The 569,064-nt window shown below is 46.8% G+C and overlaps 16 protein-coding genes and 2 long non-coding RNA genes across 57 annotated transcripts in view; 8 read left to right on the forward strand and 10 right to left on the reverse strand.

The window, feature by feature from the left end:
* Positions 1-13,018: 13,018 nt before the first annotated feature.
* On the reverse strand, positions 13,019-38,862 carry LOC307194373. The gene is made up of 3 exons (XR_013830557.1): positions 38,714-38,862; positions 25,969-26,224; positions 13,019-13,252 (listed from the first exon to the last, which is right to left on the reverse strand). It is a non-coding gene; the product is annotated as an uncharacterized lncRNA (long non-coding RNA).
* A 222-nt stretch (positions 38,863-39,084) lies between these two features.
* On the forward strand, positions 39,085-122,394 carry LIMA1 (LIM domain and actin binding 1). 3 transcript variants are annotated; one of them, XM_079935881.1, is made up of 11 exons: positions 39,085-39,207; positions 68,033-68,174; positions 80,063-80,108; positions 89,621-90,085; positions 100,940-101,024; positions 102,149-102,297; positions 105,154-105,261; positions 109,410-109,467; positions 111,008-111,120; positions 118,363-118,496; positions 119,998-122,393. In XM_079935881.1, exons 2-11 carry the CDS (start codon positions 68,056-68,058, stop codon positions 121,004-121,006), a joined length of 2,286 nt encoding a protein of 761 aa, XP_079792007.1. In that variant the 5' UTR covers positions 39,085-39,207; positions 68,033-68,055; the 3' UTR covers positions 121,007-122,393. The 3 variants fall into 3 exon arrangements, with proteins under 3 accessions (XP_079792007.1, XP_079792008.1, XP_079792009.1); XM_079935882.1 differs by having other exon boundaries at positions 111,011-111,120; XM_079935883.1 differs by lacking the exon at positions 39,085-39,207 and having other exon boundaries at positions 68,037-68,174; positions 119,998-122,394.
* A 3,019-nt stretch (positions 122,395-125,413) lies between these two features.
* CERS5 (ceramide synthase 5) lies at positions 125,414-160,784 on the forward strand. 5 transcript variants are annotated; one of them, XM_079938001.1, is made up of 11 exons: positions 125,655-125,750; positions 126,549-126,696; positions 149,714-149,819; positions 150,431-150,565; positions 151,187-151,244; positions 153,124-153,174; positions 153,865-153,957; positions 155,589-155,717; positions 155,819-155,925; positions 156,731-156,887; positions 159,639-160,784. In XM_079938001.1, exons 3-11 carry the CDS (start codon positions 149,740-149,742, stop codon positions 159,813-159,815), a joined length of 987 nt encoding a protein of 328 aa, XP_079794127.1. In that variant the 5' UTR covers positions 125,655-125,750; positions 126,549-126,696; positions 149,714-149,739; the 3' UTR covers positions 159,816-160,784. The 5 variants fall into 5 exon arrangements, with proteins under 5 accessions (XP_079794129.1, XP_079794125.1, XP_079794126.1 ...); XM_079938003.1 differs by lacking the exons at positions 126,549-126,696; positions 159,639-160,784 and adding an exon at positions 157,962-158,152 and having other exon boundaries at positions 125,414-125,750; positions 150,431-150,561; XM_079937999.1 differs by lacking the exon at positions 126,549-126,696 and having other exon boundaries at positions 125,423-125,750; positions 150,431-150,561; positions 159,639-160,783.
* Positions 160,785-171,898: 11,114 nt separating this feature from the next.
* COX14 (cytochrome c oxidase assembly factor COX14) lies at positions 171,899-178,695 on the reverse strand. Its single transcript, XM_079937322.1, has 2 exons — positions 178,438-178,695; positions 171,899-174,300 (listed from the first exon to the last, which is right to left on the reverse strand). Exon 2 carries the CDS (start codon positions 174,290-174,292, stop codon positions 174,119-174,121), a length of 174 nt encoding a protein of 57 aa, XP_079793448.1. The 5' UTR covers positions 174,293-174,300; positions 178,438-178,695; the 3' UTR covers positions 171,899-174,118.
* A 298-nt stretch (positions 178,696-178,993) lies between these two features.
* Positions 178,994-189,212, reverse strand: GPD1 (glycerol-3-phosphate dehydrogenase 1). 2 transcript variants are annotated; one of them, XM_079937298.1, is made up of 9 exons: positions 188,739-189,212; positions 186,388-186,574; positions 185,679-185,856; positions 184,700-184,840; positions 183,966-184,104; positions 183,614-183,726; positions 182,694-182,927; positions 182,362-182,468; positions 178,994-181,458 (listed from the first exon to the last, which is right to left on the reverse strand). In XM_079937298.1, exons 1-9 carry the CDS (start codon positions 188,758-188,760, stop codon positions 181,362-181,364), a joined length of 1,218 nt encoding a protein of 405 aa, XP_079793424.1. In that variant the 5' UTR covers positions 188,761-189,212; the 3' UTR covers positions 178,994-181,361. The 2 variants fall into 2 exon arrangements, with proteins under 2 accessions (XP_079793424.1, XP_079793425.1); XM_079937299.1 differs by lacking the exon at positions 188,739-189,212 and adding an exon at positions 187,114-187,301.
* LOC307194302 lies at positions 182,899-184,871 on the forward strand. The gene is made up of 4 exons (XR_013830547.1): positions 182,899-182,948; positions 183,250-183,435; positions 184,217-184,321; positions 184,736-184,871. It is a non-coding gene; the product is annotated as an uncharacterized lncRNA (long non-coding RNA).
* A 166-nt stretch (positions 189,213-189,378) lies between the features above and the next one.
* Positions 189,379-201,019, reverse strand: SMARCD1 (SWI/SNF related BAF chromatin remodeling complex subunit D1). The gene is made up of 13 exons (XM_079937280.1): positions 200,719-201,019; positions 199,879-200,066; positions 199,554-199,596; positions 199,335-199,457; positions 198,726-198,848; positions 197,539-197,655; positions 196,146-196,247; positions 195,693-195,854; positions 195,515-195,612; positions 194,153-194,288; positions 192,432-192,554; positions 191,207-191,308; positions 189,379-191,075 (listed from the first exon to the last, which is right to left on the reverse strand). The coding sequence occupies exons 1-13, from the start codon at positions 200,893-200,895 to the stop codon at positions 191,022-191,024; spliced, it is 1,548 nt and encodes a 515-aa protein (XP_079793406.1). The 5' UTR covers positions 200,896-201,019; the 3' UTR covers positions 189,379-191,021.
* A 2,797-nt stretch (positions 201,020-203,816) lies between these two features.
* Positions 203,817-225,006, reverse strand: ASIC1 (acid sensing ion channel subunit 1; the record flags this gene model as incomplete). 4 transcript variants are annotated; one of them, XM_079937274.1, is made up of 11 exons in its annotated part: positions 203,817-204,151; positions 204,308-204,412; positions 204,501-204,580; positions 204,778-204,869; positions 205,272-205,425; positions 205,892-205,948; positions 206,326-206,476; positions 206,772-206,899; positions 207,535-207,685; positions 223,869-224,064; positions 224,645-225,006. In XM_079937274.1, 11 exons carry the CDS (start codon positions 225,004-225,006, stop codon positions 204,047-204,049), a joined length of 1,581 nt encoding a protein of 526 aa, XP_079793400.1. In that variant the 3' UTR covers positions 203,817-204,046. The 4 variants fall into 4 exon arrangements, with proteins under 4 accessions (XP_079793400.1, XP_079793401.1, XP_079793398.1 ...); XM_079937275.1 differs by having other exon boundaries at positions 206,326-206,479; XM_079937272.1 differs by lacking the exons at positions 223,869-224,064; positions 224,645-225,006 and adding an exon at positions 210,165-211,074.
* Positions 225,007-243,579: 18,573 nt separating this feature from the next.
* RACGAP1 (Rac GTPase activating protein 1) lies at positions 243,580-276,950 on the forward strand. 9 transcript variants are annotated; one of them, XM_079937264.1, is made up of 18 exons: positions 243,598-243,673; positions 248,518-248,633; positions 256,926-257,014; positions 262,664-262,866; positions 263,891-264,027; positions 264,982-265,051; positions 266,723-266,776; positions 267,469-267,549; positions 268,292-268,409; positions 268,886-269,016; positions 269,664-269,828; positions 271,027-271,122; positions 271,210-271,408; positions 272,923-273,028; positions 273,204-273,336; positions 273,451-273,586; positions 275,452-275,560; positions 275,868-276,950. In XM_079937264.1, exons 3-18 carry the CDS (start codon positions 256,930-256,932, stop codon positions 275,941-275,943), a joined length of 1,899 nt encoding a protein of 632 aa, XP_079793390.1. In that variant the 5' UTR covers positions 243,598-243,673; positions 248,518-248,633; positions 256,926-256,929; the 3' UTR covers positions 275,944-276,950. The 9 variants fall into 9 exon arrangements, with proteins under 9 accessions (XP_079793395.1, XP_079793390.1, XP_079793392.1 ...); XM_079937266.1 differs by having other exon boundaries at positions 243,601-243,673; positions 248,518-248,546; XM_079937267.1 differs by lacking the exon at positions 243,598-243,673 and adding an exon at positions 247,771-247,850 and having other exon boundaries at positions 248,518-248,546.
* A 9,278-nt stretch (positions 276,951-286,228) lies between these two features.
* Positions 286,229-288,849, reverse strand: AQP6 (aquaporin 6; the record flags this gene model as incomplete). Its single annotated transcript, XM_079937309.1, has 4 exons — positions 286,229-286,503; positions 287,172-287,252; positions 287,513-287,671; positions 288,457-288,849. The coding sequence occupies 4 exons, from the start codon at positions 288,847-288,849 to the stop codon at positions 286,291-286,293; spliced, it is 846 nt and encodes a 281-aa protein (XP_079793435.1). The 3' UTR covers positions 286,229-286,290.
* Positions 288,850-295,470: 6,621 nt separating this feature from the next.
* On the reverse strand, positions 295,471-299,254 carry AQP5 (aquaporin 5). The gene is made up of 4 exons (XM_079937310.1): positions 298,683-299,254; positions 297,400-297,564; positions 296,951-297,034; positions 295,471-296,163 (listed from the first exon to the last, which is right to left on the reverse strand). Exons 1-4 carry the CDS (start codon positions 299,043-299,045, stop codon positions 295,990-295,992), a joined length of 786 nt encoding a protein of 261 aa, XP_079793436.1. The 5' UTR covers positions 299,046-299,254; the 3' UTR covers positions 295,471-295,989.
* Positions 299,255-306,433: 7,179 nt separating this feature from the next.
* On the reverse strand, positions 306,434-311,377 carry AQP2 (aquaporin 2; the record flags this gene model as incomplete). Its single annotated transcript, XM_079937311.1, has 4 exons — positions 306,434-306,643; positions 307,272-307,352; positions 307,743-307,907; positions 311,018-311,377. The coding sequence occupies 4 exons, from the start codon at positions 311,375-311,377 to the stop codon at positions 306,434-306,436; spliced, it is 816 nt and encodes a 271-aa protein (XP_079793437.1).
* A 27,569-nt stretch (positions 311,378-338,946) lies between these two features.
* On the forward strand, positions 338,947-380,426 carry FAIM2 (Fas apoptotic inhibitory molecule 2). 2 transcript variants are annotated; one of them, XM_079937308.1, is made up of 12 exons: positions 338,947-339,087; positions 342,415-342,610; positions 345,276-345,379; positions 345,797-345,861; positions 346,336-346,389; positions 352,487-352,537; positions 352,867-352,906; positions 353,396-353,433; positions 353,973-354,060; positions 354,335-354,430; positions 356,094-356,147; positions 380,246-380,426. In XM_079937308.1, the coding sequence occupies exons 1-12, from the start codon at positions 339,073-339,075 to the stop codon at positions 380,312-380,314; spliced, it is 870 nt and encodes a 289-aa protein (XP_079793434.1). In that variant the 5' UTR covers positions 338,947-339,072; the 3' UTR covers positions 380,315-380,426. The 2 variants fall into 2 exon arrangements, with proteins under 2 accessions (XP_079793434.1, XP_079793433.1); XM_079937307.1 differs by lacking the exon at positions 380,246-380,426 and adding an exon at positions 368,371-371,950.
* A 5,863-nt stretch (positions 380,427-386,289) lies between these two features.
* On the forward strand, positions 386,290-397,741 carry BCDIN3D (BCDIN3 domain containing RNA methyltransferase; the record flags this gene model as incomplete). Its single annotated transcript, XM_079937302.1, is given in 4 exon segments — positions 386,290-386,706; positions 389,946-390,407; positions 390,411-391,379; positions 396,625-397,741. Coding segments are annotated over 3 exon segments (1,059 nt in total). The 3' UTR covers positions 390,591-391,379; positions 396,625-397,741.
* Positions 386,608-434,513, forward strand: NCKAP5L (NCK associated protein 5 like; the record flags this gene model as incomplete). 7 transcript variants are annotated; one of them, XM_079937233.1, is made up of 13 exons in its annotated part: positions 386,608-386,706; positions 421,162-421,223; positions 422,333-422,461; positions 423,175-423,243; positions 423,347-423,385; positions 424,093-424,212; positions 427,089-427,202; positions 428,304-430,933; positions 431,891-432,053; positions 432,314-432,395; positions 432,745-433,053; positions 433,129-433,271; positions 433,573-434,512. In XM_079937233.1, the coding sequence occupies 12 exons, from the start codon at positions 421,188-421,190 to the stop codon at positions 433,789-433,791; spliced, it is 4,053 nt and encodes a 1,350-aa protein (XP_079793359.1). In that variant the 3' UTR covers positions 433,792-434,512. The 7 variants fall into 7 exon arrangements, with proteins under 7 accessions (XP_079793359.1, XP_079793362.1, XP_079793361.1 ...); XM_079937236.1 differs by having other exon boundaries at positions 386,614-386,706; positions 422,304-422,461; XM_079937235.1 differs by lacking the exon at positions 386,608-386,706 and adding an exon at positions 403,838-404,065 and having other exon boundaries at positions 432,745-432,825; positions 433,573-434,513.
* A 15,069-nt stretch (positions 434,514-449,582) lies between these two features.
* Positions 449,583-471,664, reverse strand: TMBIM6 (transmembrane BAX inhibitor motif containing 6). The gene is made up of 10 exons (XM_079937312.1): positions 471,550-471,664; positions 459,077-459,164; positions 458,351-458,459; positions 455,845-455,965; positions 454,571-454,619; positions 454,371-454,468; positions 454,089-454,168; positions 453,510-453,610; positions 452,743-452,818; positions 449,583-451,602 (listed from the first exon to the last, which is right to left on the reverse strand). The coding sequence occupies exons 2-10, from the start codon at positions 459,130-459,132 to the stop codon at positions 451,579-451,581; spliced, it is 714 nt and encodes a 237-aa protein (XP_079793438.1). The 5' UTR covers positions 459,133-459,164; positions 471,550-471,664; the 3' UTR covers positions 449,583-451,578.
* Positions 471,665-495,002: 23,338 nt separating this feature from the next.
* Positions 495,003-549,464, forward strand: FMNL3 (formin like 3). Of its 7 annotated transcripts, none has more exons than XM_079937242.1 (27): positions 495,003-495,381; positions 528,429-528,512; positions 530,540-530,620; positions 530,889-530,965; positions 534,124-534,207; positions 536,965-537,117; positions 538,331-538,439; positions 538,620-538,696; positions 539,049-539,142; positions 540,232-540,306; positions 540,888-540,998; positions 541,298-541,447; positions 541,882-541,983; positions 542,969-543,248; positions 543,703-543,771; positions 543,861-543,985; positions 544,185-544,387; positions 545,401-545,635; positions 545,774-545,842; positions 545,971-546,051; positions 546,156-546,285; positions 546,921-547,081; positions 547,397-547,498; positions 547,870-547,962; positions 548,257-548,380; positions 548,515-548,631; positions 549,327-549,464. In XM_079937242.1, the coding sequence occupies exons 1-26, from the start codon at positions 495,256-495,258 to the stop codon at positions 548,604-548,606; spliced, it is 3,087 nt and encodes a 1,028-aa protein (XP_079793368.1). In that variant the 5' UTR covers positions 495,003-495,255; the 3' UTR covers positions 548,607-548,631; positions 549,327-549,464. The 7 variants fall into 7 exon arrangements, with proteins under 7 accessions (XP_079793368.1, XP_079793370.1, XP_079793371.1 ...); XM_079937244.1 differs by having other exon boundaries at positions 541,301-541,447; XM_079937245.1 differs by lacking the exon at positions 536,965-537,117.
* A 919-nt stretch (positions 549,465-550,383) lies between these two features.
* Positions 550,384-569,064, reverse strand: part of PRPF40B (pre-mRNA processing factor 40 homolog B) — a 20,583-nt gene continuing 1,902 nt past the window's right edge. Inside the window, exons 2-26 of one of the 9 annotated variants that reach the window (XM_079937253.1) lie at positions 564,775-564,855; positions 563,731-563,874; positions 563,355-563,420; positions 562,637-562,664; positions 562,387-562,412; positions 562,140-562,250; positions 561,731-561,851; positions 561,625-561,649; positions 561,193-561,393; positions 560,835-560,964; positions 560,687-560,751; positions 559,992-560,156; positions 559,786-559,894; positions 559,263-559,413; positions 558,412-558,545; positions 557,628-557,742; positions 557,388-557,479; positions 553,143-553,259; positions 552,778-552,915; positions 552,475-552,570; positions 552,153-552,239; positions 551,759-551,936; positions 551,446-551,507; positions 551,189-551,332; positions 550,543-551,087 (exon numbers count right to left, since the gene is read on the reverse strand). In XM_079937253.1, the coding sequence (XP_079793379.1) occupies positions 550,995-551,087; positions 551,189-551,332; positions 551,446-551,507; positions 551,759-551,936; positions 552,153-552,239; positions 552,475-552,570; positions 552,778-552,915; positions 553,143-553,259; positions 557,388-557,479; positions 557,628-557,742; positions 558,412-558,545; positions 559,263-559,413; positions 559,786-559,894; positions 559,992-560,156; positions 560,687-560,751; positions 560,835-560,964; positions 561,193-561,393; positions 561,625-561,649; positions 561,731-561,851; positions 562,140-562,250; positions 562,387-562,412; positions 562,637-562,664; positions 563,355-563,420; positions 563,731-563,874; positions 564,775-564,792 (2,616 nt within the window). In that variant the 5' untranslated portion in view covers positions 564,793-564,855 and the 3' untranslated portion in view covers positions 550,543-550,994. Of the gene's footprint in view, positions 551,088-551,188; positions 551,365-551,445; positions 551,508-551,758; positions 551,937-552,124; positions 552,240-552,474; positions 552,571-552,777; positions 552,916-553,142; positions 553,260-557,387; positions 557,480-557,627; positions 557,743-558,411; positions 558,546-559,262; positions 559,414-559,785; positions 559,895-559,991; positions 560,157-560,686; positions 560,752-560,834; positions 560,965-561,192; positions 561,394-561,624; positions 561,650-561,730; positions 561,852-562,139; positions 562,251-562,386; positions 562,413-562,636; positions 562,665-563,354; positions 563,421-563,730; positions 563,875-564,774; positions 564,940-569,064 lie in introns of those variants that run through there. The other 8 variants (XM_079937256.1, XM_079937249.1, XM_079937255.1 and 5 more) reach the window with 8 other exon arrangements.

Genomic DNA, 569,064 nt, shown 5'->3' on the forward strand with positions numbered 1-569,064 from the left:
TAATTCTACCACCTTCTTACTGTCTCTCACCCCTTCATGTCCTCATTTCCTTTGTAACCCAGCTAGAATTCCATAGTTATAATTATAATCAGTTTCTGGTATATGCTCTCAACTCGAACTCATTTGTTTTTCTCTTGCTCTGAAATACTCCTTGGCTGACCACAGCCCAGCTTAAATCCAGTTTTCTCTGCCTACTCCATAGCTGCACTCTGGAAGCTGAATGTAGCTTCAGGAAAACATTCAAACTTGCTGACTGGTCTTACTTTATATAATCATTAACCTCAAGTGGCCCGTAATGCTGCCTGGCAAATATACTATGTTTCCCTAATCCATTCACTCTGACTTTCCTGGACAAAATTCTGTATTTTCTCCTGTCTCTTCAGATCTCTGCAGCCTTCTCTTCCATCTTCTTTCTTGGCCGATGACCTAGCTCCCTACTGCACTGAGAAAATGGAAGCAATCATTATTAATTCCACATTATTAACCACATCTCCCTAATTATCTGAATTTGTCCTTATATATTCTACTTTCTCTCTTGTTACCTGTGGATGAACTATATGACTCCTATTTAATGCCAGCCTCTCTACTTGCACACTAGATCTCTTCTGTTCAAGGACATTGGTTCAGTAATTCTCCCATTTCTCTCAGTACAGACTTTTGCTTCTCTAACATGATGTTATTTTTCTTAACTTTTAACTTAAAAACAAACAACTCTCCTAGATCCACCTCCTCTGCCAGTTACTGCCCCATTTCTCTCCTTCCTTTAGCAGCAAAACTCCTTTTAAAAACTGTGTAGGGTCTTCCCTGGTGGTGCAGTGGTTAAGAATCCGCCTGTCAATGCAGGGGACACAGGTTTGAGTCCTGGTCCAGAAGATCCCACATGCTGTGGAGCAACTAAGCCTGTGCACCACAACTACTGAGCCTGCGCTCTAGAGCACGCAAGACACAACTACTGAGCCCATGTGCCACAACTACTGAAGCCCGTGTGCCTAGAGCCCATACTCTGCAACAAGAGAAGCCACTGCAATGAGAAGCCCGCACACCGCAATGAAGAGTAGCCCCCGCTCACCGCAACTAGAGACAGCCCGCGTGCAGCAATGAAGACCCAATGCAGCCAAACTAACTAACTAAATTAATAAATAAATAAACCTGTGTAAACTCACTGTCTCAAATTACTCTCCTCTCTTGAACCCACTCTAATCAGGTCTTTGCCCCAACTCCATTATCAAACTTGCTCCTAGGGAGGTCACCAACAACCTCCAGATTGTTAAATCCAAAGGTCAATTTGCAGTCCTCCTCTTATTTGGCCTGTTAGCAACGTTTGAAATTGCTAATCACTCTCTTCCTTTGAAATAATTTTTTCACGTGGTTCCAGGACATGATGCTCTCCTCGTTTGGCTCCTATCTTTCTGGCCACTTCTAACTTTTTGCTGGTTCCTCTTCATCTCCCTGACCTCAGAATGTTGGAGTGGTTCAGAGTTTACTCCTTGGACCTCTTTTCTTGTTTACACTTCCTTGATAGTCTCACTCAGTCTTATGGCTTTAAATACCATATATATGCTGATGATTCCAAATTTATATCTCAGCTTTTATTTTGCTTCCGAACTTTTCCCCTGAATTTTAGTCCTATATATCCAACTATCCACTTGATATCACCACATGGTTAAGCTCCTGATAGTCTGCCTACTCCTTATGCTTTGTCCCTGATACTTTTCACCTTGAACTTGTACCTTTAACCTTATATAAAACAGTTATCTGTTTTTACATTTGTATGTTTGGTGTTTCTGCTCATATTAGACTGAAATATCTACTTATATCTCTACTTTCAATTTGTCCATATTCTTTCATTTTAAGTGTGTCTCATAATAATATATTGCTAGACCTTAATTTTTAAATCCAGCCTGAGCTCCAATCTGAGTTTGTGTCTTCTTATTGATGGATTTAACTGATTAATATTTATTATAGTTTCAGTTACGTTAGAACTTATTTTTGCCATTTTATTTATAAAGATGAGTAAGATGGACAACTGTCTAATGAGTTAATCAGCAAAAAAGATGTAAATACTCAAATTACATAATGAAATCAAGGGAACTAGCAACAGCTACAACAGATATAGAAAAGAATATTATGGTTAATTATAGACTCATTCACTAAACTTAAGTAGATGATTTTTGGAAAATTATAAAATGCCAAAATTGGTAAAAGAAATTAAAAATATGAACAGACCAAATACCTACAAATAAATTGAAAAGTAATTAAGACCTTATCCCTAGAAAAAAGCCTCAGGCTTATATGGTTTTATAGTGAGTTTTACCAAGCCTTCAAGGAAACAATAATCTTTTTATCAATTAAATTGTTCCAGAAAATAGGAAAAGAGGGAAAAAATTATTCCAAACTCAGATAGATAGTACAAGAAAAGAGAATCATAATCCAGGTCATTAATGAAAATAGATTTAAAAAAATAGATGCAAATAAATATTATATGACCAAATTCAACCATCAAGATGTTCTTCCAGGAACACAAGAATGGCTTAGCATGAGAAAACTATCAATGTTATTGACCATATCTATGAATTAAATGAGAAAAAAAATCACACATTCATCCCCAAACTTGAAGAATAAAACATGTAATAAAGTTAAACATTTATTTTAAAATTTCTGCAGAAAAACAAATATTATTTCTCTACACTAGCAATAACCAGAAATGGCAAGCTACCATTCACAACAGCGCTAAAAATTATAAAATATTTAACAATTAATCCACAAATATGACATAATACCTTTTCCCCGAAAAACTTGAAACTTTAATAAAGGATATAAAAGAAGATCGGAAAAAATAGATAAACTACATTCTTAGATAAAACAATTTAGCTTAGTAAAGACGTCAACTCTTCCCAAATTAATCAATTATTTCAAATCTTTTTAAAAAGGTAAGCTGGAACTTTTTAGAAACTTGACAAGCTCATTCTAAAATAGATATGGAGGGAATTCCCTAGTGGTCCAGTGTTTAGGATTCTGCACTCTCACTGCCAAGGGCCTGGTTTCAATCCCTAGTCAGGGAACTAAGATCCCACAAGCTGCGCAGCCAAAATAAAATGTATATGCAATAGTAGCCCATGAAAAGGTGAGTCAGTTTTGAAAAAGAAAATTAGAAAGAGGATAATAATACAAACTATTAAGACCTAGCATGCTACAGAAATTTTAAAAACAACAGCAACAACAAGATAGAGACAAAAGAACAAATAAACAGGTGAAGGACCTTCAAGATGGTGGAGGAGTAAGACATGGAGATCACCTTCCTCCCCACAAATACATCAAAAATACATCTACATGTGGAATAGCTCCTACAGAACACCTACTGAACGCAGGCAGAAGACCTCAGACTTCCCAAAAGGCAAGAAACTCCCCATGTACCTGGGTAGGGCAAAAGAAAAAAGAAAAAACAGTGACAAAAGAATAGGGATGGGACCTGCACCTCTAGGAGGGAGCTGTGAAGGAGGAAAAGTTTCCACACACTAGGCAGCCCCTTCACTGATGGAAGACGGTGGGGTGGGGGTGGGGGAAGCTTCGGAGCCACAGAGGAGAGCTCAGCAACAGGGATGCAGAGGGAAAAGCAGAGAGATTCCCACACAGAGGATCGGGGCCAACCAGCACTCACCAGCCTGAGAGGCTTGTCTGCTCACCCACCGGGGTGGGTAAGGGCTGGGAGCTGAGGCTCCGACTTTGGAGGTCAGATCCCAGGGAGAGGACTGGGGTTGGCTGTGTGAACACAGCCTGAAGGGGGATACACTGCCACAGCTAACTAGTAAGGAGTCGGGGAAAAAGTCTGAAACTGCCTAAGAGTCAAGAGACCATTGTTTCAGGGTGCGCAAGGAGAGGAGATTCAGAACACCAACTAAATGAGCTTCAGAGATGGGCGCGAGCTGTGGCTACCAGTGCGGACACCAGAGACGGGCATGAAATGCTAAGGCTGCTACTGCAGCCACCAAGAATCCTGTGTGCAAGCACAGGTCACTATCCACACCTCCCCTTCTGGGAGGCTGTGTAGCCCGCCACTGCCAGGGTCCCGTGGTCCAGGGACAACTTCCCCAGGAGAACACACAGCACACATCAGGCTGTTGCAACATCACGCCGGCCTCTGCCACCACAGGCTTGCCCTGCATTCCATACTCCTCCCTCTCCCGGGCCTGAGTAAGCCAGAGCCCCCTAATCAGCCGCTCCTTTAACCCCCTCCTGTCTGGGTGAAGAACTGACGCCAGAGGGCGACCTACATGCAGAGGCGGGGCCAAATCCAAAGTTGAACCCCAGGAGCTGTACGAACAAAGAAGTGAAAGGGAAATTTCTCCGTGCAGCCACAGGAGCAGTGAATTAAATCTGCAGAATCAACCTGATGTACCCTGCATCTGTGGAATACCTGAATAGACAACGAATCATCCCAAATTGAAGCGGTGGAATTTGGGAGCAACTGTAGATTTGGGGTTTGCTGTATGCGACAGACTAGTTATTGATTTTTATGTTTATCATAGTATAGTTTTTATCACTTGTTATCACTGGTGGATTTGTTTATTGGTTTGGTTGCTCTCTTCTTTTTTTTTACTTTAAAAAATTTTGTATTTTAATAATTTTTAAAATTTTATTTTATAACTATTTATTTATTTATTTTCTCCCTTCTCTTCTGAGCTGTGTGGCTGACAGGGTCTTGCTGCTCCAGCCAGGTGTCAGGCCTGAGCCTCTGAGGTGGGAGAGCCGATTTCAGGACACTGGACCACCAGAGACACCACAGCCCCACATAATATCAAGTGGCAAGAGCTCTCCCAGAGATCTCTGTCTCAACACTAAGACCCAGCTCCACTCAATGACCAGCAAGTTCCAGTGCTGGACACCCCATGCCAAACAACTAGCAAGACAGGAACACAACCCCACACATTATCAGAGAGGCTGCCTAAAATCATAATAAGTTCACAGACACCCCAAAACACACCACAAGATGTGGTTCTGCCCACCAGAAGGACAAGATCCAGCCTCATCCCCCAGAACACAGGCACCAGTCCCCTCCACCAGGAAGCCTACACAACCCACTGAACCAACCTTACCCACTGGGGGTAGAAACCAAAAACAATAGGAACTACGAACCTGCAGCCTGCGAAAAGGAGACCCCAAACACAGTAAGTTAAACAAAATGAGAAGGCAGAGAAATATGCAGCAGATGAAGGAGCAAAGTAAAAACTGACCAGACCTAAAAAATGAAGAGGAAATAGGCAGTCTACCTGAAAAAGAATTCAGAGTAATGACAATGATCCAAAATCTTAGAAACTGAATGGAGAAGATACAAGAAATGTTTAACAAGGACCTAGAAGAACTAAAGAGCAAACAAACAATGATGAACAACACAATAAGTGAAATTAAAAATTCTCTAGAAGGAATCAATAGCAGAATAACTGAGGCAGAAGAACAGATAAGTGACCTGGAAGATAAAATAGTGGAAATAACTACTGCAGAGCAGAATAAAGAAAAAAGAATGAAAAGAATTGACGACAGTCTCAGAGACCGCTGGGACAATATTAAATGAACCAACATTCGACTTATAGGGACGCCAGAAGAAGAAGAGAAAAAGAAAGGGACTGAGAAAATATTTGAAGAGATTATAGCTGAAAACTTCCCTATAATGGGAAAGGTAATAGTCAATCAAGTCCAGGAAGCACAGAGAGTCCAAACAGGATAAATCCAAGGAGAAACATACCAAGACACATATTAATCAAACTATCAAAAATTAAATGCAAAAATTAAATGCAAAGAAAAAATATTAAAAGCAGCAAGGGAAAAGCAACAAATAACATACAAGGGAATCCCCATAAAGTTAACAGCTGATCTTTCAGCAGAGATTCTGCGAGCCAGAAGGGAGTGGCAGGACATATTTAAAATGATGAGGGGGAAAAACCTACAACCAAGATTACTCTACCCAGCAAGGATCTCATTCAGATTTGGCGGAGAAATTAAAACACTTACAGACAAGCAAAAGCTAACAGAATTCAGCACCACCAAACCAGCTTTACAACAAATGCTAAAGGAACTTCTCTAGGCAGGAAACACAAGAGAAAGAAAAGACCTACAAAAACAAACCCAAAACAATTAAGAAAATGAGAAAACAGTAATAGGAACATACATATCAATAATTACCTTAAGTGTAAATGGATTATATGCTCCAACCAAAAGACATAGACTGGATGAATGGATACAAAAACAAGACCGCATACATATGCTGTCTACAAGAGACCCACTTCAGACCTAGGGACACATACAGACTGAAAGTGAGGGGATGGAAAAAGATATTCCATGCAAATGGAAATCAAAAGAAAGCTGGAGTAGCAATTCTCATATCACACAAAATAGACTTTAAAATAAAGAATGTTACAAGAGACAAGGAAGGATACTACATAATGATCAAGGGATCAATCCAAGAAGAAGATATAACAATTGTAAATATTTATGCACCCAACCTAGGAGCACATCAATACATAAGGCAAATGCTAACAGCCATAAAAGGGGAAATTGACAGTAACACAATCATAGTAGGGGACTTTAACACCCCACTTTCACCAATGGACAGATCATCCAAAATGAAAATAAATAAGGAAACACAAGCTTTAAATAATACATTAAACAAGATGGACTTAACTGATATTTATAGGACATTCCATCCAAAAACAACAGAATACACTTTCTTCTCAAGTGCTGATGGAACATTCTCCAGAATAGATCATATCTTGGGTCACAAATCAAGCCTTGGTAAATTTAGGAAAATGGAAATCATATCCAGTATCTTTTCTGACCACAACACTATGAGACTAGATATCAATTACAGGAAAAAACTGTAAAAAATAAAAACACATGGAGGCTAGACAATACACCACTAAATAACCAAGAGATCACTGAAGAAATCAAAGAGGAAATCAAAAAATACTTAGAAACAAATGACAATGAAAGCACAATGATCCAAAACTTATGGGATTGCAGCAAAAGCAGTTCTAAGAGGGAAGTTTACAGCAATACAATCCTACCTCAAAAAACAAGAAAAATCTCAAATAAACAACCTAACCTTACACCTAAAGCAATTAGAGAAAGAAGAACAAAAAATCCCCAAAGTTAGCAGAAGGAAAGAAATCATAAAAAACAGATCAGAAATAAAAGAAAAAGAAATGAAGGACACAATAGCCAAGATCAATAAAACTAAAAGCTTGTTCTTTGAGAAGATAAACAAAATTGATAAACCATTAGCCAGACTCACCAAGAAAAAAGGGAAAGACTCAAATCAACAGAATTACAAATGAAAAAGGAGAAGTAACAATTGACACTGCAGAAATACGAAGGATCATGAGAGATTTCTACAAGCAACTATATGGCGATAAAATGGACAACCTGGAAGAAATAGACAAATTCTTAGAAAAGCACAACCTTCCAAGACTGAACCAGAAAGAAATAGAAAATATAAACAGAACAATCACAAGCACTGAAATTGAAACTGTGATTAAAAATCTTCCAACAAACAAAAGCCCAGGACCAGATGGCTTCACAGGTGAATTCTATCAAACATTTAGAGAAGAGCTAAACCTATCCTTCTCAAACTCTTCCAAAATAGAGCAGAGAGCGGAACACTCCCAAACTCATTCTATGAGTCCACCATCACCCTGATACCAAAACCAAACAAAGATGTCACAGAAAAAGAAAACTACAGGTCAATATCACTGATGAACAAAGATGCAAAAATCCTCAACAAAATACTAGCAAACAGAATCCAACAGCACCTTAAAAGGATCATACACCATGATCAAGTGGGATTTATCCCAGGAATGCAAGAATTCTTCAAAATATGCAAAGCAAGGGCTTCCCTGGTGGCGCAGTGGTTGAGAGTCCGCCTGCCGATGCAGGGGACATGGGTTTGTGCCCCGTTACGGGAAGATCCCACATGCCACCGAGCAGCTGGCCCCGTGAGCCATGGCCACTGAGTCTGCACGTCCGGAGCCTGTGCTCCACAATAGGAGAGGCCACAACAGTGAGAGGCACACGTACAGCAAAAAAAAAAAAAAAAAAAAAAAAAAAAAAAAAAAATATATATATATATATATATATATATATATGCAAATCAGTCAATGTGGTACACCATAATAACAAACTGAAGGATAAAAACCATATGATAATCTCCAGAGATGCAGAAAAAGCTTTCAACACCGATTTATGACAAAAACTCTCCAGAAAGTAGGCATAGAGGGAACTTACCTCAACATAATAAAGGCCATATATGACAAACCTACAGCCAACATTGTTCTCAATGGTGAAAAACTGAAAGCATTTCCACTAAGATCAGGAAAAAGACAAGGTTGCCCACTTTCACCACTATTATTCAACATAGTTTTGGAACTTTTAGCCACAGCAATCAGAGAAGAAAAAGAAATAAAAGGAATCCAAATCAGAAAAGAAGAAGTAGAACTATCACTGTTTGCAGATGACATGATACTATACATACAGAATCCTAAAGATGCTACCAGAAAACTACTAGAGCTAATCAATGAATTTGGTAAAGTAGCAGGATACAAAATTAATGCACAGAAATCTCTTGCATTCCTATACACTAACGACGAAAAATCTGAAAGAGAAATTAAGGAAACACTCCCATTTACCACTGCAACAAAAAGAATAAAATACCTACGAATAAGCTACCTAAGGAGACAAAAGACCTGTATACAGAAAACTATAAGACACTGATGAAAGAAATTAAAGATGATACAAACAAATGGAGAGATATACCATGTTCTTGGACTGCAAGAATCAACACTGTGAAAATGAGTATACTACCCAAAGCAATCTACAGATTTAATGCAATCCCTATCAAACTACCTGGCATTTTTCACAGAACTAGAACAAAAAATTTCACAATTTGTATGGAAACACAAAAGACCCCGAATAGCCAAAGCAATCTTGAGAAAGAAAAATGGAGCTGGAGGAATCAGGCTCCCAGACTTCAGACTATACTACAAACCTACAGTAATCAAGACAGTATGGTACTGGCACAAAAACAGAAATATAGATCAATGGAACAGGATAGAAAGCCCAGAGATAAACCCACGCACATATGGTCACCTTATTTTTGATAAAGGAGGCAAGAATATACAATGGAGAAAAGACAGTCTCTTCAATAAGTGGTGCTGGGAAAACTGGACAGCTACATGTAAAAGAATGAAATTAGAACACTCACTAAAACCATACACAAAGATAAACTCAAAACGGATTAAAGACCTCAATGTAAGGCCAGACACTATAAAACTCTTAGAGGAAAGCATAGGCAGAACACTCTGTGACATAAATCACAGCCAGGTCCTTTTTGACCCACCTCCTAGAGAAATGGATATAAAAACAAAAATAAACAAATGGGACCTAATGAAACTTAAAAGCTTTTGCACAGTAAAGGAAACCATAAACAAGATGAAAAGACAACCCTCAGAATGGGAGAAAATATTTCCAAACAAAGCAACTGACAAAGGATTAATTTCCAAAATATACAAGCAGCTCATGCAGCTCAATATCAAAAAAACAAACAACCCAATCCAAAAATGGGCAGAAGACATAAATAGACATTTCTCCAAAGAAGATATACAGATGGCCAACAAACACATGAAAGGATGCTCAACATCATTAATCATAAGAGAAATGCAAATCAAAACTACAATGAGATATCATCTCACACCGGTCAGAATGGCCATCATCAAAAAATCTAGAAACAATAAATGCTGGAGAGGGTGTGGAGAAAAGGGAACCGGAACCCTCTTGCACTGTTGATGGGAATGTAAATTGATACAGCCACTATGGAGAACAGTATGAAGATTCCTTAAAAAACTAAAAATAGAACTACCACATGACCCAACAATCCCACTACTGGGCATATACCCTGAGAAAACCATAATTCATAAAGAGTATGTACCACAATGTTCATTGTAGCACTATTTACAATAGCCAGGACATGGTAGCAACCTAAGTGTCCATCAACAGGTGAATGGATAAAGAAGATGTAGCACATACATACAATGGAATATTACTCAGCCATAAAAAGAAATGAAATTGAGTTATTTGTAGTGAGGTAGATGGACCTAGAGTCTGTCATACGAGTGAAGTTAAGTCAGAAAGAGAAAAACAAATACTGTATGCTAACGCATATATATGGAATCTAAAAAAAAAAAAAAAAAAAGAATGGTTCTGAAGAACCTAGGGGCAGGATAGGAATAAAGAGGCAGACGTAGAGAATGGTCTTGAGGACACAGGGAGGGGGAAGGGTAAGCTGGGACGAAGTGAGAGAGTGGCATTGACATATACACACTACCAAATGTAAAACAGATAGCTAGTGGGAAGCAGCTGCATAGCACAGGGAGATCAGCTCAGTGCTTTGCAAACACCTAGAGGGTTGGGATAGGGAGGGTGGGAGGAAGACGCAAGAGGGAGGGGATATGGGAATATATGTATACATATAGCCGCTTCACTTTGTTATAAAGCAGAAACTAACCCCACATTGTAAAGCAGTTATACTCCGATAAAGATGTTAAAAAAAAAAGAAAAAAAGAGAGAATGAGCCAGATAACAGATGGCAAGAGGAAAAGAAGACTGAATAATTCTGTGACAGGCAATAAGCAAGATTAGAAAATAACAGATGCCACAAAGAGATCAAGAAGTTCAGTGATGTATAGGGCTATCTGATATATACTGTGAGGCTATTCTTGTGCTGTGGGTAAAATTTCCTTTGAAAGATATAAAAAATGATATCAGAAAATTGTTCATTTTTTCCACAATATTAACAACAATTTCGCCTATTTTTGAAAAATGATTGTAGGATATAAACTGTCTGCTAAGACTAAAATAAAAATTACAGTGCTTCCCTGGTGGCGCAGTGGTTGAGAATCTGCCTGCTAACGCAGGGGACACGGGTTCGAGCCCTGGTCTGGGAAGATCCCACATGCCGCGGAGCAACTAGGCCCGTGCACCACAGCTACCGAGCCTGCACGCATCTGGAGCCCGTGCTCCGCAACAAGAGAGGCTGCGACAGTGAGAGGCCTGTGCACCGCGATGAAGAGTGGTCCCCGCTCGCCGCAACTAGAGGAAGCCCTCGCACAGAAACGAAGACCCAACACAGCCAAAAATTAATTAATTAAAAATAAAAAGTAAAAATGAGTTGATTTTTTAAAAAAATTACAATATAGCAATACCATACTCTATGAATATACTTAGGGAATTTTTTGTTTGCTTATTTGCTATTTGTTGTTTTTTAAAATTAAGATGAGCTATCGAAGAGTGAAAGATGTAAAATTACTCCTAAATAAGTCTGCTTAGAAAATAACATCAACAACTGTTTGTATGACTCAAAATTATGTTAGTGAATATTTCCTGGGAAAGAATTAATGGAGATATAGGAATTACTGTTTTGTTTTGTTTTGCTTTGCTTTAAGTAAGCATAATATAATTCAGTATCCCATTTTATATCAAGTAATAATTGACAAAGATTATCAAAATAAATAAATAAAGTGAAACAAATTGGAGAAGTAATCATATATAAAAAAAAATTCCCACAACTGATACTAAATACAGAAAGAAAGAAAGAAAAATCCTACAATCTCCAGTTTACATGCAGGTTGGGAAAAATACAGTAGGGACCATCTGAAATCTCCACAAGTGTATCTGTGGTCACAGAATCTGTTTGAAAGAGTAAGGGAACATGGAGGGTCTTAGTGTTGGTAGAACCCAGTAACATCAACGATTCATGTCCAGGAGGAAATCACCCAAACCTTAGTGGGAATAGCTGAGATGTGGTCTGAAAATTGGCAGAGCAGCACTGGCAAGAGAAGTCAAAACATAGGGCTCGAAAAATTCATAGGAACAAAGGTGGCAGTCTTGAGAAGTGCCGCTTTAAGGATAAAGAGGCACTTTGGAAAGAAAGTCATGCTCTTCGGAGACAGCAGCCCGGGGTAATTGGAAGAAAGAAAAGTAGTTAGTGGTAATAAGTAGTGCACTTTAAAAAAGAATAGGAGAGTCAGAAGTCTGATTACAAAAACAAAACAAAACAAAAAAACACCAACACCCCCCTCCACGCCCCGCACACATTATCATTAAGAAAACTGCTCTTCACTATAGCAACAGAAGAGGGAGCACTTGAGCTGAAAAACCAGGAAAGGCACTCAAACCCCTCTCCATTCTCTCCAAAAGATCCATCTGTAAAAGCTGACCTAGAAAAATCCAACATATTCAAACATGAATAACAGTAACCAAAAAAAAATCAGTATCCAGACGAAACTACTGTAAGAAAAAAACAAAAAACAGAAACAAGTCACAAGTTTTGACAGATGAAAGTATACCAGAAAAAAATGCTGTCCCAAAACAGAAACCAAGATTAAACTACAAGACACAAGTGTAGCGGATCCTGTGGTGTGCTCCCCAGATACCCACTTTAGGACTGACACCATAATACCCCAAGTTGCTGGAATGTTGGAAGCTGAATCCTTCTCTGAGTACTTCCTTTAGCCAAAGAAAACTCCCTCACCCAAGGTCTAACCCTCTCCCCAGGGTCCACCTGTCTCCAATGACAAGATGAACAGGCCCTTGCCTCAAGGAGGAACATGCTGAAGGGCCATTCCAACTTCAAAGCTCTTCATGATATGGGCTAAGACCTTTGTTGTGACTGGTCATGGTCAGTGATGTGCTGGAGCTGGCTCTTACTGGCTTGTGAGAGCCAATTAACATTTTAAGGAATTTTGCAAGCAGGTTGTTAACCATAGCCATTACTAAAACAAATTATATAAAACAAAATTAAATAAATTATATTCAAAACCAAGGTAATGAATACTCATTACTTCCTAATTATTTTACTACATTTACTATTATCTATGCTCCTGTTATATCTATTGTATCTGTATGGGTGCTACTATGCAGATCCATGTTCAGTGACTCATGTTGGTAGCTTAAAATTGGCCATGATGGAAGTATTTACATGCTGGAAATGCTGCAAATCAGAGCTTCCCGCCCCCGCCTTCCCACTCACCTTGAGAACTGGTTGTTAAACCTTCACCAGCATACCATTAATTGCAGCTCAGCTCCTCCTACTGTCCAATACTCCTTCCTTAACATTGTCACAAGTGTTGATCCCAAAGGTACTCTCCAGTAAACTTCATGTATACAAATCTCTGTCTCAGAGTCTAGTCTGTGTCCCAGGAAATGCAACCTAAAACAACAAAAAAGAGCAACTAGGAATAAATGTATCATTTAGGACACAGAGGATGGAAATAAGAATGGTGAAACAAAGAGATTATATATTTAGCTATATATCTAAGACTAAAACAAAGGTGGGAATAAGAATAGTATATAAATTTTATATGCTCTGACAATATAGTCATAACTAAAAAAAAAGAGAGATGGCGGAGAGAGAAAAGAGTAGAATAATCTCACTGATTGTCTAAAAATTTTAAAGTGGGAGTTAAAGGATGTCATTTAAAGCCAACTACTGAATATTATAAACCATAACATATTTAGGAGGACAAAAATAAACATTAAGAAAAGTAACATTATTAACTAAAATTGGATGGTGGAGGGCACACAGGAAAGAGAAGGTGGTTTCAAGTTCGTTCATTATTGCTCCAGGCAGGAGACTAATAGTCAATGTGTAAAGAAAAAGAGGACCAAGGTATTATATGAGTACTGGTATAAAGGAAATCATTAGAACAAAAAATACAAATTTTCCTAAATATCAAGAGAAGAACATACAAATAAAGGAAAGAGCAAAGAAAACCGAACACAGTTTTCTGGAAAACCATAAATTGTTTTGTATTTATAAAGATGACATAATTGAGATCAAACATAGCAGTTTTGTGTGTGTGTGTGTGTGTGTGTGTGTGTGTGTGTACACACACATATATACATATGGGCTTACACACACATATATATGGGCTTAAATCACTTATAAGAAGAAAAAGATTTTCAGATTGACTCACAAAATAGAACCTAATTTTGGGCTGATATAAGAGAGCCTAAAAGAATGAACAAAGACGGACTTCCCTGGTGGTGAAGTGGTTAAGAATCCGCCTGCCAATGCAGGGGACATGGGTTCGAGCCCTGGTTGGGGAGGATCCCACATGCCATGGAGCAACTAAGACTGTGCTCCACAACTACTGAGCCTGTGCTCTAGATCCCGCAATCCACAACTACTGAGCCCAAGTGCTGCAACTACTGAAGCCCGTGAGCCTAGAGCCCGTGCTCTACAACAAGAGAAGCCACTGCAGTAAGAAGTCTGCGCACCGCAATGAAGAGTAGCCCCTGCTCACCACAACCAGAGAAAACCCGTGCGCAGCAACGAAGACCCAACACAGCCAAAAATAAATAAATAAATTTATAAAAGAATAAACAAAGATGTACTGGGTAAAGGCAAATTTTAAAAAGCAAGGGTTATAACCTTAATACCAGACAAGGTAACATTCAAGCAAAAAAGCATCAAATGAGAAAAAGAAGGACACTTCATAGTGCTAAACGCTACAATTCACTATGAAGATATAATAGTTACAAATATCTATGCAACAAATAATACAGCAACAATTTTTGTAAAGTAGCAACTACAGGAGAAATTTGGAGAAATAGACAGAAAAATGCTAATAATGCTAATAACGACTTTAATGCCTATCTCTCAGTCCAAGAAAGTCCAAAGAAGTAATAACAAAAAAGTAAGAATTTAGGAGAACTAAAAGCAATGTTGGTTGGCTTATCTATAAGACAGATAAAAGGTTTATCAAAATTTTTACTACAAAATATTACATGATGGCATCTCAGTTCTCTATCGCTGAATAACAAAGTACCTCCAAGATTTAGTGGCTTAAAACAACACACATATGCTATCTCACAATTTTTGTGGGTCAGGAGTTCAGAAGCAGTTTAGCCAGCTGGTTCTGGATCAAGGTCTCTCATGAGGTTGCAGTCAAGATGTTGCCTGGGGCTGCAGTCATCTGAAGGCCTGACTAGGGCTGGAGGACCTGCTTTCAAATTGGTTCACTCAGTAGTTGTTGGCTGAAGTCATATGGATCTCTCCACAGAGCCTCATGGGTATCCTCAGGACATGGTAGCTGGCTTCTCCCAGAACCAATGACCCAAGAGAGACAGGAAGGATGAAGCCACAATGCCATTTTATGACCTAGTCTCAAAAATACCACACTGTCATTTCTGTCACATTCTATTCATTAGAAGCAAGTCCCTAAGTACTATCCTTATTCAGGGGAGGGGCCCTACATTTTGAAGGGAGGAATATCAAAGAAATTGTGAATTATGTTTTAAAACCACCACAGATGGTGTACCAAAAGTAAAAACTTGTTTTTCTACTAAAATAAAAAATTGTTCTTTGAATATATAGTCTGCTGTCAATGCCTAGATCACGGAAATGTCTTAAATCATGAAAATACTGTGCGCAAGAACTTGTTTTGAGTCATGCATTCACAGTAGTCATTCAAAAGGCATAGGAAAGAAAGAAAGGGAAGATTAAAAGGTTATGGCAAGAAAAGCACAGAAACTATGTTTGGTCAGCATGACTCACTAATGGGAAGCTCCACTATCTGACTTATTTGGAAGACAAATACCTTTTAAGGATAGTGCAATTTAAGATTTTGGACCTGGTCCTGTGTGAGTTTAAAGGGCTTTGCCTTGATCTAGAGCCTCAAGCAGAGGACAAAATGAGAAGATAAGTATAAATATACAAGTTGTGATTATCTCCAGTACCTCCAACTAGGATAAAAGCTACTTATGCTGGTGGCGCAGTGGTTGAGAGTCCACCTGCCGATGCGGGGGGCGCGGCTTCGTGCCCCGGTCCGGGAGGATCCCACGTGCCGCAGAGCGGCTGGGCCCGTGAGCCGTGGCCTCTGGGCCTGCGCGTCCGGAGCCTGTGCCCCTGCAACGGGAGAGGCCGCAGCAGTGAGAGGCCCGCGTACCACCCACAAAAAAAAAGCTACTTATGAAGGACCATATCTTTTTTTTTTTTCAGTATCTTTATTTATTTATTTGGTTGTGAAGGTGAAGCTCACAGGCTTCTTATTTGTGGCAGGCATGTGGGATCTAGCTCCCTGACCAGGGATCAAACCAGGGCCCACTGCATTGGGAGTGCTGAGTCTTGTCCACTGTGCCAACAGAGAAGTTATTGAAGGACCATCTCTTTTCTCCCTTTCTTTTCTATCTAGTTTAGCTGTTCAACAAATGAGTAACCTAACAGAAATCAAGATAAAGAAATATGGTCAGTCTTTTAAGTACTAATCTATAATTACAAGAGTGCTGAAACAAAAGCCCTGGCTTCCAATTCTGCTAGGTAAACGAGCTAATTGGAGTTCATAGTTCTAATTCATCTTCTACTTAAAAACTCTGGTTTACTAAAGATCCTGGCACTCATACTTAAAAAGCAAAATCAATCAAGCAACCCTAAAGCACAATTCTATACTTCTCTAATAAATCTAATGAAAATAATCTCCCAATGAAAGGAAATAAATTGAACCCATCTGGGACTTCTTTTAGGGTAAAAAATCTGTAGATCACTATTTAGAACCAACTGCCAGAATTCAATTATCACGAACTTCCATCACATTTAAATGATTGGGATAAATAGTTTGCCTTCTAGATGAGGTCAGTTCCCATAAGGTTATGGCCTGGAGGAGATTGCTGACCTTTTCTCACTCCTTGGGAAGGCATCATTACGTATTTATTTCGGCATGCTTTAATCATACAATATTCCTCAACATCCTCTTATCCAATGGACCAAGTTCTAGGGTGTTCCTTCAATGTTAGGATCTAGAAAATGTTAATAATATTTCTGACCATTACAATAACTAAAACTTTTAGTTCCTTTTACTCCACTTTTCCCAGTTTATTTACAAAGGTAGAATATTTTTAGGACCAATTTAAGACACATATGATACAAGAGAATAACATGTTTGAGGTCTACTACACAGAGAGTATGATCTTAGGTAAGTCATCTAATCTCTCTTTGCTTCAATTTCCAATTTCTAAAGTGGCAACAGTAATATTCAATCTAAATCATCAGGTTACAATAAACAATGAATGACAATTGGCTGAGTTAATTTTAACAAAATCTACAGAACTCAAATTGTATGTTTTAATGCAAGGGTTGGCAACCTGTAACGTGTGATCCAAATCTGGCCCACGGCCTATTTTGTATAGTTCACAAGCTAAAATAGTTTTTACATGTTTAAAGAATTTTAAAGGTAAAAGAAAAAGAGGAAGGAGGAGAAGTAACAGAGACTGTATGTGGCCTACAGAGTCTAACATATTTACTAACTGGCCCTTTATAGAAATAGTTTGCTGACCCATGTGTTAGTGGATTCAGCTATCATGAAAACATTACTAGAAATAACATTTTTTGTTTGTTTGTTTTTTGGCCGCACTCTCTGCAGCATGCGGGATCTTAGTTCCAGACCAGGGATTGAAACTGTGCCCCCGTAGTGGAAATGCACAGTCCAAACCACTGGACCTCTAGGGAATTCCCTAGAAATAACATTTTTTGATAAATATAATAATCAAAATGTATATGCTTCAAAGCCATATTATGGACAGGTAAGGGCACAAGAAAAAGAATGAGGAAATTATATTTGAGATCATTCATTTAATAAGTATTTGAATGCCTATACACCAATGTGCTGAGCACTGCTGATCAATTAGGTAAATAATCCCTGCTTTCATGAATTGGAAGAAAGTAGTAAGGGAACAAATAAGCATTTACCATACGGTTTGATAAATGCAATAATAATGAGAAAATTTACAGGTTAATAAGGGATATTTTAGAAGGGATGCTTAATCTAAATTTGGTGTGTCAGAGGAAGTTTTCCTGAGGAATGACTCCTAGGATGGGACTGAAGGAGAAAGAAGATTTAATCAAGCGAAATAGGGAAAGAAAAAGTATTCCAAGTTCAAGAGAATGTCATGAGAAGATCCAGAGGCCAGACAGAGTATTGTACTTAAAGAACTAAAGATCAGAAGAGCTGGGACCTACCCTGCAGGGAAGTGAGAGTGAAGGTAGAGAACTAAGAGATGAAGCTAAAGATACAAGCAGGCAAAAAAAAAAAAAAAAAGATATAAGCAGGCTTCAGGACATGTTGAGGGTTTTAGATTTTATACTGAGGATAATGAGAAGCCATGAATGGAATTTAAGCTGGGGAGTAACAATAAAATTTTCATTTTAGAGCACATACTCTATTGGTATAGAGAATGGACTGGGGAGGACAAGACAGAAGACAAGACATAGGGAAACTGGCTAATGAAGTTGTGCATGCCATGATCTAGGTGAGAGATGGAATGTACTGGTTCCAATTGTTACCAGGTGGGATGTACGTACCAGTTATTGAGTTACTGTCTCTCAGCTCCACATCCTTCCATTCTCTGCTTTGTAGTGCTGTTTATATTAGAACTTTACTGAACCTGGAATTTATTTTGATGTGAATAGGACAGTATTTCCTATTTTTCCATATGAATAGTCAATTATCCCAACACTCTTTATTGACCACCTCATCAGCCAGTGATCTGAAATGTCATCTTTAATCATATATCAAATTAATCCTTATAGGTAGGAATCTGTTATTAGGCCCTATATTCTGTTTCATTGATTTACCAATCTTAGCACCAATAATACCATATTGTGTATTAACTACTATAACTTTTAGAATCAGTTGGTCAAGTTCCTAGAAAAATACTGTTAGGATTTTGATTGGATTGCATTGAATTTATAGATAAATTTTGAAAAATGAGTATCTTTTAAAAAAATATTTATTTCTGGCTGCCCCGGGTCTTCGTTGCAGCACTCGGGATCTTCGTTGCTGCATTCGGGATCTTTAGTTGTGGCATGCGGGCTTCTTACTTGCGGCATGCATGCAGGATCTAGTTCCCTGACCAGGGATGGAACCCGGGTCCCCTGCATTGGGAGCATGGGTTCTTACCCACTGGACCACCAGGGAAGTCCCCAAAATGAGTATCTTTTTGACATTGAGTCCTCCTACACATGAACATGGGATATTTCTCTATTCATTTATAGCTTCTCTAATGTTTTCAATAAAATTTAAAATTTCTCCGTATCTAATATATATTTTGTTAGATTTACTCCTATCTCTTATTTCTTTTCCTTGACTTATGGGACTAAGGACTGTCTAGGACTTTCTATAAACTACTCATTAGAAGTGGTATATAGTAGATATCTTTATCTTGTTCCTGGTTTTAGAGAGAATTCTTGTAACATTTTAATGTTGGAAATGATCCTCACTGCTAGATTCAATTTACTAATAATTTATTTAGAATTTTTATAAGATTGGCCTTTTTCTTTCCTTGTTTTGGTATCAAGGCTATCATGGTCTTATGGAAAGAGTTGGAGAGTATTTCTACTTTTTCTATTTCTTGAAATGTTTACGTAAGATTTAAATGATCTAGTTTTTGAAAATCTGGAAGAACACCTATCTAGGTCAGATGCTTTAACTACAGACTGAATTTCTTCAATGGTGCTTTCAGCAGCACGTACCAGAATATCCATGTAGCAATAGCTTAAACATAAAGACCTTTACTTATTTCTTCTAACAAGAACTCTTTCCAGAAAAGAGTGTTTAATGACTGAGTGTTTTTCTTACTCATGATGTTGCTACATCTGAGTGATATTGTAACAGAAAGTGTAAAAAAGTTTGTATATATATCTGAGCAGGCTCAAATCTATGCATGAATAAAAGGAGCAGAGAAAAGAATGAGCTTTTGGAAGTCAATCAATTAGTGTGAAATATTATTTGATAGGTGTTATAGTCTAAGTTAAATATATGTACATATATGTGAATATATCTTATATATAGAATCAGAGGAAGAGCTCTGCGTATTTTTATGCTTGAGATAAATCCAATGCACTATACAATAGAATTTCTGTACATGCCAGAAAACAGAATTAGGGCCTTTGAATTCTTTTTTTGTTTTTGTTTTTTTGTTGTTGTTTGTTTTTTTGCGGTACGCGGGCTTCTCACTGTTGTGGCCTCTCCCACTGCAGAGCACAGGCTCCGGATGAGCAGGCTCAGCGGCCATGGCTCACGGGCCCAGCCGCTCCGCGGCATGTGGGATCTTCCCGGACCAGGGCACGAACCCGTGTCCCCTGCACCGGCAGGCGGACTCTCAACCACTGCGCCACCAGGGAAGCCCAGGGCCTTTGAATTCTAATCTTAGCTTGCCTTCCCTGTGACTTAAGTATGAAGTCCAAATCTTGTACTTTTCATATTCTCAAGGTCTAATACAGTGAGTAAACAATATAGAAAGTCTAATCTTCATTTTGTTCTTCATTAGAATTGGAATAGTGATACAGACATAACAGTAAGTTAGTGTAATCAGTCTAACTGATTGGGAGTGTTTTGAGTTTTGGCAGATATTCTCAAAATAAAAATTGATAATTTTTCTGCAATATCCCCAAAAAAGTACATTAAGATATCTGCACACATAATTGAGGATCTGTTGTTTGCTATAGGGATATGGAGGTCTTCACAATAAGTAGCTGGGGCATTTTGAAAAGTTTTTTCCTGCCTTTAGAAATGAAATTAATTGTGAAAGGGCAGGTGTGTGGGGAAGCAGGGAAGAGGAACCAAAAGCAACTTAAATTAGGCAGTGCCACTGTCTCTTTCATAGGATCAAGGTGGGAGGAGATGACGAGGGCCAGAATCTGGTAATTTAAGGTAACAAACTCTAATAATAAGTGTCTTTGAATTTAAAAGCTGAAGCAAGAGAGGACATAATTAAATTACATTAGGACAAAGAAGGATAGAGAAAGACTAAAAGGTGCTCTCAGGTCAGCTTTCCACTACAGCTGGGTACTGTTCTCACAGAATTCCCTAGAGAGTCTTCTACCATCAAGTGACATTTGAGGTATTAAACATGTGAGATGGGATTAGACACCTTGAGCATATGATCCTTAAGGGGCTGACAGTGCAAACTTCCTGCTGAACTAGTTTCTTATCCTAGAGTCTGATCCCTGAGCTCATCTGTTCTCCTGTTCCCCAGTAATTTTCAAACTTCTGTCAGTCTGTTACCAAAAAAATAAGGAAGAACAAACAGATCAGCTTCTGATGTGGGGTATACAATTTACCTCCAGAAAACTTCTCAACCTATATGAGGAAGGACTGGGAGAAGAGGGACAGGGATTTGATATTTACTGAATGTGTAGTATATGCTAAGCAGAGTACTAGGTCATTTAATTTAATCCTCATGACAACAATGTCAACCAAGTATTATTATTGCCAATGATGAAGCTGAGACTTAAAGAAGTTAGGAAACTTGCCCCCACCCCCAACTCATGTTAAGAAGTCAAAGAGATTAAATGCAAATGTATTCTGGTTCCAAAGCCTATGCTTATTTCACCAGAGCAAGGGACCCTCCAAGTCAATTGTTAATGTTTGAGTGTTTCCGTTCCTCTTGGTAATGCATCATCTCCCTGACTCTGGACTTTTCCACAACAGAGTGACTTTTTTTTTTAACAAAGTGACTTTTTACTGAAACAATTTAAGACTCTGCAAACTAAGAATCTGACAAAAATCCCAAAGGTTTATGAAGTTCAGTAACATTAGTGTATATGTATTTAAAGTCCTAAAAGAGTGAAAGGAAGTACACTAATCCTGCCAACAATAAGTTTTTTTAAAAAGGAAAATAACTTCCTCCTTCATTTATTGGAACTGCTTGGAAGCAGAAGTCAGGAAATCCCCTTCCTTGATTTGTAGTATTTATGTTGCTATTATTCCCAAAGAACAGGTTTATTCTGCTTTATTCTTTGAACTTTTCAATATTTTTTTCATTTTTTTCTTAACAGAACATAGTTTTGGTTATTTTAAAGATTTCCACATGACAAGAGTTTACTTTACCCTCTTTTTTACATTCTGAGAAAATGAAGCTATAAGCAAACAAAAAATGCCTAATTACGTCTATTACATAAAAAAATGTATATTCCCTACAATAACTTACTATCCTAGGAAGTACTTATGGGAAAATCCTTTAGTACACATATACATTTCCAGTTAGAGTAATAGGTGTTTGAGGAGAATGAAAATTTTTCACATGTATAGGATTCAGCCCTTTCTCATAATATCTAAGAATAACTTGAGAATACTTTCCACCAAAGTAAAATAAATTATTTTCATTACTAAAAGATTATCATAGACATACAGTTAAATGGAATATAATAGAATGTCCAAAAATAGACCAACACAAATATATTCATTTAATTTTCAACCAAGGGGCCAAAGTAATTGAATGGGGGAAAGGATAACCTTTTCAACAAATGGTGCTGGAACATCTAGATATCCATGTGGAAAAACCTTCACCCTTACCTCACACCATATACAAAAAAATTAACTTGAAATGAATCATAAAAGAATAGGTAAGAGATGAAACTACAAAATTTCTAAAACTACAAAACATAGACAAAAATCTTTGTGACCTTGGATTAGACAAAGATTTCTTAGATAGAATTCAAAAAGCACAAAGCCATAAAAGAAAAAAGCTGATAAACTGTACTTCATCAAAACTTAAAACTTCTGCTTTTTGTAGTATAGTCTGAAGTCAGAGACCGTGATACCTCCAGCTCTGTGCTTGTCTGTCAAGATTGTTTTGACTTTTTCAGGTCTTTTCTGTTTCTATACAAATTTTTAAATTATTTTTTCTAGTTCTGTGAAAAATGCCATTGGTATTTTGACAGGGATTGCGGTGAATCTGTAGATTGCCTCAAGTAATATGGTCGTTTTAACAATATTAATTCTTCCAATCCATGAACACAGTATATCTTTCTATCTGTTTGTGTCATATGCAATTTCTTTCATCAGTGTCTTATAGTTTTCTTAGTCCAGGTCTTTTACCTCGTTAGGTAGGTTTATTCTAGCTATTTTATTCTTTTTGATGCAATTGTAAATGGAATTGTTTCCTTAATTTCTCCTTCTGATAGTTCGTTGTTACTGCATAGAAATGCAACAGATTTCTGTATATTAATTTTGTATTCTGCAACTTTACCAAATTCATTGGTGAACTCTAGTAGTTTTTTGGTGGTGTCTTTAGGATTTTCTATGTATAGTATCATGTTATCTGCAAACAGTGACAGTTTTATTTCTTTCTTTCCAGTTTGGATTCCTTTTATTTCTTTTTGTCTGGGAATATACAATGGAAAAAAGACAGTCTCTTCAATAGGTGATGCTGGAAAAACTGGACAGGTACAAGTAAAAGAATGAAATTAGAACATTTTCTCAAACCATATACAAAAATAAATTCAAAATGGATGAAAGACCTAAACGTAAGACCAGGAATTATAAAACTTCTGGAAGAAAACATAGGCAGAACAGGCTTTGGCATAAATCACAGCAACATTTTTTTGGCTCTATCTCCTAAGGCAAAGGAAACAAGAGCAAAAATAAACAAATGGGACCTAATTAAATTTAAAAGCTTTTGCACAGCAAAGGAAACCATCAGCAAAACGAAAAGACAACCTACTGAATGGGAGAAAATATTTGTAAATGATATGACTGATAAGGGGATAATGCCCAAAATACGTAACAGCTTATACAATTCAACATCAAAAAAAAAAAACAACTTGATCCAAAAATGGGCAGGAGGCCTGAATACACATTTTTCCAAAGAAGACATACAGATGAACAATAGCACATGAAATGATGCTCAACATCACTAATCATCAGAGAAATGCAAATCAAAGCCACAATGAGATATAACCTCACACCTGTCAGAATGGCTATTATTAAAAAGACCACAAATAACAAATGTTGGTCAGGATGTAGAGAAAAGGGAACCCTCTTGCACTGTTGGTGGGAATGTAAATTGGTATAGCCACTGTGAAAAACAGTATGGAGGTGCCTCAAAAAACCAAAAATAGAACTACCACATTATCTAGCAATTCCACTTCTGCGTATACATCCAAAGAAAACAAAAACACTAATTTGAAAAGATACATGCACCCCAACATTCATAGCAGCTTTACAATAACCAGGATATGGAAGCAACCTAAGTGTTCGTTAACAGATGAAAAGATAAAGAAGATGTGGTGTGTGTGTGTATATATATATATATGCACACACATATACATATAATGGAATACTACTCAGCCATAACAAAGAATGAAATTTCGCGATTTGCAACAACATGTATGGACTTGGAAGTTACTATGCTTAGTGAAATAAGTCAGACAGAGAAAGACAAATACTTTATGTTACCACTTATATGTGGAATCTAAAAAATAAAACAAACTAGTGAATATAACAAAAAAGAAACAGACTCAGAGAGAACAAACTAGTGGTTACCAGTGGGAAGAGGGAAGCGGAGAGGGGAAGGATAGGGGTAGGGGATTAAGAGCTAAAAACTACTGTGTATAAAATAAATAAGCTACAAGGATATATTGTACAGCACAGGGAATATAGCCAATATTTTATAATAACTATAAATGGAGTATAACCTTTAAAAATCATGAATCATTATGTTGTACACCTGCAACTTATATAATATTGTAAATCAACAATATTTCAATTAAAAAATAAAAGGTATGACAAGTAAAAAGAAAAGCCAAAAAGAAAAAAAATCTTCTGCTTTTTGAAAGACACTTAAGAAAAATTAAGAAATAAGCCACAGTGGACTTCCCTGATGGCACAGTGGTTAAGAATCCACCTGCCAGTGCAGGGGACACAGGTTCATGCTCTGGTCTGGGAAGATCCCACATACCGCGGAGCAACTAAGCCCGTGCACCACAACTACTGAGCCTGTGCTCTAGAGCCTGCGAGCCACAACTACTAAGCCCACGTGCCTAGAGCCCGTGCTCCACAACAAGAGAAACGACCACAATGAGAAGCCCACGCACTACAATGAAGAGTGGCTCCTGCTCACCACAACTAGAGAAAGCCCGCGGGCAGCAACGAAGACCTAACGCAGCCAAAAATAAATAAATTAATTAATTTTTAAAAAAAGAAAAAGAAATAAGCCACAGACTGGGAGAAAATACTTTCAAAGCATGTATCTGATAAAAGACTTGTATCCAGAATATATAATAATTTTTACAACTCAATAAGACAAATAATCCAATTAATAAATGGGCAAAAGATTTGAACAGATACTCCATCAACAAAGATATATGAAATGCAAATAAGCACATGAAAAGATTCACATCATTAGTTATTAGGGAAATGCAAATTAACCACGAGCTATCACTACACCCACTAGAATCACTATAATTAAAAAGACTAACAATACTAAGTGCAGCAGAGAATGGGGAGCAACTAGAACTAACACATTGCTGGTGGGAATGCAAAATATTACATTCACTTTGGAAAAGTCTGGCAGTTTTTTAAAAAGTTAAATGCACATTGCAATGCAACTCACTCCTAAGCAATCCTACTCCTGAGTATTTGCCCAAGAGAAATGAAAACAGATGTCAATATGAACTGGTATATAACTGGTATGTAAACATTCATAGCAGCTTTCTTCATAATAGCCCCAACTAGAAACAACTGAAATGTCCATCAACTGGTGAATCAATAAATTGTGATATATCCATACAATGGAATATACTACTTAGCATTAAAAAGGAATGAACTACTGATACAACATGGATAATCTCAAAAGCATTGTGTTAAGTGAAAGAAGCCAGAGATGGACACAAAAGACTATAGACATTTATATGAAATTCTGGTGAAGTCAAAATTGCAATGACAGAAAACAGATTAGTGGTTGCCGGGGGCAGGGGTGAGAGATTGTGGGGGAGACTGATGGCAAAGGGGCACAGGGAACATTTGAGGGTGACAGAAATATTATATATCTGGATTGTCATGGTGGTTGCACTGCTGTACACATTTGTCAAAAACACAATGAAATGTACACTTAAAATTGATGAATTTTAATGTATGTAAAACATACCTCAATGAAGCTGATTTTTTTTTGTGGGGGGGCGGTTCGCGGGCCTCTCACTGTTGTGGCCTCTCCCGTTGCGGAGCACAGGCTCCGGTCGCGCAGGCTCAGCGGCCATGGCTCACGGGCCTAGCCGCTCCACGGCATGTGGGATCCTCCTGGACCGGGGCACGAACCCGTGTCCTCTGTATCGGCAGGCGGACTCTCAACCACTGCGCCACCAGGGAAGCCCAATAAAGCTGATTTTTAAAAAATGGTCCTCTTCCTGCATGAGAATCAGAGATTTAGATTAGACATAAGGGATTTCTGATCATGGGACATTATTGAAGATTTCCTTTCCTGGGACTTCCCTGGTGGCACAGTGGTTAAAAATCCGCCTGCCAATGCAGGGGACATGGGTTCGATCCCTGGTCCGGGAAGATCCCCCATGCCACGGAGCAACTAAGCCCGTGCGTCACAACTACTGAGCCTGCGTTCTAGAGCCCGCGAGCCACAACTACTGAGCCCACATGCCACAACTACTGAAGCCCGCGCACCTAGAGCCCGTGCTCCACAAGAAGAGAAGCCACCTCAATGAGAAGCACACGCACCTCAACGAAGAGTAGCCCCTGCTCTGCACAACTAGAGAAAGCCTGCACGCAGCAACAAAGACCCAATGCAACCAAAAATAAATTAAATAAATAAATTTATAAAGATTTCCTTTCCTTGACAATTTTTAAGAATGAAGATGAGAAGGCCATTGATTGAACTAGAATAGATTTTTTTTGAGGCAAAGAGTAAATGATACACTTATCTATATATTGGGTTGGCAAAAAAGTGCCTTCAGTTTTCAAGTAAAAATGAAAGGCACATTTTTCATTTTCACCAAGAACTTTATTATTTTTTAAAATATTTATTTAGGCTGCACCGGGTCTTAGTTGCAGCACCTGGGATCTTTTAGTTGCGGCATGCAGGATCTTTAGTTGGGCATGCAAACTCTTAGTTGTGGCATGCATGCAGGATCTAGTTCCGCGACCAGGGATTGAACCCAGCCGCCCTACAGTGGAAGCACAGAGCCTTAACCACTGGACCACCAGGGAAGTTCCTCACCAAGAACTTTGTTGAACAACGTATTCACCCTTTTGTTCCACTACCTTCTGCCATTTTTCAGGCAACTTCATAACTCCATCTTCCCAAAACTTTTAATCTTTTTGAGCAAAGAACTCTCTTTTACAGTCTTCCATGGAATTGAAATTTTTTCCATTAAGAGAATTGTGTAAAGACCGAAATAAATGGAATTCCAAAGGTGCAATGTCTGGTGAATACGGTGGATGAATCAGAACTTCCCAGCCAAGCTGTAACCGTTTTTGCCTGGTCATCAAAGAAACATGCGGTTTTGCGTTATCCTGATGGAAGATTATGTGTTTTCTGTTGACTAATTCCAGACGCTTTTCGTCAAGGGCTGTTTTCAGTTGGTCTAATTGGGAGCAGCTCTTGTTGGAATTAATTGTTCAGTTTTCCAGAAGGAGCTCATAATAGAGGACTCCCTTCCAATCCCACCATATACACATCACCTTCTTTGAATAAAGACAGGCCTTTGGTGTGGTTGGTGGTGGTTCATTTCACTTGCCCCACGATCTCTTCCGTTCCACATTATTGTACAGTATCCACTTGTCATCACCCGTCACAATTTGTTTTAAAAACGGAACATTTTCATTACATTTCAGTTGAGAATCGCATGAGGAAATACGGTCAAGAAGGTTTTTTTCGCTTAACTTATGTGGAACCCAAACATCAAAGCGATAACCAAGCTGGTGCAAATGATTTTCAATGCTTGATTTGGATATTTTGAGTATGTCAGCTATCTCCCGCATGGTTTAAAGTTGACTGTTCTCAATTAATGTCTCGATTTGATCGCTATCAACTTAAACTTAAACTCGGTCCACCCGACCGTGGAGCATCATCCAGCGAGAAATCTCCAGCACGGAACTTTGCAAACCACTTTTGACATGTTCGATCAGTCACAGTACCTTCTCCATACACTGCACAAACATTTTTTTTTTTTGCATTTCAGTTGCATTTTGACCTTTCTTGAAATAATAAAGCATAATATGCCAAAAATATTGCTTTTTTCTTCCATCTTCAATGTTAAAATAGCTCCACAAAAATTCACCAATTTTGATTTTTTTTTTTTATGCACGCTGATATGACAGCTGTCACAATACAGTCTAACAAAATTGTTTCGAATGAAGTTAAAGACAACTAAGTGCTACTAGAGCCGTCTTATGGAAAAAATTGAATAAACTCTTTGGCCAAACCAATATTATATGTGATATATATAGATATGATCTATTACACATTAAATAGTAGATATTTATGTGATTCGAAAAGTATTTAGATAAGAACCACAATATTTAACTTAAATCTTCATCCTTCTTTTAAGATTTAGAAAAAAACTACTCTTGAGAGTTTAATTTTTTCATTCACAGTTATCAAAATGATTCCTTATGGGCCTACCCAAAAAGGCAAATTTATATAATACTTTAAATATATAAAGCTTTTAAGTTCAATTAAATCATAGTGTATCATACGACTACAAACTTTTTTACATTGTTTTTTAAGATTTTTTTCCCCTGATTTTTCTCTATACCTAATTTAAAATAATAGTTATTCCTGGAAAACAATGTGTAACATATTAAGATCTCTGTTGTTTTTTACTCTATACATTCTCCTAAGGCAATCTCGTCTTCTCAGGGTACTTCGTTACCATCATGTACACTGATAATTTTGACCTATATAGCTCAGAAACAGATCCAAGGTTTTCTGAGGCCTAAAGCTTACACAATCGGGAAATTAAGTTCACACAACTTAAGAAAATTAATATAGCTCTTCAAATATAGAATTCTTAGCGCCTGTCTCAGAGCCTTGAAAGGAGACTTTGCAAAAGAGACCTGGAGTAACTTCATCAGTTTCACAGCAAATCTGCCTCTGCTATAGCTGTATCTTACAGCCAGATACTTCTCTTAGCGACTATTGAACTATCCTCTAGTTGCCTACTGGATATCTCTCCTTTTAAGTCCCCCATTAAATTTTTTAAATTAATTTTTATTGGAGTATAGTTGCTTTTACAATGTTGTGTTCCTCCGTTAAAATTAACAGGCCCACAGTTGAACCTGGTTTCTCCTTTCTACTCTTCCACCACTACCATAAGGAGCTTGCTAGTTTTCCTGCATTCTCTCCAGATCAGGAAATAGCACCAGCATTCACGCAGCTGCATGTTACCTCCATATCCAAGCAAACCATCAAGTCTTGACAATTCATCTTCCAAATAATGACATTCACATCTCTCTCGTTCATCTACTTTTCTCCAACTCCAATCCCAATCTAGTTCAGGTCATCAACTTCTCTTACCTAGATTATTCCAACAGTCACCTAATGGGTCTCCTAGCCTCCAGTTTTGCCACCTTCTAAACTGTTCTTCATGTTGCAACCAAATATGCATCTGATCATATCACTCCCTGGTCTCTGTACAAACTTCAATACGCCTAAGAAATTACTTGGCATTGTTGTTAAAAAACAAACAAACAAACATAGATTTGGGAACTTTACCCTAGTGATTTTAACTTTTTATTATTTTTATTTCTTTGGCCGGGCCCCACGGCATGCAGGATCTTAGTTTCCTGACCAGGGATCAAACCCATGCCCACTGCAGTGGAAGCGCGGAGTCCTAACAACTGGACCGCAGGGAAATCCCTACCCCAGTGATTTTGGTTCAATAGGTTTGGGGTAGCATATAGGAGTGGGCAATTTTAATACGACTTGTACGTGATTCTGATGTAGGTAATCTGTACTTTAAGGCACAATGTTTAATGGCTCCCCAGTACTCCTACAGTGGAGTTCAAACTCCTTAACATGTCTTCCAATGCCCTGTAAAATCTGGGCCCTGCTTACCTTTCTGGTTTCATGTGACTACTACTTCCTGTATTCTAGGGTTAAGCTATATTGAACATTTCCCCATTTCTAAAGAAAGCATATCCCAACTATGCTTTGTTCTCCCCAGTTGATCCCATCCAATCTATCTATCCTTCCAGTGAACCAATCAAACACACACAACCCTCTGCCTTGCTAATTCTTATTTACCATTCAGTTTAGACATAAATTCCACTAGGAAGACTTTTGAGTTCCCAACCTTTCTAAGGGCTATAACAGCCTCCTATATTTTTCCCAATCACATACTTACCTAAAGTATTCTATTAATTTATTAACTAACCCTAACCCACTGAATCACTGTCTTGTTCTCCAGTGAATTCCCCAGTGCTTGGCACTGTACCTAGCAATTATAGGCACTCAATAAACATTTATTGAATGAAAAAATGAATGACTTTTACTTAGAAGAAGTTGAATGAAGTTAAGGGAAACAAGATAAAGATTGTATTTATGCAATGGAAAATACGTACACCAATGCAGAAGTGCCGGGGGAACTACAGAAAGATAACCACAGCAAATAAGCTAGGAGGAAAATGAACAAAGGATTTGAAGAAGCAATTCACAGCAAAGAAATTCAAATGGCCAATAAGCATGAAAAAACATATTTATTCTTGTTATCAATTAGACAAGTACAAATTAAACCAATGATACTGTCATTCCATACCCATCAAACTGGCAAAGATTTATGTCTGTTAATACCAACTTTTGGCAAGGATGTAGAGAAATGAGATCTCACACTACAGATGGAAGGATAAACTGGAGGCATATACCTAGCAATTCTAGCATATAAGTACAAGGATGTCCTTTTAACACTGTTTATAAAGTGAAAAAATGGAAATAATGAAAATATCCAGCAGTGGTATATGTTTCAATGGAATACTTCAAAGCATTTAAAAATGAATTAGTTACACATATGAATATGGATAGTGCCTCACAATAAAGAATAAATAATTAATGTCAGTGGTGCAAATGTTGAGAAATCAGGAGTGAAGAAACGAAGGACCCAACACAGGAGAAAAGCAAAGGGTCATGGTATAACCATCATTTGATGATCCCAATCTGCTAACTCTTTTCCCAATAAATTTCTTGTCATTAAATTTGATACATGACCTACTACTGAACTACCATTTCTCACCTGGTACAAATTCATTAAAATGAAGCTTTTTTCAGCTTTAGCACTATTGACTGCAATAGTGGGGTTTTTTTTAGCTTTTTGAATAGTTGCAGGGAGTGTAACATTGTTTAATTCTACATTATTATCTACAAATCCCTGAAAAGTTCATGTTTAAAATTTCACTTAAATAATACAATTTCCCCCTACCAGCGATCCACTGTGAAGTTAGTTCCTCACAAGGCCAAGGAGATGGTTCTAATAAATCAAAATAATTCAAAATGCTTTGTTTCTAATAAAAGACATAAATTCATTACTTTTTAGTAACACATTTCTAGGCAGAACTTCAAATTTATTTTTATTAAATGGAATGTCTTGGGACTTCCCTGGCGGTACAGTGGTTGAGGCTCTGTGCTTCCAGAGCAGGGGGTGTGGGTTCGATCCCTGGTGGGGGAACTAGGATCCCACAGGCCATGAAGTGCAGTCAAAAAAAAAAAAAAAAAGTTGAAAAAAATAAATGGAATGTCTTTAAACTTATCTGACTTAAATCTCCGACATGAGATTCATGCTTTCTAATACCAATTTTAAATTTTCTAAAGCTTTTATGACACACTTAATTTTTTTTAACTTTCTGACTAGTAGTTGATCTTCATTGCAATGCAATTGAAAGTAATGAAAAATTTCAAAGAATATCAATCATTAAAACAAGGTCTTGGGCTTCCCTGGTGCTGCAGTGGTTAAGAATCCGCCTGCCAATGCAGGGGACACAGGTTCAAGCCCTGGTCCGGTAAGATCCCACATGCCACGGAGCAACTAAGCCCATGCACTACAACTACTGAGCCTGCGCTCTAGAGCCCGAGCCACAACTACTGAGCTCACGTGCCACAACTACTGAAGCCTGTGCACCTAGAGTCCGTGCTCCGCAACAAAAGCCACCACAATGAGAAGTCCACACACTGCAATGAAGAGTAGCCCTGCTCGCCGCAACTAGAGAAAGCCCACACACAGCAACGAAGACCCAATGCAGCCAAAGATAAATTTTAAAAAACAAGGTTTTGTCATTTCTCCAAAGACGACATACAGATACCCAAGAGGTGCATGAAAAGCTGCTCAACATCACTAATTATTAGAGAAATCCAAATCAAAACTACAATGAGGTATCACCTCACACCAGTTAGAATGGGCATCATCAGAAAATCTACAAACAACAAATGCTGGAGAGAGTGTGCAGAAAAGGGAACCCTCTTGCAGTGTTGGTGGTAATGTAAATTGATACAGCCACTATGGAAAACAGTATGGAGGTTCCTTAAAAAACTAAATATAGAATCACCATATGACCCAACAATCCCACTACTGGGCATATACCCTGAGAAAACCATAATTCAAAAAGACACATGCACCCCAATTTACAATAGCCAGATCATGGAAGCAACCTAAATGCCCATCGACAGATGAATGAATAAAGAAGATGTGGCACATATATACAATGGAATATTACTCAGTCATAAAAAGGAACAAAAGTGGGTCATTTGTAGAGATGTGGATGGACCTAGACTGTCATACAGAGTGAAGTAAGTCAGAAAGAGAAAAACAAATATCGTATATTAACGCATATATGTGGAATCTAGAAAAATGGTACAGATGAACCAGTTTGCAAGGCAGAAATAGAGACAGATGTAGAGAGCAAACGTACAGACACCAAGAGGGGAGAGTGTGGGGTGGTAGGGATGGTGGTGTGATGAATTGGGAGATAGGGATTGACATGTATACACTAATATGTATAAAATAGATAACAAATAAGAACCTGCTGTATAAAAAAATAATAATAAAATAAAATTCAAAAAAAACAAACAAGGTCTTGTAAGAAAGTAATCTTAGCTAATCTCTTTGCCAAACCAGAATAAAAAGAATGAGAAAAATGTATATATGATGAAGTATATGCCTGACATACAGCAGTGGCAGTTTGTAAACTACATGCCACCCATCTCAATCTCAGTACTAGATCAGGTTTTTTTTTAATTGTAGTTGATTTACAATGTGGTGTTATAGACCAGTTTTAATAATCTCAATTTCAAGTTCTTTAGCTACAGTTTCCAATCAACTTTATTTTTGTTAGATTGGTGATAAATAGAATAAATTTTATCCAGAATATTTTTAAACAATTGACTTCCATTTCAGATACTGAATTGCAATTGATGACTTAGTGCCAAATAATGGCTTCAGGAAAATTTTCTAACAAATTTGCAGCTATTCCAGACTTCCTTTCCACTATTGTACAAGCACCATTAGAACAAAATGCGATTAAGTTTGCTTTCAAATATTATCAAGGCCACAATCATTTAAAGTAGACAATAATGTATTAGGAATACACTCTGTTGTGGCTGACACAAGCAACAAATACAATTACCAATACAGAAATTGATTCAACTGTGCACTGCAGATAAATCACTAGGCTCTTTTCTTCAAACGTGTAGATGCCTGATCAATTATAGTACCTATTTGGCATTCTCTTCTATAATATTCTTAAATATCTTCATATAATTTCTTTTGCAATATGGTCTGCTGTTCTTGTTGCATGTAAACAATTGTCTGTGTCTATTCCATTCTCCTCTTTCAACTTTATTGCTGCCCTCACTATCAGATAAAGGTCTACTATGTTTTACTAAACTGTGAAGAGTATTAAAAACATCTATGACAGTATCAATATTTTTTTAATTTAGTTTATACATTAAATTGGAGATTGAGTCATTAGTTGATTCTTTTAACAAATCGTGAATTTTAGTAGTCTTTAGGAAAAATCATATTCCTTAATTTTTTTTTTTCAGAAAAGTGTGCCTAGTAGTTTTATTAGTACCATTTGGGGTTACTCCATATGCCCTCCATTCCTTGGACATATGAACATGCTTTTCTTCTCTCCCTCCCTAACACTGAAATATCAAACAATCCTTATATATTAGTTTATGTTCTTTTATTTCAAGCAATTTGTACTGCTCTGAAAACATAAACACTTGTCTTTTCGTTCCAACAATCTGGAAGCACAAGGTTATCTACCTCCTTTGCTAACCATGATGGTGTTTCTTCAATGACTAGTTGTTCAACAACTTTGAAATTTTTTTCCATTAGCTTAGGTATCCTACAATTTTCACTCCTATCATTTTCTGTGTCTGTTTTAAACTTCATCAGATTTAAAAAACTTAATAAGTCACTCTGTTACTTTGGCATTTTAGGGATCTGGATCTGAAAAATAATTTTAAGTTAGTAAAATTCACAATACTACTTGGGCGTTAACAAAATTTTTTTAAATAATTTTAATATGATTTTAGAAATAGCATACATTTTATTTTTTAATTAAAATTTTTTTATTACATTGTAATTAGCTAAACCAATATTTTGTACCCTGCTTATAAATGTAGAGCTGGGAAAAAATAAGTCACAGATGGTATTCTTAGCTTTTGGTATTAATTTTTTTAATGCAAACTTCTAAGAATATGCTAATATTTGGTTTCACATAAAAGATTTAGAAAGTGGTATTTTGTTTCCATTATTTTAGAAATAAAAGGTACGCATCTGTGTTTTTATATATATTATATACCTATGTCATATACATTAGTATATATAAAAATATGTGTATATATAAATATGCATATATATGCCTGGTTTACATCTTTTTTTTTTTTTAACCTTTTGACCCTCCTCACCCATTTGTCCCCTATTCCCACCTCTGGCAACCATTAATCTGCTCTCTATATCTATGAACTTGTTTTTTCATTTTTTTTCCCTTAAAGATCCACATGTAAGAGAGATCATACAGTATTTGTCTTTTTCTGTATTATTTCACTTAGCATAATGCCCTCAAGTTCAATCCATCTTTTCACAAATGGTAAGATGTCATTCTTTCTCATGGGTGCATAATATTCCATTGTATATATACCACATTTTCTTTATCCATCCATCCATTGATAGACACCTAGGCTGTTTCCGTATCTTGGTTTTTGTAAATAATGCTGCAATAAACATGGGGGTGCATATGTCTTTTTGAGTGTTTTCATTTTCTTTGGATAAATACTCCGAAGTAGAATTGCTGTACTATACAGTGTCTATTTTTAATTTTTTGAGGAATCTTCATACTGTTTTCCACAGTGGCTGCACCAATTTACATTCCCACCAGCAGTGTACAAGGGTTCCCTTTTCTCCACAACCTCACCAATACTTGTTATTTCTTGTTTTTTGATAACAGACATTCTGACAGGTGTGAGCTTTTGATATCTCACTGTGGTTTTGATTTGCACTTCCCTGATGATTAACGCTGTTAAGCATCTTTTCATGTACCTGTTTACCTTCTGTATGTCTTCTATTGAAAAATGTCTATTCAAATCTTCTACCACTTTTTAATTGGATTTTTTCTTTGCTATTGAGTTGTATGAGTTGTATCTTTATAGACTTTGGATATTACCTCCTTATCAGATATGTATTATCTCCTGTTCAGTAGGTTGCCTTTTCATTTTGTTGATGGTCTCCTTTGCTGTGCAGAAGCTTTTTAGGATGATATAGTCCCACTTATTTATTTTTGCTTTTGGTGTCAGATTCAAAAAATCATCACCAGACCTATGTCAAGGAGCTTACTACCTGTATTTTTCCTTCTAGTAGTTTTATGGTTTCAGGTTTTACATTCCAGTCTTTAATCCCTTTGAGTTAATTTTTGTTTATGGTGTAAGACAGCTTCCCCAACACCATTTACTGAAGAGACTATCCTTTCCCCATTACATATTCTTGGTAACTTTGTCATATGTTAATTGACCATATATGCATGGGTTTATTTCTGGGCTTTCTATTCTGTTCCACTGATCTATGCGTATGTTTTTAGGCCAATGCCATACTGTTTTAATTACAATAGCTTTATAATACAAAGTCAGGGAGTGTGATGCCTCCAGCTTTGTTCTTCTTTCTCAAGATTGCTTTGGCTATTCAGGTTTTTTGTTTGTTTTGTTTTGTTTGATTCCATTCAAATTTTGGATTATTTCTATTCCTTTGAAAAATGCCATTGGGATTTTGATAAGAATTGCACTGATCTGTAGATTGCTTTGGGTTGTATGGACATTTTAACAATATTGATTCTTCCAATCCATGAGCATGGACTATCTTTCCATTTATCTGTGTCTTCTTCCATTTCTTTCATTAATGTCTTATAGTTTTCAATATATAGGTTTTTCACCTTCCTGATTAAATTTATTCCTAAGTATTTTATTCTTTTTGATGCAGTTGTAAATGGGATTATTTTCTTCATTTCTCTTTCTGATAGTTCATTGCTACTGTATAGAAACACAACAGACTTTGTGTTTTAATGGAGTCTTTAGTATGAATTTTAAACAAAAATACTAACTGTGCTTTTCGGTGTTTACCTATACCTTCAGTGTGACTTGCTATTTCTTGAATATCTACTATCAGTTTTAATTTTTTTTCAACAATATCTCACAAAATCAGACTATGAATAAATTCTTGATTATGTTCTACAGTAAGACCCAACTGTAATAGTATAACGATGAATCCTAAAAAGTAAAAAATCTTGATTATGATTTGATTCAGCAAAAAAGATGCTCACATCATTGTAGTTTGGACATGGATGCTGACTGATATTTTTGTTTAATTAAGTAGTAAGAAAAAAGCAAAACAGTGAACTTCACTGTTGGAACTTCATTCATATGTCAATGACGTAAGCAACTTCTTTACTGAACTGGATGACAGTTTTTGAATACTGGAACAATACTTTCTTAACCTTTTGTGCTACTCACAACGTCAAGGCCACAGATGTGATACATTGTTTAGTTCTGCATTATTAATATTTTCTCCACTAGCCTACTGCCTGTTTTTATAAATACAGCTTTATTAGAACATAGCCATGCCCACTTTTAATGTAAGAGTTGAGCAGTTGTGACAAAGACCATATGTACTAGAAGGCCTTAAATATTTACTAATTGGCTGTTTACAGAAAAAATTGCAAACACTTGGTCTAGAAAATCAACAAAACAATAAGCCAAGCCCTGATTTGTAGCATTTGCCAATTTCCATGGCGTAAATACTCCTATTGCAGCCAATTTCATGCTACATATGTGACAAACATACAAACATGAACAAAGTTGGACAGAAACACATACAGCATAATATAGTATTTCCATCCTACAGATACCATAGACAACCTTAAGAGTAATTAGTAAAATGAAGTTTAAAAAAGTGACGTTTTGAGGGCTTCCCTAGTGGCACAGTGGTTGAGAGTCCGCCTGCCGATGTAGGGGACATGGGTTCGTGCCCCGGTCCGGGAGGATCCCACATGCCCCGGAGCGGCTGGGCCCGTAAGCCATGGCCGCTGAGCCTGCGCTCCGCAACGGGAGAGGCCACAGCAGTGAGAAGCCCGCGTACCGCAAAAAAAAAAAAAAAAAAAAGTGACGTTTTGAGTATTTATTACCTGTTTTTAACATATTTGTTAATTTATATAACTTGTTTTTTTTTTTTTTTTTTTTTGCGGTATGCGGGCCTCTCACCGCTGCGGCCTCTCCCGCTGCGGAGCACAGGCCCCGGACGCGCAGGCTCAGCGGCCGTGGCTCACGGGCCCAGCCGCTCCGCGGCATGTGGGATCCTCCCGGACCGGGGCACGAACCCGGGTCCTCTGCATCGTCAGGCGGACTCTCAACCACTGCGCCACCAGGGAAGCCCTATAATTTGATTTTAATAGTGGTTATGCTTAACAACTAGCTCATAAAATCCCCCCCCCCCCCCCCAAATAGCAATCAGCCTTGCAAACTGGTAAAAGCCAACTGTGGTGTACTACTAGCTCTATTTTCAAGAGGCCAGGAGAACAAGGAGTAATTTGCCTGACAAGTGGCTGAGTCAAGATTCAAATCTAGGTGCAAATTTCTGACTCCGGTTCGGCTTCTTAGCAGAGAATAACGGCCTTTATTGGCTTGTTTAAAAAAAAAAAAAAAAGGGGGGGGAGTGATATATACTAGGGGAACTCCACAGGTTATAGAATGCATTTTCTGCAGTACCATCCTATATATTTGCCACAAGTCTCTAACAAAACTGGCAGGCAGCACGGGAATATGAGTCTTGATGCTTGATACCTATTCAAAATACCTAGTCTGGGCTGGGTATCTGAGGGAATAAGAAAACAACTGATTGGTCTACCCATCATCTGCCGTTGGAAATTGATTAGAAATCTTCGTTAACTGCTTTAGGAAGTGTAAATACAGGTGTTTACTACCAAGAGCCCCATATAGTGCTTATCGACCTACATGAATTCTGAAAAGCTTAAGAAAACTTGTGGTTTGAAACCTTACTACACGTGGGGCGCAGGCAAAGGAAAAGGAAAGGACATTCTCAAAGGGCCCTCATACAGCCACACGTACCTGGGGCAAAATGTGCGGGCAGGATGGTCAAGTGCTAGGCCTCCCAACGTACTCTAAACCTTTAGGGCACAGCTCTAAATGAAGGAATGATAAGGGCTAGAGCTGCTGGAGAACTTGGAGACCTGCCCTTGTACAACCCCTTCATTTACATGAAGAAATTCTGCTCTAGTGAGGTGAGGCGACTTGAACTTCAAGCGGTGGAACCAGGATGAATTTAAAGCTCTTTCCACTACACCCCACGGCCTCCTCTAGAACACCCTCCCTGCACAGAACTTACCCCAAAAGCACCAGGAACCTGGTTGGTGACTGGCCTACACTTGAACCTAGGACAAATCTCCTAATCGCTCTTGAGTCAAACTGTGAAAGCTCTGAGTCAGCAGGTTAAAGCAGCCAAAGTACAGAAACACAGAACTCTACGTCGTGCAAGTGCGTAGACCCCTCAAAGAACAAAAAGCGAGACACGGGCCCTGGAAAAAGCAGCCACGCCCCTCACCACGCCGACGCCGCACCGCAGAGCAACGCGAGCAGCCGTGAGGAGGAGCACGCAGCCGGCGGCGCGCACGCTCTCCCCGAGGCCGCGCGGGAGGCGGTCTGACGTGCGCGCCCCCGCGTCGGTGGGCGGGGTCTTGGGCGGGGCTCTGAGCCGGACCGGGGCGGGGCCGCAGGGAGCTGTAGGTGTTGCAGCTGGGTCGCGACAGGTGCGCAAGGCAAAGCGCCAGGGACCCGTACCAGGGCTGGTAGCAGCGCAGAGAAAAGACCGCTGTTAGCCAGGTAAGGGCCTTCTTTCTCCACATCCTCCACAGCCGGAGAGTGCGCGGAGACCTCGAATTCCCTCCACACCCTCTTTCTCCCGGGACTTTTGGGGGTGGGGGGAACACAAGGAGCGTGAACCCCTCCCCCTCGAGAGAGGGAGTGGAGGAGCTGCTGATCCTTTGCTCTTTCCTCACTTCTGTGTACTGCGCTGGGGTTGGAGTAATTATGTAGAGCGGAGCTTTTGCTGCCTGAGGGCGGGAACTGATAGGATCCCCTCCTCTTCCAACTGGAACACTCCTTTCTAACTATATGTAACAATATATACTTTTTTGGTGTGGTGGAGGAAAGCGGCAGTTCATCAAAATTCAAAATAGTCTCCCAGGGAAATATTCTAATAATTCAACTGCTCTTTTCCATTCTCCATTTTTAGCCATTCCCTCCCTCTTCGATTTTTCTCCCCTTCCATTCAGCCTTTTGAGATATGTTGATAATATAGCAGTCCTTACAGCTGGATGTGTCACCCCAGAATCGCTATCGTGTACATATGGCACCTGTCAATACGTAGGTGTTAATATAAGGTAACTGTACACCCCTGGCTACACCTACTAAGCCTGAAGCTGTAGGTGCTAGGAGCTAACCATCTGGCACCCTTCCTTACCTCCTTACTGGTGCTTACAATCCTGGTGAGAGATATTTGAAATACTGTTATCTTTCACCTAATTCCAGTTTTCAGAAGTCTGCCTAATCCAGATGGTTCTATTGACTTGACTTTTCAAGTTAATCAAAGATAATTAGGGAGTTATCAGCCGTTAAGACAGTGACCCTTTAAAAGGGCAGAGGTCTTCTTTTGCATTAGGTGTTCTTTCTTTTGCTCTTGATTTAAGTGGTTAAATGGAATACTTTTCCTTTGCATAGTTATTAATACTATTCACAAATAAGTATTTTAGAAACCATGAAATAACACTTTCTTCTGAGGTCTGATGTAGGCACAAAAGAAGATGACCCTCAATGAGCATTTCCTAAGCTCCTGTGGAGTTATAGCCTGGAAGAAGGATGATCATGTTTTAGGTAGACCTTCAAAAACGAGTGTGTACATATGTATTTCTTTGTTTTGCATTGATAGAACAACACATAACATGGTACTAGGTAATCACTTTAAGAATTCATTTCTTTTTTTTTGGACAAAACATTTATTGAGTGCCTCTTGTATTGTCAGTCCTGCGGATTCAAAGTTCTAAATGTTCTTACTCTAAAATAGCTTAAAATCAAATGGGTTAGGCAGGTCAATAGATACAACTTAGAGTATTAGTGAGGCCAGTGCTATACTAGAGATCAACCCAGAGTGCTGTAGGAGCACAGAGAATACAGTTTTTAAAAAATTCCCTCTTCTGCTTTTCCTTGAACACAAAACAAAATAAACAACAATAACAAAAACCTTTGAGCAATAGTGAGTGATTCTCTTCAGTCCATGTATTTGTGTCAGTCATATTCCTTACCTTATGTTCTGTCAACATTATGGCCTTTTGATAATGGGATTAGGACTTGTCATTAATTCTATGTAGTTCAGTAAATAGTTGGTGGAGCTATTTTCACAGTTCTGAATTGGGCCTAGAAGTGTTGTTATCATGTAGTCCCTGAACTCTAGAGCCTCTGGGAAGAGAATAGTGTATTGGCAACATTAGCAAAGCAGTGCCATTTTGTAAAACTTGGTCCCTTGTGTAACTTTGTTTAGCTTGGTACATTCAAGTTTTGTTCCAGATTCTGGTTAAAGGTGGGCCAAATTTTAACCACCTAATAATTATAAGAAAAGAAAGCTTCAGAAGTGAAAACAATTCTATTAACAGCACATCTTGATGACAGAGGATACTTTTTCTTGCTAAGGTACCCTCAAAATGTCTTTTTCTTTCTTTCTTTCTCTTTCTTTTCTTTTCTTTTTTTTTTGGAGCAGGGGACAGGGTGGAGGAGGAAAGGGTCAGAAATGTTTGAAGATTCTTTGCAGCATTTTAATGATCTGAAGTCTGTGGTAGTCTGCAGTGTTCTTCATAAACTGCAGGCATTTAGTAACTGCCTACAGTGTGCTGGTGTTCTAGTATATAGAGGATGAACATGCCACAGTCCCTTCTATATGATTATGTTTTTCATTTTTAAAATAGAGATTTTTTAAAAAAAATAGTTCTGATGAACCTAGGGGCAGGACAGGAATAATGACGCAGACGTAGAGAATGGACTTGAGGACACGGGGAGGGGGAAGGGTAAGCTGGGACGAAGTGAGAGAGTGGCATGGACATATACACACTACCAAATGTAAAACAGATAGCTAGTGGGAAGCAGCTGCATAGCACAGGGAGATCAGCTCAGTGCTTTGTGACCACCTAGAGGGGTGGGATGGGGAGGGTGGGAGGGAGGCACAAGAAGGAGTGGATATGGGGATATATGTGTACATATAGCTGATTCACTTTGTTATACAGCAGAAACTAACACAACATTGTAAAGCAATTATACTCCAACAAAGATGTTAAAAAAAATAAAATAGAGATTTTGAGTTAATAATACAGATGATGGTTGTTTCATTTGGCAATGAGCCATGGTACTTGATGAACACATTTCTTACCTCCTTTGACATTGTTTCTCTCTGTTCACGCTCTAGGAAAGTGGTCCCACCAGGAATTTTTGGAAAGACAGTAGGTATTTGCATGTATTTTGTGTATCTACAATGATTTTGTTGTTTACTTATGTTTTCAAGTACAAATTTTAATTATTGTTCCTCTTAGGGTTTCAAATATCTGGATTTCCTCTGGTATTTTTCTTTCTTTTTTTTTTTAAATAAATTTATTTATTTATTTTTGGCTGCATTGGGTCTTCGTTACTGCACACGGGCTTTCTCTAGCTGTGGCGAGCAGGGTCTACTCTTCATTGCGTTGCGCGGGCTTCTCATTGCGGTGGCTTCTCTTGTTATGGAGCACAGGCTCTAGGTGCACGGGCTTCAGTAGTTGTGGCTTGAGGCTCTAGAGCACAGGTTCAGTAGTTGTGGCTCACGGGCTTAATTGTTCTGCGGCATGTGGGAATCTTCCCGGACTAGGGCTTAAACCTGTGTCCCCTGCGTTGGCAGGTGGATTCCTAACCACTGCTCCACCAGGGAAGTCCCTCCTCTGGTATTTTTCAACATTTAGAGCTTCTGTATCAGAAAGGTTCATCAAAGACATATATACAACACAGACACAAAAGAATGTTGAGAGTGTGGGAGATCATTAGACATCTTTGCCTTAAAAGACCACCTAACCACAAATTGGGAGAATTTGTCATTATTTATGTTGACAGCAAAACTAGTTTTCAGGCATTCTAAATTCCATACACTCATAAGTAGGCGACTTTCACTGAGATTGGAATTGTACTCTTTCTGCAGATAGGAAAAAGTGTGCCTTGGTTCCTAAGTCAGGAATTTCCATAAGAAAAGACTTTTTTTTTTTTTTAAGGTTGGTATGGTCTTTCACTGTATGTTTTTTGATAGGAAGTTTAAGTACTTTATTTTGGATTGTGTACAGTAGTCTCCAGGTGATGTTAAATTACTTAACACAGACTCTTCAAGGTTCTTTAGTAACAAATGAGCGGTTGTAAGTTGAGTAGTTTCTACTTAATGGTTGTGGAATTGAGATTCTATGGTAAATGGTACTCTTGGTAGGGCTATACTGATTTGTTTATTCTGTGGCTGGAGGGAAAGTCCTTGAGACTCAGTCAAGTTATTGTGCTAATGCAGACCTCTTTTCATAAACAGGACAAGGTTTGACCCAACAATAAATCCATTATTTAACATGTCAGATGATTTCTTTATATTTGAAAATGTTTCTAGAAACTTCACATGTCCAGTCATAAGAAGTTAACATGGGGAATTCCTTGGCTCCACACTCTCACTACCGAGGGCCCAGGTTCAATCCCTGTTCAGGGAACTAAGATCCCACAAGCCCTGCGGCATGGCCAAAAAAAAAAAAAAGTTAACATGATGCTATGAAATTTTACATTATTTTTATTTTTAAAGAATTTCTTTAATACTACTCTGAAACTAAGAACTTGCATGTTTGGGGAAAAAAGATAATAGCTTTTTTGTACTTCTGGTAACAAGTGTGGAGCTGTTTTCTCCCATATTTATCCTATAATGGAGCTCACTAAATGGAAACTTTACAATCCCTCAAACATGTTTTTTCTTGTACACCAAAGTATTGCCAATTTTTGTTTCATTACCCATAGATTAGTCATCCTGATATGCTTTTACTTGGTTTTAGATTTCCACAACCTTTTTCCCCCATAAACTGAAGCTTAAGTAAATAATTTAAGCACAGGACTTCTTTTCCTCACAGTCAATTTTATTGAACAGGTAATATTTGCTCAGATTTGATTTCCACCACCAGCACTAGAGGAAACTGATCTGTCCATGCGTAGTACCCAGTGATTTCCCTCTAATGGCCCTGTCACTGGCCTCCTCCTCGTCACTTGACAACATTTGACCAGGTGGACAACTTTTCTGTCCACTTTCATGTGGCTTTCTTGATGTGACTCTATCTGGTTCTCCATCTAACCATTTCCTTCCATGCTCCTTCATTAATTCACAGTCTTTTTGCCCCTTAAATGTGTGTGTTGGCCATGACCTGTCCAGCATCCTGTTCTCCTTATACTCTCTCCCCGAGCAATCTGATCTATTTCCATGACTTCAACTGATACCTGAATGTGAGTGATTTACAAATTAATCATCTTTAAAACCTCTTTTCATATTATATATATAATTCTTGTTTTATTTTCACATATACAAACATCCATACATATTTTGAAAATAAGAATTATATATGCTAGTTACAGAAAACCTGGGAAAAAAATAAATTATGAAGGAGACAAAATAGTCCATAATCTGTTCTGCAGAGAAGTACTGTTTGGTGTATTTCCTTTCAGTCTTTTTTTTTTTTCCTTTGATACACACAAACACACTCACATAAACACACAGGTAACTGGGTTCATTTTATTACAGTAGATAGAGTTTTGTATCTGCTTTTCCACTTTACATTATTCCATGATTTTCCATGGCATCAAAATTATTTGAAAACAATTTTAATGGATGTTTAATACCCTATTGTATTGATGTTGCAAAATTTAACTATGTACTTGGATGTTTTGATTTTTACACCATTATTAATAAGTGAAAAAACTGAGAACAAATTTATGCATAAATCTTTGTACGAATCACTCATTATTTCCTTAGGTTAGATTCCCAGAAGTTTAATTACTGGGTCAAAGGGCATGAAAATTAAAAAGTACTGCTGTCAAATTGTGTTTTCATAAGGATTAGATCAATATGCTCACCTATGGTGATTGTGAGGGCCTCTTAGTGCATCCTTCGTTAACACTGAATCTTATTTTTTTATCTTTACTAATTTGATAAGCAAAAGTGATTTAATTTGTATTTCTCTAATTACTAGTGAGAGTGAACATTTTTCATACCTTCATTTCCATTTCTGTGAATTGTCTTTTGGTTAATCTGTTCCCATTTTTAAATGTCTCAATTTTTTTTTTTTTTTTTTTTTGCGGTACGCGGGCCTCTCACCGCTGTGGCCCCTCCCGCCGCGGAGCAGAGGCTCCGGACGCGCAGGCTCAGCGGCCATGGCTCATGGGCCCAGCTGCTCCGCGGCACGTGGGATCCTCCCGGACCGAGGCACGAACCCGTGTCCTCTGCATTGGCAGGCGGACGCCCAACCACTGCGCCACCAGGGAAGCCCAAATGTCTTAATATTTTAATTATGTTTTTTATTTGTTTGTTTGGAGTTCTTTCATTTATTTGGGGCTTTGGGGGAGGGAGTACAGGTTTTTATTAGGCCAAACTGAATGAGTGGAGTGATTAAAGCGGAAAGTGTATAGAAGTTGACATTATGGTGTTTTACATGTCCATTATTTTGAGAATCCAGAGCTTGTGATGGATGGAGCAGCACCGCAAAATGGAAAGGGTGCTGGCTTAAGAGTCAGGATTCCCAACTTGGTGCTGGGAACCAACCACTTAGATGATCTTGGGCAAGTCATTCATCTTCTCTGAGCCTCATCTGTAAAATGAGAGGATTGGGCTATTGATCCCAAAATCCATACAACCTATGTATCGAAAGGATGACTTATGAACCACTGCTCACTAGACATTGTGAAATTATTTTCTGTCCCATCCCTAACCCGGCACACATTTTAAATACATAGAGCCAAGGAAAGACTGGATGCAATAAAGGCAGTTTCCCTAGGGGTGTCAAGGCTTAGTGGAGCTTGGGGGCAATTTAATGTATTTGTACTCTCAAGACAATAGAAATTACAACAATCGGTATTTTTAGGCACTCCCGTAGGTTGACACTTGATTACCTGGTAAAGTACATCGAAAGAGCCCTGCTGATCTATGCCACAAAGCCCGATCATCTCTAGTGCATATAAAGCAAGTCTCTTTATGACAAGATGTTTAAGCTACCAAGCCAAGTTATTTAATAACTTCCCCTATTCCATACAGAAACTATTCTTAGTGTTTTTTTCTTTGTGATTTGTATAAGCTCTTCGGTTTTTTGTTTGTTTGTCTTTAACTCTTAGTTCCGCAACCAGGGTTTGAACCTGGCCCTGACAGTGAAAGCGCTGAGTCCTAACTACTGGACCACCAGGGAATTCCCATATAAGCTCTTCGTTTTAAGAATATTAATTCTTTGTTCTATGGTCAAATGTTTAGTTATTTTAATTTCGTACATGGTATACTATTTCTTATCTATAAATCTTTTTCTTTGGGATTTTTCTGTTGCTTCTATGTTCAGAAGTCTTTTGCCATCCAGAGATGGGTTAAGTATTCACTTCAATTTCCTTCTAAATTTTATGGTTTTACTTTTTATATTCTTTAATTTGTCTTGAATTTACTTTGGAGTACCTAACCAGTATGTTTAGTGCCTTTGCATATCTTCTGAGCCCAGATCCATATTTCCAACACCTGGTAGACCATGTGGATGGTCCCTCTGCACCAGGTACCTGCGTCCACCTAATTTCCCTAGGGACAAGGATAGAAGTTGTGTTGAACACTTCCGTCCTTCTCTCCTCCCACATTTAATCACCAGCTTTGGTTGATACTATCCCAACAGTGATAATGGCTCTTCTAATTCAGCTCCCCCTTTTTTGTTAGAGTTCTTGAGCAATCCTTAGAGTTGGCTTCAGTTTTTCCCTTTCAGTCCAGACTTGTCATAAAAAAATAGAACACTGATTTTCAAAGTATGGTTTCCTGATTATCTGTCTCAGAATCACCTGGGGTGTTGGTTTAAAAAGGAGATTCTTAGGTCCCACCTAGACTTACAAATCAATGTATCTGGAGGGATGGGGCATGGGAATCTGCAGTTTTAAGTACCTGAAGAGATTCTTTTACATACTTAAGGGGAACCAAAGCCCAAGTAAATCAAGTCTAAATTTCTCTGCATGCCATTGAAGACCCCAACTTCCACACCCTGACAGCCTATTTTTCCAGGCTTATCTCTCACATCACTACCCACCCACCTGGCACTGTAGCCATACAATGATTCACGGTTTCCTGGACCCACCCTGTCCTTTCCTGCCTCTGTGCCTTTGCTCATGCAGTTCCCACAGCCTCAGACTCCCCCCTTCCCCCCCGCCCCCCTTAAATCCTTTTTCCTTAAGAGCTCAAATAAAATACTACTTTGAAAAATGAAGCCTTTTCTAAAGTCTTCTATTTGAATCAGTGGCTCCCTCCCCAGCCTTCGGTTGGCACTTTATTTTTACTTCATTTTTTACCTTAGTGCTGTCACTGTTTATGAATTATTGCTTCCTTAATAGATTGTAAACCTTCTAAGTGTGAGAACCTTGCCTTTCCTTTTCATTTTGCAACCATTATACATGTAATAAGCAATTAAATACTCGTAGAATACATTAAATATATCTCATGTTGCAAACACTATTGTCTAACAATGTTTGACATCACATCACACTGAGAATAAAATTAAAATCTTCTACCATTCCTTGTAAATCCTATTTAAACTGGCTCTGTCATCATTTCATACTTCTCACTCCCTAGCCATATTATGCCTGCCTCAGGGCCTTTGCATTTGCTATTTCCTTTGCCAGGAAAACTCTCCCATCTCTTCTCTTCACCTGGCTGGCTGCCTGTCTCCTCCCCATCATTCAGGTTTCACCTCAAATGTCATTCACTCAAAGAGGCCTTCCCTGGCCAGTATCTAAAGTATCTGCCCCCTTTCCTACCACCACTCCAGTTACTCTCTTTGTATTTCCTTCACAGCACTAATCACAGTGTTTAATTGTCCAGCTTCCCCAGTGGAATGGAAGCTTCATGAGAGCAGAGACCTTGTCTGTCACTTTTAGTGTTATATCCTGAGCAAATAGAGCACTGCTTGACACATGGTAAGTGCTCAAATATTTGTTGAATGAATGAATGAGCCTTGAAGAGAGACTTCTTTTAACAAGTCTTGTTTTGGTTTGCAATCCAAAGTTTTGTTGTGGTTTTTTTTTTTTTTAATGGACAACAGCTTGAGATATTTCCATCAGGGTTCAAATCAGGTAGCAGTCTCTGAGGATTTCTGAAGGTAGCAGGACAAAGGTTTGGATACTGTGATAGGCAGGATTCAGTTCCACCTGAGTGCAGGTTTTCCAAGATGTTCCCAGGATCCAGGCCACTATTTTACTACCACTGTCAGCATCTACTTTCAGGGTTATTACTGCTGGCCAATACTAGTCTATTAGCTCTCATTACATTTTTAAAAGCAAGTATAGCAAAACTAGAACCAACTGACTAGAATTTTCAAGCAATCAGAAATTTTATTCTGCTTTCCTTCTCTAGGAGAAAAATAAGAAAGCTACCTAGAATCCTCAAGGAAAGATGAAATTATTTTCATTATACTTACTACATGCCCTGAAATAGGACAGTGTATTGATTAGAGAAGTTTTTAGCAACAGTCTTAATTAACCAAGGGGTTTCTTGTTAACATCTAGTCAAACCAGACAATGTTAAGTAATCAGTTCTAATTTTTTTCCAATTTATCCTCATTGGGTAGAATAATTTTTAATCCCACTAATTTTTTTCCTTGAAACTGGCTTGAAATTTTATTAAAAATTATAATAGTTTTATAGCAATTTATACTTTTCAAAGTAGTTATACTTTTATTTTCTCACTTAATCCTCATAACCATCCCTTGTGAATTATTATCTGTTTTTGAGATAAAGAAACTGAAACCTACCCAAAGAAGCTGATTGACTTTCCCATGGAGAATAAAAGACCACTACTCAATAAATGCCTCTCAATGGCTTTTTAAAAACAGCACCATAATTTGATGTAATTTTAGAAGGTAAACATTAAAATGTAATTAAATCATTAACATTAATATGTTTGTAACCAGTCCTTAAGAAATATGATGCATAGCATTGGTTCACATAAGTAGCAAAATTGTATCACTTCTGTGACTGTGTGATTTGGTAATTCTTTATGTGACCAGCCTCGGCTATGCTTGTCCTTGATTAAAGCATTGTTCTGGGTTAGCTTCTCAGATTTTTACAGAAAGGAAAGATTAGAGAACTTGCCTAGAGAAGAGTCACTTTTCAGTAAACCTGTTTTAATTCTCCTACTTGAAGGGATTGGTTAAATTGATCTGAACTGGCTTTTAAGATTGAGCAAGTCCTGAAAAAAATACATCATCTAAAATTTCAGATAAGAAGAATGGAAGCCAGGCCCTTCCTGGAAATGGCCAGGAGTGAAACTAAGAAGCCCTGTATTTGGAGAAAACTTGATTAATTATTAAGGACAAAGGACTGGTATAAGGAGGTTATATCTTTAACAGATGCAGCCTTCTTAAATAAGTGTATATATTTCTTCTGCTTTGACATTGCAAAGAAGACTCTTTAATTAGCCACTTTGTCTTAATTAGCATGTAATTTTCAAGACCTGGGAGTATGTAGTTCATAGGCAGACACTCAATTATGCAGGTGGGTCTTTGTCAAGATATGTGGGAACTGAGAACTTGGATAATACTGTTTTTCATTCATATAGCAGATATTTATTGAGCTCCTGCACTGTACCAGGAACTGATATTTGATGCATCTGCTGTTCAAGTATGAAATGGTACAAAGGTTAAAGAAGAAACAGGAATTCAGATTAAATCCATGTTTTGTGTAATGGCCTCAGTCAACTCTAAATTTCTATATTCTTTTTCCAGTTAACTATACTTTTCTCTAATTTTCACTTTAAATTTGAAGTTATTGACATCATTATCTGTGGGGGCTTTGTTTTGTTTTGGGTTTTTTTGTTTGTTTGGGTTTTTTTTTACTTACTTGGAGAGATTTTCCTTGCTATGTGTGAAAAAATACTGGGGAAAAAACCTCACTGCATTGGACTATGTTTGTCCTTACAGTGAGTTAATTATCAACTGGGGGGGAAGGGGGAAGAAGAACCTAGTGAATAAGTAACAAATTAGATTTGAGAGAAGAGATAGAATTAAAATTGGATTAGATCTGGTAATTCCTTAATTTAAAGGAAAAAAAAAGATCAGAAAGGTTCTTCGTCGGTTCTTCACGACCAAAAAATTTTAGACTGAAGTCAGTTTGTAAAGGCCATAATTGGGGGTTACTCTTTAAACTGTCTAAATAAGCTTTGTGAAGATTACCACAATTATGTAAAAAGCTAATGTGGGTTTCAAAAGTACAAGAAGATAAGATATTCAAATGAATGAATAAAGTAATAGAAGCATGTAAGAAAATGATAATTATATCATCTTCAACTTAGAGTTTTTACAGAGGTGTTGAGAACACCTAAAATTTGGCCCTTTCAAGGTATAATTTGACAGAGGTTTAAACTTTTTGGTGCAGAGAAATGGCGTCAGGGTTTTGAGCAGCTGTAGTTTTTCTGGTTGTAACTACCAGTTTCTCGGAAACAACATCAGAGATGCTCTTTTTTTTAAATTGCTGATTTAACAAAAATAAGTAGACCATGAAGTACAGTGTGCATTGGAACTGCATTTCTGGTTTATCCTTTGTGCTTGAGATCATTGTTTCCATCCCAGCCTTCTAAAAAATGAGTAAGAGCTAGGATCTATTTAACCTCTCTGGGCCTCAGTTTCTTCACCTGTAAAGTGGGACAATACTATTCTGAATGTGTTACTATGAGGATTAATAAATTTACATTTGCAAAACAATTAAAACAGTATCTAGTACATGGTAAATGTTCAGTGAATGTTAGCTATTGTTATTACCACCACTACTGTCAATATTTATTAAGCACTTATTTTAGCACTAAGCTAAAGGAACATCTTAGAGAGGATGAAACTAAGGCTCAGAGTGATTTTCCTAATTTTACTTAATAGATAAGTGGTTGGGAATTCCTGGCAGTCCAGTGGTTAGGACTTGGTGCTTTCACTGCCAGTGGGCCCGGGTTCAATTCCTGGTTGGGGAACTAAGATCCCGCAAGCTGGGTGGTGTGGCCAAAAAATAAATAGATAGATAAGTGGTAGACTCAAGATTGGACCTGAGCTGAAAGAAACTGGGGCAGAATTGACTTAGAGGTGGAACAGGCTGGGGTATGTGGCCCAGCCGTTTCCATTTCTAGTTTTGAGACACTTTGAGAGTGGCCCAGACCACCCCCAGATACAGGGAGGATGTGATTTTCAGTAAATCATCAGAGCACTGACATTAGGGTCTGTCACGCTTTTTCAAATCCTGGCTCTGCCACTTACTAGCTGTGTTACCTTGAGCAAGTTATTTAACCTTTCTGAGCCTCTTCCTCTGAAAGACGAGAATAGTATTTATTTCATGGTATCATTAAGGATTAAGTGAATAAGATCAAATGGAATGAATGTCTTTGCATATAACTGATCCCTGTGCTAAGGTGGCTCAAACTTTTACCTGATTCTGACACAGTCATCTAGATGGTGGGTGGTTAGGGTCTATGTTTGCCTCCCTGCTCTGGCCTAATGACCCCGGGATCAAGCCAAAACTGCACTCCCAAAGCTGTTTTTACATTGGAATCATAGGGGACCCTTTTCAGAAAAATTAGACGTGTTTGGACTCCGCATGAGAGATTCAGATTCCAAAGATGATCTTGATATTCAGAGCACCCTTCCCCTCACACGACTAAGAAGCCTTAGACTGGCTAGTTGAGGGCAACAGCTGAAGCATAACCACAGAGTGATCTTAATGCCTGGATTGTCACATAGTGTCAGTCAGACTTCTCACAGGGTTGTGCTGTGCTGGGAATATTGATGAGCAATCAAGGGGTGGGTACCCTACAGAAGAGAACTCTACAGAAACGAAGGTCTCATCTGTATAGTGAAGCAACATTTCTATTTGGAAAGAATATTAATGAGATCTGGATAGGAATCAGACACCAGGAAAGACAGCTGCTGTGAGAGGCAATTTGAATTGTACAAGGAGTTACACATGATATTCAGAAGGTCCTTGTGCAAATTTAAAAAGTAATTAAGTTGTAGAGATAATAAACAATTTATAAATGACCTTTTAAAAATAAATGTAGTTTCAAAAAGTAAGTGTATTAAGTGGCCAATATACATTTTAAAATATGCTCAACCTTCCTTATGATTAAAAGAATAAAAACTAAAACAATAATGTACCATTTTTCACATATCTAGCAGACCGGAAAAAATAAAAGTGATTAATAATGCTCAGTATGGGACTTCTCTGGTGGTCCACTGGTTAAGACTTTGCCTTCCAGTGCAGGGGGTGGGCGTTCAATCCCTGGTGGAGGAGCCAAGATCCCACATGCCTCGTGGCTGAAAAGCCAAAACATAAAACAGAAACAATATTGTAACAAATTCAATAAAGACTTTAAAAAATGGTACACATAAAAAAAAATCTTAAAAAAAATAATGCTCAACATTGACAAGGATGTAGAGAATAAGCTTTCTCATATAGCTAATAGTTCAAATATACATTGATGCAAAATTATATATAAATTGATGCAACTTTTTTTGAGGAACATTTGGAAATGCCTCTTAAAAATTTTAATACATAAGTCTTTTGAACCTATGAAATGCTGTTTTAGGAAGTTACACCTTAGATGCACACCTGAAAGTAGGCAATAGTAGAAGCATGTTCACTGCAGTCTTGTTCTTAAAAATGAAGAACCTAAAACCACATAAATGTTCATTGACACGGGCTTCATTCAATAAGTCATAAACTATTGCAGAATGAAATAGTATGTGGTACTGAAAGGTTGAGGTAGATCTGATCTGTACATCTTAATGTGGGAAGCTGTCCAAGAAGAAATAATTACTGAATAGCACATCAACATAAAACCATTACAATTTTTAAAAATGTGTGTTCACGTGTGACATGTGTTAACTTCTCTGTGCCTCAGTTTTCTCATTTGTAAGATAGGCATAGTGATAATAGCTTCCTCATGAGCTGTTGTGAAGATAAAATGAGATAATGTATACTGAATGCTTAGAACGGTGACTGACACATAGTACTATATGTTTGCTGTTATTAACATGTATAGGCAATATCAGAAAATCTTTACTCCAAACTGTGACAGAGGTTACCTTTGGGAAGTAGAATTGGCTTGGGAGAAGGGGTGGACAAGAGCAGGTAGAGGCTTCTGTTTTGTATATTGTATATTTCCACCTAATTGATTATGATGAGCAGGCTCATCCTTTGACCAGTCACTCTGACCAAGGAAGCTAGACAGTGAAGAAAATGGCAGCTTGAAGTGTTTGTTGAGACCAGCGGAGGAGACGTTCCCCAGAAGGAAGGAGGAGGGTGAAGGAGGGTGGCGGTGTGGGGAAATGGGAGGGACGCTGATGGATTACACCTTGGCTGCTGGAACTATTTTTGAAAACTACTGACCTAATTAAAGAAAAAAAAATTTGATTGCACATTCCAACACTTATATATGGACTTATCCTTTTTGCAGTTTAGTTATGTTTATACTAAAAAAGTGAATAATGTTTAATTTGATTTTTAAAAAATTTTTATTTATTTATTTATTTATTTATTTATTTATTTATTTATTTATATTTTTGGCTGCGTTGGCTCTTCGTTGCTGCGTGTGGGCTTTCTCTAGTTGCAGTGAGAGAGGGCTACTCTTTGTCTCAGTGCGTGGGCTTCTCATTGTGGTGGCTTCTCTTGTTGCGGAGCATGGGCTGTAGGCACTCCGGCTCAGTAGTTGTGGCTCACGTGCTCTAGAGCACAGGCTCAATAGTTGTGGCGCACAGGCTTAGTTGCTCCGCGGCATGTGGGATCTTCCCAGACCAGGGCTTGAACCCCTGTCCCCTGCATTGGCAGGCGGATTCTTAACCACTGCCCCACCAGGGAAGCCCCTAATTTGACTTTTTTAAGTTTTTATTTTATATTGGAGTATGGTTGATTAACAGTGTTGTGTTAGTTTCAGGTGTACAGCAAAGTGATTCAGTTATACATATACATGTATCTGTTCTTTGTCAAATTCTTTTCCCATTTAGGTTGTTAAATAAAATCTGGTATGTATTTTACACTTACGGAACATCTCAATACAAACTAGTCACATTTCAAGTGCTCAATAGACTTTCTTTTTTTTTTGGCCACACCGTGAGGCTTGTGGGATCTTAGTTCCCCGACCAGGGATGGAACCCATGCCCCTTGCAGTGCAAGGATGGAGTCCTAACCACTGGACCGCCAGGGGTTTCCCCTAATTTGACCTCTGAATAGAAACTACAAAAAGTAATTGCTCAGTGCTTCCCTGGTGGTGCAGTGGTTGAGAGTCCGCCTGCCGATGCAGGGGACACGGGTTCGTGCCCCAGTCCAGGAGGATCCCACATGCCGCGGAGTGGCTGGGCTGGTAAGCCATGGCCGCTGAGCCTGCGCGTCCGGAGCCTGTGCTCCGCAACGGGAGAGGCCACAACAGGGAGAGGCCCACATACCGCAAAAAAAAAAAAAAAAAAAAAGAAAGTAATTGCTCAAAGTGCCCAAAACAAACATTTGAGAAGAGATGGGTAGCTTTTCTAATAATTATGTAATTAAAATTTCAATGTTTTAAAGAGACCACTAATTTCTTTCCATTATACAATATTATAAAGAGAGTAATTTTTGCACTAAAAAAAAGTCAAACAGCTGAAGCAAAAATTACATTTATGAATTATTTTTTATCAGAGTCTAATGACATAGGCCTTGTTAAGACAATGTGACAAGTAAACTAAGCCCAAATATGTATCCTGTTAATGAAGCCTCTGGAATAATGTTTATTGAATGTGTCTTAGACACGGAGGCATACGGAGACTGACAAGATCGGGCTGTGACCTCAAGCTATGTGCTAGGCATGGTATACATTTATTATCTCCTTTTATGTTTAGAACAACCCTGTAGGGTAGGTTATCATCCTCATTTTACGTAGAAGAAGAGGGTAGTACAAAGAGGTCACCATGCATCTGGTTAGCACTGGAATCAGAATTGGAGTCAGTTGGTGTTTCCATGATAACTTACTGCCCTGCCTCCAGATAACCATTGTGAGAGGATGGGTGAAGTGAGCCCTGTATGGGGGTACACTGAGAATTCTCAGGGACCTCAGTGATATCTGTCATCTAGTCTAGTGACTTTCAAACTATAATTTTTTAAAATAACAGTTTTATTGAAACATAATTCATGTAACATACAATTTACCTATTTAAAGTGTAAAATTCAATGGTTTGTGGTATATTAACAGAGTTGTGCAGCTATCACCACAATCCATTTTACAACATTTTCATCACTTCCTGGAAAAACCCCATAACCATTAGCAGTCAGCCCTTCTCCCCCACGCCCAAGTGGTAGGCCATCACTACTCTACTTTCTGTTTCTGTAGATTTGCCTCTTCTAGACATCTTCTATAAATGGAATCATACAATATGTACTCTATTGTGACTGGTTTCTTTCACTTGGTATAATTTGTTCAAGGTTCATCCATGTTGTAGCAAGTATCAGTACTTTTCATGGCTGAATAATATACCTTCATATGGATAAACCACATTTTGTTTATCTGTTCATCAGTTGATGAACAATGGGAATGTTTCCACTTTCAGAAACATTCGTGGACAAGTTTATATGTGGATATGTGTTTTCATTTCTCTTGGAGATACACACACATACATGCATACATACATACATACCTAGGATTGGAATTGTGGAATTGCTAGGTCACACGATAATTATATATTTAACCTTCTGAGGAACTGCCAACTCTTTTCCAAAGCAACTGCACCATCTTAGATCCCCATCAGCAGTGTATGAGGGTTTCAGTTTGTCTACATCCTCGCTGACACTTGTCAAACTATAATTTTTTTTTAACCACGTGCCACAGTGGGAACTATTCTACATTCTTACCCAGTTTATACACATACAAACTGAAACAAAAGCTGTATAAAAGAATATTTATCTCTACTATGTGTGATGCACTCTAACATTTTCTGTTTCATTCCATTTTTCATTAACATAAACAAACAAGCATGCTGGTTCTGACCCCCTAAAATTGATTTCATGACTCATTAATTGTGACCCGCAGTTAGAAAAACTAGGCTATTTTAACCCCTTCATTTTACACAAGAGGAAATTGAGGCCTTGAGAGATGACTTGTTAAGCAGATGATAGTGTTAATTAGTGGCAGATTAAATAAAGATTAGAGCTCAAGCCTGTTGGCTTCTTGCTTTAACTTTAACATCTCAATAAATTTTAGTTACCCTCATATTCAGTAGATAATAAATTGGAATTTCTATTCAGATACCGTATTTTTAACCATGTATATTTTTCTCAAGCAACGTTTTAAATTCAGCAACAAACCAATCTAGAGAAAAAAGAGTAAAAAGAATTCAACTTTGGGAAGTCCACAGTGGTCCAGTGATTAGGACTCAGTGCTTTCACTGCAGTGGGCCTGGGTTTGATCCCTGGTCAGGGAACTAAGATCCCACAAGCCTCGAGGCATGGCAAATAAATAAATAAATAAGCCGTTAAAAAAAAATCTTCAGAAAAAAAAAAGAACTCAATTTTATTATCATGAGTTATTGGTCTGCACTATATATATATATCTCTATTTATTTATTTAGGCTGTAAATAATTGTAGCACGTGGGATCTTAGTTGGGGCATGAGAACTTAGTTCTCATGTTGTTGTGGCATGAGAACTTAGTTGTGGCATGTGGAAATAGTTGTAGCACGTGGGATCTTAGTTGTGGCATGAGGAAATAGTTGTAGCACGTGGGATCTTAGTTGTGGCATGAGAACTCTTAGTTGCGGCATGCACGTGGGATCTAGTTCCATGACCAAGGATGGAACCCGGGCCCCCTGCATTGGGAGCACGGAGTCTTACCCACTGGACCACGAGGGGAGTCCCTGCACAGTAATTTTGTGCCATCTGGGCAGGGAAGTTCTAGATGAACCTAGATGATGGGCAACAAATTTATCAGTTCAGTGACCCAGGTTCATTTTGTCCAAACCTCAGTTAACCTTTGAAGGGCAGCCATTGTTTTTACACTGCCAAATGTGAATGACAATGCAAAATTTGAAATGAACAATATAAAAACATCTTATGCTGCTGTTTTTCCATTTTTCTTGGAATACGTATAGATCTTAGACCTTTTTATTTCAGTGCTTTCCAGCATATGATGGGGAGAGACTTCCAACACTAGAATCACTTCAAGGTTCTTGTTAAGGTGTGGTCTTCCTGGACCCTACTCCAGACCTAATGAATCAGAATTGTGGCATGGGACCTGGAAATCTGTATTTTAAACAAGCTTCCTGGGTGCTTCTTACGAACACTTGAGTGACCTACTGAATTAAGTCTCCCCCCTCTTTATTTCTCATCTTAGCTCTCTTTTAGTTTCTAGAATTACTATTTGTTACCTGAAGAGCCAGTTATTTGTAAGAAATAGCATTTGTAAGAAAATACCTGAAATATTCCAACAGAGGGAGTGAACTAAAACAATCTGTATAGATAAGGTTACGTTTTATTAGGCCTGAGTTTAATGCTAGAGACCATTTTTTCGGTGGCTATATCCTCTGGTTTCCCATTATTTGGAATGATTTATCTCGGAATAAACAGACATAACCCACTGTTTTGTTTCACTTTCTTTCCCCCCCAAAGTGCTAGTTTATAAAAATAGGTGAATCCAACAAATGATTTCAGATACCTGGTAAACCTCCCTTCATTTAACAAATACTTGAGTACCCACCCATGTGCCAGGCACTGTTCTGAGAGTTAAAATACAATGTGATCCAAAAAATACAGTGTGATCAATGTTGGGGTAGATCTAGTCCTTTGGAAACTTAAGAGGAACCTCTTAGCCCAGTCTTCGGGGTTAGGGAAAGCATCTGGAGGAAAGTGTCATCTAAGCTGGGACCTATATCATAAGGCCAGGGAGAGTCTGAAGTATTTTCAGACAGAGGGAGCAACATGTACGGAGGAAGGCCCAGGCTCTTAGCCCCTATGCCATTCTCTCTTCACTATGTGTCACAGGTTAGGCATTTTTGATGAGCTAAGGTTAATGATGGTATACTCTTCAGAGAGTTGAATCAAGTGCCTGTGGTCAACGCAATTAGAAAGAGGCAGAGTGAGACCCTGGAAGTCCTCTTTTTGACTTCAGACCTTGTACACATTTTGTTACCGTTATACTGTCTTTCATGCTATGTTATTTATTTTATATAAGCAAAAATTCATATGCCAGCTCATCTTTGGAGAAAAATTATCTGTGGTTAAGTAAACTTAATTTGAAGGGTAATGGTAAGAGGATGATACATATGATTTAGGCTGTATTATGTTGTGTATTTATGTGACACATGAAGCTATCCATCGTACAGTGGAAAGTCAGGAAGGTTAGGGCTTATGATACAGCTTTGGGAATCATTTGGTGTAAGTGACCTTTGATGACTTCAGCATAGGTGAGCTTACCCAGAGAGAGGAGAGATACTGACCTTTGAGTAATGTCTAGGAACAGGAGTGGAGAGAGAGAGGGAGAGAGGATTCCATGAGAAAATTGTGAATGGTTTAAAAGATAGGAAAGGAAGCAGGAGAGTTCCATTTAAGAAAAAAGGAGAAATACAATTTCAAAAATGAGGGATTAATCAACAACTCAAATGTCAACAGAGAGTGATAAAAACTGAGACATGGTCCTTGGATTTGATAGTAAGAGGTCTTCAGGAGAATAATTTCAACAGGATGGTGGGAGTGGAAGCTACACCCAAGTGGGCAGAGGGATGAATAGAAGATGAGGAAGTGGAAACAATGAGGACCCGGAAACTAAGTTTCTAAAGATGGGAGCAAGGTGAGATGGTAGTTTGAGGGGGGAAAGGGCTTAAGAGAAAAAAGGATTATTTCCTTAATCCATATATACAAATTTCCACGCACACACACCCCAGAAATGTGAGCATGTTTTTAGGGCAAAGTCAGAGGTGGAGGTAAAGTTAGGGTCTGGGGAAGATAGAAGAGTCAGTATTGTGACACTTATTTTTCTCCTGACATAGGCCAGGTAGGGGGAAAGATTATATCTGAGGGTACTTTCTTCTTCTTTTATCTCTGGAATAGTAACATGTGAATTGCTTAGGGTGATATTTGTAACTGCCTAGTGAAGATTGCTCTGATTCTTTGATGAGCAGTTTCCAGTGAAATTGCTTCCCAGTTTTACAACTTCTTTTTTCGTTACTTTTGCCCTGGATCTTAGTGTTTTTGTGTTTTGTTTTGTTTTGGGGTTTTTTGGCCACGCCATGCAGCTTGAGGGCCGACCAGGGCTTGAATCCCGGCCCTCAGCAGTGAGAGCGCGGACTCCTAACCACTGGACCGCCAGGGAATTCCCTCTTAGTGTTTTTTTGTTGTTGTTGTTTTGTTTTTTAATAATACTTTTTTGGGGGCTTCCCTGGTGGCGCAGCGGTTGAGAGTCCGCCTGCCGATGCAGGGGACACAGGTTAGTGCCCCGGTCCGGGAGGATCCCACATGCTGCAGAGCGGCTGGGCCCGTGAGCCATGGCCGCTGAGCCTGCGCGTCCGGAGCCTGTGCTCCTCAACGGGAGAGGCCACAACAGTGAGAGGCCAGCGTACCGCAAAAAAAAAAAAAAAAAAACTTAAAAAAAAAATGTCTATTTATTTATTTGTTTATTGGCTGAGTTGGGTCTTCGTTGCTGTGCAGGGGCTTTCTCTAGTTGCAGCAATTGGGGGCTACTCTTCGTTGCGGTGCACGGGCTTCTCATTGAGGTGGTTTCTCTTGTTGCGGATCACCAGCTCTAGGCGCGCGGGCTTCAGCAATTGTGGCACGTGGGCCCAGTAGTTGTGGCTCGCAGACTCTAGAGCGCGGGCTCAGTAGTTGTGGCGCACGGGTTTAGTTGCTCCACGGCATGTGGGATCTTCCCAGACCAGGGCTCAAACCCGTGTCCCCTGCATTGGCAGGCGGATTCTTAACCATTGTGCCACCAGGGAAGCCCTCCCTCTTAGTATTTTGTTTTGTTTTTTTTTTTTTGCGGTACGCGGCCCTCTCACTCTTGTGGCCTCTCCCGTTGTGGAGCACAGGCTCCGGACGCACAGGCTCAGCGGCCATGTCTCACGGGCCTAGCCGCTCTGCGGCATGTGGGATCTTCCCGGACCGGGGCACGAACCCGTGTCCCCTGCATCGGCAGGCGGACTCTCAACCACTGCACCACCAGGAAAGCCCCCTCTTAGTGTTTTTAAGAACAAAATATTCTTATAGAGGAGATAAGAAAGAGACAAATGTTATTGGTAACTCTGACCTGATGCAAATATCTATATCCTTGCTGACCCTGGGGAATTTGGTCATTGTTACAATTTCCCTATTGTCTAGGATATATGTTTCTACAGAGACCTGGCTGAAGCTCTCCCAAGAACAGTAGCAATGATTATTCTAACATGCTATAGACTTGTATGTCACCATGTTGCTGAATAATAGAGTAGTGAGCCTTTTATGTATAGTATTTGAAGTTAGTGGTTCCATTTTCTTTTTTCATATCATTTGAGTTTATCTCAGAGTTTGAATAAGCTAAAATTACTAATTCACAGTTCTGAAAAATGATATTTACCGTCTCAACTTGCCTTAGGACTATATAATGGCAGTCATTTTTTGTACTAATAGTGTTTTGGATAAAATTGAAACCTTCATGCAGTTTTATTCAAGACATATTTATAGAGTTCCTTCTATTTAAAAAAAGCAAGATACTAGGAAGGCAAGAGGCAAAGTAGATCTATCCTCTCACCTCAAGAAACTTTCTATTGAGTATGATTTATAAAATTATTATAAGGCAGAGGAAGTGACCTATGCTGATTGGGAGAAGGCTAGGGCAGTTCAGGAAAGGGTTCTTTGAGGAGGTAGTCTTTTCACTTGAGTCTTGAAAGGTGAATATATTGAGGAAGGGATAACAGTCTAAGTGTAAAGAAGAAATATATGGTGTATCAAGGGAGTAGAAACTGGCAATGGCATCATTTTGGAGATTCTAGATCTCTCTCCACATTCTATGAAATTAAGCTTCTCACCCTCAGAGAAAGAAGTTACAAATAAATAAAAGGGAATACTAGAATGAATTTTGTGATGCTAGATTGGAGTCAGAAGTATCACTATGAATTTATAGTTTAAAAATATATATGTATATATTTATAAATTTATATATAAATATATATAGGTAGATATAGAGATAAATATAGAAATATAGATATGTGTATATATATATATATATGGGTTAATATACATACATATATTCCTAGTTCTGTCCCCTGAGAGCCTAGAAGCAGTGACATCTCCGTAGCAATGAGTACACCTAATGTCCAGATCTTGGTTTCTCCAATAAAAGGAACCAGACTTCCTTGGAGAAGTGGTTGATTCCAGAGCTGGGGCAGGGCAAGCACAAGATGAATCTGAAACATCTTACAGAGCTAGAAAGTGAGGAAGTGCTTAAAAAAAAAAAAATTGGTGGCATCTTGAAAGGACACCTGAGCCAAGCTGGAAGAGCTCCAAATGGCCAAGGTAGAATAATCTATGCAACAAAATAACATAACCCAGGGAATAAAATAATCCAGGAATTATCATAACCCAGAGAATAAAATAAATATCCATGAGTCTGTACGAGTATAAATAAATGATTGAATAAATAAATGAGGGAGAAAGGGTAATTCCTCCTTATAGGATAATTCTTCCTTATATAATAATTCCAATTAATAAATGTAGAAGGAATGAGGGCAATAGAAAGTCACCATTGGAACACCACAGTATGGGACTTCCCTGGTGGTCTGGTAGTTAAGACTCCGTGCTTCCACTGCAGGGGGCGCAGATTCGATCCCTGGTCGGGGAACTAAGGGATATAAAGGGAAGAAGATAGTCACTTTATAGTGGAGAAACGTGGCAGGTACCACCTTAACCAAGTGATCAAGGTTAACATCATCAGTAATAAGATATCAAAATCATGTATCCTCTGGTATGATGCACTGAGAAGGCACATCAGCTCTGTAGTATTCTTCCCCAGATTCTATAACCTCAATCTAATCTGAGAAAACATCATATTTAAAAAAAAAAACAAACTTTTTTTTAAGAATTGAGAGATGTTCCAGGCTTATCTTGTTTTGTTTCATCTCTTTTTTAAAAAATTAATTAATTTATTTGGCTGTGTTGGGTCTTGGTTGCAGCATGCGGGATTTTTTTGTTGTGGCGCGTGGGCTTAGTTGCCCGCCCCCTCCCCACCCCCCCCCCCACCCCCGGCATGTGGGATCTTAGTTCCCCAAACAAGGATCGACCCGAGTTCAGCTGGAAGGCAGATTCTTAACCACTGGACCACCAGGGAAGTCCCCATCTCTTTTTTTTTAATTGAAGTATAGTTGATTTATAATGTTGTGTTAGTTTCAGGTGTGCAGCAAAGTGATTCAGTTATACATTTACATATAATATCGATTCTTCTTCAGATTCTTTTCCCTTATAGATTATTATTAGATACTGAGGATAGTTCCCTGTCCAGGCTTATCTTGTATTTGCCCTTCCCCAGCTCTGTATCAACCACTTCTCCAAGGAACCCGGGTTCTTTTTATTCGAGAAACCAAGAAACCCAAATTAGGGGCAGTCTACATAATATCTGCCAGTAGTCTTTAAAGTGTCAAGGCCATTCAAGGCAAGGAAAAACAGAAGAACTGTCAGAGATTGGAGGAGCCTTAAGGAGACACGACAACTAAGTGCAGTATAGGGTGCTAGAATAGAAAGAGGACATTAATGAAAAAACTGGTAAAATTTGAATGTAGTTTATGGTTTCTTTGGTAGTACTGTACCAATGTTAATTTCTTAATTTTGATAATTGTACTGTGGTAATGTAAGATAAAGCTAGGTGAAAAGTATATGGAAACGTTTTACTATCTTTGCAGCTCCTGTGTAAATCTAAAATTACTTCAACATCAGGACTTCCCTGGCAGTCCAGTGGTTAAGACTCTGTGCTTCCACTGCAGGGGACTAGGGTTCCATCCCTGGTCGGGGAACTAAGATCCCACATGCCGCATGGCCCGGGTGAATTTAGTCACTTTTTTTTTTTTTTTTTTTTTTTTTTTTTTTTGCGGTACGCGGGCCTCTCACTGTTGTGGCCTCTCCCGTTGCGGAGCACAGGCTCCGGACGCGCAGGCTCAGCGGCCATGGCTCACGGGACCAGCCGCTCCGCGGCATGTGGGATCTTCCCGGACCAGGGCACGAACCCGTGTCCCCTTGCATCGGCAGGCGGACTCTCAACCACTGTGCCACCAGGGAAGCCCTAGTCACTATTTTTTGTACAAAAATATACCCTTAGAGATAAATGTAGTTTATATTCTAAAAAAAATTATGTGGGAACACATTTCATGTTGCTTTTGCTTAGAATTTCCCTTTGCACCTTGAAATTTTTTAGATTGTTTTTTTCTTTTAATTAAGTCTACAATCTATTTCTAAAAGATAACATTTTTTCTTAACAAGTGAGTTTGTACTTTGTTCTCTATTTTGAGGTTATGTTCAAGCAACTATGCCTGTTGCACAAGCAACCATCTCAGGAGGAAAAAAAAAAAGAGAGAGAGCAAGAAAGATATGACTGAGATTGGATTTTTTTTTTAAATTGGGGTATAGTTGCTTTACAATCTTGTGTTAGTTTCTGCTGTACAACGAAGTTAATCAGCTATATGTATACATATATCCCCTCCCTCTTGGGCCTTCCTCTCACCCTACCCCTGATCCCACCCATCTAAGTCACCACAGAGCACCAAGCTGAGCTCCCTGTGCTACTGTACAACAGGTTGCCACTAGCTGTCTGTTTTACACATGGTAGTGTGTATATATGTCAATCCCATGAGATTGGATTTTTAAGAACAGGATTTTATTAGTGGCAGCTCCTTTGCTTTTGTCCCAGCCTTGTTTCCGGGAGACAATTCGCTTGGTTAGGTAAAGCTGTAGATGAATTTATTAGAGCTGGTTTCCCAAGCAGTTCCAGGCCTCACCCTAAGCAATCTCTTGAGGAAGCAGATACCTGGGGCCAAATTTCCCAGTGTGTCATTGCCCAACCCTTTATTTTCAAGGACCTTTGTTCAGAGATCTTTATATCCAGGCTATAGCTCACCCAAAGGGGTTTAGCTGTTCCACCTCAAGCTACCTGGTGTGATAAAACAACTTTGAACTGGGAATAGCTCTGGCTCTCATCCTGACTAGCTGGTGAGTTTGGGAGAGTTATTGGGTGTTTATGTGGCTTAATTCCCTTACTGTAAAAAGGGGGATTTGATTACTTGATGTCTCTCTTGATGTAAAAATCTGCCATATGTACCTGAAACTGAAGGCATCTTCCTCTTAGCAAATAGTTCCCCTTTCTATGTATCGCATTATTACTTGCTGTACCACTGTCCTAGTCTCTGAGGCTAGGTTAATCTTAGAGTTATTTTTGTTATATCTGTTTCCTTTAACTCTTGCACAAAGTTCTACCAATCCAGCAGTTCTTCCTTCACAGTTGAAGTTTGGGTTTTGGAGTCTGAACACTGGATTCTGCCTGGGCCGTATGTTAGCTAGATGACCGTAGGCAAATTATTCAACCTCAATAAACCACAGGTGGCTTTTTTGTTTGTTTGTTTGTGTTTGTTTTTTAACGGAAATAGTCTATCTCCAGGAGTGTTGTAAGAATTAGAGTTAGTAAGTGCCCGATAAGTGATAGCTGCCGTCATTATTTGTATATGACAATGCGATGGATTGGATCTTAAAATCCACTGGGCCTCTGGAAAAAATATTCAAGGATATTGTAGCCCAAACCGAATACATCCTTCTGGAAGAGTTTTTTTAGGTGTTGTACATGCCCTTTTCACTCTTAACAGGATTTGTAGGATTAAGGAAGTTGTCCTGAAGTCTGAGAATGGGACTGTCATCTGAGACAGAGTGGGTGAGTTGGGGGAGATATCACACATTTAATGCAAGCCCAGAAAGCCAAGATATTCATGATGGGAGAGTATTTCAAACAGGCCCAAGGTAACTTTAAGTTGCTCTGAAATTCTTTTCAGAGCAACTTAAAGTTACCTCTGATGCTAAACTTAAAGTTATCTCTGATGCTAACCATTCTGGAATATACTTGCCACCACACTCTTACCGAAAGATCATTTGTGTGGGTTGCAGCTAGGTGAGTTCAGAGATTTTGCTGCCCGGTTTTCGACCTTGGCTAAAGGTGATGGTCTTAATCATTACTCATACTCGTAGTGGAAAGAAAATTGACTTTGGAATCAGACAGAATATGGATTTGAATTCCAGCTCTGCTACTTTATAGCTAAGTAATCATTGTAAAGTTATTTAATATCGCTGAACCTCAGTTTCTTCATCATAAAGGTACGCTAATAAAACCAATCTTTTAAAGTGGTTGTGAGGATTGAGACGTGCTTTGCGTAACTAGATGTTTTTAGATGTTTTAAAATGTTCCTTTCCTTCTAAGAGTCTGATTTTTAACCTTTCAACTCCCTGCTGTGTATCACTAGGATTTTTCTTGCTGGCATGTGTAAAGCACAGCTCTTCATTCCTCCTCTTCTTCCTCTATGTACTCTCTGTTAGTGGCATCAACAACCTTCTAATGGTTCAGGTTCGATGATGCCACCTTTGATTCCTTCTCTCACCCTAAGTCCGTTTTATTCTAAGAACTCTCAGTTCTTTCTTCCCACTTTTCCATTCCCACCTATGCTAATTTAAACCTTGATTACCTTTCACTTAGACAGTTTTAGGATCTTCTTGACTAGTAAATAAGACTCCAAGCTTTTCCTGTCTTATCAAGTTACACACTGCTGCAGAATCAGCTTTTATTTTTTAAATATTTATTTTATTTATTTATTTGGTTGTGCTGGGTCTTGGTTGGGGCAGGCGTGCTCCTTAGTTGCGGGAGCTATGCTCCTTAGTTGTGGCAGGTGTGCTCCTTAGTTGCGGCTCACTAGCTTCTTAGTTGCAGCACGTGTGCTCCTTAGTTGCAGCTCGCTGGCTCCTTAGTTGCGGCATGCATGTGGGATCTAGTTCCCTCACCAGGGGTCGCACCCAGGCCCCCTGTGTTGGGAGCACGGAATCTTAACCACTGCACCACCAGGGAAGTCCCAGAATCAGCTTTTAAAACATGGCTTTTATTATGTTACTTGCTTTTTCAGAAACTCCCAGTGTTCCACCATTGAGACTGGGTAATCCACTACAGAGCTCTTTTCTTACAGATGTGGATATTGAGGCTCAGGGAAATCCTTTTTTACATTTGCCATAAAGGTCACGCATGTGCTAGGGAATGACACATGACAACTAGATCTCATCTCTGCTCACCCACAGGCTAGTTCTTTCTGCTATTGGAATATGGTCCCGATTCCTTAGCGTGGTTTTCTTTGTTGTTGTTGTTTTGGCCATGCCGCTCGGCTTGTGGAATCTTAGTTCCCCAACCAGGGATTGAACCCGGTCCCATGGCAGTGAAAGCACTGAGTCCTAACCACTGGACCACCGGGGAATCCTATTAGCATGGTTTTCAAGGCTGTTCCCAGTGTGTCCTCATTCTGTCTTTCCCTACTTTAACTTCTCTTGCATCTAGAGTCTAACTCCATTAATGCTTTTCCTTTTTTAATGAACAAGTATGAGAACATATATTCTGTATTTTTTTTTGATCCATAATTGATCCCTTTAGAACTGACAACATTTATACCTGTACTTACATTGGAAGCATAATTGTACCAAATAATGTCTAAAAGTGTTGTTCGGTATTTCGTGGACTTGGCTTAAAGGGTCATTATTGTGGTTATACATAATTACGTTTAGCTGAATAAACAGCTGTGTCATTTTCTTGTTAGAGAAACGCCTGCCAAGGTCTGGTAGGTCTGTCAGTTACAAACTGGAAAGCAGATAGACAAATGTCATATATTATTTGATACACGCAGGTTTATTTCAAAGAACGTGTGTAGAATTAAGGTTATTTTATCCAGGGAGAAGAGATAATACAAAAAACTAACATTTATTGCTTACTTATTCTATGTCAGGGTCTTTTTTTCTTTATCTTATTTATTCCTCATAAAGATACCATGAAGTAAGTACTGTTGTTATGGATGAAAAATCTGAGTTTTAGGGAGGGACACAGAGCTTTAAGTAATGAGGCCAACACTCCCATTTAGTACATGTGTCTCTTGACATCAGAGCTCCTTACCATAAGAGGGTTCAATGTTGTCTTACAACATGGGGATTTAAACAAACAAACAAAAACAACAAAACTAATGTTGTTTTCAGACAAGGCTTTAGTGGGGAGAACAGGTACTACAAATGGAAAAGTAGTGTGGTCTTTTTGGGTCACTTATCACTTACTTTGCATCACAGGACTTTTAGTGTGAAATGGTAGCCCACATTGCTTGGTTAAGCACATTGTGTGTTCTGCTGTTGTCAAGGCTGTTGGAAGCAGTGCCTGATGAACCATATTTTCTACCAGATAAGTTATGCTCTGTGGTTGTCAGGAGAGCTACAAGTAGCACTTTCATTTATATTGTTCAGTCTTCAAATAAGGAAACTATTGACTCATTTCTAATCTCACCTCCAACAAAGGTTGGAACTCCTTTGATAATTACTGGGGCAAAAACAAATAATCCAGTTAATGGATAGGGTCTAGGTGATGTCAAGGGCATGGCTGTATATATTCTTTGACTTGAAGCCAGTACTAATATATTATACTTAAAATGTTCTTCATACTACTATAATTAATGCCTAGTATTTTAAGTATATTATCTCCTTAAAACCCACATCAAAAACCCTGTAAGGGTAGGTATTCTCATTTTACAGTGAGGCAACTAAAACTGAAAAGGTTATATAATTTGTTCAAGGTTACAAAATTTTGATTTCATTTGAAGTCTACCTTGCCTTAAAGCCCATGCTCTTTGTTTTATTCTATGCTGTATCCACAGCTCTCTCCCCAGCACCAAGTGGTCATTGCTACAGAACTTGGGGAGAGAGGGCAGCCAAAAAAACTTGGATGTAGGTAGAACCTAATTTGGACCTGACTCTACAGAGATGCCAATTGTACTTCCCCTGGGATGTAACTCAGAAGAGTGGGACATTTCACTCCAAATGTGACTTTGGAACAGGCTTAAGTTCAGGGAAAGGCCAATCACTGTTTGCACAGTGGGGTCAGTCATAAAATGATGGAAACTGAAAGGGACCTTAGAGATTACCTGATCTAACCTTCTCATTTTACAGGAAACTACAACCCAAATTCAATCATCTGACCAAGGTTACAGTTTTTGAGAGAACCGGTAGAGGACTACAGTCTGCTGCTCCAGGGCTCTCTGCTCTCTCACTTAACACCACACCGCTGCCAGTCCTTGGATGCTGGAGAATCCTCTTCTGTGTCTGATATTCTGACTTTCTTTGTCACATAGGTATTTCAGTATCTGTAGACAAGATGGAATCAACTCCATTTAATAGACGGCAATGGACTTCACTATCATTGAGGGTTACGGCCAAAGAACTTTCTCTTGTCAACAAGAACAAGTCATCGGCTATTGTAGAAATATTCTCCAAGTAAGTGCTGATCCTGGTCCAAAAGGACCATCTGTCTTGAGCAAACATTACCACCTGTCAGGGAGATTGGTAAAGGAAGTACATGGTGTAAAATGGCTTTTCTGAGCACCTTCTGGATTTTAAGTACCACACAAGGCTCTGTGGAGAAGGAAGATGATGATAATCAGGATACACATTCTCTGTACTTGACTTTTTGTTCAGTTGGGGAAAGAAAGAATTATAAACACAAAAGAAATTATAAAACACATTAGTTATTAAGCAAAATGTCAGCAAGTCCAGAATGAACAGGAGTAAGGACTAGATATAAAATACGAGAGAGAGAGTGAACACCGTGGGCAGAAGCTAGTCAGGAAGGCTTTCTGGTTGAGATGAATTTTGAGGTAGGTTTTTACTTGAAGGGAGTATTAGGTGCACTCTGTGCCTGCATGGTCCAATAGGGTAGCCACTACATATGTGGCTACTTAAATTTAAATTAATTAAAATTAAAAACACTTAAAATTCAGTTCATCAGCTGCACTAGCCACGTTTCAAGTGCCAATGGCTACATGTAGCTGGTGGCCACCATACTGGACATCACAGAGGCATTTCACCATTGCATAAGGTTCTGTTGAACAGTGTAAACTATGTAGGCAGACTACAGCCTACTGGCTGCCTGTTTTAGTAAATAAAGGTTTATTAGAACATAGCCATGTCCTTTTGTGTATTGTCCATGGCTGCTTTCATGCAGCAGAGTTGCAGCAGCAGAATTGCAACAGAGACCATATGGCCCTCAAAGTCTAAAATATTTACTGTCTGGCTCTTTAAGAAAAAGTTTGCTGACCCCTGCTCTGGACCATGAGTTTTTTGGTACGAGGGCCCCTTTCCTGCGTATTTTATATCCCTAGTGTGTAGCATGGTGATTAGAACATAGTAGGCACTCAACAAATGTTGAGGGAATGGTATGTTAATAATATACCAGAGATGGTAAGCACGTTAACTTCACTCAAATAGAGATGCCATAGAGCTTAGGGCAGAGCTTACCTCACTAGTAGAGTTTGTTAATTAATGGGAAGCTATGATACGTGTAAGAGAAGAAAGGTGGTAAAGATTTGAAGAAAGTGATTCTGGAGCTATATCTAGAATACAGCTAAATACCAGTAGGAAGTTTCTGTAATCTGCACTGTCACCTTTTCTTCAGTGACAAATCCATCAACCACCTGCTCTGTGGAAAACACTGCCCTTCCATCCTGTTGACCATGGGTATCACTTAAGGTGGCATAGAGGGGGGGGTGAGACCGCATAGCTCTTTTACCTTCTACGTTATGCTTTTTACATTGCTTTAATTTTTATGTCAAATGTATCATTCTTATCAAAAAACGAAAATCAATAAAGCTATTTCAGAAAAAAGGGATCAAGCTCTGGAAAGCTATTAAGACTTAATTCCTGACCTCAAGGAATGTAATACTATAGTTTAGTATAGTTTGTATAGTAGAGGAAGTCCCCAAACTTCCTTCATCTTAAGAATCACATGAGGTACCTGTTAATAATATGGTGTTCCAGGGAGTTCCCTGGTGGCCTAGTGGTTAGGATTCCGGGCTTTCACTGCCACGGCCCGCGTTCAATCCCTGGTTGGGGAACTGAGATCCCACCAGCCAAGTGGCGTGGCCAAAAAAAAAAAAAAAAGGTGTGGGGGAATAATATGGTGTTCCAGTTATTGCTACACAGGAAAAAAAATCTTCAAAATTTAGTGGCTTGCAATAATGACAATACTTATTTTACTGTGAATCTCCAATTTGGGCAGGGCTTGCCTCTGTTCCCCTCACCATCCCCGGTATCTCAGAACTGGGGGCCCTAGTCATCTAAAGGCTTACTCACAAGTCAGGCGGTTGATGCTGGCAGTCATCTGGGATCTCAGCTGCGTCCATGATCAGAACACCTACATATGGCTTTTCCATGTGGCTGCTTGGCTTGCTTGGCTGGGTTCCAAGGGCAAGCATCCAGAGAGGGAGGGAAGGAGGGAACAAAGAAGGAAGGGAGTCAGGGCCAGGGGTTGTGTAGCCTTTTATGACCCAGCCTCAGAAGTTATACAGTATCACTTTTTCCACATTCTCTTCATTAGCACCAAGTCACTAAAGCTGGCTCATGTTCAGAGGGAGGGGAATTTGACTGTACCTTTTGGTGAGAGAAATGTCAGAGATTTGGGGGGACATGTTTTAAAACCATCCTAAATGGCTTCTGAGGCTCCTCCCTTAAAGATTCTGATTCAGTGTATCTGGGATGGGACCCAGGAATTTGTGTTTTTGACAAGTATCCTAGTGATTTTTACCTTCAGGGAAGTTTAAGAAGCACTGGTAATGGAAGAGAGGGACTTATGAACTCAAAGCCGTGAACTTGAACGTAAAGCAGAACAAATAAGGTTTATTGGTTCAAGTAAACGTTCAAGTAAAGGCTTGTGGAAGCTGAACATGAATAAAGGGAATAGGAAAGCAAGGAGTCAGTCGAGCATGGAGAAATACAGAAGGGAGAAGGGACTGGAACAGTTCAGTTAGGGCCAGATGCTGGAAGGCCTTGAGTGCCATGCTAAGTTTAGGATTTAGTTAGATAAACAACAGAAACAATGGAAAGTTTTTATGATCGGGCTTGTATTTAGTGCCCTCTTTTTTTTTTTTTTTTTTTGGCTGCAGCATGCAGGATCTTAGTTCCCTGACCAGGGATCAAACCAGTGTCCCCTGCAATGAAGTGTGGAGTCTTAACCACTGAACTGCTAGGGAAGTCTCTATCAGGCTTGTATTTAGAAAGATGCTTCTGGAAACAATGTAAAAGGTATATTGGAAAGGTGACAGATTGATAGCATGGAGACAAATTCTGAGGCTCCCTTGAGAACCCAAGTGAAAGCTATTGAGGGTGGGGGGCGGGAGGAGTGGAAAGGAAGGGAAGGATTTGAGACAGTGTTGAGCTGTGATTAATGGGACTTGGAAACTCCCTGTTCTGCAGAGAAACTTCTCCACATTCTTACCCTTTTCACCCTCCCTAGCCCCACCTCTCTTTCACTGAACTTGGCTTTCCCTCGCCAGGCATTCTGTTTCTGAGTAGCGCCTGCTCTTTCTGCACATGCTTCCCTGAAATATTCTGGGGCCAGGAGTCAGGGGTGCTACATCTCCGCTACTGTTTCCCATCCATTGTTTTTTTTTTTGCCTAGTTCTGAGGTTGTAAACCTGTGCTTTGAGCTCACATCTAATCATAGCATTCTTATGCTCCCCTTCAGGACAGTGGTGTGCCAAGCTCCTTGCCTTCACTGGGGACACTAGCTTCCAGCTTCATTTTCTCCTCAGTGTTTCTCAATGGGGGTGCTATTAGCATTTTGGATTAGGCAGATCCTCCTTGTGCAGGATGTTCATCTTCTTGCCTTCCTCCCAATGCTAGTAGTACCCCATGATATTGTGGCAACCAAAAAAAAGTTGGGGAGAGACCCCAATAAGATTCTCACACATTTCCAAATGTCCCGGCCAGTAGTGCCCCCAGTGCAGAATCACTGGCCTACATAAATGACCTGTCTGACACTTTGGACTCATCATTTCTTATTTATTTATTTATTGGCCATGCCACATGGCTTGCGGGGTCTTAGTTTCCCGACCAGGGACTGAACTCAGGCCCTGGCAGTAAAAGCACTGAGTCCTAATCACTGGACCCCCAGGGAATTCCCATGGACTTGTCATTTCTTGATCCTCCCTACTTCTTCAACCTGCACATTGTCTCCCATGCCCCTGCATCTAGTCCCAACCTTTTCGTCACCCAGAATCCATCTCTGAAATGTGCGTCTGGAAAACCTACTCTCTGATTAGAGCCTCCTTTTCTACTTGTTCCACTTTCTTATTCCCACTGACCCTGCTCTTTGGCCAAACCGGGACACCCAGGCCATGGATGTCAGTCCCCTTCCTGGCTTCACTTCCTTCCCTGCCTAACTCGGTCGGTCACCTCAGTGAAACTCTCTCCCCTTCCTCAGTTCGCATCCCCCTGTTTTATTCTGTCATTGTCCATTCCAGCCAATTCTCAAGATAGAGGATTTGGGTCCTGTAGTAGCACTGATGAGAGGAAGTAGGAAAAAGCTACTCATTTTAGGGGCTTCTTAATCTTGCAGAGAAAAGGTGCAAAGGGACCTTAAGAGGCCACCTTCTCATAGAATAGTAGGGTGACTGTCTTTTCTCCACAAAGGTTATAAAGGCAAATGGCAGTTACGCAAAACCGTAAATCCTGAAGCCATTAATCAGAATCAATATGCCAGGTACTACACTAGACTCTTGATGGAAATCGATACTATTTCTAATCCTAATAAAAACGATATGAGGGAGGGACTTCCCTGGTGGTCCAGTGGTTAAGACTCCGCACTTCCACCGCAAGAGCCTCGGGTTCAATTCCTGGTTGGGGAACTAAGATCCCGCATGCTGCATGGTATGGCCAACAAAACAGAACAAAATAAAACAAAAAAACTATGTGAGGAAGGGATATTATCCCTGTTTTATAGTTGAGAACACTGAGGGGTAGAGAGTAACCTGCCCAAGTTAATATTTTGATTTTTTTCTGTCTAGTATGTTTCTTCTGATGCATAGGTCCTACTAATGAACTGGTTTTGAAGGATGAATAGAATTTTATTTGGTAGGCCGGGACGATGGTGGTGACATTGCGGAGGAAGGGGAGTGATAGGAGGTAAGACACAGAAATGGGACAGGACATGATGTGCACTTAGGACAGTGAAAACCAGAGAATCAGCCTGGATTCCTTCTCCAGGTTTCGTACTTGGTGGAGACATATTGCCGACACTGCTTAAGGCTTTGAGGATTCACACACAGTAGGTTCCCAAAGCAGATTGCAGGACTGTTTTCCACAAAACATACATTAATTTTTACTTCTAACACCACGGACCTGATTTTCTCTTATTTTGTAACGATCTCTATTATGGGGTTTGGAATTAATAAATCCTATACAAGCCTAGTTAAGAGACTGTAGGAAACCTCGGGAGGTTTGTGACCAGAGACTAATATAAAAATGGTATTTGGAGGAAGCTTAATCTGGCTCTGCTGTTTGTAAGATTAGCTGGGCTTTACTTTCTAACTGTTGATAATGTTTTACATGGATGTATACATAAGAGTGATTTTTCTAGCATCACAGTTTGTGTCTTATGAGTGCTTTATAACTCCAGACTTATTTCTTTTACTAAACCTCTATACTATAAAAAGCATTAAGTTTGAGTAAGGAGGATGCTCTTGAACAGTCAGTTTGAACAGCTAGCTTTGGTTTCCCTCACAAATGACGGCAGCGTAGTATAATCCTTTGCTTGATTAAAATTTGACTCTTTCGGTAGAATTCGGTTTCTTTGCAGAAGGTTCCTCTTTGACTTATGTATTTTGGGAGCTGAAGGGAATCTAGCCCAGTGGTTTTCAAACTATCTTAATTGAGTTCTTCAGAGGAACCTCAGGGGCCAGTTCTGGGAAGACAGGAAGAGCCTGTGACCTTCCACCCCAGCCGTCCTGCTTTGATCCCTTTTATATGTGAGGTTCTAAGTTATCATTTGAAAAGAGGATTCTCCGACAAAAAAGAACTACTGCTAACTTTTGTCCCATTCCTCTGACAAATAAGGAACTTGTGGTCCAGCAATTACGACTAAAGATCACATCCCAAGATAGTGGCAGAGCTTAATCCAGGACACTTAATCCCTCCACCACCGTGCCTGCCCTCCTGTCGCTGCTTCTCCCACTCTTGTTATAACTTTACCCATTCCACAGTCCCAAGAAAGAACAGGGTTTATATTTAGTTTTCTGTGACTGTTCTTCCTTCATTAAGAAAAAATTTGACCCTCAGATCTCCCTGGTTAACTTCTTTGCTTCTCTGTAACATTTTGGTGGTGAAATTATTCTAGAAGAAAATACATTTCCTAAAACTTGGGAGTTTCTTTTTTCCTCTTTTGGCTCAGTGAGACCTTTGCTCTATTTGAAGGCATACAAGCAAGAGTCATGGCTCAGGAACTCTGTTTTCTGGTCTTAGAAAAGGTTGAGACACTGTTATTACTCCCCAGATAATTTTAGCATCCTCCATCAGCTGCCTGCCTCACAGCTGAGCATTAAGGAGCAGTTGCAAGATTAAATTCTGTGTGTGAAGAGGAGACTGGAGGACAAGAAAATCTGGGAAGGGAAGAGGGATAAGATTTTAATTATAGAAATCTCATGGCAAATATTTTTTCCCTCAGATTTGTATCTTTAAAATGCCTTCACTTCTCCCCCTGTCCAGTGACCTTCACATTTTTTGTCAGAATAATGCTAGTTGCTCTGAGCGTCTTTGAGGAAAGTCTAAGGCCTGAATCCTGACCTAACACTTAATTCGGAAGTACTGTACCCTCAGCATCTCTTAGCATTCTGAGAGTCAAAATGTAAAAGTACCAAGGACCTAACTTGGAAGAAAGCAGTGGTGTGGAACCTTTCCACACCACTAGTAGTGGTGTGTATCTACTATTTAGCAAGTACTTCATTACAAATAAAGGGTGACGATATTTGAGTGGGAGTTTCAAAACAATTCAAGACAACCATCGGTGTATACACCTGTGTCTTACAGATGCCTCAGTGCTAAAAGGGTAGGACTAAAGATGGAAACTATTTTGATCTTTCTTTAAATATACGTTTCTGTTAAGACAGTAAAGGGAAGGGAACCTCTGAGCTTATTTATCCAACTAATCACAGTGTAAATTGTTCTCCTTGCCTTGGAGAACAATTGGCTAAGAATAAACCTGTCTGCTGATTGGCTCCAGCTCTCATATATTGTATTATTGCTGTAATATACTGTAGATGATTACCCAAGGGGTGTGGAAACATAAGTTCAAGGCCAGTTCTAAGTTTCTTTCTAGCTATAATCCACTGTGTTTCTGCATTTCCATTTTTAGGGACTCTTAGACAGATACAGTAGTACAAGTGGGGAAAAAAATATATGTACAGGGCCATTCACCAAAGCACTATTTGTAATGATGGATAACTGGAAATAATCCAAATGCCCATTAAAAGGACTATGGGTTAATAAATTATATTTATAATGGAAGAGGACTGCCAGGGTTACCAAGGACTTCTATGTTGCTAAATCAAGGAGATGTTTGTTAGCCTTTGTCTTAGATGACCCCTTACCACTTCTTCCCACATTTTTTCTTCTCTTGGCTTCTCTGGGAGTCTCTTGGTTTTCCTGTTACCTCCATCTGTTCCTTCTCATTCTCTGTTATCGCCTCTTCTTCAGGTTCTGACTGCTAAATGTTAGAGTCTCCAGGACTGAGTTCTGGGCCTTTTCTTGCACTACGCACTCTTCATAGATGATATCATATACTTTCACGGCTTTAGTATCATCTGTGGACAGACAAGTCCTAAATTTATATTGTTAGCTCAGATCTCTCTTTCGAGCTCTAGACACACGTATCTAATCACTGCCACCACCAAGTGGATGCTTTAGTTAACACGGCTAACACTGAACTCTTCGTCTTCCCCATCCCCAACTTTGCTTCTCCTTCCATTGACTCATCTGCCGGAAACCTGGGAGTCATTTTTTTTTTTTGGGGGGGGGGTGGTTCGTGGACCTCTCACTGTTGTGGCCTCTCCCGTTGCGGAGCACAGGCTCCGGACGCGCAGGCTCAGCAGCCATGGATCACGGGCCCAGCTGCTCCGCGTCATGTGGGATCTTCCCGGACCAGGGCACGAACCCGTGTCCCCTGCATCGGCAGGCGGACTCTCAACCACTGTGCCACCAGGGAAGCCCCCTGGGAGTCATTCTTGACTTCGTCTTCCTCATTACCAATCCTGTTGATTCTGAAATATACCTCAAACCTATTCATTTTATCTCTAGTGCCACCACCCTGGACCAAGCCAGCATCTTCTCTCACTATTGCTGCCTCCATTCTCAGCCCCCTCCAGTCCATTCTCCACACAGCATCCACTGCTCTTTTAAAAACATGGCTTGGGTCAGTGACCATTCATTGTACCTAAGATTACATTCAAAATCCTTAGCATAGCCTGCAAAGCCCTTGCCTCCCAGCATCATCTCCTGACCTCTGCCTTTATCTCAGAGTGCTTCAGCAACATTGGAGTTCTTTGTATATCTTATACACATGAGACACTGTCTTGCCTTGGGGACTTTGTGTGCTCTTCTTCTGTGCCTGGAATGCTTTTCTTGCTTCGTTTTGCTTGGCTGACTCCTTCTGATCAAACTTCAGATCTCAGCCTAAAGGTCACTTCCTCAGCAAGACTTTCCTTCGCACGCGCACGCACGCACGCACATATACACACCCCACCCACCACCTTCTCAATTTGGTTCCTTTGTTAGGTTGTTTAAATATTCTGTCCTGGGCTTCCCTGGTGGCGCAGTGGTTGAGAGTCCGCCTGCCGATGCAGGGGACACAGGTTCGTGCCCCAGTCCGGGAAGATCCCACATGACGCGGAGCGGCTGGGCCCATGAGCCATGGCCGCTGAGCCTGCGCGTCCGGAGTCTGTGCTCTGCAACGGGAGAGGCCACAACAGTGAGAGGCCCGCGTACCGCCAAAAAAAAAAAAAAAGTTAATAATAATAATACTCCTTTTTCTTTGAAGGATTTACAGTATATATGTGTGTGTATATGTATGTGTATGTGTATATATTTGTGTGTGTGCGTCTGTGTGCATGTACGTGTTTAATATTTAAGCTGTAAGCTGCCTGAGAGCAGGAACTATGTCTCTTTTGGTTATTTCTCTAGTGCTTAGAACATATTTCTTTTTTTTTTTGGCCTCGTGGCATGGCTTGTGGGATCTTAGTTCCCCAACCAGAGATTGAACCCGGGCCCACTGGCAATGAAAGGGCCAAGTCCTAACCACTGGACCACCAGAGAATTCCCTAGAACATATTTCTTGAGCAATATTTGTTATTTTTAAAAAATGTTGTATATTTTGGATGTTAATCCCTTATCGGATATATGATTTGGAAATATTTTCTGCCATTGCATGGGTTGCCTTTTCACTCTGTTGATGGTGTCCTTTGGTTCACAGATTTTGCTGAAGTCCAATTTATCTATTTTTCCTTTTGTTGCCTGTGCTTTTGGTGTCATTTCAAGAAATCATTGCCAAATTCAATATCATAAGGCTTTGCCCTTGTTTTCTTCTAAGACTTTTATAGTTTTAACTTTTATACTTAGGTCTTTTTTTTGCATGCGGATATCTAGTTTTTCCAACATCATTTATTGAAAAGACTGTCTTTTCCCCATTAGATGGTCTTGGCATCCTTGTTGAAATCCTTTGACCATATATGTGAGAGTTTATTTATGGGCTCTCTATTCTATTCCATTGATCTACATGTCTGTCTTTATGCCAGTATCACACTGGGTTGTTTTATTCATTTTGGTAATATGTACATAACATATTACCTTTTATATTAACATATAAAATATACCATTTTAACCATTTTTAAGTATACGTTTCAGTGGCATTAAGTACATTCACATTGTTGTGCAACCATTACCACCGTGCTTTTGTTCTTTATATAGTTGCATAGTATTCCATTGCATGAATACATTATAATTTATTTACCAGTCCTCTGTTAATGGACATTCAGGTTGTTTTCAGTCATTTGCTATCACATTTAATGCTATGACAAATAATGTAATGTAAAAGTCACTTTTGCTTGTGTGAGTATACCTATAAGATAAAATTGGCGAATCGTAACATTTGTGCTTTTGTAATTTTGTAATTCTTGTAAATTGACAAAATACCTTCCATAGAGGTTTTATTGATTTACCCTCAGTATGTTAGCTTTTTTTTTTTAAAAGCTTTTTCTACTTGATGGATAAAAAAATGTTCTTAGTGTTGTTTGCATTTTTGTTTTGAGGCTGAATGTCCTTATTTTTTGTTTAAGAGTCATTTGATATTTTCTGTGAACTGTATGTTTATGGCCATGCCCATTTTTCTATTAAGTTGTTTATCATTTTCTTATTGATTTGTAAGAGTTCTTTGTATTTTAGGGAAATCAGCCTTTTGTCTGTAATGTAAGTTTCAAATATCTTACTAGCTTGTCATTTGATTTATAGCAGTTCTAATCCCATTTTCTTCCATAACCTATGGTCAATGAAATCCCAGAAAATTTTGGAAGTCCTTTCACCCTACCCTATAAGAAAGTTCTGCTCAGTTTCAGAGTATTACCCAGCTTGGTGAATGAGACACTGATATCTGATTACTGTTAAAATTTAAACAATAATAAGACTGGAAGAGACCTTAGAAATCCTCTCAGATACACTTAATTTCATCAACAAGGCCCAAGTAAATGAAGTGATATAGCCCAGGTTACATAGCAGGTGAGCAATGGTGCCAGATCTAGGACTTTCCTCTGGCTTCCATTTTGGATGAGGTTGTTCTGTTTAACACACACAATAAGGAAGTTCTGAGCTTGTGAAGGTATTTATGAGTTGAACGTTGGTTTTGGTAGAGGAATGGGCCCTTTCCCATACTGCTCTTTACCTTTTTGTCTCATCTCCTTTTCCTTGCCCAAATGCCTTGTGAGTTCTGAAATTCTACCTTAAGGCAGGAACAAATGGCCTGTTGAATGTGCCCTTTTCTAGGGTTGGGTTGGTGAGTTCTAGGCACGCAGGCCCAAGGAAGGCACACGGTGGGGATTCTCCACGTGATGGTGCTGCCTTCAGTGCTTGACTCAGAGGCTCTGAGGAAGCCAGGTTAAGATGGTTCTTAGTGGTTTGGAGATTCGCTGTAACCTGGATCTCCCAAGCTTTCTTTGTCTTCAAATGGAGAAAACCTGATCCCCCCTGAAAAGCCCTGGGACTTCAGTTGTTTCTCAGGGATCTTCTGAGCAAGTAACAAAAATTATAAAATAAAATGATGAAAGTAATAATAAAATTAAAATAATAAAATTATATAAGCCTGTTTATCAACTCTAAGATGCCACTGACTGTAGGCTCGGCCATTATTTTATGCATCACTAAGGAAAAAATACTGCTAATTAAAAGGACCAATGCTTGCTTAGCACAGAAACTTTTCTCACATATCACTCTTACGCATAAGTTATAAAAAGTAAAACAATTTTTCTTTAAATGGCAAATCGTAGTGTAATCTCTCTAAAGACATTTAAGTGGCATTTAAAACATGTATAATATCATCAAATACATTTAACTGAGCAAAATCAACAGTACCAACAGCATAGACTAAGTTCACACACATACAGGCAGTGTGACTACCTCTTGATCATTTGGCCGATAGGAATGTAAGATTTCAGAGTCATGAATGAGGGGGAAATGTGCAACCTAGGACTAATGCAATGCTATATCCTTTGACTAATTCCAAAGCATTTTTATGCATGTGATCTTGTTTAATCTTCCCAGCTTTATAGTACATCATTTTCTAGATAAGGAAACTGAGGCTTAGAGAGGTTGACTTGCCCGAGATCACAGTGAATAAGTGATGAAACTGGGACTTCAAAACCCCAGGCTTGGGACTTCCCTGATGGTCCAGTGGTTAAGACTCTGTGCTGCCAATGCAGGGGGCCCGGGTTCGATCCCTGGTCAGGGAACTAGATCCTGCATGCCACAACTAAAGATCTTGCAGGCCCCAACTAAGACCCAGCGCAGCCAAATAAATAAATATTAAAAAACAGAAAAAAGCCCCAGGCTTTCTGTTCTATCCAGTTGTTTACCAGCATTTGACCTCGTTGTCTTGGATCTTTCTTTTAGAGCAGATGACTGCAACAGTGCAGGAAGTGAGGGCTGCTCTGATTCTCAGCTTCTTCTGATAGAGTTGATTAAAGATAATCCCTGGCAGAGATAGGTGTGCAGAAGTGGTTTTCTTAAAGTTTGGAAGAGTAAAAATATAAATTTAATTTGAGGACATTCTCTTTTTTTCCCCCTCTTCTCTGAAGGTACCAGAAAGCAGCTGAAGAAGCAAACATGGAAAAGAGGAGAAGTGTAAGTATTCGGAAGGCCCCGGACATGTGGAACTTCACAGGCAGAGCCCACGTGGCTCAGCCACCTGCAGCCTCTGCGGGGCGTGGGCTCCGAGTCAGCTGAGCCGGGCATGTGTGCCAGCTGGTCTGACTGGTGAATCATTTGCTCAGGAGAACTTGGCTCAGGTGCAGAGACTCTTATTTTTTCCCTGAGGTTCTCCTTTTGAGCCACTTTTTCTTTCCTGAGTTAAGGATAGAAAGCCAAGTACTTTGCTTGTGGTTATAAAATGGCTTACTGCTTCTGCTCAAATTAGGCTACAGGGCTTCCCAGGCTGTTTCCTTTTTTCCAAATCAAACAACCAGAATGTTTCTCTGCATTTAAGTGGTAGCAGCTGTGCAGCTGTTGTCATTTCCCCCTGGGTTCTTTGTTTAAATCAAACCTCTTGACCCAGTCTAGTTAGCAAGTTTCTTAGCTGCAGGATCCACCAAAGGTGAAAACCTCAGAACCAGCCCTGAGCTCATACCCATGTGTACTCTCCCGCTGGCTAACTTCCAGCTGGGCTGGATAGTGTTTTTCTTTTGAGATCTTACTTGATTTAATGGTACGAGGGAAAAAAACCTCACATATTTGGGCAAGAATTCTTTAATTTGGCTGGCATTACAAAAACATCCTCCTGGCAGCTTTCAGTACCTAACCTATTTAAATTAGAACATAACATGCCCCTGTCACTTTGTTTTCTCTAAGGAGGCAATGCTGAAGGTCTTTGACTTAATTTTCCTGTAATTCGAGAATGGATCCCCTCTGGTGCACTGTAAGAAAACTTACCATCATTTCACTCAGCTGCTGTTTTCTTTTCTTTCCTCCTTCTCTCTCTTGCGTGTTATTTTTCCCCTTTCTCTTTTCTTCCTTCTTTTTTTCCTTTCACTTATTCAATTGGCAAGTATTCATAGAGCACCCACTATATGCCAAGCACTGCTTTAGGCACTAATACAGACTACATCTCTGCCACCATGGAGTTTATATTCTGGTGGGAGAGGCAGACAATAAAGATGTGTCAGGTATGAAACAACCTGAAGCAGGTAAGGAGGATGAGTATAGTGGTCAACGAGAGATTTGAGCAGAGGTCTGAGGACATGAGCTAGGGAGAAAAATAATTCAGGCAGAAGATAAGAGCGCATGCAAATGCCTCGAGGCAAGAACATTCTAAGTGTATTTGAGGAATAGGAAAGGAAATGTCATGTAGGGCCATTGTGAGGACCTGGACCTTAACTCTGATCGAATGGGGGCCTTTGGAGGGTTTGTGTGCAAAGGAGTAATGTGATCTAACTAAAATTTTTAAAAAGAGGAGGAAGAGACTAGAGGAGCAATGGCAGAAGCATGAAGACAAATTACGAGACAATTGCAGTGATTTAGGCAAAAGATGATAATGGATCGGACTGGAATAGTAGCTGTATAGGTGATGAGAAGTGGCAGGATTTATAGTGAAGGTAGAGAAAAAGAATGGCAACAATGCTTTTGGCCCAAACACCAGGAAACATGCCATTGAGATGGGGAAGATGACAGTAAAAGCAGGTTTAGAGAAGGGGAAATATTTATTAGAAGCTCAGTTTTGGACATGTTAAATGTAAAATTCTTTATTAAGACATCCAAGTGGAGAAGTCAAATAGGAACCTGGATGTACAAATCTGGAATTGGAAGAGATCCAGGCTGGAGATGAGATGTGTGTGTATCAAAGTATCAGTGGTCTGTAAAGATAAGAGATGCATGAGATCACCTGGGGAGTGAGTACAGCTAGAAAAGAGGTCTGAGTACGGAGCTCAGGGGCACCTTGTTGTTTAAAGGTTGGAGATAGAAGGAGGAACCAGCAAAGGAGACTGAGAGGGAGCAGCTGGTGAGATAGCAGTGGAAATAAGAGAACGGAGTGCCAGATGTCCAGTGAAGAAAGTGTTTCTAAAAGACATGTTATCAACAGAGTCAAACACACAGATAGGCTGAGAACTGACCGTCAGATTTGGCAATATGAAGGCCACCGGTCACTTTGTACTATTTGAGAGTGATGGGATAAAGGCCTGATTGGACTAGGTTCAAGACAGTAGGATGACAAAAGTTGATACCACAAGTATGGGTGAACATTTATGGAACACCTTCTATGTGCCAGGTGCTGAAGGCACAAAGAGGAATAAGATGTGGTCCCTGCCTTCAAGGAACTGCTTAGAGTTTGGAAAGTAGAATTTATAATCCCAGTGTTATAAGTACCATATTAAAGAAATACTCAAGGTGCTGGGGGAGAATTTAGGAGGAACTCATAACCTGGACTATGACGTGTCAAGGAAGACTTCCCAGAAGAAGCAGTGCCTGACTGAGCCTGAAGGATGACTAGGAATTAGCTAAGCAAAGGGGGCAAAAGGAGTGGCAGAGGAAGCAGCACGTGCACAGCATGGAGGCATAAGAGAACAGGCACATTGGACAGTTGAAAAGATAATTGTCCCATTCACCAAGATGGAGAATTCAGGAAAAGAAACAGATTAGAGAGTGAGGAGTGAACGGAGGAGAGGCGAGACTTCAGCTTTAGACAAGGATGAATTTAAGATGTCTATAGGATTTCCAGGTAGAACTGAGAGGTAAGGAGAGATTTCTGGCTAGAGTTAATAGGGCATGAATCATCAACAGACAGCTGGTGGGTGAAACCAGAAGGAGGACGTCATCTATAGAAAAATACATAAAGTGGGTAAAGAAGATAACCTAAGGCAGAACCTTGAGAGACGCCACCCATCCTCAGGGAGGGACTGAGGAAGAGAAACCTATAAAAAAAAAAAAAAACTGAAGAGTGGCCAGAGAAATGGGAAGAAATCTAGGAAAAAGGGATGTCACAGAAACCATGGAAGGAAGGAATTTTGTTAAAGGGGGGAGTGGTCAGTAACACCAGATGCTATAGAGAGATCAAATGAAATAAAACAGAAGTGCCCCTTGCAATTGGCAGTTAAAAGGTAAAAGGGTGTGAACAGGTAATCAAAGAAGAAACAATAAATATACAAAAAATGCTTAGCCTCACTAATAATCAAATGTAAAGCAACTGTGAGATATAAATTGTAACCTAAACATTTGGCAGATGTTTTTGATCGATGATATTCGGCATGTGAGGAATATTCTCATCCACTGTTAGTGAAAAGTCAATTAGGCAATGCCTATTAAAATATTAAGTATGTTTAGTACGCATTGATCCTGCAATTCTACTTCTAGGACTGATCATTGAGAGAAACTCACTAGTGAAATAAAATAAAAGTAAAAGGATATTTATTACAGGATTCTTTGTAATACTTAAACATTTGAAATAATGCAAATATCCATCGGTGGGGTAGTAGTAAATTATGGTACCTACATCCATCATACTAATATATCATATATAATTTTTTTAATTGATTATTTTAGTTTTGGCCGTGTTGGGTCTTCGTTGCTGTGCACGGGCTTTCTCTAGCTGCGGTGAGCGGGGGCTACTCTTCGTTGTGGCGCGCAGGCTTCTCATTGCGGTGGCTTCTCTTGTTGCGGAGCGTGGGCTCTAGCCGTGTGGGCTCAGTAGTTGCAGCATGCAGGCTCAGTAGTTGCGGCTAGCAGGCTGTAGAGCACAAGTTCAGTACTTGTGGCACACGGGCTTAGTTGCTCCAACGGCATGTAGGATCTTCCTGGACCGGGGCTCGAACCCGTGTCCCCTGCATTGGCAGGTGGACTCAACCACTGTGCTACCAGGGAAGTCCTCGTATATGATATATGATATTATACTATGTGGTTAAGATTTTGTGTAACGTGGAAAGGTCTTAAAAGCACATTAATTATTAAAGCAAGGTGCAGAATAGTAACTATAGTATGATTTTGTAGAAAAACATTGCAGATAGTGTATAAAAATAAGGAAAAAATTGAGAGCATGTGCACCAAACTGTTGGCAGTGGATATCTTGGCTGGGAGGAATGGGGGAGTCAAATAGGGAAAATTAAAGCATATATTCAAGGCAAATATACATTCTTATATTGACTATGACTTCCCCCCCAATAAGTTTTGGGGTTTTTAAATTAATTTATTTTATTTTTGGCTGCGTTGGGTCTTCGTTGCTGCGTGCGGGCTTTCTCTAGTTGCGGCAAGTGCGGGCTACTCTTTGTTGCGGTGCGCGGGCTTCTCATTGTGGTGGCTCCTTTTGTTGCAGAGCATGGGCTCTAGGCACACGGGCTTCAGTAGTTGCAGCATGCTGGCTCAGTAGTTGTGGCTCGCGGGCTCTAGAGCGCAGGCTCAGTAGTTGTGGCGCACAGGCTTAGTTGCTCTGCCGCATGTGGGATCTTCCTGGACCAGGGCTCGAACCCACGTGCCCTGCATTGGCAGGCGGATTCTTAACCACTGTGCCACTGGGGAAGCCCTCCCCCCCCAATAAGTTTTTTAAATTACTTTTGTAATTGAGAAAAGTAATAAGTTAAAAATAAGATAATGGGGGCTTCCCTGGTGGCGCAGTGGTTGAGAGTCCGCCTGCTGATGCAGGGGACATGGATTCGTGCCCCGGTCCGGGAGGATCCCACATGCCGCGGAGCGGCTGGGCCCGTGGGCCATGGCCGCTGAGCCTGCACGTCTGGAGCCTGTGCTCCACAGTGGGAGAGGCCACAGCAGTGAGAGGCCCACGTACTGCAAAAAAAAAAAAAAAGATAATGAAGTAATTGATGATCCTGATTGGTGCTACTTCAGAAGTGTTTTGGTAGTAGAATTAGAGGGAATGGAAAGTAGTCAAGTGGAAATAGCAATTACACAAGACTGTGCTTTCAACACTCTTAACTGTGAAATGTGGGAGGGAGACAGCAATAGCTGGAAGAAGACAAAGTTGAAGGATGGTTCTTTTTTTTAACAAATTTTTTATTTTAAAATAATTTTGGATTTACAGTAGAGTTATTAAGATAGTACAGAGAGCTCCCGTGCACCTCCACCTAGCCTCCTCTAATGTTAACATCTTCTATAACTGTGCTACATTTATAAAACCTGAGAAATTAACATCAGTACAATGCTATCAGCTAAACCACAGACTTTATTCAAATCTTACCAGTTTTTCCATTAATGACAGACAGTTGCTTTTAAGATCCACCAGACTTGTAAGAGACCTAATTTGTCTCCTGAAGAATAGGGAGAAATGTACATATAAATTTACAGAGGTGACTCTCCAGGTGAAAGAGTACTCACCTGAATACTCCAGGTGAAAGAATATTCATGGAAAGCAAGGTAGAGAAACATTCAGGAGCAAGTGGGTAAATTTGTTCCTTTAGCAAATACTAGGATCAGGTTACATGATCGCTTGGATTCCCAGAAATTCAGCCCTCCTTTTCTCTTCCTCTTCCACTTGCATCTAGGACACAGAAACACAGACCATTAATACGACCATCAGTTATATTTTCAGGTTCCTTTTAAGCATGGGATGTGCCACTTCTTGAAATCTGTGCTGTTTGGGCATTCATCTCCATAATGACTGGCTACCACTTTTCTGAGAAGCTCTTAGCCTAGGAATTTATTCCCTTCCTTGGAGTCTGTACATCCAGGTAGTCCGTGTTTCTAGCCCCACTGCTGTATCCTACCAAGTATCCTCCTGCTTTTAAGATGAAGATTCCCCTGCCAAGATTTCAATGTTAAAGCTCATTTGACCCAGCCTCTTGATTTTGTGGGTGGAATAACAGACCCAAAGAGAGGAAGGGACTTATCTAAGGCCCTTTCCAAGTTGAATGCTCCTGCAGAAAGGACACTGCGTTGCATCTCCTGAGTGTGTCTGATCCGGATTTAGGCAGCCGGTTATGGTCCAGAGTCAATGTCTGCAGAGATTCTCAGCCTTGCTGGATAGGATGAGCAGCATGCTGGATGTCACCTTGAAAAGGAGGATGTGGTAGTCCAGCAACCAATGGGGCCCTTGAAAACTTGTACCCTCCTTGACTTCCCACTGCCTTATTCTAGGAAAATACTTGGGAAAAAGTTAAAACCCTGACACAAATGACATCGACTAAAATTTCACCTTATTTTGTAGCCCCCGTCCCCCGCCCCAGCCCTACTCTGAAACAGTAGGCACTGTAGAGAGAGTAGAAACAACAGTAAGTGACTGGAACCCAAGTTCAGGATTTGAGAGATGACTGGCTACTGCGGTTGATCACCGTTGTGAGGTATGGCTGGGGAGTGGGGAGGGCCACTCATTTAACAATAGTCACCGCTCCTGGTCAAATACTACATTATGTGCTTTAATATAATCTCATTTATCCTCCACAGTAGCCCTGTATGGAAGTTTCCAGAAATTAAGAAACTTGCCCAGGGTCATTTGGCTGGATGGAGCTGGATTATATAAGTAATGCATGTTCATTGTAGGAAATACAGATACTATACATAAAATAGATAAGTAACAGGGACTTCCTGTATAACACAGGGAATTACACTCAGTGTCTTGTAATAACCTGTAATGGAATATAATCTGAAAAAAAAATCACTGAATCACTTTGCTGTACACCTGAAACTAGCACAATATTGTGAATCAACTATACTTCAATTAAAAATTAATTAAAAAGAAAATACAGATAGAGAAAGAGAAGAAAATGTAAGTGGCCCATGATCCACTATCCAATGATAACCCAGGCTAACTCAGTCCAGTACTCTTTTCATTGTGCTGCCCGGTCTGCTTTCAGCTCTAGCTTTTGTTCTGTGCCTTCTTCCTTCTCTTTCTTCCCCAGAAAGACTGTAGCTACTGCTTCTGCCCCATCTTTGCTTGCCTCAAGCTCTAAAGGCCTGGAAAGCTGGCATGACCTGGGTGGTGCTGCCAGGAGTGATGGCAAGTTCTGGGGCCTTTAATGCTGTCCGACCTTACAGCGCTACCCCTCCCCTACTTGTCCCCACCCCAGCACTTTTGAACTTGTATCCTTAAGAACTCCTTTTAATAAAAGAGCACATTCACGCCTCTGTTAAGATGCCCCGCTAAGGGATGTCCTCCACCCAGGTCCTTGTTTGGGACATTGCTGGTACTCCGTCACACAAATCCCTCTCTTCCAGGTCATGACAAGTAAAGTAGAGATGACAGCTTTCAAGCTGTTTACAAGTAACATCAAAATTATTTGATATTCCATAGAACCTTTTTCTTGTGATATGAAGACGATGCATAATTTTATTTTTGTATTCATTTTTATTACACAATTAAAGCACATTTATCCTAAAAAGAAAAAGAAGAAGAAAATACAAATGCCCGTGTCAACCTGTTAACATCCTGATGTCTTTTCTTCTGGACTACTTTTCTATGTTTATATTTAGAAACATATATGTGTATTATAAAATGTGATCATGCTGTCTTTTTTTTTTTTTTTTTTTTTTAATATTTGGCCGCGACTTGGGGGATCTTAGTTCCCCGACCAGGGATTGAATCCAGGCCCAGGCCCACAACAGTGAAAGCTCCAAGTCCTAACACTGGACTGCCAGGGAATTCCCCATGCTGTGTTTTTTTTTTTGTTTTTCTTTTAAGTTTATTTTTAATTTTATTATTATTTGTTTTAATTTTTGGCTGCGTTGGGTCTTTGTTGCTGCATGTGGGCTTTTTCTGGTTGAGGCTAGCGGGGGCTACTCTTTGCGGTGCGCAGGCTTCTCGTTGTGGTGGCTTCTCTTGTTGCGGAGCATGGGCTCTAGGAGCGCTGGCTTCAGTAGTTATAGCACGCAGGCTCAGTAGTTGCGGTGCGTGGGCTTAGTTGCTCCACTGCGTGTGGGATCTTCTAGGACCAGGGATTGAAACCGTGTCCCCTGCATTGTCAGGTGGATTCTTAACCACTGCGCCACCAGGAAAGCCCCCCATGATGTCTTATAATTAGCTTTATTCACTCAAAAGTATCTTATGAGCATCTTTGCATGTCAATAAATATACTTCGATCACATGATATGTCTCTGAAAAAAGTAGTGTCCAGTTACCAAGGCAAAATGCCACTTTGATTCTCAAGGCTCCTGTTTAGGCAGGGCAGAGCAGGTGAAGTTGGAGACCCAGATGACTCATCCATTGTGTCTCAGGAGGGTGCACAGAGCCAAGAGTGCTTCTGGCAGTTAAGGTAGCACCAGCTTTTAAATTTTCTCTTTTCCAACAAGAAAACTTTTCTTGCTGCTTAAATTTCTGGTCCATACATGCTTCCCCCAATGAAGCATCTTGTCAGCTAAGATTTAAACACAAATATCAAGCAGTTGTTCTTCTGTAACTTTCTTTTTTCCATGCCTTGGTCCTACTTGATGAAGTGGCTCTCAGAGTGTATTCAGAAGAGTAATAGGGTGAGAGACTTAATTCCCAATATAGCTGCTAATCCTGTTTAATACCCCAGAGTCTTTCAGTCCTAGGTGGTTTGTCCTTTCTTAGTTGAAAGACCGGTGAGCCACAGGCTGCAGGAATGGAGGGCAAGAAGGTACTGGAGTTTGTGATTTGTTGGGAAGGTGCTGCTGCTTAATTTATTTAGGAGTGCTTTCAGAGTCCGGGACATTGAATTTTACTTCACCCAGCATGTCTCCTCTATTACTGCGGAACAACGTTGACACTTTCCAGGTTGTTTTCAATCTGTCTTATATGTACAAATTAATTCCAGTTTGACCCACGCAAAAGAGAACTGTCTTAGATGTGTAAATGTGTGTCCTTCCATCAAGAGAGGGGGTGGTAGTAGTGTTTCATATGAAGCCTGGGTATTTTTCAACCAAAGGATCTGGAAAATAGTGAATTTTCTGAAAACTGAGGATTTATACATGGACAAACATGTAGAGAAGTACAGGGGGGGAAAAGGATTAGGTTCTTATGTAAAAAATAAAATTTGATTGTTCATGTAAATCATGTCGGATATGATGAAATATACATGTAAAAGTCTGGTGGCTGCTTTAAATTTCCACAAAGAGTTTCAATTCTTGATGCTACTGTCCACAATTATTGGTATTGTGTAGTTTAAGCTATACTGCATCTTTGTCTCATTTAGAAGAAAAAAACCCAGCCAGGATGTGATTTTGTGGCACGTAATGATGAACTTTTTTTTTTTTAACATCTTTATTGGGGTATAATTGCTTTACAATGGTGTGCTAGTTTCTGCTTTATAACAAAGTGAATCAGTTATACATATACATATGTTCCCATATCTCAGTGATGAACTTTTATTAATGCATATTTACAGGGTTTAAAGTAACTGGTATTTTGCTTTTTCTTTCTGTTTTCCCCATTAATCTCTGGATAAAAATCCCTTGTCTCCAATGTAACTATCATTAGATCTGAGCTCTCCTTTCTTCTCATTTTGTCCTTATAAGGCTATCCTGTTTTATCACTTCCTGCTTTAGCTCCTGACTTTTTCTCTCTTCCCCTCTCCCTCTCTTGCGGTGGATGCTTTCTCCATGTGGCAGGGCTGTAACTGTTCACAGCTGTCTGAAACGACAGTGGACCGGGAGCAGCTTGGAGTTTTAACTTTCATTTTACAAAGAACAGCATGTTTGAATGTTTCAGCAGGCAAGTTATAACTGGCATTCACTTTTTGTTCTTCTAGAACACTGAAAATCTCCCCCAGCACTTTAGAAGGGGGAACCTGACCGTGTTAAAGAAGAAGTGGGAGAACCCAGTGCTGGGAGCAGACTCTCTCCCAGACTCCGTGCGAAACAGCAGCACCGAGGTCAGGCATAGAGGCGACCCTCCTCCCGCTGAAGTGGCAAACAGCTCTGCCTCTGGGGTCGAGGCTGACCAAGAGGAACGAGTCCACCCCAGACCTAGAATCAAATCGCCTCCTGAAGCTCTTATTCAGTATCCGTACCCCCGCATCGAGGACAGTGAGCATCTTAAAGACCAATCAGCAGAAAGTAAAAAAATGGAAAATTGTCTGGGAGAATCCAGGCATGAAGTAGGAAAACCCGAAATAAGTGAAAATGCAGAAGCTGCAAACAAAATAGAGAAATACAATGTTCCGCTGAACAGGCTTAAGATGATGTTTGAGAAAGGTGAACCAACTCAAACCAAGGTAAGGACTGGGTGGGTTTAAAGCTTGAAAAAGCCAATTCAAGTAGCTAAACAAAGCTGTTTTTCTAGTCTAGACGGTTTGTGTAATGGTGAGTATGTGGTCAGTATGTTTTTTGATTCAAGTTAGACGAGTAGTTAATAAAAAGTCTCAAATGAATTATTTACAGAGATGCTAAGATTTGTGAGTGTGACCCAATTTCACGTGAAATCAAGTGCACACTGGGATTCAGGTCAATATCGAGAAATGAAGAGTTTGATGCTGATTGGGTTATGTGTTTTTGTATGCTTGCCCTTTTAATTTGTCTTCCTGTGCCTTTTGTCATTTGTAGCTTTGGGGGGTGGAATTACTGCTGAATCTCTCTCTGCCTGGACACAGCTGCAGGCTGAGTGTTAAGGCCAGAGTTTAACATTAAGACTGAGGTTTAGTTGTCTCCTTGCTAGCTGAATCCTTTCTCTTCTCAACTTCCTCATCTGTGCCTTCCAACAAATGTTTTCTATCAGCTAAAATCCTATCCCAGGAAAAATCAATGAAGATAGCCAGACTAGCCGCAGCCTTCAGGAGTTTTGACTTGCAAATACAGAGGGTTGCATTTTCCTACAACTGCTAATGAAACTTGATCCTTCATGTGGAGTGCAGACCAGGTCCCCAGAGGGAATTACTTAACTAGAAAATGAGTTACATATGCTGGTGACTTATAACACAATCCAGGGGCCGCAGAGCTGGTAAATTTTTCCAGTTTTCTCATACTTTCCTGCATATCTGGCTTTGTACATGGGGTTGGTTTGTTACAACAGTCATTATAATGAAATAAACAGATCTGATGGGGAGCAAAGCCCTCATTTACTCTAGATTCCGTTTAGATGGGAAAGCAGATTTTTTTCAGCTAAGTATTGGCCCAAATTTCTACATTTGTGAAGTAATGGTATGAAGCATTTCTTCTGAGGTAAAAATTAGATAACTTATCCTAGAATCCTCAGTTATGTTTGGTGTGATGTAGCCATCTCATCTTGTATCTTGCGGTGCCTGTTACTTTTCTACCTGGAAAAATTCTTTAGTGTTCAGCGATCATCTGTTTGAGGATGTATCAATAGAAAGAATTTTTAAAGATTTGCAAAGCTAGAACCCTTTTCTCTGCATGAGTTTTTACTCTGTTTTAACACTGAAACCAGTTGGCAAGAGATGTAACCACAAAGCATTTTATGACTTTTCTTAAACTCTCATCTCTCTCAATTTTGAGTCCTCTAGGCCTGCCAACTCCCTCTTTCCCCTTTATGGTCTTAATAAAAATAAAAAAAAAAAACTTTAAAAAATTTAAATGGGAAGAAGAATTTTAAATGGAGGGAAAAAATGTCAGAAATCCTAAATAGAGAGGAAGGGTCTTTGTTGTGAGTCAAAGCACCATTGTAAGTCTCCTCCTCTCAGACCCTGTTAGGGGCAGGATGGCTGATGTCATGGCAGCACACACAATGTAGATTCAGTGCAAAAGGCTGGTACATGTCAAAACTGGCCCAAGGTAGGAAATGATTGGGACTGCAGCAAACAAAATGCTGATTATGTGTAAGGATCTGGTGAGAGACTTTTTTCTTGTAAATGTCTAGTGAAAGATGGGCCAGAATAAGCCTGTCTCTTTGTGGCTGGTCAAAGCAGAGAAAAAAATTCTCATATAAAGAAAGGTCCTACCAGCTCAGACTGGCACTCAGCCTGATTGCTAACGGTCTAAGAAGATGGAGGGGTTCTAAGATTGACCTGGGCTTTTTTTTTGGGTGGAGGTACTTTTTAAACTTCCTGATTAAATAGTCATTTGTCGTTTAATGGACTGCTTAGGGAATGTAAAACACAACTGCCCTTGGTTTTATAGCTGCTTCTAAATAAGCATCATTACCCATTTTGGAAACAGTCTAGATTACTTTAAAAATGTTTGTCTAGTATTTCAGTAAAACTGTTTAAAAAAAAGTTTTGTCTACCTTAGTTTAATGAATAACTAATCAGTTTGAAACTAGGTTATGGTTATTGTTATCATAATTTCAGCTTTAATATGGATAAGGCTTTAATCAGGAAGTTACATAATTGGATCTTTGGAAGGAAGCTCTGAGAAATATGGTGGAGACACTAGCAGTCCTTTTCGGAGCAAGAGTATACAAGTAAGAATGATTACCTCAGAGCTAAAAATTTAGTACTTCTGTGAGACAAAGGCATATATTAGGTACAAATCATGTGAATCTTTGTCTCCATAATAGAATTTTAAAGAACTGGACTAAATCTCAACTAACTAGCTGAGCAGGGTCAGGGAGCACATAGATAATGGAAATGCATGATCTAAATCTTTTATCTCCTAAATCTTTTTATCAGAGTTATTTACAGGAGGCCAAGTTAATTGGCTTGAGTTCTACTTTTCTTAGTCGCTCTTGCTCCCTTTTGTCTGAGATGGTTTCTGTTCTTGTCCACTTTTCTTCCTGATCTCTTCTCTGCAGTCCTGTTTTTTTCTCCCTCCCTGTGTAGTCTCATCTCTTTCCAGGACTCCAAGAGACGTATCCCAAAACTAGATTCTAATCTTGAATTCTTAACCCAAGCTTCAGCCCCAATTTTGTGGTTGCCTGCCGGATCACACATCTCTTTGTGAATATCCCTTAAGCACTCAAATTCAAGAAGGCTAAAAAAGAATCCATTATCTTTCCAACCAAAACCCGCGCTACCCCTGGTGTCCCTTAGTGCATCACCATTCACCACATCTCCTGGTCTGTAAAGCTTGGGATCAGTTCTTCTCTGTGCCTGCCTCTTCTCAGTCAGTCACTTACTAAGCCATCTACATAAGTCTACACATCTCTCAAGTATGGGCCATTCTCTCCAGGAGGTCCCACATTTACTTCTATGGTTTAGCCTTATTACATCTTGCCTTGTGGTATTGCTGCAACCTTTCCTATTAGCCTCTCATTTTTTTCTTCCCTTCCATCCTCCACACTGTTGCTATTTATTTTTCTAAGCATAGTTGTAAATTACGTTATTCCCTTGATCAGAAACTTTGGATGTCTCAGAATTAATCCATATTTAATATTTGGGTCTTCTACAGTCTGAGCTCAACCTACCTTTCCAGTCTCATAGCCAATCTTATACTCAAACCCTGGATTATTCCTCATTTTAAATCAGTCATATCTTTCCCCTAATTTCTACCTCTTGAAATCTTACTCCTCAAGGTCTAGGAAGACTGTGAGACCTACCTCAGTTTTTTCCCAGATGAAATTACCTTCACCCTCCTGTAGAATTTTCTTTTTACTTCTCTTTGGTCACTTATATCATGCTTTCTTTAATAGTCATGTATGAATTTGTACACTCCCCAGTCTATAATTCTTTCAAAGTAATGATGCTTTTGTCTCCCAGTGGTCAGCACAATGACTTGGCTCATAGTGTCTATTTAGTAAAAAGGAGAAAAGAAGCTTAGAACTCAAATAACTTATAAATAATGAGAACTGATTAAAGGCTGTTCCTCACTTATCCTCTACCTTTGGTGAATAGATAGGTTATTCTGGTCAGATGTTTTAGTCGAACATGATACTTCTAATTCCTATGAGCAAATGAGCAGTGGATGGATGAATGTAACCTATAAGTTATGAGGAAAAAGAAGCCCCCCTCCCACCCCCCAGTGACATACATTGCATGTGGCTTAGCATCCCTAGCTCCATGTGTATGTTGATCTGGGTTTTACGTAGCCAGAGTAACTATTCCGGGCATTCTTTTATGAGAAAACTGGTCAAGCAGTTATAACCAATATTCAGTTATCATCATGTTGACATTTGAATCCATAATCTTCAAAGGCCTTGATGCAGTTATTCAAATCACCAAACAATGTAGGGACAGGCTCCTTAAGTCTCAATTCTTTCTGGTTGGTTCCTAACTTATCTGGTTCACACAAATCCTTGGAAAGGAGAATACAGACCAAATATTTGGAAGGTGTATTTCTACCTTCATCACCTATTTAAAGTATTGTCTTTTGCTTGGGTCAGGATTAAACCTATATATATATATATATATACCACATCTTTTTTATCCATTCATCTGTTGATGAACTCTTAAGTTCTCAGTGTTATTTTGACCTCTCTGTTAGCGGTACATTTCTTGTAAAGACCTCCTACTCGTATAAATTAAGTTTTATTTACCTAGTTAGTAACTCTGAGTAAACCTTTGGTCTTTTGTGGTAAGACAATAATGGATCCAGATATAAAGATGCCAGTCAGGGAATCGTGATCTTTCTGTTTGTTGCCCTAAATGGCTGTCTTTGATATGTCAGTTAGAGACCAGTCATCTCTTTTCTGCTTATTTTCATGCCAGTTAACTACTTACTGGTTTCTATCCAGTTCCATTAAAATAAAATATGTTGAAAAGTAATATCAGGAGACTGGAATATTCTCTAAGCATTGGTTGGCTACATTAGAGTTCGTAGGGGCCAGAAAGACATCATTTGCCCCACAAAATCACCTTTTCTTTCTGCTACTGGACTCACTCCTGGATTAAACAACATAGGTGTGTATCCAGATAAATTGATTAGTCATTTCCTTTAGCCTTCTAATTCATTAAGGAGTTACAATGAGTGAGAAATCCCTATCAAGATCGTTGACAGAAATCCTAGAACTATAAGTGATTGTAAAATGTTATTTAATTCAGCTCATTGTTCGCAGGATATTAAAATCCCTATTTTACAGATGGAAACAGCTGACGTCAGAGAAATTAACTGATATGCCCGATGTCATGTGGCTAATTAATATCAGAACAAGAACTGAAATTGCGTAGTACCCCTTCTACCATAAACACTATCTTCATGGATATTATAATAGCTATTTATTAGATAAAAACATCTGGCCTTACGTATTTTTGAAATCTAAGGAAACCAGGAAAGAATTAAAACATATTAACAGCTGTCTTCTCAAAGACTTTAGCTTTCTATCTGTCCTCTTCCTACGTTTTATAGTCTTTTTACTGAGTAAAAAACATCAGGGCAATGAAGAGAATACACTGGAATGCAAGAGATTTGTACTGAAACTCTTGAGTTAGAAGCTTGTGAGTTTGGGAGGTTTGTTTTTCTTATATAAATTAGTCATCTGAACACACACACACACACACACACACACACACACACACACACACCACAGTAAACCAGAAAAGGCCAAGTAAGCCTGGAAAAAAGAGTAACCTTTATCAGTTGTGCACAATGGTATCCTTATCGTTGCATAACTAGATTTTACATGGTTTTAGGTACTGTGTGCTCACTGTTTTGTGTGCTTTATCTTTGGTTTGGTCTTTTTTATATAGACCTTCCTTTGTATCTTCCTAGTTCATGTAGTTATCCTTTTATGGCAATATGTTACTTCATTATACTTTCTTTCTTTTGCGGTACACGGGCCTCTCACCACCGTGGCCTCTCCAGCCGCGGAGCACAGGCTCCGGACGCGCAGGCTCAGCGGCCATGGCTCACGAGCCCAGCCGCTCCGCGGCATGTGGGATCTTCCCGGACCGGGGCACGAACCCGCGTCCCCTGCATCGGCAGGCTGACTGTCAACCACCGCGCCACCAGGGAAGCCCCATTATACTTTTTAATCATTCCCCAGTAATTAGATTCTCTTCCAGCCTAATAAAAAAGCTCTAAGCATCTTGGCAGAAACATTTTATTTTTAGTTATGGGGGGGCTATATTACTGAATGATGTTACCGTGGTCAAAAGACATAATTCTGTAACACTGCTAGCACAATCTAAGGGCATATTTAATTCCCCAGCAGTTCCTCATCAGCATTTGGTTTTATCATTCTTATCTATTTATATTAATTTAAAAATATGAAGTATTACCTCTCCTTCTTTTCTTTTCTTCCTAATTGTAAGAGTAATACATAATTTTTATAGAACACTTAGAAATACAAAATATGGGCGTTCCCTGGTGATCTAGTGGTTAGGATTCGGGGGGTTTTCTCTGCCATGCGCGGGTTCAGTCTGGTTGGGGAACTGAGATCCCGCAAGCCGCACAGTGCAACCAAAAAAATATATATATATATATATTTATTTATACATATATGTATGTGTATATATATATACACACACACATATATATGGAGAGAGAGAGAGAAATCCCCCTGCCTGGAGATAAGTGCTCCTTCTGTGTGTATTTTGTACTTCAATGAGCTGTATTTTTTCTGCGAGGGTCCCTGGAGAAGGAAATGTTTCTCTCTCAGTATTTTGAGAAATTAAGGCCAGATTTTATCTACACCATATGATCTCCATGCATAGTTCAGCAAAGTCCCATTTTTCCCTAAAAGTCATTCTTCCTCCACGCTTGACTTCGGAGGGATGAGAGAGTCTGGAGGAAGGTCAAAGTTGAATGGTTGAAGGAAATGGCTCTCAGTAAATTAAAGTGTTGAGAATCAACTTTTAAAGAGAATTTTTCCTGAAAATAAGCATACACAGGACAGGAAATCCTGCTTTTTACTTGACATTTGGGACCTAAATTACTTTATTTCTTAAAGAAAACTTTGCAGAGAAAAGAAATTCTACAGACTACTGGCTAAAAGCCCCAGACTATTATTTTCTTACCGGTAAATGTTGATGCATTTGGTTTATGGATTCAATGAAAATATTTAAGGGGTGGTCACACTAATGAGAGTTGCTGCAGTCAGCTGACAGGAAGGAGGACTTGTGGGGTGGGGTGAGGCCAAGCCTTAGGAAATTCCAGAAAGTCTTAAAGTGTCTTATCTTTTCTCTCTTAACAGATTATGATGATTAAGGCTGCCTCAGGCATCTGAATAAAAAAGATTGAAATGTAATAAAAATGTGTTACAGAAGAGTATTTCAGTATCAGAATTCCTGGTGTTTGGTTTTTTCTTTTCTTTTCTTTTCTTTTTGTGCTCCTTTACTTTCCTTGAGAAATATTGGAGGAAACCCCACCTTTTTCCTGAACCTCAGATTACCACTTGTAAAATGAGGATCAAAAATGAATAGTAAATGAATTTGAGATCTTGGGGTTTTTTTTTTTTTTTTTTGAAGTATAGTTGCTTTACAGTATTGTGTTCATTTCAGGTATACTGGGATCTTGTCATTCTTTATATTTGAGTGGTTTGGAGGTGGAAAGGTATTAAAAGAAATGCATAGTGCTTCACCCGGGAGCTCATTAAAAGCCATCTAATCTCCGAGCTGTATTCCTCCTCAGAACCAGTGTCAGTATAGCTTTGATTTCCAGAGACATTTTTCTGTTTTTCTCTAAGACCAAAAGACTTTGCAGATTCACTTTTTTAATAGTTGAAAGAAAATAATTCAGAGTATTGAACCCTCATGAATTCTTTGGGGGGGGAAATGGCTATTTAACCCAAAGATTTAAATAAAAAGCTAGTGAAGATGGGAAATTTTATGCATCTAAAACCAAAGAACCTTGCAGGGCATGTGTTCTGGTTCTAAATGGTCTTGCTCTCAATAACACCAGTGTAGGAACTTCAAGCACAAACAGAAAACTAAACTCCTAGCAGGTTGCAACATGTAACACATACTCTTGGAATTATGCTTGAAATTTACCTTTGACAGAATGTAAATATTTGAAATATTGCTCCAGTGTTAAGACTGCAGAACCCATTCCCTTTTGGTTTTTAAAAAAAAAGTATATTTCCAGGCTTTCTCCCTTTTTGAGCCCTGAAAATTTTAGTTTTTATAATGATCTTTTTACAGTGCAGCAGCGTTTGGAATAGATCTTTGGAATTTCCTTTAACTATCTGCAAATGAGAAATGTTTTAAAAACAGAAAAATGTGGATGGAGGGTATTCTGCCAAACTTATCTTTTCACTTTGGCTGATAATCTTCATTTCCAAATGGTAGGCTGTTCCCAGACCAAAAATGTGTTGCATCATAGGAGTCATGTGGATGTGACTGATGTTGGTGCAGCTGACCCGAGTATGATGTGGCAAGGTTAGAGTTGCTACAGTTTCTTTTAGTTTTTTTTTTTTTTTGTAAATAGATTCAACCAATAATGTAAATAGCAAAGATGACTGGAGATGCAGTACATTAAATATATATCGAATTTGCTAGAAACTGTATTCTTTTTGGTAGGGTACAAGCAAACCAAATCCTTGGCTCTGATTTCTGAAGTGGCATATTTTCTATCTCCAAGGAGAGAGAGAGAGGGCTGGGGGGCGGGGGCGTGGGGAGGACTTGAAAAAGGGATAGTTCACTGTCTTAAATTTTATTGTTGGTTGATTAGTCCATTGAACTTAAAGGTTTAATAATTATTTATTAATGTTGAATTCAAAAGGGAGCTAAATCTTTTTTACTCTTGTCTCCTGTCATACTGGATTTCACACATCTTTTCCACGTTATCTGGAAATAAACTGAGATTTCAATGATAGGATCTGCTTGAAGGCTCTCATGGCAAGCTGAATAAACATGACATACTGTCTGTGTTTTATGTCTGGGAACATCCTCTGATACTTACTAAGTGGCTTTCTTCAGTTACTTTTCTAGTCGTAAAATTAGAATTTGGAACTTTCATTAGAGATCTACCCTAAATTTGAGAGATACAAATGTAGTCATTTACGGGAATCATTTTTTTATTAAATAAATCTGTACCTTCCACTTTTCTATTTAAAAAATAAAAAATAGGACTTCCCTGATAGCACAGTGGTTAGGAATCCACCTGCCAATGCAGAAGACACTGGTTCGAGCCCTGGTCCAGGAAGATCCCATGTGCCGCAGAGCAACTAAGTTCGTGCGCCACACCTACTGAGCCTGAGCTCTAGAGCCCGTGAGCCATAACTACTGAGCCCACGTGCCACAACTACTGAAGCCCGCGTACCTAGAGCCTGTGCTCAGCAACAAGAGAAGCCACTGCAATGAGAAGCCTGCGCACCACAGCCAAGAGTACCCCCCATTCGCAGCAACTAGAGAAAGCCCACACGCAGCAACAAAGACCCAACATAGCCAAAAATTAATTAATTAAAAAAATAAATGCATGGTCTCTGCCCTCAGTAAACTAAGATTCCAGTCCAGTAGAGGGATGCGCAACAATTTGTTAAGCATTGTAATGGAAGTGTGGCCAGGTCCTTGAGAACAGAGAAAGGGCTACTTAGATTTATGGAAGAGAGGTAGGGCAGATGCAGAGGGACTGTTGCTTAGCTTACACTGAGTCTTGAAGGAACAGGCACTGTTAGACATAGAAGGATAAAAGAGTAACCCAGGTAGAGGGAACTCATTTACAATATCATGGACCTCCCAGTGGTTTGCTTTTCCTGGAGGGTAAGCGGTGAGGAAGAGAATACCCAGAGAGGGTAGGAAGGGACCAGATCTAGAACTGGCCTTTTGTGACATACTAAGCACTTTAGATTTAATTCAAGGAGTGATTAGGAATCCTTAAAGAATTTTGAACAAGAGAGTAACATAGATTTTTTAAAATTTTATTTATTTATTTATTTTTGGCTGCATTGGGTCTTTGTTGCTACGAGTGGGCTTTCTCTAGTTGCGTCGAGTGGGGGCTACTCTTCATTGCAGTGCACAGGTTTCTCATTGCGGTGGCTTCTCTTCTTGCGGAGCACGGGCTCTAAGCACGTGGGCTTCAGTAGTTGTGGCACGCGGGCTCCAAAGCACAGGCTCAGCAGTTGTGGTGCATGGGCCTAGTTGTTCCACGGCATGTGGGATCTTCCCGGACCAGGGCTTGAACCCGTGTCCCCTGCAATGGCAGGCGGATTCTTAACCACTGTGCACCTGGGAAGTCAAGTAACATAGATTTATATTTGGGGATAATTTTTTTGTTTTACTTGGGATAATGGCAGTATCATAGAGCCTTGATTGGAAGGCGGAAGAACCAATTAGAAAGGTAATGCAAGGACTTCCCTGGTGGTGCAATGGTTAAGAATCCACCTGCCAATATAGGGGACACGGGTTTGATCCCTGGTCCAGGAAGATCCCACATGCCGCGGAGCAACTAAGCCCATGTGTCACAACTACTGAGCCTGCGCTCTAGAGCCCATGAGCCACAACTACTGAAGCCCGCGCACCTAGAGCCTGTGCTTCGCAGCGAGAAGACACCCCAGTGAGAAGCCCGTGCACCGCAATGAAGAGTAGCCCTGCTCACCACAAGTAGAGAAAGCCCGTGTGCAGCAACAAAGACCCAATACAGCCAAAAAATAAATAAATAAATGTTCCTTTAAAAAAAAAAAAGAAAAGAAAGGTAATGTAGTAGTCCAGGGAAAAGATGATGACGACATGAACCAGGCAGCAACAGCAGGGATAAAATGGGATAGAGAAGGCCAACAGAAGATACTGCCATCAGGACTTGGCAGTTTGGAGAGACATCATTTTCATCTGGGACATGAGGATTCTGCTCCAATGATTGTTAAATTCTGAGGCTTTCTGGTTAAGGTGGTTAGGCAGTGATATTTCACAGAAAGCATTACCTGTATAGAGTTACTTATTTTCCCCTGGGCACCTGTGACTATGTAGTGCTTGATATTTATAATACTAAAAACACACTCTGTTGTATATAAAAACTAATATAAACGGGCTTCCCTGGTGGTGCAGTGGTTGGGCGTCTGCCTGCCGATGCAGGGGACACGGGTTCGTGCCCCGGTCCGGGAAGATCCCACATGCCGCGGAGCGGCTGGGCCCGTGAGCCATGGCCGCTGGGCCTGCGCATCCAGAGCCTGTGTTCCGCAGCGGGAGAGGCCACAGCGGTGAGAGGCCCGCGTACGGCAAAAAAAAAAAAAAAAAACACTAATATAAAATCTAATCTCTACTGGATATTATTTATAAAGGAGATTTGCAGGCCTCCTTTTTGAACATTGCATCAAGATTTCCCATCCTCACTGCAAAGCTTATTGCTGGGTTTTGTCTTCCAAACAGATTCTTCGGGCCCAAAGCCGAAGCGCAGGTGGAAGAAAGATCTCTGAAAACAGCTATTCTCTGGATGACTTGGAAATAGGCCCAGGTAAGCAGAGAGTTCCATGTGTGGGAAATTTTCTAGGAAGTACTCATTAGTAACAATACCTTTTGACCTCGAAGCTGATGCTTTTAAAGGAAGAGTGGTACGAATGAAAAGAAAGGCTGCTAGATACAAGCCATTCCCAAATCTCATTGCTTTTTCCAAATAGCTTCTCTGTATTTTTAATCCAACTTTATCAACAGTAACCTGTGTTAACCAAAGGGTAACTTTGCAGGATTATAAGGGAAGTACTGTTACCGACAGTTTTGGCTCCATGGTCATCTGGGGCTTGAGGGCTCCCATGGATGGACATTATCCCCTGTCAGGATTGGTTATCCTGTATTACTGATGCTAACATAACACCTTGAGAGCAGAATTATTATGTTTTAAAGGGGGCATATACAAGCACTTCACAAAAGAAAATAAAATCAATTAATATAGGAAAACCATCAGCCTCCTAGGAATCAAAGAAATGCAAATTAAAATGGCATGGCCATCTAATTTTTTCACATGTTAAATGAACAAAAATTTCAAAATATATAACACTCAGTGATGGTAAGGGTTCTCCTTTTAATGTTGGGAAAGTAAGTGAATGTTACCTTGTAAGTGACAGTTATAATCCTGATTTCCTTCTTTGTATTCTTTTTTTAAATTAATTAATTAATTAATTATATTTATTTTCTGGCTGCATTTGGTCTTCGTCCCTGCATGGGCTTTCTCTAGTTGGGGCAAGCAGGGGCTACTCTTCGTGGCAGTGTGCGGGCTTCTCATTGCATTGGCTTCTCTTGTTGCAGAGCACAAGCTCTAGGCGCATGGGCTTCAGTAGTTGTGGCACGTGGGCTCAGTAGTTGTGGCTCACGGGCTCTAGAGCGCAGGCTCAGTAGTTGTGGCGCACAGGCTTAGTTTCTTCGTGGCATGTGGGATCTTCCCAGACCAGGGCTTGAACCTGTGTCCCCTGCATTGGCAGGCTGATTCTTAACCACTGCACCACCAGGGAAGTCCCCCTTCTTTGTATTCTTAATAGAAGAGGTTGATTATATTAGATTACAATAGCCCCAAATTTAGAATCTTGAGATCGTTCAAATCACATTTTATCTTCTAATAAAGCACATTGTTTGCAATGCTTGCAGGTCAGTTGTCACCTTCATCATTCAACTCAGAGAAAAGCGAGAGTAGGCGAAATCTGGAGTTCCCACGCCTGTCAGAAACCTCCATAAAGGATCGAATGGCCAAGTACCAGGCAGCTGTGTCCAAACAAAGCAGTTCCACCAACTATACAGTATGTGTTCAGCATCATTCATTCGTTCACTCATCCAGCAAATGGTCCCTGAGCACGGGAACTAAAAGTGTCTTCCAGACCCTGACCTGTGAGCCTTGGCTCCTTACTGGTCCCCAGCCATTCTCTCTTCACATAAATCCTACCCTAGCTTCATTCATAATCCTCACCATGTTCTAATCCTGACTTTGCTTTCCTAGGCCTCATTCCCACCCCACTCATTTTTTTGTGTGATGTTACCATCCAGTAATGTCAATGAGAATTTTCCTGTTGCTTTTACTTAATCTTGTTGTTAAAGAAGTATTGATAGTATTTTATTAGTTTTAACATATACACTTATTTTTGTTTTTGAGAGAAGAAAGGGAGAATACTGGAGAGAAATATTGAATATATTCAACATTAATGTGGGATGGGGTGTTTTTTGCAATTTTTATTGATATATAATTCACCTGACATAAAAATCACCATTTTTAAGTATGCAATTCAGTGATTTTTAATATATTCACAAGGTTGTGCAATCATCACCACTGTCTGATTCCAGAAATTTTCCATCACCCCAAAAAAAGAAACCCATACCTGTGCAGTGATTCCCAATTCCCCACTTCCCTCATCCCCTGGCAACCCAGGGGCTTTCTGTCTTTATGGATTTTCCTGTTCTGGACATTTCATGTAAATGAAATCATACAACATAGGGTCTACTTAATCTTCACTTCTTATGATGTAATAATTTTCTAAACAAATAGAATAGTGGATAGGAAAAAGGGGGAGAAATGACAGGAAGATGACATACTCAGTAAGCACAAAAATGTATTCTAAGTAGCATGGAGGGTCTTTCCACTTTATACTTTTCTAGGCTTAACTGGCAGGAGGACACAACTGAACTGTTTATTTTTTTTATTTTTATTTTTTGTGGTACGCGGGCCTCTCCTGTTGCGGAGCACAGGCTCCAGACGCGCAGGCTCAGCGGCCATGGCTCACGGGCCCAGGCGCTCCACAGCATGTGGGATCCTCCCGGACCGGGGCACGAACCCGCGTCCCCTGCATCGGCAGGCGGACTCTCAACCACTGTGCCACCAGGGAAGCCCTGAACTGTTTATTTGAAGTTGCCTTTTAAATGCCATTTATTCATAAGTACACACACATATATACACATGTACACATACATATATATCTTTCAAACAGTTGTTCCTTCTAAGATTTCAAATGACAAATTATTAATCTCTTGATTGTTATTTTTTAATAAAATTGGAAGAACAGTATTCACTTTTATTTGGCAGGCTGAACTAGTGCCTGTTAGAAATCACAGTGTGTATTCCAGGAGCTGAGCCTTCTTTCCCCCACCTTATGAAGTATGCATTTTCCAATAGTATTTATTGGTGGACTAAGTCTCTAGGCAGTGAGTAATCTCATCTTGATTTTTCAGTATCGATTTAAGAAGAGATATTGTGTGTAAATCAGTAGCGAAGTGGAACATCACAGGCTTGTTATTCACTGGGAGTGTGAAAAATCAGCAAATTTAGACTTCTCTTAAAAGGCAGGTCAGGAGATACAGCAAACAGATGATCTGTGGAGCTTAATTCCCTCTGTTACAGGATTTTGCTGCTTCTCAGTGCCCTCCTGCTATAAACATTCTTACCAGGTGACTCCCTAAGTGGAAAAACCTGTTCAGTGACTTTGTTTTTTTTAACTCCTAAATAAGAGTTTCTGCATTGCGGTTCGCCTGCTCTGTAAATTTTAAGAGTTGAGAAGTCTTAAGGAATTCTTATAAAAAGCACGTTTTATCTCATCCCCAAAGAATTTCTCAGGCCTCTTACAGAGCATGGTTGTAGCAAGGCGCACTCTCTCTGGCAATGATTCCGGAGGCTGGGCTTTGAGATGGGGTCACAAATGAGTTTTGGGCTCTTGTACTGTTGGTTTCTGTAGTGCTGGCTGCCAGCTCCTCCTCATAGACGCACCTCCAGAGCTGTAGGGCTCAACCTGGAATTCCACACCTGAGTCAGTTGCACTCACACTCCCTTCGTTGGCCTTGTGGCCATAAATCGCTCTTTTTCTCCCCATGCCTAAAGGAGTCACAGAGAACAGAAGGGTAGTAGATAACTAGCAGACTAAAGGTAGGAAATGTCCGCATTCATCTACCTCTGTACTGATTATGGATCTAGTAATAAAGTCAATTTTAATATTTTGCCCCAAGTGTTCTTTGCAAGGAAAACAAATATGTTTACACTTACTCCTTCTGATTCCTTATGCCTGTTTTTTTATGTTGAAGCTCTATTATGAGAAGTAAAATAAGGTATGTCTTTAGTATACTGAATGAATTTTATGCTAAAAACATGTCTTTGAAAGTCTCACGAAGAAAGGCTGTTTTATGGTATCATTAAGTATAATTTCAATTTTTATATGTATACATCATTGCTGTCTCTCTTTCCAGGCCGGGCATTTATATATATATGGTCAGTATATTTTCTTAATTATTGGCACTTGGCATCTCCTTTCCCCTGCTCCAGAATGGTCTTTTCTGGTAAAACTCACCAGCTTTGCATTCCCACAAGCTCTGCTGCTAGAAGAGTGAATCACGAGAACATTGTATGCGGGGGGTGGTCTGTGTGTGTGTCTGTATTCTAATGAGCATCCAGTTTTAGACTAGTTGTATAAATATTTAACTCTGAGGTATGTGTCCACAAAGCTGCTTTTGTCATTTCACAAGTCAATGGGTTTTGCTTGTGAGAGTTAGGGGGTTGATTTGACTTAAAGCCTCTTAAAATAATTTCTTTTTTAACATTCCAAGTTTATTTAATAGATGTGCTATGAAGAGAATCGTGAGACTTTTTTTTTAATTCACAGACTATTTTTATTTTGTAGAATGAGTTGAGAGCTAGTGGTGGTGAAATCAAAACTCATAAATTGGAGCAAAAGGAGAATGTGCCCCCGGGTCCTGAGGTCTGCATCGCCCATCAGGATGGAGAAAAGGTGGGTTGGAAAGTCTGATGTCCATTTGCCAGGGAAGCATGTGTTCTAAATTAGATGCTTAAAATTAGAAACGATTCTAACTCTAGGCTGTAGAGTGTCTGGGAATTTGGTAACAGCTGCCAGGACAGATTGTCTTTTTTGGAGGTCACATAATTTTGATTGGGGAGCTCTGCAACTTATAGCTGACCAAATAATGAACCTTCACTGGAAAATTCTTTTGCCCAGCAAATGCTCAGAGGACTTAGAGCTTAAGTAATTTTTAAAAACCTGGTTTGAATAGAGATATCATCTTCAAAGTTATTTGTATATTATTAATTTAACACATTTTATGTAAGAAAATGTCATTCTTTCACTTCAAAGTATTTTGAAAGCTAGGCACTATGCTAAGCACAGGCAATGCTGAGCTTAGCAACTAAATGTGAACAAACCATTCCACGTGGTCTTTACCTGCAAGAAAGCTAACAGAGTAGGAGGGAGATGAGTGTAGGTTGGCTATTGTAAAACAGTATAACAAGTGCCGTGAAAGGGCTATGAGGGGCCCTGGAAGCTTGGACTAAGGACCCTTAACCTGACTTCCTCAAGAAGGTGATATCTGGGACATCCCTGGTGGCGCAGTGGTTAAGAATCCACCTGCCAATGCAGGGGACGTGGGTTTGAGCCCTGGTCCGGGAAGATCCCACATGCAGTGGAGAAACTAAGCCCGTGCATCACAACTACTGAGCCTGTGCTCTAAAGCTCGCGAGCCACAACTGCTGAGCCCCTGCACACTACAACTATTGAAACCTGTGTGCCTAGAGCCTGTGCTCTACAACAAGAGAAGCCACCGCTGTGAGAAGCCCCCGCACCGCAACGAAGAGTAGCCCCTGCACACTGCAACTAGAGAAAGCCCGCATGCAACAACAAAGACCCAACACAGCCAAAAATAAATAAATAAATGTAAAAAAAAAAGAAGGTGATATCTGAGCCAAGTCTTGAGGGATGTGTGGAAATAGACCAAGTGAATAAGGGGACGGTTGAGTAAAGAAAGAGAAGGGAGAAACAACAGAGGTTTGGAAACCAGAGAACCCAACCAAGATGACTTGTCTGAAACATGAAGTACCTGTAGGCAATGGCAAGAGACAGGTGGAGGGAGAGGGCCAGGTTGGGTCTTGAAAAACCCTTAAGAGTATGATTGTAGTCCTGCGTCGGAGGAAAGCCATGGGAAGGTTTTAAGCAAATCAGGTTTTATACATTTATGGTTAGATGGATGGCTTAGTTGGATTAAGTAACAATATATATGTCAGGTGAATTTATCATTTTCTCTGCCAATCCATTACCCAGTCTCGTTGGTCTTTCTGTCAATATGATAATCAAATGTTAAGTTAGATGAGGAGAGAGCTTTCAAGTCTATTACAGTGACTAATAGGAGTATAGTCATTGTTTCTGTTACACATATTAACACCCTTGAGGCCATTCTACAAAAGGTGAGGAGATAATTAAAATGGGTTAAGAGCAATAGTTCTCAAACTTATTTGATTATAACAGACTTTAAAATAGATATATTGACAGCATACCAACAGGAACTCATGAGATATACTACACACTTGGACCAAAGGAGGCACACAGAAAAATAGTCTCAGATTAATGGCTACAATATTAGACTCAAAGAATAGAACAGGAAAAAATTTAGGAACATCAAATCGCTTTATTTTACAAAACTATATCACAAATGTATTTTGAGATAATAAGACAAACTACATGGCAGTAATGTGTTTCATAATCATAAAATAATCAAATTACATACATCCTTGAAACAGTGGGCTCAGGCATTATTTCCATGTCACATGTCATGTATCAAGTGAGTTCTCTCATTAGACTGCCTGGTTTTCCCATTTTTTAAGTGGGAGATTATATCTTAGGTATAAGTGATATGTTTGGAATTTTTCTTATATACTGTAAAAAAGACATTTAAGAGAAAAAAATATTCCCAGCATTGAAATCCTCCCATCTGTCCTTGGAGCATAATTTGAGGAATGATCATCTGGAAAATCATGCTTGGATTGTCCCTATATCTAATTTCATGTTTCCTTCTTGATTGTCTTCGTATTGATTTGAACCTGGAACTCTGAGCTGAATTGGAGGATCAGAACATTTTAATTGTAGCCTAAAAGGGTATCATTGCAGCTGAATCACAAATTGGGAAGTGGGTGGGGAAGAGAGGAGATAAAGATAGTACATAGTCTTCAAGTATATACTGTAGGTTCATGAACCCTTGGCTGCCTTAAAATTCATAAATTTTTTCAGAGCTTCAGCTCTCCTTTTGACTCTTTGCCTAGCTTTTGTTAACCAATACCTAAGAACTATTTGAACTTCAGTTTGTTACAAAAGGACATTAATGCCAGGGTAAACTTGCCTGAAATAGAATATTTTGTCAAGGTATTGTCTTCCCGTTCTCCTCTTGTGAATGAATTTGTGCTTTTCTTTAATGAAGTGTTTGAGCAAAATCTCACATGCTCTTTCCTGGCTCTTCCTGCAGTGAAGTCATCTGGTTGGGCGTGTGCAATGATGTCATGATTGGCATTAAGTTTACCCTGCAGGTTCAAGGTGACTAAATTCGAGGTGAAAGAAGGACATCCTGGGATGGGTGCACCTCCTAATTTAGCAAGAATTGAAGAGCTTTTTATGGCCATGCACAACTTTCAGAAAATTTATTTCGTATCATTAAATGAAATAACGCATGTAAAGTGGTCATTCCAATACCTGGAACATAGTAAGCATTTAATAAATGTTAACTGTTATTATACTGGTTTGGTTTATACCATGTCACAACTCCTGTAATGAACAGAGAATAAAGGGAAAAAAATGACTACGCTGCAGTCAGCCAACAACCTAATCTCCATTGTAAATTTATTCAGTACATTAGACATCCTGATATAAACACTCAGCATCACCCATAAAATCCCTGACATCTGAATGAAAGAATATTCACGAGGAGTGCACATTGGGTCACCTCTTGACCCTTCATGATTTTTTTTGGGGGGGGGGTGGAATTCCTTCCTCATAACCTCACTAGAAGTTCTCTGCATTTCTTTCTTTTTTTTCCCTAATATTTATTTATTATTTATTTGGCTGCATTGAGTCTTAGTTGCAGCACGTGGGATCTTTGTTGCGGCATGTGGAGTCTTTTCGTTGCAGCGCGTGGGCTTCTTTAGTTGTGGCGCGCAGGCTCTAGAGCACGCACGCTCAGTAGTTGGGCTGCACGGGCTTAGTTGCCCTGTGGAATGTGGGATCTTAGTTCCCTGACCAGGGATCGAACCCACATCCTCTGCATCGGAAGGCGGATTCTTAGTCACTGGACCACCAGGGAAATCCCGACCCTTCATGATTTTGAGTGTGGAGGAAGATACCAGGAAGGCCTAGGGGCCAGTAGAAAGGAGAGAGAGCTGGTAGAAAGTACTTTTATTTAAATTTGATGCCAAATGGGGAAAATAATCACCTATACGTAAGATTTGCCATCTTGTTAAACATTGCCATTTTGAGACCAGAACTAGAAAGGGAAACTAACCTTGAAGATAATACCAAAGGTTGGTTTTAGATAAATTTGTTTTATAGCTATCAGAAGGTCTTCTGTACCAGCAAGCTTGTTTCAGCAGAATGCATTTGTTTGGGAAATAAGGAGTTAGGAAAATAAAAGAATAGTTCCTATATGTAAAGACTTTATCTTGCCTTGGAGTGAGTTACAGTTACACGAGTTGTGGTTTGTGGTGAGGAGCTTTGCTCTCCCTGATAGAGGGTTTTGTTTTGTACCCTCCCCGCTCCCGCCTTTTTTTTGAGAGTACAAAGATATGGTTTAGAACTTCTTTTATAAAGGAAGATAATGCACACTTTGGGCAGTTGCTTGCAGTCTGTTATTTGCGTTACTCTGTAATTGAGAGGCATGTTAATATCCTCATAAAAGACATTTTGCTGCCTCTTGTTTAAATGCTCAGCTGTTCTGGGGGCCATTATTTCCCGCAGGCAGCCAGTGACTGACTGGAGTCAGCAGGTTTTAATGGCATTAATAGCAGTTTGCTCTTTTGTTTTTAATGTGATTCTTAATCCACCACCACCCCCCCACCCCTACACCCCACACCCCCCACCCCACCCCCACCCCGCCTTTCTTTTTCTAGGTTTCTGCATCTGAGAATAGTCTGGCAGCCCGTTCCGCACCTGCTGAGGATGATTCCCGTAAGCTTTCACTCTTAGGTCTGGTGGAAGAGGGTCTTGTTCTCTAGCCCCTGTTTGGTTGGCGGGGGTGGTCCCCAGTTCTGTCAGTGCTGAGAATGTGTAACATGTTAAACCCAGTAATGTAGCTGATCAGATCTTTCACTTGGTTTTAAGGACTGATGCTTGAGTACCCTTCACACATCCCATGCCTAAGAGAGAAGTTAAATTCAATGAAATATGATTAACTTGTGGCCAGCTGAATACTTTCGATGCTTCTCTCATTGAACTTATCCTGTCTTTTGTACCAAACCTTTTCAGGGTTAATGCTATAAAAACTATAATTTTGAAGTTTCATTTTAATAGAAGGTTGGCCAAGAAGGACTTTATTCATTAACAGGAATAAAGAATTGGTATTTGAGTAACCTTTAAAAAATATCTTTTTCTTATTTATCTAAATAGATACTATAATCCTCCCTCTGGCTAGATTCTAGATATTTTCCTGTGGGTGCTGAATTTGATCACCTTTTCATCCTATTTTGGAATCATTTTGAGCCTCTCTTCTCCCAAAGACAAAAGCCTTTGTTTTTTAATATACTATGTCCACTTTTGATTCTGATGTTCAGTGTATTATTTTTTTAAATATATATGGATGTCTAGCTTCTCCTCAGGTTAATTAGTTTACTAGACATTGAAAACTCAGCGAGAAGTTGAAGTATCAGCTAAACAGATCTCTAGTAAACCCTGCCTTAAAATTTTAGAAACTTGCTGCTTGAATCCAAGAACATTCCTTTTGCAGTCATTTTCCTTGGACTAGAAATTTTTCTGAGTTTTGACTAGGTTTGCAAAACATTTTTTTGAAAAATAAGCCATAATCGTTCAGTACTTTGTTGACATAACTCTAGATTTTAGGGAATCTTTTATGGTTCCTTAGCAACTGTGTGAATGACTTCTCTGTGCCTCTTCTGAGTTTTCCATAAAACAAATATATTGGCAGGAAATTAACTTATGCAGGTGACACGTCAATGACTATGAAAAAAACTTTATGGAGTCTTTTTCCATAATCTTCATCCATGGATGTTCGCCATAGGACTGAGTCCCAAAAAGATGGTGTCAGATTATACACACTCATATACATGAGCCTGTCTTATGAAATTTCTCCCCTCACATTCCCCCATTTTCCCAAGTTCAGTTGAAACGCCCCAGAAGGAGTTGCTGGGGTTGCTAACTACCAAAAAGCCATCAAAGTCTATAAACAGCCTTAAAAAATGACAAATGCTACAGGGCAGAAGTTTCCTTATGTAGGGAGGTTTGGATTCCCGCTGCATGTGGCAAAGGGTGAGAAAGCCTCTGAGTTGACACTTGTGAGAGAACAGAGACCAGAGAACCTAAGAGCATAGTTTTTAGCATTAGAATAATGCTTTTCTTCAACAGAAAAGCTATGTTTTTCCTGGTGTTGAAAGGACCTGTCCTTAGTGGAGGTGCCTAAAATTTGCTTTGGGGAGGAACCTTTTCTGAGCCTTCCCTTGAGGTACTATAAAATGTCTTCCTTCTGTAACTCAAGCAGGTAACTCCCAGGTTAAGAGTGAGTTCCAGCAGCCTGTGCATCCCAAGCCACTAAGTCCAGATGCCAGAGCTTCCGGCCTTTCTGAAAGTTCTCCTCCCAAAGCAGTGAAGGTATGATGGTAGTTTCTCTTGGAGCCTTGTAGACATTGGTTTACTAGTAGAGCTCATTGCATCTTTTATCTTTATGTTCATTATAACCTGTTTTTGCTTTCCTGGGGATGAAAATGCCAAATAAGGGCACACGTGAGCCAGTCACTTTCCCTGGAAATCTTGCTGCTCTTGCTTAGGTGTTTGAGCCAGGAGTGGGAAGCCTCACTGATACCGCTCCAGTCTGAAATCTGGAAAGCTCATGAAAGAAAACCCAAAGTTAAAGAAGATAACCTGACTTTTTTTCTTGTTAAGTCCAAATTCGTAAATCTATGAATGGGTAAAAACCTATACAAAGAGCAATATGAAAAATCTGTTAAAATCAGCCCATCGGATGGGAATGTGCAGTGTTACAGATTTAGTGGCTCCCTGGTCTGAGGAACTTGGCCATAACATGATTGGTGGTCAGCGCGTTTAAAGAAAGAATGTGTGCATTCCAGTGGGGGTTGACCAGTCCATTTGCTATAAAAATGGCCATTCAAATAACACTTACACTAGGTTATAATATTAGATATTAAGGAATGTCCAAAATGTTTGTACCCGAGGAAAATTTTACTAGGCTACTCAATCTGTGGTCTCCTTTCATTTACTAATTATTTTTGTTCATTCACTAATTTTTAAAAGCAGTATTTTCCCTTTCTATGAACAAGTAAATATTCCCATAAAAATAAACAAAGATAAAAAAAAATCCAACACCTCTTTTAGGCTGCTCACCTAACTTGTTTTAATTGAATGCTTTGCTAATGCAGTGTTGATTTACCCACTTGGTTAATAACAAACATATCTTATACTTCTTTAGTGTCTTCCTCCTCTGGTGCTATCTTAAGTAGCTGGGTTTTCTTTCAAAGGTTTTAACATTTGAGAGAAACTCAATAGGTAGAATTAGTTTTAAGGTGGTTTGTACTGCCTCAACCTCATGCACACATCTGCCATGTTTCTATCGCACAACTGTAGGCATGATTGGTCTCTTGATGAAAGTTCTAATGCACAGAAAGGATGGAGATACTCTGTAATGACCTAGATGGGAGAAGAATCTGAAAAAGAGTGGATATATGTATATGTATAACTGATTCACTTTGCTGTACAGCAGAAACTAATACAACATTGTAAATCAACTATACTCCAATAAAAATTAATTAAAAAAAAAAAGAAAGGATGGAGGTAAGACATAGGTGAGGGTTTGGAACAAAGGGAGGAAAGGGGAGAATCCAGGAAAGGGGAGGTCGGGGGAAGAAGGTAAACATGAAAATTTTAGAGGAAGCAGAGATGTAAGAGGGGAGTAAGGTTTATTGAAAGGAACAAAAAGTGAAGAAAGTAGCAAGAGAAAGCAAGTAAATGAGGGAGAAAGAACTGAGCTGCGTGATGGAATCTGCACATGTACTTAACATGACCCTCTCTTCTGGCCTCAAAGTTCTGCTCATGCTGGCATCAGCACTTTTTTTTTTTTTCCAGTATCTGAAGTCCAACAAAGTAGCAAATGCCACGGGGTTAATTTCCTCTCCAACAGCAACCCTGCCCAGATGTGAGTCCTTGGGTTGTGGTTCTGGACGAAGAACAGCTAACAAAGCTGACTTGGCCATGGATTCTGTGTGACTGAGGGACTAGGGAAATTCTGTGGCTGATCTAAGAACTAAAATCTGTTCTCAAGTATATTTGAATTCTCAGTCCAGTCTTGCTTACCTCCCTCAACTGTTGGGCCAGATCTCCTGGTCCTGGGTTGGACCTTTGGGACTCCTCCGGATTCATACTCCAGGGTCTGAGCTGATGAGCAGTGTGCGAAGGAATGCACCTCACTTAGGTCTTCCTGGCACACCAGGGAGAGGAGATGGAAGAAAAGCTCCCTCTGCACCTGCCCCAGATTCATGCCTGCCTTTTTGGCTCTGGTCACCCAGCAGTAGAATGCAGACAAGCCTGCTTGCACCAGACATACACCTCAGGTTTTGAACATTGTATAAAGACTGGGGTTAAACTGGCCTCACTGCCTGTGTTTGCCCATGGTCCAAAGCTCAAATGGTTATGGTGTACAGAGCTCAGGGTGGTACCCAATCACATCTCCACTTTATTTACAGGCCATTTATTTTCTCTTCCTCAAAGTTACTCTTTACCTTCTGCAGGCAAGTATATAGATACTTTAGTGTTTATAGGAAGACCTGCTGGCATAACTGGTCTTGTGGCTATAGACCATGCAACAGAAGTTGTTTCTCAAGTCTGGGAAATTACATACAGCTAAGAATGAACTTGTTCACTCAGAATAGATTTGTGGGTCCCACACGTCCTGGTAAAACTGCTCCTTGTTTCCTGTCTGTTATTGAAAACAGGACATCTAAGGTAAAGACTCAATTCATTTCAAATTTTAGCTTAATAAAGTAAAAATACAGAAAACAAAAAAACACCCCATAAATGATACTGGTCTTTAAAAGTAAGGATTTTATCTGTTTTGAACACTGGCTAGATAATTCAGTTGATGAGACTTGGCACTAATGAAGTTGACGTTGCAGGTTCCTTCTCAAAATAGATGTTCTGGGTCTAGAGCTCAGTGGGCCCTTTCGGAAGGATCAGAACCTTTCAACTCAAGAGACCCAGAGATCTCTTAAGCTTTATGCCCTCCCACTGAAATAAGTTACTCCCTAAATGTTTCTCCCACTGAAATAAGTTACTCCCTAAATGATAAGGAAGGAGATGTGACTGGCCCTGGGAACAGCTACTGGTCTAGGATAGCCCTATCCCAGGTTCCTAGGCTGGTCCTGCTGATGGATGTATAGAGAAAACATGGCAGCCTGCATGAGAGGCTGTACCCTCTGTGCCCTGTCCCTTCCTCCATGGACAGGGTAGGAGGTTTTATGCTATTTTGCAAATCTACCAGAATTGTGCTAGAAGGGCATCTAGAATCTTTTCTCACTGCCTACATCATTACTGCTTTCTCAGAGCACTAACCTTTCCTCTACATGTAGAGCGATCTGTTTAAGGTGTGAATATCTCCAAAATGCTTTCACAGAAAGCTAGGGGAAGGGTTAAGGCTGTTCAGAGCCAGCCCAACCATTTACTGTATGGTGAAGAATTTCAATTTAATTACCCAGATATTTTGTACAAATTGTAAGGAGGAAATGAAAGGCTTTTTATAGTGTTCTATCTGAGGAATGGAGGCCTGACATCAATACAGATTTTTCTTTTGATTTCACTGTGTCTAAAGGCTAATTAGCTTCACCATTTATGGCCAGCTGCTACCTGCTCCCCTCCCACACACAGACGTGTACCCCAACTGGAGCCTTCATTAGACTAAAAAATATATATGAGACAAGAGAGTGAAAGAATGTAGATGAAGTCATAAAAATTTATTGTGAAAAAGCTTTAAGTAGATGCTGATCTACAGAAGGCCTGTAACATCCCTCAGATGGGAAAGACATGACAGTGTTTAGGGACATCAATTATTTATATATTATCGCACTCATTCCTGAATATCCTGAAGATATTATCTGCATATTTTAATTTGAAACAAAGTGAAGACTGTCGTTTGTTCAAAATGCTGTGGTGAAATTATGTTCATTTGGGTTAGTTAGCATCTGCTCCCTTCCCCAAAGCGTTTCCTTTAGTTATGGAAATTTATTCCAGGACAATTGAGAAAATACTCTATTGGGTTGTGAGTCGGGAATTCTGAGTTTTAATCTTAATTCTTTTACTGACTGTGCAAACTTCTGTAACGCATCTGACATCCTGGTACCTTAGTTTCTACATTTGAAAAATGGTGAGGGAGGGGAGATGAAAAAACATCTTACTAACTGAAAAAATATATTGGAAAGATAAAAAATGTCTGACCTTCTAATATTGGCAGTGTTTTAAAGGTGGCTATGCAAGTTCAGGCGTGCCATGACGGCCTGGACAGGGTGTGGGCCAGGCCTACCATAATGGTAGAGGTTTGGGCACTGACCGTGCTTCCTGCTGTCTGAATAGACATGGGGGCGATTACAGAAAAGTGGCTGAGAGCCCAGGACAGAGGAAATAAAGGGAATGCACAGCCACAACCACTCTGACTTGGCATATTACCATGTTGGGCTCCTCTTGTCTTTATGATGCTATAAGGGCCCTTGGGCAGCTGCCGTATTAACCTTCATTAAATAATTTGAAAAGGGTGTATGGAAAAAAGGAAGAGGAATAATGGGAATCTGGTAGGTCTGGTGAGGTAGAAGCTTGTGGTTAGTCAGATATTTGAGCTAGCAGTCCATTAATTTGATGTTAAGGGGAGGAACGCCTTTTCACTTGTTGTGGAAGGCTCCGTTCAAGAGGGAGCCACGGGGTGGGGGGGTGTCAGGTGTGGGAGGTGTGGGAGACACTAAAGAATTGTTAATGAGACACTCCTTGGGTGAAGGCTACAAGAGCTCTCTCTTCTGAGCTGGTACTCTGATCTAGCCTCAGGTAGATGTGAGTGAGGCTGATTTTGCCAGGATTAGCAGTTACTTGAAAAAGAAAGAAACTGTGGTCTTATTCTTGGATATGAGTCTGTAACTGAGTTTCAGCTCAGCTGCAGAAAAAAGCCCTCCAGGGCACACCAAATGCTGTGTATTCATTGAAGGTTCCTGTTTGTCTCTTCCAGCTTCTGCTTCCTGCTCCCGGTACCTAATTTCTGCTCCTGCCTCCACTTTCCTCCTAATGTGAGCTCAACTTGCAGCTTTCTCTCAGGTTTTCCTTTCTGTTCACTGGGCTGCACCCTTCTCCTACCGTGTGTTCTCTGTGTGCGTGTGTGTGTGTGTGTGTGTGTGTGTGTGTGTGTGTGTGTGTGTGTGTGTAACGGAGGCACGCTCTGTAGGCTTCCAGTCCCCTTTAGCAGAATAATACCCATTTCCTCCTCTACCATGGGAAATTTCTGTCTCCTGCTCTGTCTTTAGCGACCAGAATGAGCACTTACTCTCCTAAGTATTACAAATACAATATTCATCCTGCAACTGAAAAAGATTTTCAATCTGATAAGTAAATACATTTGTCCTATTACTTTTACATTGTCTGAATTGTGATTTGTACAGCTGCTCTCCAGTGGCTCCAGTTGTACTATTATACCCAAATTTTATTCTGCCTTTTAATGGATTTCCTGCTTGCTAGACAAGGACCTAGTCCTTTTAGAGAAACCTAATTAAATTATGCAAGGACATCTCCACTTAGGTCCTATCTTGTTAGATGTGTCCATCCATATAAGAAAAAAACAATTTCGGAATTCCTTGGTAGTCCAGTGGTTAGGATTCCAAACTCTCACTGCTGAGGGCCTGGGTTCAAACTCACAAGCCATGAGGTGCGGCCAAAGGAAAAAAAAAAAGCAAGAGAGAGAAAGAAAAAACAATTCTACAGTGAGGTCCTACTGTATAGCACAGGGAACTATGCTCAATATCCTGTAATAAGCCATAATGGAAAAGAATATGAAAAAGACTATATATATGTAAAACTGGATCACTTTGCTGTACACCAGAAACCAACACAACATTGTAAATCAACTATACTTCAATAAAATAAATTTTAAAAAAAGAAAAAACAATTCTGAGCTCCAAATAACGCCCTAATATCTGCCAGCAGCATTCAGTACAATACATTTGATCATATTTAAGTTCCTCCCTTATGCCTGGTAAACTTAAGTTGTAGCTGTGGTCTTTGATTCTTTAAGTTTTTCTCTTCTACTCTAACCCTAGGAATGGAGGGGCTGCTGTTAACACTCAGCCCTCCTCCTTCACTTTTAAATTCTTTGGTGCTATTTGGGGGCACTAATTTTATTAAACTCCCTTTTATAGATATTAACCTTTACTTCCATTTTCTACTCTCATTTTCTGTCCACATCTACTTGGAAAACCATTCCTATTTTTGCTTTACTTCCTAGTGAATCATGTGGCAAGTGAACCAGCAGTCTGAATTTTTTTTATGGGTCTATTCGGATTTTTTAATCAAAATTCTGTCTTACCCATAAGCTGGTTTATCTTAGGCTTACCTTAACCATTCAGGCCCTGGGCTTTGGGACTAAATTGTATTATTTACCACCATACCGGTCTTGGTGGCAGAGGCCGCCAAGGTGCCTGAAAGAGCTTCCAGGCCACCTTAACTAAAGCTGCTTCTGCATGTACTGGTTGAGCTGTTTCTCTTGGGACAAGTCAAGAGTCACACACACCTAGGGACTTCTTACCCCCACCCCTAGTGGCCATGTAACTATTTTTTATCATGTAAAAACTTATGGTTTTGGAATTCTAGCTTTCATCAGTGCTAATACAACCTACTTTATGTAGTTTAGGACTGAGTTTACCAGCAACAGCTGTGCTCACCCCGCCCATATTCCACACTTTACAAACAGTTCATGAATCCCCGTTATGACTCACCCCCCTACCCAGTACATTAGTTTTATTCTCCATTTGGTGTTTTAAAAAGATTATAGAGCCTGTAGCTTTATTGGGCTATGCTTTCTTCTGGAATCCTAATAAAATAGTTTGTGTGTCTTTTAAAATGTTCCATTTATGTGTCAATTTTGCTTTATTTAAAAATGTTTTGTCTAGTGGATTGAGCAAGTCAAGATTATATGCAGAGGGGACTGAGAGATGCTTTATCAAAGTGTCTTTTATGAATATTTAAAAAAATGTCTCTGTGTATAACTGAGTCACTTTGCTGTACAGCAGAGATGGGCACAACATGGTAAATCAACTCGACTTCAGTAAAAATAAATAAATAAATAAATAAAAAGATTTTAAAAGTCTTTTCCTACTTCCCAAAGCCAAATGCTTTCTCTCCTTGAAAGTTACCCCCTTCAGAATCTGGTCTTTAAAAAGTCTGTTCTGCTTCTTATTTGGCGCTTGGATCAAACCATCAAACTTCTTTCTTCTGTATGTGATGACATTTTCTCCTCATTTCCTGTGCGTGGAATCATTTTGTGTGTACTTGTGTGTGTGTGTGTGTGTGTGTGCGGTGGTTTGTCTAAGCCTTTCTCTGCAGTCCAGCCCTAGCTCCACCCATCCTCAGTGGCTGCTGCACTTATGGCAGCCAGACAATCTGGGTAAGGAATTCAGGAGAGCCTCTTGGCTTTAGAGAGTCAACCGATAGAATTGCAGTAGGCTTACTGTTCCTCTGAGAATTGACAGACCAGGTAAGGGAGCCCTTAGATAACAAAGTAAATCCCAGGGCCCACTTCAGCAGAGTACTAACTCATCACTGCCTTTGCTAGCTAAAGTGGTCCTTTGCTTTTCCTAGAAGTTTCAGGCACCTGCAAGAGAGACCTGCGTGGAATGTCAGAAAACAGTCTACTCAATGGAGCGTCTCTTGGCCAACAAGCAGGTGTTTCACATCAGCTGCTTCCGTTGTTCCTATTGCAACAACAAACTGAGGTAAGCCAGGCCAAAACAAGCCATCTCTCTGTGTGGTTGGACCTCCAGAGGGAGTCTTTGGTTTTTAGAACACTGGTACTAAAATCTGTGGTGCTAATAGTGTGTGCTGTTGAGGACCTCTGAAGAAAGTAAAAAGTACCATTTAATGACAGGCATTTTATATCAAATTATAATGGTGTTTAGAACTTCTTGGTACTCTCACATGTTAATTTACATGTTAGGACCGAAGCTTAAATCATGTAAGTTGCAGGTAACTGCCCCTGTGACCTAATTTAGTAGAATGTTTTCCCTTGGTATCATAGAATCATACAGTTAAGAAATCTCAAGAGGATACTTGTTGAAGCCCTTGAAATTATCCCAAACACTATATAAATGGTAAAAATAGCAATAATAATAGATCCTGAAGGGCATATATTTTTCTGTATATTGCTTCATTTTATTTTCTGAGAAAATAATTATGTATCATTTCTTCCAAGTTACTCAAAGTATGGATATAAATGTGACAAATTGGGGAAATATTCCATATTAACTCATTTTAACCATAGAACCTTGGAGGAGGAAGTAACCAGGATGTCATTTCCTCCAGCCTTCCTTCCAGAGCAAGCACCCTTTCCAGCATACTGTTGAAAGATGTCCTGGCACCTGCGTGGCGCTTCTGCGGGGGTTAATACCCCACTACAGCTAGTTCCAGCGTTAGCGCTAGCTTGAAAACTTTTCCTTCTGTTGAGCCAAAATGTGCCTCTGTAACTTCCACACGGTGGTTCTTTTTCTGTCCACTGTATTTTTTTCTCCAGAGCACATTTTTCTAAATTTTTGAATTTTTATATTTCTTCTGTGGAAATTCTGTTGTTTTTATACCCCCCTTTAAAATGTGTTAACCCTGCGAGAGACACCAGATGTCCTAAAGGCCTGTCCAGCACTCTTGTTAGGGTAGACCGACTTCTGGCTACTGCTCACCATTCTATTAACCATAGCTTTCCTTTATTTAATCACTGACGTCTACTCAGTGCCAAGCGTTGGGAGAGCATTATACCCATTCCTGTAAAAACATGCTTTTAAATTATAACACAGATGGGAAACTAGGAGGGAAAAGATGCAACTTTTTACAAAGGAATATCATTAAAAGTAGTTATAGGTTAGAAATACTTAGGAAATATATGAATGATCAGAACTAGGTGGGACTACCTAGGGAAGACTTCCTGGAAGAAGTAACTTTTTCAACAGTTTTGACAGAGGGGAGTGAAATCACTTGAAAATGGGAGCATGTACCAGGTGGAAGAATGTCTTGTGAAGGTTCAGACCTAGAATTGAGCATGTTTTTTATAAGGATAATAAAACAAATGTGCTTAAAAGGACACCCTCAGTGACTGATGTGCTTTTAAAGGTATTTTTCTCACTTAGCATCTTCTGAATATACTGGAGTTGCCAGGTTTCAGCCTACTGGTGTAAATAAGAGAATACATATTTGTTAACTTTATGCTCTTTTTCTTAAAAACAACAGTCTAGGAACATATGCCTCTTTACATGGGAGAATCTATTGCAAGCCTCACTTCAATCAACTCTTTAAATCTAAAGGCAACTATGATGAAGGCTTTGGACACAGACCACACAAGGATCTGTGGGCGAGCAAAAATGAAAACGAAGAAACATTGGAGAGACCAGCCCAGCTTCCAAATGCAGGGGAGACCCCTCAGAGCCCAGGGGTAGAAGATGCCCCCATTGCTAAGGTTGGTGTGCTGACTGCAAGTATGGAAGCCAAGGCCTCATCCCCGCTGGAGAAAGAAGACAAGCCAGCTGAAACCAAGAAGTTGAGGATTGCCTGGCCGCCCCCTACTGAACTTGGCAGTTCAGGAAGTGCCTTGGAGGAAGGGATCAAAGTATCGAAGCCTAAGTGGCCTCCTGAGGATGAAATCAGCAAGCCTGAAGCTCCTGAGGATGTAGATCTGGATCTGAAGAAGCTAAGACGAACTTCTTCACTGAAGGAGAGAAGCCGCCCGTTCACTGTAGCAGCTTCATTTCGAACCTCTTCAGTCAAGAGCCCCAAAACCTTGTCCCCATCTATCAGGAAAGGCTGGAGCATGTCAGAGCAGAGTGAGGAGTTCGGAGGAGGTGTAGCAGCAGAAAGGAAACAAACGGAAAATGCCAACGCCTCCGAGAAGAATGAGAGTGTGGAAAAAACAACCTGGCCAAACAAGGGATCTAAAGGAGAGGAGGCAGGAAGGAGAAGTAAGGAAGTTCACAGTTTTGAGATGGGGAGTGAAAATCTTATAGAAAATGGTGCAAACTTAGATGAAGGTGATAGAAAACTTCTCACACAGCAGTCTTCACTAGAACCCAACTCTAAAAATTGGTCTAGCTTTGCAGATAACACCTCCACTAAAGAATTCACTACTCAGAATCAGACATCCCAGGATGTGGGATTCTGGGAGGGAGAAGTAGTCAAAGAGCTCTCTGTGGAGGAACAGATAAAGAGAAATCGGTACTATGATGAGGATGAAGATGAGGAATAACAAATTGCAATGATGCTGGGCCTTAAATTTATGTTAGTGCTAGTGAGCCACTGCCCTTTATCAAAGTGATGCACAAAACAGCTGTCTTAGCATGAGCTGTAATTTATGTGGAAGTAACTTTGGAAAAGAGTTCTTGCTTCAAAAAAATCCCATACTGTGCAGCTTAAGTGAACCAATTCTAAATGCTAGATAACATTACTTAAATCCTCTCTTTTAGCAATGATGATATACACAACTGCTTTAAGGTCTTTTGGGGGTTGGGAGTGTGTATGTGTGTGTGTGGGGGGGAATATTCCAACGGATATGGTCCAGCTTCCATTGTACTCCCAAAAGACAATATGAAAATGGAGAGATGATTAGTAGTACATTGTTACACTAAAAATTCAATTGTGGAATTAGGAAACATGCAGAAGGGATTTAGGGGCCTAAACATTGTGACTGAATGCACTTTAGTATAAAGGGCACAGTTTGTATATTTTTACATGAATACCAATTTATTGTTTAGTATTCCTCTGTTAAGAGATCAAATATTTAGTCTTTAAAAAAAAATTTAGGTTAATTTTCTTACTCTGATATATATGGGGAATTTACTGCTTGCTCCGATATATATGGGGAATTTATTGCATCCTGCTTTCTAAACAACATCCTGAACTGGATTATTGAGATATAGCATAACCATCTTTTTGGAGCACCTTTTGAGCACCCTTAGTGCTTGGAGAGATTCATTGTGTCCCAAATAAGCTATGGTATTTGCCAATGCGTTTGACTACACCCCCAAGTGATTGCTTTCTTCTCTGGTGGTATCTGTGCTTCTCATAATTTACTGTAAGCTGCAATATTTTTATAAGATCTTTTGTATTTGCCATGTTGCATATTAGAGCAAAATGATGAGTTTAAAGGAGGAATAACAGAAGAAAAAAAAAAAAGCCTTAAACCACTTGAGCTCAGATCCCCAAACCCTATATTCTACTTCTGATATCCCCTTTCTGGGACACTAGTTTTTTAATACTTATAAGCTCTGAAATGTATTGATTTTTATGGCAGACAGTATTCCTAGGGTACAATTAAACCAGTTATAGGCCTTTTGTGGGAGATGGTTTTCTAGTATTAAGGTTTTGGAACAATATAAACTTGAGTACAGTTGTTGTACATAATTGATATTCCAAATTGTATGTTGGGGGAGAGAGGTGTTTTAAGGTATAGGCTTTTCTTTATACTGCATTTTTAGAGATTTAGCTCTGATATTTTTTAGAGATGTAAAATATTCTGCTTTCTTACAGTCTTGCTTACTCTGAAACATTTTTATTCAATAAAGCTTTTAATTTACACTTGAACTTTTCAATGTTCCTTTTCCATTATTATTTTACATTGTTACAGTCTCTCAGGACCTGCTTTTACCTTAGCAGTTTGGGTAGAAAAAGCAGATGGATCTGATGGGTATCAAGTGAAGAGACATGCAATGTATACTTCTCACCACTAGGTGGTGGTGTTGGGCTGATCTTAGGATTTCATCCGCCTAGAAAACATTTTTCTTGAAAATTGAAAGCAACTTGGCAAGAGAATTATTGTGTACATTCAAAATGAGCTGTTTGTTTTACCAATTCAAAATGCAGTGGTTTTTTTTATTGTTAATTGTACTCCGCATTTAATAATTTACCTTACAAGTATACCTAAATGCTAAATGGAATTTCCAAATGCCTCTGCTGAAAATGGACTTGTTTTCTACCCTGGGCAGAGGCATAGTTGGTTGTTTGTTTTCCTTGCTTGCAGAGGCAACTGCCCCAATTAAGGTACCTTTTTTAATGGGAGTGTAGATTTCCTTGGAGATAGAAATGCTTTTTGAGTCATCTGTTAACATTTTCCAGGGTCACTGTGTGTTCCAGCGTCTTGCCTGGTCTTCTAAGTGCTTGTCCGGGTACTACTATCTGCTCTTGGCCCCAACACAGGCTGAAGTCATTTAGAAAGCCCTGTTCACTGAACAGTTAATCCAGAAGTTCCTGCTGACATTTATAAAATATCCAATCTTGGCTTGAGTTTAGCTACCTTTACTCTGTGACTCACTGCTTGCTGCTCTAACCCATCCACATTGTACTCCCTATATCTACTAACCTTATACAAAAAGTCTGAGTGCCTATGGGTGGCATTAATGGGTATCAGTTGAGTATGTCACCGTATATCAGGTACTTGGGGGCTGAGATTACCCTTGGAAGAACTCCTTTCTGTGCCTTTCAAGGGCTAAGGTAGACATAGGTACAGACCGTAGAGACAAGAATTAGCTCCATAATCAATATAATAAAAGGATATTCTTATCAAGAGAATGACCAGATAACACTAAACATTCTTAGAAAACAAAAGAACCTACAGCCAAATAAAAAGTGCTTATCATTTATTCTCTCAGCTCTCTAAATGAAGGCAACTTGTTGGACTATGTCAATGTTGACAATAGGATGATGTGAATTTTTCTGTTGGTAAAGCAGGAAAAGGGGCCAGCTTGGGACTTGAGATGGTTAAGGAGACTCTGTCCATGACTGCTATAGGGGCCAACTTAGTTCTTTTACCAGCTTGCTGGTCAGATCACTCCTGGCCAAAGTGAAACCTGTACTAAATTTGCTTTCATTACGTATTTCGTCAGCAGTATGTTTTCTAACAATCAAGAGGTTGAGAAATGGTACGTATGTGTTTTTCTGGGAATAGATCTTGAGACCAAGATCATTGTGTGTTGGCCTCTGCATGCTAAGTTAGCATGTTCTTTGTTCCTTGGGGCTCTGATTTGAATTCCCATGGGATCAGAGAGAGAGTTTACTTCTTTTATTTATTTATTTTGGCCACACCACACGGCATGTGGGATCTTAGTTCCCCAACCAGGGATCGAATCCATGCCCCCTGCAGTGGGGGCATGGAGTCTTAACCACTGGACCACCAGGGAGGTCCTGTGAGTTTACTTCTTTTAAAACGTATCTTGAATATAGGGTAGTTACCATTAAGCTATTTCTGGGTTTGGACGAAAATGGCTTCAGGCAGTGTGGTTCTCAGACCAGCAACAGTGGCATGACTTCTGAGTTTGTTAGAAATGAGAAATGCACATCCATGGGCCTACCCTGAACCTCCTGAATCAGAATCTCTTTGGATGGAGCCCAGAAAACTTTTAGCAAACTCTCCATGTGGGAGATGAGAGAAGCTAATGTCTGAGCTGTGGCACACTAAGGTTTGAGAACCACTGACCTCAAGCAGACCTTCTAGTCTACTCCTTAAGGCGGCTCCTTTTTTCTCTTCTTTCTCTCCCTTTGAAACTCTTTATCTTCTGCCGCAAGCATGCCTACTAGTATAAAGATACTCTGTCCTTGGACAAGATTAGTTCTTTAATCTTTTTTCAGATCATTCTAGGTAGCCTGTGGTAATTAACCTTGTAGCCAGGTTTGAACGGTTGGCACCCAGGGTTCAGCGTTCTCCAGCGGTTGAGGGACAATTTAGAATTCAATGTTTTGAAGGTTTCTTGTCTATGGCTCCCCTCCCTGTTTATGTAGATCCACAAAAGAGTTCAATGTTCAATGCGGACATCTAAAGTTAACGAGTTTTATAGGATAAAGCCTCAGGGCTCTGGAATCTAAAGACTTTCTAGTTCAGAAGCTCAGCTCTACCACTTGTTTATATAGCCTCGGGCAAGCTGCTCTCTGGACCTCAGTTAACTCATCCATAAAATAGTAAATACCTACTTCACAGAATGAGGAAGTTAAATAATGTGTGTAAAATGTTCGGGGCAGTACCTGGCATATAGTAAACCTCATTAAACATTGGCCATCATCTACTTTTCTTTTTCCTTTAATATTTTCCTTTGGATATCTTCCATTTCCTTTCCCCATGAGAAGAATAAAAGGATTTTTAAAAGTCAATTTTGAGGGATATACAAGGACAGGGGGTTGAGATCACGGAGGGGCACGAAGAGAGAAAAAGGGTGGGGAGCAAAAAGAACGCTGCTAGTAGGCGGGACCAGCTGAGATGGCGATAAACCCTAGTGAGAGATGGGGGCTGTGAGGGAGGGGGGAGAGAGAGCGCGAGAGAGGTATGGCCTTCCAGGGAGCAGGAACAGCTTAAGCTGGCTGGACTGAGAAGAATGTCCCCATAAGGGAGCTATGCCTGAAATAAGGGGTGTAGCCGTAGCTGGACGGGAGAGTGAGGGAGGAGGAAAATCTTCGCCGAAACCGGTAGCAAAAAGGGGCGGCATGAGCGTTGAGTGCTTGTGCGGGGCGGGACCAGGGCTGGGTGGAGGCGGGGCGGGAAAAGGAGGGGCGTGGCCGGGATCGGGAGGCGGAGTCCCGAGGAGAGGCGGCCGGAGAGGCTGCGGTGAGGGAGGTGGGCGGGGAGGCGGGATGGGCGGTGAAGAAGCTGGGCCCCTCAGAGAAGGCGGACTGAGACGTGACGGGGACAAGAAGGGGCCGGAAGGGGGCGGCCGCCGGTCCGGCCCCGCCCCGGGGCCGCCTCCCCGCGGGTTCTGTTGGCCGTGGCGGCAGCTGAAGCTGTGGCGGCGGTGGCCGCGGGGTGGGCGTAAGATGGCGACAGCGGTGGCGGGAGCCCTGGGCCTGCTGTGGGGCTGGCTGTGGAGCGAGCGCTTCTGGCTGCCCCAGAACGTGAGCTGGGCCGACCTCGAGGGGCCAGGCGACGGCTACGGCTACCCGCGGGCCCGGCACATCCTCTCGGTGTTCCCGCTGGCGGCGGGCGTGTTCTCCGTGAGGCTGCTCTTCGAGCGGTGAGAGCCCGCGGGCGAGGGGCGCGAAGGGCTGTGGGCGCGGGCTGGTGAAACCGGCCCGGGGGGAGAGGCGGAGGTCGAGGACCGGAAGACGAGCTGCAGGGAAAGCCCGGAAGCAGGAGGCTGGGAGAGCCCTGGGCCGCGCGCGGGATGCTCCGAGGGGCGAGTTTGGGGCTTGGACATTGAAAGAGTGAGAGTCGAAGGGGACACTGAACCCATTCAATTTGAGAGCCCGGGGTGGGTGTCTCATGGGCCTCTCCCCAACCTCCAAGGATTCTGCAGACCAAGAAACTGCGAGCTGCGACCGAGAACCCGAGGCGGGAAACAAGAAAGGGCTGCCAGAACCAGGACTAGTTGGGATCATGGAAACTGAAGGGTCGGCTCAAGAGCCAGACGTTCCAAGCCGAAGAAATGGGTTCATGGGAAGATAAGATTTGTGAGGGCACTTTAGTTCCAGATAGTTGAGGGGCACAGGATTAGTTAGGCCCTAAGCCTTGGTTCGTCACACCGCATGGACGCGCGCGCGCGCGCGCGTGTGTGTGTTTCAATAAAATTCTGCCAGAGCCCGTAAGAGAGTAGAAATCTGGTAGGGATAGGGTGTGGTGGAGCCTGAGGCTTCCAGAGTATGGAAAGGTGTCAAATTAGTTGCAGAACAGGCCTTGGAGGCCTGAAATGGAAGGAGGAGTGGTCATGTTGAAAGGATGGAGAGCCTTAGGGCGTATGAGACAACAGCTGTATTGAGCCAGCTTCTAAGTGACCATGTGTTCTTGACAAAAAGTGTTTTCACTTTTCATTGAGTGAGCGGCTCCTGTCTGCTGTCGAAGATAAAGATATCCATTGAGGACTTGCTGTGGTGATGTTACAATGTGGACTTATAGCTGTGAGTGATCTTGATCGAGTCTACTCACAGCCCGGGAAAGGTGACTTCTTTCTGCATAGGTCTCAGGTAACGAGGATGGCACTTTGACATCTTTTGTTCCTTTGGCCTATAGAGCAGGAATGCCCTTTCGAGGATGGGACTGTATTGCAGATAGACTACTTTGTTACTGTCTGAAAATCTAATATTATCTGTTTTGGATTACTTCTTTGATTTGCCTACTATTTCTGACACAAAAATCTTTCAAAATATATATGTTTCCCACCATTCATCCATTATTTAACAGTGTTTATGTATTGTCGTCAAAGTGCTGTGCCAGAAGTTTAAGTATAGTCGTTGTATTAAGTATTCCTGGGGTGGAGGCACAAACTGCTTGTCCCTCTTAGGAGTAACCTAGGTCCAGGTACTCTCCACCTTCGCATCTGTATATGAGAGCAAAAAAAACATAGAGAAAGACAGTATAATGACTGAAAAGGAAAATACACAATTCAGGAGAGAAAAAAAAAGTTCATTGTCTTAGGAAAAGATTCTCTGCTTTTCATATAAATATATACTAATATGGAAATTTCCCCAAGTTAGTGGTAAGAGGAACTAGCTTGTTGCTTCTAAACACTCATTTTATATAAGCTTGCATATATCTTCATATTTCCCAGGAGTACTCCCAGGTGACTGTGAAGACGGACATATCCCCTGGCACAGCCACTGGAAAAGATCCTTTTTACCTGTGGGAATTCTATCTGAATGTTTCTGTGGTGCTCCAGTGTCAGGGGAGAAGGGATGGATGGGAATACTGATGTGAAAGCATTCTAGCATGGTATTCCTTGGCTAGTAAGGACATGTACCTTGTTCATGTCATTTTTGACCTTAGGAAAGTTTAAGCCTAGAAGCAGTCTTGCTACTTTGTTTCTCTTTAAGACCTACGACTTTAGTTAGCAATAGAAATAACAGCTGGATTACCAGTTCTTCTCTTACTGTGCTGGACTTCCATAAAGGTAATAGAAGTCACTTTTAGAGTATAGAAAAAGATATCAGAAATATTGGTTCATTTATTCTCTTTCCTACATTTTCTCCTTTCTCAAATCCTAACTACTTAGTTTCTAAAAAGTGATTCATATAATAATCATGAACTGTAAGAGCTAGAACTCCAACCTCCATTTATATAAATAGTAAACTAAGGCTTAGAAACATTTTGCAGCTTTTCAGAGGCTGCACACTCACCTGGGGGAGGAGGTAGAACCAAGATCCAGAGTGTTTTCCCCAGCCCCATTCTCTTTCCACTGTATGGTGTGGCCACTTTTCATATTCCTTAAAACCCCCTTTCAAGAGTTAAGATTTAACCTGCCGTTGCTACTATTCTAGGATTTGGAGAAGAAATCCATGTACATCTTATTCTTGGTTATTTAATATAATGTGTTTGACCTGAAATTTGCATTTTTTCCTTCAAATTGTTCTGCATATATTAATGTCTTACACTATACCCTTTGATAAATTATCTCTGTGTTGTTTTAAGAATATCCTAAAGAAAAAATATAGAGTTTACAGTTTATCCTTACTTTCTCTTTCTTATCAACCACACCAAGCATTTGTTTATTTTATTATTAATATTTTATATTTTTATTTATTTATGGCTGCGTTCGGTCTTCCTTGTTGCGTGCAGGCTTCCTCTAGTTGCGGCGAGCGGGGGCTACTCTTGGTTGGGGTGCACGGACTTCTCAATGCGGTGGCTTCTCGTTGCGGAGCACGGGCTCTAGGCGTGCGGGCTTCGGTAGTTGTGGCACGTGGGCTCAGTAATTGTGACTCGAGGGCTCTAGAGTGCAGGCTCAGTAGTTGCGGTGCACGGGCTTAGTTGCTCCGCGGCATGTGGGAGCTTCCTGGGCCGGGGCTCAAACCCGTGTCCCCTGCATTGGCAGGCGGATTCTTAACCACTGTGCCACGAGGGAAGTCCCCATTTTATTCTTTAAGTTCCCACATTCCCTGGAGAGCTGTAGCCTCATCTGATAGGGACGATTTGAAAAGCCACCTGACCATATATTAATGTATCTAGCTATTTCGCTAAAGAACTGCAGATAGGAGATTATTACCTACCCAAGAATAGAGGCTTTTCCTTTGTGGGCCTCTGCTAAGTAGTTGCATTCTGGTGGCCTGCACCTTGCAAAATACCTTCGATGTGGCATGTGGTCAGTAAATTCTGATTGAATGTTTGAGAAGGGTCCACCCTCATCTATTCAGATGCCCAGAGGAGTAACTGGAATCTAGATCTTCAACATGAAATAGATGTTTGGCTAGACTGAGAGAGACAAAACTATAATTCCTTTGTTTCTGTTAAATTTCACCACACAATATTTGCATGTTGTGCACCTTTCTGCAGTTTCTTTTTCCCCACCCCCCATGCACACACTCATGCTACCCTATACCCTATCAAAAGAGAGATAAGAAACTCTTCCACCTGTTCTTTAAAACTTCTTTTAATATTACATTGATGATTGAGACCTGAGAGAATGAATAGTCCAAGCTAGGTGTGCCGTGTCTTACTTAAATTGGATCTTAAAGATAAAATTGTTTGAAATTTAATATCTAGTCCCTGAGCACTTATTCCTTGGGATCAAGTATAAGCTTGAGACTTAATATTGATATCATCAGAGCTACATAGGCTCATTTATTTTGAATATGGTATTGCAATAGGAGCTTTATGTTGCCAGGAGAAAATTGTTTGGTGAATTATACAGGAGATAGATTAGAGCTCTCCTTACTGCTCATTCATTATTCCAGTCCCCTCTTCTCTCCTGTTACTTCCAAGGCAACCTCACTGGCATGTCTAAGGAACTTTCTCAATACCATTCTCTGGCACAGGGGACTAACAGACTCACTTACTGGCCTATCTTATAACTAGAAACAAGAGCAGTGACTCACTTTTTTGTGCACATTTCTTAACCACTCATTTCATCTTCCTCTTGTAAACCTTGCTAACTCTGCTGCTTGCTGCCTTTTTTTTCTTTTTTTATTTCCTGTTCTTCCCCACTTCTGCCAAGTGGAGGAAGAAGAACCTTTTTCCTCTTCCTGACAGACCTGCTGCCTTCCTTCTAGGTCCATGTCATGTCACAACATTGTGACCCAGTATTAGTAGGTCCTCCAGACTGGAGAGAGGTGTTGGGAGGAATGGACATAGCTGCTGACTAGGTTGTAAGGGAGATTGCCCATTCCACTACATCCCTAAAGGTATTCTGTTGGGCCTTACTGAATTGTAAATCACAGAATTAAGTCAGGTTTGCAGATCCAGCAGAGTGAGATTGAAAAAGATGGTCACATGGCTCTGCCCTTATCTAAGAACCCACCTCTTAATAAGCTCCAGATGATCAGAAGCCTTATGTGTCCCTCCTCTCTCCTGGAAAAATTTCCCTAGCCCTTTCTGTGCAGTGGGTGTTGATGCTCTGCAGACAACCCTGAATACTGTTGTGACTGAGGTCAGGTTCCTGGCTTACCCCTGGAGACAATATATTTGTCACAGAAAAGAAACATGTCAGATATTTTTGCTTTAGCCCCTTCCTGATTCAGAAAACTAGGGTCTCCTAGCTGGGTAAAGAAGAAATTAATGGGGAGAAGAGGAGGCATCAAGTGAACTCTGTACCTTCCTTATAGAGTGGGGAGGGGGAGATGTACCTGTTTTGGCTTCCTCACCAGAGGTAGTTTTAGGCAGATAAAGCTGCTTTCTAAAGAATTCACTGAGTTTTGGGCTCTTTGTGGTTGAATCCACTCCTACTTTATCTTTGGGGAAGTTAATTGAGGTGTTGCTGCAAAAGGAGTTAACCATAGTCACTTCTAACTAAAAAAAAAATCTGAAACTCATTTTCCTAGATGCAAAGGCAGTTTTCCTAGATATGAAGAATTCTCTCTGAATTATCTAGTACTGTGGTTTCCAGTATAGGAGCCACTAGCTAGCACAGTAGCTACTAGCTTTTGGGGATTTCAACTGTGACTGGTCAGCACTGAGATGTGTTCTAAGTGTAAAATACACACCCGATTTTCAAGACTTAATGCAGGGGAAAAAAATGTAAACTATCTCAATTTTTAACATTGATTACATATTGACATGATAATATTTTGGATATATCGGGTTAAACAAAGTATATTATCAAAATTAATTTCACCTGTTTCTTTTTTACTTTTTTTAAAGCGCCTATCAGAAAATTTAAAATTACATATGTGGCTCACATTATTTCTATTGAGCAGTGCTGATGATAGTGATTCAAATAAGTATTAATAACCAAGAAGAGAATTTTAATGTAGATTCACATTTTTTTTAACTATTTATTTATTTTTGCTGTGTTGTGTCTTCCTTTCTGTGCGAGGGCTTTCTCTAGTTGTGGCAAGCGGGGGCCACTCTTCATCGCGGTGCGTGGGCCTCTCACTATTGCGGCCTCTTTTGTTATGGAGCACAGGCTCCAGATGCGCAGGCTCAGTAGTTGTGGCTCATGGGCCTAGTTGCTCCGCGGCATGTGGGATCCTCCCAGACCAGGGCTCGAACCCGTGTCCCCTGCATTAGCAGGCAGACTCTCAACCACTGCGCCACCAGGGAAGCCCGTAGATTCACATTTGATTTATTTTTTATTTGTGTTTTTTAAAAATATTTATTTATTTATTTATTTTTGGCTGCATCAGTCTTAGTTGCGGCCTGCGGGATCTTTCATTGCGGTGCACGGGCTTCTCTCTAGTTGTAGTGTGTGGGTTTTCTCTCTCTCGTTGTGGTGCGCAGGCTCCAGAGCACATGGGCTCTGTAGTTTGTGGCATGCCGGCTCTCTAGTTGAAGCACGCAGGCTCAGTAGTTGTGGCGCGCTGGCTTAGTTGCCCCGTAGCATGTGGGATCTTAGTTCCCCGACCAGGATCGAACCCGCGTTCCCTGCATTGGAAGGCGGATTCTTTACCACTGGACCACCAGTGAAGTCCCTGATCTTGTTTTTAAGCACCAGAAGGTGATTAGTTCTGAGTATATTGGACCAGGTTTTAAACAGTGGGGCTTTCTAAAAAATTATAGTAATAATGGGATTTTTAAAATGTTAATCATTTTCTGAATGATTTAAATGACTAGTTATAGTCTATTTTGAGTAACTGTCGATTAACAGTGCCCTCTAGCCAAGTATTGCTCTGGAGTTTTTTTCTTCTGCATATATTTCCTCAGTCGAGTAGTTAATGATGTGTAAACAAGTTTGTCAAGTAGTTCATTGTACATGAGGTGCTACACAGCCCTGATAAGGCAATGAGAATAATCAAACTATTGTATTCTTCTCAAAACTATGGAGTTTCTTAAAAAGGGTATATATCTTGTAGTCCTTAGTTCTGGGATAGTGTCAGCATTTGTAAGAAGTCTCAATTATAGGCACAAAGGGTCTCAAACTAAATCAGATTGTTGTGGTTGTGTTTTAATACTTCTTGGGGAAATCTCCAGTTATAGACTGAAGTTAGTTAACTTGAATTTCTACTGATTCTCTGGAAATCATTGACCTCCTACATGTAGCTGGTAGGTTATCTGATGACCCAGGAGGACAGGTGGCCACATTTCCTTGAAACGCTTTACCTTTTAGTTGAGAATTAAGTTTTTACCCATTTGTTCATCTGTTCATTTTTCAACAATTATTTATTGGGAGCTTAGTATATGCCAGATATCAAACTGAGTGCCAAGGGTAAAAAAGTAAGTCATGGTGTCTACCTGCAGGAAGAGAGCAAGAAAACCAGTGGTTAAAATAGAGTGTAATGAATGCATGCACAAGGTTAAGTCATGGGAATTTGGAAGAGGTGGATTCGGTTCTTTTTAACAGTTATTAACTGAAATACAGGCTTAATGTCCCAGTAACAAACACTTGTTTCTTGAATTATGAAGGATGGTAAAAACTTCTTAAGAAAGAGCTTTTTGTTAACCTTTTTCTCTAATCCACCTCTTATTCAACATGCATGCATTTATGTTCCTACTTTAAGCAAATGCATTAAGTAGTATAATTACTCACCCATTTAAAAAATAAATATGTTTAATGAAAGAAATGTGTGTAGGTAGTTAGAGGAGTTCTTTAACAACGAGAATCTTAGGGACCTCCAGCTGTTCTCCAGCCATACTTGGAGAACTGCTGCTACTTGCTGCTCTATAGCAAGTAAAGTATTCATTAACTACTGTATAATAAAACTACAAGTTAGTCTTAAATTAGTTTGTGTCTGTGAAGCATTTTAATATACTTATATACTCTAAGTAATTCTTATTATCTCACGACTTACTTCTCTCATAATAAGGTAAGGTGTAAGCAGAATGCTGATCCTTCTTTCTCATCACAGTACCAAGTAGGTTCATCAGATTGCACAGTTATTAGTCATCTTAATTCTTTAAGGCCCTCTTATAGGTCTAAGTGAAGATAACTTTGATGGAAATGGGAGAAGGAGTGAAGAATAGTCTGGTATAAATCCACAGTGTATGCCTTGTCATGGCTTAGGATAGCATAAAGGTTCTCTTCTTTTTAGTTTGTTTCTGCTTTGTTTTAAGAGCAAATTGGCCAATTAAAAAAAAATAGTCCTTAAAAAAACCTGCAAAGATTACTTGCACACCGACCATGCAAGAAATGTTGGATTTGGTGGTATAGGTGTCCTTGAGAAGTGTAGTACCTCGTACACAACAGGCACATATGTGTACAACAAATGTGTATAACACATTTGCTTGTACATAGCAAATTCTGTCCTCTTAAGAATTTACTCAGAAAAAACACACTGATGTGCATGCATATGTATAGGGAATATACAAAATAATATATGGTTGGGAATCAACAGCACATAAGTGAATAAATAGTATAACTTAGTAATTCTTAAATCTTTTGTTCTCAGCATTTTTCTTTTTTTTACTCTTAAAAATTATTGAGGATCCCAAGGAGTTTTCGTAGATGTAGGTTACGTATACCTCTCAATTTTTTCATATTTGAAATTGAAATCGAGACATTTAAGAAATATATTTATTATTTCATTAAAAATAACAAAAATAGGACTTCCTTGGTGGCGCAGTGGTTAAGAATCTGCCTGCCAATGCAGGAGACACGGGTTTGATCCCTGGTCCAGGAAGATCCCACATGCTGCGGAGCAACTAAGCCCATGCGCCACAACTACTGAAGCCCACGTGCCTAGAGCCGGTGCTCCGCAACAAGAAAAACCACCGCAATGAGAAGCCCGCGCACCGCAAGGAAGAGTAGCCGCCACTCGCTGCAACTGGAGAAAGCCCGTGCGCAGCAACAAAGACCCAAGTAGCCGAAAATAAATTAAAAAAAAAAAAAGCCTATTACATGTTAACATAAATAACATATTTTTGAAAGATAATTTTCTAAACAAAAAAATATTTAGAGAAAAACATTGATTTTATATTTTTGCATATCTCTTTAATATCTTAGTAGAAGATAGCTGGACTCTCCTCGCAGGCGTCTACATTCAATCCCTTCTGATATGTTGTTTTGGTTGAAGTATATAAATAAAAGATGGCTTTACACAGATATGTTATTGGAAGGGGGAAGTATTTTATCTTTGCTACTACACCAAAACACAAGGAGTAGTTTCTTAAAGGTTGGTTAGAATCTGAAACCATATCAATGAGCTTTCCATTCATGTTAAAATCCACTGGTGTCTTACACTTTGAATGGACATCATGTATTGGTCACTTGAAAAATACTGGTTCACTAAGTTATACAGATATCCTAAATGTCAATACATTTCATTATACAGTATTAAAAAATCATAGTAATCTCAGTGTAACAATCTCATCAGAAAAACCTTGAAGTATTGGGACATTGTCAAGCTTAAAGGCAGATATATGGTCTCTAAACTTCTAATTTTCACTTGAAAGCTTGAATTTTATCAATGGCAAGATTGTTTTTTGAAGTGACAGGCTTATTTCATTCATTTTTAAGAAAATGTCTCTGAAATACCCAGTTCCTGAATAACCGTAGTTTGTCTGTCAGTCATTCTTTGGGGTAAAAATGGTGTTCTTTGTAAAAAGTGATTTTAGTTTAGCATACAACTCAATCAGTCAAACAAGTGCATTTCTTTGAGACCACCGTATCCTTTGGTATGCAATAAAAGTACTTTATGTGTACTGCCCATTTTATCACAGAATACTTTTTAGAAATGTACTCAAGGGTTGGCATTTAATAAAATTAATCATTTGTATTGCTTCACCAAGAACATTCTTTAGTGAAACTGGCTTTGTTGTTGTTGTTAAGTAAGAGGCTATAGCAAGAAAGAATACAATAACTACTACTGCAGTTTGGTGCCGCTGCCCTGATTTGTGCTCAGCTTCCATAAGTTTACCCACCATTGCTTTTTTTGCATCATCATTGTAAATATCAACACCATAACAAAGGCAAATGTCTTAATATCATTACGAAAATAGTTTTGACTTTATGAGCCCCCAGAGAGTATCTCAGGGATGCTCTGGGGTCTGTGGACCATACAGACCCTCTGCCGTTATTGAATGAGATCACCCAGGGCTGAGAGTGTAAAGTAAGGTAAGAATCTGCATAGAACCGTGAGGAAACACTGTGTTTTAGGAAAAGGCAGAGGAAAAAGAAACCCCAAAGAAGATAAGAGGTATGACAGCCATAGAGTATTTGATAATATCAGTAGTTAGCATTTAATAAGTACATACTTTATCCCAGGCACTGTTCTAAGTACTAAACATTGAATCTTCACAGTAACTTTATGAAGTAGGTAGATACTGTGGTTATCCTCATTTTACAGATGAGAAAACTGAAGCAAGGAGAAAGTTAAGTAACTTGTCCAAGGTGACCCAACTAGCAGTGCACACCAATAAGTCTAGTTCTACTGCCAGAAAGATAGATGGAGAGAACTAGGAAGAGTGTGACAGAAAGGAAGCTAACAGGAAAGAGCATTTCAAGGGGGAGAACATGCTCAATAATGTCAAATGGCACTAAGTGGTCAGGTAAGATGCAGGCCTGAAAAGCATCCATTTGATTTCACAATAAGGAGATCATTGACGACTTTGGCAAAGAGCAGTTTCAGTGAAGTGTAGGGACAGAAGCCAGATGAGAGAGAGAGGAAGGTTGAGGAATGAGTGGGAGTTAGAAGAGAAGTCATGAGAAGAGAACTTTTTCAAGAACTTTAGTTATGAGGTGGGTGAGAGCCAGAGGGTGTGAGGGACAGGAAGCGCTGTTTTAAGGTGGGAAAACTTGAGCATGTTCAACGTCTGATGAGAAGAAACAAGTAGAGAATGAAGCCAAAGGTAATAGAAAAAAATAGGAATAAATAGAATGAAATTTCTAATCAGGAAGAGAATGGATATAAAGCACAGGGATATTAGTTTTAGATAAAGTGGTTCTGATGCAGGAAGTGAAGGCATTCCCTTCTCAGCGGAGATTCTTGAGAGTCTTAGCTATTTCCACTTCTTTCTTCCTCCTCTTTATATCTTTCGCTGCTATAACTCATTACTATCTTTGAGTCTCCATTTTATTGGAATTTCTTTGGTGAGGGTTACCACCAGTCTTCAAATTGCCAAATCCATTGGATACTGAAATCCCTGTCTTACCTAATCTCTACCTCATTTGATACAACTCCACCTCTGACATTCCTGTCCCCTAAATTCACCTTTTATGTTGGTGTTTCCCAGTATTCTGACCTTGGTTCTCTTTTTAGTTTAGATTCCTTTCTTATGTAGTCACATCTACCCTCACAATTTTAGCTACCACCTGTATTCTCATCCTCTCACTGTCTTTTTTCCTCTTTTTTCTTTCTCATATCTTTGTGTCTGTGCCTGTGTGTATGTATCTTAAGCCCTTTTTCCAAGCTTATTTGCCTACTAGACTGTTGCATTTCAATGTTACATGGGTACTTCAAATTCAGCATACACACAACTCATCTTTCACTCCCAAATTTGCTTTTCTTATCTTATTCTCTACTTGGTTGAGGCTCCATAATCAACTTAGTTTCCCAATCCGGAAACATAGAAGGCACCCTTGATTTTTCCTTTTCTTTTGCCTCCTACATCTATCCAGTCACCAAGTTCTATCAGTTTCACTTTCTCACCATCAATTGAATCTAACCTTGCCTTTCCATTTCTATAGCCTTAGTTCAGTGCTTTGGTACTTATAGCATGGATTTTTTTTACAATAGCCTAAAGCCTTTCAGTGACTCTCCATTAACTACAGGATAAAGTTCAAGCTTAGCATAACATGCAAGGTACCTGTGACCTGGCCCCTAACTACTTGTATAGTTTTTTCCCCTGTCATTATCACCACCTCCATTCCCGATTTGTACATTGCATACTTCTCTAAGCGCTTTCTTATCTCTTTGATTTAGTACATGCTGTTCCCTCAGCCTGAGTGTCCTTTTTTTTTTAACTTTTAAAACCTTATTTATTTTTTAACGTCTTTATTGGAGTATAACAGCTTTACAGTGTTGTGTTAGTTTCTGCCGTATAACGAAGTGAATCAGCTATATACATACGTATATCCCTATATCCCCTCCCTCTTGCATCTCCCTCCCACCCTCCTTATCCCACCATTCTAGGTGGTCGCAAAGCACCGAGCTGATCTCCCTGTGCTATGCAGCTACTTCCCACTAGCTATCTATTTTACATTTGTCAGTGCTACTCTCACTTCGTCCCAACTTAAGCTTCCCCCTCTCCGTGTCCTCAAGTCCATTCCCTATGTCCATGTCTTTATTCCTGTCCTGCCCATAGGTTCATCAGAACCATTATTATTATTATTATTTTACATTCCATATATATGTGTTAGCATACGGTATTTGTTTTTCTCTTTCTGACTTACTTCATTCTGTATGACAGACTCTAGGTCCATCCACCTCACTACAAATAACTCAGTTTCATCTCTTTTTATGGCTGAGTAATATTCCATTGTATATATATGCCCCATCTTCTTTGTCCATTCATCTGTTGATGGACACTTAGGTTACTTCCAGGTCCTGGCTATTGTAAATAGTGCTGCAGTGAACATTGTGGTACATGACTCTTTTTGAATTATGGTTTTCTCAGGGTGTATGACCCATTGCTGGGTCATATGGTAGTTCTACTTTTAGTAGTTTAAGGAACCTCCACACTGTTCTCCATAGTGGCCCCATAGTGGCTATATCAATTTACATTCCCACCAACAGTGCAAGAGGGTTAACCTTTTCTCCGCACCCTCTCCAGCACTTATTGTTTGTAGACTTTTTTTTTTTTTTTTGCGGTACGCGGGCCTCTCACTGCCGTGGCCTTTCCTGTTGCAGAGCACAGGCTCCGGACGCGCAGGCCTAGCGGCCATGGCTCACGGGCCTAGCCACTCCGCAGCATGTGGGATCCTCCCAGACTGGGGCACGAACCCGTGTCCCCTGCATCGGCAGGCGGACTCCCAACCACCGCGCCACCAGGGAAGCCCTGTTTGTAGATTTTTTGATGATGGCCATTCTGACTGGTGTGTGGTGATACCTCACTGTAGTTCTTTTTTTTTTTTTTTGCGGTACGCGGGCCTCTCACTTTTGTGGCCTCCCGTTGCAGAGCACAGGCTCTGGACGTGCAGGCTCAGCGGCTATGGCTCACGGGCCCAGCCGCTCCACGGCATGTGGGATCTTCCCGGACCAGGGCACAAACCCGTGTCCCCTGAATCGGCAAGCGGACTCTCAACCACTGCGCCACCAGGGAAAACCCCCTCACTGTAGTTTTGATTTGCATTTCTCTAATGATTAGTGATGTTGAGCATCTTTTCATGTGTTTGTTGCCAATCTGTATATCTTCTTTGGAGAAATGTCTATTTAGGTCTTCTGTCCATTTTTGGATTGGGTTGTTTGTTCTTTAGAGAAATATCTATTTAGGTCTTCTGCCCATTTTTGGATTGGGTTGTTTGTTTTTTTGATATTGAGCTGCATGAGCTGCTTGTATATTTTGGAAATTAATCCTTTGTCAGTTGCTTCATTTGCAAATATTTTCTCCCATCCTGACGGTTGTCTTTTCGTCTTTTTTATGGTTTTCTTTGCTGTGCAAAAGCTTTTAAGTTTCATTAGGTCCCATTTGTTTATTTTTGTTTTTATTTCCATTTCTCTAGGAGGTGGGTCAAAAAAGATCTTGCTGTGATTTATGTCATAGAGTGTTCTGCCTATGTTTTCCTCTAAGAGTTTGATAGTATCTGACCTTACATTTAGGTCATTAATCCATTTTGAGTTTATTTTTGTATGTGGTGTTAGGGAGTGTTCTAATTTCATTCTTTTACATGTAGCTGTCTAGTTTTCCCAGACCACTTATTGAAGAGGCTGGCTTTTCTCCGTTATATTCTCTTGCCTCCTTTATCAAAGATAAGGTGACCATATGTGCATGGGTTCATCTCTGGGCTTTCTATCCTGTTCAATTGATTCATATTTCTGTTTTTGTGCCAGTACCATACTGTCTTGATTACTGTAGCTTTGTAGTGTAGTCTGAAGTCAGGGAGCCTGATTGCTCCAGCTTTGTTTTCCTTTCTCAATATTGCTTTGGCTATTCAGGGTCTTTTGTGTTTCCATACAAATTGTGAATTTTTTTGTTCTAGTTCTGTGAAAAATGCCATTGGTATTTTGATAGGGATTGCACTGAATCTGTAGATTGCTTTGGGTAGCATAGGCATTTTCACAATGTTGATTCTTCCAATCCAAGAACATGGTATATCTCTCCACCTGTTTGTATCATCTTTAATTTCTTTCATCAGTGTCTTATAGTTTTCTGCATATGGGTCTTTTGTCTCCTAGGTAGGTTTATTCTCCGTATTTTATTCTTTTTGTTGCAGTGGTAAATGGGAGTGTTTCTTTAATTTGTCTTTCAGATTTTTCATCATTAGTGTATAGGAATGCCAGAGATTTCTGTGCATTAATTTTATATCCTGCTACTCTACCAAATTCATTGATTAGCTCTAGTAGTTTTCTGGTAGCATCTTTAGGATTCTCTATGTATAGTATCATGTCATCTGCAAACAGTGACAGTTTTACTTCTTTTCCAATTTGGATTCCTTTTATTTCCTTTTCTTCTCTGATTGCTGTGGCTAAAACTTCCAAAACTATGTTGAATAAAAGTGGTGAGAATGGGCAACCTTGTCTTGTTCCTGATCTTAGAGGAAATGGTTTCAGTTTTTCACCATTGAGAACAGTGTTGGCTGTGGGTTTGTCAATATATGGCCTTTATTATGTTGAGGTAGGTTCCCTCTATGCCCACTTTCTGGAGAGTTCTTATCATAAGTGGGTGTTGAATTTTGTCAGAAGCTTTTTCTGCGTCTATTGAGATGATCATATGGTTTTTATCCTTCAGTTTGTTAATATGGTGTATCACATTGATTGATTTGCATATATTGAAGAATCCTTGGCATTCCTGGGATAAAGCCCACTTGATCATGGTGTATGATCCTTTTAATGTGTGTTGGATTCTGTTTGCTAGTATTTTGTTGAGGATTTTTGCATCTGTGTTCATCAGTGATACTGACCTGTAGTAGTTTTCTTTTTTTGTGACATCTTTGTCTGGTTTTGGTGTCAGGGTGATGGTGGCCTCATAGAATGAGTTAGGGAGCATTCCTCCCTCTGCTCTATTTTGGAAGAGTTTGAGAAGGATAGGTGTTAGCTCTTCTCTAAATGTTTGATAGAATTTACCTGTGAATCCATCTGGTCCTGGGCTTTCACTTGTTGGAAGATTTTTAATCACAGTCTCAATTTCCTTGCTTGTGATTGGTCTGTTTATATTTTCTATTTCTTCCTGGTTCAGTCTTGGAAGGCTGTGCTTTTCTAAGAATTTGTCCATTTCTTCCAGGTTGTCCATTTTATTGGCATATAGTTGCTTGTAGTAATCTCTCCTGATCCTTTGTATTTCTGCACTGTCAGTTGTTACTTCTTTTTCATTTCTAATTCTGTTGATTCGAGTGTTCTCCCTTTTTTACTTGATGAGTCTGGCTAATGGTTTATCAATTTTGTTTATCTTCTCAAAGAACAAGCTTTTAGTTTTACTGATCTTTGCTATTGTTTCCTTCATTTCTTTTTCATTTATTTCTGATCTGATCTTTATGATTTCTTTCCTTCTGTTTACTTTGTGTTTTTTAGTTCTTCTTTCTCTAATTGATTTAGGTGTGAGGTTAGGTTGTTTATTTGAGGTTTTTCTTGTTTCTTGAGGTAGGATTGTATTGCTATAAACTTACCTCTTAGATATGCTTTTGCTGCATCCCATAGGTTTTGGATCGTTGTGCTTTCATTGCCATTTGTGTCTCGGTATTTTTAGATTTCCTCTTTGATTTCTTCAGTGATCTTTTGGTTATTTAGTAGCGTATTGTTTAGCCTCCGTGTGTTTGTATTTTTTACAGTTTTTTTCCTGTAATTGTTATATAGTCTCATAGCACTGTGGTCGGAAAAGATACTTGATACGATTTCAATTTTCTTGAATTTACCAAGGCTTGATTTGTGACCCAGGGTATGGTCTATCCTGGACAATGTTCCATCAGCACTTGAGAAGAAAGTGTATTCTGCTGTTTTTGGATGGAATGTCCTATAAATATCAATTAAGTCCATCTTATTTAATGTGTCATTTAAAGCTTGTGTTTCCTTATTTATTTTCATTTTGGATGATCTGTCCATTGGTGAAAGTGGGGTGTTAAAGTCCCCTACTATGGTGTGTTACTGTTGATTTCCCCTTTTATGGCTGTTTGCATTTGCCTTATGCATTGAGGTGCTCCTAGGTTGGGTGCATAAATATTTACAATTGTTATATCTTCTTCTTGGATTGATCCCTTGATCATTATGTAGTGTCCTTCCTTGTCTCTTGTAACATTCTTTATTTTAAAGTCTATTTTGTGTGATATGAGAATTGCTACTCCAGCTTTCTTTTGATTTCCATTTGCATGGAATATCTTTTTCCATCCCCTCACTTTCAGTCTGTATGTGTCTCTAGGTCTGAAGTGGTTCTCTTGTAGACACCATATATATGGGTCTTGTTTTTGTATCCATTCAGTCAGTCTGTGTCTTGGTTGGAGCATTTAATCCATTTACATTTAAGGTAATTATTGATATGTATGTTCCTATTACATTTTCTTAATTGTTTTGGGTTTGTTTTTGTAGGTCTTTTCCTCCTCTTGTGTTTCCTGCCTAGAGAAGTTTCTTTAGCATTTGCTGTAAAGCTGGTTTGGTGGTGCTGAATTCTCTTAACTTTTGCTTATCTGTAAAGGTTTAAATTTCTCCATCGAATCTGAATGAGATCCTTGCTGGGTAGAGTAATCCTGGTTGTAGGTTTTTCCCTTTCATCACTTTAAATATGTCCTGCCACTCCCTTCTGGCTTGCAGAGTTTCTGCTGAAAGATCAGCTGTTAACCTTATGGGGATTCCCTTGTATGTTATTTGTTGCTTTTCCCTTGCTGCTTTTAATATTTTTTCTTTGTATTTAATTTTTGATAGTTTGATTAGTATGTTTCTCTGCATGTTTCTCTTTGGATTTAACCTGTATGGTATTCTCTGTGCTTCCTGGACTTGGTTGACTATTTCCTTTCCATGTTAGGGAAGCTTTCGACTATAATCTCTTAAAATATTTTCTCCGATCCTTTCTTTTTCTCTTCTTCTTCTGGGACCCCTATAATTCGAATGTTGTTGTGTGTAATGTTGTCCCAGAGGTCTCTGGGACCGTCCTCAATTCTTTTTATTCTTTTTTCTTTATTCTGCTCCCTGGCAGTTATTTCCACCATTTTATCTTCCAGCTCACTTATCCATTCTTCTGCCTCAGTTTTTCGGTTATTGATTCCTTCTAGAGTATTTTTAATTTCATTTATTGTGTTGTTCACCATTGTTTGTTAGCTCTTTAATTCTTCTAGATCCTTGTTGAATGTTTCTTATATTTTCTCCATTCTGTTTCCAAGATTTTGGATCATCTTTACTATCATTACTCTGAATTCTTTTTCAGGTAGGTTGCCCATTTCATCTTCATTTATTTGGTCTTGTAGGTTTTTACCTTGCTCCTTCGTCTGTAACATTTTTTTTGTCGTTTTTTTTTTTTGATGGTGGTGCTGTATTCCTGTCTTACTGGTTGTTTGGCCTGAGACGTCCAGTACTGGAATTTGTAGGCAGTTGGATAGAGATGGGTCTTGGTGCTGAGTTGAGGACCTCTGGGAGGCCTCACTCCAACTGATATTCCCTGGGGTCTGAGGTTCTCTGTTAGTCCAGCGGTTTGGACTTGGAGCTCCCACCACAGGAGCTCGGGCCCGACCTCCGGCCTGGGAACCAATATCCTGCAAGCTTTGTGGCACGGTTAAAAAAAAAAAAAGGAAGAAAGAAAAAAAGGAGCAGCACAATATGAAAGAGAAAAAACAAAATAGAATTAGAAATATAAAAATTATATTAGGAAAAATAAAACTATAATTGAAACAACTGCAACAAGGTAAAATAAAACCACAACAGAAAAAAGAAAAAAAAAAGGGTGGGGGGGGGGGACAAGCCAAAAGGAGAGAACAATAACAAAGTATAAAGAATAAAATAAAATTAGAAAAATAAAAGATTTATTAGGAAAAATAAAAATATGAAAGAATCGACAGCAGTGAATCAACGATGTAAAACAGAACCCCAATCTAAAAGAGGAAAAAAGAAAAGAAAAAAAAAGCCTTGGCCATGGGGGCGGAGTTTAGGCTGGGGTGGCACTTAGGCAGGGACGGTGTTTATGGTGGGGCGGGGCTTAGGCGGGTGGGGGGTGATGTTTGAGCATGGGGCGTGGCCTCTGCTTAGGACCTGTGGGGAAGAGGAGAGGCAGCATGTCCAAAGTAGGGCCTCAGGAGTGAGAAGTTCCGTAGTTTGGAGGTAGGGCGCTGAGTGAGGGTGTGTGGGTGGGGTTTAGGCCCAGCTCGTTGGAGGGGGTCTCCAAGTGTAGAGTCGAGGCCCTGGGTGGGGGTGTAGGGGCGGGGCTTGGGCTCTGCACTGCAGGAGGGAGGCTCCGAGGGCAGAGGATTAGGCCCAGGAGCCCAACAGGCTTCCTGGTGCCTAAGTGGACAGGGTGAGCAATGGCTTCGTTCCTTCGTGCCCCTCCCCCACCGTCTCCCCCAGGGTCTCCCCCATCGCCGCTGGACCCCTAACCGTGGGTGGGTCCCGCTGGGTGTAGGAACTCCTCTCCTCCCCCAGCCACCCCTTGGGGTGCTGGTGCTGGAGGTCTGGACTTTACTTTTGCTCTCCCTTCCCTCCCTCTCACTCCCTCAGGACCCGCTGGGCTGGAGGGAGCCTAGGTGGGCAGAGGATCAGGCCTGGGATCTCAGGAGGTGGGCAGGGGAAACCTAGCCACACTCCCTTTTGATCCTCTGCCCTCCCAATGGTCCCCCAATTTCCCCGTTTTCCCCTCCCCCAGCCACCCTTCAGGGGCACCAGTCCCGTCCGGCCTCCACTTCTCCTCCCCCTTCACTCCCCCCACACACTACCGGGTCACTGGGGGTTCCTCCCGTCCCTTTAGGTGTCTGTGGTCCCCCTCTGGTGCCTGGTAGGTGCCCTAGTTGTGAGGAAACGGAATTCCGCATCCTCCTGGTTTGCCATCTTGACTCCGCCCCCGAGTGTCCTTTTTACTTTCTCCTTCTCTTTCAACTCTTAGGAGTTACTTACATTTTTTGTTTGTTTGCGGTACTCGGGCCTCTCACTGTTGTGGCCACTCCCGTTGCGGAGGACGCGCAGGCTCACTGGCCGTGGCTCACGGGCCCAGCCGCTCCGCGGCATGTGGGATCTTCCCAGACCGGGGCACGAACCCGTGTGCCCTGCATCGGCAGGCGGACTCTCAACCACTGCGCCACCAGGGAAACCCACTTACATTTTTTAATGTGATTGGTTTATTAAGAATTAAGTTGTAGGGAATTCCCTGGCAGTCCAGTGGTTACGACTCTGCGCTTTCAGTGCCGAGGGATCGGATTCAGTCCCTGGTTGGGGAGCTAAGATCCTGCAAGCCGAGTGGTGTGGCCAAAAAAAAAAATTCAATTGTAAAGGGAATGGACTTTCTGAATGTTTTCTATGGGATTCTGCATTTGCTTCTAAATATCTCAGCTATCTTCTCTCCGTGTGTGTGTGTGTGTGTGTGTGTGTGTGTGTGTGTGTGTGTGTGTGTGTGTGTGTCTCTCTCTATGTGGAGGGTGGTGGAGGGAGTATTCAGGTTCAAAATATTTAGTTACTCAATACTCTTCACCTAATGATATACCATCTTCATCAGTCTGGATAAGACCTTTCTCTTTTTATTGTATTTTCCCCTTCTTCATCTTGTTTTCTATTTCAGTTTCTTTGATGGTTATTTTTCTTTTTTATATATCAATTTTGACATTTTATGTTTTTCCAGAAATTGATCTAAGCCAGTGCTTCCCAACCCAATCATGTTGCTGCACACATAGAAAATAATATGTGCATGCACAGTGGGGTATATGAGGCCAAAGGCTACAGACAAGGGTGTCTGGCTACCACCCACCCCATGGACCACCCTAAGAGCTAAGAGCAGTATCTCAACATAAGTATAATCCATCTGTGTTACTTTCCATGACACACTAGTTGAGAAGCTCGGTCTAGACTTTTGAATATATTTGTGTATAGTTCACATCCGTCAATGATGTTACAGTGGGTCACAAAGATAGAATTGTTGATATAGCTCTTGTCTCTGGTGTGAAAAAGCAAAGCAGTGAGTAATTTCATCTTAATTAACCCAGGCTTAGGTCAGCTGCTGCCATGTATCTGGAGGACAGGAAAGGGGCAGAATGAAATGGTCTCTCTAGAGTAGGACAGATACAGTACAATCAGGTTGGGTCACTAGACTTACGTTCCTGGAGTGGCAAGTGGAAAGGAGTAGTTTACCATTATAGACCACTAGGTGCCTACTTATTCAGATATGCAGGCAAAGGGTAGTCTGGTCTTACAAATTATTTTAAAACTTGGGTAACATTGATACTGGAGAGGACAGAAAATCACAAGATAAGTTTGACGATGTCGTCCAGCACAGCAGTTTTCAAACGATGATGTCAGGAATTTTTACACTATTAAAAGTTATCGAGGACCCCAGAGAGTTTTTGCTTATATGGATAATATCTACCAATATGTACTGTTTTCAAAATTAACATAGAAAAATTTTTAAATTGTATTTATTAATTCACTTATAAATAACAATACATTGATTGTATTGGTAATATAACTAACGTTTTATGAAAAATTACTTTTCCAAAACAAAAAAAAATGTGAGGATAGCATTATTTTACATTTTTGTGAGCCTTTTTAATATCTGGTAGCTGTAGTCTCATATCAGTTCTGCATTCGATCTGTTGCTATATGTCATGTAAGCTGTGGAAAATTCCACTGTACACTCATGAGAGAATGAGAGAGAAAAGAATTATTATGAAACTATAGAATTATGAGAATAATTTTGACCTTGCAGAGCTCCTGAAAAGGGTCTCAGAGGTCTCCAGGCATGCTTTGAGGAGAGCTGATTTAACAGAAAGGATGAATGCTAATGCTAGGCTCTTTGGAGTTTGGCCAACCTATTTTATAAGTTATACTAAATGTCAGGTGAATGATGTAGAATGACCATATGACTAGGTGTGAACTTTCTCAAAGTTCTGATTTGAATTTTTTTTTTTTTTTGGTTGTGCCGCATGGCATGTGGGATCTTAGTTCCCCAACCAGGGATCCAACCTGCGCCCCCTGCAGTGGAAGCATGGAGTCTTAACCACTGGGCTGCCAGGGAAGTCCCCTGATATGAATTTTTTTATCACAGAAAAAATTCTTTAGACTTCCCTGGTGGTCAAGTGGGTAGGAGTCTGCACTCCCAATGCAGGGGGCCTGGGTTCGATCCCGGTCAGTGAACTAGATCCCACAGGCATGCGGCAACTACGAGTTCGCATGCCGCAACTAAGAAGCCCGTGTGCTGCAACTAAACATGCCACAATGAAGATCCTTCGTGCTGCAGCTAAGACCTGGTGCAGCCAAATAAATGATTAAATAAATAAATACTTTAAAAAAATTCTTTTCCAATCGTAAGTCCTTATATTTGGTTTTTTTTTTTTGCGGTACGCGGGCCTCTCACTGTTGTGGCCTCTCCCGTTGCGGAGCCGCGCAGGCTCAGCAGCCATGGCTCACGGGCCCAGCCGCTCCACGGCATGTGGGATCTTCCCGGACCGGGGCACGAACCCGTGTCCCCTGCATCGGCAGGCGGACTCTCAACCACTGTGCCACCAGGGAAGCCCCTTATATTTGGTTTTGTGCTTCATGCTATAGCACAAAATCAGTGCCCAATAAATATTTGTCAAATAAACAAATTTTCTTAGAGTCTTACAGCTGTCACTGACTTGATGCCAATAGCTTTATGTCTTTCATTGAACTCTGAACTAATGAGGGCAGGATGTGAACTTATGACAACTCTAGGATATTAAGTCTGCTTCAAGGTCTAGATAATAAAGCAATCTTGGCTTCACCCAAGTGATCAGGGTACAACCCCATCCCTGTTGTGTGAAAGAGGGTTTCTTGCTCTTCTCACTTTGCTGGAGGTACCGTCAGAGAGTACCCACACTGAACTATCTGTTCCTAGTGAAAATAATAATAGCTGCCTTTTAATGCATGTTTACAAAGTGTCAGGTACTGGGTTAGGCATGCATTATGTTATCTCATCTTTAAAATAAACCTGTGAAGCAGATACTATTATCCTCATTCTGTAGGTGAGTAGCTTTCACAAAGTCTCTTAGCTGGTAAAATCTGTCTAACCCCAGGGCCTTTAATCACCTGACTGCATTGAGGAAGAGGCCTGAATCAGGGAGTAAGAGTAGGAATTGGAAAGACAGTTTTTTGTTCTTGGATCTACCTCTTCATTCAATTAATGTAAGTGGGAGGAGACAGGGAGAGAGGATTCAGTGCTTTTATCTCTGATACAGGCACCAACTCAACAGCAAAGAATGGCTACCTTTTTTTTTTCTTTTTTTTCTGGCCGTGCTACAGCACGGCATGTGGGATTGTAGTTCCCGGACCAGGGGTCGAACCTGCGCCCGCTGCAGTGGAAGCGCGGAGTCCTAACCACTGGACTACCAGGGAAGTCCCAAGAATGGCTGCCTTAATTACTGTTCTGGATGGTGATCAATGCTGCGTCCAAACTGAGCTCCAACAGAACAAGGGTGGAATTCACTAGACCTGTTCCTCGTCAATTGCTGAGCAACTACTGAGTACAGAACCTTGATAAATACAAAAACAGTATTCTCTGTGTTCACAAGGAGTTTAAACATGAATGGGGCTTTAAAATATTTGTACACAGAATTATATACCAGGAAGTATAAATTAAAGTATCTGTTAGCACTGGCATTTGAATAAAACTTTTATACCACCGGTGCAAAAGAGAGAAAAGAATGGGTCGCGGATGTGGCTTACTTTATCTGAATCAATGTTTCCCCATGGCTCAGGAACTTTGGTGATAAAGGTAAAAGAAGTTTTCATAGAGGAAGACAATAAACAAAGTTTCTTGTTTTCAGTCCCTCCCTTAGAGATAAATTCTGGATTTGAATGCAGATCAAGAAAATAGGTCAAGAGCATTCCATCTTACACCTCCCCGTTATAATTTCATCACGAGACTCCCTAAGATGCTAAGAGAGCTAGAACTGGTTTTGACTTATTCTGAAAGTGACTACATAAAGCTTTTCCTAGAGCTGAGGCTCATAAAAATCTATGGTTGTGTAGAACAGAGAGATCTTTCTTGCAGAGCCAAGGAATAATTCCTCAATTTTCAAAGATGTAAAAGTTATAAGTTAGTTATAATCAATGATATCACTATGGAATCTTAGAAAGAGAAAAAAATCTTTTATTTTTAAAATTTATTTATTTAATTTATTATTTTTTTTGGCTGCGTTGGGTCTTCGTTGCTGCGTGCGGGCTTTCTCTAGTTGTGGCGAGCGGGGACTATTCTTTATTGCGGTGTGCAGGCTTCTCATTGTGGTGGCTTCTCTTGTTGCGGAGCATGGGCTCTAGGCGCGTGGGCTTCAGTAGTTGTGGTGCGTGGGCTCAGTAGTTGTGGCTCATGGGCTTTAGAGCTCAGGCTCAGTAGTTGCGGCGCATGGGCTTAGTTGCTCCGCAGCATGTGGGATCTCCCCAGACCAGGGATCGAACCCGTGTCCCCTGCGTTGGCAGGCGGATTCTTAACCACTGCAGCGCCAGGGAAGCCCAAGAAAAAAAATCTTATACATCATCTCGTATAACCCCTTCTTTTAGATGACAAAACCAAAACCCAAGAATTAAGTGACTTGACCAAGTTTCTGTGACTTATTAGTGGTAGATCTGGGACTAGAATTGAGTACTAATAGGTAATTTCCTTCTTACCACTCTTCGTAGTTTCCCAGTTTTCTTTCTTCAGAGCTTCTGAAAGTTCAAAGTATTTCCGTATAGTCTTTTGATTAGGCAGGAAGGTGACCATGACCCAGGATATTTGTGTTTAGGAAGAGCTCAGTCTCAGTTCTACCTTTCCCTCCAATTAAGATCTTCTTGATCATCTGATATAAGGAAAATTACCATTTATTAAGCACTTTCCTTGTGTCACGGTCTTCATATATGTAATATCATTGTACCTGCAAGATTCATGTAAAGTAGACCCGCTTCTAACATTTTAATGGGAATATGAATCCCCTGGGAATCTTGTTAGTGCAGATTCTGATTTTGCTGGTCTGAGATGGGGTTCAAGATTCTGTATTTCTAAAAAGCTTCTAGGAAAAACCAGTAATGCTGTTTATCTGTTGGCCTTATGTTGAGTAGCAAGAATCTTAATCTTATAGATGAAAAAACTGAGCTTTAGCAAGATTAAATAAATTGCCCAAGTTCATACAGGCAGTAAATGGTAGACTAGTGATTTGATCTAGGTCTCTCTGACTCTAAAGCTCAAGATGTGATAAGGGAAGCCAGGGAAAAATGGAAAGAGAGCTTATGTTCCAATATTTCTTAAACAGGTCACTTCTCAAGTGAGTCAATGGCAGAATCCAGGACTAAATCAAAAAGTCCTGGCTCCGAGCCAAGTGTCTCCCCTTTTTCCTCTTATTAGTCCCCTAATCAGGATCTTTGCTTCATGCTTAGCAAACCATTTTTAGAATTGGCTTTTGGGTTTTCTCCATTACAGGTTTATTGCCAAACCCTGTGCACTCCATGTTGGCATCCAGGACAGTGGTCCTTATCAGGCCCAACCTAATGCCATCCTTGAAAAGGTGTTCATATCTGTTACCAAGGTAAGTGGGCAAAGAAACAGAGGAAGATTCGTGTGGGGGTTTATCCCATAGGGCAGGGGAGGATAAAAGAGCAAGTATTTCCAAGGGTAGGGATAGGATGGGATGATCTTTCACATTTGGGAAGTCCATAGAGCTATTAGGAAAACTTTATCCACTCAGGGAAATACCTTTGGGCCAGGATCCCTTAAATAAGTCAAGTTTACATACATTTGAGTTTTAGGCCTAGTAGTCACCACCACCCCTCCTTCTCCCCCAGACACACATCATATTTTGATTTTGTTTTTCCCTGCTCCAGCTCTTGTCATTACCTAGTTGCATAATCAAATGGAAATGGTACTGATAGCCTTTGCGGTTGGGTTTTAATATCTCTTTTTACTTAGCTTGGGCTGGAGGGAGAAGACCAAACAAGGATGTGTATAGATGAATGGTAAAGGTCCTTGATGTGTAAAATAGTACTTCATACTAAAACTGACTTTGGGGATGAAACCTGGAAAGAAAAACATTACTTAAGTCACTATAGTTATTGCCGCTTTGCCACTCAACTAGTCAAAGGGATTTAATGAGAGGTTTGAAGAAAAAGGGATGTTCTGACTCTGGTCATACATCTGCAGTATCCTGATGAAAAAAGGCTGGAGGGCCTGTCAAAGCAACTGGACTGGGATGTCCGAAAAATCCAATGCTGGTTTCGCCATCGGAGGAATCAGGACAAGCCCCCAACGCTCACTAAATTCTGTGAAAGCATGTAGGTGTGCAGAAGGAGGTGGGGAGTGAGGAGAAGGGTGGAGTATGACTGGACTAAGGTTTTCTTTTTGGAAATCACTTCTCTTGTTAGGATAACAGTCAATAGATGCGGAGGGCTAACTCTATTATAGGCTGGGAAGAAGAGAACTGGAAGCCTGATCACCCTTAGTTTCTTGGACATGCTTGCCCCTAAGCTAGATGTAGTTCCATTTTGTTCCCCTTTCCCAAATAAATTGGGAATGAATTCCTATACTGGCACTTACATAGGTAGATATGCATACCTACTATAATCCATTTCACTGGATTTTTGCTGATTATCCTCTGGACACCGAGTGCTGTATTTCTCATTATCATGCAAAAAAAAATAATAGGCACTATCATCAGGGAGTCTAATATGGAAGAAAAGTTTACTAAAGACAGTATACACTTGTGGAAATCTATTTTAAACAGAGGCTGGAAGATTTTTATCTCTTTGGTTTTTTCGGTAACAGTATTTGTCCCTATTATGGGAACTTAATTTCTTACCAGTAACTGTCTTATCCCCAAATCTGCTCTCTTGACTTCTTTACTTCACAGACTTTCTTTTGAGTAAATATTTATCTAACTTCTACTTCTTGCCCATCCAGGTGGAGATTCACTTTTTATTTATGTATATTCTGCTATGGAGTTAGATTTCTCTGGTCGGTGAGTCTGAACTTTCTCTGGTTCTCTGTTGGGTTCTAATCATACCTACATTCCTGGAGATAAGAGTTAAATACCTTTAGATTTTGTCCCTTACTCCCTTTTCTTCTTTTCTTGTGATTTTTTTTTTTTCTTGTGATAAGCTAAATAGATTGTCTTCTGTCTGGGGCCTGACATCAGTAACCTCATGACTCTACTGTTTCTCCCATAAATAATGCTAATAATAAAAAAATTAATTAAATCAGCATAGTACGTGATGGTTTACAAAAGCACTTGACAAAAGTCCTGTTCTTTCAAGGAGGAGACATTACAGAAATCAAGTCAGTAACTCATTATAGTGGGTAAAACAGGTATTATTCCTGCTTTTCAGCTAATTGTCAGAGTCAAAGAAGAATTTCAGGCTTTTTGATTCATGAGTCCGTTTTTTTTTTCACTGTACCACACTATTTTCCTCTAAATGCAATAATTGAGGCTTCAAAATACATGAAACATAAAGAGGCAGAAAGAAGGGAAAAGGAAGAGAATAGACAAATATACAGTCATATTTGGAGATTTTAATACTCTTCATAATTGACTAAATCACTAGACAAAAATCACTGAAGTTGTAGAAGATTTAAACAACACAGTCAATCAATTTGGCCTAATTGACATTTATAGGACACTACACCAACAGCTGAAGAATATGTATTATTTTCAAATGTACATGGAACACCAACTAAGATAACCATATGTTAGGCCATAAAATTAGTCTCAGCAAATTTTAAAATATTGAAATCTTACAAAATATGTTCTCTGACCATATGGAATTAAAATAGAAATCAAATTAATAATAAAAAGATATCTAGAGAAATATTTGGAAGTTAAACAACTCTTCTAAATAACCCAAAGATCAAATAAGAAATCATAGGGAAATTAGCAAATATTTTGAATTGAATGATGCTGAAAATACAACATACCAAAATGTGTGGCATGCAGCTAAAGCATACTTAAGAGGAAATTTATAACTTTAAATGTTTATATTAGAAAAGAAGAAAGCTTTAAAGTCAATGATCTAAGTTTTCACTTTAAGATCCAGAAAAAGAAGAGCAAAGTAAACCCAAAGTAAGTTAAAGGAAAGGAAAAAGCAAAAATCGATGAAATAGGCATTAGACAAATAATGGAGAAAATTAATAAAGCCAAAAGTTGGTTCTTTGAAAGGTTTAATTAAAATTGATAAACCCTTAGAAAAAAATAAGAAAACAAATTATCAGTATCAGGAAGAAAAAGAGGCTATCACGGGGATTTCCCTGTTTGTCCAATGTTAAGACTCCGCCTTCCAATGCAGGGAGTGCAGGTTCGATCCTGGTTGGGGAACTAAGGTCCCACATGCTGTGGGGTGTGGCCAAAACTTAAAAAAAAAAAAAAAAGAAGAAGCTATCACTACATATCCTGTAGACATTGAAAGAATAATAGGACAAGATTGTGAACAATTTAACAGTAATAAATTCAACAACTTAGATGAAATGGACTTAATTGAAACTCCATTAGAGATTATTACTTTTGACTTGTGAATCTTTGGCATGGAGATCTCGCTCTCAGTTATTAAATGAAATCATTGTCTTCCTGCCTCCCAGTTTCCTATATATTCCAGGTTGTGATGTTTCCAGAAACTATCCTAGAGCTCTCATTGCTCTTACATACCTCAAAGCATGGTTTCTCTCTTTGTAATAACACTTTCTTGTTCTAGAAGAAAAGTCTAGCCATTTAGTTACCCTAAATTCTGTCAAGAGGGATTCCTTTTTCTTTCCCAACTCTTTTGCCCCAAGCATAGAGAGAAAGGGATTATATAGATGAGCCAGGGGAGAATTCTAAGGGCTGACTTAGATTATCTGTTTTCTCTTAGTCGCCTTGGTTCTGGGACACCCGACAATGCTGGCACAGTTACCCTTATCAGGTAGGATCTGAGCCCTTTCAAGACAGGGGTCTTATGTGTGTGTGTAAGATGGGGTTGGGGAGAGTACATTGCCAGTCCTAAGGGAAGATAGCACATTTCCTTGGGATTCTTGAGGGATTAGGGACTGAGTCTCTTTGAGTCATATATTCAGGTATATATTTTTGGGGTCCCCATAAGCAGTGAAATCCAGTGATCTGTTTGTTCCAGGTTCCTATATTCACCCTAATTGGGCTGGAAAGAAAAACAGCTCCCTGGCACTTAATGAGGTGCTTTCTGGTTCATGTGTCCCTTTTGAATCCCTCAAGATTTTCTACTATGGTTCTAGTCCATAGTAGAAAAATGTCAGGGGACTGCTAACAGAGTAGAAGAAAGAAAGCCCTCAGTGTATTTAATCCCCTGAAAAGCACTAATTGCCCAGAATTCTAGACACACTAATTTGGTTGTGCTATAGTATGTGTTAACCTTATCTGATCTCTGAAAGATGAGAGCTGAAGATGTGTATGTGGAAGGGAAGAGGTTTAAGTCTCCGCACCAATCCAAGGTCTGTTAGCTATTGCAGATCTTGGAAGATGATGGAGAGGAAGGTTATTTAATAATTTGGGGTATGGCTCCTCTGAGAGGGAGAAATTTGGGGAGGTGGAATGAGTCTTTGACTAGCTGGTATTCTAACTACTACTTTCTCTCTTCCAGCCTCTCACAAATGGGCTTTATTACTATTATATCATGGAATTGGCTTTCTATTGGTCTCTTATGTTTTCTCAGTTTACAGACATTAAAAGAAAGGTAAGGACATTGGCTCCCTCAACTCCCTGACTTATTGCATCCTCCTTTCCAGCAGCTATCATCATTATTGTCATTGTGATAGATTCTCTGCCCTGATTGGGACCACAAAAGAGGGAGAAAGTAGGTTTAATGGGACTTTTAGCTCTTTGTAATGTTCTCAGAAGTGAGACCTGACTAATGATGAAGTATATTTGAGGCATTCAGGGCAGCCCAGGATGAAAACAGTTAACCGTCTAAGAAGCATACCCTTTTCCTCATTTTCTCCAAGGTTCTTACATAGCTCAGGAAACTTAGTCTGAGCTTAGTTCCTAAGCTCAGAACGTAGGGATAGTAAGGCCTGATCCAGGAAAGGCCTTGATTCCAGAAAAGCTAGATCTGGCTTTTGTTTGGCATTAGGGACCCTTGTTCCCTCTCTGTTCTCCCTTCTTGGTGACCCCACTTACTTAAAGAATGTCAGTTGGAAGGGGTTTAGGATGATTTAGTTTACCCTTTACTTACTGTTTAGGAAACGAAGATTCAGAGAAGTGAGTTGACTTGCCCAGAGTGGCAAAGTTGGAAATGACTGAAGTTTTTTATAAGCAGACAGAAAGGGCAGAATCTTCACCTTTTATTGGTGTCCACCTGACATAATGCAGTTCCAGCAGCTCTAACCCTAATCTATCACTAACTTGTGGTTATCTTTGGTAAGGAAAATCAGGGTTAGCCTTTGTGGGAATGGATTGAAATTGATCTGGGTTATTAGTTGTTGTGTAACCTAGAAGCTTGATACACAATTCAGATGCCTTTCACCCTCCTATGATTAGTAGACACAGGTCTCCTTACTAAAATTTTATTTTAATACATGACGCATATAAAAAGGTTTGTAATACATATGTTGGTTTTAAAACATTCTAGAACGTGTATTTGTAAACTCATCCCCAACTCAAGAGCTAAAATGTACCATTGTATCTGTCTCTGTGGAGAGCACAGACTTTATATCCTTGCTTCTCTGATGCAGATTTACCTGCCCTCTCCCACCCTCTCTCCCTCACTGGGCTGGGAAGTATTTATTAGATATGTCTGATAACTCAGGTATTTAGAGATTTCTCCAGAGCTAACCTTGGCACTTGAACCCAAGGGGAAGTTTGAGCTTTAAATCTGAAAGCAGGAAGTGCTTGTAGTAAGATGGATTGTTTAGCATGTCTCTGAAATGTTTTGGAATAGTTTAGCTTTGCCCCCTTCACAAACCTCCCCTTTCTGTTAGGTCCCTTTGGTTGAAATTTCCTTCATCAAAGCAGAAGAGTCTTAGACTTTCAAGGATATCTGAAATGTCTAAGGCTTGTATGCCTGACTACCACCTGGGAAATTATTTCCAAGTGTCAGCTCAGCATCCAAGCTGTACATGTTCTGCAACTACCAAAGAAAATTGTTCTTTTCTGTGTTTTGAGCTATATTAACGTAGATTATGGGTCAGTCATTGACGTAGAGAGTTTTGGGTCAAATGTTAGGCAGCTCCCTGAGGGAGAATTTAAACAAAATGGAACTTCTAAGGGGTGGAATAAGACCTTCTGAGAACAATGCAGGACATTGAGTTGGCCAGCAGCTCTATGGCCTTGCCTTTACCTGCCTGTTTTATTTCCATTCCTTCCTAGGACTTCCTGATCATGTTTGTGCATCACTTGGCCACCATTGGGCTCATTACCTTCTCCTACATCAACAACATGGTTCGAGTGGGAACTCTGGTCATGTGTCTACATGATGCCTCAGACTTCTTGCTGGAGGTAAGACCCCAACCCCCCTTTCCTCACTATTCCTCTTTCTTTACTTTCCCTCCTGAGAACTGGCTTTCTCCCCAGCTCAATTCTTATCTTCCTTTCTCCAGGCAGCCAAGCTGGCCAATTATGCCAAGTATCAGCGTCTCTGTGACACCCTTTTTGTGATCTTCAGTGCTATTTTTGTGGTGACTCGTCTAGGAATCTATCCATTCTGGTAAGTGGTAGGGCTGTGGAGCTATGGTAGATACGTAGCCATAAACTGGTGATACCTTTCACCAGTTGAGGGAACAGACCACCAAGGTTCCCTAACCCTAAATATTGCTCTGCTTCTTCCTTGACCTAACCTGACCCTTTATGGACTCTCAAAGGACCTCATTTCCCTTGCACAATATTTCTAGTGAGGTGTAATCTAGACTGAGAGCATCCAACTCACTTAGCTGTGGTTCGCCTGACTCATCTCTGAGGAGCAGTCTTCATTTTATGCCTAAGTAATTCCTTTGCCTTCTTTTGTACTGATTACAAAATTCTCAGGCTCTTGCTTGTTTTCCTGCTCTATACCCTGTCTCCCACCCTGACCAACACACACATACACCACTCTCACTTCTACACTCACTACTTTATGATACAAAGTCATTGACTCTGTGGGTTGGAGATTCTCCTTAGTCTGAGGGAATCAGCTACCAGCTGTCCTATATGTGCCTGAGGATCTGAGTAATTCCTAGGATTATGATTAAAATTGGTGTCCCAAACTTGTGAAACTCTGTATATTTGAAGTGATTAATAATACGACTTATTCTATCAGTTGCTAAGATTTCTATATCTTCCCTTATCCCTAAAGATAGAAAACTCCATGGGCCCCTTTCTTTATTCTTTTCTCACTGTGGATGAATATCTCTGGAACTTCAACTGATAGAAGGTATGGGGAGAAAACACAAGGTTCTGCTTTCCAGGGAATTCAGCTTCATCCCTATCTGTCTGGCTTTGACTCTGGAATCTGACCATTGGCCTCCCTCTTACAGGATTCTGAACACGACCCTCTTTGAGAGTTGGGAGATGATCGGGCCCTATCCATCCTGGTGGCTCTTCAATGGCCTTCTCCTGATCCTACAGGTTCTGCATGTCATCTGGTCCTACCTAATTGCACGAATTGCTTTCAAAGCCTTGATCCGAGGAAAGGTGAGGATGAAAGATGGCTTCTTTCTTTGGGGCTGGGTGGGAAAATAGGTATTACCCAGCAAAGAGCCCAGGGCTCCAAAGTTTCCATCTTTTCTTTAAGTATGAGTGTTTAGCCATCTAAGACATGACTTAGATGTCAGAGGAAGAATCTGCCTTCTTCCTGTCCCTTAGGAATGACCATTGTAAAATAATAAACAGGATTAGGTTTGGAGATGACCTCAACCATTTCCTACCCCTTACCTACCTACTTTGTGGATTTCATATTTTTGTTTTTAGCATGGGAACCTTTTTTCAAAGGAAATCATATGCAGAGCTCCAAGATATACACTGTATAAAAGCAGAGATGTTAGATTGCCTAGGAGTAGTTTGGTAAGTCGCAAGCCACCCCAAGATGGCCACACTGTGATGTTCAAGATATGGTATATGTAAGGGACTGAGTACCGATCTCACCTTACTGTTGTATGAGGCAGGGGTCTTAAGTGAGATAGGTCTTTAGGGTTTCAAATACCCATCTTATGCCAAGAGCCCAAAAGCATAAAGAAAGATCATTCAGTGATAAAACTCATAACTGAATTTTGCAAATTCTGAAGCAGTCAGACTGTGTTAGCCTGCGGGCTGGGGATTCAGCCTTCGGCAATACACAATCCCAAGGGGAGGGGCTCTGGTAGAGGATACACTGACTCTAGGACAAAGGGATGGAATGTTTCCCAGGAATATATGATCCCTTGTGTCGCTATTCTTTTTTTGTTTTGTTTTGTTTTTGTTTTTTTGCGGTACGCGGGCCTCTCACTGTTGTGGCCTCTCCTGTTGCGGAGCACAGGCTCCAGACGCGCAGGCTCAGTGGCCATGGCTCACGGGCCCAGCTGCTCCGCGGCATGTGGGATCTTCCCGGACCAGGGCACGAACCCGTGTCCCCTGCATCGGCAGGCAGACTCTCAACCACTGCGCCACCAGGGAAGCCCTTGTGTCGCTATTCTTTATGGCTGCAATTGGTTTCAGAACTTGCTTAGTGTGCCTGTGCATCTTGCTGTAGCTACTGGACATCTCTCTTCTCCCCTGCTCTTTCCTGACCAGGTGACCTATCCAGGAGGGATTAGACCCAGACTCTGTACTCTCCACTCTTTTCTCACCTCCTTCCTTTTTTCTATGCCTGGTGGGAGCTGGACAGTTTCATCTCTTGCATGTAAGTGTATCTGTGCTTCTGGTGTTCAGTGAAGCATGTCTGTCTGAATGTGTTTCTCTTCCTTCCTGCTTTCCATTCTGTTTCCCTGGGTTGTATCAGAGCATGTATCTCTCCTGACTCCAGCCACGGTGCCAGTCGGGTGAATGGTCACATGGGAGGCAGCTACTGGCTGAAGAGTAAGGTGGTTGGTATGAGGACTTCAGCGTAGATGGACTTGTAGGGCTGCTGACAGCCTGCTCCTCTGGGCCTCCCCGCATCTGCACTCCTGTGATTAGGGGGTGTGCAGGGCACTGAGGAGAATCAAAGAAGAAAATATTTTCACTTCTTTAAAAAACTCTGCCATTTTATATGGAGCTCAGGTTGGGCCATTGTTGAATGGAGCTCAAGTTGCCAGGTTCTTTTTCCTAAATTGAGGCAAGATTAGAGTCTACTCATTTTTTTTCCCCTTTCTGTTTTTCCTTTCCTTCCCACCCACCCACTGCCCCCTCCTTTTTGAGCCTCCCTTTCCCTCAAATTTAGACACACTGCCCTCTGGTGGAAATTTCCTAAAGATCAGATAATCAGTTCATCTGGGTTCAGAGGTCGATAGCTATAATAAACCATAGAATCTTAGAGCTAACCAAAGCAATTCCCCCACCCCTTGGCAATAGCAATTGTAGTTTTGTTTCCTTCTCACCCCCTTCTCTTAGTTACTTTAAAAAAACAAAAACAACAAAAAAAACACATTTATTATCCTTCAGTTCGGGAGGGCAAAAGTCTGACATAGGTTTCACTGGGTTTTTCTCCTTTACTTTTATGGTCCACGGTAGAGAATCTGAAATACTGTGCTTGGTATGCAGGATAGTTTAGATTGAAAAACACTGCTGTAATCCAAATCCTTCATTTGAAAATATAGAACAAAAAGCTGAGGTTGAAAGGTAAAGATTCATAGAGAGTAGCATGATTGGGACTGGGATTTTTTACTCGCTGACTGCCAGTCTACTTTTCTTTTCACCATACTGTGTATCTTGGGGTTGCTCAAGAGAAGTAACTATCAACACCCTATGACCCTAGTCATAGGGTGTCAATAGTTGAGCCCAGGAAGAGCCCAGTTGTGGATCAGCTTTGGGGATAAAGCAAAACTCTGGATAACCAAAACTGTAGTGGCCACACCACCAGAAGATAGAAGCAATGATGATAGCCATATGTATTGTTTGTGTTGGCCTTTTCTTTTCTTGAGGTACAATAGGAGAAAGGATGTCTGTGGAGTTTCCTTCAAACCTAAACCACAACTGGGTGAATGATTTCAGCTCTTTTAGGCTGTTCCTGAAAGATAAACTCCTCTACCAAGATGGCTACTTATTCCATTCAGAACAGAATTAGAGATGATGAGAGAGAAACCCAGAAAGCAGGCAAAGGATATTCACAACAGTCTCTGTGGTCCAGATAGTATTTTGAGTCAGGTGCCACCAGAAAGTAGGCCAGATTGGGAGCAATGCCCAAACATGGGCTCCGTGGGCTTTGTCTGTCTTACGATTCTAGAAAAGTTCTGTCCTTACCTTTTCTACCTTTGGCCTCATCCCACCCAGGTATCTAAGGATGATCGCAGTGATGTGGAAAGCAGCTCAGAAGAAGAAGATATGACCAGTAGCACAAAAGGCCCCTGTGGCCGCAGCTCCAGCAATGGTGCCGGTCGGGTGAATGGTCACATGGGAGGCAGCTACTGGCTGAAGAGTAAGGTGGTTGGTATGGGGACTTCAGCATAGATGGACTCGTAGGGCTGCTGGCAACCTACTCCTCTGGGCCTCCCCGCATCTTCACTCCTGTGACTAGGGCGTGTGCAGGGCACTGAGGAGAATCAAAGAAGCAAATATTTTCACTTTTTTAAAAAAACTCTGCCATTTTGTATTTAATAGCCTCCAGGTTCTTTCAGTAATGTTATTTGCTCTGTGTGTGCGCGTGCGTGTGTGCATATGTGTGCACATGTGCATATGCATTTGTGCATATGTGTGAGTTTCGTTGCCTAGGTTGGAGCACAAGCCTGGTCCCCTTTGAACCCACCTCAATCCCAGATTTGGCTGCATCTTGAATTATGCTGGCTCCAGAGAGTCCCCTCCCTTGTTGCCCATGGCTCTTGAAGTTCTGGCCATCTGAATGGAGCAGCTAAGTTCACTCCAGGTTTCTGCACTGTTCCTCCTTTGGAGATGGAATATTTCACACGACGTTATATAGAAACAGACAACCATGAATGGATGGCCAGGATTGCTGTGGCCCCTAGCTAGGTCCCCTTCCTGCCACCTGGTAGTGATGGACAGCTGCTGATAGATACCCTGCTCTTTATTCAGTGGTACGCAGGGAGTTGGGGGGTGGGAGGAACAGGTGAGCTGAGGGCTGGAGGACAACAGCCACTGGGTGAGTTGTTAACGGTTTATACTATTGTTTACTCTTCTGTGATTAAAAGTGCTTCAACCCTCATCTGCTGTCTCAACCTCTTTAGTGACTCTGTCCCCAATCCCCTGAACCCATAATCTAATTAAGAACTTTTTCACGTCTGATTCTAGAGGCCATGGGACACCAAGTTTTTCCTTTCTGTGCATGCTGGAAAGAGAGCGCCTGCATTTTAGGGCTTTATATTTTAAGAAAAAATAAACATGTGTAGTGACCATAAGAAAAAATACTGAGCAGATGAAAGCATGTATATTACTAAAGCAACAAAGGCTGTGGTTGAAGGGCTAAGACACCTTGAGTATTTCCTGTATTTCCCATTTTATTGAATACAGAGACTGCCAGTTAACATCTTAAGATTGCGATAAGTGAGTCTAAGCAGATGTTTTCTCTTTTAGTTCTGTTTTTCTCTTTTAGCCTATGGAGAAAAAGTCTTCCTAATCTAGATTTTTCTCTAGTTGAGGTCAAGGCAAAATTACTAATAGTAGTATTCATCTCTTAAAATAGTTTTCCATTTAGTGAATATTCAGATTACCAAAATATTTCCAGATGCTCTTGTGTACATTAAGACATATGGTGTGCTTCATTGTTAGGGAGATGGATAAAAATTGAAAGAAGTATGTTATTGTTCTAAGAATCAGATACTCATTTGATGTTCATTGACATCATTGGGATATTGACTCTACTAAACTTACTGAGTGGCTGGATTTTAAAAAGACTTACTATAGGGCATGGAAAAATTAAGTTCTAAAAAGTCTTACATAGTTATTTGGTCAGAGCTAGTCAGGAAGACTAAAAGACTAGGGTCTTACATTTAGTTCCTCAATTTGCCGTATTGTTGAATAAATTAGTAATTATGAAATATGAATGAAAATGCTTTTGAAAGTCAGACAAGGTATGTATATTGCCTTTTGAACAATTGCTTTGTAAATACAATCTGAATTAGTTGGCCCAGTTAATCTGACAAAAGATGCAACCAAGTGGTATAATAATTAAAGTAATAATTGCTAACACATAGCTCTTTATTACATGCCAGGTACTGTATTAAGCACTTTACATATGATTAAAATACAGCAAAATAGGTTAACTTGCCTAAATTCAAACAGCTAGTAAAGAATCAAACTCAGAGTCTCTGTTCTTAACCACTATACTGTAACACTTCCCAAGACTTCATATGAGGAAGAATAGTTGTTGAAGAAGCATTTAGCCAGAGGCATAGACTGATTAGAGTTAGCCTTGGATGAGTGAATTGAGATTAGGGTCAGTTATAGGAACAGGGTCTTGTTCTAAAGAGGAACTATATGCATATAGCTGGAGTGGGAGATGAGAGAGAGGTTGCTAGGGAGTTTGAATACAGAGCCGGAAGATAATAGTGTTAACGGGGTGGGGGGGGGGGTTGGTGGGGGGGGCAGCAAGACTGTCATGAGGCCAGTTTTATAGATGGCCTGGGAAGGTTTTATGCCTGAGAGGAAGGCCCCAAATCAGTGCAGAGCAGGTTAGATGCAGACCCATCATCCCTACCCAAGAACTAGGAATATTTGTAAGAGAAGCAAGGCATTACCTCTCCTCTGTTGAATGTAAAAGAGTTTTAACTTTATTATTTATTGAAAAGATAACATGTTTGTATAGTGCTTAACTGCTTTGAAGATGATTTCACAACATCAAAAAGTGAACTTCAGAACACTGCTGTAAAAGTAGGGATTGTTATCCCCATTCCATAAATGAATGTTCTGATTGTCTATTACAATGTAACTAACCACCTGAAAACGTAGTGGCTCGAAAGAACAATTTATTATTTCTCATGGTTTGGTTGGTTGAATGAGCCCAGTTGGAAATATCTCATGTGGTTGCAGTCAGATGGCAACCGGGAATGGAGTAGTTTAAAGACTCAACTGAGCTGGATGTCAAAGATGATTAACTGGTCTGGCTAGAAGTTAATGCTGGCTGTTCCCTGGGAACTCTGTCGGGGCTATCAACTAACGTACCTAAATGTGGCCTCTCCATGCCCTTGGGCTTTGCTCAGGTGGTTGCATTCCATGATGCAGGGAGCAGAAGTCACTAGGACCATTAAGAATGTTGACTGGGGGAATTCCTCGGCGGTCCAGTGGTTAGAGCCGCCAGCGCTTTCCCTGGTGGCCCAGGTGCAATCCCTGGTAGGGGAGCTATGATCCTGCAAGCTGAGCGGTGTGGCCAGAAAAAAAAAAAAGAGAATGTTGACTGGAACTGGCACACATTACTTCCACTATATCCTGTTGATCAAAGTAGTCACAGGGACCACCTAGATACGAGGAGGTGGTGAGATAGATTCTACCTCTTGAAGCAGTGGCGAGGTCACTGCAGAAGAGCATGGGGAACGGGAGGTATGGTTGCATACACCTTTGAAAAATTCAGTCTGCCACAGTTAGAAAACTGAGTCTCAGAAGTTGTTCAAAAAACACAAACATCTTAGATTGCCTATCATGTATCATGAGCTTTCGCATTATCATAATCCTAAAAATAATCATATGAGTTTGGTTAGTGGGTGATAGTATGCTGATTTTTTGGGGTTTTTTTAAAATTTTATTTATTTATTTTGGGCTGTGTTGGGTCTTCGTTTCTGTGCGCCGGCTTTCTCTAGTTGCAGTGAGCGGGGGCCACTCACTGTCACAGCCTCTCTTGTTGCGGAGCACAGGCTCCAGATGCACAGGCTCAGTAGTTGTGGCTCACGGGCTTTGTTGCTCCGCGGCATGTGGGATCTTCCCAGACCAGGGTTCGAACCCGTGTTCCCTGCATTGGCAGGCAGACTCTCAACCGCTGCGCCACCAGGGAAGTCCTAGTATGCTGATTTTAAACCAAGTTCTTCAGACTTTAGGTCCAGTATGCCTGCAGGAAGATATTTTCAGTTCAATAAAATATTTATTTAGTGCCTACTTTATGATAGGCACTGTGGCAGAGAAGCTGGGGACACAAAGATGAACAAGATCTGGTTTCTACTTCAGAGATCTCAGACTGCAGTTAGGAAAGGAAAAAAAAATGATACAATGTGATAACAACTATTCTAAATTATTCTCGGCAAGGTGGGAGAAAAGTTGAAGGTGGAGCTGGGCCATTAAAGATGAGTAGAGCTTTGCCAGGAAAACAGGAATAGGAAGGTGTTATGTTTGGAAGAGATGGGAGGATATGAAAGCTATCAGTTCTGTCTTAATGTAGACTAAAATAATCTGAGACAAACATTCAGGAATGGTGGATGAAGTTGTGGTGGTTTTTTTCTTTTTCTTTAATGCACAGCTGAGCTTCCAAGAAAGGGACACAAAAGATGCAAAGGTACTGAAAACGAGAGCAGAAGGCAAAACAGCTGATGCAGTTATTGAAGGGAGAGGAGAATATACCCTAAGGACTTGGGTTTTAATGCTGACAAGAGACAAGATTGTGGCCCCATGCAGAAAGCTGAAACTGAGACCTCCAGTTAAAGCTGGGACCCGGAAAGAGCAACAGCAAAAGGGGGAAGCTATCAAAAATTCACACAGTTGGCAAAAGGAGAAAGCAAAGAAATTTGAATGCTTGGGCTTGTGGGGTCAGGATGCTCCTGAGAATTTTCTCAATTTCTGGGCCCACACTTCATGTGAATCTGAGAACCTGAATGTATACTTCCTGTGTGGTCTGGGAAACATCACACCTCCAACCCCATCCCCAGGTAAGAACTTGCAGGAAAACTGATTTCAGATCAATTATCTATGGGACTGCTCTGGAAAGACCTGTACATGATGATGCAGACGATGTGGGATTCTTATACTACCACCAGCACCCCCCACCAAATAAAAAAGTTCCAAAAGATTTCCTCAAACCTGCAGCACATATAACTAACAAAATACAAGTATCCAGAGTATGAATAATTTTAAAAATGACAAAGCCCAATAGCAAGAAGAGGAGAGGGGGAGGGAGCAAAGGATATGCATAGGTAATTCCTAGAGGGTGTATGCCAATGGATAATCAATAAAAAGGTGATCATCCTTACTGGAAATCCATGATATGTAAATTAAAATGAATAGAAACCCCTTGACGCCAACAGAATGAGGAAATGTTGCTGGTGAGAGTACATTGACATAACTGCTTTGGAAAAGCAACTTCACAACTAGTAAAGCTAAATATTAGTAATTGGTCTTTTATAGAAACTAGTACAAGGATACTCATTGCATTGCTGTTAATAAGAGGGAAAAAGCGGAAGAGACTCAGTGATCTTTCACTAGAGGAATGGAATAAATTGATTTACTCATGTAATTGGAATATTATACAACAATTAAAATGAAGAGCTAAGTTTTCCTATTAATATGGATCTATTAGTCTGAACCAGTAGGACATATATATATTTATGTATAAATTTTTAAAAAATGTATTATAGGGAATTGGTTCATATGGTTTTGGAGGCTGAGAAATCTCAGGATCTGCAGTCAGCAAGCTGGAGATCCAGGAAGGCTGATGGTATAGTTCCAATCTGAGTCCAAAAGCCTGACAACCAGGAAAGCCGGTGGTGTAAGTCACAGTCCAACTCCATAGGCAGGAGAAGACCAGTGTCCAGCTCAAAGACAGTCAAGTAGACAGAAAGACTGCCCTCTTACTCCATCTTTTTTTAAAAATTAAAGTATTGTTGATTTATATTATATCAGCTTCAGGTATATATTTTTTAGATTCCACATATAAGTGCCAACATAGAGTATTTGTCTTTCTCTACCTTATTTCACTTAGCATAATACCCTCCAAGTCCATCTGTGTTGTTGCAAATGGCAAATTTTCATTCTTTATGGCTGAGTAATATTCCATTTTATATATATATATATATATATATATACACACACACACACACACACACACACACACACACACACCACATTTTCTTTATCCATTCATCTGTTGATGGACACATTAGTTGCTTCCATATCTTGGCTACTTTAAATAATGCTGCTATGAACATTGGGGTACATATATCTTTTCGAATTAGTGTTTTCATTTTCTTCAGGTATATACCCTGGAGTGGAATTGTTGGATCATATGTTATTTCCATTTTTAGTTTTTTGAGGAACCTCCATACTGTTTTCCATAATGGCTGCAGCAATTTACATTCCCACCAACAGTGTACTAGGGGTCCCTTTTCTCCACATCCTTGCCAACATTTGTTATTTGTGGACTTTTTGATGATAGTCATTCTGACAGGTGTGAGATGATATCTCATTGTGGTTTTGATTTGCATTTCCCTAATGATTAGCACTGTTGAGCATCATGTGCCTGTTGGCCATCTGTGTGTCTTCTTTGGAAAAATGTCTGTTTGGGTCTTCTGTCCATTGGGTTGTTTTTTTACATTGAGTTGTATGAGCTTACTCCACCTTTTTGTTCTATTCAGGCTGTTAATGGATTGGATAAGGCCCAAACCCATTGGGGAAGGCAATCTGCTTTACTCAGTGTACAGATTCAAATATTAATCTCATCCAGAAACACCCTCTCAGGTGTACCAGGAATACTATTTAACCTTCTGTCTGGGCCTTCAGTGGCCAAGTCGACACATAAAATCAACCAGTGTGAAGGATAAATATCAGAAACATAATGTTGAATGAAAAAGGCAAGTTGCAAAAGAATATGTCCCGTTTGATGCAATTAACATTACTTTTTTTTTTTTTTTTTTTTTTTTTTTGCGGTACGCGGGCCTCTCACTGTTGTGGCCTCTCCCGTTGCGGAGCACAGGCTCCGGACGCGCAGGCTCAGCGGCCATGGCTCACGGGGCCAGCTGCTCCGCGGCATGTGGGATCTTCCCGGACCGGGGCACGAACCCGTGTCCCCTGCATCGGCAGGCGGACTCTCAACCACTGCATCACCAGGGAAGCCCAACAGTACTTTTTAAACCCAAAAATATATCTAGGGTACTTCTGTAGTAGACATACAGAAACATACAGCAACTGCAGGATGGATAGTGCTTATCTTTATGGAGTGGGGGGGGGTGTGGATTTGGTATGAAATTTTATTTCTGGTGCTCTTCAATAAGTTTGGAATAATTCATTTTTAAAAACTTTTTAAATGTAAAAACAAGTATGTGGCATTTTCAGGGAACTCTGATCTGTTGCAGTTGGATCAAAGTGGCAGGAGATGAGAATAAGAAGGTTGCTTGGGGCCAGATTGTGAAGAACCTTGACAGTCAGGCCAAAGAGTTAAATTTTAGCTGGTAGGTCATGGGAGCCACAAAGTTTTAAAGCAGTAAGATGAGTCTTCTAAAAGCAGTTGTAGAGAGGGTTTTCCTAGGACTTGGAACGTAACCTAAGAGAGATAAAGAAAATGGCTTTTTTAAAAAGGGGCCTATGAATTGGCATAGGGCAGTACACAGTAGGGTTATCTGTACCACCTTCACCTCAGCCGTCGGCATACAATTCTGTTTTTTCTAGTTCAGCAAGGTCTCTCATAGGGCAGGTCTCACCAAAAAGAGTTCAGCCACAAGCCCTAAGCCTATAAAAGTAGATTTGGGATCTGCTTTCGCTCAACTGACTTCTATGAAAGACTTTTAGGAAACAATATAAAACTTTCTAGCAGCAACATGGCTTTGCTGGTAATAATTTATTATAAGGAATTGTGGCTCGTGCAGTTATGGAGGTATTCCTTGTGGCTGGTCTCTTTCCTTCATTGTCCTCTCTCTCCAATAAGGTTCTTAGGACAAGCTATAACCCTGCTACCAAAGCTGATCCTGACTAACACAGGGTGGGGAGAGCTATGATGTCCCAAGCTTTGCCCATTAGTCCTTCTCTCCTGAGTCTTTGGCCTCTGAATAGTTGAAGAGACCAGCAAAAAGAGAATTCAATCAGCATATATTTCTTTATGTACATGTAAACACATTGAAAATGGTAGAAAAAATACACCAAACTGTTAACACAGGCAATTTCTGAGTAGGGAAATGGGAAGGGGTGTTGGGGTGGGACAGAGTGACAAGGGGCACTTTTATTTATCTGTATTTTAAAATATTTTCCATTGAAAATATATTCACGTATTGAGTCCTGACCTTAAGGAGTTACAAACTAGTAGATATGATATAAATGAACACAATTTTTTTTCTTAAACAAAAAGCAAAAAACCTGTTGAAGCAAGTGTGGCAATATGTTCAAAACAGTTAAAACAGGAATAAGTATATGGGTTTTATTTCTAAATTCCCTCAGCTTTTGTATATGTTTGTAACTCAAAAAATATTTTTGTTATAAAAGCTACATATGCTCATGGTAAAAATATGTTAAGTACATGACATCTCCATTCACCCTAATCATTATTAACAGTTTGGTATATAGCCTTCTAGAACCACTTGTCAGATAACCAAATGTATACAAATGTGTTTCTTTTAAAACAAAAATGAGATTATACCATACATATTCTGCTGGTTTTGACTGATAACATTCCATTTTATGGGTATACCGTTATTCATTAACTAATTCTTGAGCTTATTTAAGGCTCTTTACTATTAACATAATACTGCAAATAATAACCTTGTACGAAAATATTGTACAGTTGTGTGACTGTTTCTAAGGGCAAGAGTCCTAGCAGTGAAATAACTAGGTAAGAGGGTATAGACGCTTTAAATTTTTGGTAGAAAAAGACTATACAAACTTGTATGGCCATTAACGAGAGATTGCCCTGTATTATTTAAGTATTAAAAGTGCTGTGAAAGGGGTGGTTGTTATGGAGTACAAGAGGTCTTAAATATCATGATAGGGAATTTGACCTTGACCCAGTAGCCAGTGGTTCTCATCTCTATAAAAAGCCTAATAGCATTTTTTTTTTCTCTTGCATAAGGCATTTAAGGGCATACATTTCCTGACATGATCTTGGGCTGTGTCCTGTAATTTTATATGAAATACTTTGTTTTATTGCTTTAAAGAAGGTAAGAAATTTCAGTTTTGGTCTTTCTCTTTGATTTGAGGGTTGCCCAGGAATATTCCATTTCCACGTAGTTGAGAATATCATTATTTATTTATAATTTTATTGGATGTGATCAGAGCATACAGTCTGTAAAATTCCTGCAATCTGTAAAATTCCTACTTTTAAATTTGTTAAAAAATTGTTTTAAATAGTCAATCAGTGTTTATAAGTGAACTGTAGATATTCACAGAAGATCTATTCTATACTTATTATATATACACACACGTGTGTATAAGGTTTGTTGTTTGTATTTTCCATTTCTTCTCAGTCCTTACTTTATTCTTCTAGTGCTGTTCAGTCTGAACAAAGTAAGATAGACTCTCAACATAATTGTATTTTTAACCTGTTCTCCTGTATTCCTAAGAATTTTTCTTTAGTTTTTTTCATTGCTTTGTTTGTTGCAAATTTATGATAACCACCCTTCATAATTTATGTCTTTTTATATTACCAGATGATCTCTTTATTCCATTTAGTGTTTGTTAACCTTTCTTAATATTACCATTCTTGCTTTACATTCGTTTGCATTTCTGGTATGTCTTACCCATCTATTTTCAACTTCTCTTTATTAGTGAGTATGTTTATTAGAAACTATATATACTTTGGATTTGCTCTTTTAGCCCAGTCTATTAGATTTTGTCTTTTAATGGGAGAATTCAGTCTGTTGATATTTAGTGTAATAACCGATGAACTTAATTATATTTCTTCGTCTTAATTTGACAGCAAATAAGTCTATTCTTCTTTATTAAATATAGTTCATGCTCAGTAAATACTAAACAATTGCTTGAGTTTAGGTTTTAACAAGCTTTTTTGAAATGACAGTAGGTGCTCCAAGTGAAAATGAGGTAGGAAAGGACTGAACCTAGGCAGGGAGTAAGACTGGACGGATATATATTGGCATATTACGTATTATCTACTCTATTAGAGTTCTCCAGAGAATCGGAACCAATACATTAGAGAGAGAATAAGAGTGAGGGCAAGAGAGACTGACTTATTTCAGGGAATTGGCTAACACAGTTGTAGGGACTGGGAGGTCTGAAATTTAGAGCAGGCCGGCAGGCTGAAAATGCAGTGAAGAGTTGTTGCAGTCCAAGATCCACAGGCTGGAAACTCAGGTAGGGGTTCTATGTTACGTTCTTAATGCCGAATTCCTTCTTTGTGAACTCTGTCTTTGCTTTTAAGGCCTCAGCTGATTGGGTGAGGCCCATCCATATTATGGAGGACAACGTGCTTTACTCCAAGTTGGCTGATACGTTAATTACACCTAAAAAATACCTTCAAAGCAACATGCAGACTGATGTTTGATGAAACAACTGGGCACCATAGCCTAGCCAAGTTGAAACAAAATTAACCATCACCTCAACACCATAGCAAAAGCTGACCAAATATGAATGGATTATTTCTAAACCAGGTGGTTACAAATATTTGTAACACTCCCTTTGCTATCCTTAAATGCAATTAACATTTAACTTATCTACTGTACACATAATTTTTAAAAATCACCATAATGTTCTAATAGTAATATAAAGGATATGTTTTAAGAATTTATAATAAAATTATTTCCACATATAAATATTGGGCATAGTTATACTAGCACTCAGATGCTTGCACTTCTGTACATTCACCATGAATACAGTGGCTACAAATGCAGACTGATACTATCGTGTTGTGTCAGAGATTCAAATGCCAGGAACAGACTCTGCCATCAATGGCATGGTTTTTTGAAATGGTGAACAAAAGTTCTAAATAAACTACACTACAATCTCCCCTCCATTTATACAGTAATTGCATGCCTAGAGGATTCAGAGTACACTAAAAACTGTACAAAAAATACTTCATATTTATAGGTAAAAGAGGTTATAGGCTCAGCTAATTATAGATTTTTTCACTTGAATATTTATAGAGACATTTGATAGTTGTGCAGGACTTGGGACAGTATGTTGTGTAAGACTATCCCAGACATTGTGAGAATTCTGGCATCCTTGGCCTCCACCTACCAGACGCCATACCAGACGCCAGAGATGCTTCCCAATCATTGTGACAATCAAAACACTTTCACCTCTGTTGTGTGTGTGGGGTGCCACTTCTGCTGAGAACTACTGTAGTAAATAATAAGAAGCTATCAAAAGTATTTTTTCTCCCCTCAACTTTTTGAGAAATCGGAAAAAAAAAAAAAACAAAAACATTAAGAATGCTGTATGCTCTCATATTTCCAATACCCCAAATTAATACCTCTAACATTTTGTCTTACTTCAAATCTTATTTTTAAAAGAAATAAAAAATTAGAGACCTGTGACCTTGTGATATAATAAATATATAATTGGTCTTAGTCCCAGGTTCTTGGCACAGAGCTTCTAAGACCCTTGGGAATCTCCAGAGTGATATATCTTTTTATTTGCTAATGAGGTTACTCTTGGTGGGCCCCTAGATAGTTTCAGGTTGGGAGCTGGTTGCCAGAGGAACAAGACAAGGCAGATTAGAAGGCTGAAACTTTCAGCCCCACATTCCCGATCTCCTGGGAGGGGAGAGGTGCTGGGGATTGGGTTAATCATTGAATGGCTGATGATTTAATCATGCTTATATAATGGAACCTCCATTAAAACTCTATAAACAGTGAGGTTCAGAGAGCTTCTGGGTGGAACACATAGAGATGCTGATACAGGGATGGGCCCTATGCATCTCTTCCATTTGGTTGTTCCTGAGTGGTATCCTTTATAATAAACTAGTAATAATAAATAGTTTCTCTGAGTTCAGTCACGTGAGCCATCACAGCAAACCTGAGGAGGAGGTCGTGGGAACGGATCTGTAGCTGTCAGGCAAAGTTTGGGTGACCTGGGCACCCCACTACTTGTGAATGATTGAGCCCTTAACCTGTGGTGTCTGCGCTAACTCCACGTAGCTTAGTGGCAGAACTGAACTGCAGGACATAGTTGGTGTCTGGAGAGTTGGAGAATTGTTTGGTGTGGGAAAAACATATTTGGTGGTAGAAGTGTTGTGAGTAGAGGAAACAGTTTCCATTTAAGACCCCCCCCTCTGCCCTCTTCCACCTCACCTCATCCCCAATGTAACGACTACTATTGTCCTTTCAATCTATTTTTTATACTTTTATAATCACATATGTATCCATAACAACATAGAATATGAATTTCCCCATGGGTTTGTGATGTATCCTCTATCATATTCAATTTCTCACAGATACACTGATCTGTGTCTGAGTTTATTATTCTGTGCCATTGATCTATTTGTCTGCTCCTGCACTAGTACCACAACATTTAGATTACTATTAGCTTTCTACTATGTCTTGATATCTGGTAACCCCAACCCATCTTCTTTGTTTCTTTTCAAAACTGTCTTAGATACCTGTGCTTTTAAAGATTTTTTTAGAGAAAAAGTGGTGTCTTCTATAGATACTTGGCCCAGCATGGGAGCGTGAAGAGTCAGAGAAACCTTTTAGGAAAAAGAGGATAGAAAGGATGTTCCATTTAGAGAGAAAGAAAGAACAGGCATGGAGACAAGAAACAACGTGCAACCACACAGGTCATTTGATTTTACTAGAACACAAAGGGTGAGGTAGGAACATAAGGTGGGTCAAGACTTAAGGACCTCATACACCATACCAAGGAGTCTGGACTGGACCTTATAGGTCAGGGATTCTTAACCTATTGTCTGTGGTTGAGCTTCAGAGGGGATCCAAAGCAGAATGCCATAATCGAATCTGTTCCAAATAGATGTCTCTGACAGCAATGTGGCAAATATGAGGTCAAGATTGGAACTAAGACCCCTAAAAGGCTCCTGCAAAAGTATAAGCAAGAAATGACAAGGGTAGAACTGACTGAATGGATGTTTAAATGGTAGAAATTAATAAGACAGTTACTTGGTTGGGAGTAGGGTACAGAGAATAGTGTAATGAGACTCCCATAATCCTGACTTAAATGATAGTGAAAATAAGGGGAAAAAAACAAGTAGGTCCGGGAGATATGAAGGAATGCTGTTAGTCGTGGACAAGTTAGAGAGGACTATAGGATTTGAGTGGATATAGCAAGCAACTGGATATATCTGAAGCTCCAAAGGTGAACCTGGAAGATACAAATGTGGAGGTCAGCAGCAGGTGTTAATAGCTGACAGGTACCGGAGTATTAATATGAATTGTCTCATTTAATCTCAGACCAATCTTCTAACTTAGAAACTACCACTTAAGCAAGTTTATGTACTGCAAAGAAGGAAGAGGGTGAGTTAGATAACTAATGGAGCAAGGTCTGGGGTTGAGAAGGGTAAGGCTGGAGGCAGGGCAGCAGTTCGGATGCTCAGCTGTGGGCACAGGCTGGACAGGGAAGCAGTTTAGATCAAAAAGGGGGTGAAAGATTGGAAGGAAAAAAAGGAATCCAAAGATTTGAAGTATTCAAGTTCTCGAATACAGTGAAAATGAGAATATAAGAAAGCTCCTCAAAAAGGACTGATTTTACACTGTTTGAAAGTGGCACTGGGGAGCTGAGAGCATGGTCACTTTACTGTCTGTACAGGCAAATGAGAAAGCAGAGAAGGCAGTGGAGTCCCTGGTTAACACATCAAGAGAGGATGGGAGTAAATGAGTTGAGGATATAGGAATGCTGAGTTTTTAAATCATGGAAGAGGGCCTTCAGGTGAAAGGTTTAGGAATGGGGGACAAAGGTCAGAGCAGTATGTACATGAGAGAGGACAGGTGTCCAAAGGGGTTGATATTTTGGGCGATCACCAAGAATGATGTGAACAAGCAAGCCTCAAAGCTCAAAATGAAATGGTGGTGGGACTTCCCTGGCGGTCTAGTGGTTAAGACTCTGGGCTTCCGCTGCAGGGGGCACGGGTTCAAACTAAGATTCCACATGCCGCGTGGCCAAAAAAAAAAACGATGGCAAGAATATCTCTTCATAGTTGGATTTTACCTTGAATGCATCGTTTTCTTTCAAATCCTCTTCACAACTCTGCAATCAGACCTGCAGGTAGATTCTTGTGCAGTGGCACAGTGAGAAATCAACCCTGATGCTAATACTAGACCCACTATGCTTAAGGAGATGGACTGCATTACTGTAGGCTGCCCAAAAGCCCTTCACATTTTAAGAACTATCCGCCTCCATTTTGTGCAATTTTAACAGCTGTTAAACAAGGGCCTCTGCCTCCTTGGCTCAGAAGTGCACATGTGGCCAAGCTGGCCAGAGAACTCCATTACCTGGACACAGTTTAATTGGTCCAGGAATGGTCACTGACCACAAAAGAGCTTTGGTCTTTACAGAGTCTTCTCAGGAGATTTATACAGATGCTGGGACAGTCTTTTCTCTGAGATCAGGAGAGCTGAGATTACTACTCCTAGAACTGTATATCCCCTACTTCATGGGTGCTAAGAGCTCAAGGTATGGAAATCCAGTCTGTGACTAGAAAACTGGTAGTCAAGACCCCACCTCTGTAGTCCATACCCTGTTCAAGTAAACAAAAACACCAAGACACAGACATGGCAAAATATTTAATGTCTGTAGGTGTGCCTCACCCTCCCATTCCTGTTATGATTCAATAGCCTCTCCAAACTGACTGTACCAGAAAAAACATGGGCACTTTTTCCCAGCAGAGTTCGAAAACCATTAAGGCCCTGATCCTCTTGACTCAGAAATGATTGCAGGTGAGGTCTTTCCACAACATGCCTCAGGTCTCTCTGCTCAAGGAAAAAAGCCCCCCAGTTCTACGGGACTCCTGAGGTCTTCTGTTCTTCTGCAGCCTGGCGCTGGGAGCTGCGCCGCTGGAAATAGTGGTAGACTCGGACACTGCAGAGGTAGCCCCCGTAAACAGTGAGGAGCATCATGGAGGTGGAGAAGGTCTTGTAGCCAATGTCGGCTAGTTGCTTGGCAGTTGGCATGTTGTCCCCTACAAAGACAGACTAGATTTAGACCCAAGGATAAGGCCTCATCTGCCCAGCCCACTTACCTGTTTAAGACCATTCTATAACTTCTCAGTTTGTCTGCACTCTATTCTGAATGGCCCCTAGACATATGCAGTCTTATACTGGAAGATATTGTTTGGGAAGTCTTAAGATTCAAAAGGGCAAATAAAGTCTGCATACGAGATACAGAAACACAGCTGGAACCAGGTGTATCTGAATGACATTACAGCTAACACCTGACCCTCCATGTTTATGGAAAGACATGACTGGTATGGACCACCCAGAAATGTTCTTAATTGGTATATTACTTTAGGCATACATCAGTTTTTCTGGCTAGTAGGGAATTTATTGAAGTAGCCAGAGATTAAACATTAGCAGTGAATTATTCTCTGTAGGAGGACCGAATGGGAGCCTTCTGGGCAATATCCAATTTGTTTTCCCATAAAACCATCTTATTTATGGTGCTCAGGTTCCCAGGTTAGTCTTCAAGCATCTGTTTAAGCCATAATATACTTGAAATAGTGCCAACAGTATGTTTATGTTATTTCAGTTAGACATAACCTTCTACAGCATTAATCTTGAATTCCAAACATAAAACCAAGAACCTATCCCAAGGGCTAAAATGAAACTTACTGTGTCCCCAGCAAATTAACTCACATTTGCATGAGATAACTTCCAACTTAACTGTTCCCTGGACATTTCCCTGGACATTCTGAGCCAGGGAACAAGAGAAAGTTTAGAATGGGAATCTCTCATCTTGAACAAAACGTTCCTCAGTTTGGGACTATGAATGTATATTCTCAGCCTCCTCTCTGTTGAGGGAATTAAAATTAAAAGACTGAAGTTAGTGAGAATAACTTCTTTCTTAAAAGTCAAGAATATGAAAGGAGAAAAGTTCAGGTTAGCTGGTTGAGGGGGTCAGGGGTAGGGTGTGACATCTAAGTGCTTCTCAGAGTAAGTCCCATGGGCTGAACACTGCCTTTGAGCCAGTCCCTGAGGGTAGATCCCACACTGAACTGAGGCACAGCTTCCTTGAATCATAATTCCAAGTGACTATTGAAAGTGACATTAAATAAGGTCAGAGGAAGAAAACCAAATGGCACAGGGACAAGATGAGAAAGGGTTGTATTCAGGTTATCTGGGGTTTGAAAGGACCCCAAGCTGTGAGACAGTAAGAAAACACACACGTGCCACGGAGCAACTAAGCCCGTGTGCCACAACTACTGAGCCTGCGCTCTAGAGCCCACGTGCCTAGAGCCCGTGCTCCGCAACAAGAAGCCCTCGCACCGCAACGAAGAGTAGCCCCTGCTCACGGCAACTAGAGAAAGCCCGGGTGCAGCAACGAAGAACCCCAATGCAGCCAAAAATAAATAAAATAAATAAATTTATTTAAAAAAAACAAACAAAAAGAACACACATATACACACAGAGCAGGACACTAAGGTAATAAACAAGCTCCCAGCAAAGAGACCTGCAGCCTTCAACCTCCCCCTCACTTATTCTTTCTCCTCCTATCCCCCATTACCCTGGCCAGATGCTAACCAGTTATAGGACCACCTCTTCTCAGGGCTGGAGGAAGAAGGACAGGATAGTACATCTTGCCTAGAAGACTGACAGATCTACTGACAGATGAAATTTTTCTAGAACCTCATTTTCCTCACTTGTCTAATCCAACCTGAGATTTCTCCTATTTTCAAATTAACAAAAACTTTTCACAGATCCTGAGCTAAGGCAGGGCAACGGAAAAACAGAAGACAGATGAAGAAGTTATTCTAGAGGTAGAACAAGGCTTATTAACTGAATGGGCTAGGGCAAAGCTGAAAATATCTCCAAGTTAACAACTGAGGAAACTTTATGGAGTGGGATACTGCTAATAGAAGAAAGAAGAAACAGGTGTGTGTCACTATGTGTGTAGGGGGATGGTGGTGTCAATAAGCATCAGTCAAGAAGATCATGAACTGGACATGTTAAAGTTAAGATGCTCAATAAAGGGACTTCCCTGGTGGCGCAGTGGTTAAGAATCCGCCTGCCAATGCAGGGGACACGGGTTCCATCCCTGGTCCGGGAAGATCCCACATGTCGCAGAGCAACTAAGCCCGTGCGCCACAACTACTGAGCCTGCGCTCTAGAGCCCGCGAGCCACCACCACTGAGCCCCACGCGCCTAGAGCCCGTGCTCCGCAACAAGAGAAGCCACCGCAATGAGAAGCCCGCATACTGCAACGAAGAGAAGCCCCCGCTCTCTGCAACAAGAGAAAGCCCACGCGCAACAACGAAGACCGAACGCAGCCCCCCTCCAAAAAAAACAAGAAAGAAAAGATGCTCAATACAATATTCATGTGATGATGTCTGTCAGGCACATGGATATGCAAATTTGGAACAAATCCTAGGAGAGAGGCTAGGCTACGGATACATATGGAAGTAACAAGTGTCACTGAAACAGATGATAAAACCCAAGAGAAAGAGGCCAAGGGAACGCCAGTTTGAAGAAAGAAAACAATTACGGAAAGAAAACAGGTAGGAAATTCCAGAAACATCTGGGATGCATTTTCATTTAACTACAACAGTGGTTGAAAATCACTGCTGTATCAAATCACTACCACTGACAGAGGTATGCTGTATCTTTGGGTGTACTGGGCCAGAATAAAAATTGGGAAACACTACTGTAAAGTGCCATGAAAACTGGTCAGATGGGATCACTGGATGGGAACAGGTGACCAGATCACAGGTAAACCTAGGACAGAAGTCAATTTAGTGCACTAAATTGGAACAGGCATTAAGTAAAAAGCATGGATTCTTAGCCAGAGCCCCAGCAGGCCCCATGAACCCCGTCCCGCGAGGTTCACGTGTCTGTGCATTTTTTTCTAGGACGCAGAAAAACAGATTATTAGAAGGATCATAACTCCCTCTCACCCCAAAGATAAGAATTGATATTCTTGTGATTTGCTGGTTAAGCGAACAGGAGTGATAGGGCAGCAGCCTGAAAAGGTAACAAGGTCAAGTAAATTCTAGTTTTGTTTTGCTTATTGATAAGGAGATATGACTATGTTTTAGAGGAGAAGAAACGTGGCTAAACTGAGGATAAAAGTGAGGTGGATGGGATGGAACAAAATCTAGGATGGCCCAGGAAAAGATGAAATTAGAAGCCCAGGTAGAAGGATTAACCTTGGAAATGAAGAAAACTTTTGAGGTTAGCAGGAGAACATTCTCATCTGAGGGACATCCATTTTCTCAATAAAGCTCAAGGCTGGGTCTTTTATGGGGTTAGACTGAAGGTTTCAGAAAAACAGGAAAAAGAAAACAAGAACCATAATGGAAATGACATAGGGGTGCAATCTGCAAAAACCTTTTCAGATTGTGGCTCTTTTCTCTTTTTCTGCCCCCTAAACATGGGAGGACCTCAAGGCTCAGGTCTCGCCTCTGGAAAACTCATTTCCTCAAATGGATCCATCCACCTCAGCTTAGATTTACTCACTTATCTGTCTACCTTTTACTCGTGCTATAAAGGCTGCAGAGAATATGGCTTGTGTCTCAAAGGAGCTTATGGTCTGATGGGGATAAGCTATGCACCCAAAATTCTGTTAGACGAAGTGGAAGACGCCGGTGACCAGAAGAGAAGAGGCGTTTTGAGAGTTCAAAGACAAGGTGGAGGCTCAAGGAAAGTCAGCAGAAAGGTGGGGACGGGGGTGTGGGGGTTGGGCAGCTGTCGTTTTAGAAGGGTAGGCAGGATTTACACCGGTATAGAAGAGGGAGGGGGAGAGCATTCCAGGAATTGAAAGCAGCAAAGGAGCGGATCCAGTTAATCGATAAGCAGGAAGGGTGCCCGGGAAAGCTGCATTTCAGGGCGCAGCGGACTGCAAGACAAGGAAGCGTCAGAGCTACTGGAGTCAGAGCGTGGAGGGCCGAGATGCGCGGTGGCAGTCACGGTGTGACAGGAACCTACAGCCGCAAGGAGCTAGCTGGGCTGGAAGCGGCGCAGATCGCGGCACAGGGTACGCGGCAACCTCAAGGGCGCCGAAGCCCGAAGACTGGGCGTGGGAGGATGCGGAAAGCAAAGGCCGGCCCGAGCGGGCGCGCCTCTGCGGACAGGCGGCCCAGGCTCGGGCCTGGCAGACGCCGTACCTGGATGCTGCCGCTCCCTCCCTTCCGACCGAGGCCTCCTGCCTGCGCCACCTCCTAGCTCAGCCGGAAGCAGCACCCGGGTCCAGAAGAGTGAGGGTACCGCCCAGGGACAACCCTGAACGCTGAGGCGCTATTGGTGCGGAACGCCACCCTTTCTCGCACCCCCACGCTCCGCTAAAGCTCTAGGATTGCGCTCCCGACGCGAGGTACTGCCCCTCGCGCCAGACGCAGCATAACCCCGCCCACCGAGACGAGAGCCCGCGCCGGCTGCAGCTCCGACTGGTTGCTGCCTTTGAACATCCGGCTTCCGGGTCAGCCGCCCTTACTACGCATCCTCAGACGAGCCTTCCTCTCGGAGAGGCCCGTTGGTTTCTGGGGGTTGTAGTCATTCTCCGTTGAGAAAGGGTCTTTGGCGACCCAAACTCTGGAACGGGAACTTTTAGGATACTCAGTCACCACAGAAGAGAGCCGGCCAATCCCCAGCCTGCGGCGCGGTGACGTCTCCGGTAGCTGGGTAGGTTCTCTCGGAGTCCGCCCTCTGGAGGGGGCTGCGCGGCCCCTACAGCCTGGAGGTGCCCTCTTACCCTGGGCAGGCCTTCAGCTGAGCTCAGGAACCCGACCCGCCCTGCGAGGCTTGGACCGCCGAGGATTGCGGCAGGTTTGGCCATGGCCACGGAGTAGGCGCGAGGGTCGAATCTCCGTAATGTTTCTGTCCCGTATGTGACCTCCCCGCTTGCAAGCGGCTTGATAAAGCCCCAAAGAAGCGCCGGGAAGGGGTTGGGAGGGGGTGCCATTTGGGGGAAGGGGGACTGCGTGGGCACCCCTGCAAGGGGCCGGGAGTGGCTGGAATGATCGACGAAGGATTTCTTTTCCTTTTTTCGTTTTTCCTCCGGCATGAGTGAAAACATGTACATGCATACGCCCTACCACATGCACTTAAGCGCCCTTCCCTAATTTGTTTATGCAAAAACCACGCTTTATTAGGTAGACAAGTAAGCCTTGTTCGAAAGCCTCAGATTCAGTTAATTGTGGAGTGAGCAAAAGTAGGCAAAGGGGGGCTTCCCTGGTGGCGCAGTGGTTGAGAGTCCGCCTGCCGATGCAGGGGACACGGGTTCGTGCCCCGGTCCTAGAGGATCCCACATGCCGCGGAGCGGCTGGGCCCGTGAGCCATGGCCGCTGAGCCTGCGCGTCCGGAGCCTGTGCTCCGCAACGGGAGAGGCCACAACAGTGAGACGCCCGCGTACAGCAAAAAAAAAAAAAAAAAGTAGGCAAAGGTTTTTGACTATCTAAGAGGGTCGCAGCTGCAGCCTAGGGAAGGGAGCTGTCTTTCTGCCCCGACTTTGACCTCCTGGGGAAGCAGCTCCTGAGCCCAGCCAGATCTGGGGTGACTGTGCCCCTCACTCTCGCTGCCTGATCCAGGCAGCTCCGCCCTTCACTGGTAAGACTGACTTCTCAGGGGCTAGGGGCTGAGAGGAGCCTGCCTCCCTGGTTTGTCCAGGAGTAAGGGAGGGTTAACATAATGCTGGCCAGAGCCACAGCATGCCAGATGCTGCCACACAGGAAGCTGAGACCCTCTGCTGGATGTGACAGGAGCCCTCGGCCTCTATTTATAGCCAGGGGTCCAAGCTGCTGACCGGTGACATTCTCCGGCTGCCATTCCATCCTGGAGCAAGGCCACTGCAAAGCACACTCCTCTCCCTCCTCCCCTTCCTGTTCTTCCCTCACCCCAGCTGGTACGGAGGCTTGAATTTTTTTCCTCCTCCACGAGTTTCCCAGCTCCTGAGGTGCTGAAGTAGTCAATACCTCATGAGAAGGCCTTCAGGTGACAAAGGAGAGCCGGCCTTGGAATTCAGACCACAGAGATGAGGACCTGCTCATCCTCCCTTACCCACTCTCTGGCTCCCTGGCCTGCAGATACAGGAACCGGTTAGCTGCCCTGGCTGCTCTGGGGGTAGCTGAGAACTAGGGACAGGGTTTAGGAGGTAAGGGGTGGATCCAAGATGTCCTGGGGAGATAGCAGCAGGAGGGACCCAGCTGACACCTCCCCCCACTAGAGCTCCTGAGAAGGGAGGCAGGGCAATTACAAAGGTCACAGGGAGTAGAGTGATCTGAGCCTGCTGTGAAGAGGTGTAGCTCTGTCAGCAGATTAAGTTCTGCTCCCCAGAGAGGGTGCTGGCAGGGAGGGTGAGAGAGCCTTGGAAAGGTCACACATGGTGGGGTGGAGCTGGCAAAGAACTAGGAACTGGGAAGTCCCAGGAGAGAATGACAAGCCCCATGGCCAGAGATGCCAGCGTGGCAGCAACTCTGGTGCCAGGCAGCCTGGGGGAGGGGGAAGGGGATGACCAGAGGTTTCTGAGGAAACCTCAGAAGAAGCTGAGGTTTCTAGGAGAAGCTAGAAGGGGGTTGTATTTTGCGAACAAACAGAGATCCATTGATGCCATGTGGGGCCTGGCAGAGGTCTACATCAGCCCAAAAGCCCAGACCCCTCCCTGCAGCCCTCGCCTCATCCCTCTTGCAGCTGAGGTACTTCTTTAGCCATTAACTGGGCTTGAGGACAGCAGTCCTGGTCTGTGTGAGGCCTCTTTGCCTTGCCTCCCTCCCCTCCCCTCCTCCCCCCACATACTCAAAGCAGGCAGCACTGGGGCTGATTCTACCCCTCCCAGAGGACAGGGAGAAAGCCCCACATATGGAGAGGGACTAGGCAACTCCACTTCTGGTGCGATGAGGTGGCAGGAGGCTGCGGGCTGCTTGTGCTTCAAGATCTCCAGGCAGGTGGCCAGGCCCACAGGCACCTGTCCTCCAGTGAAAAGCTGAGAAGACGCTACTGTGTGGGGAGTCCCAGAGATCGTGGTGGCCAGGCACCCCAAGCTTCTGCCTGTCTCCGCTGGGGTAAAGAGGCTGCCTGGCCTGGGCCCCAGCCCTGCTCACAGATGTTCTGGATGATTCTGCAGGCAGCGAATGAATTCACCTACTGGCTGGTTCTCGTAGCATACCTTGTACACAGCCATGAACAGAGGGAACCTAGAATGGGGAAGGACAGAACCAGCTGGGCCTCCAGGCAAATCCCCTAACCCTCCACTCCCTACTCTCCCGCCTTGGAGCTCAGGCGGACTCTGGCTCTCAATTTCCCATCGCTGAGAATGTGTATTTCCTAGCCCCGGGGTTTAGGGTCAGGTTTCTATTGCCCTGCTCCCTATGGTATTGAACCCTGGCATGAACTTTTTGTTCCAATTAGGCAAGCCTCAGTAACATCAGCTGTAAAACAGGGTCAATATAACAAAGTAGTGAAGAAGTGATTATGAATTATGTGAAGGTGCTCAATAAATGCCAGTTTCCTTCTTCCCAGCCTGTTGCCCAGGCCGCTCCCTTTACCAGGAGGCTTTACCCTGACCAGCCGCGAGCCGATCTTCTGAGCCTGTTTCGTACTCTCTTGCTCTAGGATTCTTTCCCAGATCAACCGAGTTCTGCTCTGATCAGCCCATCACCCCTGCTGTCTTGTGCTCCCTGAAAAGGAGCACCTTGAAGCAGAGACTTTCCTTTTCCTCACACCTCAGCACCCAGGACAGGATTCACGGAACAAAAGGGTTGGCCTTGGGGGAGCAGCTTAGACTGAGGGTGATGGACAAAGAGGCAGAACAGTCAGAGGAGCTTATTCCTGTCCACCCCCATAGCAGAGGACAAGGAGGAAAGGACAGAGAGCGGCCACGCAGAGGGGTCCAAGCAATGTGGTATAAAGAGCACTAGACTGGAAAGAATTCAAAGACAACGAACGAGCTGGGGGACAGCGGGCATACCAGACCCTGGCCAAGCTCTAGGCTCTGTCTGCCCACTTCACAGACTGAGGAGGGTTCAGGAAGATGATGAATGGGGAGAGCACTTCTGTCGGTGGTTCCCTCCATCAGTGGGGCTGGGGCAGACGCTTACTTGTCCAGCAGGCCCTTGCGCTGGAGGATGCTGTGTAGCTCCCGGGCTGTCTGGGGCCCCTGCAGCTTCTGCCCATTCAGCATCTCTTTCTCCAGCTGCTCAATGGACTGTGAAGAAAACAGGACAGGCAAATGGAAATGGGAGAGGAGAGTTGTCAGTGTGAGACAGAGAGTCTGGGACTCTGGGAGGAGGTGGGTCTTAAGAGGAAAGAAAGGCTGGGAATGTTCCCAACAATCTTAATGTCTGTGTTCAAGAGATGCCTCGAGCCACGTTCCTCTCCCTGAACACCTACAGGGGCCCACCCTCCATTCTTCATTCTCCCCAGGGCCCACCTTTCCTGTGCGGGCGAAGGCCTCTGCCACCTTGCGGTTCCGCCCTCCGTAGCAGGTAGTGATGAGATCAGCAACACCGCAGCTCTCCAAGAAGGTGGCAGGGGACACAGGGCCACTGCAGAAGAGCTTGGTGAAAGCGATCATCTCCATGAGCCCCAGTCGGATCACGGCCGCCTTGGTGTTGTCGCCAAAGCCCAGCCCATCACAGAAGCCAGCCCCCACGGCCACTATATTCTTTGAAGAGTGAAGTCACGGGTGAGAAAGGATCCCCTCCCGCAGGCCCCACTTGGGGCCTTCGGCACCTGCCTCATGCCCCTCCCATCAGCCATGACACGCTCACTGAATAAGTGAAGGAAGGTGGGTGGGCTCCTCAACTATTTTCACCTCTTGGTTTTCCCACTTGCTGCACTCCCTTCTTTTAGCCTGGGCTTGTGCTTTCCGGCTCCCCAGCCCTGCCCTATACTTCATCCTTGAGGACTTTTCCTGAAAACCAGTCTTCCACCTCGCCCTCCCAACCACGGCTATTTTGTTCTATGCCCCCGATATCCATCCATAGGTCTGTCCAGGATCCAGAGTTCTGGCCATCAATCCGTCTGGGTGTCCTGGACGTCTTATCTCCCATTAGCCTGAGTGCTCCCCCTGGGCATCTCCTCTTCCCCCTGGACCAACCTTTGGAGCCAGGGACAGGGATGTCCCACAAGGGGCTATGGGGGAAAGGAAGAAGGAAGCCCAATGTCTGATGGTAAGTAATCGGCAGACCTGAGCGAGCCTGGCCTTGCTTCTGCCCTTCTTCCCATGTGTATGAGACTTGGTGGGGAAGGGCAGTGAGTGCCTGGAGTCCCAGCAACCTTGTACAGCTAAGCCAGGCCCTCTTTCAGGGCCTTCTCCCCACCCCATAGCTGCCTCTGAAGCCCTCTCACCTTTAAGGCCCCACAGAGCTCTACTGTGTCCACCTCTTGCACCACCGTGATGCGGAAATTGGGTGTCTGCATCAGCTCTTTCAGAAGCTGTCCCTGGGCCAGGTCCTTGCAGCCTAAAGTAGGGAGGGGATAAGGCTTTAAGAAGGGACTCTTGACTCTTCTTCCCACAACTGCCCTAAGCAGGACCTACAGCTCTTGCCGTAGGGGTGCCCCAACTCCCCTCACCTTTGATGCTGGGATCTTCTTCCTTCACCTGCCTTATGGGGAGAAGATGGCTAAGTGGGTGGGGAATATAGCCTGGGGAGGCGATGTAACTGGAGTTGCATTATCTATGTGGGTGGTGGGGTCTCACCAATGGTTGTCTCACAGAACTTCTCATCAGCCACCTCGCTGGCAATGTTGGCCCCCATCAGCACGCTCATGGGGATGCCAAGGCGCTCCCCAATCACTTCAGAGATGAGCTTCAGCCCGTTGGGGCCCTCGTCTACCCCCTGGGCACAGGATGGAGCTCAGGCCAGGTGCCTTTTATCCCCAACTGAGGGCTTCCCACCTAGAAATCCTGCCCATTGCAAATTCACTGTTCATCAATGTCCCTCCCCAAAGGTCCTCCCCTATTCCAGTGCAGCCAAAGCTAGCTGTGAGGAGAGCAGATAACATGTGAAAACGAATCCATCTGAAAACTCTCCTTCCACAACCTACTTCTCCAAGGTAATGTATCCCCGCCACATCCCTAAACAGCCCACTCCTGAGTACCCCCAACCAACTTCCATCCCAGCCACTGCTCCAAACCAGCTTCCCTTCTCAACTCCTCAAACAAGCCCACTTCTTGTATCCCCTAGGCATCCCTTGTACACCTCCTAAACTCCCCAAGACATCTGCCTCCAAACTCATCTCTTATCTACTCCCCAACCAACCTCCCCTTCCCAGTGGCCCCCCGCATCTGTTTCTCAAGCTTCCCCAAAGCCAGCTCCTCTCTTCAGAAAACTCCTGGCCTACTTCTGCTCTTTTCTGTTTGTCACACTTCACCCACCCTGAGCCCCACAGCAGTTAGCTGCATCCCCATCCACAGGAGGGTGTCCCTGGCACCTTAATAAGAGATATGCCAATGGTGTCTGCCTTCAGGTGGCCCTTGAGCTGATCACAGATCTTGCCGATGAACTGATGGGGTACCACGAAGATCAGGATGTCAGCATCCACTGCAGCCTGGACCACATCTGGGACAGCCACCTGTGGGGGTGACCAGTGTTCATGGGCCTGACGGACTGCTTCTAGCCCCTGTGGAGCCCCATGCAGGAGATCTAGGAGACAGGGTGAGGCTGGTGGGGAAGAAGGAGGGCAGTTTGGGGGTTGAATCTGGAAGGGCTGAACCTGGAGGAACAAGACACTTCTATTCCTTCCGCCTAGCCATCATTCCCTCTAGGTTCCAGCTGTCCTGGGTTCTTGAGGACTCCTGGAAACCTCCTCTCAGCACTCTCCTAGCCCTTGGCTGTGGGATAGTGAGGGAGGCCAAAGGAAGTCTGGGCTTGGCAAGAGGAAGAGGCCAAGTAAGATTTCATCACCCTGCTCCTTAGGGCTCCCAACTGGGAAGGGAGAGCCCCAGTCTTCCTGCTGTCTTTCCTGCTCCCCCTTTCCAGGTGGGGAGTAAGCCACATGGATCTGACCAAAGACCTTAAGTCCAAGGAGCAGTCTCCACATCTACTAATAACCCAGTGAATGAGTAACAGGGTTAGAGCCCGAGGCAGGCACTACCCAGACTCCAAGTCTGGGGGCCAGAGAACCTGTCTTTGGTTGCCACAGAGACCAACTTCCTCATCCTCTCCCCGTCCCTCTCCTGCCTGGAAGCCCACGGGGTGGGGTGGAGATGCAGGGGGATGCATTCAGGTTCTCCCCAGTCCCAGGAAGTGCTCAGGGGAGCAGTTTGGGGGCTGTGCCCAGGGACGCCCTGTGCCTGGAGTAGCCCTCCTGAGATGCTTCTCAAGTACAGGTGGCACGTGAAGTGGCCCCCTCCCAGCAGGAAGCACCCCTTCCACTTCCCTCTCCCTTCTTATGGGGCATTGGGGCTCACCACATTGGGGGGCAACTTGTGCCCTGGCAGGTATTTGACATTCTCATGCTGTGTGTTGATGACCTCTGTCAGCTTTCTGCCCCCGACGTCTTCCTCAAACACCCACATGGTCACCCGTGGGTCAAAGCGTGCCAGCTGGGCTGCGTTGCCACCCACAATCTTGGCGATGGCTGAGCCCCTGGCAGGCGGGGGAGCACAGAAAGTGGAGGAGCGGGGGCGTGAGAGAGGAACAGTGGCGGGAGGGGACAGTGCTCCCCCTCAGGATGTCACAGAAGCCACTGGATTATTTACCTGCCACCTTCCTTGTCACCCCCTCCCCGTGACGCTGCGTCTCTCCTGACCTAGCAGTAGAAGGGAGACTCAGTTTCCTTTCCCTCACACTTTGCTGCTGGAGAAGGGGGCCAGCCTCTTGATCTCCCCCCCACCCCCTAACCCAGGCAGCCTTTCAGGCAGGGAGCACTCTGGAGGCTCCCTTCCCGTGGCGAACAGGTGCTGCTGCCGAGACGCAAGGGCCAGGAGCGGTCTGGGCATTGTCTGTCCTGCCGGGGTAGGCAGAGAAGACAGCAACAGGGGTGGGCCAGGAGCTGGAGGCATTTCCTCCCCACCGACTGCCTCCTGCCCACCAAACCTCCCTCCCTAACCTCCTGTATACTTGAGGGAGCCTCCCCCCCCCCCCCCCCCCCCAGTACTCCTTGACAGAGCCGCTTACCAGTTACCAGAGCCTACAATGCACACTTTCTTGCCGGCCATGGTGCCGCTTCGCTGTCTGGGCCACCAGCTGGGTGCCACTCTCCCCAGCTCCTCTGCCGGCTGGGAGCATATAACTCCAACACACGTGGGTGCCGCCAAGCCCCGCCCTCCAGGGGAGGGGAGGCGGGCGCCCAGGGAGACAGAGTCTGGCAGGGCCAGGGAAAGGGAAGAAAAGGGTAGAGACAGGTGGGGAACAGGAATGGGGCCGAGACCAGGCCTGCTTTTCCTCTTAGGTTTGCCCGCTGACGGTGCTGGCACGCTGCTTCCCTCGGCCCCAGCCCAGGTCCTCAACCCCTCCCTCTCCGCAATGGTTTCATTTTAAGTTCTGCCAAGACCGGGCCCAGATAAGGAGCGAGTGCCCGGTCCCCCCCGACTCCCGTCCCCTAGCACTGGAATAAATTGTATTCAGTCCCAGCAGCAGATCCAGGCATGCCTTCTTTTCCAAGGTAGGAACCGCCCCACTTGTCCCCCCCAGGACCCGGAAAGCTGCTCTATGGGTTCATCCTCTGGCGATGACGGGTCACGTGTTGCCCCACTGCCCGGCTGTGGGTGAGTGAGGTGGGTGGGTGTGGCCCCTTTAAATAAGAGCACATAAGAGGTAAGGACCTGCTCTGGGGGCAACCCAGCCCAAGGATAAGACCCCAAGGGCCCAAGAAACAAAGCACACCAGTGGGCCTCTCCTCACCTGAATGTTTCCCAGGAAGGGGGGCAGGAAAGCCCAAAGTTGGAGGCTCTGATGCCAAGTGGCCCACAGGTGTTTTGCAGACTCTGGGCTTGAGGAGGAGGATAGGAGAGAAAAGAAGGCAGCCCAAGTGTTCACTGTCCTTGAGAGGTACTGAGCTTCCTTCACTTCTTTCTTGGGTTTCCAGGCTAACCCCACACTAGGGGCGCCTTCAGGTTAGTGGCTAGTTTGCAGAAGCCAGAAGGGAAGGGAGGCAGGACCTGGGGCAGTTGTGACCTCTGTAGAGCTTTGTGGTCTCAGATGCTGTAATCAAGAGCAAGTGGGGTGTGCGCTTCTGGGGGGAGGGAGGATGGAAGGGACGCACAGTGCAGTTCAGGGCTCTGCATCGCCCACAGCAACCTGTTTAACTACGAGGGGGAACTCTAGTTTCTAGGCTGATGTGGAGAGTGGGGCAAAGGCCCCTTACACTCCAGCTGTCTGTGCACCTTGGCCTGGAAAGCAGATGGCACTGTGTGCTCACGTGCTGACCTCCTGGCCGGGCCAACTGCTGAGTGGGTGTTTCCATCCCCCTGGGCTGCTGCTGGCTGCAAACAGTGATAAGCACTGGGCCAGAGGGGAGTTTGTGTGCAATCACTGGGTAAGGGTTAAGTGGCCCTGAGGTCAAGACTGGGGAGAAATGGTTTCCTAACTTCTAAGGACTGCCTGGTAAAAAGCCCACCATACTCTACTCCCATGGCCAGGGAGTTCCCTTAGGGGAACATACGTGAAATCAGCAGTTGATTGTTTCTCTTAGGAACAAAATTATGCCTACTACAGAGCCAGCCCCCCCAACGACCACTGTTATTGCACTGGCACTGCGACAAAGGCACCAGTGCCAGGCTGCCGGCTGGGACCACTGATTATGGGTGATGGAAGAGAAAGAATGCTTCTGTCCCTGGCACACAGGATGAGAACCCCAAAGAACGGATGTTTGTGCATAAAATAACCTCTTGTGTTTGCCTAAATGCTTCCATCTTTTTGTCCCTACGATCATTTAAAGTAGTATGGAGACAAAGAATTTGTTCATTTATATAGGAATAAAGAGTGTGCAGAGATTCAGAACTGGCCTGTCACAGGCCAATTATCTGTACCACTAGGGCTCTTTTCCCAAGAGCAAACTGCAGATTTGCTTGAAATTAATAATGGTTCATCAGCCATTCATTACACATGTAATTAGCCTGGGTGAAAACAGATGCCATTTCAATGTCCTTGACATCAATTGTTTCCACTCCCAAGTTATCATCACCCACACACACTCTTCTGCTTTCCCCACTCAAGTCTGATAAACTCCCACATTCCAGATTGGGAATAGTGGTTGTATCCTTGGTGGGTTTGACTGCATATACGCAATACTTGAGTGTTCACATGCATGGAGGCAAAAGTTAATTTTTTAACTACAACTTTGGAATGTAGTTGCCTTCACCCTGTGTTCTAAACCCCCTTCTTGAGTAGAACCAAGCTAGATAATGGCACAAAGGAGGAAAGTAAAGAACTACCAGGTGGGAAGCAGGCATATGATGGAAACTGCAGCAGAATTTCATGCTTCTGCTAATGGGACCCAATCCTGAGCAAAGTCTTCTCAACTCTACCAGTGAAGGCTCGGTTGTCCATAGCACGAGGATGACAGCGCAGCACTTCCACGCCAGTCTCAGGAACTAAAATCTTACTCGGGGTTGAGAAAGTGGAACCTTAAAGAATGGCAGGCACACAGACCACAAACGTCTTCAGTCCTCACACAGCGCTGGCCCGCAGGAAGACAGGAGCCCTGGGAATCCTAGAGGAGGCTCAAGTTCATCAAGTGTAAGGGACCACAGGTACCCAAGGACAGCACCCTCGAGCCAGCAGGTGCCCTGGGGAGTTCAGAAGGACAAGGGAGAGAATGGCAGTGCCACTGTCTTGTTAGAATCTTCCTTAACGGGAACTGAGGACAGGACTCTCAGATGCAGTGATGAAGCCCACTACTCCCAACCAGCACCTGGCCTGCTTGGAGCACTGGGGCTGACAGAACAAGCTCTAAGGTGAGAACCTGAGGTCCCCAGGGTAGAAATCTTGTTTTTCACCATATCCCCAGTGCCTAGAACCACAGCTGGCATAGAGCAGGTGCTCAACAAATATCTGTCAAATAAAATGAACAAACACCATGAGCATGGCTAATGGTATCGAAGAAGAAAGCTCAGGGAAGAGCTCTCCATCAGTAGGTAGGGGGACCCATCCTTCAGAAGATTCTTTTATTAAAACTGGGTGACATCGATAAGGAGACAGTACAAAAAAAATTTTGGTCCATGAAAAAAACATAGTAATTCAATTAATAAAAAGTTATCTTCAGGGACACTGTGGAGGAGTGCTGAGCTTCCTTCTCATGGTTCCAGCCCCAGGGACAGAGGCTGTCTGTCCAGTGTCACTCTGGGGAGAACCTTTCAAGGGAGGGATGGGATAATGACAGGAAGGGGAAGACAGGGAGGAAGTTCTGCTGTTCCCAGTGTGGGACAGTCAGGGATACAGGGCTGGGGCATGTGCTCGCAGAAGCCTGAGGAGGGGGTGGGGAAGCAGGGGCTTTGTCAGTTCTGCGGGTTTAGAGCCCATGCTGAACGGAATTCCCCCTCTGTGCCCAGCTGTCTCCCACCCTGCTGTGTTGAGTCTGCGAGCCTGGGACATGCTAACTCAGGGGTGATACAACCTGGAAGAAGAATTTGAGGCTCTCCTGGAAAGATGCAAAACCATCTCAGTTGCAAGGGGCCCAGATCACAAGGTCCTGCTGCTACCTGAGGGGTCTGAAGCTTTTGAGGGCAGGGGCTGGGTAGTCACAATCCTGTGAGGCAGGGAGAGGGAAGAGTCACAAACCCAACTCAGAGCTATTCTCCAGCCCTAGGCGCTTTCACTCCTCAGTGCCCTAGAAGTCACCAGTGGGTGTCAACTGGGCAGACAAGGGACAGGAAGACAGGGATGGCCCAGGGCTTTTACCCGTTTGATTTTAGGCCTGTTTCTCCATGAAAGGATGGGGGAGGCAGGGTGGAATGAATGAATGAGTCACACCTCCAAGCAACAGCAGGAACGAACAGCCTCTGCCAGCAATGACAGTACCCTAGGTGAGGGCCCTTGGGGCTCTGACAGGGAAAGGCAAGATTCCCCCACTCAAATGCCCTGGGTTAGGACAGGTAGGAGGGAATCCTAAGAAGCAGCTACAGGGAGTGTGGTGAGAGGGAGCAATACTAAGAGAACAAACTCCAATACTGATGTGGACCCCCTACGAGGGAGTAAGAGAAGCACTGAGTCAGCAGGCCAATCCAGAGGGCTGCGGACTGACCTGGGGCTCAGTGGAGCCCAAGAACCAGGATTCCTCTAGTGCTAGAGGGCAACAAGTGAAGGGACAGTTTGCTCCAAACCTGTGGAGGGAAGGTAGGAAACTGGATTCTGTTATCAGGAAAGCCGAGATCAACTAGCTTATAGAGTGCCCCCAGGCCTGAGTCTCGGAGAAGGGCTAAAGCTCCCACCTCCTGGGTCTCTGAAGGGCAGGATCAGTGTAGCTGGTCCCCTTGAAGACCACTTGGCCTTAGGCCCAATCCATTCAATGCACTGATTACCACTACGGGTTCTCTCTCTAATACTATCTAGAGGTCCTATGCAGACCAGGGGAGGGTACAGGCACATGGGAACTTTGTGGGGCAAAGGGAAGCTGGGGGTAGGAAGGGATGGGGTGGGAGAAGAAGAGGGTAACAGGTATCATGTGAGACCCTCTTCATTCTGGTGTTGTCCTAGAGCCAACAGCATCCCCTGGAAGGCCCCAAGCAAGACCAAGGCAGGTGCCATGAGGCAGGCAGCACAGGGCCCCAATAAAGAAATCGGTGCAGCCAATCAGGGCTGTGGGAGAAGCCCTATGTGTTTCGGATTCCCAGGGCTTGCTCTAATTCTTGTCGTCTCTGCTGCACCTAAGGAGAAAATAGTGGAGGGAGCGGAAGATGAGACAAACCAGAAGCTGGTACCTAACACCACTGACCCCCATCAAGGGTGCAGACCCCCTGCCTTTTGTCAGTTTCTCCTGTGCACCCCAGGTGCCTACCTTGGAGTAGAAGTATCGGCACACGGCCTCCTGTGCCCAAGGCTGGAAGTAGAACTCAGCTCGGCGCTCTTCCTCTGGGTTACCCACCACATCAGTCATGGTCTGAGGGAGATGGGAGGGGGAAGACACAGAAGAGACTGGTTTCCTTTCTTGCATCTGTTATGGACTGAATTGTATCCCCTAAAAGATGTTGAAATCCTAGCCCTCCCAGTACCTGTGAATGTGACCTTATCTGGGAATAGGGTCTCTGCAGATGATCAAGCTAAGATAAGGTCATTAGGGTGGGCCTAATCCAGTATGATTGGTGTCCTTATAAAAGAGGAAACTTAAGACACAGAGACAGACATGCAGAGAGGAAAGATGATATGAAGACACATGGAGAACACCATCTGCAAACCAAGGAATGCCTGAAGCTACCACAAGCTAGGAGAGAGGCCTGGAACAGACTCTCCCTCCCAGCCCTCAGAAGGAACCAAACCCTGCTGACAACTTGATTTCAGACTCTAGCCTCCAGAACCATGAGACAATACCGTTTCCCTTGTTTAAGCCACTCAGCTTGTGGTACTTTACTATGGCGGCCCTAGCAAACCACTAAAACAACACCCAAAGTCGCCTCTGCTGTCAACAAGTCATTCCCTTGTTCAGGGATCCTTTCAGGCACCCCCTGTCCCTTGCTCCTCTTCTCGGGCTACCTGCAGTCAATCACCACAGAACAGGCGAGCACTGAGGACACATCTCACACATTCTGCGCTCTTTCCTACCTTCCTGCCTGAGCTTCTGGCGCTCCCCTCTCTGGGATATAACTCAAATCCCAAATTCTCCATGAAGCCTTCCCTAGCTATTCTAGCCTCATCAATCTCCGTTCTCCTTTGTATTACCTTTTTGATACTGGTGAGTTCCAATAATGTCTTACATGATTTACTACTTTTTAAATCACAGTAACATGGTTTCTCTGAACAGAATGTGTGCTACTTTGAAATAGATCAAGTTTTCCACTCTGTATCGCCTCCAATACGGTGCACAGTGACAGCACATAGTAAGTACTAGATAAACACTTGATGGTTCCACCTCCATTTCCCTACTTAATTGTAAAATGGGCCCTGGAACACACTAAAGAAAGTCTGGTCCCTCACTTCCCCCCGGCTCTCCATCTCATGCTACGGAAACAGAGCAAATGTATGCCTCACGGATCTAAGTCTCTTTACACCTGTCCCAGGTTCTTTACCTTGAGGTCCCGGCACTGGGACTGAAGCCAGTCATTGATGAAACCCTGAGGGTCTCTGGCAAAGCTCAGCATGAACTCTCGCTGGGTCTTCAGCTGATTGATAGTTTCTATCGTCTCATGGATCTGAAAGGAAGAAGGAAGCTCGTAACATTTTCACACTGGGGAAATGCAAAGTTAAATGGCAGGCAGTGTGTGACTTCTTGTGCCGCTGCCAACCTAAGAACAGAGTGCAGCCCACAAATGGCACTGCTGCCCCACCTGCTCAGGCGCTCGGCATTCGCTTAGCAGGTGATATGCACCGTGTCTCTATACACCCCACGTGAGGGAAGTTTTCCTTTTAGTCTCCACAATGTCCACTGTGGATGAGGCTACATGCTAAATATTTAATCCACAGCATAAATGGGTCCTGAAACACTCTCAGGTAGAAAAGAAGTGGTACAGAGAGCTGTCTCAAAAGCTGTGGTCCGTGGGTTTTGTTCTTTGTCCTCTTCTCATTCTCTATACTCTTCCTGGCGGTTTCATCTACTTGTATGTCTTCCAGTACCACTGACAAGGTAATGAGTCCCCAGTCTGCAGACCAGAATCCATTTCCCAAACTCCAACCAATCCACCTGCTTGACATCTCAAGGCACCTTAAACTCTCCAAAACTAAATTCACTACCTTTCCCCAATACCTGCTTCTCCTCCTGTTCCCAATCTGAATAACTACAACTGTACACCTCAGCTGAAAACCTGAGGGTCGTTGTAATGCCTCTTCTCCCTCACACCTCACCCCACTGTCTCCATCCAGTGTCCAAATCCCTGCAAATTCACCTTAACACCTTCCAAATCTACCTACTCATTTCCATCCTCACTGTCAGGACCGTAAGTTTAGGCCCTCGACACATCTCACAGGCATCACTGCACCAGCCACTTAACTGGGCTTCCTTCCTCCACATCTGCCCCCATTACAGTTCACTCCCCACCATCCTGCCAGTGATCATTCTAAATGCAAAGGGCACCAGGCCCTCCAGTTTTCAGGACAAAGTCTAAGCCAGTTTTCCCCGCAAAGCTGCCTCATGACGAGGATCCTGCTTCCTTATCCAGTTTCTTTTCCCCAGCACCCCGAGCTTTATCTAACACAGTAAGCAGCTTGTACTTCTTGAACATGCCAGGCTCTCTGCTCATCTTTGGGCCTTCATATACCCTGCTCCCTCTTTCTGGAATGGCCTCTGCCCCCCAAGCCCCTAAGCACCATCCTCCTTTCTCCCCTTTCATTGACTCCCATGTCATCCTTCAAGATTTAGTTGAGGCATCAGCTCTTCCAGGAAGGCCTCCCTGTTCTCCTTTGTGTTCCCAGAGCCTTTCTGGCTTCACTTGCATGGACTATGTCTGATAATGGTATCGCTAATAACAATAGGAGCAGCAGCTGCCACTTGTTTTTATGTGCCAGATACAATGTCATGTCTTTGCATACACTGTCTCATTTAATCCTCATAGCAACCTTATAAAAATACGTATTATGGTCTCTATTTCGCAGATCAGAAACTGAGGCTCAAAACTATTAAGAGGTATAGCCAAGGATCAGAACTCATGTGTGTCTGGCTCCAACCAGCACCAAACAGAGTGCCTAGCATTTACTGGGTGGCAGTACATTTTGAATGAATATCAAGAATCAAAAGAAGCCAAGAAGCTGTGACAGAGGGCTGGTGGCACCCAACTACCCAGGGCATGGTCCCTACCTTGTTGTCTAGAGTAGCAATCTCCTGCTGGCTGGCAGTAGACAGCAGAAAAGAATTCATCTGGGTCTTCAAGGTATCATCCACTTCCACATCAATGTCATAACAAGCTGTCTTTTTCTGATCATTCGGGTCAACACTGGGGAGGAAACCAAAGGGGCCTGGTAAAGGGCTTGTCCCCTAAGACCTAATTACACAGGGTCAAAAAGATGGTCTAAGACTGAAGGGCAAGGAGCTGACTGCGAAAGGGCACAAGAGACCTCTTCGGTGTGACGGAAAGGTTCTGTACGTTCCTTGTGGTGACAGCTACAGGATGTATACATTTGCCAAAAATCATCAAATTTTATTTTAAGTGGGTGTAATATATTGCATATAAACCTCAACAGAGTTAATTTTTTTTAAAAACTCAATGGTAAAAATTCAAATGTTACAAAAGATATCCAATGAAAAGTAAGTTTCTCCCTCTCCACAAGGAGACCATCACTACAGTATCTTCTGTATCTTTCCCCCTATTAAACTAAAATTGACCCTGAAAATGAATTCAAATAAAACACATACCACGCAAAATAAAAAGTGGCCTAACTTTAAGCCCATGAATACGGGACAAACTAGCTTCTACTGACCCAGTGTATAGGTTGTAGGAGTTACTATTGGCTGAGTGATGATGGTTCAGGGTCTAATGAAAGGAAGGCTAATTAATATGGAATAAGGGAAAGAAGGCAAAGACTACATCCAGCCAGAAGACATGCTGCTTTGAGGAGAAGGTGCCTTCCTTCACTCCATATCTGCCTAGAGATGCCCTGCTCATCCATCTTCTGAGCAGAAAGCAGATGGAGGTAATGGAGTTGGAGTCTCAGCTTGGAATGTCCTACCACCCAGAGAAAAGACAGTAGCTCATCAGTGATGAGCTGGTAAATGTCTAATAACTGATTCTCCAAAAGAGAAGAAGAACAAGAACAAGAAGCCCTGACTTGTAGCATTTGCTGATTTCTGTGTTTTAAATATTCTCGACATGATTGATTTCAAGATGCCAACATTACATCACTGATCAAGGAGCTGGGAAGGGATGTGCAGTAGCACATCATTAGATGGTATTTCCACCATACAGACACAACAGACAGAAGTAACCTCGATAATACAAACACCAGTAAACTAATATAATAATTCAGAGATGATGAATTTTTGAGTATATATTACCCTTATTTCTAATATAATGTATTTAACTGCAAGTTTGTATAATTTAACCTTAAAGAACGACTGTGTTTAACAACCTGCTTGCAAAATCCCTGAAGATTTTGAGAACTGACTTGTGCAGCTGGTGCAAGCCAGCTCCAGCACACCACTGCCTTGCACACACATGCTTACCTGATGACATGATTAATGATGATGGGCTCTGGTGGCATAAGCAAGGCGTGGAGCCGTTGGGGGATCTCTGAAAACTTCATACGCTGAGACTCAAAGATCTGCGGGAAAGAGGAGAAGCAGCTAAGAGCACAATTAGTGCTCCAGTGGACTTGAGCAAAAGAATGGGTCCTTTTCTTACCTGCTGGAGGTACTTGTCACAGATGACAAACTCCCGCTCGTGTGGGTCCTGGAGCTTATGCGTCTTGATATATTGCCACAGTGCTTGAATGATCACTGGACGGGTCTGGGTGTGGATGCCCAGCAGCCGAGCCAGACGAGGGTCTAATTTAAACTGAGGAGGCTACAGAGAACCAAAGAGTTTGGGATGAAGCTAATGAGCTGAGTCTATGTGCATTATGAGGTGCCTGGCATGGCCATACATTCAAGCCAGTCAACAGGCATTAATGCGGTGCTTTCCCTGGGGCAGAAGAACACTAACAGGAACTCAGAAATGACCAAGACCCTATCCCTATATTTAGGGAGGCAACAGTCTGGCGGCAAATTACCCACAACGAGACTTAAACCTTTAAATGTCAGACTGCTGATGGGATGTGGCTGTGAAAGCTGGACCCCCTCACATCACACAGAATACCTGGTAATCCAGCATCAGCAGGACAGTACACCGTACATTCACGTCTCCTGGCCGCTTCACCTGGAAGCCATCTGTCTCCTGGGTAGTGGCGGTCCTGTGCCACTACAGAGAGGAAGATGTCAGGGGGTGCTCTCCCAGAGGAAGAGCTGGAGTGGGAGGGAAGAGCTTCTGTAATGACTGAATATTCAACTTTGATTACTGAAGCTACTGGAGAAGAGCAACAGCATGAGACATTTTAAAAAACTGCACATGACTTTGGGATTCCTGTCTATAAGTCGATTGACTTTTTCATTATGACTGCTCAGGGTCACATTTAAATTAGCCTGATCTTTCAGTGATAATTTTATCCACAAAAATGGATACTATACATGTGTATAGTAAAATAACATAGCTATCATCGATTGGGTACTTACTATGTGCAGGAGTATTCTAAGACATTTACTTGGATTATCACATTTAATCCCCAAAACACCCATACGAGATAGGCACCATTAAACCTATTCTACAGATGAGAAAACTAATGTTTAGAAGAGTGAAGTAAGCTGCCTAACGTCAACAGCCAATAAGTGGTGGAGCTGCTATCTGAGCTCTGGTGTGTCAGATTCTACAGTCCACGTTCTTAGCCACTATGCTCTACTGCTATAAAGTTAAGTTCAATATATTTACAAATTTCTATTGATTCTATGACTTACTTCCCTTATTAGATGGTAAAGACCTTCCCATGTCTCTTAGTGGTTGAGGTTAAGGGGCTGCAGCTACACTGGCAAAGAAAGGAGCAGGTTAAGTTCACCTGGAGCCCTGGACTGTCTTATTCTGGTTTTGACTATATCCCAAAGAATACTGTTGCTGACATAGTCTTCAGAACACTATGTAACCAGGCATTACCATAAAAAATTTTTGATGATTTGGAATGTGAATCTAAACAGAGCAGGAACCAAAAGCAAGTCCCAGATCTGTAAAAGTAGCCTTGGCACAAGGACTAGAACCCTTAGTTAACCCCCTTAATCACAGCACTTGTCACCAGGAAAAAGGTTTAATGGTGTGTGGATAACTACTTCTCACCATTTTTAATAAGCAAGATGCAGAGATGGCTTGGCATCTGTAAGAGGCCTCCATCAGAATTTCCCTTGAAAGTGGGGGCAGCAACCAAGATACTAAAATTTAAAAGGTGGGACAAGTCAGACTGCAAAAGCTCTTGGGTCCAAACAGTACCAGAACTGAACAGCTAGTGCCACCTGGAGGCCAACGTGCAAACTGCGTTGGAGGAATTGTACACCTGGGGTAACCCTTTATTCATACCTTCCCCTTTCCCTAGACATTAATGTTTGGCTCCCAAGTCCATCATCCTCCAGTCATAAAGTCAAAGCAAAGCCTAGAGGACAGAACTACTCACTTCCACCAGATGGTTATCTGGCCCATACAGGTCTTTGTCCAGTTCGATCACCAAGGACTTAAAAAAAGAAGAGAACTTCCTCTTTTGTTTGGTGGCATCATATTTGGACAAGGCTGACTAGAGGAGAGAGAGGAGAGGTCACGTTAGAAAAGGCCAGAAGAAATTCCCCAAAACAAAGTCCCATAATAAAGGAACCCACAAAAGCAATGGGAAAAAAACTCAGAAATGTCTTCTGAGAACCTCTTAGGAGATGGCAAGGTAGCTGCCTGTGGATACTGAACAAGTCACAGTAGCAATGAACCCTGAAGAAGCAGCCTATAACACATACAGGGTGACTGACGTACCCACCTCATTTCCCCAACGGAAATGGGGCAAGTTAAGCCAAACCTCTGCACATAATAAAGCGAGTCTAAACAGAGAAAAGTCTGACTCTACAGGGGAAATGAATCACAGGTAATAAAAAGCCAGAACAAAAACAGCTTTATTTGGATCACATGCCACCACCGGGAGATGGACCGGACCTATACAGAGAAAAAGGAGGCTCTGACACTCAGCCCTGGTTCTCCTGAAAAATGCATTCATGCTGGCTCGCCTGTGAACAGCTAAAAATAGAGAGCCAGAGAGTATAAGGAAATGGCAGGTGAGCTTCTCCAAGGAGCTTCTGGGGTGGGAAGTTTGGGGGCTATCACCAGTCAGCTGATGTTCCCATGAAGCAACGAAGAGCCTGTCAGAGAAATCTACCCCACGTAAACTGTGAAATGTCTCCAATGGAAGCTGGGAAGATGGAGATGCCACAGTGGAGATCGAGGACCTCAAGGACTCAGAGAGGAAAGCATGGCCCAAATGCTAAGTGCAAACTCACTTGGTTTTAAAAAAAAAAAAAAACACTAACTGAAAAATCTGCAGATACTGCCAAGTCCAATGGCTAGCAGCATCAGGAAGGAGGTAAACAACAAATCAAATCCCACGACAATAAGGTTCTCGATATGATACCACAGAGGGGGCCAAGCCGTGGGAGCCAGAAACAAAGAACCATTGTATTTTAGTACAGGGAACACAGTGACCCTCTCCCTGCTGTTCCCAACAGGAGCCGTAAGCACCAGTCAGGCTTCCTGCCAACCAGACAATACTGCTTGTTCCCAGCAGCTCCCACCCTAAATGCCGACCACAGTGGACCTTGAACTCACATCCTCCAGGAGCCGTCCTTCTACCCGAAGCTCCCAGGAAGCCACCGTCCCTTCCCCATCCTCGGCATCTGACTTAGCCGGATTGAAAGTGTTAGAAATGAAAATTCGCAGCTTCCGTTTTTGCTGAGGAAGGCAGAAACAGGATTGATAGTGGGGCTTCAGTGGTTTGATGTTGAAGACAAGGGTCTCCCCAAACCTGAAAATGACTCCTAACAGACTGGCTTACTGTCTACCCAGTCCTTGGGGTGGGTGGATGGAGATTCCACGTAGAAGAAGAGTACAGGCCACTGGCCTGAGTGCAAGTGCATTCACCAGGATGTCAGATGGACGGAGTCATGCAAGCTGCCAGGTTCCCAAGGTGGCAGAGCAGTTGTAGCAAAAACACCAACAGGGTATATTTCTGGTGCAAGAAATATCAAAAGCCCCTCCCCCTTCGCTGTTCTGTTCTTATGCTTCTAATGTAATTCTCAGTTCGTAGGCAGAAGGGAGAGATGTAATTTAAATGCCAAGGAGAGCTGTGCTACGCCTTTGATTTCCCATCCCAAGCCTGCTGAAGGTTCCCGCGTCCTCTCCTTTGGCTCTCTGCCTTGCACTCTCCTGCGTTGTTACCTTGATGGGACGTTTCAAGGCCTCCTGGATATCTAGCCGTTTCCTCATGATAGTCTGGTCCAGTTTCCTTTCAAAAGCCAAGAGATCCATATAGGCCTGGGATTCTGGTACCAGTTCACGAATCTTAGGAGCAGAAAGATATCATTGGGATCTAGAGCTGACCACCTCTATTCTCAAGCTCAGCATACCTTCAAGAAGACCTATATAGCCTGGACTCACCCTTTGAGGTAGAATTTTGTCAGCCATCTTCTTTTTCTTTGCACTGTTTGGAATAAACACTCTTATCAGGATGGGATGGAACTAGCCAGAACATGAAGACAGGCTGTCCACACCTCCGTTTATAGTGAAGTGAAGGAACTGCAAAGCCTGTCTCAAGTCAGACACCCCCATCCCCCAAAAACGCAAAGAATTTTCAAGAATGAGCACCGTCTGCTGACACAGCACCACCACTTCTTGGTTGAGGGACTCCCACCACCTGCATCCTCACAGCCCTCCTCCCTCCCTCCCTCCCTCCCTCCCTCCCTCCACCCTGGGGTCATCTTACTTGTGGTTCCGATTTTGGACCGCCTGCTGCTGGACCTGCTGGATCTGCTGAGGCGCAGGTCTCTTGCGGGACTGGTCCATCCCTGACTGGGCCAGGCCAGGTCGGACTGAAGGGTTCCCCCCATAGCCAGGGGGTCCCATGGAAGGTCCCTGAGGTGTCATTCGGCTGCCTGGTAGCATACCTGGTCTCTATACAGGGGAGAGGACCCAGAGATGTCATCGCTTCCCCTGCAAACCCCACCAAGAAAGGCAAAGTGGGGGAGGCCTGAGTTCTTTGAATGAAACAAGGCTGAGGGGGTGGGGTGGAGCACAGTGGTGGGCTGGGAGGAGAGCCCTCTATCTCTGTGAAATCTAGATAACTGGAGCTTCCTCAAATACAGCCCCAAAGCTAAGACAGCTAGATTACACTCAAATTCTCCCCAGTCTATTTTGTATCTGGCGCATTGGACATCTCTAATTCCACATTTGCTCAGAGAGTACTGCCAGCTACTGTCTCCTCAGAAGCTGACCTCAATTTGCCAGCTACACCTTCTGTGTTCCTCTGGGCGCTGGAGCTGCCTAGGCCCTTTTGCACACAAGCTCTCACAGGCCCATGCTTCGCCCCACTTCTTCGTCCACCCTGGTTGTACACCCTGACTCCCCAAGAAAACAATGCCCCTGGGAGCAGATGAGGATGCTAATTGCCTCCCTTCCCTTCCCCGCACTACCTCCCTGCACCCCAACTCACGGCCCGAATCCCTCCCAGGCGAGTCCCTCCTACTCCTCCCCCCACCCCTGTCACTCCCAGGCCCCCGCACGGCCCCGCCCCCGTCCAGCGCGCCCCTCCTCCTGCCGCACTCACCGGATAGGCCGCTCCGGGCATCGGGGAGCGGTACAGCCCTTGACCCGGCGCCGGGCCCATTCGCACCGGAGGCCCCGGAGTCCCGCCCGGACCCAGGGCAGCCGCCGCGCCCGCCCCTCCTGAAGCTCCGGTGCCGCCGCTCGGAGCCACAGACTGGAAACCCGCCCGGGCCGCCATCTTTCCCGGAGCCGCTGCTGCAGCTGCACAAAGAACCGGAACCGGAACTCCCCCCGCCCCCCGCGCGCCCCCCGCGCCCCCCGCGCGCCCGCCCGTCCGCCCGGCCGGCCCGCCGGCACGGGAGGCTCGGGGCAGCGAGACTGTGGGCTAGGGGGAGGGGGGGGACAAGCGGAAAAGGCGTGTGACCACTCCCTCCAGCCTTCGCGGTCCGGGAGGGGAAAACCATAGAGAGGAGCTCTGGGATAGAGAGGCCCTGCGAGCGGGCGCCCCCAGGCCGACGGAGGAAGACAAGGATCTGGAAAGGGAGACCACAGCTCAGGGTGATGGAGTAACTGCTTCATCTTGGCGCAATGCGTTTAACTTTACAAAGCGCTGATTTTCCTTTCCTTCTCTTCCTGCTCTAAGCCCAGCGCGCTGAAGAGGAGTATGCACTGTTTACTCCATTTTACAAACAGGAGAGATGAACTCAGAGAGTAAATAACTTGGCAAAGTCAACCAACAAGTTAGCAGTAAAAGTCGAAACATAGAATCCAGATCTTCTGGTTGATAGTCCGGGGCTCATTCCATAGATAAAGTGCCTCAATAACTACCTCACGTTCGAACTTAAACCCAACTTTCCCCGTAACCTTTAACCTAACCTGCTTCTAGATTTTAAATTTATTTTGAAGTTTGACTCTGACCCCTCTCCAAAGAATCCTTTGTGCTAGGACTTCTCTTTGGGATCTTTGTTGCCTTTGACCTCTTCCTCTTCCCCTGCGCAGTGGTTCAAACCATTCCTGGTGTGATGGTCAGCCTGTCTTATCCCAGGAAGACCAGAGCATCCCTGCTCCCGCCTCCTTACTCCGGCCCTGATTGTTTGGCCCCAAGCCAAGCTCGGCTCTAAGCACTTAGTTGGAAGGCCTAAATACTATTCAAATAAGAGAAGGATGAGGGCTTCCCCGGTGGCGCAGTGGTTGAGAGTCCGCCTGCTGATGCAGGAGACACGGGTTCGTGCCCCGGTCCGGGAAAATCCCACATGCCGCGGAGCAGCTGGGCCCGTGAGCCGTGGCCGCTGAGCCTGCGCGTCCGGAGCCTGTGCTCCGCAACGGGAGAGGCCACAACAGTGAGAGGCCCGCGTACCGCTAAAAAAAAAAAAAAAAAAGAGAGAAGAATGACACTGAAGAGGAGATAGTTAAAACCCAGTTTATTAGACCAGAGGCATGCGTCACCCATAGCCCTGCCTGCTGTTCTCCATCCGGAACACACCCTTTGGCCTTGCTCCTGCTTCCCTCTGGAGAAGTCTGATCTCTAAGGAACTCCTAGGAGCCAAGAATTCCCAAGGATCCTATATCCTCACTCTCCAACTGCAGGCCAATGCACAGGTGATCTGCCACAGGTCTTGTTCTGGGGTTGGAGACTGAGACAGCTGGGCAGAGAAGGCCTGTGAAGGGGCAGGGCTCTGGCCTGGGAGGAATGCCTGGTGGAGGGGGCATGGCAGGTACTCTACCTCGCTGGTTTCTCTTTAAGGTAGGAAGGGAGGGCCAGAACGGCAGAGCTTTCAACTTCCCCTCTAGGCCTGTCTCTTTCTTCCCACTACCAAACTGTACCTTACCAGAAAATATAAGTGGTGGGCTTGGGTATTAGGTGAGCAAAGAGGCCTGGGCATCCAGAAGGAGGCAAAGGCCACTGACTGAAGACCTCAGCCTCTGCCTGTCAGCACCCCGCTGCTTCAGCTGCAGAAGTCATCAACCCACAGCTCCCTCTGTCTCTGCAGATCTCAATCCCATGGGTAGGGGCTCTCTCTGTAGCAACCCCCTTCCATGGGGAGGCCACAGTCAGCTAGGCAAAGGACATTGGGGTGGGTGAAGCAGGGGTGGGAATGTTAAGGCTGCAGGGAGGGCAAAGGGTACCCAGGTTGGGGAGAGAAGGTGAGGCCAGAAAGAGGCAGAGCTTGTAATTCACAGCTTCCTTTATGTCGCCACCGAGACAGTGCGAAGGTTACAATGCGCGTGTCGTCTCCTTGTGCTTCTTAGAGGGATGTGTGTACACAGTACAGACACCAGGGGAGAATCCAACTCTTTATACAGGCGAAGGCATTCAGAGACCAGGGAGGGGGTGGAAACACAGAAGGGGAACTTGGGGTCGGAGGGTGGTTCTTAGAGACAAGAGGGGATGAAGTAGAGACAGAGTCAGGGGAAAGTATATACAGAGATATAGCAATATAGAGTCTGTATCATATAGAAATAGAAAATGCAGATGAAGTTGTTGAGAGAAGCAAATGACGTTTCGGGAGAGGACTTGGGAGAGTTCCATAAGAAAATTTATGGATGTGGCCCTCTGCAGGGGCCCCTGGGAGAGGGACCAGTGAGGTTAGGCACCAGTGCCCCTCTCCCTGAGCTGGAAGCCAACCAGCTGAATCTTTTATGGGATGGCAGAGGAGGGCCGCCTCTTGGGATGTCTCTCCAGCAGCTCTGGGTGGGGGTGAACTTGTAGGTGTCAGGATGTGGCCTACAGCACCAGGGCCACAGCTTGTCCCCAGTGCCACTTCTTCAGGGGATTCCCCACCCCTACCTCCCTAGAGACTTCACACTGTGTGGGGTGGTGGGGAGGGAACAGACACGACTCGGGATCCTGCCTGGAGACTTGGGGTTGGGGGCGGTCACTGGGCTGAGAGGGTCTCTTAAGGCTGGGGAAGCCCCCCCTACTAGCCCTCCCCTTCAAGGTACATTCTCTGGTGTGGGGCCAAATTCCAGACCCCGAGGATCCCCTTCACCCCCCACTGGGAGGGGGCTTTGGTGACTGGTGGCAGCAAAATGTAGGTGGACACTCAGATGACAGACAGCCAGACAGACAGAATTCAGGCTGGGAGCTGTGGGAGGCAGCATGGAGCAGAGAGGGGCAGCCTGAGGTCACTCGCCCCGTTCTCTCTTTTTAGTTTCTGTTTTAGATTAGTTTTGTTAAAAAAACAACAACAAAAAAAACAATGGGTTAGAGGCAGGGAGAGGACTCTACGGTCAAGACTCCTTCCTCACCACAGACAAGAGGAAAGGACCGCCCAGGAGTGGGGGGCTGCCTTGGAGGGGGGAGTGAGTCCCCAGGGCGGGGCAGCTGGGGGCCCCCTTGCTCTCCTAGCCCTCCCCATCTAGGCCTTTGGTACAGCGGCCTGCGGAGCTCAGCAGGTAAAGTCCTCAAAAGTGCCTCGGGCCGGATGGTGAGGTAGGATGTTGGCAGCATACGTCATCCCGGCAGGATGGCCCCGGAGGCTCTCACACGGGTTCTGGGGGAACGGCACAGGACAGGCACTGGTTATCGTAAGGGCCACAGGTGCCGCTGGGGCATGGGGGAGGCAAAGGAGAAAAGGTGGCAAGGGGGTGGTCCTGGGGTGGTCGGGGAAGGGATGGGGCGGGAGGGCGCCCCTCTCTCGCTCCCTCACGTGTCTTTTGACGTCATCCAGGCTGAGGGCCACGCCCTTGTCCGCGCTGCTCCGTTTTGCCTCCTTCTGGCACTTCCCTCGTCTGCACAGCTTGTGTTTTATCACCTGGGAGGGAGGAGGGGAGGTGGGCAGGTGGGCGGGCTTGAACCCCGCCCCTCCCGTGGCCCCGTGCAGGCGCCCCGCCCCCACTTACCTCGTAGGCGTAGTCGAAGAGCTCCAGCACAGTGAGGATGCTGGCCCCGATGAACAGACCCATCTGGCCTCCAATGTCACCTGCAGGGGGGCCCACAGGGAGGTCAGTGGGGTCAGGACACAGTGGGAGCAGCAGAGCTCACTGGGGCAGGGGAAGGCCCCTGGGGCTGGCAGGGGAGGAGGCCTTGTGGGACGGAGGTGAGCAGCCTGCTTCGGGTGGTAAGGTGTCACACCATGCCCATGGCATGGGAAGGGGACAGATGCCATCAGCAGCTCACCCAGGAGTCCTGCGATCTCATAGGCCTTCTTCTGCTCAATGGTCTCATAGTTGAGGACTTCAAAGAAAATGTCCAGCACCAGGATGTTCTCCCTGCAAAGGGGTTGGGAGAGGAGACCTCGGATCAAGTCGCATCTCCGTCCCTCACTAGCTGGGTGACCTTCGCAAGTTATCCTCTCTGAATCTCAGTCTCCAATATCTATAAAACAAGATGCTGATGTGGATACCTGCCTTTTAGAGTGAGGATTAAACGCGATGGTGTAATTGAAAAGACGCTCCACGCACCAGCAATTGCGAGGTGATCCCAGTTACAAGCAATGAGGATGAAGAGAGGAGGAAAGAGGAAGGGGTGCTTCTCCTGCTTGTTCTGGCTTGATCTTCCCTCCATGCCCACCTCAGACTCTTTGGTTGCCTCCCCCATGTTATCTCAGTTTCCTCCTGTCTGCCAACCCCCATCAGAGCCCGCCCGTTACCCTTCACAGTCAGAGCCCTTACCCTATGTACTGCTCAGACTTGTTGAACTTCTTGGCCAGGTACTTGGCTGACGCTTTGCTGGGGATCTTGACCATGGACAGCTCCTTGCCATAGCGAGTCAAGTTGCAGGGCATTTCACACACACAGTACTCCTGGTCCTTCTCCACCAGGAAGTCTGTGCCAGCCAGGTGAGAGGTGCCAGTTGAGTGATGCCCTTCTGCCAGCACCTTCCCGACACGCACGTCCTGGCCCTGCCCAAAAGAGGCCTGAGCCCCCTCCTCTTTTTCTGACTCGTCCTTCACTTCGGCCTTGTGCCCAGCTGTGCTGGTCCTCACCCGGCCTCTCCATGGATATTCCTTAATCCTATATCTCATCCTCTCGGGGCCCTCCAGGGTCAACCAGCTGAGGTGCTTATGGGAGCAGATGAAGGCCACCCCTCCCAGATGACCCCTGTTCATTTTCCACAGGGGCCTCTAGAGATGCTATTCCCGGCCTTGCTAAAGTCAGACACAGGAGAGTTCAGGTGAAGCCTGATCCAGGAGTGATTTGAAGCTTCTGGGAGCTTGCTCTGAGACCCCTATGCATATGGCTGGCAGCTCCTCCTTCCCTCCCGCAGACTTCCCTGGGACAGGGGCGCTCACCCAGGGCAGGATCTGCACACTCCTTGTACTGCTCTGGAGTGCAGTATGGGGCGTCCCCTAGAGAGGAGAAGAGACAGTGGTACAGGATGGAGATTAAAGCGGGCTTGTGATGCTGGTGGTACCAAAGGCCTAAAAGCTGGAAGCTGGGAGAGGGTGGGCGGGTAGGAATAGTCAGCCCCCAGTCTGTCCTGGAAGTGACCTACCCCAAAGTCCATACCCCCTGGACCCTTCTGACCCATCCCCATGGGTCCGGGCAGGAATTGAGGTCAGAGAGGCAAGAGCCCTATGGGTATGGACTGGGGCTGGAACTGGGGTGGAGAGAAGCCAGCTGGTCTTGCCTGCATGTTGCCAGGAGGTTAACATGCACGGGGTGCTGGTGAGGGGCAGTGCAGGCTGAGGGGCGCAGGACCGTGTTGGGAACTTTGGGGCCTGACCTGGCATGTGCACCATGCGGCAGTTACAGTTCTCCACCAGGTAGCGGGTCTCACAGTCGATGCGGCAGGCGGTAATGCTGTAGGAGTCGAAGAAATCCAAGTCCATGGTAACAGCTTTGCAGGTGCCCCAGGGCGGGGGCAGGTAGATGAGCTGCTGGGAGAGCCGGGGAGCTGGGGGGTGTGGGGACTTCTCCCCGAGTCACCTTGATGGACTTGTCTGACACGATGCAGAACTCAGGAGTCCTGCCCCCTCTCCCTGTGCAGCCTCTGAGGGTCTCTGAGTTTACGGAGCATCCCATCCGTTCGATCATTCATGCTCTGACTAGTCAGATGGCTACCCAGGCCCTAGCTCCCCCATCCCTCCCATTATTGGTTGCCCACCCCTCCACCTCCATCATGAGCCTCCAACCACCCACCCTGGGACTGGCCTCCTGTGGCCCTCTCACCCGCTGCTCTTGACAGGCCACGAAGGTCTGGAACCCTGGGGCTACACCAAAGCCCAGCTGGTCGATGAAGGGAGGTTCATCCTGACTGTGGATCTGCACTTTGATGCCCGCTTCGAAGGACGTCTCATCTAGGGAAATGAGAGCGCTGTGTGTTGGGAGGGCTTCTTACTCCCCAACCTCCTTCAGAGCTGGGGGCACCCTACCTCTCCTGAAATAACCACAACATACACTGAGACTGGGGGAGGGTAGTTAGTCCAAGGGCCCCTGGCCCATCCCCAGCCTCCTTCTGGGTTCACCAGCCCCGTGCTACCCTGATGACCCCTGAATCCTACATACTTCTTTTCTTACCTGGCTTCAGTTACGCATCTCGGTGTTTCAAATTATTTCTCACTGTCTCAGAGGCTCTCCATCTCTCCCCCTCCTTTTCTCCCTTCTCCCCCACGTCTCTCTGTCCCAAGGCCCCTGAGACCAGACAGACGGCAGGCAGCCCAAGAAGAGACGGAGTTATTTATAGAGTGAGTGGTGGCCACGAATGGAAAGGGATGGCTGGTTACCTTGGAGAGTAACTGAGCCAGGAAGTGGGAGCCAGGGTAATGTGAGTGTGGCAGGCAGGTAGAGTGGAGGTGGAGATGGCGAGATGCTGGGAGGACGCAAGGAGAGCCCACGCCCTGCCTCAGGCCCACAGTAGAGCCCAGGAGCCCCCCAACGGAGGCTGAGGCCCGGAGCCACAGGGAGGGGGGCCCCCCTGAGAGAGGCAACATACCGGTCTCCCCCCACACGGGCAGGTACTCGTCCTGCTGAATGTCCAGCATGATCTCCAGCCCATTGCCCGTCCCACCCTTCATGGTCTTCAGCCTGGGACGCCCATCTCGGCCAGAGTTGAACGTGTAGCACTTTCCGTACCGTGTGAAGACCTGGTGGGAGCAGAGCAGAGAGCCTGAGAGTCCTGCCAGTACCCTCTGCCCACCAGGGACTGTCTCCAGACCCTCCACCTGGTGGAGTTTCAACCCTTCAGGAATGAGCCCTCCTGAGCAGCCCACTCTCCATTTGTTCTCCTTCTCACCCATTCTGTCCTTTTCCCTGCTGTGTGCCCTGGAAGGCTGATCCCTGTGGGGTGCACTGCCTGTGCTCCTTTGCCACCTGGATGGGCTTCGGGTTGGGTTTGACCCATGGGAGGTATCAGTAAAGGCTCAGAGGACAGAAGGAGGGAGAGACCAGGGTATTTATCTGCAAGTGTTCTCAAGGTGGCTTAGACCCTCTGTGACCACAAATTCTGCCAAGAGGGCTCCCTGCATAGCACTGTTGCCTCTTGGTGTTCCTTTAGCTTGAATATGACAATTTCCCACTATTTCTAGGTGCCTCAGTCCCCCTCATTGGTTTCCTTAACTCTGCCCACAACTCTATAAACAGTCCCTCTGTTAGTCTTTTCGACTAAACTATCCAAGTGTTAACCTTTTTCCCGCTGGGACCCTAACATACACACCTCCATCATCTGGAGCCCCTCACTGCCTGGTCCCTCCTTGGGACCCTCTCCTCAGGCCCAGGGCCTTCTGAGACTTCTCTTCTCTTCTCCTGGATTTCACCCCGGGCATCTGGAATCCTGCTCTCCCCAAGACCAAGCTATGCTTTATAGTTTCCTCTGCCATTAGTCCCTTATGTCCATCACTGTTCCCTTATCACCAGAACCTGAACATCCAGGACCTGGCATGTTCGTCAATGCTGGCGCAGAACTATGAGGGCGGCAGAAGGGATCTCAGCTCTGGGGACAGGCCCCCGACTCCATGCCACAGAGCAGCCCTTATTGCAGCCCTGAGTACACAGCCATGGAGAGAAAAGTGAAGCTATTCTTTATGGCCCTTTCCCCACAGCTTCCCAGAATGCCTCCAGGTTCCCACAAATGGGGTGAGTGTGCTTCAACTACTGAGAGATGGTGACAGAGTCCACCAAGCAAGTCATGAGGTGAATACAGACACAGCCCAAAGAAAGAGAGAGACAGAGTGTCAGGCTAGACTGAACAGGGAGGCAGTAGGGGTTACTAGTCAATAGAGTCTTTGCCCCCTTCCCCCTTCCTAGAACAACCTCCTCCTTCCCCCTCTGGAAAAGAAAACCAGTGCTATCCCCCATTTTGTGGGTGAAGTCCAGAGAGGAGGTAGAGAGAGAACTCCTAATCCCCCAGCTCCACTACCAGGCTTTGTGGCTTTCAGCCGCAGGGTCCAGGCTGGACACGCATCCCTGCCTACCCGCCTCCTGGGGATGTGAGGGACTCCTGGTGGCTGAGGCCAGCCGGGAGCTGCAACCTTGAGCTGGCTCGGAGGGCTGTGCTGCTGGTCGGTGGGCTGTGCTGCCACCTGGTGGTGCTGCCTGAGAAGTGCCTGCTCTAGCCTTAGATCCCGAGAAAGCCAGGTTGACCCCTTCCTTGGTCCATGTTCCTCTACCTCCTGGCCTGTCCGAGGCCCTGTGGCCAAAACCTCCATGTTCCTGTCTGTCTGTAGTCAGTCCAAGATGCACTGATATGATGACACCCACCTGCCCCTGCACTAGGGAAAAGGTGGGGGACTGAGAGATGGGTGTATGGGAAGGGAAGGCCTGGCATCTGGCACTTGTAGGGGACAGAAGGGGACCTGTTGGGCCAGACGGAACTGGAAGCTGAACTGGGGAAAGGATGGGGTGCTGCTTGGTCCCTCAGCAGGGAAGGCCCTAGACTCTCCTAGTGAGGGCTTCCCCTGGGAAGAGGGTCCCTGGCCACTTAGAGCTGGAGGGGGAGTGGGGAGGATTTAGAGGAGGCCTGTTATTCTCCCTCACCACACACACACACACACACACACACACACACACACACACACACACTAGGAGGAGCACAGGAAGACCACATGAGGACGCTGCTAACAGGCATGCTGGGGTGGAGGGGGGATATCCCCAGCCCTCTGCCTCCCTTCCACACCCTTCTCTTGCACCTCCAGAGACCAGGGGGCACCTGCCCCAGCTCCAGTCCAGGGGTGATAGTCAACATTGTTAAGGCCAAGCATAGGCACCCACCACCAGATCAAAGGTTGACCTCGGCGAAAGATTAAGGTGCTGACCCTGCTGGATCGCAGAGAGGTCTGGGAAAGGGCTGGACATGCTGGAGGATATTCAGGGAGACACCAGGGGCCTCAGGGCAGCAACTAATTACCAACTATGTGTTTCGAGAGTCTAACAGGGAGGGCAGTACTGGCACAGCCCTGGAAATAGAGCCCAGCTGCAGACCCTGGGGCTCCCAGGCAAGCTCTGGCCAGGCCTCTCTCACAGAGGGTGGGTGGTCCAGGTGAGGTGGGGGGGAGGCAGGATGGTTACCAGCCCCAGGAGGTGACGCTCAGGGTGAGCCATGGCAGACACTGTTGGGCACCCACTCACCACTGAGAAGTTGTGAGGGCCACAGGGCCCCCCGCAGTAGGAGCAATAGAGCAGCATGTCCTCCAGCCGGTGGCAGGAGCGATTGTAGAAGCGGTGCAGGTTAAAGGGCTCCCCAGAGAAGGCCTCGGGCCCCGGTGGGGCGAGGGGCACCCCGGGGTCATCGCTTTCATCCAGCCCCAGCATGGGGGCCAGGTAGAGCAAGTCGGGGTAGCTGAGCTGGGACAGCCGCACGGCATTGGTGTTGCAGAGGGTGACCGCCGGGAAGGCCAGCTCCGTCGTGGCCACTTCATCTAGCAGAGTCACATGTGGGTAGCTGAGGTAATAAGCAACTCGATCCCCGACCTGGCACAAGAAGGCACCCAGTGCCAGGATAAAGGCCGCTGCCCACAGGGCCTGCCGTGGCCCTGGACCCCCTTCCACAAAGATGTGGCTGGCTCCATGAAGGGTGCAGCTGTTGGCAAAGGCCACCAAGTCCATTGGTAAGTCCCCCTCTCTGGCCCCCTTCCTCTCTGCCTCCTTTTCCTTCTCTTCTCCCTCCTCTTCTGATTCTGAGTTGTCCCGCTGTTGCCGCTGGTGGGGACCCCAAACATCTCCCAAGGGCCCTGGGGCCTCCTCTCCAGAGGAGAAGGACACAGAGCAGAAGATCTGGATGGGCATCTTCTCCAGGGGCTTCCTGGCACCGGGAGGTGGGCAGGAGAACGGGGGAGGAGGCGTGATCCTAGGCAGGGTCCGGCAGTCCTCTTGCCAGGTCTGTGCTGCCTGGATGGCCGTCCTCCCTTGCCAGGGCCTCTGTGGCAGTGTGGCTGAGGTGGGGAGGGGCTTAGAGAGGAGAGGAGGACCAGCCTGCCCTGTCAGGGAGGCGGCTGTCTGAGCCGATGAATAATTGATGGCTGTGGGAAAGGGAGGCCGATGGAGATGGAGAGGAGCGGGCCGGAGCCCCTTTCCCTGTCACCAACTCCAGCAGGACAGACAGGGTCGAGGACAGAGTGGAAACGCCTGAAAAGCCCGAGGGCTCCAGGGGAGATGGGACCTAGCAGAGTCCTCTGCTCTCACTGCCACGACGTGGGCCAGCAAGGGTCTCTGCCCATCCCCCAAGACACACACCCTCAGGCTCCCTCTCACCCTCCAGTCCACCTGCCCCTCGCCTTCCCACCCCAATTCTGAGTCCTCTGCCCTCATTCCCACCTGGTCCAGTCATTCTTCTGAGTTATCTGAGCCCCACACTCTCTAGGCACCTCTAATTAGCCTCTAATTCTTCTCTAATTCCCCCTGACTTGGAATCTCCCCAATTATTTTATGGAGCCCCCCCACTTCTCCCCATACACCCTTACACTGCAGTTCCCCTCCAAATATTCCTCTGGTCCTCAGTTCCCTTCTGATCACTGGGCTGACACAACTTACTTTCAGTTACTTCCTGAACCCCTGGCTGCCCCGAACCCCTACTCTCTCCCTTGACCTCCGGTTTCCCTCCAGCCGTCCCTGAGACCATCGATCCTCCCCTGACCCCCACCCCCCACTCTACTTCAGTCAGCACCCCCCACCACCACCACGCTGAGCTGCACTCCCTTCTGTGGCTTGGGGGGCAGCCCAGGTTCCATTAGCAGAGGCCTCTCACTGACCACAGACTCACTTATGGCCAGTTCCTGGCACTGGGGGGAGGCACCCTGTCTCTTGCAGCTGAAAAGCTTCCTGGTAGATCACCGCTCCCCCTCCCATCTTGCCCATCCCCTAACAGTCCAGGAGAGCAGGCGGAGGAATTCTCTTCTGGTGGGTGGAAGAAACTGGGCTCAGAACCGGTACAGGGTCCTGGGTCAGGTGGAGAGTGTTGGGAATAACCTGAGGTACCCCCAAACCCTCAGCCTCGCAGATACCCCCCAGCCCCTCAGTCTCTGAGGCCCCTCTCGCTCCCAGTTGATCAGTCCCTGCCCCCAGGCCCCTGGCCCCTCTGTGTACTCTGATTACTCAGGGCCACTGGTTGAGGAACTTGAGCCAGCAGCCAAGTCTCCAGGGCCTAGAAGGTGACCTGAGGGGAGGAGAGGAGGGGAGGGAGGGAGGGGAAACTATTAACCCTTCCTCCACAGAGCCAGAGGAGGACCAGTGGGGGTCAGACAAGTCTACTTGGGCCTTTCCATTCCTTAACCATCCCACAGCCCCAGGCTCCTGCCCCCCTTTCCCTCCCCCCTCCCTGCTCCCACATCTCTTCCCTCCTCCGTTTGCATACAGAGAGCCTGGAGTGTGTTGGGGATGGCAGGCAGGGTGCCAGGTTCTAGCAGAACTGGCTGATGTGGGACCTCTGGCCTCAGCTTTGCTGCCAGGGACACAGAGGCCCTGGAAGAAGAGCAGCCTTTGAGATTTGGTCCCTCTCCCTCCTTATGCCATTGCCCTCAGACTGGTCTCCCACTCTTTTACCTAAACAACCGCCTCCCAGCTGGTCTCCCTAACTCCCTGCCTCCCTGCAGTTTCTCCCCACCTTTAGTCCATGCTATGTAATTCCGACCACCCTTCCGCATAAAGACCTTCTCTCACTCCCCAGTGCCTCTTGGTAAAATTCAACCCCCGCCACCCAGGACCTACACGGCCTTGGCAAGTCACCCTCCAGCCTCACCCCTCCAGCCCACCTAGTCCAGGGTCCAGCATCCAGTCACCATGTCCTTCTCCCATTCCACAGACACACGAGGCTCATCCACAGTTCCATGCCTTCCCTGGACTCCACCTGGAGAATTTCTACTCATTTCTCAAGACCCTACTCACAGGTTACCTCCTCCGAGAAGCCTTCCCTGACTCCACAGGGCATAATTAGTGCCCACTCAGGGAACAGACTGCAGGGTCCAGTTCTGCTCAACTCCCTCCAAGCATGAGTAGTGATCAGTAGCTCCTTAAGGACAGGGACTGTGAGAATGAAAGAGCAGGACCCAGGGGCCACGTGGAGAAACAGGAACCAGAGATAAATCACTGCAGAGATGAGGAGAGACCTCCCACCTTCAGCTGTTGTCCTCAGGCTTCTCCTGTGTGAATCCGTGGGTTCTTCTTCTGTTTCCTGTCCCGTGTGCATTTTCTTCTTGCCTACGGGACCTCAGCTCTTGGAGGGCTTTGCGCATCCCCAGGATGCGTTTCAGAGGTGGGTTCCAGACTTGGGTTGGAGGTGGGCCAGCCTAGGTTGAGGCTTGGGCTGGGAAAGCTGCAGCATGCGTCCCCACACCCACTAGAGGGCATCGTTCCCCTCCTGCAGCCTTTCTGGAAGAGGAAGTAGATTGGACTTCCAGAGGGAAGAAACTAAGGCTGGGAAGCTCCGGGTGCTTCAGCAGAGAGTAGGGTGTGCACACACGGAGCAGCTTCAGAGGACAGCAAATCTGGTGTGGCTGGACACTTCTTCCCCACACGGGCACAAAGACCTACACTGCACACCTACACAGCACTACACACAGACACACAGCCCTCTTGTGGGCAACGAAGACACACACACACCCCAACTGCACTTCCTCCCTCCTCCATCCTCTAACATTCTCTCCTCCTCATCTCGATCTAGTAGACAAATCCACATTTTGCACAGTAATGGGGAGGTGAGGAAAGGATCAAGCAGCACACACAGACCCCGGAGCGTACACAGAGGAGAAGTACCCAAGCAGACACGCTCGCAGAACAACCCTGTATCCAAAGATGCGACCCCTCCCCACATCACTCCCTACCCAGTACTTCTCTTAAGCTGTGTGTGGCCACCCAGTGCTTTCTGACTTTCTCCACGTCTCTTTCTGAACTCCGGTCACCCCTCACATCTCTGGAATGTCTCCTGCTTTTCAACTGATGCCTCAGGGGATTCGTATACAACCCAGCAAAATAAGCAGGTTTGAGTAATTTCACCCCATTTGACAAATGAGGAAACTGAGGCACAATGACCTGTTCAAGTCTCGCGGAGAGCAAGTAGTAGGCTTGAGACTGGAAGTAGGTCATCCCTCTCTAAATCAATCCCTTCCTTCTTCTCCATTCTTTCACTTACCCATCAAATATTTCCTGAGTGTCCATGTGCTGAGGACACGTGGAGAACAGATAAGGGACTGGGTCCTTGTGGAGCTTATTATCTAATGGAGAGTTTTTTAAAATCACAAAAATAAATATTTAATTGCAAACTATGATAAGTGCTATGAAAAAAATAATATGGTTCCATGGAGGTCAATGACAGGGGGATCTGAACCAGACTGGAAACTGAGGAAGGTTTCTCTGAGAAAGTGATGTTTGAATTGCAATCTAAAGAATAAGGAGGAGTGATTAGGTAAAGGTCTGTGTGTGTATGTGTTGGGGGGTGGGCGGTATTCCAGAGAACAGAGTCAGTGCAAAGGCTCTGAGAGGAGAGAGCTGAGAAGAAGAGGATATAGACGGAGAGCAGGCCCTTAGGGCCTTGAAGGCTGGGTAAGGATTCTGGTCCCATTCCCCATGGAAGGATTTCAAGTGATCAGAGCAGTGTTTTGAAGAGACCACTCTGGAGGAGCCCGAGGGATTCTAGAAGTCCTGTTAGGAAGCCACTGCAGCGGTCTAGGTGAGACATGGAGCACTGGGGTGGCCTGGAACAGGGGGATGGAGTAGAGATGTCTGGGAGTCAACACTGGCAGACCTGGTAAGGGAGGCGAGGGAGATGGAGTGTCAGGGATGGTTTCTAGTTTGCATAAGTGGGTGAACGGCTCACTAGATCAGGAACACAAGTACAGGACTAGTTTGGGAGCTAAGATGAATTTGGTTTGGCACATGCTGGTTTCTTAGAGCCTTGGGGAGATCCAAGTGGAGATGTTAAGTGGGAAATTCGCCACTGAACTGATGCTAAGAGGAGAGAGCCGGGCTGAGACAGACATTTGGCAGTCGTCGGTGTGTAGATGGTAATTGAAATCACGAGTGAAGATGAGACTGCTCAGGAATAGAATATAAAGTTTTTTTAGAAGAGATAGAAAGACAAATGGCCTGATATGGCAGTATCCAGCCAAGCTAAACAGAATCCTAACCTATGACTTAACCGCAGCTCCTAGTTATATATACCCAAGAGACATGAGTGCACATGGCAACCCAAAGACATGAACAGGGATGTTCACAGTAGATTTATTTGTAATAGCCCCAAACTAGTCACAACCCAAACGTCTAGCCAGAGTAGAATGGATAAACAAATTGTGCTCTATTTACATAAGGCAATACTACACAGCATTGAAAAAGCACTAACTACCGCTATACAAAACGAGACTGAATCTCACAGACATAGTCATGGGCAAAAAAAGACAGACACGGACATGTATACACTGCACGGAGGATACATATCGTCTAGGAAGTTCAAGAACCGGTGAAACTTATCTCTACTGACAGAAGCCTGAACGTGGTTAATTCCTGTGGGGTACCGTTGACTAGAAAAGGGCCTGAAGGAACTTTCCAGGACACTAGAAATGTTTTACAATTTTATACCAGTGTAAATACATACCGATGTAATATGTAAAACATTACAGTGTAAGATACACCAATGGAAAAATATGCTAATGAAACATGCATCAAGCTGTCCCATTAAATCACAGCCGCACAATTTAAGAGAAGAGGAAGGCTTGGGATTGAGACTTGAGCAGTGCGAACATTTAACGGCCAAGTGGAAGAGCATGGACTGGCACAGAGGCAGGAGTGGCTAGACAAAGGAGGAAAATCGGGAGAGTACCGTCGTTAGGAAAGAGAATAGTGCAGAACAGAGGTGGTGGTCAAACATTTTGAATGATTTTGAGACATCAAGGATAAAAAATGGTTGTGGGTTTTGGAAATATGGAGGTCACTAGCGGCCTTAGCGAGAACCATTTTGGTGGAGTGCTGAGGCCGGGGGAGGAAGGCCGCCCGAGTGGATTAGAGAGTGAGATGGAGATGAGAAAAAAATGGAGACAGCGGAATCTATACATCAATTTTAAGAATTTTGTCTGGGAAAAGAAACAGATACTGTGGGAGCTGGAGGGGGCTGTGGAGTTGAGAGACGTTTGTTTATTGGGTTTTATCTTAACCTAAAGCCTGGTACATAGTAAGTGCTCAATAAATATTAACTGTCATTATAGCTATACATTTTTTAAAAATTTATTTATTTATCTTTGGCTGTGTTGGGTCTTGGTTGCTGCGCGCGGGCTTTCTCTAGTTGCGGCGAGCGGGAGCTACTCTTCACTGTGGTGCGCGGGCTGCTCATTGCAGTGGCTTCTCTTGTTGCGGAGCACGGGCTCTAGGTGCGTGGGCTGCAGTATTTGTGGCTCGCGGGCTCTAGAGCACAGGCTCAGTAGTTGTGGCGCGCGGGCTTAGTTGCTCTGTGGCATGTGGGATCTTCCTGAAGCAGGGCTCGAACCTGTGTCCCCTGCATTGGCAGGTGGGTTCTTTTTTTTTTTTTTTTTTTTTTAGAAGCCCGGTCTTTTCTTCTCAATGTCACGGTAAATCCCTTAAAGCTGACTTGGGCTGATTCTTATCTATGAACTTCACAGTACCTGGGAATTTACCCAGTAAGATTTCAGTAGCTGTGTCTCCTCTGTGTGCAGGGAACAAAATCAGGCATTTCCACATGGCCAAGTGCCTCCGCGCAGTCAGTCCAGGCCGGCAGGGCAGGTGGGTTCTTAACTGCTGCGCCACCAGGGACGTCTCTATAGCTATACATTTTAAGATGGGAGAATCTTAAGCATGTTTCAGTGTCAATCGGAAGGTTCCACTGGAGGGGGAGACACCGACTACAGAGGAGGGAGAGGCAGAATCTTTAAGATAAAATTTCCATAAAGATAGAACGAGATCAGATGGTAAGAACAGGTTGAGATTTCAGCCTAGAGAAGATGGACGTTCCCCTCTGGGGGCAGATACCCAGAGGAGCGGGGAGATCTTGTCTGAGACTTCTATCTTCTCTGTGAAGTGGGAGGTGAGGTCATCTGCTGAGGGTGAGAAGGGGGCTAGGAAGGGTGGTGGTTTGAGAGGCGTAGAAAAATTTACAGTAATCACTGGGGAGAGCGAGTTGACGGGAAAACACAGTGGGGTTGCCAGGGCAGCACTGGCATGTTGATCATGAACACAATGTGATTCCAACCATGTGACTTCCTCTGGTAGAGAGTGGCTGAGGAAGCCAGTGGTGGGTCCATCTAAGGTTGGGACTTGGCTAAATGGTGCAATGAAGAGGCAGAGAAGTTACAAGATGGTGTGCTCAAACTGAGGCTGGGGTTCTTCTCTTTCGCATCCTTTTTTTTTCCCTTCTTGCCTCATCACACCACCTCTTTACAGAGCATGGGCAGCTGGGGAGCCGGGCACCCTCCTCCACCACACATCCCTGCTCCTATGGTCACACACACGAAGAACCCGGGCTTAGAAGATCTGAGGTCAAGGCACCCACTCTGTCATTTACTCGCTGTGTGGCCTCAGGCAAGTCATGTAACACCTCTGAGCCTCAGTTTCCTCATCTTTCAAATGAAGATATTAACATCTTCCTGCCTCCCAGAATTATGAGGATCACAGGAGCTGAAGTAAAGGGAATTTGTAAACTGCAAAGCGTGACAGAAAGAGAAGATTAATTTGGCGGGTATGTGCTCTGCGTGGGGCCAGAGGTTCGTGGGCACACGAGCTCTCTCCTGCAGACACATGAAGAGAGCTGTGTGTGCCCCTGTGCACATCCATCCCTGTCACACCCTGGTCCACGTCTGCATTCTCCCACTCTCAGACATGCACAGGGAGGTGCACATGTGTGCTTGCACACCTGGGGCACACGTGCAGTGTGTGGTGAGGAAGCCTGAGCTGGCTGCTCTCCATGGTCAAGGCCACTGCAGCAGTCTCTCCCCGAGGGATGTTCCCAGCCAGACACGAAGAGCCGACACACCGATCAGAGACACTCACTACTCAGCTACACAGCCCAACCTCCCAGGCCTCCAGGACTGTCAGCCACGTCAAGGGGGTGCAGATGAGAGGAGTGGGAAAGGGTTTTCTTTCCAAGAATTCAGAGGAGCTCAGAAAAATCACAACTTGCCCTCCCTCTCCCTCGGGAGTGGCCTTAGAGAGCCTGGAGTGAGAGTCTCTGTCCTTAGAGCTTCTTAAGGGAACTTTCCCTCAAGGTGACTACACCTCAGTTTCATGTTTGCTTTAAAATTTTCCACGAGGAAGATGTCTGATGCATGTGTCCAGGAAACGGTACTGCACACCCATTCTACACATGGGCCAGCGGTGGGGCTTAGCCAGAGTGGCCCAGAGGCTGAAGGACAGGCTGCCCCTCGGCAAAGAATAATTTACAAATCTATTTACAGCCCCCTTTGCTCACAGGAAATTGAGCCTAGATACTGAGAAATGGAGCCAGAGGAAACTATGCCCAAAATAGAACCCAGGAGTCCCAGACGCATCCTCCACCCAAACCAGGCTCCATTCTCCTTCGAGCTGTCTCCTTCCCTGCTTTGCCTCCCAGAATCCCCACGCCAGAGTTCTGACCAGAAGGTTCTCAGCCAGAGGGTACAGACATACTGGGTACAGACATACAGTAAGGGAAGGCTTGTGCCTCGGGAACCTGACCAAAGACCATGACCCTTGCTGGAGAGAACTAGGCTGGTCATCAGCTGGGAGAGGCTGGGCTGGGGGAGACACCACACATTCTGTAGAACTGAAGTTTCTCTCTTTCTTTCTTTTAGGCTGCGCCGCACGGCTTGTGGGATCTTAGTTCCCCAACCAGGGATTGAACCCGGGTCCTCGGCAGTGAGAGCGTGGGGTCCTAACCACTGGACCGCCAGGGAATTCCCAGAACTGGCGTTTCTGAATAGCTGAGCTGGGCTGGGGAGACTGGAAGGACCCCACCTAGATGTGGAGGGTCCTCTCATCCCTGGCACGTGATTCTCTGCTCCGAAGCCCTTCGGCTTCCCTTAGTACCACCCTCTGCACTCTGAGCCTCCCGGGAGTACTGCACGTGGCTTGAGGCTCCTGAGGGCAGGGACAGGCTCCGCCTGTTCACCGCCGCCCCCTGGTGCCCAGCACGAGGCTTGGCACTTCCACGGGCCTCTGTCGGTGACGGGAAGAAGGAATCAAGTGGAGCTCGGCACTCCCACCCCCAGCCCCTCGTGCCTACTATTCAGTCTCCCTCACCATCCCCCAGGAATTGAAACTGCCTTCCACAAAGTTGAAGCATGCTCCCAATCCGGCTCCACCCACAGCAGAAACGTTCTGACCTCTGTGCAGGCGCGCCCTCTGCTTCCTGCAAGCACACCACGTGCAGTGGCGGCCGTACCACGGAGCTCTCTGCAGGCTGGGACCGGAGAAAGCCCGAGGCTTCGAAGCACTACTCTTCCCACCCCTCCACTTCCGGCTCCGCCCCCAGAGCCGCTTACTTACATCAATTCCCTATTACTTTAGCCAACAGCCGGAGGTCAATTAACTGAGAGTAGCCTCTTAGCTGACAGCAGTCTAGGACAGGGGCAGAGTCAGAAACGGCAAGGGATGGGGGAGGAGAGGGAGGAGGTGAGAGAGGAAACTGAGTCACCTGAGGGAGGTGTGTGTGTGTGTGTGTGTGTGTGTGTGTGTGTGTGAGTGAGAGAGAGACCCCAATTCCCCTGGATTCTTGCAACTGGCTCTACTCCAGTCTCCTTCCAACCTCAGGCACTTCTGAGGGAGGGAGGGAGGGAGGGAGAGAAGGGAAGGGTAAGGCTGGAGGAGGTATCCAAGAGCGACTAGGGCAGGGTGCCCCTCTTCCCACGCTAACCTCTCCACTCCAGCCTCTCCTATCCCTCTGCACCCCCTGCATGCTCCCCCGTCCACACCCCACGACAACCCCATACAAAGACCGCCGGGCTTCTGGGTGGGGTAGCCCCAAACCCTCCTTTCTTCTCTGTGTGTAGCAGTGTGGGCAGCCCTTCCCTTCAGCAGCCCCTCCACTCCCTGCCTAGCTGGAGGGAACAGACGCAGGTAGTGAGGTCGGGCCCTCCCCAGGTCTCAGCTGCTGTGGGGTGGTGTGATAAGGAAGCTCCCACTGCTAGTCCTGGCTCTCCCTGGGACCTGCCATCCCTGGCTCTTCTTGTTTAAGATGACCTCTCCCTCCAACTTCTGGGTCTCAGGATCACCCTTCTTTGCTATCAGCATCTCACCTCCTCCAGGTGCTCCAGAAGATTCCTGTCCACCTCCAGAACATTGGGGGGATTTCTTTGCCCACCTCTCCTCTGGGAGATTGCCCCCACTCCAGGGTCCCCTGGACTTTTGTCCTCCTATCCCTTGTCCCCCAATTCCACCCTCTCCTGAGAGAATCCTATCCCCACTGCATACCCACCCCCAGGATTTCCATTCTCTGCCCTCCCCTTCCATCCCTTCCAGGGTTCAGAAATGAATTCCCACTTCTCTCCCCCAGGCAAAGGCTCTGGGACTCAGCTGGAAGAGGGGGTGGCACAGGGCAGACTAGGCCACCATCTGCCAGCCCCCTCCCCTTGGTGCTGTTCAGAATTCAAGCCACATCGGAGCTCCCACTGCCAGGGACAGATAAGGTGCAGCTGGAGGCTGGCACCAGCTGCGACTGTGCTCACCCCCCTGACACCCCACCCCTACCCAGGCTTTGGCAGACAGCTGCACCCCTGGGCCCCCTCCATGGAACCCCTATCCTGCCTTGGCCTGGCTGGCCTCAAAGCGGGGTGGGAGAGTGGATCCTCAGACCCTGTTGCCCTGGCAACCAAGCACCCCACCGAGAAGGGAAAGAGGAGGGAAGAGGGGGCCTGTGGGTGGGCCTTTGGTAGCTCTTTTGGTAGCTCAGGAGAGAGCTACTGAGGCCCACCCAACTGGGCTGCTGGGGGGACACCCTTCCCATTGCCCTCTGCCTCTTCAGTCCCAAAGGGTTTTCAAGCCAGTTTCTCCCAGATTCAGCCCAGGTTCCCCCCACTCTCCCAAGCTGACCCAGCCACAGCTGGGGGATGGACCTGGCCAAACACCTCTTGGACCATGTTCATCCCCTGAGGTTCAGCTGGATTCAGAAGCACATCTGCGGGGAATGTGTGTCACTGCTGACCCCCACCATGGGAGCTGAGGTGTCTAAGGGACCAGAGGATGCCCTTCCTATGCCCCCTGCACTGTCCTCCAGGAGCAAGATTCCTATTGTTGGATGATGGTCGCACTTGGAACCCACAAAAGAGTCCACGTGTGCCTGTGCACACTCTATTCTGCAAACACACTGAGCTGGACTCGGACCCCCAGTTAAGAACCTCTGCTCTCAAGGCAGCAGAAGATGCCAAGATGGTCTCCCCTAAGCTCTGACCTGAGAGAGAGATGTTTTCTGTCAGTGCCTCATCCGTCCAGGGGCTAGACACACGCCTCGTGTCCTAGCAGAGACCAGCAAGGATGGAGAGGCAGATGTTAACTATGGGACCAGGGAGAGGAGGGAGAAGGTGAAGCGTCAGGGAAGGGGTATCTGTGCCCCTTAGGACCAGGGAGCTGGAGGAGAGTGCCAGCGCTCTTCTTCTCCACCAGGGAGATGTCAGACATGGACTCACAATGAGACTCCCATCTGTGTAGGGACATCTCTTATGGGCAGAGTAGAAAGGGGCTGTTGAGGTCAACCTGAGAGGGCAGAAGGAAGGTCTGAGAGGTTTGGGTCCAGCTACATTCAGGGTCAGGCCTTTGACATGGGCTCAGAGACAGCAAAAACCTGGTCCCTGACAACCCAGAACCAAGAAGCGCCAGTGTTGGGCCTGTGGGATCCTAGCCATGTATTTCTCCCCCAGCAAGAGAAAGAACTCACACTGCTCCAGAACTTTGTGAACCAATCATATCTCCGTCTGACTGTGTAGGGTTGTCCCCTCAGACAACATGGACCAATCACATTTCAGGGTCTCCATTTCCATGAACCAAACATATCTTAGCATCACCACTTGGAATCTTTCTGGATGTGAGGGACAGATGGAGCCTCAACTGTATACTTTCTATGAACTCCACCTTGTTCCTTAGCACCTTCCCAGGTCGAGCCAAGCAATTCCCTTCCTCATCCAAACACTACAAACCATTCAATCTAATGGATTTTCTCTATCTTTCTTGATGGTTCCTTCTGCTTGCGTGTGGGGTATGCTGCAGAGGAGGAGGGCTCTGGCTTTCACCTCCACCGTCAACTACAGTTCTACTACCCTTGGGAATATAGTTGGTGAGCCTGGGAGCACTTTGGTCTTGGGCCCTGGGGAATCCAGCCTTCTCCTGTTTTGAGGAAGGAAAAGTGGGAAGGAAATGGCTCTTGCATCATGCTAAGCTCCCTATGAGCTTCGCTTAGCAAGGACCGTGGCTATGTACTTTGTCCAGCAGTATTGACCCATGAAACTGGTCTCAGATAAAGGCTTAAAGAGATTGGGAAGTCGTGTGTAACTTCAGCAGGAAAAAACAAGCATAACTGTGGTTCCAGCCTTTCTACACAGACAAATGCAGTTCATGCTCCCATAATGCTAGGGAGGCAGCAAGCAAGTGTGGGAGAAAAGGGGAGGATCTGAGAGTGGAGAACTGGGGGCAGGTATGGACAGAAAAAGAGTCCTAGGGGAGCCTGGGTTTTCGAGAGCAATTGCCAGAACTGGAAGTGGACATGATGACTCCAGGGTCAGCAGTATTAACACAAAGGGCACACTGCGTTGGGACTGAATGAGACATGAGTTCTAATCCTGCGTCTGTCACTAACCAGCTCTGCGAGCTCGGGCAACTCATTCTACCTCTGTGTCTCAGCTTGTTAAATAGAGATAATATGACTATTCATCCAGGGGATTGAAGGACAGTCTAGAAAGCATTTGGAAGAGTTCCAAGCATCACCCTCACATCTGGTATACTTTTGCATACATGGCTGCAGGTCCTCTGGCCCCTTTCCACAGTCCCTGCCTGTTTCTAACCCACCAAGAACCTGTATGACTTGCCCATGATCACCTGGCACATGAGATGCCAGTCAGTTCCCCTAACCCTCCCTGGGGTGCTGGCTTTGAGGCAGCCCCATCTGTGTGTGGAGGGCATGAGTATCTGTGGGGCATCTCCATTTTAAGACGCAGTCTCCAGTTCAGCCATGACTGTGTACCCCAAGTCATCTCTTCTTCCTCAGACCCTGACTCTGTGGGTTGGCAAGGGGGGAACCCAATCAGACAGTGTGTGTGTGTGTGTGTGTGTGTGTGTGTGTGTGTGTGTGTGTGTAAAATGGCTGGGGTAGGGGAGGGGTGGCACAGAGAGAATTACCTGTCCAGTCGTTTAAGAGAAAACTTCCCTTACTTCCCATGTTTCATGGTGCTTCTCAGACTTTAATTCAGACTACTTGAGGATTTTGTAAACTGCAGTTTCTAATTCAGTAGGTTTGAGAAGTGGGGAGGCAAAGTCCTACATTTCTTTCAAGGTCCCAGATGATGGTCCTTGGACCTCATTTTGAGTAACAAGGCTGCAGCTTACCCATCACCACCCCCAGCTCTGACACCTGTGGCCCAGAAGGTAAGCTTGATGGGGTCAGGGGCCCTGCCAGGCTGTGTGTGTGTGTGTGTGTGTGTGTGTGTGTGCGCGCGCACACGCACTATAGCCTCTCTTTCCTGCCATCGTGGACACAAGGCTGAAGCCGAGGACCTCACAAAGAGCAAATGCGTCCCTGAGCTGAACAAAGTACCCCCCTGCCAGAAGCGAACCCTAGGGACACACAACTTCCTCTCCAGAGGTCCGCCCGCTCCTAGTCTCCTCCTCCTCTGGGGGCTGGCTGACTCACACCCCACACCAGCCAGGGGGCTCACTCACCACCTTGAAGTCCTCAGCGCTGCAGACCTCCCCCCGGAAGTGGCAGGAGAGCAGCATGTCTCGAATGTCATGCCCCGCGCGGTCGTAGAACTCGCGCATGTTGAAGGGCTTGGGCTTGAAGCTGCGGAAGTTGGCCTTGTCCTGCAGTATCTCCAGCTGCTTTTCATCTGCCATCTGTGTGTCTGGTATCTCATACCTGGAGCAGGGTGGGGTGTGGTGGGGGTGTGAGCAGTGCATGGATCGGCAGGACCTTCAGTTCCTGCCTCCATTTGGCCTCCGGTGTCCCATGCCCAACCTTGCGGGGAGGGCAGCATCCAGCCCTGGACAGAGGCATGAAAGGAGAGCTGGGCGGTGTCTAGAGGATCTGCCCCGTGGGGTCTGAGAAGGCAGAGGATGGCAGTGGCTGCCCAGGGGCTGGGCATCTGAGCACGTGGGTAAGCATGGGTGGGCAGAGAGATCAGGGCAGGAACTATGCCTTTTATACCATAGTTTCTACCCTTTAAAGATGGTATGCCCGGATCCCCCAAGGGAGGAGAATATCGAGACATAGTGGCGGGAGGGTGGGCAGAGATCACTCCAGGGAGTGTGGCCATGTCTCACAGCTGGGGTCAGAGATTGGGTGCCCTTAATTGAGTGCTTGGCAGTACCCCGATCTCTTTGCTGTGAGTGGCAGGTTTGGGGGGCTGGAGGGCAGGGTGGTATGGGCTGTATGGTGGCTTAGAGAGGAAGCACCCTGACAGAGGGTCTGGCAGCTGGGATGGGTAGGAACCTCCCACCTGTTGTTGAGCAGAGCCAGCAGCTCCCCGGCGTGGTACAGGTCATTCTTGGAGACTTGGCTAAAGCGGAACTCATTGAGGTTGCACAGCGTGACAGCAGGGAAGGTGAGCTGGGAGGCAGCCACCTCGTCGAGCTTGGTGACGTGGTGGTAGTGGAAGTAGTACTGCACACGCTCGGTGCACACACACAGCAGCACAGCCAGTGAGCCCAGGAAGCAGAGGGCCCAGAGCGCCCGCTTCAGAGACAGCCGCTCGTAGGAGAAGATGTGGGCCAGGCCGTGCAACGTGGAGCTGCTGGCGAAGGCCTGGATGCTCACCGGCTGGACGCCACCCACCTCCTCCTCCTCAGCCTTCAGTTCCATCCTGGCCGAGGGGATCCTGGGGGAAGGGGATGGGGGAGTCTGTCATGGTCCTGGGATGAGAGTACACACAGCATCCCTCCAGATGTGCCCATCCCCATCTCCAGAGGTCACTGTCTCTGGTGTGCAAGCCCAGAGGTGGCTGGCTGGGGGACACACTCTCAGAAGAGGGTTCCTCCGAATGCAGGGGTTTGGGAGTCAGCCTAGGCCAAGAGAATGCTCTCGCAGGGAAGACTCCCAGGCCAGGGGAGACCCCAGATGCAGTCACCCGAGGGTGAGAGGGAAGTCCCAGTGCTCCCCCAGGCAGGCACAGGAGTTTCCTCCAGATGTGGGGTCCCTCTGGGACAGGAATGTCCACCCATCCTGGACAGGAAAACTCCCCCAAATGGGCTGAACCCGGGGTCAAGAGTTCCCGGTCAAGGGTGTCCCCAGGACTGGGCTTTCGCCCCCATGAGCTAGACCTGGGCCAGAAACCCCCCAGGCAGGTGGGGAGGGGCCCAGGGAGGTGGGGAGGGGCCCACCCGAGTCCTCACCTGCGGGTGTCTCCGGTTCTCTGAACGGCGCAGGCTGTATGTGTGCATGTTTGGGGTGGGGGTGGGGGGGGGCAGAGGGCAACCCGAGGTGGCTGCACAGAGATGGGGGCGCGGTTCCCTCTGACAGCGAGCTGTCCCCGCCCCGGACGCTCCCCCACCCCGTTCTAGCTTCTCGACGCAGCCAGATCCCCTGCTCGGCCCCCGCCCCCCTCCCCAGCCACTGAGCCGCCCCAGAAGCTGGGGAAAGCTAGAGGGGAGGAAAGTCCCGGCTTCGGGGCGCTGGGGAGTCCCGCAGCCAAAGGAGGGGGAATCGGAGACCCACCTGAGGGGGATTCGGGAACCCGGCAACCGGCGGCGGGTCCTGGGGCGCGGGGCCGGACGCGGGCTCAGCGGCTAGCCTCGGAGGGGCTCATGGCCCGGAGCGGGAGCCGGCGGCCGCCGCGGCACGCCGCGCAGAGCCCTGCAGGGAGCGGCCCGCCCGGCCCGGCTCGGCTCGGCTCCGTACGCCCGCCGCGCGCGCTCCCTCGCTCGCCTCGGCTTGGTCCGCCCGGGCTTGGCGTGGTGCGCGGTGTGCGGTGCTCTCAGCCCCGGGATCTGCAGGGATCCATCGTCCGGCCGGGAGGCGGCGGGAGGGGAGGCAGAGGGGGAGGGGAGAGGGTGCGCGTGCGCGCCTACGAGTGTCTGCGAGGCTGTCTCTGGGCCGGTGTGCGCGCGGGGCCCCCGGACCGGGGAACGGGATCGAGGGCTCCCCCCGCTGTCTCGCCCCCTCCTCCCGGCCGCTCTTGGCGGCGCTGCCTCCCTCGGTCCCGGAGCCGTCCCCCTGCCTGCGAGGCCCTATGGCTTGTGTGTGACTGTGTGTGGTGTCTGTGTGCGCGCGCGCGCGCGGGGGGGAAGGTGTCTGCCCCCAGCGTCCCCCTCCCTGCGCTGTCTCCTTCGGATCGATGCTCCTGCCTCTTGCTGCTGCTTCCTCTGGTGGCACGCGCGCGCGCGCGCACACACACACACATACACACACACACAGAGGCAAGCTCCGAGTCACACTTGACTGATTCAAGCACTTGCCCGTGTGGAGACACACACACATATACAGACCAGAGTCACACCACGTCACTCACAGCCCCACGCACCTCCCACAGACACCCACACACCCCAGAAGCCTGGCCCACAGGGCAGGAGCTCGAGAGCTTACAAGTATTCACCTGCGCTTATCCCTGCTCCCCACCTACATGTGACACTGTACACACATGTACATATATAAACAAACACGCAGCCTCGGCCACCCAAACCCCATCCTTGTAGCCTTGGCCTTGACTTGGGGAGGGCGGGTTGGCAGCTCCTCACTGCCAAACCTCTAAAGAAGGAGCAGAGAGAAGGAGGGAGAAACAGCCAGAGGTGAAGGAAAATTGGACTGAAGTCGAGAAACAGGGAAAGGGAAGGGAACGCGGGGCGGGAGGAGGGCGTAGGGTTGGGGGGAGGTGGACAGGATGAGGAAGGGATGGAAGGGGGAGCTGTACTCAGGGATGGAGCTGAATTCTGAGGCACTGAGACCAGGCCTGGGGGTAGGGGTGCTTCTCCTCTAGCTCGCACCTCTCTCCTCCTCCTCCCTCTCTAAGAGGTCTTGGGGGGCCCTCCCTATCCAATTAACAGAGAAGGAGCAATCAAAGGGAAGTTGTTAATTTGCTGATGCTCATTAGGGGCTCTTGGCACGAAGACTGTCGAGGTCTGATGGTGTCAGATGATGGGGGGGGGGCCGGCGGGACTAGAATTCTATCTCTAACCACTCCTTCACTCCACTTGCGGGCTGGTGCAGCTCAGGGAGAGGAAGGTGAGAGGTGTGTTCCCAGGGTTTTAAGTTAGAATGAGAACCTGTAATGAGAAGGGGCTGGCACAGTAGAAAGAATTTGGAAGAGAAGTTGTGAGGGCTTGGGGCCACGGGGCACATGGGAAGCCAGGGAAGGGAGCTGGAGATCCCTCGAGGGAGGGGTGGCTTAGGGCTGCAGAGGAGGGAGAGTAGGATCCATTAACTAGGTACCTGGGCAAGGCGCTACCAAAAAAGGAAGGGAGGATCTTATGTTCTCCTCTTGAATTGGGGAGCTGTCCAGCAGCACCAGGCCTTTCCGGAGGGCTGCCATGTCCCTGGGTAGCCACTGGGTGGCAGCACCCTCCCAGGTACTTAGAATCAACCAAAAGGGGCATTTGGGAGTGGGATTTCAGCCTGGGAGGGCCCCAAGCAGGGGGACCTGAGGAAGTACTGGGCAGAGTCTGATTCCTGAATTCCAAGTGTCCTCGGGAGGAGGGGTGGACCATTTTGGAGCATCTGTAATTCCCCTAACTCCCCACCCTTGCAGGTTGAATGACACATGGAGCTTCTTCAAATGGCTGCAAATTGCTTCAGTCACCTGGGATGTTACTGAGGGAGCAGCGGGGGAGGAAGGAAGGCGATGAGATGAGGTGGAGGCAGGCAAGGACTGATTGAGGCCAAGGAGCAGCCTCAGGAGGAGTCTGGGGGAAGATAAGAGAGAATCAGGCAATCTCAGATTCCAGACCTGGTCCCGCCATTCATTAGCATGGGCAGGTCCCTTGACCTCTCTGAGCTCAGTTTCCTCATCTGTAAGATGGGGATAATATTTATTTCACAGGAACTTCTGAGAATTACATGAGCTAATGCATAGAAACTGCTTAGTACATTAACTTGTACTTAGTAGATCCTCAATAAGTAATAATTATCATTATTAGCATTAGTGTTTGAATCTAGTGGTAAAGCCACCAGTGCAGCCGACTCAGGGCAGAATCTGACAGCGGTTCTCAGCCCAGGCTGCACATTTGAATCACCTGTGGAGCTTTTTCAACTGCTGCTGCTGTAGCCCTGCTTTAGACCAATTAAATCAGAATCTCCGGAGGTGGGGCCCAGATTTCCCAACTTTTCAAGACCTGTAATATATAGCAGTCCGTCTTGAGAAACCTTGATCTTCAGAATCCACGGGTCTCAATCGAGGCTTCAGTTGTGATTCCTGGTGTGTCAGGCCCCAGCTTTAGAAGTTCTTTCTTATGTACAACCTGAGTCCCTCTTGCTATTGTTTCCTCTTCATTTGAGGTGAGATGGATCCCTGCACACATCCCCCCCATCCCTGCCCTGTACATTTCGGCAAACCTCCACTGAGGCTTTTCCTGTGTCCAGCCCCAGGATTGGCCCCGGAGACACGGGCCAAAGTCTCTCAGTTTCAGAGGAGAGATAAACATGCTGACACCCACCTGAATCTAGTCTAGCAAAAACCGAGGGAAATTGAGGGATGGGACAGCATCGAGCAGCAGAGGGGCAAGTCATACTGACAGGGGTTTGCAGCACAGGGATGAGGAAAAGGGGAAGTTGGCTTTGGTAAGATGACACTTGAGGGATCCAAGGGCTGTGATTAGTGTCACACTGCTCCCTTCTGCTTCTCTGGGCCCACCTACCTCTTATTCAGGCCTTGACAGATCCTAGCTCCTTCAGCCTCCTCCCAGCTTCTTGTCCACACTTCCTTCCTCTCTGGTCACTGCAGTCCCTAGACCTCAGTACCCTTTCTCTCCTGGGGCTGAGAGAGAAATAGGCCTGGAGATTTCCCGCCCTCCACTGCATGAGGCATCTGGCTAGGACCCACCCAGGGCTTTGGCATCATGCTGACCTGGATTCAAATCCCACCTCTGTCACACCAGCACTGTGTGATCCTGGGCAAGTTCCTTAACCTGTCTGAGCCTCCCTTTCTCCACAGACCATAAAATCTGGTTAATGCCCACAGTGATGAAAAATGTCTGCCTGGTAAACAGTAGGTGTTTCATCAATAGTGGCAAGTATTATTTTAATCCCTGAGAGGCTGATGGGGCAAATTCCCTATGGACACTTCCCTGGCAGATGGCCCCATCTGCTCTAGGTGCAGAAGCACCCTCCAGCCTCTCAGAGACAAGGGGATAAGGGGGAGGGCAAAGGGGGGGGCAAGGCCCCCTGGGACTCCTAGTCAGCTCTTCTCTGCTCCCCGTGCTTGAAATCACACATACCCCCATCTGTCTGCAACCACTACATCTGTGAGCTCAGCAAATGCAGAGACAGTTAAGGAGTTAATTAGCAGACAGTGGGAAGGGGCTGTGGACCTGAGGCTGATGAGACCCATCAACACACCTCTCCCCCACCCCTCCGGACTCCACTTTGCCCCTTGACCCTCATCTTCTCACCCTGGTCCACGCGGTCATGTCACCTCCTCCCTCATTTCTCTGCTACCCTTGCCTTTACCCTACCCCCCAGCCCCCGCCTATCCTATCCTGTCCTCTCTTCTTCCCCATTCCTCTCGCTAATCTCTCCCGTGCCCCACTTAGCTTTTCCTCCCTTCCCCCCCCAAATCACTGCTTTCTTCATCTTTTGGGGGCTCACCCTTTTCTCCTCTCCATGTTCTCCTCTCATTCTGGCCCCTCTTCACTCTCCACACCTTCCCCCTCTCCCCACATCACCCCTCTCTCTCCAGCATAATATGGGTCTCAGAACGTAGTGCTTTGTTCACTGGGCACCATATCTGCTACAGGAATCAGTGGGTTCAAGGTTGCCTGCTACGCTGGGTCCCACCACTGCTGTCCAGAAGGGGTCTCCTCTGATCCTCACCCACTCCCAGCACCTCTCACTCCCAGTTCTCTGGGTAGCCTAGTCTCTTTCCTGTACAAGTACACCTTTGGGGGCTCTCTCCCCATACTTCTACTGTTGCCTCTCTCTCAGGGTCTTGGCAGTTCATCTGCACATCCAGGACTACGATGGACACTTCTTTTTCCTCCCTGGGGGTCCGGCAGATGGCCACCTTTCTCCCATCACACGTCCCAAATTGTGTGTCATCATGTCATTTGGGGAGTCATGGCTTCAGAAGGAAGGGATGATCAAAGAGAAAACATAGATTAGGAGACAGAGAAAGGCAGAGAGCAAGAAGGAGGGAGAGAAACTGGAGCCAAGGCAGAGATTAAAAGGGCAGATGTGGGGAGGGAGAATGAGAGAGATTAAGACAGAGAGTAAAGGTAATGAGACGGAGAAATAGAGAATTGGAAATAAGGAAGAGACTGCTAAGATCCCTCACTGCTTTAAAATTCTGGGCCTTTGAGAAGAGTGAACGAAGGAGAAACAAAAGACCCACAGAGGACCTGGGGTTTTCTTCTTCCAGGAAACTTCCCGGGTTAGTCCTTTACGCACCCCTGATCTCCAGTTCCCTCCTGCACCAGCTGCCTTCTCTCTGTTTTGTGGGCTCTGGTTACTCTGGGAGCAGATCTGTCCTCTGTCCTCCCCTGACACCATCTTCCCAAGGCAGGGTGCTCCCCCATAGCGGGCAACGGCTATTTTGACCTCCAGAAGAGGAGAAGGGGAAGGATTGTGGACCAGGCAATCGGCCATAGACTGTGCTCTGCCCACACTCAGTATGTGCTTTGCATCCTGGGCACCTTGAGGGCAGGGACTGCATCTCGAGCTCTGGGATGTCGGGACCTGGCCCGAGCCTGGCCGTCGCAGCTGCTCAATAGTGTTTAGTGAGTTGAATGAATGAGGAGCACTCCTGGGGGTCATGGCTGGGTCTGGGGGTTCCCTAGGCTGGAGACACCTTCCTCTCTCTGCATCACTTGGTCCTGCAGGGCACTTGTGTCTCTGAGCTGTCCCCAGCTTACAACAGTCTTCCTCTCTCCCGTCTTGCCCCCCACCCTCCTCCCACCTTAACCAGGCTTCTCTGGAAGGCGCAATCTCAGCGCCCCGGGCAGCCTGCGAGCCGGAGGAGGCAGTGCCGGTGAATAATTCATGGGGCTGGGAGGCCCTTATCTCCCAGGCCGGCCCCACCCGGGGCCCCAGCACTGGTCCGCCGTCCCGCAGCTCCTCGCTTTATCTCGACGCCCAGCTTGTAATGCAGCCCGCCATATCACAGGCACAGGGGGAGATTAATTTTCTGGTTTTGCATGGGCAGGGAGGGGAGGGGGCGTGTGAGGTGCTGGGGAGCAGAAGCTGGGATCTTTCCGATTTCAGACTCCAGCGGCTTAATCCTCTCCCAGGCCTGCGGGAAGGGGGGGGAAGAGGGTGCTGCAAGCCAGATTTCATCATCAGCGGCAGTCCCAACAGGGGGAGGAGGTAGGCGCTGGCGCTGAAAGGGGGGTTGTTTGGAAACAGGGGGAAAGCGGCCCTCAGCCTGGGCTCACAGACGCTGGGTTGGTCAGGAGCAAGGAAGGACTCAGGCCGCGTGCGGTGCACACATGGGCACATGTATGTGTACACACAGGAGCTCGGGCACATGCGCGTACCGCTTCAGGAAGTGGCGACAGTCTTGGCTGTGCCACACCTCACACAGGGCCTGGCACAGAGGAGCCTAAAAAAAATGTTGACTGACTGAGGGGCTGAATGTCTGGGGAAATGTTGATGAACTAAGCAGACACAGCTCCACATGCTCCTGGAATCTGGCTCTGCCATCTTTCCATCTGCCCCATGGGCCCTGGCCCACAAAGACTGCTGGCTGCCTCCGTTTCCTGTCCCCCAAGGTCCCTGCCGCGTCTGCTTAGCTGACACAACTACCCAGAACTAGAGGAATCCACCTCTAGTTAGTTGAGCACCTATTACACACCAGGACCTGGGCAGGGCAGCCGTGTGTTCCCCAAGATCACCTAGAAGTGGATCTTGCCTTCCAGGAGCTTCTGGCCCAACTGGGATGACCAGACACATAGGTAATTGACTCTGATGCATGACACTGAATGTGATGTTTGCCAGGAAACAATAAATAAAGTGCTCCAAGCAGGGAGAGAGTTGATGATGACCAGGAAAGTGTCTTGAGAGATGTAGCATTTGAGATGGGTTTTGAAGGATGGGTAGGAGTCTGAATTGGCTGTAATGGCATGGGAGGGAGGCATGGCATTTCAGGAATAGGAACGGTATGGAAGAAATGATGACAGGGACCAGGGTGAAGCAAAGAGATGATAACTTTGTCTGTCTGTTAGGTGAGGGGGAATAGCAAAGCAGGGAGAGGCAAGGACATAGAGGTTCCTGACATCATGTAGAGGAGCTTACATTTGTCTGGGGTGACTGGGGAGCAACTAAAGTGTTTTCAGCAGGAGGTGGTAAGATCAAAGTGGTATTGGGGAAAGATAAAGACAGCCAACATTACTGAGTTTGTGTACTGGGTGTTGTTCTAAGTCTATGGAAGGAATTCTCTCATTAAATCCTCACAACCACTCTCTTAGTAGGTAATAATACCATCCCATTTTATAGATGAGGAAATGGGGTCACAGAGGTGTTTGCTATAGAATGGGAATTGATTGAAGACAGCAGAAATCACAGATGGGAAGTTTAAGATGATAAATTCTTTAATATCTTAGGCACTTCGGGGCGTGGAGAGAAATACTCATTATTTTTTCTACTTTGATGTCCAATTTGTTAATCTTTATTCAATTATTAACATTCCCCTAAATATTCTCCTACTACTTATACAACCAATATACCAAAAACTTATAAATTTGGCAAATTATCTTTCCCCAAATATTTAAACCTTGATTGCAAATGAAATCAGACTCTTCATAAATCAGGTTTTCCTAAAAGCTTTAAACATCTTTAAAAGCAGACGAAAAGAAGAGTATTACAACAATTGCCCCCAAAAGCCATTACAAAAACAATATCATGCATTTAAATTTCTTTGTTCAATATTTCTGAGATTATTTTCTTTATTCTTATTCTTTTTCCTTCCTGGGGTAGGATTTTCCTGACTTAAACTAGAGAGTCAAGGTTTACCTGCTCCAGCAGGCTGAGGCCACAGATTGGGTTGATTAGAGATGATTTGGGACCGGGTACAAAGGTCCTGGCGAGGTGGGGCTTCCAGGGAGATTCTCCTAGACTTCATTATGCAGCCCTTTGCTTGTTTCATCAGGAACTTTCCTCTTTACACTTGGGCCAACCATAGATTTTGAATTTTCGTGTGTGACCCTAATCTCTTCCCCAAAATGACTCTGGTTCTGACTGCCTTATCTTTACAGTACAGCCCCCTGTGTTCTGAGTGGGGCCTGGTCTGGTTCAGTTAAGTCTAAAGCCCTTGGTCAGTTGTTTAACTGTGACTACATCCTTTCCTTCTCATCAGCTGCTAAGACCTACACTATTGTCAGCTAGGTGCTGAAGCGAGGGTCTAAGAAGAGGCATTAAGGGCTTGAATTAGGGCAGTGGCAAAGAGAATAAAAAAGAAAGGACAGTTTTCAGACACTCTGTGAAGGCAAAACTGACTTCTATTAAATGGGAGAGAATGGCTTACCTCGGAGAATCAAATGAAAATACATGTGAAAGCCCTTTTGAACAGTATAAGCACCATTAAATCCTAGTTGTTTTTGCTTTTGTTATTGTGGTACCTTTATGAGATGGCTAAGGATGAAGTCTTAGGGAATTCACACAAGTTTAAGGGGTGAACGGAGGACCGGAGGCAGGAAAGGAGGCTGAAAGACAAAGGGAACTGAGAAAGATTGGTCAAAGGGAAGAACCGGGAAAGAGAGAGGTCACATAGACCAAGGGGGTGGGAGGTGTCTTACGGAGGTCCAGGAGAGAAGAAGCAAAGGACTGAATAAGGGTGGGGAGAGTACAGGTGTGTCTGGAGCGGGAGAGGAAACAAAAGAGGTGAGTTATAGAAAGGGTTGGCAGATGGCTACTCCCTGGTTGCACTGAAGAGGGACCAGAGGGGAAGCTGGCGATGCAGAGGGTGTGCACTTGGGGGTGGGGAGTCTGGGAAGAGGCAGAAAAGGAAGGTTGGGGTTGCCTTGGGTTCCTACAATGCACAGGATGAAGGTTCTCCACTGTGACCAGGTTTGATGAGCCTCTGCAAACTGAAACTACTTTTCAGCCATGTGGCCCTAGGCTTTCCAGCATAGCTGTCACCATGCATTCACCCTCCGCCCTTCTCATGGGAAGCATCAAAGTTTAGAACCGACAGGGTCTTTAAAGGTCACCTAATCCACCCCTCACCTTCAACTACCACCAGGAAACAGATGAGGACATTGAGACCAGAAAGCCCAAGTAGCATAAATGATTAGTGAGTGACAAAGCTGGGATTAGAGTCCCGGTCTCCTGACTCCCAAGCTAATCTATTTTATCCCTGTCACTCAACCTGGTGATCCTACTGGAGGAGGACTTGGTCCCATGACACCCAGTATCACATGGCTGCCTAAAGAGACTTTTCCAGAGAAGTAAGCTTTATTTTGCCTTGCCAGGCCTGAAAACCCTGGCATTGGCATTGGATTAGGGGGCTTGGTGGTGGTCGTTGAAGGTGTGAAGCATCAGAAAAAGTGAGCTCTGGGAATTCCCTGGTGGTCCAATGGTTAGGACTCTGTGCTTCTCACTGCCAGGGCCCCAGGTTTGATCCCTGGTCGGGGAACTAAGATCCCTCAAGCCTCACCACGTGGCGAGGTCAAGGAAAAAAAAAAAAAAGGTGAGCTCCTTCTGTGCTTATTAAAGAACAGGAGTGATGTTGGGGGGATTTTAAGAAACAGCAGGTAGTCAGAAGTAGGGAGAGATTAGAGGCAGGAGATAGAGGCAGGGGGATGGGCTGCCCTGGGCTCAGGGAAGCTGTGGCTTAAAGCCTATGTGAAGGATTGAGAGAGAGAAGATAAAGTGGTGGTGGTGGTGGGTTGTGACCTATGGGGATGTGAAGCTGGAGACCAAGGACGTGAGGACTCAGTACAGGATGGGGTGGATGCTTTATCCAACTTGAAAGAACCACAGCCCAGTCCCCACACTGGCAGCACCTCTCTGTCTCCCTTGGGCCTCTGACCACTCTCTTTTCCCTCCTCCCTTCGATTGCTAGTGGTTATTGCTCTCCATTTGACAATTACTTAGCTCATTAATTGCCTAAAGAAGGACATCAGCCTAGGGTGGGGTGATTGGCAAAGAAAGTAATGGCGAAGGAGGACTCTAGGGGAATGGACATGGACCTGGACCTGGAATGGACTGCAGTGTGGTGGAGAAGAGGGGTCTTGTATAACTGGCTCTAGTCAGCTGGACCCCTCTGCTCAGATCTAGTTTGGAGGAACTACTTTCCAACTCTGATATGGACTGGACACCAATACTTTCACTCTCAGATACCTTGCCATCCTGATCCAATCGCGTTCTCCATCATCAGTACCACCACTCTCCAACTCTCCTCCTCTACTATCATCATCACCTCTGTAGCCATCATGGTAGGCAGCCTCTAAGGTGACTCCCAGTGACCCCTGCCTCCTAGTGTTCATGCCCTTGTGTAATCCTAACCCCTCAAGTGTGGGCTGTATTCAATGACTCACTTCTAGGGAATAGGACTCAGCAGGGGTGACGGAAGGTTATTTCAAGATGAGGCTACAAAAAGATGTGGCTTCCCTCTTGCACTGAGGAAAGCCAGCTGCCCTGTGGAGAGGCCCACATGGCAAGGAACTGAGGGAGGCCTCAGGCCAACACCCGGCAAGATCCAAGAGCCCAAGAGGAACTGAATCCTGCCAAAAATCATGAGTGAACTTGGAAGCAGATTCTCCGCCGGTGGAGATTATAGATGAGATTGCAACCCATGCTAACAACTTGGTTGCAGTCTTGTGAGAGACTTGGAGCCAGAGGTACCCGGCTAAGCCATGCCCGGATTCCTGATCCACAGAAACTATGAGATAATAAATGTGTTGTTTGAACTGTTAAGTTTTGCGAGTAATTTGCTATGCAGCGATAGATAATTAGTACAGCCACTGTCACCATCACTACCACCATCTTCAAATCATCAATATCACCACCGTCACTTACCAACACCACCATGCTCTCAAACTCACCACCATCACTGCCGTCACAGTCATCACCACTGTCACAATTATCCCCACGTCTACTTTATTACTATTTTTTAAAATTAATTAATTAATTTTGGGCTGCATTGGGTCTTCGTTTCTGCACGCGGACCTTCTCTAGTTGCAGCGAACGGGGGCTGCTCTTCATTGTGGTGTGGGCTTCTCATTGCGGTGGCTTCTCTTGTTGTGGAGCACAGGCTCTAGGTGCGTGGGCTTCAGTAGTTGTGGCTCGAGGGCTCTGGAGTGCAGACTCAGTAGTTGTGGTGCACGGGCTTAGTTGCCCTGCAGCATGTGGGATCTTCGCGGATCAGGGCTTGAACTTGTGTCCCCTGCATTGGCAGACGCATTCTTAACCACTGCGCCACCAGGGAAGTCCCCCCACCTCTACTTTAAACTCAAATGTGAATTCTGTCATGAGCACCATCACCACAATCATCACCTTCAGCTACAAAAGTCTTTTTAACACCCAATATGTACCAGAGTCTAGGCAAGCCCCAAGATTAGAAAGAGGCAGGACACATAGTCTGTGCCCTCGGAGAATCCGTTGGGGACTCCCTTGGGGAATCAGGACACATTCATAAAAAGTGACTAGTAAGTTGAGGAAGTCTATGCTTATTGCCACTTTTGGTGGTAGGCAAGGCTTCAAGGAGGAGGAGGCCCCTAATCTAGGCTTCAAAGGATTGGTGAGATCTGGATGGGTAGAGGGGGAGGGGGAGAGAGGAATCAGCGTGATGTGTCAGGTGGAAAATGAAGTGAGGAGATCTGGCCAGAGGGGAGGACCACGCAGAGGAGGTGGGGTGGGAAAGGAGGTTGGAACCAGAAAAGAAGCACATGGAGGTCTGAGGCATTTGAGCTCTACACTTTCCAAGGCAGTCTCTGTGCTAAGTTGGTTAAGTGCCATTCTCTTAAAGATCTGCCCGGTTTCCCAGCTCGGCCATGGGAGCCAGGACTAAGGCTGAAGCCTCGAGCCTTCTGCTCCAGCGGGAGGCAGTGTGGAGTGATGGGACCCAGCAGACTCAAGTCAGAGCTCCTTCCAGCAGATAACAATGGGCAAGTTATTCAACCTCCGTGTCAATTACACCTACCTCTCAGGCTACTGTGTAGACCACATATCAAATGAAAAACACTGCATGTGTTTCCAGGCAGCCTAGAAATAAATGTTAAGTCCATCCCCTAGCCTCCCTGCCTCGCACATTGTCCATCACCTGGAGGTTGGGCCGCAGTTGTCTCACTCCCATCTAGGCAGATGTGCCACGCTGCCCAACTCCAGGGGGCGCCATTCACATGTGGACACAAGGCTAGGAGGAGCTAGGAAAGAGATACTATTGACCAGCTGCTTCTAAAATCTTCCCCTCCAGAATGTCTTTCAGGACGGGTCCAGGATAGTTGACCCCTCAGCTCAGACCTGTTTGACCAAGAAATCGCCTGATGTGCCTTCCCAGAGAAGTTACACCCTCCACTCACTGGGGAGGGCAGGGCCCAGAGCCAGGATCCTAGGGCCGGAAGGAACCATCTGGAGCATCTGGTCGAAGCTCAGTCCCATTCTTCAGCCAGGGAACATACCACGAATTCCACGTAAACAAGACATGGCAACCCTCACAATTGTTTACAGCTTTCATATCACTGCTGCCCTAGGAAATAGTTAGGTCTTGTTATTTGCTTCATCCCCACTTTATAGATGAATGGGAGCTCAGAGATGTTAAGTGATGTTGCCCGAGACCACTGAAGCCATGGATGGCTGAGTGACCTCAGGGTGTCAAATGCCATGTTGTCCCCCAGCCCACTCTGTTCCCAGACTCAGAGATGCTCAGTGACTTGCAGGAAGTCTCTCGGCCTGGATGCAGTAGGGGGGTTAGAGCCCAGGCCTCCTTTCCAGCCCCTAGAGCAGTGTTCTTTCTGCTCCATCACCCTGCGCCAGTAGAAGAACTGCTGCGGGGAAACAAGTTTGGCAGTGGAAAGGGAGAACTGATGGGAGGGGAGAGGAGGGAACTGGAACCCAGCAGGTGACTGTGGAGGATGGGGTCGATACAGAGACAGGAGGGCTGGGGCACCAGGGTCCCCATTTGGCTGGGGCTGGGACCAGCCCTCCCCATTCCATCAGGCCTGGGGCTGCAGGCTGCCAGGGCTCCTCTATCGAGACCCCGGAGAGCCTGAAATCAAATATTCCTCCTCCCCTGTTCAGGCAGCCTTATTGCCATTGACAGTAAATGTATTGCTCTAATCTTTTCTCATTTTGCCAGGATGGGCTCCATTCTGACCTCCCTCCCAGCCTTGAAGGCTTCATGAGGCAGGAGGGAGGCACCGAGGTGGGAAGTGTAGGGGCTGGGTTGTAATGGGGCAGCTGCAGTGATCGCAGATTTGATATGCCTTATCTCCTCCGGAAGGCTGAAAGAGACTAGAAAATTTGGAGATCTCTGCGGGGGGACCCATCACTGAGGGTTCCCCTGGGAAAGCAGATGGGAAAGGCTTGGTGGGCAATGAAGAAACAGGGCCTAGAGCCCCAGGGAAACAGACTTCTGTAGAGCAGACAGGCCTGTGTGTGTGTGTGTGTGTGTGTGTGTGTGTGTGTGTGTGTGTGTAAGCTTGGGAGATGGTCCTGTTGAGATGGGGCAAGGCAGGGCGTGCCCACCCTCTCCAGAGTGGCCAGTCCACCCTGTCCATCCTGCTGTCCACTCTGCTGCCCAAGAAGCCTCTCCCCCTGGTCTTCCCTGCTTAGATGGGCACTCAAGCTTGTCAACCTCAAAAAGGCATCCTGGGAGGGCCAGAGGTGTGGGAGGGCAGGAGGAGTAGTGCTTGAGAGACACTCAGCTTGGGGGTCAGGGCTGGTGTCCAGAGCCCAGGCAGAGCGGGAAAGGGGTCAGGTAGGCTGAGTGACTGTGGGAAGGAATCTGGTGCTCAGAGCCCACTGGCGGCCCCGAGAAGGGAACAGCAGGTAAGTGGAGCTCAGCCAGGGAGGAGAAGTGGGGCAGTAAGGCAGTGCTCTGGCTCTGGGTCCTTCATTTGTTCTGCTAAAATCAAGCCTGAGCGTGTGTGTGTGTGTGTGTGTGTGTGTGTGTGTGTGTGTGTGTGTGTGTGTGTGTGTGTGTCTGTCTGTCTGTCTGTCCCAGGGCAGGGCAGAGTTTGTCAAGGTGAGCACCTGTCTGTCAGTGTTCACCTTCAGGTTGAGCTGGAAACTTTTCTGGATCCTGACAGTTTATGAGTGTGACAGGACCTCAGCCTCTGGGGTATATTGTGTGGGAACCTACTTCTCTCTTCAAGGTTCTCTGGCCCTTGCCAGGGAGAAATTCCTGGTTGGAGAGCCTGAGCTGGGTCAGAACTCTGCCCAGGGTTCAGCAGATTTGGGGTGGGGTGGGCGGGAGGGTGACAGCGGAGGAGGGTGCCGGCCTCTCCTGTCCTCCCCTCTGGCTGTGAGCTGCTGCTTCCTATTGCCAGGCGAGGCAGGCCCACATCTCAGCAAAGGTCTTCTCATAATGATTCCTTTCTTAGAATCTCTGCCTGAAGCTACCATCTGTGGGATTATGACTGAACGCCTCTGCTGACCTTTCTGCTCCTCCCTGATTGCCCCCAACTCCACCTTCAGAAAGCATTCCCTGCCTCCACAGATCTCCACCTGTTCCCCACACTCCTGAGGTTCGTGCCAAGACCGCTCACTCGGGATGGCCATCCGTGCCGTGTTTGGTACCTTTTCTTTCCTCAGTCCCTTCCCTTGCCTGAAGATAGCTGAGGTGAAATGTGAGAATTTTTCTATGTGCCAGGCCAGGAACTGGAGCTCAAGGTGCAACTAGATGGAACTTAGGTGTCTGCACTGTGCTGAGTCGCCTCTGGGTCCCTTACCTCCCCCAGCTCTGGAGGTACAACTCCCTTACAGAGCCTTATGTGTAACAGGTCTCAGTTGTGGTCTCTAGACCCAAGGCCACACCCTCTCCCAGTATGGAACCACTCTCTCACGCGCGGCCCTCAGTTTCCATATAGTACCGGGATGCAGCGCCCCCTGGTGGCGGAAAGCCCCTTCTCTTTTTGTAGCTTTGTAGCGTGGCAGCTCCAAGGGCCTCCAAACGATTACCAAACTTTTTCATTCCAAAACATTTCCAAGGCCCTGACATGTTAGTAGTTGCATTTTTCTTTTTTGGCCGTTCCACGCAGCTTGCAAGATCTTAGTTCCCTGACCAGGGATTGAACCCAGGCCCCCGGCAGTGAAAGTGCTGAGTCCTAACCACTGGTCTGATAGGGAATTCCAGTTGTTGTATTTTTGATATCTGTTGATTGAGAAAACACATAATGACTGAGCTCTGGATCTCATCATTAAAGCTCATTTGTATTTTATTCATCCCCCAGCAATCACACAGTTACACAGTCAGTTAATTACACACAGATGGGTTACTCACAGTCTTTATGGAGCCAGGAGCTAAGTCTCCTGTGATCACTCCAAGGCCTCTAAATTTGGGAACCATGGATTTAAACCACTCCTCCTGTCACAGATGAGAAGACAGGCCTGGAGAGGGGAAGAGATCTGTTTAAATTCACACAACTCATGAGGGGATTGCACCAGAATTTGAATTCAGGGTAGATATTTGCCACAGAGACTGCCAGTATCGGTTCTATAGGGGCCGAAATAGGGAGGAGGCTGCAGGCAGAGGGCTGGGTGGTGGGCGGGAGAGCAGGACCATCCCCGAGAGGTGCAGAGAGAACTCCGCCCCCACTTCCTTTCGTTCAGCTCTGGTAAAACACACCTAGAGGAGATGTAAATGGGGCCCGCGGGAAGGAGATGGCAAAGGAACAAACAGAGAGTTAAGTGTAGAGGAGCAGCCCGCTCTGCTTCCAGCTCTTCCCCTATTTACCCAAAACGCACAGACTCCAGACAAGTCATTTAACTTCTCTGAGACTCAGCTTTCTCATCTGTAATATGGGAGGGAACTAGCAGTTGAACATTCCCCTCCCTGTGGGAATAATGCCTTTCTTGCTTCACAGGACTGTTGAGAATCTAATAAAATGTGTGTGAAAATTCTGGATAAATAGCAACAACTGAGGAAGGGAACTTTGCATCCATAATCTCGTTTTTAATCCTCAAATCGATCCTGTGAAGTAGGTTCTGTTATTCTCATTTAACACGGGAGACAGCAGAAGTTGAGCGGAGAGGGAGAGAGCCCAGATTTGATTCCAGGCCTGACTCCGATCACTGGTTCTTGACTTAACTTTTAGGGTTAAGAGTTAGTAGTAAGTGCTACTTGTTACAATTTACATAAATCTCTGGTCTTTTTTCAGAACCAGCTACTTTCCTCTTCGCAGCCTGTCTCCCTACAGTTCCAGCCACCTTGAACGCGAGTAGCCGAGTGTCCTCTGAGTAAAGTTCAGGCAGGCAGTAGCCCTTGCTGGGTCAGGGTTAGCTGAGGTGGACACAATGAGGAGGGGAATACAGGAGTGTCAGCGGGGGGAGAGTGCAGGGGGGCAATACAAGGCTGGTGGAACTCAAACCTGTTTGCACATCAGAATCACTTGGGAAGTTTTTAGAAAATTCCTGAGTCTCACTCTTCATGATTTTAGGCCTTGGATCCATATTTTGGATACTCATGACGAGCTGGGCATAGGAAAGGGGTGGTGAAGCTACTTTATTTTCTTGGAGGTAGCCATTCAACAGCTATTCTAGAGCAGTGCTTCTCAAAGTGTGGTACCCACATCACTAACAACAGCATCACCTGGAAATGTGTTAAAAATGCAAATTCTCAGGCCCCACCAAAGACCTAATGACCAGTGGTGCTCAGCAATCTGTTTTAACAAGAACCCTTGAGGGGATTCTGATGCATGCTTGAGAACCACTGGTCTACAGCAGGGACCTACTGAACGTCGGGTACGTTGTTAGAAGTGGGACGAGGTTAGGGTGGATGAGCTGTGGTCTCGACTTTCAAGGAGCCTGGAATCTAGTAGAGATGAGTTCAGGACCTCGATAACTACACCTCCTCCCCCAAGCAAGGCTCTGCTGAGCCTGGGCACCTGGGAGAGGCACAGGTGTGTTTCTGAAGGGGACTTGGTTCTACTAGAGTCTGATTTAATTGAACGTTTTATTCATTGTGAGAGGGTGATTCCTAGGCATGGGGCAGGGAAACCACGGATTCAGGAAGATTTTTTGTTTGTTTCTGTTTTTTCAATGAGACGGAGGAAAGAATCAGAAGAAAGAGAGGAAAGAAACAGAGAAGACAGGGAGACACAAAGTAATAATAACTAATACTTATGGGGCACTTACTATGTGCCAGGCACTGTGCTAAGAGTTTTGCAAACACTGTCTCATTTAATCCTCCCAACAGCCCTTTAGACTATAATTATCATCCCCATTTAATAGATAGGGAAATGGAGGCACAGATAAATCAAGTTGCCCATCACACAGGTCATAAGTGATAGAGATAGACCTTGAACCAGGGCCAGTATAACTCCAGAGCCCATGCATTTTACCACTATGCTTTGCTCCTTCTCTTAGAGAATAGGAAGTACTCACCTGCCATTTGCTCAAAAACCTTCAATGGCTCACTAGTGCCTAGAGAATTCATCTTAATTTATTCATCTTGGTATTCAAGGTCTCTCATACTGTGATTTCAAAATTCCCTCCAGTCTTTACCATCCCCCTTCAAGATCCTTGCACTTCGGCCATGCTGGATTTACTTCTCCATTTTCTTTTTTCTTTTGTTTTAATGAAATTGCTGGGTCTCATGTCAGTTTTCCTGTTTTATTTATTTTAAATTTTTATTTATTTATTTTTGGCTGTCTTGGGTCTTCACTACTGCCCACGGGTCCTCTCCAGCTGCAGCGAGGGGGGCCACTCTTTGCTGCTGCCAGCCTCTCTTCTGGAACACGGGCTCCAGGCGCGCGGGCTTCGGTAGCTGTGGCACGCAGACTCAGTAGTGTGGCTCACTGGGCTCCAGAGCGCAGGGCCATGACCAGTAGTCGTGGCCCACCGGCTTAGTTGCCCCGGGGCACGTGGGACCCTCCTGGACCAGGGCTCGAACCTGTGTCCCCTGCATTGGCAGGCGGACTCCCAAACCACGGCGCCACCAGGGCTGTCCCCTCCATTTTTCTCTTAACCCTTCTGACTACTTCACTTCCCACTCCCCTCCCCGTTGGGATCCTATCTATTCCTCAAAGCTCGGTTTGACGCCTCTTCCTCTCTGATTCCCAGCCAGAAATGGGCTTGCTTCCCCCGAATCCCCAGAACACAGTCCCCACCTCCGCACTCTGCGCCGCTTGTACCCCACCCCACGCCGGTGCTGAGCGCACTGCCTGGAACGCGGAAGTGCTCCAGACGTCCTGGTGTAACTGACGGAGGGAACAGTAATTCTCGACTGGAGGTAGGGTGTAAGACCTCTAGAGATGGAGAGCAAATGGGAAGGAACTGGGAGATAAAAACCGAGAGGGGGAGAGAGGATGAAGACAAACACTGGGCGGCGACTAGACGGCCCGCCGCCACGGGCCCAGTCTCGCCCCGCCCCGCCAGGCCCCCCACTGCCCAGCGACCGACGGTGCCCGTTCCCCGGTAGCGATTTCTGGGCAGGCGGCCCGCCGGGCGAGAGGTGGGGCGCGGGTGGCGGCGGGGCGGCGCGCTCGGCCGGTCATCCGCGTCCTCACATTAGCATAAATCCCATTAGCTGCTCCCGCGCGCCGGAGTGGGGTGAGGGTTCTGCCTCGTACGGCGGCGAGGGCGGGCGCAACGGTGCTAACGCATCCTCCGACGGCGCGTTCCGGCTGACAGAGGCCCGTTTACAATCGTTATCTCGCTGGCATCCCTGAACCATCCGGTGCGTGGGGCTCTCCCAATGCGAGGGATTAAAAAACCAGCCAACATCTCGTGTCTAATAGGTGGCCGAGCTGGAATCGAATCCATGCTTTCTGGCATCAGTTCTCATGCTTTTTCCGTTACAGGTGCAGCCCCAGGATGCCTCTCTACCCAGACTATAGTTTGGGAAGAAAGAGGTTTAAGACCCCCCCGCCCCCGCCCCCCCCCCCCACCTTTCCTGTGCTTCTAACCTGGCTGGTGCAGCAGGGAAGGGGATTGAGTGGAATGGGAGGGGTGTGGTGGTGCTTTGGATGGAGGGAGGAATTGGGGGGGGCAGTGTCACCAACCCTCATCCATCATTTGGGACAGAATTTGGGTGATGGAGTGGAATGCTTCCACCGTCCTATTGAACTCACCTCCGCTCACCCAAAGGACTATTTATTGGAGCTGCAAAAGCAAGAGATTATAGCAGTAAATGAGAGGAGTACCATCTCTGTTCTCTGGAAGTTTACAGTCTAGTAGGGAAAATCAGAAATATTTACGGAGCACTTACTCTGTGCCAGGAACTGTGCGAACTTTTTTTTTTTAAACCTGTTTTTGGCTGCATTTGGGTCTTTGTTGCTGCCCGCCGGCTTTCTCTAGTTGCTGGGAGTGTGGGCTACTCTTCCTTGTGGTGCTTGGACTTCTCGTTGTGGTCAGGCTTCTCTTGTGGCGGAGCACAGGCTCTAGGCGCATGGGCTTCAACAGTTGTGGTGCGTAGGCTTAGTAGTTGTGGCTCCCGGGCTCTAGAGCGCAGGCTCAGTGGTTGTGGTGCACGGGCTTAGTTGCTCCGCGGCATGTGGGATCTTCCTGGACCAGAGCTCGAACCTGTATCCCCTGCATTGGCAGGCGGATTCTTAACCACTGCACCACCAGGGAAGTCCTGTGTGCCAACTGCTTTACATGGATATCTCACTTATTCCTCTCAACAACTCTATGAAATAGGTATTATTATGATTTACATTTGTAGACGAGTGAGCAAAGGCACAGATGACTTCTGAAAGGCCATATAGCTGGTGACTAGAAGAACCAGGAAGATGAAACAGATGAGCTGACATGTGTGACGGGAGGAAGAGGATGATGGGGAAACTTGTAGCAAAAGCATGGCTCTAGGCCTCAGAGACCTCCCTGAGCAAGGCAGAAAACTTCTCAGCTGCCCAAAAGGCTGAGTAGAATTTAGCCAGGTAAAGAGGCTGTAAGGGTGGGGAAGAGGAACTGCAAACACCAGAGGGTCAGGAAATGCAGCTCTAGGGGCAAGCCAGGGCCAGGTTAGGAGAGCCTTATTAAGGATTTTGGTCTTTACTGAGGAGGAAGTTGAAGTCATTAATGGTGTTAAACAAAAGAGAGGCATGATTAGAATTGCATTTTTAAAAGATCATTCGGGGGACTTCTCTGGTGACACAGTGGGTAAGACTCCTCACTCCCAATGCAGGGGGCTCGGGTTCAATCCCTGGTCAGGAAACTAGATCCCACATGCATGCCACAACTAAGACCCATGCAACCAAACAAATAAATAAAATAAATATTAAAAAATTAAAATAAAAAAAGATCATTCAGGGTGTAAAGAATGCAATTGAGGGGTAAACAGATTCACTGATGGCTTGGACCACTGAATTGGATTAGGGTGGTGAGGGTAGGAAGAAGTAAAGTGGGTACATACAAGAGATACTTAAGAGCTGCGCTAAGTAATTGGATAAGGGGTGAAAGGGAGAGGGAGAAAGCTGAGTCATTTTATACCCCCTTCTCTCCCTCAACCCCTAGATCCAATCATTTAATAAATTCATTTGATTTCATGAATGTCTTTCCCACCCGTCCCCTCCTTTCCATCCCTGCTGCCACTGGCCTAATTCAGCTCAGGTCCTCTCCCTAACAATGAAGCAAGAGTCTTTCTACCTTCAGATTTTCCCCTCTCCAGACAATCCTCCATGCCATTTGCGGGTATGACCTATGTAAAATGCAAACATAGTCGGAGTCAACCCAGGCCCCATTGTCTTGTCATTTTGTCAATTACAGGATAAAGTCCCATCCTTTCCTAGTCTGGTCGTTCTTTACTAGCTTCTTCCCCTCCTCAGGCCCAAGCTGCACAAGAGGTGTCACACCCACTGAACCCCCAAAGTTACCTGCATGTTAAGGTAAATATTCCTTCACAGCACTAAACCTTCACAAATCCTTTGCTTGTGTATTTATTATATATACATGTGACTCATTTCTGAGAGGTCACATTGGCAGGAATTGCCTCTCCTTTCTATCAGGTAAATTCCTATTCATACTTCAAGTCCAAGCTCAGATAACAAGTCTCTGTAGGCTTTTCTAACACTCCCCGCCCCCCTGATAGGATTAATTGCTTCCTCATCTGTGCTTCTAAAGCACTTTACACATATTCTGTTCTTGTATATGTTTAACTGTATTATAGGTGTAGGAGGCACAGGCTAATGCAATCAACTAAATGAGATCTCCTGACGTTGAAGGGTTGTGGGAAGGAATAAATGGGATAATATGTGTACAGTTAATATTTCTTCATCTCTTTCCTAATAGTAAAAAATCTTTATTACAGTTTACAAAGTGTAAACTTTGATAGTGTTCCACATACTCTCCTGTTTGATCTAGGAATAAGCCTGTGAGATAGGATTGATACTGTTATTTCTGTTTTATAGCTGGAGGAATTGAAGTACAGAAGGGTTAAAAAGTGATGATGCGGCTGGTTCAGCAGTATGCGGAGGCACAAAAGTGCTCCACAGTATTTGTTTAAATGGAGTCAAGTTTTCTGGTTATAAAACCTGTGATCTCCCCTTTAAACCACACTGCTTCTTGCATGCATTAGCCAGTATTTTTTTCAAGTTGCAGGTAGCTAATCATTAATAAATTCAATGAGGTAGGGACAACCAACATGGCAGGGGTGGTGGTAAGAGAATAGGAAAAAAATAGTTCAGAATACATTCATGGAGTAAGGATAAGCAGAGTTCTGTACTACGTGGTTGTAATGTAAAATCTGTTTCTCACTGTGGATTTGGATTAAAAGAAAGTATGAAAGCCCCGTGTTAGCACTATGCCAAGTTCTAAATGAACGTTTATTAAATGAAATCATGGCACTTTCATTTTATATTTATTTTTGTTTTCCCGATGTGTAGCTACTGGAAAGCAGATATCATGTCATCTTTATTTTTCCAGTTCCTAGGAGAGTCCTTGTTACAAATTTGGTGCAATTAATAAATGTGTGTCAAATGAAAACCTGGAAGCAGGAATGAATGAAGGCAGTGTACAGCTCAGCATATATGGTTGTAAATGACTGCTGTTCTATCTCCTTCCGGAATTCTTCCTATTCAATCGAGAGATGAGACACTGTTCAGTTAACAGTTTCCAAAAGTCCTGTTTCTCAGTCTGGAGAAAACAGTAAGGCCAAGAATAATTTGCACTCAAGAAGTATCACTTGCCCTTAGTCAACATGGTATCGTGAATGGCTTCAGGAAAGGGCTCCGGAGGGGGTGAGGGGAAGGGGGAAACAACAACAACAACAACAACAAAAAACGGTTGACCTTAGTCAAGATGGCTGCCTTTGGCTTCGCTCTATCAGAACGCGCATGCCCAGCCTTGTCCCCGCCCCCTCGCGTGCGTCGCAACGTAGGGGGACAGCGCGGGAGGAATAAATTTCTCTGTGATTGGTTGGTGCCGGATTTCAAACACGAGCTGGCGGCGAGGAGCTTCTCTGCCGTTGGGTGAGGCGCGGAGGGAAGTGGAAGGCCGCCCAGGTGGGACCCGGGGGACCCGGCCAAGTGGGTGCTGGGAGTTGCGAGAAAAGGTGGTTCTGGCGCTGGGTTTGTGGTGGGAGGCAGGCGTCCGCGGTTGTGAAGCCGTGGCCCGCTCGCGGGTTGTGGTGGAGGCCGGCACCTACAGCCCCTCCTTTGAAGGCTCTCCATGGGCCGGGGGCGCGGGCGGCCTGAGGGGGCGATGGCTGGGAAGTGGGTGGCTTCTTTCTTGGCGCCGTGTTTTGTGGAAAGCCGGGGGCCTCTCTTTGAGATGGTGGCTTGAACAAGGCAGGAGCCACCCCAAAGAAGTGGCTCTCACCTAAAGACAGAGTTAGGGAGTGGGTGGGCTAACACCACCGTTCTCCACAGAGGAGCAAGACTTTTTCGAAGGAAAAAGCAAGCCCTGGTGTTTGAGAGGCCGGCGCGGCTCCGAGTGGTGCCCCTCTCCCTAGTGGGCTGTGTGTGTCTAGGTAGGCAGTGACATCTTGCCCTTCCCGTCCTGAATCCCAGCCTTGGTAACAACGAGGCCATTTCACATACATCCCTCTTCAGGATTTCATTCCTCGGCAGAGGGAGTGCATAGGAACGTGGGGTGGGTGGGAAGATAAGCTTTTTTTTCTTTTTCTTTCTTTTAAAGAAACGTCATCATACTCTTCAATGTGGAAGGTGAGCTTTTCGAGTTATTGAAAGTGTTCAGAGAAGACGCTTTTCCTATAGCTTAATCATTCAACAGGCACTTATTAAGTGCAAAATGTAAGTACAAGACAATCTTACTTGGCTTTAAAGGAGCTTGCAGTTTATTTGGGTTAATAGAACTTAGAAAGGTAACAGATTGTGTTACCTTTAGTAGGCCTTTACACTGTGGAGAGTACTGTACATCAGTACAGCCTTTTTAGAAAATATTTTGGCACTGTTTATCAAGAGTCATAAGAGGTTTTTATCCTCTGACTTGGTAATCCCAGCCTTGGAAATCCATTTTAAGGCACACGGCCACCTGAAGAAAAACACTGTCCTCGGTGATGTTCAATTTATTTATTCGGTGAATATTTAGTAATCATTTGCCAAGTGTCAGGCACTGTTCTAGGCACCAGGGGCTCAGCGATGAACAAACAAAAATCTCTGCCTTCTTGGAACTTAAACTATTGGGGAGACAGACAATAAACAAAATAAGTAAGTTAATATATAAGTATGTTAGATGGAGATGAGTGCTTTTGAGCAAAATAAAGCAGAGAAGTGTTGGGGGGAAAGATGCAATTTAAAATAGTGTGGTTAAGAATGAGACAATGACTTTTTTAAAAATTGAAGTGTAGTTGATTTACAATGTTGTATTAGTTTCTGGTGTACAGCAAAGTGATTCAGTTTTATATATATATTGTTTTTCATATTCTTCTCCATTATGGTTTACTGAATCTAGTTCCCTGTGCTATACAGTAGAACCTTGTTGTTTTATCTATTTTATATATAGTAGTTTGATTCTGCTAATCCCAAACTCATAATTTATCCCACCCCCTTTCCCCTTTGGTAACCATAAGTTTGTTTTCTGTGTCTAAGTCTGTTTCTGTTTCGTAAATAAGTTCATTTGTGCCATATTTTAGATTCCACATATAGATATCATATGGTATTTGTCTTTTCTCTTTCTGACTTACTTCACTTATTATAATCTTTAGGTCCATCCATGTTGCTGCAGATGGCATTGTTTCATTCTTTTTTATAGCTGAGTAGTATTCTATTTGTGTATATATACACCACATCTTTTTTTTTTTTTTTGCGGTACGCAGGCCTCTCACTGTTGTGGCCTCTCCCCTTGCGGAGCACAGGCTCCGGACGCGCAGGCTCAGTGGCCATGGCTCATGGGCCCAGCCGCTCCGCGATACGTGGGATCTTCCCGGACTGGGGCACGAACCCGTGTCCCCTGAATCGGCAGGCAGACTCTCAACCACTGTGTCACCAGGGAAGCCCCACATCTTCTTTATCCATTCATCTGTCAATGGAAATTTAGGTTGTTTCCATGTCTTGGCTATTGTAAATAGTGCTGCTGTGAACATTGGGGTGCATGTATCTTTTCAAATCATAGTTTTCTCCACATATATGCCCAGGAGTGGGATTGCAAGATCATTTGGTAGCTCTATTTTTAGTTTTTTAAGGAACCTCCGTACTGTTTTCCATAGTGGCTGCACCAATTTACATTCCCACCAACAGTGTAGGAGGGTTCCCTTTTCTCCACAGCCTCTCTAGCATTTATTTGCAGACTTTTTTTTTTTTTTGGTGGTACGTGGGCCCCCACTGTTGAGGCCTCTCCCGTTGCAGAGCACAGGCCCCGGATGCGCTGGCTCAGCGGCCATGGCTTACGGGCCCAGCCGCTCCACGGCATGTGGGATCTTCCCGAACCGGGGCACGAACCCGTGTCCCCTGCATCGGCAGGCGGACTCTCAACCACTGCGCCAGGAAGGCCCCTCATTGTAGTTTTGATTTGCATTTCTCTAATAATTAGCGATGTTGAGCATCTTTCCATGTGCCTATCGGCCATCTGTAAGAGGCAATGACATTTGAATAAATACCTGAAGGAAGTGAGGGAGTGACCATGTGAGAGGTTCTAAGTAGATGTAACAGAAAAACGAAATTACCTAAATGTCCAGGGAAGAGAACAGTTAAATAAATGTTCATGAACTTTTTGTAACTTAATGGAAACATGATTTAAAAAAAGTAAAACAAAATTATATATAAATCTATGATTGCAATTCGATGAAATATGGGTGCATAATGGGCAAAGATTAGATAGGGAGGTGCATATAGTTGTTTAGGGTGGTGAGGTTTTAGTTTCACCATTAAATAACTTTTTTTTTCTTTTTCTTTTTTTAAAATTTTTGGCCACACCTTGCAGCATGCGGGGATCATAGTTCCCCTGCCAGGGATCGAACTTCACCCTTTGCAGTAGAAGCCCGGAGTCTTAACCACTGGACCACCAGGGATGTCCTTTTTTTTTTGAACATAGAAAATTAACAGTATGAGGCAGTGTTTTATATCTACCAAATGAGTGTTATAGATAATAAAGAGGTTATTTTGGACTAAAATGGTTAGGGAGTGCTTTAGTGAGTTGGTAAGACTTATACTAGACCCTGAGGAATGGAACAGTTTGGAATGGAAGGAATTCACAGAAGAAAAAATGAGAGGAGAACTTAGTATAACGAACTGGTAATCATTTTCTGAAAAATAGTAATTCAACTTGTCCCATTTCGTTTTTTTGTTTTGTTTCGTTTTGTTTTTTGGGCCATGCTGCAGGGATTTGTGGGATCTTAGTTCCCCCACCAGGGATCGAACCAGGCCCTTGGCAGTGAAAGTGCAGAGCCCTAACCACTGGACTGCTGGGGAATTCCCTCCCATTCCGTACTTTAATCTTCATTCATGTTGGACTGAGGATGTTCTATTTACTCTTTCTGCAATTGACTTGCTCATGAGAACATTCGGTTTCAAGATATTCCTTCTCCCTGCCAGTTGAATAGAGGCTTTGATATGGTGAAGCAGAAACTGGACATTTGGGAAAAAGAATTATTCCGAAATGCTTTCATTTGAAAGAATCTTGTAGTATTGAGACAGTCTTAGGGAATGTTTTTTCTTGGCAGCAGAGAACAGAGAACCTGTATTGTTGATTTCTTGGGACTCTCCAGATTTAGTAATGTTTGTGAGAATGTTTTTCATTAAAACTCTTCCCTGAAAAACGCACTGCTTTGTGTGACAGAATTTAACACCCTCAATGCATCTAAAACCTGATGTATAGGTCTCTTAATAATGTTTGTAAGGGGAGGAAGAAGAGGCTAGAGACTTTTCCCAGGATACTCTGCAGTAAGATCTGTAATAGTCTGTTATTCTGAAGGATGATCTCTGTTCTCTTGGCTGGTGATTGAAATTAAATTGGGGACTCAAAGCAATCACATCAAGCTGAGACTCTTTCCTGGTGATGCCAAATTGCTCCCTTAGGGATACTCACAGATTGGGAATCTGTAACACAGTGACTTCTCCACCTCTGGGGCTTCTCATCAATAACAGCTGAGATTCTCTAGCACCTTTTTGTTTAAAGCACTCAACAAACTGATTTCCTTGCTACACACAAGGATCATTTCAGCTTTCCCGAAAGGCAGCCGCCTCTGTAGTGAAAAAGTGACATCTGTTTTACAGCTGCAAAGCAATGTACTGCAATATGACTTTGTTTTTGTTTCCTTTCACATTAATGTATCTCCTAGCTATGAGCTAAATAATAAAGGGGGGGGAAATAAAGAAGTATTCATGAGGGTAAAAAATGTGACCCAGCAGGAAAATTAAGGCCATTTTCAATTGACATTGAATAGGAAGAGTAAATTTTAGCTTTTCAAGCTACAATTTGGCTGAGATATCAGTTAGTACTGATACAGAAAGATATTTTTGGCATCTATATAAATAATTCTTGAGAGTCACTTCTGTAGCACGTTAATAAAAATGCATGGTCCCTTAGCATATAAAGAGAAGAGGATTATATTTTCTAGTGCTGTTTTTGGATTGCCCAAAGTAAATCTATGTTAGAGGAAAAATTAACTCTTCTCAGATGCTATGAGCCTCATGTAGAAGAGCTTGTTTAAGAGCCTAGACAAGGTCAAGTTTTGCTATCTCCTGCCTTCTTTTTGATCTGGGTTCCAGCTATGATTTGGTAATCACTGTTCTAGGATGTAAATAACAACAATCAGACCAAAACAAAAGCAAAAAATGTATACCCACTATAATACCCTATATTCTTTTTTTTAATTAATTAATTTTGGCTGCGTTGGGTCCTCGTTGCTGTGCACAGGCTTTCTCTAGTTGTGGTGAGTGGGGGCTACTCTTCATTGTGGTGCTCAGGCTTCTCATTGAGGTGGCTTCTCCTGTTGCAGGGCACAGGCTCTAGGCGCGCGGGCTCCAGTAGTTGTGGCACGTGGGCTCAGTCGTTGTGGCTTGAGGGTTCTAGAGCGCAGGCTTCAGTACTTGTGACGCATGGCTTAGTTGCTCCGCGGCATGTGGGATCTTCCTGGACCAGGGCTTGAACCCGTGTCCCCTGCATTGGCAGGTGGATTCTTAACCACTGCGCCACCAGGGAAGTCCAATACCCTATATTCTTATAATGAGGTTCAATTTATACGGTATAAAACTTTTACCTACATTAATTTGTAATATTCTGTGAGGTAAATAGGACAAGTATTATCGTTCCCATTTATAGATGTTTCTCAGAATTTAAGTGACCTACGCAAGGTTATACAACGGGTAAATAGAGGAACTAAAATTATATCCTAGGGCTTCTGCCCCCTCACCTTTCTTTTAACTGTTCTGTTTTCATCTATATTAAACGTGATGTTCAGGTACAATGGAAATTCTTTTGACAGAATCATGGGGGGGACGTGTGTGTGTCTGTGTGTGTGTGTGTCTGTGTGTGTGTGTGTTCGTTCATGTGTTTGTTCTCTGACTTTGATTTATCAAGTATTTTTTAAAAGTACTGAGTCTTTGTGCAATACAGCGGTGCCAAATGTAAGGTTTCTCCTCTCAAATCTACAGTTTAGCTGGGACATAGGATAGAAACATGGTAAAGTTAAATTAGAGTATAAGGTGTCTGAGTGCCAATTGAGCAAAGTAGTTGGGGAAAGACTGGGGCCAGGGAGTCCAGTTGAAGTGAATGTTAATGACCTGCAAGTGATGATGGGCTGGGTGTGACACACATGAGAGAAGAATCCACAGAGTTTGGTGATTATACTTGTAGGAAGGGGAGTAACTTAAGGTGACTCTGAGGTTTGGAACTGAGTGACTGGGAGAATGATAAAAATAAGGAAATCAAAGTTGGGTGTCGGTAGGAGAGGGAGTATGGTAGGTCATTGGGTAAAGTAGTTGATGACGTGTGGGGGAAGGATAGAATGATGTCTCAAAATCGAGCTCAACATCCAGGGCATCCGAAACAAATTGAGAGTTACGAGATTGACTTAGGAGAGAGCTGAGGGCTGGAGAGAGAAATGGATGAGTTGTCTGTAGAGACTAAGGTGGGATAGTTTGATATGTTTAGTCAAACAGCTCTCTCTTAGGTACTAGGCATCATGATAGGAGAACAATGTAGATCGACGTAGTTCTATGAGATAATAGTTACTATGGTGAGATGTCCACAGGTAGGTGATCTGTGTCTATAGTCTTTTCAGGAATCAGGTTGTGTTTTCAAGAAAGTACCTCCCCACAGCACTCACTCTAGGGAGTGGTATGCACAAAGAAAATAGGAAAGAAGAATAGAGGAACTTGAGAAAATGAGGGATTTCTCTTAAAGGAGACAAGGAATCAGGTTGTTGTATTGTCATTTAAGACATAAAAACCCTCTGAATTTTGTGTGTGTGTGTGTGTGTGTTTAAGGGTAGTGCCATTTATATATATATATATATATATATATATATATTTTATTTTTTTTTTTTTGGCTGTGTTGGGTCTCTGTTGCTGCACGCGGGCCCTCCGGCTGCTGTGAGCGGGGGCCACTTCTGCTGCGGTGCGCGGGCTTCTCATTGTGGTGGCTTCTCCTGTTGCAGAGCACGGGCTCCAGGCATATGCGGGCCTCAGCAGCTGTGGCTTGCGGGCTCCAGAGCGCAGGCTCAGCAGTCGTGGCGCACAGGCTTAGCTGCTCTGCGGCACATGGGATCTTCCTGGACCAGGGCTCGAACCTGTGCCCTCTGCATTGGCAGACGGGTTCTCAACCACTGCGCCATCCAGGGAAGTCCCTTCTTTCTTTTTTTTTTAAATAACCAGTTTTCAGTACCCTAGTTGCACTGTCACATTTTCCTTTTCTGCATTCCTGGACAGATAAAAGTTTCCCTATGTACTGAGCTCACTGTCTTATAGTCTCAGAATATACAGATGAGTGCAGAGATGATAGAAACCAATAATACCCCATATTAAAACTGATCACTGGGGGGACTTGCCTGGTGGCTCAGTGGTTAAGAATCTGCCTGCTACTGCAGGGGGCACGGGTTTGAGCCCTGGTCTGGGAAGATCCCACGTGCCACAGGGCAACTAAGCCCGTGAGCCACAACTACTGAGCCTGCACTCTAGAGCATGAGAGCCACAACTACTGAGCCCATGCGCCACAACTACTGAAGCCCACATGCCTAGAGCCCATGCTCCACAACAAGAGAAGCCACCACAATAAGAAGCCCGTGCACCACATGAAGAGTAGCCCCCACTGGCCACAACTAGAGAAAGCCCGCGCGCAGCAATGAAGACCCAACACAGCCAAAAAAATAAAAATAAAAAAATTGATCACTGGGAATTCCCTGGTGGTCCAGTGGTTAGGACACCGCGCTTCCACTGCAGGGGGCTCGGGTTCAATCCCTGGTTGGGGAACTAAGATGCTGCATGCTGCAAGGTGCGGCCCCCCAAAAATATGCTGGATGCAATAAATGTTTAAAAAAAACAAAAACAAAACTGATCACTGTCTTTCATTTTTATTGGGAGCTAAAGGAAATCATCATTTGAATAGGCTACTGAATGCCCTGCCCCTGTTTTCTGTCCTGTAGCATTTAGAAATATTTGCCTTTTTTGTCATATTGTTAAAACCCATGGGCATCTCCATGACTTCCACATCTCTTCCTACCAGTTTTAATGCTATTCTTTTAGTTTTGTTCTTAGTTTAGAGAAGAGCTTTGTAATAAATTTGTTGGTCTGGTTGCTTAGCAGCTTGCCGTGATTATGTAGCTTGGAACAGATACATTGCCATTTGAAAATCTTGGTTTCCAGCCCTGATTCATGTATATATTGCATCCAAGCTTGGAATTGAAAGCTTTTTTGCTATTAGAGCAACCATCATACAAGTACAGATGAATAAGTCTGTAGCATTTAATAGAAAATATCTTTATGTTTATATATTCCTTTTTCCTTTGTGTTTTTTCTGCCCTTTCTTGCTCTCATAGCTTATGGTACAATCTTACAAACATTGTAAAATCACTAAACCTTCGTAAAAGAGTTCTTAAAATTTTATTTAGATGCATGAAAAAAGGGCCTGGACTAGAATGTTGAAGGGGTGATTAGGAGAAACATAAGAAGAATCCTTTAATGGTGTTTCTGAGAACATTCAATTTTCAAATGAAACTTGATTTTTTAATTTCATTGCCTTGATAATTTTCATAAAATCCCGCTGATTTCTTTTTTTTTTGAAGATCTTAGTTCCTTAAAGTGTTCCCAGTTAAAGTCTATTTGGAATAGAACTGCCTGTAAGGACACCATTTTTAATGTAATATCAGCAAGTCTTTGTGGGGGGAAATATGAAGCCTGAAATTCACTATTACAGAACACAGTAGCAAATGATTTTTCCTTTGCCCTTCTAACTGTGAAGGTGGTGTATTGTCTCCTTGATGCCAGAATATGGTACAACATAATCCTTTGCCTATACTTAGTATAAATTTATTAGACATAGTCCCTGCACGCAGTCCAGCAGAGAGCCCTGCATTACAGAAATAATTCTTGAGCTGCTGAGCTGGCAATTTCCCCACTTAATCACTTGTGTGACGTCATCTGCGCTGTTGGTAGGAAATGTGCTGACCATGTACTGCGTTTTAAAAGACAGTTGCAACAGGGGTACTAGCTAAAGATGAAATTAAAAATAAACCTTTTAAGTTACATGGAAGGTCTCCAAAGTGCAGCAGGATTAAAGTGGAAAAAATGTTATATTGATAGGCTTGACTAAGTAGTTGGTCACCTAGTAATCAACTGACATACTTGTCCCTAATTGCTTCTCAGCTCCAGAGTGATTGCAGAGTGGAGGAAAAGAAATAGGCAGGAAGGGGTGTTATATTCAGGGGACTGAAATGCGTTTGTAATTTTCAAATGAGTCTTAAACATTCCAACTTCGTTTTTGTAATAAGGATTACAAAAAACATCAGTTGTTAGCTCGAGATTCTCATAGTGGTAGCTACACATGGAAGAGTCCAGATGTTAGTCACTGATCACTGTACTGGATTGCTCCTGAATCTTTTGTCTGGGGGAGATGGCAGAACCCCTAATGTATATTTGATTTCTTGGCAGAAAGATGGATACTTTGATGCTGAATATGCGGAATCTGTTTGAGCAGCTTGTACGCCGGATGGAGATTCTCAGTGAAGGAAATGAAGTCCGTAAGTCATTCTGAGCTGGCCTGTGTGAAGAGAAAAAACAGATTTCAGATTTCGGTTTTCTGCAAAGCCAAAGTGTATTCCAATCCTAAAATTGTTTTTCACTTGAGTTATCTAAAAAGAAAATGATGGTCACTTATCTATGGTCAAAGCTTAATGGACACTCATTCTAAATGGTCACTTATTTTTCTGTAGTTGTTTTTAAATGGGTTTTACCCAGACTTTTTTCATTATCAGGGTTCTCTTTTCACTACATAGTTGGCATTAGTCGTCAGTTTTATTTTCTTATCACAAACTGGGCAAAATCTACTGAATTTCTAAGGATGTTGCCTTTTTTCTTCAGAGTAGTAGTTGTCTACATTTTTTATCCTGGGTTTTCCCTGTGTTCCATAAAACATTTTCAATTGAAGAGGAGAAAAATGACAGTTTCTTTTTGAAGGAGGGACAGTTCATCTGCTTTCACCTACCTATTTGATGCTTAGTAATAAAGGGTTAAGGTTGGGTGGAGAGCTGGGAAGAAAAAGGTGGTGACACAGTAGTCTTCTGGGAAGTAGATTAGTGAGAAAGAAAGGTGGGGCTGATAGCACTGACCTAAGTGATGTAAGGGAATTTTTCTTTACCAGCTTTTCTTTGTGTTACCATGCTCTCCTATTTCAGGTTTTCACCCGCTAATTTAGCGGGTGTTGCTGTTAAGTCAGTCTCATTGGTACAAAAGTAATGCAAGAACTGTGTCTTAAACTTAAAAAGAAAACAATCTCCATAGTACTTAGTAATGGTGTCTTGCTTGTGCCATTCAATATTTTCTTTAATTTGATTCATGTTTTTGATAGCTCTCATCTACTTACAGGTCTTTCAAAACAATATTCTATTTTTCTCTCTCTAATAGCTGTTGCATGATCCTATCGTCTGGTACCAACTCAATAACCATGATGGCATACTAATTAGGCTTCTCTTTGAGGTCACATCATCTCAGAAGATGGATTGCTTTGGAGTCTAGTGGGGAGGAGTATTGAATAAGAGATCTTAAAATTCAGGTTCACTCAGCAAATAATGGCTTTATGGAAAAAAGTAGGGTTTGAGTTGAGCCTTATATTAGGTATAGGGTAGGATCCCAACAGACAGACATGAAAGAAGGCATTTAGGGTCAGGGGAGCCACCTGAGTGGAGACAAGAGGGTGTGGAGTGTGAGGGGAATAAGAGTAAGGGGAAGTGGTTTAATCAGAACCGTGCTTTTAGAAGGTTACCCTGGCAGAGGTGGAGGCTGCATCAGAAGTGGAGGCTGGGAGGTTGATTAGGACATGGTTGCCATAGCTCAGGAAAGAGGCAATGGGGAGCCCCAACTGGAGTGGTGATTGTGAAGGTGGAAATAAGGAGAAATGGGTGGAAGAGATTGTGATTAAGATCTCTAGGAGGAGGCAGCTGATAGTATTTGGGGGCAGAGGGAGGAACCTGAGGTTTGGAGTCTCAGTAACTCTTGCTGGCTTTTAACTGTTATTTTTGTGTCTGTTTCTCCATCTGTAAAAAAGGAATTTTGCCATGAGGATTTCGAGATAAATGAGATACTAGTTGTGAAAATACCTTTTGAAATAATTATGCCCCCCAAAATACAAGATATTATTTTTACAAGAACCTTTATTTTATAAGCAAATTTCTATCTTCCCTTGATTTCTGTTATAAAATAGAGGTACGTTGGTTTTGTTGGTTTTTTTTTTTTTTTTTTGCTGCGTTGGGTCTTCGTTGCTGCGCTCAGCCTTTCTCTAGTTGTGGCGAGCGGGGGCTACTCTTTGTTGAGGTGTGCAGGCTTCTCATTGCCGTGGCTTCTCTTTGTTGTGGAGCACGGGCTGTAGGCATGCGGGCTTCAGTAGTTGTAGCACACGGGCTCAGTAGTTGGGGCTCGCGGGCTCTAGAGCGCAGGCTCAGTAGTTGTGGAGCATGGGCTTCGTTGCTCCCCGGCATGTGGGAACTTCCCAGACCAGGGCTTGAACCCGTGTCCCCTGCATTGGCAGGCGGATTCTTAACCACTGCCCCACTAGGGAAGCCCAGCGGTACGTTTTGTCCCCTCTGCAAATCCCTAACTTGGAATGTTGGCTTTTTTTTTTTTTTTGGTCTCTGCCAGGTCTTATTTGCAGCATGTGGGCTCTTAGTTGCAGCATGTGAGATCTAGTTCCCTGACCAGGGATCGAACCCGGGCCCTCTGCATTGGGAGTGTGGAATCTTAACCACTGGACCACCAGGGAAGTCCCGGAATGTTGGCTTTTGAGGAACTAAAGTGGCTTAGTGTTTTCTAGACTCTAGAATTTCCTTTTCTGCAACCACCCCAGTCTGTCCTCTTCTTAGATCCTAGGAATTCCTCCCATCCCTCCGTGTCCCCTGACTCCTTACTCTTGCTTTTCATCATAATAACTTCATTCCTCTCTCTCCTTTTTGTATAGTTATAGTTTTTTTTTTTTTCAAGCTAAGTCCAAGATTACCGAAAGATCAGAGTGAAAGTTAATATTCAAATAAAATGACTTTAATAACCTAGATACTTTATCTTTGTTTTCCCCAGTCTACATGATTTTTATCTTCTATTTTTATCATGGGACGCCTGAACTTTTTTGACGTTGGTGTGTAAATTAGGAATAAATACAACTTAATATTTATCAGGTGCCTATTGTGTGCCAACACCATACTAGGTTGGTGCTATGCTATATGCAGTAGGTGATACTAAAGTGTATGTGACATGGTGCCTGTCTTCAAGAAGATTAAGGTATTTAAGTTTCAGAGACAGGATTCTGTCTCATGAAACAGAAGATAATACAAGTATAAAAATGTATGCTTTGGGGAAGTATAGAAAAATGGAGCAAACAAATTAGGAAAGGATTCATAGAGCAGTTGGGACTAGAAAAATGGGTACATAAAGAAGAGTGGGGAATTCCCTGGCGGTCCAGTGGTTAAGACTCAGTGCTTTCACTGCTGTGGTTCCGGGTTCAACCCCTGGTCAGGGAACTAAGATCCCATAAGCTGCGTGGCACAGCCAAAAAAAAAAAAGAAGAAGAGTAGGTAGGGCATTCCATTTGGAGAGCATAGCTTGATCCTAAGTGAGAAGACAGAAATGAATACAGGTCTTTCCTGGGGCAGGGACAAATTGGTTTAGCTAGAAAGAGGGTATTGGGTAGTGATGGGAAGTTTGATCAGACTGGTGAGGTGGGCCTGGATGCCTGGAGTTTAAATTTGATCTGAACAACAATTTTGCTCAGTCACTCATTTAACATTTAAGTGCCTACTATGTGCTGGGTAGAGTGTAAGACCCTGGGGATAAAAAAGCAGAAGAGACACAGGGTCCTTGCCCTTAAGAAGCTTAGAAGGTAGTGAGAAAGACAAGAGCCTCTACAAAGGCCTTAGCAGGAGTGAGCTGAAAAAAACAGGATTTCTGGAGCTGCTTTAATCTCTTTGCTGAACTATGAACCAAGTCCTGATTTTTTTTTTTAATGGATCTAGGATTATTCTTAATTTGTTTTAAGGAAATTTCCCTTCTCCTTTCTCCTTTTTGATAGATGCATTTTGTAATTTAATATACACATAACTTTTTTAAAGAGACAATTTGAATTTAATAAACCTTTTGAATGTATACTTCATGACAGGGGCTAGTACCAAATTAAATTGTGATTCACACACTGACCAAAAAAATGCCATTTGTGTTTATTGATCGCCAGCATCAAAGTTTTTCCTGGTCTATGGTCCGAAGTGCCTTTTTGACCCATGCTAGCACAATTAGTTCATAACAGAATTGTACATAAAAGTAATATCTTAATTATGTATGCAAATGCTCTGGTTTTGGTCTAACAAACTAAACTAGTAATTTAACCATTTGTACTATTAAAATAGGAACTCCTTCCTTGAAATGAACTGATAGTTTATTTGGTTTCAGTTCTGTTATCCAATGCAGTTAGACCTGTAACATATGCCAATTAACGAATGGGAATTAAAACGCCAATTTAATAAGACTTTTCAAGGAGTATCCTAAGGACCAAGCAAGCCAGCAAAATTAGGTCAAATGAAAATCTTTTCATTCTCAGAATTGTTTTTCAATTCAGTAAGTATTTGAGTGTGTAGGCAACACTATATTTAGAAACATTTAATTGACCACAGTGTGGAGCTAGAAAGTTTTCAGACTGTGTAGTTGAAAAGTGTGTTTCCTGTTCTTTATTCTTTAAAATGGAAGTATCACATACATCGAAAAGTACACAAATAATAAGTGCATTGCTTGGTGAATCGCGAGAGTAAACATGGCTAAGAACCAGCTCTTGTTTTTAATTTTTTCTTATGAATCTGTAATTTTGAAATAGTTAAATTTGCAAAAGGATATGTTGTTTGTTTTCTTTTTGTTTAAGTTAAGGAGAAAAAAACCCTTAGTAATGTGTTCCAAACTGTTAACTAAACCAGTATATCATTTAAAACTATTTGAATTTTGTAATAATATATTTTATTTTTTGAGATCCTTGATATTTGCGTTGTCTAAGATAACTAAGTCATAATATCCTGTTTTGCTAAAATCGATTGTTTACTAAAAACCTGTTTCCATATGTATCAGACTTGGTTTCTCTAGATTGAATTGTTATCCTAATTTGTAAGTTTGAAATTTAGTCAAATTATTAAAATTGCTTTAAAAAAGCACTATATTATTTCTATGCTCTCAGGTTAAATTCAAATGGGAAAAGTACCCTTACTACCTGAGAATCTGCTAGCTTTGTGTGAATTTGGCCTAGTTTCAGCCGTAAACTGGGTTAGTTTAACCTGCAGCAGATGTACACCTTGGAAAGTTCCTCCATGATACTGGTGGAGTGAAGCTTAGAGGTAGATTGAGGTTAACTAGAATAGTAAGGCATTATAGAATAGTCTTTGCCAGTAGCAGGTGATAAGAACGGATGCCACCAGGGTTATCATGCTTTGAGGTGCTGCCTTCCTTAGAAGGGATACTTTCTTTGCAGACATTTGAAAAGAGTCCACGTTCCTCTATCAGTGACTCACCCAAAGCTAGTATGATCTTCTCTTCCTGTCTTTCCAACTGGAATGTTTACATACCCTTCAGGACTGTGTTAAACAGCAAAGGCAAATTGGCTCTTTACTTTCAAATCAGTATTTGTATAATTATATAGCTGAATGCAATTGTAGGCCTAGACATCTGTAATATTAATCTATATCTACTGGAGCATACTACAGTTACATTTGAATTTGCTGTTTAACGCCTCTCTGGCACAGCAATGCGTGACTCTAAAGGAGACTGTTTTTGTTTTATAGCTGTAACTGTCCTGGTGGGTGACAGCTACCCCAAAGGTATCCCCTTTGATTGCCTTCTGTTCAGGAGCTTTTACTGTTAGTGTTACATCTGGAGCCAGGTGACTAATGACTTACTTATTCCATAGCAGATGCCACTGGCTAAGCCAAAAGTAACTGGCCTATTGAAATAGGAATTGCTCCCCACAAAGCTCTCATCCAGAGTGATGGACATATATCCAGGATCTGCTCCTGGTTATTTTCAGATGGATTTGCCCATAGTTCATCTGGTCCCTTAATTATGCATTTGGAGTAAAACTAACCAGAGGACTCATTTATTAGAGCATTTATACTCTGTTTGGTGCTTGAATTATTAAAGTTTCCCCCTTTTCTTAGAATTTATCCAGTTGGCCAAGGACTTTGAAGAATTCCGTAAAAAGTGGCAGAGAACAGATCACGAGCTGGGCAAATACAAGGATCTTTTGATGAAAGTAGAGACTGAGCGTAGTGCTCTGGATGTTAAGCTGAAGCATGCACGCAATCAGGTGGATGTAGAGATCAAACGGAGACAGCGAGCTGAGGCTGACTGTGAAAAGCTGGTGTGTATTGTTTTTTATGCTAGAACTGTGACAGTGGGGACGGGGGAAGATCAACGGGTAATGTTTCCACTTGCCCAGGTATACCCAGTTTCTTCTACATTAAAGAACTAAAAGCAGTTTGTCTATGATTGGAGCTGAAATTGCAGCCAAGGAATCCTATTCTTCATAGGCTGAAATTTAAATTTAAAAAATTTTTTCTCCTTTAGACCTGAAACTTTTACTTAATAGACAGATTTCAAATGAGAATTTAAAGAATTAAAATTAAGGGGAAAGGCAGAGAAATAAATCCTAGCATATTTGATCTGTCTCATTGTTGATTATAAGTGCTACCTAGAACATCCTCATATAAGATGTCAATAGCTAGTACTTTGTCATTGATATAGGCAGGACAACTCTTAAGTCTTTCCTTCATCACTGCTCTTAATTTAGGGTAAAGGGATAGATGTATTCAACCAATGTGAACACTAGAACATAGAGCATTATCATTCTGATGTACCAGGGTGGGTCATGGTACAAAGGCAAGCCTTTGCTAGGAGGGACTAATTCATCTTCGTACAGTGTTAGATGCCTCAGTAAGCTCAGATTGTCTGGTTCCAGTGCATCACAGCTTTATATCCATTTTAATGCATTTTGCTCCACCATTTAGAAAGGTGGGTGGCTGCTTTGAGCTGTAGAAGAAGCCAATAATTGTCCTAATTAGCTGACACTAAAGTGTTTTTGCTATGTGAAATCTATTTTGGGACTCTCATTTTGCAGTACTGTCTTCTCTTGGATTAGCGGTTTGATCCAAAAGTCCTATAGCAGAAACCCCACTATTCTAGATGGAGTTCATTTTACCAGTGAGAAATCGGAGACACAACCTGGGCTTGTTGTGAATTAATATGCTATTGGTGTAGCAGCCTTCTTGAAGGCTCATTTGCATAATGCTGTATTTTAATGTCTTCTGGTCTGCCTGTCCCATAAATTTGAGGTGAAGCTTTCTCCCCTGGTTAGTTAGGCTGTTTTACTCTGCTTTGGTCTGTAGGAAAGACAGATTCAGCTGATTCGAGAGATGCTCATGTGTGACACATCTGGCAGCATTCAACTAAGCGAGGAGCAAAGATCAGCTCTGGCTTTTCTCAACAGAGGCCAACCATCCAGCGGCAATGCTGGGAACAAAAGGTGGGGGAACTGCATCTGTTGTTATCTGATCATAAGCAACACAGCTGTCATAAGTTCTTGTTATCTAAACTCTTAGATATACTGCTTTTGGAATGTGTGCTGAATAAAGCAGAAAAAGACTTTGGAGGAAAGGTGTGTGGGAAATAAAGGCGCAGAGGCCTCCCTCTTTATTTTATTTTTTTATTTTTCCTTAGGATGTTTCATCATGGGTAAAATTTCATGTTGATGCTGAATTGCACATCAATAACTAATCTTGCACATTGCTAAGAAACCTAAAGGTGGAAGTGGCAGTTCAGCAATACTTCCAGTGTTTACTCTCTATAGAGCTCTCGTAGCTCTTCTGGTTTAGAAGGGCCTTCTGTGAGCCAAGACCAGACAATAATTTTGGTTCCACTGCATCGCTATTTAGAATAGTCTCAACCAGGCTTTCAATTTAACACCCCCAATACAATACGTAGGGAAAGGTCAGAACTCTTTTAGAGCTATTTATTTTGTTGCCTGGTTGTTTTATGGGGAATCTTTATAACTAAGAAGATGTATAGGCTTAATTTCTTAAAAAGCTAATGCTGGGTAATACTCTCTCTTGTAGAAAGCAACCACAATTGGGATCAAATTAAACTTCGCTCTTCTGCCTTGTGGATTTTTAGTAGCCTGTAGTACAGACTCAGCAGGGAATAGCACCCATACCCCTGAATGTAACTTTCAACTTCTGTTATAAGGCCTTAGCTGAAATAGCAACTGTGCTGCATGTGTGCTCCTGCACACACGCACATAGTCCCCCATGAAAACCATAAAAAGCAACCCACCACAGCTAGGGTTTGAGCTTGTAGTTATCTCCACAGGGAAGATGCTACTGTGAAATTGCTGATGTTACCTGACAAGTGTGACTTGTTCTGGTGTTGGTGGGTTTTACTTTCCAGTCTTGTTTCTAACACTACTGTTTCACTCATTTAGACTGTCAACCATTGATGAATCTGGTTCCATTTTATCAGATATCAGCTTTGACAAGACTGATGAATCGCTGGTAATGAACACTTGATTTCTGAGAGTTATCTATTTTTCTTAACCCTGCTCCCTCAGGAATCTCTCTCCTGTCCTCTCTTCTAAAATTCCATTATTACTATTTTATTAGTTGATATGTTACAGATACTGACTAGCATTTAAAAATATAAATATAAGCTGTAAGAGACTGGCTTATATATTTAATTTTTGGAAGTGAGAATATAGAATTTAGGATTTGGCATGAGGTTAAATTTATTTAACGGATCTGTGAGCTGCCTGTATTAATTGATTACTACATCTTGACTTATTAAAACCCCAGCTAGCAAAAAAATAATAATAATAATTAGCAAGACTCTATCCAGCCAGGGTTTATTTGCTGCTCTGGGGAGAATAGACTTGTGCCTTATTTCTAAATTAAACTGGTTCTTGAGGAAAACTTAGACATACTTCACAATTAGAAGGAAACCAGTGCCCTGAAACTTCAGCCAGAAGACTGATGAAAGTTTCCAGGCACTAGATAATGCTTTGATGAACAGTGGTTCACCTGTTTAAGCTGTTTGTTACCCTGCTTTTGTGGGGCAGAACCCTTCTTGTAACTTATGGTGGTGTTTCTCCATAAAAGGTCATCTCCTGATATTTCAATCTTTGATGTTCCAGAGACTTGTAGTTTATTGGTTTATGTATCTCTCCTATTTTACTGGCTGGAAGCTAGCAAACAAAACAATAAATTAGGAGGTTATTAGTAGTTGGTTTTCTGATGATAGCAAAATAAATGACAACTACTTGTTACATAGGCAGGGTTTTATGTCCAAATTGTCAGAGTTTGACTAGGGAAATAATTGCCGTTTTGTAGATATTAGTATTAGGTATCACCTTTTTGAAATAAGGAATGACATAGTCTGGGATATGTAATAAAACTAGAATATACTACTGGCTGATTTTAGAGCTAGACCTATGATATGATATCTGTTGTAACTGAAGCTGAATCAAACAACCAGTAGCTAAATTACTTGACCATAAATTGGAGAGGTTAAATTTATTTAGCTAAGCTATATACGACTGTTTTTGGATTTTGTGTTTTCAGGGATGATCAGGATCAGGAGGTCATAGGTAGCTACTAAAAATGAATGCAAATGGTTAAAATGAGCGAAGTGAACTAGACCACAGTGAAAGACAAATAATTCTTCAGTGTCCACATGAATGTCTTTTTTAGGGCCCAAGGAGGAGGGATGATTGAGAGATGTAAAACCTAAATTAGAACTTTTAAAGTGGCTACATTGTACAGAACACCTGATTAGACGATAGCAATCCCTTAAGAGTAAGGCTCACATCTAACGCCAGCAGTATAGTGCCCAACATTCTGTAAGTTCTAAAACTAATTACAAAAATAATCAGAAATAAAGGACCGGGCACCGAAGATAATCGCGACAGAAGTTGATTCTTTAACCTTTTCTTGCCTTTTTGGTATTGATTCCTGATTCTATTATAATAGCTTCAATTTTGGAAAGAAAGCATGTTAACTCACTACAGCTCTATAGCTATAACATTTGAGACCCTCCCTTTCTGTCTCCCCAAATTGTGAGTTAGGTACTCTGACTCAAGAGGCCTTTAAAATTCTCTGTAAATTTATTTGTACAGGGTTTAGGGGAGGACTAACCAAAGAAAGAAATTAATACAGTTTAATTGTCAACAGGATTGGGATTCTTCTTTGGTCAAGACTTTTAAACTGAAGAAGAGAGAAAAGAGGGTATGTATGGTTTTGTTTAGTTTTGGGGTTTTTTTGTGTTTGTTTGTTTGGTTTTACAAAGTAACAATAAAAAACTTTTCTCCAGAAATGTTGCCATTGTACTGCATTCCTGACATGTTGCTCTAGCTGTTGTTAAACACAGATTACAAGAGAATCCATGTTGCAGGGGCAGTAATTGATGTTCCTTGATGTCCTAACTCAGGACAGGATCCCATCCTGTTTCACTCTTCTGGGCTGCTCTCAGTTCATTCATGGAGAGTAAAAGGATATATTTAAGTTTGTTTGAGTTGTCATATGAATTTTTATGCAGGACTTTTGTGCTCTGATATAAGTTTCAGCTGAAATGTGTGTATAATGGGATATACAGAGATCTATCTTTGTGCTTGTTTAGGGTCCTTAATATGTTTCCAAAGACTTCATGTCCTTAGATAGGATTCCACTCTACTTTTTCTGGTGCTGTCATCTAAATTTTTCCAAAGCTTGCTTGTTTCTTATAGGGCACTGAGGGCATTTTTGTGTTGGTACAACTTAAGCTTCATGTGGAAATAGGCAGTGAGAGAGTGCACATTGTTATTTCCTGCAGTCCTGGTACCTAGGACTTGCATCCAAGTTATCCAATGGAATAATTTTATCTTTTGTGCTTCAGATCTTCTATTTGGCACTAAAGTTCTTGGTTTTTGCCCCATCTCTAGCGCTCTAGTAGCCGACAGTTCATTGATGGTCCCCCCGGACCTGTAAAGAAAACTCGTTCCATTGGCTCCACAGCAGACCAGGTAAGAATAGCCAGGCCAGGGCCTCCCTGGTGGCACAGTGGTTAAGAATCTCCCAGTGGTTAAGAACCCTGGGTCATGGGTTCGAACCCTAGTCTGGGAAGATCCCACATGCCGCCGAGCAGCTAAGCTCGTGTGCCACAACTGCTGAGCCCGAGTGCCACAACTAGTGAGGCCTGCGCGCCTAGAGCCCACGCTTCGCAACAAGAGAAGCTACCACAATGAGAAGCCCACGCACTGCGACAAAGAGTAGCCCCTGCTCTCTGCAACTAGAGAAAGCTTGTGCGCAGCAACGAAGACCCAGCACAGCCATAAATAAATAAATACATAAAAGAATAGCCAGGCCAAGAGAATTGTGGTCTTGAACACATCAAAGTTTAGCGGCCCCAAGCATTAAAAATCCTAAGTCAACATTGCAGTGTTATTTTGAGAGAGATGTTCAGTGAGCGTTTTTCTGTGTAATAGGATCCTTATCATCCATATGAATAGAGTAGTAAACGGCTGTCAGCTTTATGTGTGGTTCTTAGTTGTTTGTATGTGTGTTCCTGTGACCTGTATTTCTATTTGAAAGTATGAGATTTCAACTGTAAGAGTGTTTGGGGCTGGGGGCTTAAGTCCTGACCTGAGCTAAGTCCTTAAGTTCTGACCTAATTCCTGAGACTCAGGAATTTTTTAACTATTCCAAAACACCTATAGTAGAGGGGAAATTAGATTTATCCTTCCCTCATTACAACCTTTGTTTCAGGGAAATGAATCCATAGTTGCAAAAACTACAGTTACTGTTCCCAATGATGGCGGGCCCATTGAAGCTGTGTCCACTATTGAGACTGTGCCATATTGGACCAGGAGCCGAAGGAAAACAGGTCTGCTGGGTTTGTGGCTGAATTGCCTGTGTAAAACAACTGGTAAAATCTGGGGAGAATTGGTTTCTTAGAACCCTCATGAGGCAGGGGTTGGATGTTTTGGGTAGTTGCTTACTGAGGGCCAGAGCACTGTTTGTGTCATGCCCTGCCTTTGGCTTGCTAGCCTGGCCTACACCACTATATAACTTGTTTCTCTGGAAACAGTTTTTTGCATAGCCATTGTATTCACTTCTGATTATTGTTACAGATTACTGATTATCTACCAGTTATATTAAAATTGGGGTTAAAAATCCAGAAGGGGGAATTCCCTGGTGGTCCAGTGGTTAGGACTCTGCGCTTTCTGCCGAGGGCCCGGGTTCAATCCCTGGTCGGGCAACTGAGACGCCACAAGCCATGCAGCGCAACAAAAAGAAAAAAAAGAATTCAGAAGGAACAAAATACCTAAGACACAAAGCTTAGAGTTGCCTGCTTTCTAGGTACTTTACAGCCTTGGAATAGTGACTCCACCTTGAGCAGCAGGCAGCTGGAGCCAAAAACCGACACAGACGGCTCCAGCACTCCACAAAGCAATGGAGGGATGCGCCTGCATGACTTTGTCTCTAAGACGGTAAATCTGGGATTGCTGCTGCTCTTGGGCACATCTACTTTTTAAATTGTGGGAGTAATATTTACTAGCAACAAATTTAAATACTTTAGTGTTGTAAAGTTAAATGTCGAATTTCCTTCCTCCTTCTTATCCCACTTTCCAGGGTTACAGAGGGTGTGTATCTTTCCGTTCTGTGAGTAATATTAAATTAAAAGAAAGCAACTTTTCAGAAGCAGTTGTTTGTGCTTTTTAGTGACATGTATTTACATTTCATGCTTGAACATGGCACGTTTTAACTTTGTCCCACTTGATTTACTCATAAAAACCTGAGCAAACTGACTGAGGCTCAGAGGAATTAACTGACTTGTTTGAGCCACAGGATAGTAAGTAGCAAAGTTAACATGGGGGTTTTCTGACTCCTTGCCAACAAATTCTTTCCACTACTGTACAGTGATCCCTTGCAGCTGGATGCCCTTATGCAAGTTACTTAGCCACCTTTTGCTTCTGTTTCCTTATCTTAAAAAAATTATAGGATTATTGTGAGAATTACACAAGTAAATATGTGTAAAGGGATGAGGAAGTTGTTTGGCACATGCTAAGTGCTTAATAAACATCGGTTGATATGATGATAATTTTCTAATTCATACTACTTCCTGTTTCATCCTCAGGTTATTAAACCCGAATCTTGTGTACCATGTGGAAAGCGAATAAAGTTTGGCAAGCTGTCTCTGAAGTGTCGAGACTGTCGTGTGGTCTCTCATCCAGAATGTCGGGACCGCTGTCCCCTTCCCTGCATTCCTACCCTGATAGGGACACCTGTCAAGATCGGAGAAGTATGTATGACCTGTGGGAACCATCATCGTGTTATGGCTTCTTTAGCTTTTAAAAGCTTTAGGTCATTTTTTTCAAAAATTAATGATGCCACATATATTTTTTCCCACAAATAATGAATAGAAATTGTAAAATGTTAACCTGCAGCAGAATCCTATTTGGGTTTGTCTGTCTGTTTAGTAACCTTTCTAAACCAAACTCCTCTTCCTTTTCCTTCCCTCCCTTCCCCTTTCTCTCTCCCTCCCTTTCCTTGTTTTCATCCTATTTTCCTTCTCCCTTCCCTCCCCCGCTTCATTTTCTCTGCCTCGTCCTTCCCCTCCCCATCCCATCCGATTTTGTAAAATTTCAAACATATACAAAAGTAGAGAGGTTAATATAACTAACCCTAGCTCCTATCACTCAACTTCCACGATCACTGATTCGTGTCCAGTCTTGATTTATTAATACCCCCATCTACTCTTCACCCTGTTCAGTGAATTATTTTGAAGCAAATCCCAGCCATCATGTAATTTCATCTTTGACTATTCTTTTTCTTATGTTAGAGATATTCCATACTATGCTCTTTAGATTATTTCTAAAGTTTGATTCATTAAGAAATTATTGTTATAAGCAACAGTAGCAAGAATCAAAACAAAATGGCTATGCTGCTACCCAGCCTCCAGCAAATCAAAGGTTACTTTTCTTTAATCTTAAGAGTTCTTATCCATGCATGTAATTTTTTACAAATTTTCTGTATTCTAATATAGAACCATGGAGTTCTCTCCTACAGATAGGTTTGTGTCATGATCAACTGTGAGTTAGTTGTGTTAAATAATTTTTCTTGCTAAGAATAATTACAGTATAGAAAAGGCTTTCTTTTTTAGAGTAATAAATTAGTTTATATTATACTCCATACCTGTGATCTCATTATTGCTTTCTTTCTGATGCCCTTGACTATAAGAGGAGCAGGGGCAGAGTTGTAGCTAGTGGTCTTTTATTACTTGTTCATGCAAGAGTGTGGTATATGTGACCATAAATCAGTCCTGGTGTGGAGGTAGGAAAATAATTGAGTCTTTGTTTTAATACATGCTTTGGGAAGAGGAATTTAAAAGTAAACATGATGTCCCAGCCTGAATATTAGTCTGGGGATGGCTCTTTCCATTGGTCTTCATCTGCTGGTCTAAGTGGTGTAAATACTAATTTTAAACTCGCCTTTTTCAGGGAATGCTGGCAGATTATGTGTCCCAGACTTCTCCAATGATCCCTTCAATTGTTGTCCACTGTGTAAATGAGATTGAGCAGAGGGGGCTGACTGAGGTAAGAGTCCACCCTTGGAGAGGGTGAATTTGTTACTTGTGTCAGTAATTAAGAGGTTTTTAACTGAAAGTGTCATCTTGATAATAGACAGGCCTGTATCGGATCTCAGGCTGTGACCGGACAGTAAAAGAGCTGAAAGAGAAATTCCTCAGAGTGAAAACTGTACCCCTCCTCAGCAAAGTGGATGACATCCATGCTATCTGTAGCCTCCTGAAAGACTTCCTTCGAAACCTCAAAGAACCCCTTCTGACCTTTCGGCTAAACAAGACCTTTATGGAAGCAGCAGGTAAGGGCAGATCTTAATACTTAAATGTGGGACTTCCCTGATGGTCCAGTGGTTAAGATCCCGCACTCCCAATGCAGGGGGCCTGGGTTCGATCCCTGGTCAGGGAACTAGATCCCCACATGCTGCAACTAAAAGATTCCGCGTGCCGCAACAAAGATCCTGCACCCAGCAGCCGCAGCTAAGACCCGGTGCAGCCAAATGAATTTAAAAAACAAAAAAAAACCCTTAAATGTGAGTCCCATGGGACAGGAATTTTTGACTTTTCTGTTTCCTGTTTTCTGTTTTATCCCCTGCCTGGTACGTGCCTGAAACATAGCAGTTGCTCAGATACTTTGATGGATGAATAACTCTATCCACGTTCCCCACGGCTATCCTCTTCCTGTCTAAACTGTATAGGGTCCTAACAGGTTTTTTTGTTGTTGCTTTGTGTTGTGTTTTTGGTCAAGTTTTAGGTTGTCCTTTTGAACTTGGAGCCATCTTTGATTTTTTTACCTCACGCCCAGCATCTAATCCATTGGCAAATCATGTCAACAAAGGCCCTGTAAATATATCTTAAATTTAAACTGTGTCACTCCTATTATTATCTTGACCTCTCTTACCCTGGAGTGATGTAAGAACCTACTGGTTTTCCTGTTTCTACTCTTGCCCTCTACAGTATAATCTTCACACAGAAGCTAGAGTGGTCCTTTTAAAATTTAAGTTAGGTAATGTCCCTTCTGTCCTCAGTATTCTCCAAAGTCTTCCCAAAAGTCTCAGAATAAAATCCACAGTCCTTAACAAGCCCCAAAGACCCCACATGATTTGGGTCCTGGCAACATCATTTCTTTCAACACCCTTCCCCTCCTTTCTTCTTTTCTAGTTACACTGGAATTCTTGCAGTTCTTAGAACATAACCAAGCTTACTCCCATCGAGGCCATCATGTTTGTTGTCTCAGCCTGGAGTGATTTGCTCCTTTATTTCCTTTCAGGTTTCTTTTTGGATAGCTTGTCCTCAGAAACACCTTTCCTGACCACCTTGTCAGAAAGAACAGCTACCATTACTTTCTAGTTTCTTGCCTGCCTTACTGTTTATTATACGTATCACTGTCTGATAGGTATTTGCTTTTTGACTGACTCCTCCGGTAGCATGAGGCAAGGTCCTTTGTTTAGTTCTGCTTGATTCTGAGCACTTAGAACAGTGCCTGGCACATAGTAGACTCTTAACATGTTTTGTGAACGAATACCTTCTTAATAATTGTAGTCACTGCACTTATATGTCTGCATTCCTGGAAACATGAGTTTCCAGCTGCTTTCCCTAACTGCAAGAGCTGGTTTTTTAAGAGTTCTGATTTCTAATATTGAGCTGTTGGCCAGTATCCTGCTTGTTAATGAAACTAGAGTCTGGTGCAGTCATGAACCTAATCAGAAGTTTCAGAAGCTTACTGTATAGATGAGACTTTGTGATCGATAACTTGGAAGGCCCGCTGTCAAAGGAAAGAAGTCTAGGCCTCTTGGTACTTTCTTTTCATTTATAGAAATCACAGATGAGGACAACAGCATAGCTGCCATGTACCAGGCTGTTGGTGAACTGCCCCAGGCCAACAGAGACACATTAGCTTTCCTCATGATTCACTTGCAGAGGTGAGTAGAGCAGAAATTTGTCTCTGGGAGTCAGGGAATTTTGCCAAGGGGAAGAGAATGGGGTTGGGTGTTAGAGAGGGAATGTGAGGGCTGAATTGTTTTCCTATAGATCTTATATTTTGATCTGCTTTTAAGCAGAGGGACAAGTCTTCTAATTTAATGCTCTTTTACTTAGAGTGGCTCAGAGCCCAAGCACTAAAATGGATGTTGCCAATCTGGCTAAAGTCTTTGGCCCTACAATAGTTGCCCATGCTGTGCCCAATCCAGATCCAGTGATAATGTTACAGGACATCAAGCGTCAGCCCAAGGTAAGCAAGCATGTATGTCTATATACGTGAACTTGTGTAACATAACGGGAGAGAATGGTGAGAGGTAAAAGCCCTGAGCATTGGAAGTTTGCTAACATATTTGATGGCATTTAGGTGGTAGAGCGCCTGCTTTCACTACCCCTGGAATACTGGAGTCAGTTCATGATGGTGGAACAAGAGAACATTGACCCCATGCATGTCATCGAAAACTCAAATGCCTTTTCAACACCACAGACCCCAGATGTTAAAGGTAAGGCAAGGCCTAAGGTGTGCTTTTTAAAGGGCCTGACTCCCTCTCTGGTTTTTGGTCAGGTGCCCTCTCCTTGCCTTTGCTAGAGCTGTTTGAAATGTATATTCTTCAATAAAATTAAAATAATTTTGAGAATGATAAAGAAAAATTTGTACAGTTCCATCCTATTATTTTTTTCACTTTTCCATATTCTCCTTTCTTTACCCATATGGATATTTTTAAAAAATATAGATAGACTAAGTTAGATATAATTATTTCTTATTTTACTAAGCATTTTGTGAGAACTTTCTCTGTTACTATATAATCTTATTTATCATTTTTATGGTTGTAAACTAGAATTTGCTTAAATATTCTATTAGGTATTGATGTTGTTTTTCAACTTTTCATAATTACATATAGTGATGCCATCAACATTATATGTATGTACCTTTTTTTTCCTAATGATAAATTCCCAGGAGTGGGAATTACTGAATTAAAAGTTCTAAACATTTTTGTTTCTTGGTATGTTTTACCAACTTGATTTCTTTCTTTCTTTCTTTCTTTAATATAGATTTTAAAAATAAATGTATTTATTTATTTATTTATTTATTTATTTAACTTATGACTGCATTGGGTCTTCGTTGCTGCGCGCGGGCTTTCTTTAGTTGTGGCAAGTGTGGGCTACTCTTCATTGCGGTGCATGGGCTTCTCATTGCAATGGGTTTTCTTGTTGGGGAGCATGGGCTCTAGGTGCATGGGCTTCAGTAGTTGTGGTGCACAGGCTTTAGTAGTTGTGGCTCGCGGGCTTAGTTGCTCCGCGGTATGTGGGATCTTCCTGGACCAGGGCTTGAACCCGTGTCCCCTGCACTGGCAGGTGGATTCTTAACCACCGTCCCACCAGGGAAGCCCCAACTTGATTTTTTAAAGGCTTTTTCCAGTTTGTACTGCCACCAAAAATATATGAGGCTGGTTTCATTCCAACTTCACTGGCTTCGGAGACCTATTCTTTCATTATTGCAAATTCCTTTTTTTTTGCGGTACGCGGGCCTCTCACTGTCGTGACCTCTCCCGTTGCGGAGCACAGGCTCCGGACGCGCAGGCTCAGCGGCCATGGCTCACGGGCCCAGCTGCTCTGCGGCATGTGGGATCTTCCCGGACCGGGGCACGAACCCGTGTCCCCTGCATCGGCAGGCGGACTCTCAACCACTGCGCCACCAGGGAAGCCCCGCAAGTTCCTTTTTAAGGGAGCATATTGTTTTTTCTAGTATAGGAAAAATCAAATAGATGTTAGATTTGTGAAGTTTGGAGTTTGAGAATGGCTTAACTCAGAAAATGAGTGTGAGAATGGCTTAACTCAGAAAATGAATGTCAACTACTCACTGAGCAGTTGCTTGCATAGTTCAAAAAATATACTGGGGCTTCCCTGGTGGCGCAGTGGTTGAGAGTCTGCTTGCCAATGCAGGGGACACGGGTTCGAGCCCTGGTCTGGGAAGATCCCACATGCCGCGGAGCAACTAGGCCCGTGAGCCACAACTGCTGAGCCTGCGCGTCTGGAGCCTGTGCTCCGCAACAAGAGAGGCCGCGATAGTGAGAGGCCCGCGCACCGCGATGAAGAGTGGCCCCCGCTCACCACAACTAGAAAAAGCCCTTGCACAGAAACGAAGACGCAACACAACCATAAATAAATAAATAAAATTAAAAAAATATATATATATATATATACTGGTGTGTTATAAAATGATGACAAAACTGACCTCTGGGACTTTGCTAGGTCTCTAACCTTAGCTCTTAAGTGTTTCACAGGATATTCAGCTTAATACTGGCTGCCTGCAAGAGTGCTTTCTTTTTTCCCTTCCTTTAAAAATATGTCTTACCTTTGATTGAAGTGAGTTTACTGGGGCCTGTGACCACTCCTGAGCATCAGTTCCTCAAGACTCCTTCATCCAGCTCCCTGTCACAGAGAGTCCGCTCCACCCTCACCAAGAACACTCCCAGGTATGCAAAATTGGTCTGCTCAGGAAATAAAAAATGACTGCTTCCTTAGACTTCTTTCCCATCATGCTGAAGCTTACTGAAAGAAAAATTGAATTAGATCTTAGCTAGCAGCTCGACTTTAAAAGCCCCTTTTTAAAAAGGGTCTGAAGGTCTTTACTGTTTCCTCTCCCTCATCTCAGGTGACAAAGAATAGCTTACAGAGTAGTTGTTGAGGGTTTCCTACTTATAATTGATTATGTCAAGTAATGTTACAGTTGTTTATCATTTTTTATAGAATACTTTTCCAGTTCATTCTCTTTTTCTTTAGATTTGGGAGCAAAAGCAAGTCTGCCACCAACCTAGGACGACAAGGCAACTTTTTTGCTTCTCCAATGCTCAAGTGAAGTCACGTCTCCTGTTACTTGCCAGCGTTTACCGACTACAAGGAAGGGCACACCTGTACTGTCTGCTCTGCAGCCTCCTGTACTCATTACTACTTTTAGCATTCTCCAGGCTTTTAATCAAGTTTAATTGTGCATGGGGGTTTTATGAAAACTATTTATATCTCCTTCTCCTCAAGTAATGTAATATCAACACCTTGTGCTGTCATCGGGAGCTTTTAGATGGGAGATCTTTACAGGGGTAGAAGTGGGATATGAAATTCGTTGTGATTCTTTTGGGGGCTGGGGGTACATCCCTTTGCCTTAAAGCCAAATTCTCTCATGTAATGACCTTTCTCTGGTGTAATTTCCATGAGACAGTGGTAGAAGCCCTACCTCTTTGGTAAGATTGACTTGTCTCAGGGTGGGGAGTGGGAGGGCAGGGTAAAGAAAGGTTTTGACAGAAGATTTAGGATGGCTCCTTCGAGAACTTGGAAATTCCCCTTCCCCCATTATGAACTGAGCTATAACACGGAGCCTTCATAGAAATGGGGTACGGTGAGGACTGAACTAATAGTGAGAGTGTGCTTAGCTTTAATTTGGATTGATTAGGTTTAATAGTGTTAAGTGGCACAACCTTGTAAAAGTGATACTACAATTTATATTTATTTCTAATGGGCCTCTGGCTGGACTTTCGGTTTGGTTGGGGTCAAAGCCAGTTTGTTCTTAAGTTGAATTCATTCTGATGCTTGACACCCCCCACCCCCTTGTCCATTTAGAAGCCCTGCTTCTAAAAGTCAGTGTACCATCTGTTTGGCACTCAACTAACAATTAAGAGTAGGCTATAAGGGAGGATTGTCAATATTTTGAGTGGCAAGAAAAGCCACAGTCATTTTGTCTTTGCACTTTGGATACTGAAATCTTCCTGTGTAACATAGCTACATCTAGATAAATATGAGCTTTTTCTTCTATTAAAATTATTTCCAATGTCTATCAAAATGCTTTCTTTTATAGAATGTTTATGACCCATAGTGGCCTATAAAACATGTATTTGGAATACTATTTGGAAAAAAGTAAATAGTTTTTTTTCAAAATGAATGTAAGGTTGGTTTTCTTGTCCTGGAAGGTAACCTTAAATTCCTTTTTTTTAGGAAATATTTTTCTTCAAAGTGTCATGAGTCTATCATTCATTTATCCCCTCCCCCATCACCACCTTCTCCCAACTTCACCACCACCAGGAGTTTGTTTCTTCGTTTCAGTCTCTTTCATTGTCCAAATTGAAGTCCTAGATTTTTCCTGACTCTTACCCTCTTTTTTTTTGGGTTTTTTTTGCGGTACGCGGGCTTCTCACTGTTGTGGCCTCTCCCGTTGCGGAGCACAGGCTCCGGACACGCAGGCTCAGCGGCCATGGCTCACGGGCCTAGCCGCTCCGCGGCATGTGGGATCTTCCCGGACCGGGGCACGAACCCGTGTCCCCTGCATCGGCAGGCGGACTCTCAACCACTGTGCCACCAGGGAAGCCCTTACCCTCTTGTTTGAAGAAATGACTTTAAACAAAAATCAAACTTTTTAAACAAGTCTTTAGGGATCAGAATGGTGCAGAAAAACAACAACAACAGCAACAACCCAAACGATTCTGTCTGGCTCACTGCCTGGAACATCCTTCACTGCTGGAAGTGACTCTGGAGTGAGCTGGGATGATTAACTGAGGGCACCTGCACTTGGAACTCTGAAGCTGGTGAACAGAATGTATCTGAGATTGAACGTAAACAGTGGCAGGCTTAATAGAGAGAGGAGGCAACCTACTGGCTTTTCTCCCAGGAGGTGGCAGCTCTCGCAGCAGGGCCCATCTGCCTCAGCAAATTGACAGAAGATGGGTCCCGTCTCGAGACCCTTACCCCCTTTTACACACACACACACAGGACTGTTACGTTTTGTTGTTTTTTTTAACTTTGTCCTAGATGCCATCTCCTATGTCTCTGTAAGCCTGGTGTTGGCCTGGCTCCATATTTGCTGTTCTGTGGTATCTCCCCAAGGTGCATTTTAAGTTACTAATGTAGAGGAAGTAAATGGATTGTATAATGTCAGTGAAGGCAAGATGATGCTATGCAGGAACTGATGGCCCATTAACGAAAAAGGAAATGGTCCTGTGTGTCAAGTGTTGGCAGCCAGTTGCTCAGTTTTTGGGCTAGGCCGAGACCTTAGCCATGAAAATAATTCTGATATTGGCAGAGGGAAATATGTACCAACCTTCAGCTTCTTTAACAGTACTTCATGTGGAACAGCTTGAATTTCGAGGGCTTTCTTAATTAAATTGTGCTCCCTTGATGTGAGATCTATGGAAGGGGCTTTGGAGTGGGTGTCACCCCACCTCCTGCTCCTAAATATGTCTGATGCTGCCTGTTACTCTGTTTTTAATGCATTTTAGCTTTATTACCCCACTTGCTAATAGCTGGAATATTCACATCTTTAAATCCATTCACCTCCATCAATCTATGTAAGTCTCCTAAGTTTGATGCTTATTTAACTGGGCAAGCATTACATGGTTTGATTTAGCGGCAACAATTTGTGTTTATTATTGGTATTTAACGTTTTTTTTCTTAAGAAGGTGAATTCTTTGCTTGCAGAAATAGAGGGTGAGAAGGCATCATGCGTTTCCATCAGAGGACTATAAGGATGCTCAATTGATTTCCCGTGGGGAAAAAAGTCATTTTTGGCTGTGAACTGACACTGTGGCATTGAAAGGGGTCTCGAGTTCCTAAATTCGTGCTTAAGTTATCAGGCAGCACAAAGTGACAAGGAGTGCTGCGTGAGTGCAGTGAGCAGAGATCCCAGGCTTGCTGTTTTTGTTTTATAGGGCTTCTCTTCCCACCTCACGCTTCAGGTAGGTAGACAGACGTACACACATGCATATACATATGGTATATGGTTTCCTATTGGAAAGCATTTGGGAGACCAACTGCTGTGCCTGGAATACTGACCAGTTTGCTTAATCATGCATCACCTTTTCTTAGATTCTCAGCAGGAGCAGGGAAGGGAGCTGCTGTGGCGTCCAGAGCTGAGAAGCAAGGGTGGCAGGCACAGGGTTCAGTGTTCAAGTCGGCACAGCTCACACAGTAGGTTCTCGATCAATGTGCTTTGATGGTAATCTCAGTTGTGACTCAGGCTTCAGCCACTGGTGCGAAAAGCTTTTAAGCGTGCAGAGTCAGGGCATGTTAGTCATTGTGCTTTTAGTATAAACTGGGTTTGGAGAGTGGCCATTTAACCTAAGAATTTAGTAATTAAAAAAAATCTGTCCCTGTAGCTGGTATATTTTGTAAATAAGTGAAAGTCCCAGGCCAAGAGGTCCTTAACTCGTGTAATTTATTAGACTCTCGTTTTCAGAGTCTATTTGTTGATGGTTTCTGTTCACGAAGTCAGGCTGAAGACAGCTTGACGTCACCAAGAATAACCTTGCAGTGTGTGGGAGCCTTGTCCTCTGCAGTCGTGTGGGATGGGAAAGGAGGCCACTTTTCAGGGACACAGAGTTGGAAGCAGGAATTTTTTCCTCTTGTATACCTTCTCCCTCTGTAACTTGCCAGGCTTCATTTAGTTGCACTGTTTTTATACAGCATTACTCTCGCATCTCACATGGCTGGACACCATCTGTGTGTTAGGCTTAGACACATGTAAATGGACATTTAGACTTCTCATAAAGCACTTGCCAGTTAATATCTTCTCTGGTCGTCAATGAAGATGGAATTAAAAAGAAGCCTCTAGAAAATATAATATGGTGATGTACAGTATACTGGTTGCTTCCGTTTATCATCTTATTTGACCTCGGCACACCCATGTGTGGTGGGCGGGATAGTTGATATGATCCCAATCGATGAAAAATTCAGAGAGGTCATTTGGCTCAAATTCTCATAAACTATAGTTTAGTTGGGATTAGAACCAGGAGATTAAGCTCCTGCTCTGGAGGTCAGCTGTGGTGCTTGCTACTTCAGACTTCCTCAGCTTCGTGGGGCCTGTTAATACATTATTAGGTATGTAAATAATTCCACGCAGGGCTGTATGTGGATGTGCCTGTGTGCTCTCAACAGATGACCCAGAAAGAGCAGGAAGGCCCAGGCTGCTGGGAAAAGCATTGGGATAGGAGAATGTCTTAACGTTGGCTTGTTAGGATGGAGGACCTGGGCTCGGTGGTCCGGGGCTGAGCTCTGTGTGCAAGGTGGAGGAGGAGCTGGTGGAGGAGGAGCTTAAGGTTGCTCCTGGTGGGAGTCTGTTTTCAGACCACCCGTGAGCATTTTGTGTGCTCCGAAGCTTCGAGCCAAGAAGAGGCAAGTCTCTGAGCGAAAGCCATCATCCTGCTTTTAGAGACGTGTCAGCGGATTAGCTTATTGGCTTTCCCCCTGAGTGGCATTAGCTCTCACCCCGTCTCATGTTCACCATCTGGCTTTGAGTAAGAAGTCTTCAAGTGATCTCTCTTCAGCAGCCCGCTCTGTGCCAGGGCTTTCTGAGGGCTGTTCAGCTTTCTCCCTCATCAACCCCAGGGCCCAGTGCTCTCTGAGAAGAGGAAGCCTGTCTGTTTGTGTCCACATGTATACACACCTGGGATCCAAACAACACTTGAGACCTCAGAGAAAAAATCGGTTCAAAGGAGAATGAGTGTGTGGTTAGTGGCCTAAAGTCTTGTCAGAACTGACAAGTGGATCTGTCCTTATGTGAGTTTTAAAGATGGAGTCGTTCTTGCTACAGAGAAAGCTCTGCCTGTGAGATGATACCGTTGGTCCAGATTTTAGTAGAGTGAACACTACCAAGGGGCTGGGATTTTTCCTCCTTATTGGAAAGCAAAGCCTGTGGGTGGACGTGCTTAACTGAGCCACCTCCCCTCCTCCCAGGGAGCTGGCTGCTCTCTCCTCCTAGGTTAATATACATCGACTGGGGCTAAATGCCTGATGCTTCTGGACAGAGTCCAGCCCCTCACAGAGCAGCCGCACTGTGGAGATACAGCTGCTGGCATTAAAGGGCTAAGCCCTTTCCAGCTGCTTTGCTTTAATGGGAACTGCCTGCAGTCGGCAGCTTAACGGTGCTGTCTTAGCCTGATTAGGAGGAAATAACTAATCTCGGGGCATTGGCCTGGAGGCTCAGGGGAAGGTAACCCGCTAGGGTGGGAAGTGGTTGGATAAATGGTGTTGGAGTGCTAGGTGATGATATAAAAAATGGCAGTCCCGGCTTTGGCAGGGTTTGTGTTTTGTTTTGCCTCTGTGAGAAACGTGGGGTTCTCTTCAGTGGACTCCCTGGCGCTGAAGGAGAGGAGATGGTCGCTGTGAGGGGCAGCCTGGGTATTCAAAAGCTGGAATAGCAACAGATGCGCAGAGGAGTTGAGAGCATACAAGGGCCATGGTGTCCATCCCCTTTAAAGGAAGAAGACTTGAGCCCCTCCAACGTGGTCCCCCCTTGGGCCTTCCATTCCCAAATCTGACTTAAAGAGCCAAGATTTGAAGGAGAAATGATCATTTCCTTGATTGTAAAATGCACTTAAAAATACAATTTAATACCTGAGTATTGAGATGACTTATAATCTGTGGCATATAATGCAGTGCTTTTCTTTCTTAGTGGCTTGTACAATAGCGGTGCATCTTATTATCAACGTTATTTGGGTTGGAAATGTTAGCTGTTCTTGGGAGATAGGCTGTTGGCTAGACCAGATGTGGAGGTGAGGGAAGCTGCTACGTAGCTGTGATCAGAGAAAGATTAAAATGGGGAGTTTCCCCAGGTCTGAGGGAAGCCATGGTGTAGGAAAAGCAAGGCTCAACCCCAGGATGCTTGGCATGAAGAAGCAGACGAGTAATTTGTAGGAGAGGATCAAAATCTGTCCCAATCATGACCCCCAGAGCCCTCACGTGTGACCCCTGAATTGAGGAAGTGGCAAAAGAAGCCATTATGAATCAGTGAGGCTGTGACCAAAATAATAGCACCTTCTGGTGGAGTTCTGAAATCACGGTATAGTACTGAAACATTCAGGGTTCTTTAACACAGAGGTGTTAGATAATCTGTGCAAACCTTTGGCTCACCAAATCCAGAACACCAGAGGTCTTTCCTCACTAGAAACTGGAAGGCCATGGTAGGGCACCAACAAAAAAGGGGACAGATGGCCAAGTTAAGGAACCTGTTGCCTGGAGATGAGATTAAAAATACAATTTTGCTTAAGAAAGTCTTCCTGCTTGGGTAGAGAGAGGTGTTCAAATAACTATGAAGTGATGTGTTCAGTGCCAGGACGGAGGTGGGTGCAGAGTGCTGTGGGAACTCAAAGTGGGGAGGAGCTGGAGGCTTCAGAGAGCCTCAGAGGTGATGACATGAAAGCGAGGTCTCAGCGTGAACCGGGCGGCTCGAGAGGCCTGGAAGCATAATCGGGGCTGGGGAAGCACTTCTAGGCTGGTGCTCCATAACTGGACACTGCCCTAGACTGCTGTCCTGGTCTCTCCTCTGACCCGGGGCTGGGCCCTGGCCTGGCTGGGCCTTGTTCCATCTGCCCACGGGGGCGCAGGGGGAGTTATTGGTCCCTGCCTCTGTCTCTGGCCTCCTCCACCCCCAGCTCTGAGACAAACTGCCCCTTTATCTGACTTAGAGCTCTGAAAAATTTTCATCCTCCCCTTTTCTGCCCATTAACTGTAGCCTATTAATTAGAGTCTTTGGGCTCCCCACTTTCATAAACCCCCTTCACTTACCGTGCCTCCCCTCTGCAGCTTTTACTAAATATGTGAAGCTGCTCCCCGCTGAGAAGTGATTATGTGTCTGTGCAGACCCCCTGCCCCAGCTGCCCAGGTGGTGACCGCTTGGCCGGATGCTTCATCTTGATTAGCCCTGACTTCTCCCCTCCCTCCGTCCCTCCTTCTCTCTCTCTCCTTTACTCAAGCTAAGCCTAGGGTATGGGAAGGAAGTGATCCCTTCTTTAGTAACAGCCTGGCCGTGTTCAAAACTGCAGGAGAAACAGCTGAGCTCATTGGCAGAGGGCATGGCAATCTACCATGATGGTGAAAACCACCACTGATCGAGGGCTGTGTGTCAGGCGCAGTGCTGAACACATGCGCCCCATAAGGTTCTTCCAGACGCTTATGAACAGACCCTGTTTTCCAGATGAGGAAAGTGAGGCTCAGGATCCTGAAGTGACTTGCTTAAGTTCATGCAGCTGTAAGTGCCTGAGCCTGTATTTAAACTCTTTCAACCCTCTCAACCCCTATTCTATCTTTACATGGCCTTTTTAAAAAAAAACCTTGGTGCACAGAATTCCTTCAGGTCAAAGTGATTTTCTCTGGAAAGTGAAAGTCTCCGGATCGTCGTCGTGCTTCTCTTCTCCTCTCAGTCCATGGAGCCCGAATGTGTCCCGGAGCCTGGCCCCTCCGTGGAGCCGCCTCCACTGTGCAGCGTGGTCCCAGATTAGACCTGTCCTCTTTACACCCGGAGGAGGCAGTGGTGGTGGGGGGAGCGGAGAGGGGCTTCCTGCCAGCCAATGGGGATGCGACAGCCATGGCTCTGTGCTCCCATCATCTGCTCCTGCTAAGACAATCATCAACATAAAAGGCTAATTGTATTAATCACCAAGGCGCCCGCCCCGGGCCCCCCTCCCTTTTGGGAGAATTATGAATTGCAATTGCAGATGGCTCTGCTGATTGAAGGCAGCGCTCAGCGGGGAGAAGGGCCAGATCAGATTACACACCATTAATTAAAAACTTCCCCTGACAAAAGGGAGGAAGGGAGTGCACACCAGGGGTCTGCCTGGTTGGGTCTCTGCCCTCCCCAGGCTCCCGCCCCCCATCCAGGCTCAGGGGTTGTGCCTGTGAAGCGAAGCCCCTGGCTGGCACCGCTGAGCTCTGCCCCCGCCCCCCCAAGGCCAACCCTTCCCACATCCAAGCAGATGGCCGGCTGTCCTATTAAAGGGCTCCAGAGAAGGAGAAGCTAACCTTTGGTTACTCATTCCTGTGTCTAACTTTGGATACTCTTCAGATTCTAACCTAATTCCTCACCTCTCATGAAGCTTGTCTCCTCTTGCTCTAGTCTGTTATGACAGAAAACAGCTTTAAAGAACTATTTGTGAAAATAGCCCCCAGCTTTCTCTTCAGGCAATCACCCTTACCCTCTTGTCCCGGAAGTCCCTGGGACAGAGGTTTCCCAGTCTCCTCTGGTGTAGGGGCGGGGGCTCAAGTGTGGCTGTGCACCCTCTTCCCAGCTCCCCTGACCTGTGAGCATAGGCTTCTCAGCTTCTGTCATCTTGGCTCATTTAGAGCTATGACTCCTGAGTTCTCCTCTTGATCAATTACCACCTCCCCTCCCCAGCCGCCCAGCCTCATTCGTTCATTCATCAAACTTTTATTGAGCACCCACTGCGTGCTTGGCTCTGGGGATGTGGAGATGATTTGTCTAGGAGCTTAAGAGCCTACTGTGGGAGCTCCACCCCCCTGCCCTCTTCAACCTCCTAGTTCCTGCTTCCTTCCTTCCTCTGGCTGCAGTTTGTATAAGCCCCCCTGGAGCTCTATTTTGGAAAATTCTAAGCTGGGAGCTGGGGAGACCTTGGGGGGCTGTGGTACCGAGCTGGGTGACCTTTAGCAAGTCAATCACACACACACAGACACGTGTGCGCACGCGTGCCCAGCTGTCCCTGCTCATAAAAGGGCACAGGAAGCCCTGGGCTCTGAGAGCTCTTGAAGATGGACGAGTGGGGCCCAGCTTGGAGAGATGTGAGTAGTACTCTGCACTGACGATATTACAGAACACAGCTGCTGTGGCCACGAGCATTTAGGACTCAGCCACTGCACTGTCACAGGCTGGGCCCTGTCCTTGGGAGACTTTGGCAGCCCCTCCCCTATCTCCAGCCCCTTTGGAGACATTGTGGAAAAGGACCTATCTTTTTTGTGCATTTTGGCTGCTCTATCGCAGGGTACCATAATGACAGGCACGATAGAGATGAGAAGAACTGACTTTTATTGGCTTGTCTCTTCATTCCAGGGTCCCTCCCCAGCCTGACTCCTGTTCCCCCAGTCACCCCCCACACACACTCACAAAGCTCCCAGGTCAGTAGGCCCAGGAGAGAAGAAGGCAGGACCCTTGGTAAGTAAAGCAGATGAAAAGAAAAGCCTACTCTGTTTTCCCTCCCTCTCAGTCATCTCCCTCTCCCTTCTTGGCCTCCTTCCTCCCATTACCAACAGCAATTGTATTCAAGCCCAATAATTACAATAACAGCAACAATAATCATCATTTATTAGGTTTGTTTTTCTAGCATTTTAACCTCCAAAAACATTTTCCAACCTCTTGTTTGTTTTAACATCAATCTCTGGGGGAGATTTTATAGCTGAGGAAGCTGAGATCCAGACAGGACCCCAAATCACAGGCAGAGTAGATTTACCACAGCTTGTAAATATTAACAAACAAGGTGAGACTCAGATAATACTTCAGAGGCACTGAATTGCAAATCTTGGTTTCCTGCGTCATTCCTGAGTTCCTACCATCCTTGGGACGTATTCAACAGCTTTTTGGGGATCCTGGCAGAGCTGAGAATGAGGCTGGAGATGGCTTCTTCAGGCCCAGGTCAGGGACCAAGTGCTGGGATAGGACATTTCCCCTCTCAGGATTGCTCTTGTGAATGGGGCTGTGGAGTGGAAGGCAGGAGAGCACCTGGGGAGAAAGGCCTGTCCGGCCTGAACCTCCCTTGCCTATATCATGCCCCTCTGCTGGCCGGAGAAAAGGTTCCTCTCTGTGTCAGCTCTTCCCAAGGGAGGGGCTCTCTGCTGAGCGTTTGGAGGAGAAAGGAATGAAGATCTATTGGGAGGGCAGTCTCTGGCCTCAGGAAGCCCCCCATCTGAGGGGGGAGCCACAGCCCCCGTCCTCATCCAAGAGCAGAGACATCCCTCTGAGGAGTGCAGAGGCTGCCCTAGGGTTTGATTCTTCTGGGAAGTCTGGTCCCTCCTCCCCAAGGGTGGGGTAAGAAGTTGGGATTCCCAGAGGTCCCCATAGCCCTCAGTCTCTAAGCAGAGTGTCTGTCTGGGCTCAAATTCCCTTTTCTCCAAGACATGGGGACCTGGAAGCCCAGGACCCCCACTGGGGTCCAGATAGATGAGAGACAGGGAGAGCAATCATGAATTCCCCCTGCCTCGCTCTGCTCTGTCCCATTAAAAGAGAGGTAGGAGGAGGAAACTGAGCAGATTTGCTTCCCCGATTCCATCTAGAAATGTAATGCCGGGGATCCCCCGCCCACCCTGTTAGGACAAGAGGCCAAGCCTCCCTACCCCACCTCGCAAGCCCCACGCCCCCCAGGAAAACCTGAAGTCTGGTTACACGAAGCATGCTGCCCACTTTCAGGGCTCTTTTCAGAAGTGTGAGGGCAGGGACCAGGTTCTATGCCACCTGACACACATTCTCCATTTCAGTGTCCTCTGAACTGGACTGAGATTCTTCCTTCTGGGGCTCCACCCCTTCTACCTCCTGCACCTCCGCAGTGCCTGTGAGGATGGCAAGTCGCTGGGCCAGGGTCTTGGTGTCAGGGAACAGGATAAAGTTGTAGATCAGCGAAGCCAGGACAGCCCCCGTCAGGGGTCCCACCCAGAAGATCTGAGGAGGCAGAAGTGGGTACCCTGCTCGTGAGCCGTCAGGACCATAGGGTGGTTTTGGGACCCCACCTGCTTCCCAGTGTTGACTTGGTCTCCCAGGAACCCTGGAGCCATCCACGAAGTGGCAAATTTGAGAAGCACAAGTCCTGACCTCCCACTCTGAGTCCCCGCAGGTGAAGGGATCTTGCCTCCCACGGGGCTGGGCCAGGCTCCCCGCCACCCCTCTGCCTCTCTCTTCTCGCCTTCCCCATTCCAGCCCAGAACCCTGGCTAGTGCTCTTCCTGTCCCTGCTGGTGTGTGTGTGTGTGTGTGTGTGTGTGTGTGTGTGTGTCTATTTCTGTTTGTCTTTTTCTTTATCCAAGTTTGGAAAGTGGTCCAGCTGGAAGGAGTGAATAAGGAAACAGCCAGGACTTGAGGCCTGGGCCAAGGCTGCAGCTCCTGCCCTGGCTCATTTCTTGCCAGTCCACTGGGTACCCCGGACTTTTTGAAGCTGTAAAGAAAGGATGCTGGCTCCGGCCTTCTGAGCTTCGGGAAACCTCCACTGAGGGTCAAGATGGTCTGTGGCAGGGGGACTTGTCTCCCCAAGTGTCTGTGGTCCTCCTGCTGGTGAAAGTCCCTATTGCCACTGGGGCCCTCTCCCTTCCCCTGGCTGCCAGCAGAGGGTCTCACCCAGTGGACTGCGAACTTCCCGACGATGACAGCAGAACCAAAGGAGCGGGCTGGGTTCATGGAGCAGCCGGTGAAGTAGATCTGGGGAGTGAGTGCAGGTCAGGGTGTGAGGAGGCTGAAGGCAGGCCTGGGAGGGGACAGTGCCCTCCACCATGGCTCAGAGCCCCAGCCCCGGGCTTGGCCTCTGTAGCGCCCTATCCGGGGCCTGGAGTGCGGGACACAGCCTTGGCCCCAAGACTCGAGGGCTCAGGGAAGGACACCTTCTCGCCTTCAGGGCCCCTGCAGCCTCCCCAGGGAGGGACCAGTGGGTACATGGGCCCGGTGTCCCCTTTGCCCCTTACCCCAATGAGATGGCCCACTGCCACAGAGGCTCCAATCGTGGCAGCTGGGGAGCCAGTAGTCTGTCTGCTGTCGGTGGAAGCAAAAACGCAGAGCACAAGCTGCAGGGTCAGGACTAGCTCCACTGCCACCGCCTGGCCCGTGGAGACGCTGCTCCGGACCTGTGCAAGGGGGTTACACTGGAGCCAGCGGGCTCTGCCCGGGGCTGGTGACCCCTTGGGCCTCATTTCCTCACTGTAAGGGGTGAGAGGCCTCACCACCGCCAGTCCCAGGACTTAAGGAGCTAATGGGCTGAGGAGAGCTGTGTGGTGGGGTTCAGGTGAGCCCCAGACACTTGCTCCCTGCAGAAGCGAGTGGCACCCCACCCACTACACGGCTCGGTTGGGGCCTGTGGTTCAAGGGGAGGCGGGGGCTCAGGACTGGTGGGAGCAGGAAGGCTGGGGAAGCTAAGATGCACGATGCATGTCTGCAAGCTGCCTGGGAGGGGCCCTGGGTAGGAGTGGAAGGTGGGGACTCAGGGAAGTAAGTGGAACACAGATGATTACAGGAATCTGGGGGAGTGAGACAGGCCTCAGGGTGCTGGGGAGGGAGGAACATGGGACAACAGAGGAGCGGGGGACGTGGGGTGGACCCGGGGAGGTGAAGTGCGTGCAGGGTCCCCTGCCGCTACCCACAGCTCCACCTCTCCCCACCTACCCCCACCCTTAAATGCCTGGTCCTTTTCCGACTCCTGTCCCTTAGTGTGGCTTCTTCCTGCTCCCCCTGTGCCTTGCACCACAGTCCCATTCCTGCTCTCCCTGCACTAAGGCCACAGTCACTCCCCTGGGTCCCGGGTCCCAGTCCAGAGCAGGTGTTGCTCTGTTACCTCCCTGTCCCCTCTCCTCCAGCCTGGCCCTCCCCCCTTTCCACCTGTATGGACCTGCCCCCTCCCCCTCCCCGCACCTACCACGTTGACCCCAAAGGTGTCTCGGATGTCCCCGGGTGTGACCCCGTAAAGCAGAGCAGCCCCCGCCGTGGCCCCTGCCAGCTGGGCAGCCACGTAGGCCACAGCACGGGGCAGGGAGATTTGGGAGCCCACGAGGAAGGCCAGCGTCACAGCAGGGTTGACGTGGGCCCCACTAGCCTTCCAGGTGATCTGCACGATCACGGCCGTGGCCAGGTTGAAGGTGATGGCAACCTGCAGCATAGAGGGAAGCGCCAAGGGCCATCTCAGAGCCGAGCCCACGCCAAAGAACACGTACAGCCCCGTGGCCAGGAACTCGGCAAACACAGCCTTGCTGATGGTCGTGCAGAGCCGGCACACCAGCGTCTTGGCCAAGCTGCGCCTGCCTGACTCCATGGCATCCGGGTCCTGGTGCCTTTGCTCCCGGGGCCTGTTTCTCTTCCCTCTGATCTCCTCTGCGTCCCCTGGTCTCCTGTCTCCGGGCTGCTCCGGCCCCAGCCTGCAGCTCTTCCACAGTGCTGCTGCCCTGAGGACTGTGTGGTCAGACTGGCAGGGGGCGGGCTGACAGGGTTATGTGCGTCTGGGTGGGTGGGAGTAGGGGTGGCATGACGGGTGGCTCTCACATGCCCGCTCCACCCTAAGCTCACCTGACGGCCGGAGGAGGGGGGCCCTCCCCGGGCACTGAGCTGGAACCTCCCAGGAGTTTTCCAAGCTGGACAGGCCTAACTCCGCTGCGGGCAGACGCCCAGCCTTGGGGGCCACAGGTGCCGGAGTAGCGCGGGCCATGGGATTCCAGGGCGCTCCCACCCCCGATGTCAGCTTAGAGCAAGATCCCTGAGATCCCCAGGTCCAAGGCCTGCTTCGGGGGGCCCTGCGCACGCTCCGCAGCACCTGTTCCCCCGGCCCCCTTTGCCTGCAGGCTCGGCCTCCAAGTGGGCTCATGCTGTTCTGAGCCCCATAAACCCAGATGTGAATGGAGCTGTGTCCTCCATTCCCACCTAGAACCCCACTCACTGGAAGCTGATGTGAACGGAGTCAGCCTTACTGAGGACGCGGGCCTGTGTGGGTGCAGGGGGGCAGATGGAGGGGGTGTTTATTCCACAGCTGATCAGTGACACCTGTGGCAATGGGCACCTCTGCTGCCCGCCAGCCACACACCAGCCACACACCAGTTTCCGCTGGCCCTTCACCCACTTCTGCCTCTTTCTGCCTCCCCTCCCCCAGCTCAGCCCTTCCCCTTACTTCTCTGACCTCCTCCTTCTCAGGGGCCAAAACAATCCCTCATGCCACACAGCGTAGCTTACCATTTTTGTGGCTATGCTGGCCCTAAGGTTACCCGCGCCCTAGGCTCTGCCCTTTAACCCCCAGCAATATACCAAGGTATTTTCTCAAATAAAAGTGTTCCTTCCCTAAGAAGAACCTGCCGAGCTGTTAAAATAGTACACTCTTCACCTGTTCACCACATCTGGGTGCCCTGACCTCACCCCCCGCCCTAGCTCCCTGCCCAGTGGTTGTCCCCTGGTGTCCTCAGGCTCCCCAGATGCCACCTGTCCCACAACGAGATCCTTGTCTCTCCCTGTGACCCCAAAAGCACTCCTTCTGTTGTCCCAGCTCAGTTGGAGGCACCTGGGAGGCATCCTTGACCTCACCCTCCCGCCCCCATCCAGCGAAGGCAGCGAGTCCTAGTGATACTGAATCCTAAATATTTCTTGCCTGTGCCCTCTTCCTGCCAGGCCTGCTGCCCTGCAGCCTTTAACCATTCTCTCTGTCTCCTCCCTTGCTCCGCTCCAATCAATTACCCACACTGCAGCCTGAGTGATCTCTCGAAAATGCAAAGCGGATGCTGCTGCCCCCTGCTAAAATCACCTGAAGCCTCCTGTCCCCTCTGTGAGCTCCGTGCTGGGCCTACAAGGTCCTCTTGGCTCCTGCACCTCCCACCTCACCTCTCCCCACCTTTTGCCTTGTCCTTTACCCTCTGGCCTCACCAGAAGGCCAATGGTTCTAGAACACTCCATGCTGCTCTCCCCTTGCGGGATACTCTCTCCTCTCCCTGGAAAGCCCATCCCACGCCCTTTGCTTGGGTGAGTCCTGTTCCTAAGGCTCAGCTTTGATGTCACCTCCCCTTTCCTGGGTGAGGGGGCAGGAACCAAGTTTTGTTCATCCCTACATGTAACGTCTTGCACAGGGATTTATTTGCTCACTGCTGCAGTAAGGTCCTCAATAAATATTTGTTGAATGAACGAATGAGTGAATAAAAGCTTCTTGGCCTCCTGGAGGCAGGTGACTTTCATGTCTGCTTCATTTCAGCTGGCTCTCCTTATAGCCTTATACCTGTCCTCACCTGGGGCTGGGTCTTCTGAAATCTTCAAGTGAAACATCCCAACTCTGACCACAGGCTCTGTCCATCCACCCTCCCCCATTTCAGTCCCAGTCACATTCCTCCCCCAATGTCTCCCCCAGCCCCTTTCTGTTCATCCAGCCATCCTGGCTTGACTCTACCTTCTCCAGCCAGATCCCCTGGCATCTCACCTCAGTGCCCTCTGTCCCAGCACCCTGTTCTCTGAACCCCGCCCCCCCCCAGCCGTGTCCCTCCATCCTCATTCTTCTCCACACCTCTCTGCCCCCATCTGCCCTGCTGAGCGCTGCTGGAGAAACTCGCCCAGCCATGCAGACTGCCGCCATGACAAGTCCATGGTCTCTGGCCACAGTAGGGGTCACAGCTCTGCTCAGCAATCCTTACACCACACCGTCGCCAGGCGGCTCTCTCCCCATTCTTGTAAGCCCTACTTCAAACCTTCTGTACTCTCTTCAAGTACCCTACCTTGCTCTGGCTTTCCTCCAGCAGATCTACTTGCCTCCTGTCCTACCTAGAAAGTGAAACCAGCTGGCAAGACTTCTTCCCATCCCTCCACCCCACCCTCCCCCAGCCGCAAACTCACCTGCAGCTGCCCCATGCCCTCACCAGCTTCCCTTTGGCCCTGAAGAAGAGGCAGCCCTCCTCCTGTGTCTGCGTCAGGGGGCCCCTCCTTGTGTTCTTGGCTCCCTTTGAGCAACTGGGGCCCTCTCTTGGCCATTCCCAGCCTCATCTACGATTTTCACTTCTCCCTCTCCTGGCTGCTTCTTTATAATGTGCCTGGGTAATCATGGAGTAGTGGAGAGACCATGGGTTTGGAATGCCTTTCCTCTTTGTTTCTCTTTCAAGACTTTGCTCAAGTTCAATTCCTCTATGAAGCCTGCCCTAATTTTCGCCTCCAGGAGAGTCAGGGCAAACTTTGTAGAGAAGCTGGGCTTGGGCAAAGCCAGGGGCTACTTCCGGCTTTGACTTCCTCGGTGCCTCCACTGTTCCAGTGCAGACTCCCAGTCTTGTCTGGCATGAAGGAGTCTTTCAAGAAATGCTCAAGATTGAAGGAATGTAGTGTGAGTGACATTCCTCTCTGGCCCTGGGGTTGGGGGGTGAGGGTGGGGGGATTTCCCTGGCTGTCCCAGGGAATCTCACGGGCATCTATCTCCTTCCCTCCCCTCACACAGGGTCATACAGGGCCTGGGGACAGACACTTGCCAGTCCCTACATCTTACCTAGCCTCAGTTTCTGCACCTGTACACAGGCAACAAACAGCAGTAATGCCTGTCTGTTGAGAAGCTTTGAAAAGAAAGTGAAAGCATTTGAACACTGCCACATATTCTGTACCCCTGACCAGTGCTTAACTCCTGTGACCTCAGCTTTCCCACTTTTAAAGTGGAGATGTTGGGAATTCCATGGTGGTCCAGTGGTTAGGATTCTGAGCTTTCACTCTCAGGAGTCCAGGTTCGATCCCTGGTTGGGGAACTAAGATCCCGCAAGCCACGTGGTATGGCCAAAAAAAAAGTGGAGATGATAATTCCCACCTCCCTAGGAGAGCACCCCCCAGTCAGAAGATGTTGGTTATTAGGACTGTCACCTCCCTTCCCACTCCAGCGAGACAGCTGTGAGGGCCGTGCTGGGGTGGGAAGGGTCCAGGACAAGCAGCACCTGAGGCCCCTGCTCTGGGCCCTGGAGATTGAGAGCCTTAAGGGTAGTGGCAGCCCTTGTCTCTAGCTGGCCTAGAGAAGAACCTCCTGGGGCCCTGCCTGGCCTGGAACAAGGTCCTTCACCCCCTGAGGACAGGTGGACATGGGCCAGGACTTGCTCCAGCTCCAGCCAGCGTGTCCCTGGGCCCAGCCAGTCCTGGGCCCTAGTAGTACGCTTTTGAGGTCACTCTTGGTCCAAGAGCTTTTTTCAAGCCCCACACCTGGCTGCCTACAGCTGCCTGTCAGGTGGCTGTGTGCTCTGAACCTCTCAGAGGCCTGTCTCTGGGCTCCCCAGACTAGCGGGGTGGGCGTCTCTGTGGGGAGATGTGTGTGTGGTGTGTGCTTGGCCCGAGGGGCAAGGTGAGCTCTGATTGAGGTTCTCTCTCAGGGCTTGGAGAGGATGGGGGAGCAAGAAGGAGGGGAAGGAGGAGGGAACTGGAAGAGATGAGAAAGGACAATAAAAACATGACAGAAAGGGAAAGATTCAAGGTAGTTTCCCTTGTATCCCCTCACCCATCCCCACAAAATGGTGGAAAGAGGAAGCTGAGGCTCAGAGGGAGGCTGACAGAGCCGACCCTCCCGGCAACCCCTCCTCCTGTCCATCCATCTAGACAGCAAACCCTCTGTCTGTTCTCTGCATGACCCCTAGTCCTCCTCCATCTTTCCATCATGTCACCATGTCCACCTTCCTACCTGGTGAAACTGGCAGCCCCGGGGAAGGGAAGGGGAGGAAGCCTCCTACAGGAGAATCAAAGCTCTTTTGGGTTCTGTCTTCAGGTGGAGCAGAGGGTCAGAGGGATGACTGAGCATGTGTGTGCTTGGATATGACACACACGTATACCTCGCTGATAACACGTGGAGCCAGGCAGCTGGGTCTGGTCCCGAGCGGCCCTGTGACAGGGAATAGGGGACGGGCGATGTGGCTCTGCACACACGCGGAGTGAGCGGTCTATGCCGAAACACGGAGCCCGCTGGGTACAACCGAAGAGCCTTGTGGAGCGGCGCTAGCGTGTGCGGGCTCGTGCGTGCGCAGGTCTTTGTGAGCGCCAGACTCGAGCCGCGCGGGGAGGATCCGACACCAGAGAGCGCAGCGCCCTCTGCTGGCCAAACTGCCCGGCCCGCGGCACCTAGTCAGCCCCAGGCCCTAGGCGGACCCTTGCCCTCGGACTGGCCAGTACCTCCCTCGGACTGGGTGCCCCGCCCATCCCTGAGGGCCTGTCCCTCATAGGCCCACCGTTCACCCCGTCATGCTCCCCGTGGGGCCCGTCGGAGAAAGGAACCAAGTTGCTGGGCTGGATGCAGAGGGCTGCCTCCCAGTCACGGCTGTGCCTCACTTGAGTCTTGTGTGGAAGTCTTGCGAGGAGGTCTGATATTCTCGTCCACAACCGCCGGAGGAGGAAGCTGAGGCTCAGATTGGGGTTGAGAGAGCCGACCCTCCCAGCAACCCCTCCTCCTGCCCAGCCATCTAGGCAGCCAACCCTCTGTCTATTCCTGGCCTTGACCCCTAGTCCTCCTCCATCTCCCCATCCTGTTACCTTGTCCACTTTCCTACCAGGTGAAACTGGCAGCCCCCGGGGCGGGCAGAGGAATCCCCTCTCTTCTGTACCCACTCCCAGACAGTGGGGTGGCGGGGGGGGGCTTGGGGTATCTGCTTCCTGGTGGCCCAGGGGACCCAGACCAGAAAGACTCCCCAGGGTCCCCTCTCCTCCACGCCGCATCTGGCCCAGACCCGGGACTCGGGGAAGAGGAAGCGCGGCAGCGGTGGATTCGGTGGACGAGGTCGCCCCCTGCTGGTCGGAGCTGGCACTTGCGCCGGTCTCTTGGGTAGGGGCAGGGGTGGAGGCAGCGGGTGGGGGACTGCTCCTTTACCGGGGCTTCACACACACTGCCATTTGGTGTTAACTGCAAGCCGCCAGGCAGGCAGGGCAGGGTGCCGGCTGCCGCTACCATTTACATATACTAGACTCAAGTTTGGAGGAGGGCTGGGGAGTCTGCCCCTCCTCACCCCCAGCCCCTGGGACTGACCCTGGCCAGCCACTGTCTATAGCTTCTCCCATCGCTTCTCAGTCCATCTCCTGGCCCTGCTGGGCCCTCCTCTTCTGAGGCAAAACTGAAAACCACGGGGGAGAGGTTCCCACACCAGAGAGAAGCGCGAGCTCAGGTTTAAACACTCTCGGGAGAGCAGAGGTCCAGAACTGCGGTGTGGCTGGGGTCCCAGCTGTAGACGTTTTTCTTCACACTAGCAAATCGAGCCCTCGATCTGAGGTGCCTGTCCCTGTTTGCACAAGTGTTTCCCTTTTATCCATTGTTTCATTTTATCCCCGTAACAATCCATGAAATGGGTACAAGTATCCCCATTTTACAGATGAGGTAATTAAAACTCAGAGAGCTTGTGTTATCCAAAGTTGCACAACCAGGTTTGAACTCAAAGTCAGAGTAACTCTGATGAAGAGTTGTGTCCTGAGCTGTTGTGTGCCCCTTTCGCCACAGAGAGCAGCCCAGTCCCAGGAATCTCACTCCCTCCCTTCATCTGACCCCACGACGACCCTGTGAGGAAAGCATTTTTTAGCCTCACTTTATAGCTTAAGAGATGGGAGGCTTAGTGAGTTTAAGGGGGTTTCCTAAGGAGTGTCAGTGGCAAGGGGACAAGGGCAGGTAAGGGCAGAGCTACAGGCCCAGAGGGGAAGACAGTGGGAACCATGGCTGGTAGAGGCTGGGCTCGGTGAGGACCCCTCCTTCTCTGCTCCCACTGCCCCCTCCTGACCTCTAGCTCTGTGGCTACATTTGGTCTCTTTCTCTCTCTCCTCCCAACCCCCTCTCTGACTCTCTAAGCCTCCCCTGGCCTCAGCTTCCCTGTCTCTCCACAGAGGATTGTGGAGACGGTGGAAGAGGGTGTGGGATGATGAGGAGGAGAGGTGATGAGCCAGAGTACCCTGAGGTGAGGCTTCTGGAGAGAAACGAGGCCGAACATGAATGTCAGTGGTTTATTGGGAAGCCTCCGCCCCTAACACCAGCAGCCCTACCCCATGCATCCTTGAGCAGAAATAAATAAGGTGGCATGTAATGAACCAGGTTGCCTCCCTCCTAAAGAGCTCTGGGGAGGGCCAGCCTCTGCTGTCCCGGGGGCTGGGATCCCCCTGGCTCTTGAGGAGGGGCTGGGGAGAGGGAGGGGGCACAGACTGCCAGCCACCCCTTCCTGGCGTGGCCTGGGGCAGCCTGCAAGCTTAGCACTGCGTTCACGATCCCTGAGGTCTGACCTCGCTGCAGCAGTCTGCCCTGTGCCAGAGACACCCCTTCCCCACCAGACCCCAGCCCCTGGCCCCCACCTCAAGAGCCCCATCATGTGTTCCTGCTCCAACTCTAACCGTTCAGCCTGGGGAGCCAGCACCTCCTCCCCAGCTGCGGGGGAAGGCAGCTTTGCCATCGTGTATTTCTCTTTTTTCCCCCTGCGGTTCAGGGGCTGAGAGGCTGGCCCCTGCGTGATGCTGGTCACTGGGCAGTCAGCTCCATGGTCTTCCTCCGCTCCTCTCCGTCCTCCTCGGGCTCAGACGTGCCCTTGATGATGGCCACACGCTCACTTAGCCTCAGGGAGTTGGGGGAGAACAGGTAGAAGTAGAGGATAGCAGCCAAAGCAGCCCCCATGATGGGCCCCACCCAGAACACCTGGTGGAGACAGAGCCGTGTCAGTCGGCTGAGCCCCAGGCCTCAGAGACCAAGACCTCCCCCTCCAGAGGACAGACCCATGGGCCTCTCAGAGGAGACAGACAGACAGACTTCCAGACCTCCCGAAGGAAAGACTTCTCTCCGCTTCAGGGGCAGATACACTGACACCCCACTCCCCAATGACAGGGACATGGACCACAGACACCCAGATCCTCAGAGGAGACAGACATCTCCAGAGGGACAGGGCCCCGCCAACCCCACCCTAAAGAGAGACCAATGAACCTTCAGAGGGAACAGACGTGGAGATCCTCAGAGAGATGAACAGAATGCCTCTCTCTTCCACACAGGGATAGAGACAGACTTTGGAGAGCTCTCAAAGGAGATGACAGATTGTCCAGAGGGACAGACCCACAGGAAGGAAGACTCTCCCCATTCCCCCAGCAGGGACAGATAAATAAAACATCAAAGAGGACAGACACACGGACCCCCTGCCCCCCACCATCCAGAAAGATGGAAGCAAAATCCTCAGAGCGTGACACTGGAGTACAGATCCTTTTCCCTTCCCTAGAGGGACAGACACACATAGGCAGCCCCTCCCCTCAAGCCAGGGTCCCCTGCCTGAAAAACCTACCGCGCCCCTGTCCTTGTTCTGGCTGTATCCCCTTCTCTCTCCAGCCACCCCCAAGCCCTAGGCCCCCATCATCCGGGAAGTCCTGTTAGCTGTCAGCTGCTAAGGCCGGGTTTCCAGGCCCTCATTGCCAGGGAGCCAGGGGAGGCCCAGACTCACCCAGTGCGAGGGGCTGAACTGCTTCATGATCACTGCGGGGCCCAGAGAGCGGGCCGGGTTCATGGAGCAGCCGGTGAAGTAGATCTGGACAGAGAGAGGGAGGTGGTGAGGAGGGCTTGTCTACTCCCACCCGGCCCGGAGTCTCCCCGGGTCCCCCAGCAGTTCAGGGGCTCAGCCAGGTCTCCAACTGTCTCCCAGTTCCTAGGCTGGTGCCCTCTCCCTCCACAGGTTCCTACGGACCCCTCCTCTCCTCTCTGTCTTGCGCTTGGGCTTGGCTTCCTGCCCCCATCCCAACTCCCACTCACTTCCATCTTTCCTCGGACTGGAGAAGGTTTGAGGGGATCAAGTCTGGGCCAGAGTAGAGCAGCTCCACTCCAGGCCTTAACTGCCAGGCTCATAGGTCCAGAAGGTACTCCCCATTATCTGCCCCAAGGGGCAGCACTGCTCACCCCCACTAGGTGGCCCAGTGTGACGGACAAGCCAATAGACAGGGCTGGGGAGCCCACAGGGCTGATGCGGCGGCAGTCGGTGGAGGAGAAGATACAGAGCGCCAGCTGGAAGGTCAGAATCATTTCCACCACAACGGCCTGGCCCGGAGTTGTGTTGTTGTTGAGCTGTAAGGGAAGGGTGTGTTAGGGGCCCTGCTTTCTTCTGGCTCTATGGCCAGGGACTTGGGGGGATGGGCTTTTGGCCTCCAGGGACATCTAGAGCCTGAGCACCTGGAAGCCAAGCCCTGTCACATCAGGGAGGTCATCTGCTGAAGAGAGCACATACTTCGCAGTGAGCACAAAGCTTGGAGCGCAAAGCTGTGGCTAAAGGGCAAGTGTGAGGGGAGCGCTTCCCGGACACAGGCCTGTCACGTGTTCTGCCCAGTCCCCAGTCCCCACAAGCTGGCATTTACCCTCCCTCCTATGGGCAGCTGCCCAGTTTGCTTACGGCACCCCCCCAAGCCAGCCTCCCGCCTGTGCCTGACCCGCTGCCAGTTCCAACCTCAAACCCGTCTCTCTGGTGGGGCTGACTCACCGCTTGACAATGGCCGAGAAAATCCTCCTCTGTGTTTGATTAATGAACCCAGTTTGCATGGGACATGGAGGCTGAATCTGGGGCTGCGTGAGGGGGAGGCAGCAGGGGGCCAGGAGCAGGAACCAATACTCATCAGAGACTGTATGCACTGGCCTCACATCAGGGAGTTCACAAGCACGGTTTCTAAACATAAGTCCCTGACTCCTGCTGTTATGCAGGAGTCCCACATAATAGTCCCTGCTGTTATGGCCATTCCCACGTAGTGTGAGTGAGAAAAACGAGACCGGGAGAGGCCAGGGCCACAGAAGACAGTACCACAACCCACCTCTCTCTGATGGTTCCATGAGAGCACTCCACTGAGGAGCACACAGGAGCAATGAGGCGCCCAAGAGGACAGAAGAGCTCAGAGGTAAGACAGAAGAGAGAGAAGTTTTGGGTAAGAAAAGAGGGGCAGCAGGCAGGCACCAGGAGAGAGGCCAGGATGGGGCAGCATGAGGGCGTCAGGCGGAGGAGGCGAATATGAACCACAGCAGTGGGCTGAGGGGCACACCTGGAGATCCATCCTCCCGGCCTTAGGAGGCTGTGACCTTCCTGGCAGAGGTGTGCACTGGACCACTCTGTGGCACCCATTCTGGAGATGGGGTTTGGGGGCCAGGTCCAGAGCCCACCACAGGGTCCCTGCCCCACAACCAGCCCCATTGACACTCACCGCGTTGACGGCCAGATTGCCTCGGGCATCGCGTGGTGCCACCCCATAGAGGATGCCAGCCCCGGCAATGGCGCCCACCAGCTGGGCCACCATGTAGAAGGCTGCCCGGAGCAGGGAGATCTGGTTGCCCAGTAGGAGGGCCAGCGTGATGGCGGGGTTCATGTGGCCACCGCTCACGGGCCCCAGGGCCTGGGCCATGGTGCCTATGGCCAGGCCGAAGGCCAGCGAGATCTGCAGGATGGTGGGCAGCGCCGACGGCCACTTGAGGGCCGAGCCGAGGCCGAAGAAGACGAGGATGAGGGTGGCCAGGAACTCTGCGAACACTGCCTTGAGAAAGGCCGCGGAGCACACCTCCTTCTTCATGGTCTCAAGACAGCAGCCCCCGCAGGGGTCGCACGTCGGGGCGGCAGTGTAGCGGGCCGCGGGGGCTGGCTCCCCGGCGCCGAGCGCTCTCCGGCGCCCGCGGCGTGGCTCCTCTCCTGGCGCGGGCCCTGCGGGGCGCGCTATATACAAGGCGGGCGCCCCGCGGCGGGGCGGGCGGGCGCGAGGGCGGGGGCAGTGGGCGGCTCCCGCACCAGGCGGCCAGCACTGCGCGCTGGGAGGGAACTTCAGGCCGCCGCGGTCTCGCCGCTGACCCCGGCCCCCCGCTCCCCTCCCCCGCGCCCGGGCAGCAGCCCGCCCGCTCGGGCCACGTGACCCGGCTGGCGGTTGTAGACCCGTCGGGCTGCCTGGGACCCGCGCATGGTGCGCTTCGGACGGCTCCCGTGCTCTACTCCGCGCGGCTCCCGTGCTCTACTCCGCGCTGCCTGTCCCGGGCCCCCCGGGAGACTTTGTCGGGTCCGGGCTCTCCCGTCCTACCGACCTCCGGCCGTCTGCCTCCGCTGGACCTTTATCTCTGGCCTTGGTCTTCCCCTTTTCTTCTCTTCGGGCGCTGGGTCCAGCTCCTCCTTTTCCTCCTGCGACCTGGGCATCCTGACCGGGCTTCGCGCCCGGCAAGGTTGGAATGATGCGCTTCCTTGAAGACAGCGCCGCCGCCATCCAGCTCCCTACCGGCCGGTGGCAGGGGCGGGCGGCCATCGTGGGCCTCTCCCCAACTCGGCCCGGCAGGCCTCCAGGGTTGGAGAGGGGGCGTTTTGAGATAAGTGGGCACCGTGCCAGCCTGCGCCGGGACTCAGCCGTCCTATCTACTCTGTTTCACCTTTCCTCTCTATGTGATTTTAGTCTCTATGACTTTGTCTCTACATCCTTTTCCATGTCTGTCTCTCTTACATTTGGTCTTTTTTAGTTCCCCCAAAGTCAAGTCCTCCTACCCCTGGACTCGGTGACACTTCCTTTCGGTCCCATTCCTCGCTGCCCCCCCCCTTGCCCCTTCCCTCTGAGCTCCCAGCTGCTTTCCACCCACCCCTCCCACCCTTCCCTCTTCCCACTCCCAGGTTAGGCATGTGGGGAATGAGGCTGGAGGGTCCTTGAGGGCTTGGAAGAGGGGCAGGGACCCACCGCCAGGATTCCAGGAGTGGAGATGCACTAATGACCCCACCACCACTACCATGACGTGTCGTTGGGAAACACTCAGCACAGTGCTTGGCACAGAGTAAGGCTCAATAAAGTTTCCTCAAGTTGTGACTGTAATGTTAAAACCCCCCTGAGGGCTCTGTGTGGAGCAAAGTGAGAAGGTGCAGCAGAGGGAGAGGACAGGTGCTCCTCTGTCAGGGGGCTGAAGGGAGGGGCGTGGAGGGAAGCCAAGGACCTGGAGGAGCGGGATGTGGGCTCTGGCAGCTAAGATGCCAAAGAAAACAGGGAAGGAAGAAACCTCGCTATTGTTCCTGCTCTGCCCCGGTTTCCTGCTGGAGCAGCTCCTCCCCCAGGTCTCTCCTCTTAAGGCAGGAGGCCCATCTGTCCCTTCTGCCATGGGTCCTGGGGCCCTGCCCCTGGCAGAGCATGGCAGCTGTATTCAGGATCTTCATCTGGGCTTAGGGCTCAGGGCTCTGCGGGCCTGGTTCAGACTGGAACAGACTGGAACAATGACGCTCATGACCCCAGAGGCCTTTGGGGACTAAGCCCTTTCACTGCTGAACTTGCCTCCAGTCTGCCCCCTTCCACCTTCTTTTTCATCCTCTCTCTTCAGGCACTGTTGAATCCACACGTGGAGTGGGAAGGACTCGGCAGTGTCACCAGGGGAAGGAAGCTCCTGCTTGAGGATTTGAGACCAGTCCTTTAGAGCCAACAAATGGCTTTGGCCTCCACTGTGTGATTAAATTCCGAGCTGCCTGTGAGGAAGATCAGACTGAGAGGTTCTGCCTTGCCCAGGGTCACACGTGACCTGAGATGGGACCCACGGCGTCGTCAGAAGTGGCCTGGTGTGGCTGAAGAAGGAGACCATATCTGTCCAGATTGCTCAAGTGAGGGCAGCTGGTTATATCTCCTAGGCCTGTGCTTAAAGCCCTTCTGCCTCTCTCTAACCATCAGGGTTACTCTGTCCCCAGGCTGTCACAAGAGCGCCTATATGCTGGAATTATCTTTGCCCTGAGCACTTGGACCCTTCCCTGCCACAGACCCAGAGGAATGCTTCCCTGGGACCAATCTGGGCCGGGAGATGGATCTTCCCGTGTGTGGCACAGAAAGTTAGAATCTCTCGGGGGGAACCCCTTCTTCCTCTCCTGATATTGGGCCCCCTTGGTTCTTTGGGAGCAGTTTCTGGCTGAGGGTAGAAATGGTAGGTAATTGGCAGCGGGTGATGCTGCCAGGACTCCACATATCCCCAGGTTTGGGGGAGGGTCATTCATTCATTCCACAAAGACTTACTGAGCACTTACTATGTACCAGGCACTGTTCTAGGCAGTGGGGATAGAGCCATGAGCCAGCAGACAATGTCTCTGCGTTGTGGAGCTAATATTCTAGTGAAAGGAGACAGACAATAAACAATGGACATATTGAAATTATATAGTACAATAGAATGTGGTTAAGTGCTATGGAAAAATAGAATATGTTATGGGAAACTGGTTCTTTGCATTTTAAATGGTTGTCATGTGGGTCTTATTGAGAAGGTGACATCTGAGCAAAGACTTGAAGAGTGAAGCGGAATCTGGCCTCTGTACCCCAACGTCAAATTAAATCTCAGAGACAGAGTTTTGGGTGAAGTAGAAAAGAATAGCTCTATTGTTTTGCCAGGTAAAGGGGGACACAGTAGGCTAATGCCCTCAAAACTGTGTGTTCCGCCCTGGGGGGGCCTGTGAGAAGTCTTATAGTCCAGGGGCAGGGTTGCCGATAAGGATCAGGGTACATGCAGGGACCGCATTCCTTCAATCCAGAGATCATCTGGTGTCAGGTTATGATGGGTGAACTGTGACCTTCTCTGGAATGAAGAGTGCTTCATCACATCTTCCATTTGGTGAGGGTTTTAGTTCTTCAGAAGAGCTCAAAGACAACATTATGTATATATCCCTTGAGGGGGAACCAGGACCCTGCCCCCAAGGCTGTACTACTGTTTCTTGACTGCTTCTTCCTTGTCTCCATATCCCCTCCCTTCCCTGATTAGCAACTGTTTGAACCTGCCCTTTGGAACTCAGAGAAGGGGACACAGAAAGGCTTTTGTGCCCAGGAGCCCCACAGGGTCCTGCTTGGTTTCAAGAGGAGAGGGAAAGAACTGTGCACGTATCTGGGGAAGAACCTTCCAGGCAGAGGGAGCAGCCCATGTTGCTGAAGCAGGAGAAAGGGAGGGCAGAGAGTGGTGGCAGTGGGCAGACCTTGTGTGTCACCTGAAGGACCGCAGGCTTCACTCGAAAGAGTGAGGGAGTCATTGCACGGGGACTAGTATGGGCTGACAGAGTTTTAACACAAACGCCTCTGTTGCTGTATAGAGAAGAGATGGGAGGGGCAGGAATGGAAGCCGGGAGGCGGTGGCCTGGCGCTGAGTGCGGGTGCTGAAGGTGAGAGCGATGGGATCTGGATCCCTTGGAGGTAGAACTGACAAGGTTCCCTGGTGGAGTCGGGGCTGGGTGTGAGAAGGAGTCAAAGATGACTCAAGCCTTTTGGCCGGAGCAGTTGGAGAGATGGAGTTGCCATCAGTTGGGATGGGGAGGACTGTGGCAGAAGCAGGTTTGGGGAGACGAGCAGAAGGCCAGTTTTGGACATGTCGAGTGTTAGGCATTGTCCTAGGCCCTAGGGTCCCTGCCCTGACTTCCCAACACGGTGCTACAGCCAGCACGAGGGCACCGAAAGGGGCTGTCCTTCGCTCTCTCTGGAGGACCCACAGCCGGCCCATGTCCTGGTGGCCTCCCTGTGGTACCACCTGGGTGACAGAGCCCAACATGCACATTTTGGCCAGGCTGACAGTGGGAACTGGCCACCAGAGTTCTCCTAGCTGAGCTGATTCAGCACTGAAATCCCCTCTGCACCGTCCCTAGCAGCAGCTCTGGGAAGCTCATGACATGCCACAGACCCCAGTCTGTCTTCTGGCACCTTGGACTGCACGGACCATTTCTAAGTTGTGAAAGAAACAGCATTTATTGACAAATGAGCATTTATTGAGTGTTTACTGTGTGCGGAGGGAAGATAGAGAGACGGGTGCCACCCAAGAAACGGAAGGAGCCCTGCCCCCAACGGGCTCACAGTCTAGCTGGGAGGCACTGCCTAGATACAGAATCACAGCTTAAAAGATACAAAACAATATGGAAGCAACATGTGCAGGTGCAAAGTCATCTGGCACAAAGTGGGAGTGCGGAGGTGGAGGCAGCTGGGACCCCGTGGTCAGACACTCCTGCCCTCAGCTCAGAATCCTCTCAGTCTCCAGCTTGGGGACCTGAAGTTCTGTTCATCTGCCTCCATGCTTCCCTGCCTCTGTCTGGTTGGGCATGTGTTTAACCTCCACCCTCCTCCAGACTGGGTGCTCTTCAAGGGCAGAAACCAGCTCGTGCCTTTGTCATTTTCTCCCTCCCTGGCCACGGCCCTCCCCAGGGCCCCATGTCTACCACAAGGCAGCAGGCTGGGCTGGACAGGCCGGGTTGTGTGCGCTGGTTTCTGCCAGGGGCTCCCAGGAGGGGCCTGGCATTGGCCTCAGCACAGACCTCGTCTCGTCTGACTTTCGAGTGGAAAGATCATGAGATTTTGCATAAGAAGTCCTGAGTTCAAGTCTTAGCTCTATATACAGCTGTGTAACTTTAGACCAGTCTTTTAGCCTCAGCCTGAAATGGGAAGGACAGTATTTGCTTGCCCTGTCCCAAGGGGTTGGGAGATAATTACAGGAGATGATAAGGGAGTGCTTTGGAAAAAGTAAAACCCAGCATGACTGCTGGCTGCTGTCCTTCCCTAACCTGCCTGAAGTTTTAGGAGGATTAGATGAGCTAACACAGGTAAAGCACCCAGCACAGAAATTGGGACACAAGAGATGCTTAATAGGTGTCAGTTCCCCTCCACCCCCATCACTTGAATCCTGCTTTGACCTCTGACCTCAGTGACCCCAAACTGGGCAATCGGGGCTGGAAGTGGTGGGGATCTCACATTTAGTTTGGGGGGAAGATGCAATCTTGGAAGAAGAACAGACTAGAGAGAAATTCTTGGCAACTTCTAGAGGGATCTGTTGGGTAGAGGTGAGGTGAGGATGAAATACCTGAGACACATCCAGCCTTGGCTCACAGCTCAGTGCCGTGCTGCCCTTGAACTTCCAGAGCAAAGACACTCAGCTGCCAGGAGTACAGCCCCAGAAGTCACTTTGGTCTCTGACTCAACCCCTCCCCCGGTAGTGAGGCTAAGCGACTGTCATCAGCTGTCGGGGATTGGGAGAATCATCTCCATAGCACCTATGACCTTCTAACCCGAAGGGAGGTTTGGTCAAGGAAGACAGACAAGAGCATGGAGGAGGTAGTGGGCATAATTACAGAGATGTGTTCCTCATACACAGTCAGTCTCTGAAGGGAGTGGAGGGCCCAAAGGGGCTGGAAACTGGTGCACAGTGGTGCTTGGTGCAGTGTGGGACAGACACAGATAAAACCCTTGAAAGCATGGAGGCAACAGAGCATGGAGAAGGGGGCTCAAGGTGTGATTCTTAGGTTAGCTATGCAGCAGGCTGGAGAGGGAGGGTAGAATGGACGGTCTGGGTGGTGGGGAGAGGGGAGGGGAGAACAGCCAGTGTGTGCTCAGGGTTGGGAGAGGTTAAGGGACTGGACCAGATGGGGCCAGCCCCAAACCCATCTCCTGCCTGCACCTTGGGGCCCCAGGGCTCTCCTTTGCTTTGACCACCAACTAAAGGAGATAAAGGAGGCCAAAGGTCAGACCCCTTCTGCATTCTCCCCCCAGGAATCAGAAATAATGAAATGATCCCAATAATGCCTGATAATGGTATGAGGAATACAGTTCACTCAGCATCTATACAGGCATCATGTCACTTAATCCTAGTTAATCTCATTTGAGAACCATTGCATTGACCTGGAAATTTAGAAGCCCAGCTCTAGACACAGTCCTGCCTCTGCCTGGACAAGTCATCTCCCTTCTTTGGTCCTGAGAGCACTAGGGTGCTCTCTGCACAGTAATGTTCTGGTGGGAGCCAGAAGGGAGGGAGCACCAGGGCTGGGGGGTGGAAGGGAGAGAGGGGAAGAAGAGCGCTGCCTGGGGAGGCGGGCTGGCGGTGAGATGGGTGATGGAGGCGTGTTGCCTGGTGCCTGTGGTTGCGTGCCTGAGTGCCTTGCCCAGCCAGCCATAGGTGTGTGCTGGGCGAGAGGACTCACTTGTGAAACTGAGTGTCTCCTTTCAAGAAGTGTCTAGTTGCAAATCTCCCCCTCTCCCAAGACAAAGGCCAGGGGCCTACAAAGGCCTTTTGTTTTCTCTGCCACAGTGGGAGGCTAATCTCGGAGTCTGGAGCCCCCCCGGAGATGAGGTCGCACGCATGTACACTTGTGCGGCACGCACACACGCACATGCCTGCTTCCTCCCTGGGCGAGCCTCCCTGGGCGAGGTCCCCTCTTAGGGCAGGAAGGAGGTCCTTGGCCACTCCCCCCCCCCCCCCCCACACCGGCGACGGCTGAAGGCCACTTCGGGAGCTGTTCCCTGGTTGATACCTCACTACGTCTAGCAATGGGTCCTGGCAAGTCTTAGGACCCAGTGCTGCCGCTTGGGGAAATTTTCCAGAAGGGGCAGGGTCGGGGGGGGATATCAGTGCCCCCCTTCAGCTCTCTCAAAGTGGCCTCCATACCCTCCTCTTCCCTTCTGCTGGGAAGCACACTTAGAGCTCCTGGGGATGAATGGCCGGAAGGACTCATCCACTGCAGCGGAAGTGGATTTATTGCAGGTGGGGGAGGGAGGGGTCAAGAGGGGAGTAAGAGGTGGCCAGCCATTGCACACTTGCATCACCACAGGCACACCTGCTTACACTCAGGAGCATGAACAACCCTGCACCTGGGGACAGAGGGGCACTGGGGGATGAACGCACAAAACCTGATGCCCCATTCCCAGACCCCGTCCCCCGCAGCCCACCCAGTACACTGCGCAGGCTCTCCAGAGCCTTCCTCTGCCCTTCCTCCCCTGCTCGGTGCCCAAGTCCCCAGCTCCCTGCAAGGCGCCACGGGGTCGACTACTCGACTACTCGCTGCCCGCCGCCTCAAGGCAAGGGATCTGCCACGCTCACCGCTATCCCCGCCCTGGCCTCGGCACGTCCTGGAAGCAGCTACTCTGCACTGGGGGCCGGCTTTGCACCTGGGGAGAGGGACTCCGGCGGGGGTGGCGGGCGCTCCCCCGAGCTCCCTCGAGCCCGGCCCAGGCGCTCAGGCCTTGCTGCCCCGAGGCAGGCTCTGCGGCGAGTGCAGCTCCACCGACTGCCGCCGCCGCACCTCGCGTTCCTCCCAGTCAGTGTCGGGCTCCAGCCCCTTCAGCACGGCCAGGCGCTCCGACAGGCTCTTGGCGGGCGGGAACAGGATGTAGTTGTAGAGGAGGGAGGCCAGGATGGCGCCGACCAAGGGTCCGACCCAGAAGACCTGGGGGCGAGCGAGAGGGCGGCTCGCGGGAGTGCTCCTCTCCCCCTTCCCGTTGAAAGGGAGGCTCACGCGGTGAAGGTAATCAAACGCGTATGCATGTAGTTATCAACGACTAGTGAGCAATTGGGAAGACTTGGTAATGGGGGCTAATGGTGCGAATTGGAGCCGACTGCCCGGGTGAACTTGGTCAAGTTACTTACCCTCTCTGTGCCTGTTTCCTCACTATAATAAGACGTAATTTCTGGAGTTCTTGTGCAAAACTAAATGAGTCAATATTTGCAAAGCACTTAGAAGAAGTCCTGGCACATACTAAGTACTAGATAAGTGCTAAATAATAGAAATGTGTTACGTAGTATAAATATTGCCATTTATCGAGTTCTAAGGCACTGCGTCATCTGTTTTATACCAGTTACCTCGCTTAATCTTTACAAAAAGCCAAAGCAACCACTGCTCTTATCCTCATTTACAGATGTGGAAACAGTCTTTGGCGTCAGACCTGAAGGGTGGACCCAAGACTCCACGGGGGCCCCAAGAGGAGGACTGTGGAGGGTTTGCTGATCCCACCCCAAGCTCTTCCAGCCAGATGGGTTTCTGGGGGAGGGGAAGGCAGGGAGGTTTCAGCCATTACCCAGTGGTTGTCAAACTTGCCAGTGACCACAGCTGGAGCCAGAGAGCGGGCAGGATTCATGGAGCAGCGAGTGTAATGGATCTGCAATGGGAGGCAGGGGTCAGGGAGGGGACGGAGGTGAGGAAGGGGCGGGGGGGAGTCTCTGTGCCTCTCGCCGTCCTTGACCTCAGCCTAAAGGGAATCCATGCGATGGACAATGGAGTTCATGTTATATTTACAGGGTTCGCTATTCATTTGAAGCTGGAGTGATATCTGTCCCTTTGTGGTATATGGGAGTCAAACCCTCTGGGGTGTGTCCATGTGTCTTTCCCTCTTGGGAGTTCTGTGTATCTGTCCCTCTGGGGTCTTTGTGGCTCTCACTTTTGGGCGTTCTGTGTGTCCGTCTCTAGAGTGGTCTGTGTGTCTGTTTCCTTGCAGTAGGTCTGTGTGTCTGTCCCTCCAGGGAGGCTGGAACCAGTGGCCATGACCTACCCCGAGGAGATGGCCCAGGACCACAGAGAAACCAATGGAGAGGGCGGGGGTACCCAGGTTGTCTCCACGGCGCTCATCCGTGGAGGCGAAGATGCAGAGCACCAGCTGCAGGGTCAGGAAAAGCTCCACAGTAACGGCCTGGCCAGCTGTCGAGTTGTTGCTGAGCTGGGGACAGAGAGGGGGTGGGGGGGACACACTGAGCATGCTCCCCACACTGGTGCCCTCTTCCTGCCCACCTGCAGTCACAGCTCCAGATAGGCTTCCGGGCAGCAATCCAGAACATCAGGGCTCCCCAGCCACCTTAGTCCAGACTACTGATGGCTTCTTCCTGGGCCATGGCACAAAGGCAAGGGGATGGACCCTACAACTGCTTGCGGTCCCCAGGCCAGAGGTAGGGAACCTGACTCCATAGCCCATTAGATTTGGGAGCTGGGGTTGTGCGCCTGCAGTGTGAAAGGAAAAGGATACTGAGATCCATCATTTCTGCTTCCTGGAGAACAAAGAGGGAAGAGGTTTTCATTGCAGCAGGAAGCTTTAGGCCAGGTAATAGGAAGACCTTCCTCTCTATTTAAGCCATAAGATACTGGTGTAACGAGAGGCCTGCGGTCTTTCCTCCTGTGGTCAAGGGGCTCCCAGGAACAGGATCTAGGGACTTGGCTCTGGGGATGGCGTTAGTATGCCCCTTCCCTCTGTGACTGCATTGTGCAACTCTTTCCTCTAACCTTTGCCTGTTCCCCTTTGACCTTGCCTGTTCCATACTGCATTTCAGGCCTCAATTTTGCCCTGTGGACTGGCTCCCCGCACATCCTCCAGAGGTTGAGGTTGGGGTGCTGGAGCCCTGTACTTTGGTGCCTCCTCACCCCATGTGGGGTGCCCATGGTCCCAGCACACCTTGCGTTGGGTAACAAGAGAACTTGGGGCTGAGCAAAGAGGTGATTTCATCCACCCAGTGCTGGATTTCTTTCTGGGTTTTGTCATCTTATGCCCTACATCCTGCCCTCTCTGGGCACTGCACTGGGTGGAGCTGTGATAGTTTTGAGCTCCCACGATCCTTCTCCAGGCCCTGAACCCCAGCCCTGGGTCCTAGCCCTCAAGCTGGCACCCTTGGGTCTCTCTAGAGTCTAACTTCAACCACCCCCCATTCCCCCCTCCCCTCCAGGTCTTCCAATGTCAGAGCCTATAGTGGGCAGCAGTGAAGAGCTTTGAAGGCAGACACTTTGGCGCTTTTGACTTGCTGTGGGGCCCTACTTATTTCAGCCTCAGTTTGTCTTTCTGTAAAACTGGGATCATAGAATGGATCCTGGAGGACTGTCTGGGAATCAGAAATGACAAGGGCAGAACCCCAGCTCCATTCCCACTGGTAAACAGTGGATCTAAGGGAGGGAGACACTGTGGATGTGGGTTTGGTGTCAGACAGCTCTGGGTCCACTTCCAGGTACTGACACTGGTTCTGTGATTTGAGCCAATTAAATGCTGAACCTCAGTTTACAGAATCACAGAATTCACCTTACAGTGTTGTACCTAGAACGAGATGAAATCTGGCCTAGCACGAAGCAGATGTGCATCAATGGTAACTTCTTGGTGGACAGACTGGCTTTTCCAGTGACCTCACAGGACACTTGGGACACCCATGGGGGTCAACTAGCTCTCACTAGCCTCAGGACAAGTCAATCCCGCTGCTGCCCCATTCCAGCCAGGAAGGTTCTCCCTAGTCCCTCAAGATGGTAAGTGCTGAGCAGTAACTTGGGGGGGCCTCCTCAGACCCTTCCCTTCTGAGGGCCCTAGTCAACTGTGAGATGATGGGAGAGCAGGAGGCCATGTCCTCATGGCCCCTTAGCACTCCCATTGCCCTGCTATTAGGGGAGGTTCCCCAACCACACATTCTTGAGACTTTCTTGGCCATGCTCTCTGGAAGTTCCTCTCTCAGTCTAACTATACCTCATCTTGCTGCAGACTGAACTAATTTCATTCTCAATGGAAATGGTCAGGTTTCTCAGCCTGTTCACCGCCATGGCTACTCTCGCCTTTTCTCCACCTTGAGCCCCCAGCCTAATGATATTTTCCATTTTGAAGAAGAGACGAGTTCTCCAGTTGGGATACCCCTGCCCCTTGCATGAGGAAGGCCACCTGTGCCGAGGAGGGGATGGCCACAGAGACTGTGCAGGACTCTTCAGAGACATCAGAGCTCTTACCCAGTGGCCCAGGGAGAGAGAAGGCCAAGAAATGCAGGAGACTGAGGCTTGGGATGGGGGATGGAGCAAAAGCTGTGTTGAGGGAACACAGACTGTCCCTTCCCACCCATGCCCTCAGATGCCCAGGCCTTTCACAGACCCGGGGGAGGGGGAGGGTGGGGAGGGGGAAGGGGCTGCGGCGTCACCCTCAGCTCCCAAAGGGCCCAAGGCTCCTGATTAGCCACTGTTCATGGAATCAGCAGTTAGCTCGTGGGCTCTGGGGACCTTCTCCGAGGTCTGGAGAGACCTTGCCCCTTTAGCTTTGTCCTGGGTTCTGGTGCTTATTCTGGTATTGACAAACTGTAGGACTTTTAGACTGTCGCTTCCCTTCTCTGAGCCTCAGTTTCCTTGTTTGCAAAACAAGGCTTCAGTGGCGGCTCAGGGAGGGGACGTTGGTGGGGTGGAAAGATCCTGGGTTTTGCAGTCAAGCCTGGGTTTGAAGCCTGGCTCTGGTACTTCCCCTTTTTGAGCCTCAGCTTCCATGACCTTAAGAAATGGATCTTCTCACCCCTGCCTCTCAGGCTGGTGTGAGGTATCAACCTGTGGCGCATGAGGAGCCCCTGCTGTGAGGCCTGCACACAGTAGATGCTGAAGAAATGTTGGGTCTTCTTCCCTCGAGAAGATGCTGGGCACTAGCCCTCTGAGGTTCCTCCCAGCTCGTAAAGCATGTCTGCTCTGGGACCCTGTCCTCTGCCGGGTCCTAGCGCAGCCCTCCCTGTAATGCAGGTACCAAGTCAACAGAAACCTTGATGCTGCTCTTCCTCCAGGAGGCTCAGGACAGAAAGTACAGGAGACCCGTGTGTATTCCAGCCTCTGCTCTGACATGACTGTTCCCTCTACCCTGACTCTCCTATGGCAGCTGTGTTCCTGGCTCTCGAATTTCTGCCCCTCCCCCATACAGCCACCCTCCCTCTCTTTCTGTCTCTCTCTCTCTCTGTCTCCCCACCCGGACCCTCACCCAGATCTGGTCCCTCCCCTCTCATCCTTTATAAGAGACTCCCCCGGATCTGCCCCTGTGGAAAGGACAAAGTTCTGGCTACTCACAGCATTGATTGCCAGGTCCCCCCGGATGTCTGGTGGTGTGATCTCAGAGAGCAGGGCGGCCCCGGCCACGGCCCCCAGCAGCTGGGCAGCCACGTAGAAGGCAGCTCGGAGAAAGGAGATGTGGCAGCCCACCAGGCAGGCCACGGTCACGGCAGGGTTGATGTGGGCCCCGCTGACGTGACCCAGAGCCTGCACCAGGGTACCGATAGCCAGGCCAAAGGCCATGGCAATCTGCAGTACAGAGGGCAAGGCCTGTGGCCAGTTGAGGGCTGAGCCGAGGCCAAAGAAGACGAAGATGAGTGTGGCCAGGAACTCTGCAAACACCGCCCTGGAGAAGGCTATGGACCGGAGTTCCCACATGCTGTGAAGACTTCTGTGGGCTAGCCCAGTGGTCTCAGGGACAGGAAGCTTGCGGCTCTCTCTCTCTCTCTCTCTCCGTCTTTCTCTCTCAGGGTCTCTGGGGAGGCTGGTCATGGGCATTTATAGGGTTTTTCCAGCCTGGTTTTGGACACGTGAGATGGAGGTGGACTTTGGGCCAATACCTCTTCTCCCCGATGGCTGCCTCCTGCCCCCCCCTCTCCACCCCTGCCTGCAGCATGCCTATCACCCCATCTTGGACTTCACAGCTGAATAATGTTCCCCATTAATGAGCTCCAGATAAGGACTGACGTCCCCTAGTTTTCCATGTTTGTTCCCTTGGTTACCCCATGGCTGCTGCCCCAGGGCCTCCCCTGCCCCCACCGCCCCCGTCTTAGCGGAATTCTCTAGGGGATTGCACCGCCAAACCCCTCTCTCTGATTCAAACTGTTGGCCAAGGCAGGGGCAACACCTTACAAAACTGACCATGAGACAGGGTGTCAACGCTACCCCTTCTGGTGATTGGGAAGTTCTTCCTGCTGTCTGACCTCCAATTATTCTTTCTTGCAGGGAGTGGAAAATAACTGGTTGATGTGATGTGAACCTTCCAAGGCATAAATGTTTTGTGTATCTTCTGTGCTTGCTTTCTTGCAGTCAGTCACCCATAAGTCATTAAGCTTCACTCGCTCCCTGAAACCCCAGCCAAAGAGTAGTTCCCATAGCCTGGAGGCTGGGGGTGATGTCAGAGGCATTGGGACCCTGGCCTTGGGTGATGGAGTCAACCTGGGGTCGACTGAGCAAGCTGTGGGCTTCCATTCCGCGGTCCATCTCTGTGATTTAAAAGGGATAATAAACGTACATGGGCTTAGGGTTTGGAGTAAATGAATTCATGCATAGAAAGTGCTCAGATCTGCACCTGGCCCACAGCAAGCTATCAATCGGTATCATCTGTTATTAATAACATTATTAATACTCTGAGGTGGAGACCACGACTCCCCAAACTCACATGTCAGGGTCCCAGAAGCTGTGACAGGCTGTAGGCACACCCTGGAGCTCAGAGCCACCCAGGCCACAGGGGGAGGACATTTTCTGTGGGGCAGTGAGCTGTGCAGGCTCAGGGAGGCTGCAATAAGCAACCCTCCAGCCTCAGAGCCTACTCAGCTCAGCATCTGGCCAATGCCACCTCCTGCCATCAATGCCACTCTGGCCCAAGGTCTAGAGACATTTAGGTCTGGGAGTCCCCCCTGCCCCATTCCATCGCACTTCTCTAATCCCGCCAGCCCTGCTCCCTCTCCTGGGACCCAAAGGCAGGGTCAAGCTCAGAGTGTGACTAAGAGGACTGGCTCTGGGCCCTGCTCTATCTCCTGTCCAGCAGGTCCCTGGACAAGTCACAGTCCCAGGAATGGAAATCTGAGAGTGACTGGAGACTGAAGAGTGGAGCCCCTTGTGTTGCTGTGTGCCCTTGGATGGGCCACACAGCCTTTCTTGTCTTTCCTCTTTGGTCAAAGTGTTCATGATCTTGAGAGAGAAAGTGGCCCACTGACCCTTGATTCTGGGCAGGATCTCCCCTAACCTGGTCCAGTGTAAAATCTCTTACCTCCCGATATACCCAAAAGCAGTGTCATGACTTCTCTCTGTAGCCCATTAACCCCCAGCCCAAATTTGTGTATGTGTATGTTGGTCATTCAGTCACATGGTCATACATTTAGAACCCAGCAGGATCTTAGAGGTCATCTAGCCTATGGATCCCACTTTACAGAAGACAGCATGAAGTCCAGAGAGACTGTGACCTGCCCACGTTCTGGTCTGGACCCCAGTGTGGAAGGAGGGGAGGGCACCAACCATGACTGGGCCCCTGCTTGGGCTGTGCTTTCCCTTATTTATTTATTTATTTATTTATGGCTGCGTCGGGTCTTCGTTGCTGCACGCAGGCTTTGTCTAGTTGCGGCGAACGGGGGCTACTCTTCGTTGCGGTGCGCAGGCTTCTCATTGTGGTGGCTTCTCTTGTTGCGGAGCACGGGCTCCAGGCGCGCGGGTTTCAGTAGTTGTGGCACGCGGGCTCTGTAGTTGTGGCTCGCGGGCTCTAGAGCGCAGGCTCAGTAGTTGTGGCGCACGGACTTAGTTGCTCCGCAGCATGTGGGATCTTCCCGGACCAGGGCTCGGACCCGTGTCTCCTGCATTGGCCGGTGGATTCTTTTTTTTTTTTTTTGTGGTATGCGGGCCTCTCACTGCTGTGGCCTCTCCCGTTGCAGAGCACAGGCTCCGGACGCGCAAGCTCAGCGGCCATGGCTCACGGGCCCAGCCGCTCCGCGGCATGTGGGATCTTCCCGGACCGGGGCACGAACCCGTGTCCCCTGCATCAGCAGGCGGACTCTCAACCACTGCACCACAAGGGAAGCCCTGGCTGGTGGATTCTTAACCACTGCACCACCAGGGCAGTCCTCTGTGCTTTACCTTTGAGCCGGGGTGGAAGGTGTTCCTGAGAAGCCGGAGGGTTCCAGCTGTGGTTCCTGGCTGGCGAGGAGCTCCCCCGGGGGAAGGTTGCATTTTGTTTACAGTGACCATGACACAGTGTCTTATGAGGAACAAGGTGCCGTCAACTGCGTGATGTACTAATAACTGAATGTGACAAACACGCTTTCTTGGAGATGGATGGTGAGATGATGGTTGAACAGCGCTGTGAATGTGCCTGACACCACTGAACTGTGCACTTACAGATGGTTAGGATGGTAGGTTTTATGTTATGTTAAAAATAATTTTTAAAAGTCAGAGGAGGAAAACAGCCCCCCAAATTCTTTCTTCCCAGTTTTTGTACATATTGAAAGAAGTCTTTTGGATTTATGTAGATATCAGCTTTTAGTCAAAAGTCACTCATGCACACATAAAAAAAGGAAATTATAAGCAAAACAAATTGGCTAAAATAGTTCCAAAATTTCTTCACATTCAGAGTCCGACTTTCCTAAATCCCTTTTCGATTCCGAGTCGAGTCCTTGATATCTCTCTACACAGTATCACCCTCTGTGCCCTCTCCGCAGTGTAGTGATCCACCATTTCTTATAAGATTGTTTGCTATGTTTCCAGAATTTCTTTCCAAGCCTCTGATACTCCTTCTGGAAGCTTCTGCAGGTGTTTTCTTGCTTCATATGTGACTGGCAATCATCTTGCACTTTTCTCAGTAGTAAAACATAACAATTGCATCTGTTTGTGGGACTCTTCCTTTCTTAGGTCCCATGAAACACTTGGCAGTTGTTTCACAAGAAAAGACAGACTTGCGGTCATCCTTCAGTGAGAACTATTTGCTTCACTAATGTCAAATTCTTGCCAGGCTGCTCTGTTTCCATGTCCTTCTGTACGCAAAATAACTTTAACTGCTAAACCACAGTGTAACTTTTTGAAGACATTTTAAGTAGCCATTAAACGGAACAGATGTAGGAATGAGAAGGCATGAAACTCACCTGACCAAGTTTAAGTATGCACAGGTAATGACAACTGCTCCCAGCTGCTGTTAAGACACCATGATTGTTAAGACGTTAGAATGAGGGGAAAAAGGCACACCTTAGAACTGATGAAATATAGCAGTTATAATAGTAAATGCTCATTTAGTGCTCACTCTCTCATGAACTGCTTTAGACATTCCTACATGTATTAATGCTCTTAATCTTCACAGGAATCCTATGAGCTAAATTTTTTTTTTTTTTTTTTTTTTTTGGCTGCGTTGGGTCTTCATTGCTGCGCATGGGCTTTTCTCTAGTTGTGGTGAGCAGGGGCTACTCTTCATTGCAGTGCGCGGGCTTCTCATTGTGATGGCTTCTCTTGTTGCGGAGCCCAGTCTCTAGGCTTGCGGGCTTCAGTAGTGGCAATGTGTGGGCTCCGTAGTTGTGGTTTGTGGGCTCTAGAGCGCGGGCTCAGTAGTTGTGGCCCATGGGCTTAGTTGCTCCACGGCATGTGAGATCTTCCCTGACCAGGGATTGAACCCGTGTCCCCTGCATTTGCAGGTGGATTCTTAACCACTGCACCATCAGGGAAGTCCCTGAGGTAAAATGATCATCTCATTTTTTATGAGATGAGGAAAATGAGACAGCAAGGTTCAGTAACTTTCCTGAGACCACACAGCTAGTAAGTGGGGAGGCGGAATTAGAATCCCAGGAGTCTGATGGGTTTTTTTTGCTTTTATTTTTGTTTTTGTTTTGGCTGCGCCACATGGCTTGCGGATCTTAGTTCCCTGACCAGGGATCGAACCCGTGCCCCCTGCAGTGGAAGCACCCAGTCCTAACCACTTGACCGCCAGGGAAGTCTCAGGAGTCTGACTCTAAGAGGACTTTTTAGCTGTGAAAGTGAATCCCTACCTCATACCCACCCTGTGAAATAATCAAGATAGGAAAGAAATGAGAAAGAAGGCTAAAGGACTCTGTATCCTAAAGAAGTGGTGATTTGTGTGTTGTTTGCTGGTGGCTTGAAGGAGGGGGCTTAGACTCTGGAAAAGCAGAGGTAGGAGGAGGGTGTCTGTGGGGAGCTGGGCCAGTGAGGGTGCCCCATGTGGGAGCACAGTGACAGAATTCAGGACCGGTGCTGTCTGACAGATGACGTGAGGTGTTTTTCCTGCTCTGAGCCGAGCTGCAAGTGCCCTCCATTCTCCCCACGAGGTCGGTAAAAGTGGGTCACACACCCCAGCCCGTGAGGCTGGAACTCTGGGGAAGGAGGGAGAAGGGACAGGGCAGATCTGCAGTCGGGCGAAGTGGGACAGAGTGAAACGAGCAACCCCAGGCAGCAGCTGGCAGGAGGGGTTGGGAGACTGCAGCTCTGCCCGCTTCAGGAAGCCTGAAAAGTATCGTAGGGTGTCAGATCCACGCAGTTCTGGGATGGAATGCGAACCTTTGGATTTCTATGTCGGGTTGCCAGATAAAATGCAGGATGCCCAGGTACATTTGAATTTCAGAGAAATAACGAATTGTTTAGCGTAAGTATATTCAAAGCAATAGTTGGAGCACACTCATATTGAAAAATTACTCATTATGTAAAATTGAAATCTAACTGGGTATCCTGTATTTTTATTTGCTAAATCTGACAACCCTATTCTATGCGAAAGCAAAGAGGGAACCCAGAGGACTGAAGGCCTGGGAACATCTGGGTTTCCAACTAAATTCTCACAAGGACTTTTGGTGATGAGTCTCATTAGCCTCATTTAACACTGGAGGAAACTGAGGCACAGAGAGGTTATGAAAGTTGCCTGAGATCGCAAGGCTGGTAAAGAGCTGAGACAAGCTATAAATACATATCTGTCTGATTCAGAAATTCAGGCTTTTGCCCCCATGGTTGGCAGACTTCGTCCTCAAAGGCCAAGCAGTCCTGACAGCCGAGGCCCAGCTAGAGGCAGGAAGGTCACAGGATCAAGCTCCTGGGGAGACACAGAGACAGCTTCCTGTCTTCCGCGCCCGTGCGGTGGGACCCAGAGATGAAGAAGATGGGACCTTACCTGACCACCCTACGGCTCCCACTGCCCATAAGACAAGGCCAGACCAGCTCCTTCATTTTGGGGCCCTGAGACGCATTGTTCCCTCTGCCTGGGACAGGTGTCACCACCATTTTCTCGTGGCTAACTCTTCCTCCAGGCAAGTGACTTTCAAACCTTTGTAGACCTGCAGGAAGAAATACATTTTATATCCTAACCCATAAACATTATCTCAATAGACAGAAAGAGACAGATAACTAAAACTAACATTTCACAAAGCAATATTTCCTAAATGTGATGTTTTAAATTCCTCTACTCTATGTCACTAAAAAAACTCATTTAGGTAACAACTACTCAACTGATTTCATGGCCCGCTAATGGGTTGACACTCACAGTTTGCAAAACACTGTTTTCGATCCTGGCTGAAAATAGCTTTCTCAACGGGGAAGAGAGCATTGGTGGGGTGAGGAGGGGTCAGGAACCAGCTTATTCTCATTTAAGAGGATCAGGTGTGAATAAGGGGCACAGGGGCAGGGAGACCTTTCTAATAATAGCCCTGCCTGGTGAGGTAGTGAGTTCCCGAGCTCTTGGAGGAGTCCGATGAAGGCTGAGCAAACACCGGGGAAGCTGTGGCAGGAGCTGGCGCACCAGGATGAGGGCTGGAGAAGATGATGAATGGGGTTGCGTACAGCTCTGCCGCATGGAGAAGCCCGGCAGCCATGTTGATAAGGCTGCTGCGTAGCTGGGCATCTGGGAGCCACTGTGGGCGCTAGCAGGAGGGGAGACCAGCCAGGAGGAGAACCTACTGCTCCTCCCTTGACTGAATTCCTCCCGCTCCCCGGCTGCCTCCCCCGTCACATCTGGGGAAGGCTGGCCAGGCTGGAGGCCCCAAAGAACCAAGGGTGCCTTGGTACCACCCTCCCTGGGGGGGCGGGCGGGTCCTCCCTGCAGGGCTGGAGGGCAGAGGGGGAAGGGTTTGCCAGCAGACCCAGGAGAGCTGCTGTCTCTGTCCTACAGGGAGAGAGAGGAGTGGAGAATGCCAGGGACAGGCCGTGCTGGGGTCATTGCCAGATTAGGGAGTAGTAACGAGCTGAAAGTGTTGTGGGCAGTGCCTTGCTTGCAAAGGTCACCCAAACCTGTTTGACTTCCCACTCAGAATAGCTGCAGCAAAGCCACCCTGGCTCCATGGTGCCTGTCTCCAGCATCCATGGCTCCAGCGATTGTGGGAACTGCAGGGCCCTGTTTGGGCTCTGGGCAGGGCCCCTCTCCCCACCAGCTCGTCGTCATGCCTGCCTTCCTCCTACCCTGGCGTCACACCCCCTCGTGTCCCTCCCAGACCTCGGCCTCTGTCAGCCTCATACCTCTCCTCGAGGACTCACCTGCCCATCCAGTGCGAGGCACTGAGCTAGGCTCACACAGCTTCTCTCAACCAGTCATCTCAGCTATGTGAGCAAGTGGGCACCAACCCCATTGTACAGAATAGAGTGAGGGAGGTTCAAGAACATTAAGCTGGCTGCCACTTCCTCTGCCCCCGCCCCACAGTGCTCTGCTTCACCTCTGTGACGTCACGGATCATGCTGTCCAGGATGATTTGGTCAAGCTCCGAGAACAGGAACTGTATCGAATTCATCTTTGTAGTCCCAATGCTTAATACGTGATTGGCCTGGTGTAAACACTCATAAAAATGTTTGTAGAATGAACTGTCTGCCCAAGGTCAAACAGCTAGGAAGTAGCTAAGCCATAATTCAAATTCAGATCTTCCTGGATCCCAACCCAGTCCCACACCCTTCATCCTCCTCCAGGAAGCCTTCCCAGACTTACTCGGTCAAGGCAGCTTCTCCACCCTACTCCCCAGAATCCTGGGTATTTGCGTGTGTTCCTATCCCCCTTCTCCCTGCTCTCCCTGAAGGCAGGGACCTGGGATAACATCTCAGCCTGGCTCTGATCCCCCAGCTCTGCCCCAGAACTCAAGAAGAACTCTGTGAATGCAGGATGCCCAGCCTGGGGGTGGAGGACCCGGGAGAGGAAGGCCTCAGCCAAACCAATGGTACCTTCCGGCCTGTGGGCCCAGCCACCTGCCTCATGACTCCTGCTCATCCAACCACGATTCTGCCTGGTACTGGGCCTGCCAGCTTCTCGTGAGAGCCGGTCCAGGTCTTGGTATTCTCCCGGGGTGGGTCCAGGTGGGGCACCTAATCCTCTGCTCATTTTGCTGCAATTCAATATCAGTCTTCAATTTACACGCTCTGCTGCCATCCTTTCCTCCTCCCTCCAGCCTCAGCGGGGGGAAGGGAGAACTGAGTACTCTCTGTGGCGGTCCTGAGACACCCTTGGGAGTCCCCCCAGCTGACCACAGCCCCGGGCCTGCTCAGGGATGAACGTTGGCCTTGGGACAGAGGGACCACTGTGCGCACCAAGGGAGCAAGACCTTATGTCCAGCGGCCTGGGGTGGATTCTGGGTCCACCTCGTAGGTGGCCTGTCTGTGGAGTCCAAAGCCACTCAGGCTTTCCAAGCTTCTCGGTAAACAAATGTAAAAGTACCTGCACATGGCAAGTGTTCAAAAATACCAGCTGAGGTTTCCCCAGGGGCTGAGGGCTTGTGGTTCTGGACAATCCCTTCTTCACCCAACCACCCGCCTTGGGCTGCAACGTGGGCTTCTCATCCTTGGTTCTAGCTGATGAATGTCTGTCTTCTCAGGGTTTTAGGGCAGTTAAAGCAGTTCACTGTATTTAATTATTCATGCAACAAGTAGTTATTGAGTACCAGTCATGTGCCAAGCAGTGTTTTGGGCTCTGAGATACGTCAGGGAAAAAACAGACCGAGATCCTTGACTTGGCAGGGCTGACCGTATGGGCAGTTAATTAGATGGCGCCTCCCTGCCTGTTCTCCTCCACTTTAAGCAACCTGAAAAGAGATGGAAGGAAACTGTCAATATTGGAAAATAACAGTGCTTACTCTCCCATGTTACTTTCACCCCTGTCTTACCACCACAGCTTGAATTTGTCACGTCAGACGAACGTAATAAGAAGTGTGTGCTCTTCCTCAAAAAGTTAAACACAGAGTTACCATATGACCCCAACGTTCCACTCCTGGGTTTAGACCCAAAAGAGTTGAAGAGTCAGGTGTTCAAACAGAAACTTGGACCCACATGTTCATAGCAACGTGATCCACAATAGCCAAAAGGGGGAAATGACCCACATGGCCATTAACAGATGAATGGATAAACAAAATGCAGTGTATCCACACAATGGCATATGATTTAGCCATAGCGAGGAATGAAGTACTGATACCTGCTGCAACGTGGATGAAACTTGTACACGTTACGCTGAGTGAAAGAAGCCAGGCACAAAAGGTCACAAAGTATGTGATTCCATTTATATGGAATGTCCGGAATAGGCAAATCTGCAGAGACAGAAAGTAGATGAGTGGTTGCCAGGGGCTGCGGAGTGGAGAGTGATTGCTTAATGGGTACAGGGTTTACTTTTGGGGCGGTGGAATGTTCTGGAACGAGAGACTGGTGGTTGCACAACATTTTGAATCGACTAAATGCCACTCAGTTGTACACTTTGAGACGGTCGAATGGTGAGTTTTTTTCTAATTAATTAATTTATTTTTGGCTGCATTGGGTCTTCGCGGCTGCTGCTGCTGCTGCTGCGTGCAGGCTTTCTCTAGTTGCAGTGAGCGGGGGAGACTCTCCTGTTGCGGTGTGCGGGTTTCTCATTGCAGTGGCTTCTCTTGTTGCAGAGCATGGGCTCTAGGCGCGTGGGCTTCAGTAGTTGTGGCACGCGGGCTCAGTAGTTGTGGCTCGTGGGCTCTAGAGCACAGGCTCAGTAGTTGTGGCACACGGGCTTAGTTGCTCTGCGACATGTGGGATCTTCCCGGACCAGGGCTCGAACCCGCGTCCCGTGCTTTGGTAGGCGGATTCTTAACCACTGCGCCACCAGGGAAGTCTGAATGGTGAATATTTTACGATTAAAAAACAAAAGTGTGGGGCTTCCTGTGCTCCACAATGGGAGAGGCCACAACAGTGAGAGGCCCGCATACAGCAAATAAATAAATAAATAAAAATAAAAAAACAAACGTGTGGAGCTTCCCTGGTGGCGCAGTGGTTGAGAGTCCACCTGCTGATGCAGGGGACACGGGTTCGTGCCCCGGTCTGGGAAGATCCCACATGCCGCGGAGCCGCTAGGCCCGTGAGCCATGGCCGCTGGGCCTGCACGTCTGGAGCCTGTGCTCCTCAACGGGAGAAGCCACAACAGTGAGGCCCGCGTACCGCAAAAAACAAAACAAAAAACCAAAAAAAAAACCAAAAGTGTGTTCTGTGCGGGACTTCCTGTCCCATGCATTGTCTCTGCTTCCCCCCAGGGCCTTTGCACATGCTGGTCCTTCTACCTGGGCTGCTCATCGCTTTTCTTTTCTCCCAGTGAACACATCTTTATCCTTCAGATCTCACCTTCACCATCACTTCCTCAGAGAGGACCAAGCCCCCCTATAACATACTTGAGCACCATGTGCCACCCTGGTGAGGCACTTGTCTTCGTCATAATCGTGACATTTATATGATGAATATCTCCCTCACTAAACTGTAAGCTCCTGGAGAGAGGGCAGAACCTATGTGTTTTTGCTCCTTGCTGTATCCCTAGGGCCTAGCTCAGTATCTGGCACATTGTAGATGCTCAATAAATATTTATTGAGCGCATAAATCAGTAAATGTCCCTAAGGGAATTCTAATAGGGTCACTATCCCCACCAACCCCATCTCAGATGGTTTTCCCATCACTGCCACTGCCACCACCGAGCCTTCATAACCACCATGATGCCCCATCATAATCGCCACTTGACAGGGTGGCAGGATGAGGCCGCCAGAAACAGGGTGGCAGCATGAGGAGAAGCAGCCAAACTCTCAGGCAGCTCAGGAAGTGAGAGAGTTGGTCAGAAAGGGTGAAGTTCAGGTCAATTACTAGTATTGGGATCAGGGGTCAGGTACCACACGGGACCACTGTCTGAGTTGGAACTTGCGTCAAGTCAGTGCTGCACAAGATGAGCTTTCCAAGAAGTGCGTCTTGAGCAAATACCCGAATGAATCATGGGCCAAGCACTTGCATGGGAGGAGCCTGGCACATCGCAGAAGCATAACGATGGATTCTGAGGATATTAAAGAGGAGCCTGGAGGGGACTCAGTGGGCGCTGGAATGTGTCCTCAAGGGAGGGAGGGGTACAGAATGACTCTGGGTGTGGAGTTGGAACAGTGTCATGTTCTTTTTTCAATGACCTCTCTGGGTAGTTTTTTGGGGGGAGAAGGACAAAATGTCAGGGATGGATCAGAATTACCTGGAAAGCTTTTCACAATGCAATTGCCAACCTTCCCAGAAGTCATATCGTCTGAATTATGTAGTGGTGACAGTGGGAGCACCACATATACTTTGAGAAACTCCCTGGGTGATGCTGACTCTCCACATCTCCCAGCCCCCCAGAGACCACTGTTGAAGGCTGAGTTCCAGGCCATCCGTGGGTTTCAAACAAAGGTGGGCTAGACTCTGAAAGCACTGCTCTTGACCTCCACACCGTGCTGCGCTAACCATGACCCCCACCTTCATGATCCGAAATACCACCAAGTACCTTCTCAGGTGTTCGCCACCATCACCCCACAGCCACCTGGGCCATACCCTCAACACAGCTCTGTCTCAGGGAACCAGCTCCTGCTGCAGCCCAGCTCCCTCTCCCACCAGCGGTCTGGCCATGTTACCAGAACCACGCCTTGGCATCCACTACCGAGGGCAGGCTGTGTCCTGGCTGGGGTCCTCCTTGGGATTGATCTCTGCCCCAGAGATCAATGTCCTTGATCACTGCCATGCTCTGGCTGGCCTCAGGGCTTTTTCTGGGGATTTCCACTCCAAGATCCATGAAGCATGTGTGTATGTTTCTGAGAAAAGGTCCATAACTTTCATCAGATTCTCACGGGATGTTTTGAGTCTCTGAGTATGTGCATGCTTCACCCTTTGGAGAACTGTTCATCTGTCAAAGCGCAATTCAGACACAGCTGAATCTAGGCACTCTCCCACCCCCATCAGAGCCTTTCTCAAGCTCCATATCTTTACTGGGTTGAGTTTTCCATGATCTGCCTTCTCCACAACAATGTCAGCTCCCGGAGGGCAGGGGTCACAGCTATTCACCCCTATTTCCTAGAGCTGCACCAGCCCACAACACATGCTCAAATGGTTTCCTGTAACAAGACAATCTGTCATGCTGTTCCAGAAATTACTTCTCTTTCAAAAAGCCTACCCAGGGATTTCCCTGGTGGTCCAGTGGCTAAGACTCCACACTCTCAATGCAGGGGGCCTGGCTTCGATCGCTGGTCAGGGAACTAGATCCCACATGCATGCCACAACTAAGAGTTCACGTGCCGCAACTAAAGATCCCACATGCTGCAACTAAAGATCCTGCACACAGCAATGAAGATCCCACGTGCCGCAACTAAGACCCGGCACAGCCAAATAAATAAATACATAAATATTAAAAAAAAAACATGAAGAAGCCTACCCAGATGGACTAGCAGGCAAGCACTTCTTTATCTCAAGGTGATACCTCAGGCCTTACCTCAATTCCCTCTACACCTCATGGTACAAAGGCTCAGCACCTTGTCTCAAAGACAGTGAAATGGAACATATGCTGGATTGATGGGTTGTTCTACATGGGCCATCTACTTATCTGTCCCAGGCAAGGCTTCTAGATGTCCAACCAAGGCTTCTAGATGTCTTCATATCAGGTTCCAAGCTCTCAGCACACCACTCCCCACCACCCCCTACCTAGTTCCATCCCTCTCCCCCCAACCCAACCCTTCACCCTAGAGAATTTCCAGTTACTTCATCCCTCTAGAGGTGACCCCTTGGGGGTCCCGCACACCCTCATACTGCTCAGAATATGAGCGTGCGTGGAGACTGTCTCACTGCATGGAGACTGTCCAGTCTGCAGTGTGCCACCCCCCAGCACACCTCATTCCGTATAGCTCTGCCCCCTCCTCCCCCACATCCATGCATGAGTCCCCTTTACCAAGAAGCTCTCTTTGACCAAATCCTTCCCCACCCCAAGCTCATTCCCTCCCTGCCCTCAGCTCTAAATGGATTCTGACTTATTCTCTGTGTGGTTCTTCTCCCCAACAGCGAGCACAATTCCTTTCCTCAAGCAGACTTCATCCCATCCTTGGTCATGGACAGAAACGGGGACAGGGCTGAAAAGCAGAAAGCTCTTGGGGCTGCATGGAGGGGAGTGAGACCCCAGAGCCCGAGCTCTGAGTAGTCAAGACTGGAGGAGGAGGCAGACCCTGAAGGAGGCCTCAAGCCATGTCCCTGAAGAGAATAGTAGAGTTACGTCCCCACCCTGGTGGGGGCTGCCTGGAGTGGCAGAGGGCAATTATCACAGTGCTCCAGGAATTCAAGTTCCATCAGCAGTTCCCAAATAGTCCCCCCAGAGCAACGTGAGCCAACCCTGGGCCCGGGAGGATTTGTCCAGCAGGGGGCTGGGCAGGGGGCCTGCTGGAGTAAAGGGCACACGGTGGGGTTGGGGGCTGAGGTCAGGTTGAGAAGGAGGCCCTACTCAGGGGAGGGGTCCACACTCCACAGCTCTGTGGTCACTCCAGGCAGGAGCTGGCCAACCCCCAGACCCTTGGCTTATCAGAGGTGGAAGGGAAATTAGCGACTGTGTGTCTTGTCGGTGGTTCCTGGGCCCAGGGCTGAATGAAGGCGGAGATGGGGCTTCTCAAGCAATTCGCTATAATTCAATGGGTGCATCAGGCTCTGAACATTTCCCCGACACGAGGTTGCCATCAAGTAATTCAGCCATAAAGAGCCATAAAGAGCTTCTTTCTGGAATTCTACCAACCCTGGCTGGCATGCTTGCTATCTGCTGTAGATCTGAGTCTGCTCCATAGGTCTTCTGTTAACAAGAAATGGGGAAACAAATTAATCATTACTTACATGTGGTCTGCTCCGTCAGCAACATTTTTCAAAGCATGTCCTCCATGGCAGTGATGGGAGTGGGGATAGATAACAGAAGGTGTCTTTGGTGGGGAAAAGGCAGGACACTATTCTCCCCTCCAACCCTGCAGAGGATGCACCTGAGGTCCAGAGAGGGAAAGATTTTTCCAAGGTTGCACAGCAAGCTGTGGACGGTTATCAAATCTGAACGCAAGTCCCTGAGTCCTAGATCAGAGCACTTTCCACCAGGCCACCTGCCCTCTCTACCCTCGGACGGACTGCAGAGACCCCCACACATGAGATTTACTCCCTATTCCTCAGGAGGATCAGTCTTTCAAACACTCTTTTGCTTTCTCTCTTCAGATCTTTGACCAATCTGTTTGTTCAAGAAAAAGTGCCAAGAGAGTCCATACTCTATGATTCCATCTATAAAGTACAAAATCAGACAAAACTCATCTCTGCCATCACAAGTCAGGATGCTGGTTATCCTTGGGGGAGGTGGGGACTGACAGGGGAACGGGAGGAGTTCTGGGTTGCTGGTCATGCTCTGTCTCTTGATCCAGGTCTGGTTACACAGGTGTGTTCCGTTGGTGAAAATGCATCAGGCCATATACTGATGACATGTATATCTTAATATATGTTAGTAATACGTCAATTATGAAATTTAAAAGGTATGTGATCAATAAATACTTGCCATTGATTGACGGAAGAAAGTACATTGGGACTGTTCCGAAGCACTTTTAATTAGTGGACAAGCCTATACCCCCATCACCAGTCCACAGTGCTGTGGAGGCTCTCTCTGCCCCCATGGCTCCGCCAGGCAGCCAAAGGCCCCAACAGGGGCGGGTGGAAAAGTCTGCATCTTGTGACACCCTAGCTTCATCAGGACCAAGAACCTCTGGCCCAGTTCACGCTGGGCCTTCAGGGATTAGTGCCGGAGTTTGCAGTGAGTAAGGACCCCGAGGGGAATGCCCAGCCTGGTGCCAGAGAGAGGACCTGCACTGATGGGAAGGAAGGCTGGGCATGGCAGACATTCAGGGACCTCTGGTGGAAAGGACAGCTGGAACCCAGAGCCCGGTGGGACTTTGGGCTGTGGGCTGACTCAGGTGGACACAATGACATCTTTCAGACAGTTTCTGACTGGCCCTGTTCTTGGGAGAAGGATGCTTCTGAGTGTACATGTGTGTATAGGTACGATGTATGCCTGTGAACACACCTTTGCTCTAGCGGTTCCATCTGCCTGGAACACCTTTTCCACCCTGCCCAAAATCCTTTAGTCCTTGTCTCTACCTGACAGAATCCTGGGCAGGATTCCAGGCTCAGTTCAAAAGTCTGAGGTGGCCTGATGCCTCCCTACCTCCCAAGCAGAATTAGTCCCGCCCAGCTGCTCTGGGCCTACTGTGTGACCCGGCACTTGGCCCCCTGACTCAGAAGAGTCACATGTGTGCTGTCTCCACACCTCAACTGAAGGCAGGGGCTCAAATTGAGATCTCCGCTGGACTGTTTAAGGGGCCAATGTGTGTATGTAGCTCTGGGAGTATATATTAGAATCGATTAGGGCTAATCCCGCTAAAGAAAGAAAATCATTAGCAGATTAATTGAGAGAGTTGTTTGGAGTACTAATTCAAAGGCTAATAATCTTTTAGGTTAAGCAAAGTCTGAAGCTTTGACAAGACCTGTCATTGTGTTACAGTACTGATTGAGGTTGGGCCTGACTGTGAAATGCCTAAGTGTGCAATTCACATGTAATTCCTCCACTAATTCAGGCACATTTTCCTCTCGTTAATAAGCATTATAATGACTATAATAAACTAAGGAAACCTCAGGTGAAAACACACATGACTATACTTGTCAATAGAAGTGTAACTATGAATTTAATGAATGCATTTCCTAAGCCCTTCTTTGTTAAGGACGTTTGCCCAGGTTCTGATCAGAATATGAACTATATGAGTGACTCAATACCATTCATTTATTTATGCACTTATTCATTCATTCATTCATTCAGCATGTACTCAGCCCTACCATAGTCTTAGGCTCCATGCCAGGAAGCGTGGGGTATATTTTCAAGTAAATAAGACACAACCCCTGCCTTCAACGAGCTCTTCTTCCAGTGAGATTGGTGATCCCAGCAACCTCACAAGAGTACAAGATGCTGTAAGACAAGTACAAAGGAAACGTCCAGAGGAAGGCAGATCCTGAATAGAAAGTCTGGGAAAAGTTCCCTGGAGAAGGTGGCTTTTGGGTTGGAATGAACTGAATATGTAGGATTTTGTTAATAATAATAATATATATATATATTTTTTTCTTCTGTGAAAAAGAAGAACAAAGAAGTTGGAGGAGTCATACTTCCTGATTTAAACTCACTGCAAAGCTGTAGTGGCACTCTGTATCAAGTATCAAGGCTGTGTAGGGCTGGCATAAGGGAGATATTATAGATCAATGAAATAGACTTGACAGTCCAGAAATAACCCCATATATTTATGAACAGCTGATTTTCAGCAAAGGTGCCAGGACAATTCAATGAGGAAATAATCATCTTTTCAACCAATGATGCTGGGACAACAGGATATCTACATGCAAAAGAATGAATTTGGAGCCCTATACTAAAATTAAGTCAAAATGATCAAAGACCTAAATGTAACAGTTAAACTATAAAACCATCAGAAGAAAACATAGGGATAAGTCTCTTTGATGTTCGATTGAGTGATGGTTTCTTAGATGTGACATACAACGCACAAGCAACGAAAAAATAATAATCAATTGGATGTCATCAAAATTAAAACCTTTGTGCTGCAAAGGATGCTATCAAGAAACTGAAAACACAACTGATATAATGGAGGACAATATTTGCAAATCATGTATCTGATAAGAGTCTGGTATCCAAAATATGTAAAGAATACTTGGGACTCAACAATAAAAAGACAAATAACCCAATTTAAAATGGGAAGAGGACTTGAATAGATAGTTCTCTAAAAATATGGAGAGAGAGAGAGAGAGAATAGGTACTTCTTTACAAATATATAGAAAATGGCCAAAAGCAATTGAAAAGGTGCTCGACATCATTAGTTATTAGGAAAATGCAAATTAAAACCACAGTAAGATGCTACTTCACACCCACTGAGATGACTATAATAAAAAACACAGATGATAACAAGTGTTGAGAGTGATGTGAAGAAATTGAAATCCTCATAGCTAGCCGGTGGGACTACAGATTGTTGTAGAAAACGGTGTGGTGGTTCTTCAAAAAGTTAAACATAGAATTACTATACAATCCAGCAATTCCACTCCATATCTAAAAGAATTGAAATCAAGGACTCAAACGGGTGATTGTACACCAACGTTCATAGCAGCATTATTCACAATAGCCAAAAGGTGGAAACAACCAACGTGTCCATCAACAGAGGAATTGATAAACACAGTGTGGTATATCCACACAGTGAAATTTCATGCAGCCTTAAAAAGGAAGGAAATTCTGACACACGCTACAATATGGATGAACCTTGAAGTCATTATGCTAAGTGAAGTAAAGGCAATCACAAAAGACCACCTATTTTATGATCCCCATATATAAAAATTTCCTGAATAGGCAAATCCACAGAGATAATAAGTATATAGATTAGTGGTTGCCAGGGCCCAGGGAGAGGGAGAATGGGGAGTGACTGCTAATGTGTATGGGACTTCTTTTGGGGGTGATGAAAGCGTTCTAGAATTAGATGGTGGTGATGGTGGTGAATATACTAAAAACCACTGACTTGTACACTTTTTTTAAAGGGTGAATTTTATGTTATATGAATTATATGTCAATTTAAAAAGTAGTTCATGCTTGTCATAGTTAAGTGTGGAAACAAATATTTTTAAAAAGACGAAAAAAGTGTCCCCCAAACTCTCACCTGGAGGCTGTCACAGGCTGGGGGAGCCGTCAGCAAAGAAGGTGGGAAAGCGTGGGGTTAGTGTAGCCAGTGTCCAGGGTGACTGGCACAGACCTTCAGAGGGCCTGAATGCCAGGTTAGACCGCATGTAGGACAAGGAGGAATCATGAAGAGTTCTGGGGAGACCAGGCTGGCCCCAGTTAGCAGGCCATGTAAGAATCTGGGCAAGAAGTAGTCTCCATTAATGGTCACCATCCCACCAAATACTGAAAATGTGTTCATTTCATTTGCTGTAAACCTGCAAGTGTGCACAGTGTGTGTGCACAGTAAGTAACGAATGAGGATGGCAGTATTATTTACAGTGGAGAGAAAATGGACGCGTCCAGCACTTGCGTCCCTGCAGCTGTGGGAGAGAATGTCACATGGAAAGACGTTCCAAGTACCTTAAGCAGAAAAAAAAAAAAATCACAATAAGAACTTGATTTTGTTAAAAAAAAAAGTTACTCATAACCCCCCTCTTTATATATGAGTGGAGATGGATAGGCTAAAATGTTATTGGTGGAATTAGCTTGACTTTTTTTTTTTTTCTGTACGCGGGTCTCTCACTGTTGTGGCCTCTCCCGTTGCGGAGCACAGGCTCCGGACACGCAGGCTCAGCGGCCATGGCTCACGGGCCCAGCCGCTCCGCGGCACGTGGGATCCTCCCGGACCGGGGCACGAACCCGCGTCCCCTGCATCGGCAGGCGGACTCTCAACCACTGCGCCACCAGGGAAACCTAGCTTGACTTTCTTAGTCTTGTGTTTTCTGTTTAAAAATTATTTTTCTATGAAGAACATGTATTACTTAAAAGAATAAAGATAAACATTAATTCACATTAAATGGTAGAGAGAAAATCCTATTTTGTCAGTTTTCTGATTATTCCTGGGAGAATTCAGTGAACCCGGGGCAGTGGGAGGTATTATCAATGGATCAAAAGTGATTCAAAAGTGGTTTGCTGGGCTTCCCTGGTGGCGCAGTGGTTGAGAGTCCGCCTGCCGATGCAGGGGACACGGGTTCGTGCCCCGGTCTGGGAAGATCCCACATGCCGCGGAGCGGCTGGGCTCGTGAGCCATGGCCGCTGAGCCTGCACGTCCAGAGCCTGTGCTCTGCAACGGAGAGGCCACAGCAGTGAGAGGCCCGCGTACCTCAAAAAAAAAAAAAAGGCAAAGGTAGGGGGGAAAGGGGGGGAGGGATAAATTGCGAGACTGGGATTGACATATACACGCTACTATATATAAAATAGATAACTAATAAGAACCTACCATATAGCATAGGGAACTCTACTCAATACTCTGTAATGACCTATATGGGAAAAGAATCTAAAAAATAGTAGATATATGTATATGTATAACTGATTCACTTTGCTGTACAGCAGAAAATAACACAACATTGTAAATCAACTATACTTCAATAAAACATTTTTAAAAATAGGCAGAGGAATTGAATAGACATTTCTCCAAAGAAGACATACAAATGGCCAAAAAGCATATGAAAATATACTCAATATCACTAATCATCAGGGAAATGCAAATCAAAAATACAATGAGATACCACATCACACCTGTCAGGAGGGCTATTATTTAAAAAAAAAAAAAAAACCCGATAACAAATGTTGGTTAGGATGTTGAGAACCTGGAACCCTTGTACACTGTTGGGAGGAATGTAAAACGGTGCAGCCACTATGGAAACAGTAAGGCAATTCCTCAGAAAATTAAAACTAGAACTACCATATGATCCAGCAATCCCACTTCTGGGTGTTTATCCAAAAGAATTGAAATTAGGATCTCAAAGAGATATTTAGACTCCCACGTTCATTACAGCATTATTCACAGTAGCCAAGTTGTGGAAACAACCTAAATGTCCATCCATGCATAAATGGATAGAGAAAATGTGATGTATATATAGTAAAGTATTATTCGACCTTAAAAAGAAGGAAATTCTGCTATATGTGACAACATGGATGAAACTTGAGGACATTATGTTAAATGAAATAAGCCAATTGCAGAAGGAGAAATGCTGCATAATTCCCTTTTGTGAGGTATCTAAAAGTCAGACTCATAGAAGCAGAGTCGAATGGCGGCTGCCAGGAGCTGGGGGAAGGGGGCAGTGGAGAGTTGCTATTTAATGAGTACCAAGTTTCAGTTATGCAAGATGAATAAGTTCTAGACATCCCCTATATACTATTGTTCCTACAGCTAACAACACTGGATTGTGCCCTTAAAAATTGGTTAAGAAGGTAGATCTCAGGTTAAGTGTTCTTACCACAACAAAGTTTTTTGGTTTTTGTTTTTTTTTTTTAAAAAAGAAGTCAAAGTGCTCCGGAGGCACTGACCCAGGTCAACTTGCCCTCAATTCTAGCTTCCACCCCTGCTGTAGGGGCACCACCTGTGCCCCTTGTTTTCTTTTCTGGGCTCGCTGCAGCCCTTCCCCCAAGTGTGACAGAGCCCTCGGCACAGTGTCCAGGTTGGAAGGAGGGGCCCACGGATGGCTGTCAGGCTTGGCAGCCAGACAGCCTGGGAAATGGGACCCTGCTTGGGAAATGGGACCCTGGGCCGGCTCATGCTCTGGACTCTTTCCAGAAAAAGTCTGCAGATCTGTCTTGTCCTAGTGACTATCATCTCTGTCAGCTGTTCCAGGAAAAGGTCTTTTTTTTTTTCCTTTTTCTAACTGAGGCTGATCAAATACTTGCAGCAGGCCTGGGACATCTCCCAGACCTCACTGTCACAAGTGCTACAGAGAACAGGCTGCACAGCCTCGACCACACAGACACCACTGAAATATTTACGAGACTCCTGGCTCATGAAACAGAGCTTTCCACTCAGGAGAAAGGGAAGGGACAGGGCACATGTGAAGACCTACAGCATGGCACACCACTCAGGGAGCTTTACTTTTGGCTCAGTGGAGGAGCTGCCACTAACCCCATCTAACTGGTTAGAAAACCAGTATCTGAGGCAGGACCCCATGTGGCTGAGAGCTGGTCTCTGGGGTCTGGCTGCTGACTGCCAGCTGTGGGAGACCTTGGGCAAGTCACTTCACCTCTCCAAGTCTCAGTTTCCTCATCTGTAAAATGGAGATAAGAGGAGCTACTTCTGTTGTCAAGGACTAAATGAAACAATCCATGTAGCACACTTAGCTCAGTGCCTAGCATTTACGTGCTCAATAAGAGTTAGCTATTATTATTATTATTATTATTCCCACAGTCACATCACCCTGTTCTCCACTGTCCCTAGGTCTCTTTTCCCCACCATTCCTCTCATGGCCCAGAACCATCTTTCCATGTTATTCCTGTGGGGGATGATTTGCCTCCTGCTAGCAACCTCCTGGAGGCTGAATGCTTACCAAAAGAAATGAATTTCTAATGGTGGAATCTTAAGCCTGGTGTCCTCTTGGCCAAGGGCAGGCTGGGACGGGGGTCCGTCAAACCCCTCCTCTAGGGCAGTTGTCTCTGTGCCTGTGAATGAATACAGCTGCCTTCCCTAGATCAGCCTCCAACCTCACCCTAGGCTAGGCCATCTTGGGATCAGCACAAAATTGGTGCCTCACATCTTCCTTTCTCCATGCCTTTGTGTGCCATTCTCCTCTGCTGAAGGGCCTCCCTTCCTATTTCTGCCACCACGGTCTCTGTCTATTAAATTTTACTTTTTTGTTCCAGATGCAGTTGAAAAGCCACCTCTTCCAATCCCTTCTGATCTCTCAAATATAACCACACCTCTTTCTGAACCTCCCCAAACCATAGTGTTGATAACAATCAGTCATGCATGGCTTTGTCTGAAGGATATTGGGGGACAAACAGCAGTCTCCGCTATACCTGACATTCTAGAACTTTCTTTGTGGTATGCAATATAAGCTGGTGTTGGTTACAGGCTTCTGAACAATGATGGAGACGTTGCCCATTGTTACGTAGTAGGTGTGTTAGACTATGAGCTCCTCGAGGGCATGGATGGCTGTTCTGCACCTATGTCTCCCTGACACCCAGCATGGAGCTGGCTCACAGTAAGTTCTCGGTAAATCGTCCTGAATGCATGTTCACAACGACAGCTCCCGTGTGTCATGCCTACTGTGTCAGGCACTGTGCTGATTAAGGCTTTTCCATATGGCGGCTCATCGAGTCCTCACAATCGCCCTATGAGATAAGCACTAATATTCCCCACTAAGAAGTAAACCCCGCAGGGCTGAGAATTGCATCTTTTGTGTTCGTTGCTATATATACATGAGTGCTTGAGATGTAGTAGGCCCTCAGTAAATATTGGTTGGATGAGTGAATTAATTAATGGATGTCCATTACTAAGCTCCGAGAGGTTTAATGACTTGCCTAAGGTCAAACATGTGATAAGTGGCAAGGTCAGAATTTGTGCCCAGATGGACCTGGATCCAAAACCTGTATTCTTCACCACTGAACTCTAGCAGGTGGAAGAGACGGGGTGGGTGCTGAAAGGATCGAGATAACACAGTCCTACCTTTAAGGAGCTTTCCATCTGGTGGAGAAGCAGAAATGCACACGCGCAGCACACGGAACACAACAAGTGATTGTACAACCTGTGACCATCCCAGGAATCAGGGAGGGCGGGCGCCCACACCAAGACTCAGGGGAAGGAATGACTTCTCAAGGCACTCAACACTGCCGAGAGCAGCAAGAATGCGGTTTCACTCCATAAGCCGCCCTTGCAGCTGGGAAGAAGGGTGATTCAGGGTGTTGGTGCTTGCCAAAGATTTCATGTCCCTGAGCTTCGGAGACCGTATCTGGGGAGGCAGTGTGTCCTGGGGTGAGGGGAGGGGAAGGCAGGAATGGACACCCCAGCACAGAGGGGTTGTGCAACCAGCTTACGACTGGCCAGGACAGGATGTCGGGCTCTTTGCTGTAGGGCTGGGGAGGGGATGGGAAGGGGGGAGGGGACGTAGAAAGGGCCTGTAAGGATAGCAATGAGAGGGGTAGGGGGCCAGGGACCTGCAGGGCAGTGACAGGCTTCGAAATCTGTGGGAGGCAACCATGGCTGAGGCCCAGGTATACACAGGGGGTGCACTGATACGCCAGAGCTGGCCCGGACCACCACCTCTTGCAGCCCAGCCTGAAATCTGCCTACTGCGAGCCACCGGGCTCTAGACCCTGCCTCTGCGGTTCTCTCTTCACCCTCGGGCGCAGGTGCTGCTGCAAGCTGGGTGTGCAGGCTTGAGTGTAAGGGGGACACGGGGGAGGATCTGGGGAGAGATGACTGGCTAGCCCTGATTCTGCCCACCTAGGAAGCCTGGGAACGCCCAACTCCTCCCCTTCACGCAGTCTAAGTGGTGCCACTGAATCACTCTTGGGCTGATGGTCCCCTGCTGGGGTACGTTCATTCCTCTTACCTTGGCTTGGCCCCCAACATGTCATGTAACTTTGGGTTAGTCACTCACCCTCTTTAGCCTTTTGCTTCTACGGCTGTAAAATGAGAAGCAATGCCTCGGTCCACACCATCGGTTTCCTCCCCTGGCACCTGCCCCAAAAGGAGCTAGCTGGCAATCACAGCAGAACAAAGATCGGGATGGGCCGCCACAGTGTGACCTGGAGCCCACATGCTCCCCTGCCCGAGGAGCAGCCCTGAAGACACTCAGGCACGGTCTCCGAATCTCTCCACTCCCACCTCAGCTTGGTGGTTGAAGACGGTGATGGGGATTCTGGAGGCAGGAAAGAACTTCCTTCCATCTCCCCCATCCCCCAGGTGCTGCTCCAGGCCGGCTCGACCCCCCTTCCCTCCTTGGCCTCGCTCTCCAGGGATGTCCTCACATACTCTGTGATTCAGCCACTGCCCACACTCTAATAATGGCCAGTGGCCTCTCAGTCCCCGGCACCCACATTGCTCGACTCCGTGAGGCCCCAGGGCTGGGCTCCTGGGCAGAAGGGGCAGTGGCGTTCCCCTAGAATCCAGTGCATGCTGCCCCCTGAGCTGTGTAAGGCCCTGCCTGGACCTCTGGCCGACTGCCTACGGGACTGCTCCACCTGGATGTCACACGGGCACCACAAACTCAACCTGACCCCATCTGAGCACATCAGCACCTTCCTCCTCCTCATAATGGCACCATTCGCCCAGAGACTCAGCCCCCAAGCCCCCATCTCTTCTGGTGTCCCTTCACCCCTTATCTATGTCCAGCCTCTTCTCAAGTCCTGTCAATCCTGCCCCAAGCCGATTGCCTCTCTCCATCTTTTCTGCCCCTGGATTGTTTGTCTCACTTTAAAATCACCAAACACATATGGAGCACTTGTTATATGCTGAGTCCCGTTCTGAGTGCCTTACCAATACTAACGCATAACTTTCATTTCACAGAAGAGGAAACTGAGGCACAGAGAAGTGAAGCATTTTACCCAGCGGCTGGACTTGAGCCCAGGCAGCCTGCTCTCAAGTCTGGGCTCTGAGCACCCCTCACGGGACCTCTCCCGAAGTCTCCTTGCTTGTCGCTGCACCTCCAGTCTCTTCCTCATTCAGTCCCTCCCACGTGTTGCTCACAGATGCATCCTTCTGCCCTTCTCGATTAAGAAAATGCTTTAGGGCTTCCCTGGTGGCGCAGGGGTTGAGAGTCCGCCTGCCGATGCAGGGGACACGGGTTCGTGCCCCGGTCCGGGAAGTTCCCACATGCCGTGGAGCGGCTGGGCCCGTGAGCCATGGCCGCTGAGCCTGCGCGTCCGGAGCCTGTGCTCCGCAATGGGAGAGGCCACAACAGTGAGACGCCCGCGTACCGCAAAAAAAAAAGAAAATGCTTTAATGACAAAGCTGACTCCAGCAGTGTGGTCTTTCTGGAGCATGCCCTGCTCAAAAAACCTTGGAACCGGCCCCTTCTCCCCCAGCCCCTTTCCCTACTTCATGCTAACAGAATAAAGCCCATTCCTGGGCTAAGGATTCAAGGATGTGACCCCAACAAGCTCCCAACTCCCCTGGGGAGTCCCTCACTGTTCCTGGCTCCCCTCAGGCACCCTGTCTTCTAACCTCCCTGACGGCACCGGTTCCGACCCTGGCACTGCACAGGGGTGAGTTCTGAATGTGTGATGGATCGTTCTTCCCTGAGGAGAGTCTGCAGGTCTGATTCCTCTTTGAACCACCAGAGCATCTACCACAGTGTGTCGCACAGAGATAGGCACGACACACGTGACGAATGAATAACAGTGGAGCCAAGCTGCTTTGTGACGGTGGAAATTAATTATTTCATTAAACAACATTTGTGGAACCCCTAAGGCTAATAGCTCACTTACGCTGAGAGCTTATTATGTGCTGGTCACTGTGCGAAGCCCTTCACATATATTACCATTTAAACCTCTCTGCAGCCTTGTGAAGTCAGTCTTATCACTATCCCCCGTTTTATAAATGAGGAAACTGAGGCTCTGAGAGGGGAACTAACTTGTCCGGAGTCATACAGCCTTCAAGTAGAGAAGCTGGAATCAGAACTGAGGCTACCTGACTCTTAAGTCCGTGCTCTTGATCACCAGACCTCACTGCCTCCAGAGGCCAGCAAAGTGATAGACAGACATTCCAACATCTGGGTGCTGTCTCAAGACCACATAACGGGACATATAAGTGATGTCAAGGTCATAGAGTCCAACATCTGAGAAACATCATAGCACTGACAATGTCAAAATGTCTGAGGAATATAAGGATTGTACATGATGTTGCCCTTTGCTCAGCCAAACATTTACCAAGCACCCACTACATCCACGCCAGGCACCATTTTAACCCAAGGGCGTAGTGCAAAAATGCATCCTCTCATATAGTCGGTGGGGCGAGAGAGAGAGAGAGAGAGACCAAAAAACTAAACAAAAATTATATGTCAGATATATACACTACCAAATGTAAAATAGATAGCTAGTGGGAAGCAGCTGCATAGCACAGGGAGATCAGCTCGGTGCTTTGTGACCACCTAGACGGGTGGGATAGGGAGGGTGGGAGGGAGACGCAAGAGGGAGGAGATATGGGGATATATGTATACGTATAGATGATTCAGTCTGTTATAAAGCAGAAACTAACACACCATTGTAAAGCAATTATACTCCAATAAAGATGTTAAAAAAAATTATATGTCAGAGGTGACAATTGCCATGGAAAAAAATAAAGCTGAGTCAGGAAAAAGGGACTGTCCAGTGAGCTGGGTGGGGTTACATTGGTGGCACTGCTACTTGTATAGGATCAGGAAGGCCCCCCCCCGCCCCCAATAAGGTGAAGTCTGAGCAGAGCAGTGAGGTAAGTGGGGGAGTGAGCCATGCAGCGACGTGTAGATATCTCAGGCAGAGGACCGGCAAGTGCAAAGGCCTTGAGCTATGCTTGGCCCATTCTAGGAACAGCCAAGAAGCCCGCGTGGCTGGAGCAGAGGGACTGGGGAGAGGAGTAAGCGAGAGTCACAAACACAGGAAAACGCCAAGGCCTACATAAATTCAGGCTCTGTGTAACACTGCACGTCTGGGTAACAGTAATAGGATTCATTCATTCCACACGCCTGGCACTGTCCTCAGTCCTGCCAACACAAAAACTGCTACAGACAGGATCTCTTAGAGTCTAACGGGGAAACAGACAAACGCCACAGTGCCACGTGACAGGTGCTATGTCAGGGCACTATGAAAGTACAGAAGAGCACATCTAACCCACACTAGGGACCAGGAGGCTTCCTGGAGGAGACGGCACTTGAGCTGCCAAGCAGGAGAAGGAGAATGCTCCAGAACACAGACGCAGAGAGGGAGGGGAAGGCCAGAACCTGGCATGCTGGGCAGAGCCTCAGCAGCAGTGCCAGGGCCAGGGAGCAGCTTGTGGGAGGAAGGGGTCAAAGAGAAGGGCTTGGGGAGGAAAGTGATGGGGTGGGGAAGGGCTTGAGTGTGTGGGGACTGACAGAGCACCTGCACAGGGAGGCCCAAGTTTAAGCAAGTGTGTTGGAAGTTGGTGGTTATGGAGTGGGAGATACCAGGTGAGTAGAGGTGATAAAAAGACTTCAGCAATTTACCTGCTGGTCCAGAACCCTGCTATCTCACCGGCAATTAGGTGGGTCCACCTGGGAGATGACAGGGAAGCAGAAGGTAGGGGGCCACCCCCACCTGCACCAGATCTTGGTTTCTCATCCCATCCTACAAGGATCAGATCCTTCTTTTAGGTAGATCTCTGTGTCCTCACCCTGGGGCAGCTCCAGGAGATTCCTCAAATAATAATAACTCAAATACTCACAACCCTTTGTGGTCTTCAGTGTGCTTCCACCATCATAACCCCTGTGTCTCACAGTAAATCTAAGATGGACAGAGCTCCGCTGTTAGCCTCCTTTCCATAGGAGGTGCTGCAGCTCAGAGAGGTTAAGGCTTTGTCAAAGTCACACGGCCAGTGGGTGACTAAGTTGGGACTCGAGCCCAGTTCTTGAAATTGCAAATCCCACGGCAACACTGCAGCAACTGCAGAAAACAAGGCCGGGTGATGGCCGAGTCCCAAGGATAAGACTGGGAAAGGGGGTGGGACAGGCTCTGGAATGGGGAGGATGACAGATACAGGGGTGGTGGAGGCTGAGAATGGAGTCAAAAAGGGAGCAGTGTAGGGGGTTGGAGAGGTTTTGAGACAGACCTAGAGGCCCCTCCAGAAAGATCTGGTAAAATGTGCCAGCAGGGTTGAAAAAAATACAAGCTGCATCCTCCCAGCCCCATGTCTCTGTGACAAGGTAGGGAGGGGCCTCTTGCTCCCATTTCACAGGTGAGAAAAGGGAGGCAAGGAGAGGTGCCCACATGGCTTGCCCAAAGGCCCACAGGAACTCAGGGCCCAGGGGGCCTTTTGGAAGCCGGTAGGGTAGACAAGACATCGGAGACTTTTCCCACTCCAGCGTGAAGGACGAAATAGAGATGATGAGAGGGGAGGTGGTGATGGAGAAAGCAGGGCCGCATCCAAAGAGGGAGAGGAAACAGGCAGAGGTACAACGGAGCCTGTCAGCGGCAAAGATGGTGGAGAGATAAGGCCCTGACACCCAGCTCCAGTTACAGGCAGGCAGCATCAGCTGGTCGGGTGTCACGGACTCCCGGCCCCTCCTCCCGCCCGCTTGGACCCGTCCACTTGGGCAGTTCCGCAGCGCAGCGCTGCCTGGTTCCTGAGCGGTGAGGATACCAGGAAGGAGGGGGCGGGAGGAAAGGGCTGTGCGCCGCCTCCTCCACTTCCGCTTGCAAATCCGCAGAGGCCTCCGCCGCAGCCTACAGGCCCGCCCTGGCCCCCTCCTCCCCCCATCTCCCGCCCCCCTCCCCGCGTCTGGATGGTACGCTCCGGTCCTCCTGGCCCGGCTGCAGTGGATGTTGCTAGAACCCACGCGGAGGAAGGAAGAGACGCAGGCAGGCTGCGGTGACCCAAGCGGCCGCCCGTGCCTCAGGGACCCCTTCCCGGAGAGACGGCACCATGACACAGGGAAAGGTATCGGCATCTCCCCCACCTGCATCATCCTTCATCCTCTGGTTCCCCCATCTCCCTGTCATCCTAAGCAAACTCTCAGGACCACTGTAAGCATCCTCCCTCGGCTCTTATGCGAAGGTCCTGCGTGGTCCTTGCCGAAGTCAGAGGCCCACAAGGCCTGTTTCAAGGAATGGGTTGTGGCCTCTTCCTGCCCACCAGGTTCATCTCTCCTCCCATCTACATTCCATCAATTGCTTTGGCATCACAGGAGCCTTCACAGACGCCCATGTCCCCTTAAGGAGTCAGCTTAGGCGTCTGGTGTGTGTGTGTGTGTGTGTGTGTGCACACGCATCCCCAGGGTGAGCCCTGAGGCGCAGTCCCTATAGGGCACCCCCACTCTGTCCAATCCCAACCCCAACCATATATTCATCTTTTACACCCTCCACAGAACCACCCCCCACCACCAAACTCCCTGTCATTATTCCATATCTGGATACAGCCCCTGTGGTTGGGGGGTTCCTATGGCAACCCTGCTTCAGGATGTTCTAATTTTTGTTTTCGCTTTGGCCAGACATAGGACTGAATGGGATCGGATAAAACATCTTCTCTTTTTATTCCTGTTTTAGGCCTGAAGTGTAGGGGAGGGGCTGGGGCAGAGACTTGGCTGGCCTAGTAGGGTTATGTAACACCAATAGCCTGTGGAATTACACAACCACCAGGGCCTGGGGCAAAGAAGGAGGGTCCTCTGGCCCTCTGCTTGGGGGTGCTAAGGTTTGGGCAGAGAAAACAGAAGAAGGGCCTCCCTTCCACTCCCCTTCTTTTCTCAGAGATGAGCCTCAGAGCCAATGGCATCTTTCCTGGGCTCTCAGACCCTCCTTTCACTGTTTTTTAAGCTCATCAGGCCTCAAAATGATGTCATTGGGTGATACCACCTCGTGCCATTTGGACAGACTTCACTTGGTAATGCTGGACGTTGGGGGTCCAGGGCCTAGGGTCAGCAGGGTGGTTGTTGGTGAGGAGGACGAATCTGGACCGGACTGAGGTCAGAGGTGATAATCCTTTTCCCAGGCACAAGCCCTGGGTCTGGGCTCAGAGAACCTTGGTTCCGGTGGGCTGAAATGGATTCTCCTGGGCATGACCCTTCTGATCTGGGTGATGAAGGGGGCTGGGGAGTGGGAGGGATGAGCCCGGGCCCTACTCCCACAGGCCTGGGTTTTGAGGCCCTTCCCTAAGGACGCAGGGGTGGGGTTCACCATGGTGAAAATGAAGAGCTCCCCGCTCTGCGGATTCTCTCCCTCCATTTCCCACCTCCACCTCCGCCAGTCACTTTGCTGACGCTGCTTCCTGTCCTGAGGTGAATGTATTGCCCCTGCCTCCTCGGCCCCTCACCCCCAGCTTGCTCCCAGGCTTTCTGATGATGGAAAAGACCCCTCCAGTTCAGTCATCCTCAGGGCTGGATGGAAGAAGAAACGTTCCGGTGCTTGTTCATCTCTGGGCTGCCTCAGCTAGGTGCTGCTCGCAGAGAAGGAACTTTGCAGCCTTCCTCAGTGGCCCTGCAGGTTTAACTCATTCTTTTTGGAACCAGACCTAAATCCCGTTTGTTTTTTGAGGTTCAGTCCTTTTGGTGACGTTTCAGTTTTCATACCATCCCCGCATCCCCAATCTTCCCTTCCCTGGCGGCATCATTCGGGCCCTCCCAGCCCCTATTTTCTCACCAAAGCTAAACTTGCACATTGTGGAACCGGGGCCATATTTGAGTGTAAATAGACTTGAATTTTCAACCCGCCATGGGATATTTCCCACTGGGCCTCAGTTTCCTCATCTGTAAGATGAAGGAAGGGGCTGAATGAGGAGGTGCTTTCCCCTTCCATCAGTGACAGTCAGATTCTGTTCTGGTTTGAGGGAGAGGCTGAGGTTCCAACAGCATGAGGCCAAAATGGACTCTTAGCCAGGGGCCTCTTGCCCCTCCGCTCCCCTGCAGCCCCCATTCCTCTTCCTCTTTTTTTTTTTTTCTTTGTCTGCACTGCAACCCCCATTCCTCTTCCTCTTTTTTTTTTTTTCTTTGTCTGCACTGCCCACAGCATGCAGGATCTTAGTTCCCTGACCAGGGATTGAACCCGTGCCCCCTGCTGTAGAAGCATGGAGTCTTCACCACTGGACTGCCAGGGAAGTCCTCCTCTTCCTCTTTTTTTCCCTCTCCTCTCCCCTTTCTGTTTCCCTGCTCTCCCATCCCCACCCTCCTTGGTCATCTCCAGCCCAGCAGAAGGAGGCCAGCCCCAGTGGACGGTACCTGGGCTCTGCAGCCCAGTGGGCCATGTGTGGCTCTGAGTCATTCTTCCTCTCTGATCCTCAGTTCCTTCATTTTAAAAACAGGGATCAAAATACAACGAGCAAGGTAGCAGGGAGATTCAATGAGAGGACCTTTCATTCAGTAATACTTTTAAGGGCCTACTACTCTGTGCCAGGCCCTTCCCTGGACCCCAGGGAAATGGTGGAACCATATAGCGCCAGTCCCTGCCCCGGGGGACGGTGACCACCAATGGTGGGCTCTCCTAAGAATTTTCTCCTTCCTCAGTTCTTATCCCAGCTCCAGTGTGTGCCCCTGGCCAGCCCTGACCCTCCTGGAGCTCAGTTCTCCCATCTGTAAAATAGGGAGATTCTTTTTTTTCCAGATTTATTGGGGTATAATTGACAAATAGAAATTGTATATATCTAAGGTGTGTGATATTTTGATATACATATAACTTGCGGAATGATTACCACAATCAACCTGGTTAACACATCCATCACTTCACATAGTTACCTTCTGTGTGTGTGTGTGTGGCAAGAACACTTATGATCTACCCTCTCAGCGAATTTCGAGTACACAATACAGTATTGTTAACTATAGTCACCAGGCTGCAATTAGATCTCCAGAACTTTTTCGTCATGCATAACTGAAACTTTGTGCCCTTTTGACCAGTATCTCCCCATTCCCCCCAACCCCCAGACCCTGGCAACCACCATTCTACTCTGTACTTCTACGATTTCGACAATTTTAGATTCCACATATAAGTGAGATCCTGCAGTTTTTGTCTTTCTGTGTCTGGCTTATTTCACTTAGCATGATGTCCTCCAGGTTCACCCATGTTGTTGCAAATGACAGGAATTCCTCCTTTTTTAAGGCTGAATAATATTCCACCGTATATATACCCCACATAAAATAGGGAGGTTCTTGTCTGCACCACTGCCGTTCCTAGTGCAGGTGAGAAAGTACCCATGGAAGTTCCAGAAATTGAGGGGCTGGGGAAGAGGACTTAGAAGGTGCCCTCCCCCTGGTGACTGTCTCTCTCTGCCTCTACTCCACAGCTCTCTGTGGCTAACAAGGCCCCCGGGACAGAGGGGCAGCAGCAGGCGAATGGTGAGAAGAAGGAGGCTCCAGCAGTGCCTTCGGCCCCGCCCTCCTATGAGGAGGCCACCTCTGGGGAGGGGCTGAAGGCAGGAGTCTTCCCGCCAGCCCCCTCGGCTGTGCCTCTCCACCCCAGCTGGGCCTATGTGGACCCTAGTAAGTCTCTCAGTTCCTGGAGGCTGGAGCATCAGGGGGAGTGGTGGGCCCAGATGGAAAACCTGCATAGGAAGAAGTTGCCCAGAAATAGACGCACTGTATGGTTGTTGTATGAGGCTCTGATGTCAAAGGTTTGGGATTTGGAGGACTGTTCTGAGGGTAGGTCAAGGAGACCTCCATAAAGAAGGACTGATACAGTTTCTGCAGTCATAATTCCCTTGGATGGGGAAGAGGGGCTTTTTCAAGTCACCAAGCTAGGGCAAAAAGAGGGGACAGATGGGGGAGAAAAACCAGGGGCTGTCCTAGAAGAAAGGGTTGCAGAGAGGGAGTGAGGGAGGTCAGAGTGGACACAGGAAGGAGCAGTACGAGGCTACAGCTAACTGTGGCCTCAGCTGGGGCTGCCTCCCTGTGAGTGTGGGTGCAGTTTGCTGACACGCTGGCTGATCTGAAACCAGTCCCCGTGGAGGCCCCAGGGTTGTTTAGGGCAGGGGCCTGAGGATCCACTTCACTCATCACTCTCCTTGTCTCTCTACCCTTCCCCAGGCCTTAACTGGGGGCAGGAGAGCAGGATGTGGGGAAGGTGTGTGGATGCCAGCCTTAGCATCCCTCAGGGCCAGGCACGATTCCTAGGCCGACCCACCCGGGCTGACGCCAGCTCCTTGCACACTAAGAATCGGGCTGGTAGGGGGCCCTCTGTTCGGTGTGGCAGCCTGTGGGAGCTTTGCCTCAGGGCTGGGAATGTACAGCTCCCGCAAGCTGCAAGGAAGTCTTCCTCGGCCCCCTCGGCCCCCTCCCCCACCTTGTCACCCCACCCCCACCCCCAGCAGAATTCTAGAAGGGATCCTGGGGACAATGCCTCAGACCGTCTCTACTCAGGAGGAGCGGCCACCATGGTCCACACCTCCCACCACAGAGCCCTTCAGCCCAGACCCAAGCAGACCCACCCCACCGTCATCTACTGGAGGGCCTTTGAAGGTCTGGTGTTCATGGGAGCCCTTCCTCCTGCCGCTGACACCCACAGGACTGCTTTTTCTCTCCTTTTCTCCCCCTCTGTGGCCTGGCCATTTGGGCTTTGGTGGGGGACGTGGACAGAACATGAAGGAGTGAAGGATAAGAGGTTGAGGGTCTCCAAGCCCCAGGTTGGCAGTGGGTCCACCTCCCTCCCCCTTCCTCATTTCCCATATCCTGGTTGCCAGGACTGGCTGCCTTAAGGAATGTTTTCCAACGAACTGTCAGGGCAGAGGAAGGCAGCTCATTTCAGTCAGCACGTGACAAACATTTACTAAGCGTGCACCAGGCACCGTGTCTGGCACTGAGCTAATTTCTGGGGATGCATTGATTTGCAAGCCCTTCCCTCACAGAGCTGACAGTGTAGACAAGTAAATGGATGATTACCACATGGTGAAAGGCAGTGATGGAGGCCTTGGCAGTTCAACTAACCCGCCTGACAGTCAGGGAAGACTTCCTGGAGGAAGGGGTATCCATGAGGGGAGTCCTGAAGGATGGCATGTATTAGCTTGGTGAAGAGGTAGGAAAATGAGTGTCCAAGGCTGAAAGAAAGAATGTGCAGGGGCCCAGAGGCAAGAGAGCACATTGCTGAAAAAAATATAGTCAGGCTGGAGAAAAGTAGAAGGGAGTAGTGTGCAGTGGGGCTGGAGGACTCGTGGGAGGCTGAGGAGGCTTTGTTAAGGAACTTGAACTTGAGTAAAAGGCAGTGAGGAGCCATCAAAGAATTTAAAGCGGGACAGTGCCGAGGGCAGATTTGAAAGGCCAAGACAGGCTCTTGCTGTGGAGGGGAAGGTCATGGAGAACTTGCAGGGATGGTGGAGAGCAGAGCGGACACATCTGAGGCCTTAGGAATGACCCAGACGAGGGATGGAAGAGAGAGGGTGGTGTTGTCAGCGTCAGGCACAGAGCTTTCACTTTTCTCCGTTTCATCCCCGTGAGGTGGGTATCACTAACCCATATCCCGGAAGAGACAAAGAAGGCTGGTGACTTGCTTAAGGCTGCACAGCTAGTCGGTCCTGGGGAGGGATCCACGTGTTTGCTTACAGAGCCCATGCTCTTCCAAAAGCCTGAGTTCTGGGACCAGGCCCCCAAGCTTTACCCACACCCACATGCCACTTCTTGCCCTTGTCCTGGCTCTGTTTCCCCTCCAGCCTCCCCCAGCTCTGGTTCCCAGCTGGAGCACCAGCAGGTCCACCCCACCTACGAGTCCCCAGTTCCCACCCCCGGGACCTCAGAGCAAGCCGGGGTAGGACCTTTGACTCTGGGATGTGTGAGGTAGCCCCGGGGGAGTGGCTGTCCTCTGATTCTCAGCCACAAGGGAGCCAGACTGTCCAGGAAGGTGGATGGGGGGGCACAAGCGGGAAGGGCCACATTTGTATGGCAGAGCTTGGGCCCCAGGGAGCTCCCGCTTGGGGTGGGAAGGGGAGATGACAGTTCCTTCTCACACTCAGAACAGGAAAGGTGAGGGGCAACCTGGGAGAGATCTGGGATCTCTGTGGGATGGGATGGGGTGGGGCAGGAGGAGGTTTGAGAATGGGGCCGGAGAGAAGGGCGTTGCCTGGTCCAGAAAGCCAGTCTGACAAAAGGTAGCTCTGAGCCGTTGCGGGTGGTGTTTATGTGTGTGGGAGCGCTCACGGCCCTCCCCCTGCCCATCCAGGCAGCAGCTCTAGCTATGAGAGTGGTTTCCCCACTGGAGACCATGAGCTCTTCACCACCTTCAGTTGGGACGACCAGAACGTTCGCAGAGTCTTCATCAGAAAGGTAACTGTCTCCCCCAACTCTCCCAGTCTGGGAAGCTGGGTGGGGGGAGCCTCTCGAGAAGCCGCTGGCCCAGTCTCCTGCCCAGAGGCCATCCCTCTCCCCATCCTTGTGATGCCAACTGACGGCACCTACTGGGAAGTTGGGGTGCCCACTGCCCCCTGCTGCGGCTGAACACGTGGTCTCTTCTCTCCAGATGCCATGGGTGTGGGCTCTGGAGCGTCTTTGCTGTCCTTTCGCCTTGTCCTGGATTCATTCCGATGCCCCCTAAGAAGGAGGGTGGAAGGCCCAGGATGCGGGTCTGGAGGGTAGATGGAGTCGCCGGGAAGTTGGGGTCTCCCTAAGCCTTGCTGGGGCCCTGAGCCTCTCTGGCCCCCAACAGGGCCCCCCAAGCTGAGCGGAACCCCCTCCCACCCCCAGGTCTATACCATTCTGCTGATCCAGCTGCTGGTGACCTTGGGTGTCGTGGCTCTCTTTACCTTCTGGTGAGTTGGCTGTGTGGAGCAGCACGTTCCACGGGTGGTGGCGCCAGGTCTCGGCCTGGGGAGGAGGGTCCAGAGTCAGACTGTTCTTAGAACCGTCTGCCTGAAGATGCTGGTGCAGGGCAGCGGCCCACCTCATGCTGGGAAGAACCTTAGACCGTGCACAGGGAGGGGTCCTCCGTCCAGCTGGGGGTGGCCCCGTGCTTTCTGGGCCTGCAGGTGTCTGTGAAGCAGTTGTTCCTCTCAGATGCAGCAGCCCTACACCTGGGCGCACCCAAGTCTCAGCCTGAGACTGGGAGACTGTGGCTGGAGCTCCCTCCCCCACCAGGGGTGTGGTCTCTCCTTTCTTCCTCTCGAGTCCTGTGAACTGGCGGGTGGGGCGGGGGGTGGGGGTGGTGGGGGGGGCAGGTGCAGAGGTTGAACTAGAAATGGAGACAGAGGGTAAATTCTGATTCTCTCTCCCTCCCTTCTCTGCAGTGACCCCGTTAAGGACTATGTCCAGGCCAACCCAGGCTGGTACTGGGCATCCTAGTAAGTATACCCAGGCCCCTTCCCAGAACACCCTCCACAGCCAAGGTGGGAAATCTCCGCTGACAGAATCCCAGCCCATGACCTCTCCCCATCCCATAGGAACCGCCTCATAAGAGCAGGGCCAGAAGGGGCCTTCTGGGGTGTGTAGAGCTGAGGGGGAGGGGAGGAGATGGGCCTTGGTTCTGGTGCCTGCCCAAGGAGGGAAGGGTGGAAGTGGGGTCATGGCTAGGGAGACCCAGACCTTGGCCTGGAGGAGAAGGGGGTCTGGGACACCTTGGCCCACACTAATGATGATGTTGCTACTCAATATTAACGTAGTTGTTATTAATGCTTGTGAATTATTAATCATAAGAGATACCACTTATAAAGTGCCTAATAAGGGCTGGGCATTGTTCTATGTGCTTGATATGCAGTGTTGCATTCACTCCTCAGAAAACTAAGTCTCAGAGAGGTTGAGTAATTTGCCCAAGGTCACACAGGTAGGCCGTGGTAGAGCTGGGATTCAAACCCAAGCTTCAGGTTGAGGCTTGTACTCTTAACCCCTCTACTTGGCAGACTCCCTTCCCCTCGAGCAGTTGGCTTCTGCTTATATACTCTACTCTTTAAGGAGCATGGCAGGGAACTTTAGAGGTTATTCTGACCCTCCTATGTGGGCAATTAAGGAGTCATTCTGGATACTTCCAGGCCAGACCACCCTGTTCAAAGCAGAACTACTGTCAGCAAAGTCTCCTTCAGCACCTACTGTGAGCCCAGGCCAGAACTGGAGCTGGTGGAGAGGAGGCCTCTGCAGGGGAAGGTGGTGGGCATACAAGGCAACCTGTGAAAGAGCAGCATTCAGAGGAGGGGGAGCCCTCAGTCCATGTCAGCGGGTGCGCCTCAAAGAATGAGCCAAGGGCCTGGGGACTGGGGTGACTTAAGTAGAAGCTTGGGAGTGGGAGCACACGTGGTACATTGGGTAAATTAGGGACCAGGCTGGCGGAGCACTGCAAGCCTCCGTGAGGGGAATCGGGACATCCCAGAGAGAAGCGAGGCCTTCCGGGGTGGAGGCTCTGAATGTCCACCCAAGGAGCTTGCACACTACAGCTGTCCCAGGCCTGTTCCTGGATGGGGGTCTGGTGGGAACGTAGGCTCAGCCCAGAGCCTCCTGGACCACCCGAGCCCAGAACAGTCCCAGAGTGGGCCTCAAGTTAACAAAAGCCAGCCAAAGCCCGACAGGAAGGAGACATCCTGGCCTCTGGGGCTCCCCGGAGGAGTGGAGGAGGAGCTCAGCCAAGTTGGGGATCCCAGGGGAGGAGACATTCACACCCAGAGCCTTTCTTAGGGCACAGGACAGAGGGCCTGTCTGCAGACCAGGCAGGGAGGTGGGCATTTGGGGGGATGGGGGGCACTGTAGGCTAAAACTGATGAGGCCCCAGGAACTGCCACCCCAGCCAGCCCCCGTGGCGGGTTGGCATGGCTCCCGGCACATCAGCACCGCCTGGCAGCCTCTGCGCCCTGCCACCTCGGGAATGCGGTCCCCAGGCCCCTCGTCAGGCCTGCTGCGGGAGGGTCTTTGGGACTCTGTGCCCTAAGCAGATGGTGGCAGGGGGACAATCCAAGAATAAGCAGGCTCTAGAATTGAGGGCAGGGTCCACCCCACTGAGAATGGTGTGAGAATTTGACCTCTGAATGGTGAGAGGTCCTTCCTCCTCAGCATCTCCAGGCAGAAAACAGATGCTGTCCCAGACTCAGGGGTGGGTGGGTGTGGAGAGAAGTCGGAAGTGGGCATGGAACGTGTGCTTTCCATGGAGCGTCGCCAAGCCTTAAAGGTGCTTGGGAATTCACCACCAAGATGCTGCCCTGTTCTCTAGAAAGCCAGCCTGTTGCTCTGCCCCATCCTGCCCCCTCCCCACATCGCTATCCAGTCCTGAGTCTGCCTCTGGGTCTGAGACCTAGCAGGTCTGACACCTAGTGGGTCTCACGTCCTCCAAATACCAAGCCCTTAATAGCAGTAAGAATAAAACAGGTCTTTTTCTATGTATGTAGCACTGTCCCATGTGATTTGCAAATATTCTTCATTTGATCCTTAACAACAGCCCTACGAGGCAGATACAGTTATTATCCCCATTTTTTTTTGTTTAAAGAAGACGTTGGGGGTAGGAGTTTATTAATTAATTTATTTATTTTTGCTGTGTTGGGTCTTCGTTTCTGTGCGAGGGCTTTCTCTAGTTGTGGCAAGCGGGGGCCGCTCTTCATCCCGGTGTGCGGGCCTCTCACTATCGCGGCCTCTCTTGTTGCGGAGCACAGGCTCCAGTCGCGCAGGCTCAGTAGTTGTGGCTCACGGGCCTAGTTGCTCCGCGGCATGTGGGTTCCTCCCAGACCAGGACTCGAACCCGTGTCCCTTGCATTAGCAGGCAGATTCTCAACCACTGCGCCACCAGGGAAGCCCTATTATTCCCATTTTATACATGAGAAAATTGAGGCTCAGAGAGAAGATGTTTCTTCCTAAGCAGCAGAGCCAGGATTGAACCCTGTCTTTCTGATTGAGAAGCTCGTGCACTTCCCCTCCATGCTCTGCTGCCTCCCCACAGCCTGGGACTGGTCCTGGAGCATCATAAGTTGGGGGAGGACACTGGGTTTGGACCCTGGCCTCCACCTGAGCCTCGTGCCTTGGTCTTGACATTCTGTAAACAGACCACGGCTCTAGCTCAGGCCCTGAGGCCCAGGCTCTGACAAGCAAGTCTGTCTTTCACTTCTTCTGTGATTTATTCTTCGCTCCCTGGGATGGCAGCCTTCCAGCACCACCCCCTCCCCCCGCCCACTCTTTCTCCAGGCCCCAATCATCTCCCTCAGTGGGCTCTCGCCTTATTGTCTGATTGCTCCCTCTGAGCCTTGGCAGCGGGAACTGCGGGCCTCCCTACCGTGCAGGGGAGGAGTGAGGGCTGTGGGGTGGAGGTGGGGGGACCGGACAGAGGAGGAAAAGTGTGAGACCAGACTTGGGGGAGGTGGGTCCGAGCCTCTCCAGGAAGCTGTCAGTTAGCCAGGTTCTAGTTATAATAATAACAACTCCCATCTTCAGGTCCCTACCCAGTGCCAGGCTCTGTGCTCAAGGCTGGACTGCATGCTCTCATTCAGTCCTCGCTACAGCCCAGTGAGTTGGTACCAGCATTCCCGTTTTACAAAGCAGGAGGCTGGAGCTCTGCAATTAAGTAGCTGTTCAAGGTCACACGATGGTGGTGGCAGAGCTGGGATGTGAAATGAGGGTCAGGCTCCCAAACTGCCCCATACGCTCCAGGTCATCCGTCCCTCTGCCCTTCCTCCCGACCACTCGTCTTGAGGGTTGAGGAGCTCTGGACCAGAGAGAAAAGGAGGCTGGGCCCTGCCCTCAGGAAGCTTCCAGTCTGGCCAGGGAGACAGGCCCCACAACCAGGATACACATAGACAAGGGTATTATTATTATTATTGTTGTCGAAGTGACTGGTGACTCAAGGGAGACCGAAAGAGAGCAGATGCTGGGGTATTTCTTAACAACTGGGGCAGGACGACTCCACTGTTCCTCACGGAACAGGATGGCCTGCAGCCCTGGCCCTGGCACTGAGAACCCCTCCATCACTGTGACAGCAGTGATGCCTCATTTGAGAACCACTGAAGAATAGGAGAGGGTGAGGATGGAGGGCTCCTGTTTACCAAATGCAATAGGCTCGTCTCAACCCCTACCTTCCCTGTGCTTTCACATTTCACCCAGAAATACATAAAGATTGCCTAAGCCGTGCCAGGCCCCGGGTTGGACAATAGGTTGTTCCAGGTGCTACATCTGGGTGGGGATCAGATGAGCAGACCCGTGGGGTGTGGGGTGCAGGCTTTGGTTGAGTTATGCCCGTGGTGCACAGAGGAAGCCCCTCCAACCTCAGCCCCAGGCATCCTCGCCAGTCGGTCCTTTCCAGTAGAGGCAGAGAGTGGTGGGCACGCTGTGAGGGTGCAGAGGGCCATGAGGGTAGATGGAGGGGCGGAGTGCGGTGTGGGATGGGCTGCAGAGGTAGGCGGGGGGGGGGGGGGGGGGGCGGATCAGGCAGGGCATCACCAGGTCTTTGGAATTTTAAACAGGAGAGTCACATGATGGGATCTGCCTATAGCTTTGAGAGTGGAAGGCAGGACTGGAGGCAGAAGGACCCGATAGACAGAGATGACCCGACCTAAAAGGGTGGTCGTGGGGATGGAGAGAAGGGGACAGATTTGAGAACTGCCTGGGTAGAGGATCAGCAGGTCCAAGTGATTAGCTGGGCATGGCAGGGTGAGAGTCAAGGCTGACCGAGGTCGCTGGTTGGGTGACTCGGAGGCTGCATGACATCCTCTGCAACAGGGGATGCAGGAGAAGGAGCAAGGAAGAGGGCAGGTTCGGCTCTAACCTGCTGCATAACAGCCGTGTTTGCCCAGCAGGCAGTTGGGTATTCAGGTCTGAGGTTGAGAAGGAAATTCTAGATCAGAAATATGGTGTGTGAGTCATAAGCATCTGCCTGATAAAGGGAGTCCTAGGAATGAGTGAGCCCACCCAGGAGGATCATGAAGGGAGACCCTGTGCTGAAGGAGATGGAGAAGGAGTGACCAGGGAGGTAGGAGGGGACCCAAGGCTGTGTCATTGTGGGACCTGGGAAACAACGAGAGAGATCAGGTGTCAGCATGTCCAGGTCAGATAAGGATGGACAAGTGTCAGTTGGACTCAACAAAGTCATAGTGATGTGGCAAAGCCAGCTCTCATTAAGTGGGACAGGGGCTGGTTTGTTAAGTTGAGGAGTGATTGTGAGTTGGAGAAGGTGCCGTGAGTGGAGACAACTTTCTGAAGAAGCTTGACTGTGAGGGTGGGTAAAGTGGCAGTAGCTGGAGCCGGGAAAGATGTTGGTTAAAGATGGAGAACAGCTGAGGAGGTTTGTGAGGGAGAAGATGTAGCAGTCGAAGGCAGGGCAGTTGAGGGTGTGGGACCCAGAGGCTTGGGGGGATTCACCGGGGATGGGAGGAGGGACAGGAGGAAGGACACATAGATGCATGACGCGATGTTTGCAGGCGGCAGGCAGGGAGCCAGTGGAGCCCCCCACCTCATCTCGAATCTTTCTGGGACACATCAGGCCAGACCAGGCAGGAGAGTGAGGCAGCCTGGGAGGTTTGCAGATGAAGGAGGATGGTTGGCGTTGTTGCTGTAGGGGATGCGTGAGAGAACCGAGGAGGGAGATGGGGAAGGATGACAGGTGCCGTGTGTTGAGGGCACACTGAGAGCTGGAGACCATGCATTGGTGTAGGCACCAATCTAGGTAGACATGAGCATGCCCCAGCCTTGGGTCTTCAGCCCTCATGTCCCACCTCCTGGACTGGCCTCCACCTCCACTGCTCTCCAGAAAATCCTTAATCCTCGACCCCTGTCTCTGGGTTCCACCTGAGCTTCCTGCCAGTCTCCCAATGGATACGGCCACCTGATCCAGAAATTCATGCCACAGGTACTTCTTGCTGTGCCAGGTGCTGGCAGGACAGACAAGATCATTGTAGGTAGTGACAGAGCCAGGGAAAGGCCTAAAGGAGGCAGTATGGGGTAGTGGTTATAAGCTAGGACTCTGGAGGAGGAAGCCTGTGTTCTAACCCTGCCTCTGCCATGTGGTAGCCGTATGACCTTGGACAGCTCACCTGGCCTCACTGTGCCTCAGTTATAAAGTGAAGAACGTGCTTCCTAGAGAAGATAGGAGGGTTATATTAGCTAATCCTCATAAAGCATGTAGCCCTCTGCCTGGCATATGGAGAACACTGTATATGAGCTTTTCAAAATATATATAAGTAATAAGGTATTGTCTGGGGGGAACCACTTTGCACTGGGTGGTCAGCTACCACATGGCACCCAAGATTCAGTATTTCTAGAAGCAGGCTCATCTTACTCCCCTTCCTTTCTTTTGGAATTACACCATCACCCTGCCCATTGCAAGGTTCTGAGATGATCGTGCGCTTAACCAACCCCTGCCCCTGGCCCGTGGCAGCCTGCTTGGTGCCCTGTGGGCAGGGGTGGCAGAGAGTGGGACGAGCAGGGGCCTGGGCGGAGGGCCTTCAGGGGCCAGCTCTCGCATCCGTCTGTCTCTCACAGCGCCGTCTTCTTCGCGACGTACCTGACCCTGGCCTGCTGTTCTGGACCAAGGTATGATGACGGCTTGAGGAGCAGCATGGCTGTGGGAACGTGAGCAGGACCTTGGAAGTCCTGGCCCCAGTCCTGCTTGCCGCCAGTGCACCCCTGAGACGGCCCCATCCTTCTCTGGGCTCCATCAAGGCCTGCCCCTCCCTCCTTTACTTGGCACGTCGGGGCGGGGGGAGGGTGAAGGCACAGATGGGGGCACGTGGGGATGTGGCTGAAGGAAGAAGCTCCGAGGCGTGGGGGTGAGTCTGTGGGGGAGCCCTCGGACAGCATGACCCAGCCTGTGCTGCAGGCACGCCCCCTCTCTCCTCTGAACTCGGTGGCTTGCCTTACAGGAGGCATTTCCCCTGGAACCTGATCCTCCTGACCATCTTTGTAAGTGATGTGGGGACAGATGCTGAGTGGGGATGGGGGGAGGAGGGTGAAGGGTGAGCTTCCAGGGCTAGGAGTTGGAGGTAGCTGATGTGAGGTCACTGGGGGTGGCAGGGGTATTTTCGCCCCACTTCTTCTGCAAAGACACCCCACCCTCTCTTTCCAAATAGCCTTTCTCTCCCCACTCCATCCACTCCCTCTTTCCGTTGTGATTTTGTTTTTAAGAGGTTTGTATGGGGACTCCCAGAGCTATGGATAACAAGAGCTGGGGGTGGGGGGAGGGTGTGAATCTTAGAAAGGGGGACGAGCAGGGCTGCAGAAAAAAGAAAGGGACGGCTGGGACCTCCTTCACCGGGAGAAATCCTGGAGGTAAATGTGTGTGTGAGCAAAGCAGACTCAGAGTTGAGGGGTACACACAAGGGGTGGAGACCCAGGCTGGCCCTTGAAGGTGTCTGGGCCCCCAGCATTCCCTCATCCTGCTTCTCCTTTCAGACCCTGTCCATGGCCTACCTCACTGGGATGTTGTCCAGGTAAAGGGGCCAGGGTGAAGGGGGCTGGCCACACCCTGAGGGGAGCTGCCCCAAGCACAGTCCTTCCAGGGAGCGTTTGGACGGGGTGGGGTGGGGCGTTCAGGCAGGCAGGAGACGTGGGCTTGGAGCGCGCTCCTCCCGCACTCGGCCTCCAGGACCTGGCCAGGCTGGTGGGTGGGGGTGGGAGACGGAGGAGAGCAAGGTGACACCTCTCAAGCTGCAGCTGAAAAGACCCCAGGTTCATGATCACACAGTTCCCTATAAGCCACCTCCAGGCACCAGCACAACCCCTCCCCACCCCCACTCCCACCTCTTCGAGATCCTTCTAACAGGATTCTGAGTGTGAGCATGTTGGGGAGGGTGGGTCCCAGTAGAAAGGATGAGGAGGCAGAGAGAAGGGGGATCCTGGGAAAGGGGAGAGGCTGGGAGCCAGAGGTCGTGGGATCAGGTCCTGGCAGAAGGGGAGGACCTGGGAGGAGGGCAAGGGGAGACCAGAAGCCCTGCCCTGAAGCCGACCCCCTGGCCTGCCCGTCCTGCAGCTACTACAATACCACATCTGTGCTGCTGTGCCTGGGCATCACGGCCCTCGTCTGCCTCTCGGTCACCGTCTTTAGCTTCCAGACCAAGGTCAGCCCTGGGGCCTTCGGGCTGGAGAAGGTTGGTGGGGGGCGGGGGCGGTGGGCTGCAAGCTCGGATTCCCCAGCTGGGGGAGGTAAAAGGCATGCGTAGTGTCTGGGGGGGCCGCCTGGGATGGGAGGGGGAGGAACAGCGGGTTCTGGGGTGAGCACGGGACGGTGGCCTGCTGCCTCGGCCTCCGCCTTCTGGCCAGCGCACCGCCATGCCGGGCCGCTCTGTGCAGGCCTGAGGGCCCCGGCAGCTGACGCCCGTCCTACCCCTGCAGTTTGACTTCACGTCCTGCCAAGGTGTGCTCTTCGTGCTGCTCATGACTCTCTTCTTCAGTGGACTCATCCTGGCCATCCTCCTGCCCTTCCAATATGTGAGTCTCCAGGTCTCCAAGCCGGCCCCGTGGGGATGGCGGGGGTGGGACTGCCGGCCCGAGGGTGCCGTTTCCTCCTACACCCTCCAGGGAAGGCCGCGAGCCAAGGGCTCACAGCCTGCCATCCTGTCCTGCCCCGGGCTGCTTGGCAGTGTAAGCAAACAATGAAGCGAGGCTTTTCTTGACAGGTCTGGGCACCTGCCCACTCCACAAGCCACATCCGCTTCACCTTTCCCATCTTCTCCACTAGCGGGGAGGTGAGGCTGAGGGGGAGGGCTCAGATCATTTAAACCCTAGGCCGGGGAGGGGGCTCCGGAGCTCCCTGGGGCCACCAGGCCCAGAGGGGCCCTGAGGAAGGGCTTCCTGGGCCCCTTGGGGGATCAGTCAAGTGCAGGGAGGCAGGATCTGGCTGTCCAGGCAGGCGGGAAATGGGACAGTGGGGCTCCGAGCATACCCCTGCCCCATGAGGGTGTCCATGGCGACAGATGAATCTCAGCTCTTTAAGAAGTGTCCGGCCTGCCTGGGAAATCCCACTAAGACTGCTCAGGGCTCAGTGACCCATTCCAGGAACTCAGGCTGCTGCAGGTGGAGAAGGGGCGGACTTAGGGCATCACAGGAGGGGGTTTGAACCCTGGGAACCCAAGAGAGCAGCTGTTGGACCCGTGCTGAGGGCTCAGGGCTTGTACCTGCCGCTACCTCCTCTTAGCTACCTCTAGTACGGGGGTCCCCCACTGCCCCTTTGCTGCCAGGCTGAGAGCAGTATTCCTCACTCCCCCTCCCTACCCCATCCTGCCCAGCCCCAGGTTATTGCCTCCCAGTCCAGAACGTCAGGATTGGTTCTGGCATTTCCTTGGCTCTTCCCAGGATCCTGTTGACGAAGGGAGGAGCCGGAGCTGGCCTGGGGGCCCTCTGTGTATCTAGGATGGGGGGAGGGGTACAGGAAGGGGCCTCAGAGCTTCCAAGAACCCTTTATCGACCCGGGTCAGGCTGATGGAATGCCTGTGTTTCCAGGAGTCTTCTGCGGGAAGGCTCTTCAGAGGGCACTGTTCGTTTGGCACCTCTTGCAAGGTTTCCGCACTCAGCTGGGTGCCCCTGAGGCCTGGGGGGAGCAGAGGTTGGGAAGGGGTGCTGTTCCAGCCTCTGCAGGGGATCCCAGCAAGCACAGCTGGCAGGGATGCCAGATGCCCCCCCAACCCCTGGGCCTAAGTCTTTGTCCCCTTCTACCTGAGCCCCTTTACCCACACAGGCAGAGCCAGGAAGCTCCCGACATGGGGACAGACGGCACAGGGATGAGTCCACACTGGGAGAAGGGCACAGCCTCAGGCCAGACCCAGGCTGGGAGGATGGCAGGGACCCCATAGGATGAGTCACCCTGGGCCAGCCTGAGCCTGGGGCTGTGTGTGGAGGAAAGAAGTGCTGGCCCATCTGGACCTCGCCTGCCAGCCCTCCAGGATCACTGTTACCCTGGGGCTCCCCCACCCACCGTGAGCACGCAGGGGATTAAGGACCTCTCAGTCTGGGGCAGGGTTGGGGGGGTGAGAGAGGGCCCCCACTGGGGAGGTCTGTGCCACACCCTCCATTCCTGGACTGATCCCTTCTCCCTGCCCCTCTGCCGCACTGCCCATCTCGCCATCCTTGAGCCCACTTTTTGTCTGCCCTGCAGGTGCCCTGGCTCCATGCAGTGTATGCCGTGCTGGGAGCAGGCGTGTTTACGTTGGTGAGTGTGGCCTCCCGGGGGCCCTGCCTTCTCAGCCTCCCACCATGTCCTCAGGTCCCTCCACCATCCCCATCTTCCTCATAGTCCTCTTCTCTGAACCCTTGTGAAGTACCAGTGGGCGCAGAGGGGCTCAGTGCTGTCAGGTCTCTAAGACAGACCAGCTGACCTGGGCAGAGGGGCAAGGAAGGTCGTAACAACAGGATTGACGCTTTAGACAGAGCTGGGAAGAGGTACCCCTGACTCCTGGGGAGGTTCAGTGCTGCTTGTTGGGGTGGGAGAGTGAGGGTGTCCCAGCCGCATGGACTAAGTTAGTCCTTGCTCTGCTGGGAGTAATCTGGGAAGGCTTCTTGGAGGAAGGGAGATTCCAGGTACCCTGTGACAGATGCACTTAGATTGAGCTTGTCCTTGGCCGTCCTCACCAGACTGAGAGTGTTAATGATGATGATTATGGTTATGGTAACAATGATAGCTGGTATTTTTTGAGCACTTGCTTCTCCCACAGCAAGCTCTGCACACGTACTGAATCCTCACCATAACTCTATAAACTAGGTTCTGCTGTTCTCAGATTCAGATGAGGAGCCTGAAGCTCAGAGACTTGAAATGACTTGCAGACAGCAGACAGCCTCCTGGAAGTGGAGGGTTAGACTGGGGATCCGCACAGATGGCTCCAGAGCCCCACTCAGGGTCTGAGGCTAGGTGGGGAAGGGAGTGGGGTGGCTGGAGGCAGATGCCCAGGAGATGCAGGTGACCAGGGGCAGATGTCTGCCTAGAGCAGCCCAACACAGGTCCTTCGCTCAGTGGGCTCCCAGCACCTGAATGTGACGGTGCACCAGGGCAAGCCTGTGTTGGTGACATCTTCTTATGTGGTGGGGTGGCATCCAAGGTAAACGTCCACTGCCAGTGGGAGCAGTGACCAGACCCTCCTGTCCCTCACTGGTGTTTTCAGCTCAACTCAGTCTGGTCAGAATTCTGGGCTTAATCACAGGGTCCAGAGGCTTATGGCTGACAGAGTGGGGGAGCAGAGATGGGGGGGAAAATAGGGGGTCAGAACTATGAGCAGAGACTGTGGGGGTGTGGATAGGGATTGAGCCAGGAATGGAGGTGTGGTAGATTCATTCATTCATTTCCACAGGTCCTTATTGAGCACCTACAAAGTGTGAGGTGTGTGCTATGTGCCCAGGATGCCACAGTCAGCAGGAAGGGCACAGTGCATGGCACACAGTGGCACTCAGTAAATACCTATGGAGTAAATGGCCTCCAGGCTCAGAAGCTGAGGGCTGGACAGGACTGAAAAAGGGGTCTAGTGAAACTTCAAGCCTCTCATTTTAGAGATGAGAAAACTTAACCCCAAAGAAGTTAAGTGATTTTTCTAAGGTTTCCCTGCAAGATAATGGTAAATCAACTAAGTGTGATTGGCCTTGGTCAAGACTAGGGTGACCAACTTATCCCAGTTTACGCAGAACTTTCCCAGTTTTAGCACTGAAAGGCTCACTTCTTGGGGGAACGCCCTAGGAACTCCAAGGTTGGGCGAACCAGGATGGTTGGTCATCCTGCGGCACTAACTTCTCTGGCTCCTGGGCAGCACTCTTTCCTGCACACAGTACCTGCTAAAGACAAAGTTTGATGAAAAGGTTGGGGTGGGGGTGGGGTGTCGGCTAGGAGGAAAGGAAGGAGGGTCAGACTGAGGGGAGGGAGACTGGGGAGGCCTCAGAGGACAGCGTTTGCCAGGGACACATGGAAGAAGAGGGGTCCGTGCCGGGCAGAGCGGGAGGAGGGCGAGCGCTGATGGAGGGTCAGGGAGTTTACTTGGCTTCGCGCCGATCAGGACACAGCACGTGTGTCAGCTATGCGGGGAGGCTGTGTGTACAAGTTGGGTTGGATGAACAGTAATCCTTTAAATTCGTTTAATAACCCCTTGCATTATTAGAATAATAAAAATAATCCCAACCATCTGTTCCACCCTTTACATTTTACAAAGCACTTTCACACCTATTACCTCACTGGATCTCCATCACAACCCAGGGAGGGAGGTAGTGCTGCTGTTAGACCTGCTTTCTACATGTGAAGACCCGCTTTCCACATCCGAAGTCCCGGGTGTTAAGGGGCTGGCACAGGGTCCCACCTCCAGGAAGGGGCCGATTTAGGACAGGACCCAGGTGTCCTGTGCCCAGCCTGGTGCCATTGCCAGAACCCCCATTGTCCCTCTCAAAGAGGACAACTTCTGTTGGCTTGAAGTGGGGAGAGGCTGGGGTGATCTCTCCAGCAATGTTCCCCCTCCCTCTCTCGCACCATCAGTGTTGCCCTCGCTACTGGATTATTTCCATCTGCGTGGAAACAGGCTGTAATTTCTCCCAACTGAAAAACCAACAACACACAAAACACTCTTAACCCATATCTCCCTCTAGCCCCCCTAATTAGAGCAAAGCTCCTTAAAATGGAATCTACACTCTCTCCAATTCCTCTCCTCCCTTCCTCCCTTCTTCCTACTCAGTCCTTCTCCCATGCTCTCTTACCCTCTTAAAAACGCTCTCTCCGAGGTCCACAGTGGCCTCCCTGTGACTGAATCCAGCTGTCATTTCTCTGTCCTTATCTTGCTCGACTCTCAGCAGCATTTGATAGAATTGCTCATTCCCTCCCCCTAGAAGCATCTTCTTCATTTGGTATCTAGGCATCAGCTCTCCTGGTTTTCCTCCTGCTTCCCGGGTCGCACTGGAGGACTCTGGGGCCATGGACCGTCCACACTTACTCCCTAGGGGATCTCAGACTGTCTCAAGACTTTGAATACCATCTTTTATGATGATGACCCTACATTTTACATCGCTAGCTGGGAATCCCACACTAGACTTGCCAATTGCCTACTCCGTGTCCACACTTGGAAATCTAATGGGCACCTCAAACTTAATGTGCACAGAGTTGAGCTCCTGCTCTTCCCCTGAACCCCTGCTCCTCCCACAGCCTTCCTTGTTGCTGTAAGTGGCAGCTCCATCCTTTCAGTCACTCAGGCCAAATGCCTTGATGACACCTCGACTCCTCACTCTCCCCACGCCCCACAACTGGCCCAGCAGCAAATCCGGTTGGCCTCACCTTCTATCTAGAATCTGATTGCTTCTCTCCACCTTCACGGCTACTTCCTGGTCCATGTCGCCATCACCTTCCACCTGGATTCTTGAAATGGCCTCCCACGGGTGCTGCCCCGACAGTCTGTGTCCCACACCACAGCAGCTAGAGTGATCCTGTTAAACATTGATGAGGTCAGGTCATTCCTCCGCTTGGCCTCCAGCAATCGCTCTCCACTGCCTGCAGGCCCTCCCTGACCTCACAGCCTCCCGTCGCCCACTCTGTGGCAGCCACGCTGGCATCCTTGCTGCTCCTGAGGACGGCAGGCTCACTCCCAGCCCGGGGCCCCTGCACCCGAGGTTGCCTCTGTCTGTTCCTTCCCATCTGCTCACAGCTCCCTCTCTCCCCTCCTTCAAGTGTTTGCTTTATTTACAATCTCCTGTGCTGAGTGTGTACACGCGCACATGCAGGCACGCACACACGTTGCTCCCTACACCCCCGTTTCTCCATAGCACGTCTCATCCTCTGACATACTACATATTTTTCTGGTTTATTTATTGTTTGTCTCCGTCCAGCAGAATTTAAGTTCCTTGAAGGCAGGGATTTGGGTCTGGCTTGCTCATCGCTGCATCCGTGGTGCCTAGAACAGTGCGTGGCGCACAGCAGGCACCCCTGGATGTTTGCAGAATGAACAGACGCCTGAGAGGCCAGGTCCGGCTGAGGCGCTGTCAGAGTGAGGCAAAGAAAGCATGGGTGCATAGCTGACTTAAGCATCAGTTTTCTGTGAGTCACGGCGGGGGGGGCGGGGGGGTGGGGAGGAACCACTGCGCCTAATTACCTGTTAATGTCTCATTAGGAGAGCAACGCTCTGACAGTTTGGGGCTCATCCTGCAGGTTATGTAAACAATGGTTGGGAGCACGTGGTGTCAATGCCCCAGTCCCATCTCCTGCCCTCTGCCACCTGGCTCAAAGGAGGGACGACCTGCAGGCCGTCCCCTGGGTCCCATGGCGTGGGGAGAGTTCAGGAGGGGCTGCTAGACTCATTCCCCTCCCTCGTCTCAGTGTCAGATGGATGGAGACCCACAGAGGCCCAGCCCCATGAGAACTAAGGTCCCCATTCCTCCCCGTTGAGCTCAAGTCAGAAGGTCCTTGACCTCAATCTGATCCTGCTTCCAGCATCACTTCTGTCCTTTAGAATCTGTGGTCCTGTAGCTTCAATCCATCCCCAGAATCAGTGCCCAGCACCCCTGGTCTCTCCATCTGCCCATCCCGGCATCTCCTACCCTAGCCGATGGAGAATTCTCAGCACCATGAGGGGCCATTCCCGCACTGCAGCTAGGCAAGAATGTCACTCAGCGATCCCTATCCTCCTTGCTGCCTCGAGGAGGATGTGTGAGAAAAGGGGGAAGAGAAGTGTCAGAGGAGGGCCCAGATCCCAGTGAGACCCACCCCAACCCCCAGCAGCCTGGGCCTTGGAAGGGCTGTGAGCAGCAAAAGATTGTCTCCTAGAGACCTCAGCCCCTCCCCTGAAGGACCCTGCCATCTTTGAGAGCAGGGCCACCCAGATGGACTAGTCTGAGACTGGGGAGGTGGGGAGCCAAGTCCTCTTAGGGCCGTGGTCCTGCCTGCAGGAACGGGCCCCTCCTCGGCCTCACTCCGACTGGCTTTGGCACGTTCTCAAGAAGCTTGGGTTTTCTCCCTCACGCTACCACGTAACCCCCCTCTAGGCACTAGACTCAGATGCCAACGGAAGTGGGTGAGTCAGCCGAAAGGTACTGGCCTCAGGCTGGCCCCATCCTCCTCTCCCGTCTAGTGCCCTCTCCTGGAGTGCTTTTCTGTAGGAGCCCATGGAAAGTGAGGCAGAGGAACATGAGGGCTGGGCTGGGTGATGAGGCAAGGTGGAGGGGTTTGGACAGAGCAGGAGGGTTGAGGCAGGGAGAGGGAGAGAGAGAGAGAGCGAGCGAGCGAGGGAGCACAGGTGGCGCCCAGGGCCTGGCCAGCTGCTTTCCTGCAGGGACTGAGCCTCTTTGCCTGCATGACTCTGGGCAGGTTGCTCTGCCTCAGGGTTGGTCCTTCTTTGGGGAAGCTAAGCCTCCCAGCCAATTAAATCAGGAAGCCAAGCCTGGATACCTAGGGAAGAAACCAGGAATAGGACTTTAGAAACTAGGTGATGGGCCCAGTGGGAACAGAACTCTCTCCTGCCTGCCCCATCTGGCCAGTTTGAGGACCTCAGGAAACATCAGTCTCTATGCTTTAAGGAAGATTAGTGAGAAGCCAGATTAATGAATAGGAGAGAGGCTGAGAGATGATTAGTTAGGAGGCCACTGTAGTGTCCCAGAGTCAGGGATGGGGTGGCACGGAGAGCCTGTGTGGTCAGTACTGGATGCATCAGAGCCTGTGGTGTTCGGATGAGTGAAGCTTGGATAGGAAGATGCTTTGTTTGTAGAGGTGCTGGGCCTCCAGTGCTGGGCATTGACTTCTGACCATTGAGGGGACACACACAACCGTCTGCTCTCAGTTCCTAGAAGAAAAGGAACACTGAGACTGTGAGCCCTCAGAGTGACAGGGACCTCCCTGCGCTGAGACCCAGAGAGAGCACACCCAGACACACACACCACACACATGTACACACACCACACACATACATACTACACACATACCACACACATACATACCATACACACGTCACACACCACACACACATACACACCACACAAGACACCATACATCACACACACCACACACACATATATACTACACACCCACACACACACCACACACATGCATACCATACACACGTCACACATACACACCACACACACACACCACACAAGACACCATACACACACCACACACACACACCACACACACACCATACACACATCATACACACACACACCACATACACACACCACACACACGTATACACGTGCACACCATATACACATCACAAACACACTACATACACACCACACACACACACACACACACACACACACACTTGCATGCACTGTTGGCCGCCAAGCTGGATGAAAGCCCCATTTTCCTGACTCTCAGCCCAGCATTCTTTCTACTCTGTCTCCCTGTCCATTTCACAGATGGGAAGATAGAGGCCTAGAGAGGTCCCCCCACAGCAGGAGGGCCCAGAGAGGCCTTCTCAGCCTCTGTCACCCTGAGGCTAGGCTTTGGGCCGTTACTTCCATTCAGCCCCAACAGGGAATCTGTGTGTCCTGTGAATCCTCCCACGGCATGTGAGGGATTTGGGGAAGAGACTCCAGTCTGCCCCCACCCCACCCCTTACCCTGCTTTTCTAGCGGGGGCTGTGATAGATGCCCTGCCTTCTTCAAAGTTAGAGAAACACTTTGAAAAGTAAAAACGGCTACACAAACCCAAGGCAGGGGTATCACTTTATTTTAGACTCATCTTTATTTCATTCAGAGTTTAGAGACTCTTTTGCCTCAGTGGTTTACATGAGCCTGAAATATCCAGTGAGAACCTTCTCTGTCCTGCCGCCCACCCTCTGCCACCACAACAGCCCTGATGCCCACCCGAGGCCTCATCTGAACCCACTCGAGATTGAGTGGATTCCTCTGAGGGTGGCAGGAGGGAGGGTGGATTGACCAGTACTTGCTCCTTCGGGGGGAAAGTGCGCTCGTGTCCCCCTCCTGGACCTCACCTCAGTCTCAGTTCCTGAGACACTAATCCTCTGAAACCAACGCCCTGCTCAAACCAAGCCTTTCAAACCAACACCCTGACCTGGAGAAGGTGAAAGAAGGCCCCCAGCCCCAGTGCTGGTAGACTGAGGGAGGGGTGATTCAGAGTCCCCGTAGGGAGCAGGGCAGGGGAGCCTCTACACAGGCATGCAGGGGCAGAGCCGGGAAAGGTGCTATCAGGAGGGCCAGGGGGGCTCTTCTGGTGGCCACGTGCACCCCACCCAAACCACAGTCAAGGCCTAGCTCATCTTACCACTGTGGCCTTTGGGCAAGTTACTTGATCTCTCTGTGCCACACCTTAAAATGAGGCTAATATTAACTATCTCACAAGGCTGTGGTAATGCATTATAAGATAATATATGAACAGAAAAAAGAAAACAGCCTAGCACCTGGAACATGGTAGTCTCTCAACTACCATGGTAGCTTTCACCCTTATTGTAAATGTTAACCTTATAATTCAGAACACCAGATTTTGGAGCACAGTAGCTGGGTTCAAATCCATTCTCTGCCACATTCGAGCTGTGTGGACTGATCAAGTCATGTTACCTCTCTGTGCTTCTGTTTCCTTATCCGTAAAATGCAGATAATAATAGTACCCGCCTCGTAGGTTGTGACTTTTCAGTGAATTAATATGTGCAAAGCAGTCAGAAAGTGCCTGGCGTGTCATCAGTGATCAATAATATTACCTGTTAGTAGTAGTCAGTTGCCTAAGGTCATAGGCAAGCTTTGAACCCAGGTCTATGAGACTTCCCAGTCCGTGCTCTTAAGCACTGTATCACACGCATGCCCTTCCTCTTTCACATACCTTTTCACACTGCTCCCCTTTTATCTTGGGCCAGACTTTCTGGCTCACACGGCTGCCAGACCCTGTTCCTTTGGTGGTGGTGACCCACCTGGGAGTGCTCCCCAGGACCCAGGGCTGCATGCAGAGGTCGTCTGTGCCATTTCAACTTTTGACACCCAGGTTGCTGAAGACAAGAGAAGTATCTTCTATGGGCCCCAGACGAGTCTCCACTCAGCTCCCCTCTCCTTGTCCTGCACCCAACTGAGGGCACAAGGGCTTAAAGCTGGTAGTCTCTTTTCTCTGGAATCCTCAAAGCCCACGCTTAGGGCTTCCCTGGTGGCGCAGTGGTTGAGAGTCCGCCTGCCGATGCAGGGGACACGGGTTCGTGCCCCAGTCCGGGAAGATCCCACATGCCACAGAGCGGCTGGGCCCGTGAGCCATGGCCGCTGAACCTGCGCGTCGCACAGACACACACACACACAGACACACACACAGACACACACACACACACACACACACACACACCCCAAAGCAGTGTCAGTCACATGGTGGAAACAGAATAGGATTGTCTGTCCTCTCGGCTGTGTGAAGTGGGCGAGTCATTTATACTCTCTGGGCCTCAGTCTCAGCTCCATGATGGAGATGATCATGCAATACCTGTCCCAGGGGATTATGGGGACAGTTAAATGACAGCGTTCACAAACTCTTCTTTTGTGTTACTTTAACCCTTCTCTTAGTTTTTTCTAATATAATGTATGAATACACTTATTCATATATTTCATTTTTTTAAATCTTAAATGATATAGATAAAGCAAATGTCATTTGGCTGTATAACAGCTGTGGTCAGTTGTCTCTCCTTCCAGACCTCTCTATATGCATTTTATAGATATATGCTATGTAGGCCCCCTATAACATAGTTTTGTGAGGTTTTTTTGTTACATAAAGGGGCTCATGTGATTTGGATTTTTCTGCAAGTTGTGCTTTTCTCATAAGAGTGTATATCAGAGATGTTTCTGCTTCAGCACTGCTGCCCACAGTTTACTTAACAATCCCCTGGTTAATAGAGCTTGGGTTTGTTTCCAGGGTTTCACTGTTAGAACCTAAGCTGCCGTGAACAGCCTTGGGTGTGCTGCTTTGAGCCCTTATGTTGGCATTTCTGTAGCATGGACATGGTCCACGTATATTTTTTATGCTGATTCAACACATTGCAACCCCAGCTTTTTGTATTCAGTGCCTGTTTGTTGGTGGCTCTGAGCCACCCTTTCCATGGCATGGCTCCCCCAGAGCCTCTCAGCCTCATCTCTGGGAGGACAGCAGACATAAGCCTGGACGAGGCAGGGTCAGGCCGAGTATATGGCCGTGGGACCCTGACCAGGTGCAGCCCTGGCCAATAAGGTGAACCAGGAAAGTTTGCCTTTGTCTCCTCTGCCCTCTGTGCGTGCTTCCTCCCTCCCTTCAAGCCCACCCTCCCCCCTTCTCTGTTGGAATGTAGGAGACAGGTAATCTGGTTCCAGATAGATAAATGACCATCAGCAAGTCACTCACCTGCTCTGAGACTCCTTTCCTCATATTTAAAATAATAAGGGTGAATATCCACCTCCTAGAGTGAATTGGGCAAGTGAGATAAAGGACTAGCGTGTGAAAAGACGGTTCAGATGTAAGTTAGTAGCATCCTCGCCCAGCTCCTGCCTCTTGCCCCTGACCCACGTGCCCCTCCTTCAGGGTCTTGTATCCAGTTGCCTCGCAACTCAAGCACCTGCTGTCCTCTTTTTTTTTTTTTATGACTTTGGCAGGATTGGGGAATTTTTTTTTAATTTATTTATTTTACTTATTTATTTTTGGCTACATTGGGTCTTCATTGCTGCGCGCGGGCTTTCTCTAGTTGCGGCGACCGGGGGCTACTCTTGGTTGCGGTGCACGGGCCTCTCATCATGGTGGCTTCTCTTGTTGCGGTGCACGGGCCTCTCATCATGGTGGCCTCTCTTGTTGCGGAGCACGGGCTGTAGGCGTGCGGGCTCAGTAGTTGTGGCGCACGGACTTAGTTGCTCCTTGGCATGTGGGATCTTCCCGGACCAGGGCTCGAACCCGTGTCCCCTGCATTGGCAGGCGGATTCTTAACCACTGTGCCACCAGGGAAGTCCCCTGCTGTCCTTTTAGGTGTCAGTGGTCAATCTGGTTGTTGGCTCTCAACTGAGATCTTAGCTGCCAACTACAATGTTAACTATGACCAAGATATCTGCTCTCAGCCAACATGTTAGGGAACAGCGCTCGTCACCCAGGGAGATTATCAAGTTACTTTCCCCTATGTGAGTGCATGCTTGTAATGTAATCTCTGATCATGTCTTTTGCTTTCATGTTCCCTACAACATAGTAGATGCTCAACAAATGCTGCTGGGAATAAATGAATGGAAAGCCTTCAGCTGGCTCACAGGCATGAGGTCGCAGTGATGGGTGTTCCTGGGCAGTGGGTTGAAATTTGTGGCAGGCTCTCGCAGATAGCCCATGTAGATAAGCGTCCATGGCCCTTGGCCAAGGACAGGGGCAGAAACCATTTCATTCCTCTTTTCTGCAAGAGAAAAGCCAGCTGGCTGTTCTAGGAGGCTCCTTGGAGAGGCCACCCCCAGACCGGGTCAGGTCCAAGCCTTCTAGTTGAGAGATTCAATTTCATTAGCTCACCCAGGGGTGACCGGGCTCTGGGAAATCAACCAAGCAAGTGACTGATTGGTAAGCCAGATCAGCAGTTTATTAACTTATGCTGGCAGCCGTGACTGCGAAGCAGCCGGTAGCATTGAGTCAGCCCCTCTCCTTGCCTGTTCTTGCTACAGAAGGAAACTTTACCTGGCAATCCAAATCACACTGAGAAGGAACAGAGTAGAGTGGAGTAAAACGACACTAAAGAATAACTATAGTTGATGACACATATGCTGTGATACCTTTACCCTCAAAACCACACCCTGGTGTGGTTGTCATTACTGTCCCATTTTGCAGGTGAGGACACTGAGGTCACGTGGGTGATGGCTCCAAGCTATAGAAGCCCAAACCCAGGCGTTCCGGCTCCGGTCCTGTGTTCTCGTGCCCGGAGCAGGGCCCCCTCAGCCCTGGCTCTGGTTCTCCATTTGCCTGCTGTTAAGGCTACACAGCTTCCCTAGTGACATTTCTGCCTCCTTGCTGAGTGGCAGGAGACCTGAGTCTCAGCAGCAGCGCACACAAGTTCTCAAGGGGGCACCTCTCCTTCTGCAGATATAACAATAAAACTCCACTAACAGCCACCATTTATTAAGTGCTTACCGTGTGTCAGGCACCTTGCCAGGCACCTTGCACGCATTATCTCACTCTCACAACATCCTCAGGAGGCACGCACACTCACCTCCCTTCTGCCAAGGTGGACTCACGGGCTCACAACGACTAAATAACCTGGCCCAGGATCCCAGAGCTAGTGAGTAGCAGAGCTGAGACTGGAATCCAAGTCGGTCTGACTTTCAAGCCCATACTTGTAATCATGCCCACCTCCCCGCCCTCAAGGGTGAGATGCCTTGATGTCCCACATGCTGGAGCTGCTCCCTGTTGGAGCCTCTGGCCCCTGGGCTCCAGCCTCTGTCCATCCATCCCTTTGCCCCACTGCTCCTGCCACAATGAATTCCTCATTCTGCACACCACCGCCCTCACCTCCAGGGCTTCCCCAGGCCTGCTTAGTCTAGCAAACTCCTACTCATACTTCAAGCCCCAGGGAAAGTGTCACCTCTCCCGGGCCACCTTCCTCCTGCCCAATCAGCACTAATTATGGCATTTACCAGGTTTTATTGTAATCATCTGTAAGTGTCCCCCACTAAGTGGTGAGCCCCCGAAAGCAGGCATGGCACGGTGTTCCTCGTTGTCTCTGCAGCTCTGAGCAAGTCACTGGGGCTCTCGGGGGAGCCTGTTTCCTGGTAGGAAACACATTAACCCTGGGTGCTGCCCATAAGCTGCAGAGCAGAATGGCTAAATGAGGGGGCTCTGGAGCCAGCCTGCTTGGGTGCAGATCCTGGCTTTGCCACTTCCCAGCCCTGTAACCTTGGTTAAGTACTGAACATCTCTGGGCCTTGGTTTCCTCTAAGAAAGGTAGAATCCCTACTCAATAGGGACGTTATTAGGACAAAGTAGGCTAATGTCTGTAAAGCACCTAACAAGTGCCTGCTCCCTGCTCACTGTTACATGGAGCATTCGTTCATCCTCTGAGTAGGGCCCTGAGGGAATGCAAGAAGACTATGCCTCTGCTTGAAGGTCCCCTCCTCCAGGAAGCCTTCCCTGACCGCTGACACACTCACATTGGTCAGGTTCCCGTTATCAGCCCCCTGTGGCACTTTGTGTTTCTCTTTGTTACTCACCATACTAACAGTTACTTTCCCGCTAGACTCTAAGCTCTACGAAGTCGGGGATCTTGTCTGTCTTGTTCTTTCCTGCATTGGTGGCTGGCACATAGTAGGTGCTCAGTAAATAAGTGTTGAATTAGGGATGGAAGGTGTTGGGAAAGTGCCACATTCCGGGCTGTCACAGGAGGGTCACTGAGCAGCCAGGTAGCCCGTGATAACAAAATTGGGGGTGGGCCTGGGCTGGGACACTGGGCTCCCTTGGCCAGTGTCACAGTGACCAGACCTTCTGACCTCTCTCTCTCTCTTCCCCCTTCCCTCAGTTCCTGGCATTTGACACCCAGTTGCTGATGGGTAGCCGACGCCACTCGCTGAGCCCTGAGGAGTATATTTTTGGAGCCCTCAACATTTACCTAGACATCATCTATATCTTCACCTTCTTCCTGCAGCTTTTTGGCACCAACCGGGAATGAGGAGCCCTTCCCACCCCCGCCTTCCTTCAGAGAATGCCCCCTTGCTGGTCCTCTGACACCCCCACCCCGTGCTCCTGCCAGCCCAGATATAAAGCTAGTTGCCAGCCCAGCCTTTGGCCAGCCTGCTCACTTCCCTCAGCCAGCCCTCATCCTCACCTTCTGCAGCTTGTACCCATGCCATCAGGGGCCCTGCGGTACCCAGGTCACACCATCCCCTGTGCCACCCCTTCCCCCCAGTTATATCTCCCAAACTGAGACAGTCGAGGCTGGAAGTTCCTCTGGGTTTGAGGACCCAAGGGATGAGTGGGAGAAGCCCAGCAGGATTTCAGAGGTGGGAAAAAGATCCCAGGAAGCCTGGCCGAGGCCTGCAGCCCCACCATGATCCCTCCTGAAGTTGCCACAGCTGTAGGACTATGGGGCACACTGTCCTGTGCCCACCCCTGCCTCCTCTCCCTCCTTCCAGGTTAGGTTTTGACATTCGGTAAGAAAGGGGTGGAGAGGACAACTGGGAGACAAGATGTGGGTGCTCTGCAGTGGGGGGATGGGGATAGTGGGTGAACAGGATGGCTGTTCCAGGCTGCCTATCTTCTCTCAGCTCTGGGACCAGCGGCTTGTTCTAGGCACCAGAGCCCTGCAGCAGAGAGAGGGGCAGGAAGCCAGTACCATCTGTGCTTGCCTTGGTTTACCCTCCTGGGTCGTGACACAGAGCTATTGGGGCAGGAGGTGGGGGCAGGGGCCCTGCTACTGAGTGGGGACCTGTCCTGAGGCTCCATGGGAGGTGGGAGCAGGCAGCCAACCAACTGGGAGGCCTGGGCTCTGCAGCACCGCTAACTCACCCAGACCTGCATCCTCCTGGGAGGCGTGGCAGGACTGAAACCAACATCTGCTCACCTCTTCTCTTAAACTCCCAGGCTGCTCCCACAGACCTGAGGCCGAGTGAGGGCTTGGGCCCTGGAGGACCGGGTGTTCTAGGGAAGGGAGGCTTATCTAGCAACTGAGCCAGCCCCATCAGGAGGGAGTCCGGCCCTGCCTCCAGCCCTTCCCCATGGTCTTTCTGCCCATCTCACTTCCTAAAGCCTCCCCCCATCCTCTGCCAGTTGCTGGCTTATCCCCAGTCAGGCCTCCTGAGGCCTCCATTGGCAGTGCCCATGTCGCCGTTTCACTCCTTATCTCCTCATCTCTCCAATTTGGAAGGCGTCCAGCTGATGTTAACAACCAGGGCAAGTCCCTCCAGCTGGTCCCCATGTGATGGGGTCGGGTCTCCTTATCAGCCTCTGGGCGGCTGAGATCTCACGCAGGGTGTGCGTCAGCCACCCAGCCCCCTGCAAGTCTGCTGGGGAGTGGACCCGGGGGCCACACCTGGGGGAAGCGTGCAGCCTGCCCTTGCTAGCGGCTAACTGGGCCAGTGGAAAGTTACTGTGTGGAGTCGGGGAGGTTCAGAGTGGATACCTGGACCCTTCCTTGGCCTCTCCCTCCAGGGTTGCCTCTCTCCCCATATGCCGGTGGCTCTGTTTGCCCCTGGGGGTGGGGGGATAACTAGGTATGCTATCTAGGTGCTCCTGATCCCTCCCTCTCCGCCCTTCCTATTTCCAACTTGTAAGAAATATTGCAGAAGCATTTGAAGTTTTGTTCCATCTCGGGTATGAGGAGAGAGGGAACCAAGAATGGATGGCGGTGTTGGTGTGTGAGATAAAGGCAACTGGGAGCACAGGAGGGATGCGCCCCGCGTGCTGGTCTAAATTAATCCATACGGCAACCCTACGAGGGTAGTACTCAGTGCATCCCCATTGCAGAGAGGAAAGCTGAGGTGATGGAGAGGCTAACAGACTGGATGGGGGCTGGAATGAGACTGGATGGTCAGGCCCTGACAGCTCGGGGGATTCGTCGTCCTCATTACCACCCCTGGCCTTCCCTCCCCACCCCACCCCAGTTACCACCACCAGATTTTGTACTCTGTAGTTTCCACCTTCTAAACACAAGCTGGGAAGCAGGATTCTGGTGTCTGATTTCCAGCCTCATTGCCAACGGGCTCATGGTATTAAGCAAGTGTTTCTTACTGACTGTGATTCAGTTTTCCTGTCAGCAAGATGGAAGACCGTGGCCAGAGTGCCGCAGGGACAGGCACCAGAACATTTATTTGCGCTGACTTCCTTATCCAGTTGCCACCTCTCCTCCGAGGTCCCCTCGATTCCTCTCCTAATCTCCAGTTCCAGTGCTAGAGGGGTTACTTCCCCCACCCCTTGCCCTGTAATTCTCAGCCTGGGCCTTGGTCATGCTTCCCAGAATCCACTTGTCAAAGCCCTCCTCTTCCTAGGACAGTTTATGCAGAATTTGGCGTTTACGCAGCTTTTCCAAGGCTGAGCTCCAAAAGCGTGAAGGGGAAAGCAAGTACTCAGCAATATACAATGTGACAGGGCAACTCAGGGCCATCGCATAGCAGAGTATGCTGCGGAGTCCCTTATTCTGGGTCCTGAGAGGGGTCCAGGACATGCTGAGCTGGCAGCAGAGCCAGGGCTGAGGCTCCTGTGTTCCACCTGCACTGAAGCCATGAGGCACCCCAGGGACACCTGGATGGGCCTTGGAAGGAGGAAGGGTGGGGAACAGGAATGCAGGATTTCGAGAAACAGAGAAACCGAAGCTGGGCAGGTGGCACAAGCTGCCGAGGAGGAGAGGAGCCTGCTTCCCTGCCCAGGAAGGGGTGGGTTGGATTTTATAAAACTGCAGGCAGCCGAGAATCTGACCATCTGTGATGCAGGTCAGAGGTCTCTTACTGAGGGGAAAACAGAGCAAAAGATCCTCTCCTGGGGATTGTAGATGGGGGGGCCAGGGAGGTACACACAGGTCCCTGGCCTCTAGCACCGATTCCCAGGCTCAGGTGTGGCGCCTGTATCGCCTGGGGAAGCCCCTGGAATCTTGGTTCTGCCATCCTCGTCTTTTGCTCCTGGGGGCATCAGGATCAGACAGACACCCTTGTTCCAAAAGGCTCCACCTCTCCCCTCCCTGGCCCACCTGGGATTTCACTCAAGCACTTTGCTGCCCCTCAGTGGCTGCCTGAGGAAAAGCAGGGCCTGGTTCTGCAGGCGAGAAGCAGAAAGATGTGCGGCCTGAGGTTTGCGGGCCGGATCTGGCCACTGGCCTTCATTCCCTGCTCTTCTCGGATCACCCCAGACCACTCTCTGCCTCAGCCTCCTGCTGTTCCCTTTAGTCCAGCCACTGTCGTATCTCAGACGCTGTTTACCTGTCTGTTGGAAACACCCCTGTGCCACCCAGGCCCAGAGCTTTCTCTCGAGTGTCCGAGGGCAGAGACACACCCCCAGAAACAAGCCCTTCAGGCCTCAGCTCCTCCAAGTTTCCTGGGATCTGCGCTGTTCCTTTCCCTGGCCTCACCTTCCTGGTCCATGACTGACAGGAGATAAGAATAAAAGTAATAATGACACCTGAATCTTCTCCTTTGCCTGCCTTTTGCTCGTCCCCTCGGATGGCTCAGGGAGTGTGTGTGTATGTGTGTGTGGGGGAGGGGGGCAGTGTGAGGGGTTCACGCCAGAGCTGCTGCTCCTAGTGTAGCTCAGTGAGAATTAAACCTCCACGTTCCACACTGGCCCTCCTGTCAATATATATAGACCCTTGGCGGAGGCCCTTTGGATCCTTGCACCTGTGACAGCCCTGACAGAGGCTCCTCCCGACAGGAAGCCTTCCATGGAAGCCTGTTCTTTTGTGCGCAGTTCTGTTAGAAGAGTCTTCCTTATTTTGACCCAAAATCTGGTTCCCTAGAAGGAAAGCCTGTGTTGTACCTGGAAGGATCCCCAAGAACAGCGGCTTTTAGAGTTGCCTCTCCTATGAAGCCTTTCTCAGTCCTTCCCCCAGGTGCCCTGGCCACTCCCTCCTCGGACCCCTCCTGCTCTGTACCACTCTAGCTGCGTTTTAACCTCTCCTTCTGTCTCCTAGTATAAGACCTGAGCTGCTTGAAGGCATGAACTCTGTCTTGTTCCCCCTTGAATTCATAGGTCTTATGGCAAACGGCGTCAATACACAGCCTTTGAATGAATGGAATTAATGAATGAACCTCCTCCAACCCTTTTATTTTACCTAAGAGGAATCTCCGGAGCAGAGGGTGCAGTGACTTGTCCAAGCTTATACACGAGTGAGCGACCGGGGGTGGGATTACAGGGCACATGGGGTGATGATTACATTAGCAGGTTCCTCTGAGGAACTCAGGGCTGAGCTGACCTGACCTGGCTTACACCTGCCATCTTCCTCACTCAAGTCTGGCGACTCTCAGCGAACCTGTGTTTGCCCGCTCACTGATTGTCCCCTACCCCCATCCCCACACACAGACGGCTAAGATCCTCTCTCCCCAGCCCACCCTCCCCAACCCCTCCTGGGGTCTCTGCTTTCTTTTCTGGGAAAACTCTGCCAAAAGGAGCGAACCTCACCCTGTCTCAAAACAAAGAGGACTTTGGACTCCTGAACTTCGGTGGACAGGAAGCAAGCTGAGAAAACGATTCAGAGGCCCCACCCCGCTCAGAGGCCTCCCCTTCCCACAGCTCCACAGCTCCTCAGCGCTTGCTTTCCTGCTGGGGCCACTTTAAAGCACATTCACTTGGGACTCTCAGCTAAATGGTCTGGAGCTGTTGGGTATGGTTTCTCTTCTGCAACACTCCTGGTGATTTCTCCCTCTCCTATCTTCTGCCGGCTATGGAAGTGCTTTGTACACAGTAGGTGCTCTGTGCCCCTTTGTTAGCTCCTTTTTCCACCACGCTAGGGAGGCATGTGTGGGTGCTCTAGCCAAGAGACCAGGCTGAGCCCGGTCTTCCAGCCATGCTCACCAAGTGGCAGCCATGTGAGGGAGGAAGCCAATTTGGAAGTAGATTCTCTCACTCCAGCCCCCAGACATTTGAGTCTTCCCAGTTGAGGCCCAAGACATCATAGAGCAGAGACAAACCATCCCCTATGTCCCCTGTTCAAATCCTAATCAACAGAATCTGTGAGGACAACAAAATTGTTGTTGTGTTATGACACTAAGTTTGAAGTAGTTTGCTATGCAGCAACAGATAACTGGAACAGAATCTGTTCCCTGGAAGTGAGGCACTGCCATGACAAAACTTCAAACACACAGCATTGATTTTGGGACCAGGTGGTAGGAGATGCCTGACAAGTCTCAATGAGACTGTTAAGGAAAGCTTGAAGGGCTTCCAGGAGACTGCATATGAAGGTTCAAAGGAAATTGAGGAAAATAGAATTGAAACCCGGAGGGACACAGACCCTTGTTATGTCATGGTAGAAAGTTGAGCAAAACTTTAATCTACACTCATGTGAAAAATAGAAAAAAATACCTAATGAACTGGTGGATCTGGCTAAGATGATTTCCAGGTAGAACGCTGAAAGGGTCAGTTGGCTTGTTTTGGCTTTTTATCACAAGAAACAGACAGTGAGAGAAAACCTAAAGAAGGAATATTGTATTCCTTCTCAAGCTTCTCAATCCCCAACTTCTGCATAAACTGTCCTAGGAAGAGGAGGGCTTTGACAAGTGGATTCTGGGAAGCATGACCAAGGCCCACACATTGTATATATGTGCCACATCTTCTTTATCCATTCATCTGTCGATTGACACTTAGGTTGCTTCCATGTCCTGGCTATTGTAAATAGTGCTGCAATGAACATTGTGGTACATGACTCTTTTCGAATTATGGTTTTCTCAGGGTATATGCCCAGGATTGATGGGTCATATGGTAATTCTATTTTTAGTTTTTTAAGGAACCTCCATACTGTTCTCCATAGTGGCTGTATCAATTTACATTCCCACCAACAGTTTGCTTGTTTTTTATATTCCACATATGAGTTAAGTCATGTGGTAGTTCTCTTTTTCCATCTGATTTATTTCACTTAGCATAGCACACTCAAGATCCATCCATGTTGTCACAAATGGCAAGATTTCATCCTTTTATAGCTGAGTAGTATTCCACTCTGGGAATCTTTATCCATTCATCCACTGGTGGGCACTTAGGTTGTTTCCATATCTTGGCTATTGTAAATAATGCTGTGATGAACATAGGGGTACTTATATCTTTTCAAGTTAGCATTTTCTTATTCTTTGGATAAACACCCAGAAGTGGGATTGCTGGATCATTTCTAGTTTTAATATTTTGAGGAACTGCCATACTGTTTTCCATGGTGGCTGCACCAATTTACATTCCCACCAACAGTGCCCAAGGGCTTCCTTTTCTCCTCCTTGCCAACACTTATTTCTTGCCTTGTTATTTATTCTAACAGGCATGAAGTGATATCCATTGTGGTTCTGATTTGCGTTTCTCCAATAGTTAGTGATGTTGAGCATCTTTTCATGTGCCTGTTGGCCATCTGTAGGTCTTCTTTGAAAAAATGTCTATTTAGCTCCTCTGCCCATTTTTTAATCAGGTTGTTTGGTTTTTTGTTGCTGAGTTGTATGAGTTCTTTATATATTTTGGATATCAACCCCTTAATGGATATATCATTTGCAAATATCTTCTCCCATTTGATAGGTTGTCTTTTTGTTTTGTTGAGGGTGCAGAAGTTTTTAGTTTTATGTAGTCCCATTTGTTTATTTTTGCTTCTGTTTCCTTCGCCTGAGGAGACATATCTAGGAAGATATTGTTAAGACTGATGTCAAAGAACATACTGCCTTTTTACAAAATTTATGTAATTTTTGGTATAGAAAAATTAGTAAATCTAGATAAAACAAATAATAAACAAATACAGGGACAAATACAGAAAACATACACGTTTTCTTCTAAGAGTTTTATGGTTTCAGGTTTTACATTTAAGTCTTTAAATCTACTTTGAGTTGATTTTTGTGTATGGTGTGAGGTAGTAGTCTAGTTTCATGTTTAAGCTGCCCAGTTTTCCCAACCTCATTTATTGAAGAGATTATACTTTCTCCATTGTATGGTCTTTGCTCCTTTGTCATAAATTAATTGTCCATAAACCCATGCATGGGTTTATTTCTGGGCTCTCAATTCTCTTACATTGATCTATGTATCTGTTTTTCTGCCAATACCATGCTGTTTTTTTTTTTTTTTTTTTGCTGTACACGGGCCTCTCCCTGTTGTGGCCTCTCCTGTTGCAGAGCACAGGCTCCGGACGCGCAGGCTCAGCGGCCATGGCTCACGGGCCCAGCTGCTCCGCGGCATGTGGGATCCTCCTGGACCAGGGCACGTACCCGTGTCCCCTGCATCGGCAGGCAGACCCTCAACAACTGTGCCACCAGGGAAGCCCAATATGGACATTTTAACAATGCTAATTCTTCCAGTCCATAAACATGAATTCCTTTCCATTTGTTTGTGTCTTCTTCAACTTCTTTCAACGTCTTACAGTGTTCAGCGTACAGGTCTTTCACCTCCTAGGTTAAGTTTATTCCTAGCTATTTTATTCTTTTTGTTGCAATTGTAAATGAAATTGTTTTCTCAATTTCTGTTTCTACTAGCTCACTGTCAATGTATAGAGACACAACAGATCTCTGTGCCCTGTCACTTTACTGTATTTGTTTTCTTTTAATATTCATTTATTTATTGGGCTGTGTCGGGTCTTAGTTGCAGCACGGGGGATCTTCATTGTGGCATGCAGGATCTTTTGTTGCGGCACATGGGCTTCTCTCTAGTTGTGGCGCGTGGGCTCTAGAGTGCGCAGGCTTAGTTGCCCTGCAGCATGTGGGATCTTAGTTCCCCAACCAGGGATTGAACCTGCGTCCCCTGCATTAGAAGGAGGATTCTTAACCACTGGACCACCAGGGAAGTCCCTGTATTTGTTTATTATTTGTTTTATCTGGATTTACTAATTTTTCTATACCAAAAATAACATAATTGTGTAATAAAATATACTGCAAAGGGAAGTTAAATAAAATAAATAGAGAAAAAAAGGAAGGAAGGAGAGAAGGATGATAAGAGGAAAAAAGGAGAAAGGGAGGGAGGATGGAAAGGAAACTATTTTTATCCATTATACAACTGATAGGCCTTTCAGTTCTGGGCAATTTTCTTGAATTATTTCTTTGCTAGTTCTTTGATTTATTTGCTAATTCTTTGACAGATAGTTTGATAGTTCCCTCAGCTTTCTCTTTCTGGAACTCTTATTATTTGGATATCAGACCACCTAAGCCAGACTATATCTTTTTTTTTTTTTTTAAAGATTTTTTTGATGTGGACAATTTTTTAAAGTCTTTATTGAATTTGTTACAATACTGCTTCTGTTTTATGGCCGCAAGGCATGTGGGATCCTAGCTCCCTGATCAGGGATTGAACCTGCACCCCCTGCATTGGAAGGCAAACTCTTAACCACTGGACCACCAGGGAAGTCCCCAGACTATATCTTTTGTCTTCTATTTTCCATCTTTGCCTTTTTTGCTCCACTTTGTAGAAGATTGCCTCAATTTTGTCTTCCAGCTACTCTATGGAGTATTTCATTTCTGCTATCATATTTTTAATTCCCAACGCTTCTGTTTGTTCTTTAAATGTTCTTTTTCCCCAATATTTTGCTGTGAGAAGTTTCCAAACATATAGAAAAGTTGAAAGAATTTTATGATAAACATAACCATCACTTGGATTCAATGTTCTTTTTCTAGCTTGTTTCATGGTTGTAATATCTCTCTTAATTCATAGAGAATGTTAGTATTTTAGGATTTGGGGGATATTTTTCTTCTCCCTGCATGGTTTTTGCTCCTCTGACTTACTTGTTTCCAGGCTATTTGAACTCTATTTTTCATGTTAGAGACTTTCCTCAAATGTCTGATGATCTAGGGTCGTCTGTTCTACTTTAAGAGTGGGCCCCCCGATGAGATACAATAGGAAGTACATCCCCACCTAGTAGTTTTCCTGCCAAAAATCAAATCTCAATCTGAACAAGATTCTAGAGCTAACCAAGAGTTCATATAGAATACAAAAGTTGAGAAAATTATTACATGACTTCTACAATCCAGAATATGGGAAATGCTACAGGATGAAATATCTAATTTCTTCAACAAATAAGCTGTAAGGTTTTTATTTTTGTTTTGTTTTATTTTTTAAAGAGGGTGGGCACCAACAGATTGAAAGTATACAGGTATGGAAGAAATAAGATTGGCTGTATGTTTGATAATTTTTGGAGCTGAGTAGCAGGTACATGGAAATCATACCATTCTCTCTACTTTCACATACACTTGGAATCTATTTAAAAAAGAATGGGGACTTCCCTGGTGGTCCAGTGGTAAAGAATCTGCCTTCCAATGCAGGGAATGGGGGTTTGATCCCTGGTCAGAGAACTAGGATCCCACATGCCACGGGGCAACTAAGCCCACACGCTACAACTACTGAGTCCACACACCACAACTACTGAGCTCACGCGCCTCAACAAGAGACCCCATGAGATGCAAACTACAGAGCCCATGCGCTCTGGAGCCCGTGCGCCACAATTAGAGAGAGAAAAACCCACACACCACAACTAGAGAGAAGCCTGCGCACCGCGGTGAAAGGTCCCGCATGCTTAAATGAAGATCCCATGTGCCACAAGTAAGACCCAACACAGCCAAATAAATAGATAAATAAATAAATAAATTTTTTTAAAAAAATGACTGGGGCACTAAAAAGCTCTGAGCTGGTGGTGGGGTTGTCTCTGTGAGCTTCACTAGTTCTGGCTGGGCCGTTTCCCTAGAGAAACCCCAGATGTCTGTAAGTTTCCCCAAGCAGGGCTTCCCTGGTGGCACAGTGGTTAAGAATCTGCCTGTCAATGCAGGAGACAAGGGTTCAAGCCCTGGTTAAGGAAGATCCCACATGCTGCAGAGCAACTAAGCCCTTGTGCCACAACTACTGAGCCTGTGCTCTAGAGCCCACGAGCCACAACTACTGAGCCCGTGCACCACAACTACTGAAGCCCGTGCTCCTAGAGCCCGTGCTCTGCAACAAGAGAAGCCACCGCAATGAGAAGCCCGCGCACCTCAATGAAGAGGAGCCCCCGCTCCCCACAACTAGAGAAAGACCCAACAAAGACCCAATGCAGCCAAAAACTAAATTAATTAAAAAAAAAAAATTTCCCCAAGCAGGTCCTCCAGACCTCCCACTTGAAGGGTGTAACCCTGGCTGCCAGTTATCTGGAAAGTGGTAGGGCGAGAAATCTGGGGTTTTCAACATTCACTGTGTAAACTTTCACTTAAGCCTGCAGCAGGTTATCCTTTCCTCCAGTGGGCTGGTGTCCCCCAGACCAGAGATTCTCTATTTTACCCTGTTCACTTTGCTGCCGGGGTTAGAGGCAGGCGGGGGCATAGATGGCTACATTGGGTGGTGGAGAGGGTGAGGGTGTAACTGCTTCCTATATTGATTCTCTAATAATTCCTCTTATTTTTTTAACTGTTTATTTTGAAACAATTATAGATGTACAGGAAGTCACAAAAAGGTATGGTGAGGTCCCCTGTACCCTTCACTGTTTCCCTCAATGATTACATCTTATATAATTATACCACACTACTTAAACTGGGAAATTAACATTGGTACAACGTGTGTAGATAGTTCTGTGACATTTTATCACATAGATTCATGTAGCCACCGCTATAATCAAGATACAGAACCATTCCACCATCACAAACATCTCTATTAAGCCACGATGTTATGGTCACATCCACCCCCCTAACCCTAGCAAACCACTGATCTGTTTTCCATTTTCTATGATTTTTTCATTTTGAAAATGTTATATAAATGGAACCATATAGTTTGTATTTTTTGAGATTTTTTTTCACTCAGCATAATGCTTTAACATCCATCCAAATTGTTGCAGGTATCAGTAGTTCATTCCGTATTATCACTGAGTAATAGTCCATGCTATAGATGTACCACAGTTTGTTTAACCATTCACTTACTGAAGGACATATTGGTTCTTTCCAATTTTTAGCTACTACAAATAAAGCCACTATGAACAGTCTCATAAAGGTTTTGTGTGGATATAAGTTTTCATTTCTCTAGGATAAATACCCAGGAGTGTGATTGCTGGGTCATATGGTAAGTGTATGTTCATTTTTTTAAGAACAGATTTATTGAGATATAATTCACATACCATATAATTCACCTATTCAAAGTGTACAATTTAGGGACTTCCCTGGTGGTCCAGTGGTTAAGAGTCCATCTTGCAACGCAGGGGACACCAGTCAATCCCTGGTCGGGAAACTAAGATCTCGCATGCCGCAACTACTGAGCCCACATGCTCTGGAGCCGGCGCACCACAACTAAGACCCGACGCAGCCAATAAATAAATAAATATTTAAACATAAATAAATAAAGGGTACAATTTAATATTTTTTTCGTATATTTAGAAGGTATGAATAAACCATCACCACAATCTAATTTTAGAACATTTTGTCCCCCCAAAAGAAACTCTATATCCATGAACAGTTAATCCTCACTCCTCCCAATTCCAGTTGTTGTTTGTTTGTTTTTAACAATCTGCCAAACTATTTTCCAGAATGCCTGTGCCATTTGACATTCTCGCCGACAATACATGACAGATCTAATTTCTCTGCATCCAAGAATTCAAGCATTTGGTGTTGTCAATATGTTTCTATTTTCTATTTTCAATATGTTTCAATATGTTCTAATAGATATATAGGGATAGCTCATGGTGGCTTTAGTTTGCATTTCCTTAATGGCTAGTGATGTTTCACAACTCTTCATGTGTTTATTTGCCTCCAGTGAAATGTTTCCAGATGTTTTTTAATGTTTCCATATGTTTTTTAAAGCTTCTAGATGGGTCCATGAAGTCTCTGAGAAGCAGAGGCCCCTTCCACCCTACCCTTGACTCACATTGAATTGAGACATGAGGGAGAAATAAACCTTTATTGTGGTAAGCCACTGAGATTTGGGGGTTGTTTGTTACAGCACTTAACCTACCCTCACTAATTCGGTTCCAGCTTTGGAGAAATTGCCTTTACCTCCTGGGTCTCAGTTTCCTCATCTGAAAATGAGAGGTTTGCATATCCATACATTTATAAATTGTATGAATATTATTTCCAAGTGGTTTAAAAATCTACAAGGATTAATTGCAGAGTTTCTCAACCATAATAAAAAGTAAATTCTCCATTTATAGATGGTTTGTGTTCCAAAAGTCCAGGTATGAGTCCCTTATTGGAACATTGTTTCTGGGAGAAAAGAGATTTAATATTTTAAAATATGCATAGATTCCTGCTTAACCATCAGTTCTGAGGCCCCCCCAAACCCCAGCTGGAGGTAGTGAGTGAGGTGGGAGAGCAGGAACTGAGCAGAGGCTCTGGGGTGTGATTAGAGAGGGACAGGATGGGAGGGTAGGATGAGCTGGACCATGGGCCAGGATGTCAGCTGCGCAAGGTTCCTTGGGAGGCCATAGATGCCATTATGCATGTGAATAGTTCCTAACTTGGTTATTTCAAATTCTACATATACTTCTTCATTTTAACTGTGCTTGGATACGTGTTCTGTGCAGGACAGAAATGGATTTACCATGGAGCTAATGAAACTCAACCTTCAGGGTCCTCACTCATACCCAGGACCCTTCCAAGGCCTTAGAAATTTTTCTAAGTGTTTACAAGGTCATTTGATTTTACAAAATTTGAAAAAGTTAAGATATTTTAATTGCAGTTGATTAAGACTGCTGTTTCCTGGGCTTCCCTGGTGGCGCAGGGGTTGAGAGTCCGCCTGCCGATGCAGGGGACGCGGGTTCGTGCCCCGGTCCGGGAAGATCCCACGTGCCGCGGAGCGGCTGGGCCCGTGAGCCATGGCCGCTGAGCCTGCGCGTCCGGAGCCTGTGCTCCGCAACGGGAGAGGCCACAACAGTGAGAGGCCCGCGAACCGGGGGGAAAAAAAAAAAAAAAAAGACTGCTGTTTCCACTTTGACTTACCCTCCTTCACATTTCCCCTTGTGTTAGATGGCACTGGAATGGCCACAGGCATTCTTGGAATCCAGCTAAGGGGAAGTTTACTTGGGGATACGCTCTGTTTGGGATCTATTCACATGGTTTACAGTCACTTCCATGCATAGTTGACCTATTACAGCTATTACCTGATGCCCAGATGAAGGACTAGCTCCAGGAATCTCTTATCTGCCCACCGGGCTGACTCACCTGAAGTTGTGACCTGAAGGTGCAAGGCCAGAGTTCAAATCAAGGTCTAAATGTGTCCTTCTGCACCTGGCACCAGAATTGTATGGGAGTAGAAGAAAATCAAGTTTTGAAAATATATGAAGCTGAAGTCAGACAGAGAAAGGCAAATATCATATATCGCTTATACGTGGAATCTACAAAAATGGTACAAATGAACCTAAACAAAACAGAAATAGAGTCACAGATGTAGAAAACAAACAAATTTATGGTTACCAAGAGGGAAAGGCGGGGGAGGGATAAATTGGGAGATTGGGATTAACATATACACACTACTATATATATAATAGATAACTAATAAGAACCTACTGTATAGCACAGGGAACTCTACTCAGTACTCTGTAATGACCTATATGGGAATAGACTCTAAAAAGAGTGGATATATGTATTTGTATAACTGATTCACTTTGCTGTACACCTGAAACTAACGTTGTAAATCAACTATACTCCAATAAAAATTAATTTTAAAAAAAGAATATATATTGAAAAAATAAACACATTTTCTTTAAAAAAAAAAAAAAGAAAAGAAAAGAAATGTATGAGGCCAGAAGCTAGTCTGAAGAAAACTCTTCCACTTGTCAGCTGTACAAAAACATAAGCAGAGGATCCTGTCCTTATTGACATCCAGTCAAAACAAATTTTGTTGTGTCAGCAATATACTCAATAACACAGTAAATATCATTATATATGCATTCTTTTCTCTTTTGATAAGAACTGTTCAAAATACAAATTATCAAAACTCCTATCTTTACACCTTTTGATGACTTGACACAAATTACTGATATCAATGCAAATAATAAAAAACTCATAATTCACCATTTATAATGAGGTTTTCAAAGACAAATTGGCTAGTAAACGAGTCAATTTGAAGAGCACAGTCCCTGCACAAGAAAATTTGAAACGCTCTGAGATTGTATAGCTCCTAGATGAAAGAAACTTGATCAAGGTTTTTCCCCAATTTGATAAAAAACCTAAACATTTACATGACATTGCCAATAGCAAATTGTGAACCTGAAAGAAACTTTTCTAAATGATTAAATAATAAAAAGGCAAATTTGATAAGTCTGAATCATCTTTCTAGTCCTCTTAGTAAAATGGTATTTTCAAATCATTACCATGTGAAGAAGCAATCAAAGCGTATGCAGCCAAAAAATGTAAGAAAATAGTAATATTCAAATGTGACTGGCATTTGATTCATCAATTATGGGATTTTTTGCGATGTTTGTGGCATTTGTCAGCTTTTTAAAAATTGTAATTTGTTGTGATTTATTTTCTCATTGTAAATATTCACTTTCATACCTATCTTTGTTTGTAATTTTTTTCTTTAAAGCACTGCCCACCCGCACAATTGTATAGGCATCAGGCTTCACAAAATCTAGCCAACTGCAGTGCAGAGCATGCTCTTAGGTGCTACTACAGCTATTTGAGGTGTTGGGGCTGGTTACTCAGGCCCCAGGCTCCAGCTGAGCACTGTCAGGTCACTTGGGCTGATCAGGCTCTGAAAAATGGGCACAGGTTCAAAAAGTCCCCGGACTGAGTCAAACTCTAATGCCTCTTTATGGGCTCACCTCTAAGGCATTTCAGGTCCCCAGTAACATTACCAGGCCCACTCCTATCTTTACTTCTTGAGGCTCCCGGGGTCAGGAGGAACCTGCCATTCACCACCTAGGACTGTTGCCTATTTCTTTTCGGGTGAACAGTGTTTTGAGAACTCAAAAACCATGCCCATGTCCTTGATGAAATTAAACTCTTTACTGGCAAATATATATATACTGTGTTTAAACAGGCAAAGAAAAAACTGCCTACAAAAGCAAGGTGATTCCTGCTCTTTGGAAATTAACGGTTGCCAAGTGTTTGTGTTAGCATCATCTAGTGACAAAACGGGGTAAGTTCAGCTCACCAAAATCTGTCAAACACTGGAGAGAGAAGTGGTGGTGCTGCTGTTCCCCCACCCTCCCCTGCCCCCCTTTTTCTAGAAGTTGTGCAGAATATTGTGGTTAATTCAATCCCACTGTGACTTTTGGTCATTAACTTATGTCCTCTCTGTCTGATAGATCAGACAGAGATGAAAGTATGAAGTAAAAATTGAGAGGAAAAGGGACAGGGCCTATTTTAACTTCTGATGGTACTGTCTGCAGGAGTCATGCTTCAGTCCTTGGAAGAAGTTCAGCAAATCGCTGGCCTCATGAAGCTGGAGGCCCCTTGAAGATGGCTGGCCAGGTGGGGAGAGGTCAGCACAACTCTGCAGACCCCTGGCTGACGCTGCTGGATATTCTGGCCCATCCCGGCTGCTGACTTGAACCTGCTACCTAGGCCGATGCCATGCCCCATCCTGCCACCTCGGCACAGTTTCTTACCAGCTCAGTTTTTTTTCTTATCTCTGGCTCAGCCCACATTTTGCCTAGTTCCACTCCACCAGGTCTCTTTCAGTTCAGTTCCCTTCTTTCTTCCTTTTCAGTTTTCCCGAATCAGACCTGGCTTTAGTTGCCTACTTGCATCCTGTATGGAGTTCGGGTTTTTTTAAAAATTTTATTTCATTGCAACAAGAATACTTAACATGAGATCTACCCTCTTAACCAGTTTTTTTTTTTTTTTTGCGGTACATGGGCCTCTCACTGTTGTGGCCTCTCCCGTTGCAGGCCCAGCCGCTCTGCGGCATGTGGGATCTTCCCAGACTGGGGCACGAACCCGTGTCCCCTGCATCGGCAGGCGGACTCTCAACCACTGCGCCACCAGGGAAGCCCTTAACCAGTTTTTAAGTGTACAGTATAGTACTGTTATCTATAGACACAATGTTGTACAGCAGATCTCTAGAATGTATTCATCTTGCATAACTGAAACTTTATACCAGTTGACTAGCAAGTCCCCCCTCCCCTCACCCCAGCCACTGGTAACTACCATTCTAGTCTTTGCTTCTGTGAGTTTGACTATTTTAGATACCTTATATAAGTGGAATCATGCAGTAATTGTCCTTCTGTAACTGGCTTATTTCACTTAGCATAATGTCCTCAAGGTTCATCCATTTTGCCACATATGGTAGGGTTTCCTTCTTTTTTAAGATGAATAATATTCTACTTATGTATATACCACATTTCTTTTATCTATTCATCTGCAGATGGACATTTAAGTCATTTCCACATGTTGACTATTGTGAACAGTGTCACAATGAACATGTGAGCACTAATATCTCTCCGAGATCCTGATTTCAATTCTTCTGGATAAATACCCAGAAATGGGATTGCTGGATCATGTAGTAGTTCTATTTTTAATTTTTTGAGGAACATCCATACTGTTTGTCATAGAGGCTGCACCATTTTACATTTCCACCAACAACGCACAAGCGTTCCACTTTCTCCACATCCTTGCCAATACCTCTTGTCTTTTGTTTTTGTTTTCATAATAGCCACCCTAACAGGTGTGAGATGCTATCTCATTGTGGTTTTGATTTGCATTTCCCTGATAATTAGTGACACTGAACATCTTTTCATATACCTGTTGGTCATTTGTATGCCTTCCTTTGGAAAACTGTCTATTCAAGTCCTTTGCCCATTAAAAAAAAATCAAGTTACTGGTTGTTGTGCTTTTGAGTTGTAGGAGTTCCTTATATATTTTGGAAATTAATCCCTTATCAGTAAATGGCTTGCAAATATTTTCACCCACTCCACAGGTTGCCTTTTTACTGTCAGTGGTTTCTGTTGCTGTGTAGAAGCTTTTTAGTTTGATGTAGTCCCACTTGTCTATTTTTGCTTTTGTTGTCTGTGCTTTTGGCATCACATCCATGAAATCATTGCCAAGATCAGTCTTGAAGCCTTTCCCCTATGGTTTTTTTTCTAGCAGATATACAGTTTCAGGTCTTACATTTAATCCATTTTGAGTTGATTTTTGTGTAAGGGCCTACTTTCATTCTTTTGCATATGAATAACCAGTTTTCCCAATACCATTTGTAGATATTGAGTTTTCATTCAGCATGTACTTATTAAGCATCTTTGGGTCAGGCATTATGGCAGGTATAAGGGATTCAGGCTGAGAATAACACAATGGCTGCAAGTACGTCCTCTGGAGCCAAAGTGCCTGGGTCAAATCCTGGTACTATCATTTCTAACTGCAACACCTTGGGCAAGTTACTAACTTTGCTGTGCCCCAATGTCCTCATCTATATAAAAGGGATATTAGTTACTGTTCTTCCCTCACAGGGTTGGTGTACGAATTAAATAAATACATGTAAAGGTCTTAGCAAGGTGTCTAGCGCCTGGTAAGCACTCTTAAGCACCGGCTCTTAAGGCATAGTCCTTGCCTCTCAAGAGCTCACACTCTACGGTTGCCCCTGTCCACCTGACCCATGTGGCAGGCAGGGCCATCTGGGTCTTCTGGCACCTTGAGTGACCCATAGTTCCTGGCATCACAGGATGAACCGGGTGAAGTTCCAGCGTCACAGATTCGCGTGTGACCCTGGACAAGTAATTCCTACTCTCTGGATCTCACATGCATTTGTAAAGGAAGGACGGTGGACCAAAAGTGACTTCCAAATCCCAACAAACTCCTTGTTCTGGGTAGCCCAAGTTGAAACTATGTCAGCTTGAGCAAGTCACTCAACCTCTCTGAGCTTGTTTCACCAGAAAAACGGGATAATATTACTAACCACCTCCCAGGTTATGGCGAGGGTTCCTCACGCCAACGGAAACCCCAAACTTCTGCGCTGGCTCAGGGGAGGCCGCCTTTATAGTCACTCGCCTTTGCCATGCAGCGCAGGCGCGCTGGAGCCCGGACCGCGCTCGCCGAGCCTGCAGGTTCCCGACTTCCGGTTCCGAGGCGACCCCGAGGCCAGACTGAGACTAATGGCGGCGTCCATGAAGCAAGCCACCGGGGGCGTTGAAGAGACCGCAGCGGAAGAGGAACCGCGAGTTCTGGAACCCGGGGCCGCCCCATTCGGAAATTTCCCTCATTATTCCCGCTTCCACCCTCCAGAGCAACGGCTCCGCCTCCTGCCTCCAGAGCTGCTTCGCCGGCTCTTCCCTCAGAGTCCAGAGACAAGGCCGATCCTGGGGCTCGACGTGGGGTGTAACTCCGGGGTGAGTGACGGGGGAGGGATCGGACGTCGGTCGAGCCGAGAGGTTGGCAGCCTCCACATCCCCTGGGGTTCCGGCCAGGGCGTGGCACCAGACCCCTCACAACTTTCCCAAAATGAGTTTAAAGGCGTAGTGTTCGACCCCGTGCTGCTGCTACCTCACCTCTAGGGTCCCAGCACCATCTCTTTTAGGAATCTTGGGGAGGAATCGTTTTCAACTACGTTCCGAATTCCTGCGTCCCCGCCTCCGCGCTTGCGGCCTCCTGGCAGAACGCCGGGTGGGAAGGGCCACTGTGCCTGGGCTTCCAGCGCTTGCCTCCTGTCCAGCGTGGCTGGCGACCTGGCTGGGGGAGAGGGGACTTCCCGAGACCCAAGTTTGGGAGCGTGGGGTTGGGATTGGTTTACTGGGAGCCGAGGGTGACAGAATCATGCCTGGAATTAAGATTAGTGTGAAACGGTGCAGAATGGACCCTGGAGCCAAGTGGATATTTATTTTAAAAGCAATCAGTTGGCTGAGTACAGGGAAGAAGATCGAGAAAGAAAAATAAAGTATTCTGTGGGAGGAAGGCATTGCCACATTTTCTTACCACAAAGTATTTTTAGGCGTAAGAATGATTATAGTCAAACCACAAGCAAAATAGGGAAATGTCTCTCTGACACCTATTTGTAGCCACTAGGATATCCTAGAGGAGCAGGCATTCTGACCCCATGATTACAAATGCTTCAAAAAGTTAGTACCCTCACTCCATTCCAGACCCGGAGTGGGAGGGGATGAGGAGATTTTATCGTGCTTCTGGCCTTAGGCAGAAGAGAATTTGGTAGAGGGTTGAGGGCTGTAGGCACAGGGCTGGTAAATGGGAGGGAGACATTTGGACACAGGCTAAAAAGCTGGAATGAGCAGATGGGTGGGTGTCTGGCTGTCTCTTGCAAACATTTCTCTACTGTGTTGATATAGCAGATCAAAGGGGTAAAGAGACTTGGTTTAAGACTTGGGATTTCATGAAAGGCATTAGGAAACTACAGGAGATTTTAAAGTTGAAAGTAGTATACTTGTACCTTGGGGGCCAGGACATAGTTGCAGTTAACTAGGGCAGTGGTTCCCAAACCTGGCTGTACCTTTAGGGAGTTTTTTATTTTGCACTTAAGAAAAGATGCTTGCACTTGATAAGACCAAAAAAAAAAAATTCAAAATACAAAGGGGCATATAGTAAAAAGCAAGTCTCTACTCCTGACCCTAAATCCTCTTCTCCTACACAATGGGAACTGCTGTTTATAATTTCTTGAGTATACACCTTACAAATAATAGCACACTCTTTTGCACCTTGCTTTTCATTTAATAATTTGGAGATCACTCATGTCACTACAGTCTTTTTTAGCAGCTTCATAATACAGATGTGTGATAATTTGGGGGGGTGCTTTGTTTTTAGAATTTTAGAAACTCCTAGGCTGTACTCTGGACCTACTGAATCAGGATCTTGGGGATTGAGCCCTTGAGTCTGTGTTTTCTTTTTTAAGCTTCCAGGGGTCTCTAGGATTGGGGAATTGAGGATGGAGAGGATTAAGAGATGTGGTAGAGGAGGGACTGATGTGATGAAATGACTGGTCAAACATGGGGCACACCCAAGATCAGATAGGAGGAGGAAGACAGAAGAGAAATAAGTAGAAAGACGGGGAGAAATTTTTAAGCAGCATAATCTTCCTACTCAAAATGTGGTCCTTGAGCTACAGCATCAGCATGACTTGGAAGTTTATTAGAAATACAGATCTCCGCCCCCAACCCAGATCTACTAAATCAACATCTTTATTTTAATAAGATCCCTAGGTGATGTGTATGCCTATTGAAGTATGAGAAGCCTGGTATGGAGGAAAGAACTTAATGTTGCCTAAATCCTGCCATGTAGTAACCATGTGACATTGGACAAGTCACTAGCCTCTGAACCATAATTTTTAAAATACAGGTTTTTTGTGAACTATGCCACACATAGAGAAAAGTGCACAAAACATAAATTCACACTTTATGAATTATTATAAAGCAGACATCTTTATGACTACTGTCTATATCAAGAATAAAACATTGTCAGCACCCCAAGAAGTCTCCCATATGCCTTTCCCTGCTCATAAACGCCCCTCTCCACCCAGGGAGCCCAACTTTTACTATTATTGTTTCTTTCTTTTCTTTATAGCTTGCTATTTTTGTATCCGTAAACAGTGTAGTTTAATTTTGTCCATTTTCTAACTTCATATAAATGGATGCTTGCCATGTATTTTCTTTTGTGTCTTGCTGTTTTACTCGGCATTATGTATTTGTGTGAGTCATCCATGTTGCTGCACTGAGCTGAATTCCTTCCTTTTTAATTGCTATCTGGTATTCCGTCTTAATCCATGCTACTATTATTGGACATCTGGATTGTTTCCAGCCACACTTTCTTCACCTGCGCAAAGGGCATAAATATTTTCCTCACAGGATTGTTGCGCAGAGCAAATGAGGTAGTGAATAGAAAAATGCCTTAAAAAAACAGAACATGAATTTGAGTTAGTTATAATGGTTATAGACGTCAAAGTTAGAGAAAGGAAATAGTGACTTGTTTAAGAGTCAAAAAGGTGCTAAGATGGTGAAAATCACAAATCATTGGATTTGGCTAGAAGGAGGTCAGCAGGTAATGGATGCAAAAGCAGAATAAGTCTCAGAAGGGGGTGGTGAAACATAACGCATGTAGCAAAATTGAAGCTGTAGAGTGAAGGCTGAATGAAGACTTTGGAATGCAGACTTTCCCAACCACAGGTCTGAGAAGTAGATTTTTATAAGGTGGTGCTTGCTCTGTTCCTCACCTTCCTGGCAAGGAGCACTGGTTATGCCCCTGAAATCTTTTCCTCCTCCCTGGGGTCTGAGATACTCAAAAAAAGAAAAAGATAGTGAGCTTACCAGCATATTACTTAAGCTGGAAAATACTGCTCTGGACTCCTTTGCTGCATCCATTGGGCTGTAACTTTCAACCACACAGCCCATCAGTGTCAGGAAAGTATGGAGATAATGCATTACAGCCTGAGACTCCTGGAGGGCACTGAGAGCCTGCTTTGTGGAAAACTTTTGGGGGGCAACCTGCTTAGGCTATAGTTTAACAACCTTACATCCTATAAAGCCAGGAATAAGTGGCAGTCTCAATGGGAGGATAAGAGATATAGGTTTCTCTTCCATTCCCTGGTTGAGAGCTGCAATGACAAAGCTCTTTTGGATTCCTCTAGGATCTGAGTGTGGCTCTATACAAACATTTCCTTTCCCTACATGATGGGGAGACCTGCTCAGATGCCTCAAGAGAGCTCCATCTCCTCTGCTGCGACATAGATCCAGTCCTGGTGGAACGAGCTGAAAAAGAATGCCCTTTTCCTGATGGCTTGACCTTTATCACCCTGGACTTCATGAATCACAGGACCCGGAAAGTTCTCTTGAGCTCTTTCTTAAGCCAGTTTGGATGCTCAGTTTTTGATATTGGCTTCTGCATGTCAATAACCATGTGGATTCATCTGAACCATGGGGACCAAGGCCTTTGGGAGTTCCTGGCCCACCTTTCTTCCCTGTGCTGCTACCTCCTTGTGGAACCACAGCCCTGGAAGTGTTATCGGGCAGCTGCAAGGCGTCTCCGGAAGCTGGGCCTCCATGATTTTGACCACTTCCGCTCCCTAGCTATCCGAGGTGATATGGCTAATTAGATTGTGCAGATCTTGACCCAGGACCATGGCATGGAATTAGTATGCTGCTTTGGCAACACCAGTTGGGACCGAAGCCTTCTGCTCTTCAGAGCAAAACAAGCCACAGAGACTCATCCGATCCCTGAATCACTGATAGAAGAAGGGAAAGAAAGGAACAGAATAAGATTCTGGAGACAATGAGATGGGAGGGAGGATAGAGATATTGAAAGAGGTTTATACAAAGAATTAAGTTCATTCTCCTTAACTCCTGATAGTTAGGCAGCTTTAAAACTTGGCAGAAGCTTTTTAAATGTCCAGGACATGCAATTAAAAGAATCAGTATCTTCTTCATTTGGGGGGATGATCCCTGAGGAGAATATACCTGTGAGGCAATGATCTGTCCTATCTGGAATGACCTAGAGAAAGTGACCCTGGTTCTGGGATATGCAAGGGACTGCTTTTGGTGGTTATTTAGGAAGACTTAGACCAGGTTAGCCTTAGAATGTCCCTTCCCTGGGCTCCTTAAATCTGATCTGCCTTCAGGCTTCTTCTAGACTTATTCATCCTGTCTATGAGACAAAACCTCACAATACAATCTGGAATGAAAAGTCATTGGCCTGGCTAAAGGAGAAGCTTTGGTAGGAAGAACATCTTTCCAGAGCAGGTCAAGTTTCCAACATGCCCAGGCTGAGCACAGCAGTTACAGATACAGTACTAACCAAGATGCATCGACTAGCATTTAAAAGATGTTTAAAAGATTAAATTATGAACTCAAAATCCAACCGGTACAAATGGGATGAATGAAGTGGGATTGTATAGAATATATACAATTATATTTTATATATAATAAAAGTGACTTGAGTATGGTTGAGAATGCCCTGTGAATCTGGAGTAGGAAAGAAATTTCTGCCTTTAACCACTCTACCCATGGAGGTTTCAACTCAATAAAAGGAACCTCACCCAAGCTCAAAACAGAAAACATGCCAGCGAGTAAGTTAATTCAGGACTTTTTTTGTCAGTGTCCTCTGTCAAAGCACACCAGTATGGAGGTGGGGGGCATACACCAGTATGGGGGTGGGAATACGTGCAGAGAAGCCTACACAAAATGCAGCCTACAATTGGATGGCTACAGCGTCAGTGCTGTGGGATAGGTGTCACTGATGTGTGGCAGGTGTTGATTTTTAAAACACCCATGAGTCCACTTCAAGGGAAAGTGAAAGATAGAGAAGATTTGGCGGAGAGAAGATGGAAAAACAAAACATACCTAGCTAAGAAGGGAGATTGGATTGATGAGCTTCACAATCTCTAAGATCCTGTTATTTTCTGAGTTGATGTTATAGAAGGAGGAACAGGGAACAAGAGAGTCTGAACCACCAATGAGAGGTTGGACTTTTTGAAGAAGTTAGTAAAAGTTCCTACTAAGGAATTTGAACTTTATGCAGAGAGAGCAGAAGCCAGAGCAGTTCCTAAATAATAGGAGGATGGAACCAAAACCTTCATTTAGGAAAACCAGTTTTTCTATTTTGTGCAGGATAATTGTATGGTTGGTGCCATTTCCAGTCTCAATTAGGCTCTAATACTACTTCTCAGTCTTTTTATATTGCTGCTCTTGATCACTTTTATCCTAGTGACTCTTCCAGACTTTTACCCTTCTGCAAGCAGGCTCTTGACTCTATTCCTGCTCCATTCTCCATTCATCTAAGCAGGTGACCTAACCACCAACTAGTGCCATTTTTGTTTACTGTGTCAGGAAGTCTTTTCTTGCCCTCAGTCTTGAACCCCTTCATCTTCCCTTGTTTTCACTTCTAAACTTACCCAGTGAGCTTTTACCCAAATAACCTCTGCCTAAGTTCCAGATCCCAACCTCTACTACCTGTCCCAAATTGTATTTTATTAAGGATCCCCTTGGTGTCTCCTTGGCCTCATTGAACGTTCCTGTCCACCTACCAACATGCTCAGTTCTCTCTCACCTTCAAAACCACCAACTTTTCCTGTGTCCTATCTCCCTCTCAGCCTTATGCAATCTCCATCTCTTCACCACCATACATGAGCAAAGCCCTTGAAAGAATACATGCCACCACCTCTGCTTCCTCATCTCCCATTCATCAGTGGCCACCTGAATGCCATATTTTGAGGCCTCTTTTCAGTCTTCCTCCTGGGCCATGAAACCATTCAACACTATTGACTCCTTCCTTATGGAATCACGCTCCCTTTAATTCTCTGCCATTCTCTGCCATTATTCTCTTCCAATCTTTTAGTTTCTCTCTACACCTTAAGCAATTGGTTCACATTTTAATTTGCATAAGCATTACCTGGGGAGTCCTGGATTCATCTCTAGAAACTGTGATTCAGGTCAGAAATGGGGCTCAGGATTCTGGTTTGGTTTGATCTGGGGTTTTTTGCAATTTTTATTGAGGAAAAATATATGTAACATAAAATGTACAATTTTAACTGTTTTTGTTTGTTTGTTTGTTTGTGGTACGCGGGCCTCTCACTGCTGTGGCCTCTCCCGTTGTGGAGCACAGGCTCCGGATGCGCAGGCTCAGCGGCCATGGCTCACGGGCCCAGCCGCTCCGCGGCATGTGGGATCTTCCCGGACCGAGGCATGAAGCCGTGTCCCCTGCATCGGCAGGCGGCCTCTCAACCACTGCGCCCCCAGGGAAGCCCTTAACTGTTTTTAAATGTATATTCTGTGGCATTAAATACATTCACAATGAGGAATCTTTTTAACAGGCATGCCATATGATTATGATGCAAGTCGAAACAGACCACACTTTGATGCTTAGGGTTCCTTAGGGTCCATCCAGTCCTCTTCTACATTTTTTTCCTGGGGTGAGTTCCTCCACTCCCATACCTTTAACAACTACCTATATGCTAATAACCCCCAATAGTTATAAGCCCCACCTTCACAATTCCAGATTAATATTTTTCCTGTTTTGTAGTCATACTCCCCTAGATAGTTCTTTGGCACCTCAAATTCAACGTACCCCAAAAGCAAACTCATTACCCTCATTCCAAACCTAATCCTATCTCAATTGTTGGCATCCACCCATTGCTCAAGCTACAAACTTCAGTTAATTCTCCTCATTTTTACTTCCCACATTGAAATAGTCACAAAGTCCAGTGAATTCTACCAATAACATGTAAGTTCCACTTATTTCATCCATGTGGCTGATGCCTACCAAAGGTTTCTATGTTAAGTCCTCTACCCTCCAATCCATTGTCTTGCTGCTAGTGTTCCCTTTCTCAAATATTTAGCTATGCTAGTATTATGCTTAAAAACCTTCAGTGGTTTCCTAGTGCCTAGAGTCCTGTCCTTTATCCAGTGCCTAAACCAATATTGTCCAATAAGGTAGCCGCTTGCTATTTAAATTTAAATTAAGGAAAATGAAATAAAATTTAAAATTCAGCTCCTCAGTCCTACTAGCCACATTTCAGGTGTTCAGTAGCCCTATGTGACTAGTGACTACCTTATTGGACAGCACAGATATAGAAAATGTCCATTGTTGCAGAAGGTTGTATAGTACAGTGCTAGTCTTCATGCCTTTCCTCTACACATCAGCCACACTGAACTTCTTAGCACAAACTCCGGCTTCCCTTCTCTCTCCCCAACCTCTCCCACTTTGCAATGTGGTTCAACTGTTTGTCATAAAAATGGCTCAGATACTACATTTTCTCAAAAATCTTCCCCAACTCCTATAGCAGTTTGCATTTGTTACTATACTCTAGTGAGGATTTTGTGTAGAGGCCTCTATCACAGTGTTTACCTCATCATATTATAATTGTTTCTGTGCCTCTTCCCCACCACCAGGAGACTGAGCTCCTCAAGCCCAACTTAGTTTTGTATACCTAAGCCTAGCTCAATGTCTGACACATGGCAGTCAGCTGAGAATTACTTGTTGAATGAGTATATGAGTGAACAAAAAAGAAATGCACCCGAATTCAAGTACTGAGAAGAAAAGGGAGATATATGATTGGGCAAAAGATTGCCCAGGATACTGGGCACAGTGGTTAAGAATCTGCCTGTCAATGCAGGGGACAAGGGTTCAAGCCCTGGTCCAGGAAGATCCCACATGCTGCGGAGCAACTAAGCCCTTGTGGCACAACTACTGAGCCTGCGCTCTAGAGCCCACGAGCCACAACTACTGAGCCCCCGCGCCACAACTACTGAAGCCCATGTGCCTAGAGCCCATGCTCCACAAGAGAAGCCACTGCATTGAGAAGCCCGCGCACCGCAACAAAGAGTAGCCCCCGCTCGACACAACTAGAGAAAGCCCGTGTGCAACAACGAAGACCCAATGCAGCCCCCAACCAGGGAAGCCCCAACATAACTTTTAAAATCCTTAACCCTGTTGGGGTAGATACTATTATCATCCTCATTTTGCAGATGTTGGAACTGAAGCACACACAGCTTAAGTGACTCTCCCAAGGTCACGTACCTTGTAAGTGGCAGAGCTGGGCTTACCTAGGCAGTGTGGCTGCCGAGACTGGGCCTTGGCTACTATCCCTTGAAATGTCATGGAAATCAAGACCTAGAAGAGACTCCAGAGAGCCAGTGTAAAAGAGCATGGGCTTTGGAGTTACTGTGCTTCCTCAAATTATGTGTTCAGACCTGGGAATAAGAGACCCAGCCAGGCCACTCTTAGCTATCCCTGATGTTCTTAGAATTCCCCTCGCAGAAATCAGGCCTAATTCTAGGTTGAGTACCCAGTAGCACCCCTGCTGCTGCCTACCAGTTAAATAGGCACATACAGCAAACATAGACTCTTACGTCTCCATAAGTGCTAACTACCCTCTTACTGTACCCTTGACTTGCTAGCAACCCTGACCTTCCCCTGAATTCCCAATCTGCCCCTAGCTTTGACTTCTGGGTAGGACCTCAAAAAAGTGGATTTCGGGCTTCCCTGGTGGCGCAGTGGTTGAGAGTCCGCCCGTCGGTGCAGGAGACAAGGATTCATGCCCCGGTCCGGGAAGATCCCACATGCCGCGGAGCGGCTGTGCCCGTGGGCCATGGCCGCTGAGCCTGCGCGTCCGGAGCCTGTGCTCCGCGACAGGAGAGGCCACAGCAGTGAGAGGCCCATGTACCGCAAAAAAAAAAAAAAAAAAAAGTGGGTTTCATCCTCAGGAGGTAGGGATTTCAAGGCCAACTCTAGGATGTATTAAGATCCCAAGATCGGTTAGCTCCTCCTCAGCCTTCTGGGATTGAGTTTGGCCTGGGAACAGAGCAGTGAAAAGAACATCAGGTTTGGAACCAGGATCTGCCAGTAACTCATTGTATGACCACCCTATTCAATTCATTTAACCTTTCTGAGCCTCAGTTTACTCATCTGTACAACTGAAATAACAAGACCTTCCTTTTCCTATGCCCAAATGTGCTAAAGGATATGATGGTAATTTGCAGAATATGGATTGTTAAAGTGCTGTTACATTCTAAGCATGCTACAGACCACAACCATGCCTGTTAGATCAAAGACTTACGAGAAAAACATCTCATCTCTGTAGAAAACATGCATCTTACTATTTCAAATAATTTGTTTTTTAAGATGAGGGAGTAATAAGTAGTTCAACTTCAGCCTACAGAGCATTTTAAAGGAAGCAGTGCTGGGAGGGAGAGAGTGATCATTGCTAATGGAAATGAGGTTTATGATGGTCGCAGAGTGATAACTGATTATAGACGTGAATTTACCTACTTCTCTATAGATCTTAATTTAAGAACACTTTGAAACCTTGTGACCCTGCTGGTGCTCTCTCCCTTCACCAAGGCAGTGCAAAGAAATATATATGGTTCTGGGGCAGGCTGAATACTGGTCCTCCCAAGTGTCCACATCCTAATCCCTGGAACCTGTGAACGCTACCTTAGATAGCAAAACGGACTTTGGAGATGTGTACAGTTGTGTAGATTAAGGATCTTGATTAAGGATTAAAGATTTTGAGATCAAGAGATTAATCTGGATTATCACGGTTGGCCCTAAATGTAATCACAAGTGTCCTTATAAGAGGAGGGCAAAGGGAGATTTGACCACAGTAGATGTCATGACAGAAGCAAGAGGTTGGAGTAATGTAAGGAAGGGCTACAAGCCAAGAAATGCAGTTAGAAAAGGCAAGGAAATGGATTCTCTCCAGAAGCCTCCAGAAGGAATGCAGCCCTGCCAATACCTTGATTTTAGACTTCTGATCTGTAAGAGAATAAATTTGTGTTGTTTTAAACCACTAAGTTTGTGATGATTTGTTACAGCAGGAACAGGAAACTAACACAGGGACTCTGACTACAATGAGACTAGGCTACAAGCCAAGCAGCACCAGTCCCAAATAACTCCTGATGGCAGAAAACAGCCACAGTGACCACAGGAATAGGCTGGGCTCCATCTACATGGGTAACTGAGGAATCTTCGATCAGTAAAAGCTTCGGGAGATCCTTCAGCATCTGAACCTGACCTCTTCCCTCCAACATTTCTGTTGGCTGAGCAGTTACCTGACGTGTTGGGAGGAACTGTTGTATTTGAAGTCTGTTGCTGTTAGTTTCAAAAAAGATGTGTAAATAGTGCTTATAACGATGAGGTCTCGGTACCAAGAAGGTAATGATTGTGTAATGGCCTAGGAGAGCCGTTGGAGATGGTAAGAATATCTTTGGCTTCAAGAAAAGATCATCTTTATCTATCCTCAAAACAGCCTAATTTGGGAACCAATACCAAACATGACAAGAGATTTACTGAGGGACAAGAATGAAGAATGGTCCTGGATATACTTTAAATATATAGATATGTAATCCAGTATATTAAAAAATTAGCATTTCAACATGCAGTCAATATAAAAATTATTAATGAGATATATTATTTTTTTAATACCATCTTCAAAAACTAGTGTGTATTTTGTACTTACAGCTCATCTCACTCTGGACTGGCCACATTTCAGATGCTTATTAGCCACATGTGGCTAATGCTACACATTTATGGCGAATCAAAAAGTAATTTATCAAGTTCCTTCCATATACCCAGCATGCTTTTAGCTGCTGTGGAGGGTAAAGAAAAATCAGTTAAACAAACCGGGACTTCTAAAGGTTAGACTTGATTCTTTTAGCAACTATGTTAAAGTTGAGGAGAAAAGGAGAGGCTTATACATGGTAGCATGTGATCATGTGAGCTTCAGAAAAGGAAAAATCTTTGTGGACTACAGTGGGCATGGAAGAGTTTTGGAGCATATGGGATTTGAGCTGTCTCTGAAAGTCTTATCTGCAGGTTCTGCATCCACAGATTTAACCAACCATGGATCAAAACTATTTGGGGAAAAAAATTCCAGAAAGTTCCAAAAAGCAAAACTTGAATTTGCTGTGCACCTCCAGCATAGCATTTACATCGTACTTACAACTATTTATGTAGCATTTACATTATATTAGTTATTATATGTAATCTAGAGATGATTTAAAGTATAAGGGAGGATGTGCATAGGTTATATGCAAATAGTACATTTTATATGAGGAACTTGAGCATCCATGGATTTTGGTATCAATTGGGGTCTTGGAACCAATTGCCTATGGCTTCCAAGGGACAGCTGTATAGCTTTTGCAATGATAACAAGAGGGACAGGAGTATGCCCTATGAGCCACGTAGAGAGGAACCTCTCTGCAAAGGTACACAGGAATGTGTGTTTTGTACATTGAAAACAGAAAGGACTGGCTGGTCTAGAATGGAGATGTCATTCTGAGCAGCAGTGAAAAATAACAGTGGTCTTTGCCATTTAAATAGATTCTGGATGGAATATTTATTATTTTAAAATATCTTAAAATTAATTTTTATTAGGGTATGGTTGCTTTACAGTGTTGTGTTAGTTTCTGCTATACAGCTATACATATACATATATCCCCTCTTTTTTGGATTTCCTCCCCATTTAGGTCACCACAGAGCATTGAGTAGAGTTCCCTGTGCTATACAGTAGGTTCTCATTTATTATCTACTTTTTAATTTATTTTTTAAAGAGAAACCCTTCCCGTTAAGGCATTTGTGCTTTTTTTTTTTTAATATTTATTTATTTAGGCTGTGCCAGGTCTTAGTTGTGGCATGCAAACTCTTAGTTGCGGCATGCAGGATCTAGTTCCCCGACCAGGGATTGAACCCCAGGCCCCCTGCATTGGGAGCGCAGAGTCTTACCCACTGGACCACCAGGGAAGTCCAGTTATCTATTTTATATATAGTAGTGTATATATGTCAATCCCAATTTCCCAATTCATCCCACCCCCTTCCCCCCACCAGTAAGCCATATGTCGATTCTCTACATCTGTGTCTTGATTTCTGCTTTGCAAATAAGTTCATCTGTATCATTTTTCTAGATTCCACATATAAGTGATATTATACGGTATTTGTTTTTCTCTTTCTGACGTACTTCACTCTGTATGACAGTCCCTAGGTCCATCCATGTTTCTGCTGGATGTAATATTTAAAGTAAAAAGAAAACCATAAGCATACTAGAGAAGAAACTCCAATTAAAAAATTGGAGTATGTCCTAAACACACAAAAAAACAAAAGCCATAAAAAAAAAGATTAATAAATTTGACTACCTAAGGCAAAGGAAAAAAAAAATTCCAATAAACTCACATGACAAACTCCCAACTAGGAACACTATTGGCAATACATGTGACAAAGGGCAATTTTCATTATAATACAACCAACTCTTATATATCTATTAGAAAAAGACATTCACAGGGCTTCCCTGGTGGCACAGTGATTGAGAGTCCACCTGCCCATGCAGGGGACATGGGTTTGTGCCCCGGTCCGGGAAGATCCCACATGCCGCGGAGCCTGTGCGTCTGGAGCCTGTGCTCCGCAGTGGGAGGGGCCACAGCAGTGAGAAGCCCACGTACAGCAAAAAAAAAAAAAAAAAAAAAAAAAAAGACATTCACAGAAAATGATAATGGCAGATAACACCTGAAAATTTGTTTAATCTCTCTTTTTTTTTTTTTTGGCTGCGTTGGGTCTTCCTTGCGGTGCGCGGGCTTCTCATTGCGGTGGCTTTCTCTTATTGCAGAGCACGGACTCTAGGCACATAGGCTTCAGTAATTGTGGCTCTTGGGCTCAGTAGTTTTGGCTCGCGGGCTCCAGAGCTCAGGCTGAGTAGTTGTGGCACACGGGCTTAGTTGCTTCACAGCACGTGGGATCTTCCCAGACGAGGGCTCGAACCCGTGTCCCCTGCATTGGCAGGTGGATTCATAACCACTGTGCCAACAGGGAAGTCCCATACTCCCTGGCTTTAGTTACCACCTATGATCTGATGTTCTGATGACTCACAAATGTCTTAGTCCAGATATCTCTTCTGAGCTTCAGAATTATTTATCCAACATCATCATATATTAGTACTTCCCAACATTTCCCACATCATGGCACGCATAGAAAATGATGGTGTTTTCGTGGCAGTCCACCTTACTGAGATTGCTGTCTGTTGGAGCGAGCTTGTGCTGCTCTGAGGGTTGAGAAGATCAACATGCAGCACATCTGTAACCTCTTCCTGAGGCACAACAGTTGGGAAGCTCTGACCTCTTGGATAGACATTTCCACTTGGATGTCTCCCAGGCATTTCATTGTCAACATGTTTGGAAGAGAGTATATCATCTCCCAAACCTGCTCTTCTTCAGGTGTTTGATATTTCAGTGATTGGCCCAGAGGTCTTGGCTTCTCTGCTTCTCTCTACTTCCAATCCCAAGACCTCCTGACTTTAATACTATTTATTTCTTGAAGTCATCTCCTCTCCATCATCACTATCATTTTCCTAGTCCAGAGCACATCGTTTCTCATTTTTCCCAATTACTACAAAAACTTTCTGTCTGGTCTCCCTGACTCAAATCTTGCTCTCTCTTATCTGTTCTCCACACTGCAACCACAGCGATCTTTTTAAAATGCAGTTCTAATCATGACACCCCCTTGCTTAATACCATTCAAAGGCTCTGCATTGCTTTTAGGATAAAGTATGATCATCCCACTACTTATCTTTTCAATCTTATTGCTTATCATACCCCACATGAATTCTTTATTAGGTAGCTAATACTATATGCACAGTGCCTGGGATACAGTAAAGACTCAATAAGAATTTTCGAATAATGAAAATGAGGAGAAAGGGGTTCAAGGACCTAAGCAGATCCATTATATCTGTACCAAGTATGAGGTTTCAAAGCACATACTGGCAATGCTGTCAGAACCCAAGGAACATGTTGTCCTATGTAGAAGTAAGCAGCACTAGCAAAGATCTATTCCTATTCAGCAAATGGACCAAATAATAGCCTCTTCCCAGCTCCTTTCTTCCTCTTAGTGAGCAGGAAAGACATCAAGAATGCACTCAGAGGACTTCCCTGGTGGTTCAGTGGTTAAGACTCCCTAGTCGGGGAACCAAGATCCCACATGCTGCGTGGTGCGGCCAAAAAAAAAAGAGAATGCCCTCAGAGTCAATCCAACCTGGAGAATAGTCAGATTATTAAAATCTTTTGAGAGGTCAATTACCAACCTGACCATCTCCTGATGTCAGGAATTCTAAACTGGGGTCAGTTCATCAACCAATGTAACACAGTAGCCAAATGGCTACAATGCCAAACTGAGGAATGAAGATGCTCCAACACTGAATGAAGGAACACATAGTATTGAAGCAGAGGATCCCATTCAAAGTACTGATGTGAGCAGTGAGGGCATGGTTCTCTGAGATGCCATCTACCAGTCATTCATCAGCACTATCTGCACTGTTAGACCATGCCACCAAACTGGTTTGTTACCAACAGCTTGCAGCAACCAGAGACCTAAAAGGCCTAGCTTGTTTTGTAACATAGATAACTCAAGTAAAGAACAATTTATGATTGGTGGTATACAACAAGGTGGAAAACCAACATTGGAACTTCAGTGTAATTTTTAATAAGTGAATAATACCACTAAGTGTGGTAATTAAAGTGTGTTGGGCCTCATCAAAGACAGAAAGCATGGAGCAATGGTAGCTATACTTCTTTCACCTCCTATCAGTGAAGATAAAGGTCTGTGAAGCATAGAGAATCTGCCCAAATCTGAATGTCTAAACTTTCAAGTGTGCAAGAGCCTTTAAATTAAGGAGAATAGGTACTTGTCTGACAAGTGCAGATGTTCCAGCTGTGTTTATTAAACAGGGGCAAACATCTGAATGTAAAGTAAAAAATAATCTACATGGTTTGTTTGCTTCCCAAAATTTATTTATTTGGAAACATCCAAAAATAGTTAGAAATGCCTGGCAGACTCTTAAGGTTTTTCTACCCCATGGTTTTGGAATGCAACAGATTAGTGGACTTTTACTGGACTTTTAAGCCCTTGGAGGAAACGATCGTGTCTAATTTTTGTTGTAAGCCCAGGACTGGGACACGGATTCCTATTCAATAAATGTTAGATGATTGAATGAATAGAATTAATCAGTGCTGCAGGATTACAAAGATGCCACTAGCTATAATCAAAAAATAAGGTGAGCTTTTTCAAAATGAAAACACATTCACAAAAAGCTTTGCACAAGAATATTTAGAGCAGCCTTATTCATGATAGCCCCAAACTGGAAACACCCAAATATCCATCAATTGGAGAATGGATAAACAAATTACAATATATTCATACAATGGACTATTACTCAGCGATATAAAAAATAGACTACACATGGCTGAATCTCAAAAACGTTACTAAGCTAAAGAATATAGACACAAAAGAGTACATACTGTATGATTCCACTTATGTGAAATTCAAGAACAGACAAAACCATGGTGATAAAATTCAGGAAGTTGCAGAGGGTGGGTGTTGGTAGGTGCAGGGTAATTGACTATACAGGGGAATGAAGGAATTCTTTGGGGTGATGGTTCAGTATCTTGTTTGGGGGGTTACATAAGTGTATATATTATTGTTGAAATTCACCAAACAAAACACCCAAGATCTGTGCATTTTCTTGTATGTTAAGGATAAACCAGGCTTCCCTGGTGGCGCAGTGGTTGGGAGTCCACCTGCCGATGCAGGGGACATGGGTTCATGCCCTGGTCCGGGAAGATTCCACATGCCGCAGAGCGGCTGGGCCCGTTAGCCATGGCCGCTGAGCCTGTGCATCTGGAGCCTGTGCTCCGCGATGGGAGAGGCCACAACAGTGAGAGACCCGCGTACTGCAAAAAAAAAAAAAAAAGATAAATCAATTTTAAAAATTGTTTTAAAGCAAAGGTGAGAGAGCTGGTGGGAGTAACCTCCACGATATCTTCTAGGCTCCAATAATCACTATCCTCAGGCAGTCTTCATCAAGCTACCTCTATACTCAAGAATCCAAAATGACTTTTTAAAATCGCCTGTCCTGTCAAATCCATATCCTTATTCTGATCTCCTCCATACAAAACTTCCTCCATTAACTTCTCCCACTTCCCACCCTACCAACGTTATCTGCTCACTGTCCCATGCAGATAATTTGCTCTTTCCTATGTGAATCTCCTTGTGTCCTTACTTCACCTGGATCCTATTCAAGTTCTCTCTGCCCTTCAAATCCCATTTTAAATTAAGGAGCCTCCTTCAGAGAGGCACTCTTGGTCAATTCTAGCCAATTTGAGCACTCTATGTTCCCTGAGCTTTTATGTTCATTTATTGGATAATATGGTGCTTTAATACATCCTGTGTATACCCGCAATAGAAGCAATTTTAATAAAATGGGCAGAGCCTGTGGCTAGGGATCCCTTTGTATTTCTCTGCAGAACCCCCTTCAGAACCTGCACTAAGGGGCCAGATTGTGAAGATTATATGGTATCCAGACAAGGGCAAATAATTGTTTAACCAAGGACCAATGAGAATGATATCGAAGGGAGCTCTGAGGCCCTGCTGGGGCCTAGGTGGGCTGTTTGCTTTTCCTCCTTCAAGCACGCAGTTAGTTCAGCAGGGAAGGAACTCGCCCCCACTGAGACAGCAAGTGGCTGAGAGCAAGATTGTATCCTTTTTCTGGTCAGCCTTCCCTCCTCCTTAACCAGTGAGGAAAAGGCCAACACTGCTCTGAGAGGTGCAGAGCCTGTTCCCAGCGCCCAGGTTTCCATATTGCTGGAAGGACCCGATCTGGGAGGAAGAAAAGGGAGATGGGAGCATTTAAGGCCAAGCAGGCACTCAAGCCTCTTCCCTTAGATTTACACCCAACACGTATGCAGGAAGGCAAATTACAAACACCGACGCTCACAATCACATACACACGTGCACGCCCAGCCCTACAGAAGCAGACGCGCATGCCCACGGGTCCGCGTGCACCTACTTAGTTTTCTCTGCTATAGATGCCCCCCATTCCACCCCCGCTCGGCCCAGCCCGGCTTCTCCTACCCCGGCACTGGGGAGGTTTACCGGGCCCGACCCGGCCAGGTCTGGGAAGTCTGTTTCGCTATAGGGGGGAGGGGAGGTCCTTTCCTCCAGGGCGGAAGCGGAGCGCTCGGGCCGGGCGGACCTAGCTCTCGTCCTGGGAACATCTGGAGGGGGCTGGGAGGGGCGCGTATCCAGGGTGAACGTGGATTGGCTGCGCGGGAGGGGAGGCGGGGTCTGAGCGAGGGGCGGGGCTCACTGGCCCCTTTAAAGCCTTGACATCAAGAGGCGGCCCCAGCACCCCCCTTTTTCTCTGCCCCCCTCCCCCGAGCCGCGGCCATGGACCTGGCGGATCCGGCCTGCCCTAGCCCAGCTCAACACCTGATTTCGGTGAGTTCTGGGCCCACTTGCGATTTAAAGGGCGGCGAGTGGGGGGGTGTATTTAAGCCCGGGCTGGGGGTGAGAGATATGGAGGGTAAGGCTCTCGTGGCAGCCTTGGGTCGGAGAGGGCGGCGCGGCTTCCTGCCGGACCTCGCTGGCCTCCCCTCCCTCCCGCCTCACTCAAGCCGAAGGGTCCGGCCGCGACTCTGTCCACCCCCACCCCACCCCCTCCCGCCCCTCGCGCCATCCTCGCGCACACTCCGTGGCCCCGGAAGGGAAACTTTCCGGAGAGGGCGATGTTCCGGGGGCCGGTCTACCGCCCCCTTTGAAAGCACTGACCTTGCCCCAGCTGCGCACCCCACCCCACCCCACCCGCATCCCATCGTACGGGTGCCGCTTAGCGGTGCTGGGTTGTTGCGCGGGGGAGGCTCTCCCCAAAGCGCAGGCGCGGAGACGAACCTCTGGCTTCTCTTCGCACTCCTTGCTGTCTCCGTGGCCTGGGGCGGTGGGGTGGGGGAGAGGTGGGGGGAGGCGGAGAGATAGGGGTCTCCCGGAACGACCCTTCAGTGGCTCTGAGGGACTGCGGGAAGGAGAAGGGTAGCTGGGTGGGCTGAACACTAAAGAGAGGCTGAGGAAGGGAGAAGGGCTGGGCAGGGAGTGAAGCCAGGACAGCTCTTGCAGGAAAGGCTCTCTGGGTCCTGGCTGCGGTGCCAGAAGAATGCAGAGAATTTATCTGTGCTCGACACTCCACTGGCCTAGGCCGACTAGGAAAGCGGCTGTCTGAACCCCAGCCCCCGTGGTCTCTCCAGCCCTGGCACTGCCCCAAGGGCACGGAGGACCCTTACCTCCCACAGGCCTGGTTTTCCAGGTGTCTCAGCGCTATCCACCAGCCTGTCCAGCTGCTACTTCTTAAATGCCTGCCTTCCTGAGTAGCCAGGGATCTTAGGCTGCCCGGTTGTCTGGCTGTAAAGGCAGTGCTTCTATGCCCTCCCTACCACTGCTCTCCCTCCCCCACAGGTCCTCCTGCTTAAGCACAGTTGTCTGCCAGAGATAGTGGTGGAAACAAATGCCTGGGACAGGTGTGGTCCTGGAGGACAGTAGCTAATGGTCAGTGTCTAATGGTTCTGTGGGTGGTACTTTGGGGAAAGTGAACCTAGCCCAGTTGCCTTGTTGCAGACCCTCTCTTGCAAGATATGCCAGCTGACTCAGAGACTCCTTGTCTTTCAAGAAAGGAGACACAAAATTCACTTCTCATATTTATTGGGTTCCTGTCTTTCTAAGAACAACGTGGGGTTAGTGGGTTTCTTACCTCAGAGAAACACTTGCATCCCTGTCTAGGAAGATAATCTCCACTTCATTCAACTTTGTCTTCAGTTTATGGTCTGTGCATGAGGTGGTGTGAGCCCTCCAGCATCTCTCTCCAGCTCAGGCCTTTGGAAGAGAGTGAGAACCTGGAGAGGCAGATGGCCTGGGCTGCAGGGAAAAAGGCCCTTCTACAATAGGCAAGCAGAAACCAGTGTGTATGAGGACCAAGCTGTTATCACTGTGGACTGGGAGTCAGAAGCTCTGGTCCCTGCTCTTCATAGGTTGCTGTGTGACCTTAGCCAAGGTAGTTTGCCTCTCTGGTGCTCTTTTCCACCATGTGTAAAATTCAGCAGTTGAATTAGAAAGCTCTACTATTCCTTTCCACTTTTTGACATTGTGTGGTTCCACTGATGAGTGAAATTGGAGGGGAGTAAGGTCCTCCAGCAGGGTGGCTAAGTTTGAAGAGGTAAGCTGCTTAGGAGTAGAACCTTGGGTGGAGGGACACAGACTCCCTTATCCTGCCTAAGAATAGCCACTGTGCTGCTCGCCCCTGGTGCCTTGGAGTATGAACTCCTGCTGGCTGGGGTTTGGCCCACCCATCAAGGCCTCTGGTGAGACATCCTGGCAGGCCAGTCTTTGAGCTGTGCCTTTGGGGAGCGGTTGAGAGAGGAGGAGGCAGCCAAGGGCCAGCAGGGGAAGCAGATTCCCAGGAGACAGTTTGCATCTCAGCTTTTGGGACTTGTTTTAGGATCTGGGCCAGGGAGTACAGCACACTCATCTACCCTGTTAATGGGAAGAGGACAAGGAGAGCCCCGCTGCTGTTGCCCATCCCACCCGTTGGCCCTACTCACCTCACCTCTGTACTCACACCCCCAGCTCCCAGGCAAGGGGTGTAAGGAATCTTCCCTACTGCCCTCGCCCAGCCAGCCTCCCAGACCCTGCCACGCCAGCCAGGCAGCAGCAGGGAGAGACTGCCGCAACCCCACCTTTCCCAGACTCCTTCTTCCATCCTGGGGGGTAGAGCTTTCTCAGGAGTCAGACTCTCCAGGCTGGGACTTGCTCTCTAGCCCAAGAACCAAAGACCTTCACGTTCTTCTTGTTTGTTTTCATCCTTGGTCTCCCAGGTGCTGAGGGAGATGTTAAAGGAGAGGTGGTGGTTAAAAAGGCCGTGGGATTGGTTGAATGTGGAGCATTCTCCTGCATTGCTTTTCCCTCTGCTAGCTCCCCAGGAGCCCTCTTCCCTGGGCCCTGCTGCCCATGAGAGTGAAGCTACAGCAGGAGGTATTTAGGTTAGACCCCAAGGAAACCTTCCTCACTGCTAGAAACCCCTGGGATGGAGAATGGAAGCTCCCAGGAAGGTCAGTTTCCCAGAAAGTGGTTAACAGTGGAGTCCCTGTCAGAGTGAAGGATGTGGCTGTTGCTAGGCAGAGGCTGCCGTTTCCTCTTGGGGTGTGGCTCTGAGGCCAGCCAGCCAGAGGCCCTGTTAGAAGCAGGAGGAGAAAGGACTCTTGCCTGATAGCAAAAGAGGGGTCCCTGGCTCCATCAGCCTTGGGTCACCAGAAGCACGTCTCTCAGAACAAATGCCGCTTCTGCCCCTGCTTCCCCAGCTCCTCCCCTAATTCACCACCACTACCACTGTCTGCTTTGACAATCCTCACCCAAACCTGGCAGACTCCTCTAGCCCCAGTCTGGCTGCACTAATGGACTGATTGGATTTTCTATACTTGGAGTTTGGGATTTCTGATTGAACATGCAAATTTATGTAAATCAATCTGGGATCTGCCACTATGTCAAAACAACATAGAGTCACAGGCTGGAAGGAATCCTAGAGACAGTCTAGTCCAATGCCCTCATGTTAAAAATGGGGAAACTGAAAAAAAAGGTGGGGAGTACACTGAAGTCTAGAGGGGGAAGTGATTTGTACAATGATGAGTGTCAGAGGCAGGGCTCCTGACTCTGGTCTAATGTTTTACGTTGTACCATTCTGCCTTAATTTCTTGTGCATGAGGGGGCCTGGCCAGATTTAAGGCAGAGAGGGCAGTTCTTGAACCTGATATTGTGGAGAGCTAAGCCCTTGGGGTCAGAGTGTTATCTCAGGGTCCCCCATGGGCTCTGGTCAGCTCTCTTAACATGCTGAAGAAAAACAACTTCAAATCCCTTAGAATAACACCCTTAATATTTTTCCCCAGGCCCTACCCTGGAGGGTTGGAAGACAAGGTCTTTGGTTGCTCCCTGGCTTGACACTTATGGTTCCCCAGAGCTGAGGTTGTGTCTGTTCCCAGCATCTCTCACAGTACCAAGCACGTAGTAGGCTGCAGGTGGATCTGCACAAGCAGTGCCTCCATCTTTACACTTCATCCACATTCAGGTGTGTGCTGCTTCCCTCCACGGCCACAGTGGGAAAAGATATTTGGTCTTCTGTGACCACCCTCCCCTCCTCTCCTGGAGGAGGCACAGACCAGCTGAGCCTCCTCTGCCGGTTTCTAAAGCAGTGACCGACTAGGCAGGCCTTGCTGTAGAAAAGATCTCATTATTTTAAGGTCAGTGCCAAAGGTGGGTGGGGGCTGCTGAGATGGGCTTGGGTCCCAAAGAAGCAGTCTCCCCACTTGACGTGATTTTGATCTGATCTACCCACCTGGCTGCCAGGTGCCTCCTGCTCCCACTTCATGGACTGCGCCTGTCACGTGGGGCTATTTGGAGAGCTGAGCCCTCCCTTAGCCTATAGTGCCTGTGCACGTTGCAGAGGTGGCGGAGGTGCTCAAAGCAGCTGTTGGCCTGCTTTACAGTGCTTTGGGAGAGGAGTGTTTTGGCTCAAGATCGGAACCCTGGACTCCCTGCCAAGGCTTCCACCAGGTCCTGGCAGCCTGGGGAGGGGGCTTGGGGCACATATGTGGGGTCTTCCTCACCTTCACCCCAAACCCAGGTCTGGCTGACTCTGAAAGAAGCGCCCTTGTCTTCAGCACCTTCCCAAAGCACGACAGATATGGAGCTCTAGTTCCTCACTGCCCAGTGGCCCTCGGCACCTATATCCTTAGCTCCGTGTGAGCCAGATCTTTCTCCCTGGGCCTCAGTTTCCCAGTCTGTGCTGATAGATTAATAAGACATCATCACTGGGGTGTGGCACCTGCTTGGTAATTAACGTTTTCCCTACTCTGGGAGTCACACAGATGAAAGAGGCCTGAGGAGGCCAGGTTGTTATTAAGGTGAATTATCACTGCTGCTCTTCCTGATTTCTAAAAATCCAGCAGCTGCTGAGAAGAGCCCAGTCAGGCACAGCTCCCTGAACCTTATGCTGGTCCTTAAGCTCTGGGAGTTCTCCAGGACTCGCTAAGCTTTAAAAAAAAAAAAAAAAGTATAGGTATTTTAAAAGGAGAGATGCCTCATTCTGCTGCTTGTGCTGTTGCCTGCAAGACTTGAGTGGTGAGTGCTGCTTGGGGTGTTGGTCTGCAGTTCTCACTATAATGCAGGGCTTGAAATTGTCCCTCCCTGAAGACCCTCTGGGTAGGAGAATGATGAGGTCTTTCCTGGAGGGGAATGTGAGAGGCCCTGGAATTCCTGGGGTGTGGCCGTGGGGTTCTCAGCAGCTGCTCTTCCAGGGGCTGATTTATTTCACTCCCAGCTGGCTTGATGTGAGGGCTGTAACTGGCCCTTTTGTGTGAGGATCTGTTGAGACACCCCCAGAACCTGCCCGCAGAAGCCCCAGGCACTTCAGGAGTCCTTTACCCTACCTTATCGCTACCTGTCCCAAACCTTCCCCTTGCTCAAGCTCCCACCTCTGCCTCTGCCCTTGGCCAGACCTTACCCCCTTCCCAGGAGTAAGAATGAACCCAGCTCTTATCCAGGCGGAAGTAGCCCTGACTAACTTTTTTCTTTTTGAGATATATTTATTTTACTTTTTTGGCTGCATTGGGTCTTTGTTGCTACATGCGGGCTTTCTCTAGTTGCAGCGACTGAGGGCCACTCTTCATTGTGGTGCACAGGCTCCTCATTGCGATGGTGGCTTCTCTTGTTGCGGAGCAGAGGCTGTAGGCGCGTGGGCTCAGTAGTTGTGGCTCGCAGGCTCTAGAGTGCAGGCTCAGTAGTTGTGGCGCACGGGCTTAGTTGCTCCGTGGCATGTGGGATCTTCCCAGACCAGGGATCGAACCTGTGTCCCCTGCATTGGCACGTGGGTTCTTAACCACTGTGCCACCAGAGAAGTCCCCTAACTTCTGAATAGTTAGTTGCTACGAATGCCCACCACAGCGGGGGCTGGGGGGGGCCTCTCCCCTACGTCGGGGAGAGATTGCTGAGAAGAAAGAGAGTGAAGAAACTGGTGTTCCTTGGCCAGACCCCACACTCATCTGTCTAGACCTCCTCACCCCTCCCTTGTCCTGGGGCCTGGTCCTTGCTTCCTAACGTGGGAAGAAGAGAGTAGATGGCCCCATCTGGGGGGGCTTTAGAAGTCACCTGGTCAAGTGGTTATTCCTTCTATTTTTTTTTGTTTTATATTCTTTTATTTTTTCACTAGATTTTTTTTTACATAGTCCAAAGATCAAAATGATACAAAAAGGCATACATTGAGAAATCTTACTCCCCGCTCCACCCCTTCTCCCTCCATAGATAATCACTTATTAATTTCTTACATATCCCTGGTTTTTTAATACAAAAATAAACACAAGTATATATTCTTCCCCCCCCCCCTTGCCCAAAAGATAGCAAATAGAATATACTGTCTTCATCTGTCACCAGTTGGCAGTATCTGTGTGTACAGAGATTTCTTCTGCCACCATGTCAGGACTCTGGTTTCTGACCTTCACCACCCACCTCAGGGTCCCCCAGTCGACCCCAGGCCAGGAGCAGGGTTCATTTACCTTCATATACCAAACTTCATTCGGATGCCAAAACCAAGGAATTCTCAATCTAGGGCCAGCTCTTACTAAGTACTAGGTGTGGTGCCAGGCTCTGGGGATACAGTGGTGATCCCAGAAGTCCATGTTAATCAAATAATTAAACAGTTATAAAGTTACAGCTGTGATGGAGGCTGCAAAAGAAGGACAAGCACTGTGAGACCAGATAATCAGAGGCCCTCCCCACCTTGGCGTGTGAGGGATGTGCGTGTGTAGGGGCAGGCACGTGACACATCACAGAGCTGGGGCAGGAATCTGGGGCCAGGGCTGCAGAAATGGTACCACGTGACCTGGGAAGCTGGGTTCCTCAACTTGACTTCAGTGGTGTCTTTTCTCCCCACTACCCCAGTCTGTGGGATGTCCTGGACCCCTTGAGTTTTACTGTGTCCAAGACAAGAGGCCCCCTTCTCTGCCAGATGGTGCTGCAAATGCCTACTCCCCTGCCTCCATCCCATTGCCTTCTGTTTCCCCAGCTCTGGGCCTGTGGGCTCCTGAAGCTAGAGCCTTCCTTTCCACTGCAGGCTGAAGGGAAGTTGGGGGGTGTTTGCTTCTCACTTCCTCTGTAGACGGCACCTCACTTCCTGTCCCCGGGGCTAGAAGAAGGCTAAAGCTCTTGGCTTTGCTGTCCCTTCCTCTCTACCCGCCTTGCTTTCCTGGGAAGCCTGTGGGGCCCATAGGAGGAAGGCAGCATCAAATCCAAGGGCTTCTCCCTAAAGGCCCTGCTGGGCTCCTCACCCCCACATCCCCCACCCCACACAAGGGGATCTCTTTTCTCAGATGCAGTCCATTTCCAGACGTGATCTCATCCTTCTCTTCTATGCCCTCTGGGAAGAGAGGAGTCAGAGAAGGAGATCACCCCATTTGACAGATAAGAAAACTGAGTCGGGGGTTTCTAGGCTTCACCTAGGGGCATGCAGTATGACTGAGCCAGACTGGAATCAAGGAAGCCTGACTCCCATTTATGGGCACAAACGAGGAGAGCCTAGTCGGAATTGTGGGTGAACCAGAGCTACTTTCTCCTCCCAGAGCAGAGCTGGCAGCTTAAGAGGTCACCTATGGGCTCTGGCCAAATGGCACCCACTGAGCCAACAGTAAAGCTGCCTGGACAGGAAGACACTTGGTTGGCCAGAGCCCGTTCCCTTTGAAGAAAGAGGCCAGGATATGAAGCCTGGGGGAGTGAGTACTAGGGACTGAGCATGGGGGGCTGGCTGAGTATATGCCCAGCTCTTTGGGGCCTGCAGGTGCAGCCTGAGAGCCAATAGGCTGTGCAGCCTCCCAGGCCCTTTTTCTCTTGGATCGGAGAGCAGATAGCTGAAGTTCCAGTTGTCAGCTCTGGTATTGTCTCCAGGAGCCTCTCTGCCTCTGTTCCTCCTGTGGGACCCAGCATATGTCTCCAGTTACACCCAGGATGTTGAAAAGATGCTGATTCTCCTGTTCGGTCAGGAGATAGGAGATGAGTTGGTAACTGGCATGGGCCAGGGGACCAAGAAACACTCACCTTCAAATGCCCTTCAGTCCAGCTGCACTGAGTCATTCTGTTTCCATACACACCCAGAGACGTCTGCCTCCTGCTGCCTAGAATGACCCCCTTCCCTTTTCCTTGTAGCTAAACCCTATCTGTCTAAAAAGGCTGAGTTCCCTAGATGCTCAAATTCTGAAAAACTGTTCCAGCTTAATATTTCTCTCCTGATTTTTAAAGTTCTTCAAAGACTTCTCTTGTGGAACCTCCTTCACAGTACAGCTATTTACCTACATGTCTTACATCCCCTACTAGTCTGAAAGCTCCAAGAAGTCTGAAAAGAACTGACCCATCTCTCAATTGCCTCCCAATACCCAGCACTGTACCTCCCACTGAGTGATCTGCCCAGAATATTTGCAGAATGAATAGATTAGTCCCTTTGCCAGAGGGCATCACTGAGACCTGGGAGAAGGTTGAGAGCTTGGAAAAGGTCATATCAATGTTCGGGACAAATCTGAAAATGTCCTTGCTTACTTCTCAGTGTGGCTTGTCATCTGGACCTTCAGAGCCACTTGGGTTGGGGGCTGTCACTGGGGATCTTTAAGGGAACCTGATGAGTCCACTGTACCTTCTCACCTGTCCTGTCTTTCTGGTCTTTTTCTGTCTGTAATGAAAGGAGATCACCAAGTTCAGGACCTCGTTGGCAGGAGCAGTGCCCTGGCAGGAAGTAGGGGTGGGGGAAAGGAAATATAAGCAGGGCCCCTCCTCAGGGAGCTCCCCTTCTAACAGCATGGAAGTTGCCCCTTCTCTCAGAGAGTACTAGAGAACAGGACGCATTACAGTTTGAAATACTGATCCTGCAGGAGGCACTTGAAGAAGAGAGATCAACGTGGGCCACGTCAGTCCAGGACAACTTTTCAGAAGATTGTTGCTCTGCGGCCAGCCCAGGGCAGGGCTTCCAGGGCCATGTTGAGGGCTTTCATCTGTCCCCAAGCAGTAGGCGGTCATGGGAAGATTTGAAGCAGGAAGGACGCAATCAGATTTACAGTTTTAGAAAGAAGATTGCTCTGCTAGAGCTCCCTTGGAAAAGAGATTGTGGCAGGGAAAATACAAGATCAGCTTGGAACATCTTCTCGTGCCAGAAACTAAGCAAATGTTAAAAAATAAGTAAACGTTTTTTTTTTAATGGAGGCATGTTGAAAGGACACAGGAGCCAACCTGAAAGCATGGCCGAAGCTGGAATTTAAGCAGTAAAATAAGTGGTGATGATAATATTGGATTAAAATCCAAAGAATAAAATAATGCCCGTGAGTCCATACTCATACAAATATGTAATTAAGTAAATAAATGGGAGTGAAGAGACAGCTTTTTCTTACAGAAAACTTCCAATTAATAAATTACAAGGAATGAGGGAAATTGAAAATTATTGTTAGGGCACCATAGTAATTGCTGCAAGCAAGATCCACTGATGAACCCTAAAATGAGTGGGTGAAAATTTAAGCAGAAACAGGATTTTGCATGGTCACAAAGTATTGCCCTCCCCCCAAATATTTATTATTAACAAAAGAAAAAGTATGTTTTCATTTTACTGTACAGAAACCCACTAGTAGACGCCACCTAACCAAGTGATCAAGGTTAACATCACCAGTAATAAGATATCTCAGCATCATGTATACACACCCCCTGATAGAATGCACTGAGAAGGGCACATCACCTCTGTGATATTCTTTCCCAAAATCCATAACCTCAATCTCATTGGAGAAAACATCAAACAAACTCATATTAGGCAATATTCTCCAAAGTACTGACCAGTTACCTTCCAAAGTGTCAAGGTCATAAAAGACAAAGACTGGGAATCCCCTGGCGGTCCAGTGGTTAGGACTCCGTACTTTAACCACAGAGGGCTTGGGTTCAGTCCCTGGTCGGGGAATTAAGATCCTGCAAGCCGCTTGGAGCGGCCAAAACAAACAAAGACCGAGGAACTGTCATGGATCACAGGAGACTAAGGAGTCATGGTGACTAAGTACAATGTGGGATCCTGGATTGGATCTTGGGATAGAATACCAGTGGAAAGGACATCAGTGGAAAAACTGGTTAAGATCCAAATAAAGTCTATGGATTGTTTTTTTTTAAAATATTTATTTATTTATTTTGGCTGCACCAGGTCTTATTGCGGCATGTGGGATTTTTAGTTGCGGCATGTGGACTTCTTAGTTGTGGCATGTGAATTCTTTAGTTGCAGCATGCATGCGGGATCTAGTTCCCTGACCAGGGATTGAACCCGGGCCCCCTGCATTGGGAGCGTGGAGTCTTACCCACTGGACCATGTGTGGTTTTTTTTTTAAATTGTTTTGCTAATGAATGATGTAGAACAGTGAGAGCATGCTGCTATGTCTGTTTGTTTGTTTTTTTTTTAAGGTATACACACATACACTCACAAATAACTAACACAGAAGAAGAGGTGGAAGATAGCTGCAGAGAGTGATAGACAAGGGAAACGTTGTCCAGGAGGAAGTGGTCACTATCAAGACAGAAAAGACAACCACAGAATAGGAGAAAACATTTGCAAATCATATATCTGGTAAGGGACCTGTGTTCAGAATATATAAAGAATTCTTACAACTCGACAGTAAAAAGACACATAACCCAACTAAACAATGGGCAAAGGGATCTGAATAGACTTGTCTCCAGGGAAGATATACAAATTGCCAATAAGCCAATGAAAAGATGTTCAACATCATCAATCGGAGGAATATAAATCAAAACCATAAAAATCACTTCAGGACTTCCCTGGTGGCACAGTGGTTAAGAATCCGCCTGCCAATGCAGGGGACAAGGGTTCGAGCTCTGGTCCAGGAAGATCCCACATGCCGCGGAGCAACTGAACCCGTGTGCCACAACTGCTGAGCCTGCGCTCTAGTTTCCGTGCTCCGCAACAAGAGATGCCACCGCAATGAGAAGCCCGCACGCTGCAACAAAGAGTGGCCCCCACTCGCCGCAACTAGAGAAAGCCCGTGCACAACAACAAAGACCCAACACAGCCAAAAAAAAAAAAAAAAACTTCACATTTACTAAGATGACTTAGAATCAGAAAATCAGACAATAACAAGTGGTGAGGATGTGGAGAAATTACAGCCCTCACATATTGTTGATGGAACTCGGGCTTCGGTTCGATCCCTGGTCGGGGAAAATGGTGCATCCACTTCGGGAAACAGTTTGGCAGTTCCTCAAAAAGTTAAACCTAAAGTCACCATACAACCCAGCAATCCCACTGCTGGGTGTATACCCAAGAGGAAATGAAAACATCCATCCAGACAATTTGTACACTGGTGTGTACACTGCTTAGAGCAGCGTTATGCATAATAGCCAAAAAGTGGAAACAGTTCAAATGTCCATCAATAGCTGAATGGATAAACAAATTGTGGCACAGCCATACAATGGAATATTATGTGGCCATAAAAAGGAATGTAGTACTGATGCATGCTTCAACAGAGATGAACCTTGGAAACATTATGCAGAGTGAAAGAAGCCAGTCACAGAAGACCACCTATTGTATGATTCCATTCATATGAAATGTCCAGAATGGGGAAATCTATAGAGACAGAAAATAGATTAGTGGTTGCCTTGGTTTGGGTGTGAGGGGCTGGTAACTAAGGAGTAATGAAAATGTTCTAAAATTGACAATGGCCGTGATTGTATATATCGGTGAATATACTACAAACCACTGAACTGTACACTTTAAATGGGTGAGTTGTGTGGGAGTTGAACTACGTCTCAAAGCTTTAAAAAACATAGTCCAGCAGGAAGTGCCACCAGAGGCATTTGTGCTTGAGAAGGCAATGGGGACTGAAAAACATTGTAAGATTTAGCATTGTGGTAGCTACTGCTGAAGTTGGACCACGTTGAGGAAGGAGTGAGAAGTGAGGATGGCTTTTTTTTGGGAAGTTTGGCTGTGAAAGGCAAAAGAGGGCAGTATCTGGAGAGATGTCAGGGGGAAATTATTTTTAAGATGAAAGGTACCTGAGAAGTTGTAAAGGTAGATGGGAAAGATCCCTTCAGGAAGTAGACCCTGAAGACATAAATGGGGAGGGTCTGGGGTAGGAACGACTGGCCTTGCCTGGGAAAAGGGCAGCCGCTCTGCTGTAATAGGAGGAGAGAAGGAAGTACAAAGGACTCCGATGGGGCTGGGACTGTGGTGGCGGGAGGTTTGAGGGGTTTCTCCTCTGCTGGCTTCAATCCGCTGGGGAAGCGAGGGGAGGTGGTAGACCAGAAGTTTGAGGCGATTGGAGAGGGTGTGAGTCATTGCAGAGAATGAGAGAGCAACTCTAAGCCTTGGTAAGAGTGCCAGCAGGACTGCCCATGTGGCTGAGATGGCCTTCCTTTGGTGAAGAGAGAGTGAGAAATAGCGTGAGCAAAAGCCTGGGGACAGGAGTGTTAAGTCCTGTCCTTCCCTTCCCTACTCTAGACTGGAAAGAAGCATTGACCTCGAATGCTCAAGTCAAGGAATCCCAGGGATCTTCTAACTTCACTGTCCAGTATAGTCGCCACCAGCTGCATATGGCTATTTAAATTTAAAATTCAGTTCCTCAGTTGGACCAGCCACATTTCAAATGCTCAGTAGCCATGTGTGGCTGGTGGCTGCCATATTGAGCAGCATGGAATAAACATTTTCATCATCACAGAAAGGTCTACTGGACCACACTGTTCTAAGAAAAGTGACTCTTTTCAAACTGCTGAGTCTAAGGACCCCTCTACAATATAAAAATTGAAGACCTCAAAGAGCTTTGATTCATATAGATTGTACCTATTGACATTTACTGTCATACAAATTGGAACTGAGAGTTTTAAACATTTATTTAATTCATTCAAAAGTAACAATAAACCCATGTTAACATATTTTATGAAAAATAATCATATATTTTCCAAAACAAAAAATAGTGAAAAGAATGGCATTGTTCTTCATTTTTGCAAATCTGTCATGTCTGACTTAATAGAAGGCAGCTGGATTCTCATATCGGCTTCTGTATTCAATCTGTTGTGTTATCACATATCACGTAGTCTCTGGAAAATGCCGCTATGTACTCATGAGAGAATGAGAGTTAAAAAGGTAAATAATGTCTTAGTCATATTGTGAAAATAGTTTTGACCCTGTAGATTCCTTGAAAGGGCCTCGGGGTCCCTGGACCACACTTTGAGAACCACTGTTCTAGAACAACCTCCACTTGGCATGAAGGAACTTATCCTTGAGAAACTGAGTGATTTGCCTAAAGTCACACAGCAAATAAATTGCATTGTTGGGACTATAAGCCTTCTGCCTTCTGGTCTGAGGCTTTTTCCAGTACCCTTGGCCGGGCTGGGATGGGCCTGCTGGGCTTTTGGGAGTGGGGCCTAAGCTTCTTGGCTGCAGAACCCCTGGTGTGTGCCCCTATAAATAAACCCATTGTGTCTGTCCGGGCCCCTTCCCTCTCCCCACCCGCAGCAGTTGCTTTTATTGTTGGGTTATGCTGTGAACAGGGAACGTTGAGGATCTGGGGGAGGAGAGAGAAAGGGTATTGAAATCTATAAGCCTTTTGAGCTTGTAACACTGCTGCCCTTCCTCCTGCCCTGCCTGGAAAGGCAGGGGACTGTCCTACTGTCAGTTTGAAAGAACCTATACCATGGTCTGGAGGTTCTTGGAGTGCCTGTGAAGAGGAAGTTGGAGGAGGGGTGCAGTGGGCCCCTTCCCCATGGACACTTGCCTCTCAGAAGGGCTATTGTGTCTTGGGGCCAGTTGTCTGGAGGAGGAAAGGAAATTCTTGTCTGCCTCTTTCCCTGAGTGGGGAGGAGACCAGTTGGAATACTTAGGGCTAAAAGATGCTTTAGGCCAGATTAAGGTGGCCACTTTCAGGCTAGGAATGCCCTGGGGCCTCAGTCCTCATTTTCCTCCCCACACCCCAGGGCAGCGCAAGGGCTGATCTTGTCTGGAAGGGAGCGTTTGCTGTGGGTGAAGAAGTTGCTGTTTACAAGTAGACTTTTGGGTGTGACTGGGATTTCAGAAAGCAGCTGGGGGATGGGGGGAGCAGAGGGGAAATGGTTGTGTTACGGATGATTCTGTTATTAAAGTGAGCTCCATCTCTGCCTTCCCACAGCTGCCCACCCCTCCCCCACCTCCTGGCCCCTTGCTTTTTTCCCTAGAGGACTCCGGGGGGGGAACAGCTGGTGAGCGAGGGGCTCATCAGGGCCCAAAGGCCTTGGCTAAGGGCCAGGGTAAGGGAGCCTGGAGGACAGGCTTGCTGCCATCTCTCTGGCCCCTTCCTCCCAGGCCTGGACTCTGAGTTTAGGGAGGGGTCTTGCTGGTGCCCTGGCTGGAGAGGGGGTGGGAGCTGCAGACTCTACTCCTTTGATCTGGCTGACTGAAAGGCCAGGACAGTCCCATCTTTTGGGGCTGGGGGGCCTTACATGACTGACTAGGCTGAAGAGATAGTGGTCACCCAGATTCACTCAGGGATGGGGCTGCACCCACCTCATCCCCGGGTTAGCCAGAAACCCCCTGAGCAGCTGTTCCCTCCTTGTCTCTGAAGGAGGGCCAGAGAGGCTCTGCTCTTCCTCCCTTCCTCCCCCTCCCTCCCCTCAGCACTGAGGTCACCTCCCTCTGAATCAGGCTTTTGCGGGGCGGGGTTGCCCGCTGGCAGTTCTGGCGGGAGAAGCCTCCCCTTCAAGCTCAAGCTCCCACCCACTGCAGCTCCATCCCTACCCATCCTGGCCAGCACCATGTGTTCCAGACCCACATCCACCATCTGGGATATGGTGTGGGACCACCAGAGGAATGCCTGAAACCAGGGCCATCCTGAAAAACCCAAGCCAGGGCTGTTCCTGGGCCCCAGGTGGGCTGAGCACAGAAGCTGTGAGTAGCAGTTGTGGGGCCTGAGGGAGGATGACGGTGCTCGGCCCTGGGGAGGTGGGTCCCACTGACCCTGCAGGGACAGCCACTGGGGAACCGACCTGAGTTTTTTTTGTTTTTTTTGTTTTTGTTTTTTCTCATGAGATTTGGGTCGAAAACCCAGACTCTGAAGGGCCAAATTCCTAATTGGGCTCAGATTGGGAGCTAGAGGTGGTATTATCTCTCTCGATCTTAATGTTCCCTAGAGGAGGGTAAAGATGCAGGAAGTTTTCTTTTCACCATAGAAATCTTGAGCTCAAACTCACCCTGCTCACAGCGTGCGTGCGTTGTCTCCCCAGCGCCAAGTTTAAATGCAGGCCTCTTCCGAGTGACTCAGCAACCCAGGCTGACAGCTTCCTGCCTGCCCTCTGCTTGTGGCCCTGCAGACACAGAGAAAACCCGTCGCCCTGAGTTGGCTGGACCACTTTGGCAGAGGGCAGAAAACTTCTCCCCAAGGTGGGGCTGAGTCACAGCCTGCCTTCAGCCGACATTTCCGGAGCCTCTCCCAGGCCCTGCTCAGGATACGGAGACCGACCCCCATGACCAAGTTGTTGCACTTAGGGGGCTTGTCCCTTGGAGGGTCTCCCCTAGGTCACAGTGGGACTCAGGCCTCCCTGCCCTGGGATCCCCAGGGGCTCAGATCAGGAGTGGCAGTAGTTGGCTTTGTGGGTGTGTTGGGTCCCTGCCCTCCTCAACACGCAAAGCAGTCTGGGCCTCATGCCTAAGCTGGATGCTTTTTTATTTTTATTTTATTTTATTTTTTTTAGAATAAGATACCCTCCTAAACCACCTTCACCCTTAGTTTGGTTTTTGTTGTGTGAAGAAAACAAAGACTCGAGGTTTCTACTGTTTTATCTTTCCCTTTTCTGGCCTCCAGACACTGCCCTGTTCATCCTACTCCCCTCCTTCATCCCCCTGTTTTTTTTTTTTTAAATTTCCCACCCCAGCCCCTCTACTCCTGGAGGTGTCCACTGGGGAACTAAGTGGTGAGGGGGCTGAGGGGACACTGGTGATCTGTGGGGACAGGCCTCTCCTAGAGCAGTGGGAGCCTCTGCCTGGCAAGAGGATGGTGGCCCAGAGATGGGTGATGTGGGGTGGCCTGGAACTGGTCCAATGGTGGAGGTAACCCGAGGCCTTTTTTGGTTTTAACCTCTATTTGTGTATGTGGGAAGGAGGATTTTTCCTGAATTTTTTTCGTTTCTTTCGAGGCCTGTCCATTTCTAAATATGTCATGCATGATAATGTTGCGAGCAAAATGAAGTTATACTTGATACATTTTTATGACGTTAAAATAACAAAGGACTTTAGATTGTGGCAGAGTGTTAAAAAATACGCATTACACAGTTTTTCCTTTTATTCTGGTTTTCAGAAGCCCCCTTCCCATTATTGTGCACACATGCTTGTTCTCTCTCCCTCCCCCATCCCACCCAGAAAGGAGCATTCTCCCTTTCTGCTGTTACCCTTTCTCTTTCTAGGGTATCAGGCAGAGAAGAATGAGGACTGGGCTGGCCCTGCAGCTGGAGGGCTGGCAGGGACGGGGTTGAAGAGGAGGAGGCCCCTGAGGGCAGGGCAGAGGGGCAGCACCTCACATCTTTGGGAGACCCTCCTGCTCAGATCCCCTGGGTGACGGGCCTGGGACTCAGAGTCCACTTGCAAGTGAACCGCTGAAGTAGCAGTGGGCTCCAAAACGTGAAAAGCCTCCATTTATTGAGTCCATGCAAGACACTCTACATATCTCACTTCATGCTCCAACAACCCTTTGGACTAAGTATTCTTATCCCCATTTTACAGGTGAGGAACAGATTTTGCAGAGTCAGATTCTAACCCAGATCTCTCTAGCTGCAAAGCTCTGAGAGCACCGGGACTAACTACACAGAGCACACAGTACAACGTGTGTGTAGAGAGGTTGCATAGGAAGGGGGGACCCAGGCCCATCCACTGTGCTTTGTGAACCTGCCATATGATGTGGGCAGCATCCTTTGCCTCTGGAGCCTGCTTCAGACCAGGCTGGCACCCCCGCCTTGCCCTCCTTTTACGAGGTCAGTAGGAGAATCAGATGCGATTGATGATGCATGAGAAAGCGCCAGCACACAGGATGCACTCTGGGTATGTGGTGTAGCTTCCTGTGCCTCAGTTTCCTCATCTCACATATAGGTGTTGATAATAGCACTTAATTCCCTTTGTGGTTATGAGGATTAGAGAAGAATTTTGGAAGGGCTGTGTGGCTGTTCATTCCCCTCTGGCTGAGAGCTGGGGATGTTTGCACTGGCTCTTTCCTCTGCCTGGAATGCTTTTCCCATTCCAGGGTTTCATCCAGCCTTCATTCAGGTCTCTGCCTTGCTGTCACCTCCAGAGCCTTCTTGGAACCTGGTGTCTGTTCATTGGTTTATCTGGTATTACCTGCCTCCCCCAATAGAATGGGATCCTCATAAAGGCAGGGCTTTCTCTGGCTTGTTTATCCCTATGGCCCGGGATGCCAGGCCGCAGGAACCCAATAAATGCATGGCTGACGTCGTCTCCCTCTGTGTCTCCACAGGCAAGGTGACCATTCTGGCTGCTTGCATGAGTGTGCCAGCCTGGGTGAGAAGGCAGAGACAGGTGAGAGGCTGTGGAGCCTGTGCGTGCTGGTGGTGGGGACTGGAGGAGGAGGGCTGGGGTGGGAGAGGCAGCCCCTGTGCCCCATGGGGGGGGAAGAGCATTCAGATGCCTGATCGCTGCCAAGGGCTCCTCTCTTCCTTGGTCCCAAAGTGCTAAAGCCCCTTTTGTGGGAGCTGCAGTGGGTCAGGGAGGCAAGTAGCTGGTGGTAGACTGGGGGCCTCCCGCCTTTTATGTTAGGAAGGGTTTCCCATCTACTGGAAATTTCTGCAATATTTGTGTAGAGGAAGGAAATGAGTACTTTCCTCTAGCTGAGAAATTGAAACTCAAATGGAAGGTGAGGACTAATCAGGTAAAGCCAGTCACTATGGCAACAGTTTGGGGGCGGGGGGTGCGGGGATCACATAATGTGATACAGGTCAGAACCCTGGCTCTGTGTGCTCAGGCAATGACACACTAGTCTGTACAGCTGTCAGTCTGTCTCTTATATGCCACGTATCACACCAAGAAGTGTGAGTGTGGACAGTGAAGTGAAGACAGTGACCCTGCCCTCGCAGAGTCTTGGGGGACAGTCACAGAGCCGTGCGGGAGCAGTACCTGACCCGGCCTTGGAGTGGGGGCCCTGGAGAATGAATAGGAAGGAGCTGGCCAAGCAGTAGGGGGGTAGGTGTCAAGAGACCCCTGTGGAGGGCCCAGCATGCACAGAGGCTGGTCCCCCGGGGCCTCGCTGCAAGCAGGGAGTCTTGGAGGCCTGCAGGCCACCTCCCACTCTGCCCGAGAGGATACCGGGCGCCAGTCTGAGGCCAGCGTCAGCGGAGAATTCAGGTTTCTTGGCTCCTGGCCAGCGTCTGTGTGACCTGTGAGAGGGCGAGAGCAGTTACGGGTTTTATAAAACAATGGTCTGTTCTTGAGATGGGAAGAGTGTGTCTATGTATCTGTCCCGTGAGCAGGAATCTTAGCCTGACCCTGAGTTGTTACAGTGTCCGTGGCACGGGGGTCACACTGATCCAAACTCCGAGAATACTGACAAGTTTCATCTCTGTCCTCCTCCGCCTCCGCTCATCTCCCCATGCCCTGGAGTAGCCTGCGGGGCTTCTCTCACTTGTCTCCAGGGCCTGATGTCGGAGGCCATGGACCAGCCGGCCGGGAGCCCTGGAAACCCGAAGCCAGGAGAGGGTGGTGAGGGCAGCATGGAGCCGGGCACCTGCCAGGAGCTCCTGCACCGGCTGCGGGAGCTGGAGGTGGGGCACGGGGCGGCGGGGGGCAGCTGTGCTGGCCAGAGCCCTGGGGAGCTTGGGTGGGTTCTGGGGTGCGGGGGGCCTTCCTCTTCAACCTGCTTTGCCAGGCTGGAGCAGAGCTGAACGTTTCTTTAGCAGAGCCCCTCTGAGAACCCCTTTCCTTGCTCTTTGCTCTGCAGCCTGCGTGCCAGCGCAGGACAAGAGGCGTGCGCAAGGGGGGGCCATTCTAACCCCCAGAATGTCTCCCTTCTTTACCCCTCTTCTCCCCTTTCATGCCCCTGCTCTAGGAAAGGGGTGGCCGCAGAGGCCACAGAAAGGTCTCAGGAGTTGAGGGACAAAGACATGGATCCTTAAACTAGGCCTTTTACTACATGCCTAAGACCCTGCCCTCCTCCCTCCAGGCTCCTCTGCCCTCTCCCCAGGGAAATAAGGGTTACTTTTGGCACCTCCCACCTTCGGTCCTCCTGGTTGCTCTGTCTCCCCAGCCCCTGCAGCCTCACTGACTGAAGTTGGGGTAACAAAAGACCAGCCATCTCAGCTCTGCCTTCTTCATGCCCTGGGTCTGCAGGCCTCCCCCTGGCAGAATCAGACCAGAGCCAAGAGCTGGGGCAGGGGTAGAGCTAGTAGGCTCCTTGCCTCCCCTTCCCCAAGAGGGACTTGCCCGGGGGAAGAATGATCCCTTAGCTTCCTATTTGCCCTCCTCTTCCTTCCTGCAGGCAGAGAACTCGGCACTGGCCCAGGCCAATGAAAACCAGCGGGAGACCTACGAGCGCTGTCTGGACGAGGTCTGTGGAACTGATGCTCCCCACAGGGTGGATAGCTTGTCGATTCCAGGCAGAGGCTGGGTTGGCTGACAGCTCTTCCTCAGCTCTGCCTTTCTGTCCCCAGGTTGCCAACCATGTGGTGCAGGCGCTGCTGAACCAAAAGGTAAAAGGCCACAAGAGACTTTCTCACCCTCTGCCCTGAGCCCAGATGCCCTGGGAGGAGGCCCTGGGTACAGCAGGGGAGGGCCTTCCTGTGGACCCCTGTACCTGTTTAGATAGGGAATAGAGGAGGGTGGAAATGGCGTCTTGGCCCTCCAGTGAAGTCCCCTTTCTCTGTCTTGGACAGTCCATACTTGGCTAGGTAAGGCCAAGTCTCTGAGCTATGGTAACTTTGATTTGGGCTTGAATCCTTCTGTTATCCTGGCCCCAGCTAGTTTCTCCAGGTTTCGATGGCCCTGATAGCAATGTTGATGTTGTAAGCATAAGGTGACATCTAAATATTTACTCAAGTAGTGTGGGTAATTTCTTGACATGTGGGCCACTGACCCCCAGGTCTTCCTCTGCCTTATATGGGCCCTTCTTTGACGCGTGCTTTCTAAGAGGCAGGGGATTGCCTCCAGGATTGTGAAAGTTGCCAAAGGGAACGGAATTACCTCTGACCAGGGGTGGTAAACGTTAGAAAATTTACCATCCCCAGAAGATGTGATAGCCGTAAACATAGGCAGGGTCAGCTCCCTCAAAGAAGGAGGTTGCAAGAGAAGGGCATGCCCAGCAGGAGTGCCCGCTGCTCTGATGAAGGCGACTGCTCATACCACTCTCCCTCTCCCCACCATCCTCTCTTTGTCTTCCTCCACCTCCTGGGGGTGGCAGGACCTGCGGGAGGAGTGCATCAAGCTGAAGAAGAGGGTATTTGACCTGGAACGGCAGAACCAGATGCTGAGCGCCCTGTTTCAGCAGAAACTTCAGCTCACAGCAGGCTCCCTCCCTCAGGTGGGCACAAGAGATTCTCCTTCCTTCCTCACATCTCGGCTTCCTGCCTCCCCCCAGCCCTGTCAATATCATCACCCTCTCTTCTCCCAGACACCTACAGAAGTAGGCCGTCAGCCATTGCCCTCCATTCTGGGGGCTGTGGCCATCCAGGGCAGGCCGACCTAGCCTGATAGATCTGAGCCTTAGATGAGGGAGAAACTTCGTGAGTTCCCTTAAGCTTGGCTCTCCCCCACCTCCCAGGTGCTCCCCGCCCAGCTGGACGGTATCCCTTCTTGTTGACAGAAAAGATCCTTGCTTCCTCCTCCTTCAGATTGGTGGAGGCTGAAAATGCCATTATTTCGAGCTCCCAAGGGGCCCCTTTGGCCACTGCGTTGCCTTCTTCTTGGCCAGGGGCAGGGGTGGGGCCAGGTGTAAGGCAATGCTTGGTGTCACAGAGAGGTCAGGAAAGGCACTTCACCTGGATGACTCTGCATGCCTAGCTGCATGTGCTCACCCACTGACCCGAGAAGCAGGAGGCTACTGGGAATAAGTCCTGGGCTCAGTTAAGATGTCACTTGGGGTCCACTCTGTCAGGAAGCCCCAAGGATGGGGTGAGACCTGGGTGGGTCAGGAGCGGCTCCAGGTACCTGAGGTGAACGGTGGGGTTCTTAGGTCAACCAGCACACCGCCAACCCACCCCAACCTTGACAAGAAGAGAAACGCCTTGTGTGTATGTCTGAATTTGTGTGTCTGTGATGCAAACCAGGCAGCTCTTGGCCCCCAGATCCTGAGCAGGATGCCCTCAGCTCTCTGGGAAACCTGACCCCTGGCAGAGAAAGCGTCTCACCACCATGGCCTTTCCGCAGCTCCTGTCTCACCAGGCCGGTGCAGACCTGGGTAAATCAGCGGCAGTGACTCTGCAGCTCCCCCTGCCTTGGGTCTGTCCCTACTGTAGGGTTGACCCAGGAATCCCCAGAGACCTGACCCACACCAGCCAAGCTTACCCGGTTGTCCATACCCTTCTCAGTGACTGATGATAACAGAGGTGAAGATCATCCTGAAATCATTTGTTTTTTTACTTAAATGAATTCTGGGATTTGAATTGGGAATTTTTTAATGAATTTTGGGGTTTGGGACCATAGATTGATCTTCCCCAGAAGTAACATGACATAATGGAAAGAGCACGAACCTTGGCCTCAGATAAACTTGGATTGGGTCCCTAACTTATCTAATTCTTAGCTGTGCGACCTTGGGTAAATTATTTAACCACACAAACCACAGGTTTTTTCCCTTATAAATGGGGATAAAAATACCTCTATTGCAGGTTGTTGTGAGGATTAAATGAGATAATATCTAGTGCTTGGCCCGTAGTAGATAGTCAATGACTGGTGGCTAGTTGTCATTATTAATGTTATTTCCAAGTTGTGCTTCGCTAGGATGGAGGCTCCATTGAGCAAATGCTAATTAAGCTCTTACTGTGAGCAGTGCCTTTGCCAACAGATATGGAATTGGACAGAGCTGTGGCCTGTGCAGAGCGAACGTAACTGCTGAGAGCTGGGGCTGCTGGACACTAAGGCAGGGCTACAGAGTGTGACACTGCTGACCAAGAGCCCAAGGGGCAGAGAGGCCATCAGAGATGGGCTGGGGAGGGTTCCTTGAAGGAGGTGACGTCAGACCTGGGCCCTGATGGATGGGAGATTTTAAAAGACTGCAGTAGGGGTCTGGGAGAAGGGGTTCCCTGTGGAAGGAACAGAGCAGGGAATCCTAGGGAGCCGAGAGTTGTCTAGCTGGACTTGAGCAAAGGATGTGTAAAGAGTGAGTGAGAGAGAGCTGGGGATGGTGTCAGGGAAGGACCAGCAGGCCGGGCCGGAATGCCGGCAGAGGGCTTCAGACTTGTCTCTGGAGGCAGTGGGCAGGCAGAGGAGGCTATGAGTACAGAGACGCTTTAGACAAAGAAGAAAAAGATGCTTTAGGCTGCCTGGTACACAGGAGATTGAAAAGCCACCCAGCCAGGTCAGAGAGACTGAAATGCTGAGCAGGCTAGAGGTGTGAGGATCGTGGGCCGCAGGAGAGGCTGCAGCTGGCCAGGCTGGAGGGGAGGCAGAGACACCGCAGAGACAGGATTTAACAGCCATGGAGAATGAGACGGGGAGAGTTAAAGCTGACTTGTATCTAGTCGACATGCCTAGCAGAAGGGGAATGAGAGAGAAGTGATCCATGATTAAGTACTACTTTTGTGGGAATTCCCTGGCGGTCCAGTGGTTAGGACTCCACTCTTCCACTGCAGGGGGCGTAGGATTGATCCCTGGTTGGGGAACTAAGATCCCACATGCCGTGTGGTGCAGCCAAAAACAGTACTACTTTTGTAATCCTCAGAGCAGAGATTTCACATGAGGCCATTCAGGGGAGACAGAAGTGATAACTCCCACCGTCTCTTTTCCAGGACCCAGTAACAAATGCCTCTTCCCTTAGTCTCAGCCAACCCCGTGGATGCTGGGTCACGGGTAGTCAGAACAAGAAGGGGCCTCGAGGCTCACCCTCTCTGTGATCAGGGAGGAGGCCCCTCAGAAAAGCAGAGGGTCCTGGAGGCTCGCTGGACACCTGGGTTAGGCCTGCCACTGCCTGCTGGCCCAGGGGCACTCCTCTTTCTCCAGATCTCCCTACCCTGTCCCACCTTCCGGCCACCTGGGCTTGCACGTCTTCAATCTACCTGTGCTGTGGTCTCCCGAGGCTCCTCTGACCAAGTGGTGAGAGCCACACCTTGGGCCGGGAGATGTCACCCAAGGAACAGACTTGGAAGAATGTTTCCCTGCCCCTGGATGGGAAGCCATAGCTTCCTGTGGGAGTAGGGACCTGGGATGGACAGCACCTGTGCTAACCTCGCCTCTCCCCTGCAGATCCCACTCGTCCCACTCCAGCTGCCTTCAGAGCCACCAGCCTCTCCCTCCCTGAGCTCCGCTGAGGGACCGGCCACCTTGCTGCCTCTGGGGCGCTGTGCTGGGCAGAGAGAGGTAGGAGCGCTGGGCACTGTGGTCTGTGGCTCCGCTGGCTCCGGGCTCGTCAGCCGGTGCTCCACGGCTGTTTCCTAATGAGTCCCAGGGGAAGGGCTGCTTCCGGGCACAGATTCTTGTCCAGGCTGGGTGTGAGCCCTCAGCTGTCTGCCTCGTACCAAGAAAAACAGATCCCCACCCCCAGCCACTGGTCTCATGAGCAGAGGCGTTATAGTACAGCAGTGAGCCTCACAGTTAATACTTCCTGAGCTCTTAGTCTGTGCCAGGCACTGTGCTGGACACCTGGATCTCATTTTTTTTTGGTAATTTTTGGCATAAATTTATAATCATACACATATTTACTTATCCCAGTCCAGAACTATTACTCATTCATTCTTTTGCATATCTGGTTTCATTCATCTTATTTTGTGAGATTAAACATAATCACCATCCTATTTTACAGGTGATACAATGAAGCTTAGATTAAATAACTTGCTGAAAGTCATATAACTAGTTAAGCAGTGGACCTGGGTCTTGAACCCCTACAATCTGGCTCTAGAGCCCATGTAGGTAACCACTGTACCAGATTAGACGGGGCCTAAGAAGGGGCCCGGGAGAAGCAGGAAAGGGTTTGCAATGGAGTCATTCCCAGTCTGCTTCTCCACGGGGATCAGCTCAGCAGGACAGCTGCCTGACCTGAGGAGGCCCGGGCTTGCCTGCAGCAACTGACTTAGGACTTGGCCACATCACATCCCTTTCTTGAGTCTGTGTTCTTTCTGGAGCCTGAGAAATGGACAGGCCTCCCTCCCCTGGGGCAAACATAGATACCAGGGTTGTAGGTGGTCAGCCCTGTTGACCCACAAATACTGGTAGCAAGTGGTGCTGAGATAACCAGAAAGGGAGATGGGTGCCCACCCAACCCGAGGTGTGCCAGGAAGGACAGCTGGGGTAACCCGGACTCAGAGACTCCTGGGGAAGCTTTCCAGCATATCCCAGAAGCTATCAGTTCCTTTTTGGGGACACAGACAAACCAGGCCAGCTCTGTTCCTGGCATACTCAGTTATGCCAGCTCGGGTCCCCGGCCTGCACACAGTCTCCTCCTCATGCCATTTCTCCCCCAAGGTGTGTTGGGAGCAGCAGCTGCGGCCAGGAGGCCCAGGACCCCCGGCCGCCCCACCCCCAGCGCTGGAGGCCCTATCCCCGTTCCTTCGAAAGAAAGCCCAGATCCTGGAGGTGCTGAGAGCCCTGGAAGAGACTGACCCCTTGCTTCTGTGCTCACCTGCCACCCCCTGGCCGCCTCCAGGCGAGGGTTCCGGCTCCCCAGAGCCCATCAATGGCGAGCTATGTGGCCCACCTCAGCCTGAACCCTCTCCCTGGGCCCCCTACCTGCTACTAGGTCCTGGTAGCCTAGGAGGCCTGCTGCACTGGGAGCGCCTCTTAGGGGGCCCAGGGGAGGAAGAGAGTGCTGGGCGGCCCTGGGGCCCTAGTAGGGGCTCCCCACAGGCCCAGGGCACCGGTTCCGGGCCACCCTGCGCCCCAGGCAGCAGCTCCTCCTCCTCTTCTGATGAGGCAGGTGACCCCAACGAGGCACCCAGCCCTGACACCCTGCTCGGGGCCCTGGCCCGCAAACAGCTGAACCTGGGCCAGCTCCTCGAGGACACGGAGTCTTACCTACAGGCCTTCTTGGCCGGGGCCGCTTGCCCGCTCGGCGGGGAACAGCCGGGTCCCAGGCAGCCATCCTCCCCAGACCAGGGGCCCTCACAGCTGTCCAAGTCCAAAGGCCTCCCCAAGTCAGCTTGGGGAGGGGGTACCCCGGAGGCCCACAGGCCGGGCTTTGGTGCTACCTCAGAGGGCCAGGGGCCTCTCCCCTTCCTCAGCGTGTTCATGGGTGCAGGGGACGCCCCCCTGGGCTCACGATCTGGCCACCCTCACTCCTCATCTCAGGTGAAAAGCAAGCTCCAAATTGGCTCCCCTTCTCCCGGGGAAGCCCAAGGACCCCTTCTGCCCTCTCCAGCCAGAGGTCTCAAGTTTCTAAAGCTGCCTCCAGCCTCAGAGAAGGTACCCAGCCCAGGGGGCCCCCAGCTCAGCCCCCAGCTCCCCCGGAACTCCCGAATCCCCTGTCGGAACAGTGGCTCAGACGGCAGCCCCTCCCCGCTGCCGGCCCGCAGGGGTCTGGGCGGAGGAGAGCTGTCCCCAGAGGGGTTGCAGGGTCTGCCCACCAGCCCGTCACCCTGCCCCACAACCCCAGATTCTGCACAGCTCAGACCTCCCCAGCCAGCCTTGTCCACTACGCTTTCCCCGGGACCAGTGGTGTCTCCTTGCTACGAGAACATTCTGGACCTTTCCCGGAGCACCTTTAGGGGGCCTTCCCCAGAGCCACCTCCATCCCCGCTGCAGGTGCCCACCTACCCACAACTAACTCTGGAGGTGCCACGGGCCCCTGAGGTCCTCAGAAGCCCTGGAGTCCCCTCCAGCCCTTGCCACCCAGAATCCTGCCCCTATGAGAGTGCCCAGGAGAAGAGTTTGGACAAGGCAGGCTCGGAGTCTCCCCACCCTGGCCGCAGGACCCCCAGCAGCTCGTCCAAGAAACCTGGTCAGGGGCCGAGCCGGCGACCTGGGGATCCTGGCTACACACCTCTGCGGGACAGACTAGCAGCCCTGGGGAAACTGAAGACTGGCCCCGAGGGGCCCCAGGGCCCAGAAAAGAATGGGGTGCCAGCTAGGCCTGGCACCGAGAAGGCCCGGGGAGGAGGGAAGTCAGGGGAGAGCACTGGAGACACAGCGCCCTCTGCCTCCAGGCCCCCTGAGCAGCCAGAAGCCAAGGGGGCCCTGCGGGGGGCTGTGGCCTTAGGCACAAGCAGCCTGAAGCAACAGGAATCTGGGCTCCTGGGGGACCCTGGGTCCCGAGTCTACTCTTCCCACTCCATGGGGGCCCGGGTGGACCTGGAGCCTGTCTCACCAAGGAGCTGCCTCACCAAAGTGGAGCTGGCCAAGAGCCGGCTGGCAGGGGCCCTGTGCCCCCAGGTACCCCGCACCCCTGCCAAAGTGCCAACCTCAACCCCCAGCCTCGGCAAGCCCAATAAGAGTCCCCATGGCAGCCCGACAAAGCTGCCTTCTAAGTCGCCCACCAAGGTGGTGCCCCGACCTGTGGCCCCACCAGCCACCAAGGAGGCCCCCAAGCCTGACAAGGGGAAGGGCCCACCCTGGGCAGACAGCAGCGGCACTACAGCCCAGCCCACACCCCCAGCACCTGGCCCTGCCGACCCAGGCCCAGGCCCTGAGGGGCGGGCCCCACACTCGGCCATTGAGGAGAAGGTGATGAAGGGCATCGAGGAGAACATGCTGCGGCTCCAGGGCCAGGAGCGGGCCCCCGGCACCGAGGCCAAGCACCGCAACGCTAGCAGCATCGCCAGCTGGTTCGGCCTTAAGAAGAGCAAGCTGCCAGCGCTGAACCGCCGCACAGAGGCCGCCAAGGGCAAGGAAGGGGCTGGCGGGGGCTCCCCGCTCCGGAAGGAGGTCAAGATGGAAGCCCGGAAGCTGGAGGCCGAGAGCCTCAACATCTCCAAGCTGATGGCCAAGGCGGAAGACCTGCGCCGGGCACTGGAGGAGGAGAAGGCCTACCTGAGCAGCAGGGCCCGGCCACGGCCCGGGGGACCAGCGCCAGGGCCCGGTGCAGGCCTGGGGCAGGTGCAGGGCCAGCTGGCCGGCATGTACCAGGGTGCGGACACCTTCATGCAGCAGCTGCTCAACAGGTGAGAGCCTGGGACCAGCTGGCAGGGGCTTGGTGGCTGGGGGCCCTTTTCCTTACACAGGTATCCCTGGGGTTGGGACTGCCTTTCCCAGGAACTGGGGCTTCCCAGAGGTCAAAGGGTGTAGGAGGTCAAATGAAATGGCACCAAAGCATCTTGAGGGTTAACGGCCTGGCCCAGACGAGAGACTGGGGCCTCGAACAAGGGGCCAGGGGTTTGTGTCCCAGCTCCCCTCTGTGGCTGGCTGATATTCAACTTGCTGAGACCCAGTTTCTCATTTGAGAAGAGTTAACAGTCCACATTTTCTTGGACTGTCTTGAGTCAGGTGAGGCAGCCTGTCTGAGGTGCAGCATTGCAGTAGTTAAGGGAGTGCTAGTACCTAACTGGGCTGACGCAGGTCTTCTCCCTCCGGGGTTTTCTATCCTGTAGAAAAAGGAGGGCTCCCTTCCCATCTTGCCCTTTGGCACCTGCCACAGACTCGGCAAAAGGAGCTGTGGTTTAGAGAAGGGGCTACCCCATCTTGGGGTTGCTGTGTCTGGGCCAGGTAAGGCAGAATGTCCTCAGGAATCGGGCTCCAGGTAGGGTGTGGTTTGGACAGCAAGTGCGCTCAAAGTCAGCTGGGGTAGGCAGGGTGTGTCGCGTGTGGACCAGTATGTGACCGAGTTTGCTCTCTACCGGCAGACATTGTCGGAGAGGTCTCTAGGCTTGACCCTGAGTAGCTTTGGGGGAGTTCTCCCATATTCCCTGCCCCTGCTGATCCTCTGGAGTTTTCCCTGGGGTCTTGGCCTGTTCCTGGTGTCAGGAGAGGTTGATGTGGGAAGCCACCAGGGATATGTCCTCTTCCCCAGGGGCAGGGAGCAGTGGGTGCCTCACTAGGCCCAGCACCATTGGAGGGAGGGAGGCCAGAATGTGTGAGTGGGCTCAGGCCTCCCTCACAGCAATCTGCACTGCTTCCCCTAGGGTGGATGGCAAAGAGCTGCCCCCCAAGAGCTGGCGGGAGCCCAAACCTGAGTATGGCGATTTCCAGCCAGTGTCCTCTGACCCCAAGAACCCCTGGCCGGCCTGTGGGCCCCGAAATGGCCTGGTGGGCCCTCTTCAGGGCTGCGGAAAACCTCCTGGGAAGGTAAGTTCCTGGGGCGCAGGCTGGGTGGAGGGCCTGGCTCTGTGGCCCTGCCAGGTCTCTTACCGCCTGGAGGGCTCCCCTTCCCTGGGACCTGGAAGCTGCTGGATGCCTTTCTGGTCTCCGAGGAGAATGGGGAGGGGAGAGGGCCTCCTGAGGGCTGGCAGGTTGCCAGGACTCTCAGACCCATACTCCAAGGATCCTGATGGAGGGGATTAGGGTGGAGGAGGAATGGGCTCTGAGGTCTCCTGTACCCTGTACAGCCAAGCAGCGAGCCGGGGAGGCGGGAAGAGATGCCCTCAGAGGACAGTCTGGCTGAGCCAGTGCCCACCTCACATTTCACAGGTCAGCAGGGTCAAGGGCCAAGGCTGGGACCTGCCCCTTACCCCCTGCTTGCTTTACTCCTTCCTGTCACCACGGCAGGTGCCAGGCCCTATAGCATCTTGGTGCCAAGCATCAGTGGGCACTGGGGCTGCACAGGAATAAATCCCTCCCAGCCTAATAGGGTACCTGCCCCGCCCTCTTCCCCAGGACTAGGGGAGGTGGGGCAGGGCAGGCAGGGATGACTGAGCCGGTGGGGCCAGGAGGGGCCCTGACCAAGGGTGGGACCTGGGCAGGGGCAGAAAGCCAGAAGAAAGCAGAGGGGCTGAGCCGTTTGCAGCTTCACATCCCTGACTTCCCCTCCCCTCCCCAGCCTGTGGCTCTTTGACTCGAACTCTGGACAGTGGCATTGGGACCTTCCCGCCCCCAGACCATGGCAGCAGTGGGACCCCCAGTAAGAATCTTCCCAAGACCAAGCCACCACGGCTGGAGCCCCCAGCCGGGGTGCCCCCAGCTCGGCCCCCACCCCTTACCAAAGTCCCCCGCCGTGCCCACACACTGGAGCGTGAGGTGCCTGGCATAGAGGAGCTGCTGGTGAGCGGGCGGCACCCCAGCATGCCGGCCTTCCCCGCCCTGCTCACCGCTGCTCCGGGCCACCGGGGCCATCAGACCTGTCCCCACGGTGAGTGCCTGGGCAGGGGGGTGGGCCTCTCTGGGAGCTCCACCCACCACCCACCTTCCCCTTGTCCCTGCATAGATCCTTGTGAAGACCCAGGTCCTCCTGCTCCTGTCCAGCTGGCCAAGAACTGGACCTTCCCCAACGCGAGGGCAGCCAGCGGCTCCTCTGACCCTTTCCTATGCCCACCCCGACAACTGGAGGGGCTGCCCAGGACCCCCATGGTGAGCATGGCCGAAGGGGAAAAGGGAACAGCACTGGAGGGCAGGAGGGAACGACATGGGGTGAGGTACAGCCCTGTCCGGGAGGAGTACTGAGTGGGCAGCCCACCCCCCACCCCCACCTTCTCACACCCCTCTTGGGGAAAGGGCTTCTCTCCCTTCCGGAACCTTGGTGGGACTGTGGGACTGTGCTCAGTCGCGCCTCCAGCCTGCTTCCTCTGCAGCGCCCCCGTCAGGTGGGCAGAGCCTCTCAGGCGGGGAGGGGTGAGAGGAGCTTCCTCCCGAGCCTTCCCTCCTTCCCCAGGCCCTGCCCGTGGACGTGGACGGAAAGCGGAGCCTGGAGCCCAGCCGCCCAGCTCCTGCGCCCCAGGGCCCAGCGTTTGGGGGGAGCCGCACCCCCAGCACATCGGACGTGGGCGAGGAAGGGAGAGTGGCCAGTGGGGGTCCCCCGGGGCTGGAGACCTCAGAGTCTCTCAGTGACTCACTCTATGACTCGCTGTCCTCCTGCGGGAGTCAGGGCTGAGCGGTTGCAGCGGCCACGCCCCGCTCTGGCGTCGGAGACCGCGGACTGGGCCGCCTCGCCTCACGCCCCGCCCCCTCGGGGCCCGTGGGGCCCCTCCCTGAAGGGACCAAGGAGGTAGATGGACAAGAAGGTGAAGGGGGTCCCCGGCACACCCCACTGCCCGCCGCTGCTGTGGAGGAGATGACCGCTCTCAGCTCAGGGAGAGACCCCACCCTTGGTCCCTTCTCTCACCCAGAGTAAGGCTCTTCCTCTGCGGGACTGGGGGTTCGAGGCCGCTGTGTCCCGGCCCCCAGCTCCCACTTCAGGCTGAGCCATCTTGTGGTGCTGGGCTTCCTGCCCACCAGCCGTGCCATCTCCACCCACCCTGGCAGCTCCCCTGCCTCAGAAGCCCCGTGCTGGTGGAGTTCAGGGGCGAGGGGTCAAGTTGCCTTCTCTCTGTCTGCCCTGGCCCTCCCCGCTGTCTGGATGGTGCTGCCCTCTCCTGCCCCATGTCTTTGGGGCCCATTTGTTGTCTTTTTTGTTGTGTTTTTTTTTATATTAAAGCACCTGGCCCAGTCTCCACCCGCCCGCGCCCCCTCCTCCCATCCCCACACTGCGGTTAATTTATCTGTTGTTAAAAAACGCGGCTGCTCTGCTTCCAGCCTCTGCTTCTGCCGTATCCCTAATAAAACGTGGAGGCCCCTCCCTGCCCCTGACTCAGCTCATTCTGTGGGAGGACTCAGGGATGGACAGGCAGGTGGAGACTGCGTGGGCACCGGGGTGCAGGACTCCAGGGCCCTGGACTCTGCTCCAGGCTCCCTTGTGAGGCAGCTCCCTCCACCAGGGCCACTGGCTGGAGTCACCCTAGAAGGTAACTAAGGGTTGGGGAAGTGGGGTCTGTTTAGACCTGGAATGGTGCCTGGGGGTGGGGAAATTCCCCTGGCACAGAGCTTGGGTGGGGCAGAAGGCTGGGCTGCCCCTCGGAGAGAAGATGGGGAGGGCGTCTTTGGGCGTGCGCTCAAACACTGGACATACCAGCTCAGGTGGGACGTGCATCTGAGCTTCAGGGGCCCAGGAGTAGACAGAGTTAAGTGTCCACACCTCCCGTTGTCGTGAAGTGAGGCGCAACTGGGCCTCCAACTTGCCGCCTTCTAGTCTCTCCATGGACTTTGGGCTTTCCTCAGAGCTTCTTGCCCCTATTTCTACCTCAGATTTCAGCCAGAAGTTCCCCTGGCTCTCGAATTCTCACTTTAGAATGGGGAGGCCAGGAATGAGGCTGTGTGGAAGGGTCTCCGTGTGACGTGAGAAGGCCATGGGGTGAGTGGTTGTCGCCCTCCAGCCCTTGGATTTCCTGTTAGACGTGGAGTTGGACAGTGACCTGAAGGTGACCCAGGTGGCCCCAGCCCATCTCACACTGGCCAGTCAAGTTGGGCCTATGGGAAGGCCTCCTTCCGGCCCAGGTTGCAAGATGTGGGGTGACTCGTCCAGAGCACACCCCCTGCCGTTGTCTGCACTCACCGCCGCCCCATGACATACCGTCTGGAGGCCACCTGGGCATCATGCATGCTTAACACCCCTGGCCTTGTGGCTGGGACTCTGGACAGTTCATCATGGAGATAGGGGGCCCTGTACTGAATACATGGTCTTTGTTGACATCACAGGCTTGCCAAGCTGAGGTAAGGGGTGCCTGGACAGGGAGTAGTGCTGGGCCTGTTCACAACTCGGTTATACCACTGGATGCTGTCCTGTACTCTGACCAGCCCAAGGAAGGTCAGGGGCGGGGAGGTTGTTAACGCCTCCCTTTATACTAGCTCCTTCCAGCAGTGTCTCTCCAGCCCTGAATGGTCCAGAGAGCAGTGAAAGAACTCCCTGTTAAATACCTACCATATTGCCAGCCTCCTGTTTCATTTCATAGATGAAGACATTGAAGCTCGAAAACATTCAATGGGGGAATTTCTTGGTGGTCCAGTGGTTAAGACTCTGTGCTCCCAGTGCAGGGGCATGGATTCGATACCTGGTGGGGGAACTAAGAGCCTGCATGCCACATGGCGCAGCCAAAAAAAAAAATAATAAATATTCAGTGATTTTCCAAGGCTGAGAAATGATGGAGCCTGGTGGGAGTGATTCTTTTTGGGTGTGTAACTTTGCTCTCTTCTGCCAGGACTTTAATCTCCTCCTCCCTTTTTGGCCTTGGATCACTTCTGAGGGGCAGGGCTGGAGAGCACTGGACTGGGCGTCAAGAGTCTTTCTTAGCCACTGAGTCTGGTTCTGTGGGGAAAGTTACATCCCTTCTCTGGGCCTTGGTTTTCCTTATCTATGGACGATTGGGAAATTGGACCAGACCAGCTTTCTCCTCAGCTCTCTGCTCTTCCCACCCCTCTCCCAACCTAGCCATTTTCCCTCCTGTTTCCCTTAGTTGATGTCATCATTGAGGAAATTAACACGACTTAGAGAAGTGTCGAGTCAGACATCTTGATTTTCTTCAAATGTCAGGATCGCATTTTCTTCTATCTTCTGCTTCCAGGTAGCTATGCCACTGTCCCTTCTGCTTTTAGGGGCTTAAGGATGTTATTACCAAGCTGCTGATCTCTGCCTCTTGCCAGGCGGGCTTAAAGAAGTCTACATCCTTCTCTTAACTTTTTATTTCTTGGTTTCTTAAGCCCTTCATTCTGTTTGAACCTGATGCATTACCTCATTTCCTTGTTAAAACAGAATTGTTCGCCTACAGGATATTTATCCTACTTCCTTTCCGGGAAGGAGCTTGGCATGGTGGGTTCAACTCTGGACTCCACCTCCTACAAGCTGAGACCAAGGATCCATGCATGTTTCTGTCACCAGGGTCTGCTCAGTCTGCTGCTGGGCTCTGTCCTGCAGTGTTTGCAAATGCAAGGTGGCCTCTTAGGCCCCAGGGCAACGTGGGCCACCTGAGAAGAAGCTCACTGCCAGTCACCAGGGCAGAGTAGCATCAGCCATACTTGGTACCTGGAGCCAGCCCTTCCCTACCAACCATTCCAAGGCGGGCAGCTCTCGTCCCTAGGTCCCCCAGTGTGCTACCAAGGGGTGCTGGGCCCAGACAAGCCACCCCCGGCGCACATGACTGTGTGTGCCTTCCACACAAACAGAATATTCCATCTGAAATAATTCTGTGGCAGGGGACACACAGGTGAGTTCAAGACACTCCCGGGAAACCAATTTCTCTTTGTACTTCAGGGAAGGGTTTGGCTAAAAGACCACTTGATCCTCACTATGGCAGGACACTTCATATCTCAGTTTGCAACATCTGCTTGCAGAGTTAAGGTGACCTCACTTTTTTCTCCATGAACAATGGGTGAATGTTTGCCTTACCATTGTGTATGACCCTTTCTGCTGGATTTCCCAGACAAAAGAAGCCCAAACTTTCAGACCCCCCTACCTTGTCCCCCACAAATGTCATCAAGTCATCAGCAAAAGACTATAAAAAGGTTCCAGATTCCACCTTAATGGGTACCCTGTCTCTTGCAGGAAATGTCCCAAAATGTTAACTGAGGTTTTCTGTGGGTTGCCAGTGGTTTTTATTTTCTTCTTCACCCTCTTCTAGATTTTCTACAAATAGTGTTTTGTTTCCTTTATCAAAAAGTTTTTAAAGGAAACAGTCATTCTCTGCAGTAAATTCTAGATATGTATCCCCTTCTATAGTCCTGGGTGAGTTAATTCAAGCATATAAGTAATTTTTTTTAAGACATATGTTTTTTTTTTTTTTTTTTTTTTGCGGTACGCGGGCCTCTCACTGTTGTGGCCTCTCCCGTTGCGGAGCACAGGCTCCGGACGCGCAGGCCCAGCGGCCATGGCTCACGGACCCAGCCACTCCGCGGCATCTTGCTGGACCGGGGCACAAACCCGCGTCCCCCGCATCGGCAGGCAGACCCCCAACCACTGCGCCACCAGGGAAGCCCGACATATGAATTTAAAGTAAGTATAGGTGAGCATTTCTTTGATCTTGGGGTAAGGAAGATCTTTTTTGAAAACCTTCTTTTGTAATTATTAAAGACATAGATTATAAAAATGCATGTTCATGGTTTAAAAACTAATTGAGATTGAATAGAATATTCATATAAGGAAGAGGAAGTCTCTCATATTCCAACTCCCAGTCTTACTCCCCAGACATAACCCAAGTTAATTGGAATTCCTTTCAAATCACTTTTTTTTTTTCCTTTGAGAATTATGTTTTATTCGGTGGACATTCTGAGGACTTCAAGCCCAGGAGACAGTCTCTCAGATAGCTCTAAGGGATAGCTCCCTCAAATTGCTTTTTAAATGCACTCACACACAAACACACAGAGTATGTTTATGTTGACCTTTTATTAGACAATGAGATTATTCTATAATTACTGATCTGCTTCTTTCAGCACTTACTAATGTATCTTGGAGATCTTTCCAAAGCCCATGAATATCCATTATCCTACACGGTCTTCCATTGTATGGAAGCAATGTTTACGTGTTTTCCCATGACAAACAATGCTGCAGTGAACGTTGCGTATGTGTCTTTGGCCACTCTTGTGTATTTCCATAAGGTAAATTCCTATAAATGGAATTGCTGCATTATAGAATATGCTTAATTTAAAAACTTTTATAGGTATTAGCAAATTGCGCTTCGTCAACAATGTATAAGTGAGACTATCTTCTACATCATTGAGTAGTATCAAATTTTTTTTTTTAATTTATTTTTGGCTGTGTTGGGTCTTCATTTCTGTGCGAGGGCTTTCTCTAATTGCAGAAAGCGGGGGCCACTCTTCATCGCGGTGCGCAGGCCTCTCACTATCACGGCCTCTCTTGTTGCAGAGCACAGGTTCCAGACGCGCAGCCTCAGTAGTTGTGGCTCACGGGCCTAGTTGCTCCGCAGCATGTGGGATCTTCCCAGACCAGGGCTCGAACCCATGTCCCCTGCATTGGCAGGCAGATTCTCAACCACTGCGCCACCAGGGAAGCCCAGTATCAAACTTTTTATTCTTAGCCAGTTTGGTAGGATTTAGTGATCATGTCTTGGAGTCTTGGAGCCCAGTGTAGGGACTTTGGCTTTTACTCAGAGTGAAATAGGGAGCAATTAGAGAGTGATAAGAATAAACCATAGAGGGCAAGTATGGAAGCAGACCAGTAAGAAAGCCTCTTGGGCAATTCCAGTGAGAGATGGGGGCCTGTTCCAGGGCAGAGGCACTATAAACAACAAGATTTGCTAATGTAATTGATGTGGGGAAGAGAGGAGAGTCAAGGATAACTCCGACATACAGATGGCCAATAGGCACATGAAAAGATGCTCAACATCCCTAATTATTAGAGAAATGCAAAGCAAAACTACATTGAGGGGGGCTCCCCTGGTGGCGCGGCAGTTAAGAATCTGCCTGCCAATGCAGGGGACACGGGTTCGCGCCCTGGTCCGGGAAAATCCCACATGCTGCAGAACAATGAAGAGTAGCCCCCGGCTCACCGCAACTATAGAAAGCCTGCACGCAGCAATGAAGACACAAAGCAGCCAAAAATAAATGAATAAACAAATAAATAAATTTTTTTAATAAAGGATAACTCTAAGGTTTTTGGAGCAATTGGTAGGAAGAAGTTGCCATTAACTGATATGGAAAAGACTGTGGATAGAGCAGACTTGAGGGAGGGAAGCTCAGGAGTTAAGTACTGGATGTGTTAAGTTTGAGATGTCTGTTGGACAATATCCAATGGAAAATGTGGAGTAAGCAGTGGGTTATAGAAGTCTAGAGTTCAGAAGAGAAGCCCGGGCTGGAGATATAAATTGGTAAGTCATCAGCATATGGATGTTATTTAAAACCAGGGGACTGTATGAGATCACCAAGAGAGTAGAAGAGGAAAGGTCTGAGTCCTAAGCCCTGGGATACTCCATCTCTTTAGAGGTCAGAGGAAATGAAGCAGAAACAGCACAGAACATAGTGGGAAGGTACTTTGAAACTATGTAAATATTTCACTTTCATCAAACTTTCTATTTATGCATTTATTTATATCAGTATGGACTCACGGTGTCCTGTTTTATTCAATGGTTTATAATCCATTACTACCATTATTTACTTTGGTGCTCAAATTGTCCATGATTTGGCCAGTAGGATCCCTTTAAAACTGGCTTTTGTTTTGTTTTGTCTTTTGACAAATCTCCATCATTCTTTTTGAGTGCATACTTTCTGGTGTAACATGTTCAAGATTCATCTTCGCAAACCCAACCCTGAAATCAGCCATTTTTCCAAAGAGCCCTGGTTTCTTTCAGTGGGGAACAATCTCTAGAAACCAAGATCTGGGGGCTGGGTGTGCTCATTATTATGGGGGAGTTGCTGTTCCCAGACTCTAAGAGAGGGTTTCTTAAAGATAGAAGTTAAAGCATTTTCTTATACTTATGGGGATGACAAAATAGAGAAAATTTGATGATGCAGGAGAGAAAAGAGGAAATTGTTGGGCTTCAGTGCACAAGTGTACTTAAGCAGCATCCACAGGTACAGGAAGGCAGGTAGGTGAGTGTATGTGGTGGTGTCTACTTATAGAAAAACTTCATTTATTTATTTATTATTTTTTCGCTGCATTGGGTCTTCATTGCTGCGTGCGGACTTTCTCTAGTTGTGGCGAGTGGGGGCTACTCTTTGTTGCGGTGTGCATGCTTCTCATTGCAGTGGTTTCCCTTGTTGCAGAGCACCAGCTCTAGGCGCGCAGGCTTCAGTAGTTGTGGCGCATGGGCTCAGTAGTTGCGGTGCACGGGCTTAGTTGCTCCACGGCAAGTGGGATCTTCCAGGACCAGAGCTCGAACCCATGTCCCCTGCATTGGCAGGTGGATTCTTAACCACTGCGCCACCAGGGAAGTCCCAGAAGAACTTTTCTGATTGCTTTTATTTTCTCAAGGAAATAATCACGGTCATTGGCCAAGAGGAAGGATGGGAGAAAGAGTTGTTGGAGGTTTGAGAAGAGAGGAGATAGAATGAGTAGTCATCTAGGAGCTCAAAAGTTAGTGAATAGGCTAGAGAATATAGCAGGATTACCAGGCAGCGTGAAGGGTCCACTTTAGGTGATTAGGAATTAAAAGTGAGACTTACTAATATGAATGTGCTGGGGGGGGGGGGGTTTCTCCTGCCATATTAGGTACAGAATAGGGAGCAAGTTGGATTAGCCAGGGCTGCCAATTTGCCAAATAAGTGCAACAAAGAGAGAGAGGCAAGGGAATCGAAGATACATGCATGGAAGCAATTCTATTAACTGGCTGTGGGCTTTACACTGGTTAAAGAGGGAAGAGAGAGCAATAAAGGAGAGAGGCATGAAGGGAGGTAGAATCAGTAGATTGAAGGTCCTGGTGGAATCAAAAGAGTTTTGGAGATAAAGTACTAGGGGGAATGAGTTGGAAAGACGTTGGGAAGAAAAGAGGTGATAGTCAGAGGATGGGATGCGTGAAACTGAGATTATGGGAGAATGGGAGATGTTATGGGTTGAATTGTGTCTCTCCCCTCCTTAAAAAATATTGAAGTCCTAAACCCCAGTACCTTGGGAAATGCCCTTACAGAAGTAATCAAGTTAAAATGAGGTCATCTGAGTGGACCCTAATCCAAAATGACTGATGTCCTTATAAAAAAGGGGAAAATTGGACACAGGGAGAATGCCACGTGAACATGATGGCAGAGATCAGGGTGAGGCATCTGCAAGCCAAGGAATGCCAGCGATTGCCAGCAAACCACCAGAAGCTAGGGGAGAGGGCTGAGAGGAACAGATTCTTCTTTGACAGCCCTCAGAAGGAAGCAGCCCTGCTAACTAACACCTTGATCAGACTTCTAGCCTCCAGAACTGTGAGCAAGTTAATTTCTGGTTTTTGAGCCACCCAATCTGTGACACTTTGTTACGGAAGCCCTGGGACACTAATACAGAAGGGTTGCGGTTATGGGTAATGAGAAGGACCAGGGGATGACCATGGGAGTGAGTGGCTCAGATAGGGTAGAGGGCAAGGTCATTGGAAAAGAGGTCATGGAATGCAGAGGCCAAAGTACTGGGAGGATTACCTCTGTAGATATTGAGAGCTCTCAGAATTAGAACAGAATTAGCATCAGAGGGGGTGACAGTGAGGCAGGAGCCAAAACCTCAAGAAATAAGAGGAAGTAACCCAGAGATTGATAGATAAGTGGAAAAGAGGGGCATGATGGGTGGAATAGTCCGTTGACATGAGATTCAAAGCTGAGGGACTTTAGGGAAGAAAAACGGTCTGAAAGCACTGAGGAGTACAGAGGGTGCCTACACACCCGCTGGCCTTATGGCACAGGGGCTGAGGGAGAGACAGCAGTGCCCACTTGAGAGGTCTGCAGGGAGGGCATCCTCAGGGAGAGCCAGGAGGTCAAAGGGAACATTCGAAGAGGCTGTGTCCATGAGAAGTTTGCTGATGAAGAGCCATGAGCTTGAGAGGACCCAGTGGAAGGGTTTCGGGAGACGGGAACAGAGCAGGGAATGTGCAGGGCTGTGAGGATCAGAGTGTGGGAGACAAAGGGTCATCCCGCGTCAAGAGGATAGACTACAAAATATGGTGGCATGTTTATCAAGTTACCACAGAGGGACTCTTTTTTCACTGTAACCTTTTATACCTTTTGAATTTCATACCATGTGCCTGGGGAAAGTGGTGACGATGTGGAATGGTCACTGCAGACAGAGCAGAGGGACCAGGGTAAGGACAAGTCAAGGATTTTTCAAAGGAGGCTGGAGCCCAACGGAGGCTGAGAAGCAGAAACGTCCAGTGGCACAATCTGCAGGAAAGTGGGATTTCTGTGGTTCCTGTTTCTTCTCTTAGCAGGTGCAGAGGCCTGGTTCTAGGACTAGAAAAGGAAGATGGTGGGCTTAGTGCAAGGACGGGCTTCGTTGAGGTGGCTGGCGATGTCATCCACCATAGGCTCCAGCCTGAGCAATAATAATAACATATAAGAGCAAACACACACACAGCATTTACAGTGTGCCAGGCACTGTTCTAAGTGCTCACACATATTAATTCAGTTCATCCTCACCACAACCTTTTTAGGTAGGTATTTATCCCCATTTTAATGAGAGTGAGGCTCAGAGAGCTTACGTAAGCTGCCCAAGGTCAAAGCTTGTCTGTGGAAGACCTGTGATTCAAACCCAGGCAGTCCAGCTCCAGAGTCTGCATTAAACAAAGACAGAGGTTATGCCTGAGGGGCCTTGAAAGGAGCAGGATAGAGTGGAGGGGTTAAGGGGCAGGACTGGAGTTTCAGTGCACCCAGAATGCAAGGGAGAGAGCATGCGAGAGCTGGGACGTTGTGGGCTGTGGGCTGAGAGTGGAAGAGTAGACTTCTATACTCTGAGGCTAGCTGAAATGAGCCAGAAGTGAAAGCCCTGGGAGGCGTGAAGATCGAGGAACCGGGCAGTGGGTGGCGGAGGGCCACCCACAGGAGCACAGGAGTTGAACACGGGTCTCTGGTAAGCGCCGCGGATGATTCCTGCGGGAGGGTGAGCGGGCAGGGAAGAGTCCGAGCAGAGGGCAGCTGGGGCCTAAGGTGGCGGAAGCCACCAGAAAATCGGGTTTCCGTCGTTAACTCGTAGGGTAGCTAACAGGGTAGCACTGGGGGCCTTCTCTAAGGCAGAAGCGATCCAAGGAGTTATTTAAAAGCCTCAAAGTCAAGTATGCCGCATATGTTCTTTGTTTGAGATTCTTCAACTTGAAAAGAAAAAAATCATTTCCTACGGAACAGTCGGAAAATACATGGCCACCAGGTGGCGCAATAGCGGCAGCGCCCGCCTAAGAGGTTTGCAGGCCTGAAGTGCCACTCTGTGGCGAGAAGACGAGATGCAGGGTCCCCTCCCTTCACCCCTGGTGACCATCACACCGCATCCTGGCTACTCTCTCCCCACACCCAATACACGCGTTGCACAAAGTACAGAGAACATGAATATGTGGACTTGGACGGACATAAACTGTCCCTGTCAGAGTCTGTTTCACCTGGAACCTCCCTCGCCAGTCCAGCCCCAGCGGGACCTCAGGGTGGGCACTTTTCCCACAGCCAGTCCCAAGGCAGGCAGCGTTGGCAAGGGAGCAGAAGGGACTCTGGGCCTGGTTTGCCTCTCTCTTCCTGCCCCTTCTGAAGTCAGGACACTCTGCAGGGGCCCTTGCGCCCCACGCCGGGCCTCCCCTTTCATTCCTTCATTTCCTCATGCACCCACACTGTTGTTCACACAAGGAACATTCACTGGGCACCTAGTAGGTGTGAACACTGAGCTAACTAAACCAGGGACCCAGGGATAAATGCGGCATGTCCCAGCCCTTGGGACTCACAGTTCTAGTGGGTGATGCCAGTCACTGGGTGATGGATCGTAGGAGAGCGCAGGTAGTGCTCTGATGGAGGGTGCCCGGGTGTGGTGGAGACCCCAGAAGGGGCTAAAACCCAGTCTTGGGGGCTCAGAGAAGGCTTCCTAGATGAGGTGGTATCAAAACTAAGAACTGCAGGGTGGGTATGATGAGTGAGGCCAAGTGGGTGTGGGTGAGAGTTCTAGGCAGAAAAATAAAAATACCAAGGCCTAGCAGTGAGGGATCAAATGGAACATTCTAGCATAAATATGAGTGTATTATGGCTGGAGGACTAAAAGATAAGAGGACAGAGGTAAGCAGGAGACTTGAATGTATGATGGGAAGTTTGGACTTTATCCTGACAGCAAAAATAAACCATTGAAAAGTTCAGTGCTCGCCATCAGAAAGATTCGTCTAGAAATAGTGTGCAGAGTGCACGGGAGAGACCCAAGGCTGGGTACTCGGAGGCCGGTGAGGAGGCTGGAGCAATATTCCAGGCAAGATTCAGTAGGGCCTGCACCTAGGCAGCAGGAGTTGAGTTTGAGGGTAGTGCACAGATTTAAAAGATTTCCATATGCTCCTTAAATGGTGAGGTTCCTGGAATTCCACTGGGCTCACTCAATCTTCATAAAATAATGCCTTTGAGATGCACCTGAGTTGTCTGTATCTATAGCTTTTCCTTTTTATTGCAGAGTAGCATTCCATCGCTACTCTGCATGTATTTACATGCATGTATTAGTTAGTTTGTACATTCCCCTGTTGAAGGATGTTTGGATCGTTTCCAGTTTTTGGCTATTACAAATAAAGCTTCTCTGAACATTCTGTTCAGATTTTTGCGTGGATACAAATTTTTATTTCTCTAGGATAAATACCCAGTAGTGCAATTGCTACGTTGTATGGTTAATACATGTTTAATTTTAGAAGAAACTGCCAGTTGTTTTCCAGAGGTTGTACCATTTTACCTCACCGCTTGGCAGTGTGAGGGATCCAGCGGCTCCACATTCTCATCAGTACTTGGTTTTATCACAATTAACAAAAAAAATTTTAGCCATCCTCATCAGTGTATAGTGGTATTTCATGGTTGACTTCATTTGCATTTGCCTAACACCTAATGACGTTTAAGAGCTTTTCATGTGCTTATTTGCTATTTGTGTATCTGTTTTGGTGAAGTGTCTGTTCAAGGAGCTGACTCGTTCGTATGGGTTTAAAATGTGCCGAATCATCCACATGTCTGTCCCTGACTTCTCCCCTGAGCTTCAGATTTATATGCAAAGGCCTCCTGGCACCTTTGTGGAAATCCCTGATGGTGGCCTCCCCAGCATGTTCAAAACCAAAAGTGCCATCCCACCCCCAGTCCTGGGCTTCCCCAGTGGAAGAGCTAACGCTTGGAGGATTTACTACGTGCCAGACACCGTACTAAGTGCTTTCTTTACATGTTTTAATTAACTTAATCCTCACAATCATCCTATGAGGTAAGTGTGTTTTTACCTCCATTTTACACATGGGAAAATGAGACACAGAAAGGCTGACTGATTCTCCCAAGTTTGCAGAGCTGGCAAGTGGCTGGTAGGACCGTCCGGACACCTGAGAGTTACCCTAGATTCTTCTCTCTCTCCTCTCTGCATCTATTCATTCACTAAGGCCTGGACATTTCACCTCCTGAATATTTTATTTCATTGTCTACCTTCCTATCCTTATAACAACTGTTCTATTTCAGACCATCTTTTCTCTTGCCTGGACCATTGCTAAGTACCTTTTTTTAAAAAACTATTATAGAAAATTTCAACCGTACAAAAAGGTGAGACAATAATACAGCGAATATGTCCATTGCCCAGCTACGACCAATATAAACTCATGACCATTCACTTCACCTATACCCTCCACTCCCTGCTGCCACCTAACCTCATTATTTATTTATTTTTGGCTGCGTTGGGTCTTCGTTGCTGCGCGCAGGCTTTCTCTAGTTGCAGCGAGCAGGGGCTACTCTTTGTTGCGGTGCACGGGCTTCTCATTGCAGCGGCTTCTCTTTTTGCGAAGCCCAGGCTCTAGGTGCGCGGGCTTCAGCAGTTGTGGCACGAGGCCTCAGTAGTTGTGGCGCACGGGCTTAGCTGCTCCACGGCATGTGGGATCTTCCGGGACCAGGGCTCGAACCCGTGTCCCCTGCATTGGCAGGCGGATTCTTAACCACTGCGCCACCAGGGAAGTCCCTAACTGTATTATTTTGAAGCGAATCTCAGCATATTAATACATCTGTAGATATTTCAGTATGCACCTCTAGAAGATAACTTTTAAAGAACATCATCACAATTACATGATTAGCAGTATTTATATTAATTATATTATATACTTAGCATTAGCAATACTTTAAATCCTCAACTATCGAGTCCGTGTTGGTATTAGTTATCTATTGCTGTGTAACTTAGTAGTTTAAAATAACAATAAACATTTATTGTCACTCAGTTTCTGTGGGTCAGGAATTCAGGAGCAGCTTAGCTAGTTCCGGCTCAGTGTCTCCTGAGATTGCAGTCACTTGAAAGCTTGACAGTTCCTGGAGGATCCGCTTCCCAGGTGGCCAATCACACTGGCTGGCAATTCAGTGCTGGCTTTGGCTTGGGTCCCCTCTGCAAGCACTCTCCACGGGGCAGCTTGAACGGCCCTGATCCCATGCCTGGTTTCCCTCAGAGCAAGTGCACCAGAGAGCCAAGGAGGAAGCTGCAATGCCCTTCATGACCAAGCTGCGTAAATCACACAGTTCTGCAGTATTCGTCCCGTTATAAGTACCAGCCTGCTTCCACGTAGAGGGTATGAATACCAGGAGGCCAGGATTCTTGAGGGGTGGTGGGCATCCTGGAGAATGGTTACCACAGGTTCAAGTCGCCCCAGTTCTCCCTCTCTCTCCTTCTCTCTCCTTTACAGTTGGTTTATTTGAATCAGGATCCAATTCAGGTCTACATCATTGCCATTTTCTTGATATGGCTCGTAAGTCTTAACCTCTAGGTTCCTTTCCCTCTATTGTTGTTGTTGTTGTTTAATTGCGTTCTTCCTTCTTCGCCTTTTCTTTTTCTTAAAAAAGAATCTAGGTTTGTCCTTACAGTTTTACTAGATTTTGTGGCTTGCATCCCCATTATGTCATTTAACATGGTCCTCTGACCCGTCTTCCCTGTAAACTGGTACTTGATCTAGAATGTAATATGCCTGAGATTCAACTTTTTGGACGTGTTGCTTACTTCCATCAGGAGGCATATGTCAGCTTGTCTCTTAATATGATGTTGTTGGCTATTGATTATCATCTCCTAGCTTCATTATTTCGTCAGTTAAAATAGTGATACTAATCCTATAATTCCTTCATGTAATAGCTGGAGTACTTCTATAGAGAGAAACATATTTTTTAAAGATGTTGGGGGTAAGAGTTTATTAATTGATTTATTTATTTTTGCTGTGTTGGGTCTTAGCTTCTGTGCGAGGGCTTTCTCTAGCTGTGGCAAGCGGGGGCCACTCTTCATCGCGGTGCGTGGGCCTCTCACCGTCGCAGTCTCTCTTGTTGCGGAGCACAGGCTCCAGACGCGCAGGCTCAGTAGTTGTGGCTCACGGGCCTAGTTGCTCCGCGGCATGTGGGATCCTCCCAGACCAGGGCTCGAACCCGTGTCCCCCGCATTAGCAGGCAGATTCTCAACCACTGCGCCACCAGGGAAGCCCCTATAGAGAAACTTTTACTGACTTTTTGATTACCCTGAAGTACAGTTTATACAGAAAAGAAAGGATAAATGCTGCTGTTTATTGACGAAGTGACTGGTTTCTAGCATCCACCAAAGCTGACCAATATTTTAAAAATATCATGAACTTTTGAGTTTACTGATGCTCAAATTATCCCATCTTTGGCCAGGAGGAGCCTCTTTAGATTAGCCCCCGAGTCCTTCTGAATGATACTAGTCACCTTTGACAGCTCCTTTGCTTTCTGGCAGAACATTATGTTCCAGGTTCATCTTGTACATTTCCTGGGCCATTTCTCCAAGGAGCTCTGCTTCCTTTTCGTGAGACAGGAGAGAGATCACATCTGGGCAGTAGTGTATAATTGCCTTTCAACTAGCCCCTTTCCCCCAGTCTACTCTCTAGTCACCTGAGATGTGAGGACATAAATCTGACCATTCCCTTGCTCAAGAAGCCCTTCAGTGCTCTCTGCTGCCGTCAGGACAAGGCCAGCTCCTTAGCACCAAACAGCAGGCCCTCAGTTATCGTTTACCACCCCCCCTTCTCATTTCCTACTGGTCCGCTCCGTAAAATTTACAACCCAGCAATCGCACTCCCAGCACTCCCCATGCTGAATCACACTCCTGTGCCTTTTCTCATACTAATCCCTTGACCTGAAAACACCCACTCCTACCACTGCCTTTCTAACCTCATCCCTTGTCTCACTTGACTCAATCTTCGAGATTCCACCTTAGTTCAGGTTATCATCTCCAACACACTTTTCCCTGAACCAGGAGCAGGGCTCTCTCTGTTATCCATGGCCCTGTGTTTACCTGTAAGAACTTAATGTCTGCATGTAGCTCTCCTGCACTGCTCCGCCATGATGACTGAAAAGCAGTAACTATATCCACCTCTAGCCCCAGCATGGAGCACATTACCTGACACCAAGTGGACGCCCCCATCTGATCCCCTGCTTCACAGAACAGACCGTCTATTCTCCCAGCACAGACATCCTTCCACTTCTGCTGCCCACCGATGCCTTCCCCGCTCTAGCTCAGCCTGCAGGTCTGCTAGGCGTGGAACAAGCGGTGTGTTAACCTCTTCTGTTTAACTTGTGACTGATGGGCTAGTTGGGAGACTAAAAGGGAGCTCACTGCCCTGCTCTGGTTACAAAGATTGAGGGTGCAAAGATAGTACCTGAAACACCTCACATTTCCTGCTCCACCTCAGCTGGGGCCTCAGCCAGGAGTCAGAGTAACAGGAAGCTGTTTACAATGAGGGTGACAACCAGAGGGCAAGTGTGACAAAACGGAGTAACCTGACTGTAATGCAAATTTTGGTTTATAATCACATATATAAACTCTATGAGGACAAGGATTTTTATATTTTCACTGATGATTTCTACCGTCGGGAATAGAGCCAGGCCCAGTGGGTGACCAAAGATATTGCAGACCACGGTACTTGCAAAATGAGTGAATTGTCATGCTTTTTCCATTATGCATCCCCAAATGGCAAAGCTTGGCTGTATACTGGAACCAACTACACGTGCTGCTACCGTGAACCCCCTATGATAAAGGCTGGGTAGGAGGAGGACCAGAAAAAGGCCTGGGCTGTGTATGGAACAGAGAATATCCCCAACATCTGTGGCAAGCTGGGGCTACAGACTGAGAGGCCCAAGTGGGGGGTCTCTTTATTTCTATTCATACCTAGAGCAAACTTAATCCTGTCCTACTCCCAGCCCCAAGAACAAGAAGTCAGACAGCACCCCAAACCTCCCATTCAGCTGTGGCCTTGGATTTCACACACACTTACACAAGGAAAGGTTAAGGAATTTTCTTTATTTTTTACAAATTAAGACTATGTAGATTCCATATATTTCTGAATCAAAAACACCTTTGTCTTCACAGTATGAGTTAGAGAATGCAGCCTGAGCTGGAAACCAAAGAACTCGAAAAGAAAGTGATAATTACAGTGCTTACTGTATTAAAAACCTGTTAGGCATTTTCTTTAAAAGTAGTTTTTTATATCTTGTCATTCTTGGCACTGTTTCTAAAGAAAAACTCCTCATCCCAAGCAAAAAAAGCACAAGAGGTGGAGTTTGGCTTCAGGAGATGTAACTCAGATTCTCAGGCCTAGCAGAGAATCAACAAATGTAGGGAGAGTTGCTATTGGGGGCTGAACGGGAAGGAAATCCCTTTTAGTAAAGTCTCAAGCCACAGGCTGGAGACAGCAGTTAAATCAGAGGGCAGCATCCTCTGCAGCAGCGAGCCATTCCGAGTGGCATGCCACTCCAGGAATCACACAGCCTGGGAACAAAACTGTTTCACGGGATGGCACAGTGACGTGGTGCACTGTGAACCAGCAGCCACTGGGTCAAACTGTGTACTGGTTGTGAACAGGGAAAGCCAAAATGGTGTCCTACTAGCAATGAGTTTTCGATGGCTCAGTTCCCCTTACGTTGAAGCCCTGTGAGTAGCCAGAGCTGCAAATGCTCCCAAGGCTGCCTGACCTTCTGTGCCAACTGTGGCTGTGGCAGCTCACAGGGAAGGAGCTGGTGACCCCGTTAGTACTGCCCCCCCCACACACACTTGCAAACACAGAGCTGTAGGAAAGCAGAAGTCTTGCAGGTTTGGTCGCCCAGCCCCTGCCTAAAGAAGGCTGCAGATTTCCAGAAACAGGTGAACAGACCAAAACCTGAAGTGCATCTGTAAAATGGACATGTATCTACTGCCCCAAATCTCTGGCTGACACTACCTATTAGTGCCCAAGATAAGACAAAAACGCACCTAAGGACTGTTCTGAACGCTGCCTCCCAAGCCGTCACGGCCCGTGCCACTGGTGTGAACAAAGACCCACTCAGTTAAGGGGGAGATACTACTCTCCCCTGCCCCAAACAGGCCCTCATCTGGGTCTGGCAGGATTAGTCACAATTACCTCAGAGGCTCAGCCATGCCCCTTCTCTATCCTTCCTCTCCCGGGACCTTTAATCACAGCCACCTGGTAGAGGCCACTCAGTAACCAAGGTAGTGATCAACTAAACAAAAAAAAAGGGCAAGTCTGGGCACTCTACATTATATCTTGCCATACATAATCAGCCACTTCATAGATGCTGACAAGAATTTCCCTTTGTGCTGAAACCCTCCCACTCCACGGATGGAAGGCAGGCAGATTCCAAGGGCCAGACAAGGGAGTGGAAAAGGAACCCACACAAATCCACACTCCTTTCGTGACGGCAAGGCAGGAAGGCACGTCTGCCAGAGCAGCAGTGACTCCGGCAGCTCAGGGGAAGCGAAGCACCCACCAGAAGAGGCTTTTCATGTTCTCTGCAGGGGTCGGCGGCTCAGACATAATAAGCCTGAGTAGCAATGGGACCAGCAAACGTCTTTCCAATGGAAAACACACTGCCTAGTCCCATAGGAAACGCGCATAAAGCAAACAACGCTGCGGGAAGAAGGGCCGAGCAAGGCGTCTCTACCAAACAGTTCAGGTCCACTGGGTGAAGCGCAGTCGCGAGGCGGACTCTGCAGATCCCGCTCATCACGGCGGTCTGGCTGCCTGAGCAGAGGAAGAGGCTAGGGGTGGGGGATGACAGAAAAGGGAGCGGGGAAGAACCCCAAAAATATGAAGCCAAACTCCAAACTATAATTTGCTAATCAGTTTTTTGATCAAAAAATTCAAAACAGAGAAAACCACAAAGTACAAAAGCTTTTCTGATGCTTTTCATTATCACAGAACACGCCACCTGTAATGTGTGCAAAGAGGAAATGAGGGGCAGAGGGAGAGGAAGTCAAACTGGGGAAGGCTGGATGGTCATTTCACTTCTTCTCCTTCTTCTTATCCTAGAAATGGAGGAAAATTACCCAATTAACTTCTGGCATTGACATTTAAGCTAAAACTCTTGAGTCAGCCGATACCTCACTGCCTTTGGTTAGTGATTGGAAGGGATCCGGACAGTAAAAAGGGAGGAGAGATGCTCCTTCAGTATAGGAGGAACTAAATCTTAACCATCTTCTGCTGGTGGTCTCCCAAGTTGCTACAGACTTGACAAGAATAAAGGTTAAGCAGCTGTTCCCGTTGCTACCCCATGAGTAGCTAGGTGGGCTGCCTACCCACTCCTGGCTACTCACAACCACGACAGCTCAGATCCCAACCACTGAAGGCTGCAGACCAGCGGTGTACCCTAAAATAACTAAACGAGAGGCCAAGACCAAGCCAAGATCAACTTTCCATTAGGCCTGCGAAGAAAGCATAAATCCTCAGCATAAATCAGCATTCGAAATAATACAGTCCAGTTGAACTCTTCATTGCACTGGGGGAAGCCCAGAGTATCACTACATGGATGAAAAGGATGTTGTTTTGACTGAAACTGGAGGACCTGCTTGGTCCTCAGTCCAGTCGCGGTACAGACCAGACAGAGGACCACCAATCCCATCTGGTCAACTGCTTCCATCACCACTGTACCGACTCACATTCCACCTTAAGTTCTGTAAAGAAAGGCCTGTGCTTTCATTTGTTCCCCTACTACTGGAATGGATGATGTCTGCCACTTACTAACCCTATATAGAATGCCTCTCTTGAAAAAAATTAAGACTAACAAATGGGTAAAACTGGCCTATTTCTAAAATATATATACAAAAGCTGGTGGTATTATATAAATCCTCTAGGATATCTTTTTGAGTCACAACTATCTTTACAGCCTTTAAATTCCTCATATAGTAGATTGTTTCTTGTTGCCACTAAAGCTCTTTTCCTTTTGATACTAATCTCAGGGATTCATTTAAAAAAGAAAAAAAAAAAAAAAAGGATGATTTTTACTTGTTCCTTTTTCTCCGACAGCTAAAGACTTCTAGTTGAACTCTTACTCAGCGGCCTGCCTTACAGTTACCCTGGACCCACACAGTGTGAGCAAGTTCTCAAGCTTTAAGTACACATAGATGCTGAGCTCAGGAGCCAGTCTTTCATCTTTAGGTGGTGCTAACCTTCTCATTCATAGCCAGGATCATCATGAGTTTTCTGAAGAGAGTAACGAAATCTAAGAAGAGGTCAACGCAGTGCCTGAAAGAGAAGAACCAGGTCACAAACTGCACTTCCCACTTTCCTTTATCCACAAGCCCACAAAGGTGCAGAACACAGAAACCCTGCCCCAACCCCAAGAGTCAACTTCACCAGCACTCCACCACCAACTAAGTAAAACTCTAGTGTCTGAGATCCTCTTCAACTCAGCGAAGCCATGGAGCACAGAGAAAAGAAAATTTAGACTCTGCAGAGGCCTAAGTCTGAACCCTGGAACTACCATTAACTAGTTGAGATTCTGAGAGGATTACTACATTAAAAAAATTATATGCATATCTTCTTCTCATTGTTAAAGGTTTAAAGAATACAACAGTATTAAGAGTAAAAGGTGAAAGATTCCTTTCCCTCTCCTCTGCCTAGAGGTAACCACTATTCAAAGTATGGATAATTAAATACATATTATTAGTCCAACTTTTAAAAATCTGATGTCTTTCAGGAATTGAGGGAAACGACGCTTTTTAGTGCACAGTTCCAAAGCCATGGCTATCCGACCACGTATGCCCCTGCGGCCACAGAGGTCAGCCAGTGCCATCTGGGCCACTCTTATTCCTACCGATGTGGAAAGAAAGGGGAGCCAAGCAAAAGATCATCCCAGAGAATGAGAAAAGAGTCGTCAAATGGAAGAGTATGCCTCTCCACTTCATACTCATTAAAGACCAGGTTTCACACTCACCAGATATAATCTTTATCTCCATTTTCAGCCTTTTCAATAATGAGCTGAGTATCAAAAAGGACAAAGCCACACATGACCACCAGTCCCACATACAGGTTTGCCTAACAAAAGAAGAATGAGATGAGGTTACCATGTGGTAGATATTGTAGAGAAAAAACAGCCATACCTCTTTCTGGCCCTTGGCCACTTGAAAGTACATCGAATGCTAACCCTACTGACATTAACATTCGTGGGAACTGAAGCCCACAGTGAAGACCATATTACTTCCCTAGGTACAATTCTGCACTTATTTTTTCAGGTCACTGGAAGAGCTTCCATCATTTTAACAAGGAGCCACTGCTGGACTGGCTTTAGAAAAATGATCTCTGAGCAAACCATCTCCACTGCAATGTCCAACCCCTGTTCAGTTTGTATTTCCACCTGTAGCAGAAGGCTCCGTCCTGGGAGGGTGAGTGGCGAGTCTTCAGGAGCACTGCCCCACAAAGATGAGAATTCTTAGTCTATCTTGGCTATAGGGGGTTAAGCAAGAAAAAGAAATGCAAGGTAAATGGCTGCTGCAAAGGTATATGCAAATCTCACCTGGAAAAGCCAAAAGGATCCGAAGAAAAGATTCCCCAGGGAAGACAAGAGCATCAGGCTCATGGCCGACATCAAGACACCTGTAAGAGAAGACGAAAAGCCATCTTGAGAAAAGCCAAAGCGAAGCAAAGCAATCTCATTAAGGCCATTCTTTACTTGCCCCCCAAAATGAAGGCTTTCAATTTCAACCCAACAGTCACAAGTTGGAGGCGAGGGGAAAGGTCCTAGTGAGAATTCTGGCTAAAGTGGAGACTCTCTCCCTATTTTCCAGTCCACACATACCTCCCAGAAAGAGGTAGCTACGGCGCCTGGCATAGAGTGCACTCAGGGTGAAGCAGGTGAAGATCATTGCTGTGCCCAGGAAGGCGGTGGGAAGGATGCTGTTAAGGGAAAAGACCATTATATCAAGGGCTACAGGTATATAACCTATACTTAGAAGGTATATTTAGAAGGTATATTCATAAGACACTAGTAATAGTTACCTGGGGTTGATGGCAATGCACAAGTCCAGAGCAGGGCCCAGGCCAACTCCTAGAAAACAAAAAGCCGCAGAACACAGCATTAACACCAATTTCTGAAGAGGATTCTCATCCCAAAGCTGATCATCAATAGCATGGGCATGCCTACAGTCCTAGAAAACAACAAAACAAGTGGACTAACGTAATTAAATCTTTCTCTCTTCCATCCTTAACTGTTTTCCAGAGAACAAATACTCGACTGAGTTATTTATGGACAGACCTGCACAACTGTCCCCTTGGCTGAAAATCATAGATGACCCAGTAGGAATAGACATTAGGAAAAATGAAGCAGGCATGTCAAACATTTTCCAGCTAAATTATAAGGCTGCAAAACTCTGAAGAGCAGTGATGTGAGACTGTAATGTAGGCCAGATCAGGAATTAGATGAAAAGGATAAAGAGCAAAGCAGTGCCTTGTGGCCAACAACCTGTAGTCATGAAGGCTGACTCCCTCTGTAGAAGAAAAGGCCAGACCGGTTCTGCATGGACACCTGCCAACAGGAGGGTGCAGCGGCAACCTGTTCCAGCTCCAACATCTCCTCTACTCTGGCTTTTCTCTCCTTCTGATAATCCCACCCCTTTAATACCTTCAAAAACTAGCTTTCCCTGATCTAAAAATCTTAATCTCTAAATCCCTTCCTTTCTACAATTTCTTCAACACTGTATAGATTAGACGCACTCAGAACGAGTTGTACTAACTCAAATGTTGCTTTGCAAATATTTTTACTATGTACTTTGAGACCTGTTTTCCTTAATGACAATTCTAGAAGATCTGCACTTTTAATTCTTTTCTTGAGAATCAGCAAAGTGCCCTGTAGGATGGATCTCAATGTATGACTTTAATTAACTGTCCACAAGATTCAGAACAGATGCTCCTATGATAGTTGCCAGTGTGAGTTCAACTAAGTCAGATCCTTGGCCTAGTTTAGTCCCATGTCCACCATTAACAAGCTATGCTACCTAAGCTCTTAAACCTCATTCATTCAAGCACACAAATGCTTATTTTTGGATACAAAAGTAGAAGTCACAGACACTAGTCACAAAGAGCCCTCTAGATGGGGAAGCAAGATGCACCTATATGAAATAAGAAAGCAATACAAGGCACACTCAAATACAAGACAGGATGGTACAGTGTGCCAGTTGGGGTGCATCTGAATAAATATATATCTTGGGCCTTAATCTAAAGAGATACTAAAAATAGTGTCCCTCCCTCAAAATTCAACCAATCCCTTAACGTACCTGTAAGGAAAGCAAATCCAGCAAGAAGTCCCAGTCTTTTTTGCTCAGTTTCATGGCTATGAGGTGTTGCCATCAGCCAAATCATCAACCCCAGGGAGCCCAAGGCAGAGAGCAGGCCAGCCTGTCAGATCCAGTCAATAATTAAACACTTGAAAGTATCAAATTTATTTTGCAAGAGACCTTATTGGGTTCAAATATTCACCTGGACTTCCTAATATTTGCTTCTAACCTGGAGGCAGCAGAAAAGGCAGTGAGGGCTGAGGAGAAAAACCAGAAGCTTGAAGGACAAGGTCAGGACCATGGTGGATGCTGGAGGCAGTCCATCAACTGTAACTGCCCAAGTCAAATTATGAGTCTGACCCAAGAAACAGAAAAGATGAATCGAAGTGACAAGTGCTTGAAGCATATTCCAATCTGCAGAACAAGTAGGAATGACCTCTCTTTGATCACTTTAAAACACACACACACACACAAATGTATATACACACACACAGAAAAAACTGAATCATTGTGCTCCCCCCTCAAATTCATGTTTAAATCCTAACCCTCAATTTAATGGTATTTGGAGGTGGGGTCTTTGGAAGGTGATTAGATCATAAGGGTGGAGCCTTCACAAAGGGAGATTAGTGACCTTATAAAAGAGATCCCAGAGAGCTCCCCTGCCCCTTCTACCATGTGATGACACGGGAGAAGCTGGCCCTCACCACAGAACAAATCTGCCAGCACCTATCATGATCTTGGACTTCCCAGCCTCCCAAACTCTGAGAAACGTTTGTTGTTTAAGCCACCCAGTTTATGGTATTCTGTTATAGCAGCCAGAATGAACTAAGACAGAGAGTAAGAACCAAAATGTTAAGTTAATTTAGGATAATGGGATTATGGAGTTTTATATTTCCTTCTTATCACTAGTCTGTTTTCTAAATTCTCTACAATGAACATGCATTAGTTTTATAAGAAAAAAAATTTTGTTTTAAAGCAAGTGGGAAAAGTTACAAGCATTAGAAAGAGAGGAAAATCATCAAGGATGTATGTAGACACCAAAGTTTCTTCCTTCTTTTAAAGGTAGAATCAATCCTCAGTTTTCACAGTAGTTCTGCTCTATACAGCCACTGTAAGCAATGAATCAGTGATACTGAACAAATGCTCCTGGAGGAAGTAAAGGTTTAAGCTCTTTCGAGCCTCCTGTCACATTTTTATCAACTGGTCAATACAAAACCTTGTCGTATATGTCTTTTCTGTTTAAAGACACTTGGATATATACTGTCGACTCATCAACATAGAACTCGTGCCCAGCCGCACTGTAATTCATGCCTGAACAAAGCTTATCTAACACACGTATTTTCTCTACAAGGCACATCACAGTCTTGCACTTAGTAATACCACTCAGCACTTTTTAGCACTATGCCTGAGGCCATTTTAAACATCAAAATCACCAAGAAAAATTATAAAAATGCCGAAAATGTGGCACTAAATAGACTATGAAAAAGACACTTGTTTACAGTATGAGAGCTTGAAAGAAGGCAGTGTTGCCACATTCAACCTCAGCTAGAACATGGTGCAATGGACAGCTCGAATTTTTTGCCAATCTGTGTATGGCTGCAAAGGTCCATAAAAACACCATTAGAACTGATTTTAGGGTTACAAATGAATTTTGCTGAGTAGGTAAATCACAAATACGGAATCCATGAATAATGAGGATGACTATATTTCACTATATTACTTTAAAAAACAAACAAAACACAACCAGAAACCAAAAGGGCCACTTTTGCCTAAAAGGTAGAATATGTTTTAGTCTGAACTCGAGGGATCAAAGCCCTATCTCTGAGTGTCTAGAGCAATTTTTCACACAGCCTGTGCCAGGAGGTGCCTGAGCGTGGGGATGCCTGATCATGCCACTCCTCAGCAGTGCCAAATGCCAACAAAGCTGCACCCCTGTACTTACACTAAAAAGGCCACTCCAAAAGGGACAGGTCTTGGTTAGTGAGCTTCAAACTTTTCGAGTATTCCTCAACCATCCCTTTTATTGCTTCTAGCCAAACTCAAACTCTCACTCAACAAAGGAAAATGAGTTTCTCAAAGAATAAAACGGGCCAAATCCTTAAAGGTCTCAACCCTGTCTCTCCTGATAATCATACAATCAGTGTTTTGTACCCCAGTACTACACAGTCATTCAGGCAAAAAAAGAGGAAGAAAAGATAAAAAGGTTACTGTGCAAAACCACCCCAGCACGCAGACCTCTCCCCAGTGGGTGGGGGTCTTGTGTGTCAGCAGCATACCATTCAGTGTCAGGGTCAAAACATCCTGTTTTCAGCATCTAGAGAGGGCAGAGTTGGCAGAAAAATTAAATGGTTCTGCATGTCCTGATTTACAACTGGCTCTGGCTGGGTTCAGATCCCAAACTACTGAGAAGTATTAAGGAAGGACATAGGCTTGTACTACCCTGCTGAGCTAGTGTCTTCCTAATGCGATTTGGGCCACAGCAACTAGAGGAGAAAACTGCTCTTACCTGAATGAAATGGGTGACCACATGGACATAGGCCCCGGCAGCCGCCACAAACATACAGAGGGCAAAACTGGCATAGACCTTCTTCAGGTGCTGCTGCGTCGAGGGGGTTCTAGGAAACAATGTTAATAATGGCCATTACTCCAGGACCAATCTCATCTCTAAGCTAAGAATAACTTTCCTTCTTCTTCCCAGGGAATATGTGAAAGTTTTGGTACAATAAAAAAAGAACGCTTTGGGGGCTTCCCTGGTGGCGCAGTGGTTGAGAGTCCACCTGCCGATGCAGGGGACACGGGTTCATGCCCCGGTCCGGGAAGATCCCACATGCCGCAGAGGGGCTGGGCCCGTGGGCCATGGCCGCTGAGCCTGCGCTCCGCAACGGGAGAGGCCACAACAGTGAGAGGCCCACGTACCACAAAACAAAACAAAACAAAACAAAACAAAGAATGCTTTGAAAACTAGGTTAACAAACAGAAAATCTTAAATGCTGAGGAAAGCCCCAATGCCCAAACTATGAACAATCATTACCCAAACTAAAATAACTAAATGGCTTTCCAGCGACCACACCGCAGCCCTTAGACTTTGGGTGCTTTTATCAGATCCTCTGGATTCTAGCAAAGTTAGTATGTTAGTTTACACGTACAAAAGTTAATACACCAGGAAAAGGAAAAGAAACAAGATATAAAGGGAAATGTAATAAGAAAGTACAGTTAAGGTCAAAGCACTTACATGTGGGAAAATTTAAGGAGTGCATCAAAGTTGATCTTCCGATCAAATATGTTCATGATGCTAGATTCTGTGGGACACAGCCTCCACTCTGTGGAATCAAGGAAATAAGAAAAGTAATTTTAAAGATACAAGGACACACAAAATAACAAACAACTTTCTTATGAAAAACAGCAACATACAAGTTTGGAAAAATGAAAGTTATATCTAAAATCCCACTGCCCTAACACCACCATTTGCATTTTTATATATTTCCTTCTAGAATACATTTGCAATCATACACAACCATTTTAAAGGGGACAGAGGAACCCATCTTCTTCTCCCCAAACTGTTTCATTACTAGCATTTGATTTCTATTCTTTCAGAAGATAACCTGCCCCTTTAACATCTTTTTTTTTTTTTCCTTCGGTACGCGGGCCTCTCACTGTTGTGGCCTCTCCTGTTGTGGAGCCCAGGCTCTGGACACACAGGCTCAGAGGTCATGGCTCACGGGCCCAGCCGCTCCGTGGCATGTGGGATCTTCCCAGACCGGGGCACGAACCCGTGTCCCCTGCATCGGCAGGCAGACGCTCAACCGCTGCACCACCAGGGAAGCCCCATCCTGCCCCTTTAAAAGACAGTTTGTTTCTTTGAGAAATTCTCTATTAGCAAGCTAGTTAAAGGGACCCAGTCTTACTGGAACATAAGGCAACTTGTCATTTTTTCAAGATGCCAGAGAATTCCCTCAGCAAAGGCACAGAAGTTTAAAGATAAAGAAGAAAAATTATAAAGCTGGATCTGACACTAGGGCTTGCATTTTTTAAATATACATTTAGAAACTTCCCACCCAATGCAATTTAGAACTGAACTGTAAGGGAGCCACAGTTTTAAAAAGAGGAAAGTTCCTCCATGAAAAAGAAATTTGTGCAGAGAGAATTTTTTAAAACACAATCTCAGAACCTTTCTTACAGAAGAGTGGGAATAGTACAAGGAATTTCTGCACACTTCACCCAGATTTCCTAAATGTTAGTGTGTCACCATACCTGCTTTATCCCCCCCCTCTATATAGCAATATATGGAGACCTTTTCCTAACTATGCAAGACAGAATGCCTCTTTACATCTAAACACTTCAGTATGTATATCCTGAAAACAATGATCAAAATCAGTAAATTAACAATACAATACCATTACCTAATCTACAGACCTTATTCAGATCTTGTCAACTGTCCCAAGTGTCAGAAAGGGCATTTTAAAACTGAACTACAACCAGGTTACCATAAAGTCAGGATCTTAAGTTTTGCTCTCTCCCCTATCTCACATGCAATCCTAAATAAACACATTTAACCTACAGAACTAAAAATCTAATCAAGAGCTTTCATCCTTCCTAAATATCAATCCTCCAGATTCTTATTAGACCCATAATACCCATTCATTTCAAATCAGCCAAAAACAGTGGAGAGGAGGGGATTAAAGCTAAGTTGTTTCAAAGACAGGCCTACTACTCACACCCATTCTATCGGCACCTAGCCCAAAACTCAGCAAAATTAATCCAGGCAATAAAAGTAACAATCCCCAAAATGACTTCCCGAGGAATTCTGGGCCAGTGGAAAGATGCCATTCTTAGAGTTCACAAGCATCACTACCGCGTGTTTCCTGAGGCTCTCTCTCATATATGGAACAATTACAATGGCTGGCTTGCTTTCTCTGATTTCGTCTTTCCTTTCTCACCAACATCCCTACTCACCTCAATTGTATTGTTAGTTTTGTTCTTAAGGATAGATACAGTGAGAAGCTGCAGAACCTACTAAAGCTGTTCCTCTCACCTCTAAGTCACGGGGTTCTGGGCCCTCTTGATCTAGATGGTGCAATGGTTGCAGGCTTTTGCACGGCCAACCAAAGCCTTCCATAACCATGATGAATCCATCCTCTAGAGAACACACTTACAGGATGGCAGAATCCAGCACCTGGAAAGTGTCTTTGTTTAAAGCTTCCATTAACCGCCTTAATGACATCCCTAGACAGAACTTGCAACAGCACTGAAGCAACCTTCAGAGCCAAGTTTCTCAGTATTCACAACAAAGCTAGAGTGCCTCTTGCTTCCAATTTCAAGAGTTGAAGTGTGTGTGGGGGTGTGTGTGTGTGTTAAATCCGCAAATACCCTGGGGATTATTAGTCAGAAAGGGGCAACACTCTGTAACCAGACCCCAATGAATGGAAACTGTGCGAGGGGAGAATGTCAGTTTGCTCTCTGGCATTTCCAAGGGGGTACTGACTGTCTCTCTTACAACTGCTGATGGAAAAACCAAAACCATCAAAGGTTGTGAGGGTAGGGACAGAGGTATCAAATATGAATTTCTCCATGATTTAGTGCCTTGCAATTTAAAATCATTAAAAAATTAATTAAAACCAGTTTTCCAACATTACTACCAACTCTAAAATTTAAGTGAAATATGTAATCACCAAATTTTCTAGATGCAAAGGTACACAGCAATTTTAGCAGCAGCAGCTTCATGGGGAAAAATGCAATAAAATATACATTTAATAAATATGATATGATGTATATATGACATAATTTCAGAACTGTTAAAATTAGAGGAGAAAAAAGTTAGGTCTTAGAATCAAGGAAATATATGACAGTTTGCTCTCGGTCTGTTCTAGACAGACAAGAACTAACATACAGGTAAGTAATGAGTTAAAACTGTTCTTAGGGCTTCCCTGGTGGCTCAGTGGTTGAGAGTCCGCCTACCGATGCAGGGGACACAGGTTCGTGCCCTGGTCCGGGAAGATCCCACATGCCGCGCAGCGGCTGGGCCCGTGAGCCATGGCCGCTGAGCCTGCGCGTCCGGAGCCTGTGCTCCGCAACGGGAGAGGCCACAACAGTGAGAGGCCCGCGTAACGCAAAAAAACCAAAACAAAACAAAAAAAACTGTTCTTATAACTTTTGCCAGATAGACTAAACTTACCAGTTTTCTATCTTAGCCTCAACTACTTGTGCTCAGAAGCTGTAGAGAAAAGGTATCTACGTTTCAATGGTTCATATGCAAACTCAGCTGAACAAGATTAAATTGCATTCATAACTCAAAAATAGCAGCTCCCATACCAAAAGTATTTTCAGTCCCAGGGACAGACAGCTCTCAACAGGGCCTGAAGTATTCAAAACCATTAACCAAGTAACTCGGCTAACATTCCAGAGGGGCCCCCCTAGTTAAGCGAAAATCTCGGTTTTAAAAAAAAAGTACAGGGAATTCCCTGGCAGTCCAGTGGTTGGGACTCCGCATTTTCACTGCCAAGTGCCCAGGTTCAGTCCCTGGTCAAGGAACTAGGATCCTGCAAGCCGTGCAGCTCGGCCAAAAAAATAAACAAAATAAAAAATAAAAATAAATGTAAAAGTACATTAAAATGATAAATTTTATGTTATATATATTTTACCAAAATAAAGGGAAAACGTATACTACAAGTTACTCAAAAATTATTCATTATAGGACTCCCCCTAACATACACTGAAGCCCATTACGGAACGGATACCAGCAATAGTCTGTCTCACCCTGGACCCCAACTCATCCAGAGTTCTATACTCAAATCTAAAAGAGGGAGGTGGACAGTGCCTCAGAGACCCATGGGAAATTTGCCTGCACTGCATTTGTAAATGAGAAGTAAATGTTCAGGTGTTTCATAACCAAATTCCTTTAATTTAGTTTAGAGACTCATTTTATGCCTTCATCCTTTGAAAGGCAGGATACCAAAACTTGTCAAACTTTGTCATGCATATATTGCTCAAGCTTTGTTGGAAGTGTCACCATCCGTGGTTCCCCAGGCCAGCCTCTCTGCCAGAGCCACCCGAAAACAAAACAAAAAACTTATTGCACAATAGGACTTCCCTGGTGGCGAAGTGGATAAGAATCCCCCTGTCAATGCAGGGGCCACAGGTTCGAGCACTGGTCTGGGAAGATCCCACATGCCATGGAGCAACTAAGCCCATGCGCCACAGCCACTGAGCCTGTGCTCTAGAACCCGCGCGCCACAACTACTGGAGCCCATGCACCTAGTGCCCGTGCTCCACAACAAGAGAAGCCACCACAAGAAGCACACACACCGCAACAAGGAGTAGCCCCAGCTAGCCACAACTAGAGAAAGCCTGCGTGACGCAACGAAGATCCAATGCTGCCAAAAAAACAAAAACAAAAAAACCCTTACTGCATAGGTTTATCAAGATAGAAAAACTCAAGTAAACACACTGTCCTGAGTTACGTATGCCTGGAGTCTGCTTTTGTTTGAGGAGGGAAGGGCAGCAGGGGCAGGTAGGAGGAGACAGATATTCTTATCAATTAACATCTTTGTCTTCTTACATATTGTTAAATCTCTTGTTGTTTTCTAAGAATCTTCCTTACCCATGTCCTAAAACAAAATATTATCAACAGCCAAGCCTTAAATTAAAAAAAAAAATTCTTCTCAATCTTATTCCAACAACTACTAAGTACAATGCATATGAAACATGGCCAAGTGGCCAAAAGCTATGCAAAACAATCATGCATTTAGTATTCATTTTTAAAAAATCCTTGCCTTTAACAAAGAAAAGCTTGCTGACTCCTGGCTCCAGCCAAGAAGCTGCCTCAGTGTATACAATTTACCAACATTAAACCAACCAAAGAAACATTGTTCACACATTTAATTAAACATTCAGTGCACGAATTATATGATTCTTCATTCCTGTTGTAGTAATTCAACCATCTTGAATCCTGTTCCCACACCCCCAAAAGGGACCAAATTGATACTTGAGAGAAGAAAAATCTCATGTGGTTAAACAAAAAAAGGTGGTGGTGGGGGGGGGGGGAATTGTAATTTTGTTTAGTAGTTCTTTCTACTGAATAGTTTGTAGACTCTACAACCATGTCCCTAGCATAGTGGTTAAGAGCACAGCCTGCTGTGTTGGAATCTTGGCTACTTCCTTAGCTGTGTGATGGAGCAAGTTTCTGGCACTTAACCTCACTGTGCTTCAGTTTCCTCATTTGTAAAATAGTAACACTTAATATTCCCTACTTCTTACGGATGAGGACTAAGTGAGATAATACAACGTGCTAAGACTAGTGCTTCGTGCTAAGAATAGTGCTTTATGCTAAGAACAGTGCTTCGTACATAAGACCAGCTCAATATATTAACCATTGTTTTTACTAGTGTAATTCATTACTCTCATGTCCTCAGTGCACGATTTTCCCCCTTTTCTTAAATTTTTGTTGTTGTCTATAATCATTTAATGAATGTTCCAAACACACCCTTCACAGGCTACAGGTGATGATTTTCCCTTTTAGAAGTCTAGTTTTAGGGACTTCCCTGGCAGTCCAGTGTTTAAGACTTCACCTTCCACTTCCAATGGAGGGGGTAAGGGTTCAATCCCTAGTCTGGGAGCTAAGATCCCACATGCCTAGTGGCCAAAAAACCAAAACATAAAACAGAAGCAATATTGTAACAAATTCAATAAAGACTTTAAAAATGGTCCACATTTAAAAAAAAATCTAGTTTTAGAAGACATTTATCATAGGCCTAATTTACATATGCTCTGTATTTTAATTTTTTATATGTATTATTCAAGAATTAGAAATGAAAAAGGAGGGGCTTCCCTGGTGGCGCAGTGGTTGAGAGTCCGCCTGCCGATGCAGGGGACACGGGTTCGTGCCCTGGTCCGGGAAGATTCCACATGCCGCGGAGCGGCTAGGCCCGTGAGCCATGGCTGCTGAGCCTGCGCTGCGCAACAGGAGAGGCCGCAACAGTGAGAGGCCCGCCCCCCCCCAAAAAAAGAAAAAGGAGAAGTAACAACTAACACTGCAGAAATACAAAGGATCATGAGAGATTACTACAAGCAGCTATATGTCAATAAAATGGACAACCTGGAAGAAATGGACAAATTCTTAGAAAAGCACAACCTCTGAGACTGAACCAGGAAGAAACAGAAAATATAAACAGACCAATCACAAGCACTGAAACTGATTAAAAATCTTCCAACAAACAAAAGCCCAGGACCAGATGGCTTCACAAGCAAATTCTAACAAACATTTACAGAAGAGCTAACACCTATCCTTCTCAAACTCTTCCAAAATACAGCAGAGTAAGGAACACTCCCAAACTCATCCTACAAGGCCACCGTCACCCTGATACCAAAACCAGAAAAAGATGTCACAAAGAAAAGAAACTACAGGCCAATATCACTGATGAACATAGATGCAAAAATCCTCAACAAAATACTACCAAACAGAATCCAACGGCACATTAAAAGGATCATACACCATGAGCAACTGGGGTTTATCCCAAGAATGCAAGGATTCTTCAGTATACACAAATCAATCAAGGTGATACACCACATTAACAAAGTGAAGGAGAAAAACCATATGATCATCTCAATAGATGCAGAAAAAGCTTTTGACAAAATTCAACACCCACTTATGATAAAAACCCTCCAGAAAGTAGGCATAGAGGGAACTTACCTCTACATAATAAAGGCCATATATGACAAACCTACAGCCAACACCGTTCTCAATGGTGAGAAACGGAAACCATTTCCTCTAAGAGCAGGAACAAGACAAGGTTGGCAACTCTCACCACTATTATTCAACACAGTTTTGGAAGTTTTAGCCACAGCAATCAGAGAAGAAAATGAAATAAAAGGAATCCAAATTGGAAAAGAAGGAGTAACGGTGCCACTGTTTGCAGATGACAAGATACTATACATAGAGAATCCTAAAGATGCTACCAGAAAACTACCAGAGCTAATCAATGAATTTGGTAAAGTAGCAGGATACAAAATTAATGCACAGAGATCTCGTGCATTCCTGTACAATAATGATGAAAAATCTGAAAGAGAAATTAAGGAAACACTCCCATTTACCACTGCAACAAAAAGAATAAAATAACTTGGAATAAACCTACCTAAGGAGACAAAAGACCTGGATGCAGAAAACTGTAAGACACTGATGAAAAAAATTAAAGATGATACAAACAGATGGAGAGACATACCATGTTCTTGGATTGGAAGAATCAACACTGAAAATGACTATACTACCCAAAACAATCTACAGATTCAATGCAATCCCTATCAAACTACCAATGGCATTTTTCACAGAACTAGAACAAAACATTTCACCATTTGTATGGAAACACAAAAGACCCCGAATAGCCAAAGCAATCTTGAGAAAGAAAAACAGAGCTGGAGGAATCAGGCTCCCGGACTTTGGACTATACTACAAAGCTACAGTAATCAAGACAGTATGGTACTGGAACAAAAACAGAAATATAGATCAATGGAACAGGATAGAAAGCCCAGAGATAAACCCATGCACATATGGTCACCTTATTTTTGATAAAGGAGGCAAGAATATACAATGGAGAAAAGACAGCCTCTTCAATAAGTGGTGCTGGGAAAACTGGACAGCTACATTTATGAATGAAATTAGAACACTCCCTAACACCATACACAAAAATAAACTCAAAATGGATTAAAGACCTAAATGTAAGGCCAGACATTATAAAACTCTTAGAGGAAATCATACGCAGAACGCTCTATGACATAAATCATAGCAAGATCCTTTTTGACCCACCTCCTAGAGAAATGGAAATAAAAACAAAGACAAATGGGACCTAATGAAACTTCAAAGCTTTTGCAGAGCAAAGGAAACCATAAACAAGACGAAAAGACAACCCTCAGAATGGGAAAAAATATTTACAAATGAAGCAACTGACAAAGGATTAATCTCCAAAATTTACAAGCAGCTCATGCAGCTCAATATCAAAAAAACAAACAACCCAATCCAAAAATGGGCAGAAGACCTAAATAGACATTTCTCCAAAGAAGATATACAAATTGCCAACAAACACATGAAAGGATGCTCAACATCAGTAATCATTAGAGTAATGCAAATCAAAACTACAGTGAGGTATCACCTCACACCAGCCGGAATGGCCATCAAAAAATCTACAAACAATAAATGCTGGAGAGGGTGTGGAGAAAAGGGAACCTGCTTGCACTGTTGGTGGGAATGTAAACTGATACAGCCACTATGGAAAATAGTATGGACGTTCCTTAAAAAACTAAAAATAGAACTACCATACGACCCAGCAACCCCACTACTGGGCATATACCCAGAGAAAACCATAATTCAAAAAGAGTCATGTACCATAATGTTCACTGCAGCACTATTTACAATGGCCGGGACATGGAAGCAACCTAAGTGTCCATCGATGGATGAATGGATAAAGAAGTTGTGGCACATTTATACAATGGAATATTACTCAGCCATAAAAAAGAAACGAAATTGAGTTATTTGTAGTGAGGTGGATAGGCCTAGAGTCTGTCACACAGAGTGAAGTAAGTCAGAAAGAGAAAAACAAATACTGTATGCTAACACATGTAAATGGAACTAAAAAAAAAAAACTGGTTCTGAAGAACCTAGGGGCAGGACAGGAATAAAGACGCAGATGTTGAAAATGGACTTGAGGACACAGGGAGGGGGAAGGGTAAGCTGGGACAAAGTGAGAGAGTGGCATGGACATATATACATTACCAAATGTAAAACAGATAGCTAGTGCGAAGCAGCCACATAGCAGAGGGAGATCAGCTCAGTGCTCTGTGACCACCTAGAGGGGTGGGATAGGGAGGGTGGGAAGGAGATGCAAGAGGGAGGAGATATGGGGATATATGTGTATGTATAGCTGATTCACTTTGTTATAAAACAGAAACTAACAAACCATTGTAAAGCAATTATACTCCAATAAAGATGTTAAAAAAAAATATATATATATATATAATTGAATCACTAACTCACAGCTAGCTACATCCTGAAGGCATAATATTTACCCAAATGAGAGAGTAAAATTAAATGGGGGGGGAGGGGGAGTCTAAGAAAATTATAAACCGGAATTTGAAGGAACCTGGTAAATCTTACTACTGATTAAAATGACTTTTGTTTAAATGGCATGCCTCTCCTCTGGCACATTTACACGGTACCTCCTGTCCCCCAGGACCACAAAGGTGTTTTGAGACAGCCTAATGACCACTAAGTGATAATGTGATGTGGTAGAGAATTTGATGAAGTAAATGTTTATTAGCTTGATGCTTTCCTTGCAACCCCTAGGAGGTAGGTCAGTTTGATTTCAGGAAATCCAAGAAATTCTGTCTCGACTAGGGCTGGGCTTTGATTGTCCTAGATTTGGACTCTAGATGTCCCAGCCCATCCCTTAACTTGAACCAAAATCCCTGGATTAGGTAACCCTGAATCTCTAGGAGGCTGCCTCAGAACCAAACCAGTAACTGGAGATGGAATGCCTACTTCCTTCAATAAATTATTATTATTTTTTGCATCAAACTGACACGCTTTGCTGAATCTCCCTCTCTATAAGCACAACTGTTTGACAGACACTGAATCGCAGAACGGTCCCAATGTCCTAAATACATAATCATCCTCCAGTATAAACCAGCAATCCCTGCCCAATAAAACCATATTTAGCCCAAATGAGAGTAGACATAGATTAGGACAAACAGCACACCCACTCAGCCCTCATCCTTGAAGCCCTTTTTTTCCCAAGTGTTCTGGATTCCAGTTAATTGTTCAGGAACTTTTCTCACACTTTTCCCTGTAAGCACCCCCCCACACTTAAGTCTCTAGAGTAAATCTAGACCCCCATCATCTAATCAAGTGTTGCGACGACAAATCAACATTCCCCCGCTGGCTCAGAGAGGAGCCTACCTTAATAGAGGGCCACTGAAGTGGCCCTAAAAACCAGTCTCTACAGTTTTTCTCTCCTTGGTTTGAATACTGGTTTTGAAAACAAAAATGAGTATGTATAATATAAAAGCTACTTCATGAAATTTGGTTAGAAACTCTAGAGGAAAACAAGGTGGAGTAAAAGACACTTCTAGCGGATTCTACAGCCAAGTCAAAGTAGCAAAGGAAAATTTAGCAGGATAGTGCCTCAAGAGAATATTCAGTGTCTTCCCAGAGGAGACTCATACCCTTGGGTAGTTTATGAAATAAAGTGAAACTCTTCAGGCTAGCAATAGTACCTTTTATAACAATACCACTGACTGCATTTATATGAAATTAAACAAATTTCAAAGTGTTTTATTATATACACTATTCCCTTTGACCATCACACACATGAAGAAAGGGCAAGAATGATTAGTCCCACTTTAAAGTTTAAAAAGTAAGTTCAAAAAGGCAGCATAATAGTGGCACGAGCACTCGATTTGGAGTCACAAGTCCTGCCATATTCTACCACATAACTTTGGGGAAATCATTTTACCTAAGGTCATCTAGGCTTCCTCATCTGGAAGGATGATTAGCTAACACCTGCTCTACTAAGCTCAATGAATGCCGATAAGAAAATCTGTGTGAAATTATTGTAAAGTGCTAAACACTTTACAATGGACATTAAATGGACATTAGTACTGACCAACATCAGAAAGTTGAAATAGTAGAGCCACGGACTTCCCTGGTGGCGCAGTGGTTAGGAATCCGCCTGCCAATGCAGGGGACACGGATTCGAGCCCTGGTCCGGGAAGATCCAACATGACGCGGAGCAACTACTGAAGCCCGCGCGCCTAGAGCCCGTGCTCCGCAACAAGAGAAGCCACCGCAAGGAGAAGCCCGCACACCGCAACGAAGAATAGCCCCCGCTCGCCGCGACTAGAGAAAGCCCACGCGCAGCAACGAACACCCCTAATGCAGCCAAAAATAAATAAATAAATAATTATTATTTTTTTAAATAGTAGAGCCAGAATCAGGTTAGGGGTCTTCTGACCTCTCAACCCTAGTGCTCTTTCTACTATTACACCCTACAGCTGAAAAGCAAGTTTTCCTATAGTTTCAGCTATAGGTCAAGAGAAATTGTAAAACAACAAACATATGTTGATTCCTATTATACTTTTCTGCATTTTTCAGCATTTCTACAGTAAGTACGAACCATATGCATAAATCAAGAAAAGACGTGGAAATGCTGACCAAATATCTGGATTAATTTTACCTTTCCTATTCTTTAGGAGAGTGAGACTTCACTGGATCAATACTGGGGAAGGGAGAGAAGGGAAGAAAGAGGGTACTAAGCCAGGTTTCCACAACAAAATGAATAATGGAAGAAGGAAACTCTGAATCCAAATTACAGACTGCATTTCTGAAGGATTCAACCATTCTGACCCCACTGGAGGAAAATGGCAGAGAATCTAAATGTCAACATACTCTTGAAGCCAGGCCAAAAAGAAAATTAGACAAGGAGGAATAATAAAACACCAAAGAGGGTAAATCAAATAATTACGGAAATGTGTTTGCAGAAGCTGTAAGAAATGTAGTTATGAAACTTTTATCTTTCTTGAACTTAATTCTTAAACTACACATACAACCAAAAGATAAACTTGAAATAAATAAGTAACTAGAAAAGCCCATTCGCCACTAACCTTTAACCTTGAAATTTTTGTCTATGTTTCAGGCACAGTCAGCTCTTCTACGTGATTACACATTCACAAGTTAACTATTACTGGAACAGAGACTCAAGTTCAGAAAGGTTTTTGTTGTTGTTTGGTCAATGAAAGGCTCATGCGGCAGGCAATGCAACCTGGGCTGGCACCGGGCTGCAATTCCTCACTTAATAAACACACAAAAATACCACAGCTCCAGCAAGTACGTCCAAGAAAAAAAGAAAAACAACCGCCCAACGACGCCTTTCCTGAGCGGACTTTGAGAAAGACGCCCACAAGGCCCAGGACCAAGCAAAGCTAAAGCCACCTCACCTGTCCAAAGGTAACCAATCAGACCAGAGCGGGGCCGCCCTGGGGGCCTGGCAAGCCAGGCCTGGCCCGGGTCTCTCCTCACCTCCCGCCTCTGCTGTTGGCTTCCAAGTAACTAAGGAGCCTCGCGGGTCACAGAGGAGTGTGACATCACCCGCCCCGCCGTGACAGGGCAGCCTGCCGGACCAGGCCCTCCTAAGTCCCAGCCCCCGCCGCTCACCCAAATGGGGCCCGGCCAAGAGGACCCCCAGGAGGCCAGGGATCTGTCGGGTGGGGCGGCGATGACCACAAACCCGTAAGGTTTCGCTTTCATTCTCCTCGGAAGGAAGGTGCGGGGGACGTGCCCTGAATTCAAGGGATCGAGGTTGGGCCTGGGCCGTCTACACCGGGCGGAGGAGGAGGAGGGACGCGCAATGCGGGGGGGGGGGGGGGGGGGGGGGAGAAAGAAGGCCAAGAAGGAGCCTTCGCTAGCGCTAGCATGCAGAATCCGCGCCTTGGACTCGTCCCCGCCCCTCCCCCGCTCCGGTACGGTTGCGCAGGCGCGGTAGTAGTTCTCGTTTTCCTCCCCTCCCCGCCTAGCTTTCCGGAGTCCAGTTGTCGACCAGGGCCCACTTTCCCCAGGATGCAGTCAGTCCGAAAACGGAGACTACTCCCACTCTTGCTCAAGCAACAACTGCTAACCCTCTTTCCATTTCTCACTCCCGGCTTGCGCAGTCCTAGCTTCAGACGTACCTTCTGACCCGCCGCTCAGGAGCCCAGACAGCTCTCCTACCACCGGATGTGCTTCTGACTCTCCCAGGGTCCGCTCCGGACTCTTTACCTCGCGTCCGCCCCTCGAGGGAAGCCCCGCCCCCGCGTTCCGCTTAAGGCAAGTCCTCATTGGCCGTTGGTTGCATTTCTGCCTTTCCATTGGCTGTACGTGCATAAACAATGGCTGCTTACTTCCGAGCCATTTGCTTGACGCCCGTGTCGATCAAGACTCTAGCCGCCAACCAGCGTCGTAGCGAAAGATATCCGCCCTCTTCCCTCATAGTAAGAAAGGGTCGCGGTCCAAAGCCGCCTCTAGTGGACAAAAAGAAGAGGGGCAGGCCCCACCCAAGACACAGGGCAAGTAATTCAGCCTCCAATACGCGCAGTGGGATAGCACCGCGAAGTCCCGGGATTCTGGTCATGGACTGTTAAAGGGGGAAAGAGATTCAGAGAACACCTATAAAAGCGCTCTCACAAGGGCCAATTTACCGTGAATCTAGTGAAGCCGGGCTCAGCGCATTCTCCAGGAACTCGAGGAGGAATTAGCAGCCCCATTCTTGCATCGGACGCACGGACCTCACCCTGGAAATCACACTCTAAGCCTAAGTGGTGGCCCTGGGGTCTTGGGCGGGGCCAGCGGGTTGCAAGGACCACCTCCCCATCCACCTTGCTTGGGGGAGGTGGGTATTAGTGCAGTGGGTGGGAGGGGAACGAGTGTGGCTATCTGGCTGAGCTGCTCTGGCAGCCCTGAAGAAACTAAGCCAAGGAAAATCAAAGGACTGGAGCTCCCCGAGGACAAGAAGCAAGAACTTATAGTAAGGAGTTCTGAGACAGATTTAAAAAAAAAAAGTTTCTGCACTATCAATTTTTTTCAAAAACTTTTTTTTGCTAATTTATCTGTCTAGTATCGCTTAATATCTTATAAAAATAATACAACATGGTCATACGAAGAGGCAAAGAGTATGCAGCCAAAAAAAGTAGAAAAAGATAAAAAAGCGTATAGTGGTTGACAGGCAATTTAGTAATAATAATGTGGGTTTTTTGAATTGTGTTATGTTTGTGGTTTTGTCAGCATTTTAAAATCTGTAATGGTTTCTTATTCTAAATAAATATTGACTTTATTACATAATTTTGTGTTCTTTTTCTTAAATACAGCCTTATAATTGTAGATGTTTGGGACTGCACAAAACATAGATCCACCCCTGCCCCTCATTTTACAAATAAGGAAACAGGCCCATGGACAGAAAATGTTCTGGCAAAATAAGAGAAGAAATTTAGATTAAGCATTTGATCAGTGAAGATCAAATCAGAATGCAGGATTTAGGAAACTGCTTTCTAGAAGGATAGAATAGCTTTTTTTTTGGCCGCATCTCCCCGACCAGGGATGGAACCCAGAACCCGGGCCCTCAGCAGTGAAAGCGTGCAGTCCTAACCACTGGACCGCCAGGGAAATCCCTAGAAGGCTAGAATAACTATCTTTTCAGTAAAGAATACAAATAGACAGGGTATGATTCTCAGTACACAAATGCAGATATGCAATAAACATTTTATTTTCTATAGTGCAACCTAATGTTTACTCTGAACCTTATTCCACTGGAGTGGGAGAAAATACATTAAGTCTTCCTTGAGGTTTCTCTCCCTACCCCACCCTAATTTCTGCCACATTTCTGGGGCTAAAGTGCTTGGGAACAGGGCCTATCTGGTTCCTGGTCATCAATTCACACAGGTTGCTGCAGAAGTTTTTACCTTTGTACTGATGTGGCCCTTTCAGGTACAGCAGTAGCTATTTCCTTGCCATACTTAAGCCACAAGAAATCTTTTGTCAAGCTAATATTGAATTCTCCACCTAGAACAAGAGGTTGCTAAGAGTTTGTCCTGTACAGTGTTGACTGACATAGTTTATTCATTCATTGATGACATAGATTATTCCCTCCATTTCTGACTCGGGGTCTCTCATGAGGTTGCAATCAGATGTCAGCCAAGGATGCAGTTATCCAAAGGCTTGACTGGACCTAGAGGAATTACTTCCAAGGTATGGGTGACAAGTTGGTGCTGGCTATTGGTAGGAGACCTTAGATGCTCTCCAAATGGGCTCCTCCACAGGGCTGTTTGAGTGTCCTCACAGCATGAGGGCTGGCTTCTCCCAGAGTGAGCAATCCCAGTGACAGAACTAGGTGGAAGCTCTTTTTACAACTTATCTTTACAAGTTGCAATCACTTATAATAATACACTTATTCCCAGACCCCTGTCCTGGGTCTTGTGCCTCAGAGGGCCTCATGGTTTGGAAGGCCTTCCTGGAAATTTTCTAAGTCTCCCTCATGTGCCTGGGACCAACCTGGGCCAGTAGTGCCATCAAGGCTCAGCCCAGACCAGGTCCTGCTGAGCCCTTTTCCCAATTTCTCCCCTTCATGGGGTTCTCCAATTCCAGGATGCCCGAGGAGCTCTGAAACTCATGCCTGTGGCATTATCCCAAGGCCCTGTGATCAGGTCTCAACTCCAAGAGGGCATCCTGGTGAGCTGATCACTCGTGCTAGCCAGCACAGTATTTCTTTTGTGGAATCGCATGAGATTGGGTCTCCAGGATCATGCTGACATGCCTACTTGGGGGTCAGACAGAAGAAGAGCTCAGGCCTCTGGGCTACCAACAGTTTTCTACTAACCTTTGGGCTTGAGTTGTATGTATGGGTCCCTGTATTGATCCTCTCCTGTCAGTGTTCTGACTGTGGAGCTGTGTGTGGTCCACAGCACCAGAGGACAACAGAATGACAGCAGGCATCTTTTATCCTGTACATCACTACACTCAAGCCACTCCCACCCCCACCCCCTGCCCACGCCACCACTGGCACCCAGGGTAGTCACTCCATCTCCTCCAAAGACTCTGGGACGTATGTCAGGCAGTCCTCTGGGAGTAGCCCCCCCCTTCCTCCTCCAAGATCACTTCTGGCTGCTTTTGAGACTGTCGCTCCACAGTGCCAACAGGCCCTTCCCAACTAATGTCCTCTTTTTCTTCTGAATGCTGTGGTGATACAATGTTCTTACCCATGTCAGTCTTAAATCATGCCAAAGGAGACATGTACAAATGATATCATTCCTCTTGCTCTATCCGTGATGTGTGGAAGGTAAGGATGTCATTAACATTGAAAGAGATCACAGTCTGGGAATGCTGTGATTATGGTTTAAAGAGTATAAGAGAAGATATGATTAGAAGAGGTGTTTTTCTATGCTTATGGTATAAAATTCTGAATGAAAATTTAACATGACCGTAAAACAAATTGTTGTTCAAATTTTCTTGCATATTCTGGGTAAGACTTGCATTTGTGGTCACCATAAACAAAGCACAGTAATAATTTTTGAGAGAGTCATGGGTGACATGTGGATAACGTGGTGTCATGGGTAATGATATAATCTGGAGAAAACAAATAGTATAAGGGAACTACAGGAACAAGAATATCTATATTGTTTCACTATAAACAGAGTACAAAGACCTTGGCATTGCATTAACAGTGTTACTAAACAACCCAATCAAAAAATGGGCAGAAGATCTAAAGAGACATTTCTCTAAAGACATACAGGTAGCCAAAAAGCACATGAAAAGATGCTCAACAATTTTAATTATTAGAGAAATGCAAATCAAGACTATGATGAGGTATCACCTCATGCTGGTCAAAATGGCCATCATCAAAAAGTCTACAAACAGGGCTTCCCTGGTGGTGCAGTGGTTAAGAATCAGCCTACCAATGCAGAGGATACGAGTTCAATCACTGGTCCGGGAAGATCCCACAGGCCGCGGAGCAACTAAGCCTGTGCTCCACAGCAAGAGAAGCCACCTTAATGAGAAGCCAGTGCACTGCAACGAAGAGTAACCCCTGCTTGCTGCAACTAGAGAAAGCCCGTGTGCAGCAGCGAAGACCCAATGCAGCCAAAAATTAAAAAATAAAAAGAATAAGGTTTAGAAAAAAAATGTCTACAAACAATACATCCTGGAGAGGATGTGGAGAAAAGGGAACCCTCCTATACTGTTGGTGGGAATGTAAATTGGTACAGCCACTATGGAGAACAGTATGGAGGTTCCTTAAACAACTAAAAATAGAATTACCATATGACCCAGCAATCCCACTACTGAGCATATACCCAGAGAAAACCATAATTTAAAAAGACACATGCACCCCAATGTTCATTGCAGCACTATTTACAATAGCCAGGTCATGGAAGCAACCTAAATGTCCACCGACAGTGGAATGGATAAAGAAGATGTGGTACATATATACAGTGGAATATTACTCAGCCATAAAAAAGAATGAAATAATGCCATTTGTAGCAACATGATTGGACCTAGAGATTATCATACCAAGTGAAGTAAGTCAGATAAAGACAAATATCATATGATATCACATATATGTAGAATCTAAAAAATGATACAAATGAACTTATTTACAAAACAGAAACAGACTCACAGACTTAGAAAACAAACTTATGGTTACCAAAGGGGAAAGGGAGGGGGGGATGGATAAATTAGGAGTATGGGATCAACACACTACTATATATAAAATAAATAAGCAATAAGGATTTACTGTATAGCACAGGGAACTATATTTAATATCTTGTAATAAACTATAATGTAAAACAATCTGAAAAAATATATATATAATTGAATCACTTTGCTGTACACATGAAACTAACACAATATTATAAATCAACTATACTTCAATTTTTAAAAAAGTGTTACTATTACTTTTCTCCTTGTAGGAGATATGAAATTAGACAGCAATGACACATTTGACAGTAAAGAACATGATTTCTGAACCTGAACAAGAAGAGATGATACCTGGACACTGAAGAACCATCACCTCCTCTGATGTGTACAATAAACTGATTGCTATCCATTAGTCTAAATCTTCATCAATAAGTCATTATACCTCGTATAGGCTCATAAATTTGGTAATCCATTTTAAACATGAGATATAATTCACATACTATAAAATTCCTCCTTTTGGAGCTTGTACAATTCAGTATTTTTTTTTTTAGTATATTAACAAGGTTGCACAACCATCACCACTACCTAATTCTAGAACATTTTTGTTACCGCCAAAAGAAACCCTGTAGCCGTGAGCAGTCCTCCCCATTCCCCTTTCTCCACAGTGTTGGCGACCATTAACTTCCTTTCTCTATGAATCTGCCTATTCTGGACATTTCATGTATTAGAATCATACAATATGTGGCCTTTTGTGTCTAACTTCTTTAACTTAGCATAATATATTCAAGGTTCATTCAAGTTGTAGCATGTATCAGTAATTCATACCTTTTCATGGCTGAATTACATTTCATTGCATGGCAACACCACATTTTGTTTGTCCATTCATCCATTGACATTTGGGTTGTTTCCACTTTTTGGCTATTATGAATAATGCTGCTGTGAACATTCATGTACAAGCTTTTGTGGGAACACATGTTTTAATTTCTCTTCGGTCTATTCCTAGGAGTGGAATTGCTGGATCTAGAGCCATAATTGGGGTGGTTTTTCTAAAATGGCCTTGAATGCTTGACACTTATCAAGAGATTAAGTGTATTTCCTCTCCCCTGGATCTGGACAAGCTTATAACTGCTTCCCATAATAGACTACAGAAGAAGTAGTGCCGTATAACGGCCAGGACTAGCTCATAAATGCCGTGCAGCTTCTGCCTGTTTCTCTTGGAGCACTTCTACTTGGAATACTCTCTGGAGACTCTCTTAGAACCCAGCTGCTAGCTTGTGAGTCTAAGCTATTTGAAGAGACCACGTAAAGGTTCTCCCACCAACAGTTGCAACTGAATCCAACGTCTGAGTCATCCTAGCCCAGATGTTACACATGTGAGCAACGGAGGCTTCAGACGATTCCAGGCTCCAGACGATTCTAGCAAGTCAAGTCTTCCCAGCTGATACCCTACTGTGCCGTATCCAAATTCCTATCTCATAGACTCCACAGGCCTAATCAAATAATTGTTGGTTTATGCCAAGTTCGGGGTGGCGTGGATAAATGTGTTCTTTCTACAAATCAGTAAGAAAAAGACCAAACCAACAAAAAAATGGGCAAAGGGTATAAACAGGCAGTTCACCCAAGAGAAAACCCAAATGGCCAATAAACACTGAAAGTATATGTTCATTCTCACTAGTAACTAGAAAAACGCAAATTGAAACAATGGTATACCATTTTACACAAGATTGACAAAATCAAAAAGTCTGACAACTCCAGTATTGGTGAAGAAGTGGAAAAACAGGAAATCATACACTATTGGTGTAATGAAAAACTAGCATAAACATTTTGGAGAACAATTTGACAAGATCCAGCAAAGCTGAAATGAACATACCTCATATCTTCTAGGTATATATTTTAAGGCGTATGTATAAAGATACAAAACTAAGGCTATTTATTGCAACATTTCTTGAAAGAAAAAAATTAGAAACACGGTATATTTATACCATGCATTCTCAACTGGGGCAATATCACCCTGAAAGGGGTGAAAATTGGTTCTTAGGGATGCCGAAAATTAGACGTGGTTTGTGGTAGTGACTCTTCAAAGTTCAATCCTATCCAACAAAAATCTTATTCCTTAGTATTTAATTTCTGTTGTTGGGAGAAATTAAAATTAAATGTTATTCATTTAAGAACTCATAATTAATGAAATTTTCCCTTTGGGGGAAAATACAAAAGAAAGGTTGAAAAACAGCTTAATACAGTGAAAAACCGTGCTGCTGCTACAACAAATGTAGTACATTTATATGTATCAACAAGGACTCCTCCTGAACACAATGTGAATAAAAACAAATTACATAATGTTACACGCAAAATGGTGCGATTGACTTATGTAAAATAACACCCAGAACAATAATATGTATTGCTTAAATATATACATAGCAAAGGTTTAAAAAAGAAAACGGACTGTATAAACATTAGATTCGTGACCATAGGAGTCTCAGAGGAGAGCGCTTGGTGAATGAAATTAGGGAAAGGAAGTTTCAACATATTTATAATATCCTATCTTTTTTAAAAATAAATTTATTTATTTTATTTATTTATTTTTGGCTGTGTTGGGTCTTCATTGCTGCGTGCGGGCTTTCTCTAGTTGCAGCGATTGGGGGCTACTGTTCATTGCAGTGCGTGGGCTTCTCATTGCGGTGGCTTCTCTTGTTGCAGAGCATGGGCTCTAGGAATACGGGCTCAGTAGTTGCGGCACACAGGCTTAGCTGCTCTGTGGCATGTGCGATCTTCCCGCGCCAGGGCTTGAACCCGTGTCCCCTGCATTGGCAGGCGGATTCTTAACCACTGTGCCACCAGGGAAGCCGTATAATATCCTATCCTTATGAGAAATTATCTGAAGAAAAAGTTATGAAATCTTAACATTCATTAATTCTAACCAATGGGAATGTGGGCATTTATTTTTATTCTCTGCGTTTTTCTGGGGTTTTTTTCTCCCAAACTTTTCAAGTTGAAAGAAAATGAAAATTTAAATATTAAAAAATCCTTTTTGTTTTAGGTGTATGTGCAGTGCATCTGTTTTGAGTGGGTCTGCGTCAATGAAATCCAATTTAGCAAGATAGAATACGAATGGATGAAGCAGACAAGGTTTGCATATAAAACAAATAGTTTTTAAAAACCCTGCCTGCTTCACCCTCTGCTCTCAGGCCCCTACAGACCTCCCCTCCATCCTATCTCTAATCCAAGGGAGGGAAATTCTTCATGGTTTGGTGAAATGAAGATCCTTCTCCTTTCTTATCTGGCCAAGACACTATACCCACACCCTTGAGTATTTTGCCAATGAGCGAAACGTTTGGCAGGCATTATTTGTACACCAACCCTGTCCTACTTGCCATATTTTCCCCCAAGGCAATAAGCATAAAGCAAACTAACTGCTTGATAGGGGAAAATAGGGGGAAAATAAAGGGAACATCTTAAAATGTGATTTAAGGCACTCAGCCATAGCTGCCATGTTTGGAGTACTTACTATCTGATAGGCACTGTACCCTAGATCCTTTTACAACATTGTGAACAAATTTTTTAATATTTATTTATTTATTTGGTTGCACCGGGTCTTTGTTGTGGCAGTTGGGCTCCTTAGTTGTGGCATGCGAACTCTTAGTTGTGGCATGCATGTGGAAGGAGCACGGAGACTTAACCACTGCGCCACCAGGGAAGTCCCACAACATTGTGAAATTTAAACTGACAAGATTCCTAAATTAGACTTTGTTTTTCTCCCCCTTGCTTCTTTATTTGTCCACATCACTGTCTACCCTTTGGTTCCCATTCTACCCACCAATGCCAAGCTCAGTTACATAAAAGGCACCTCCCAGGAGAGCCTGGAACTTGGCTTTTAGAAAGCATAGAAATATTCTTAGGAAATGGCTCAAGGAGACTGTTTCTATATAGGACAGAGGCCCAGGGAAATGGCCATCACCCAGTTCACCTGATGATCCTCAGTGTGTATATGTCCAACCTAAAGTTGAGGGAGCATTTACCTGGGTCTGAGAGGTTTCCCAGGATGCAGGACTTTCAGTGCTAAAAGTAGGACAGGCAAATTGGGATGATTGCCAGCCCTAAACCTGGGACAGAATTGGGGTGTAGGATGGAGGGCTAGGCAGGGAATATGGCAGAAGAGAAAGATAAGTGACCTCCTCCCACAGAAATAAATTTGAAGGAAAATTCTGTTGGGTTTCCAATTATTTCAAAGAGCATATATGCAAATAATAACCAAGAAGCAAAAGACCTCAGGAAGATCTCTTAAACCCTGTAACTTCCTCATATTTGTAACGTTATTGTTTGTCTGTTTTTATTAGTGAGCAGAAGCAAAACGTGTAATTATAGGTTAATTTTTTTCTTTTTACTTTGCTTTCTGTAATAATACTAGTTAATATGTGTTGTGTGCTGCTTTTTGTATGCTAGACAGTGTTTAAGATGCTTTATATTATAAACTAATTTAATCCTTGCAATCACCCTACAAGGCAGGAGCAAGTATTACATTTAGGATGAGGAAACTAAGACTCAGTTCACCCAAGGTCACAGAGCTCAAATTTGAGCTCTGGGTACCTCATTCTGAAGGCCATACTTTTTTTTTTTTTTAATTTGGCTGTGCTGGGTCTTAGTTTTGGCACTCGGGATCTTTAGTTGCGGCATGCAGGCTCTTAGTCATGGCATACGGGATCTAGTTCCCTGACCAGGGATTGAACTTGGGTCCCCTGCATTGGGAGCACGGAATCTTAACCACTGGACCACCAGGGAAGTCCCTCAATCATTTTTTTCCCATGTGTTTATTTATTTATTATACAGCAGGTTCTTATTAGTTATCTGTTTTATACATATTAGTGTATACATGTCAATCTCAATCTCCCAATTCATCCCACCACCACCACACCCCTACCCCCACCCCCCTCTTTCCCCCCTTGGTGTCCATACATTTGTTCTCTACATCTGTGTCTCTATTTCTGCCTTGCTAAGCAGTTCATCTGTACCATTTTTCTGGATTCCACATATATGTGTTAATATATGATATTTGTTTTTCTCTTTCTGACTTACTTCACTATGTATGACAATCTCTAAATCCATCCATGTCTCTACAAATGACCCAATTTCATTCCTTTTTATGGCTGAGTAATGTTCCACTGTATATGTGTACCACATTGAAGCCCGTACTTTTAATCGTTAAGCTATACTGCCTCTCACTGTAAAATTGGCATGTATTTGCATGTTAATGCAATTTTGTAAAGTTTTGTCTTTTTTTTTTTTGAATAAAATCTTTGAAAGAAAATAGCAGTTATACTTGACTTTAAGGGCTGAGGGAGATTAAGAAATGGTGGGGAGGATGTGGGAAGACAGCAACAGATTCTTCATCCCAGAAGTTAGGGAGGAGGTGAAAAGCAGGCTGAATTCCTCAGCCTAGGGCAAGGATGGAGAGGAGCAGAAGCAGGACAACTTGGAACGACTGGAGGCCCTACTCTCAACTTAACTGTAGGGAGGCTGAGTAGTTCCCCAACAAATGGCGATAAACATGGCTTCCCTGAGGTCACGTCTTCTGAATCTTACACCTTTCTTTGTCTACTTTTATAATGCCACTGCCTTCTTCAAACTCACTGATCTTGTTCTGCTCTATGGTTATGAGAACAAGCAGCTAACAAGAAAAAAACACATTAGGGCTTCCCTGGTGGCTCAGTGGTTAAGAATCTGCCTGCCAATGCAGGGGAGATGGGTTCCAGCCCTGGTCCAGGAAGATCCCACATGCCGCGGAGCAACTAAGCCCGTGCGCCGCAACTACTGAGCCTGCGCTCTAGAGCCCATGAGCCACAACTACTGAGCCCACGTGCTGCAACTACTGAAGCCTGTGCGCCTAGAGCCTGTGCTCTGCAACAAGAGAAGCCACCGCAACGAGAAGCCCGCGCATCGCAGCGAAGAGTAGCCCCCGCTCGCCACAACTAGAGAAAGCCTGCGCGCAGCAACAAAAGACCCAATGCAGCCAAAATAAATAAATTAAAAAACAAACAAGCAATCAAAAAACACATTAAAATCCACATCATCACCTATAAATGTGTGAGTATTTAACATTCTGTTTAAGATCCAGGAGGAGCCCTTTCACTTCCAAGATCTCATTTGCATTTCCACTGACATCTGAAGGACAGGAGTGAAGAAAATTGAGCTTTCTTTTTCCAATTACAGTATTGTGGGCTATTACTACTGAAGACTGGCAGGAGAAAAAAACTAAAAAATATAGTTTGCAAGATTTTTTACTATCAGCTCAGTCCCTTTTAACTTTTCAGAGTGCAGTGATTAACAGTAACAAGAGTATTAGAAGAACACTTTACTCTTTTCAGAGTAATTTTCCATCTGTCATTTCACTTTATCTGTATAACAACTCAGTGGAGAAGGTAATGCAGATATTATTAGTCCCATTTTACAGATGAGGAATCTGAAACTCAATTAGATGAAGTTAATTTCTGTAAAGAGCTATGACAGATGCTTCATTCTTAGAAGTAATTAGCTCTCTCCCTTTTACTGTGGAGCTTCAGTCTGAGTTCCAGATCAATTACTTTAGTATCTCCCAGCACTCTAAAGTCTACACTCTTCTATCCCATCACCACTTCCAAGCCCCGAACACTTGGCCAACCTCTTCATCTGCTTTCCCTGGTCCTGCCTCTGTCATGTAGTGCAGGTAGTGAAACAGAGCAAAGGGCTCGTGTGCCCAAGGCGCAGAAAGCCAACCTCTGACAGCGGGAATTTGCAGCAAAGTAAGGATTTATTGCAGGGTGCCAAGTAAGGGAGTGCGAGACAAGCCTCAGATCCTTTCCCACTCGGTCTCTGAGTTAGGGGCTTTTTAAAGGGGAAGAGCAAAGAGGCTGGGATTAATCATCATCTTGTGACAGTTCTGTGACGTTTCTTAATCATAGTTTGGGAAGCCAGGGTATCTCTGGTTTATGAGTCTCTGGCCAGGTGGTCCATGGCTTGGGGGTCTGTTAGCTCATCTTGCCCTGGAGAAACAATCTGAGTTTGTACGGTAGCGATATTATCTACAACAGCAATTTTAGTCATTAACGCTGTTATTGACAACAGCAGTTTTAGCCATCTGACTCTGACTGATTAGCACTCAGTTAGTACAGGATTGAGGTCAGAGGGGCCCGGAAAGGGAATAAAGTTTTGGATAGAGAGGTTAATCATAAACTCCACAGGGAAACTCGGTTTTAGGGGGACTTGGTTTCAGTAGAAAGGCACTACATTTGTATAACCGTTGCTTACTGCACTGACTTCTTGAATCACTATTCACAACTAATCACACAAATCTTTTCTTCCGTAAGGCTTCAACATATCTTTTTTTCTTTGCCTTACTGTGATGGTTTTAAAATAGGTCCACAAGCTCCTTGACACTTCTCCCTTCAAGAGGTGGAGCTTAATTCTCCTCCCTTCAGGCACAAGCTGGACTTAATGAGTTGTTTCTAAGAAATAGAATATGGACCTTCCTCAACTTACAATGGGGCTATATCCCAAGAAACTCATCAAAAATTGAAAATATTTTAAGTAGAAAATGCACTTAATATATCTAACCTACCCAGCATCATAGCCTGGCCTACCTTAAATGTGCTCAGAACACTTATATTATTAGCCTACAGTTGGGCAAAATCATCTAACACAAGGTCTATTTTATAATAAAATGTTGAATATCTCATGTAATTTATTGAATGCCATACTGAAAGTGAAAAATATAACAGTTGTATGGGTATAGAATGGTTGTAAGTGTATTAGTTGTTTATCCTCATGATCACATGACTGACAGGCAGCTGCAGCTCCCTGCTTCTGCCCAGCATCAGGAAAGAGTATGGTACTGCATATCAATAGCCTAGGAAAAGATTAAAATTCAAAATTCTAACTGCAGTTTCTAATGAATATGTATCACTTTCACACCCTCATAAAGTTGAAAAATTGTAAGTTTAACAATGGTAAGTTGGGGACTACCTATAAAGTAGAAGTGATGAAGATTAGGAAGACTAAGTCAGAAAAAGCACTGCACCTTCCTCTCTGCTCTCTCTCTGATCACTCATGACCAGCTGCCATGTCAGGAGGACACTCAAACAGCCCTGTGGAAAGGCCCAGGTGGTCAGGAACTGAGGTCTTTTGCCAACAACTAGCAAGGAACTGAGGCATCCTGCCAACAGCCATGTGAGTGAGGCATCTTAAAAGGAGTCCAGGGAATTCCCTGGCGGTCCAGTGGCTAAGAATTGTGCTTTCACTGCCAAGGGCGAGGGTCGGGGAACTAAGATCCCGCAAGCCATGCGGCGTAGCCAAAAAAGAAAAAAATAAAATACACCACTTCCCTGGTGGTGCAGTTAGGTTAAGAATATGCCTGCCAATGCAGGAGACACGGGTTCAAGCCCTGGTCCGGGAAGATCCCACATGCTGTGGAGCAACTAAGCCCGTGCACCACAACTACTGAGCCTGCGCTCTAGAGCCTATGAGCCACAACTACTGAGCCTGCGCTCTAGAGCCCATGAGCCACAACTACTGGGCCCGTGCAACTAGAGCCCATGCTCTGCAACAAGAGAAGCCACCGCAATGAGAAGCCCGCGCACCACAACCAAGAGCAGCCCCTGCTCACCGCAACTAGAGAAAGCCCGAGCGCAGCAACGAAGACCCAACGCAGCCAAAAAAAAAAGGTAGTCAAGCCTTCAGATGACTGGAGCTCTAGTCGATAGCTTTATTGCAACCTCATGAGACACCCTGAGTCAGAAGCACCCAGCAAAGCCTCTCCCAGATTCCTGACTCTCAGAAACTGTAGGATAATAAACGTTGCTTTGGTTTCAAGCCTCAAAGTTTTGGGGTTATTTGTTAGGCAGAAATATATAACTAATACCCTTATTTAATTTCCTTTTTTTTTTTTTTTTTTTTTTGCAGTACGCAGGCCTCTCACTGTTGTGGCCTCTCCCATTGTGGAGTACAGGCTCCGGATGCACAGGCTCAGCGGCCATGGCTCACGGGCCCAGCCGCTCCGCGGCATGTGGGATCCTCCCAGACCGGGGCACGAACCCACGTCCCCTGCATCGGCAGGCGGACTCTCAACCACTGCGCCACCAGGGGAGCCCTAGTTTCCATTCTTGATTCCAGCTGATGATGTGACGTAGCTTGAGAGTTTCATAGCTTGAACACATTTGGGTGCCAGTCCTTGGGGTAAAGAGGGGAACTAAATGACAAGGAGATTCTGTGGAAGAACTAGGCACATGACCTGATTAGGGTTTTAAAACCAACATTCTAACAAAAGAGAACAAGAGTGGCATCCAAGAAAGGAGTTAAGCTATTGGAACAGGAAAAGTGAGAGAGAATGAGGGCCTGGACTAAAATGGCAACTTGTGAAGATGGAGGGAACCAAATGGATATTTTACTGTATAGGGAAGTTTTGTGTTTTGTGGTTGGGGAAGACTGGAAGGAAAAACAACCTGGCTTCTGTCTGAAGTCACTTTCTTCGGGGAAGCCAATGCCTTCTAACTGCTGAATCCAAAAATCCAAAGGCCTTTTCCTAATTCTTCTCCTCCCTGAAACTCCGTGTTCCTTTGGCTTTGCTGGCACAGCGTTACCTGGCTCCCCTTCACCCTCTCAGACTGTACCATCTCTGCCCTTCCTCCTCATTCCTCCACATCTATCAACAACAACGCATTCTCTCTTTCACTCAGGGTTAAAACTTGGAGTTATTCTCAACTGTTCGCTCTCTCTTTTCTTTCTTCAACAAATATCTGTCAAATCCCTAACATGCACCAGATTCTATGTTAAACACTAGAGATGTAAATAGGCACGGCCCCAGTCGTTATGGAGTTTTCACTCTACTGGGGAAGACAGACATCAAACAATCACATAAGTGAGGGAAGTGAGGGAATTCCCTGGCGGTCCAGTGGCTAGGACTCCGCTCTTTCACTGCTGGGGCCGGAGGGAAGGGGGTGGGGGGCGGGAGGGGGGGTGGACTGGGCAGGTGGGTTTGATCCGTGGTTGGGGAACTAAGATCCCGCAAGCCACGTGGTGTGGCAAAAAACAACAACAAATCACGTAAGTGAATATACACAAGGAGTATAGGGTATTTTTCCCTAGTCCAAATGTCTCTGCTTTAATACTTAAATAACTTTATTTAGGTATAAGTGGTATATAATAAACTGCACACATTTAAAGTGTATAATTTTGTGAGTTTTTGACATGAAACCATCATTATAATCAAGATGATGAACATATCCATTATTCCCCCAAACTCCCTCACGCCCCCCCTTTTTTTTTTTTTTGCGGTACGTGGGCCTCTCACTGTTGGGGCCTCTCCCGTTGCGAAGCACAGGCTCCGGACGCGCAGGCTCAGCGGCCATGGCTCACGGGCCCAGCCACTCCGCGACATGTGGGATCTTCCGGACCAGGGCACGAACCCGTGTCCCCTGCATTGGCAGGCGGACTCTCAACCACTGCGCCACCAGGGAAGCCCCCTCATGCCCCTTTGTAATCTCTCTTGCCTTCACCCTCCCCTATCCCCAGGCAACCACTTCTGCTTTCTATCACTATAGATTAGTTTGAATTTTATGTAAGTGGAATCATACAATATATACTTTATTTCTTTGGCCTCTTTTTTCTCAGCATAAATTCAAGATTCATTCATTGTGTGGTACCATAGTTCATTTCTTTTTATTCCTGAGAAGTATCCCATTGTATGAATTACCATGAATTGTTTATTCATTTACCTGGTGATGAATTCTGGGTTTGTTTCCAGTTTTTTTGTGGGTTTTTTTTCTTTTTGTCATTATAAATATGGTGCCAAGAATATTTGTGTACAAGTCTTTCTGTGCTCATCTGTTTCTTCTTCCCTGGGGTAAGTATCTGGGAGTAGAATGGTTGAATCATATGGTAGATATATGTTTAATTTTTTAAAAAATTGCCAAATTGTTTCCAAAGTGTTTGCACCATTCATTTTACACTCCCACCAGCAGCGTATGAGAAATCCAGTTTCTCCACACCCTCATCAACACTCAGATCAGACTTTTGAATTTTAGGTGTATGTATAGTGGTTTTATTTGCATTTCCCTAATGACTAATGATGTTGAATATCTTTTCATGTGTTTATTTGTCATCCATATATCTTCTTTGCTGAACAATCCTCTAAATCTTTTGCCCAATTTTTTTATTGGGCTGTTTGTTTTCTTATTATTGATTTTTTAAAAACATTTTTTGTTTTTTTAAAATTAATTAATTAATTTTATTTTGGCTGTGCTGGGTCTTCATTACAGCACGCGGGCTCTCTAGCTGTGGCCTACGGGCTTCTCTAGATGCAGTATGTGGGATCCTAGTTCCCCGACCACGGATCAAACCCAGGCCCCTTGCATTGGGAGCGCAGAGTCTTAACCACTGGACCATCAGGGAAGTCCCATTCTTATTATTGATTTTTGAGAGCTATTTCTATGTTCTGGATACAAGTCCTTTGTCAGATACGTGATTTGCAATAGTTTCTCCTAGTTTGTGCCTTATTTTTAGTTCTCTTAACAATGCCTTTCAAAGAGCATTAGTTTTTAGTTTTGACGAAGTCCAGTATATCCATTTGTCTTTTTAAGGATTGTGCTAAGGATAACTAAGAAATTTTGCCTCACCCAGGTCACAGAAAAGGGCAAACTGTAGCCTGAAGGAGAAGATTGAAGAGACAGGGCCAGAGACAGTCACCAGGGGGGGCCCTGGGCAAGGGGGGTGGGGGAGGAGGAAGAGACCCAGTTGCGGGTGATTAAGACATTGGGTGGATTTTCGCACAAGCAGAGTAGTGGATATAGTTTATTAGCATTCAGCATATATTCCCACATTCCCAGCATGTATTTTCCTTCTAGTGCGCTTTCTTATACTGCAGAGGCTGAAAAGATAAGGATTATATTTCTCAGAATACCCTGTAGCCAGTCAGATGTATGCGGGTGAGATTTAGAAGGCAGAAGTGAGACAAAGGCCATCATGCTGCTGCTTGGGCTGTTTCTCCAGGCAAGCAAGCCCATAGAGATATGATCTATTTCTACTGCGGTAATCCAATGATGTCTCAAGCTTTGCAAATATTGAGAGGTGGTTGCATTAGAGTGTAGCAGCGGCAGTGTCCTGATCATAGATTCCAGATCCTTGGATCACAGTTGGCAACCACTTGTTCTCAAGCCCCATCATCAGTGGAAACCTCTAGGTGCCCCGCCCTCTCTGACTGTGGCAGAGGTAGCACCTTCCCCGACAGAGCACTTCTATCATGTTCTGGAGCTCATTGCTAGAGCTATCCTTGTACTACTTGGAGGGCTTTTTTGTTTCCTGCATTGAACCCTCAGTCATACAAGCAGTCAGACTGTATCTGAGAGGAATGATGAAGAGTAAAAGGGCTCAGTGGTGTGGGAAGAATGTCACAATGTATGCAATCATTCATTTGCTCAATGAGCATGTAACAGACACAAAGTGGGCGCTGTTGCTAGATACTGGGAATATCAGCCTGCCCTGAAGGAGCTTACACAATCTGATGATTCATGATCTGATGATAGAGATATATTAGGAAACTATGTGCTCATAGACGTGTTCTCATCAAATTTGGAGAAGTCATGAAAGACGTGACCTGTAAGCCTAGTTTTGATGGATGAATAAGAATTAGCCAGCCAAGAGGAAGGGGAAGATCCTTCTATCAATATCAGTTTATTATCAAAAGTTTTAAATGTCTATTCACATCCCCTCCACACACACACACACACCTCCCCAGGAGAGAGAAGGAGAGCGCAGATGTGTGTCTCTAAAGACCTTAAAGGAGGCGGCTGGGGATAATGTAGGCGCCTCCTAGATGGGGAGGGAGCAGGCGGAGGTAGGAGTTTGAAAGCGTTTTGAGTAAGGGGGTGGAAGCAGTTGACCTAAGAGAGATTCTGGGCTTCCCTAGAGAATAAGGGTAAGGCAACCTCAAGCTGGCCTCAACTTTTCAGTCCTCTTTACCCCTCACTTCTCACAAGAGAATCAGAATGGCATGGGATTCCGAGTCCACAGCCAGGTTCTGTGCCAGGGTCTCTGCTTATGAGCTATAAGGTCTTGGACATATTATTTAACTTCTTTTAGTCTGTTTACTCATCTATGCAATGAGGATAATGACAGTATCTCCCTCCCACAGTGTTGTGAAGGTCAAACCAGATAGTGGATGTGAAAAAAAACGTTGTAAATTATAAAGCACTATAAAAATATTAGTCACTATTATCAAGTAGGTACCTAAGTCTTGTTGATTCTGTCGCAGGTATATCTCTGTTATAGACTGAACTGTGTCCTCCCCAAATTTGTACGTGGACAATGTGACTGTATTTGGTGACAGGGCCTTTAAAGAGGCAATTAAGGTTAAAGGAGGTCATAAAGGTGGGGTGCTAATCTGACAGGACGGTGTCCTTATTAAGAAGAGGAAGAAACACTAGAGCCCTCTCTCCATATGAGTACAGAGGAAAGCCCAGGTGAGGGCACAGCAAGAAGGCAGACATCTACAAGCCAGGAAGAGAGGTCTCACCAGAAACTAACCCTGAAGGCACCTTGATCTTGGATTTCTAGCCTCCAAGACTGTGAGAAAGTAAATCTCTGTCGTTTAAGACACCCAGTCTCTGGTATTTTACTACAGCAGCCTGAGCAGACTAATGTAATCTCTGCCTCCCCCCCGCCCCCCCAGCCTGTTTTACTTCTCTTCATCCCCCATCCTGATTCTGTTCAGGCCCTTGTCTTCTCCGTATCACCTCTGCAGACCTCTCTGTGTTCTCAAATGCTGCTAAAGGAATCCTTCCAAAGAGTATACTTAAAAACTGACTAGGACACAGGATATCTACAGCATAAAAGACTCAGCTGAGCATGAGACTCCTCTAAACTTGATTCCCATGCCTTTCTAGCTTTGTCTCCTGTCCTCCCACTATATACCCTATGCCCCAGCCTCACTGAAGTTCTTACCATTGCTCAGACATTCTGTGCTCTTTTCACAGTTCTCCACTTTCACCTGTATGGTTCCTCCTTCCTGAAATGCCTTTTCCCCTTCCTGATCACCCTTCCTTCCATCACCTTCTCATTCACACTGTCTCACTTTTTCCACTGGCACCTCTCTTTATCCTTCAGCCCTGGATCAAATGTCATCTGCTCCCTGAAGGCTTAGGCAGCACTTTGCACAACCTTCTATTACAAAACTTACCACATTGTTTTGTAAACACTATTTTCAGAGTCTTTCCTACTAGATTCTGAGAACCTGAAAGAAAGACACTTATTCATCACTGAATCTTCTTTTGTACTTGAAACAAAGCAGGTACTGCATACGCATGTCTTACATAAACAAACCAAAAAAACCCACAGCCCAGACAAGACATACACAAAAAAATTAAGCAAAAAAGGCAGTAGAGGAACCACGAGTTATCAGGTATCCTCCATGACACCTAGCCCAGTGTCTTGCATGTAGCAGACTCTCAGTAATATCACTGAATTAAGTTCCAAAGGAAAAGTAGAGAAAATAAGAATTATGATCATTTAAATCTGGGAGAAATCCAGGATGGGATTTAAAAGCTGGTATCCACTAAAATAACACCAATTATCCTATCTGGTGCCTTCAAACTTCATCCATACTCTTCCTCTCTACCTTACCTCCTCTGCTCCAGACTCTGAGCTCTTTTGAAGTGCGGAGGGGCGAGTCTCTCACTCATCTTTGTACCTTGCCTTCTTTATCTACTGGTATTTAGCCAGATGCTTTGCATGTGATAAGCATCCAATAGAGTTTGTTGCATTTTGTTAAATACCAAAGATTATGCTGAACCTGGGGTGGGGGTGGATTTGAATAGGCTGCACAGAAGAAAGCAGAAATACAGATCAGGGACACAGCAGGAGTGTATGTGTTTCCTATTGCTGTTCTAACAAATTACCACAAACTTAGTGGGTTAAAACAATACAGATTTATTATCTTACAGTTCTAGAGGTTAGAAGTCTGAAAACAGATCCTACAGGGCTAAAATTAAAGTGTTAGGGCTATGTTCCTTCTAAAAGCTCTAGGGGAGAATCTGCTTCCTTACCTTTTCCAGTTTCTAGGGGCTGCTGCATTCTTTGGCTGGTGACCCTGCATCACTCTAACCTCTGCTTCTGTTGTCACATCTCCTTCTCTCATTCTGACCCTCCTGCCTCCCCCTTTAAGGACCCTTGTGGCTACCTTGAGCCCACCCAGATAATCCAGGATAACCTTCTCATCTCAAGATCCTTAACTTAATCTTATCTGCAAAGTCCCTTTTGCCACATAAAATAACATATTCACAGGTTCTGGGGATTAGGATGTGGTACTTTGGGGAGCCATTATTCCGTCTGAAGACATAAGAATGCACAGCTAATGTTAGGAGATGGACCTTTCCAGCTGAAGCAAAGGGTTTCTGAATAGTAGAGCCAGGTAAGATAGGAAAAGTAGATTGAAGAGGCATTGGGGTTTGGAGATGATACAGATCATTGAATACCAGATTAAGTTTCGGCTTTATCTGTATAAAGTAAGAAAGCTTTGAAGGTGGGTGAGCAGAGAGTTAACAATGAAAGACGTAATCTAGCAGACTCCAGAAGACCCTAGAGTATGTATATTTGGTGATCAAATAAAACCACAAATAAAAGGTTTGGGACCAAGAAACTGCACCAAAGTGAATACATTGCTGTTTACTGTCAAGTCTCTCCTTTCTGCTACATGTTCCTTGAGAATCCATAATAAATGACTGATGAGTTATTTCCTCTCTTGAATTCTAAATTTTTTGTCTAGTGTAAGTCTTCAGCTGTGCTATAACTCATCTGTCCTAGAAGAGTCTGCTACAGCAATTGGGAAAGTGTGTTTGGGGTGGGGGGAGGAGGAGAGGGGATAAGATGTGAGTTAATTGATTTGTCCAACTGACTGGAGGAGGCTGAGCTTTTCGGGAGTTTCAATGGTTTGCAAAGACAGGGACTTCAGTTTTTGGTTGTAAACAATAGAAACCTAACTCAGACTGACTTACAAAAAAGTAGAATCTACCAGCTTTAAATTGCATCAATATGCTGATGATTTTTATTTTTAAGCAATTTTTTTTTGGGGGGGTGGTGTGCTGGGTCTTAGTTGCGGCAGGCAGGCTCAGTTGTGGCATGCAAACTCTCAGTTGCTCCGCGGCATGTGGGATCTAGTTCCCTGACCAGGGATCGAACCCCGGGCCCACTGCATTAGGAACTCAGAGTCTTAACCACTGCGCCACCAAGGAAGTGTCCTGATAATTTTTTTTTTTTTTTAGCGGTACGCGGGCCTCTCACTGTTGTGGCGGCGTATGGGATCCTCCCAGACCGGGGCACGAACCCATGTCCCCTGCATCGGCAGGCGGACTCCCAACCACTGCACCACCAGGGAAGCCCTCCTGATAATTTTTATAAGTTTATTTATTTTTGGCTGCGTTGGGTCTTTGTTGCTGCATGCGGGCTTTCTCTAGTTGTGGTGAGCGAGGGCTACTCTTTGTTGTGGTGCGCAGGCTTCTCATTGCGGTGGCTTCTCTTGTTGAGGAGCATGGTCTCTAGGCTCATGGGCTTCAGTAGTTGTGGCTCACGGGCTTAGTTGCTCCGCAGCATGTGGGATCTTCCTGGACCAGGGATCGAACCCGTGCCCCCGCATTGGCAGGCAGATTCTTAACCACTGCGCCACCAGGGAAGTACCCCCTGATGATTTTTAAATTGACATTGCCAGCCTGGATCTCCAGTCTCATACATACCCAAATGCCTAGTGGCTAACTCTACTTGGATGTCCAATCAGCAAATCAAGCTCAATATGGCCAAAACACTGTTCCTGATCTTCCCTTTCTGGCTGTCCCTCACCAAATCGACTCCTCCCACAATCTTTCTCAATTTCAGTTAATGAAAACTCCACTCTCCCAGTTGCTCAGGTCAAATGCTTTGGAGTTAACTTTCATTCGCCCGCCACATTCCAAACTGTCAAATAATTCTATTGGCTCTACTTTCAATCCATTGAAAATCTGACCATTTCTCTCTACCTGTACAGCTACTACCTCACTCCAAACCACCATCATCTCTCACCTAACTGGTCTTCCTGCCCATGCCTCTATTCAGTTTATTTTCCATGCAAGAGCCAGAAGATCCTTTAAAACATAAGTTAGATCATGTCACTCCTCTGCTCAAACTCTTCCAATGGCTACTGATCCTACTTAGAGAAAAACCAAAGTCATTGCAACAGCCTACAATGCCCCGCACAATATGGCTTCTCGTTACCTTTCTGACCTCATCTTTTACTACTCTTTCCCTTGCTCAATGCACTCCAGCCACATTGGCCTCCTTTCTGTTCCTCTAACACATCAGGCATAGTATGTACCTGTCATTCCCTCTGTTTGGATCATTCTTCCTCCAGATAGTCACATGGCTTAATTCCTCACTTTCTTCAGATCTTTATCCAAATGTTATCTTAATAGTGAGGTCTGCTCCGATTGTCCTATTTAAAATTGTAATCCCCTTCCACATCTATCCCCTTTCAATTTTATTTTTATTAACATGGATCACTAACATCTGTACGTTTTACTTATTTAGTTTATTGTTTATCTCTTCTCCTACCCAGAATGTAAATTCCAGGAGAGCAAGATGTATGCCTTTTTTTTTTCTTTTCTTTTCTTTTTCCTTCGGCCGTGCAGCGCTGCTTGCAGGATCCTAGTTCCCCAACCAGGGGTCAACCCAGGCCTCCAGCATTGGAAGCACAGAGTCCCAACCACTGGGCCACCAGGGAATTCCCTCTATCCCTGTTTTTGTTCACAGCTGTATCTTCGATGCCTAAAACAGTATCTGACCTATAATGAACTTTTCAGTAAATATTTGTTGAATAAATGAATGAAAATGGTTGGAGTCAGGTTCTCAGCATGTTATTAGAACTCTCTTAGCTTCGCTTTCCTCTGCATTGACTTCATTCTCAAACAGGCTTGAGGTGTTACAGGTAATGGCATGCTGGCTACCAGCAGCTCCAGATTTACATTCTCACAATTCAGCAGCCTTAATGGGAAAAGAGTGCCTCTTTCCTGATTATTCCAGCGAAAGCCTTAGAAATGAGTTTTATATTCTGGCTTGGGTCAAGTGTCAATCCCTAAAACAGTCTCTAAAGGTAGAGCAAGAAAATGCTGTGACTGGCCAGGCCTGGGTCATGGGGCTTCCTGGGATGGGGGTGAAGTTCAGCTCTACGTAGACTGAGAACAGGGGAATGTAGTTCCCTAAAAGGAAATGGGGTGCTATCACTTGAAGAAGAGGGATGTAGATTTGGCCAGCAGAAACAACAGATGTCCATCACATCATAAATGATGACCCACCCAGCAGACCTAGTCCAGAACAACATTCTTCTCCTGCCCCTCCATTTTCACCTCCAACTAGATCAACCCCTGAACGTTGGTAAAGTCTTCTCCTCCTAAATGCCTTTTCACCTGTCTCTGTCAGTTAAGGTTTTCCCCGTCCCTAAATGCCCAGTTCAAATATGATCTCCCTTACCATGACTCTTTAACAGATGTGGTCTCTCTCCCACTTCTGAGCATCCTAGTTGTTTCTACTTCTCTTGTCGTTATCTTTTCACACTGTACCCTATATCTCACTTATTTGTACACATTATGAGCTGTTGTGGAAAAGGGCCGTTTCCCGCGGCAGCAACTGCGGTGATTAGATACGCACCAAGGCCGCCAGGGCGCGCCAAGCGCCAGGCGCGAGGCAGCCGGGGGCTGGAGGCGCTGTGATTGGCAATTGCGGCAGTCAATCGGGCGCAGGCGGGGGCAGGGTGGGGCGGGCCGCCCTAGAGGCCCGTGGGCGAGAGGCGGGGCCTGCATGAATGGGGCGCGAGGCGCGCGGCTGCAGTCGGCGCTCGGGGGGGAAGCGGGAGTCCCGGCCGGGAGTGGGTGGGAGGAAGCGAGGTGGGGAGGGGAGGGAAAGAACGCGGGGGGCGGGGAGGGGCAGCGCCGGGGCGGCGCGCCGAGAGCGGCGAGGCGGCGGGTGTGAGCCAGAGCCGTGGCCGTGGTTCCTGTCGCTTCGGTGCCGCTGTCCGCTGCGCCGCCTCCTGCCGGACCCCGAGGAGCCCCCGACCCGGCGGAAGAGTCGGGACTGGGGTAGCCGGCGCTGAGGGAGGAGTCGGGTCCGAACGGCCGCGCCAAAGACCCCCGGGCGTGGAGGTGGGGGGCTGAGGCCCCCGAGGGGGCCCCGCCGCTATGGGCAACCTGGAGAGCGCCGAGGGCGGCCAGGGCGAGCCTCCCTCTGTCTCGCTGCTGCCGCCGCCCGGCAAAATGCCGATGCCTGAGCCCTGTGAGCTGGAAGAGAGGTTCGCCTTGGTGCTGGTGAGAGCTGAGCCTGGTCCCTTCCCCCTCCTACCGCCCCGCAGGTCCCAGCGCCCCGGGTGGGTTCCTTGGTCCGGCCCACCCCTTCAGTCAGGGCCCCCGATGGGTCTCGGCCCCCAGCGCCTTCCCAGGAACCTCTGAGCAGCCCCGTCGGGGACCTCCCAACCGACGCCTCAACCGCTGGACACTTAGGAGGAGGGGTCCCCAACCCGGGACCGCCCCAGGGTCCAGACTTCTTCCTCTTCCCTTCCCCTTCTGCCGCCCTTCGCACTTCTCCTCACTTCCCTGACAGTCTCCGCAGGTCCCTAGGATTCTCATTCCTAAACCTTTGGCTGGTGCGGGGGAATTCAGAAGCTCAGGGCCGGCCCACTCCCCAGCCTAAGTCCGGGTTCTCTGACTGGGGAGACCGCCTCTCGTGTTAACATGGAGGCTTTCCAGGGAGTGGGTCCTACTCCCAGCCCAGACCAGATGTTTGGGGGAGAGGAGGGGGAATGGAGGGGGACTGGCAGCTCGTGAAGGGGGTGGAATAAAGAGTGATGCCATTCTACTTATTTTCAGAACGGCCTGCAGGCATCCTGCAAAGTTACAGTGGGTTTGCCTAAAAGAGCTGAACATGTGGATAAGCCATTTCACTAGTGTATTTTTCCAATTGAAACAATACACAAACCATCCTGCCTCCCCCACCCCACCCCTTTTATGTTAAGCCCTAGTGGCTGGTTTGTGTTTTTTGCCTGTGCTTCTTTTTAGTCTTTCTGTAGGTTCCTAAATGATCTGTATGGATGAGTTTTTAGAGCTGACTTTGGGATTCTTCTTTGATGTGGGAACTGGACATTGATGTCGGTGGCTCTGTGGACAGAGAGCGTCTGAGCTGGTATCACTGAGATGGAGGCAGAGAATATGTCGGAGCTAAAAATGAAGTTTTGGAGAAAGAAAGTGAGCTAGGTGAAGGAACGTTTGCTAACAGAGGTAAATCTTAGAGAAACTTGGGGAAATAGTTCCCAGTTCCTCAAAGAACTCTCTAAGAGGCAGTGTTAATGCTGCCGTTATTGTTACTATGGCCTGAAGGGCTGACTTTGCCTTTGCCTGTGAGGAGGGTTAAGTTGTGACTTAGCAGCCTTATTGGATTTCATCTGCTTTGGAATAGGAAGATTAGATCTGTTGGCACCAGTGAAGCTGTCTAGAGATCCTGGCCTCTCCGATGGTGCAGAGCCTGACATCAGCCCACTGGCACCATAGCCAGATCAGAGAGGGTTCACGGGGTTCCAAGGGGAAGCTGGCACCTATCTGCCCATCAGCTCTGTGAAGGGCCAAAGGGATCTGGGCCACATGTCTTGTGGCCCTCTGCATTTCCCCCACCATCCTCGGGGGATGGGGTGAGTCAGTGATTACTAATGTGCTGTGGCCATCTCAGAGGCTGAGGAGAGCCTGGGACTTGGTGCCCTTGCAAACAAGAGCTCAACTGTTGGGGGAAAAGAGTGGGAGGGAATCTGCCCTCCAGTGGGGGTGTGAAAACCCCCATGGAGTGGCATGAGGTAGCTACAGAAATTGGAGAAAAAGGGATGTAAAGGGATGTTCAGAGGTGGACTGGGTAGGGGGCTGCCTTAGGTAGGTGCTACCAGGCTGTTTGTTGTGAGAGCTCAGAACCAGAGTTGGTCATGTCCTCACTGGAGTTTGGTTGACACATTTGTTTAGTTGGCAGATTAATGGCTTAATATTTACAAAGTGCATATGATATCCTGATTACTAGCCAGAGAGCCTAGGTCAGACTGGGGACCGTACCACCCACTTGTAAGCCTAACTTTCAGCATAAAGTTTTGATTTGTTTCCTCGTGGCTTTTGTTTTCGTCTTGTTACTGTGTGCCTGAGCCGCTGCTAATGGGGAGTTGTAACAGGGCAGGCCAGGGCTAATTAGCTGTCTTAGGAAGGGAGGAGATTTTACCTCAGTTTTCTAACACAGGGAAATCATGCTTTCTTGGGGATTTGAGTTCTTCGCTAGGGACTCTTAAAGATCCCTCTTTCCTCTGTTTCTAAAACATGCCCTTTCCAGTATCCTTTGGGAACAGTACTGACTATTGGATGTTTGACCCTGGAACAGGCTCATGTATATTTCCTGACAGTCAGGAGAAGCATAGTACAGTAGAAAAAGCAGGAGCCGTGTCTTAGCGATCATCTTAACCTCTCTGAGCCTAGATTTGCTCATCTGTACAATGGGGCTAATGATTACCATCCTGGTGGGATTTTGAGAATTGAGGGGTGTATATAAGGTGCTTGGCACCCAGTAGGTACTCAATATAGATCAGTTTCTTTTCTTGATTGTGTAAAAGAGTAAGACAGGTTGCTCCTTTTATACCATTTTCTTCCCCAGATTGATTTGGTTTACGGACAAGCTATTTGTTGGTTTTGCTGAAGTGATGTACTGGTGTCCTGGTTAAGCATATGGATTTTCAAGTCAAAGTGGGCTCAAATACTGGCTCCTCACAGTCTCCAGTTAGAAAAGTGTTTGACCTTAATCAAGTTACTTAATCTTTTTGAGTCCCAGTTTCCTCTTATAAATGAGGATAATAATAGTATTTGCCACATGAGGTTATTGTGTGAATTTAATGAAACTAGAAGTTAAGTACTTAGTTAGCAGAGTCTGGCATCTACTATATGCTTGGTAAATGGTAGTTTTTAAATGTGTAACTCTCAGCAGTGACTCAGATCTGAGATCACTTGTATTCCCAAAACTGTATTTTAAGTTCAGTAATCTGATGAAACCAGTTACCCTGTTCTGTATTAGCCAGACTCAGGATATGCTGCTGCTGTTACATGGAGGGCTTCCCCAGTCCCACTGTATCTATGGAAACCCCCCCTGAAAAACACCCTGGCTGGGGAAGTTGTATCATTGCTGAGTCAAGACCACAGGCTCCCAGCTTTCTGGTGCAGACACATGATCTGACCCACAGCCTGTCAGCCGAGGTTGGGTAACTCGTCTGAAGCCATGAGGTGGTTTGTGCAGGACATAGTCCTACCCCAGCCCAGTGCCCTAATCCAGGGCTTTCCTGCTGGTATGCTGGGATATTGATCCCCTCAGCCCTGGCAGCAGCTCAGGTCCCAGATTGGTCCCGTCTGGCTGGATCAGCTTCCACCATTTACCCTGTGTACTGTGCAAATAGTATTTTCTAGGTGTGTCCTGGTATTAAAAAGGTTGTGAAGCTGCTGTGTTACACTGTTTTCTTGGGATCCTTCCTTACCCCCTGTCTTGGCAGCAGCCCCTATTCTGTTGAGGACTGAGAAGTTTAGGATGGTCAGTTATTGGAGCTCCTCTTTATTAATACCAGGATGAGATCTCTGGTCCGGTAAAGCCCCCTTCTGTGTTTTGGTCCTGACTAGTCTACTACCTTAGTTGCTCAGAAGCTAGTATACTGGCCAGTACTGGCCTTTCCTTAGATAGAGAGGGGAGGCAGAGGGCTTTAATGGCTTTAAAAGGATAGCTGTCTGCTTTTGCTGTGTTTGCACCCTGATTTTTCTGTTTACTGGGTTACTACAGATTTGAAACAAAGTCTAAAGGTTCTAATGCCAGAAAAAGCCCTGGATATCCCTCAAGAGGAGGCTCTCAGGGCATGAGGGTGGGGCTGTGTGACGGGCTGTCCCTGCCGTGGCCCCTCCTTTCACATATCCCTGGTGAAGACTGATGACTTGGGGTTTTGCTATAAGTGTAGCATTGATGTGGGAGCTAAGCTGGCCTGGGTGCTAGTTGTCAAGAGGCTTTGAGAGGCCTCCTTTGACATAGAAAGGGGCTGGGAAAAACTTGGACTAAATATCAAGTTCCAAATCGCCATGGTGGAAATGTTTTTCCCAGCCCTGGCGATTGTGGTGAATTAGTTCAGGCTGGGATAGAACTTGGGGGAGGGTAAGGGCCCTTGACAGCTGTCAGAGCAACCCCCTCGTTTAGAGACCCCACTGAGAAGACCCTAGGGCACAGAGAGAAACCTCATTCCTTGACTTTCCCATATGACCCTGCTTTAGATTGGGGAGGTGTAGGGGTAGGTGGGAGGGAGATGGAACTGATGCAGTGGACTCCTTGTGATTTGGGAATGTTTTCATGGCTCAAAGGGAAGCTCAGCTTTTTTCCTTTTTTCCCTTAAAGTAATACTCATTCTCTAAAAACAAGTTTGGGCAATTTAGAAAGAAGAAAAGATTGATGATTTAGGTTGAAGGAAAAAGTCCATATTTTCTCCATTCCTTTAGCAAATGGAGGCAATGTGTTTTATTTTTTTTATTTTTATTATTTTTTAAAATTTATTGTTTTATTTTTGGCGGTATTGGGTCTTCGTTGCTGCGTGCAGGCTCTTCTCTGGTTGTGGCGAGCAGGGGCTACTCTTCGTTGCAGTGCGTGGGCTTCACATTGTGGTGGCTTTTCTTGTCTCGGAGCACAGGCTCTAGGCGTGCAGGCTTCAGTAGTTGTGGCACACGGTCTCAGTAGTTGTGGCTCGCGGGCTCTATAGCTCAGGCTCAGTAGTTGTGGCTCACAGGCTTAGTTGCTCTGTGGCATGTGGGATCTTCCCGGACCAGGGCTCGAACCCGTGTTCCCTGCATTGACAGGCGGACTCTTAACCACTGAGCCAACAGGGAAGCCCGACAATGTGTGTTAAAACTTTCCATGTTTTTGTCTTTGCATAGGTTTTTTTTTTTTAATTAATTAATTTTATTTATTTATTTTTGACTGTGTTGGGTCTTTGTTGCTGCGTGCGAGCTTTCTCTAGTTGCGGAGAGCAGGGGCTACTCTTTGTTGCAGTGCGTGGGCTTCTCATTATGGTGGCTTCTCTTGTTGCAGAGCACAAGCTCTAGGCGCACGGGCTTCAGTAGTTGTGGCTTGCAGGCTCTAGAGCGCAGGCTCAGTAGTTGTGGTGCACGGGCTTAGCTGCTCCACGGCACGTGGGATCTTCCCAGGCCAGGGCTCGAACCTGTGTCCCCTGCATTGGTAGGCAGATTCTTAACCACTGCGCCATCAGGGAAGCCCTCTGCACAGGGTTTTGTACAATGTTGTGATAGTAGTGTGTGTGTGCGTGCGTGTGTGTGTACACACACATATATTTATCCAACATGGCTTTTTTTTTTTGCTTTTGTTATTTCGTTAGTTTTCCCAGGATAGTCACTGTAAACATTTTTAAATGCTTGTACAATGGTCCATCAAGTGAATGTACCATTGTTTACTTAACTCTCCTCCTCTTGTTGGACATTTAGGTTGTTTGCCTCTATTTGCCATCATAAACAATGCTGTGATGAACATCTTGGTGTACCTTTTCAATAGTTAGAGTTTTCCTTGGGATAGAAACCCCAAATTGAACTTCCTAGATTGTAGGATATGTTTTTAAGGTCCTAAATACATATTTCCACATTTTTTTTAAAAAGAGAGTAATTCATGTGAGTGTCCTTAAAGGGAGGTTGCAGGATTGAGGATAGCTTCTTTTCTCCTGATTATGAAAATAAGACATATTTAGTAAGCAAATTTAGAAGTAAAAAGTGTGAAAAGTATAAAACATATGGAAAAGTATAAAGAAGAGCATTAAAATCACCTGTAATCTCTCCATTTACTATTAACATTTTGATATATATATTTTAACAATTAGAGTCATACTGTGCATATTGTTTTGTAAACTGATTTTTAATTTTACTATTTGAAGCATTTTCTCATTTGTCTAAATATTCTTCAGTCTTATGATTTCATGGCTAGTAAAGTATTCCATAATACAGTATTTTATTACTGCCTTATATTTCTCTCTCTCTCCGCTTTTTGCTACTATAATTAACACTGTGATGAATTTTCTGTGCATAAATATTTGGGTGCATGTCTGATTATTTCCTTGGGATAAATTGCTTTTAAAGGCCTTTGAGAAGTATGCCTTCTAAAAAAGTTGTACCATTGTCTTTTCCACTGATAGTGTGTCTCCCTTTCTCCATAAGCTAACCATTACTGCATGGTTTAACTTTAAACACCTTTGCCAGTTTAATTAGTGAGCAATGGTATTTTGTTTTAATTTGTATTTCTTTTAACATTTCATCATAAGTGTTTTGGCCATCTTTTTTTTTTTAAACATCTTTAAAAATATGGAACACATCACGAATTTGCGTATTATCCTTGCGCAGGGGCCATGCTAATGTTCTCTGTATCGTTCCAATTTTAGTATATGTGCTGCCAAAGTGAGCACTTGGCCATCTTTTTTATGTGTTCTTAGCTCTCTGCTGGGGATTTATTATACATACATATTTCTATGTAATAAATGTATATGTTTCCACACTTGTTCGTTATAAAATATTTTTCATATATGAAAGAGCATATATAACTATTATGTAAGATTAAAATAATAATGAAATGGATAACAGTGTATCCACTGGAGAGTTCTTGGAATTGCTTCCTGCCCCTTAATTTCTTCTCTCTGCTATTTTATCTGGGATGAAAAAGCCCTTTAGCTCAGGACTTATTGGGTCTGTTTCTGCAGCTGGGACAGTCCAGGTGGCAGCCACACCAGTGCTTCATAGCTCTGTCTGTGGGGAAACAACCACTGCAGCTGGTGAGAACAGGAACTGGTTGTGGTGGAAATAGCTAATCTTCAATGAAGTGAAAAAAGAAGCCAAGGTGGAGAGGAAATGAGACCACAGATCCTCCCCTGCCCCTGGGGTTGCCTGGGAAGGCTGGTCGGAGCCAGGGCCGCAGTTCCGTGGTCGAGACCAAAGAATCTGCCCCAGAGCTGACTGTAGTCGGCCCAGGGGACAGCAGCGCTGGCGGCCTGAAGTCAGCGTGTTATCTGCTCAGCCAGGCTGGTCACCTCCATTCTGGGGAATGTTTCTCCTAAGTCTGCACTGAGCTGAAGCAGCGCCAGGGAAAGGCCAGGGGTTCATTCCAGTTCGGAAATGCACTTCAGAGAAGAGGAAGGACCTTTTTCTTAAAAGATAAGAGAGGATGCTGTCTCTACACAGCCCCTGCCCCCTGCTCCTTGCTGGGTACTCTAGGGCCCCCTCTTTTTGAATAGCACCACATGGGAACTGAAGGGTTTCGAGGTTGTCATCCATGAAGAAGAGGTTTCCAGAATAGAGATGAACTAGGCAGCTAGAATCCCTGAGTTCCCATTTCCAGTCTCTCTGCCTCCCTCAGCAGAGCCACATTTTTCTATCTTGTTTTTCTTCCATGGGAGAATGAGTCCCCCAAGAAAGATATAAAGGTATTAGGCTGCCTCTCTGTCCTTAAAATACTCTGGTTGTCTGTGCCTCCCACACTCCTCTCTACTTCTGTTTTCACCTTTCAGAATCCTCTTTCCAGAATCTCTTATGCTTTCTGTCTTCCATCACTTTACAACGAAGTTGTGGGTTGAAAGTTTGTGTGGTGGGTAGGGGAGGACCTGGATAGGGTTTTGGTGGAGCAGTTCCCCCGCCCTTTACTAATATGCATACTCTTCTCAGTTTATAAAGTACTTTGAGGTACTTGAAGGGTGTTCTAAACAATGTTCAGAACCACGAGGGGATATCAGAATTATTTACGTGACAAATTTTGCAAGTAGAGGAAGGATTTAGGCTGTTGTATGCTCGTGATAGTTCAATTCTTGTCCTCATCTCTTTCCTCGTTCCCTCCCCATCTCTTTTACCACCTTCTCACCCTCACCCGGGTTATTGACAGAGCTGGATGGGCTGGTGGTCCTGTCTCTGGGTCCCTAAAAGCATTAACGGGGAAGGAATATACTCTCTTCTTGCCCTGCTTGCTCATTTCTACTTAGATCTGGACTAGAGAGTGTCACAGCCCTCCTCCAATTGCTCATGCCATCTCTAAGTAAGAGCTGGGCATGAGCCTTGTGTTTGGGTACTTTTGGAGATGGTTATCTTGTTTTAAGGACTAGCTACAGTTTAGAGCAGAGTTAGTTTCCGCTCAGTTTTTACCAGCTTCCTTGCAGGGAGCTGGAGAGCCAGTCCCTAGATCTTCCTAGTATTTCCCGTGAAACCTTAAAAAAAATATGTCCTGGAAGGAAGTAGCTGGTTTGAGACTCTTGCAGGCTTAGGGTGTTTTGAAAGAAAAAACATCAGTTTTGGAATCAGAAGACTTGGGTTCTGGTCCAGCTTGATACCCTTTTTGTTTTTCTTTTCCCCCAGCTGATGACCTTAGGCAAAGTCTATAATTTTTCTGAGCCAATTTCATCCTTATGAAATTGGTGATGATCATACCTACTTTACAGGGTTTTGAAGATGTTTAAAGTAGACAACATAATGAAAATAGTTTATAATCTATAAAGGTTCTACAATTAAATGTTTGTGGCATATACATTACCCAGTATATACCACCCCTATTCCCATCAGTTAAAGTGGTTTTCAGCTGGGGAAGGTACTGTCCCAGAAGGGAGCTTTTTTGGCAAGTGAGGATGTTTTGGTTATCACACTGACTTGGAGTGGGGAGGGGCGAGTTACTTCTGACATTTAGTGCCCCAGGGCTGGGGATGTTAACCATCCTACAGCACTTGGGTCAGTCCCACACAGTAAAGAATGATCTTACCCAAAATGCTGATAGCGCTTCTGCTGAGAATTATCTTCTACTAATCTGTACCTCTGTTGTCTTTTTTTTGGGGGGGGGGGATAACTCTGTTTTTTTGGTTTTTTAAAAATTTATTTACTTATTTATTTTTGGCTGCATTGGGTCTTCGTTGCTGCGTGCGGGCTTTCTCTAGTTGCGGCGAGCAGGGGCTACTCTTCGTTGCAGTGCGCGGGCTTCTCATTGCAGTGGCTTCTCTTGTTGTGGAGCACAGGCTCTAGGCGTGCGGGCTTCAGTAGTTGTGGCACGTGGGCTCAGTAGTTGTGGCTCACGGGCTCTAGAGTGCAGGCTCAGTAGTTGTGGCGCACGGGCTTAGTTGCTCCGTGGCATGTGGGATCTTCCCAGACCAGGGCTCAAACCCGTGTCCCCTGCATTGGCAGGCGGACTCCTAACCACTGCGCCACCAGGGAAGTCAGGTGTTTCGTTTTTTTTTTTAATTTTTATTGGAGTATAGTTGATTTACAATGTTGTGTTAGTTTCTACTGTACAGCAAGGTGAGTCAGCTATACATATACATATATCCCTCTTTTTTGGATTTTCTTTTTTTTGTTTTATAAATGTATTTATTTTATTTATTTATTTTTGGCTGCGTTGGTTCTTTGTTGCTGTGTGCAGGCTTTCTCTAGTAGCGACAAGCGGGGGCTACTCTTTGTCGCGATGCACGGCCTTCTCATTGCAGTGGCTTCTCTTGTTGTGGAGCATGGGCTCTAGGCACGTGGGCTCAGTAGTTGTGGCTTGCAGGCTCTAGAGCACAGGCTCAGTAGTTGTGGTGCACGGGCTTAGCTGCTCCGCGGCATGTGGGATCTTCCCAGACCAGGGCTCGAACCCATGTCCCCTGCATTGGCAGGTGGGTTCTTAACCACTGCGCCACCAGGGAAGTCCCTGGATTTTCTTCTGTACCTCCGTTGTCTTGTGTCCCAGTTGGGGATGAAGCTTTAAGAGCAGTAAAAGTAAAGGCAGAATAACAGTTTTTGGTGCTTTCTGGGTTTTCCCATTTCCTATTACACCTTCAAGCAAGAGGTGGACATCCATCTTTTTATTACCTCTGTCTGTAGGTTTAAGGACTGATTCCCTGGTTCCTTCTGTACTGTGGGCTCTACCCTAAAACTTGTCAAGGAGCAGTTTGGGATATACATACTTCACTGCTGACCTTTACTAACCCCATTAGCTCCTCAAGCCAGGGTAAACGTTCTTTTAGGTTGGGAATATGTTTGAGAGCTTTTTGAACAGTGCTTCTGGATCTTTTGAGTAAAAGACTCTTTTGAAAATCTGATTAAACTTGTGACCCCTAATTCTGTGCACACATACAGTCCTTTGGGGGTTTAAAACCCATTCTTGGATCTGCTAGGGAATCCCTGACTTTGAATCTAGAGGAATGGGAAGGGAGAGCTGGGCGAGGAGAAGCCACTGCAAGAGCTCCTTGACACAAACAGTACTCAATATTTTTGTAAGGGGAATGGAGCCCTTACAAAAGGGCTGTCAGTTCAGATAAAATAATGCCTCTGTTGGTGGTTCCAAAAAAGAGAGCTTGTTGAAACTTGGTTGACTGTCATTCAGAGGGAGATACTCTGGCCCTTGGACATCTTAATTTAACTTAAAAAATTTTTTAATTTAATTTATTTTTTATACAGCAGCTTCTTATTAGTTATCTATTTTATACATATTGGTGTATATATGTTAATCCTAATCTCCCAATTCATCCCCCCCACCCTGCCCCGCTTCCCCCCTTGGTGTCCATACGTTTGTTCTCTACATCTGTGTCTCTATTTCTGCATTGCAAACCGGTTCATCTGTACCATTTTTCTATATTCCCCATATATGCGTTAATATACGATATTTGTTTTTCTGTTTCTGACTTACTTCACTCTGTATGACAGTCTCTAGATCCATCCACATTTCTACAAATGACCCAATTTCATTCCTTTTTATGGCTGAGTAATGTTCCATTGTATATATGTACCACATCTTCTTTATCCATTCGTCTGTCAACAGGCATTTAGGTTGCTTCCATGACCTGGCTATTGTAAACAGTGCTGCAGTGAACATTGGGGTGCATGTGTCTTTTTGAATTATGGTTTTCTCTGGGTATATGCCCAGTAAGTGGGATTGCTGGGTCATACGGTAATTCCAGTTTTAGTTTTTTAAGGAACCTGCATACTGTTCTCCATAGTGGCTGTATCAATTTACATTCCCACCAACAGTGCAAGAAGGTTCCCTTTTCTCCACACCCTCTCTAGCATTTGTTGTTTGTAGATTTTCTGATGATGCCTTAATTTAACTTTGACTAAGGATACTTTGTGGTGAGGTCTTCCCCTTTGAGCCAGACCCTCAACCTCCAGGAACATCCAGGTAGGGATGACAGGATGTACTTTGACAAGCCAGGGGAACCAGTGGCATCCTTGCAGTGAAGCCCAAAAGTTAGGTCATATCCTATGTTTTGAGGTACTGTCTGCCCGAAGCCACAACTCTCTCCAGCAGGCCTAAGGTCTCTGGGAAAATCCAGGCAGTTGTGGCTTCCCAGGGTGTGCCTTAAAGAGGACTTTGACATCCAGTCTCTAGCAGTTACTTCTATGCTTAAATCCTTTTGCTTTCTACCTTACAAACAAACAAACAGACAAAAATTACCTATACTTTTTTTGACTGCTCAGAATATTTCATACCAAAATTTTTGAAGAAAAATTCAGATCTTTTGGGGGCTTTATTATGAAAAAAAGTTTTTTTCAGAACAACATTAAAAATGTTGTTTTTTTCTGGGTGGAGTCTCCCATCTCATCCTTATAGGAATGGCTCAGTTTCTGGTCTCCACCAAATGCCTAGATTTAACTTGTATAGGTTAAGGAAAGAGAATTCAACATTTGTCGGGGATATGCCACATGCTTTTACATGTATTATCTCATTAAGCTTGACAACAGTACTGTAAGGCAGTTATTTCACTTCTTTTTTTATTAATTTTTATTGGAGTATAGTTGCTTTACAGTGTTGTGTTTCTGCTGTACAGCAAAGTGAATCAGTTATACATATACATATATCCCCTGTCTTTTAGATTTCCTTCCCTTTTTTTTTTTTTTTTTTTGCAGTACACGGGCCTCTCACCTTTGTGGCCTCTCCCCCTGCGGAGCAGAGGCTCCGGACGCGCAGGCTCAGGGGCCATGGCTCAGGGGCCCAGCCGCTCCGCGGCATGTGGGATCCTCCCGGTCTGGGGCACGAACCCATGTCCCCTGCATCAGCAGGCGGACTCTCAACCACTGCGCCACCAGGGAAGCCCTTCCTTCCCATTTTGGTAACCACAGAGCATTGAGTAGAGTTTCTTGTGCTATACAGTAGGTTCTCATTAGTTATCTATTTTATACGTACTAGTGTATATATGTAAATCCCAATCTCCCAATTCATCCCACTCCCCCTTACCCCCTTGGTATGCATAAGTTTGTTTTCTATATCTGTGTCTCTATTTCTGCTTTGCAATTGTTCATATGTACCATTTTTCTAGATTCCACATATAAGCGGTATTATACGATATTTTTCTCTTTCTGACTTATTTCGCTCTGTATGACAGTCTCTAGGTCTATTCACATCTCTTCAAATGGCACTATTTCGTTCCTTTCTATGGCTGAGAAGTATTCCATTGTATATATGTACCACATCTTCTTTATCCATTCCTCCGTTGATGGACATTTAGGGTGTTTCCATGCCTTGGCTATTGTAAATAGTGCTGCAATGAACATTGGGGTGCATGTATCTTTTTGAATATGGTTTTTATTTCTGTTTTACAGGTGATGAAAACAGGGCTCAGAGGGGTTAAGTAACCTTGAGAAAGTCTCAGCTTAGATGTCACTTGGAGAGGCCTTAAGTAAAAATTTTTGGTTAGATTTTTTGTTAATGCTAAAAGGACTGCTAGAAATACAACTTTTTTTTTTTTTAGCTGTGTTGAGTCTTCGTTGCTATGTACAGGCTTTCTCTAGTTGTGGCGAGCGGGGGCTACTCTTCGTTGCAGTGCGTGGGCTTCTCACTGTGGTGGCTTCTTGTTGCGGAGCACGGGCTCTAGGCGTGCGGGCTTCAGTAGTTGCAGCTCGCAGGCTTAGCTGCTCCGCGGCATGTGGGATCTTCCTGGACCAGGGATCGAACCCATGTCCCCTGCATTGGCAGGTGGATTCTTAACCACTGTGCCACCAGGGAAGTCCACAACTTCTAAAAGATGCTTAATCCTTGATTATATATATATATATTTTAAACTGCCTAGAAAAATTTCTGGAAGAATACAAGTAAATCTAATAACACTGATTACCTCTGAAATGTAGGGAGGGAATCATAATAAGAGGACCAGGAAAGTCAAAGGGAATTTAGCTTTATCTATAATGTTAACATTTCTACAAGGAGAATGTATTTATATGTCAGTTATATAATTAAAAGTTAAATAAAAAATTCTTAACCTCCTTAGAAATCAAGGAAATGAACATTCCAATGCTACACTTTTTTTTTTTTTTTTTTTGCGGTACGCAGGCCTCTCACCGCCGCAGCCTCTCCCGCTGCGGAGCACAGGCTCCTGACGCGCAGGCTCAGCGGCCATGGCTCACAGGCCCAGCCGCTCCGCGGCACGTGGGATCTTCCCAGAACGGGGCACAAACCCGTGTCCCCTGCATCGGCAGGCGGACTCCCGACCACTGCGCCACCAGGAAAGCCCAATGATACACTTTTATACTAATCATCTGGGCAAAGTTTTAAAGATTGACAATGTCTATGGTTGTCATTAGTGGTACATTAATACACCATTAGTAGTAGTGTAATTTGGTACAGACATTTTAGAAGATGTTTTATAGGGTCTGCCAGTTTCAAATGTGCATACCCTTTAACTTGGTCATCTCACTTCCGGGAAACTGTCCTACAGAACTGTTTATACATGGCATGAAGGTGCATGGAAAGGATCCTCAGGGCTGCATTGTTTAACAGTAAACACCTGGGAGAAACCTGATTGTCCATTTCCTGTCCATATCTGTTTCTTTTCCACTCATCTGGTTACTCCAGGCAAATACTGGGAGTTATCCTTAATTTTTCCTTCTTCCTTCTCCATACTCAGTCTATTACTCTGCCAATTCCATCTTCAAAATATGTCTCAGATCTACCCATTCTCTCTATCTCTACTGCCACTGCCTCAATCCAAGCCGATGTCAACTCTGGCTTGTATTACATCCAAACAATTGGCCTCCCAATTTCTTCTACTGCTCCTTTCTCCATCCTCCCAGCCATTCTCCACAAAACAGCCAAATTTAAAATATAAGTCAAATAGCATCATTTTCCTACCTAGAAATCTTTAATGGCTTCCTTTTGCACTAAAAAAAAAAAAAGCAAACCCCTGGCCTTGGCCCTTAACACTGCATTATTTGGCTCCTGCTGACTTCTGTAACCTTACTGATTGCCGACCTCCACATTAGCCTTCCTTTAGTTCAGGACAAGTTCCTTTCTTGTCTCAGGGCCTTTGCACAAGCTGTTTCCTCTCCTGGAATGCCTTGTCCCTGGATCTTCAAATGGCTCAATCTAGTTTATGCTTCAGGGCTCAGTTTTAGTAATGCCACCTCTCAGAGAGGCCTCTCTTCTTTATTATTCTCTTAGCATCCTATTAACTTCTTTTGTATTATTTTCCATTTTAAAATTATTTGTTTAATTACTTGCTTATTATCTGTCTCCCCAGACTGTTGACTCCATGAGGGTGGAAACTTTCTGTATGCTTATCACTGTCCAGCCAAATACCTGGCACCGGCTAGGCACTCAATAAATGGTTGTGGCTGATGGAATCTTGAAGATATGTGTGTGTGTGTATGTATAAATAGAATCGTCTAAAAAGGGAATTAAAAGAAGAGTATATGTAATGCTTTATAAAGCCACATGTTTGTATGTAAATGTTTAGAAAAAAGGCCTGGAACAGTCAATACCAAGCTGTTAGTCCCTGTGGTGACCTACGGAGGGAAATGGATAGGGTTGGGGGCCGAACAGTGACTCCTTTTTTATTCTATAAGCTTTTGAGTTGATTAATTTTTTAACAATATGTACCCATGTATTTGTTCCTCCTTTAAGGGAAAAGGAGGAATAAAAATAGGGGAGGATGACTCAACTTTTATTGCAAAAAAGAAAGCTCCTCTCTCTCACTCTCTGCGCTGACCCAAAAGAAGAGAGCAACAGGGAGAAAGGACACCAGTGAGGTCGTTCCCTGCCCTGTACTGAGCTTGGCACTAGTTTTCATAGTAGAAAGAATCCTAAGAGATGCCCTTATGCCCTGAGGCTATATTTTAAATTCTTAAATGTAGGCCCAACCTTGGTCTCCCAGACACAGCCAAGTTGTATATTTTTAGCCTGTTTCATTTCTAGGCTAGTGAAAGCTGCACCTCCAGCCTCAGTTTAGCAGGTGAAGTCAGCAAAGAGAATAAACAAGCTCTGGGCTTCACTGCAGCTAAGCTTCTCAAAGTTAAGTCAGTTCAGCAGCCCCAACCCCCAAGGAAACTATGTTCTCTAGATTCTTGTCTCCCAGAAATGTGGATAGCTAATCATTTTCACAGCTAATGTTCATTGCATGCTAATGGTATGCCAAGCATCTGGCAAAGCTCTTTATACGCATTATCTCATTTAATCACCATAACTATGGAGTAGTTATAATTATCTCCATTTTATAGATGAGGAAATGGAGGGCCAGGATGGTTAAATAGCTCATCTGGGATCACGCAGCTAGTAGGTGGTGACGTCAGAATTTGAATCCAAGCAGTTTCACTCCAAAACCCACATCCTTAACCACAATCTCCTTCTCTTTCCAGGGTCACCACCCCGCCCCCGCCTTCAGTACGGCTTTGGTGGGGATTGTGTACATTACGGCAGAACACAGGGAAAGTAGAACAAGTCTTCCTTTGCTGAGAGGTGTGGTGGGAAGATTTGGGCTTTGGAGTCAGCCAGACTTGGGTTTGAATCCCAGCTATCCCACTAGGACTTTCACTATTCAACAAGTATTTCCTTTTTTATTTACTGTGTGCCAGTGATAGCACTGGGTATACAGTGGTGAAAAACAAATATCACCTCTGCCTTCATGGAGTTTATGGGAATGCAGATATTAAACAAATAAATGCTTAACTACAAGTTATATGTCCTCGGGAGACAAAGAACAGGTTGTTACGAGAGAGTATAACCAAAGCTTCCCTCTAAATGAAGGCCAGAGGCAGCCTTGGAATCTCTGAGAGACTTTCTACTTTCATTTCATTTTCCTTCCTTTCTTGATTTATTAAGGAAATAGGTCTTAGGTGCCTACTGCATATACAGCACTTTCTCGAGTGCTTTGGAGAATAACAAAGAAATAGAAGATAATGCAAGTTGGAGAGACAAAATAGAACTGTACTTTGAACAACTAGAGAATTAAAACAAGTGCGTGTCCTCAGATTATCCGTGAGGCTCCCTATGTGCCTCAGTTATTTTATCCGTAACATGGGGATATTTGTCTTGCCCAATCACATGTTTTTGTGAAGACCAAGTGAGATCATGAAGTGATGAGGTGCCACACAGCTCCAAGCACAGAAGGACTAGAGGGTTAGGGAAGGATTAGTGTGGCATGGGATTGCTAATCAGGCAGTGCTCTCAGGAAGACATGGACTTTGTCAGGTCTTACAGGGGACAGGTGTGGATCAGGAGAGAGGAGACTGAAGGCCAGAGCAGTGTGGGAGGGGATTAAAGAGGAAGAATTAGCCAGATATATGAAGGGCAGCCAGGAGCCCCACCTGCTGGGGTAGAGGATCCTCATCTCTTGCCTGGTCCATTGTAGTAGACTCCTTAGTTGTCTCTCTACTGCAGTCTTGCAGACCCAGCTCCACCTTCCTGCCCCCCACCCCCCATTCATCCTTATAGCCATGTGTAAAGATCTGGGTGAGAGGTTTTCTAGGAAGAGAGAGTAAACCTTGGGCTGGGAAAGAACTTTGCACATTTCAAGGAACTGAAGAGATGCCAGATTGGTCAGCAAGGATGCTAAAGAGACATCAGGGAAGGCAGAAGAAAGGTGAGCAGGGCTTAGGTCATGGAACCTTATCAGCCTTGATAAGGAGTTTGGGAAGTGACCGGGCTCCTCAGTCAACTCTGCCCAGCAGAGTGATCGTGCCTTCTGCTCTTTCAGGTTTGACTGGTGTTCAACCCTCCTTCCTACACCCTCCTCAGGCCAGAAAGGGCAGTGCCTCTGCTGGGCTGGCCCCAGTGTTTAGTGTGCCTGTCCATGGTCTGAGCCTATAATTTGGTGGGTTGGCTGGTTACAAAAATAAAAAGTGTGACCTATAACTAAAGCTGAGTGGATTCAGTAAAGAGGGAGCTTTTAATTTGCAGGGGTCCTGGGCTGTATTTAACTGGAGGAGAAATGTGTCTCCTCCCTAAGCGCTGCTGCATTTTCCCCCTTGAGTACCTGCTCTGCAGTGAGTTAGGGTTTTTGGGCCTGGGGGTGAGCTTTAGGGAGATATTTCGAAGGGAATTTAGGGTCCAACAGCAGGTTTGATGGTGCTTCCTGGGAGGTTGGCATTATTCAGTCTTGCCTCTCATATAACCCACTTGGAGGGAAGTAGAGTTTTCAAATGTTTGATTGAGTGATCACTCATTTATTCATTCAACACAAATGTATTGAGTGTTTACTGTGTATTTTAGACATTAGGGATCCCACAGTGAACAAAAGAGACAAAGGGACTTGCCCCACAGAGTTCACGTTTTTGTTGGGGACAACAATAAACACATACTCAGGTCTGTCATAGAATGTTGAGCAGGGATAAGTGCCATGAAGAAAAAGAAGGTAAAGGGGTGGCGAGTAAGAGGGGCACTATTTTAATGAAGTGGCAGTTTGAGGGGTTGAAGTACAGGAGAAAAGTGGAATAGTGAAGACAACTTTCTGTGGACTCTGGACCCCAGCTCCTGAGAGCCCCCCAGGACAGGGGCTCCCTGAGCAGGGCAGGCTTAGGTCCGTGCTCAGCGAGGGGCCTGGCTGCTTCCTAGCCCAGGTGGGCCCAGTCGGAGCCTGTGGTTGCCTCTTCCCGGCTCCACTGGTCAGAACTGTCTGCAGGGCTGGGCAGGGTGCTGGTTGACTGTAAATAGATACTTGTCTTTCCAGGGCTCCTCAAGCCTGGTCCTCTCAAGATTTCCTGAAGTCACCGTGTGTTCTTGGCTAGAGGAGGACTAAGAAATCTGGCCTGGGAAGCTGCAAGGAGTGCAGGGCTTCCTTCTGCCTGTGCCTGCTGCTCACCAGGCCTTTTTCAGGGGCTTTGGGGCTCAGTGGATTTGGATTTGAATCCCGGCTCTGCCATTTATTAGCTCTGTGACCTTGGGCCAGTGCTGTAGCTTCCTCAAGCCTTGTTTTCTTTATCTATATAATCAGGATAGGAATATTGACTTCTAGGGATTTGGTGAGCACTGAATAACATATATAAAGGATCCAGGACAGTGTCTGGCATAGTGGGTGCTCAATAAATTTTAAGTTGAAATATTCTAAGACCACTAACCTCTTAAAGTCAGGGGTCTGGTGTTAAGGAGCCCAGTGAAAATATTCAAGAAATATGGATTATTATTGATGGGTAAGAGACTGGTTCTGTGTACCTCAAAGTTGTGAAATCACTGAATTGCACACCACATATTAGTCACCTGGCTTTCCTACTCCATGTTGGCCTTGTCATGGCCTCTGCACGGGCCTTAGGATCTCCAGGAACTAACGTGGCCCTTGGCCTATCCTTTAGCACATTTCATCTCTAGTACAGCCATGGAAGGATCGGCCTTTAAGAGTCTTCTGGACTGGGGAACTTACCAAGGCCAGAGTAGCCAGCATAGGGCTACCGAGGTCCAGACCTCTGCCCCTGGGACTGTATTGAACTCTGGGGTGGTGGTGGCCACTGTTATGTGGGTTCATTTGCAGATTGAAGGGATCACAGACTCCCCCTCAAAACCAGCCTCAGAGTGAGACCCAGACAATGTTCTAGAATTGATGGACGAAAGATAGCTAAGTGGGAAGGAGCATCTTAGTTTGAACCTTCTGTGTCCAGAGTATGCTTGGGCCCCTTACTTTGCACAGACTTCTTGCTAATGGTTGTGGTTATTTTGTTTTTACTTGCCGCTCAGCAGAATCAGCATCACACAAACACTCGTTATCCTCAGGCCCTTGGCAGTCAGGGCACTTGGTGAGTCCCTTGTAAAGTGCTCACGTCTACAGATTATTTTCTGATGTATCTGGCATGAGTTCCAGACTGACAGTGCAATAGCAACTATCAATTGCTCCCTTTGGGCTTGACTAATTACTGCTGGCATCGTATGTAAGGAATTAAGAATCTCTTATGCTTTTACAGGGCAGCAGGGCCTGGTGAGCTCCCAAAGCGTTTATCTGTCATTTCCCCAGAATACCCTTGTTAAAAGTTGTGAGCAAAACCTCAGGAATTGAAGGGTAGCCAGCCAGACAGTATTGGGTGGCATTTGGCTTCTCAGTTGATTCCCTCTAAGAATTGTAAAGAAACCATCTAGTACTTGTTGCCTACAGATGCCTGTAGGGAAATGTCAAATGGTGTCATAATGTTGTAAAAAATGGTGTCATAATGTTGTAATGTCAACTAGCTGCTTCTGACTGTCTTGGAGGTGAGAGGGCAGAGAGGTTATTCCAGCCTTATTCTGTGGCTAGGTGAAAATTTACTCAGGACTCTGGAGGGCCTCTGGAGGCTGCGAACTGAGAATGGCGCAGGTGTCATCTTCCTCGCCTGGAGACAAGGAAGGGAGAGGGATGCAGTACTAGCCCTCAGAGACTCCCGAGTGCAGCACGGTGTTCATTCGCTCAGCAAGCACTTACTGAGCACTTAGGATTGTGTGAAGTGCCAGAGAAATAAAGATGACTGAGACAGTGTCTGCCCCTAGGAGTTCAGTCTGGAGGGGAAGACAAACACATTAAACATCTAATTGCAGTCTTCAGCTTGGGAAGCACAATGGTATAGACATGCAGGAACATCTGGGGAGCACAGGGAGGGGCTTGGGGAATACTGCCTGTAGGAGGAAGTCTCTGCTGGCTAAAGGGATAATTAGGAGTTGGAGAGAAGTGTGGAAGAGAAAGCAGGTAGAGTGGCGGCATCAGGGTGAGGCAGAGTGATGTATTTCAGAGAATCCTCCCGCTGCTGCGCGGGGCTCTTGGAGTGTAAGGTGTAAGGCAGACAGTGGTGGCAGGGTGGGGATGGCTCGAGTAGTAAGGAGGGCTTTGAATGCCATGCGGATGGACCATACTTCATGCTTTTTGTTGGAGAGTGTCATGGTCAGATTTTGAGGTGTGAGTGGGTCATTGTGGCAGCCATGGGAAGGGAATCAGAACTGGAGGTGGGCAGCCGAGTGGGAGGCCTTCTAGTGTGGTGATGATGATGGGAGCCTGAACCAGAGCTGGTTTGCATGGTGGAGATGATAGGACAGACTCAATAAATAGTTTAAAAGATTAAATTTGGGGACTCAGTGATGGATTAGATTTGACATTGGAAAGGTAGAGATAAGGGAAAAGGGAGGAATTCAGGATGATACCCAGATTTCTAGTTTGAGATGGAAATGCATATTTGAGAGTCATTGGTGTCTACTGGTCAAATAAAATTTGGGGTCAAAACATTCTCATGCCTCTCTCTATATTCCCACAGACAGCACAGACCTTCAGGGACTGGGAGGGAAAACTCCTGAGACTTATGCAAGGTCACAAGGAGAGAAACAGTTGTTGAGAAGAGTAGTCAGCTGAGGGGGCCGAAAACAGAGATTTGTGGTAGATCAAACCTCAGGTTTGCAGACGGCAGGTTTAACCTGCAGAAGTTGGGAGACAACGGGGAGGTGAGGGACTTGAGATAAGGTGGAACACGAAAAACAATTTTCTTTGCAAAATCTCATCCCAAAGTTTAGAGGAATTGTCCCAGATCACTCAGCAGAGCACCTTAGTTAGTCGGTGCCTCAATTCTGTCCCCCCAAATTCTGGTCCCAGCTTTCCTGTGAATCCTCTGGGTGGCTGTTGGTGTTTTCAGTCTTACCTTTTGGAGGGGCGTGTGTGCAACTGCTCTAACCTAGAGAATTAATAAGCGTATAAATATATTTAACCTATACTCTTCAGCTACATGTATATACTCTCTCTTTTATGCATTTTAAAGTACTGTGAAATTATATTTTATGTATGTGCTTAGAAGCTATCTTTGAGTCACCTGCAACTCTTTGGAGTAGCTCATCCAAGTTACCATTTATAGAGCCCTTCTCCTGGGCTAGGCACTATTCAAACTCCTTTTCATTCTTTCGTCCCTTCACTTAATTCTTCTAGGAGGTAGAGATTGTGATTCACATTTTATAGATGAAGAAACTGAGATTCAGAGAAGGCTAGTAACTTTCCCACTGTCTCATGAAAAGTACCAGGATTCAAATCTAGGTCCTCTCTGTTCCAAAGCCCATGCTGTTATTTATAGCTCTCTGAATGTTTAAAATGCCATTCAGGTATGAGGGAATTGTCACCTTGTGGTGTCCAAGAGGGGAGTTCCCTTGTCTTTTTGCTCTGCATGGTGTCCTTCTTACTCTGAGACAGAAACCTTGAACTTCAGGTGTTTGGCACACATACCTCGTTCAGCTAGTTTCACCCAGTCTTGCTGGACAGGGAGGCACCATTTAATGATCAACCAAAGCCGGTCAGACCAATACAGATGGACCTTCCCAAGTTAGAAATGGAGATTTGATTTCTTTGTAAGGAGATGGCAGGGTATGGTGGAAAAAGCCATGTCCTGGCAAAAGTTCTGTTGGAGGCCACATATCTGGGTTTGAATCTGGGTTCTGCCACTTTCTGTATGACTTTGAGCCAGTTGGTCTCAGATTCTTAATTCTCTCACCAGTTAAGCAGGCATAATACCACTTACCTCCACTGGTTATTAGGAACAGTAAGTGAGATTTTGTGAGAAAAGTGCCTGGCATATAAGAGACGCTCAGTAATGTTTTCCTCCCCATCTGTGGCCCCAAGTGAATATGGCACCTAGGACACCAGACATTGAGAGAAGCAGACAAGATTCAGGGTCTCTCTGGGGTGGGAACTCCCAGAAGGCTACTTCCAAAGAGGTGTTTTTCTAGCTGGACAATCAAATGAGATGTAAAAAAGCTGGGGCACTCAAAGATGGGGTAGGGTGTGGGCAGTCATAACCTCTGTGTCAAGCTCTGGCCTTTAAAGTCATGAGGAGGGACAATGTTGGGAGGGTGGCTTGTGGATCAAGAGCAGACTGGGGTCTTTACGATTCCTCCCCAAAGAGCAGAGGAGCACTGAGGCACTGAGATGCACCTCCATTTGAGAGCAATTGAAAAAGCAAGGAGAGACAAAGGACTTGTAGTGCCTCTCCCCAGCTGATATGACTGGTGACAGATGTGAGCTCATGCTGGGGCATAAAGCAGGAGTCGTGCCCCTCCCACGTGTAGTCTGGATGTAGGAAGGGATTCATTAAGTTTTATGTTTTGATAATAAGCTCCTGGATTTATGAGACGCCTAGAAAGCCCAAGCCAGGCCCCCAGCTGGTACACTGGGTGAGATGGAGTGCTGCCCCCAGCTGGCCTCTGCCATCCACACAGGCAGCTCACAGCACCTATTAAGCTTTTTCTGTGTGTCAGACATCCTTGTCTAGGAACAGGTGTGGTCAAGGAAAGTCCATGCCCTCACAAAGCTTACAGTCTAGTTCAGGAAGTAATACAGAATGTGAGTAGTAATATGAGAGTGCAGTAATTTTTTGTGTGAAATCTTATAATTAAAAGATCTAGCATAGTGCTTGGCCCAGAGTAGACGTTTATAGGCCATAGTTTTCCCTTTTTTGGTAAATATACAAGAGTTATCGCAAGGCAAAATAGGACTTCCAGTTGGCACAGTGTATGATGCCTAGAAGACACCAGTATTTGGTATTGAAGGAATGATTGAATATAATTGTGGATGGGAAGCAAGGGCAGGAAGCCCCACAGAAGTTCAGGGGAAGGAGTGTGCAGAGGTCTGGGTTGTTTGGAGGGGGCTTTATGAGGAACGTTGATCGTATTGATCCTGAAGGATGCATGCAATTTGAAAAGGTTCAGAGAAGGGCTAAAACAATTGGTTGTCTCAGAAGAGGCATTGTATGGGAATACAAACTCAGGGTCAGACCTGGATTCACATCTCAGCTCTATTGCGTACTGGCTGTGTGACCCTGGGCAAGTTCCAAGGCCTGCCTTTCGAAGCCTTTGTTTCCTCACCCGTAAAATAGGAATGATGTTAGTCCCAACTTCATAGGGTTCTTGTGAGAATTAAATGAGATAATCGTATAAAGTTCTTCTTTTTTTAAAATATTTATTTATTTTGGGGCTGCATCAGGTCTTAGTTGTGGCATGTCGGATCTTTTGTTACGACGCGTGGGCTCTTGATGGCAGTTCAAGGGCTTCTCTCTAGTTGTGACACGCAGCCTCATTAGTTGTGGTGTGAGGGCTCTCTAGTTGTGGCACGAGGGCTCAGTAGCCCCGCAGCATGTGGGATCTTAGTTCCCTGACCAGCGTCCCCTGCATTGCAAGATGGATTCTTAACCACTGGACCACCAGGGATGTCCCTCATACAGAGTTCTTAGCAAAGTTTTGTCAATAAATGTTAGCTTTTGTCATTATTTTATCATTTTAATAGTAGTATCATTATTATCCTACTCATGCCTACCTACTTACCTTAGTTTCCTAGACCTTGTGTCATCTGGCTGTTCCCTGCCTGCTGTAATATCCTCATATATACTTTTATTCCATTATTGTAAATCAGGGACTCCCAGACCTTTTATGGCGTTTTGTGTGTCTGTGTACTTGCAATTGCTGTGTCCTTGCCTAGCATATCACCATCTTCCCCTGCTTCATTGCTTTTCCTGCCTTCCTCCTGCTTGATGTTTTAAGACTAAATCCTATAGCATTTCTTCCAGGAAGCCTTACTCGACTCCTCTATTAGATTTTGCATCCTCGGGATCCTACGGTGCCACGTGCACCTGTTTCACAGCTGTGCTGTGTGCACTCATCCCTGGTTTGCTTGTCTACCTTGCCCTCTGGATATAAACTTCCTGAATGTAAGGATCCTGTCCTATTTATTTTTATATCCCCAGCTCCTAGCTTAGTGATTGGCATGTTATTTTCCAGCTAATTGTTGAATAAGAAATCCAAACCCCACCCCCCTCAAAAAGCATAGCTAGCTTTATGTGTAACGTTTACTACCTACTTCTGACTTAAATGCTTTACATATATTAACTTTAATCATCATAGCAACCCTATGAAGTAAGTATTATTTCTACCTCCATTTTATAGATGAGGAAACTGGGGCTCATAGAGATTAAATAAGTCTCCCAAGGCCACACTAGTAAGTGGTGGAACCGAGATTCGTACCAGGGCAGTGTGGCTCCTCATTCTGTGCTTTAACCACTCTGAGATTTGTGATAGGATATTTATTGAACACCCAAGAAAAGGTGAAGAGACATTAGCTATAAATTACAACTCCATGAACATATTTTAAAGGCGTTAGTAAATGTGTGGAGACGCTGTTAGGGGGCGAGTGTAGACCTTACCAGTCTCGCTTATGAAAGATTTGCTAGAGAAGGTGGGATTTCACCCGTTGTGAATTGGATGAGGCGCATGGCTGGCAATTGGGAAGGAGATGATCTCTGAGGACAATGTAGAATAGAAACCTTAGGGTCAGGAAAAAGAGGAGTATATGTATGGGGAAATTCAATTTGCCCAAACTTTATTGAGCACCTACTACAGTGATAAACAAGCTGGTGATGGTGGTGCCTGTGCTCAGGAGCTTGTGGGCTAGCGGGCTTTAAGATGAGTCTGGTTAGAAGATGAGTCAGGGGAGTGTCTTAGATTTATGGCGTGAACTGAAGGACAGAGTTGAAACTCAGAATGAGAAGTGGGAGTTTGCTGAGGGAGAAGCAGCATTAAGGAAAGTGACTTGGGCTGTAGCACATTAGGCAGATTATAGGAGAGGGACCAGAAATAGCAAGGACAATTGTAAGAATTTGGATAATCCCCTCCAGAAATAACCAGGGACTGAACCAGAGACTTGGTGATGGGAGACGTAGTAGCAGGATCAATCAGTTATTTATTAAGCACTTGCTCATGATTCACAGAAGGATAAGGCATGACCCCTACCCTCCAGGAGTTCATGTTCTAATTGTAAATAAAGGAAATACACACATGAAAAGACACTATATGACTTCATTCAGTTTGTGTTAAGATCCATGGTATCAGTGAACAGCTATTTTTTTCCTCTTTGCTTCACTCATCTGGACTTCATTTCCAAGGTCACCTCATGGTCCAGAATAGCTGCTGAAGTTCTAGCCATTACCTCTGCATTCCAACCAGCTGGACAGAGGAAGGAGAAAAGAAGGGTATACTCCCTCCCTTTAATGATACTTCTCAGAAGTTGTACACACTACTTCTACTTGCATCCCACATGGTCACATAGCCACACCTGAATGCTAGGGAAGATGAGAAATATATTAATTCTTTTAATTTTTTAAATTTATTTTTTAAGTTCAAGTATAGTTGATTTACAATGTTGTGTTAATTTCTGCTGTACAGCGAAGTGACTCAGTTATACACATATATACATTCTTTTTTATATTATTTTCCATTATGGTTTATCCCAGGATATTGAATATAGTTCCCTGTGCTATACAGTAGGACCTTGTTGTTTATAGGAATATATTAATTCTGGGTTGCTAAGTGCTCAGCTGAACATTGGAGGTTCATTCATAAGGAAGGTGAGAGGAGGTTGGGGATAACAAGCAGGTCTCTGCCGTATCATTCTTCACATGTGATTATGCTTTGGAGCTCAGAAGAGGGATTGAGCTGTGTTGGGTAGTCACAGAGTTGGATTTTGAGTCAGGTAGTAATAGGTAGGGATTCAGAAGATTGGGGAAACGTCAGTTATAAGGAAATCCTATGGCAAGAGTGGCTGTTCTGAGAGAGAGTCCAGGAGAGAATGAGCTGGTCAGAGATGCTGGGGCCAACCCAGGGAGAAACTTACCTGTGAAGCTCTTTCTTATTTAAGATGCTAAGAACAGTAGGCCAAGGAGTTTAGGTTTTCTTGTGTAAATGGTAAGGAGTCAGAGAAGATTTCTGAACTGAAAAGAAACATGATTTATCTTATGTGCTAGGAAGTTTAGAAATTTCATCCACATGCAGGTTGGAAGTAGGGATGCCAGCTAGAAGGTTATCCCAGAAGGTCAGGAGTGAACAAGGGCCTATCCGATGGTGGCAGTGGGAATGGAAGGGAAGGGAAGGTATGGATGAGAGACCCTGGGAAGGACACGCCCTGGGTCCTAGTGGTAATGGGCTGTGGTCTGAGGAGAGAGAAGAAGATGCCTTTTGTAGGATGTTACCCCAGAAACGTTGTGTCCTCTGTGAGGTAGCGCTGCCTATTAGGTCTCCCCTGGCGGGAGGGCAGAATGTCATGAAGAGAAGGGTTGACCTTGGTTGGCTACCGGGATAATGTGAGGCTCTGCCCCAAGACTCCTTAGCTTTGGAAAGCCAGCTGCCCCCAGCAGAATAGTTTCCATTCTGCGTAACTGGGGACTGTGTGGGTCTGGCTAACCGCGAGGAGGGGCTGAGGAGCCAGCAGATAGATCAAGTTGCTGTGGCAGTGACTTTTCAAGCTGGGGCTTGGGGCCCCTAGCTAACAAAAGTCCTTCTATCCGAGGCTGTGTGCTTCTTGACTGAGTAGGCCAGAAAGGTGTCCTTAGCCAGGGCCAGGTTACCTGCCAAGGTTACCTGATGTCAGGTATGAGGCCGACAGTGTGGCAGAGGGTAGAGCTGGGGGGCTTTGCCGGCACTGGGGTCATGGCCAACTTCCCGTGCCGGCTCAGGATCCAACGCGGGAGTGTTCCAGGGTGAAGAAGAGGCCTCGGGGGGTATAGTTGTATTTGGATAAAGCCACCTCTTTGTTTGATTGTTGCTGGCCTTCTAGGACCTCTCCTTTACCCGACTTCCCTGGTGTGAGTTGCAGAGCTCAGCCTGAGACATCTGGCGAATCCATCTCTTTTTCCTCCAGGCTGCTCAGGGACTTGGCCCGTAACTGCTCAACAAGTCATTTCTGGTTATAGAGTCATCAGTGACCACAGAAGCACGTTCTCCAGACAGGGCTCTGAAAGCTGGCTTTTCCCTGGCAGCTTGTTCCCAAAGTGATAGCTTCAAGTAAACAAAACCAGAAAGCCAGACCTAAGCCATTACAGAGACTTAAGTCAAGGAGCACCCACCCATAAGTCTAGTAGGGTAGCTTAGGCCTTGAGGAAACCGTGTGTGTGGCTAGAGCTGTGTCACACCCATGAGCCCCTGTGCATGGGGCTGCAGATGGAGGGAGGTGAGGAGGGAGGGGCAGCTGTACCATTGAGGCTATGGGGTTTGGTAGCACCAGGGCAGGAAGCCTCGAGTCCAGGGAGGTGACTGCTGCTGTCCACCCCTTCCTATTCTTGAAGTGTTCATCCCACTCCATCACGGGCAGGGCTACCTCTTCCTCCAGCCAAGTGTCATGAACTGTTCTTGTGATTTCCTTTCTGCTGCAGGATATAGTTCTTCTCCCAGAGCCTTTCCCAGTTGGCTCAGGCTCATTCCAGACTCTGTCTCAAGTTATCTTCTCCAAACCTGAGCTCTGAAAAGAAGGATGGGAGGGAGGCAGGCAAGGAGAGCCATCCTGAGCTTTGTCTCCCAGGTTGGCAGCAAAGCCAGGCTTGGGCTTGGTCTGTGGGAGCTGCAGTGAGACCTGGCCACCAACCTGGTCTGCTTCCTACCCTGCATTACTCCCGCCAGTCACGGGGCTGGGGGAAGGTGTGGGTGTTTGCAGGGACTGCTGTGCTTCCCATGTCTGGACCTTCTTAATTTTCGCTCTTGGACCTTTGACCAAATTCTCTGATTTTTTTGGTTTCCTTTTGCCAGGATTGTACTTCTGGGGGGCAGTTAGGAGGAGCTGTGCTGAAACAACGAGATAAACAAACAGTGACGCAGAGGCGGCAGCAGCGTAAGCAACAGGCTGGGCCTGCCGTCTGGGCCGGCTGGGTGGAGGAGGACTCCCGCCCTGCACACTGGCCAGCTGGCTTGTGTTAAAGCGTTGGCTGAAAATAACTCTCATTGTCTGGGAGCTGCTACTGCGCAGGGCTGGCAGGTCTGGCTGTGGCCGCCAAGGGGGCCGAGGCAGCAGGGGCCGGTACCTCCCACCTCCTTGGGCTCTTGCCCTTTGGGAGCAGTGCCCAGCTGGCCACAGCTGCGTCTACTGCCCACCAGGAGAGACACGTGGAGAGTAGGCCGGGCCACTCCTAACACTCTGTCCTTTTGGTGGCTGGGCATGGCCCTTTGTGCCCAGTGTTGCCTGTTTCGCCATTGACTTGGGGGCATGAGATGTGAGGGGATCCTGGCAGGAACACAGGGCGGGAACGCAGGGCTCCAGCTGCTCCTACAGCAGTCTCCTGGACTCCCAAACCTGGGACCTCACTGCATTCTCCTCTGCCATCTGTATAATGGGCTGATCTGTGGATGCCCGAGAGGCTTTGCTGGCTGCTGTGACCCGGAGCTGGGGCTCAGCAGCATGTAGTGCCCGGGACAGTGCCTCATTTCATCTCTGGGGAAGTTCTAGACTCAGCTTCTCAGGGCTCCCCACCCCTGTGGGCTGAGCCTGGCGGCTGGGGCTGCCACACTGGGGAGAAGTGGCCAGCCGTAGGGGACTTGGTGGGGAGGAGGTTCTGAGAGGGAAGACATCAAGAAAACCACCAGCTCGCGTTCTGTATTTGCTCAAAATAGACAGCCCTCGCCTGCCTTCCCTCAAGCCTCCAGAATCCCCTTCACAGGAAAGTTTCAGACATCTCTCTCCCTCCCCTCAGAGGACCTGTGCCATTTTTGTCTCTGTTCCTGAGATTTATCGTGATTGACTGGGACCAATAGAAGCAGCTGGGAATTTTGGGTGGTTCCTATTTCTGTTTGTTGGGTTTTCCCCAGGCCTGGCCCAAGGAGACTGACAGAGGCAGGGGTGAGTCGCAGCACAGGAGACACAGCTTTGAAGGAAACTCCAACCCTACCGGCATTTCCCTTCCCCTGCAGTGGGAAGGAAACGAGGAGGGGCTAACTGACCTGGGGTGCAGAGCAGGAAAGGGAAAGGAACCTCTGCGACTAGAGCCACCTCCCTCCTCCTCTGCTTCTCTGGGGCCAACAGGGGTCCGGTGGGGAGTAAGGAAGCCTCGCTTGGGGAGACTGGGCCCTTTTGCTCCCGCAGAGCCCAGGAAGGGGTTGGCCCCTGAGCAGGGCACTCTGCCTGGCCGCAAACTGGCAGTAAACCAGAGCGGCCTTGCCGGAGAAGCGTCAGATCCACCCCTTTCTGCTTCTTCCTGTTGTAGGTTTTTATTATTAGACTTCTGGCTGGTTCCCTCTGATTTAGGAATTAGTCCCAGAGTTGCTTTCAGTCTGAGTTCCTCTTCCCCCTCTCTTCCCATCTCCCTGGGGTCTCCCTTTCCCTCCCCAAGGATGGTGGTATTTCATTTCCTCCTAGGCTTCGAGGAAACCAGAGAGGGATCAAAGGAGGGGTAAGGGATTGCTCTGTCCCCAGAGTGTGGAGAAGCAGTACTGAAGGAGGAGGGACAGAGGCAGAGATAGAGGGACAATCCAGGAGCCAGAGGGCAGGTCCTTGGGATGTCAGAACATTACTCAGTGTTTCTAGGAAGAGCGGGCAGGGAACTGTGTGTTCCAGACACATACGGGCCCAAAATATTTATCATTTAATCCTCATAAAACCCTGTGAAGTCGTGAGATTATCTCCATTTTATGGGTGAGCTCACTGAGGTTCTGTGACTCTGAAGAGCCTGAAGTTGGTCTTGGGCTGTCTGATTCCACCTTCAGTGCCCCCTGCTCTGAGACAGCTGAACCTCCTTTCTGTTCAGCAAGGATCTCAGTGAGGAGTTAGCAAGAACTCAGCCCAACTTCTGCCTCAAGAGAGCCTGAGGTCTCTGCGGAACCATGGCAGGAAAATGTCAAGGAAACAAACCTCTGACCGAGACCAGAAGGAACCATGTCAGATTTGCTCCCTGGCTGTCCCCGGAACTCAGGAAGCTGCCCTTCCTCAGGACGTTGAGCCCTGCTGGCCTCACGCACGTTTTCTGGTGGAGGCAGAAGCCCCGATTCCCTAGTCTGGCAGGGGGAGAACTGCCAGGCCCTCGTTCTGCCCCCTAGCCAGTGGCTCCCACCCCCCAGTCAGTGATGGGCTTCTTGTGAGTGTTGCAGGCTGGGGAATTCCCCCACCCACCTCCTTCCCCATCACACTTTAGCCCCAAAGGAGCAGAGAAGACCGCCGCCATCACTGTCCAGAAAGTGCCACCCAGAACTCTGGACTGGAGGATGTGGGCCTGTGGTTGGAGCTGATTCATGCGTCTGCCACCCATTTCCATACACTGATGTCCCTCTCTCCTGGGCATCTAAATTTTGGCCAGGTCCCTGGGGTTCCTCCTCCATGCTCTTAGGCTAGGGTTCCCAAAGGTGGTGACTCTGCTTCGTCTTTGAAGCCCTGGGGGGACGTTTTCTCACCAGTTCACCTGGTGGGGAAGTCTGAGGCCACAGCAGCTGACAGTGGGTGGCTGAGGGAGGAGGTTGGTGTAGACGGGATGTGATGTCTGTCACAGTAGCGACAAGCTCCCACCCCCGGCCCGGTCGTGTTCTTCCAAGGGAGACAACTGTTTTCTACCTTCACGGCACAGACTTGGGAGAAAGGAGCAGATGACAGTGAAGTCATCTCAGGACGCACACAGAGCCAGAACCAGGCCTGGTCTCACTTGGGCTCAGCTGGCAGAAGCCTGGCCCTGGTTAGGTGGGAGAACTTGCTCTGGGCCACCTTTGATCTTTGGGTCCCTGTTCTGTTATGGCCTCCTGCTCCTGTCCTGTTATCCACAGAGACATGCTGAGATTGGCCCTTAGCAAAGTAATTCCAGAGAGAAACATCTGGGGTTGTATTTGCCCGTCCGGCCATCCCTGCTACATCGGCAGTGGGGAGGATTCGGTTAGCCCCTCTTGCCTGCGGAAGCTCAGGCAGGTTAATAGGGCAGCAGAAACCATGGGGAGAGGTGTGAAGTGGTGGTCTCTTCCCCTTCTTTTCTTCTCTTGACCTCTTTTGTATTCCTGAGTTCTTCTACTTCTAAACACTGAGCAGAGATCCCAACGCTACTTCTTTTTTGAACCATAGTGACCCTGTTTCCAGCAAGGAGCTGGGCCCAGAGCTCAGAACCGGGACATCTTAACCATAGGTTTACCATCAACTTACTCTCCACTCAGTGCCTGTCACAGGGTTAGACATTATTGGGGGTTGGAGATCGTATGATAGATACAGTCCTTTAGGAGCTAGATGAGCATACAACTGGCTTAATCGTATGTATGTAAATAAATGCATAATAAATAGATACATGTAACAGAAATAAATGGTGTTTAAGGATTTTCTTTTAGTTTCTTAGAAAATGGAGGCCCCACTCCCGGGATACTCCTGATGCTTTTGGAATAATGCAGGGCCTGTGTGACTCCTTGGGATCCGGGGCACACACGATTCACGTTCCCAGGGATGAGGATGTCAAGGAGTGGGTAGCGGTAAACCAAGTGGTCATGCTTCGTTTACCCGGGAGTTAGGAGCTCAACTTGGAGCAGTAGGTAAAGGAGAGAAAGATGAGAGGAAGGCCTTCCAGGTGGCCTGAGTATGCTAGGGGAAGAGGCCAGATTTGTGGGTAGTCACGTGGGTCATCAGACAGCTCTGATACTTCAGGTAGGAGATCATATCTGATTCAGGAGTTGGGGGTGGGGTGCAGGTGAGTGATCTGCCTTTGGAGGCAAGGGCTGTGACTGCCACCAAGGCAGCCGCCGGACTGGCTAGAGGAGGGCCTTGGCTGGACAGGGGTAAAAGGGAGGGAAAGGTAGGGCTGCTGGCCTGGGTGGAGCTCACCCATGGATGCCTTGGCTTTTACTCATTTACACTTGTATTCGTTTATTCACTCAGCAAACAGTAGTGAACAAAATAAAATGACTCCTGGTCTGTCCTGTACTCTAGGTTAGAGTGTCTCAACGAGGGGTTGGGACACTTTACTGTGTCTTAAGTAATTGGGAGCTGTGTCATAAGTAATTGATACTAATAATTAAAGTCCTGAAATTCTGTAAATTATTTCCTTAAAAATTTGAGCAGTTACCTTTATGTTAATGTTATGCTCATTCACTTGTATCCTGATATGAGGGAAAGGGGTAGACTTGTGACATCTGCACAGGCTGTGGGTGGCTCAGGATTCACCCATGGGCACACGTGGTGCAGGAAGCCCACTCAGCTCTCAGACCGTGGGGGGAAATCGATTGAAGCTTGCCACTTTAGATTGGTAGCTTTCAAACTTTTTTGCCCAGTCCCATGTTAAGAAACACATTTTACAGCATGATCTGTGTGTGTGTGTGTGTGTGTGTGTGTGTGTGTGTGTGTGTGTGTACATAACATAAAAAGAAACAAAACTTCATGAAACTTTTATTTATCTATTTTTGGTTGTGTTGGGTCTTCGTTGCTGCACGTGGGACTTTTCTCTAGTTGCGGTGAGCGGGGGCTACTCTTTGTTGCAGTGCGTGGGCTTCTCATTGTGGTGGCTTCTCTTGGAGCATGGCACACGAGCTTCAGTAGTTGCAGCACTCGGGCTCAGTAGTTGCAGTACGCAGGCCCTAGAGCACGCAGGCTTCAGTAGTTGTGGCTCGCAGGCTCAGTAGTTGTGGCTCACAGGCTCTACAGCACAGGCTCAGTAGTTGTGGTGCATGAGCTTAGTTGCTCTGTGGCATGTGGGATCTTTCTGGACTGGGGATCGAACCTGCGTCCCCTCCACTGGCAGGTGGATTCTTAACCACTGCGCCACCAGGGAAGTCTGTGAAACATTATTTATACTTCCTACTTGCAATGAATTCTGGTATCTTCAATCCTATTCTATTTTAATCTGTTCATTTTCTTTTTTTAAATTTAATTTTATTTAGAAAAAATTTTTATTGGAGTATAGTTGATTTACAATGTCGTGTTAGTTTCAGGTGTACAGCAAAGTGAATCAGTTATAAATACACATATATCCACTCTTTTTTTTTTAATTCTTTTCCCATATAGGCCATTACAGAGTATTGAGTAGAGTTCCCTGTGCTATACAGCCATTTCTTACTAGTTATCTATGTTATGTATAGTAGTGTGTATATGTCAGTCCCAATCTCCCAGTTTATCCCTCTACCCCCACCCCCTGATAACCAATCTGTTCATTTTCATTTAAAATAAAGTTACCCTTGACTGACTAAATTGATTCTACAACCTGTGGTTTGGAAAACATTGTTCAACCAAGCTTAAGCAAATATGAAGGGGAAGCAGGAGGATGGTCATGCCTCTCTGAGCCTTCCTTATGAGCCACAGAGTGTCAGGGTGAAGCCTGAGGGACCAGGCCTAAGGGAAGCCTATCAGCCCTGTTGACTCAGGTTCTCTCCTCAGAGCTCCATGAACCTGCCTCCTGACAAAGCCCGGCTCCTGCGGCAGTATGACAACGAGAAGAAGTGGGATCTGATCTGTGACCAGGTACGGGGTTTGCAGTGGGCCCAGAAGTGGGGGGTGTGTCTTGAGCTGGACGAGGCAGCAGGACCGTGGGCATTGACTGCAGCTCTGGGGTTCCTTGAGGAACCCTGGCCTGGGCGTGGCATCAGTCCATGCTTACTTCCTGATCCAAAACGCCTCTCCTAACAGAGACAGGGCTGGTAGGCCAAGTTCCCCTCTAGCTGCCACAAAGAACTGTCTTGATTTCTTCCCAGTGAGCAGCAGCCTCAAGGAGGTTTGTGTAGGTCTGAGGTATAGGGTCTGCTGTGGAGGAGTTTGGTGTTTTTCCCAGCAGAGCTTGTTTCTGCCTTTCCCCAGGGTGAGGGCTGTCCCTGGCTGGGAAATTCAAAGCACCATTTTTCTCTCACTCTGCTCCAGACCTGGCAAATAGCAGCATTTTCCCCATTATTTACAGGCCTCTAGGAATGAGAAGCCCCAGTCCTCTAGTCTCCTGTTCCCAAATCTCAGAACATGAGGACTGGAAGCTCTCCCTACACGAAAGTGTTTATAGACAGAAGAGAAAATAGAGATTATCACTTAGCTCAGAATCAAGAAGTAATGCCTGCGGCCTTGCTCTTTCCCCTGCCCACCTTTGAAGATCACAAGTCATGAGTTTCTGAACTCAGACAGGCCTGTCTGCACTGCTGGGAGAGTTGACTTTTAGTTCCTTACCTCTTGGGAGGTATGGGAGCACCTGGCCCAGAGTGTAGGCATTCTGTTTACCCAGCACTTTCTGATGGAGTTTTGTCATAAACATAATTTTTTTCAAGCCCTGAACAAAATCACAAAAATCACAATAGCTAACATTTACTGAGTACTTATTATGGACCAAGCACTTATATATATATATATATATATATATATATATATATATATTTAATCCTCACAAAAACCCTCTGAGGAAGGCACTGTTACATTTTATAGAAGCAGAACCTGAGGCTCAGTAACTTGCCTTTCACTGGTAGGTGATAGAGCCAGGGCTCAGGCTGCCAACTCCGTCTGTGCTAACTATTGTGCTCCTCTGCTTCCCAAGTCATGCTGCTTGACCTAAGGTAGAATCATGCTTCAGAGAACCTAGTCCAGGTCGCTTCTTATCCAGGGAAGGCCAATTTCCTTGAATTCTGCATTAACAGGAGTTGAGCACCTACCTGGGGTTTGGAGAACAGTAGCCCTTTGGTACTGAGTGTCTTTAATTGATAATCTCTCAGTCTTTTCTAGGTCACATAATGTCAGCTCTTTCTTAAACCTTTCCTTTTTTTCTTTCATTTGTTTTTAGGTTCTGTTTCCTAGCATTATATCATTCTCCTGGACCCTCTCCATCCCCTAACTCTTCAGATATCTCCGTTGTGGAGGCCCTTACAGGACCAGAATGCTTAAAAGTTTTCCCTTGGGTCAGATGAGGGGGTTGGGCCACAATGGGGAGCCTGTGCCCTGTGTGGAAGGGGACGGAGCAGTGATCTTGCTGAAAGCAGCCTGCAGCATTTGGGGTTGCTTGGATTGTGGGGGCCTGGGACCTGGGCAAGGAGCAGAAAGTGTGTTTGCACTCCTAAGCTGTGTTAACACAGCAAAACCAGTCCAGTCCCAAGTCTGGGCTCAGGGCTCAGAAAATTGGCTTCTACAAGGCCTAGCTTCCCTCCCTTTCACCTTCCTAACCACTGTCCATTAGCTGGCTAGGAAGTGAACAACATTTCCCAATCATGTCTTTATTTTGGATGCTGTTTAGAGCTATGTAATCCCCGCATCTTCTTAGGAAGCAGCAGGCTCTTAAAATAATTTTTAGTGTAGAAAAATATTTGAGGCTCAGGGAGTACTAACTGAAGGAGGAGAAGATGGCAACAGATGAGAAGTAGCTGAGGATAAGTCAAGAAGGGGAACCTATGGTTTGGATGATGTTAAGGGCCAGGTGATAACTTTAGGAGTCCCCTCACATCAAACACTGTGAGTGCCCTACTTCCTCAGCACTCCCCTCAGAACCTTGGGTGGCTGTGTACACACACGTGTTTCCCTTACAGGAACGATTCCAGGTGAAGAATCCTCCCCACACTTACATCCAGAAACTCCAGAGCTTCTTGGACCCCAGCGTAACTCGGAAGGTGAAGTGCGAGGCAGGGAGTCCCCGTTTTGCTGCCCTTTACAGTCCTGTGGGGCAAACCGTTTGACTTGGGTTGGGACTGCTTCTGAGCAATGGGAGTTGGGTTTCTGTATTCTGAGGCCATGGCCCTGGAGTGGCTGGCTAGTAACAGAGGGAAAGACTATAACTGCCTTCTTGTATGCCTTCCCTTTCCTTTTCTACCCCTTTTGCTTGTATTGTAAAGTTGGCTTGGGGACCTCCATCAGTGACAGAAAATTCCATGTTTACAGAAGTTCAGGAGAAGAGTGCAGGAGTCAACCAAAGTACTGAGAGAGCTGGAGATCTCACTTCGTACCAACCACATTGGGTGAGTCCGATGTGACCATCAGAGCCTCTTCACCTGGCCTCTTAGGACCTGGTTTCATCTCCCTGCCACAGGGCAGATTTGCCTCTTGAATGGCTTTTATTTCCCCAGAGAGCTTCAGACGGTTCCTTTTCTGGCTTTTCTCCCCCTCAGCTCTGCCAGCTGCTGACTGGATGCTGCTGGCAAGCCTGGGGCCTCTCCTGGGGTCCTCAGCCTGTGGCTTTGAGTGGAAGACATTCCCACAGCAGCTGAGACTGGAGTCTGCCTGTGGCCTGGGGCTGGGCCAAGGGAGGCCCAGAGAAGGCTGGGGATGGAGGAGTGTGTTGCACTGGGTAGCTGAGACCTACCTAGTTCATGGACTGTTTGGTGCCCAGAAGATTATTTGCTTGATTATAAGACAATTTTAGTTCATGAGCAGAAGCAGCTTCCTGAAGTACCAGGAAAGATCTAAGGCAGTGGGGGCCAGGAGCTGAACATCTTCCGTATTCACTGACCAGGGTACTGCCAACCCATTGACGGGGCCCCTAGAAACTACATGCGTCTTTTTTGCCAGAGAAGTGGGGAACCAGGACCTGCTGAACAGACAGAGGGCTAATGCGTGAGATACAGTGAAAGACGGCTATGGTCTCAGTTTTATAAAACCGTAACCAGCCAGAGTAAATATAGTGAAAGTGAGAGAGAGAGAGAGAGAGAGAGAGAGAGAGAGAGAGAGAGAGTGTGTGTGTGTGTGTGTGTGTGTGTGTGTATGTATATGTATACACAAAGGACAGTGAGGGACACCTGATGGAGAACTGCAGGCAGGGCTACAGGCCTGACCGAGGGGCCTGGCATGAACATTGAGAGCTTACACAAGTGAGAAGTCGAGCCTGGGTTCGGGGTGGAGGTTTCTGGGCAGGTTCCAGCCCCGGGGTCCTGGGCTTCCTGAGAGCAGGGGTAGAAAGAGCCAAATGACATCATATGCCTTCCCCTCCTGTCCCCTCCCCAGGCTGAGGCTGCCTGGGGTTCTTATGGAGGCTACCTGTGTGCAGCCAGCTGCCTCAGCAACAGTGGTAGGGGAAATGGCACAGGGAAGAACAGGAAAGGGACAGTTCCTGGCCTCAGTAGCTGTGCTGGATGGCCAGAGTTGGCTTTCACACCTCTTCTGTGAACCAGACATTGAGAACTGACCTGCTTGGAAATGTGTAACTAGCCTTCACCTTTATATGGTGACGCTCACAGCAGGAAAAACTGCAGAGCCTCATCAGCTACCCCACGTGAGAGAGCAAGAGTGACACGGATGGCAGCTCCAGACGCCATCTCCCACCCTGCCTTGCTCCACAGGGCCTTTACCCCTCCCTGCTCCCTTCTCTCTCAGGCCCTCCTGTCTTGCTTATTAAGTCCTACTACGTGAGGATGGGGGTCCGCTTTTCTCAGGAGAGGGCCACAGAGCAGTGCAGGGCAGTCCCCTCTGCCTGCCCCTTCTACCTGGCGCCAACCCCCCTGGCCACTGGCCAGGAGCTGGGGCCAGAGCAGCATGGTTCCCAGGCCCGGGCCTCTTGGCGGTTGGCACACAAGCTAGAGGTCTGGACCTGGTCGTTGGTTCCCAGGAGCAGCTTAGTGTCTGGCATTTTAGGAGCTCCTGTCATCCGGACTGTGGCTTCTCTGGGAGAGTTATGTGGGAGGGCCCGGATCCGTCCCGGATTTTGGGGCAGGAGGAGTTTGTCAGGCTGTCAGGCTGGGGTGTGGGTGCTTCAGGGCAGTGGGAGCCCAGGGCAAGGTAGGGAGAGGAGGATCTTGCTTCGGCAGCAGCCCGATCAGCCCCAGGCCTGCAAAGATGGGAACTCGGGCCTGGAGTGGGCGGGCTGGGAAGTAGGATTCCAGAGCCTCTCCTGCTCCTCCTCTCCCTGGTTTGTATTGGTTTGCGGCCTTGCCTAAGTGCCCTTTAACCTCTCCTCAAAGTGTCAAGATCCCGAAAATAGCAGTGTAGACTCAGACAGGAAATGAGAAGGGGGTGGGGAGCTGGAGCGCAGACAGACAGGAAACGGGAGGCCTGTCGGCCCCCAGAGAGGAAGCTAACTTCAGGCAGCTCCGGTGTCAGTCAGCCGCAGCCAGAGCCTGCTGCCGGATCTTAGCCGGGCCTGGTGCTCTGGCCCGGCCTCTCTCTGTAGCCCGGGGTGTGGCCATCAAACATGGTGCTGGTGTTCCAGCTGTGGGGGAGAAGCGGCCTTGCAGGGCTGTTTGGCGCAGCTGGCCTAGAAGGACACCTGGACACTCGGAGGGAACAGAGCACAGGAGAGTCAGGGTTCATCCTGAGAGTTTTATGTCTCTCTGGGTCCTGTATGTCTATAGGACAGGAATGAGCCTGTCCTGTAACAGTCCTGGGACTCGCTCCTGACTTTCCTTCCAGGGATGTCTGAGTTCAAAAGGCCTGAAGGCAGAAGGGTGAACATGCCCCGGTCCACTGTCTTTAGGGTGCCTAGTTGTCTTCCCTGCTGCCTCCCTGGTTCACCCTCTTAGTGGCCAGAGCCATTCTGGGGTTACTTGAGTTCCTGACTGTCCCCGCATCCTTTTCCTAGTCTGCCAGACTCACCCTGACAAAACGCTGAAGTCCCACGTATTCCTCTGCTCACTACTTCCCAAAATACCTTTCCTTGAACTTGGTGGAGAGCCTTTTGGCCCAGTATGCCTCTGTTCCGGACTCTCTTTGACGCTCCCTGCCTGTCTTTTAACTGAGACTTCGGTCAAGTCAGGGACCTGCTGGCTTCTGTCAGGAACAGCTCTGCACGAGGGCTACAGTAAATGCTCTGTCTAACCCTCAATTCCTCCCAGGAACGTGGCATCAGGACAGTGCGCCCAGCCACGTGCTAGACACCAGAGACCTAGAAAATGATTGAGTGGGACCCTGGCCCTTGAGGAGGGGGCTTCTGAAAGCTGGTTTGGCTAACATGGTGTTGGAAGGCCTGTACCTTTCCTTATCCCTGGCTCTGCCGCCTAGGGGCGGTCCAGGCCGGTGACGTGACCATGGCTGGGTCTGCCACAGGCTTTGATCTTCAGAATTCTCCCAGCCTGGTGCTGAGTTCCAGAGGATCCAGGAGGGGGTGTCATTCTGTCAGAGACACCTTTTCCTCCTCCCCCTCAATCCACTTTAGCAGACCCCTCCACTGTGTTTCCTTTATCTGCAGGTGGGTGCGGGAGTTTCTGAATGATGAAAACAAAGGCCTGGACGTGCTGGTGGATTACCTGTCATTTGCCCAATGTTCCGTCATGTGAGTACCACCTGGGACGAGGGTTGGGGAACCATGAGGAAGGACATGGTCCCATTCTACTTTGACGAGGAAGGGTGAGCTTGCAGTAGTGAAGATGGGAATGGGAACCCCAGGCAGGAGGGGAGGGCCTGGGCAGCAGCGTGGGGGTGGACAGGTGGCCAAGGGGCTGTCTGAGATCAGTGAAGAATGCCAGGTGGCTGGAGCAGAAGGTGCATTTTGGGGAGCAGGAGGAGAGATGTGGAAAGGGAGCTCAGAGTCGAGCCCGAAGGATCCGACGCCATGCTGGGAGCCGTCCAAGGAAATGTCCTGGCTTCTGGGAGGGAGGCCCTGTGGGATTCGTTTGCTTTGGGAGAGCTCAGTCTTCAAGAAGCAACTTTGGGTCTCCAGTTGTGAGAGGGTTACTCCAGGTCACCCCAGGAGCAGTGAGCATGACCTTTGACACAGACTGAAAGTGAAGCATTCAGGAGCCTTTTGCAAGCAGATGGGGGGTTTGGAGGCAGCTGGAAGTGAATCAGCGCAGAGGAGAAGGCAGTGTGGGGTAGTGGAAGGAACGAGGGCTTTCGAGTTAAGACAAAGCCCAAAGCCGGGTGTGGGTCTCTTCTGTCCTTTACTGTCTGCGTGACCTCAGGCAAGTTTGCTGAGGGCCTCCTATGTAAGAGGAGATCCATATTCCAGGGTTGCCGTAAGGATTAGATGATAACGTGTATAAAGCAGTTGTAGTATTTGGAACATAGTCTATACTGTGGTGGCCGCTTTTTATTTGTTAGTTGTTATTATTTAAGGGGTTGCTCCCTACCATAATTACCTAAATATATGGAAAGAGGGATTATATTGACCGTTCATGGCATGGCCAGCACATGCAGACTCAGACCCAAGACTTACGTTGGCCCTCGGGTGACTGATCACCCCGGTTTGCCCGTGACTTTCCCGAGTGTTTGCGCTGAAAGTCCCGTGTCCTGGGGAACTCCTCAGTTCTGGGACTCAGCCCCAACCTCGACTTCCACTTTCCTTGCTACTGTCCTTGCCCCTGGGCTGTTCTCCTTCCTCAGCAGGTTTTCACCCTCATCTCCTTAGGGTTTCAAACTAATGCCTCTCCTAGGTTTGGCCTTTGTCATTTTTTGCAGGTCATCGCCTGTTAAAACCAAGAGTGGCCCACTCCCCATTCCCGTCCCTACAGAAGTCAAGGCTCATGATCCTCCTATCCCTTAAAAGAAACTCACTCTTTTTATAGAAAGAAATGAAAAACATTTGCTGAAGCGATTTTTTTTAAATTCAGAGCTTTTATAGAAAAAGATGTAGATTATTTTTCCAAATAAGCATATCTTGCTTCAAAAGCAAACAAATTCCAGCTGCTTGAAACCAAAATACACTGGAACCTCAGTATTGTAGTGTCCACAGCAGTACCTTTGACTGTGTTTTTAAAAGAAAGACTCGGAGCAGGTGAGGTAAGAGTGTGTGTTTTGGGAAGGGTTGAGGGGAAAAGAGCGAAGCCAAATAGAGTTTGAGTGAAGGCACTTATTTGTAAACTGCACATCCCAGCTCTGGGGAATACTATTATTCACGGAGGGAAACCACTGGCAAGTGGCTTCCCTGTCCGGGAGACTCCTCTGATGTCTGCTTGAGAGCCCCGTTAAGCATCTGATGGTCAGGGTCCTGAAGTCTGCTCCTGCTTCCTTGGGAACACTCAGGCATCTGCAGATACCGCTTCCTATTTCAGAGAGCCTCGGCCTCTGTGCCTTTGACCCTGGGGCTGTGCGTGTCTGAGCAGAAGGCCTTGCGGGAAGAGCCTGTAGGAAATGCTTGCTGAGTCCTGGGTGACCTACTGGGGGAAGAGGACAGGAAAGAGGAGTGGGGCTTGTTTCTCAGAGGGGGTAGATCCCGATGTGGGGATATGTAAAGGAGAAGGCCTTGTGGGTTTGTGATCTTGAGCTGTCCTTCTTGCCCTGGCTACGCTCCCAAACTGCTGGTGGTGGGAGATGCCTGGTCCCAGAAGCAGGAAGTGACGTAGAAACCATCCCAACTCCTGTGGGGACTAAGGACCCCGGTTCACACCCTCGACCTGTGATTTCTTCCCCGAGGGAAGCTGAAGCCCAAGGAGCCTCTAAACCAGAAAAACCCAGAAGCCTCAAGTAGAGGCTGGAAAGAAAACCCGGTCATTAAAACCCAGTGCTAGGATGAGACCATGGTGCTTTTCCTGAACACAGAGGCCTGTCCCAGTCTGGGTTTCTCGGGACCCCCATTCCCTTCCACTCAGACCTGGCCTCGTGAACCTAGTCCAGAGCCACCTGGGCCCCACCCTCAGGGCACTGAGAGGCCCCTTTGGCTGCTGCCGTTTGCCCCCTAGTAATCCCTTCAGTTGGCCTGTTCCCCACCACTGCTCTGCAGGGCAGATTCTCCGAGGGGAGCGGCAGCTTCTCTGAGATGTCCCCTCTATGGCTGGGAGTGCAGAAAGTCTGCCAGCTCCCCGCGTCTCTTCGGGCCCATGGGGAGGTGACTCCTGGAGGCCAGTGGGGGGCAGCGGCTGGCCTCAGTCAGCACCCGCATCTCCTCAGATCCCCCTCCTGGTTGCTGCCGGTGACTACTCTGCCCTCCTCGGCCCTCCTGACCAGGGTTGGGTCTCTGCTGCCCAATTCCGCTTTCTCTTCTGCTGCCCTTGCTTCTTGTTGCCCTAGACGTCTAAAGGGCGGGGGTGGGCTCGCCAGGCGGCTTGGCACTGAATTTCTCCTGTGTGTGCGCTTGTGTCCTTTCCTGCTCCAGGTTTGACTTTGAGGCTCTGGAGAGTGGTGACGATGGTGCATTTGACAAGCTCCGGTCCTGGAGCAGGTCCATCGAGGACCTGCAGCCACCCAGCGCCCTGTCAGCCCCCTTCACCAACAGCCTCGCTCGCTCTGCGCGCCAGTCTGTGCTCCGGTATGTGTGCTCTCGCTCTGCCCGCCTGCCTCCCACCCTCGTCCCCGTCCAGGTCTTGGGTGACAGCGGTGAGTGCTCATGCTCCTCCCTTCACTCTTGCTTCCAGGCTCAGCTCTCTTGCCCTCTGCCTGCCAGTCTGTCTCTGGTCTGTCCTCTCTGTCTCCTTGACTCTGCCCAGCGATCTGTCCTGGGTAAGTACGTCACCCTCGGCTGTGCCCACCCCATCTGGGGTTCCAGCCCTCCCCTCTCCTCTCCCCGTCTCTGGGGGCCCCTCCGTTCATCATTCTCACTCTGCCGTTCCTCCAGGCCTCTGGGCAGGGCTGGTCCTCACCCAGCTCCTTAGTCTTCACCAGCTGGTCCAGCACCTGCCCTCATGTCTGTTTCCCTCTGCTCTGCACGCAGCCCCATCGGCTGCCCGAAGACCAGCTCCCACCCAACCTGCTGCGCTCACCTTCCCTTCACTTCTTCCTTTAGGCCTTTTTTTTCCCTCCAAGGCTGCAGCGTGTTCATTTGTCTGTAGTATCTGAAGAGCCATCCTGCCCGGAGGCAGGTGGACGGACCGGATGATTTCTGAGAGCCCTCCTACAGAGGGAGGCTTTCCTTTGGGTCCTATGGCCCTTTCCATGGCCTCTGTCTCTCAGCCATGCTTTTCTCCCAGTCTTCTTTGGGTTTTGCCCATTCTAGTCATGCACGAGCAGATACCACTTGTGTTTCCTGTTTTTTCCATGAAACATCACTAGGGGCAAAGTCAGATATAGTCCCTAGCCCTTCTATAGCCTTTGGGGTCTGCTCTGTCTTTTCTAGGACATAGATGTGGGATGGGAGCTAAGATGCCCCTGCCCCAGGGAATGTGTTGAAGATGCAGTGACTAGAAGGAAGAGGAAGGATGCCTCAAATGAATGTCTCCTGGACCCATCTTGAGGTCTAGGAAGGCCTACACACCTCGTGTTGTATTTTGGAGGACGTCTGGGCTTAGGATGGTTTGGGCACTGGTTGTAATGCTAGGATCCTGGATAGTTAACTGACAAAGACCTGTTCCAGGGAGGTGAAAACAGTGGAGTGCCCTGCCCCCTGCACCTGCACCCCCTGCATCTCTCTGGGCTGCTGGTGCAAAGTCCTCCATCCCCCTTTTCTTCTGCTGCTGAGGGGCAGCCTGCTGTCTGGGTGATGGCAAGTGCTTCTAGACCCTTCACCAGCAGCCCCTCTCCCCCAGGTATAGCACTCTCCCTGGGCGCAGGGCGCTGAAGAACTCCCGCCTGGTGAGCCAGAAGGATGACGTCCACGTCTGTATCCTTTGTCTCAGAGCCATCATGAACTATCAGGTAAGGCGACAGCACTAGCCACGGGTGCTCTGCCTCATCTCCCGCACCAGGAGAGCTAGGAAGGCACTAGCTTGTAAAAGACAGGTTTGCTGTTGGGCCTGCAGTCAGGGAGCTCCGGCTGGGATCTGTCTTCCCCACCGTCATGGTCTCCCCTCCTCCTGTCCTTTCCCTTTGCTACAGTATGGATTCAACCTGGTCATGTCCCACCCTCACGCTGTCAATGAGATTGCGCTCAGCCTCAACAACAAGAATCCAAGGTGAGTTCCTTCCCTCCCCTTTCCTCCCCGCTCTGCCCAGGACTCTGGAGAACTGGGCTGCACTTGTCCCTGCCAAGAAGTCCCGCCTGGCCTCGGGTCCTGCGGCTTAGGTCAGCGCCTTGGTTTGGCCCCTCACCTCTGCTGGAGGAGGAGTGTTCTGCTCTCCTCTGGTCTACACAGCTTAGGGAGGGAGAAAGCCTGCCTTCCCCTGCCTTCTTTCCCAAACCCACCCTCTCCCTCACCACCGAGGCTGTCTCTACTCTCTTGAAAGGACTCACCCAGTTGTGGAAGCGAGCTGTGTGGTGGCCAGGGTCAGGGGCTAGGGTGTTAATCTTCATTCTCCACCCCTTAGGACCAAAGCACTTGTCTTAGAGCTCCTGGCAGCCGTGTGTTTGGTACGGGGAGGTCACGAAATCATTCTTGCTGCCTTTGACAATTTCAAAGAGGTCAGTTTCCTATACCCATGTGTGTGCGTGCGTGTGTGTGTATGTGTGTGTGTGTGTTTTTGGCGGGGAGGAGGTGTGAGCCAGGTAGGTAAGCGCTCTTTCCTGTGATCTCACACATCCTAGGGATTTTAACAGCCTAGTGCTTTTAGCTAGGTATTCTGCCCCCTGCTTTTTTAAACCAAAACCAAAACTTCATTCTTACTAGGTCTTGTGCCGGGAAAGCTCCTGACTGGCCAGCGAAGGATGCCCTCACTTGAGGGCTATAGTCCAGCAGTTCTAACCTGCTGTGCAGCAGAATACCTGAAGAGCGTGTGTTAAATGCACAGGCCCCTGGGAGGCCTGGCCATCTGTGCGTTAACAGGCTCCCCAGGCCGTTCTGAGGCAGTGAACCCACTGGTAGAACCCGAGGCAGTGATATTTGTAGTGGGAGGAGAAGGCAAGCAGGGATCCTCCTGGGGTGTTGGCTGTCATTGGTGAGGGGAGAGGGAGCTCCTACTTGGAATTCCCCAGACTTGGCCTGGCTTTGAAACCCCCATCTGCTTGAACATAGGATTCCTCGGCATACAGCTGCAGCTGCTGGTCCCACCTCTTCCTCCTTTTTGGACCTCTTCCCTAGCATCCATTGTTCAAGCCAGGAAATGGCTTTTCCTCCTTGAAGCCAGAGGCTCAGAGGAGTCTCTGGACCCCTCTCAGCACAGAGGCTTTCCTGCACCCAGGCCTCTCTCCTGCGTCCCCACTAGGACTTCAGCCTCCTGCCTCAGCCATGGCCTCCAACCTTCCTCCACCCTCCCTCTTTCCTTCAATAGCTCGGCAACACCAGGCCCCTGTGTTTCTTCTTGGCCTACACTCAGAGGCACCCAGAGCCCAGACTAAGGGCACACGCTTTACTGAGCTCCCTCAGGGACCCAGAGCAGATGCCATGTCCCAGGCTTTCTTCTATCATGTCCCAAGTGACCCGTTACATAGAAAGAATTGTGGTTACACTTGGTCTGTACCAGTCCCTTTGCTGGATGTTCCTGGGAACCAGGGCTCAGGGGCTTGGGTTCTGCATGGGACAGATCCTGTTACTGAGAAAGTTTGCTTGTTCAGGTATGCAAGGAGTTGCACCGCTTTGAGAAGCTGATGGAGTATTTCCGGAATGAGGACAGCAACATCGACTTCATGGTGAGGAGCTGGTCCTGGGTCAGGTGCATGCCCAGCAGGGCCGCCCACTCCTTGAGAACGGGGCTGAGCCGACAGCGTACTCTGATGTTCTGTGTAGGACCCAGAGTGGTTCTCTTCTCAGCAAACGCTCCTCATCCACTCACTCACTCACCCCAGAAAGCTTTTAGAAACTCCAGGACAATTTCTGTCTTGGGTCTCCTCCTTTGCCGCTTTGTGTGGCCGCACTGTCCCTGATTTGGACCCTTTGTGAGCTGCTTTCCTCTTCCCCAGCTTCTCCTCAGTTCTCCTCACTTCCCTTCAGTCTAGGGTATACAGCTAGTAGGGTTGTCTCAAGGAATACCTGCTGGTGTGCAAAGGAAATCCGCCAAATCTTCATGTACACCTATTTCTCATGTAATTTACTTGTCTTCGTAAAATGAATATTAAGTTCGACGTTTTCTAAGTTAAAATTCTCTTATTGCTCCCTGAAAGACGTACCTTTTTTACTCCTTTTGATGATCCGCCTGATGATGCTGGCTCTAACAGCCGCCTCCCCTCCGTGTCTCGGCTCTCTCTGCCCCTCTGGGCTGCTCCTTCCCCAGGTGGCCTGCATGCAGTTTATCAACATCGTGGTGCACTCGGTGGAGGACATGAACTTCCGGGTCCACCTGCAGTATGAGTTTACAAAGCTGGGGCTGGAGGAGTTCCTGCAGGTGAGCTGGGCTGGAGTCCTCACGGGATGAGGCGCTTCGGGGAAGAGGACCAGCTTAGCTGTATCACGAGGAGTTTTTCTTTTACAAGAGCCTAGTCACGGATGCTCCTGGCACCCTGCCTGTCTTCTGTGACCTGGGACTCTGGCCTTTGCGCAGAGGGCTCCTCAGTCAGTCAGCTCCGCAGGGCAAGAATCTGACACGGCTACAGTAGGAGCTCCCTGGGTCCTAGGCTCTAGGAAGGGGTCATGGAGGCTGATGAGGAGGCTCCCCCAACTGCTACTCTCTCTGCTTTCCCCCAGAAGTCAAGGCACACAGAGAGCGAGAAGCTGCAGGTGCAGATCCAGGCATACCTGGACAACGTGTTTGATGTGGGGGGTTTGCTGGAGGATGCCGAGACCAAGAATGTGGCCCTGGAGAAGGTGGAAGAGCTGGAGGAGCATGTGTCCCATGTAGGTGGTCCTCCTTTGCTGCCAGAACCACTGTTGAGGGTGGGGAGAGAGTGGGGACATCTGAGTCCCAGGAATCCTGAGCTGACCTGCTTACCTCCCGATTGAGCCTCAGGGAAGCCTCAGAATCCACTGGGGCTCTCTAGCGCACGCTCTGGCTGAGACACTAGTTCATCCGCGGTGGAACACACATTGACCTCAGGACTGGGTGTGAGGTGGCCTCAGGCTCGAGAGAGGCAGATGTGGCCATTTGTCTTGCACTATTTCATGTGGTCTCAGACCCTGGGCTCACAGGAGTGACCTAGGGAAGCCACTGGGCCAAGCTGCCTTTGGGGCCCTGGGTGGAGGGGTCGGGCCTGGGTCCTGACTGGGGTTCAGACTGTGCTGAGTGCCCAGACTTTAGGGCCATCCCCAAACCTGCCCTTTTCATCCTGCAGCTCACAGAGAAGCTTCTGGACCTAGAGAATGAGAACATGATGCGTGTGGCAGAGCTAGAGAAGCAGCTGCTGCAGCGGGAGAAGGAACTCGAGAGCATCAAGGTACCAGGTTATGTGGGGAAGGGAGCCCCTGACTGGTACTGGGTGCTGGGGCCTGGGGAGCTTGCTTTTCGTTCCATGTCAGTCATGTCAAGTCCTCGAGCATCCAGATATTAATTCACTCCTGAGGCACTCGAATGAGGGTGGGCTGATGATTTCACCCCATGTTTTAGCTGGAGAGGGAAGCTGGAGCCAGAGTGGGCCAGACACACACACAGGAGGGTGGGAGCAGGTGGGGCACCTCTGGAGCCCCTGTCTCCTCCTGCCAGCCCACCCCCCTTGCTTCTCCCTCACCTGCACCTCCACGTGCTTCCCCAGCCCAGCGCAATGAACAGGCTCAGAATAGCCCAGGTACTTGGGGCTGTTTATCAGGATATCTACCAGGTATTCCAGATTGGAGAGCAGGGCCTCCTCACATTTCGGTGTCTTCTCTGTCCCTCACCTAACTTTTTGTTAGTTATAAAATCATGCCCCAACCCATCTCTTCTTCCACAGGAATACAATTACGCTGGCTCTGTTGAGCTCAGTACATACCTGCCAAGCCCCTGCTAAGAGTCTGAAGCGCTGAGTCGGGAGTATGGAGGATACAGAGGTGGCTAAGGCAGGGTCTTGTCTGTAGGGGGCTTCCAATTGAGCGACTGTACAAACCAAATGGAATGAGAGCAGGACTGAGGCACAGAGGGCTGAGACTGCCATAGCAGGCTGCTGGTGGGTTAAGGAGAGTTTCACAAGGGCAGCCTTCTACCTGGGCCTTGAGGGACCAGTGAGACTGGGCTGGAGCAGTGAGGAAGGACACTGCAGGGCGCCAGCCAAGCAGGCTTGCTCTTCCGCCCCCCTCTTTTGTTCTGCTGCATTCCAGTTTTCCGTGGGTCGCTCTCTGCCTCTGAGTACCCTCCTGGAGACCCTTGGGTAGGAAGTCTCACTCCCAGGAGCATCGCCTGCTGCGCTTTCAGGTGCTCTTTTCTTAATGGTGCTGTCTGCCCAATAGGAGACTTACGAGAACACGAGCCACCAGGTACACACCCTGCGGCGGCTCATTAAAGAGAAGGAGGAGGCCTTCCAGCGCCGATGCCACTTGGAGCCCACCGCCCGGGACCTAGAGTCAGTGGGCAGCGAGGCCCTGGCCCGGGTAGGCCCTGAGGAACTGAATGAGGGCATGCCCCCCTCCGACCTGGACCTCCTGGTTCCGGCCCCGCCCCCCGAGGAGGCCCTACCTCTGCCTCCGCCGCCGGCTCCTCCCTTGCCCCCTCCACCTCCCCCGTTACCAGGTAAGCAGGACCCTTACCTGGTAAAAGGCAAGAGGTGCAGCCTTATTGTGGGGCCAGACCAAAGGTCCAGTCAGCAGCATCTCCACAGGGAGAAACTGGGGATGTGGCTGGAAGGATGTAAAGTCAGGTGGGAGAGGCTGAGGGAGGGTTAGAATCTGAGGGAGGCTCAGATTACTAGGGAAGGGATGTCTATGAGCAGACGTGGATCTGTTTTAAGGAGCGTAAAGATGCTGCTCCCGATTCCTCTGAAGACCTCCAAGGAGAGGGCTTAGACCAAAGCAGGGGAGAGTGGGTCAGAGACCGCACGACCTGCCCCGTCAGTTAGGACCCCTGGGAGCCACTTGGGCAGGGAGTTCATGCAGCCTCCTTCCCTGGTAGTCTTTAAGGACAGGTAGGGCGGACAGAGGGGAGTCTCTTGGCCCCTGGGTCACTGTGCTATTTCTTCTTTTCCCAGACAAGTGTCCCCCAGCCCCACCTCTCCCCGGCGCTGCTCCCTCTGTGGTGTTGACAGTAGGCCTGTCAGGTGAGTGTCCCGAGGGCTCTGGGCAGGGCTAGTGGGACCGAGGGAGTGTGTCCTTGGCTCCTGCCTCACTGATCCTCCTTCCAAATTAGCCATTCGCATTAAGAAACCCATCAAGACCAAGTTCCGGCTGCCTGTCTTCAACTGGACAGCACTGAAACCCAACCAGATCAGCGGCACTGTCTTTAGCGAACTTGATGATGAGAAGATCTTGGAGGTAGCAGGGCCTGGGGCCCTCAGGGCTGGGGTTGGGAGCTGGGGCCCAGGTTGCCCTTTAAGGTAGATCTCTTGGCTTTGGAAGAGCCCTCAGACTCAGCCCTCCATGTACCAGAGCTGAGCCGATGCTGGTGTGCTGCCAGCGGGTCCTCTTGTAGGATGAGGCCACAGCATTTTCCCTTCTCATCAACTCCTGCCAGGACCTGGATCTGGACAAGTTTGAAGAACTGTTCAAGACAAAAGCCCAGGGCCCTGCCCTTGACCTCATCTGCTCCAAGAACAAGACAGCACAAAAGGCTGCCAGCAAGGTGACCCTGCTGGAAGCCAATCGTGCCAAGAACCTGGCCATCACCCTCCGCAAGGCTGGCCGCTCAGCTGAGGAGATCTGCAGGGCCATCCACACGTGAGGCTCCCACTGACCTTGCCCTGGTCCCCAGCTAGTTGGTAACCCACCTAGGATCTCCACCTAGGATCCTAGCCTTCCCTGGATTCCAGGGCATTGACAGAACTCCCTCAGTCATCCAGTGGCTTGGCCAGAATTTACTGCATCTGTGCTGTGTACCAGGCACTGTGTGAGGTGCTGGGGAGTCAGCCCGGACCTTCATTCAAGGAGCTCCTAGCCTAGGGCTTCCCTGGTGGCGCAGTGGTTGAGAGTCCGCCTGCCGATGCAGGGGACACGGGTTCGTGCCCTGGTCCGGGAAGATCCCACATGCCGCGGAGCAGCTGGGCCCGTGAGCCATGGCCGCTGAGCCTGCGCGTCCAGAGCCTGTGCTCCGCAACGGGAGAGGCCACAACAGTGAGAGGCCCGCGTACCACAAAAAAAAAAAAAGAAAAAAAAAGGAGCTCCCAGTCTAATGGGAACAGTCCAGTAACACTGGGTGACAACACCAAGGTAGTGGAGGTACAGGCAGCTTTGGGAGAACAGGGAGGGCTAGGTAGCTGAGCTTGGTGATCAGGGAAGGCTTCCTGGAGGAGGTGATGTCTCACTTGCAACCTGAAGGATGTATATGAACTCCAGGTCAGGGCCTGGAGGGAGAGGCATGGTGCCCTGAGTACTGAAAATTGACTCTGGCTTTAGTGTAAGGAGGGGAGTAGGAGAGACAGAGTAGAGAGGCGAGCAGAAGTCTTGCAGTCTGGGCCTCGTAAGCCACGTCCGGGTGTTAAGACTTCTCCCTAGTTGCAGAGGGAAGACGTTGAAGGGTTCTTAAACAGGGCATGGAATGTGACCCTAGGATTGCTACTGGTGCTGAGTAACACCAGCCCTGGAGTTACTGGAGGTGAGACAGTGAGTCCTCTGCCTCTGGCTGTGTGGTGCTCAAGACCCCACCCTCCGTCCTTGTAGGAGCTGGAAAATGAAGGGATGACAGATAATGTGGGCAAAGGCAAGACCTGAGGTGGTCCCTCCCTCCTACACAGGTTTGACCTCCAGACACTACCCGTGGACTTCGTGGAGTGCCTGATGCGCTTCCTGCCCACAGAGGCTGAGGTGAAGCTGCTGCGGCAATACGAGCGGGAGCGGCAGCCCCTGGAGGAGCTGGCGGCCGAGGACCGCTTCATGCTGCTCTTCAGCAAGGTGGAGCGGCTGACCCAGCGAATGGCTGGCATGGCCTTCCTGGGCAACTTCCAGGACAACCTGCAGATGCTCACGCCGGTACGGCCCCCACCTGTATCATGGTTGTCTGCGGCCGCCCCTCCGCCCTTTACCTGCTAGTCCCCTCCCCTGCCAGCCCCTCCCTGACTTTGCCGCATCCCGGCATGGGGTCACTCAGCTATTCATCTTGCCTTCCAGCAACTCAACGCCATCATTGCAGCCTCTGCCTCCGTCAAGTCCTCGCAGAAGCTGAAGCAGATGTTGGAGGTGGGGAGAGGTTGGGGATGGAGGTGCCGGGGCTTCCCGGGTCCTGGGTGGGGGCCTGGCGCTATAGAGAGAGGAGGAAGGAGCCCTCGGGTCTTGCCCTGAGTTCTTCCCGTGCCTCCTTTGGACAGATCATACTTGCCCTGGGGAACTACATGAACAGCAGCAAGCGGGGAGCTGTGTATGGCTTCAAGCTCCAGAGCCTGGATCTGGTGAGATGGTGGGGACAGCAAGAGGCCAGGAAGCTGGATGGGGCAGCGGCTGGGGCGCCAGGGTGTTCAGCCCTCTTGCACTGACCGCTGTCCCCCTCTACCAGCTGCTGGACACCAAGTCCACTGACAGGAAGATGACACTGCTGCATTTCATCGCCCTGACAGTAAAGGAGAAATACCCAGACCTGGCTAACTTCTGGCATGAGCTGCACTTTGTGGAGAAAGCTGCGGCAGGTGAGGGGAGCCTGGCCCAGGGAGCCTGCCTCGCGTCCAGCTCAGGACAATCCCTGGAAGCTATGAGGAGGGGGAGCACTTGGGTGCCTTTCTTTCTTGCTTTTGTTTTCTTTTTTCTGACCACTTCAAAGTTTTCCGCTGGGGCCATGGGCAGGGGCCACCCCAGAGGGAGCCTTCCTACAGGCACCAGGCCCCACCCAGCCCTTTCCACTTGGGTGCTGTGGGAGCTGGAAGGGAAGGGCAGCGGTGGCTCTTCACTGCCAACTCCCCCAAGCTGGCCCCAGAGCCTGTGTCTCTATGATGTATGGGAAGTGCTTAGAAAACCCATAAAGCCCCCCACAGACATAGGGTGGCTGTTATTTTTGCCCCCCTCGTGAAACTGGGGCAGGCCTGGGGCAGCTCTGTTTTGGAGCCCAGCAGTCTGCGGCTCACCTTCCCTTGCTACCTTCGGGGGTCATGAGCCCATGGCCTCTTTTCCTTTTCCTTGCCCCTGTGAGAGCTTGGCTAGCTTGGTTTGCCCCTCTCCGTCCACGCTGGTAGCTCTGGAAGGGGGGCGTGAGGAACCGAGTGAGCCCATGCTGAGCGGGAGGGCTGGAGCTGGCTGTAGTCCTCAGCCCGGGCTCTGGTGACAACAGTGTCCCTGGAGAACGTGCTGCTAGACGTGAAGGAGCTGGGCCGGGGCATGGAGCTGATTCGGCGGGAGTGCAGCATACATGACAACAGCGTCCTGCGCAGCTTCCTTAGCACCAACGAAGGCAAACTGGACAAGCTCCAGCGCGATGCCAAGACAGCCGAGGTGAGCACAGGGTGGAGGTGGGTGGGAGAGGCTGGGGCCAAGGTGCCGTGAGCCTCTGGCGGGCTTAGTTCTGGTTCTTGGGTCAGAGAACTTTTGTCAAGCAGCTGGCTGGCTGATCGTGGGGAGAGGGGGCGCTGGGGATGGCAGGCAGCTGCCTCTGGAGACGCACTCTAGGGGGCTTGGCGAGCCCCTAGTTCTTTGCCCTCCCACAGGAGCTGTGGGGGGCTGCGGCTTCCTGTGGGCCTCCTGCCCCTGCTGGGAGCCGGGCTTCTCCTTCCCCGCCAGGCTGACCCCTTCTGCCCACCCCCTCCCCAGGAGGCCTACAATGCTGTTGTGCGCTACTTTGGTGAGAGTCCCAAGACCACGCCTCCTTCTGTATTCTTCCCAGTATTTGTCCGATTCATTCGTTCTTACAAGGTGAGCAGAAGAGAGACTTTTAAAGAGGAGTTTGGCTGAGAGAAAACTGGTAGGGGGAGAGAGGGCTGGGCTTCAGGCTTGGGCCTTTTCCGTCTCCTCCTCTGAGTCCTGCGAGGGAGCGATGGAAGCTGGCCACAGGCCTCTTAGCTGTGAACTGGTGGGCAGGGTGGGGGCCCAGGCCCTTCCTGTCATTGTTTGGGGCAGGAAGTGCCCCTCCAGAGAGTGGCCACCTGGGGTTGCTGGTCCCACTGACACCCACTCTCCACCCTCAGTGTCAGCCCCTCCCCTCACAGCTCACAGCCCCTGTGACTGACACACACACACACACACACACACACACACACACACACACCATCTTTCATGGTTCTTAGGAAGCAGAACAAGAGAATGAAGCCCGCAAGAAGCAGGAGGAGGTAATGCGGGAGAAGCAGCTGGCTCAGGAAGCCAAGAAACTGGATGCCAAGGTGGGTGGGACCAAGAACTGGGGCCTGGAAAACACGGCAAAGGATTAGGAGGGGGTGGAGCAGAGAGCTGGAGAGGAGATGGAGAACTGCAGCCCACAGACCACCCAGAGGGCCTGATGATGGAGTCCAGAGGGATGGAGAGGGGGGCTATGGGAGGGGATTCCTAGGCAATGATGGGGGCTGGGCTGGCGGGCGAGCACAATCAAGGGCATCCTCAGACTGCATCTCGGGGCAGGAACCAGCCCCGTGGTACGTTAGCGGTGACTCCCTTTCTCTTCAAATGCTCGGCTCTAGACCCCATCGCAGCGGAACAAGTGGCAACAGCAGGAGCTAATTGCAGAGTTGAGGCGGCGCCAGGCCAAGGAGCACCGGCCTGTTTACGAGGGGAAGGATGGTACCATTGAGGACATCATCACAGGTGGGGCCCTTTTCCATCCCTGGTTCCTGGCCACTGGGCCCAGCTCCCAAACCCCAACCATAGCCCTTTGGGCCCTCCTCCTCCTACCCCACCCCCATGGGGCCTGACCACTGTGTCTCTCTCCTGGGCCACAGTGCTGAAGAGTGTCCCTTTCACGGCCCGTACTGCCAAGCGGGGCTCACGCTTCTTCTGCGATGCAGCCCATCATGATGAGTCAAACTGTTAACCCCCAAGGCTGGGGCCCTTGACAGGTACTGGGCACCACAGTTGCCCTCTCTGCATGCCCACCTCCCAGGACTCCTGCTGGGTCCCACAGGCGCCTCCTCTCCTGCATGACTTGGAACCATCCTCTGGCAGCCCCGTGGTGATGGGGACACATACTCCTTCCCTTGCATGCCCCATGCTCTGAGAAGCATGGCTTATCCCCTGCATGTGCCCTCAGGGAAGTGGTTATCTCTCCCACTAATGCTGTCTGGCTTCTACTAAGACCTAAGGGGTAGGGAGTTGCCAAAACAGGCAGGACCAGGCACGCCACCGCCGCTGATCACAGAGGCTGAGAGTCTCTGGTCCTGGGCCCAGGTATCATTTGTCCTTGTCTCCTGTAAGAGCTCTGGCAGTGGCTTCTGCCCAGGGGCATCAGATGACCCTTGACCTCTGTTTCCTGATATCCAATCTGCCTGGGGTCTCTTCCCAGCTTCTAGATCTTGCTGAGTCCACCTTGTTTCTGTCACTCCCCAGTGGCCTCTAGTACCCCCACCTGTTCTTCTGAATGTGCAGAGCCCGCCCCAGAAATCTCCCTGACCATCCCCTCCAGTCTGTCTTTAATCTTCTCCCTCATCGACCTCACGGCTGGCTCTTGGCTGGCCCTGCCTGTGCGGCTGGGCCCTCAGAAGGTGGGCCTGGTCCAGCCTCCCTGCCTGTTCACAGGCCTCTGTTTCCCCTACAGGCCTCTACCACCAGCCCCTTGTCGTTCGCCACCAAGCCAGGAGTGCCGCACCGCCTGCTGGCCCCCCTCGGGCTCCAGGCCCCCACTGAGACCTTCTTGGAGGCAGAAGCACTTCAACCCTGAGTCCTTCAAGTCCAACCAGTAGACCTGAAGCCCTGGAATTGGCCAAGGGCCCAGCAGAGGGCTATGCTGCTCTCAACCCAGTGTCCACCCTAGCTCTCAAAGCTGCATCTTGCCTGCCGCCACTGTGGGCACTAGGTCTTTCAGGGCCTGGCACTTCCCTGGTGCCTCCAGTACTGCACTTTGCTCCCAAGGTCTTCAACATCATTTCCTCAAGGGTCAGCTCAGGGCTGGAGAAAACCATTTCCAGCTTTAGGCTATGAACGGGCACCTAGGCCCACCACAACTAGAGCCAGAGGGACGAGAGGAGAAAACAATTTTTTCCTTCTTTTTTCCCCCTTACTTTTTGCAACCCAATGGTCAGCTGCGATCTAGAAGTGTCCAAGCTTAGGGAGCCCTGGGGCGGGGCCCTGCCAGTCTCAGATCGTCTTTTACCAGGAGCAAGTCTCTCCTAAGCCTGGGCAGTGTGCCCTAGTGATAAGGGGAGAGGAGAGATGCCATGCTCCCTGACCTTGGCCCTTTGCGTTCTAGGCTGACTATCCTTGCCGAGGTGGGCAGAGGACTAGTTTTCTCTGCCTAGAGAAAGGGTGTGCCAAGAACGTCCTCACCTTCTTCCCCCAGCTAGGTTTTGTTGGCAGGGGCGGGGTCATGTCGGTCTTAGCTATTTTCTCCGTCCCCTGCCGGTTTCTTCTCGGCCCCTGGGAGGGAATACAGGGGCCCACTCCTTTTTGTACATGTACCACTTCCTTCTCTCTTGTACATAAACTCCAGACTTTCCTTCTCTCAACAAAGGCTTGAAATACCAGGCCTGACTCTGTCTCCTCTTTCTGAGTGTGGCGGCAGGGCTAAGCTGCCCCTTTAGGCTGACCCGAACCACGGGGATAGAAAGGAGGCTGGGCAGAGCTGCCACGCTCGGGGGAGGTGAGTGCGGAAGCCTGGAGAAGGAGAACCTGGCTAGATGGGCTCCAGCCACACAAAGGGAGGCAGGCCTGCCGTGAGGCACCAGTGCCCCCTGCTGGCCATGCGGGCACCTGTCCAGCCCCAGCCAGCCCCAGCCAGCCCCAGTGCAAGCACACGGGGAGAAGACAAAAGAGCCACTGGGCACGTTATAAATATTGTTATTTAAAAAACAAAACCAAAACCAAAACGAAACACACATACACTGGGCCCCGGGGCCCGGGCAGGCAGGAGCAGGTACTGATGCTAGAGGGTAAGGACCCCGCCCTCTGCCACCCAGGCTGTGTCCACCAGCCTGTCACTCTTCCTGGGGGCCCCTTCTCACATTACTGGCACCACCCACCCACATGGCATTCACCACCAATCGCTGGTCTGGGGCTGAGGGCAGGGACCGCACTAGCTGTCCGGGAAGCTGGGAGGACCCTTGAACACCGCGAGCAACCTTGGGAGGTGCTGGCGATGATGTGTTGGGGTTGGGGCTACTTGAGGAAAAGCGGACACAGACCCAACTAAGGAAGAAGTCTGGGGTAGACAGCGAGGGTAAACTAGGCCACAGCCTCACACAGACCCGAGGCACGGTGCCTCATCAGGTCACTGGTGGTCATCCAGCTGCTGCAGGAGCGTCCGCCGCCGTCTTTCCAGCTCACCCTCGCTCAGCTCGCTTTCCGACGTGTCCCAGCCCGTCTGGTGGAGCAAAGGCACAGCTCACCCACAGCTTCCCCCCGAGGGCTGCCGAGGCCTGGGCACAGCGCTGACTGGGCTGGGGCCGGGTGCCTGCCTCTCACCTTCTCCTTCTTGATTCCAAAGCCTGCGGAGCGGTTAGGGAGCTCTGCCCGCCGGAGGTCCCTGTCCTTGTCCTGCTCTGGTTCTTTCTCATCACTCTCCTTGCCCGCTTTCTCCTCAGGGTCTGTCTCACTCTCAGGACTGTTCTGTAAGAGCCCAGAGCCCGCCTCCTCAGTTCCTGTGGAGAACAGCCCAGGAGGCGGGTGAAGACATCTCATAAAACAGCAGGGCCTTGGATGGAAGTTCCTTCTCTACGCACCGACTTGTGTCTTCTCTTCTTAGTTCTCTTTTTTGGTTTCTTGACCTTCCGAAGGCCATGATCTGGAGACAGAAAAATCCCCACTAAGTCCCTTGGGAGAAGGGAGGCCTCATCCTTTTCTCTGCTCATTCTTCACAGACAGGGACCTGTCTGAGGAAGTCTCAGTCCAGTTTTCCTTCCTTCTCTCCGTTTCCTGCCTGGGCAGGGACGGGAAGTTCTCCTTACTCTCCGACAGGTGCAGCCGTCCCAATCCACTCTACCCTCAGAGGGTGGGGCTCCCCGAAGGCCTCCTCTCCAGCTCCCAACTGCTTACCTGATCCAAGGAGAAGGCGGGAGGATGGGGAACCCCGTCCTCCAAGGGCAGCACCCCCACTTTCAACAGAATCAAGTGAGGAAGAGGGCTCAGAGCCTGACTCCGAGGGGTTCCGCCGCCTCCGCCTGGGGGGCCGGAGAGATGGTGGGGGCAGCTCTTCATCTTCTGACTCAGAGCCCTGGGGAGATGGGCAGACACGTGTCAGCACAGAGGTTACCTGGGCTCCAGAGGCCCTCAAGTATGGGAACTGGGGACAAAGAGGAGAATCCAGGACCAAAGGAATCCTCACATCTTCCTCCAGGGGAGGTGATGTAGGAGAAAAGCAAGAAAAGTGGCTCTTATTTCCCCCAGACAATCCAGCCTCACCCCACATCCTTCCTACCCGCCAACTCACTGAGGGCGAGTGGGAACGCTTGCGATGGTGCTTCTTGCCCTTTCTGCCGTGTTTCCGGCCTTTGCTGTGGAGGTGCTGGCATTCAGTCTGGTGGAGGCAGAGGGAGGGGAGAGGAAGGTTAGCCCCAGGAAGGACCCTGCATTCTACAATCCAGTTTTGCCTCCTCTTCTGAGGCTAGGGCCTTAGGTCTATCCAGGGTACCCTAAGACCTCCCCTTCCTTAGTTGTCCGGGAAAGGAGAGCCCTGGTGAGGCTTCCGTTAAGCTAGCCGCAGGTGTTCAAGAGCCTGGGGCAGATGCAGAGGAAGAGAAGCTCTGCCTCACCTCCAGTACCTGCAGGAACTCCCGGAAGAGCCGGATCCGCTCCGACTCCAGGGTGATCTGCTCAAAGGCTGAGTCGCACACAAAGCGCTCACGGACCTTGAACAGGAGAGCACTGCTGATCAGACCAGCCCCAGCACAGCATGATGCCGCCATGAGCACAGGGCAGGGCTGGGGCAGAGGAAGGAAGGGAGCCGAAGCTGGCCCCGAGCTGTGCTATGACTGGGGTGGGCCCCCGGTGGTGGAGAAGCACCGCTGCCCTCAGGACTGAGGGGGTGGTGTTTGGTGCCAGGCTGCAGTCCTGACCTCTTCCCAGGCAGTGCCCAGCTCCACAGCAGGCACAGCCTGCCTCAGCATGCTTCGAAAGGCAGCTTCTCTGCGCCGCAGCCTTCGTGCCTCCTCCTTCTCCCGCTCTCTCTCCCGCGCCTCTGCTTTCTCCAGCAGCTGAGGGCAGACGGGACACAGAACAGAGTCACCCAGAAGGGTGGGCGCCCCGACTCACCCAGACATACCTTAAAAGGTGGGAAGTTGGAGCCTGGGCTCCTACTATCATTCCCTGAACTGGGGGAAGAGTCACACTGGGGCAGTGAGTGAGAAGGCACGGAACAAGAGTGAGGGACGAGTCTGAGAATGGAGCCCTGGCTACAGCCCCACCCCACGTGGCCCCTCACACTATTGAAAGTCAGCTTGATGTTGCCTGCATCCAGCGCAGCAGCCCTCTTGTCAAAGCTTATGACGTGGGCGAAGTCCTCAAAGGCTGTGTTCACCTCCACGCAGAAGCCCCGGTCCTGTGGGCACAGCAGCGCATGAAGCAGGGGGCACCACAGGCCCGAACCTGAAGCTGGCTGGCCTCCAGGGCAGGCAAGAGTCAGACTACAGGATGCTCAAGGAGCCCCCTCCCCCGGAAGGGATCCACAGGACTGGGATGTACTTGGAGACCAAGTCGTCCAAGTCCTCACCATCTGACAATTAAGACTCCCATGCCCACCCTTGGCTTGGCTGTCACAGGGAACTGGGGGCGGGGGTTGGATCACAGGGGCAGGTGTGCAGGGTGTGTGTGTGTGTTTGTCACAATTAATTCTTTGTCCCTTTGGCTTAAAGCTTGAGCCCCTGCTGGGTCATCCTGCTGCTCAGTAAGTTCCTTGCATTCCAGCATCTGCAGGTCCCACCCTCTGGCTATATTTATTGAGTGCTTACTATGTACCAGGTACCATGCTGAGTGTTTCACACACATTACCTCATTTAATCCTCACGTATCTGAATTTAAACACAAGTCCTAGTATCCTAATTTTATGCAGAAGAAGAAACCAAGGTTTGGAGGAACTAGCGCCAATTGCCCAAGGTCTTCAGGGCTAATATACGGCTGAAGGAGAATTCTGCCCGAGGTCTTTTTAACAACAAAGCCCCTACTTTTAAGCACTACACCCACACAGATCACCTCATCCATGGGACAAATAGAGGCCATCTGGTGTACAACTCCCGAAACACTATTAAAAACACCACACACAGACCTGGCGCTGTGCTGCTCACCTAAGCCTCAAAACACCCCAGTAAAGCAGAGGCTTAGGAGAGTTCTCTCACTTGGCCCAAGATGACTCAGTGGAAAGTGGAGCCACTGGCGTGCGAGGTCAGGGGCACGGGCCCAGGTTCCCTCCCTCTCCCTCCACTCAGCTCGAACTTGCCCCGGCCTTCCTGCTGATGGCAGAGGCGCACTCTTCTTGCTTCTTCCAAGAGGACTTCCTCAACCCATGCTCTCCAGCCCTTCTCCTCAAACATACCAATCTCTCTCGCTTAGGGAACTGCAAGCTTCAGTCTCACCTCTTCACTGGCTCCTTCCGTCAAGCACACAGCTCACTTAACCTGGAACACCCCTTCCACTCTGCTCTCCACCTTCCTCAAGCTAACAACCTCTGCTTCTTTCCCTTTGTTTCAAAATCTTTAAATGCAGCGCAAAGGAAAACAAACATTTATTAAGCCTACTATAAGCAAGATACTACAAATGTTATTTAATTTCACGACCTTGCACGTGTTATCATCCCCATTTTACAGATTAGGAAACTGAGGCTCAGAGACATTAACTTGCAGAGGTCTCAACCAATAAACAGCCAGGAGTTACCCAACTCTAAAGCCTGTGCTGCACTCACTCTGCCCTCTTCACGGACACTGCTCTCCTAGAGGTTGCTCATGTCCCAAGAGTCAACTCCAAGGACGCCTTGTCCCCACTCTTCTCGTCCTCTGTTCACTTCTTCAGTGCTCCCCTCTCCAGGGTCCCCTCCTGTCTCTGACCTCTTTTACCACCTCTCTTGCATGTGCTTGTTCCCCTGAGACCTGCAGTTAGTCTTTTCAATCTACACTGTCCTTCACAATCTCATTCCCCACCTCTCTCCTGATTTTCAGACCCATGCTAGACTGGATATTTCGCAGACACTTCAAATTCAGCAGATCCCAAGAGAATTCATTTCCTGGGAGACCCCCACCCCACTCCCATGGATCTCTCAGGCCCAGATCGTCTGTCTTTCAGCTATTCCAAGTCCAGGACTCTGCACTACCCTACGGGATGCGAGGTACCATCACAGTCTGCCTGGCTGGTAGATGGTCTCAGGCAGCCCTGGGTTCATCTGCCTTCCATAGGCAGGAGCCCAAAAGGGGGAAGAAGAAGGAGGAACTATCTAAAGAAGATTCTTTCTCAGGAGGTGTGGAGACACAGGACTCAGCAAGGATAGGACTCCCACAGGCCTGTCAGCAGTACCGGCCGCTCTGTGGCTAAAAGTTAAGAGTCCAATAAAATTTAGCTCTTCTTGCATTAGATATTTCTACTTTATATAATTATCCTATTTAAAATTTGGTATGTGCTTTATTCCTCCCTGCCCCTGGATGCTTTTGAGAATAATTCCAGAAGTGGAATTCCTATTTTCTCCAGCCCTGTTCTTCCTGCTTAATCCTTACCAATGGTGCCATCGATCCACTCCTGACATCTCCAACTCCTTCCTTCCCTCAGTTTCACAAAAAAATGCGTCAATTCTACTTCTGCGTGACTCTAGCCTACTGGTTTTAAACTTTCTTTCTATTTTCACAGCAGAAACCTTTTTTTCCATAAAAATCTTATGCAGAACCTCAATGTATAAAAGAGAAACAAGCTGTTACACTTGAAAATACAGGAAGGAGCATAAAGTCCCCCCCACCCCCTCCGGCTTGTCCCAAGGCCCCTCTGAGGAGACCTAGGGAGTTTCAGAAACTACTGGAACATTACAGCTCTGCTCACTGGCCATCCCCACTGCCCTCGCCGAGCTCACTCCCACCTAGATCACTGCAGCAGCTCCTGCCTGGTCTCCCTATTCACCCCCCATGCTTCGAACCCTGCCTTGAGTCCATGCTGCCCAGATTTTTCTAGCAAATGGCCCCAGCAGCAGGAAAGCGGTCTGGGAGTGAGTAAGAAGAGGAAGACTCAAGCTCAGAATTTATCTTAATCACTGGCCACTACCACTTCTAGTATCCTGAGGCTTCAAGTCCTGTCCTCCTACCACGCCTATCCCTAAGCATACAAGCACTCTGGCTGCAAGCGCTGCTCTACACAACCACCTGGGCTTTTCCAAGACATCAGCTAATCACATCATTCCCAGCTCCCCATTACTTACAAGATAAAAATCCAAATTCCTTATTTTACCATTCAAGGAATTTTACAGGCAGGGCTCTCCTTCCCAACTGGGGCATGTGGTTCCAGAGAAACAGAGGAAGCCACAGGACATTATGATACATCTTACCTAATGGTAAGTAATTTTAAAATATTAAGTTTATATTAACAGAGAAGTATTATGGTATTAAAATGCAACACCTGCATGAATTCTTAAGGCAAAACACAGGACTTTAAAGAAATGTGTGTGCAGTGGGACATTCCCCACTTTGTTCTCAGACCCTCTCCACCTCAGGTACCAAGTTACTCCCCTTGGTAATCAGGTGAAGTCTGAAGGAATACTCCCCATTTTTCAGACGAGAAAACATGCTCAGAAAGATTAATCTGCTCAAGGTCACACAATTTGTAAGTGGTTAAGCTGGACTTCTACCCCTGCAGTCCACCTTCACAGTCCTGCTCCTAACCACTATCCACACTGCCCTCTCAAACCCATGAGAATGGTCTTCACTTCCACAAAGAAACATGCTTCTCTTTGTTATCTTTTTCTGAAACATGGGGCTCTCTTAGTCCATCACTCACTTTTCCCCCTTTGATAGACATGGATATTGAGAATTCTCCAACGTGCACGTGCGATCAGAAATGGCAGGTGAATTCGCTCCCACATCACGGAGGTGACAGGGAGGAGTGAGGATAGATAAGGAGGACAGGCCCCTTCTAAAAGGCAGTGGCATCTCAGCTCAAGTCCACTGAATGCCTCACAAAACGAGCCTAGTGCTGCTAGATAATCCAAATTTCCAAGAGACGCTGAAGATCCAGATTTTAATTGTAATCTCTTGATTTTAACATGTTAGCATCAAATTCCAAATTTTTCTAAAACTCTGTACAGGCAGAAGGAACATATCTATGGGCTACCAGTTTATGATTAGCTGTGCTGCTCGCTCCTCTTTGCTCCTGTGGTACCCTACGCCCAGGACCTCCACCCTCCTCCACCTACTCGTTCTTAGAGGTGCAGTTCAAATGGCAATTCTTTCGATTCTCTGTCTTAACACTTGCCCCTCTGTATAGCCACTGTCATGTCATCTTCCTACTAGACCGTGAGCTCCTTATGGGCAGAAATTGTATCTTATTCATTTGTGTGTCCCCAGCGCACAGTAAAGGATCACAGTAGCTATCTCCTGAACCGAGCTGCAATGCTCCCACAAAACAGGCCTTACTGGGGAGTTCTGTCCTGGGAGCTTGCCCTGCACCCAGCCTGCCTCCATCCACAGACCCAGGCTTCCCTCACCTTAAGGATGTCCTTAATGATCTTCTTCTCATCATGGAATCGTGCCTTCAACTCCTCCACATAGAACTTGAATAAGTCCAGAGGGGTGGAGCCTGCGGGGAAGGGAGGGAGGGGGGCCTGGCGGGCGGCAGCTTCCCAAGGTTTGAGGGTGGGGTTGAGGACAGGACCAGGGAGTGGGAGTGCAGAGAGGCTGGCAGGGCAGAAAGCCAGGCTAGAGGAGGGGGAGCCCAGCTGCCTTACCCGGCTGGCCCAGCATGTTGGCAAAGCGGACATCAGTGCTGACTGCTGGGTACAGCTCCATCCAGGTGGACATAGAGTGCAGCTGCCCTGTCTCGTGCAGCTCATCCAGGAAGGTCTAAGCAGGGAGAGGCCAGTTACAGGGAGAGTGAGCAAGGGAGGGAGGCAGAGCCAAAGACTGGGGAAGAAGACAAAAGCTGGCAGAGAGAGGCAGGGACAACCCAGACTGAGGAAATGCAGGCAAGAGGCAGAGATGAAGAGATACGGATGGGGAGGCAGAGAGCAATGTGAAAGCAGAGAGTGTAAAACAGAAGGGGACAGACTTAAAAGGAAAATGAGCCGGACCAGGAAGCAAAGCAGCGGAAACTTGCCTGCAGCATTATCTTCCCATGACTTGGTTTCAGCTTCCCAAATGTGTTACAGCCAAGTAACCCCCGCCACTACCAATACCAATGCCACCTCCAAGCTGGGGGACAAGCTAGCTATGCCTGTCTGGCTCCCCAGCGAAGGGAAATAAACTTGGCCTAGCTGGCGAGCCACGCTTGTAGAGCGCTCTCTGCTGGCAGTTTCTGGGTGGTGCATATGTCTAGTCTCCCTAGAGGAGCACAGCCCAAGGTTGAGGGGACACAGTGGGAGCAAAAGTGCAGGCACAGAGAGGCCTTGTGGAGCTGGGACAGGGCTGGGCATAGAGAAAGCAGTGGGACTGGCCGAGAAGAGGCAGGGCATGGGTGAAGAGGTGACGGTCTGGGGCAGAGCTGAGCTCTGATCCAGAGGGCAGCAAAGCTACCTGAAAGGCCTCCCGGTTCTTGCGCTGCTGGCGCCGCTCCCGAAGCCGGGCCCTCTCTCGCTCCTCCTCCTCCTCCCTCTCCAAAGCACGGATGTGCTCCTCAAAGCAGATCAGCGCATCTTCCTTGTCCATGTCTAACCGCAGGGAGGAGGCTCAGTGGGCACCACACCAGCGGGACACCCTCTCAGACCCAGAACCCCCAGTGCTTCAAAGATGCTGCCCCTGTAGGTGTTGGGGACACCCAGGGTGGTGGGGTTGGGGGAGCAGGGGACTCTGCAGGAGAAGCTATTGGAATGATGGTTCTTGAGGAGGGTTCCTTGATTATATGAGAAAAAATTAGAAGTATTCAGCTCTTGTGAATTTGGTTACTAGAAGTCATCATACGAAATCAGTTATCTCAGGAACTGAGATTTCATTTTTTATGGGACTTGGAATCAACCAGGCTTTGATATAACTTCAGAAGGTGAATATCTGAAGATACTGCCTGTGATGACAGGCCAACGGCAGCTTATTGCAACATGTGTGACCACTTAAGGCCCACCCTACCAAGCAATTTAAGACCATATTCACATGAGCTATAAAAATCATCTCCAAGTCTTCTGATTCCTACACCAGTGCTCTTCCCCCAAGGACACACATTGTCCAGGTCAACAGTGGACCCTGGAGGGAGAAAGGAGGTGTCCCGAAGCACTCTGGGATCTCCAGAGTCCAGAAAGGTTCTGGGCTGAGTAAGTGCTGGGGACTCCTAGACATCCAAGAGGGCAAGAGGTGTAGGGGAGTGGTTTGAGGCTGGTGCTAGGGGTCAGTGAGGAAAAGGGAAGGGACAGGAAGGAGTGGAGACCCAGGCTTACTCTGTAGCTGATGGTCCTGAGCAAAGCTGGGGTTATCCATGAGGTACTGCTGGGCCTGGGACCATGTGGTTTGGAAGTTGACGCTACTCATCCCATCCAGGATGCTCTTCAGGGCCTGGATGTTGCGGCGCCGGAGCTGCTTGGCCTGTTCCTAGGGAGCCACACGGTCAGGGTGAGGCAGGGCAGGCTGGAGCTACTCAAGTGGGCCTGGGTAGAGGAATACCTGGGGAAAGGCAGGCAGCCTGGGGACTCTGGGATGGCCAGACTCAAGGCCTTCATGTCCCCGGAAAGGGGAAGAAAACAGGTTACAGACCAAGCCCTCAGAGACCTTCCTGTTCTCCCACACCCAGAGCTGTAGGCCCAAAGCATAAATGGGGGATGTGTAGGTGCCACACCAGCTTCTGAGTAAGGAGCTGGGACCCTGGGGGCAGCAAGAAGTGAATGGCTGGGTCCACAAGGAAGCAAAGACATGGAAGGTCTTAGATGAGACTGTGACTGATGGATCCAGCCCAGTGACTGTTACCTTCTCCTTCTTGGCCAGGAAGAAAAGGACATCATCATAAACCTCTTTTCGATCCCTCTCGGGGACCACAGCCCAGACCTCCAGCTCCCCAAAGGTCTGTTCTGCCCGCCTGTGGAGCATATGGGCCGTGAGTAGGCAGGCAGAGAACAGAGACGGCCCACAGGCTCTCAGGGTTCCCAGGCCCCACCCCAGCCCGGCCCCCTGACCGGTAGCGGGTGGTGGAGGTCATGCGCTCATGCTGCTCCAAGAAATGCTGCAAGGTCTGCTTGGCCTCCTTGGCTTTTAGCCGGGCCTCTTCCTTCTCCTCCTTCTCCCGCTGCGCCTTGTAGGCATTGAATGCCTGCTTTTTCTCACTCAGTTTGGGCAAGGCACTGGGGTGGACAGGGTGGGAGTGGGATGGGGACAGAGGAGTCAGCCTGAACCACAGCCCACAAAGCAGGGTCATGGCACACTGGGGACAGGTCTCATAGAACTAACAGGTGTCCATGCATGGGCACAGCAGGCTGCAGGGGCTCCAAGGGCACAGGGAGGCAAGACAGGTAGGTCTCTGGGATGTGGGGAGGGTTAAGAGGCAGTGAGGTGACAAGACGGGGCTCTAAGACACTGCTAACACTGGGCCCTTTCGCTTTGGGGTTCTCAAGTTGCCGTCAGGCCCCTGCCCTATCCAGCCCCCTGTTTCCCCAATTAATTCAATTCAAATCAATTCAATTCAACAAGCATTTATTGAATGTCTCATGTCAGATCCCTTTCCCCTCCTTCTCCTGGAGGCTCTCCAGCTTCTCTTTCCCAGCACACTCACCCATCTATCACTCTCCTCACTCTGGCCCCCTTGGGGTTTCCTGGGGAATCCCTGGCTCAGCTGCCCCCATGAACAAGGTCTGGAGGGCCTGCCCAGACCTACCTGTAACGGGGGTCGGTGACCACCATCTTCATGGCCTGTTCCCACGAAGCATTGGAGGGGACAGCCTGGAATGGAGCAGGCGGGGGTCATGGGGCCTGCCCATCTCTTGCCCCCTCCAGGCCTACCCTGGGAGCCCCACTCTCAGCACCTTATCCCTCAGCAGCTCCTTGAAGGCCTGCTTTGCCTTCTCCCGATTGCTCCAACTGAGGCCAGACCTCTCCGGTTCTGGCTTTGATTCCTCTTCCTCCTGCTGTGGTGGCTGATGCTGTCCAGCAGAACTGGGGGGCAAAGGGGACTCTGCCACAGTGTCCCCCAGTCCCTATAGCTTTCAGTGCCCTGCGTGATCAGGACACTCCCCCTTGCTCCCCAGGGAAGCCATTTTCTGTTCCTCAGAGGTCATGCCCAGATCTTCACACCCTTCCCGAGAAACCTGGCAGAGGTCAAGGGTTGAACCCAGCTGGGAGCCTGAGGCCAGTGTCTGGAATGCCATGGGGGGCAGCCCTCACCTGCTGGGGCCCTCCTCTGGCTGCTGCAGGAACCCCTGCTCCAGAGGCTGGGCAGCCTCTGACACATCGCAATCTTCACTCCCACCTGGCTCAGGTTCTAGGAGGCCCGTGGGCACCAAGGTGGGGCCAGGCGGCACAGGTGGGGGGTCAGGCTGTGGCTGAGAAGGCTGAGGCTGTAGTGTCCGTGGCTGCTGCCGTTTCCTGCAGGTGAGCCGGAAGGGCAGTGTCCAGTAGAGCAGGGATAGAGGTGGTCAGGGGCTGGCTGGTCTTTCTATCCTGTGAAGGACTGGGGCCAGAGCAGACCACTCCACAAGGAGACTGAGAGCTGGCTCTTCCTCCCACAGAGTAGGGATCATGGGGAGAGGCCACTCCCACCCCTTAGGTGGCCCCAGGTACAGGTGGATAGGTAGGCAAGGTGGGCAAGTCACTCACCCTGCAGCCTCTTGTTTGACTAGAGCTGCAACAGGAAAGGATAACATGGTTATAGGGTAGCAAGGGCCACACCCAGAGCCCCTGCCTGGGCCCACCCCCTCCTCACCCTCCAGGTCATCCAGGTCCTTGGGCCGGGTCCAGCGGGACTCCTTACTCTGGTTGTTATAGTAGTAAGGTTTGCCTGTGTCCGACTTGTACTCTTTCCAGGGACACTGGGATAGCAGGAGCTGTAAGAGGATGGGCCAGGGAACATCAGTGGGCTGGGCATACCTTCCAGCCACAGTTGGGGGAGCTAAGGGGACCCAGTGAGTAGGGGACACAGGAGTATTTAGCGACCACCTGGCCTGGCTCAACGTGGGGGAAGGTGGACTTCCTGAGATCCTAGGGAGGTCGGGGAATGGTCAGGGATCTTGGGATCAGAGGAACCACGTGTATGGTTAGAGACTCAGGGGAAGCCAAGGACGTGGAAGGGTCAGGGCAGCTGAAAGGAAGGGACAGAAAGCCCCACTCAGGACCTCTGCCTTGGACTTGAGCACGCTGGGCTTCTCCCACACGGACTGCTTGTCGTCAGCATTGTAGTAGTAGATGCGCCCATCAGGGGCCACATGCTCACTCCACAGGGCCCTCTGGGGGAGGGGAGGGTGCACAGAATGGTGGTCAAGGCCCCTTTCCCAAAGCTTCTTCTCCTCACCCCCAAAATTTAATGATTAGCACCCCTTTTCAGCCTTTCTACCCAGAGACCCCTGAGCTGAAAGAACTCACCGGAGGGCCCGTCCCAGCCACAGCAGCTAGAAAAGAAGCCAAAGGAAACATATTAAGTCCTTGCTCCAACCCCTGTCTGATCCCCATCTATTCCTCCCTTATTCCATCCCCAATAAATATCCCCTGGTCCCATCAACATCCCAGGATCCCTGGCATCCCAACAGGCATGATCCGGGGTGGGCTCTAGTCCATGGTCCCCTCTCCCCCCCAACCTCCGAGCCTGGGGGGAACAGACCCCCAGAAGACTCACAGCTGGCGGTGTCCGCACCTGGAGCCGTCTGCCGAAGAAAGAGGAGGGGGAAGGGTTGGGGCCAAGCCCAGTGGCCCCCAAGACCCAGGCCATGGGGGATGAAGAAGCAGGCCAGGCCAGGATCCAAGTATCCTGCTCCCAGGGATCTCTGCTCCCTAACAGGCTTCCCCTGCCCTCTGGGGCCATGGCTCTAAGACCCCAGAGGGAAATTGCACAGTAGCTCCTTTCTTCGTTTTCAAGTGAGAGTATTTTGTTGAGTAAACCTCCATGGCACATCTTTTCCACAGTGAATACCAAATGCCACATCGTACCCAGACTCTACTACACTGAACAACAGCACAAGAAGGTACAGAGAGATCCCCAGGTACTGCTGCTTCCTCCAGAGACACAGAAGATGAAGAGGAAATTGTATTCAAGTGTCCACAGTGCTAACTCTGTGAGGGTAAGCAGTGTCTGGCATGAGTGTGTTTCCTTAAGGGAGCTGGGCATAGCAGGGGGAGTAAAAAGAGAGAATGTATGTGCCTTTGGGGAAGAGTGAGAAACCAGAAGAGCTGAGTACATGGCTGGACTGGAGAGGAGGACTCAGTGTGGGGAGTGCAGCTGGGCCAACGGTGGATGCAATAAGAAGAGGGAAAGAATGGAAGCCATGTCCCTGTGCTCCAAGTCAGGCCCACTGGGCTGCAGGGCAGAACCTACTTCCTGTCCCCTCAGTGCTTACCGCTGCGGTGACGGGCACCGCTGGCATCAGCATCCCTGGCATCATGGGTGGTACCATTCCTGGTATCTATGGATACAAAGAAGACAAAAACCAGCTACCGAGGTGAAGGTAAGCACAGGCTGTGAAGGGTCCTGAGAGATCCTGTCGGGGCTGTGACCCTCACATGGGCGCCTCCGCAGGCAATCCCCAGGCTCTGGGCTCTTAGCCAAGCCTCAGACTGTCCTCCAGCCATTCAGCAGACAAATCCACCTGGGCCTGGCCCCACGTTCCCTCCCTCCCCACCCCAGCTTCTCAAGTCCAGATATCCACTCTCACCTCTACCCGCAGCTAAAATGACAAGGGTTTTCTGAGGCCCTGGTACAGGGGAGAGGATTACCTGTGTGAGTGGTGGTGGTGCCCCTATTGGTGGAAGCATTGGGGGCATGATGCCAGGTGGCATAGGGGGGATGGCCGGTGGTCTCTGACTCATCGGGGGGAGCCCCATTGGAGGAAAAGGTGGGGGGATTCCTGGAGGAGGCATCTGGAAATGAGGAAAGGAAGAAATCCTGAGCAGAGAAGACACTGCTTTGCACCTGTCAGGAAAGAGCCACTCGGCTCCCACCCCACCCCTCCACCCTGGCTCTGAGACAATTCCAAGGTTTCGGTTTGAGAGGCATGAAACCGCCTCCCTCCTCACCACTGAGACTGATAACAGGGGGTCCCTCTGGGTATAACAGGCAAGCACGAAGCTTCTTGAGGCAGGGAAGGGAGAGGGAAAAGGGAGGTGGAACTGCCACCAGACTGCAACTGGAAGGCTCCACTGCTTCAATGCCTGTCCCCAAAGAGGCCTTTCAGATGCAGGGCCAGAGGCAGGTGTCCAGTCCCAAATCCCCCAGTCCCCTGCCTCCTACCTCTTTTTCCCCAGTTTGATGACCACCAGTTGCTATTCCAGCCTGACTTTTTTGTATAAAGAATACAGACAAGGGGAATTCCCTGACAATCCAGTGGTCAGGACTCGGCACTTTCACTGCTGAGGGTGCGGGTTCAATCCCTGGTCAGGAAACTGAGATCCCGCAAGCCATGAGGCACGGCCAAAAAAAAAAAAAAAAAAGAATATAGACAAGGAGCAGTGAAAGAGAAAGACAGCCCCACCCTGCCCTCACACTAAGGGGGTCTTTTCCCATCCACTTCTCCTTTCCCTTTCCCCAGCCCCTGTGTGTCCCAAGGACAAAAAGACAAAGGGAGAACTGTCAACTTTATGGACTGAGAGCTTAAAAGCAGCTCCTCCCACCCCGATGCCCAAACAAAACCATCCCTCATCCAAGGGCAACAGACGGGGGCATTACACAAAAACCATACTGGCGATGCAGCAGTGCTAGGGACTAAGAAGTTGGGGGTGCAGGCTGGAAAAGCCAAGCCCAGGGAAAGACATAAAACTTACGAAGGGTGGTGGCATCATGGGGGGCCCCGGTGGGAAGGGGGCAGGCGCTGCTGGGGGCCGGGGACCAGAATCGGGAACCGACTGTTGAGGGAGAGAAAAGTCATAGGACCCAGGATGGGCAAAGAGATGGGCTTTTGCAGAAGGGAAGCAGAGGGGTGAGGATGAAAAAGGAACAAAAGTTCAGAGGAAGGGTCTCCAAGCCCATTTTCCTGCCCGCCCCCAGCTCTGAGCCCTGGGTAGCTCTGCTCTCTCTTCTGCTAGCTCAGAGCCAGCTGGCTGAGCTCCTTCAATGTCATCTTTATTTTGGAAGTTTCCACTTTGCCAAAGCCAAGAAAAGATGGAGGAGGCTCTACTACAGGCACAGATGGGCTCTTCCCAAGGCTTTTCACCCACCCTCCTGCCTGTGGGCAAGGCTGTGCTTCCCTTAAACCAGGCAAACAGAGGTCTCTCATCCCCAAAGTACTCAGGGAGGAAGTGGCCTCTTTTCCTGTTCGCCTGCCTGAATTCACCCAGTACAGAGACTCAACCCAAAGGTCTCTAAACATAGTCACTAGTCCTTCCTAAGTACTAGTTTCCCTAACTCTCCTCTCTTTACTACCAGCCCCCTCCCCTAATTGGCCTCATCTTTAGTCACTCACTCACTCTGACATCTTCCATTCCCATTCCCTCCCTCTTCTCTTTAGCTTTATTCCCCAGTCCCCGCACCCAGTGACCATCACCTCCCCTACAGATTCTGAATTCATGTCCCAGTGCATGAGGCTTTGAACAGCCTAGGTCTCCCTATCCTACACCTAATGGCTAGCCACATCACTCCACTTAGTTCTCAGAGTAATTATCACTTGCTCTAAAAAGCCTTCCTGACTCTAGTTAAAGCACTTCCAATTTATTGTGATTCCCTTTGTAGTTTCCTTACATATACAGTTTCGTAATTATTATGTTTGCTTGGATATGTTTCCCCTTACCAGAGAATAATAACATTCCATGAGGGCAGAGATCGTATCTGACTTGTTGAAAGCTGGATTCCTGGTATCTGCCGCAGTGTCTGGCACATAATGGGTACTCAACAAATATTAAGTGAATGAACGAACAAATGAAGGAACAAATCCTCTTTATATAGAACCTTCCGATTCTAAAAATTCATCCTATAGATATAGCCCTATATCTGTGTACAAGGTTTTCATATCAGCATTATTTATAAAACCAAAAGACTATAATAGCCTAAATATCAGCAAGGAACTATGGACTTTTACACAAACATAAAATGGAATACTATGCAGTCATAAAAAAGAATGAAGAGGCTCATTGTCTTGATAGGGAATAATCTCTAAGATACATAAACAAGTGGGGGGGGAAGCAAAGTGCAGCAAAGTTTTATTACTTGTATAAAAATTGGAGACAAAAGATGACACACAAGAAATGAGAATGGGGACAGGTAGAAAGGAGAATTCTGTTTGCCCTTTTGTAACTTTGAATATGACTATATTTACCCTTTCAAAAAAATTTTTAAAGTAAACTAGGGCACAGAGATGCAGCTAAAAGGCTCTGCCCTTCCTCCTCTTTGCTTGGAAGGTGGGGGGTGGTAGGGAGGAGTTCCACAGAAAGGTGGGAGCTGGCTCACTGCTGCCCAATTTCCCTACTTTCCCAATTATCCCTATGGTATGAAGGCTCAGCATTTAAAAATGCTCTAATCTCTACTTTTAGCAATATCTGTACTTCCTCTCTTCCCACCCATCTTGTCCTAAGAAGAGAAGGAAGGGTAAGTCAAACTACTCCAACATGGATCACCTTTTCTCAGGGATCACACATTCTAAGCCCTGTATTCAGACCTGCTCCTGCCCCCTGAAACTTTCTTCCGCGTGGAAGTCAGAAACCAATCAACATGGGAGGAAATCCAATTCTCTGTGCCACACTTTCCCACCCAAGCTGCCTCAGGATCCTCTCTAACCTCCCAGACACTACGTAACCATCTTTGGGTCCTCCCAGGCTCCAGGGTCGCCCATCTCAGAGACTGGTGCCACCATTCACACAGTTGTCCAAGATAGAAATCTGTGAGTCACTCACCACACCTCCTTCTTTTTTGTCAATACATCAATGAGTCCTGTTAATTTTACCTCCTAAAGATTTCTTGAATCCATTTATTTCTCTCCGTTTCCTCCTCCACCCCTACCACCCCTCTTTTTTCATCTGACCTACCTCAGTGGCCTCTTGACTGGTCTCCCGACACCCACTCCAACCTCAGGCCACGCATGTTACTCCCCTGCTTAAAACTCTTTAATGGGTCTGGGAGGCTGTGGCACGTTTGCTTCCCAACTGCCTTGCCTACTTCACCCATGCTAAGCTCCTTCTCTCAATCCTCCCACCTCAGACATCCACCTCTGCCTGGGGCAATCTTCCTTCCAAGCCCACACAACTCGCCTACATATCCTTCACATCTGGCAGTCATCATTTCTTCAGGAATGCCTTTCTCCAACCCAGCGGACTAGTCAGAGCCCTCTTTTACACACTCAGACACCATGTTACCTCCCCCTTCAGCAATTATCCACTGGAATTTTACAGTTATTTGTACAATTCTGATTGTATTCTTATTTTACGTGGCACTAATAAAAAACAAATGCTGCCAATTAAATTATGATACTCCACTGATTTTAAGATGCATCTTGACTTCAAAAATGTTAAAATGTGAGTCTTAGAATCAATGAAATATCTGGCACCTCCACTAGGCTGAAAACTCTAAGGGGCAGGGACTGTTTTTGCTCACTCCAATATCCTATGCCCATTGTATTTTCCTCACCACCCCCTATTGGCACACAGTATGTGCTATTATTTCTTGACTTACTGACTGAATGGTCTTGGCAAATCCCACAAAACAAAGCCATCTTAAGGTCTAGCAGTTATTCAGGGAACACAGAATGTCAGAGCTGGAGAGGATGCTGGCAACCACCCTAGGCAGTCCTCATTTTTCAGATAAAAAACTAAGGGGGACTAATTGGTCCCAGGGCTGGATCCAATCTGCCCTCTAGCCCTACTCCCTTAAAAGCACAGTCCTTACCACAGGAAGCAGTTCTCTTTTCCTCACTCTAGCATATCCCCTGAGACCCATGTGGTTAAACTGGGAAGGTTCCAACATTTTCTTGCTTGAAAACCAGTGGTGGGTCCCTATTGCCCACCCTACAGAATCTCTCATCTCATCTCATTCAAAGCCTTTAAACAAGACCCATCCCACACTCCTCTTGGCTCACCCTGACTCAATGGCTCCCCTCCTCCTCTTTGCACAAACTGTTAGATTACTCCATGTGTTTCTTTTATTCTTTGTCTCTTATTTTGTTCAAGATGATCCAATAGTCACCTCCTTCAGGTTACCTTTATGACTATCCTCCACACATACACACACTCCTACCTCAGGATAAATGCTGCACTACTTTGCACAGAGTGACATGCTACTCTGTGGATGCTTGCTGGGTGTTTCACATGGGACTGCCTGTCTCCCTACTCAGGTGGGGATTTCCCTACATTTAGGGATTGCGTTTTCTCCTTTTAAGCCTCCTCTGAAGTGTCTAGTCAGGGCCCTGCACACAAAGTGCTGTGATAAGATGCAGACTCACCCCTTAACTTATTTTTGCATACTGGAATATCCTAAAACAGACAAATGTGTATGTGTGTGCACATGTACCCAGGTACATTTGTATAAATTCTCTGGGTAAAAGCTGACCGTGATGTGAGAGACAGGCAGTTTGGCAGAGGTCTGTGTGGCTGGGGAAAGTGAACTAGAACCAAATACTGGCACGGGAAAACCTAAACAATTTTAAAAACTTACTGTATATGACCATCTTTAACTTGGAATGGAGACCCCTGGCCAGAATCCAGACACTAGCCTGTTTTGGACAGTTCCCCAGAGAGGACACAGCAATGGAATGAACATAAATTACTATGGAACTTCCAAAGCCCTCCCTTCCCTGAGCCTCCCCTGTGTGACGTGTAGCCTTTCTTTCCTGAAACACCCCTGCCCCTATCTCACTTGCTGCAGTGCCTATGCAACTTCAGGTCTTATTATACTTCTGTGTGAGAATCTGAAGACGTAACTTGTATGAGAGAGGGATATAGGAAAGGGGGCTGAAAGAGAAGCAGATCATGTGTCTTCCCTGGAACAAAAACACATTTGTAGGCTGGGGACAGACAGTGAAGAGACAACTGATCATCTGATCATCATGTGTTCACCTGGGCCAGTTGGAGGATTTCCCCCAACACCCCACCACCCTTGGCCCCGACAGATACAATCAGTTTTTCTCAGCC

This window comes from Stenella coeruleoalba (assembly GCF_951394435.1).
Source record: "Stenella coeruleoalba genome assembly, chromosome: 11".
NCBI classification, from domain to species: Eukaryota; Metazoa; Chordata; class Mammalia; order Artiodactyla; family Delphinidae; genus Stenella; species Stenella coeruleoalba.

Coding starts and splice junctions, on each gene's coding strand:
- GPD1 (XM_079937298.1), bottom strand. CDS start 188,760: ATGGACAACCGAGCCTTCACTG. Junction 183,727..183,965: donor GTTCTGTGAGACAACCATTG/GTGAGACCCCAC, acceptor TCCCTACTTTAG/GCTGCAAGGACCTGGCCCAG. Junction 182,928..183,613: donor AGCTCTGTGGGGCCTTAAAG/GTGAGAGGGCTT, acceptor CACTCTTCAAAG/AATATAGTGGCCGTGGGGGC.
- CERS5 (XM_079937999.1), top strand. CDS start 125,554: ATGGCGACAGCGGTGGCGGGAGCCCTGGGCCTGCTGTGGGGCTGGCTG. Junction 149,820..150,430: donor TGTTCATATCTGTTACCAAG/GTAAGTGGGCAA, acceptor ATACATCTGCAG/TATCCTGATGAAAAAAGGCT. Junction 153,175..153,864: donor GGCACAGTTACCCTTATCAG/GTAGGATCTGAG, acceptor TCTCTCTTCCAG/CCTCTCACAAATGGGCTTTA.
- AQP5 (XM_079937310.1), bottom strand. CDS start 299,045: ATGAAGAAGGAGGTGTGCTCCGCGGCCTTTCTCAAGGCAGTGTTCGCA. Junction 297,565..298,682: donor GCAATCTGGCCGTCAACGCG/GTGAGTGTCAAT, acceptor CTTCCCTTACAG/CTCAACAACAACACAACTCC. Junction 296,164..296,950: donor AGTTCAGCCCCTCGCACTGG/GTGAGTCTGGGC, acceptor TGTCTCCACCAG/GTGTTCTGGGTGGGGCCCAT.
- TMBIM6 (XM_079937312.1), bottom strand. CDS start 459,132: ATGAACATATTTGATCGGAAGATCAACTTTGATGCACTCCTTAAATTT. Junction 458,460..459,076: donor CTCCTTAAATTTTCCCACAT/GTAAGTGCTTTG, acceptor ATTGTTTCCTAG/AACCCCCTCGACGCAGCAGC. Junction 454,169..454,370: donor TAGCTACCTCTTTCTGGGAG/GTATGTGTGGAC, acceptor CTTCTCTTACAG/GTGTCTTGATGTCGGCCATG.
- RACGAP1 (XM_079937269.1), top strand. CDS start 256,930: ATGGATACTTTGATGCTGAATATGCGGAATCTGTTTGAGCAGCTTGTA. Junction 268,410..268,885: donor CAGGAGCCGAAGGAAAACAG/GTCTGCTGGGTT, acceptor CCTGCTTTCTAG/GTACTTTACAGCCTTGGAAT. Junction 273,587..275,451: donor ACAGACCCCAGATGTTAAAG/GTAAGGCAAGGC, acceptor CTTTGATTGAAG/TGAGTTTACTGGGGCCTGTG.
- FAIM2 (XM_079937307.1), top strand. Junction 342,611..345,275: donor CTGGGCCTATGTGGACCCTA/GTAAGTCTCTCA, acceptor CTGCCCATCCAG/GCAGCAGCTCTAGCTATGAG. Junction 354,061..354,334: donor TCTTTAGCTTCCAGACCAAG/GTCAGCCCTGGG, acceptor CTACCCCTGCAG/TTTGACTTCACGTCCTGCCA.
- SMARCD1 (XM_079937280.1), bottom strand. CDS start 200,895: ATGGCGGCCCGGGCGGGTTTCCAGTCTGTGGCTCCGAGCGGCGGCACC. Junction 195,855..196,145: donor TGCTGATGCTGGATTACCAG/GTATTCTGTGTG, acceptor GGTTCTCTGTAG/CCTCCTCAGTTTAAATTAGA. Junction 194,289..195,514: donor ATCATTAATCATGTCATCAG/GTAAGCATGTGT, acceptor TTTCCTCCCCAG/TGTTGACCCGAATGATCAGA.
- COX14 (XM_079937322.1), bottom strand. CDS start 174,292: ATGCCAACTGCCAAGCAACTAGCCGACATTGGCTACAAGACCTTCTCC.
- FMNL3 (XM_079937242.1), top strand. CDS start 495,256: ATGGGCAACCTGGAGAGCGCCGAGGGCGGCCAGGGCGAGCCTCCCTCT. Junction 541,448..541,881: donor TGGAGGAGCATGTGTCCCAT/GTAGGTGGTCCT, acceptor TTCATCCTGCAG/CTCACAGAGAAGCTTCTGGA. Junction 545,636..545,773: donor ACCTGCAGATGCTCACGCCG/GTACGGCCCCCA, acceptor CTTGCCTTCCAG/CAACTCAACGCCATCATTGC.
- LIMA1 (XM_079935881.1), top strand. CDS start 68,056: ATGGAATCAACTCCATTTAATAGACGGCAATGGACTTCACTATCATTG. Junction 80,109..89,620: donor ACATGGAAAAGAGGAGAAGT/GTAAGTATTCGG, acceptor TTGTTCTTCTAG/AACACTGAAAATCTCCCCCA. Junction 101,025..102,148: donor TGACTTGGAAATAGGCCCAG/GTAAGCAGAGAG, acceptor CAATGCTTGCAG/GTCAGTTGTCACCTTCATCA.